This window comes from Exophiala oligosperma, assembly GCF_000835515.1.
Source record: "Exophiala oligosperma strain CBS 72588 unplaced genomic scaffold supercont1.11, whole genome shotgun sequence".
Classification (NCBI taxonomy): domain Eukaryota; kingdom Fungi; phylum Ascomycota; class Eurotiomycetes; order Chaetothyriales; family Herpotrichiellaceae; genus Exophiala; species Exophiala oligosperma.
The window spans coordinates 1-518,685 of record NW_015622828.1 but is presented as its reverse complement, the minus strand read 5'-3'; the positions used below and the strand labels follow the sequence as shown (position 1 = coordinate 518,685).

The 518,685-nt window shown below is 50.4% G+C and overlaps 165 protein-coding genes across 183 annotated transcripts; 83 read left to right on the top strand and 82 right to left on the bottom strand.

Annotated features, from left to right (window-relative positions):
• The first annotated feature begins 18,823 nt into the window (after positions 1-18,823).
• On the top strand, positions 18,824-21,792 carry PV06_09890 (uncharacterized protein). The gene is made up of 8 exons (XM_016411373.1): positions 18,824-19,615; positions 19,672-20,104; positions 20,169-20,317; positions 20,392-20,429; positions 20,508-20,662; positions 20,731-20,788; positions 20,847-21,335; positions 21,423-21,792. The coding sequence occupies exons 2-8, from the start codon at positions 19,791-19,793 to the stop codon at positions 21,564-21,566; spliced, it is 1,347 nt and encodes a 448-aa protein (XP_016258127.1). The 5' UTR covers positions 18,824-19,615; positions 19,672-19,790; the 3' UTR covers positions 21,567-21,792.
• A 77-nt stretch (positions 21,793-21,869) lies between these two features.
• PV06_09889 (uncharacterized protein) lies at positions 21,870-22,116 on the bottom strand (the record flags this gene model as incomplete). The annotated part of the gene is made up of 2 exons (XM_016411372.1): positions 21,870-21,912; positions 21,992-22,116. The coding sequence occupies 2 exons, from the start codon at positions 22,114-22,116 to the stop codon at positions 21,870-21,872; spliced, it is 168 nt and encodes a 55-aa protein (XP_016258126.1).
• PV06_09888 (uncharacterized protein) lies at positions 21,988-22,146 on the bottom strand (the record flags this gene model as incomplete). Its single annotated transcript, XM_016411371.1, has 1 exon — positions 21,988-22,146. The coding sequence occupies one exon, from the start codon at positions 22,144-22,146 to the stop codon at positions 21,988-21,990; it is 159 nt and encodes a 52-aa protein (XP_016258125.1).
• An 8,115-nt stretch (positions 22,147-30,261) lies between these two features.
• Positions 30,262-32,136, bottom strand: PV06_09887 (uncharacterized protein; the record flags this gene model as incomplete). Its single annotated transcript, XM_016411370.1, has 1 exon — positions 30,262-32,136. Exon 1 carries the CDS (start codon positions 32,062-32,064, stop codon positions 30,262-30,264), a length of 1,803 nt encoding a protein of 600 aa, XP_016258124.1. The 5' UTR covers positions 32,065-32,136.
• A 4,615-nt stretch (positions 32,137-36,751) lies between these two features.
• Positions 36,752-39,385, bottom strand: PV06_09886 (uncharacterized protein). Its single transcript, XM_016411369.1, has 2 exons — positions 37,825-39,385; positions 36,752-37,771 (listed from the first exon to the last, which is right to left on the bottom strand). The coding sequence occupies exons 1-2, from the start codon at positions 38,704-38,706 to the stop codon at positions 36,935-36,937; spliced, it is 1,719 nt and encodes a 572-aa protein (XP_016258123.1). The 5' UTR covers positions 38,707-39,385; the 3' UTR covers positions 36,752-36,934.
• A 775-nt stretch (positions 39,386-40,160) lies between these two features.
• Positions 40,161-45,655, top strand: PV06_09885 (uncharacterized protein). Its single transcript, XM_016411368.1, has 3 exons — positions 40,161-40,742; positions 40,906-45,115; positions 45,170-45,655. The coding sequence occupies exons 2-3, from the start codon at positions 41,061-41,063 to the stop codon at positions 45,207-45,209; spliced, it is 4,095 nt and encodes a 1,364-aa protein (XP_016258122.1). The 5' UTR covers positions 40,161-40,742; positions 40,906-41,060; the 3' UTR covers positions 45,210-45,655.
• On the bottom strand, positions 45,613-47,556 carry PV06_09884 (uncharacterized protein). The gene has a single exon (XM_016411367.1). It carries the CDS (start codon positions 47,093-47,095, stop codon positions 46,046-46,048), a length of 1,050 nt encoding a protein of 349 aa, XP_016258121.1. The 5' UTR covers positions 47,096-47,556; the 3' UTR covers positions 45,613-46,045.
• A 333-nt stretch (positions 47,557-47,889) lies between these two features.
• PV06_09883 (uncharacterized protein) lies at positions 47,890-49,215 on the bottom strand. The gene is made up of 4 exons (XM_016411366.1): positions 49,060-49,215; positions 48,961-49,000; positions 48,178-48,754; positions 47,890-48,111 (listed from the first exon to the last, which is right to left on the bottom strand). The coding sequence occupies exons 1-4, from the start codon at positions 49,097-49,099 to the stop codon at positions 48,085-48,087; spliced, it is 684 nt and encodes a 227-aa protein (XP_016258120.1). The 5' UTR covers positions 49,100-49,215; the 3' UTR covers positions 47,890-48,084.
• Positions 49,216-51,682: 2,467 nt separating this feature from the next.
• On the bottom strand, positions 51,683-53,615 carry PV06_09882 (uncharacterized protein; the record flags this gene model as incomplete). The annotated part of the gene is made up of 3 exons (XM_016411365.1): positions 53,123-53,615; positions 52,538-53,057; positions 51,683-52,466 (listed from the first exon to the last, which is right to left on the bottom strand). The coding sequence occupies exons 1-3, from the start codon at positions 53,490-53,492 to the stop codon at positions 51,683-51,685; spliced, it is 1,674 nt and encodes a 557-aa protein (XP_016258119.1). The 5' UTR covers positions 53,493-53,615.
• Positions 53,616-54,652: 1,037 nt separating this feature from the next.
• PV06_09881 (uncharacterized protein) lies at positions 54,653-55,806 on the top strand (the record flags this gene model as incomplete). The annotated part of the gene is made up of 2 exons (XM_016411364.1): positions 54,653-55,204; positions 55,276-55,806. The coding sequence occupies exons 1-2, from the start codon at positions 54,740-54,742 to the stop codon at positions 55,804-55,806; spliced, it is 996 nt and encodes a 331-aa protein (XP_016258118.1). The 5' UTR covers positions 54,653-54,739.
• Positions 55,807-57,183: 1,377 nt separating this feature from the next.
• Positions 57,184-59,150, bottom strand: PV06_09880. Of its 3 annotated transcripts, XM_016411363.1 has the most exons (10): positions 59,009-59,150; positions 58,890-58,954; positions 58,734-58,840; positions 58,614-58,682; positions 58,411-58,561; positions 58,284-58,362; positions 58,203-58,231; positions 58,121-58,154; positions 57,996-58,068; positions 57,184-57,947 (listed from the first exon to the last, which is right to left on the bottom strand). In XM_016411363.1, the coding sequence occupies exons 3-10, from the start codon at positions 58,770-58,772 to the stop codon at positions 57,852-57,854; spliced, it is 570 nt and encodes a 189-aa protein (XP_016258117.1). In that variant the 5' UTR covers positions 58,773-58,840; positions 58,890-58,954; positions 59,009-59,150; the 3' UTR covers positions 57,184-57,851. The 3 variants fall into 3 exon arrangements, with proteins under 3 accessions (XP_016258117.1, XP_016258116.1, XP_016258115.1); XM_016411362.1 differs by having other exon boundaries at positions 58,734-58,954; XM_016411361.1 differs by having other exon boundaries at positions 58,734-59,150.
• Positions 59,151-59,602: 452 nt separating this feature from the next.
• PV06_09879 (uncharacterized protein) lies at positions 59,603-61,322 on the bottom strand. Its single transcript, XM_016411360.1, has 2 exons — positions 61,141-61,322; positions 59,603-61,092 (listed from the first exon to the last, which is right to left on the bottom strand). The coding sequence occupies exons 1-2, from the start codon at positions 61,296-61,298 to the stop codon at positions 59,673-59,675; spliced, it is 1,578 nt and encodes a 525-aa protein (XP_016258114.1). The 5' UTR covers positions 61,299-61,322; the 3' UTR covers positions 59,603-59,672.
• Positions 61,323-61,466: 144 nt separating this feature from the next.
• PV06_09878 (uncharacterized protein) lies at positions 61,467-63,352 on the top strand. Its single transcript, XM_016411359.1, has one exon. It carries the CDS (start codon positions 61,493-61,495, stop codon positions 63,197-63,199), a length of 1,707 nt encoding a protein of 568 aa, XP_016258113.1. The 5' UTR covers positions 61,467-61,492; the 3' UTR covers positions 63,200-63,352.
• A 6,194-nt stretch (positions 63,353-69,546) lies between these two features.
• On the top strand, positions 69,547-71,218 carry PV06_09877. 2 transcript variants are annotated; one of them, XM_016411357.1, is made up of 2 exons: positions 69,547-70,583; positions 70,645-71,218. In XM_016411357.1, the coding sequence occupies exon 1, from the start codon at positions 69,679-69,681 to the stop codon at positions 70,576-70,578; it is 900 nt and encodes a 299-aa protein (XP_016258111.1). In that variant the 5' UTR covers positions 69,547-69,678; the 3' UTR covers positions 70,579-70,583; positions 70,645-71,218. The 2 variants fall into 2 exon arrangements, with proteins under 2 accessions (XP_016258111.1, XP_016258112.1); XM_016411358.1 differs by having other exon boundaries at positions 70,657-70,826.
• A 168-nt stretch (positions 71,219-71,386) lies between these two features.
• Positions 71,387-73,533, bottom strand: PV06_09876 (uncharacterized protein; the record flags this gene model as incomplete). Its single annotated transcript, XM_016411356.1, has 4 exons — positions 71,387-71,484; positions 71,554-73,179; positions 73,276-73,409; positions 73,463-73,533. 4 exons carry the CDS (start codon positions 73,531-73,533, stop codon positions 71,387-71,389), a joined length of 1,929 nt encoding a protein of 642 aa, XP_016258110.1.
• Positions 73,534-73,814: 281 nt separating this feature from the next.
• PV06_09875 (ribonuclease HII) lies at positions 73,815-75,128 on the top strand. The gene has a single exon (XM_016411355.1). The coding sequence runs from the start codon at positions 73,886-73,888 to the stop codon at positions 74,915-74,917; it is 1,032 nt and encodes a 343-aa protein (XP_016258109.1). The 5' UTR covers positions 73,815-73,885; the 3' UTR covers positions 74,918-75,128.
• On the bottom strand, positions 75,040-76,616 carry PV06_09874 (uncharacterized protein; the record flags this gene model as incomplete). Its single annotated transcript, XM_016411354.1, has 2 exons — positions 75,040-76,508; positions 76,589-76,616. 2 exons carry the CDS (start codon positions 76,614-76,616, stop codon positions 75,040-75,042), a joined length of 1,497 nt encoding a protein of 498 aa, XP_016258108.1.
• A 384-nt stretch (positions 76,617-77,000) lies between these two features.
• PV06_09873 (uncharacterized protein) lies at positions 77,001-79,000 on the bottom strand (the record flags this gene model as incomplete). Its single annotated transcript, XM_016411353.1, has 7 exons — positions 77,001-77,364; positions 77,438-77,498; positions 77,553-77,602; positions 77,673-78,006; positions 78,096-78,554; positions 78,631-78,691; positions 78,790-79,000. 7 exons carry the CDS (start codon positions 78,998-79,000, stop codon positions 77,041-77,043), a joined length of 1,500 nt encoding a protein of 499 aa, XP_016258107.1. The 3' UTR covers positions 77,001-77,040.
• Positions 79,001-81,558: 2,558 nt separating this feature from the next.
• On the top strand, positions 81,559-83,041 carry PV06_09872 (uncharacterized protein). The gene is made up of 2 exons (XM_016411352.1): positions 81,559-81,667; positions 81,797-83,041. Exons 1-2 carry the CDS (start codon positions 81,659-81,661, stop codon positions 82,199-82,201), a joined length of 414 nt encoding a protein of 137 aa, XP_016258106.1. The 5' UTR covers positions 81,559-81,658; the 3' UTR covers positions 82,202-83,041.
• Positions 83,015-85,047, bottom strand: PV06_09871 (uncharacterized protein; the record flags this gene model as incomplete). Its single annotated transcript, XM_016411351.1, has 2 exons — positions 83,015-84,874; positions 84,937-85,047. The coding sequence occupies 2 exons, from the start codon at positions 85,045-85,047 to the stop codon at positions 83,015-83,017; spliced, it is 1,971 nt and encodes a 656-aa protein (XP_016258105.1).
• A 267-nt stretch (positions 85,048-85,314) lies between these two features.
• Positions 85,315-86,887, top strand: PV06_09870 (uncharacterized protein; the record flags this gene model as incomplete). The annotated part of the gene is made up of 1 exon (XM_016411350.1): positions 85,315-86,887. The coding sequence occupies exon 1, from the start codon at positions 85,544-85,546 to the stop codon at positions 86,885-86,887; it is 1,344 nt and encodes a 447-aa protein (XP_016258104.1). The 5' UTR covers positions 85,315-85,543.
• Positions 86,888-87,320: 433 nt separating this feature from the next.
• PV06_09869 (uncharacterized protein) lies at positions 87,321-89,922 on the top strand. Its single transcript, XM_016411349.1, has 4 exons — positions 87,321-88,292; positions 88,349-88,612; positions 88,704-88,868; positions 88,924-89,922. Exons 1-4 carry the CDS (start codon positions 87,436-87,438, stop codon positions 89,783-89,785), a joined length of 2,148 nt encoding a protein of 715 aa, XP_016258103.1. The 5' UTR covers positions 87,321-87,435; the 3' UTR covers positions 89,786-89,922.
• Positions 89,923-91,120: 1,198 nt separating this feature from the next.
• Positions 91,121-92,170, top strand: PV06_09868 (uncharacterized protein; the record flags this gene model as incomplete). The annotated part of the gene is made up of 3 exons (XM_016411348.1): positions 91,121-91,543; positions 91,598-91,777; positions 91,838-92,170. 3 exons carry the CDS (start codon positions 91,121-91,123, stop codon positions 92,168-92,170), a joined length of 936 nt encoding a protein of 311 aa, XP_016258102.1.
• Positions 92,171-92,698: 528 nt separating this feature from the next.
• PV06_09867 (uncharacterized protein) lies at positions 92,699-93,697 on the top strand (the record flags this gene model as incomplete). The annotated part of the gene is made up of 1 exon (XM_016411347.1): positions 92,699-93,697. One exon carries the CDS (start codon positions 92,699-92,701, stop codon positions 93,695-93,697), a length of 999 nt encoding a protein of 332 aa, XP_016258101.1.
• Positions 93,698-95,134: 1,437 nt separating this feature from the next.
• Positions 95,135-97,366, top strand: PV06_09866 (uncharacterized protein; the record flags this gene model as incomplete). Its single annotated transcript, XM_016411346.1, has 3 exons — positions 95,135-95,460; positions 95,522-97,205; positions 97,259-97,366. The coding sequence occupies 3 exons, from the start codon at positions 95,135-95,137 to the stop codon at positions 97,364-97,366; spliced, it is 2,118 nt and encodes a 705-aa protein (XP_016258100.1).
• Positions 97,367-98,949: 1,583 nt separating this feature from the next.
• PV06_09865 (uncharacterized protein) lies at positions 98,950-100,747 on the top strand (the record flags this gene model as incomplete). Its single annotated transcript, XM_016411345.1, has 2 exons — positions 98,950-99,830; positions 99,911-100,747. The coding sequence occupies 2 exons, from the start codon at positions 98,950-98,952 to the stop codon at positions 100,680-100,682; spliced, it is 1,653 nt and encodes a 550-aa protein (XP_016258099.1). The 3' UTR covers positions 100,683-100,747.
• Positions 100,748-101,216: 469 nt separating this feature from the next.
• PV06_09864 (uncharacterized protein) lies at positions 101,217-103,279 on the top strand. Its single transcript, XM_016411344.1, has 3 exons — positions 101,217-101,779; positions 101,837-102,446; positions 102,612-103,279. Exons 1-3 carry the CDS (start codon positions 101,575-101,577, stop codon positions 103,108-103,110), a joined length of 1,314 nt encoding a protein of 437 aa, XP_016258098.1. The 5' UTR covers positions 101,217-101,574; the 3' UTR covers positions 103,111-103,279.
• A 117-nt stretch (positions 103,280-103,396) lies between these two features.
• PV06_09863 (uncharacterized protein) lies at positions 103,397-104,726 on the bottom strand. The gene has a single exon (XM_016411343.1). It carries the CDS (start codon positions 104,672-104,674, stop codon positions 103,658-103,660), a length of 1,017 nt encoding a protein of 338 aa, XP_016258097.1. The 5' UTR covers positions 104,675-104,726; the 3' UTR covers positions 103,397-103,657.
• A 109-nt stretch (positions 104,727-104,835) lies between these two features.
• PV06_09862 (uncharacterized protein) lies at positions 104,836-107,153 on the bottom strand. Its single transcript, XM_016411342.1, has 5 exons — positions 106,835-107,153; positions 106,272-106,685; positions 105,971-106,199; positions 105,529-105,907; positions 104,836-105,451 (listed from the first exon to the last, which is right to left on the bottom strand). The coding sequence occupies exons 1-5, from the start codon at positions 106,899-106,901 to the stop codon at positions 104,894-104,896; spliced, it is 1,647 nt and encodes a 548-aa protein (XP_016258096.1). The 5' UTR covers positions 106,902-107,153; the 3' UTR covers positions 104,836-104,893.
• A 451-nt stretch (positions 107,154-107,604) lies between these two features.
• PV06_09861 (uncharacterized protein) lies at positions 107,605-108,602 on the top strand. Its single transcript, XM_016411341.1, has 2 exons — positions 107,605-108,107; positions 108,232-108,602. The coding sequence occupies exons 1-2, from the start codon at positions 107,667-107,669 to the stop codon at positions 108,580-108,582; spliced, it is 792 nt and encodes a 263-aa protein (XP_016258095.1). The 5' UTR covers positions 107,605-107,666; the 3' UTR covers positions 108,583-108,602.
• Positions 108,603-108,682: 80 nt separating this feature from the next.
• PV06_09860 (uncharacterized protein) lies at positions 108,683-110,279 on the bottom strand (the record flags this gene model as incomplete). Its single annotated transcript, XM_016411340.1, has 7 exons — positions 108,683-108,930; positions 108,998-109,285; positions 109,346-109,634; positions 109,716-109,954; positions 110,006-110,075; positions 110,137-110,174; positions 110,231-110,279. The coding sequence occupies 7 exons, from the start codon at positions 110,277-110,279 to the stop codon at positions 108,683-108,685; spliced, it is 1,221 nt and encodes a 406-aa protein (XP_016258094.1).
• Positions 110,280-110,881: 602 nt separating this feature from the next.
• PV06_09859 (uncharacterized protein) lies at positions 110,882-112,366 on the top strand (the record flags this gene model as incomplete). The annotated part of the gene is made up of 1 exon (XM_016411339.1): positions 110,882-112,366. One exon carries the CDS (start codon positions 110,882-110,884, stop codon positions 112,364-112,366), a length of 1,485 nt encoding a protein of 494 aa, XP_016258093.1.
• A 539-nt stretch (positions 112,367-112,905) lies between these two features.
• PV06_09858 (uncharacterized protein) lies at positions 112,906-114,842 on the bottom strand (the record flags this gene model as incomplete). Its single annotated transcript, XM_016411338.1, has 5 exons — positions 112,906-113,275; positions 113,350-114,036; positions 114,136-114,218; positions 114,272-114,465; positions 114,564-114,842. The coding sequence occupies 5 exons, from the start codon at positions 114,840-114,842 to the stop codon at positions 113,022-113,024; spliced, it is 1,497 nt and encodes a 498-aa protein (XP_016258092.1). The 3' UTR covers positions 112,906-113,021.
• A 1,017-nt stretch (positions 114,843-115,859) lies between these two features.
• On the bottom strand, positions 115,860-116,739 carry PV06_09857 (uncharacterized protein). The gene has a single exon (XM_016411337.1). It carries the CDS (start codon positions 116,682-116,684, stop codon positions 115,890-115,892), a length of 795 nt encoding a protein of 264 aa, XP_016258091.1. The 5' UTR covers positions 116,685-116,739; the 3' UTR covers positions 115,860-115,889.
• Positions 116,740-118,347: 1,608 nt separating this feature from the next.
• PV06_09856 (uncharacterized protein) lies at positions 118,348-121,940 on the top strand (the record flags this gene model as incomplete). Its single annotated transcript, XM_016411336.1, has 3 exons — positions 118,348-118,456; positions 119,391-119,445; positions 119,495-121,940. 3 exons carry the CDS (start codon positions 118,348-118,350, stop codon positions 121,938-121,940), a joined length of 2,610 nt encoding a protein of 869 aa, XP_016258090.1.
• Positions 121,941-124,336: 2,396 nt separating this feature from the next.
• Positions 124,337-125,433, bottom strand: PV06_09855 (uncharacterized protein; the record flags this gene model as incomplete). Its single annotated transcript, XM_016411335.1, has 1 exon — positions 124,337-125,433. Exon 1 carries the CDS (start codon positions 125,276-125,278, stop codon positions 124,337-124,339), a length of 942 nt encoding a protein of 313 aa, XP_016258089.1. The 5' UTR covers positions 125,279-125,433.
• A 182-nt stretch (positions 125,434-125,615) lies between these two features.
• Positions 125,616-128,370, bottom strand: PV06_09854 (uncharacterized protein). Its single transcript, XM_016411334.1, has 2 exons — positions 128,157-128,370; positions 125,616-128,106 (listed from the first exon to the last, which is right to left on the bottom strand). The coding sequence occupies exons 1-2, from the start codon at positions 128,275-128,277 to the stop codon at positions 126,194-126,196; spliced, it is 2,034 nt and encodes a 677-aa protein (XP_016258088.1). The 5' UTR covers positions 128,278-128,370; the 3' UTR covers positions 125,616-126,193.
• Positions 128,371-128,585: 215 nt separating this feature from the next.
• PV06_09853 (uncharacterized protein) lies at positions 128,586-129,474 on the bottom strand. Its single transcript, XM_016411333.1, has 2 exons — positions 129,005-129,474; positions 128,586-128,950 (listed from the first exon to the last, which is right to left on the bottom strand). Exons 1-2 carry the CDS (start codon positions 129,171-129,173, stop codon positions 128,811-128,813), a joined length of 309 nt encoding a protein of 102 aa, XP_016258087.1. The 5' UTR covers positions 129,174-129,474; the 3' UTR covers positions 128,586-128,810.
• Positions 129,475-129,732: 258 nt separating this feature from the next.
• PV06_09852 lies at positions 129,733-131,997 on the bottom strand. 2 transcript variants are annotated; one of them, XM_016411332.1, is made up of 3 exons: positions 131,113-131,997; positions 130,767-130,929; positions 129,733-130,718 (listed from the first exon to the last, which is right to left on the bottom strand). In XM_016411332.1, the coding sequence occupies exons 2-3, from the start codon at positions 130,862-130,864 to the stop codon at positions 129,809-129,811; spliced, it is 1,008 nt and encodes a 335-aa protein (XP_016258086.1). In that variant the 5' UTR covers positions 130,865-130,929; positions 131,113-131,997; the 3' UTR covers positions 129,733-129,808. The 2 variants fall into 2 exon arrangements, with proteins under 2 accessions (XP_016258086.1, XP_016258085.1); XM_016411331.1 differs by having other exon boundaries at positions 130,767-131,997.
• A 136-nt stretch (positions 131,998-132,133) lies between these two features.
• On the top strand, positions 132,134-135,236 carry PV06_09851. Of its 2 annotated transcripts, XM_016411330.1 has the most exons (3): positions 132,134-132,889; positions 132,987-134,723; positions 134,775-135,236. In XM_016411330.1, the coding sequence occupies exons 1-3, from the start codon at positions 132,725-132,727 to the stop codon at positions 134,829-134,831; spliced, it is 1,959 nt and encodes a 652-aa protein (XP_016258084.1). In that variant the 5' UTR covers positions 132,134-132,724; the 3' UTR covers positions 134,832-135,236. The 2 variants fall into 2 exon arrangements, with proteins under 2 accessions (XP_016258084.1, XP_016258083.1); XM_016411329.1 differs by having other exon boundaries at positions 132,987-135,236.
• A 75-nt stretch (positions 135,237-135,311) lies between these two features.
• On the top strand, positions 135,312-137,236 carry PV06_09850 (uncharacterized protein). The gene is made up of 3 exons (XM_016411328.1): positions 135,312-135,682; positions 135,758-135,837; positions 135,903-137,236. Exons 1-3 carry the CDS (start codon positions 135,592-135,594, stop codon positions 136,662-136,664), a joined length of 933 nt encoding a protein of 310 aa, XP_016258082.1. The 5' UTR covers positions 135,312-135,591; the 3' UTR covers positions 136,665-137,236.
• On the bottom strand, positions 137,156-138,392 carry PV06_09849 (uncharacterized protein; the record flags this gene model as incomplete). The annotated part of the gene is made up of 2 exons (XM_016411327.1): positions 137,156-137,466; positions 137,572-138,392. The coding sequence occupies 2 exons, from the start codon at positions 138,390-138,392 to the stop codon at positions 137,334-137,336; spliced, it is 954 nt and encodes a 317-aa protein (XP_016258081.1). The 3' UTR covers positions 137,156-137,333.
• Positions 138,393-139,765: 1,373 nt separating this feature from the next.
• PV06_09848 (uncharacterized protein) lies at positions 139,766-140,125 on the bottom strand (the record flags this gene model as incomplete). Its single annotated transcript, XM_016411326.1, has 1 exon — positions 139,766-140,125. The coding sequence occupies one exon, from the start codon at positions 140,123-140,125 to the stop codon at positions 139,766-139,768; it is 360 nt and encodes a 119-aa protein (XP_016258080.1).
• Positions 140,126-141,431: 1,306 nt separating this feature from the next.
• PV06_09847 lies at positions 141,432-143,172 on the top strand. Of its 2 annotated transcripts, XM_016411324.1 has the most exons (3): positions 141,432-141,899; positions 141,952-142,698; positions 142,811-143,172. In XM_016411324.1, exons 1-3 carry the CDS (start codon positions 141,844-141,846, stop codon positions 143,085-143,087), a joined length of 1,080 nt encoding a protein of 359 aa, XP_016258078.1. In that variant the 5' UTR covers positions 141,432-141,843; the 3' UTR covers positions 143,088-143,172. The 2 variants fall into 2 exon arrangements, with proteins under 2 accessions (XP_016258078.1, XP_016258079.1); XM_016411325.1 differs by having other exon boundaries at positions 141,952-143,172.
• An 854-nt stretch (positions 143,173-144,026) lies between these two features.
• Positions 144,027-145,371, top strand: PV06_09846 (uncharacterized protein; the record flags this gene model as incomplete). Its single annotated transcript, XM_016411323.1, has 2 exons — positions 144,027-144,402; positions 144,482-145,371. The coding sequence occupies 2 exons, from the start codon at positions 144,027-144,029 to the stop codon at positions 145,369-145,371; spliced, it is 1,266 nt and encodes a 421-aa protein (XP_016258077.1).
• Positions 145,372-145,469: 98 nt separating this feature from the next.
• PV06_09845 (uncharacterized protein) lies at positions 145,470-146,792 on the bottom strand. The gene is made up of 2 exons (XM_016411322.1): positions 146,552-146,792; positions 145,470-146,473 (listed from the first exon to the last, which is right to left on the bottom strand). The coding sequence occupies exons 1-2, from the start codon at positions 146,598-146,600 to the stop codon at positions 145,710-145,712; spliced, it is 813 nt and encodes a 270-aa protein (XP_016258076.1). The 5' UTR covers positions 146,601-146,792; the 3' UTR covers positions 145,470-145,709.
• Positions 146,793-148,419: 1,627 nt separating this feature from the next.
• On the bottom strand, positions 148,420-150,654 carry PV06_09844 (uncharacterized protein). The gene is made up of 2 exons (XM_016411321.1): positions 149,586-150,654; positions 148,420-149,492 (listed from the first exon to the last, which is right to left on the bottom strand). Exons 1-2 carry the CDS (start codon positions 150,230-150,232, stop codon positions 149,078-149,080), a joined length of 1,062 nt encoding a protein of 353 aa, XP_016258075.1. The 5' UTR covers positions 150,233-150,654; the 3' UTR covers positions 148,420-149,077.
• A 1,030-nt stretch (positions 150,655-151,684) lies between these two features.
• PV06_09843 (uncharacterized protein) lies at positions 151,685-153,673 on the bottom strand. Its single transcript, XM_016411320.1, has 2 exons — positions 153,410-153,673; positions 151,685-153,331 (listed from the first exon to the last, which is right to left on the bottom strand). The coding sequence occupies exons 1-2, from the start codon at positions 153,658-153,660 to the stop codon at positions 152,029-152,031; spliced, it is 1,554 nt and encodes a 517-aa protein (XP_016258074.1). The 5' UTR covers positions 153,661-153,673; the 3' UTR covers positions 151,685-152,028.
• Positions 153,674-155,468: 1,795 nt separating this feature from the next.
• PV06_09842 (uncharacterized protein) lies at positions 155,469-157,722 on the top strand. Its single transcript, XM_016411319.1, has 3 exons — positions 155,469-156,125; positions 156,180-156,336; positions 156,387-157,722. The coding sequence occupies exons 1-3, from the start codon at positions 155,933-155,935 to the stop codon at positions 157,462-157,464; spliced, it is 1,428 nt and encodes a 475-aa protein (XP_016258073.1). The 5' UTR covers positions 155,469-155,932; the 3' UTR covers positions 157,465-157,722.
• Positions 157,723-158,156: 434 nt separating this feature from the next.
• PV06_09841 (uncharacterized protein) lies at positions 158,157-159,676 on the top strand. The gene is made up of 2 exons (XM_016411318.1): positions 158,157-158,902; positions 159,010-159,676. The coding sequence occupies exons 1-2, from the start codon at positions 158,657-158,659 to the stop codon at positions 159,193-159,195; spliced, it is 432 nt and encodes a 143-aa protein (XP_016258072.1). The 5' UTR covers positions 158,157-158,656; the 3' UTR covers positions 159,196-159,676.
• Positions 159,577-162,014, bottom strand: PV06_09840 (uncharacterized protein). The gene is made up of 6 exons (XM_016411317.1): positions 161,525-162,014; positions 161,322-161,464; positions 161,098-161,270; positions 160,593-161,030; positions 160,061-160,539; positions 159,577-159,990 (listed from the first exon to the last, which is right to left on the bottom strand). The coding sequence occupies exons 1-6, from the start codon at positions 161,777-161,779 to the stop codon at positions 159,913-159,915; spliced, it is 1,566 nt and encodes a 521-aa protein (XP_016258071.1). The 5' UTR covers positions 161,780-162,014; the 3' UTR covers positions 159,577-159,912.
• A 4,566-nt stretch (positions 162,015-166,580) lies between these two features.
• On the bottom strand, positions 166,581-170,031 carry PV06_09839 (uncharacterized protein). Its single transcript, XM_016411316.1, has one exon. The coding sequence runs from the start codon at positions 169,957-169,959 to the stop codon at positions 166,822-166,824; it is 3,138 nt and encodes a 1,045-aa protein (XP_016258070.1). The 5' UTR covers positions 169,960-170,031; the 3' UTR covers positions 166,581-166,821.
• Positions 170,032-170,391: 360 nt separating this feature from the next.
• Positions 170,392-170,833, bottom strand: PV06_09838 (uncharacterized protein). Its single transcript, XM_016411315.1, has 2 exons — positions 170,641-170,833; positions 170,392-170,590 (listed from the first exon to the last, which is right to left on the bottom strand). The coding sequence occupies exons 1-2, from the start codon at positions 170,766-170,768 to the stop codon at positions 170,479-170,481; spliced, it is 240 nt and encodes a 79-aa protein (XP_016258069.1). The 5' UTR covers positions 170,769-170,833; the 3' UTR covers positions 170,392-170,478.
• Positions 170,834-171,112: 279 nt separating this feature from the next.
• On the bottom strand, positions 171,113-172,592 carry PV06_09837 (uncharacterized protein). Its single transcript, XM_016411314.1, has 3 exons — positions 172,159-172,592; positions 171,688-172,034; positions 171,113-171,589 (listed from the first exon to the last, which is right to left on the bottom strand). Exons 1-3 carry the CDS (start codon positions 172,364-172,366, stop codon positions 171,218-171,220), a joined length of 927 nt encoding a protein of 308 aa, XP_016258068.1. The 5' UTR covers positions 172,367-172,592; the 3' UTR covers positions 171,113-171,217.
• Positions 172,593-172,760: 168 nt separating this feature from the next.
• PV06_09836 (calcium/proton exchanger) lies at positions 172,761-175,883 on the bottom strand. Its single transcript, XM_016411313.1, has 2 exons — positions 175,394-175,883; positions 172,761-175,340 (listed from the first exon to the last, which is right to left on the bottom strand). The coding sequence occupies exons 1-2, from the start codon at positions 175,395-175,397 to the stop codon at positions 173,464-173,466; spliced, it is 1,881 nt and encodes a 626-aa protein (XP_016258067.1). The 5' UTR covers positions 175,398-175,883; the 3' UTR covers positions 172,761-173,463.
• Positions 175,884-177,536: 1,653 nt separating this feature from the next.
• On the top strand, positions 177,537-179,497 carry PV06_09835 (tRNA(Ile)-lysidine synthetase; the record flags this gene model as incomplete). The annotated part of the gene is made up of 3 exons (XM_016411312.1): positions 177,537-177,702; positions 177,757-177,930; positions 177,978-179,497. The coding sequence occupies 3 exons, from the start codon at positions 177,537-177,539 to the stop codon at positions 179,495-179,497; spliced, it is 1,860 nt and encodes a 619-aa protein (XP_016258066.1).
• Positions 179,498-179,987: 490 nt separating this feature from the next.
• Positions 179,988-181,134, top strand: PV06_09834 (uncharacterized protein; the record flags this gene model as incomplete). Its single annotated transcript, XM_016411311.1, has 2 exons — positions 179,988-180,374; positions 180,421-181,134. 2 exons carry the CDS (start codon positions 179,988-179,990, stop codon positions 181,132-181,134), a joined length of 1,101 nt encoding a protein of 366 aa, XP_016258065.1.
• Positions 181,135-181,444: 310 nt separating this feature from the next.
• On the top strand, positions 181,445-183,900 carry PV06_09833 (uncharacterized protein). The gene has a single exon (XM_016411310.1). The coding sequence runs from the start codon at positions 181,594-181,596 to the stop codon at positions 183,664-183,666; it is 2,073 nt and encodes a 690-aa protein (XP_016258064.1). The 5' UTR covers positions 181,445-181,593; the 3' UTR covers positions 183,667-183,900.
• Positions 183,901-184,123: 223 nt separating this feature from the next.
• Positions 184,124-185,437, top strand: PV06_09832 (uncharacterized protein). The gene has a single exon (XM_016411309.1). It carries the CDS (start codon positions 184,368-184,370, stop codon positions 185,286-185,288), a length of 921 nt encoding a protein of 306 aa, XP_016258063.1. The 5' UTR covers positions 184,124-184,367; the 3' UTR covers positions 185,289-185,437.
• Positions 185,428-186,119, bottom strand: PV06_09831 (uncharacterized protein). Its single transcript, XM_016411308.1, has 3 exons — positions 186,019-186,119; positions 185,839-185,955; positions 185,428-185,756 (listed from the first exon to the last, which is right to left on the bottom strand). The coding sequence occupies exons 1-3, from the start codon at positions 186,019-186,021 to the stop codon at positions 185,565-185,567; spliced, it is 312 nt and encodes a 103-aa protein (XP_016258062.1). The 5' UTR covers positions 186,022-186,119; the 3' UTR covers positions 185,428-185,564.
• A 651-nt stretch (positions 186,120-186,770) lies between these two features.
• On the top strand, positions 186,771-188,171 carry PV06_09830 (uncharacterized protein). The gene is made up of 2 exons (XM_016411307.1): positions 186,771-187,205; positions 187,256-188,171. The coding sequence occupies exons 1-2, from the start codon at positions 186,900-186,902 to the stop codon at positions 187,508-187,510; spliced, it is 561 nt and encodes a 186-aa protein (XP_016258061.1). The 5' UTR covers positions 186,771-186,899; the 3' UTR covers positions 187,511-188,171.
• Positions 188,172-188,315: 144 nt separating this feature from the next.
• PV06_09829 (uncharacterized protein) lies at positions 188,316-189,813 on the top strand (the record flags this gene model as incomplete). Its single annotated transcript, XM_016411306.1, has 2 exons — positions 188,316-188,986; positions 189,123-189,813. 2 exons carry the CDS (start codon positions 188,316-188,318, stop codon positions 189,643-189,645), a joined length of 1,194 nt encoding a protein of 397 aa, XP_016258060.1. The 3' UTR covers positions 189,646-189,813.
• Positions 189,814-190,365: 552 nt separating this feature from the next.
• On the top strand, positions 190,366-191,857 carry PV06_09828 (uncharacterized protein; the record flags this gene model as incomplete). Its single annotated transcript, XM_016411305.1, has 2 exons — positions 190,366-190,428; positions 190,478-191,857. 2 exons carry the CDS (start codon positions 190,366-190,368, stop codon positions 191,855-191,857), a joined length of 1,443 nt encoding a protein of 480 aa, XP_016258059.1.
• A 275-nt stretch (positions 191,858-192,132) lies between these two features.
• Positions 192,133-196,131, bottom strand: PV06_09827 (uncharacterized protein). The gene is made up of 5 exons (XM_016411304.1): positions 195,820-196,131; positions 195,678-195,770; positions 195,352-195,630; positions 195,174-195,264; positions 192,133-195,121 (listed from the first exon to the last, which is right to left on the bottom strand). The coding sequence occupies exons 1-5, from the start codon at positions 195,946-195,948 to the stop codon at positions 192,789-192,791; spliced, it is 2,925 nt and encodes a 974-aa protein (XP_016258058.1). The 5' UTR covers positions 195,949-196,131; the 3' UTR covers positions 192,133-192,788.
• A 110-nt stretch (positions 196,132-196,241) lies between these two features.
• PV06_09826 (uncharacterized protein) lies at positions 196,242-197,366 on the top strand. Its single transcript, XM_016411303.1, has 3 exons — positions 196,242-196,523; positions 196,572-196,662; positions 196,712-197,366. Exons 1-3 carry the CDS (start codon positions 196,386-196,388, stop codon positions 196,762-196,764), a joined length of 282 nt encoding a protein of 93 aa, XP_016258057.1. The 5' UTR covers positions 196,242-196,385; the 3' UTR covers positions 196,765-197,366.
• On the bottom strand, positions 196,872-197,719 carry PV06_09825 (5-formyltetrahydrofolate cyclo-ligase; the record flags this gene model as incomplete). Its single annotated transcript, XM_016411302.1, has 3 exons — positions 197,571-197,719; positions 197,035-197,523; positions 196,872-196,984 (listed from the first exon to the last, which is right to left on the bottom strand). Exons 1-3 carry the CDS (start codon positions 197,707-197,709, stop codon positions 196,872-196,874), a joined length of 741 nt encoding a protein of 246 aa, XP_016258056.1. The 5' UTR covers positions 197,710-197,719.
• Positions 197,720-197,915: 196 nt separating this feature from the next.
• On the top strand, positions 197,916-199,357 carry PV06_09824 (uncharacterized protein). The gene is made up of 3 exons (XM_016411301.1): positions 197,916-198,163; positions 198,215-198,329; positions 198,434-199,357. Exons 1-3 carry the CDS (start codon positions 198,035-198,037, stop codon positions 198,961-198,963), a joined length of 774 nt encoding a protein of 257 aa, XP_016258055.1. The 5' UTR covers positions 197,916-198,034; the 3' UTR covers positions 198,964-199,357.
• Positions 199,358-199,367: 10 nt separating this feature from the next.
• PV06_09823 (uncharacterized protein) lies at positions 199,368-200,197 on the bottom strand (the record flags this gene model as incomplete). Its single annotated transcript, XM_016411300.1, has 4 exons — positions 199,368-199,589; positions 199,709-199,908; positions 199,996-200,051; positions 200,115-200,197. The coding sequence occupies 4 exons, from the start codon at positions 200,195-200,197 to the stop codon at positions 199,515-199,517; spliced, it is 414 nt and encodes a 137-aa protein (XP_016258054.1). The 3' UTR covers positions 199,368-199,514.
• A 2,016-nt stretch (positions 200,198-202,213) lies between these two features.
• On the top strand, positions 202,214-207,533 carry PV06_09822 (uncharacterized protein). Its single transcript, XM_016411299.1, has 3 exons — positions 202,214-203,346; positions 203,397-207,354; positions 207,421-207,533. The coding sequence occupies exons 1-2, from the start codon at positions 203,112-203,114 to the stop codon at positions 206,510-206,512; spliced, it is 3,351 nt and encodes a 1,116-aa protein (XP_016258053.1). The 5' UTR covers positions 202,214-203,111; the 3' UTR covers positions 206,513-207,354; positions 207,421-207,533.
• A 2,547-nt stretch (positions 207,534-210,080) lies between these two features.
• PV06_09821 (uncharacterized protein) lies at positions 210,081-210,410 on the bottom strand (the record flags this gene model as incomplete). The annotated part of the gene is made up of 1 exon (XM_016411298.1): positions 210,081-210,410. The coding sequence occupies one exon, from the start codon at positions 210,408-210,410 to the stop codon at positions 210,081-210,083; it is 330 nt and encodes a 109-aa protein (XP_016258052.1).
• Positions 210,411-210,935: 525 nt separating this feature from the next.
• PV06_09820 (uncharacterized protein) lies at positions 210,936-212,306 on the bottom strand (the record flags this gene model as incomplete). The annotated part of the gene is made up of 2 exons (XM_016411297.1): positions 210,936-212,162; positions 212,211-212,306. 2 exons carry the CDS (start codon positions 212,304-212,306, stop codon positions 210,936-210,938), a joined length of 1,323 nt encoding a protein of 440 aa, XP_016258051.1.
• Positions 212,307-214,174: 1,868 nt separating this feature from the next.
• PV06_09819 (uncharacterized protein) lies at positions 214,175-216,883 on the top strand (the record flags this gene model as incomplete). The annotated part of the gene is made up of 1 exon (XM_016411296.1): positions 214,175-216,883. The coding sequence occupies one exon, from the start codon at positions 214,175-214,177 to the stop codon at positions 216,800-216,802; it is 2,628 nt and encodes an 875-aa protein (XP_016258050.1). The 3' UTR covers positions 216,803-216,883.
• A 264-nt stretch (positions 216,884-217,147) lies between these two features.
• On the top strand, positions 217,148-220,044 carry PV06_09818 (uncharacterized protein). The gene is made up of 3 exons (XM_016411295.1): positions 217,148-217,414; positions 217,474-217,575; positions 217,624-220,044. The coding sequence occupies exons 1-3, from the start codon at positions 217,358-217,360 to the stop codon at positions 219,844-219,846; spliced, it is 2,382 nt and encodes a 793-aa protein (XP_016258049.1). The 5' UTR covers positions 217,148-217,357; the 3' UTR covers positions 219,847-220,044.
• Positions 220,045-220,135: 91 nt separating this feature from the next.
• PV06_09817 (uncharacterized protein) lies at positions 220,136-221,559 on the bottom strand. The gene has a single exon (XM_016411294.1). It carries the CDS (start codon positions 221,497-221,499, stop codon positions 220,237-220,239), a length of 1,263 nt encoding a protein of 420 aa, XP_016258048.1. The 5' UTR covers positions 221,500-221,559; the 3' UTR covers positions 220,136-220,236.
• Positions 221,560-221,683: 124 nt separating this feature from the next.
• On the top strand, positions 221,684-223,639 carry PV06_09816 (uncharacterized protein). Its single transcript, XM_016411293.1, has one exon. The coding sequence runs from the start codon at positions 222,329-222,331 to the stop codon at positions 223,574-223,576; it is 1,248 nt and encodes a 415-aa protein (XP_016258047.1). The 5' UTR covers positions 221,684-222,328; the 3' UTR covers positions 223,577-223,639.
• Positions 223,640-225,414: 1,775 nt separating this feature from the next.
• Positions 225,415-227,082, top strand: PV06_09815 (uncharacterized protein; the record flags this gene model as incomplete). The annotated part of the gene is made up of 1 exon (XM_016411292.1): positions 225,415-227,082. One exon carries the CDS (start codon positions 225,415-225,417, stop codon positions 227,080-227,082), a length of 1,668 nt encoding a protein of 555 aa, XP_016258046.1.
• A 489-nt stretch (positions 227,083-227,571) lies between these two features.
• Positions 227,572-231,222, top strand: PV06_09814 (uncharacterized protein). Its single transcript, XM_016411291.1, has one exon. It carries the CDS (start codon positions 227,615-227,617, stop codon positions 231,080-231,082), a length of 3,468 nt encoding a protein of 1,155 aa, XP_016258045.1. The 5' UTR covers positions 227,572-227,614; the 3' UTR covers positions 231,083-231,222.
• PV06_09813 (uncharacterized protein) lies at positions 231,165-232,612 on the bottom strand. The gene is made up of 3 exons (XM_016411290.1): positions 232,518-232,612; positions 232,088-232,426; positions 231,165-232,009 (listed from the first exon to the last, which is right to left on the bottom strand). The coding sequence occupies exons 1-3, from the start codon at positions 232,550-232,552 to the stop codon at positions 231,250-231,252; spliced, it is 1,134 nt and encodes a 377-aa protein (XP_016258044.1). The 5' UTR covers positions 232,553-232,612; the 3' UTR covers positions 231,165-231,249.
• Positions 232,613-232,898: 286 nt separating this feature from the next.
• On the bottom strand, positions 232,899-233,776 carry PV06_09812 (uncharacterized protein). Its single transcript, XM_016411289.1, has 3 exons — positions 233,542-233,776; positions 233,359-233,443; positions 232,899-233,300 (listed from the first exon to the last, which is right to left on the bottom strand). Exons 1-3 carry the CDS (start codon positions 233,602-233,604, stop codon positions 233,251-233,253), a joined length of 198 nt encoding a protein of 65 aa, XP_016258043.1. The 5' UTR covers positions 233,605-233,776; the 3' UTR covers positions 232,899-233,250.
• A 686-nt stretch (positions 233,777-234,462) lies between these two features.
• On the top strand, positions 234,463-235,853 carry PV06_09811 (uncharacterized protein). Its single transcript, XM_016411288.1, has 3 exons — positions 234,463-234,888; positions 234,939-235,180; positions 235,245-235,853. Exons 1-3 carry the CDS (start codon positions 234,702-234,704, stop codon positions 235,641-235,643), a joined length of 828 nt encoding a protein of 275 aa, XP_016258042.1. The 5' UTR covers positions 234,463-234,701; the 3' UTR covers positions 235,644-235,853.
• Positions 235,854-239,377: 3,524 nt separating this feature from the next.
• On the top strand, positions 239,378-241,574 carry PV06_09810 (uncharacterized protein). Its single transcript, XM_016411287.1, has 3 exons — positions 239,378-239,807; positions 239,882-240,402; positions 240,451-241,574. Exons 1-3 carry the CDS (start codon positions 239,793-239,795, stop codon positions 241,160-241,162), a joined length of 1,248 nt encoding a protein of 415 aa, XP_016258041.1. The 5' UTR covers positions 239,378-239,792; the 3' UTR covers positions 241,163-241,574.
• Positions 241,575-242,443: 869 nt separating this feature from the next.
• Positions 242,444-244,110, bottom strand: PV06_09809 (uncharacterized protein). Its single transcript, XM_016411286.1, has 3 exons — positions 243,599-244,110; positions 243,351-243,526; positions 242,444-243,274 (listed from the first exon to the last, which is right to left on the bottom strand). The coding sequence occupies exons 1-3, from the start codon at positions 243,642-243,644 to the stop codon at positions 242,528-242,530; spliced, it is 969 nt and encodes a 322-aa protein (XP_016258040.1). The 5' UTR covers positions 243,645-244,110; the 3' UTR covers positions 242,444-242,527.
• Positions 244,111-244,279: 169 nt separating this feature from the next.
• PV06_09808 (uncharacterized protein) lies at positions 244,280-246,118 on the top strand. The gene is made up of 2 exons (XM_016411285.1): positions 244,280-244,805; positions 245,028-246,118. Exons 1-2 carry the CDS (start codon positions 244,641-244,643, stop codon positions 245,934-245,936), a joined length of 1,074 nt encoding a protein of 357 aa, XP_016258039.1. The 5' UTR covers positions 244,280-244,640; the 3' UTR covers positions 245,937-246,118.
• On the bottom strand, positions 245,923-247,018 carry PV06_09807 (mitochondrial import inner membrane translocase subunit tim14). The gene is made up of 2 exons (XM_016411284.1): positions 246,817-247,018; positions 245,923-246,755 (listed from the first exon to the last, which is right to left on the bottom strand). The coding sequence occupies exons 1-2, from the start codon at positions 246,865-246,867 to the stop codon at positions 246,483-246,485; spliced, it is 324 nt and encodes a 107-aa protein (XP_016258038.1). The 5' UTR covers positions 246,868-247,018; the 3' UTR covers positions 245,923-246,482.
• Positions 247,019-247,152: 134 nt separating this feature from the next.
• On the top strand, positions 247,153-248,073 carry PV06_09806 (uncharacterized protein). The gene is made up of 2 exons (XM_016411283.1): positions 247,153-247,315; positions 247,370-248,073. Exons 1-2 carry the CDS (start codon positions 247,311-247,313, stop codon positions 247,953-247,955), a joined length of 591 nt encoding a protein of 196 aa, XP_016258037.1. The 5' UTR covers positions 247,153-247,310; the 3' UTR covers positions 247,956-248,073.
• A 21-nt stretch (positions 248,074-248,094) lies between these two features.
• Positions 248,095-249,912, bottom strand: PV06_09805 (uncharacterized protein; the record flags this gene model as incomplete). Its single annotated transcript, XM_016411282.1, has 3 exons — positions 248,095-249,144; positions 249,191-249,676; positions 249,750-249,912. The coding sequence occupies 3 exons, from the start codon at positions 249,910-249,912 to the stop codon at positions 248,102-248,104; spliced, it is 1,692 nt and encodes a 563-aa protein (XP_016258036.1). The 3' UTR covers positions 248,095-248,101.
• A 1,167-nt stretch (positions 249,913-251,079) lies between these two features.
• Positions 251,080-251,601, top strand: PV06_09804 (uncharacterized protein; the record flags this gene model as incomplete). The annotated part of the gene is made up of 1 exon (XM_016411281.1): positions 251,080-251,601. One exon carries the CDS (start codon positions 251,080-251,082, stop codon positions 251,599-251,601), a length of 522 nt encoding a protein of 173 aa, XP_016258035.1.
• Positions 251,602-253,733: 2,132 nt separating this feature from the next.
• On the top strand, positions 253,734-255,058 carry PV06_09803 (uncharacterized protein). Its single transcript, XM_016411280.1, has one exon. It carries the CDS (start codon positions 253,920-253,922, stop codon positions 254,721-254,723), a length of 804 nt encoding a protein of 267 aa, XP_016258034.1. The 5' UTR covers positions 253,734-253,919; the 3' UTR covers positions 254,724-255,058.
• A 99-nt stretch (positions 255,059-255,157) lies between these two features.
• On the bottom strand, positions 255,158-256,490 carry PV06_09802 (uncharacterized protein; the record flags this gene model as incomplete). The annotated part of the gene is made up of 3 exons (XM_016411279.1): positions 255,158-255,236; positions 255,340-256,047; positions 256,123-256,490. The coding sequence occupies 3 exons, from the start codon at positions 256,488-256,490 to the stop codon at positions 255,158-255,160; spliced, it is 1,155 nt and encodes a 384-aa protein (XP_016258033.1).
• A 4,736-nt stretch (positions 256,491-261,226) lies between these two features.
• On the top strand, positions 261,227-263,850 carry PV06_09801 (uncharacterized protein). Its single transcript, XM_016411278.1, has 2 exons — positions 261,227-261,303; positions 261,414-263,850. The coding sequence occupies exons 1-2, from the start codon at positions 261,285-261,287 to the stop codon at positions 263,612-263,614; spliced, it is 2,220 nt and encodes a 739-aa protein (XP_016258032.1). The 5' UTR covers positions 261,227-261,284; the 3' UTR covers positions 263,615-263,850.
• A 293-nt stretch (positions 263,851-264,143) lies between these two features.
• Positions 264,144-266,175, top strand: PV06_09800 (uncharacterized protein; the record flags this gene model as incomplete). Its single annotated transcript, XM_016411277.1, has 4 exons — positions 264,144-264,287; positions 264,526-264,796; positions 264,851-265,048; positions 265,150-266,175. The coding sequence occupies 4 exons, from the start codon at positions 264,144-264,146 to the stop codon at positions 265,281-265,283; spliced, it is 747 nt and encodes a 248-aa protein (XP_016258031.1). The 3' UTR covers positions 265,284-266,175.
• PV06_09799 (uncharacterized protein) lies at positions 265,991-267,823 on the bottom strand. Its single transcript, XM_016411276.1, has 4 exons — positions 267,368-267,823; positions 267,188-267,282; positions 266,548-267,132; positions 265,991-266,479 (listed from the first exon to the last, which is right to left on the bottom strand). The coding sequence occupies exons 1-4, from the start codon at positions 267,660-267,662 to the stop codon at positions 266,285-266,287; spliced, it is 1,170 nt and encodes a 389-aa protein (XP_016258030.1). The 5' UTR covers positions 267,663-267,823; the 3' UTR covers positions 265,991-266,284.
• Positions 267,824-268,114: 291 nt separating this feature from the next.
• On the bottom strand, positions 268,115-269,853 carry PV06_09798 (uncharacterized protein). The gene is made up of 3 exons (XM_016411275.1): positions 269,306-269,853; positions 268,530-269,251; positions 268,115-268,471 (listed from the first exon to the last, which is right to left on the bottom strand). The coding sequence occupies exons 1-3, from the start codon at positions 269,544-269,546 to the stop codon at positions 268,439-268,441; spliced, it is 996 nt and encodes a 331-aa protein (XP_016258029.1). The 5' UTR covers positions 269,547-269,853; the 3' UTR covers positions 268,115-268,438.
• An 88-nt stretch (positions 269,854-269,941) lies between these two features.
• On the bottom strand, positions 269,942-275,605 carry PV06_09797. Of its 2 annotated transcripts, XM_016411274.1 has the most exons (3): positions 275,197-275,605; positions 271,902-275,130; positions 269,942-271,852 (listed from the first exon to the last, which is right to left on the bottom strand). In XM_016411274.1, the coding sequence occupies exons 2-3, from the start codon at positions 274,923-274,925 to the stop codon at positions 270,563-270,565; spliced, it is 4,314 nt and encodes a 1,437-aa protein (XP_016258028.1). In that variant the 5' UTR covers positions 274,926-275,130; positions 275,197-275,605; the 3' UTR covers positions 269,942-270,562. The 2 variants fall into 2 exon arrangements, with proteins under 2 accessions (XP_016258028.1, XP_016258027.1); XM_016411273.1 differs by having other exon boundaries at positions 271,902-275,605.
• A 3,180-nt stretch (positions 275,606-278,785) lies between these two features.
• Positions 278,786-282,079, bottom strand: PV06_09796. 2 transcript variants are annotated; one of them, XM_016411271.1, is made up of 4 exons: positions 281,960-282,079; positions 281,825-281,906; positions 279,445-281,740; positions 278,786-279,390 (listed from the first exon to the last, which is right to left on the bottom strand). In XM_016411271.1, the coding sequence occupies exons 1-4, from the start codon at positions 282,002-282,004 to the stop codon at positions 278,913-278,915; spliced, it is 2,901 nt and encodes a 966-aa protein (XP_016258025.1). In that variant the 5' UTR covers positions 282,005-282,079; the 3' UTR covers positions 278,786-278,912. The 2 variants fall into 2 exon arrangements, with proteins under 2 accessions (XP_016258025.1, XP_016258026.1); XM_016411272.1 differs by having other exon boundaries at positions 279,445-281,906.
• A 1,190-nt stretch (positions 282,080-283,269) lies between these two features.
• On the bottom strand, positions 283,270-285,474 carry PV06_09795 (tubulin beta chain). Its single transcript, XM_016411270.1, has 8 exons — positions 285,309-285,474; positions 285,158-285,181; positions 285,078-285,103; positions 284,987-285,028; positions 284,881-284,935; positions 284,696-284,828; positions 284,320-284,642; positions 283,270-284,269 (listed from the first exon to the last, which is right to left on the bottom strand). The coding sequence occupies exons 1-8, from the start codon at positions 285,318-285,320 to the stop codon at positions 283,538-283,540; spliced, it is 1,347 nt and encodes a 448-aa protein (XP_016258024.1). The 5' UTR covers positions 285,321-285,474; the 3' UTR covers positions 283,270-283,537.
• A 1,615-nt stretch (positions 285,475-287,089) lies between these two features.
• PV06_09794 (uncharacterized protein) lies at positions 287,090-287,836 on the top strand (the record flags this gene model as incomplete). The annotated part of the gene is made up of 1 exon (XM_016411269.1): positions 287,090-287,836. The coding sequence occupies one exon, from the start codon at positions 287,090-287,092 to the stop codon at positions 287,834-287,836; it is 747 nt and encodes a 248-aa protein (XP_016258023.1).
• Positions 287,837-288,355: 519 nt separating this feature from the next.
• Positions 288,356-292,789, bottom strand: PV06_09793. 3 transcript variants are annotated; one of them, XM_016411268.1, is made up of 5 exons: positions 292,570-292,789; positions 291,964-292,518; positions 290,515-291,900; positions 289,562-290,460; positions 288,356-289,409 (listed from the first exon to the last, which is right to left on the bottom strand). In XM_016411268.1, exons 3-5 carry the CDS (start codon positions 290,888-290,890, stop codon positions 289,398-289,400), a joined length of 1,287 nt encoding a protein of 428 aa, XP_016258022.1. In that variant the 5' UTR covers positions 290,891-291,900; positions 291,964-292,518; positions 292,570-292,789; the 3' UTR covers positions 288,356-289,397. The 3 variants fall into 3 exon arrangements, with proteins under 3 accessions (XP_016258022.1, XP_016258021.1, XP_016258020.1); XM_016411267.1 differs by having other exon boundaries at positions 291,964-292,789; XM_016411266.1 differs by having other exon boundaries at positions 288,356-290,460.
• Positions 292,790-294,300: 1,511 nt separating this feature from the next.
• Positions 294,301-297,518, top strand: PV06_09792 (uncharacterized protein). Its single transcript, XM_016411265.1, has 2 exons — positions 294,301-294,843; positions 294,907-297,518. Exon 2 carries the CDS (start codon positions 294,974-294,976, stop codon positions 296,267-296,269), a length of 1,296 nt encoding a protein of 431 aa, XP_016258019.1. The 5' UTR covers positions 294,301-294,843; positions 294,907-294,973; the 3' UTR covers positions 296,270-297,518.
• A 130-nt stretch (positions 297,519-297,648) lies between these two features.
• PV06_09791 (uncharacterized protein) lies at positions 297,649-299,928 on the bottom strand (the record flags this gene model as incomplete). The annotated part of the gene is made up of 6 exons (XM_016411264.1): positions 297,649-297,783; positions 297,931-298,146; positions 298,291-298,655; positions 298,766-298,859; positions 298,933-299,739; positions 299,860-299,928. The coding sequence occupies 6 exons, from the start codon at positions 299,926-299,928 to the stop codon at positions 297,658-297,660; spliced, it is 1,677 nt and encodes a 558-aa protein (XP_016258018.1). The 3' UTR covers positions 297,649-297,657.
• Positions 299,929-302,261: 2,333 nt separating this feature from the next.
• PV06_09790 (uncharacterized protein) lies at positions 302,262-307,677 on the bottom strand. The gene is made up of 3 exons (XM_016411263.1): positions 306,793-307,677; positions 305,777-306,735; positions 302,262-305,727 (listed from the first exon to the last, which is right to left on the bottom strand). The coding sequence occupies exons 1-3, from the start codon at positions 307,030-307,032 to the stop codon at positions 302,538-302,540; spliced, it is 4,389 nt and encodes a 1,462-aa protein (XP_016258017.1). The 5' UTR covers positions 307,033-307,677; the 3' UTR covers positions 302,262-302,537.
• A 212-nt stretch (positions 307,678-307,889) lies between these two features.
• Positions 307,890-309,277, top strand: PV06_09789 (uncharacterized protein; the record flags this gene model as incomplete). Its single annotated transcript, XM_016411262.1, has 3 exons — positions 307,890-308,347; positions 308,402-308,704; positions 308,758-309,277. The coding sequence occupies 3 exons, from the start codon at positions 307,890-307,892 to the stop codon at positions 309,275-309,277; spliced, it is 1,281 nt and encodes a 426-aa protein (XP_016258016.1).
• Positions 309,242-310,541, bottom strand: PV06_09788 (uncharacterized protein). Its single transcript, XM_016411261.1, has one exon. The coding sequence runs from the start codon at positions 310,401-310,403 to the stop codon at positions 309,375-309,377; it is 1,029 nt and encodes a 342-aa protein (XP_016258015.1). The 5' UTR covers positions 310,404-310,541; the 3' UTR covers positions 309,242-309,374.
• A 409-nt stretch (positions 310,542-310,950) lies between these two features.
• Positions 310,951-314,112, bottom strand: PV06_09787 (uncharacterized protein). Its single transcript, XM_016411260.1, has 3 exons — positions 313,237-314,112; positions 312,755-313,184; positions 310,951-312,700 (listed from the first exon to the last, which is right to left on the bottom strand). The coding sequence occupies exons 1-3, from the start codon at positions 313,817-313,819 to the stop codon at positions 312,523-312,525; spliced, it is 1,191 nt and encodes a 396-aa protein (XP_016258014.1). The 5' UTR covers positions 313,820-314,112; the 3' UTR covers positions 310,951-312,522.
• A 541-nt stretch (positions 314,113-314,653) lies between these two features.
• On the bottom strand, positions 314,654-316,872 carry PV06_09786 (uncharacterized protein). The gene is made up of 2 exons (XM_016411259.1): positions 315,184-316,872; positions 314,654-315,129 (listed from the first exon to the last, which is right to left on the bottom strand). The coding sequence occupies exons 1-2, from the start codon at positions 316,229-316,231 to the stop codon at positions 315,056-315,058; spliced, it is 1,122 nt and encodes a 373-aa protein (XP_016258013.1). The 5' UTR covers positions 316,232-316,872; the 3' UTR covers positions 314,654-315,055.
• A 2,792-nt stretch (positions 316,873-319,664) lies between these two features.
• Positions 319,665-321,133, top strand: PV06_09785 (uncharacterized protein). Its single transcript, XM_016411258.1, has 3 exons — positions 319,665-320,104; positions 320,161-320,325; positions 320,375-321,133. The coding sequence occupies exons 1-3, from the start codon at positions 319,979-319,981 to the stop codon at positions 320,711-320,713; spliced, it is 630 nt and encodes a 209-aa protein (XP_016258012.1). The 5' UTR covers positions 319,665-319,978; the 3' UTR covers positions 320,714-321,133.
• Positions 321,134-328,466: 7,333 nt separating this feature from the next.
• On the top strand, positions 328,467-331,225 carry PV06_09784 (uncharacterized protein; the record flags this gene model as incomplete). Its single annotated transcript, XM_016411257.1, has 6 exons — positions 328,467-328,666; positions 328,718-329,794; positions 329,846-329,984; positions 330,031-330,107; positions 330,159-330,232; positions 330,286-331,225. The coding sequence occupies 6 exons, from the start codon at positions 328,467-328,469 to the stop codon at positions 330,945-330,947; spliced, it is 2,229 nt and encodes a 742-aa protein (XP_016258011.1). The 3' UTR covers positions 330,948-331,225.
• PV06_09783 (uncharacterized protein) lies at positions 330,991-332,329 on the bottom strand (the record flags this gene model as incomplete). Its single annotated transcript, XM_016411256.1, has 9 exons — positions 330,991-331,111; positions 331,164-331,252; positions 331,303-331,480; positions 331,533-331,711; positions 331,761-331,960; positions 332,009-332,076; positions 332,126-332,150; positions 332,204-332,235; positions 332,289-332,329. The coding sequence occupies 9 exons, from the start codon at positions 332,327-332,329 to the stop codon at positions 330,991-330,993; spliced, it is 933 nt and encodes a 310-aa protein (XP_016258010.1).
• A 527-nt stretch (positions 332,330-332,856) lies between these two features.
• Positions 332,857-335,143, top strand: PV06_09782 (uncharacterized protein). Its single transcript, XM_016411255.1, has 4 exons — positions 332,857-333,276; positions 333,339-333,623; positions 333,686-333,890; positions 333,951-335,143. Exons 1-4 carry the CDS (start codon positions 332,952-332,954, stop codon positions 334,870-334,872), a joined length of 1,737 nt encoding a protein of 578 aa, XP_016258009.1. The 5' UTR covers positions 332,857-332,951; the 3' UTR covers positions 334,873-335,143.
• A 142-nt stretch (positions 335,144-335,285) lies between these two features.
• PV06_09781 (uncharacterized protein) lies at positions 335,286-336,640 on the bottom strand. Its single transcript, XM_016411254.1, has 2 exons — positions 336,440-336,640; positions 335,286-336,306 (listed from the first exon to the last, which is right to left on the bottom strand). Exons 1-2 carry the CDS (start codon positions 336,525-336,527, stop codon positions 335,405-335,407), a joined length of 990 nt encoding a protein of 329 aa, XP_016258008.1. The 5' UTR covers positions 336,528-336,640; the 3' UTR covers positions 335,286-335,404.
• A 2,703-nt stretch (positions 336,641-339,343) lies between these two features.
• Positions 339,344-340,260, top strand: PV06_09780 (uncharacterized protein). Its single transcript, XM_016411253.1, has 2 exons — positions 339,344-339,489; positions 339,551-340,260. Exons 1-2 carry the CDS (start codon positions 339,424-339,426, stop codon positions 340,073-340,075), a joined length of 591 nt encoding a protein of 196 aa, XP_016258007.1. The 5' UTR covers positions 339,344-339,423; the 3' UTR covers positions 340,076-340,260.
• Positions 340,261-340,622: 362 nt separating this feature from the next.
• Positions 340,623-343,564, top strand: PV06_09779 (uncharacterized protein). The gene has a single exon (XM_016411252.1). It carries the CDS (start codon positions 340,962-340,964, stop codon positions 343,428-343,430), a length of 2,469 nt encoding a protein of 822 aa, XP_016258006.1. The 5' UTR covers positions 340,623-340,961; the 3' UTR covers positions 343,431-343,564.
• A 333-nt stretch (positions 343,565-343,897) lies between these two features.
• On the bottom strand, positions 343,898-345,490 carry PV06_09778 (uncharacterized protein). The gene is made up of 4 exons (XM_016411251.1): positions 344,966-345,490; positions 344,627-344,881; positions 344,419-344,558; positions 343,898-344,356 (listed from the first exon to the last, which is right to left on the bottom strand). The coding sequence occupies exons 1-4, from the start codon at positions 345,244-345,246 to the stop codon at positions 344,109-344,111; spliced, it is 924 nt and encodes a 307-aa protein (XP_016258005.1). The 5' UTR covers positions 345,247-345,490; the 3' UTR covers positions 343,898-344,108.
• Positions 345,491-345,746: 256 nt separating this feature from the next.
• Positions 345,747-347,128, bottom strand: PV06_09777 (uncharacterized protein). The gene is made up of 2 exons (XM_016411250.1): positions 346,902-347,128; positions 345,747-346,829 (listed from the first exon to the last, which is right to left on the bottom strand). Exons 1-2 carry the CDS (start codon positions 347,062-347,064, stop codon positions 346,063-346,065), a joined length of 930 nt encoding a protein of 309 aa, XP_016258004.1. The 5' UTR covers positions 347,065-347,128; the 3' UTR covers positions 345,747-346,062.
• A 1,613-nt stretch (positions 347,129-348,741) lies between these two features.
• On the top strand, positions 348,742-349,575 carry PV06_09776 (uncharacterized protein; the record flags this gene model as incomplete). The annotated part of the gene is made up of 3 exons (XM_016411249.1): positions 348,742-349,286; positions 349,336-349,435; positions 349,504-349,575. The coding sequence occupies 3 exons, from the start codon at positions 348,742-348,744 to the stop codon at positions 349,573-349,575; spliced, it is 717 nt and encodes a 238-aa protein (XP_016258003.1).
• PV06_09775 (uncharacterized protein) lies at positions 349,464-350,465 on the bottom strand (the record flags this gene model as incomplete). Its single annotated transcript, XM_016411248.1, has 2 exons — positions 349,464-350,298; positions 350,360-350,465. The coding sequence occupies 2 exons, from the start codon at positions 350,463-350,465 to the stop codon at positions 349,664-349,666; spliced, it is 741 nt and encodes a 246-aa protein (XP_016258002.1). The 3' UTR covers positions 349,464-349,663.
• A 1,383-nt stretch (positions 350,466-351,848) lies between these two features.
• On the bottom strand, positions 351,849-352,803 carry PV06_09774 (uncharacterized protein; the record flags this gene model as incomplete). Its single annotated transcript, XM_016411247.1, has 3 exons — positions 351,849-352,118; positions 352,178-352,638; positions 352,737-352,803. 3 exons carry the CDS (start codon positions 352,801-352,803, stop codon positions 351,849-351,851), a joined length of 798 nt encoding a protein of 265 aa, XP_016258001.1.
• Positions 352,804-365,414: 12,611 nt separating this feature from the next.
• On the top strand, positions 365,415-366,858 carry PV06_09773 (uncharacterized protein; the record flags this gene model as incomplete). The annotated part of the gene is made up of 8 exons (XM_016411246.1): positions 365,415-365,624; positions 365,672-365,716; positions 365,766-365,810; positions 365,862-365,906; positions 365,959-366,003; positions 366,058-366,195; positions 366,245-366,503; positions 366,609-366,858. The coding sequence occupies exons 1-8, from the start codon at positions 365,564-365,566 to the stop codon at positions 366,856-366,858; spliced, it is 888 nt and encodes a 295-aa protein (XP_016258000.1). The 5' UTR covers positions 365,415-365,563.
• A 295-nt stretch (positions 366,859-367,153) lies between these two features.
• Positions 367,154-367,910, top strand: PV06_09772 (uncharacterized protein; the record flags this gene model as incomplete). Its single annotated transcript, XM_016411245.1, is given in 2 exon segments — positions 367,154-367,404; positions 367,424-367,910. 2 exon segments carry the CDS (start codon positions 367,154-367,156, stop codon positions 367,908-367,910), a joined length of 738 nt encoding a protein of 245 aa, XP_016257999.1.
• A 2,851-nt stretch (positions 367,911-370,761) lies between these two features.
• PV06_09771 (uncharacterized protein) lies at positions 370,762-371,778 on the bottom strand (the record flags this gene model as incomplete). Its single annotated transcript, XM_016411244.1, has 1 exon — positions 370,762-371,778. The coding sequence occupies one exon, from the start codon at positions 371,776-371,778 to the stop codon at positions 370,762-370,764; it is 1,017 nt and encodes a 338-aa protein (XP_016257998.1).
• Positions 371,779-378,225: 6,447 nt separating this feature from the next.
• PV06_09770 (uncharacterized protein) lies at positions 378,226-379,245 on the top strand. Its single transcript, XM_016411243.1, has 2 exons — positions 378,226-378,332; positions 378,381-379,245. The coding sequence occupies exons 1-2, from the start codon at positions 378,277-378,279 to the stop codon at positions 378,679-378,681; spliced, it is 357 nt and encodes a 118-aa protein (XP_016257997.1). The 5' UTR covers positions 378,226-378,276; the 3' UTR covers positions 378,682-379,245.
• PV06_09769 (uncharacterized protein) lies at positions 379,134-380,495 on the bottom strand. The gene has a single exon (XM_016411242.1). It carries the CDS (start codon positions 380,056-380,058, stop codon positions 379,495-379,497), a length of 564 nt encoding a protein of 187 aa, XP_016257996.1. The 5' UTR covers positions 380,059-380,495; the 3' UTR covers positions 379,134-379,494.
• Positions 380,496-381,348: 853 nt separating this feature from the next.
• PV06_09768 (uncharacterized protein) lies at positions 381,349-382,392 on the bottom strand. The gene has a single exon (XM_016411241.1). The coding sequence runs from the start codon at positions 382,171-382,173 to the stop codon at positions 381,889-381,891; it is 285 nt and encodes a 94-aa protein (XP_016257995.1). The 5' UTR covers positions 382,174-382,392; the 3' UTR covers positions 381,349-381,888.
• A 174-nt stretch (positions 382,393-382,566) lies between these two features.
• On the bottom strand, positions 382,567-384,057 carry PV06_09767 (uncharacterized protein). The gene is made up of 2 exons (XM_016411240.1): positions 384,003-384,057; positions 382,567-383,952 (listed from the first exon to the last, which is right to left on the bottom strand). The coding sequence occupies exons 1-2, from the start codon at positions 384,003-384,005 to the stop codon at positions 382,981-382,983; spliced, it is 975 nt and encodes a 324-aa protein (XP_016257994.1). The 5' UTR covers positions 384,006-384,057; the 3' UTR covers positions 382,567-382,980.
• Positions 384,058-385,027: 970 nt separating this feature from the next.
• PV06_09766 lies at positions 385,028-388,004 on the top strand. Of its 2 annotated transcripts, XM_016411239.1 has the most exons (4): positions 385,028-385,369; positions 385,422-385,929; positions 386,090-386,126; positions 386,195-388,004. In XM_016411239.1, exons 2-4 carry the CDS (start codon positions 385,690-385,692, stop codon positions 387,709-387,711), a joined length of 1,794 nt encoding a protein of 597 aa, XP_016257993.1. In that variant the 5' UTR covers positions 385,028-385,369; positions 385,422-385,689; the 3' UTR covers positions 387,712-388,004. The 2 variants fall into 2 exon arrangements, with proteins under 2 accessions (XP_016257993.1, XP_016257992.1); XM_016411238.1 differs by having other exon boundaries at positions 385,028-385,929.
• A 494-nt stretch (positions 388,005-388,498) lies between these two features.
• PV06_09765 (uncharacterized protein) lies at positions 388,499-395,909 on the top strand. Its single transcript, XM_016411237.1, has one exon. It carries the CDS (start codon positions 388,685-388,687, stop codon positions 395,375-395,377), a length of 6,693 nt encoding a protein of 2,230 aa, XP_016257991.1. The 5' UTR covers positions 388,499-388,684; the 3' UTR covers positions 395,378-395,909.
• Positions 395,588-401,679, bottom strand: PV06_09764. Of its 2 annotated transcripts, XM_016411235.1 has the most exons (11): positions 401,307-401,679; positions 400,834-401,236; positions 400,508-400,779; positions 399,633-400,450; positions 399,185-399,580; positions 398,510-399,129; positions 398,309-398,442; positions 397,553-398,253; positions 397,202-397,477; positions 396,915-397,076; positions 395,588-396,818 (listed from the first exon to the last, which is right to left on the bottom strand). In XM_016411235.1, exons 1-11 carry the CDS (start codon positions 401,517-401,519, stop codon positions 396,179-396,181), a joined length of 4,635 nt encoding a protein of 1,544 aa, XP_016257989.1. In that variant the 5' UTR covers positions 401,520-401,679; the 3' UTR covers positions 395,588-396,178. The 2 variants fall into 2 exon arrangements, with proteins under 2 accessions (XP_016257989.1, XP_016257990.1); XM_016411236.1 differs by having other exon boundaries at positions 400,834-401,679.
• Positions 401,680-402,189: 510 nt separating this feature from the next.
• Positions 402,190-405,297, bottom strand: PV06_09763 (uncharacterized protein; the record flags this gene model as incomplete). The annotated part of the gene is made up of 1 exon (XM_016411234.1): positions 402,190-405,297. The coding sequence occupies one exon, from the start codon at positions 405,295-405,297 to the stop codon at positions 402,322-402,324; it is 2,976 nt and encodes a 991-aa protein (XP_016257988.1). The 3' UTR covers positions 402,190-402,321.
• A 229-nt stretch (positions 405,298-405,526) lies between these two features.
• On the bottom strand, positions 405,527-407,346 carry PV06_09762. 2 transcript variants are annotated; one of them, XM_016411232.1, is made up of 4 exons: positions 406,927-407,346; positions 405,969-406,867; positions 405,816-405,911; positions 405,527-405,766 (listed from the first exon to the last, which is right to left on the bottom strand). In XM_016411232.1, the coding sequence occupies exons 1-4, from the start codon at positions 407,153-407,155 to the stop codon at positions 405,692-405,694; spliced, it is 1,299 nt and encodes a 432-aa protein (XP_016257986.1). In that variant the 5' UTR covers positions 407,156-407,346; the 3' UTR covers positions 405,527-405,691. The 2 variants fall into 2 exon arrangements, with proteins under 2 accessions (XP_016257986.1, XP_016257987.1); XM_016411233.1 differs by lacking the exon at positions 406,927-407,346 and having other exon boundaries at positions 405,969-406,901.
• A 544-nt stretch (positions 407,347-407,890) lies between these two features.
• PV06_09761 (L-lactate dehydrogenase) lies at positions 407,891-409,543 on the top strand. The gene is made up of 4 exons (XM_016411231.1): positions 407,891-408,259; positions 408,309-408,400; positions 408,452-408,738; positions 408,792-409,543. The coding sequence occupies exons 1-4, from the start codon at positions 408,051-408,053 to the stop codon at positions 409,176-409,178; spliced, it is 975 nt and encodes a 324-aa protein (XP_016257985.1). The 5' UTR covers positions 407,891-408,050; the 3' UTR covers positions 409,179-409,543.
• Positions 409,544-413,224: 3,681 nt separating this feature from the next.
• PV06_09760 (uncharacterized protein) lies at positions 413,225-414,706 on the bottom strand (the record flags this gene model as incomplete). Its single annotated transcript, XM_016411230.1, has 6 exons — positions 413,225-413,289; positions 413,350-413,455; positions 413,522-413,918; positions 413,965-414,123; positions 414,179-414,462; positions 414,530-414,706. 6 exons carry the CDS (start codon positions 414,704-414,706, stop codon positions 413,225-413,227), a joined length of 1,188 nt encoding a protein of 395 aa, XP_016257984.1.
• A 335-nt stretch (positions 414,707-415,041) lies between these two features.
• Positions 415,042-415,901, bottom strand: PV06_09759 (uncharacterized protein; the record flags this gene model as incomplete). Its single annotated transcript, XM_016411229.1, has 4 exons — positions 415,042-415,326; positions 415,376-415,527; positions 415,728-415,800; positions 415,860-415,901. The coding sequence occupies 4 exons, from the start codon at positions 415,899-415,901 to the stop codon at positions 415,042-415,044; spliced, it is 552 nt and encodes a 183-aa protein (XP_016257983.1).
• A 1,676-nt stretch (positions 415,902-417,577) lies between these two features.
• On the top strand, positions 417,578-420,363 carry PV06_09758 (uncharacterized protein). Its single transcript, XM_016411228.1, has 2 exons — positions 417,578-417,860; positions 417,913-420,363. Exons 1-2 carry the CDS (start codon positions 417,770-417,772, stop codon positions 420,063-420,065), a joined length of 2,244 nt encoding a protein of 747 aa, XP_016257982.1. The 5' UTR covers positions 417,578-417,769; the 3' UTR covers positions 420,066-420,363.
• A 231-nt stretch (positions 420,364-420,594) lies between these two features.
• PV06_09757 (uncharacterized protein) lies at positions 420,595-421,787 on the bottom strand (the record flags this gene model as incomplete). The annotated part of the gene is made up of 2 exons (XM_016411227.1): positions 421,433-421,787; positions 420,595-421,316 (listed from the first exon to the last, which is right to left on the bottom strand). Exons 1-2 carry the CDS (start codon positions 421,710-421,712, stop codon positions 420,595-420,597), a joined length of 1,002 nt encoding a protein of 333 aa, XP_016257981.1. The 5' UTR covers positions 421,713-421,787.
• Positions 421,788-422,343: 556 nt separating this feature from the next.
• PV06_09756 (uncharacterized protein) lies at positions 422,344-424,950 on the top strand. The gene has a single exon (XM_016411226.1). The coding sequence runs from the start codon at positions 422,916-422,918 to the stop codon at positions 424,677-424,679; it is 1,764 nt and encodes a 587-aa protein (XP_016257980.1). The 5' UTR covers positions 422,344-422,915; the 3' UTR covers positions 424,680-424,950.
• Positions 424,949-426,852, top strand: PV06_09755 (uncharacterized protein). Its single transcript, XM_016411225.1, has one exon. The coding sequence runs from the start codon at positions 424,998-425,000 to the stop codon at positions 426,801-426,803; it is 1,806 nt and encodes a 601-aa protein (XP_016257979.1). The 5' UTR covers positions 424,949-424,997; the 3' UTR covers positions 426,804-426,852.
• PV06_09754 (uncharacterized protein) lies at positions 426,845-428,047 on the bottom strand. The gene has a single exon (XM_016411224.1). The coding sequence runs from the start codon at positions 428,027-428,029 to the stop codon at positions 426,983-426,985; it is 1,047 nt and encodes a 348-aa protein (XP_016257978.1). The 5' UTR covers positions 428,030-428,047; the 3' UTR covers positions 426,845-426,982.
• A 151-nt stretch (positions 428,048-428,198) lies between these two features.
• PV06_09753 (uncharacterized protein) lies at positions 428,199-429,181 on the bottom strand. Its single transcript, XM_016411223.1, has 5 exons — positions 428,976-429,181; positions 428,835-428,914; positions 428,648-428,773; positions 428,509-428,588; positions 428,199-428,460 (listed from the first exon to the last, which is right to left on the bottom strand). Exons 1-5 carry the CDS (start codon positions 429,046-429,048, stop codon positions 428,400-428,402), a joined length of 420 nt encoding a protein of 139 aa, XP_016257977.1. The 5' UTR covers positions 429,049-429,181; the 3' UTR covers positions 428,199-428,399.
• A 121-nt stretch (positions 429,182-429,302) lies between these two features.
• On the top strand, positions 429,303-434,578 carry PV06_09751 (uncharacterized protein). The gene is made up of 3 exons (XM_016411221.1): positions 429,303-429,552; positions 429,609-430,036; positions 430,088-434,578. Exons 1-3 carry the CDS (start codon positions 429,481-429,483, stop codon positions 431,445-431,447), a joined length of 1,860 nt encoding a protein of 619 aa, XP_016257975.1. The 5' UTR covers positions 429,303-429,480; the 3' UTR covers positions 431,448-434,578.
• On the bottom strand, positions 431,840-434,539 carry PV06_09752 (uncharacterized protein; the record flags this gene model as incomplete). The annotated part of the gene is made up of 1 exon (XM_016411222.1): positions 431,840-434,539. The coding sequence occupies one exon, from the start codon at positions 434,537-434,539 to the stop codon at positions 431,840-431,842; it is 2,700 nt and encodes an 899-aa protein (XP_016257976.1).
• Positions 434,579-434,785: 207 nt separating the features above from the next.
• On the top strand, positions 434,786-437,231 carry PV06_09750. 2 transcript variants are annotated; one of them, XM_016411219.1, is made up of 6 exons: positions 434,786-435,328; positions 435,394-436,160; positions 436,223-436,327; positions 436,393-436,528; positions 436,598-436,830; positions 436,883-437,231. In XM_016411219.1, exons 1-6 carry the CDS (start codon positions 435,119-435,121, stop codon positions 437,013-437,015), a joined length of 1,584 nt encoding a protein of 527 aa, XP_016257973.1. In that variant the 5' UTR covers positions 434,786-435,118; the 3' UTR covers positions 437,016-437,231. The 2 variants fall into 2 exon arrangements, with proteins under 2 accessions (XP_016257973.1, XP_016257974.1); XM_016411220.1 differs by having other exon boundaries at positions 434,786-436,160.
• Positions 437,232-437,899: 668 nt separating this feature from the next.
• PV06_09749 (uncharacterized protein) lies at positions 437,900-440,289 on the top strand. The gene is made up of 2 exons (XM_016411218.1): positions 437,900-438,825; positions 438,883-440,289. The coding sequence occupies exons 1-2, from the start codon at positions 437,921-437,923 to the stop codon at positions 440,204-440,206; spliced, it is 2,229 nt and encodes a 742-aa protein (XP_016257972.1). The 5' UTR covers positions 437,900-437,920; the 3' UTR covers positions 440,207-440,289.
• A 138-nt stretch (positions 440,290-440,427) lies between these two features.
• Positions 440,428-442,414, bottom strand: PV06_09748. Of its 2 annotated transcripts, XM_016411216.1 has the most exons (3): positions 441,207-442,414; positions 440,801-441,146; positions 440,428-440,718 (listed from the first exon to the last, which is right to left on the bottom strand). In XM_016411216.1, the coding sequence occupies exons 1-3, from the start codon at positions 441,636-441,638 to the stop codon at positions 440,459-440,461; spliced, it is 1,038 nt and encodes a 345-aa protein (XP_016257970.1). In that variant the 5' UTR covers positions 441,639-442,414; the 3' UTR covers positions 440,428-440,458. The 2 variants fall into 2 exon arrangements, with proteins under 2 accessions (XP_016257970.1, XP_016257971.1); XM_016411217.1 differs by having other exon boundaries at positions 440,428-441,146.
• On the top strand, positions 442,406-443,465 carry PV06_09747 (uncharacterized protein; the record flags this gene model as incomplete). Its single annotated transcript, XM_016411215.1, has 2 exons — positions 442,406-442,684; positions 442,749-443,465. 2 exons carry the CDS (start codon positions 442,406-442,408, stop codon positions 443,463-443,465), a joined length of 996 nt encoding a protein of 331 aa, XP_016257969.1.
• A 371-nt stretch (positions 443,466-443,836) lies between these two features.
• Positions 443,837-449,038, top strand: PV06_09746 (uncharacterized protein; the record flags this gene model as incomplete). Its single annotated transcript, XM_016411214.1, has 1 exon — positions 443,837-449,038. The coding sequence occupies one exon, from the start codon at positions 443,837-443,839 to the stop codon at positions 449,036-449,038; it is 5,202 nt and encodes a 1,733-aa protein (XP_016257968.1).
• A 34-nt stretch (positions 449,039-449,072) lies between these two features.
• On the bottom strand, positions 449,073-451,190 carry PV06_09745 (uncharacterized protein). The gene is made up of 5 exons (XM_016411213.1): positions 450,831-451,190; positions 450,273-450,745; positions 450,197-450,221; positions 449,973-450,089; positions 449,073-449,689 (listed from the first exon to the last, which is right to left on the bottom strand). Exons 1-5 carry the CDS (start codon positions 451,048-451,050, stop codon positions 449,556-449,558), a joined length of 969 nt encoding a protein of 322 aa, XP_016257967.1. The 5' UTR covers positions 451,051-451,190; the 3' UTR covers positions 449,073-449,555.
• A 944-nt stretch (positions 451,191-452,134) lies between these two features.
• On the top strand, positions 452,135-453,611 carry PV06_09744. Of its 2 annotated transcripts, XM_016411212.1 has the most exons (3): positions 452,135-452,335; positions 452,586-452,791; positions 452,843-453,611. In XM_016411212.1, exons 2-3 carry the CDS (start codon positions 452,663-452,665, stop codon positions 453,296-453,298), a joined length of 585 nt encoding a protein of 194 aa, XP_016257966.1. In that variant the 5' UTR covers positions 452,135-452,335; positions 452,586-452,662; the 3' UTR covers positions 453,299-453,611. The 2 variants fall into 2 exon arrangements, with proteins under 2 accessions (XP_016257966.1, XP_016257965.1); XM_016411211.1 differs by lacking the exon at positions 452,135-452,335 and having other exon boundaries at positions 452,404-452,791.
• A 190-nt stretch (positions 453,612-453,801) lies between these two features.
• PV06_09743 lies at positions 453,802-458,111 on the top strand. Of its 2 annotated transcripts, XM_016411209.1 has the most exons (3): positions 453,802-454,291; positions 454,340-457,394; positions 457,511-458,111. In XM_016411209.1, exons 1-3 carry the CDS (start codon positions 454,196-454,198, stop codon positions 457,666-457,668), a joined length of 3,309 nt encoding a protein of 1,102 aa, XP_016257963.1. In that variant the 5' UTR covers positions 453,802-454,195; the 3' UTR covers positions 457,669-458,111. The 2 variants fall into 2 exon arrangements, with proteins under 2 accessions (XP_016257963.1, XP_016257964.1); XM_016411210.1 differs by having other exon boundaries at positions 454,340-458,111.
• A 137-nt stretch (positions 458,112-458,248) lies between these two features.
• On the bottom strand, positions 458,249-460,198 carry PV06_09742 (uncharacterized protein). Its single transcript, XM_016411208.1, has one exon. The coding sequence runs from the start codon at positions 460,028-460,030 to the stop codon at positions 459,227-459,229; it is 804 nt and encodes a 267-aa protein (XP_016257962.1). The 5' UTR covers positions 460,031-460,198; the 3' UTR covers positions 458,249-459,226.
• Positions 460,199-460,410: 212 nt separating this feature from the next.
• PV06_09741 (uncharacterized protein) lies at positions 460,411-463,746 on the bottom strand. Its single transcript, XM_016411207.1, has one exon. The coding sequence runs from the start codon at positions 463,531-463,533 to the stop codon at positions 460,519-460,521; it is 3,015 nt and encodes a 1,004-aa protein (XP_016257961.1). The 5' UTR covers positions 463,534-463,746; the 3' UTR covers positions 460,411-460,518.
• Positions 463,747-465,408: 1,662 nt separating this feature from the next.
• PV06_09740 (uncharacterized protein) lies at positions 465,409-466,985 on the bottom strand. Its single transcript, XM_016411206.1, has 2 exons — positions 466,432-466,985; positions 465,409-466,386 (listed from the first exon to the last, which is right to left on the bottom strand). The coding sequence occupies exons 1-2, from the start codon at positions 466,789-466,791 to the stop codon at positions 465,643-465,645; spliced, it is 1,104 nt and encodes a 367-aa protein (XP_016257960.1). The 5' UTR covers positions 466,792-466,985; the 3' UTR covers positions 465,409-465,642.
• A 369-nt stretch (positions 466,986-467,354) lies between these two features.
• Positions 467,355-469,383, top strand: PV06_09739 (uncharacterized protein; the record flags this gene model as incomplete). Its single annotated transcript, XM_016411205.1, has 3 exons — positions 467,355-467,444; positions 467,498-467,874; positions 467,929-469,383. The coding sequence occupies 3 exons, from the start codon at positions 467,355-467,357 to the stop codon at positions 469,337-469,339; spliced, it is 1,878 nt and encodes a 625-aa protein (XP_016257959.1). The 3' UTR covers positions 469,340-469,383.
• Positions 469,384-471,885: 2,502 nt separating this feature from the next.
• Positions 471,886-474,019, top strand: PV06_09738 (uncharacterized protein). The gene is made up of 2 exons (XM_016411204.1): positions 471,886-472,633; positions 472,713-474,019. The coding sequence occupies exons 1-2, from the start codon at positions 472,092-472,094 to the stop codon at positions 473,836-473,838; spliced, it is 1,668 nt and encodes a 555-aa protein (XP_016257958.1). The 5' UTR covers positions 471,886-472,091; the 3' UTR covers positions 473,839-474,019.
• PV06_09737 (uncharacterized protein) lies at positions 473,223-475,159 on the bottom strand. Its single transcript, XM_016411203.1, has one exon. It carries the CDS (start codon positions 474,977-474,979, stop codon positions 474,080-474,082), a length of 900 nt encoding a protein of 299 aa, XP_016257957.1. The 5' UTR covers positions 474,980-475,159; the 3' UTR covers positions 473,223-474,079.
• A 2,221-nt stretch (positions 475,160-477,380) lies between these two features.
• On the top strand, positions 477,381-479,413 carry PV06_09736 (uncharacterized protein; the record flags this gene model as incomplete). The annotated part of the gene is made up of 1 exon (XM_016411202.1): positions 477,381-479,413. The coding sequence occupies one exon, from the start codon at positions 477,381-477,383 to the stop codon at positions 479,235-479,237; it is 1,857 nt and encodes a 618-aa protein (XP_016257956.1). The 3' UTR covers positions 479,238-479,413.
• A 974-nt stretch (positions 479,414-480,387) lies between these two features.
• Positions 480,388-482,299, top strand: PV06_09735 (uncharacterized protein; the record flags this gene model as incomplete). Its single annotated transcript, XM_016411201.1, has 3 exons — positions 480,388-480,865; positions 480,948-481,452; positions 481,510-482,299. 3 exons carry the CDS (start codon positions 480,388-480,390, stop codon positions 482,297-482,299), a joined length of 1,773 nt encoding a protein of 590 aa, XP_016257955.1.
• Positions 482,300-483,144: 845 nt separating this feature from the next.
• Positions 483,145-485,963, top strand: PV06_09734 (uncharacterized protein). Its single transcript, XM_016411200.1, has 4 exons — positions 483,145-483,770; positions 483,839-484,109; positions 484,175-484,517; positions 484,574-485,963. Exons 1-4 carry the CDS (start codon positions 483,511-483,513, stop codon positions 485,503-485,505), a joined length of 1,806 nt encoding a protein of 601 aa, XP_016257954.1. The 5' UTR covers positions 483,145-483,510; the 3' UTR covers positions 485,506-485,963.
• A 1,735-nt stretch (positions 485,964-487,698) lies between these two features.
• PV06_09733 (uncharacterized protein) lies at positions 487,699-488,643 on the top strand (the record flags this gene model as incomplete). Its single annotated transcript, XM_016411199.1, has 1 exon — positions 487,699-488,643. One exon carries the CDS (start codon positions 487,699-487,701, stop codon positions 488,641-488,643), a length of 945 nt encoding a protein of 314 aa, XP_016257953.1.
• Positions 488,644-489,405: 762 nt separating this feature from the next.
• On the top strand, positions 489,406-490,587 carry PV06_09732 (uncharacterized protein; the record flags this gene model as incomplete). The annotated part of the gene is made up of 2 exons (XM_016411198.1): positions 489,406-489,814; positions 489,863-490,587. The coding sequence occupies 2 exons, from the start codon at positions 489,406-489,408 to the stop codon at positions 490,585-490,587; spliced, it is 1,134 nt and encodes a 377-aa protein (XP_016257952.1).
• A 1,802-nt stretch (positions 490,588-492,389) lies between these two features.
• PV06_09731 (uncharacterized protein) lies at positions 492,390-492,593 on the top strand (the record flags this gene model as incomplete). Its single annotated transcript, XM_016411197.1, has 1 exon — positions 492,390-492,593. One exon carries the CDS (start codon positions 492,390-492,392, stop codon positions 492,591-492,593), a length of 204 nt encoding a protein of 67 aa, XP_016257951.1.
• Positions 492,594-493,413: 820 nt separating this feature from the next.
• PV06_09730 (uncharacterized protein) lies at positions 493,414-494,493 on the top strand. The gene is made up of 2 exons (XM_016411196.1): positions 493,414-493,707; positions 493,762-494,493. The coding sequence occupies exons 1-2, from the start codon at positions 493,528-493,530 to the stop codon at positions 494,329-494,331; spliced, it is 750 nt and encodes a 249-aa protein (XP_016257950.1). The 5' UTR covers positions 493,414-493,527; the 3' UTR covers positions 494,332-494,493.
• Positions 494,347-496,933, bottom strand: PV06_09729 (uncharacterized protein; the record flags this gene model as incomplete). Its single annotated transcript, XM_016411195.1, has 4 exons — positions 494,347-495,487; positions 495,541-495,703; positions 495,753-496,495; positions 496,548-496,933. The coding sequence occupies 4 exons, from the start codon at positions 496,931-496,933 to the stop codon at positions 494,347-494,349; spliced, it is 2,433 nt and encodes an 810-aa protein (XP_016257949.1).
• A 6,990-nt stretch (positions 496,934-503,923) lies between these two features.
• Positions 503,924-505,459, top strand: PV06_09728 (uncharacterized protein; the record flags this gene model as incomplete). Its single annotated transcript, XM_016411194.1, has 1 exon — positions 503,924-505,459. One exon carries the CDS (start codon positions 503,924-503,926, stop codon positions 505,070-505,072), a length of 1,149 nt encoding a protein of 382 aa, XP_016257948.1. The 3' UTR covers positions 505,073-505,459.
• Positions 505,460-507,591: 2,132 nt separating this feature from the next.
• PV06_09727 lies at positions 507,592-510,543 on the top strand. 2 transcript variants are annotated; one of them, XM_016411193.1, is made up of 2 exons: positions 507,592-507,934; positions 508,010-510,543. In XM_016411193.1, the coding sequence occupies exons 1-2, from the start codon at positions 507,921-507,923 to the stop codon at positions 508,686-508,688; spliced, it is 693 nt and encodes a 230-aa protein (XP_016257947.1). In that variant the 5' UTR covers positions 507,592-507,920; the 3' UTR covers positions 508,689-510,543. The 2 variants fall into 2 exon arrangements, with proteins under 2 accessions (XP_016257947.1, XP_016257946.1); XM_016411192.1 differs by having other exon boundaries at positions 507,592-510,543.
• Positions 510,544-514,703: 4,160 nt separating this feature from the next.
• Positions 514,704-514,976, top strand: PV06_09726 (uncharacterized protein; the record flags this gene model as incomplete). The annotated part of the gene is made up of 1 exon (XM_016411191.1): positions 514,704-514,976. One exon carries the CDS (start codon positions 514,704-514,706, stop codon positions 514,974-514,976), a length of 273 nt encoding a protein of 90 aa, XP_016257945.1.
• Positions 514,977-518,685: the final 3,709 nt, after the last annotated feature.

Genomic DNA, 518,685 nt, shown 5'->3' with positions numbered 1-518,685 from the left:
GCAAGAAGGTAGAGATCGTCGACGGTCTCCGAATGACGATGTCAAACCAGGTTCCATCTCTGAAAATGCCGACAAGCTCCAACGAAGACTGAACAACCGCCAGATTCAGCTCATCGCCATAGGCGGCTCAATAGGTACAGCCCTCTTCGTGAGTATTGGTGGCGGTCTCGCGAAGGGTGGCCCTCTCAGTTTGTTCCTCGCCTTCACCATCTATTCGTGCATGCTCGGTCTGGTCAACAATTGCATGGCCGAGATGGCCACACTACATCCTGTCACTGGTGGTTTTATCCGTATGGCCGGTAAATGGGTCGATGACGCGTTTGGATTCATGGCCGGCTGGAACTTCTTCTTCTACGAAGCTCTCCTGATCCCGTTCGAAATTACCGCTCTCAACTTGGTCTTGTCATTCTGGACTGATGCTATTCCTACTGCAGCCGTCTGCGCCGCTTGCATCGTGCTTTACGCGTGAGAAATAACCCCCTAAGCGACCATTTCAAAAAAACAAAAAGGTTGTCGAATTTCCTTGTTGCCAAAATGCTGACTCTTGTTATCTAGCGCCATCAATGTCCTCGCTGTCCGAGGATATGGAGAAGCCGAGTTCTGGCTATCAGGAGGTAAAGTCATCCTGATTGCGATTTTGTTTTCTTTCACCTTTATCACCATGGTGGGAGGAAACCCCAAGCACGACGCGTACGGGTTCCGATACTGGAAGAACCCGGGTCCCATGGCCGAATACCACACCAAAGGTAGCCTGGGTCGTTTCGAGGGCTTTCTCGCAGCGTTGTGGAACGCCTCCTTTGCCGTCGTTGGACCCGAGTACATCGCCATGGTCGCCGCCGAGGCCAAACGCCCACGCATCTACATCCGCAACGCCTTCAAGACGGTGTACTGGCGATTCGGCATCTTTTTCATCTTGGGCGCGCTCTGCGTCGGCATCGTCGTTCCTTACAACGACCCCACGCTCGTGGCCATCCTGGACGGCACCCAAGGTGGATCCGGAACCGCGGCGGCGTCCCCTTACGTGATCGCCATGAAGAACATGGGCATCTCGGTGCTCCCTCACATCACCAACGCGCTGATGATCACGTCCATCTTCTCCGCGGGCAACACGTACACGTACTGCGCCACGCGCAACCTCTACGGCCTTGCGCTCGAGGGCCGCGCGCCCAAGTTCCTGACGAGGTGCACGGGCAACGGCGTGCCCATCTACGCCTTCGCCATCGTCATGTGCTTCCCGCTCCTGTCGTTTCTGCAGGTGTCGAGCGGCTCGTCGCAGGTCCTCACCTGGCTGGTCAACCTGATCACCGCCGGCGGCATCATCGACTACATCGTCATGTGCGTCACGTACTTGTTCTTCTACAATGCGTGCAAGGTTCAGGGCCTCGACCGCAACTCCTTCCCTTACACCGGTTGGTTCCAGCCGTACTCCGCGTACATTGGCCTGGCGTGGATGTGCATGATTGTCTTATTTTACGGGTACTCGTCCTTCACCCCATGGGACGTCGGTACCTTTTTCAGCTACTACACCATGGTCATTGTGGCTCCCGTCTTGTTTGTCGGCTGGAAGCTTCTCAAAAAGACCAGGTTCGTGGGGCCCCGCGAGGCCGATCTTGTCTGGGAACGACCTGTTGTTGATGCTTACGAGGCATCCTTTATAACTCCTCCCGTTGGGTTTTGGACAGAGATGTTGCAGCTCGTGGGACTCAGAAGGGGCAAGAAGGATGTTAGACGCGAGTCTATTTGAGGTCGTGCTTGGGCACTTTTTCCAGGCTACGAATCTGGATGTTGGACCTGGGCATGGATGATTTTCACCGATTTCTTTGTTAACTTTTCAGTTTTTAAATTTTACGACTCGGAGATCTACTGAGATAAATCAATCATGATGACCTTTTATTTTTTTCATCAACATCGCCACCTGGTCAAATGTTTCCTACTGAATATCAATTATTCAAGTATGGGTTATTGATGTTTTCAGAAATACTGTCCTCCAGAGACGTCCAATCATTTTTGTCTGCCCACTTTTTCAGCAGAGCGAGAGACTCGGACTGATCGACCGATACTTTAAGGTGGTAAGGGTCGGGGTAGTCATCGATGAACAATTTTCCTGGACGAAGTTTGCGCAAAATACCCAACACGTCGTTCCAGTGAGTGCTGCGACCCCAAGTTTGCAGGCGTGCGTTCTTGACCTCGGGGTCCAAGACGGCAGCGACATGAACCAATGCCACATCTTTGACGTCGGCGTAGAATGCTACACATAACAAAGTTAGGTAAAGCACAACAAATAGACATACACGTGCGCTGGAAGGATTTCAAGGGAGATGAAGAAGATCTGGCTGGATATAACCGAAAGGCAAAAGCAAATGTTGGGCTTTCATGAAGAATCTTCTCAACATACAAGCTTGCATAGCATCCATGACGACCTTGTTCCCCTTATAAGCATGGACGATCCAATTTGCTTGTCCCTCTATGTGTTTCCTGTTTAGGGGTTCCCCTATGATACCTGCCGGGGACACGACGTTGACGTTGAATGGTATCTTGTCGTTTCGGTCTTGAACAAATTTCCAAACTTCTTTTTCAGCGGCGACTTTGCTGGCAGGATAATTCACCATTACCTGGGACATTTCATAAGGAGGACCACGGGCCCAAGCTGCCTCGAGAGCTGCGTCGTTCCAAGATGTCCTGTCCACAGCCCCGTTGTCCACGTGCTGGGAGAGAGGCGACGTCGCCACGGCGCTACTGGTAAATACAATCTCCTTGATTGATGAGCCTGAGCGTGAGGACTCTTGCAGGGCCGCTTCCAGAATTGACCTAACCCCAACCACCGAGGGAGTGATGACTTCGTTCGGGTCCGGGGATATTTTGGTCACGTAGGCGATGTGTAGGACGGCCGAGACGCCCTTTATGGCTTCGTCGTAGGCGTCTGCCACGCCGAGGTCAGGTACGGCGACGAGGTCGAGGGCGCCGGAATCCGTATAATCCTTGAAGCGCCCTTGAACAAGCCATGACGACGCTTGAACGTCTCGAACGGTTCCTCGGACTCGGTACCCCAAGACCAAAAATTGCCAAATGACGTGAGAAGCAAGAAACCCACTTGCACCGGTCACAAGGACCAACGAACCTGGAGGGATGGTTGTAGCTGGAGAAGACATTACAATGTATTGTGGATGGTGTTGATATATATATGAATGCTCGGGGACTGACCTGGATGCCAATGGTCACTGTAGGGAACGTCGAGCGGATGGGATGCCCTTTATACCTTTAACTATACCTACATTCCTCACTGTTCACTTCATTGTTCCGCTCTACCTATACCTCATGTTCCATCGGGTTGGGTCATGGCTTGCCTCGGATCCACCATCGTGAGGCCGGTAGCCAGAATAGGAAGTGCTACTTCTTGGCGACGGGGTCTCACTTTGGTCTGTAGCCAACTCGAGGGGGCTCCACAGTACAGCTGGACAAGTGACATGGAGGCTAAAGTTGTTCAATGCAGGTAGGTTTCCCATGGCAGTCTACGTCTCTATCATTAAAGCGACAAACTTGTAATACATTCTCTCCAGTAATCCGGTTATCCCAAGTGCTGTTGGACCACCTCGAACCCGAACCATGGCAATAGCACCTTGCACGTGTTGTCGAGCTGTACCATGTTCACCAGAGTTCACCTAGATATAAATCTTCATCAGCCATGTGATTCTTTTCTAATGGCAATATAATGTTTCGAGCAAAGGAGACCACGGGAGCCACACAAACCGGGGCTTCTCACCTCATCTATGGCAAGTGCTATTGCCTTGGCAACTGTCATTGCGTCGATCGTGTTTTGTCGTTGCCCGGTATCAATCTCCTGTTGAAGCGTATGGAGACATATCTGCTTATACCTCAGAGCCATTCTAGAGAAGGCTGGGTGATTTGGTGTGCCTAAAAGGATGTGACGGCATGTACTCAGTAGGACGGCCGCAACCATGAGGGAGTCGTCGGCGATGGCGAGGCCCACCCATTCTCGGAGGATCTGAGTCCGGGGGTCGTCATCTCCCGAGTGGTCGAACAAGCCGCAGTGACCGATAGAGTAAGGTACTACTATTTTGATATCTGCGCATCGAGAGTGTTAAGAATGACTTGTGAAGGCACCAGCTTGAGAAAACTGGAAAAAATGTGTCCCCTTAGGCGAGGAATTAACATACAGTGATCTAACAAGAAGTATTCATCGGAAGTCAAAGGTCTTGCCAGGGACGAAAACGGGTCCTTGCCAATAGTGTAGTTTATTGAGTCGCTGAAAGGATTGGAGAGAACAACCGTTTCTTTCAGAAAGGCAACATCATGATTGAGTCCGCTAGAGCCATTATTTGACTCCTTCTGGTATTTTTGTGTTTGTAAACGTCTTTTTCGAGCATGAGCTTGACGCATTACGTGTGAATGGGTCGATTTACGAGAGTCCGGGGAAGAAGGCTGTGTGGGATCTGATTTGTTAGCGACAAAGAGGTATTGTATTGGGCGAGACATGTCTCGCCCCTGAGTGGTACGTCTTGTAATGAAAAGTGAGTTCGGATAGTAGCTAGATATGTCTTTTTAGGATAGAGACAGGAAGCATGGCAGTGAAGTGGGTGGAATTGGCCATTTAGGTCGAAGTTTGATTTGTCAGACACCAAGTGACTTGCTGTTACTGTACAGCCCCGGCCGAGCAAATATCGTGACTCCTTTAAAAGAGTCCAATCATTCCCTCGTCCACCCGCTTCTCCTCCGTTTGTCTCTGTCACCCTGCCTAACCACTTGGATCTCCGGAACTGTTGGTCTGTTAGCTCAGCCGTACAGAGTTTTGAATTCGAATTGTAACTTTCAGAATACAATGTGATACATATTCCTGCAACCTTGGTGCTTGGCCAGGAAAGGTAGGTGGAGTACTCCACTTGATAACATCTACACCTTCGCCTTTTTTTCTGTACCTACGCAGTTTGTTCAGAGTTGAATAAATGGCCATGCCCAGGCATAGTAAGTACTGCAATTAACTAAGAATGACTGTTGTAGAGGGGAATAGCTGTTCCGACTGTCATACTTTAGGTATTTGCAATGACTATTGGCGTTTGAACAGGTTTCTCCATTAGGAATCGGACGACTACCCCATCTCTCTGTTTCCCCATAATGCCCTCGATAAGCCAAGGTACTGAAAAACATCATCGACTGACTACTTGTAGAAACTGTTCCCCTCCTTTACCTCAGACTTATCATGACCAGAATCTCCTTGATCTGTAATCACCAGATCTTGTCATCCATATTCACTAATATATACATCAAGTGATACCTTGCCTAAGACAGCAGCCATAACCCACACCGGTCATGTCAAAATACCAAGACGAAGTCGACAAGGCGTACGCCGAACTTAGCAATGAACCGCCACACACGGAAGCCCAGGCTCAAATCATTCGCAATCTTCTCGAATTATACATCGGCGCATTCTGTCACGGTGATCTAGATGTGGCCCACAAATTCCTAAGCCCATCTTACAAACAACACAACCCGGATGTCGGAGACGGGAAAGAAGGCCTCATTGATTTCTTGAAGCATGTGGCCTCCGCTTCGGCACAGGCCAACGGTGGGAAACCAGTCCCACCTAAATTCCATTTCAAGAGAGCCTTGGTGGATGGACAGTTTGTGTCGACTCATTTTCATATGACAAGATGGCCGGGTGATCGTGGAATGTCGATAATGGACATCTTCAAGCACGAAGGTGGACAGTTTGTTGAGCATTGGGAATGTATAACTGAGATTCCAGAGAATTCTAAAAACTCGAATGGCATGTTTTGAAGGAGGGGCGTCTGGGTGAAATTGCAGCTTTGGTGGTGATTGACATCTATGATAGGATCACGATGGTTTAGGTCGAACTGAGAGATACAATTTCACCAAGGTGTTTTCATACACAGCTTCATCTTGTCGTCGATATCATGAGTGTCGCCTGCACGATGCTGTTAGTTACAGTCAAGCATGGAAGTGAAACCGTGAATAGTAGCCAGTTGTAGACTTCTCGTGGCAGCCCAGGGGCCGAGGTCATGAGGTATATATTAGCAGGTTACTTTTGATCTGTTTTGAATCAAGCTTCGGCTTGTTCACCCACCGTGGGCAGGGGCAGAGATTCCTTCATAAAACCTTCTCATTAAGCCAAACCGCGTTGAACGGAGGTTGAAGTGTCACGTCGTCAACCGGCAAGATCGCCACTGCTCTGAAACAGTAGCTTCTCTTGCAACACTGAGGCATATGACTTTAGCACTTGATACTATTGGCAAGACGGGGAAGGGCGGTCGTGGGAAGTAGCGGTGCCGCCAGGAGACTGCAAACGGCCCTTTGGAGGAAGCTAGAGAGGGTATCGCTCTACCTCGACGCCTTCCCCACGCTGATGCCAGAGGACGTTGCTGAGCCCCCTGGCGAGCACCGTGCAGTTTTGGCTGGCTGAGTTAGGAGGACGTGGTGGTGTAGAAGGCCGAATTGAAGGAGTAAGGGGTAGGGAGGAGGAAGAGGATCTGTGGTGTGTGTTTGAGCATGGCGTATCATAAGATATCATAATATAGCTAGGGCGTTTGTTTAGAAAGGGCGGTCGACCAGAGCCCAAGCATAAATGATACAATGTCTCATACTTAACGTGTGTTTAACGTGTGTTTTGAACCCTTTACGCTTTGTTGCAGGGTGTGTTGCGCGCTCTTCGGTTCGACTGAGGTACACATCACTTGTACTACAACTCCATACGAATGATGTTCAACTCAACTTTACTAGGCACCAACGGGATGTTATGATACAAGCTACCGAGTCTCCTATCATCATACTGGCAGCCTCTCATCGTCTCGAGCATCGTTTCCTCGACATCTCACGAATCTCCTTCATTCAATGTGAAACCACTAGCACGTTGAGTTAGCAAGGCTAAGCATCTCTGTGCTAGGAGTGTTGATCTTTGCACAACTCACCCATCGATAAAGACATTTTGACCAACCACCAAACTCATTCTAGGTGAGCACAAAAGGACAACAACATCTCCTACCTCCTCAGGGCGGCCTGACCGGCCCTGTCGTGCCTCGAAGTATTTCCACATAGCCATACCGCGCGACTCTGAAAGATCGCCATCGAAGAGCGATTCTTCAACCATCCGAGTCATGAGGAATCCAGGTGAGACGGCATTCACGCGAATACCGTAACCTCTAGCTTCCAAGGCCGCCTTGTTGGGCTGGTGTTAGTTGATTGTGGAAAGAGACCCAAAGTCCCTAGATGCAGGGCTCACACATACCGTCTTGGTAATGCCGTAACACGCGTGCTTAGACGCCGTGTATGGCCCGGTTCCCGGCATTGTCTGCAACGAGTTCACAGAAGCGCAATTCACAATCGCGCCACGTTGGGGTTGACGACCTTCCTCTCTGTGAAAGTTGACATCAGTACCCGGGGGCTTGAGAAGAAGAGACGAGGGCAGGCGCGCTATACGCACACTTCAAGAGAATCTTGCTTCATCATCTGGATCATTTCATGCTTTGTGCAAAGCATGACCCCGGTTGCATTGACTTCCAGAGTCTTCTTCCACTTCTCAACGTCAAGACTGATGATGGTGTCCGGAGGACCGACAACGCCGGCGAAGTTCGCAGCGTAATCGATTCTGCCAAATCTTCCCACCGCCTCAGACACGGCGCGGAGTACATCGGTCTCCTTGGTCACGTCGGCACGGATGGCTAGGCACTACGAATGTCAGGTTCAAGAGTTCTAGTTCAACAGCACCCGAGACCTCGCGCAACACACTTACTTCGGCACCGTGAGCCTCAACAGCCGCTTTGCCCTTGTTCATCGTCTCCTCATCGTTGATGTCAACAATAACTACCGCCCTGGCACCTTCTTTGGCAAAGGACACGGCTACCGCATTCCCCAGGCCCCTAGCAGCACCGGTGACGAAAGCCACTCCAGGGGCGATGGGACACCGCCGTCGATTCATGCCTATGGAACCTTTGTTTAGAGACAAGAAGAATGCCAGGAAAATAAATGAAATTTGAATAGCTCCTGATAGTGATCTGATTCGAGGTAACTTGCTTTTCGGCAGAGTGGTTGGAAGAGCTGAAGGACAATAAGCTCAACCAGCAAAGAGAGTTTGGGAAAGGGCAAGGATGCCAGCCACCGTTTTGCCTTGAGATTCATGCCATTCTGATTGCCCGAGTATCAGCAGTGTTCAGTAAGTCTGTAACAGTGACACGACACGCACTGACACACTCGACGACTGTCCAATGCCGGCCTGGGATGTGGTAGCCCCGACCCATACTGACGCCGATGCTACGAATATGGCGTGGAGTTTGCACGGCGCGCATGGGCTCTCCGCAGTCACTACCTGGGGGGGTTTTACAGCTTGCAGGGGCTCCACAACAACTCCAAAGGACACCCCCGTAAACCTCGAGGATCACCTCTGCTGACTCCTCAAAGAGTGACTCCTCAAAAAGTGACACCTACTTTGTATAGACCCACCAGGCTGGGAATTTACCAAAAGAAGCAATGTCAGCGACTACGATGTTCAAAGCCATTGCCGCAAGGAGCATCAGATGTCTTGCCGAGCCAATGCAAACACGTCCAACAGACCTAGGATAGTTAAAATGAACCGGCAAAGCCGCTCAGAGTTGCTCACTCCGAGTTTGTCCACTTGTTTCTGTACTTAGAAACTCGACCTGCTCGGTTGACTGTCCACACCCTCTCCGCTCTCTCATTCTAACAATTGCCGTTCTCGAAATGCCTCATGCAGTAGGAGAACCCAATGGCGACTCAAGCTTCCACATTGAGCCTCATTGGCACTCCGATCCCAAGGACCTCCGTGTCATCTGCGTCGGCGCGGGCGCTGCTGGGCTATTGGTTGCATATAAGATGAAGAAGTCGTTTTCAAAGTACCAACTTGCCATCTACGACAAGAACCCCAGCGTTGGAGGAACTTGGTACGAAAACCGATACCCAGGATGTGCTTGTGATGTGTGAGTGCTATACCATTGCCGCTGTCGCCTGTTATTTGTACTTACAAAAGTTCCCACAATTCAGACCGGCACATGCATACACATTTTCTTTCGAGCCGAACCCGAACTGGTCTTCCTTTTATGCGTATTCGCCAGAGATCAAGAAGTACTTTGAGGACTTTGCCGATAAGCACAGTCTCAGACCGTGGATTCAACTGAACACGCGAGTCCTCAGTGCGACTTGGGTCGAGGAGAAAGGAATCTGTGAGTACCGTGGCACCAGTCCCCAATTCAACGACGAGGATGAAGCAACACAACACTGACCATATCACGACACACAGACAGCGTAGAGCTTGAAAGAGACGGCCAAAGATTTATCGACTGGTGCCATATTCTAATCAACGGAACTGGCTTTCTCAATTCCTGGAAATGGCCCAACATACCTGGCCTCCACGACTTCAAAGGCCAACTCCTACACAGCGCCAACTGGGACTCATCTGTAGATTGGAAAGACAAAAAGGTCGCAGTCATCGGCACGGGCTCATCGGCCATCCAGATGGTGCCCCAGATCCAAAAGACGGCCCGCCACCTGGTATCGTTCATGAGGTCTGTGACTTGGATTTCGCCACCCGTGGGCGCCGCTGCGCTTGAGCAAGAAAAGAACAAATCCATCCAACACAACCGCGCCGGCGAGTCTGTGGCGAACACCGACCCCGTAGGACAGTACTACTACACCGAGGAGGAGAAACAACGATTCAAAAATGACCCGGACTACCACCTTCACTACAGACGCAAGCTCGAATCGTCCGTCAACAACCTGTTCGACATGTTCATCGCGGACTCCGACACGTCGCGGCAAACACAGGAGCAGTTGCGGACGGAGATGGAGCGCCGGATTGGCGCCGGGCACGACGAGCTCAAGAAACGCCTGATCCCCTCCTGGCCCCCTGGGTGCCGCCGCATCACCCCTGGCGATGGGTACCTAGAAGCGCTGGTCCAGCCCAACGTGACGACGTGCCACGAGGAGATCGTCAAGATCGTCCCCGAAGGTCTGGTCGACGGGTCCGGCGAACTCCACGAGGTTGACATCATCGCCTGCGCGACGGGGTTTAATCTCGCCTTCGCACCGCCGTTCGAGGTGCGCGGCGTCGACGGCGTGTCCATGCGAGACGAGTTCGATCCGGAACCTCAGGTCTACCTTTCCATGGCCGTGCCCAAGTTCCCTAATTACTTCGTCGTCAATGGAGTGCGGGGCAACTGGGCTGCCGGTACGGCTTTACCCTCGCACGAAGTCTGCGTCGAATACATCCTCAAATGCGCCGCCAGGATCCAGAACGAAGGTATCCGCGCCCTCGAAGTCAAGCAGGAACCCGTCGACCAGTTGTATGAGTACATTGACGAGTGGCACAAGGGGTCTGTATGGAATAAAGACTGCAAGAGTTGGTACAAGAATAATATTGTGGGCGGGAAATTGTGGATTTGGGGAGGTTCGGTGAGTAGTTTCTTCGTTCTTTCTCAAAGTCTTTGGTTGTTTTGCCTTGACAAGTAGTGCACATGGCACAGTCCTTACGTGTAGGACTGACTTTTTGGGGTTGTATCTCCTATCTAGGCCATGCACTTCTTGAAAACCATCAAAGAGGTCAAGTGGGAGCACTATGATCATCGCTACCGCTCGCACAACATGTGGTCCTACCTGGGCAATGGCCGTGTGCAGGCTGAGGTGTTGCGCGACGTCGACAAGCTGGCGCCGTACATGCGGAATGCTGATGTTCCATGGGAAATTGAGTGAGAAAATCTGATTATGAGTTGTTTTGCTGCGCTGTCCAAGGCATGGGATAAAACAGCATTGAGTAGTGGACGCCACTTCCTTGAGTGGACATCTTTCTAGAAACCAGATGTTGTGATACACAGACCCGTCATCATACCAGTTCGGCTCGTACGGCTGGGAATATTTCAATCAAAGGAATCTCATTAATCGAAATGTGCTATGGAAGATCATTATGTATACATCAACTATCAAAGAGTGCTGCAAGCAGTCCCTGGCAGTGCTGGTGGACTGGATGCTGGCTCTACATGCAAGAGCCTAGTGCGCGACGATGGCTTTCATACACCTTTCCACATATCAAGGGACGGCATCCATGGACGAGGCTGCAGCCGCGAATCCATACCGTAAGTCCGGTAATTCTGGTCCTTCAGCAAGAGATTGGCGTACGTGTTGATGGCTTCAGTGGTCAACGGCTTCGGTCTCTGGATCCGGGACTCCCTTCCCAAAAGGTCCCAGCATGGTCCGCTAGAAACGATGGCCGGGTCGTAAAGAGAAGGATATTTGGAGAAGAATGACGGATCAAGCTTAACCACCCATCGACCAAAGTTGATTAGTTGCTGGCAGTAAGCGCTCGAAGCTGCCTTTGTGCGTTTCAGCGGCCCTTCGTCGAATATGTCCCCGCTGCCGCCGTGGGACTCGGATGATGACGATGATGGTGATGGTGATGACGAGCCGGCAGACACCAACGCGGCTCGAAGAAGCCCAATCACGCTCTTGTACATCACGGCGCCCTCCTGGGTGGCAGCCTCCTTCTGCAGCACAAATGCCTCGGTCATGTCACAGAAGACCTGGTCAATATCGTAACCATCAGAAATGATAAGCCTGTTGCGTATGCTGGCAAATGGGATCCAGTCGATGATGCTGGGGTGGGGGAGTGCTCTCTGGACGGGGGTAGGCGTGTTGGTCTCGGGTATATCTTCGAGTGCTTCCGATGTCTGTGAGATTTGCCACCAGATCACCCAGCGTATGGTGGTGTACGAATCTGTCATGGTGTACCATGTCTTCATGCATGGCCAGCATTCCTCAAGGAAGCCGTCTAGCATGTCATCGACGAGCTGAGGTGCGCTATGATCCAAACAATTGAGGTAAGTCAAAAGCGCCTGTTCAACAAAGAATGGAGGAGTAGAAAGGATTTGACAGAACCATCATGACTGGTGAGACTTACTGTGTGTACTGGGTGGCTAACCCACCTCGCCTGAGGATATTTATTAGACAATCCAAATGAGCCGACAAAGCAGACTCGACGTGCAGTGCGTTTGCGGTGGGTGGTAACAAGTTCGTCGCATACGACAACGTACTTTGGACTCCCCCGGTTCCTGCTCTCATGCCATGGGACATTGGGTGGTTGTCTCCTGCATGGTTCGTCGGGGGCAGCGGGCGTGTCTTGTCTAACTGAACTGCTTCCATGCTGTCCACTGCCCGGTGGGAAATATCCTCGACCAAAGTCGTAGCACCATCGTAAATTCCAAATGATTGATCGTCTAAAAGGTCGTCGGCGTATGTATGAGATACCGGAGCCGAGGCAGAGGAACCATTGGCTTGACGGGATGATATTTCAAGGTTGATGCTCTCGTCGTCCACTTGGGTAGCAGCGAAGGCAGTAGTAGTATGGTCGGTTATCGACGAACATTCAGCCTCCAGAGATACGCTCCAATCGTTGGATTTTACAGAGCTCGGTCCTTCAGTACCGTCGGCTCGTTGTTCTTCGGTGGCTTTCTCGACGTTCGGCTGCGATGAGCAAACCTGAGAAGTGCATTTCTGTACAGAAGGCTCGGACCCTTTGCAGCAAGTCAACCGACGCCATCCACGCAAGAAGACAACCCCGATTGGCACGAGCCCTACCCTCACATACCTTCGAGAGCTAAAAGTGGCTTCAGCGAATCCGCAGTGCAGTTCAGTGACGTTGAAATACTGAACAATCGCCTCCGTGCCAGGTGCAATCCTTTGCGAAGCCTGGCATTCTCCGTCAGCAGCTCTTGAATCCGGGAGCTTTCTTTCTCCGTCTCGTACAGCTCAAGACGTTGCTCCAGTTCTCGAATGTATGCTGCCTTTCGCTCGCGGGTTGTCCTTTGAGACAGGCGATTCCTGATGCGTCTAGAAGCCAAAGTAAGAACTGATATTCATCATCTTTCACCCTGACCGAGCGAAGGAAGTTGATACCTTTGCTCCTTCACTTCTCCCAGCAGATTTATTTCGGATCTGGGCGCGCTTTCTCGGCACATCATGTCGAGACCAGCACAATGACCACTTCCCTCAAGTATGAAGATAAAAGACCTACAAGACTAGACCAACGGTGGACGATGTGCACACTGCGAAGTTTACGCGGACAACATCATCATCGACCTGCGGTGATGACAAACTCAGCGCCCGGGAGTTGAGCGCAAACGCATCAGCCCTGGGCCACCTTCCCCCGGGTGGGTGGTTGTGGCCTTCTGTCTCTTGTCGTTGACCAAACCGAGTCAGAAACTTCTGCGTCAGTTGGTCAGGAAATTATTTCTTGATGCTCCGCAGAACGGAGGAGAAGTGTGGGGTTGGGTCCGGGGCTCTCGTTTTGGTTCAAGGCATCAACATGCTGCCTAAGACACATCACTGCGAGTGCCTTGATCTCCGATTCCTGGCTGTTCCCAGCAGAAAGCGGACCCCTTTCCGAGAGCTGTCAATCTAGGTGAATGTGTGTCCCGATATGCTGACACACGACCATCCCAGGTTCGACGGCGAGGCTCCTTTATGGGGAGGCTGCCCTAGTCCCTGGTTTTCGAGTAGGCTTCAAGTAACCTTAGATCCTAATCATATACATATATGAGCGCAGTATATATCAGTTCACTTTGCCTTGTTGTCATTGTCACAAGCTGTCCCGAGTCGTGTAGCTCTTGACGAACTACAAACCGATCTCCCTGAATTCTTGTAGCAGCAGTTGACTAGACGTCCATATCAAGTCTCATCTGCACCATGAACAAGTATCAGTTGCTGTGCCTGGTATACGTGACGTTTGGTTCTATCTTCTATGGATATGATTCAGGTAAGGCACATGTGTCTCTTGATTACCCATCTTGTTTTGTTGGCCGACTTACTCACCTGCCTTTTTACACCCAGGTGTCACCACATCAATCCTCGGGTACAACCATTTCTTGGAATACTTCACTCTGGACTCCACCACGATCGGAGCCTTCAATTCGGCATACTATGGCGGAGCTGCTGTTGGCTGCATGCTCAACTGGTACCTTCCCAACAAGATCGGACGGCTACGGACAATCCAGGTATCCTGCATTACTGCGCTGTTAGGCGTCTCTTTACAGACGGGGGCATCGAACTTCGCCACCTTTTGTACAGGTCGAGTGATCGGAGGCATCGCCTGCGGTATCGTCTTCAGCGTTTGTCCAACATACGCCAGTGAAATCAGTCCCCCCGAGATCAGAGGCTTTATAGGTGGTGTATACGCGTGAGTGTCATGAACCCGGGGGAAACGCAGGGTGACTAATCTTCCTGGATACCTCAGGGTCAACATAAATTTCGCATACATGTTTACTGAATGGATGTGAGTGACATCCCGATCCTACGTTACTTATATCATATACCTTGCTGGACTCAGGGAGTCAGGGGAACCCAGAATAGCCATTGTTATGATCTTTTATATTAACCACGTGCCTTTGCTTTTACAGTGGCTTGGGATTCTGGTATATCGAGTCCAACGTATCTTGGAGGCTCCTACTCGGTCTCCAACTAGTTCCAGCAGTGGCCATGTTGATCGGCTCGATTTGGATGCCATTTTCACCACGATGGCTCATCCTCAAAGACCGCAACGAAGAGGCCCTGGAAGTGCTTAAGAAAATGCACAGAAGCACGAGGGACGAGACCTTTTATCTGCGCGAATATCATCAGATCAGATCTCAAATCGACCTGGACAAACGCGAGCGGCTGGGAGCCCGTTCGATCTTGTCTAAAAAGTCATATCAAAAGAGACTCGTTATCATCATTGGAACTGCACTCTTCCAACAGTAAGTCCTTGCTCAAGGCCACACATGATATCTCTTGAGAACGGAACCTCTACTTACTCACGTCCCTACAGGTTGACCGGCGTCATCCCAATTCAAAACTACCAAGTAATAATATATCAACGCTTGGGCTTCTCTAACCTTCTATCGCTGGTCTTGACAGGAGTTTATGGAACAATAGCGACAGCCTCTGCTATCATGGCCATGTTTTTCTGTGACAGAATTGGCCGGCGCAAACTCGTGGTAAGCTGGCCATCTACCTACCATCTCAGATCCTCAGAGACCGGACCTTCATGTTTTAACGATGTATTACCACAGTTCGTCGCGTATGCTATCATGATCTCGGCGTCCCTGATCCTGGTGGTTCTTTGGGCCCGATATGAGGCTTCTGGAAGCACCAGTCGCGGGCTGGGCATTGGTGTTGTCTTTTCAATCTACTACTTCTCTTGTGGTTATTCCGGTCCGATGAACACCTTTTGGCCTACGGTATGTTTACTATCTGTGCACCCAGCCCATTCGACGTCGTGAGAAGTGAAAGCTCCTGTGGACTGACACAATCTTTTCTACCAAATAGTACTCGGCCGAGATCCTGCCCACGTCCATCAGATCATTCGGCGTGGCAAACAGCTACCTCACCTTCAATTGCATTATCATCCTACTGGTGCAAGTCACGCCGTTGGCTCTCGACGCCATCTCATGGAGGTACTTTCTGATCTTCCTGATCATGGACATCATTTTCATTGTCGCCTTCTACGTTTACTGTCCAGAGACACGGAAGAAAACACTGGAGGAAATTGAGGCGCTTTTCGGTGACGAGGTTGCCGAAACGCTCGAGGAAGCTGGGAAGCAGGTGGAAGCCGAGGCAGCGGTCGGTACACATGCACACGTTGAAGACTCTGATGATCTCGAACAGCATCAGCATGTGCGGGTGCAAGAGATGGAAAAGGGGTCGTCGCCATGTGTGTAGACTCGTGGAATTAGAGTCGTATGATTTTTCTTTCTCGAACTTGGAACGCCATCTTACGAGTCGTAGAGATATTACCAAGTACTTGTAGTTACGAGCCAAGGGATAAAAGACTGATCATCATTTGGATCTTCTTTTTTGAGATTCATTTGCAGTAGATAAGTCCCCTGCGTCACATATTTTCACGATTCTCCCGGGGTGGGAGCTTTTTCGGAAACTCGAACTTCGAAAGGACCTTGCAAGAGATCTCAAGGTTCAACTACTCGTAGCGTCTATAGATTGGAAACGACAATTCTCTCTATTATATGTCTGAAGGCCACGGTCATTTCTCCCGAAAAGACAGCAGAAAAAGCGCACAAAACAACGTGCCCATCTTTGACTTGGTAAAGGATCGCTATCCGAGGTCAGAATGGAAATCCTGTCGAGTCAGATTTCAATGACACACGAGGTTGCGGAGTATTGTTCGGATAACGGTACGCTTACTGCGTCTCCATGGGCGCCGGGATTTGTACCACTCGACACTGGACAGAGACGATTCAGCATCGAACTTTAACTAGTAATTCATTGATTCTCTACTCTCCTCGGGGTTGACTTCTTTCCCACTACCAGACATCACGAATTTACACACTTCACCCTTGTTTATGGTACAAATCTAACCCTTCCCCAGATCAATTGGGAGCAACCTCTTTTTTCTAGAACAGAAAAAAATTAGAAGAGAGACAGAGAAAAAGAAAAGAGGGTGAAACCCAATCATGAGAGCAGCCCGATTCTACGGTCGACGCGATATCCGAGTCGAAAATGACGTTCCCTGGCCAGAACTCCAACCAGGCCAAGTTCAGGTGGACATTGAATGGTGCGGGATCTGTGGGACGGATATGCACGAGTACCTCGTTGGGCCCGTCACCATTCCGACGCAAGGCAATCCACATCCGATGACGGGCGAATCTGTACCTGTCACCATGGGCCATGAATTCTGTGGTCGGGTCGGGAAAGTCAACGCCGGGAGCGAATTAAAGGTCGGACAGGCCGTCATGGTCGATCCAAGACTGTTCTGTGGGAAATGTCACCGGTGCGACGAGGGCGAGACGAACATATGCACGAAATGGGGGTTCAAGGGTCTCCAAGGCCGCGGTGGCGGGTTTTCCGAGGCCGTCGCCGTCGACGAGGACATGTGTCATGTTTTGCCGGAGACGGTGCCACTATCAAAGGCAGCGCTGATCGAGCCGCTCGTCGTAGCTAGGCATGCTTTGAAGATGACGGGGTTTGAGAGAGGGGATTTTGAAGGCGCCACAGTGTTGATCATTGGTGGTGGGCCCGTGGGTATCGCGGTCATTTACAACCTCCGCGCGCGTGGGGTGAAGAGGATATTCGTGTCAGAGCCGACCGTGAAACGGCAGGGCCAGCTGCGCGACCTGGCAGACGAGGTGTTGAACCCCGTGCGTGAAAATGTTGCCGAGAGGTGCCGCGAGATGACTGGCGGGGAAGGAGTTGACCTCGTCTTTGATTGTGCTGGGATAGCACCAGGTTTGAGAGATGGCATGGACGCGTTGAAGGGTCGAGGCACGTACCTCAATGTTGCTGGGTGGGAACAGCCGGTGAGTAAACTACAAGTGTCGAGATGTTTGAGAGCGGGAAAGAAGAGGACGAGAGAAAAAAAAGCTGACTTCGCTTGGTTCGTGGCGCTAAAAGTTCACCGTCCCCATGGAGCATTTCATGATGAAGGAGATCACATTGAAAGTGGCCATGGCGTATGACGACGAGGACTTTCGTGAGGTGGTGGAAGAATTTGCGGCGGGTGAGTTGTACCTATAACCTGTGGCCCGTGGGGTTGTATGTTGTCTATCGTCCAAGTACTAACGACAGGGAAACGCTAGGAAAGTTCACAGATATTGCCAAGATGGTTACTAGTAGGATCTTGCTAGAGGATGTGGTGACCAAGGGGTTTGATGAGTTGATGACCAACAAGGACGATCACGTAAAGATTCTGGTGACGCCGAGAAGAGAGTGTCTTGAAGCTTTGGGGGCCTCTGAAATACGCAGCGGTGGATTGCAATAGATAACCATCAGTTCTTTCGAGAGTGTGTTATTGAATAAGCCCAGTCTCCTTGCTCTGGGAGTAGAAGATCTGAGATGTCCTTTGGCGGTGATGGTCCCCGTACGGCGTAGAATGCTCAGTGTTGATTCCTTCCAAGCGCGAGAGTGACAGGATCAATATTTGATGGAATACTGGTAGTGTTTATAGTCGGTATCAATGAGAACAACAGAGAAGTGTAATGTGAAGGATAACAAGTCCAGCTTGCTCCGTAGATCGATAAGGTAGTTGAGGTAGTTCGTCCTATAAGAACATAGCAAAGATGATGCTGATACTCGGTCCCTGCCTATCAGATACTCCACCGTTGTTATCTACGGTGCGCCACACAACTCATATCAGACCTCATCACCTCCAGAAGGCTGCACCCCATCGTCAGGTGCCAACAACATGATGCACCCGACTGTGGTAAGGGAGAACCTTGTGACTATCCGTCACGAATACAGTATAGGCGGATGACTTGGGCACCGAAATGACATTCTAGACGACCGACCGCGTATTTCACTACGGCCAGGTCTGTCCATTTCCATCATACACACAGTCGCTAGCACTGAACACCAAACATTCGAACTAGAAGCGCTATCAAGAATAAGCTAGTTAAAGACTCACTTTGAGAATGAAAGATAGAAGCCACTATCTTCTCGTGAGCATAAGATGTTTCTTCTTCTCGGAACTACAATACCGGGAGACCTTCCAGAAAAATTAGGACGTATTTGTCATCTCTAAATTAAACAAATACATCATTGAGGTAAAGTAAGGTACTAAGAATATTGTACACACTTGGTATAGATTTCCCTCGATGTTTCACTATTGTTCTGTACTTCCCTTTGTATTCATCTCCTTGTGGAAGCTGCGTAGATGCTTCCCTGTGCATTGCCAAGGAACCAATACGTGTCCATGAGCTTTTTTTTTCAATGGGGCCAGTACTGAATTAAGCAAATCCTCCGAAATCTCCTATACAACTTTTACGGTAAAGAAGAAAATCAACCCGCCAAAGAAAGCCCACGAGGTGCTCCATCCACCAATGAGATCACGTCGATCTAGTCTCTTCGGGGACCAACCAACTTCCGCGGCCCTTACACTGCCCGTTTGACTACAGAGAGTGAGTGTTCAGACACCCCGTAGGGTGATCCAAGAAGTTTCTATGGCAAAGACCTTGATAGCCATAAGCGTCCGAAAAGTCTATGGTTCTGGGCAACACTGAACAACCTCGCGCGGCATTTCCCACGGCATTCCTTGGGTGGAGGTTATACCTTCCAACGTCTCCAAGCCAAGTCTGACAAAGGAGGATCGAGACTTCGACGACCATGAATCCCCGACATGGCCAAGCCCGATAACGCTTTTTCATCCTGTATCTGGGTTCAAAAGCCGACAACGTCAAAATTTTCGATTTAGTCGGAAGGCTATTATCTGATAAGATGATTGCTAAATCCGCATCTGATACGAAGTGTAGTACTTCGCATTCACGCCTGATCAATACTTCCTCGAGCAATTGTTGCAACAATCATTTCATTCCTCGGTCCTCGTGGTACCAAGTCCAAGCCACTACAAGCACAGTCATACCGGTCTTAACCTGCTGATATCACCATGGCTAAACTCGGCCAAGCACTCGAGAAGAGACTGCTATTGAAACTAGGTAGCTCTGCCTCCTGGTGGGCGAACAAACCTTTGTCGAAAGCTCATTGAAAACTAGATGTCTTTATCATTGTTGGTCGAATCGAGGAAACCCTGGGTTGAAGATGTCGATGGCTGATTCCCCCAATCAGGCATATTGTTGCTTATGCTACTTTCTTAACTATCTTGGTGAGAAGGTTCTAGGTGTCTGCTAATAGCCCCTTTGCTGATCGAGTCATTACCAGACCGCAATGCTTTTGCAAATGCTTATGTGACTATTATTCACCTTTCCTCCAGATTTGTTCTTCCTCACAATAGATGTAATAGGTCGCTGGTATGAGAGAAGGTCTCGGCCTACAGAAGAATGACTACAGCCTTTTGCTTTCTCTGTTCACTGCAGGGTCGGTTGCCTCCTTCCAATCGACACATGTGTCATGCATTGCAACTCACTTCAACACATACAAACAGGATGCTTATTGGACAAATTCCTCATGCTCTGATACTGCAGAGAGTACAACCTAGAATCTGGATCCCTCTGACTGTCATCATTTGGTCCGGTCTGACCATGGCTTGCGCTGGATGCCACAACTTTGCACAGATCGCCGCAGTCCGTTTCCTACAAGGCTTCTTCGAAGCAAGCTTGTACAGTGGAACCATGTTTATCATTGGATCTTGGTAGTACGTTCTGACACAAGCACATGTCGAGACGGATCAACTAACAAGACTCTTTCTTTGTGTATAGTAAAGCCGAGGAAATCTCGAAGCGAACATCCATTTTCACTTCCATTGGCCAAGTGGGCTCCATGTTTGCTGGTATCATGATGACGGCCATCCGCAAGACCATGGACAATCATAACGGAATGGAAGGTTGGCGATGGGTCTTTATAATTGGTTTGCCCGCCTTGCACCGCGTTTTGGTCGTACTTGGTGGGTACAGCCAAAACTAACATCCTTTTTCTTTGTAGATGGTCTCATGGGTATGCCGGTAGGAATCTTTGGCCTGGTACGTACGTCCTTTTTTGCTCTACTGCAAGTTATATCTTGAGGGTTGCCAACCAGATTCTGATGGTGTGGTACACAGCTCTTCTTACCCAACACGCCCGAACGGACCAAAATGCCCTACCTCTCCAAGGATGAGATCCAATTCGCCATCAATCGCCTACCGCCTCTCGCTCACGACAGTGCCAACATCAATGTCAGGTCATTGGCCGGCCGTGTTCTGAAGAAACCTACCATGTTCGTTTCGCCCCAATCCTCCGCTGCCTGGGGACGAAACCTGAAAAGGTTTGCTGATTTGCATACAGCTACATCTTGACCATGTTTTCCATCTTGTGTGCAATGACCGAAGCATTTGCTTTCCAAGCAAGTTCATCACGTGCTTCTTCCTACCAAATCAAAAACTAACTCCTCCTCACAATAGGGCTGTTTTCTCCTTTGGATGAAGTACTATGAGGACAAATTTCCCAAGACGGCCGTCAATACGTATCCCTTGGGCATCCAGGCGGTGGCAATCACCTCGATGATCCTGGCCGGAATATACATGGACAAGACGAAAAGGTGCTTGGAGGTTGGTATCCTGTGTGGCGTTCTTCAATTCACGTCTGCCGCGATGCTGGTTGCCCCCTCGCTTTCCACCGCCGGAACCTTTTTCGCCTTCTACCTCAGCGGCTCGTCGTTCATGGTGAACCCACTGTTGTACGGCTGGGGAGGAATCATCGCCCGAAGAGGTGGTGACAACGCGGCGCGAGCCATCATTCTCTACGTCATGAACACGGGTGGTCAACTGCTCTACACTTGGTGGGGTATCGTGTTGTATCCCGCCACCGACGCGCCGTACTGGAAAAAAGGAGCCATCGCTGTCATGGTGGCGGTGGTGTGTTACTCGGGCGGGCTGTACTGCATGTGTTGGGTAAGTAACATATCCCACATTTCATTTCGGATCTGCAGAGACTGCTTTTTCCTTGATGCTGATGCTGATGATTCGATTTGTCCACAGCTCGATAAACGAACCAAGGAGACTGAACAGCTTGGAAAAACAGAAGAGCCAACCACCACAAGGCACGGGGAAACAGACGAGGAGGAAAGCGAGGACGCGGAAAAATACATCCAGGTGTCGGAACCAATTTCACCAAAACACTAGGATGAGGCGGAACATGCATCACACAGCGATACCTTGTGTCTAGCCTTGCTGCGATTCCCACGATGCCCTTTCACATGCCAAATCAAAGGGGCATCGCTTTATATTTTCTGAACGAAAACGGGTAATAGACAACAGTACGGTCGGGGATGTGTATGATGTATGTTTATATATTTATGTATCGTGTTATATACAAGCTGATAGACCGAACAAAACCCCTCAATACTCCAAATCATAAGCCAATGTATCATCACATAGTTTCAATCTAATATCTTGGACTCTATTGAACCGAAAAGGAATCAAGAGTTAGTTTTTGTCAGAGCCTCGAAAATTTGGACCCTGTGGTCTTCTGTTTCCAGGAACGGAAACGTAGGGTTGGGTGAGTTGGGTAAGATAGGTCAGAGGGTCTCCAAGAGGTCAAAACTTACGCCAAATGGGCAGGATGATCGGCATAAACTTTGATGTCGTCGGCCTTTTCCAACGTGGCCACCAAACCCATGTTGAACCCCTGTCCACGGTGTGCGGTGGAAGGGTGAGGAGTGTTGGATTCCATCTTGATCAGACCAGGGACTTTCCCGACCATGGACTTCGCGGCCTTGACGAATTCAGCAATTTGTGTGGGTGTAGTACCGGGTTTGAGTTTGAATAAAACTGTGAATGGATAAAAAAAAAGTTAGAACTGGGTCAAGGGAGAAACCGTTGGTTGGATATGTGTATGACGGTAGGATGGGATGAGATAGGATAGGTGTTTATTTTCCGTTGGTAGTTGAAAGCGATGAAGAGGGTCTGATGCGATTTCAGAAACACGAGAAGAAAAGAAAGAAACTTGCCTATGTGATAGATTGGCATTGTCGTCGGTGTTATTCTGATTAGGGTCTTGAATCGAGGTGTGCGGATTGCTGTAGCGATGATGTTGATAGTGATATACAAGTGTCGTCTTTGTACTGTACTCGAAGAATCTAGTAGATTGATAAAGCTTCTCGCAACATTTAAAAGAGATAGATGGCCCCTCGTTGCTCGGACATGGGAGGGGGAATAGACGCCGTATATCCCCGAGTGCAAAGCGGGAGATTCTCCGTATCTTACATACTCCACGTTTCGGGGAGAGAGAGAGAGAGAGAGGGAGGGATGTGGGACAGAGGAGAAACCAAAGATGATGGTGGGACATGCAGTTCCACAAGGGAACAAAAAAGTAAATACAGTCGCCGGCATCTCTTCGTTCTTGCTAAAACATCATTCGGTACGGCTGCGAAGAGTTTTTTTTCTACGATGGTCAAACGCTCAACGACAAGTAATGACAATTGAAATATTCCCACGATTCTCGGTTCATATAATTGTACTCGCTTACCCAACAGTTCAACCTTCTAGGAAAATCAACGACACAACAACCCAAAGTCCCATTAGCAAGCCATGCCCCAATACCAACACTTTTGTGGCATCGCTGCTCGAATCGGTTGTCGATGTTGGTCCTGGACTATTGGTACCCGAAAGAGAACCTGGCAATGGCGGTGAAGTGATTGCGGCTGAAGAAGCTTCCGGTGAGGTACGCGACGATGATGATTCCGATACACTGCTGCCAGTACTGGTCGAAGATGCAGATACCGTTGGAGGGACCTATATACGAAATTGTCAGTTTAAAAAAATGTCTGAGCCTGTCACAAAGCTTGGGGAAGATCTTCATACGCTGTTCCCTGACTGTTGTATTCCTGACGCTGCACTTCCAAGCACGCTCATAAAATTTTCACAGTGGGTGTATTCGACAAGATTCGTCAATGTGGCCGGTACTCCGTGACAAGAGATGTTTCCCAGAAATCCGCAAGTGTACACTTCGGATAGATGCTGAGGATCACAGAAACAAGAACTGTACTTTTTGCCATCTTTGCCCAGGTAACTGGCCGAACATCTATCGAGATCGACGCTTCCTTGTTGACATGCCGACTCTGCCGTCTTACAATATTGGTCGCTGAAGGTCGACATCAGAGACGACACGATCGGTGTTATGGGTGTGAATGTGATCCGGTCGTCACAAGCGCTGTTCCAGACCGACAGTGCCTCTATTTCGTCTCCATCAAATTCATAAGTACCGTAACACAAACGTTGTTCGCTGTCGCAACTGTTGAAATTGGGAAGGCTTTTATCAGTACCGTGTCGACGAGCACCCAGGAATTGCTGATTGTGAGTATTTACTTACTCGTATATTGCATCAAAAACTTTTTGGTTGCAATAACATGATATGAACGGTGCACCGGTAGCGACTTGTGGTCCGGCGCAATACGTAATTTGACTGTACAGGTAACTACAAGCTGAAAGGGTGGTGACCGGACTGCCTTGGTTACACGAGAATGAAGAGGGACTCGAAGGTGAAGAAGACTGGCATGTAACAAGTCGACTGAGTAGAGTAAACAAAACCGCAATCGATAGACTGGGGAAACGTAACATGGTTAAAATCGTCGAGGAATACAATGAAATGTGCGTCCAGGTTGGTTGCCTCAGTCTAGTAGGTCATGGACGTGTCGACGACAAGGACCATACGGAGTATATGTACCTCGGCTTCATTGTTTTCATCGACAGCTCCGTAGGGTGTTGCGGCATACCTTGAAATCAACTCCCAGAGACCAGGCTCCAGTCAGAAGCGGGTGATGTGGGTGCGTCCGGCCGAAGAGGGTTCGGTCCGTAGAAATTGAAATGTCAGTTCGATTTGAAAGGAATTTCGTCCTCAGTAACTCAATAGGACACGCCACAGGGGTCTGTGGTTTCGATTGATTGGACGACACACCCAAACGAGGCTTGAGTCACTTGCACCACCGTCGCGGTTCTATCAGGTCGCTAAGAGGACTAGTAAGCGAATCGAAAGGTCCAGAGTCTGTGAAAGCTGCAAGCCTCACCACCCTCGGCGGCAAAGGGTGATCGTTAGCGATAAGGCTGTCACCAAATTGTCCGCATTCGAAGCTTTGACTAAATTTAGCTTAAGTCGTTTTGGGTAGAAAAGCTTCGCTTAGAAGTTCAGCTATTGAGGTCTGGACATTTCAGCTGAATGAAAGACACGCCACATCAAGTCCGCAGACAGGCTTTGTGCATTTGGCCTGGTCTAGAATAGAGACCTTGTCCAGAGAAAACCTCGGTTAGACGAAGAAAATTGGTCGCGGGAACCGCAGAGTAACTTGTACACCACCCTCCTTTTAAATGCAAGTAGTGAGACATGGCGACCTGGATTCAGCCGCCAGAGCGAGAGGAATGGGGCTACCCAGCATTTATATGATAATTGAAGACTCCCTCCACTGCTGATTTCATCTCTGTCTGTAATCTCGAGGATCGCCAGTCAGACCACGGATTGTTATCAATCACAAATAGCAGCGACTGGGCCTCAAATGGAACCCCCCGATACTGGCCCGTTTGAAGAATATTCCCTCCACGAACAGCAATCATCTACCCTTCATGAGTCTGAGCGGCCCCATGCGCACCCACAGGCTGCACCGCAAGCAACACCTGGGCAGGCACCCCCGAGAAGCCAAGATGTAACTCCGGAAAGGGTATCATCACAGCATTCCCAGAGACCAGCTTCATCAGAAGAGTCCGAACCAAAAGATGTCCTTCCTAAGGAATGGCGTCCTTGGAGTCTGTCGTGGAGTTTCAACATCCCACTGCTTCTCATCGAGATTGCCTTCATAGCGACCGTCATTGGATTGGAAAGACGTTCTGCAACTCAAAATGGAATCGTTGATGTTCCTCAGAATACCACATCATCCGGCCGTTTTGGACGATTCGTACATAACTATTACAGTCTCCTGTGGACATTCTTGCCGTCCTTTCTTTTCAATCTGTATGGCCTCGCATGGGCTGCTGTTGTCTCGGACAGTGCTTCGCGACAGCCATATATCGAACTCGAACGGGGAGCTCCTGCTCTGAAAACCATCATGTTGGACTACAAGTCCGTCGAGGCGTGGAAGGTCTGGGTTGTCGCGGCGAAGAACAAGCATGGTCATCTTGTAATTGGCATGGCGTTGGCCTGGTTGGTGTCGAATGTCTTTAGTGCCCTCGCATCACACCTCGTCGTTAGTCTGTCAGCAGAATTCCTTACCCCAGTACCCCTGACATACACCACTTCGTTCGATGCGTCTCTTCTTAGCAGCCAAACCAATCTCCAACCATTCATCTTCAGATCGACCGCCGTACAAGTTTACAACTCTAGTCCTCCAGTGTGGACAACGGACACGTATGCATTTCAACGCTTTGCCATCCAAGAGAGCGCAACGGTCACTGGAAACGTAACAGCCGATATCTCAGCGTACTCGGCCCTTCTGGAGTGCAAGACAATCACACCGGCAGAGTATGATTTCAAGCTTGGCTCGTCGAGTGACACCGACAACACTGCGACTGTGAAGTTTGTCGACCGTGGGTGTAATGTGACCCAGGTCCTCACCATCGGATCCATCGCCCCTATTTATACGTCAACTTGGTATTCCCCTTGCGAGAGCTCGGTGACGGGTCGCTTCGGGCTCTTCGTAGGGCAGTACTCGGCCTCCTCGGCCACCAGATTGAAAGACTTTAGCGTGACCTGTTGTGTTCCGACCTATTGGCAAACAAATGGGTCGTTGACCATGTCCTACAGCAATGGTGGCAATACAACTTCCGATCCGACGTATGTTGGCTTCACGGGACACTCCGAGACGCAGATTAATCCGGACGTCCAGCTTTCGTTCGAGCAAGCCTTGACCGACTACACTATTTTCAACCCAGCTAACGGCGCGTTTGCCGACTCAGTCGGATACACGATCTATAGTGCTGCGCAGCAACGCTCTGCACAGACCTCGCCGGGCGCTTCAGACATCCTCGAGAGCATGCAAGCTGTGTTCGCCACCATATTCGTATCGATGACGAGTAGCGTGCTATTGTCGACACCTACAATACCGGACAGTGGTACTGGCACCCTCGCAATTCAGAAAGACCGATTGTTTGTCGCCTCAACAGTTGCGTATGTTTTTATTGGAGCCATGGCGGTAGTGGTTGTTTGTCATATGCTCCTTTTTTGGTACGGGAAGAGGCACGTGACGATACTCGATGAAGAGCCTGTCGGCTTGCTTGGTGCGGCCAAGTTGCTGAGGAGTGAGGTATTTGAGGTTGTGAATCAATTTCTGACGCGACATGCCCAAGATGGGAAGATGAGCGTTATGCAGAAGTATATGAGGAAGCACTACCACTTGGGACGGGGAGATCGATGTTGGTGGGAGGGACAGGATAAGTCAATCAAAGTTTTAGGGATGACAGAGGATTGATGCAGGTGTTTTATGTATATGATTCATTTGGAGGTCCATTCGTAGGGCTTAAAATCCCACGGTTCAGTCTCCGGTGAAAGTCGCAGCCTCGTCAGCCTCGTGAGCGCAGGACTGTGGACTGGGTGGCCAGTCGGACTACGATCTGACAAGGGAGCTTCTTGTGAGGCTTGGAAGCTTGATACCTGTAGTTGTCACACAATTGCCATTGTCGACAGACTTTTGATCGCTGGTAAACGTCAACAGTTACAGGCTCGGCCAAGATTGCCTCCTGAATCAGGCAGCGTGAATTCAGTCCTGAGCTTCCTCCTTTGTCTTGTTTCCCTGTCGCAAACAATCCCTTGACCACAGGTAGACGATCTAGTGAGAGGAGCAGAGATGGCAAGTTAGTGTTTGTTCTGGGCATATTCGAACAAGTTGCTTGCTAAGACACGAGACAGGTTCAGCAAACAGCAGCAAACCCGCTGAGCAGTGTCTCACACACATCTCACATTGACTTTGAGTCAGTGAAGTGCTGCTCAACCAGAAACCGCCAAGGCGAGCATCCCAGAGATTGAGGGTCATTGTGCGCACAACGACCTGTTTGACTTGCGAGAGAGAGAGAGAGAGAACTTACCACCAACCTCTTCGCGTTCATCTCAATTCGCGACATTGTGAGAGCTACCACATCGTAAACATGACCTCCCGCGAGATGATCTCATCGTGGCTCGATAGCGCGATGGACACCGATCAGCCTCTATCCAGCCATCCTATGGAGGGCAAGTCGTCACGCTCACCGCACCTCACATTGACTTTTCGCACATGGGAAAAGATCCAGAACTCGACTGGACATGAAGTCACTAAGATCAATGGTCACAACTTGGACATCGCAACGATCGTTGCAGTTGCAGTGTAAGATATTCGGCTCGAAACGCATGAGAAATGCTGACGTGGCCTCCCAGGTACAATTGCTTCCCACGCATCGAATTGGGCACAGAGGTTCGCAAGCTTCTAGCGGAAGGCCAAGCCATCCTTCAAGAGAATCTTCGAGCCGGAAACATGATCTATGGTGTGTTTGACCTCTTGTCATGGAAGTAATGCTGACATCGTGCCAGGCGTCAATACTGGTTTTGGAGGAAATGCCGACTTGAGAACTGGGGACTTCGTTGACCTTCAACGTGCACTGACCCAACACCAACATACCGCCATCATGACCAAAGATGATCTCAAGGCATATCCCGACGGAGACAGGAACACCAATCCGCACTCAATGCCGACAAGCTGGGTGAAAGGTTCCATGCTCGTAAGATGCAACACCAATCTCAGAGGACACAGTGCAGTCAACTGGAAGACCATTGACACCATGATGGAATTCCTCCGCAAAAATATGACACCGATTGTGCCCTTGAGAGGATCGATCTCAGCCTCGGGTGATCTGATGCCATTGTCGTACATTGCCGGAGTCCTGCAGGGAAATCCCGACCTTTGGGTGCGCAGTGGACATGGAAAGGAGGTGAAAATCTTCAATTCCCAAGAGGCCTTTCAAGAAATACACCTCCAGAACATGGATGAACGCGCTGACCCGCACGAGGATCCCTATCTTCCCATCACACTTGGTCCAAAAGAAGGACTTGCCTTGGTGAACGGCACCGCGCCTTCGGCAACAGTGGCTTCATTGGCCATGTGGGAGGCAAACCAGCTGGCTGTTCTCTCGCAGTTGATCAGCTGCTTGACATCTGAAGCACTTGCCGCCAATGTTGAATGGACGCATCCTTTCATTGCAAAGGTTCGCCCACATCCAGGTCAAACTGAGGTATCCAGGAACATGAGGAAGCTCCTTGAGGGTTCAAAGCTTGTTGCCGGGCTTGGAGACCGCATTGACCGGAAACAAGCAGGTCTCGTCCAAGATCGCTATGCCATCCGGAGCTCGCCACAATGGATTGGTCCACAATTGGAAGATCTCATTCATGCAACAGAACAGCTGGTGCGTGAACTCAACTCGACCACGGACAATCCTCTCATCAACTGTGATACCCGAGACGTCCATTGCGGAGCCAACTTTCAAGCCACGTCAGTCACCATGGCCGCCGAGAAAACCCGCCTCTGCTTGCAGATGATTGGCAAGATGCTGTTTGCGCAGACCACTGAGTTATTGAACCCTATGCTGAACAATGGATTGCCTCCCAACCTGAGTCCCGATGATCCCAGTCTCTCGTACTGCCTCAAGGGGGTTGACATCAACATGGCAGCGTACCAGTCCGAGCTGGAGTTCTTGACAAACCCAGTCAGTTCGCACGTGCAGACTGCCGAGATGCACAATCAGGCCATCAACTCGTTGGCTTTGATTTCTGCACGGTACACAATGCAGAGTGTCGAGTTGGTGTCGTTGATGACAGCCTCGGCCATCTTCGTCGGACTTCAAGGAGTTGATCTCAGAGTCTTGAATCAACGTTGGCTAGATTTGAATGAGGATTGGATCAAGGACATTGTCCAGGAATCCCTTGTGGACCTCGAAACAAACACAATCTCTCTGGAAGACGTGGATGACATGTATCCAACTATGTGGGACAAGATCACCGATGCCTGGTATGCCAGCGCCAAGTCCGACACTAAAGATCGAGCATCCGCCATGGCCGCCGCAGCGGTGGAATGTGTGATAGGCCACTTGATGACACACGAATACAATTCACCAACTCCAGGCCAATTGCCAGTTGACGACATCGTGATATTTCAAGACAACCTTCAGGAGAGCATGTATGCTTCGTTCATAAAGCATCGTGGAGGCTTCACGAAATCCCCCGACACCCTTGCCCTCTTAGGTCGAGGAACGGCAGCACTCTATCGCTTCGTTAGGGAGGAGTTGCAGGTGCCGTTCTATCGAGATCTTCAGGAAGATTCGGAGGGACTCATCATCGGTCGTACGGAAAAGACGATTGGATCGTACATCTCGATAATCTACGAAGCTCTTCGTGATGGAAGACTGGTTGCTGCAGTGATGAAGTCACTAGAATTACTTGTTGATGATGAGAAGTAGTTGCCAGAGACAGGATTGGGAGCAGAGCTGCTCTCATCGTACTTCTCACTTTCATCTTGGTGAATGAGTCGATCGGTCATTGGTTGATCAGTGAAGATGGTTGGAAGGTGCTTGGAGTGCCCGGAGATCGTGCAGAGAGTGATATCATGTGTCAGACATGCACAGTGAAGTATCTGAGCTCAAACAGGATGTGTCAAGCACATACTGATGCTATGGTCAATTTTTCAACTTGTAACATTGCCATGAGACATTGAAGCCAATAGATGGTTTCACGAAATCGAAGATGCTGCTGTTTCCAGTAGCTGTAATCTTACAGGAAGTGCCACAGTGAAATGCGCGTCACGCTGACTTTTACAGTGTACAATCATGATGTGCCACTTCATTGACTAGAGCCGTTTTCCGAATACATGCCCATCTAGAGATCTTGAACCATCAGGGTTTTACCCTCAAGTTTCGTTTTAATGGACTCGTCGATCGTCGATCGTGTTAACGAGATCTTGTACGCCGTTATTTCCACAGTGTTGTAACGTCCACTGCGGTCTTTATTCCTGAATGTGATCTCGTTGAACGGGTTACCGTCATAAATCATCCAATCGATATCACTGGAGCAGAAATTTGACCAGATCTCACCTTCGTCATTATTACCTTCTGTGGCATTCATGGCGGGAGTAAACCTCCAGAATTCGGCAGATGCATCTCCATTCGCATTATTGTTGCTCTGTCCGCGATGTTGGAACGTCGGTACAAGCTGCAAGCGGAAGAGAGTAGGCGAGACGTGAAACGTGACAGGTAAAGCAGCTAGGACGTCAGTGCCGTTTGATATCCAGCTGTCGATCTGCAGACCTCGGTCGGGGGTGTATATGAGCTCAAATGAGGAGTTCAGGCGTGACGAATCTGACACCACGTATCTTCCGGCGTAAGAATGCTCAACCTGGCTTTGAACGATGTTGTCAGCAGCCTGAATAAGAGGCACAGTCACCTTTTCGCGTAGCTGGGGAAGTAACGCTGTGCCGCCGCCCGTAAGAATCGTTATTCCAAGATCATATTCAGGCACGACGAGGATATTGGTGATGTACCCTGGTAAGCCGCCTCCTTTGGTGTAGAATGTGGCGGTGCGGGTTGTGCCAGTGTCGGCTGGGTCGCGTGTGTTTGCAAGGATTTTATTGGTTCGAAATATCTCCCATGGCATACCATAGAAGGAAGACATGCCCGAGGTGAACGATGCGGGATGCAGCCAGTTCACTGTGGGCGTGACAGAGCCATAGTGGGTCAAGACGTATCTTAAAAACATCGACATGTCGGACGAGGAAGCGTATAATCCACCTGTAGGGTTCTGCACACCGGCCTCGACGTCCCAGTACCAGCTCTCATTCTTTGGCAGGACGGCGCGCGAGTCCGGTGGTTTCGCAAAACTGGTCCCACTCATATCCAACGGTGCTAAGATGGCTGTTTCGATATACTCTTCGTATGTTGTGCCCGTGACATTGGCGATGACCATTCCCAGCAGCTCAAATGCGATGTTGGAGTACGTGGATTTATGATTTGGTGAGAAAACGGGAGCGCTGGAGCGTACGTAGTCTATCAATTCAGTTTCGGTACATGGTCGGAAGTCTGCGTAGGAGTCACAGTGGGGGAGATTAGAAGATGTAGCAGGAGGCAGGCCCAATGCTGAGGGAATGTTTGGTTCCAGACTCAGATCCCCTTGGGCCCAGTCTCGCGGAATGCCGCTGAGTTGGCTAGCCAAAGACCGTAATGTGATGTCTTTCCATTTGATGGACCCTGTCTGGGTCTGTTGCAGGTCTGTGAGGTATTTATCCACGGGGTCGTCGAGGCTTAAATTCCCAGCCTCGCTTTGCTTGAGGATGCCGAGAACCGTAAAGACCTTGGTGATGCTCGCGATGCGGTAGGCACTGTCGCCTGTAATGTGCTTTGCTCCAGGTCGATCCTCGTTCCTGTATTGGGCAGTGTGGAAGCTAGTCCATAGTGTTTTGTGGGAGGAGGTTACTTCGATTGAGTATGATGAGGTGTTGAACTTTGGATCGGAGAGCGTGTCTTGAAGTGCTGCCTCGATCTTGGTAAAGGCTTCGAGGAGTTGTGGAGGTACATTGTCGTAGTCTGGTAATGGAAAGGCTGGGGCTTGATAGCTACATCCGGCAGCAATAATGCTTATCAGGCTTAGAAAGACCAGCAAGGTATATGCTCTGGAAGTCTGGTTCATTGTGATACGAAGATATCTCTGAGGAATCGCGACTTGGTCGTGAGGTCGTTACAAACGCCTTATGCCTGTCAGATGCTTGGTGGAGTGCAAAGATGAGGCAAAATCGTATGTCTATTGAAGCGAGGGGCTTTTGCTTAATGTAGCTTTTGGTGGTGATCAGGCAGAAGTATTTTGTTGGTATTTGGTGGAATGGAGGAAGGAAAGAGCCCACTGTCCCTCATGTATGGAATCTTGCCGAAGAAAGTCCGCCCTATCCGCATAGGTTTGAGCATCAAACAGCCGCTTAAGAGCAAGACTTGAGTCCGCTTAAGAGCAAGACTTGAGTCCTTGTTAATGTCCACAAATGGGGAATTGGGTGTATTTGTAGAGTACGTGTAGTCGAGCTGATGCCGAGATGGTTGGATGTGCTGAATTCAGCATTAATTCTTCAATGCTTCAACGTACTGACATTACTGTCGACCAGGAAAACCCTTCCCGCGTAATTGTGGTTTCTCCAGTGTTCGCTTATCCTGTTCGTTGTTAATTACCTGAGCCTGTTCTTTTGAAACCCTCTCAGGTGGGAGAAAAGGGTCATAGATTTCTCAGAAAGCTAGAACCAAGCCAAACAGAGTGTTCTAGTCCACAAAGGCCGTCGATTTCATATCATGGGCGAGCTCTGAAGAAGTCACTCCCCAGAAGTCTTCACTTCGCCAGCCTTTGGATATTGTCCTACAACTAACCCGGATTATGAATTAAGTGGTAAGCTTCTTACATATCGTCCTCAAATATTCCCTCGCAACTTCCATTGGGCCAAATCTCCTTTTGCTGCCTTTGTGAGATCGTTTTCCTCCCAAATCGAACCCCATGCTTGGGGAAGCGGGGCTTTTTTACCCGCAATCTACAGATCATCCACTCCAGAACTTCTGTCGTTTGCCGGCTACTCTCACACAGAAGTGCCGAGTCGGCCATCTTGCTGGGGCGTGGCGTTGACCAACAGCCAAATTATAAATCTGTTAAATGCGGCTCACTTTGTGTGAACCCGTAAGGACTTTTATTCAGCGCGATTCACTCGAGAACAACTCGACCTCATTCAACAATGGGCAGCACCTCGGACCAATCTCGCTCCACCTCGACTCGGCTTGGAGATCTCGAAGTCAAGGGGTTCGTCAATGAAAGGACACAAGTTTCAAACTATCTCGGTATCCAGTATGCTACTATTCCAGCTAGATTTCGACAGTCAAAGCCAATCGATCACCCGAATCAGACTGGCGCCCTGGACGCAACACGTTACGGCCCAAGATGTCCACAGAATCCCAGACCCAAAGACCTGCCATTGTACAAAGGAGTGCAAAAGGTAGAAGTGCCTGATGATGAATTTGGTTGTCTCCGACTCAATGTCTTCACTCCGACAGCGCCTCAATCAAAATCGTTGCCTGTCCTGGTGTGGATACATGGTGGAGGGTTCGTCTTCGGAGATGGAGGTTGGGAGTTTGATGGCAACAACCTGGTCCAACACGCAGTCAACATTGGTAAACCGGTTGTGTACGTTTCGCTGAATTACCGACTGGGATATTTCGGGTTCTTGACTTCCAAAGAGTTGAAAGACGAAGCAGCAAAGGATGGAGAGAAGCCTTATGCGAATATGGCTTTTTACGACCAGAGGCTGGCATTACTCTGGGTATGTGATTAGCGGATTTCCCCATAATGCATCCTCCTCGTGCTAACATCAATTTGACAGGTGCAAAAGCACATATCTTCATTCGGCGGTGATGCATCCAATGTGACCATCGCCGGCGAATCTGCTGGAGGGCTGTCCGTTCTTGCTCACCTTCGATCAGATGTCCCGGTTTGTCAACGAGGAATGATCATGTCAAGTCCCAACCTCGACTATCCTCGTCCAGAGGAGTCACAAGCGACTTTTGACAAGCTCGTTAACAGCGCGGCTGTCTCCAGCACCGCCTCCACCGATGAAAAGCTAGCGGCGTTGAGAGCATTGTCGTCCGACGATATCCTCAAGCTCATCGGACACTCCTTCTCGACCCCACATTGGGATCCGGAATGGTTTGTTTTTCAAGATGGCACGACCCCTACCGCAGGGCCAGCCCCTCTGGGTCCGTGGGTGAAGGGCGTGGTGGTGGGCTCGACGAAACATGAAGCGGCCGTTTTCGGTATCGGTATGGGTTGGCGAGCGTGGAAACCCGAGCAGTACAAGGAGAGAGTGACAGCGGTCGTGCAAGACCAGAATGACGCAACTGCGTTGATGAAGGCATATGGTATCGACCCAGACTCGTCTGCTGAAGCCAACTTGAAGGGCTTGATTGACATCGTGACCGACACGAACTTCTCAGGACTCCCTTACATTGTCGCCGAGCAATCAAGCACGTCGTCTCCCCCCGTCAGTCTCTACAGGTTCGATCAGCCAGATCCGTTCCCAAAGAGCCCATTTTACGGGTTTGCCTTCCACTCTCTCGACAACGCCTTCTTTTGTAGGTATCCGTCACTCGCCGGACCCGGTGCAGCAGAAGATGTCAGAGCGACGGTCGACAAGTTCAACGAAGCCGTCTTGGACTTTACATATAGCAAGCAGCCGTGGGAGACGTACAAGGAGAACCAACGAGTGATGGTGTTTAGTGGTACTCAAAGCGGGCTTGCCAAGGTCGATGAACCTGATCGATGGAGACGGATCTTTGGAGAAAGGGATGGAACCAAGACTGTGAGGCGGTACAATCACAAGTTGATGGCTCTTGGGCATGATTCATTGCCATAGACGAGGTTTGGGTGGATATCAATTGCGTTCTCGGTGTAGATATGAGCAGATATGAGTGGACATCCAATTCGTCCGTATATTATTTAGAATCAACTCAACAGCCTCGTCACAAACACCACAACTTTTCATCGTCAGTCTCAAGGCAGTGGAAACACTGAATCGTAAAGTATTTCTGAAAACCTAATGTTGATTCTCCCTCGAACCCAGACTACTCTAGTCCGTAAGATGTGACATGTTGCGAGCATCGTGCTTACGATTACTATTCCTCTGTGCTCTTTTATTCTATGGAGCGGGGTTTCCCTTAGTGTCTGGCGGCACTTCCACTCTTCCGACTTTTACTTCATGCAGAGAGCCCCCTCTCTCCCCTCTCGCTGGACGAGGACGAAGACAACTAAACGGAATGATAAAATATGTTGCATTTGACACAAAACGAGGCCTATGAGTGGATTGGACATAAATACTCGCAATGTCCACGTCCACTCTTTGGAGAAAGATCATTCTCCCTATTCCAGACCACCGGCCCATCAAAAACACACATTCTACTTCTCGATGAAGTAAGAATATACAGCCTTTCCCTTACTTGATGAGTACGCCATCCTCATTTTGCTCGTACTAGTGCTGGACCATGGCCACCCCCTCCTGGTCGAACAAAATCACCCGTCACGAATTCACCCACGACACGGCTCGGTCCCCGTTCAAGACCATCTCTTACCTGTCGTCTGGTCCAGAAGATGGACCACTCTTGATCTTCGTCCACGGCTGGCCATCACTTTCCGTTACATGGCGTCCACAACTCTCGACCTTTGCCGGTCTAGGGTTCAGAGTCGTCGCTCCGGACATGCCGGGTTATGGGGCCTCGACAATCACGCGAAACAAGGAAGACTACTCGATGCAGTCCCTCGTCAACGTCATGTTGTTGTTTTTGAAAAGGGGGCTGGGCCGCGAAGACGCCGTCTGGGTCGGCCACGACTGGGGTGCGGGTCTGGTCTGGGCCTTGCTCGCCCACAACCCGGAAGCATGCCGCGGGGTGGTCAACATGTGCCTGCCGTACCGCACGCTCGAGATGGGTGTCGACGAGCTCATCAAGTACGCCAACCGGGACTTGTACCCAGAGGAGGAATTCCCCAATGCCCAATGGGACTATCAAAAGTGGTGCGAGGCGGATGATGGGGCCAACTTTGAAAAGGCCATAAAACTGTGCGAAGCGGACGTCGGGAACTTTTTGAAAGCAATGATTCGTCCAGCAGTCAAGCACGGCGATACGCGGATCGAGGAGGACGACAAGGACGAAACTGGAAAAAGCAAGGGTCACCGCGCGCCTACGAGTACCGTGACCAGAGATGGCGGTCTGTTCGGCGGTGCCGCAAAAGCCCCAGAAACCGACATTGCGGAGTCGTTGCTGGACGAAGAGATGTTGGCGGACATGGTCGATGCATACACAAAGGGAGGCTTCTGGGGTCCGACGGCGTGGTACATGAACCACGCCGCCAACAAGGTCTGGGCCGACGACTGGTCCGTCAACGAGGGAGTCGTGAGCGTGCCGACGCTGTTCGTCGACGCGAGGCAGGACCACGTCGTGGGAACGTACAACTCCAAAATTAAAGAACCGATGGAGAGTTTCTGTCGGAAACACATGGAGGTCCGGATCGAGGAGGCGGGCCACTGGGTCGCCATGGAACAGCCCGAGCAGGTCAATGCCGCGATCGCGAGGTGGATCGCCACCAAGATCCCGCAGTCCTGGCCCTTTGACAAAGAGGCGCCGTTGAGGGAGACGGAGTGAGTGAGCGTGAGCGACAGAAAAGCAAGAAATGTCTCAAAATCAAACACAAATACACCTCTGCTGAAATTCAAGCTGGTCTCAAATCAGAAGGAAGACGAATGTCTCAAGTCAGACGTCCGGCGGAGAACCGAAACAAGCTGGTTGTAGGGTGAACGGAAAGGTCATACGGAGTAATCGTATTCATATAGGCCATATATTTGCAGATGGCGTCAGTTCATTCATCCGTCCATTCTTGCAACGAACACTGAGAAATAAATGTTCTCGGCGGCTCAAACTTGGAAAAGAAAAACCGTGCACTCCGGACCATGCTTGTACCATTGTAGTCACAATATCATGACCCAAGTTTAATCCAATCTGAAATGTTTTTCTGTTGCCCAAGCCTCTACCATCAACGCCATTGCTTTTGTAATTGGTTTCTCCTGCAACTCTCTCGACAACTTTCGAGGAAACTCGACGACCGCCTGACGCAAAGCCGCCACTCCAGCCGCTCCAAAGAAGAGGACAAACCGTTCCACCGCATTATTCTCGAGCATGTTCTTCAAAAGAGTCAGATGACTAATCTGAACTTCTGAAGGCGGCGTGTTGACGATAAGCGCGAGGCTGGACCAGAAGTGCGTGGGTGGCCAAGGGTTAGACATCTTGGCTCGAGAGAAATTTCGTAGAGCTATCGAGGCGTACCCAACCCCGAGACCGGTTTGACGGTCGTAATGCTTGTTTTCAGTAACAAAAGCCTTTTTGTCGTCCGACACATTGTCCAGGCGCCAACCAAGCCTCAGCTTGCCCGCGTTTGTGGTTTCTGGTCCATAGATACCGAACAAGATAGGAGCCGAGGCATGGAATTTGCACATGAGGATTGATATGAGTGATTCACTCGGTGGCATGTTTGATGCGCCGTTGGATACTTGCAGATTCCTTGGGAACTGCAATTCTGCCATGGAGAATATCTGAGCGACCAATGTACCGATCGGCTCGGCAGCTTTGGGATTGACAGCACATTCTCCCACGAAAGCGTTGATGATGGCCTTGCTAAAGACTGAAAGCAAGTAGAGAGCCAACGATGGGATCGTCGTGGCACCGTTGTCGTTCAGTGATAGATGGGAAGGGACATAGTCATTGACTGGAACCAAAGGTGAGGGCAGCTCTTTCAAGGCTTTCTGTAGTGTAATTCGAACACGATCATGCTGTATGCGACATCAGTGATGGAGCAATCTATGCCATAATTACGTCAACTTACTGCTTTCCGGTTACCAACCTTGTCGTCTGTGAGTTGTCCAACACTAGTTCTCATGGCTCGTCTCATATCGCCCACATGTGGTTTCAGAGTTGGATCTTTCTTGACATTCTCCGTGAATTGCTTTCGGAATGTTTTTAGCTTCTTGTGGATCGCCAGATAATTCTGATGTATCGTTTCTATATTTGTGGGGGCTCTGCCTGCAGGAATTTGAGCAGATGTTGGTGCGGTGGTTTGAACCTTAGCGGCCGCGGCATTAGCAGCAGCAGCCTTTTCAGCCTCTTGCTGCTTCAGTGCTGCTTCTTGATGAGCCCTGGCCTTTTCTTCCTGCTGCTTGCGCTCTTCTGCTTCTTTCTCTTTTCGCCGTTGCTCCTCAGCCTCGGCCTTTTGTTTTTCGAGTAGAGCCTGTCGCTGAGCTTCAGCTTTGGCTCGCTCTTCTTGCTCCTTACGCTCCCTTTCCTCGAGAGCTTTGCGCTCCTGCTCTGCGCGTCTCTGAGCCTCTTCGGACTCGCGTCGTTTTCGCTCCTCCTCTTCCCGCCGCTTGCGTTCTTCTTCACGACGTCTTCTGTCCTCCTCTTCCTTTTTCAGATACGCGTGAAGAACCGCCTCAGCCTGTAACCGCACAACCTCATGTTGGGCATTTGCCAGACTCAACTCCGTGCGGTGCGCCTCGGCTTGTGCAAGCTCTTTCGCATCTAGTTCCTCTTGTTGCTGACGTCGTTGATAGACGTAAACCTTTTGGCGCTCACATTCTTGCAATTGAATTTGGCTAAAAGTCCGTTCTAGTTCAAATTGTAATTGTCTTGATGGACTTTCGTCCAGTCTTCTATTGCGCGGGCTATTTCTGGCCGAAAAGGGCGATGAGTGAAGTTTTGTTTGAGCCATCCGGATGGACGTCACGTGATGCTGCTGAAGACCCTCGCGGACTTGTTGCGGGAAAGACTTCAGCGGTGCAGGAATCAGAATTCCAGAGCTCCAGATCTCGACCACACTAGCCAATATCCAGACAATGGAGCTCAGTTGAAGGTAGCCATCAGGGTTGCCAGCGGCTAAGTGACCTCAACAGACCTTACAGAGACGCGTTGTGATCCGACAATTGCTCGAGAAACTAGGGCCGGCTTGGGGGCGATTGATAGAAAGCGCTCTCTCGATTTCGTAACTGCACCCGGCCAGGTGTCAAGGAATACCCGTATGACTAAATGAAAGTCGCAGATCGAAACCCTAGAATGAACAAAGGGAACAAAGAACGTGTAGTTGAAAAAGCCAAGAAATGCGCTCGATTTCTGTAACTAAATTCGAAACCTAGTGCCAAAGAATGGTGAAGGTGACGAATGTGATGAACAGTGTCGTGTGGCGCGTCGAAAGGAATCAAGAGCGACAGAGGCGGTTCTAGAGCTGAGAAGATACAGTGCAAGCCCGAGCAATTTGTTTCAGGGCTGCGGAGAAACAACACAGGCGGTCGATAGTCGAGGCGTTTCGTGTCGAAGCGTTAGCGAATCGTGGGTGGCAAGTTGTGTCTACAGTTGCGCACAGCGACAAGTGTGTGTGAGAGAGCGACCTTGACGGAAACCGACCATGAGAGGGAGAGGAATTGGAGATGGAGAGAAGCAGAATGTGAGGAGTCGCGGCACCGCATCCGCCCGCCTCCTGCTTTCTTGGCATCAACCTCGACCGTCGACGGCCTTCACAGCTCGAATACCCAGAAAGGTATCGATACGAGAACACATTGCTTCCCCTGTTTGAGGACTTATCAAACTCACGAGACACATTTGTAGGTAGAGTACAGTGGGTTGTATGTCAGGGTTTGATGCGAATATCATTTGCCAAACATCAAGGGGAAAGGACGACGGCCGATCAAGGTTCGTGTGGTCAGTAATAAACACACATCAAGTTGGTCCGTAAGAGAAACAGGTCACATTCTCGTGCTCTACATGTGTACACCATACAGTACTGTTCATTTAAAATCCACGCCGTACTACCAGAACAATGGCATTCGGTTGTTGCACATCTCCCGCAAGCCTCCCGTATTGCATTTTCACAGATGATGGCAAACTGGTGGTGGAGGACTGGACCGTGCTAAAGAGGGGGCCAAATCACTTTAAGGGCTTAGCGGGCGGCGTAGTGGGCGGCACGACGGGTAGCGAAGGAGAGGCTGCAGGCAGTTGTTGGTAGGCTGGAGGCTCTTTTGCAGGCTTCGAGGGGACATACTAGGCACATGCTAGGCACCGACTAGGTGGATTAAGGCTTCTAAGTTAGGCCACGATATCCCCATCTCCCCCTGCAAACTGAGACCAGGCTTCATGAACCCTCCACTGTCACTGGCATCATTGCGTATCACTAGAAAGTATCTACCACACTCGACCCTCAAAAGATCGCAGTCAACACCACCAAAACTTCTTCCCATCTCGCTCTCTGCTTTTCCTCTTCATTCATCCCACTTCCTCCTTAGCATCACCCTCTCACTCTCTACACCTCGATCCTTTGCTTCTCCGCAAGACAATCCTTCCAGCAAACAGCCAGAGTCACTCTCTTGTGCGTCGACTCCCATCGCCCGTGTCCGCTGCCAGCTATTCCGCTTCCTGTCCTTCCCTCACCCAGTCTTACATCGTCATCGAGAGATCAGCCCACAGCCGCAGTCGCACTTCGCAATCATTGTTTCAGTCAAGACCATCACAAATTCACCATCTTCTGATTCTACCTTGCGACTGCCTTTCAGCTCAACGCTACTACCTCGGTGCTGCTTGAATTCCGTCTCCGTGCTGCCGGAGTGGTCTTCCAACCGTCACCTTGGCCGCAGTCCCTCTCATCGACACACTTGAGCGATAAATTTCTGAGCATCTTTTGTACAACCATCTCAGCGCCTTGACTACCTGCAAACACTGTCTTGCATCAATACCATAATTCAAGTCTTTCAATCTTTGGTACGTTGAATCTGCGAACCTTATGTCAATTCAGCCTCGAGTCTGTCACCCGCATTAGGATGAACCCCACGATTAGGTGCATTTCAGTCAATGCACATTGCACCAAGCTTATCCTATTTTCCCCTCCCCTCAGTATCACCAGTGTGCTAACAGTCTCTTCCAGTTCGGAGCGGACAAACCCTCCTTGCATTCAATCCCTGACCTGCCTCGCTGCTTTCGTCCATCCTCCTCACCCCCGGGTTGATTCCAAATCTGCCACCGAACCCACACCAGACATTGCGAAGACTCTAGCAATCACTTTGGTCAAATATCACAAACATGGCACAGCAAAACCCTACAGGCGTTCCTGGCCCTGCCGGACGCAGATTGCACATTGCCCATCGTCGCAGTCCCTCCGAACTCACTCCGCTCATGATGGAACAGCTGGCTCTTCAGCAACAAATTGAAATGCTACAACAGCAACAGCAACAGATCGCTGCCACTCATCAGCAGTATGTGAACATGGGGATGATCCAGCAGCCGCTGCAAAATATGCCTGGTTACTCGCCAATTCAGGGCCAGCCGAATATGGCTGGGATGTCACCGAACAATACCAACTTTCAGTTTCCTCAAATGCAACAGCAAATGGGAATGCAATCCAATCCTCCTACTCAGCCTGCTGCCCATCGGAGGAATCAGTCCGCTCTTCCGGGTATGGCCATGGGCCCGCCTCCAGCACCCTCATCCGGTACAGCTGGCTCAACCTATGGTGATTTCAATCAGCAAGCCATGAACCAAAATCGAGAAAATGCTGCTGGTCGTGGAAGAGGTGGAGGGTCACAAGGTCATGCCCGTCGTCACTCTCTGGCCCTTCCAGAGGCAAAGAAGGCGGCTGAATTGGCGGAGAAGAAGAGAACTGCGGCCGGGTTCCAGTTCCCTATCCCAGGAGCAGGTGGTGTCTCCGACAGCCCGGTAGCCGCTACTCCTTCAGACGACAAACAGTCTACGCCTTCCACTGGCCACGGTCTAGGCTTGCAGCGTGCTGGTAACGCCCGAGTCAGTGGCCATAACCGCAGTCAGAGTTTGGCAGCTGGCAGCGCCCGAGGAGGTGGTGCTGCTGGCCGTGGTGGCTTCCAATTTCCCCCACCTATGCCTAACAATGATGGTGGTGCCACGCAAACAAATCAATCCGACCTTCAGCGTCGTGGCAGTCAGAGTGGCCACGGCCGTACAGGATCTCGAAATTTCGAGGGCAATTGGCGTCAGCAGAATAACCAACAGAACGAGCAGGGCCAGCAGCAGATGGGACAGTTCAGTCAATCTCAGGGTATGAATGCTAGTGCCGGAGGCTTCCAACCTGGTCACAGAGCAGGCCGTGGCTCGATGAATCAATCAGTCGGTTCCATGAGCGGATTTCAATATCCCGGACAGCCACAGCTCATGCAACTTCCTCAGGGCCAGATGATGATGGCACCACAGATGTTTGCTGGTCAACAACTGAACGCTCTTCAAATGGCGCAGCTGCAAGCGATGCAGAACGCTCAGCTTGGCGGACTTCAAGCAAGCCAACATGCTCCACCCATGGGTTTGCAGCAGCAGCAACAACAACGCAAAACTCTCTTCACCCCCTATCTTCCTCAAGCAAGTCTCCCTGCCTTGCTCAATGATGGCCAGCTCGTTGCTGGTATTCTTCGTGTGAACAAGAAGAACCGTTCGGATGCGTACGTCACCACCAGCGATCTTGACGCTGATATCTTCATTTGTGGAAGCAAAGACCGCAATCGTGCTCTGGAGGGTGATCTCGTGGCCATCGAGCTCCTCGACGTGGACGAGGTTTGGGGTCAAAAACGAGAGAAGGAGGAAAAAAAGAAGCGCAAGGACATAACGGATACTCGCTCTTCAAGCAACGCCCAGAACGGTAAGAACGAAACCTCATCATCCACCGAGACTCAGTCAATTGCTCCAGATGGTAGCATCCGGCGACGTGGTAGCCTGCGACAGCGTCCGACACAAAAGAAGAATGACGATGTTGAGGTCGAAGGTCAGAGCCTGCTCCTCATGGAGGAGGAGGAGATTAGTGACGAACAGAAGCCACTTTATGCGGGCCATGTCGTTGCCGTCATCGAACGTGTTGCAGGGCAGATGTTTTCAGGTACTCTTGGTCTCCTTCGACCAAGCAGCCAAGCCACCAAAGAGAAGCAGGAGGCTGAACGTCAGGCACGTGATGGTAGTCACAACCGTTCCGAGTCGCGCCAACAAGAAAAGCCGAAGATCGTCTGGTTCAAACCGACTGACAAACGTGTCCCTCTCATTGCCATCCCTACCGAACAAGCACCAAGGGATTTTGTTGACAAGCACATGGATTACGCGAACAGAATCTTTGTTGCTTGCATCAAACGGTGGCCCATCACTTCCCTTCACCCGTTCGGCACTCTCGTTGAACAGCTGGGTGAAATGGGAGATCTGCGCGTCGAAACTGATGCACTCCTGCGCGATAACAATTTTGGCGCTGATGAGTTCTCTGACGCTGTGCTGAAGAGCGTCGGCTGGGAAGACTGGTCTCTCAAGACTGAGAGTGAGGAAAATTTGTCCAACAGACTCGACCTGACCAAGGAACGTACTTTCACGATCGATCCGATGCATTCGAGTGAACTTGATGATGCTCTTCATATCAAGAAGCTCGATAATGGATTGGTGGAGGTCGGTGTCCATGTCGCCGACATTGCTCACTTTGTCAAGGCAAACTCTCTTGTTGACCGAGAGGCAAAGAAACGGGGAACAGGCGTTTATTTGATGACCCGCTCTGTCAATATGCTTCCACCCAAGCTTTCCTCCGAAGTCTGCTCGCTGTCCCCAGGCCAAGGCCGTCTCACTGTCAGTGTTATCTTCAAGGTCCATCCTGACACTGGCAAGATCGAAGGGGAGCCTTGGATTGGAAAGACAATCATCCAAAGCTCTGGCAAGCTCGCGTACGACGAGGTTGACGCCGTTATTAAAGGAAGCGAAAACATCGACCTGCAAGGCGCTACGGCTGCAGACATCAAGACCCTCCATAGCATTGCCAACAAATTCCGTGAAGCTCGATTCGGGCATCGTTCTGCTGATATCGCGCCACTTCGACTTCTCTACCAGCTCGACGACGAGAATGTTCCTGTGGAACAGAATATCTTCAATTCTTCCGCTGCTCACGAGATCATGGAAGAGATCAGCTGCAAGGCCAACTTCTTTGTTGCACAGAAGGTCTATGCAGCTATGCCAGAAAAGGCCTTCCTTCGGCGACAGGCTCCACCCAACCCCCGTCGTCTTTTGACCTTTGCTGATCGCATGACCCGGGCCGGATATGAAATCGACACAAGCAGCAGTGGAACTCTTCAAAATAGCCTCTTCCAGGTGCAAGATCCTGATCTTCGCAAAGGTATGGAGACGCTTCTCGTGAAGACGCTCCAACGTGCCAAATACTATCTCGGCAATCAGCTTTCGGAGGAACAACGCCAACACTATGCTCTCAACTTGCCCATCTACGCTCACTTCACCAACCCGTCTCGCCGTTATGCAGACATTGTCATTCATCGTCAGCTAGAATCTGCTCTGTCGAATGGCGCCGTCGAGTTTGCCGAAGACCTCGAAAGTTTGGCCAAGACTGCTGAGCAATGCAACAACAAGAAAGACTCTGCTCATTCCGCCCAAGAACAGAGCGTCCATATCGAGTCCTGCAGACTCATGGACAAGAAGAGTAAAGACATGGGAGGTGACCTTATCAGTGATGGCATTGTTATTTGCGTCTATGAATCAGCATTTGACGTTCTTATCCCCGAGTACGGCTTTGAGAAACGTGTGCATTGTGATCAGTTGCCATTGAAGAAAGCCGAGTTCCGCAAAGAAGAACGAGTGCTCGAGCTGTACTGGGAGAAGGGTGTTCCTTCGTCTGCCTACGTTCCAGAGGACGAGAGACCTCGTGCCAATGCTAGTACCAGAACCAATGGTGCATCAGAAGCCGCCAAGGAGCGTGCCCGGGAACGATTTGAAGCTCAGCGCAAACAGACCGATAGCAACACCATGTCCACGGACGATGTCGATGCTCTTTTTGACGACGAAGACTCTGCTTCGGAAATCACCGAGATGGCTTCTGGCGTCTCTTTGAATGAGCGCTCGACCCAGAGTGTGCCAGTATCTCCCGGACGAAACGGCGCTTCTGCACACGGACCTGCTAGGACCCAGTCCGATTCGAGAATCAAGAAACCTACTGGTGACATCCCCGAGAGTCATCTGCCAAAGAAGGAGAAGTACGAAAGCTACTTTTCTCTGCGGGAAGAAGGTGGCGAGTACATTCAAGATATTCGAGAGATGACCCGGGTTCCGATCATCTTGAAGACCGATATGACGAAGAGTCCTCCGTAAGTTTTGGTCATCTGCATGGTTTCAAGACCTTTTACTGACTTTAATTCCAGATGCCTGACTATTCGCTCCATGAACCCCTATGCATTGTAATCAATGTGTAATGCATATTCTCAATACTTGCCACATGCTGCAAGCGAGTTGCCAAATCGTCGTCTCGTCGACGGTGCATTCAGTGACGAAAAATATCGAGTATCTCATAACATCGGTATGAACCAAGTATTCCTATCCTTGAAACAAACGTAGTTGGAGATGGCATGGTGGTTGGGGAATATTTCATAAAGTTTGATTTGGGTGTGCTATGCTTGACCATGCGGGCTGGCACCACAATGCAGAGAGGCTGCGCTGGAGAAGAGAAGGGGAGATAGAAGAAACAAAGAACATGCTGGGTGATGAAGGGCTCGAGGAAGGCAGCTTTCGAGAGAGAAGCGAGAGACAGTGTGTGTATGTTGTGAGTGAGGAACCAAAAAAGAATGCAGAACTGTAATCAGGAATATTTCCTAATGAGCGCGACATTAAAAAGTCTCTATTTCTTTCATCATCATGCAGTTTCCTTGTCGTATTGATATCATGTTGAGTTAATCGTGTCATGCCTCTTCTGTACCCTCTGCACCTATTTTATGCCATGCTCAAGCGTCTCAGGTCATTTTGCCAGGCGAGTGTGTGCCCCGAGTCCCCTTTACGGGGTTTAAGAAGGATGCTGCGTGCTTTGGTCCCCTCGTCACCAGTGGGGGGTTTTGTCGTCGTCCCTCGTTGTCGGTTCTGAAGGTCCGAGGATCCCTGCAGGTACTGTCTGTCGAGTACCCGTACTCCGTTCTTGGTCTCTTGGAGAGGTGAGTCTAGTGTCGATTAGACGATCTATGACGCTATCGGGGGCCTTTGATAACAAGCTGTTGCCGTTCTTGGTGGGGGGTTTGCACCTCGATCAATCATTCTCCCCTTGCAATCTTCTCAAAGACGCCCACACCGTACCTGCCCAACGCACTCGCGCACGCCACGGCCTGGGCCCCGACCTTGTGCATCCTCTCTGCCCCGGCCTTGTCTTCCACGCCGCCCACGCCGATGATGGCCACGCCCTTTGTCTCGGGGGTCTGGTCGAGGAGTCTGCGGAACGTGGCGACGTTGCCCAGCGCCAGAGGGTGCAGGGCGGCACCCGCGAGGCCGCCGATGCCCGTGCCGGACTCGCTGTTCAGCACGGGCTGAAGGTCGGAGTCGAGAAGGAGCGAGGAGCCCAGCGTGTTGGTGCACGTGATGAAATCCAGCACGCAACCTTCGCCGGGCTCGCTGGACTGGGCCCTGCGCATGGCCGAGACGACCATTTCGAACTGGGCCGTGTGCGTGTAGGGCGGGAGCTTGACGCCGACCTTGGGCACCGACTCGGGCGTGGCCATGCGTCCCCGGTACGTCGACTTGGAGTCCGAGATGGATTCCAGGTATTCGGCGAGCTGGACGGGATCGTAGGCCGGCGGCGGTGCGTCCTTGATGTTGGGGCACGACAGGTTGACCTCCATGGCGAGGCGGAGGTCCTCGTCCATCTCGGCGGCGTTGGCGATCAGGGCGTAGGCCATGGCGATCTCGTCCGGCGTGCCGGTCACGCTGAGGATGAAGGGTTTCTTGGTCGGGGTGTCAGTCCCCAGGTGTCGTTGGCCCACGATCTCGTTGATGTAGCCCAGATATTCCGAGAGCGTGAACGGCGAGTAGCCGAGGGTGTTGAGCGTGCTGGACGGGGGGTTGTTTGTCGATGCTGCCGGGGCAGAGGCGTCACCCTTGGCCGTGTCCGAGGGGACGGTCGTTCCGGGTGTGAAAAAGAGAAACTGATGGACGGCATCGTCGTGCGTGAAGCCTTCTAGAAGGGAGGTCCGGATCGTCACAGCACCAGTGTAGGGGCAGTCGTAGAGGGCCTTGATATCTTCTATGGTGGTGGACCACGGGCAGGCCGAGTTGAGAAGGGGCGGGTCGATCTTTAGCTTGGATGCCATTGTAGCCGTATCGTTTCTGCCTGATCGTTGTCGGGGTCTAAGTTTCAGGGTTCACGAAAGATAAATTATACCCTCGGAAAAAAAGAAAAAAAAAGGAAGTGCTTGGACTATCGAGGTATGCAAGTCTGAGGTCAGAAGAAGCTGAGTCGAACAAAAAAGCTGGACTAGAGCGTAAGTCGATGTGCCCAGCTCTGGACAAGCAATATATATCGTCAGCCAAGCTTCCGTAGTCGAAATCGACCCTTGTAACTCCTAGCTGAGGGAAGTCGAGGCCAGATTGTATCTTTCGATGACTCGATCCTCTTTAGAACGCCTAAAATGCTATCTCAAGGGATCGATCCACGGCCCGACGGATAATGAGGCTGAATATAATGCGGGAGGCGAGAGAATGCTTATAAATTCGTGGTAAACCACGTCTCTCGTCTGTGTGGGAAGAAGTCGATCCTCTGTATGGAGTGCAGATTAATAAACAAAAATTGAAAAAGAAAGAGATGAAGTGAGGTTTGTTTCTTATTATAGTATCTTGATCGAGGAAGGTACGGAGTAAGACTGCGACAGTGGAATATTGTATGTGGCTGGACACACTCCGGATCTAATCGACTTTCAACAAATCATGACGCTTGAAAATGTCTCAGATCTGATAACCCTGTCACCGACGATTTGACTAGGTATGGAATGGCAAGGTACACGATTGACTACGAGGCCGCTTGGCTACGTCTTCGTCTTCATCTTGGAGGTGGCAGAACGGACGAAGCACGACGGAAACATAGAGCGCAAAAAGAAAAAGAAACCCATCTCGATCGACCCATCATTCATTTAGTTTTCATTCTCATCTATCATGATCAAGGGCAATGCATTTTCTCTAGATTTGCAGGCCATCAGAATTCGTCAATTCTCAAGACTCCTGCACCAGATCACACTCTTCGACCGAGGCAGTTTGCCAGCGTCTTGTGTGACCTGACCAGATGGTCGGCATTTCTGCCATTCCCTTACAACTTCTGCATAGCAATGACATCCTGGAAATAGTTAGAAAACTGCCACCAGCGTACAAGACCCTGATGTGGGCGGTAGTCAAAACTTACAGTTGACTGAACATGGTCCTCATCCTCCTCAATCTTCTCCTGCAAGTCGGTGAGAGAGACTTTCTCATCTTCAATGACCAAGTTGATTTGTAGCTTCTTGATACCAAAACCAACAGCCTCAAGCTTGTGAGCACCCCAAACCAGACCATCCATTTCAATACCAATCACGTTCTGGACAAGTTCGTTCATGTCGGTCTCATCGTCCCACGGCTTGACATCCAGTGTGACGATGGACTTGGCGGCAGGCTTGGTCTTGCCTTCCTTCTTCTTCTTGTACTCGGCCAGTCTTCGCTCACGCTCGGCAACAACCTCTGGGTCTTCCTCCTCGTCATCTGAGCCGAAGAGATCCATGTCGTCATCGTCATCGGCTGGGGCGTTCTTGGGGTTCTCGGTCAGGGCGACCTTGTCGGGGCCATATGTGGTGAATGGCTTTGATGGGTCACCAGGCAGGGTTGAGAAGTCGGCCTCGTATGACTTGACGTGGTTGTACCAGCGGTAGGCGTGGGGGTATTTCTCGACAGCAGGGGCCTTGTCGAGAGCCTTGAAGCTGACAACATCTGCTTGGGATGGGGTGTATCTGGAAACGTTGAGTCAGTAACCACTAGCTTCTCGTAGTCCAGAAAGATCGAATGGTTGTCGAGGCTAAAAATCAGAGGTGCAAATGTTTGCGATTGGAAGTAGTCATTTTGCGGTGTCTTAAGCCGCTTCATCAACACGGACCAATTTGTTCTCATCCGGGGAACGCAAAGGGTAGAATGAAGAAACACATGGACAGGTACATACCCAGAGATGTATGATCGAGTCTGGAGCCAGTTGTTGAGCACTAGAGTCAATCAATCAGTGAGTTGTTCGTGGAGGGGCCGCTGCTGCTGGTAAACATACGTGTGAGGCCACTGTCGGAGACGAAGTCGGTGAAACCCATTGTGAAAGCTGTGAAAAGGCTCTTCGTAGGTTGATGAAGGGTATATCGCTGATCTGGATATTCTACGAGGGCGTAGGTCTTAATGGCGAGCGCAGTCTCAAGTGTCTAGTTAGAAATCCCAAAATTTTTTGTAACTTCGAGACGCAGGTTCGGCCACTGCCAAGGCGCGGTTGAACTGTCTGCGCTTCACCCTCGATTGGGAAAATTAATGACGCCGCCTTTTGTCTGCGGCTGGTCCCCCGGCGCCTTCCCCCAAAGGGCAGCCAAGACACTAGCTTGGGCCTTGAGTTGACAATACAGAGTATTCAGTATGGATTTCAAAGCCTGCAATGAAGCACACATTGTCACCAACTCATCTCGAAGACTAATTGACTTTTTTGAGTATCAAATTTAGGTCCCAATAAGTATGATAGACATGCCTCCTATCATGGGGCCGCAGAAGCTGGAAGGAGCTGCCGGATCCGACGCATCTCCGCTCGGATTCATGCGTTTCGAGGGCACCATGTCTGCTTCCATTCCCATGGTCCGATGCCAGCGTCCTTTGATATGATCCCTGACGTCGCTTTCTCCATTATGATGCTATCTAGATCTCTCCAGGAGACATCTAAGTCTTTGGGCTAGTGTCTGCGAGTATTTCCAACTCTTCCACCTTTGAATGTTCACTTCTTTGCTCATCCTCACAAAGTCGCCTAATTATGCCACGATCTGTATCTCCTGATACCCCCCTCGAACCCTTGGGAAATATCTCGTGGATAACTCCTGTATCATCTAGGAATCGAAGTCTGAGCAACGCTTCAAAGGTCCAAGCCGCACCTAATGTATCACATCAACCTAGCAATACCAATCAACCAGAAACTACGCCTGAAGAATCATTGGAGGCCAAGATCGAGCGTCTCGGTCGTGAACGGCCTTCCTCATTCACCACCATCTGGAATGAAGTGCTGTTCGTCTTCAGCATCATCATGTCTCAATTCTTGACCGAATACTTCGTTTCCGGGTTTACAGTCATTCTACCAGTCTTGATAAGAGAGCTCAATGTCCCACAAGCATCTAGCGTGTGGCCTGCCACTGCATTCTCTCTTGTCATTGCCAGCACTCTCCTTGTTTTCGGCCGTCTAGGTGATATGTGGGGAGCGTATCCTATTTTCCTGTGGGGCCTCGTATGGCTTCTTGTCTGGAGTATCATCGCAGGATTCAGCATCAATCCTCTCATGTTGATCTTCTGTCGGGCACTCCAAGGTCTAGGGGCCGCCGCATTCCTCCCAACAGGAGTCATGCTCATGGGTTCTCTATATCGGCCTGGACCTCGGAAGAACCTCGTTTTCGCAATCTATGGTACTTCGGCGGTCTTTGGTTTCTTTGGGGGAATATTTGTTGCTGGTATTGTAGGCCAGTTTTTACGCTGGGGATTTTATTTCTGGATCGGCGCCATCATGACAGCAATATCGCTCACAACATCGATCTTTTCGATTCCATCCTCTCGATCAAAGGGAACGTCCTCGAGCAAGGTCAGAATGGACTACGCCGGGGCTTTCACTATCGTCTTGGGCATCACCCTCACAGTCTTTGCCATCACCCAATCTGCACACGCCCCCTCGGGTTGGCGAACGCCGTATATCCCAGCGTGTCTTGGTCTCGGTATTATTTGTCTTCTAGCTGCAGCCTACTTCGCGACATACGTCTCTAGTCAGCCCCTCGTTCCAGCCTCAATCTTTACGACTTCCTCAATGACGCCTCTACTCCTCGCTCTTTTTCTGCTTTACGGGACCTGGGGCATCTTTTCCGTCTATGGGACCCTCTACTTCCAGAATATCATGTCCGCCACGCCTCTCCAGGTCGTCGCGTGGTACGTCCCTCTGGGCGTCGCCGGGCTCCTGCTCAGCATCCTCGAGGGCTTCATCCTCCATCTCGTACCCGGGCGAGTGCTTCTTGTCATTTCTGGCCTGGGTGCGGTCGGCTCACAACTCCTCCTCGCGCTGATCCCCGGCTCCGACGCCAACTACTGGGCATGGATATTCCCCGCCACGATCCTCAGCACCATCGGCATCGACCTCTCTACGATCCTGATGACGGTCTTCGTGACCACCAAGTTCCCCATCGCGCAACAAGGGCTGGCGGGGGCCGTCATCAATTCGACGCTGCAGCTGGGCGTGGCGTTCTGTCTGGGCCTGACGGACATCATTCAGTCGGCGACGGTGGAGGAGGCGGGGTTGGCGAGGAGCTACAAGAACACCTTTTGGTTCGGCGTCGGAGTCGCCGCCGTGGGGCTGGCGCTGATGGCGGTTTGGGGCAAGGTGCCCAAGGCCAAGAGCGACTTGACCGCAGACGAGAAGGCGGAGTTGATGCAGGAGGCCGCGAAGAGAGAAGAAGAGAATTCAGGTAGTATTTTAGTAGAGACGGCACCTTGATGGGGCTGAACGGGGAAATCTGTACTATTCGCTGCTCAACAGCAGAAGGACGAAGAAGGCTTGAACGAACCACAATGTCTGAATTTCCCCTTTTGGGGCGTGGACAAGATTTATAGAGATCTGGACGGTATACAGAGGGTATTATAGAATACAAAACGAGAATGTTTAAAATAATCTATATGACAAGCCAATCGACGCCTCGTCCTCGCAAGTCTTGGATCCAATTACTATGTTCCAACTTCTCAGCCCTGACATTGACTTTGTCACCATCCACGACATTGGTCATTCTATTTGACCAGATCTTTAGCAACACGCCCAACGCTCCCTTTATCAAACCCCACGGTTCGACGTCCCACAGCTCTTCAAATCGTCTCACTATCCAATCCTGTCTCTCGCGATCATTCGTTTCTGCTCCTGCAATAAACGCCGGCCACGTGGCTGCTTTGAACAAGGCGTGCTCTTTGGGAATGAACGAGAGGTGAGTTATGATATCCCCCATGAGAGAATCAAGGTCTTGTGGGAGCTGGGTGGTGGAGATGGAAGGACAGAGAGACAGGAGAACACGGGAGAGGTAGATGCACACTCCCGCCCGGTGTGCCGAAGCAATGTGGGTGCGGTACTGAAGGTCGTGGGCTGGAGAGTGCGGTTGAACATTTGTAGCCCATACAAGGGGTTCGAAATCTCGTGCCGCAGACAGGAGGGAGAGTAGCTGTTGTTTCTGTTTTTGTTGTTGTATTCGGGCATCAATCAAGGGCGAAGAAGGAGAAGATGACGACGATGAGTTGCTTGGCAAAGATAACGCAGAGCCGCTTCGGAGGAGCTGCAAGAGAAATGTCGGGAACGAAGAGCAGTGATTACCTTCTGCATCTTGTAAGAGGGATAGATTTGCAATTGGAAATTGCTCTCTAGGGGAATCGTGGACAATGGGGGCTGACAGCGCAGAACCGATGATATCGAACCTAGACAACACGGTCATATTAGCATCTAAGCAGGACCACTGTTTTACGATTGGCATCAAGCCCCGACGTACACCAAGCAATTCGCAATCAAACTCCTGCGGAGCGGACTCATGGCAGTCTGCCGTGTCAATGCATTGGTTCCAATTAGAGTCTCGATCATCGTTCTCGCCCCCTTGATGTGATACTTCCAGTGATCCCGTCCAGAGTCAATGAGCTCTAGTTCGATGAACAAAAGTACAACCGCCAGAGTCACATCAACGTCCGCCGAAGATACACTGACAATACCGGACTGAAGAAGTGAGAGAGCCTGTTGTTTGGCTGCAAGAGCATCATGATAGGATTTCAACCGTTCAATCGCGGAGAATTTCAAGCATGCAGAGCTCAATTGGCCTGGCAGACGTCGATGCGGAAAAGCTGATGGAGTGGAGGTTGACAACAATTTCTGGCTTGCGTTCGACATGTGCAATGCCGAGTTTGCAATGACGATGTGAAGAAGGACTGGATACCGCTGCGTCAATGGGATGAGTTCTCGGAAATGATTGTGGTTGGGCCAGTCGTAGAGGACAAGATCTCTGCAGACATCACTGGCAACTATAGCACCAACATACCATTAGCATCCAACCCCCGATTGAATCAGGACAACGAGGCTTTCTTACAGTAAGACAGATACTTCCTCGATGTATGACTGAGGTCTTGGACCAGAGGATCCGTCAATGATCCAACTGGCAAGACTTCCGTACATCCAGGGGCATAATTCTGGCTTGATAGCCCAGCAGGGAACAATGAATCAGCATTGGAAATTTCATTCTTCTTCTCCTCTCGACCCTTTGTCATGTCCTCGAACGTCCTACCAGCCATCTTGCCACGACTAGCCACTCCCGGCTCCCAACGAAACAAGCGCTGATAGCCCAGACATTCCTGACCGGTTTTGGTGCACTTCGAACACCGTGGAACAGATCGATCGCATTTTAAACGACGTCGACGACAGTTGTGACACGGTTCGAGACTGAGTTGTGCAGTGGTCATAGTTATGGTGCAGCTAGCATGATTTCAAGGATCACATCACGGAATATTGCGCATAGGTACGCCGCACGATAGGCCGGATTCGAATTGGCGCCGGCACGTACAAAAGGCGATGTACAGTAGAGATCAAACCGTAGTGGTGCGGGTAGATTTATTAGACCTCAAGTCTGAGGGTATGAAAATACTTACATAAGGCAGGAAGGTACGCAACAGCGCCAAATGACGTGCGGATACCAGAGTAGCTTAGTCATCGATACAGCCTGAGGCTTCTCTCCCGCTCTTTACTGTACGTACCAATCTATCTTCCTTGCGTTGCGCTTTGCAACAAGTACTGATACTTCATGCTGCATATGTATATTATTTTTGTTCCGCAGTTTGTGGGATACCGAGCTACTCTTATTTCTTCAGCCCCGCTACCACGTAGGTGGCCCCGTGCTCGTGCAGTACAGTAGGCTGTTGTCATTGTTCCCACAAAGACTTCAGCTTTGAAGCGCCTGCGATCTGCAAGATTCTGCCTTGAAGCCCTCCGGAAGGCGGCTGTGTGACTAACAGGTCACGGCGATCAACAGTTTGGTGCCCCCTAATTATACCCAGCCTGAAACATGGCCCCCATGGTATCTGCATAGGCCCAATCTCGCCTAGATTGGGCTCCGCGCCAAGCATCATTCCGCTCGACCTATTCAGCCGTCTTTGCCGAGAAATACCATAACGACTACCAAGAACCTCCAGTGTTTCGACATCGACCCATGCCTTGGCTCGGTCCTCAAGGGCTCTATTGGCCATATGTTTGAAAGGATGGCCTGGTTCCGAAAGGGATGAGCCTACTGTCAGTGATGCGAAAAAAGTGGCACTATGAGCCAGGCGCCAAAGCCGCTTCAAGGATGGGAAGCACCCTTCGCCGAACGAAGCTTGTATTCTACACGGGGTATGTTATAGGTATGATTATTCAAACCAGCCTGTCCCGAAGTACGAGTATCCGTACTCCATATCGTCCATCCGAACCATTCAACAACTGTACAGTAGGTCTGAACAGTCTGGGGTTGAAATAGTACGACACTTTTAGCCGGTACCACTTTTTTCAACTTAGGCTCGGGGGGAAACCAAGATACAGTATAGTGTACGGAGTAGTCGAACAGTTCACAAGCCTTCCTCGCTCTCTCTCTCATAATTCTGGCTCCCCGTCCTTCCTCGAACATATCACAGTAAGATGATGACAGCGCCTGCCATCCCTTGGATCACACGGAGTAACCATGGCTCCTCCCATGTTGGACCCCAATACCTGGTATCGCATTTACTTCAATGACCAGGGACTACATTACCTCACAACACTCCCGAACGGTACATCGGCAGCGTCCAAAGACAAAACGATATACAATCTGTGGCAGGTCCTTACCCACGACGATGGACACTTCTCGTTCCGGCAGAACCGCACTCAGGTCGATTGGTGGCAACTTGGCACATACCTCGATCCATATGGTGGACAGGAGCCTGACAACAAACCGCAGCTTCAGGTCATGACCAATGACACGTCTCAGCGATGGAACATTGATCAATGGGGAGAGCAACTTCCTTGGAAGATCAGAAACGTCGAGTTGGGTGATCCCGTACTGGACTGTCACAAAGAGTTGGCCAGGGTTTTCATGAAACTTCACCCGTCGACCGGTCTTGTCAATCAACGGTGGTATTTCACCTCGGTCGCAAAGGTACAAGAAGCAGTATGTCCGGACAGCCCATTGCTCCCGTCAAGTAAGACAAATTACCGAGTGATTCTGACACGGATTGTTAGACAACTACGAGTACAGCGGCGACCACAACCGCCTCGTCGTCCCCAACCGCCACATCTACTGCCCACGTTGTTACTATAACAAGCGTTCCAACATCATCTCCAAGCTCTCCCGTCCAAGAAGAAGAGAGCTCTTCGGATGGTCTCTCGACAGGTGCAAAGGCGGGAATAGGCATTGGCGTATGCCTCGTTGCGATTCTCATTCTTGCGCCATTAGTATGGCTACTAGTCCGGCGAAGGAAAAGAAAGGCAAAGCGACCCTCAACAGGGACAATCGACTCGATGAAGCCTTTGCAATTGCCTGGAAATGACCGCGGAGGAGTCTATGTCAAACCACAACTGCCTGGAAATACCCGAGGCGGAGTCTATGTCAAACCGCAATTGCCTGGGCAAGGTAGCTTACATCTCCAGCCATCACAAAGCGGGCAGTTGTCTGAGCTTCAGGCAACACCCGACATCCGACCGACTGAGCTTCCTGCAGACCCAATGGCTAGAGAGATTATGAGTGCTGCTTCAGCGATGCCACCGCGATAACCATATTCAGGGGATCTTTCTTGAATGCGAACTATTGTCTGAGCTTCGAGATCGAGGAAAGCTTGGAGCAGGCAAACAGAGGCGTGAGTCGAGAAAGAAAAGGCCGAGTGCGCAGCGAGAACTTACCTAAAGCAGGCACTGTGAATGTGATAGCAAGGCTATACATAACGCCTCGAAGAGATGTTCAAGCTCGTCGAGTAAGGGATCCTCTCTTCTGGCTGACGGTCCCCGCGCAATCTCTTTCATTTGCGTAACTCTCGACGACGCACGACTTGTGGTCGCAAGTTTGCCATTTCATGTTGATTGCAGACAATGACTCCAGGAGCACCGCGCCAGATGTCGCACCGGGTGTGAAAAAGTGATGGCGACTCCTACTCCTATTCATATGACACCGATATTGCATGCCCTAGGGTATTTGGATATGCCCACGGAGGCAAAAGTCGACTTTCCGACAAGTTCGATAAGATATACCTGCTCATGACAGAGAGCGCCTCTCCAAGGGAGGAATCACATCAGCTATGTAATTTGGTTGAGCCCTGGTCTTGTGGGACCTTTACACTAGGACATCTTTCCCACTGCAGAGCAAGTCAAACAAAAGAGTCATGTTTGCCAACAGCAGGTCAGATAGGAGGTTCGTCGCATTTGAGGGGGCGAGTCGACTTTGAAGGAAGAGAGGGCACGCCGGCCAGAAAAGTGTGTACATGACCCCTCTTTTGGAGAGGAATGCACATTTTGGAAAGGGAATTGATGAGGAACGAATTTGATAGCGCCTTAAATTCTGGAACCAACAGGAATCGCAAAATGCTTCGATACGCAATTCGACTTTTTCCGTCACCCCCTTTTTTTCTATTTTGTTGAGAGTGAAGTTCTTGGATGTGTAGATACAGACTCGGTACCTAGGTAGGTCTTTCAGGGCTGTCGTGGAGGAATTCTTGATCTGTTTCTACACTGGCTGCCTGGGTAGATCGATTATACGGAGTACGGAGGAGAAGAACGTGAATACCCAAAACAATCGAGAGAAGGATTAATCTAGACTATATATATCATCAAAGTAGATTGTATTCCGCAATCGACCACAGGTTGTGGAAAACAGGGCTTCCCGTTCGCTCAGCCGTACTTAAGCCACAAGCTGATTAGTTAGTAGTTGCGTCGGTGACGAGCAGCGAATCCTAATTGTTGATTGTTTTTGCATTTTTGCATTTTCTTCTTGAAAAACACAAGACAAGAAAGTTCATGGTTTTTTTTTCCCGAAAATTGGTGACGGAAAGAAAAGTCTAAGAGGGATTTGAAAACATATATACTTTCCAGGCAGACAGTGGAGGTTGATAGTCTCATAGTATCTGCGGCCAGGTGGTCGCATTAGTACTCCCGTAAGATCACATAATACACATCCGCGATTGGTCCATACAATACGCCCACACCATCAAAATATACTACAGTACCTTAGGTAGTCAAGGTTCACTGCAGGGAAGACATCCTTGGGGGTTGCGTTCTGCAAATATGAACCGTGGTAGGGTACGGGATAGATAAAATTGAATTTCAGAAATCATCATGTGAAACAGTTTGCATTGAAAAGTAGTCAAGACTAGTATCTAGCAGCTGTTTCACCCCAGTACGAGTGAGATGGCTCGCTCGAACCAAGCAGAGGGAGTTGTTTTTCTTTTTGCTTTTCATATCAGGTTCGCATGATAACCAAGTCCAGGGCCATTCAGTTTCGGAGCCGAAGACCTTATTTTTCAATTGTCTGCCATTTGTCCCAGCAGCCCAACGACGATATCCTTGAATCACAACGCGAAAACTGATCGCCCATATCTGCGCGCACTTGCACTTTTTAATCTTCCACCACGCTGCCTCGCATGGATATAAGTTTCATATTTGTTCGTAGCCATTGGACTCCAAATGAAGAAACCTTCGCCGAAGATGGAGACTGAGAAGACTGGAGGCTTTAAAGATTCTTGAGATTGGGGTTTCCCAACGAATAATTTCGACCGTAGGTCATCGTGAGAACAAATTGAGGTCATCGCATGTCGATAAGATCATGAATGTCATGAAAGGGAGAGAGAAAGAACATGAATTCGTGCAGGCCGATCGATTTGGCATCTAAGCTGGGCAGGCAGATTGGAGGTGACCGGGTTGCTTGCCTGAAGACGTCGTCAGTTTGGAATTTCACAGACAATGAAGCAACTTACACTTGTAGCAGATGCGCTCAGAGCTAGGCTCGGAAGGGCAGTCACGGGACAAGTGGCCTTGTTCACCGCAGTTCTGCAAGACGTCAGCAAATCTGATAACGATGGCGGAGAGCGGGCTGCCTTACGTAGCATTTTTGAGATCGACCCTGGGTGCAATCGCTGTTTCAATTAGCCAAACGAACACGTGAATGATCAGTGATGCCATACCGAGACATATGACCGATGCCACCGCATGACTATGAGCTGTTAGAGGGGTCAATCTTTGCTGCAGGATATTTGCAAACTTACGTAGCAGGTCTGGCCACCGCCACCGCCGCCGCGGCTGAAGCCACCATACCCACCTTGTGGACCACCAGAGGTGCAGTCGCTAATCTTGTCAACATATGAGATATCGCACTTCTTGATAAAGACTCACCGAGCAATGTGACCCTGGCCACCGCAGCGATAGCATTCTCGACCACCGCCGCCGCCGCCGTACGCATTCCCGCCAGCGCTACCCCAGCCAGCACCGCCACCGACGGCACCACCTTCAGGGCAGTCCCTAGCAATGTGATCAAGGCTATTGCCTATCCATTATCATCAGTTATGTTCCGTGCAATGTTTGAGGTTCGAACCAACATTTGTAGCAAGGCTTCGGGGCTCTTGGCTTGGGCGGCGCAGTGCATTCACGGCTAAGGTGACCTTCGCCTACGATTCATGTCAGTTATGGTAGCTGAAAAGAATCAAGGGACACCGTACCTCCACAGTTGTAGCTGGATCGAGAAAAGCGATGAGCATTTTACATTTCCACTTATTGAAGCACTTTCTTACCAAGTCGGGTTTCCTTTCTTGGGACAATCACGAGCCTGAAGTAATGTAAGAGTATGTAAGAGGAGGCATCGTGTTCATAGGCACCTGGTGAGAAGAATCACCGCAGTTGTAACAGCCGCGATCCATTTTGAAAGCTTTGGATGATTTGACTAGGGCGCAATCAGCATTGACTCGTTGAGAGGTTGTAGACTGTGGGAAAGTACCAGTTGTGGAAGTTTGGTGTTTGGATGAAGATTGTAGAGTGTTGATGCGATTGTTAAAGAGGGGAAACAGTGATAGTGAGACAATTGAGCAAGAAGTGAATGAGGGCTGAGAAAAATTGAAGTGAATTGTACGCTTGCAAGGATTGACCGTGTGGAGGCAAACGTCACTTTTTGTTTGCTTCTCCAGGCCAGACCAAAGAAGTGCAGCTTTGTACTGAGGGCGGTCCAGGCTACGGAGTTCTTCTTGGGCTCATTGACATCTGTCTAGGGAGCTGATAGGCTTAAACAGACGCCTAACAGCGGCTAAGCACAAGCCCCTAAGTAAATAGTGACCCCCGGGACACATTCCCCCTGCCGGCTGCTCGAATGGCCATATGCTAATGGTTGAGATCATCTACGGCGAGTCGGCTCATCTGCCTACTAGTTAGTCGAAACACCCACTCTTATGGCTTGATCAGCTGCAGATGACCGCTGCAACTTGATCCACTGCTGCGGTCGATGTTGGGTCTGGACGCCTCTGACAGTCCTCGCAGCCGCTCCCAGCCGTCACAGTGTCTACACGAGTGCAATTTCATGTCAACATCTTCTAAAAGTGAAGGTTTCATTCATTCAATTCATCGTATCTTCGTAGCTGAGATTTCCCAAGCTGATGGACTATGGTCTTCTATGTAAAGTCGTACAGCGCCATTATTAGTTTCTGGTCCCTCTCGCCCAACACCACAACCTGCTCGTCGTCGAAACCAACCCAGCTCCTCGTCAGGCTGAGCTCTCGCTTCATTTCGTGCAGTGCAAGGCCCAAGCCGGTTCCCCTTCGAGCCAGAGCCGCAGTTACTCCAGAAAAGCCATCTACTGCCTTGATCTGTGTACTTGCCTTGGACTGACTGTTGGTCGTCATCACGGGCTCCAATTCCCATACTCTAATTTCATCCCCACGGCTGCTGACCGACACAGCTTTGCCGCGATTGTTGACTTCTGCTCCAGAGACAGCCGATGTGTGTCCCCAGAGACGTCTGCCTGCGCTTATTTCCAGCTTATTCTCGTTGGAGGTCACGAGAAATGACATGATGGTATTGTCTGCAAGAGAACAGACCAGGAAAGGATGTTCGTAGGATAAGGAAGTGGGCGGGCTCATCAGCGGAGGATGTAATGGAAATGGCAGCGAACTGGTCGACCGCGTCGACATCTTCCAACTGTCCCTGCCCTGATATTGTGCATCGAATGGTGTGTCGATCGTGGATGTCAACCTGCTGTCCATCACCACACCGCTACTCGACATGACGATTTCTTGTAGCCCCATACACCAACCGGAATTTAATCGATGGAAGGCGTATGCTACGGTCGCAATGATGCGCTTAGGCGTCCTCCGCAGCGCCAAGGATACTGGGGAGAAGGATGCATCGGATTGGAGTCGAGCGACGGGCACGAGGTTGGCATCGGGCCTTTCCACCTGCGTACTTACAGTCAAGTCGTACAAAGATAGAAACTTCGTCTTGGAAATGGTCATCGCATATGGCATAGCGAGTGCCGCTGCGACAAGAGGTCCGTCCGTCGTTTGGTGGCTTCCGCGATCTTCGAACCCACTCTCGTTCGTGAACATATACGTCGAAAATGAGCCATCTTCGAAGCCCAATAGTATATGGGTCACTCCATCCAAACTGTCGACGGCCATGGCCGTTGCTGCTCGAGAAGTTTCGAAGGGCAATCGTGCTTTGAGTGTCCTTGTTCCTGCTAGGGTTGTCCATGCTCGTAGTCCAGACAGCCGATCGAAGGTGAATACTACCCCCTTAAGAACTCTCGCAATGACGGGTGGCGTAGGCGGATTGGCGACTTCAACTTCATGGACTTTTGCTGCACCGGCTGCCCAATTAGTCTTGATCTTGAATTGACGCTTCCAGTCGATTGTGGCACCATCCCGCAACTTTTGTCCATGTTCCAGCCATCTCAAGATCTTGACTCTCTGTCTTGAACCTTCCTGAGTCTTCTCGGGCGGTAGCCGGCGGGCTCGATGGTCGATCCAAGTGTCGTAATATTTCGCCTTCCATATCTCCCCGTCGCTCGCAAGGGTGTGGAAACGTCTTGAGACACTAGCAAGCAGTATCAGTCAGGCTCTGAGGCAGAAGAATGAGACTTACCGTTCAGTGCGCAACAAATCCTGTGTGGGGAGGAAGTACAAGACTCGGAGAAGAATCTCATCACTGATGTCTAGCAGATTGCGCTTTGAGCCTGTCCGGCATCTCTTAACAGGAGGCCGTGTATCATTACTGTCATCGACTCTCCTCCGCTTGGCCATCTTGTGGTCTTTCGTTCTTGTTCGCCAGGCTGCAGAAAAGAATCATAGCAAAGAGGCGCAAACGGTCCGCGATCGATACAAGGTCGCATTGATGCCGGGGTTCTACCGACAATCTCCGATACAAGGACACACCACCACTCTAAATCGTCCTCGTACCCGCGTCTGATGCACGCGACTTGTGAACAACCAACGCAATGGACCCAACACCACAGACTTTGACGAGTACGTTGATACTCGCTCTGCAACATAGCGAGACGCTTCTGCGTCAGTTGGACGAGAGCAACAAGACTATAGAGAGATTCAGACTCGAAAATGAGCAGATCAAGCTCGAACTTGATCAGATCCGGAGCCAGCAGAGCAGCGTTTCCATCGATCCTCCCGACCAACATCTAATAGAAGAAAATGAGCGACTCAAAAATGAGCTCTCGGATCTTCAAAGCAAGCGGCTCATGGCCCCCGTGCCATCTACTCAGCTTGACGAGTCTCTCGCCCAAGAAAACGAGAAACTCAGGCACGAGCTGGAAGAGTCACGACAAAAGCAGAACCAACTTTCCGAGATGACAGTTCAGTTTGAACAGTTATTCCGCAAGGACGTCGAAAAGCAAGCCGAGATTGACCAACTCAGATCAAAACTGCGTCTTTTCCAAGCAAGGGAACGTAAATGGCGTTGCTCCAATCCCAGCGTTTCTTCCCCGATTATCTTGTCTGACGATGCCGACGCCAACGCCAATACGACGAGTCCCAGAACTACGAAACGAAAACGGGCGCGGAGTCGAAGCCCAGAAGTCCTCAAAGAAATTACAGGCAACGTCACAACCGGAAGCTCCGCCAATACACCCACCACGCGGCCCAAGTTCAAAAGGCACAGCGACCGAGGAGCAGACGCGATTCCCACCGTAGCCGAGGATGGTGAGGACTACAGCGAGAACCTACACTCTGATGGTTTGGCAAGTGAGAAACCCGTTGAAGGGAACGGCGACGATACCATAGCTTCTAAAAACCGTCTCAAAGCCCTCCTGACGACTCCGGCCGCAAATTCATCAGTGCTCCTTCCACGGTCCGACGGAAGTACGAGTATTATATCCCGCAAATCACGAGGGACGCCCTCTCCTATTACTACTACAGAGTATCAGCAGCAGCAGCAGCAGCATCAGCAGCACAAGTTACAAACATCCACACCGTCCGGGGAAGCCGCCAGCACCAGCACCATCACCACCACCACCAACCCGTCGACCGCCACAGCAACAGCAACAACTACCAAGCCCAACACCACTAACCGCACCACTAGCAGCACCACTTCGGTCCGGAAACCTCCATTCCTCCCACCAAAGTCTTCCTCCCGCAATGTTCCTCCGGGGCCCGAAGACGACGAACCATTCCGCTCGCGACCGGTCGCGCGCCTGAACCTGACGCACTTCAAGATCAACACCGCTTATACCGGCGGGGTGGACTACGCCTACGACGAGGTCGTGCGCGGCCGCAGCGCCCGCAGGTGCCTCCCCGGCTGCGTCCGCCCGGAGTGCTGCGGCCACCAGTTCCGCGTGCTGGCCGACACCCTCCCCGTGACCGACGACGACCTCTCGGAGGACGACTTGCTGCTGGCCTTTTTCGGCCCGGGCCCGGAATCCGAGGCCAAGATCCGCAACCTGACGGCCGTCGCCCGCGCGAACCTCGTCCACGAGGCGCGGGCCAAGAGACTGGCGGACCTGTACGGCCGGGCGCACCGCCAGACCTTCGACCGGGCCCAGTCCCCTCCCGGCTTCTGGAACACCGAGTTCCCCTCGACGCAGGAGGACCGGGAGAACCGTGAACGCGCGAGGCAGCGCGAACGCGAAGAGGTCGAGAGGCGCTACTGCGACGCCAAAAGGGGCGGCGGCCGTTGGCTGTTTGCCGACGAATAAATCTCTGGTATATGCGTCAAATGACCCGACAATCTTAACAGAGTGGCACCCTCTACAGGTCGCCATCTACCTAGGCTCATGACAAAATGGAGCCGCGTCTGCACCGTATGTACCCAAGTAACTAGGTCCCTACCAATATAATCAAATAACGCTTGGTCCTGATCTTGTGTGTGCGCGCCTACAATAGAAACCTCGATGGTCAGTCACGTACATCAAGTATAAAGTCCAACTATGATCCCAAATTAGATCCTTTTTGAACAAAGAGGGATAATGATGCGACGGAGGCATTTGGCCCGCCACTTTGGCATTCTGCTTGCAAAGTTCTGAACTCTGATTTCAATAAGGGTCATTCTTGTGAGGTGATCAGCGATATCGAACTACAAAGCTACCATGCGAAGAATATCGTCTTCAAACCATATTGTGGCCTCATCTATCTCTTGCCTGTGGGCCTTGATCCTCATACAATACAAACCGATGCCGTGATGTGCCAGGAAAATATGCCTCTGAAGGATATTGTGTTCTTGTAATCTTGACAACGTACAAGCCCAAATCAAGGGAAATAATTATGTGAATCCCGAACTTCGTAAAAGTCGTTGCAGTAGACGACAGATGTGTCCTCCGCGGACCCCGGCCGCACCCATATGTGCATGTGCCTTTGAATCTTAATCTTCCTTTATCTCTCATACGGGATTTGCCTTCAAGAGTCGAAAATTGGTGCGAATATCGGTACACCTCGAGACTCCAAAGCGTACACCACGCGTCTTGTGACTTTCGGGTTGGAAATGATGAAGCATGCCTCAGCACCAGATGACATGTACAGGTCATAGGTGTATCGGGCCAGATCTGGACGCCCAGCAACGGTAGTATTGATAATGACAGCCTCAGGATCAGCTCTTTGAACAGCCTCGATGACCCCGGCCTTGTAGGTACGCTCGGGATGAGGAGTCGACCATAGTATCCGACAAGAGATATCCCGCTTAGCCAACAACGATAGTACAGGTCCGATGCCGGAACCTGTGGCGACGAGGACCATCTTTTTGAAGATTGGAGCGATGTGCAGGACCCCCATTGTAGGAATACCACGAACCCAAAGCTTGGTTGGCGGCGACTTGATCAGACGAGACGTCCAGTCACCTGCTTTTGACACAAGCACAGAAAACCCCTGACCATCTTCGGCAGGTATTCCTGCAAATGCATGCCATTCCAGGAGCGGGCTGTCAGACAGTCGAGGTGCTGCACACAGCGGGAGATTTGTGTATGTGAAGTGCAGGCGTATTGCATGGTCGGACAGAGGCTCTGCGTGGACCGAAACCTTTCGTAGCCAGACCCATGGTAGTGCAATAGAAATAGTAATGATCAGGAGGGCCCAAAAGACTGGGCTGTAGACCATGACCTGCAAGACTGTAATGTCGGTGGCGTGAGCTTCTGCATCTGATAGCAATCCGAAAAGTGCCCAGATCAAAATCACCGCAGACCATCCAGCAAAGCGATGAATGAGCTCAAACAGATTATGGATGCGTGAGCGAACGCCTGGATGTGCTGTGCATAGAATAGCAACAAAGAGAACGTCGAGCAATACCGTGATGGTAGATGTCGCAGCTCGGTGAATTTGCAGCTGATTGTGTTTGTAGGCCCTGACAATGGCAGCATTGAAAAAGGCAAACCAGAGTGCCGCCGACATTCCTGCTCCACTATGCACGCCGCCCAGATGATATATTTTTGCTACCAGACGACGGATCCAAAGTGGAAACCATCGAGGACATTTCCCGAATGACCAGAAAAGGGCGTTGATAACGAGTTCTTGCCTGATCAAAACACCCAACAGGATGTTGAAGGCCACAGCAGTGGCAGCGGTGGCGGGTGACATGGTCAGGAGCTTATGCTGTGTAGCCAGCACTATGATAGCTGTTATGTTTATAGCGAGAACCAGGATGTTGAGGCGTCGATAGACCGACATGACAGTCCACCGTAGGTTACGCAAGATGCGGTGGTACTTCTTCTCCGGCATTGTGGTAGTCGGCGCAGGATGTTTTTCGTGCACCATCGTCGACATTGATTTGGAGGAGGTTCGATCGTGGACAGGGTAGTATTTAGAGAATACGATTTCAGAACTGATAGGAGAACACGCAGTGGCCTCTGACGATTCTGTTTGGGATCTTGGATAAGGCGAGTCAAGAGAAAAGGTCTCCTCTTGACCATGACTTTGTGAACTGGTGGTGTTTGTCTCAATAGGAACATATCTGTCTTCGGGATCGGAGGAGAGTGAGAGTGGATGAGCACTCGAAGCCATTCCGGCGTCACTGTATGTTCATTAAGACGTCAGCAAGTCAGTTCGTAGCAAAGACCACAACTCAACTGAACGAACAAGGACGGCAAGATCATCTCGTCATCATCTTGACCAACAGAATGGGAACGACATTTACAAACGTTGGACTGTTTCAACTCAAGTCATCAATTCAAGCCAACAAAGAGGCCCGTGCTGCCTTGAGTGAAGTGAAAGGATATACATGGAGGGCGGTGTGCAGGGCGGTCACAACGACTGTGTGAGGCAGATATAGGCCAGGAGTCACTCACAACGAAAGGCTCTGCCCCTGGTGGTTTGTTTGATTGAGAGTCATAGCAATCTCCGTGCATTTGATCCAGAATGTCGTTATCAATCTGATATGGCAAGGTTCTTCAGTCTTTATACGACCTCAATCAGGTTGGAAACCAGCAGCAACGGGTGTACAAGGTTACTCGACCCGAGATGGGCGAACTCGGACAGAGAGATCGGAACAGGGGTGATGCAACAACGTGCCGCAGATCCTCCTACACGGTACCAGATGGTGGCCAGGATAGCACGGAGGACATATACAGGAGTCGGTGAGTGCATTCAAGTGGGTGGCGGCCAAACGGTCCAGACAAGACAAAGAACGGCGTGAAGGGGGTGAAGCTGAGGCGAAAGAGGGATCCGAGGTGACTCGAAAACGTGGACAATGAGTAATGCTACAAGCGAAGCCGAGGAGTGACAGAAATCAAGACAAAGGCCCAGGATCCAGATGTAAGTGAGAGGGAGGTGGGCAGACCATGGACCATGGTCGCTGTCGGTTCGATATATGAGGCCTAGATAGCAATAATGTGCTATGATGATATGCTCTTGCCAGTCCGGGACGTCTAAGACCAACAGAGGCAGGAGGGATCTGAATCTATCCACACACTCGGTGGCAGGTAGATAGACCATAGATACCTGGCTCAGGCATACAACACCAACAAGAAGCTACCTTTGGTGGACAGACGGGCAAGGTAGGTTGACCAGGATCCTAAGAATACTCGTAACTCCATGGCCGTGGAATTGAATTCGAGGCCACAGGGCAGCTGTATTTGGGTTTTGGTAACCAATGAACCAGATGCCGGTAGTGCTTCCCAAATATCAATCTCACCAGTGGAAAAAGAAGACCCAGTAGCGGGAGGAATACAAGGCATCAGCAAGAAGCCTCGTCAGTTGTGGTGACCATCTTGACTAATGATGCCGCTGTCAAAATGCAGAGGCTACAACAAAATGACTGCTTTCCAAGTCCATCTGGATATTCTGTGGCCAGATGCGAAACTGACCAAGCAGTGATAGAGACGTCCATGCAATCAGTGTCTTGTTTCATCAGTTCACAGTGACCTGTGCCTCGACTGGTCAGTCTCTTGGCTTCCTCAGTACATGGTAATGAGATACCCAATTAGTAGTATCATGTAGACAATTGCTTCAGATCCAGGGAAATCTTACCTGATTCACAATGCCACGCTCTTCACTGTCATCAAGTGCATGTAACACACCTTGCACTTCTCTGTCCTGCCTTTTGTGCCTTTTCTTGCCTCATCTGCCGTCCTTGGATGTGTATCATCTTACAGACTCCGTCACCTTATCCGTACTCTACATGCCACCGTCTTCTGACAAGGAACATCCTATCTTGTATTCTCGGTGCAACTTGACCTGCCGCTATCCTTGTCCTCTCGACACAACGTGTGACACCTGTCTCTCTCTGCAAGCCATTGTTACACAATGTCTTTGTCGTCAGCTTCCACCACAGATCACATCTGGACCTCACCACAATCTCTCCTCTCCTGGTCCAAAGAAACCTTGACGACAGATATCGTGACCTTTGCGTTCGCTAATCTTGGTCAATATGATAAGAACAAGCCGGTAAGCTGCTTCAGCGTCAGAATTTCTGCAGCTAAGATTCAAGCTAATGCAAACGTCAATATAGATCTTTATCGATGCAAAAGATCCGACCAAGTCCATTTCGGCGTCTCAAGCGTACACAACAGTGTGTCAACTTGTCAACGGCCTCAAAAACCTTGGTGTGAAGGAAGGAGACTGTGTGTGCCTGCACGCCTTTAACAACGTGCGTTTCTTCTGTTGCTCAGAACAACAGCCGTTTCCATCCCCCGCTTCTTCACAATCTGCTGTGTAACTCTGCTGACGGATCGATCTGGGTCATGATAGATCTGGTATCCCCTAGTGTGGCTTGCAATCATAGGGTCCGGGGCAATTGCATCGCCCATCAATCCTGCGTATACCTCTACCGAGCTCGAACGGCATCTCCGCCTTACAGACCCTAAGTTCATCTTCACTCAACCAGGTTGCCTGGGGTCAATCGCAGAAGTAGCCTCAAAGTGTAACATTCCGAATTCTCACATCTTCCTCGTCGAAAATAACCAAGAACCAAACATCCACGGGTGTCATAGTTGGAAGACAATATTGGCAGGCTCCGAAGAATATGATCCGGTGCCTCTTTTCGAACATGGCAGATCCCTCCAAGGCCGGCTGGCATTGTACGCCATGACCAGTGGGACAACTGGACTGCCAAAGGCGGCTATGATTCCACATCGATACGTTGTTGCACAGGCAGCGGCGTTGGAGAAGCAGTTCATAACCAGAAATTATCAGGTATTGTCATCCCTTGACGTTTGTACTTCCATGACCTGTCTCAGGCTGACATTCATCACAGCCATCACAGCTCATCTGTCTGCCTGTCTTTCACGCATTTGCAGCGCCCCTTGCCCTTGTCCTTCCCCTCCGTCTCGGCATGCAGACCTATTTCCTGCCAAAGTTCAACCTGTCAGACTTCTTGCAGGCAATATCAAAGTTCGACATCACCGATGCGCCAGTCGTCCCTCCCATCCTTGGGACACTGGCTCATTTGTCAAGTGTAGACATTCAACATCTTCAGAGCCTGCGCTACGTCATATGTGCGGGGGCTACTTTGAATCCAAATGTGCAGGAGAAGCTAGCTTCAAGGTTACAAAGGGACGCGAACGTTGCCCAGTGTTGGGGAACAACCGAGGCCGGCTGGCATACCCTTGTCCCTTGGAATGAGAAAGACACATCTGGAAGTATAGGATGGCTGATGGCTGATGTCGAGCTGAAACTGGTCGACTGCAATGGTCACAACATCAGAAGGGAAGAACAAATAGGGGAGGCTTTGATCCGATCACCGACGTTGTTTTCCGGTTACATTGGCGATGTGTCTGCCACCGTTGACTCTTTCGATCGTCAAGGATTCTATCGAACTGGGGATTTCGCTTTCGTCCGAGGTGGCAAGTTGTATTACAACGGAAGACGAAAGGAGATCATGAAAGTCAATGGCTGGCAAGTTTCGCCTACTGAGGTAGAAACTGTTTTATTAGAGCATCCACAGATCGTCGATGCAGCTGTTTACGGTGTCCAAACCGAAAATGGCCAAGGCATTTCTCAAACGATGCTCTGTGCCTATGTCGTGCGAAGACCTTTGGAATCTGTCAGCACAGAGAAGAGTGGTTTGTCGGACAAACCTCAAGACGAACGAGCTCAAAACAGGGTGAGCGGACAGGACGTCAAGGACTTGGTCGCATCGAAACTGATTTCATACAAGCACTTGAAACAAGTGACCTTTGTCAAGAAGATCCCTCGATCACCCACCGGCAAGATATTGAGGTGGAGACTCAACGAGGTCGAGCTGGAGAAATAATGTCGGCTGTCCGTTGAGTGGTCATGGCATCTCAGCGTCTGATATGTCGCGGCAAGATTGCACGAGAGAGCAACCAAATGGTCCTAAGAAAGTGAGTTCGAGTGGCCAAAGAAGAACCAGAAAGTTCTATCTCTTCACTTGATTATTGATGTGATGACAGTTTTGAGAGAGTCGATGAAGTGACTCGATAGTGGTGCTGTTTAGCGATGCCAATCACAATGTACTGTACGGATAGAAGCAAACGAATACTATTTTGGCTTGTTGAGGGTCAGCGGCCAGTACGGCGGGGTATCTCGGCATACTTTCTGTCGTTCTTTTCGCCCCCTGAATTTTTATCACGTTATATTGTAACAACTCCAGGCATCAAGTTGTCACTGAAGCACAAATTGTTGATGCCCACGAATTTCACACCTCGATATACTCATTAGGACAACATCTACCTTTTGCTCTTCCGTAACGAAGCTCGATCATTGACCTTGACCGTGGATAAGAAACATAAAAATGACAACCATGACAACTCCCGCCGACATTTCGGTTCAAATCGTCGTTCCCAACGACACCAATAATAACCCACCACTTTTGTCGGCCGAGCGACGAATCACACCGTCATGGACCATATCACAACTCAAGTCCAAACTCGAACCCGTGACCGGGATCCCTGCTTCTTTCCAGACCCTCCGCACTCGTGGCCACGGCGGCCGTATAGGAGACCCTTCGTCGTCTTCTCCCGGCTGGGTGACCTTGTCCGACGATTCCAGCTTGGTGGGAGACCCTGCCTACGGTCTCGTTCGAGGCAGCGAGATTGAGATCCTCGACGGCCGTCCCGCGGCGGCGCGGCAACAGTTTGACTTTTCCGACCTCGCCGCGGTCGAAAAGTACCAGATGCCGGCGTCCCAGTACGAGAAGCTCGAGGACAGCGTGCTCGCTTGGAAGAGGCGGGCCAAGCTGGGCCGGTTCGACCCCGACCAGAAGTCGCCCGCGGAGCTGGCGGAGGAACGGACGAGGGTCGACACCGAGGCCGTCGCCTCGCGAGGGATCACCGTGGGACAGAGGTGCAGGGTCGGCGAAGACGACGCGAGGCGAGGCACCGTCAGGTTCGTCGGAGCGATCGAGGGGCTGGGAGGTGCCCGGGAGGCAGGGTGCGTGTGGGTGGGCGTCGAACTGGACGAGCCCGTGGGACGGAACGACGGGAGTGTGCTTGTCGAGGTGACAATTTCGAACGATGACGATGACGACGACGATGACGACGAAACGAAAGGCAAGAAAAAGGAAAAGACGACGAAAAAGGTCAAGGTTTTTGAATGCGGTGCGAAATTCGGTGTGTTTGCGAGACCAGAAAAGGTCGAGGTCGGAGAGCAGTATGCCCCGCTTGGTCTGGATGAGGACATGGAAGAAGTTTGAACGAGGTGTGATTTCTCTACCTTCCCCATGATTATCATCTGCTTCGATATGCTGAGAGGAGATGAGGTACCCCTAAAGTCTTGCCACGTTGCAGTTGCAGAAAATGGTTGGAGGCTGGCGCGTGCCGTGATCGGAGATGAGGACGAGCACCATCTACGGTGTTCTGAAGAAACATCGTTTGGCGATACTCGGAAAGCATTCAGAGCTGGAGAGCCAGGAGGTCATCACCACCTGGGAATGACAGAGTACGAGTGGCGAGGGAGCGGGAGTGAATCTCTTGACACATACCCAGCCCATTCATGACTGTTCTACGACCGAAGGGCATCACGAGGCGGACTGATGCCCACTGGAATGGGATTAAAGACATTATGCTGGTATCTCTACTCGTACCTGGGTATGGGTGTGTAATGTCAACACACTATCCAATGGGCGCGACCAAAACGGGCAAAGCAGGAAAAGGCATCAGAGCAATCTCGCCGTACGTATTGATGAACAAAAGACCTCGGACAATATAGAGGTTACAACAATTTGCGCGAACGATGCATGGGCATTTCCATTGTCAAGGTGATGATAATTCTAGACATGGCGACAAAAGTTTTCATTATATTCATAGTATTTCGTACGAAGTACTCGTATCAATCACACCACCATCATGAAGCCAGAGTAGGTACGTATGTACCACTTACTGACAACACTCGCACAGAGCCCTGAAAAGCGAGAGAGATCGTAATTTCGAGTTCGTAGAGTCGAACATTGAGGGTTCCAAATGCCCAACTTGTGCGAGTGTGTTTGTATTATACCGTGATGATCATTGTTCATCTTCGTTAAAAGGTACGAGCTCGCACCCTTGGCTGAAGAACACACGAGCCGGTTTCTCCAGTTCGTTCTCTATCGAGTATTGATTACCTATAAATACAACGGCCGTGTTAGCATGTCGATTACACCATGGAACAAGACTGTAGAAATCAAACTCACCTCTCGGGACTTGCCAAAAACCACCCTTGCCGATGCTGAATCGATTCATACTTCCGGTTTCGTCACCATCAATGGGACCGACAGTCACACTGACCCGACCCTTGACGACGTAGAAGCTCATATGCATCTTTCGGCTGTTTTTAGGTCTCTTGATGCCACCGGGCGGCAGATCGACAAGGCCTGATCCAAAGAAATTCGTGCTCAACAACTTGGCGTAGCGGAATGTCGGACCTTCGTTGAGGCTTGAAGCCTTGACTTCTCGCGTCTTGATGGCAGCAGGAGCGTGGGCTATCTCGATTTCCTCCTCGTCTTCCATCGGCGCCTGTTCTTGAGTGTCCCACAACGAAACAAACCCACGCAAGGTTCCGGAATCCGTCTCCCACGGCTCCGCATAGGGATCTTCTTTCGGCATCCCGTCGACGTCCATGTCTTCATCAGAATCTGAAGACTCTGATAACTCGGCTGACGCTGCGCGTGGCTTGCTGTTGCCTTTACCTTTGGCTGTTTTCTTGCCCTTTTTCGATTTTTGCGTTGCAATTTGACTCTCGACTTCCTCCGTCCGTACAATTTCTTTGATGCTGTTCAAGGGAAATCGAGCGCCATCTGCGAGACCACTCTTAGGACTACCTCCATAGACACATCTTTCGTTGCGCCAGTACGCCAAAGGCTTGATGCTGACACGTCCGCTTCGGGTGTGCGTAACGCCATCATCAGCCGGCGTTTCGCGACGCAATATGTACAGAGATCTTGGTGGGCCAGGCCTTGCTTTCACCTTCTCAATGATGTTCTCAAGTTCCTGCTCCTGTCGAGACGACATTGGGACGTTGGCGTCCTTCTTCCTCAGAGGTTGTTTGCCTTTTGGTTTCGGTGATCGCGATTGCTTTTCCGTCGGCCTCTGGGATACTTCTATGGTTGATGCCTGTTGTTTGTCCTTGAGTTTCCGAGCCTTTCGAGCTACAGGCGAAACCGCCGCTTCCTCATCATGTTCAACCGTGTCCGATTTTCTCTTCCTTCGTGAATTTGCTTCGTTGTGCATCGTGGGGTGGACCTCAGGCTCAGGCTCAGGCTCGAAAGTCTGGTCTGCCTCTTCATCATCTAGCTCTTGCGCAGGGCTACCAAGACCCTCCATTGCTTCCCCCTCTTCCTCCCAAGGCGCCTCTTCCTGCTCGTTGGGTGTCGGACCGTAGTCCTCGGTTGTGGGCAATGCATGCCCCTCATCTAGCGCGGGATCATGGGATATGTCTGGCAGTGAAGTTTCGAAGGAGGGTGCACGTTCGCGGACTTCGCTCAGTTCCCTCTCTATCTGGACCATGCTCATTCTAGACCTCCCATTCGAAGGTGTGCTGTGCATTGTAATATCTCGCAACGGCGACTTTTCTGGGCTGGGGCTGACGCTGGGTTGTTGCATTTGTCTGACACTGCCGATGTTGGGCGTGTTCTCAAGATCTTCCTGGTGTCCAAACCGTTGGCTTTTCCTCGAAGAGAATATATCCATTCCATTGCTTCTTCTAGCAGTTCCACTGATCCCAGCTTTCCGAGGCGAAGAAGACGCAGGCGGCCGCACCGGCGTATTCCGAGTTGTTCGTCGCGAGGCCGACAGTGTTTGTCTAGGAGTCAGGCTTGATGCTGGTATTCTTAGTATCGATCCGTAAAGTGTAGCAGACGGCCGTGCTAGGGCTCTGTGCCGTTGACACATGACTCCCAATTACAACCACGACATACCTGCTTCATCTACGCTTTCCATGACCACCATGTTCTTCAGCGGAGAGGGTTTGCGCGGGGACGAAAATATTCCCGTTATCTCCTCCATTCCGTTCGCATCGACAGGTCTTTGCTCCAGCGTGACACCAGTTCGCCTGCTTCCAATCAGTTTCTGCTCCGTGATGATCAGAGGCCTGCAATATCCCACCTTCCCAACTTGCCCACCGCAGAGTAATCAACATCGTCACGCCCGCGACGGACGGGGGCTCGGGGAGCCATGGCGCACGCAGGGAGTGCAATGGAGGGGTCAATTCGATCGGGTAAGCCAATATCCCAAGTTGTAGGTGACAGGTACCGTTCTCTAGTTTCAATGAATCTTCAATCGCTCAATGCAGTGATGCTCGCGCACACCACAAGTTGTTTACGCGGGAATGGTCAATTCGGGTTAGTGCGGCCAATCAAGGCGGTAAACTGAATTCTGCCGAGATTTCAATTCCGATGTAAAGCCGGACGCGTTTCGGGCGTGCTGGCCTTTACCCATGTACGCGTCTCGACCACATCTTGTTCAAAGAGGTCGACGAACAAAATTTGTAGAATCGTAATAAGTGGTTGGTCCAAACTGGCTCAAACGATGGAAGAAGAAACTGCCGTCTCCGAAGTCCCTGCATCTGCAGTTTTTGTCCCTCCCTCCGTTCAAGATCACGAGGACGCATTGTTGGACGGGAAAAGTTATGCGCACTACAGTGCTGTGCCAGAAGCAATATCGACCAACAGCGAGTCAGAACTAGGGACGCCTTGCGTACTGGGTGTGGACGAAGCCGGGCGTGGGCCGGTCATCGGACCTATGATCTATGGAGTCTACTACCTTCCCATCGAACTGGAGCAGTCATTACTATCCACGACGTATCACTTTGACGACTCCAAGGTCCTCACTCCTGCCGTCCGAGCCAACTTGATGAAGGCGGTTTGTCAAGCAGACACAGACTTGTACAAGTCGTCTGGCTGGGCCATCAAGTCACTCAGCGCCCAGGACATTGGCGCTGGAATGATGAAGAACGGAGGTTCCTACAACCTCAACGCGCAGGCCATGGACGCCACGGTCGAGCTGATCAGAGGCGTCGTTGATCGAGGCGTCAACGTCAGCGAGATCTACGTCGATACCATTGGCAGACCCTCGGTGTATCAGAAAAAGCTGCAGTTGATTTTCCCAACCATCAAGATCACGGTCGAGAAAAAAGCCGACAGCCTCTTCCCCTGTGTCAGCGCGGCCAGTGTCGTAGCAAAAGTGACGAGGGACGTCAGCTGTGAGACCCTTCTCGAAGAGTACGTTCGTGCGGTCGGGCCTTCCTCAGAACACGATGACCAGGAAGTCACATGGGGGTCGGGTTATCCTTCGGACGCAAGGTGCGTGAGCTGGATGAAGGCTGCAATCGACCCTGTTTGGGGTTTCGGAAATGAATGCAGGTTCAGCTGGGGTACCGTCAAGGATATGCTCGAGCAGAAGGGTGGAGTTGCGAAGAGGACAGACTGGCCGGAGGACGATGAGGGTGACAACATGCGGCTTTCACACTACTTCGGGGGTGAAGGGGGATCTGGTCCTCAGACAGAGACGGATGAATTGCGGACCTGGTTTGGCACTGGCGTCGGACAGAAAGCATTTTGATTGTCATCACTGTTCTTTGCTGGCTAAAGCGCTTTCCAGAAGACAAAGTTTGCAAACGCCACGCTGAAATTCCCGCATGCAAAAATATGACAAAATGGGATCCTCGAGTATCCCAGGCCGCTTCAGAGCTTCGACTTGGACCAGAGGCCCTTCATGGCGCCTTGGAAACCAGGAAGGTTCGCTGGGCCATCATAGATGTCTCTCTCAACAGCCCTGGTGTTGATATGCACAGGGCCGAGCTCCGACATTTTCTCGACGCCCAGCAATCGTGCCGCCGTGGCAGTTTCGTCCCGCAGGATTTCAAGGACACGCTCGACGCCGGCGATACCACCAGCTGCCAAGCCGAACAGCGCCCCGCGGCCACACCCGACAGCCTTTGCTCCGAGTGCCAAAGCCTTCACGACGTCGGTGCCTCGCTTAATTCCTCCATCGACCACGACATCGATCTTGGTGAGGACCTCGGGGCAGTATTTGTGAATTTCCATCAGGGTGTGGATGGATGGGGGCGCGGTGTCCAGGGCCCGGCCGCCGTGGTTCGACAGGATGATGCCCTTGACCTGGTCCGAGTGCTGGGCGGCGCGGTAGGCATCTTCGTGAGTCTGTAGCCCCTTGAGGATGATGGGCTTGTCTGTATGCTTCTTCAACCAGGGTAGGGTTTTTGTCCAAGTCAGAGTCGGGTCGGTCCCGAAGAACAGTGACTGTCCGATGCCACCGCCTCCTTTTAGTTCCGTGCCCCCGGCGTCCTTGATGGCCGCGCTGTGGTCTTCGACGATGAACTTGCCACGCTCGTCGTCCTCTCGCTTGCCGGGGACGGGCGCGTCCAGAGTCAGACAGATAAATTTGATGGCGTCCAGTTTGTTGATCCGTGCCAACATGTCCTCTGACTTTTTCCGTTGCGTCTGCACGTAGAGCTGCCAACCAAACACCTGGCCCGGGCCGGCGTCCTTGACGATCTGCTCGGGCGTCTGACTCGCGTTGTTGGAGATGATTTGGATCGTTCCAAACTTCTTGCACGCCTGCGCTATCCCCCACTCCCCGTCCGGGTGGGCCAGCCGCGCCATGGCCGCGGGGGACACGAAGACGGGCAGGTCCATCTTGTGGCCCAAGAACGTCGTGCCGAGGTCACACTTCTCGCAGTCCACGAACACGCGCGGCCGCAGGAGGATCTGTCTGTAGACCGTGTTGTTGAAGTGCTTGCTCGCCAGGTCGTCGGCCGCCGAGTAGTAGTAGGCCCACCCCTTCTTGGACATCTTCTTCTTGGCCGCCGCCTCGATCTCGTCCAGGTTCAACAGCGCCGCGAGGGGCAGCTCGATCTCGTCGCTGGGGCTGGGTTCAGGTCCGACGTCCGTCGCGGCCTTGACGGGTTCCGGGAGGGTCTGGGGGTCGATGGGCCCGATCTTCGCAGACTCGGGGAGGTTCTCTTCGAGAGTCCCCGGAGGGTGGATCGGGTCGTACTCCTCGGTCGCATCCTTTCCCGCGAGCTTGAGGATGATGTTGGCGCCGCCCGGGTGGTTGGGCAAAAAGTCGGTGACGTCGTACACCGTCCCGTACAATATCACCCAGCACGAATCCTTGGACTTGTGCTTCTGCACTGTGTACATCCGGTTTCGCGGATCAGTAACAGCAGAACAAGAGCGGCGATGGGCCCAGATGAGTTGAAGTAGCACGTACCTTCGGCAAAGTCGATGAGCTTCGACATATTGTCGGCTCCGAAATGCTGTTCAGAGAGAATCCGGTGGTAATACGGGGATCACGAGCAGACAGGAATGAAAAAGTGAAGGGATGGAGGTGGTCATTGGTATATCTTATCTAGGAAATGAACTCCCCCACACCGAGTCCCTTTCGCTCATCGTTGTTCCCCCAAATCTCGGTATTCTTTTGTCCTCGAAAGCCGTCGGCATTTGATACACCGAAGCAATGATTATACACCGAAGCAAAGATTGGACAGAACCGATCGTTGGCATCGGGAGGAAAAGCGACACGGCACATCCACAACTCTCCCTTTATTTGTCCTTGTTCGCTCTTTACAAAGTATATAGAAATTATAGTTCTCTTTCCATTCGATCCCGGCAATGACGGGCTGGTTGAGTCCTTAGTACGTATCGTGTGATCCATGCATTTGGTTATTCGTCGTCAACCTTTTTCAACATCACCCTTAGGTGTCCCTTGGTGGTCACGACGAAATTATCCTTCCAATCCATATCTTCCTTTGTAGTCTTGTACAGCTTCATGTCGAATCTACTAAAGACATATGCGAAAGTGAGATACAGTTCTGCGTATGCAAGGTTGATACCGACGCATGATCTCGGTCCGCGTGAGAATGCAATCATTTTGGTTTCGAGTTGGTTCGCATCGGGTCCCAGCCACCGTTCTGGCAGGAAAGACTCTGGGTTTGGGAAGACCTCGGGATCAAAGTGGTAACAGTAATGGGCGGCGTGGAGGACAGTCTGCGACTCAAGTCATTAGATTACTGCCGCTATGACAGAGAACTCCTGACATCCTAGCAGAGTCATGACTTACTCCAGCTGGGATCTGTCTGTCACACAAATTCACTCCTCCGGCAGGCACCACTCGACCTAATCTGAAACGCAAGATGTGAGTGTCGTTGCCGTCTGGAACGGAGGCGGATGCTCACCTTCCAGGGACACCCATGCCCATGCGCAAACTCTCCTTGACGACGGCTCTCTGCGTTGAAAACAAAAATCAGTGGACGTCTCTTCAACCCACAGCGCTCTGACTGTGTACTCGTACTTACCAGGTAGGTCAAGTTTTCCAGAGTTGAAGGACTGACGAGCTTGCCGCCAGGATCGGGGGCTCCAAGCGCATTGTGCAGTTCCTCTCTCAGCTTTGTAAGAGCATCTTTGTTGTGAATCAGGCCCCATGTGCCACACGTCAGCGAGTAAGCAGTCGTGTCCGTTCCGGCTCCGTAAAACAAAAATGCATCGGCCGACAATTGATCAAGCCTGGGAATGAACGTCCTCTTCACATTGGGCGCGGCCCAGCAATCAAAGACAGTCGGAAATCCAGACCCGGACCCTCCCTTTTTCATAATCTCTCCGACCTTGATTTTGAGTTGCTGCGACAAGTCACTCTCTCAGCATCGACCACTTCTCAACCACTTCTTCTCTCCCCGGATACACAACTCACCTCTATAAGCCAATTCGTCTGCGCGATCGACGCAAAGAACTTTTCCGTCTGTTCCTTGGTCAATGTCTGAAGCTGTCCGGCGAACCAGTAGAAGAAATTGTTCCAATACATGGTGTACTGCAGAAAGTCGAAATTCTTCTCGAGCGCCACAAGCATGGGCGATTGAAAGTCCTCAACCTCGAGGGTCTCGATGCCCTTGTTCGCAAACATGTAGCTTGTGACAAGGTCGCTCGTCAAACTTCGATACCCCATACTCAGATCGACTGGCTTTTCAACACTGGCAGCTGCATCCAGCTTCTGCAGAAACGTGTTCATCCGATCGTGGATCAGCGGTTCCAGACGGCCGATGGCACTCTTGGAAAAGTACGGCATGTATGCATCGCGCCAGGGTTTTGCGACTTTGGGGTCCAGAATGTTGAAGAATCCAACTCCGGCAGGGTGATGGTATTGATCTTTGAAGCGAGTGAAACCGGAGCCTGACTTGAATATTCTATTGACACACTAGAGGTCAGGATACTCGCTGTGGCTGAAGATGGAAGGAGAGGTTCCTGGGAGTACTCTCTCACTCGTAATAGGCATTGATATCGTGGACATGGAGCTGATTAGGGAGGATTCGCACAATAGGACCTGCCCATGAAGATCAGAAGATTGGTTCATATCAGAACGTAGTGCTTCTGGAATTATCCTGAATTGGTTTACCAGAAGAAAACACAAAAGAGACTGACCATATTTCTTATGTAGCTCGGGGAAGGTCTTGACGTATGAGGTCGAGGGTCTCAAGTCATACCAGGCTTGGTACAGTGATGTTGCTCCAGCAAGCTTCGGGCCTGGAAATGATGCAAGTGGGTGCAAGGTAAGCCGGTATAACACTCGAAGTACCAGAAAGCAGGCTGAGGCTGCGACGATGGCTCCTAGATATAAGAGGAAGCCTGGCATTTTTCAAACCACGGTGCACATGGATATGGTGTCTAGAGGTGGATATGATTCCGGCCACCAGGTGTTTAAGTATGTGTGTCATATACGACTGCCACAGATCACAGCCAACATATCTCCGTATATATTTAACAAAATTGAAACAGGCTGATGCTGATGCCCAGCTTCTTATATCCGAGATCCGACACCATTTGTCTTCGAGTTCGTGTTCATCAGCCTTTTTATGGTCGCCGTTCATCTGCAAGGCCCCCAACTGGGGGATCAATGTCTCGAAAGTAAATTATGACCGTTCAAGTGCTTACAAACATCCCATCCACCAGTCGCCGAATCATCTCTCGGTGATCTGACAGACGAGACAATTTGGCCCCCACATTCCTTCGTTGGCTCCACAAGCATGTACTTCGTACGGAGTAAGGTGTACTGCACGCAATGCAGAGTATAAGATCTAGTCTCAGTATGGTAGCACTACTCCATACGGATGAGATATCCAGGCACATGGTGCCGGCTGACCATCAACTAGTCACAACCAGGGGAATTTGCTCGGATTAGGAAGTTACATCGGCCCGCTGATAAAATGCCTCGATACCGAGCTCTCGGAATAGAAACCACTGGGGTCGGTACTTGGATAGCTAGGTATGCACAACCCCTACTGATCGAGATGTACCAGCACTTTCGATCATGGCCAAAAATCCCTGGGTAATGGCGATGTACAAAGAGAAATAGATATCTGAAAAGGGCGTTAAACATCGTGGGTATCGGTTGTAAAGCGGACGACTCTATTGATAGCGGCCCCAAAGATCGCAGTGGTGATGGTCTACTTAGCTTCTTGACCGATCATGCCACTCTGCATACGCAGCGAACTTTGGCGGTTTCCCTTCACTAGATGTATTGCTTTGGATTTCTGTCGCCCTGCCCACCATAACTCGTGGCTGAAAGCGAGCATAGAGAGGGATTGTCTCCGTATGACTGTCTCGTTCTTGGCCATATATTGAGACCACAAATATTATTGCCTGGGGAAAGACATTAAGCGAAGAATTAATGGTTTCGGACACTGGTCCACAGAGACATCTTGTAGTGTCAAGGTACAGTCGGGGAGTTTTATCCCAGCAATTTTGAAGCAGCATGAACACGAGATGTCCAAAGTAGGCGCTTTTCAGGAGAAATACATAGAAAGTGTTCCGGGTGATAAATAAATTCTCGATGTGTTGTTTTTCCCCGGCTGGCACGGTTCCCGGGGATCAAAGAAGGAGTTGAGAAGATGGAATGGTAACACTTGCACATATCGCAACTCGGGCGCAGCCAGGGAAGGAGCGCATTTCCCAATCCTCCCCAATCATACATATCAATCACAACCCTCAAATGCTCTTTGCCTTGATATTTGTTCTTACCGTTTGGATATATGTTTGTATATTCATGCTTAGCAGTTTGAGATTGAGACCATAAACCTAATGACAAAATCTTTGGTTCATCTCGTGCCAGTCCTTTCATTCTGCTGGCGTCAAATGCGACAAGTTACCGCAATTGCTTGGTATATGGCATGTCGATAAGCCCATTTGATTTTCGTCCTTGGATGATTCCTGTCTTGGTCCCTGAATGGAAATGTTCTGCTACTCACATAGTTTGGCACCGTTCAATCGAGTTCGACCCCATGCAGGGCATGTCTGGGCAGCCATCCTCTCGTTTGTTCCACACATTGAGCGACAAGGTCAATAACAATTTAGTTAGAAAGAGAAGGATTTATGCGATTGAAAGATCATGAACCGTTGCAAGATTGAACCGGACCTTCTTTGCACTGTTCTCGGATTGTTAAGTCATAATTAGCCGGAGGTGAAGAGAATTTTCGGTCCATAATCATGGCTTGCAAGGTACACCGAAACAAACCCGTCTCATACTCGTGAGTAGAAACTACCTCTAAGGCAACGAGATTCACTCTTCGGGAACGAGCCATCTGCATCATTCAAAAACGTTTCCAGTCCAGTGCACGGCTTTCAATACACCACAGAAAGTCGTGACCACACCACATCGATACGCCACAGCACCGCTCAGAGCCTTACACCTTCTACCTCTTCCGAGATGCAAACACAATTCCTCACGGGCATATCACTCAGTGCAATGAATGCTGGTATCTCTGAAAGAAGTGGTGTTAAAGCTCACCGGGTAAATCGTGGTCTGTCAAAGCTTTAGCGAAATATGTCTGGTCGTGGGAGCGCACAAGTTCGAGTCACAATACCTCGAACCCCTGTGTTTCCCACCCGGCACTTCCAAAGAGGAAGACCGGATTGAAAACTCGGCTTGGTGCTGATTTGCTTGTGCATTGGTGCAATAACTGCAAACATAGTTCTAGGGATAGTATGGAGTAGCTAGGTAGGTGATCTAGATAATCGAGGTAGACGCCATCTCCCAAAGAAGTCTAAAGATGAGCAAGTGCCTCCTCAGCCTTGTCTGGTTTCAATCGCGCCGTGTGCCATGGGGTTCAATCCTTCTCCGCACCTTTCTGTCGTGGGACTTTTCTTTCTTACGGTTACACTATTTATTTCCACCCGCCGACCAAACAATTTGTACTGAGTTCCAGCCCAGCATATCAGTACTCGTGTATGAGCCCTGCCAGTCGACGAAAGCTGTGTCACAGAGCCGTGACTTGTTAGCTACTGTGTCATCACTATGTTCACCGTAAGTTTTTACAAAACATAACACGCAGTGTCGTCCCAAGACCCCGCCTCCTTCGTCTATCACGAGTTCCTTGAGCATTCCCGTCTCTGCATCGTAACGGGACTAATTGTGTTTGTTTCTCTGTTACAGTCCAGGCACCCCGAAGACCAATTCCGGTTGCGCATGCACCGCGCGCGCAGTGTCGAACTGAGCAACGACGAACTCGTCGAGATCCGAGCGGCCCAGCGGACATTCGAGGGCGCGTACATCCGAACGTCACTGTCCCAATTCTCCTTCGCCCTCGTCGTCCTCAAGATCTTCACCTCGGAATTTTATAGTATAGGGGCATTGTTCGCCGTCTACGGCGCGGGTGTGCTCTTGGTCAGCGCGTACCGCAGACAGCAGGGGAACAAACAGTTTTTCAAGGAGGTCGGCGACGACGGACTGGGCAGAAAGAGGTTCAGGACGAGTGGGAACGTGGTGGTCGTCTTAACGGCCTTGAGCGTGGCGGCGTATATCACGCTGCTGGTCCTGACGTTGAGACTCCGGAATTGAAGATTTGAATGGAAAACGGGAAGTGATGCTGCGCTCCTGATGGACACATCTTGACAACCAAAAAAACTCCTCATCATACATACATGGCCACGCACTGGGAAGAAGAGAAGAAAATGGGACCTGGCAAGCAAGCCCCAAGGCCCAGCGCCTAGTGCCGAACGCCCACTGTCCACCCCAACCCCTAATCCGCAAGTCAAGCGGACGAACATTCATCTTACAAACGACACGACACCCTAGAGCAACATCACTCGACTTGGGACGATAGGGATGATCCCCCCCTCCTCCCACCTATATCAGAGAAAGGTGTGGGTAACGATGAACTGCCTTGCTGGCATGGTCAAGTATAATTATCACCCTCCTCAGGACCCATTCAGGCGGAATTACAGAGCTACATACGTAATATGCCCGAAGCGAGTCGGACGATCAGCTGCGTCCAACCGCAGGGGAGGCTCATACCTTCGCGAGACCGATCCGATTATGTATGACGCCGAATGGCAATATTTTACCGGAGAAGCACGACCTTGTGCAAAGATACATCCTCCGACTAGACAGTCACGAGTCTTCGCTCGAGGTTTGACTACCAGGTTTGTTTAATATGGCTCACGATGACAAGCTGGCCCGTCAAGTGGCCTCGACTTTGGCATGCGTGTATCCATACGCCTGTCACGATAACAAATGGCTTTAAGAAGGAGTAGTGATGGGAAAGGCACATCAGAGACTTAATTTCTAGCCTTATTCATGTATACAATACCTACTTACAGAGTATAACTGAAGCGAACAACCTTTTAGGGTCCAAGTTTGGTTTGTTCGAACTCAATCTTTGCAAGACAAGAACCTTTCAAACCACTGAAACCGCCTTGTTTCGATATCACTCAAAGTGTCCCCTTTACTGAAAATGTGCCCCTCACCATCGTACACCTTCACCTCGACTTCAGTTCCGGCGGCCTTGATCATCTCGGCGAGGTTGTACGCCTGATTCGGCGGCACTATCGCGTCGTCAGACCCGTTGATGATGAGCGTCGGTGCCTTGACTTGTGAAGCGTGATTGATGGGGCTTCTCTCTTTCAGTATACGCTCTCGATCATCTTTGGAAGTGCCGGGTGGGAAACACAGGGGTTCGAGGTATTGTGACTCGAACTTGTGAGTTTCCGCAACTAATAATGCCATGTCTGAGATTCCGCTCTCGGCAACCGCACACGCCCAGATGTCCGGGTACATGGTGATGCCGCACATCGTGTTGTATCCGCCGGCCGAGTGCCCTGTGATCCCGACGCGGCTCCTGTCGATCAAGCCCTGTTTGGCGAGATACTCGACCCCGGAGACGGCGTCGGCAATGTCACTCACACCCCACTGACCCGCCAAGAGGTTTCGGTATGGCCGACCGTAGCCGCTGCTGCCTACGTAGTTGACCTGCAGAATGGCGTAACCTCGAGTGATGAGGCCGTGGTCGCGGAGGTCAAATCCCGAACCTTGTTGCAATGTAGGGCCGCCGTGAGTTGCAACGATCAACGGTGGAAGAGAACCTGATGGTCCTCTGAAATTCGGATTCCGTGGAGGAAAAAAGAGACCGTGAGCTTCTCCCCCTCCGGGACCATGGATGCGAGGGAATGTAATAGCCTGAGCTTCCGATACGTATCCTTCAGGTATCGTGATCACGGTTGACTTCTTGAGGACAGACCCTATACCGCCTTTGTCGATGTCGACAGCGGAAGCCATCACAGGGAGGGAAATGGTGGCGCCCACAACGACAAACGAGGTAGGAGAAACTGGTTTCAGGGCATTGATACGGGAAATGTCCACGAACGGGCACCTAAGTTCATGCCACTGTAGAGATTCGACATCGATTGAAATAATGTGCCAACGATTCTCCTTGTTGTAGCAAGCCACTATGGTCGACGGTGTGACGAAACCATACATGGAGCCTCCTAGAAACCAGTCTGGCATTCCAAATTCAGCAGTTTCCAGGTCTGAAAGGTTGATGTGGCGGGTGTTGCTGCCGTCATGCGAGTACAATTGCCAGTAATCGGTCTCATCTGAGCTATAGAACAGCACATTGTCAGGGCTCCAGGTAGGTTGAGTAATTGCTGCCTTTCGTTGTTGGCCTGCAACACAACGTTGGTTCCGGAGAACACCGTCCTCCCAGTCGGCGATATAGAGCTCTGTATTATCCCAAGGCATGTTAGGAAAATTCCACTGAATCCAGCAGAGACTTTTGCCATCGGGACTGAATCTGGGGTACGTGTAGAAATCAGCCCCTTGGGCCAGAGTATGGACCTGCTTGGTAGATGCATCGATAGCGACAAGTGTATTCTGGATGTCGGTTATGTTTGATCCATGATGGTCTTCCTTGATCGAGACAAACCATTTGGAGTCGTTGGGATGAGAGTTGAAGTCCGCATAGTAAACCTTCTTATCCGCATCGACGATGGGCTTTGTATCACCGGTCTCTGGATCAAGGTCGAATACACCTTTGGTGTCCCAATCGGTGAAGATGATGTGGCCTGTTAGTTCGTTGACGATGTATGAGGCGCCACCATATTCATGGACTTGAGATAAGGCATTGTACTGCTTTGGAAGTACATCTTTACCCCGGCCGTTGTAATACTCGACTATGACACCCCTGCCCGCCTCATCAGGGCGGCTTTCGAGAAGATAGATTTTGCCATTGGTACGCTTTGGTTCTCTGTCAGTCAAACACACACATGTCCGAACCTGATCTTGCTGGTGTCACCTACGTTAACACACGGTTGGTCCAATACCACCGAGCCTGTGGCTGCAAAGTCATCGGGGTTAATAGGGCTCTTCCAGGTGCCGTAGGGCGCTTCTACCTGATTTCCTCCGCTCATGGTTGCGATCTGGTCAATTGCCAGGCAGAGAGCAGCAGGCAGCGTGCCTGGCTCGATATATGTTTCCTTGACTCGTTGCTGTTTAGCGCATCAACGTTGCAACCATGGATTCTCAGGCATCCACCACGGGGTCGAGAGTACCCTCCTTCCTCTTTGGGCATAGACTCGGTATCTGCCCGGCGAACGCGTGAGGGTCTCTGCACGCGACGTATTAAAGTGTATGGGGCACTGGTGGAAGAATAAGTAATTCACGGACATTCACCCCTCCCTCAATCCAGCAATCGTACGCATATGAATTTAATTCATGATACGGCGATGATCTTCACACTGGTTGGCTCATGGTTGGCATCAAGCGAATGACCATCTGTCCAGCGGCCTCGCCTTCCCTGCAATTGGAACGCAGCCATCAACGGAACTGGGTTGATGTTCAAACAGTCCATACTACAAACAACAATGGCCTTTTCAGGTCGCACAACTAGACATTCCTCCAGATCCAATGTCCGACCTCCTCGAAGTCCTTCCTAATTTCGACCTGAAATCTCACAGGCACCTTTTGCACTCGCTAGAAAAGAACGATATCACGGTGGCTGACTTGATCAGCCTTGACCCAATTGACATCGCTCGGAAATGCCCTCTGCCTACGACTGACGTTCAACGACTGGTATCAGACGTCGTCAAGGCTTTACAGGAAGACGTACAGGGAGCAGTTAACAAGCGATGGGATGTTGGACACTCTGGGTCACTGAAGGAGACGGACGCGCTTGACAAGGAAGAGGGTGATGAAGTCCAGGGCACAGAAGCAACAGTGAAGACGCTAGATATTGACATTGATGGCGCGTTAGGTGGGGGTCTTGTACCGGGTCACATCATAGAAGTGGTTGGTGAGAGTGCCGTTGGCAAGACTCAATTTGTACTTGGACTCCTGCTTTCCGCCCAACTCCCCCAGCCACGAGGACTGGGGAAAGGCACCATCTATGTGTCCACAGAGGCACCACTAAATACTGCCCGTCTGAGCCAGATTCTGACTTCTCACCCCGAATACGAGAGCCTCCCACCAGCTGAGCGCCCCTCTCTCGATTATGTCCATGCAATCGCAACCAATGACCTGGAAGCACAGGAGCATATATTGCGATATCAGCTGCCTGTCGCGATCCGACGGTTCAATATTGGTCTGATCGTCTTGGACTCGGTTGCTGCAAATTTCCGCGCCGAACATGAAAGTCGTACTGCGGCCGGACTTGCGGAGAGAGCGATCGAGCTGAGCAAGCTGGGAAACACTCTCCGCCGTGTTGCCATTGAGAACAATGCTGTGGTCGTGGTCACAAATCAGGTAGCGGATCGGTTCGAGGACATCAGACCTATTCTGCGGTCGTCGTCACCTGCAAGCTCTTCGCCCTCGATGTCTACACCCAATCTTTCTACGACGGTAGTGGATAGTCGGCGAGAGACTCAAAGCCTTGATCATCAACAGCGGTTTTTTACTGGCTGGGGTGACCAGCCTGGCGAAAAGCGCACCCAGTTGAAAAACCCCGCCCTTGGATTAGCCTGGACAAACCAGATTTCTGCTCGCATTGTCCTTAAGATGGAAAGTGAACGACAGGAATACATGGGAGGAAACATCTGGAGGGATCGAAAGAAGAGCCGTACATTGCGCCTTGTCTTCGCGCCGTGGGCCAGTCCAACGAGTGATCCCATTCCCTATGAGATTGGCATGCCAGGCATTTCGTCGATCAGTGAGGATGATTCAGATAGTCAAGCACCTGTTCAGGCCGACGGAGAGGATGGGGAGTTGTTGAAAGAGGAGTTATGGGCTACGGATGAGGACGAAGAGTTTCCTTGAATAAAGAGATTCGATCTTGGATACAATCTCTAGTCAGTCAGTCGGCGTAGACGTCCCTTTAGGAAGCTGTTCTGGTATACTTTCGTAGCGAACTCTGTGGCACCAGACCAATTGGCTCATGATCTGCGTTCCCTACGACAATCGGTGCTTCAGTTATGGCGTAAGGATAGTTATGGAGATGTTGTGGACGCTGAAGCGCGGTTCGCCGTATTAGGAATGTCTATGCGGATGGCTTTAGATGCAGTCAGTTGCAGCCACTGAGCGTTGATCTCCATGAATCAAGTCGCCATCTCTTCCTTGATGGCCACCCGAAGACAAAGAAATGTATAGAGTGGTCATCTCGGGAGGCTAGTGTTCGAAGTTCATCCTAGAAGCAGTAGGTGCCTCCACCCGGCACATGTCGATTGATCTACACAAAGCGTAAGACATTCATCAAGATCTCTCTCTCTCTCCTCGTCCCCTCTCTTCATCGACCTCCCCCTCCTCCTGTCTCCGCCACTCATTAGTTTCATTCAATCTCTTCTGCATTGCGTGCTCCTCTACTCAACATGGCTGGTCCCCATGTAAACGGTGCATCCAAGGGTGTATATCCTCATCCATTGGACCAATTGAGTGGCGACGAGGTCAAAATCGCCCGACAGGCCGTCCTCGATGCACGGAAGCATGCCATCTTGTTCCGCAACATTTACGCTGTAGAGCCACCAAAGGCCGAACTGGTTGACTTTCTCAATGCCGAGCATGCCGGTGAGCTGACGGCGAACACACCTCGTCCACCTCGACAAGCGCGCGCTCAGTATGATGTTATATATGAGAAGGGACACCACGAGTATATGGAGTCCGTCATCGACATCGCCTCGGGAAAGGAAGTGAATCTCAGAAAGCCGGAGAAAGGATCCCAGCAATCCCTAACCGTGGACGAATTTAGGGACTTCGCCAATATTTGCATGGCATCGGAGATGTTCAAAGATGCCATCAAGGAACTCAAACTAGATGCTGAAAAGTTTGAAATTGCCATTGATCCATGGCCATATGGTGGGCCCGACCCTGGCGAGGTCACGCCTCGCTATACCCAAGGACTCTGCTTCGCCAAGCTGCGCAATGGCAATCCAGACACCAACCATTATGGCTTTCCTCTGCCGATCATTCCTGTGATGGACACGTACAAGAAGGAGATCATCCGGATTGACAGACTGGCCACTGGAGGCACCGAAGACGGCCTGGAGTACGGTACCGCCAAGGGCAATGTCCTTGAGCATTGTCTCCCGGCGGAGTACGTGCCAGAGTTGTTGGACGTTCCTCTACGGAATGATGTCAAACCATTGAACGTGTTGCAACCTGAAGGGCCAAGTTTCTCGGTCAGCGATGATTCCCTGATCGAATGGCAAAAATGGAGATTCAGAGTTGGGTACTGGACTCTTTCCCCAGAATTTGGGCTCTCGAGACTGATCTTGATACTGCCAGGTTTACACCCCGCGAGTGCGCTGTGCTACATGACGTGCACTATGACGGCCGAAGTGTTTTATATCGATTGAGTCTGTCGGAGATGACTGTCCCGTATGGCGACCCCAGGCCACCTTTCCATCGCAAGCAGGCTTTCGACTTTGGTGATGCCGGTGCGGGCCGTGCTGCCAACAATCTTGCTCTTGGCTGTGATTGCCTTGGAGTGATCAAATATCTTGATGCCATGCTTGTCAATTCAGATGGTGAACCATCATTGTCGCGCAGGTACGTCAATGTTTCCTTTTCCCAAGAGCAGTGTACTCCAATAGGTAGAGCCCGGCCAATAGATCATGATCTAACTGGTAGGTACAACTAGATGTGTCTGTATCCACGAACAGGACAATGGTATCGGCTTCAAACACACCAATTTTAGAACCAATCGCGCGGTGGTTACGAGGAACCGTGAATTGGTCGTTCAATTCATTATCACTCTTGCCAACTACGAGTACATCTTTGCCTACAAATTTGACCAAGCAGGAGGGTAGGTTGCATGAATGTTCTGCATAGGTTGTCCCCCTACTCACATTATGGAATAGAATCACCGTCGAGACCCGTGCCACTGGTATTGTGTCCGTCGTCAACATCGACCCGGGTAAGACGAGCCCGTACGGAAACGTCGTGTCGCCTGGAGCCCTGGCGCAAAACCACCAGCATATCTTTGCGGTTCGAATTGACCCGGCCGTTGACGGACAAATGAACACGATATTTACTGAGGAATCACTACCTATCCCCATGAACCCGAAGACGAACCCATTCGGCAACGGTTACGAAGTTGTCCGCAAGCCTGTCACCAAGTCATCGTGGATTCATGCCTCTCCTTTCACCAACCTCACTGTAAAAATGGCGAATGCAAACAAGATCAATCCCATCTCACAGCGCCCTGTCGCTTACAAGTTCATCCCATCCGCCAGTCAATTGATCTTGGCGGATCCGGAGTCCATAGTAGCCAAAAGAGCAGCATTTGCACACCATCATGTTTGGGTGACTAAATACAAAGACGATGAACTCTTTGCGGCTGGGGAATTTACGAATCAATCTCAAGTAGAGAAAGGGGGTGTTGCTGATGCAGTCGCTCGTGAGGAGGATGTTGAAAACGCAGATGTGGTTGTATGGAACGTTTTCGGACTCACTCACAACCCTCGTGTTGAGGATTGGCCTGTCATGCCGGTCGAAATACACCAGCTACATTTGAGGCCGGCCGACTTTTTTGAGAGAAACCCAGCCCTAGACGTTCCGGGGATCGAGAATGCTAGCTCTGTGGAGGTTGGAAGGGATGCGAATGGAGCATGCTGCCATGGCGCCGAGACCGTCAAGGGCAGTGGCTCTGTCCAAGCGGCGCCAACCTCTCACCTTCAGGGAACCGAAAGTGTCCCTGTATCACAGATCAACGGTCATTAAATATCCTATATCGGTAATGGAGCGACAGACATGGGTCAAATAGCGGTCTATCCAAGCAAAGTGCAATTAAGAAAGTGTTGTGAGGCAGAGAGATTCAATCTTTGGAAGCAAGGAATGTGTTCTCGGGTCAATGATAATCCGTATACGGACATCTGCTCTCATTAGTTACACCAGAATGCACCAGCTCATTGAATTACTCTGAGCTTTGTTCGACGGTAGCCGGGTCTGCCGGAGATTCTTCAAATCGCCTCCTCTTTTGTACACCAATTCCTAATTCACCATAAGCATCGCGTACTTCGGTAGCCACATGCCGTGAATGCAAAAGCGACATAGCAACTTCTGAAATTCCGAGGGCGCAATAATGACGCGTCTTTCCTTGCGAGCGATAAAGGAGTGATTGACGCTGGTTTTGGTTTGTTGAAATTAGAGGGCACTGGATTGTTCGGCATCCTTTCTTTGCAACGAACGGAGTCTTTTCCCCCAGTTAAGAAGCTTGAAGTGTTTGGTCCTTTGGTGGCCAAGCGTCTAGTTATTGAATTGAGCACATGGCCAAGTAATTGCTGACAGGTTGATGCCATCTCATACAGTATGAGCCCAGTCAACCAAGGGCGGTGGAAACCAGCGGCTCTTCCAGAGTAACTTTAACAATGAACGGATCCCTGCTTATCGGCACAAAAGGGGGCCGGAAATGACTAGATGCTCTACTGGATGGATACATAATTGCTTGTTCTGTACTACTGCACACAGTCCCTGTGCGGCGTGGCGCTTTTTGGTTCCTTCGTACAGCATGAAGACCACGTCATGTATTTCACTCCCGCAGACCACCAAGGCCTCCTTCTGGCCACAACTCATGCTGACAGGCGGCGGTGATGGGGCTCCTTGACTCGCTCCTGGTCCTACAAGTTTGTGCAACCCAATGATCGTCAAGCATTGTCGCCTCGGTCCTTGAAACTGTACATACTCGTACAATACCTGTAGGTACCGGCAGCCGGGATTTCCGATGTGGAAGGTGGGCACGCGACACTGTCCATGACTTGTAGGGTCATGGTCCTCCATGCGAAGTTGTGTTGCGATACGCTGCCTGCGGACTGTTCTTCTCACACCTATTCACACACTCACGCAAGCAATGATCACTCCTCTTCAATCGTCTCCTGGTGTGGTGGCGCCGGCCTGTTGTTGTGCGGCAACTGTGACCATGAACTGATCATTTGGATTCTTCTGTATGCCAATGTGCTTTTGTCCCCGGCCACGCTCGGTTTTTGGGTCACACGAGGAGCAGTCAGCACCCCTCGAACCGCGCGCACATAACATCGGGAAATGCATGCCTCAGCGACTATGATAGGGCATGCTCTGTTGAGGTGGAAGGCTGCAGGTGCTGTCCTCTTGTTGATATTCATCTTCTCGGTCCTGCTCTATGTCAACGATGTTGGCCCCTTACCCTCCATCGCTGTCGACTTTGACATTAGACCGCAGAAACATGCGGTGACCTCGATGGTCGGACATGCCACATCTGCTGGCTCTAGCCCTTCACCGTCCTCTCCCTCCGACCCCGACCTGAACAAATACTTCCACGAGCCTGGTATGACTGAATACACACGACACTACGATGCCCGCTATTTCAGAGGAGTTGTCACAGAGGAAGAACGGAAAGAAAGCTTGACACATCTCATTCAATCGTACTTCGATACGTTTGAGAAGATCGGGGTTGAGACATGGATTGCGCACGGAACGTTGCTAGGCTGGTACTGGAACGGCAAGGTATGTTGGCCAAGGAAATGAGGTTTGCGAGGCATGGTCTGATATATCTCCAAGATCTTACCGTGGGATTGGGATTTGGACACGCAAGTTTCAGACCACGGCTTGAGAACACTGGCAGAGTCTCATAACGGCACGACGCACCGCTACCCTTCCAGCAATGGACGAACCGAACGGAGCTACCTCCTCGATGTCAACGCGTGGGCATGGCAGCGGGAACAGGGTGATGGTGCTAATGTATGAGAAATGGCCCGCTTTGCTGTTACACCTTGTATGGTACTAATGACTTCCGGGTAGATCATCGACGCACGCTACATCAGCATGGATACCGGGCTTTTCGTGGATATAACCGGTCTCACTGAGCTCTACCCAGATAACAAACCAGGGATAGTCATGTGCAAGAACAACCATGAGTACAAGGTCGAAGACATTTGGCCACTCAGATTGAGTGTTTTCGAAGGCGTTAAGGTCAAGATTCCGATGCACTACGATGTCATTCTAGCGGAGGAGTACTCCGACGAGGCTCTGGTACGGACGGAATTCAACGGGCACATCTTTGATGGCAAGACTAAGGAATGGATCAGGATAGATGGTAATGGCACAACGAATAGCTCAAAGCCAATGTCATGACGATGTCTATGGAATTCGATCGACCTGGGCGGCTGGTATCGCGAATTGTAGATACAATGACACTGAATCTCAACCAGGGCTACACCATAGTTTGAATTGTCAAATAGGCTGCAAACGATCGGTGGGAGAACCTTTTGTAATATGCATGTCATGTCTACTGTTAGGTACCTGTATACTCCGTGTTGATGAAAGAAATGAAGAGAGTAATGAGCACCTTAGCATAATGATGGAGAGGTTATCATGTGTCACGGACGAGTACAATAGCCTGGTGGGTTTCGGTACGATCCGTGGCCACTTACCTCGGGGACTTGGGGCCAGATTGATTGATTACAGTACAAGACGCATCTTCTGGTCGATCGCAGGTTGCGTCAGTGTCAATGTCGCCTGCTTAACTAATATCCAGAAGCCCTTCGAACCACAGCGACCTCCCGTCCAATTCATAATATTATTTCGACAATTATCATTGCGGTGTCATTCCCTCGCCTATACTAACGATTCTCTGCCGAATTTGGTTCTGCTCTCCTCAAAATGAAGCTCCAGTATCGGAATGAAACTGTCGACCTCGATGACGAAGATCTCGCAGATGAAACGGTGAGCAACCTAGCCGCAAGATGCGCAGATCATATTAATGCCGACGTCGAACGAGTATCCCTCCTCTTCCTCCCAAAGCCCGGACTGATGAAGTACCCATTCCCCGATCGAAAGCTGAGCGAGTTCCTTACCCCTACCACGCGCATCAAACTCGTAGGCAGCCCCAAGGCAGAGGTCAAGAAGATGGACGAACATGGCCGAAACGTTCCTTCGACCCGGAGATGGCAGCTACCCAAGCCGAGGAAATCGCAGCATTGGCAGGAGGCCCGTGATGCCGTCATGTACACTTTCCAGGCAATAGAACCCCTACCGTACCTCCCGAATCCCGAGAAGAGTAAAAGGTTTCTCGAACGACTTGCCAACGATCCGGGAATCAAGTTCGCCATGCGCAAACACAAGTTCAGTGTCTCGCTGTTGACGGAAATGGATCCGGCCCAGCACACGACGCACGAGTCCAGGACGTTGGGTCTAAATCGAAATCGAGGCGAGGTGATTGAACTCAGGCTGCGGACCGACGCGTACGACGGGTATAGAGACTACAAAGTGATTCGGAAGACGCTTTGCCACGAACTTTCCCACAACGTTTGGGGCGAACATGATCGCAACTTTTGGGATCTGACCAAACAGATTGAAAAGGAGGTGGAGCAGAATGATACCCGACACGGTGGGCATCGGTTGTCAAACGAGGAATTCTACAATCCGGAAGATGCGTACGATGAGACGGAGCACGCTGATTCTGGAGGCTGGACCCAGGGTGATTTCGTGCTTGGAAGATCGAAAGACGGGCCCAGTGTGGCCGGACTGAGCAGGCGCGAGATTTTGGCACAAGCAGCTATGATCAGGAAGGAGAAGCAGATGGCGCAGACGGACAATGTGCTTGCGAAAGACAAAGATGCGAGAGAAGAACATGAGCAGCAAGAACCGCCGACTTCATGAAAGGAGAAAAGGCGTGTGATGCTTGTGAGGGATTTTTATTGCATGGAGTTGGATAGGTTATGCTGAATGAAACACGGATTACACACCGAGGGTTCTGAGCGATTGAGGTGTTAAGTAAGGTACGGAAACGGAGTAGAAACTTGGACAATGATTAACATTTTTATTCGCAGCGGTCTATGCAGAAATACTCTCTCGCTCTCTCTGCCACGTGCGTTTTTGTAGTACATTATGATAAAAAACAATTGTGTACAAGGTTCCAACGATGCGAATTGCTGAAAAAGCCCACGGAATCCGGGGATGAATCACCTTTGGGACAACCTACCCCCGTGTCGAAGGGCATCGGAGCTATTGGCGAGGTTCGGGCACCGAATAAGCGACGGCTATTCGAAATGGGGCGTCGCTAGGCTATTGGCATTTGCTTGGGCCTCAACCATTAGGCGCTTGTGTTTGATGGTGAGGCTTATTATGACCAGGTATAGTTGTATCTAAAGCAACCTAGGGCGACCCGGATATGCGGCCCTCGATCCCCGGATGGCTTGAAGACAACGAGACACACTTAAAACGCCCCCCATCAGCGATCCCATCACAACGGCGTGTGCTGTACGAGCAGATGATCCTTTTGTTGGCAGGATGCCTGAGGTATGGAGTTGATTGGAAGCCCATCATGACGGGGAGTACGTGTGAATTAGTATAAAACTTGGAACTGTTTGGCTTCAATCATCTTCTTTTTCCCTTGCATTTACGGGTACCCGTTACTCTGTACATTCTCTACACTCGATATCCTTGCACTCGTACCAACTCTGAGGACGGATCACTGCATCCGATGCTTTATTAGTGCCACAACGCCCTACAATACAGCCAAACACAATCGCCCACCCTGGGAATTATTGAACCGAGTACTCCGTATTCCTAGCGACACCAAAGCTGCAAGATCATCTCTCGCCCTCCCTTGACATCTTCCCTCCGGGAGCCAGTGACAACTTACAAGGCTCTTTTCCACCAGGTCCACAACTTTCAGCCTACGACGTCAGGCTCCAGAACACAAACTTCAGGGACTTGACGACACTTGCTTGTTCGAGTTCTTCACTATCCGTCCCTACGTACGCCTTGCGACTGCCCGTGCGTAACAGGGTTACGGTGACTTGCCGCTCGATTCCACTTTGGCTGCGAAACCCATCATTTTTACGGAGTTACCACTCAATCATTCACCCATACTACCTGCTTCGTTTGATTAAAGTGTGTGTGGCGGTCGTGAAAGATTATTTGAAAGTGAGTCACAAAAAACAAAGTCCACTTGCCTTTTGGACAAATATCATTTCTTTTCATTTTGTTCGTCCTTAATAAGCATACTGCGTACGGAAGTACACACACACACTCGCATATTGCCTTCTTACCAGATATACCGCCTCCTCCCCCTTGCCAAAAACCCGTTACTGAATGTCGGTGCTAGAGGGGTCCCGGCATTCCTCGCCGTCCCCCGAAAGCCCAGGAACACCCAGCCAACCTCCAGTCTACCACCGTCACAACAGCAAAACAAAATACTCCGATCTCGCTCGCGCTGCCATAATGACGAGCGCTTCCTCTACCCCCAGACTCGAAGCCGAACCCTCTCTCAATCATGTCGCCTACCATTCCTCGCTGATGCCTCCACCAAAGTCCGCATTCGGACGAATACCTTCCAAGTCACTCCCTCATGGCGCAAACTCGATGGGGAGGGCCTTGACCGATACACCCTTGCCCAGTGCGCCTGGCAGTCCCCAAATGTGAGCAATTACAATCACCGTCAGGATATCGTTGCAGAGTCGCTGATGAGAATTACTTCAGATCTGCTCGTGGTAGCGCACCCCCCTCGGGCTCTGCCACACCTAAACTCAGAGCCACCACCCTCGACATCCCAGGCCTGACTCGATCGAAAGTGTCTCCCAACGGCCAAATCTCCGAGAGAGATGTGGGAGCCAAACTGGTCATCATCATGGTTGGCCTGCCCGCGAGGGGGAAGAGTTACATTGTGAAAAAGATTGCGAGATATTTGAACTGGCTACAACATCCTACGAGAATATTCAACGTTGGCGATCGCCGAAGAGTCGCTGCTGGGAGAGGCAAGCCGATCCCAGATCGGACTACAGAGGCGCTACGAGAGTCCGTACGAAGGATGAGTTCGAATACAGGCGCCGGCTCACAAGATACGGCGGACCACGACTTACTCCCTCCTCCTGCAGTCAAAACTGATATTCTTGTCAATGGCGAGGTAGCGAAGTTGGATGCCTTGTCACCTACCAGCCCGCCACCTACGAATGGTACCCTGTCGCCGGAAAGCAACCCCGAGCCGATTCAGCTTCCGGCCCCTGAACCCATGGACCAATCTGCATCTTTCTTCGACCCTCAGAACACAACAGGCAAGCGACTGCGAGAACAAGTTGCGCATGAAACATTGGACGAGTTGTTGAAGTATGTCTTGGAAGATGGTGGCTCAGTTGGCATTCTGGATGCGACAAATCATACCCAAGAGCGGCGATTATCGCTGATCAAGCACATTCGAGACCGGGACGAAAACATCAACGTGCTTTTCCTCGAGTCTCGGTGCCAGGACAAGAATCTGCTCGAGGCCAATATGCGACTCAAGTTGTCTGGTCCTGACTACAGGGGCAAAGATCCAGTGTCCGCGTTGAGAGACTTTCAACAACGTGTGGAACAGTACGAAAAGTCTTACCAGAAGCTCGACGACTTTGAAGAAGAACACAACATGGCATACTGTTCGATGATTGATGTCGGTCGCAAAATGATCAGTTTCCAGGTGAAAGGATTTCTTAGCATTCAGACTGTGACTTATCTGATGAACTTCAATTTGGCTCCACGACAGATTTGGATCACTCGACATGGTGAATCGATGGACAACGTGGCTGGCAAGATTGGTGGTGATAGTTCCCTCAGCCCTAATGGGGTGAGATATGCGAAAGCGTTGGAGAAATTTGTCGGTGAACAATGGAAATTATGGGAGGAGAATCAAGCCCGGAAACAGGCCAACACCCACTTCCCTCCTCTGCCAGGCGACACGACACCACCAAACCCGGAGTACACAGCGCAGACATTGGTAGAACGCAATTTTTGCGTTTGGACTAGCATGTTGAAGAGGAGTATCGAGACCAGCCAATTTTTCAACGAAGACGAGTACGACATTAAACAAATGCGAATGCTGGATGAGTTGAATGCGGGTTACATGGAGGGAATGACCTATTCGGAAATTCGACACAAGTTCCAGCACGAATACGAGCTCCGCAAGCGAGACAAATTATCATACAGGTATCCTGGACCCGGTGGTGAAGGGTACCTCGATGTCATCAATCGTCTAGGCAAAGTGATTCTGGAGATCGAAAGAATGACTGATCATGCGCTGATTATCGGACATCGAAGTATTTCTCGGGTCCTACTGGCATATTTCATGGGCCTCAAGCAGGAAGATATCAGTGACCTGGATGTTCCTCTCGGCGTCTTGTATATGCTCGAGCCGGTAAGTCTGAGATTTTGGAGTGATGCTCAACTTACGCTAACACTTGTTCACAGAGACCTTATGGCGTCGAGTTCAAGGCTTTTCGATGGGATCCCGTCAGCGATGAGTTCCGCTATGAGCCAGATTATCGCATGAGACGAGCGATTGACCCACAAGCATGATCGTCCTTTTCTTTGTTTGTACACTGTACACTAGCACGATACCCATTTGTTTTTCCTGTATGCACGCGGTGGTCGGGGAGTATACATACATTGTCGGCGCGTCTCTCATTTACATTTGTAGCGAACAAGCGTCATGAATTGTTTGTTTCATGAACGGTCGATCGAGTTTCATTTCAATCGGAATAATGGGCTCGAGGGGTTTTCTCTTTCATACATGATCATTAGCGTTGGCGTTGGAAGAGGTTGTACGGAATAGTCTGTATTTCAGGTTTGTAGCATTTTCTAGTTGTGGATGGAGTTGGCTGGTTCAGCTGGCAAGTAAAGAAACGACAGAGTCCAACTCTGACCTTTAGTAGAGTAGATAGAGAACATTGTGGATTTGATTCACAGTAAGAAATGAAAGACAGTGTTCACGCATCGCTCACTCAAGCGTACAGTAGAGTAACAATAGAAAAGACAAAAGGATGAAGAAGATAGAGACTCGAGCGTATGTCTTGACATTTTTATCACTTGATGAGCAGCCGGTCTTCACATGCATAATTTTGTCAGTGATGACTCGCAGACGGATCTTCGGCAAGCATAACCACCAATGATGATTGTCGACCTACAGAGATGGAGTCATCGAGTTCCTTGCGGTGGCTTTGAGTTAGTCGATTGTGGTGCCCTACAAGTACAATAGAAAGAATTTAGCGAAGAATCGAAAAAAAAGGCAAAAAAGGATCTGTTCCGTCTTACCGGGAGGCGAGAAGGGTTTTTCTACCTAAAGGTAAGGTTTATGGGGGAGGTTTTGACAGAGGGAGAGACGGCAAGTTGGTTTTCCCTGGACCAGACACACTTTGGACGTGAGAGTACCAAGTATTCCTCTTATCGTCACTCTTTTTTTCTGTTTGGCGTTGTGGTGAATGTCAGTTGGCCCTGATATGACATGGCTTCCCAAGGGAAAATCAACGATCTCAAATGTAATAAGTCTAATCCGTATGTAAAAAGACGAGTAACTCGTGTCTGAGTCGCTCAGTTCCGTCTTGCCGGAAGTCATACAAGTGCTCGTTATTACCTGACTTTGTAGTTCTGTAGCGGGTCCGAGACGGGAGAAAAAGGGCAGAAACAACGACGTCCGACTCTGGACACACTCGGTCCACTTTTGATCTCGGGGGTTGGGAGAGTCCACAAGAGAAGAAAAGAAGTTCCCAAGACTTTTTCATCTTTGAGCTTATCACGACTCAAGCCTCTGATTTTGGTCTTGACAAGCTTGTCCAAGCAAAAAAAAACAACCTCCAAGTGCCTTTTACTTTCTCCAATTTATCCATCCAAAAAGAGTGAACCCTACGTTTGGGATCGGGACGGTAACTCAGGGAGGTTCCAGAGTAACAATTCACAATACGTTTCTACCAAAGTCATTTGTTCCTGAGGGGGGAGATATCGTCCGTCATCATCACATACGAATACGCCATTTGACGGCCTTTTCACTTGTCGATAGGAAGACACAAACAAGTGAAAAAAAAACAAAAGAAAAGGAAAGCGGGTCAAGTCAAAATACCTACCTACTTACCGGCCTGGTAAGACCGGCCAACACAACAACAGCCATGCCTACCTTAGTCCTGACCAACTTCAACATTGTCTGTTCGGTCCTGGGGGGGTTCATCACCGTTTTCGGCCTGGTCAGTTATCTGCTGAAGGAGAGGTTCTACCTGTCCGAGGCCCTGATATCTCTGGTGGCGGGCGTCATCTTTTCCCCCCACGCCACCAACTGGATCAGACCTTTGGACTACGCCGGCGGGCTGGCCGAGAACCTCGACACCATCACCCTGTACTTCACCCGGCTGGTGTTGGGGGTCCAACTGGTCCTGGCGGGCGTTCAACTGCCCAGCCGGTACCTCTACACGGAATGGAGGTCCCTGGCCTTGTTGTTGGGTCCGGGGATGACCTTGATGTGGCTCAGCGCGAGTTTGTTGATCTGGGCCATGGTGCCTCACCTGTCCTTCCTCCACGCCCTGGCCGTCGGTGCCTGCGTCACCCCCACGGACCCCGTCTTGTCCAACTCGATCGTCAAGGGCAAGTTCGCCGACAAGAACATACCGAAACCACTCCAGAAGATCATCATCGCAGAGTCCGGGGCCAACGACGGTTTGGGCTACCCGTTCCTGTTCTTGGCCCTGTACCTGATCAAGTACACCCAGATGGGAGGCGCTGGACAATCCGGAGGTGCCGGCAAGGCCATAGGATACTGGTTCGGAGAGACTTGGGGTTACACCATCCTCTTGAGTGTCCTCTATGGCGTCGCCGTGGGCTGGCTGGCAAAGGAGTTGTTGCATTACGCCGAGGAAAAGAAATTTGTCGACCGGGAGAGTTTTCTCGTCTTTGCCATCACCCTGGCCTTGTTCATCACGGGGACCTGTGGTATGATCGGATCGGATGATGTCTTGGCTTGCTTTGTCGCCGGCAACGTATTTACGTGGGACGATTGGTATGTTTTCGTCTTTGTGGCCGCTTACCCCGATGTCTTGAGAACGAACCTCCTTGATGCTGATATGATTCCCAACACAGGTTCCGTCTAGAAACTGCCGATGATTCGCTTCAACCTACCATCGATATGCTACTCAACATAAGTGTCTTTATCTGGTTCGGCGCCGTTTGTCCCTGGGCTGAATTTCGAACGACCGATGTCATTCCACTCTACCGGTTGGTCCTTTTGGGGATCTTGATCCTTTTGTTTCGGAGGGTACCCATGGTCTTTGCCATGCACAAAAAGATCCACGAGATCGAGGAGGTCCAGCAAGCTGCTTTTGTCGGCTTCTTCGGGCCCATTGGCGTGTCGGCGATCTTTTACCTTTATATCAGCCTGGAATTTCTGGATGGGGTCACCGTCGACGGCGAGGTTCGTGAAGATGCGGCACGCCTGCAAGAGGTGATGCGGGTGGTGATTTGGTTCCTCGCCATTTGCAGTATCGTCGTTCACGGTCTCAGTGTGCCGCTCGGGAAGTTGGGGTACCACTTTCCCAGGACCATCTCTCAAGCTCTGAGTAGCGAGAGGGAAGATGACGCTTCGGATCTTCGGTTGCGTCGGGCTCAGCAGTTCAGCCAGTCTTTGAACATTCGACGGCGAAAGAAGAACACGGGCGACAGTGCGTCGGAGCAGCCACCGCCGAGCCCGGCCGTATTCAGTCTCTCGAGGCCTCAAAAGGTATCGCCTCAGCCAGGGAATGGAGAGGTCAATCTAGGGAATCCTACAGAACCAAGCCGTCCCATTCATTTCCCTGACGACCCTTCGACGAGGCACCCTTCGCCGGCAAGATCGGCACGGCGAATCCAATTTTAGAGAAACACTTCTCCCGAAGGGATGAGTACGCCGAGCAGTCTGAGACGAGAGGTGGGTGAGAGAGGCCAGGACATTATAGATGAGCAAGACAGGTCGGCTGGCTGAAATCTAGCGGTGAGCCTTTGGGGGAGGATGAATCAGAATACAAAGAGATATGATGTTGTGACGACGTACATGACTGAAACGAAGCGATCATGAAACAAGAATAGACGAGATGCAAATACCTTTACCATTCTAGTGTAAATAGTCAGACCTTTTTTAAAAGAAAAAGAACATCGGGATGATGTTGGGATGACTTTATGTGTGTTTGGTGCTCTCCAGTTAGTAAATAGAGGATCCCCTAATTAAATGCTCCCGACGAGGCTGCCCGATTATTTACCGTATTTACCGTACAGTAGGAGGTATTGTACCCCGCGTAAAAAAAGGCGTTTCTGCTGCCTTCAGGTGCAACTTGCGACACGGTCCTGTGTACTCCGCTCCGCAATTATTACTGGTACCACCAAACACACCAACACCCCTTCCACCCTTGAACCCCAGTCCTTCCAACCCTTGCTTGACGGGCCTGTGAGGACCTGTTGTTTCTTTTTCCCTGCTTCTGGTTCATTCTTCCCTGGGTGTGACAAGATGGTAGACTTGTTGCTAATTCCCTTCCTTTGACAACCCTCAAGAAGACCCATCATTGCTCTCCCCCCAACGGAGACCTGCGTATCGACGATTCCGCCGCTCCCTTTGAGCATTCTGACCGCCATCCGACCCAAAACTTGTGACCGAACACCGGTCTTTGCGAAGAATATTGCCATCCTAAACGTCTCTCTGCTCTTCCCTCGCCAACCTGCCTCGCTTTCGAAGATTCGGTCTCGTCCTCCGTCCTCTCTACTACTCTCGCTACAACATGGCGCAACCTTCACCCCTCCCCAAACCGAGCCATTCTGGCCGGTCAAGTCCTAGCCTCACCCCCACGAACGCCGCGGCCGGCCAGAAGAGGAAAAGAGCCGTCGAAAGGAAATTCTACGCAGTGAGGGAGGGGAAAGAGCCTGGCATCTACGAAACCTGGCCCGAGTGCTTGAGCCAGGTCAAGGGATTCAAGGGCGCAGTGTGTAGGTGATTCCAAACCCGAGATACATCTACGTCGACCGCTAACATTTCTGACACAGTCAAGACATTTCAAAACCTCCATGAAGCTCAAGCGTGGATGGAGGGCAAGCCTTTGACAGAGTCCAGAGTTAACCCGGCGGATCAGAAGTACTATGCCGTCCAGAGTGGGAAAGTACCTGGAGTATATACGGATTGGACACAGGCTCAGGCTCAGATTCGCGGCTTCAGCAAACCCAAACACAAGAAGTTCAACACAAGAATCGAGGCGGAGGCGTTTGTGGCGGCTGGGAAAAAACCCAGCGGTCCCGATCAAGCACAAAACCTCACCCCGGAGGAGGAAATCCGACGTTTGATCGTACGGAATTCCGCTCCAGGCTTACAGATCAACGGCACGTATGCGCCCACGGACAAGGATGGCAATCCCTACGATGTTGCGAGACGACCGTTGCCACCAGGCGCGGAGGACGGCTATGATCCAAACGTCAAGTTGACACCTGACGGCAGGATTGTGGATCGGACCGAGGATGAAAAGAATCGGACCAAGATGATGGCAAGAGAGAAGAACCCTCCGGGTATGCTTCGCATCTACACGGACGGCTCGAGCTTGAAGAATGGCCAAGCGGGAGCCAGAGCAGGAGTCGGGGTGTTTTTCGGACCTCAAGATCCCAAGTATGATACCTCCAAATCCAAATCCAAGCGTCACAAGACCCAGCGCGTATATACCATGGACTGGGCGGCGCGACAGCAAAGTCCAGACTCTCCTGATCCGAACCAGCGACAAAAAGAAGACGAGTCCGAAGAAGATGAAGAAAAGCTAACGAACTGGCGTTACAGAAATGTTTCCGAGGCACTCAAGGGCAGCAAGCAGACCAACCAACGAGCGGAATTGACGGCCATCCTGCGGGCGTTGAATATTGCTCCTTTGCACCGAGAAATCACTATTTATACGGACAGCAAGTATTCGATTGACTGCGTGACGAATTGGTACAAGAATTGGAAGAAGAACAATTGGACCAATTCCAAGGGCAAGCCGGTTGAGAACAAAGATTTGGTCGTGGAGATCCGAGACAAGATCGAAGAGAGAGAACAGTTTAGTAAAGGCACGTATTTTGTTTGGGTCAAAGGTCATTCCGACAACCCGGGCAATATCGCGGCGGATCGACTGGCAGTGGCCGGGGCAATGAATGGACGCGGAGTCGACTCCAAGGATGGCAAGGAGGAAGAGTCTGTTCCAGATGATGTCAAGCAGAGAAATGGTGCCGAACGTGATGACGAAGACGACGAGACGAAAGAAGCATTTGGTGCGATGAACGAAGCCATGGAAGATGAATGATTGTACTTGGGAGCTCGAATCCGGCCGATGCACCCAAAGGGGGTGGTTGCTACAGTAGACATGGTGATACTTGAGACTATTGAACTGTGAATTGGCGTCATTGAGCTCAAAATTAAACCTGGTTGTGGGATCGAACATTCCTGGGCTTAGTACGAATACCTGAATCGAGATAGGCATGATGCCACCTAATGACCACGAATTAAGCTGCCTTTTCGGTTTGCTCTAGACGTGCCATGTCGACCAACATTGCATGGGAACGATTGAATACATATATATATATACGATACCTACTGTTCAAACTGTCATAAATGCCGCACGAGTCCTGTGTCGAGATCAGATCAGACCTGATCAGTGACCAAGTCTCTGGTGCCTTTTCCGTGGCGCTCACACACACCCATGTATTTCCATGTATTTGTATGTATCATGTACGAGGGACTGTAAGGATTTATCTCTTCTCCGTACCTACCTAGCCGAAGCATTGTCCTTGCGGGTTGACCCAATAAACACCAAAATTCGTCATCACTGGGACTTCTTCGTGAAGAGGTCCTCATTTCTTGCCTTTGCCCTTGCCCTTGTTGGGCTTACTGTTGGTGGTGGTGTCCTCTCCTTTTACATCGAACCCTCCTCTGACGAGGGCGTCGCGGGCCACCGAGTTTATCAAGCGAAACCTGTCGGGTCCGAGTTTGACACCGCCGTACCACCTCGTCACGACCACGACCACGTCCCAGACGTCCATCAACTGCATGAGGTGGAGCAGCCTCCCCCCGGCGGCCGTCTCGCCGTCGTCGTCCGAGTCCTGGATCGTGGCGGCCGCGACGCCAGTGTGCGGGTTCGGCGGTTGCCTGCTCCGGATCCTCCACGCCGTGATGTTGTGGGTGGCCCCGGCGACCTTTTTGTTGGTCGCGAGCAGGTGGGAGATGGAGTCGGTGGCGTCGGAGAGCGAAGTGACCCGGCATGCCCTCGCGACAAAGGTCGACTTGGTGGCCGTCAGGGGTTCGGACATGACCCACGCGGGCGGAGGGGAGATGGTCGACGAGGCTGTCAAACCACAAGTCAGCCGGTCGTGTTCGTCTTCGTCTTCATCGTCACCATCGTGTCCTTTTGGACCGGTGGCGGTGGACGTGGGCGGAGGGTCAATAGTGGCAGACCTGTTCGCAGCATCTGTGCCGTAATTTTCAACCTGGCCATGGTGATGCTGGTCTTGATGTCGTCGGAGCAGCGGAGAGGCTTCTTCCAAGAGATCAAACAAGCAAACTTGGTCAGGGGTCCAGACTCTTCCTAGAACGTCGCGAAGGATCGTCACCGCCGCTTCCCCTTCTCCTCGTCCACTGCCGCCGGTTGACTGGGTGCCGATGATCGTGGGAGGAGCATCGGTAGGATAGTCGGCGGGGAACGAGACGAGGAACGAAAAGGGGAGGTCGGGGAGTCGAAGGATCGCGGTGGTTTCGTGGGTGGTCGACGAAAAGCTTTGTACGACGAGAGTGTCGGGACTGTAGATCGAGTTCAGGGCCTCGACCTCGTCAGCGAGAGCTGCATTGGACAATGCCTTTTCAGGCTCAGACATCAAGAGCGTGTACTCTATATGGCCGCCAGCGAGAACATTGTCGACGAGTACGTCTGGGCTGGGACAAATGTATCGTAACAAAATTCGGTGAACTTGCCTTTTTGAGGTTGGGAGTCACCTTTGGTCTATCTACGCCGTACTCCGTACCGGTAGATGGCCCTCCTGTTGTTCTGCGTCCCATATATACGGAGCACGAAATGCCCTAAACTGGCAGGGTTGTTATATAGTAGGTACACCGTGCCCTTGTCTTGGGAATGTGAATCTGCTCAGACGCTCAAAATCCGGGGCTTTCTCATGGGTCCAAACTCCCATGGAGCGATGGCCAACCCCAAACTTCCCAAAGCCTGTCCTGTCAATGACAACGTCTAGTTCCCACCCGAGAATGTCCTTCCAAGTCTCTCCTGCGTGTCTTTGTCCGACAAACATTCTCTTGGACTTCCGATCCCAGGAGTTGGTCATGAGCACGGCCAGGCCCGCACCGTTCGATTTCGACTTGTGGCCAGACCTGGTCCATCCGATACAGTCCTCGATGTCCAGGTAGTCTCTCTGTTGGCCGTAGGCGTAAAGCTTCCTCGCCACGACCAGTCTGGTCAATTTCCCGCCGCACGCCGGCAACCTCGGTCGAGGGCCGTGGATGCCAAAAACGTCTCCCCAAAACACGCAAGGCGTCCCGCCTTGTCGGAGCAGGATGACGGCGTAGGCCAGTGGGACGAACCATTCTTCCACGGGAGCAGCCAACGACTGCATCTCTTGAGTGTCGTGGTTTTGTACCAAAGTCTGATACAGGATCGATTTGGTTAGCTCAAGCACGACACAAAGTGACTGCACCCCTTGGGGAATGCGCAAAGACTCACCACTGCATGCCCTGGAGTTCTCTCGACCAACGAGCCGTCGAGCACGGTTCTCAGATCCAAGTTCCGACCTCTCGATATGTCGCTGAAGTTGTGAACAAGCTGAACATCAAACAGGTTCAATCTCCCCTTGAATTCCTCGATGATTTTCTGTAGATTCTCTGATTTCGAGTCCCAGTATTCGCCGACAAAGAACAAGTCTTTCCCTCGTGACGTGGTCGTGTCTAGATGGCGAAGTAGGTCATGCAGGAAAGATAGAGAATAATGCTTGATCGCATCTAATCTCATTCCACCTAGCTGCAGAGTCGACGAGATCCAGGTGGCCCAGTTCATCAAGTCCGATCGTACAGCGGGATGCGAGTGGTCGATATCAGCAAACATTCTGTCCTCGCATGGTAAGTAAGATTCTCTGTAATTTCATCGCCTTGGATGGCAAAAAACTTACAGATAGTCATAATTTCCCAATTCTTCGCTCACGTCAGTAGCCCATTCCCCCCTTTTACCTTGTCCGATAAACTTGAACACTCCGTGCTCTTTCCTCCGTGCGTCGTAGTCGACTGCCGTGAAATGCACCCAGTTCCATTTCATGTCCGAGTATTTGGAACCTCTGGCAGGGAAATTGAACACCGTCCAACTTTCCATTTCAAACGGTCGGGTGGTGGTCTTGGTCCGGTCTGTGTAGTGGCAGAGTCAGCATTGTCCTGACACAACAAAAAGAGAGGGTAGGTAGTCAGAGCAGCAATTACCCTTTGGATCAACCTTGACTGCATGACTGACTTCCTTGTCGTCGGCGGCAGCCTTGTGGTTCAATACGGCGTCCCAAAGCACATTGATACCATGCTCTTTGGCGACTTGACAGAAAACCTGCAGCTCGTCCTTGCTTCCCCACTTCGTCCTTGCCGGTTGACCATTACGTTTGGCGTCGAACTCGCCCAAGTCGTACAGGTCGTATATGCCGTAGCCGTTGTCTTGAACCGACGTGGCTTTGCAACCCGGTGGGAGCCAGAGATGAGTGATGCCCAGTGCAGCCAGGTGAGGTAGAAGAGAAGTCAGGAGAGTGTAATGACTGGGAGTTTCGTCATCGGAGCCATCTTGTGGACCAGGCAAATACCATTCAAAGGCTTGGAAGATGGTTTTGTTCTCGGTGGGCGGCAAGGCGTCTTCTTGTACAAAAAGTATTGTTAGCTTACGCTCTTGTCTCTTGAGATTTTATTATCGGCACAGCAATATCGTAGATCCCATGGACCGATAGTAGTTGACACTGTTGATCCATATCATGTATACCAGTTTTCGGCATGCGGACTCTCACCTTCATGGGTATCATTCCGTATCAATCCTCCACTCAATGACCTTGCAAGGTGGTTCAAGCGTTGCATCGCAATACCACATCAAACAGAGGATTAAAGGTCCCTCCGAGACTGTCCCACGACAGTGGACCTCAATTGTGTATATATTCCTGTCTAGATCATGATGCCATACCCAACGAGATTTTGTATATCACTGTCACGATGACGTAGATTTGTACTGAAATTTGATGCTACAGCAGCATCCGACACAATCGTCGATGCAGATATCAGCGAGTCGACAGTTCAGTACGAGTAAGGCGCGTGTAGAGTGCTCGACTGATAAGAATTCAGAGTTAAATAGGGGTTGTGGTGGGTGAGAAATAGATTTGAAAGCTGACGACAACAACTACTTGATTCGCACGAGGCTGTGCAAGGCTACGAGGCTGAACAAATGACATTCCATTCAACGTTTGGGTTCCTCTAATTCAGCCTCAACAATTTCTACCACGCAAGGGATACTGGCCTGGTCTGCAATTTTATGCTTACATCAGACGATTGCCAACGCTCGGTAAGAAAGAGGACGTCAATGGTTGACGATATACTAATGTTACTATAATAATTTTAACAACATCAACATGCCGAGTCTATTTTATGACAATCATTCTGACTTTGACAATTACCAAACATTTGCACAACGTTCCACTTCTGGGATGAGCTGACAAATGTACAAACGTGATGTTCCATCTATAAAGAGCTACTGATGGAAGCTTAGGGTCTATTTGTGACGAATCACCAGGCCAACACCTAGATATCTCTTTATCACTTTCTAAAGCCTCATTGAACACAAAACCAGTCATGATTGGAAAAGAAACAGGCAAAACATCACGACCGGCCATTGTACTCGTTCCGGGTGCGGCATGTCGGCTCATCTTCTACACTGACTTGGTCGAACAATTGTCCAAGGACTTTGAAACACACGCCTATGATCTGTTGACTGCTAGTCGTGAGCCACCTCAACAAGCCGCGACTTTGGCCGACGACGCGGCATTCTTCCACGATAAGATCCAAGATTTGGTGAATGCCGGAAAGGATGTCGTTGTGCTGGCTCATTCGTACGGCGGGATGCCTGCGACAGACAGTGTCCAAGGGTTGCTCAAATCCGATCGCGCCTCTCAGGGTCTACCAGGAGGAGTCGTGAGAATCGTCTACCTGTCCTGCATCGTCGGAGACGTCGGCCAGACGGCAGGTGAACTCACCAGTGACCTTGACTTTGGTTTCATGCAACCCGTTGGAGAGGTAAGTCCTAATCCGCGCACAACCACCACCACCACCGCCGTTATCAAAGCCCACTAGACAGGTGTGTCTCTGGCTGTTCTGAGGTCCACAAGCTGACGAAAAGAATGTTTGTCATGATTGATAGAATGGCGAGTTTCTAGGTCAAATACTAGGACTGGAAGGTGCAACGACCATCTTTTCGGATATCCCACAGGAAGAAGCGCTCAAATGGCAATCTCGACAGTCGCTGCAGTCCACCATCTGTTACGCGGGAAAGGCCGTGTACCCTGCCTACCGAGACGTGCCGGTGTCGTACATCTTCTACTCGGGTGACAAAGTATTGACCCCGGAATTTCAGCAGGGACGAATTGACTTTCTGAAAAAGGAAGCCAAAGAGTTTGACCTGCTTCGACTCGAGACCGGACATTGTCCCAACGTCAGTGAGCCTGAAGCGACGGCCAAGATCATCTGTGAAGCCATCAACAAGAAACAGTGAAGGGTATAGGAAAGAAGGAGAAAGACGCAGTTTGTTTGTTGGTGTGAACATATCCAAATCCACCAAACAGATGAACGTGTTGTATGGATCATCGAGCATCTCAGGATTCTGCGTTTGGATCAGCTTTCTGTAGACCTCTCAGTATCAAAGGGTCCTTGTTCTCCATGTCCCTTCTCTTCTCTGCCACGATGCGAGTCAGTCGTATCTCGTTTGCGCCTCGTGGTATCATTTCGCTTTCGTACGACGTTATTGCTTCTTCCAAAGAACGCTGTCCCTTGTAGACTGCTGTCAAAGCGTCGACGATCTCGCTAGCGTCTTTCATGGCATTGTTCAATCCCTGACCTCGATCTAGAAATTGCCGAATGAGTGAGCTTGGATTTTCTCAGAAGTTCAAGTGGGTGGCTGAATCACTTACGGGGAAGCATTGAATGTGCCGCGTCCCCTGCCAACGTAGCTCTACCACCCCTGTTGTCCCATTGAAAAGGCGCCCACTGCTGCCCTGCGTCGACTGGTACCACTTCGTCGTCACCCAGGGCCAATGCGGCGCTGCAGAACGGCTCACAAAGCTTAGATGCTCTCTCTTTGTAGTACCTCAGGCGTTCCCGGGGATCTTGCAGGTCCTCTGCGTATGGAGGACCCCACCATGCGAAATATGTCTGGAAATACCAGTTTTCAGGGCAATCTTTATCCGAGGCGTCAACGACTGTCAGTAGTCCTTGAGTCAGTGACGGGCTTACAGAATCATGAATGACAGTCAACATACCTGCCACCAGCGCTGCTGCTTGATCTTTGGAAAACCCTAATTTCACGATGGGATGATGCATCCTCAACAACTTGGCTACCTCTGCTGGATATCTCGCCTTGTGGTTGATCATCGTGACACCTACATCTTGAGGTTTGGCCTTGTCTCCGCAGAGAACTTCTCGAACTCGTGACCTGGATCCGTCACATCCAATGATACAGGCACCTTTCACTCGGGCGCCATCTTCGAAACTAACCGAAACGTCCTCGGAGGATGAGTCTGGGGAGATTGTCTTGAGACGTTTGCCAAACTTGACAATCACCATCAGTAGATAGAACAGCGGCATATCTGATAAAGAGTGTTGACTGGTTTAGGCTTTGGGCCTACCTACCTGGATGTTGAGGTCTTGTTCCCTGCTCAAGAATGTCCGCAGTCTCAACCGAGATACTCGCGTCAGAGTGGGCATAGAAACCTGCCCGATGATTTCTCCAGTGTCGGCATTGAGATGCGGAAACGTCTCGTTCGGCTTGAATTCGTAGTTCGGATCGACTGTGATCTCATTCAGGCGACCATGAAGACGTTCTGGTATCAGTCTTTGCAAGTACTCGGTGCCCCAGTGAAGTAGCATGCCTTTGTCTCTGAGTCAGTGGTTGGAAGTAGATTGCACTCGCCGTCGCTTACCCCAGTCTCTAGTTCGCCTTAGAAATTGATCTTCAGTGTCGGACTCGAAAACGGTGTAAGGAATCCCAGCCTACAGTATCGGGATCAGTTCGAGGTCTGTATGGATCTTTTGGAAGGCCTGGGAGGCGGACCTTTTGCAATCCGGAGGCGAGTGCAAGCCCACAATTCCCTGTGACGTTCCTCAGCGATTTGACTCCTGAGATGAAGATCCTTTAGGGGACTTACCTCCACCTATCAGAAGAACGCGCCTTGCGGTAGTGATTGTCGTGGCCATTCTGCGTCGAAAACTGTCAGGAAGAGTTCATAATGTCCTATTGTTTGTCATGGTGTTGTTAGTAAGGAAGTTCGATGTTGATACGACATGTGGCCATCGTGAAAACGCATCGGATTCTCCGGGGCATTCAGAATTATTCAGAGACTCGAAAGACTTCATTGTTGCTAGAAGTAACATTGGGCGCCTGAGAGGAAAAAAGTCAGCGAGTACGTGAATTTGAGGCCCAATGTTACGTCTTACTCTCTGGCCTTGTCGTGCAGCCTTACCAGTTCGATTGGCCCCTTAGTGAGCGAACCCTCGCTCTCCCCTGACCGTCAGCCTCGGTCATTAGCCTCGGCACTCGTAGGCCCACCACGACCATCTCTAAAATAACAGCTGGATATCTCTGTAAAGAGTGACTCAATGCCGGTGTCACCGGATACCATGATGGACTACTCCGTACCTAGGTAACTTGAGTTTGTGAACATCGAGTACACCATAAACGAACGTTATCGAAAGACTTTCAGTGAATGCTGAAGTCGCCTGTTTCCATGTTTTTTAGAACGCATTGCTCCCACCTTTATCTTTCCTGGATGACCCTATTTTGGGAATGACTTACAAGAATGGCGCTCGACCGATCAAGTTTCACCGCGTTTGATACAGTGAGGCATGCGTGGAAAACTCTCGGGCTTCCACCTCCTGCCTTGACGAGTTTGTCCCTCACTGGAGAAGGCCTAGGACTGCCCTCGTCCTTCAAAATCGGTCATTTGGCTCAAGCGTCCATCGGACTCTCTGGACTGACCGCCGCCCTAATCAATGCGCAACGAACCGGCAAGCCCGTGCCACAGGTGACGGTCCCGCTTCAACACGCAGTGATTGAATTCAAGTCTGAACGGTTCTACTTGCTGGACAAGAAATCTTACTCGGCGTGGGGACCGGTCGGAGGTCTGCATGCTTGTTCGGACGGCTATGTACGGGCCCATGACAGCTTCCCGCACCACAGGAACGGCCTTGTTAAATTGTTGTTGGGATATGAGCGCTCACCACCACCTACCAGGGCACAGGTGGGCGAGGCGATATCTCCTTGGAGGTCGATCGATCTCGAGACTGCCGCCGCCGACAATGGATTCGTCATTGCTGCTTTACGATCGTACAAACAATGGGACGTCACTCCACAGGCCCAGGCCGTTTCCGATCAACCCATAACGATCACGAAGATTCTGTCCCAGAAGGCTCCTATTGGCCTCCCTCGCCACATTGGCACCACCACCACCACCACCACCACCGGCAGAGAAGACAAAAACAAATGCCTACGTGGGGTCAGAGTGGTCGACATGACTCGTGTCATTGCAGGACCTGTCGCTGGGAAGACGCTCGCGGCACACGGAGCAGAAGTGTTGTGGGTGACCAGTCCAAACCTACCGGACCTGCCAGAACTCGATCGAGACTTGGCCAGGGGAAAGAGAACAGTACAACTAGACGTCCGAAACCCAGAGGACCTCGAAGCTCTGATGAACCTCCTGGAAGATGCCGATGTGCTCCTCCAAAGCTACCGCCCTGGAAGTCTGGGTGGGTTAGGTATCACGGAAGAGGCGATCCTCCGTCGACGTAAAGGCCGCCCGATAGTCATTGCCAACCTCTCTTGCTTCGGCACGGCGGGACCCTGGAAACACAGACGAGGCTTCGATTCGATCGTACAAGCGTGCTCTGGTATGAATGTATCCGAGGCGGAGCACCACGGGAAAGGAGAGGCCGCTAAGCCCTTGCCATGTCAAGCCCTCGACCACGCCAGCGGTTATTTCCTAGCTTCTGGCATCATGGCCAGTCTCTATCGCGCGTGGACGGAAGGTGGCTCGTACAGAGTCGACGTCAGCTTGGCTGGGACCATGAAATACCTCCGCAGCCTCGGCCAGTTTCCTGGAGATTCGGGTTTCGAGACGAGTGATTACGAGAAGTCGGAGGACGTCCCTGAAGAATATTTCGAAACACGTCCTTCGGGATTTGGAGAGCTCCGGGCTATCAAGCATTCGGTGAGGATTGATGGCGCGGAAGTCAGCTGGGATATAATGCCACAGCCGCTTGGGAGCCATAAACCCAAGTGGCAATGACTTTGTCCCACGACCTACTTGACCGCACAACGAATCTCCTCTCTCAAACAGCATAACTTTTTAATGTAAATTATACTTAGCCATTCGTCTAGATGATATCATCTCCTCTTTTTTGAAAGCTGTATTTCGGTAAAGAGAGTGTCCTGATGGTGAAACAGTGAAGCTGCAATACAAGACATTCGTCGAAACTTGGCTATTTGGTGCTGGTCGCCTCTCGGCGAGGCTGAGCGCCCCTTTGAATACCTTGGGAAAGGCTTCTTGGCTACGGAGTACGATTTAAAGGTCCTTACCCCAGGTAGAGATTGAAATCGATCTTTTGTTCGAATGGTCACCAGCCAAGAGGTCAGATGGGAAATGACAAAAGGGGGAATAAATATCCCCAAACAATGTCTACTAGACGTCGTGTGCGAGGACTCTTATGCCATTTGCAAAACATTATCTGTTGGAGAACGTCTTACTTGTTACTTGAAATAGTAGGTAGATATGGTACTTTTTCGGCCACTAACGGATATGATACATGACTGTATTAGGTCCTTTTCCTCCCGTTTCTCCTGGCCAAAGGCTGAGCAGCAAATTCCCGCCACTATTTAGATCCGATCCCAGGAGCAAATTATCGAAACCAACTTGCACTATTTTCATTGTGTCCTCTTTTTTTTTAAAGTTGATACTTGAATTCGGGTGAACGGTCGGTGAGTTCTCCAGCTGGAGTAACGTAGCCTTGTTGCCGCAACTTCTCTTTCGCGCTTTCTCTCTTCTCGTACAGGATGCGAATGATGATGAAGACGATAAAGGCAAAGGCCAGAGAACCCGCGGACCACGAGTGACCCAGGACGTAACCTGGAGCGTCCGTGGAAGCGTAGATCTGACCCGAGATGATACCTCCGAGGTTGGTGAGAGTGAGTTGCGTGCCTGTCGGGGGGGTTTTGTCAGTGGCCGTGCACATTTGAGGAAGATAAGACAAGAAAAAAAAGGACATAGCTTACCCAAACTGGCTGCTCTCTTTCCATCCGGAGCAACATTACCAGACAACCAAGCGATGTTGCCACCGGTACACAAGAAACAGGCCGTCGCGATCAGGAAAGTGGCAAAGTATCTCACGCCAGCTGACACTTCATCCTGTTTGAGGAGAATGGCATAGCCTGCGATACCAATCGGAGCGCAGACAACCATGATCCAAAAACGTTTGTGGTATTTGTCCGAGATCCAGGCACCGACGGCGTAGACGATGGCTCCCCAGACGTTCGGGGGGATGACGAGATACTGAGCTTGCTTGGTCGAATAGTGGAAGCCGTTCTTGATGATCAGAGGCAAAAAGGTGCCGAAACCGTAGAGGATGGTGACGACGGCGATCTGACTGACTCCGTGGAGCCAGGTCTTGGTGTCCTTGAACGCGAGTTTGACATCCTTCATGCCGTAGTGACCGTCACCACCGCTGTACGACTCGGAGAGCTCGGCACGGACAGCCATGATCTTCTTTTCCTCTTCGTTGAGGAAGTACGCCGTTTGGTAGTTGGCTGGGATCAACCACCAACAACACACGGCCCAAACCAGAGTAAGGAGACCCTCGAGGATGTACAGCCATCGCCAACCAGGATATCCAGCGACTCCGTCCATGTACAGAATTCCATAGGCGATTAGGCCGCCAAAGGCGCCGGACAATGCTGAGGCGACTGTGTGGAAATGTCAGTAAAAATAATGCAGGCGGCTTTCATTGTGGATCCCACGTGACCTGGGGATGTTGTATAGGAGAGCCAAAAGGGATCACTTACTGAAGAGGTAGGATATTCTCTGAGCCAATTCCTCACGACGATACCAATTGGCGAGAAGCAGAGTCATTGAAGGGAACAGGCAGCTTCGGAATAGTCAGTATAGAGCCTATTCTCTTTTTTTCTGCTTTGAACTCACCCTTCAAACCAGCCCAGTATAAGTCTAATGGCAACTAGACCTGCAAAGTTCTGGACAAAACCACAGCACATGCAGACGAGTCCCCAGCAGAAAACAAGGATGGGTATGACTCGGTTGAATTGTAATCTTTTGACGTATAGGGAGGTGGGAAACTCTGCTAAGACGTAGGTGGCGTAAAAGATCGAGACGGCCGTCTGTAAATCGATGTATTAGCATAGAAGGTCCTTCTCTTCGGAAAGAAGCACGTCGTGGAAAACGGAAATTGCGTGCAAATTTCGTTTTGGACACTCACATTCAGTTGGTTGCCAGTCAGGCCAATGTCTGTAGTCATTCCTTGAGAAGCTGCAAATCCAATGTTGCCGCGATCAAGATACGAGATCAACATGCAGAGCATCATTACAGGAGCGATGAACCAGTCGAGCTTTCGTCGAAGGGCCGCCTCTTTCTTGTTGAAATCGGCAATGGCATGGGTGTGGCCATCTTCGACGAATTCCGCGACTTCAGCCTTGGACTTTAGCTCGTCAACGCCATTGTCGTTCATCGTCTCGCTGTGCTGATGGGTATGGTCCATTTTCGGATGCTGCTTGATGAGATTCGGCCCGGGAGTGTGTTTCGAGTACGAAAAGTTGAGGAGCTGATCTTATTTCCCTTAAATTGTATGTATGATATTGGGGTACGAGCCCAAGGGGTCCTGACCACGTGGGGAATTCTGGAGAAAACTCTTCTGTCCACGCGAGTTGGCAAGGGGATGGATTGAGAGCAGGGTGAATATCAGCAGACAAGCGATGAAAAGGTGGACATCAGATAGAGAATGCAAGCGACATGCGAGCCGGTGAGTGTCCGCTGGATCGGGGTTATGAGACCACCCATCATAGCCTTTCATCTGGGAAGACGTGGCATATCCCCTGGTCAGTGGCTATAGCCATCCAAACGTTCCATTGGTCAAGGCTCCCCAGGCGCCTTACAGCAGGAAGCAATGATCCGCGGTCGAAAATGGCTTGGAGTGCGCACAAGGTTGCCCACCTCGATGTTCGGCACTTCCACAAGGCGACAGGATCAGGAATAGTCGTTGCTTGGACGGTGAAAGACCCGTTTAGAGCCCCGTGCCTGGATGTAACGCCAGGAGACGGCAATGGGCGGGCAATAGGCGGACATTGGGGTTTCTCCAATCAAACGTGGATAACGACCCAGTGTATTGGGGAAGCATCTGCTTAGCTAAGTTAGATTTGGGCGGTTGTCAGCGGCAAAGCAATTTGATGAGGGAATGGACCAGTGGCAAACATCAGGACCACGTTTGCTTATGCCGACAATGATGATGATATTGAGAATGTATCGGGCAAAATGTATCCGTTATTGCATTGTGTAAGGCCCAGATCCCCCTTGTGCCTCTCGTTTTGATCCCGTCAACCTTCCGCAATGGAGTAGTTGTTGGAGGTGGTGATACTCAGCCTCGTCACCCAAAGGATTTCAGCACTCAACAGCCCCTTCCTTCTCCTCGACCATCGCCCGCTCGATGCCTGTAGCTGCCGTAGGATGGATCAGACTTGGAGATCTTGTCATACTCAGGCCGGACAAGGACTTGTTGAGTGAGGGGACGTCGCTGAAGGGGGAACGTGAATTACATCCCCAGTTCCTTTGCTAGTATTGGTGCCGCCACGTTGGAGGTGTGCAGACTGAGTTGTGTCGCAATCTCGAGCACTTCCATAATTTCTTCCGGGGTTCCTCCATAGCCTAGGACATTCTTCATGTGAAGCTTCAGTCCTGGAACGTAAAGGTGGGTACTTGCAGCGTCGAAAGCACAATAAACCAATTCTTTGACCTTTGGCTCCAACACACCACCCCCTTTACCTGAGCCATCCACGTCTTTCAGCCACGGGACCGATGAGAAGTCCAGGTAGGCCTTGAAGAACTCTGGATCCAGAGCCAGGAAGTCCTCCCAGAAGGTATGCCAGTAGCCTCTATTCTTTGTAAATTCGGCCTTCAACTTCTCGCGTTCAGGATCATATGGTTTTGCCGCGGTCGGATGCGAGTCGTAGATTCCTTCCTCCTTCATGACCTCCACCAGCAAGGGTACGCCGATATTGCAGGCGTGTATCCCAAGTGTTCCGGTAAGTTCGATCACTTCAATGATTTCAGCGGCCGAGGCGCCTTCAGCCAAGGCAGCCTTGATGTGTTGCTGGATTCCCGGCAAGAATAGATGGGTTGAAGAAGCATCCACTGCTATTGACATGAGCTGTTGAATCTTTGGGGATAAATGTCTCTTCTTTCGAGGTACAGCAATGAGGTTCACGCTGGCATCGAAGAGTTCCGGGCTCAGCTTCGCAATGCTTTCCCAGGTCTCGTCCCAAGGACCTTCACCAAGTTCCTTCTCGAACTTGCTCTTCAGCTGTGCAACATCTTTTGAGGATGACATATCGGGCGGCGGATTCTGTACGCTTGTACCATATATATGAGGTATCAGAAGTGTTGTGCTCGTCGTATATGTCTATCGTAGTCAATTAGGTCAGAGAATCTCAAGGCCAACGGACTCGTTCTCAACAACAACTCTGCCTGAAATGGGGAAGGGTGTTTTAATATCCATATTACTGTCCGGAGCAGCCTGGAAGGTGTAAATACTTTATGGTGCCACCAATTGGCCAACCGGGGGTTTTGGCGGGCACGAGCAGTACCCGATGCCGGGAAAAGGCTTCAAAACAATACAATGCGGGGTGAAGTCCATGTACGTGGATGTGTAGAGCCCGCAACATTGACCTCCACTTCACAATTGTATTTCCGCGGATGGGGTTTATTTCATGTGGGATTGAAGTACTCGTAGTATCTTGTTACTTACTACCTTCGCATTGAGGGTATTGAATAATCTCTGCATCTAAGCAGCTGAGTGTAGTTGTATAGAGGGTTTAATTGCCAGGACGGAGGCATACGCCAAACAAACGTTTATCAACACCTCCTCCGCCCCATGTGTATGCAAGCCAAAGTGAAGTCTTCACGCTTTATGCTGCCCAAAGAATCTAGATTGGTTGTCGGGGTGCTCTTCCCATTCGAAATCGTGAGCGAATACACATTCCACACCTTTCGACTCTAGTTCTTGAATCCTTTCAATCGTTTGCTCGGCTAGTTTCTTGTCGGCGTGAATGCAGCAAATCTGCCCATGGTCATCCAACCACTCTCCAATTGCTCGTTCTTTCCTCATGATTCTTCGGTCGTGACAGGCATCTCCAGCCAGGTAAATGCTGCTCATCGGGCCCGTCCTGGCGAGGAGATTGATATGACCTGGTAAATGCCCGGGGGCATCAACAATATAAAGACTGCCATCGTGGAACAAGTCGAGCACGCGAGGCAGATTGGCGTAAGGTTTCCATTCTTGGTCGAAATCCGGACCACTCGCAGGCTCTTGTCTCTTCTTTGTCTGCTCCTCAACCTCTTCATAAGGGTTGGACAGTTCGATTGTTCGACCCTCAGGTAGTAGGTCTGACTCGAAGAATGAATGGCTGCCTCGTAACGATCCTCCGCCTTGAAGAAGAGCTTGAGCTCCGTTTCCTATCACAAATGTGCTTCGGGGGAAGTCGCGAGGCTCTCCCACATGGTCCCAGTGAACCTAGAACAATCAATCAGCACCTTGGTCCAAGGATGGTTCGTTCCAATATCGGACTTACATGAGAGTATATCACATAGTCAATATCCTCCGGAGTCAAACCGCCAGCAGCCAGACTCGCAGTGACATCTGGTAAGGTATCCAAGGGTTGTCTGGTGTCGATGTGTCTTTGAATGGGCTCGATATAGCGCTTCGTATCTCGTCGAATGCCCAGGTCAAAGACTATTCGAGTCTTCCGATTGGTCTCTGCATCTTGATGAACCACCAGGAAGGCCAAAGATGGTACGGTCTTGCGGTCGGTTTGTGACGCTGGATCGACGAAGAAGCGCTCGGGCAAGGTCAAGTGGCCGGCCTTGAGAGCATACACCTCGACTGTAGCCTCTGATGCGCTTTCAGGAGGTGAAGGAGGTGCCTGCTTCAGATAGGCGGTAGACATCCCGTCGAAAAGGCACGTTGAGGTCTTTGAGATTATGCGAACGCAAACATGTCTTTCAAGATATTCTTTGACTTGAACACCAGCCAAACCAACCTCGCAGGTCCCTTTCCCGAGGACAGTCCCACTTTACCGCAAATCGACCGCTGGGAAGATTGGGGTAAGGAGTATATCCGAAAGGGGACTCGAGTGGCCTATTCCCCTAGTGCGCTGATAGTCTGGCTGGGCCTGTCTTTCTCCAAGCAGGGTGTGGTCTTGTGGCTGTTTTCCGAAAGGTTCTTCTAGGTGACTGGTCCCAGCGACAATTCAATCGTTAGACTCATCCAGGGTTGTTACCAAACATGCAGGGTGCAGAATGCATGCGGTATGACTGTACGAACGTGGCGCACTTTGTTACTGCAGTCAAGACTTCCAGTACGTGATGAGTCCTTGTCTTCTTGCACTGTAGGTAATGTAGGTGCAAGTAACAGATTAGGCGTTGCCCCCACCCACAAGTCCCTATTTGGCCCCCATAGAGACAGCCAGGGTCTTGTCACTTGCCCCTAAAAGCCTGTAAGTACAGGTTTTTCTCACAGCTTTTTGCCTTTGGTGGTGCCTGCAGCGCCTAGCGAGCCCCACCTATGGGTCAACCTAGAGCCTATTGCAGGCAGCTTCGAGGCCCTGTCATCGCCTTCGCTCCGAGAGCCGAATCCTAATGCCTCCCCTCCCTCATTTCCCACGTTCATCCTTCAATGCATCCCCAGAAAATTTCCCCAGACATTTCTCTCCATCTTGGTCGAGCTCGAATTTATCACAGAAACATCCCAAACGGCACTGATTCCAATACTCCACATTGAAGTTCATTGTCCAAATACGAGCATCCCTTCCCTGTCTCCCACATGATTGAGGAACCTGCCACCACGGAGCTCAATAGCAATGACCAGACTGAGCACCACGATCAGGACACCGCCGAACCGCCCCCAAAGAAGGCTAAAAGATTCCAATGTCACCACTGCCAGAGATTCTTTGCTCGCTTAGAGCACCTCCAACGACATGAGAGAACGCGTATGATGATCTGAGACATTGATAGACTGACTTGCTCACATGGTGACCAGACACTCGCGAGAAACCGTTCGCGTGTACGCAATGCGACAGCAAATTTACACGAAGGTATGCGCAACTCCAAAGAGATGATCAATTGTAGCTAAGATGGAGTCAGCGATCTCCTCGTCCGTCACGAGAGACTGAGCCATGATGCAGAACGATGGGGAAGGAATGGGCGAGGAGAAAATCGCGGTGGTGGTTCACAATCAACATCGTCGCAACGACCGCCGGACGCGAATATGAATACGACGCTTGATATGACTGATGCCACCAGCTTGACTTCTCCCGCCTTCTCTACCTCTCAAAACATGATGGGTGCCAGTTTCATGACGCCCAATCCAAATGCACCGACAGCAGCGACGCCAAATAACCATGACCTATCCTTCGCGACCTTGCTCATGGCAGCGGAACATGCACAACCTCAGAATCCTCAACCACATGCCACGATGCCACAATCGAATCAACTATCAAACTCCATTTTTTCAGTACCGGACCAGTTCATGACCGATTCGACTGGGCAGCAATCGATGCAAGGGTCGACAAATCACCTAAGTAATATGGGCGGGATGGGACTCGGCGGGTTTGATTTTGACGACTCTCTTCAAGATCTCGCAAATTTCATGGATAATGGGGCGTTGTCGTCCTATCACTTTTCTTCCATGATTAGCGCTGAGCAACCTATTCCATTCTTTTCTCCCGAGTCTTTGACACAGCCGATTGATGTCGGCCCTTCTACAGGACAACGGCCTGTGTCACGGCCTGTTCAAAACACTGATCAGCAAGAAGACTCGAGTTCATTTTCTCGTTACGGATCACGCTTGCCATCGCTGCAACCAGAAGAGAGCCCTGCGGCTCATCAGAACGAACAAGATACACCTCAGCGGCCTCTACACGACCTCAATTTAGACGACAGGCAGAATGTTGCGGTCAAGTTGGCCGAGTTTTCCCATGCGGTGCCCAGCAACTTCCAGCTCCCCTCGCGTTTAGCGCTATCGCGTTACCTTGCGGGATACGTCAACGGCTTTCATGAGCATCTTCCCTTCCTCCACATTCATACTCTTTCAGTCAACAATTGTTCCATAGAGCTCATCCTCGCCATGGCAGCTGTCGGAGCTCAGTATTGCTTCGAGGGCCAAAAGGGCGTCGAGCTCTTCAATGTGAGTCAGTCGATTGCCATGCAGCGCATTCGACAGCGTGATGCCAGATTAGCTGCATCGCATCGGTCTGTAGATACGCCCTCTACGTATTCCGGCCAACGGAAGTATAGCGAGGTTTTCCATGTTGACGAAACGCCTCGAAGTGGCTCTTTGTCTGGTTGCTTAGGGTTGCCGTCTCAACCAGAAGATCCTACGGTGGAAAAGGAAGACTTGATGCAAACAGCCCAAGCGTTGCTGCTGCTGATGGCGATGGCCACATGGGCAAAGCATCGCGAAATTCTGCGTGAAGCTCTTGCCATTCAGAGTGTCCTCGCTACATTGGTGCGAGATGACGGGTTCAAAAGCCCTCCCGTGACGGACGACATTACCTGGTCCGACTGGATACGGCGCGAGACCACCAAGCGGACCAAGTTCATAGTCTTCTGTTTCTTCAACTTCCACACCATCGTTTACAACATCCCCTCTCTCATCCTCTCCTCGGAGCTCGATCTGCCCCTCCCTTGCAACGCAGCGGAATTCAAAGCACCTACGGCCGCCAAATGGAAGGAGGTTCATTCTCGCACCCCGCCAGAGGTCGGGTTTCAGACAGCTCTACATCGCCTGTTCTCCAGGACCAACACCGAAGTCAACACGTACAATTCCTCACTGGGTAACTATGTCCTCGTCCACGCCATTCTCCAGCACATCTTCTTCGTCCGCCATACCTCGCGGTATTGTCTCGATCACGACGGCGATTTACGCAACGACGATGTTGCCGCCATCGAGCAAGCTCTTCGGAACTGGCAGATGGCGTGGAAACGGAACCCAGAGTCGTCCCTCGATCCGATGAATCCCAATGGCCCGGTGACGTTCAATTCCACGGCGCTGTTGCGCCTGGCGTACATCAGACTGAACGTCGACCTGGGCCCCGGTCGGGCGCTGGACACTCGTGATCCCGCCCAGATCGCCAATGCCTTTCGCGACAGTCCCTCGGTCAAGCGCACCCCGAAACTAGTGCGCGCCGTGCTACACTCGGCACACGCACTCAGCATTCCCGTCAAGATCGGCATCCACCTGGTCGCGCAGACACAGACATTCATGTGGTCGATCCAACACTCGCTGTGTACGCTGGAGTGCGCCTTTTTGCTGAGCAAGTGGCTGGAAGCTCTGAGTCTGCCGGACTCGGGACCTTCCATCACCAACGACGAACAGAAGATCGTCACGCTGGTCAAGACCATGCTGGACGAGACCGAGTTCGCCATGCCCGTGGACGTGCCGATGGATTCCCCCGCGGCCATGAAGTATCTCAGCGCGGGCGTGCTGAGGGTGTGGGCGCAGGTTTTTCGAGGCTCACAGACGTGGGCAATCGTGGATGTCATCGGGTCTAGTTTGAACATTTACGCCGACATGCTTGAAGCGGGTTAATAATGACTGGGGAGGTATTGACCGCAGAGACCCGCTGACCGTGGACATATAATGTTTATCTGGCCATGTATCCCGATGGTTCCTTATCAGCAATCTTATTCTTTTGAGGCGATAGATCTTGTTGTGAAAATGATACCCCGTGCGAGTGAAAGTACTCAAAAGAGTGAGTGGCTTGACTCGAGAGCGACCAAAAAACAGACACATTTTTACCGTAGAATACGGAGTATATGAACAAAACCTTCGGGTTTGTCTTTGTAAATCCTGGGTTTTTTTGTTTGCTTGTGTTTGTGTAGAGATATATATTCTATGCTTTAATTTTTTTCATTTCCTCTCCTGATCGTTCAACCACTTGTAGACGACCCTGGCGTCCTTTCCCTTGTACCTCTCGTCGCTCATGGCCTCGTCGAAGGCTCCCAGGGTGGGCTTGTCCAGGATGGTCCTGGCCCCGACCATCTCGGCCAGGCTGCTACCCATCTCCAGGACGTGCTTACAGAGTTCGATCCGGAACCCCCCCTCGTACCCCCGACTGGCGGGGGCGTTGGCGTGGATCCCGGGGACGGGGTTGCTCTGGCTCGTGACCCAACACTGGCCCCCGGAGACGTTGATGACGTCGGTCAGCATCTTGAGGTCCAGGTTCATCTTGGCCCCGATGTTGAGGGCCTCGCTGGCCGCCAGGGAAGTGATGGCCGAGAGGTAATTGTTGATGACCTTGAACGCCGTCCCCGCGCCGACGTCGCCGCAGTGGAAGATGCTGTCCTTCTTGCCCATGTACTGGAGGTAGGACTTGGCGTGCTCGAAGGGTGGTTTGCTGCCCGCGCCGACCATGAAGGTGAGCGTCCCGGCCTCGGCTCCCATGGGACCACCGGACACCGGGGCGTCGACAAAGTCCAGAGTTGCTCCCTTGCCGAGTCGCGACACGGCTTCCTTGGCCGCCGACCCGACCTTGAGGATCGTGGCAGTCTCGATGGTGCCACATTCCATGATCAACTTCTTTTGAGGGTCGGTCTGTGACACCTCGACCGCCGCGGGGGTGATACCCGTTGAAGCATCGAGGTAGACCTTTTCCACCGCCCCGGCGGTGGGCAGCATCGTGATGACGGTGTTGGCCCTCGTCACGGCCTCTCGACCGTTGGCGATGACCTCCACGGGTCCCTGGCCGGCCATTTGCTTCTGGAATTTCTGGATCAGTGCCTCCGATACATCACAGATCAGGAGAGTGTGAGAGTCGTCGAGTTTCGTTCGGAGGTTGACGGCCATGGAGTAACCCATGACCCCGATGCCTTTTTCACGAGCGTGGTCAGTTCACGGGTCCTTTTCCACTGGGGTCTGCGCTACCTGCGACTGTGCAAAGGTGTATTGAGAGAGGAGAAACATACCGATGAAGGCTATCGTCTTGTCTGCGGAAGACATCTTGTTGGGTGTGTTGATGTGTGTTGATGTGGTTGCGGTGGTGACGTTGATGTTGTTGGTAAGGAGATGTGGACGAGAGCACTCCCGCAAGGTCAAGTAGGTGGTCTAGATGATCTGATTTGAACAACGTTTGTATTTGGGTTCACTCTGTTGAAGGTGAGTATGAAAGTATGAGCAAGCAATTTCTCTTAAAGATAAAAATAAAAACTAAATCGACAATGGAATCAAAAATCGAAGACCACATCAATCACAATTGGGTTCTTCTACGCCATACAAAAACAGATCGTCCCTCGAAACCCAGAAACGACGAAAACCTTCTCCGCAGCAAAAAAGCAAAGCCGGTAGAGTCGGCATACAACTCTCCAATGCGATCAAATTCAAGAGTTGAACCGCCACAACCCCCGCCTGTTCGAAGGAGTCCGAGAAATGCTCGTACGACTATCCGTACTGTACTGTAGAGGAGTTCATCACGAGAACTACCCAGTCAGTACCTTGGGAGGTAGTTTTGCTATGAACATGGTGGATGTCGCCTTGTCGTTGGTTTACCCCAATTCAATAGGGGACCTGGAGCTGTTGGAGAAGGAAGTAACACAAAAAGAAGAAATTGGGGCAAAAAAGACCACAGCGGGGCAAAGAGGCCGAGGATGAGATGAGATTTTGAAAATTGACCAGGATACTGTAGAAACATTGATTGTCCACCCCACATGCTCGTAACTGTTGTGGAGTTGTCGAAACGCAACGCCGGTCACTCTGCGCAGTATGGAGACTCGTACAGAACCTCATCGAGTACTCCGGACCTCTCAGTCTCGGTTGCTTGGACATCAATGCTTAGACCACGTGATTCAGATATTGTTGATGCCTCGAGTACTCGAGCAGTAGAGGCAGATGGGACAGTACGCCAGCACTACAAGACCAGGAATCCCTCAATGCAAGAAAGTGACAGCTTCCATGGAATTTCTTTTAAAATACTTCGTCCTCATCGACTTCTATATCGTGCCGGGGAAGAACTTGTGAGGATTGTTCTTCCTCCAAACCCCGTCGTGAGCCACCACCACTTCGACACTGCTGCCTCCCTCGAGGCTAGGCGTCGGGGTCTTCAACAATGGACCGATCCGTTTCAACGTCTCCTTCGCCTGCTCCGTGTCCACATGGACAGACCTCAGGTTTCCGTGTCCGTCGTCGTACAGTGCGACATCCTTTTCGCCGGTCAGGATGCGAGGGTCGTGGCAGCAATCACCCCCGAGGTACACCCACTTTTTGGGTCCCGTCTTTGCAAGTAGATTCACGTGTCCGAACAGATGACCGGGGCTGTCGACGATGTAGACACTGCCATCGCCAAAAAAGTCCACCGTGGCGGGGAACCCTGCAAAGGGCTTCCACGTGTGGTTCGTCTGCTTGGACGCCGCGGTCGCGCTGTCCTTGGACACCGGTGGTAATTCCAAAGTCCTGTCCCGCGGCAGTAGGTCTGGGTTGAAGATTTCTTTCGGGTAGTGAGGAGGTGCTCCGTGCTTGAGCAGGTGCAGTGTCCCTGACCCGACGACGAACTGAGAGTTGGGAAAGTCGTCCGGGGTGCCCTCGTGGTCCCAGTGGAGATGACTGGGTATCACAATGTCGATATCTTTGGCCGGATCGAGACCGCCTGCTTTCAAGCTGTCGCCGACATCAGGGCGGAGAATGGTAGGCTGTCGGTTGGTGATGTGTGCTTGCTGTGCCGGAGGGTATTTGGTCAGATCGCGTTTCAAACCCAGGTCGAAGACGAGTTTGCTGGATTTGCCATCTTGAGAGCGATGTTGGATCAGGAAAGCCAACGAGGGAACAGTCGCCTTTTTTTCCGGATCCGCATCTGTGATGAACAGTCTTTCTGGCAGAGTGAGTTGCCCTCCTTCGAGTGCTGAAATGGTCACATAGACCTCGCCCGTCGAGCCCATCTTGTCAGCTGTAATCGTTTACGCTTGTAGGAGCTGTATGAGAGCGATCGCTCACTCGTGTTTGTATGGATGATACCTAGATACACAATGGGATTATACGTCCATAATACAGAGTGATTTAGATATGTGTACTCCGTATACATAGCATGAGATATTCCCCGCGAGATGGAGTCTGGTTCAGGACCTCAGGTTAGGTAGGTACCTAGGTAAGGAACTCCGTACAACGTACGCCCTTAATTAGCGCCTAAAGCAAACAGACATCGGGCGTATCCAGGCATAAGAGGAGTGTCTGGGTACTAGTCCCGGCAATTAGGCCCCCCCCTCCGAACTCATTTTGGAGAAGCTTGGGGCTTGCGATGACCAACTCCATATGCTGGACTACTCGTACACAATGAACCTACAGTACATCGCACTGTACGCCGCACTGTACACCCGCACTTGCTTCCACACATTCTGATCAAGGACAGGCACGAGTCAAGCAAAGTCATCATGTCTCATTTCGTCCCAATGGCACATCGGATGGTTTTTGCCCGACGTTCATCTCTAGTGGACGAGTTAAATAGGTCCATCTGCGACCTCCGATGCGGATCGCAAATATCGCTATATGAATGCCTCCAGCTTACAGCCTCGACAGCCGAAATATCAAGGGAGTACTTGGCGAAAATGCACCTGGAAGCTAGAAAGGTTCATTCATCGCATTATACATGCAACCTCTTCCTCGTCAAGGGGCCTCTGGTCCAAATGGCAGTATTTTCAGGTTGAGTGAACGCACCATTTGCTGCGCGTAGTTTCGGATAGCTCTAGTGGTTTTGTCCAAAATGAAATGGAAGGCCTTGGACCTTATACAAAGATATCATGGCTTCATAATTTGAGTTTCTGCTCGTGTTCCGTCTCTCGCGGGAATTCCCTTGCTCGTTATCGAGCAAAAGCGACAGCATCAACTTTGCGTCTCTGTCGACCCAGAAACCCCCTAGGCTCATTTCCACCACCTAAACCTCGACTTCGCCCTGCTGCAGCTGAGCTCATGCTAGCCAGCCGAACGTTCTGCTCATGCCAAGCTGAAGCCACGAGTTTTAGTTCGCGCTGAAGAATCGTGTTATGATTCATTAGATGTTCGATTTCGGATTCTTCGTCGCCGGGCTCGACTCGAGGTTTGGAGGCAGGGGAAGCGTCGTCCTTCGGGGGTGGAGTGGGTGGCACATCTTCCTTTCGTTTTTGACTGGTCTGCTCCTCGGCGATCTGTTTTTGCATATCCTTGATCATTTGGTCCTGTTTCTGTACATGCTCGAGCAGTGTTCTGTTTTTGTTCCTCTGACGCTCAACAGTGACGATAAGTTTTTTCTGTGCACGGAGAGAAGATTCTCTTTCAGTTGCTGTGCCCGCCTGTGCCTGGGCTCGCATCGCAGCCATGATGGCCTTGAGCTCATCCTCAGAAATACCTTCGACGTCGCTGGTAAGGTCGATGCCGAGTCCAGAAGCAGAACTGGTTTCAACCGGAAGTGTAAGGCCAGAATCCTCCGCAGGAGCGGAAGAAGCATCGCCGTTAAGCAGAGCAGCAGCAAGTCGAGCTTCTGACTCTTGAAACTCTGCCTCTTCCTTTTCAATGTCTTTGTCGACTGGACTCATGGGAGACCGATTGTTTGTGGTAGGAGTAATGCCATCGTCATAGTCCTGAAGCTGACTCTGTAGTTCTTCGACCTCCTTTTGCTGTCGAGATAACTGTTCCACTGTGTCCTGGTAACGCGCTTCCAAGGCGTGGTAGTCGAATTCTAGGCGTTTTTTCATCTCGTTCAATTCGTACCGTTCCTGCTCAATGCTCGGGAGTAACCGCCTATATTCGTCAATTTCCCTTGCCAGGTCGCCTGAACTTGCACGGGCAAAATCCGACTGCTTAAGTTGATTTTGCAATTCTGTTACTTTGGTCCGGAGGGACGCATTGTCCTTTTCGAGATCTTGACTGGCCTCGAGCTTTTGTCGATACTTTTCTGCTGTGTTCGCTTTTCGGGCAAGCTTATCTCTGTCAATCTTCATTTCATCGTAGTCGTCCTGTAATTTCTGGGCCTTTTCCGCCTTGATCTTCAGCACTTCATTAAACTTGCGAAGTTCCTCGACTTCTGCCTCCGCTTCCAGTACTCGGTTCTCGAGAGTAGCAATAAGAGTGTCGTGCTTCGAGTCTAGTGGTCGGGTAGACGAGTCCGATCGACCCGCAAGAACAGCTGTGAGCCGGTCGCCAGTCTCTTTCAGTTCGTCCTGGACCTGGTCAAAACGTTCCTGCAACTTCTCATACCGCATATGATGTTCGTCGAGTTGTTTCTGTAATTCCCTCTTTTCGTGTGCTATCCTTTGGTTATCAGCAATCACTTTACCCAGTCGTTCCTCTGACTCCAGCACCGATTCCATCTCCCCGGATCGACGTGGCGACGTGGGTATTTCATCATGTCTTGCTGCTGGGTCTGCATCTGGAAGATCGGCTTCATCGGTTCCGCTTTCATCCTCGCCTGCTTCTTGGACAGTCTGCATAAGAACCTCTTGTGTCGATTCGGTCAGCTCTTGCATCTGCTTCAAGTATTCAATGCGGTCTGCGCAATTGATGGCTGCAACGACAAGTAGTTTCAGGAGGGCGATCGTATCGGGTAGAGAAGAGGATTGGGCGATAGCTTTGAGATCCGGTCGGCCATTTGGAAATGGGAGTCTTTGGCCGCATTCTTCTGTGAGAAAGATAGAAAGCGCATCGTAAATATGTTTGAGGTTTGTCCATTTGTGTATCCATTGCTCTGTATCGGGGCTTTCTGGCAACTTACCAGGAAAGCTGAACCGGTCGATCTGTTCTGCACGTCGTCAGTCCATAAGGTCGTCCGGGAGTAGAATCAGCACCCACGGAGAACCCTCCACACTATGTCTCCGTTGCTCAAGTCGTCTGCCGTATAGACGGGTTCCGCGACGGCCAGACTGTTGACCCAGTCGACGAGACCGGCTGCAATGGCTTCGTCGGTTGCCATGAGAGTCGTTGGTAATGAGCTTGCGGAAATATCATCATTCAGATGTAGGCATTGATTCTTGAGAACCCAGCAAAGAATATGTGTCGATCTGGGCTGGGGTCGAATGGTTTCAACTTGTGATCCAGCCCTGGAGCACGCGTTTTAGCGGGTGAACCTCAATACGGCGCTTTAGCGCGTATGGCTATCATGACGTCGCCTACTTCGTATATAAGATGCACGGAACGAATGTTTGAAAGGAAGTGTCCTCTACGAAATGAATTGAATAAGGCATGGAAGTCCAATATGCAAATACTCATAATATGAGGAAAGAGAAGTTGAGACACCGCTACATTGTTGAAAGCAAGTATTCAGAATCCGAGGCAGCTGTACGTGGTTCTCATTCATACTATGTACGGCATTAGCCTCTTAATGCCTATCAATCCAGACCCTCGCATGCCATAAAACTCCCTGCGAAGAATCCTGTACATAAGACCGTATCAACAAGTCATCACAACTGAAAATTGTAGTCATTTCTTTCTTTTCCAACAGCAAGCTCACTCGTCCTTTGAGTCGGTTGAACCGTCAATGCGAACAATGACATCTTCTTCGATATAGGGCGCAAATTCTTCGCCCAAGGCAGAAATCTTGTCGAGGGTAGCCTCAGCCACCTTGGCGGCGAATCCTTTGATCAAGGCTGCACAGAGTCAGTCGGGCGAAATTGTCATTCAACACGCGATATATGCCTCACAATATTCATGTGTAATGATGCCGCCATCTTTCTCAATTTCTTTAATTGCATTCTCAATTACCGATGGAGGAGTATCTGCAGGATATGAGATCACCACCGGCTTCTGAGGCGCAGATAGTGCAAGGGCGCAAGCCGCAGAGGAGAGCAGAAGCGGGATCGAGAAGCGCATTTTCCCCGAGTTTGAAGAGATGGAAGAATTTCTGGACAGGGAGATCTGATGCAGACGCTGGAACGAGGACGCGGCGATGTTTGTGTTTCAAGATCCTGGTGATGTTGCCTAATTTCGATGCGGTCGGGGAAGGCAGAAAAGGAATTCTGACCAAGGTCGAAAGCAACGGTTTTCGGAAGATCAGCTTCTCTGTAAAAGATTCTGATTTGCGTGCTGAGTACAGTAGGACTTCGGTGAAGATTATGTAGAGATGGCAGTTGACAAAGTGCAGCTGTTGCGATTATGTAGTGCCGTTGAATACCGACTCTCCAACTACGATGACCTGATTCTTGGAGACCTCACATATATATATCCGGCCCTGCCTAGCAAGATACTGTCCCACCTTGTTTCAGAGTATATCCAGCATTAGCGCACTGAAACATGTTGGAAATACGTCTCTATACGTGCCCGTTAATGACGGTACCTTATTGACTGGAGTCAGACCTTGAAAGGCCCTCGGAAAAGATATAGATTTCAATAGCGTCATTACATAGACGACAGTCTAAGTAGATATCATTTCTCCATATTGATAACATTATTATGTGTTGCATGCATATCTGGTAAGCTTAATATGTTGTTCACCTTCAGTCCACCTTCTATTTTTTCTCGGTATATGGGCCATCTTCCCATTCGTAGTCATAGCAGAATGGGCCGGCGGTTGTGCTCATTAAGTCCTTCATTTGCATAGACGGAGCAAAATATCCCCAATCTGGTGTCCAAGTTTCAAGGGTGACATTGGCGCTAGGAGGGACATTGTTGGCCGTTTCTGTACCCCATATCTGATCTTGAATATCAGGATGTCTTTTCTGCCACTGGACATAGAGGTTGTCAAGCATTGTATGCAGTGGCCACCATATAGGATCTTGCACCGACACGAAGATATTGCTCTCAGGTGGGCCTACACTGAAATGAGCGCCTCCGTGCAACCCAAAATCATTGCCACCAAATGCACCATTCAATTCGCTTGCAAGGCACGCTTGATCGGGACAATTCAAAGCATCCTCGACTCTCGTCCAATTGTCGAACTTGGTCGCTACCCAAGAATTGAGGTCACGAGTCATACATGACTCGTTTCTCTGGAAGACAGTCTGAGGAAGTGGCTCGCCAGTGAGCAAGAATAGAGGGTCAATACTGGGCTGCATAGTGATTATGTGATTCGCAAATGGGCCTGTAGTAACGCATCCACCTCCCGACCCATGAGGCACGGTGAAGTTCGGTCCGACTTGATAAGGACCAGGGTTGAAATATTCTCCGTTACCCGACATTGAGTATTCGTCGCCATTGAAAATTGGGGTTGTATCGATGTCTGCTGCGGTGGCGGGCCAATTCCAGTATAGCATAGGTCCTCGGAAGCCACAGTTTTGCCTCATGTCTTGTTCAAACAAATGGACAAACATTCGGTGCCAGACAAGGAAGAAGCCATCCAAATGTATGACTTGAGTTAGGTTAATGTGGATGGTCGCATAATCAAAATATCGGTTGATCGCGCCGCTGTACTGTTTTTGACTATGGGAAATTAGCCGCCGGTGGATTGCTGCAATAACTTGTACTTACTCCAAATTCGATGGAAAAGTCATGACGCAGTTTATAGCATCGGTATATTCCTTTCTTTCTTGGGGTGTAGCCTTATTGAAGTCTTTTCGGATTTGCATCGTTTTGCTGTTACAACCCCACGGAGGTGGCCCTCCGCCACCAGGACGATGCCCGTGAAATGTCCCTGTTGGTCCACCAAGGACCGTCGCAAAAATTGCGAGCAGCGTTACCAATACTGCAAAGCGAGCCATCTCCGTGATCTCGAAAAGGGAAAAAAGCCAGAAGAGGAACGAGGACAAGGCTTCAGAAGAGTCTGGGAAAGAAGACTCCAAGGTGGTAAGTGATTCACAAGGCTCTTTATACTTACTATCATGTATACAGAACAGGCCCCCACGGGCTGAACTGCATGTTCGCCATGGCACTAAGCACTATTCTCGCAATGAGAGAAAGACTGTGTGTTGGAGGCTCTGAGACAAGTGTACATCTCGTCGTCATAGACCCGTGCGTAGCTTAGGAGGACGGGCCTGTGTACCGGCTTGCTCTAAAAGTTCGCGGAGTTTCTTGTCGAACTAGATCGATATTCCTGTTCCACGCTGAACGTCTTGTTTGGATGAGAAGTGCAGGGAATAAACTTGCCAAGCTCAGCACTGATGCAACTCAGCAGCATCTGCAAGGCCAGCCAGTCCGACGCTACGGACCAGACATAAACTCTTTTCAGTTGTTATGCATGACGGCGGACGACCAGGGCAGCTCTAGACATCGGCAGCCGTGTCTGGCAGGGACTTAACCAGAAATGTCACGGACAGGCGCACTCGTGTGCTCGTATTCTACTCCGGGGTTCGTTGCTTACACCAGGTGGGAACCGAGAGGAAAATGCAGCCTTTCAGGAACACGGTTTTCCTGACACATGCAGAAATGCGATCGACACAGTTCGGTCTCCATCTGTTTCAATCAAGCCTTTTGACGAATGACAAGTGAGGGCATAAGGACTGATTGAGGTCATGATATGCAATTAACGTTGTGGTCCATCTTAGTACAGACTTGTCGCTAGTGCCGGGGAAGATTGTCCTGTAAAAGCTCGCATTGCAATGAGTGGTCCATACTCGAATGCCCATACATACAAAGCATTGTCCCATCTGTTGCAAGAGTAAGCAGTGAGATTTCTCTGCCTATCAACCCACCTCTATTTCGGATCAATCGCAGTGTTGTAGAATCAGACCACAGGCTGCCAGGTGTCAAATGGAGTACGAAGAACTGCAAGCAAGCGGGAGAGAGAGTTCGATCGAGGGCAAACAAAAGATAACAGCACATCACGTGATATAATGGCACCAAACTCGCCGCTTTTATTCTCCCACGCCCTCAGAGTTGCGACCTGCGGCGCCGTCGACCTTTTCCTCCAGTTTCCCTCTCCTTCACTACCATCACCGTCCTTCCATTTGCCTCACCTTGCCCTTGACCTTGCCTCCACCGAATTGAATTAGATTCTTCTTGTCTTTTTGATTGGATTGTCCGCTGTTACTATTGTCACGCTCTTAAAATTTTATTCAATCCCCGCATTATTCTCACTGCGGCATTTCGACTGGTTTCGCCAGACATGAGATAAACCTATTGTCCTACGTGAATGCTGCCATTCATGAATCAGAACAATTGAGAAAAAGAGATCGGTGGATCTGAACACAGGGGCATTGGGAATTCTAGAGCTTTGGTTGGATTATTCAAAACAAAACGAGGAGTCTTCTACACACAAAGGGTTTAGATAGCCAAAAGATACCAGGACATTCCTCTTTTCGTTGTCTACAGGCACTTCTATCCGACATCAAGTTTGAAGAGCTCTCACAGGCTCATCGACGTGACACTGAGATCCCTCAGATCGTCTACGTGCCAGCAGCCCGTTTGACTGATTCGAACCCTGACCAGTCTCTGATCCTCCCAATCTTTCTCATTCTCCATTTGCGGTCTCCTCTCTGTATCCCGTCATCATGTCTGGATTGCCCTCTGACGAGGTCGCTGAAGACTACAAAGGTTCTTTGGAAGATCTTGTGACCAACGACAGATATCAAATCTCGAACCTGACCTTGATCGCGAAAGAGAATATTGAACATGCTGAAGCAATTTCGCGTGTTCTTCAAAACCACATCAACCGAGTATGTTCCAACATTCCGTTCTATTGTCATGCTATGTGTCGAGGATTCCGAGGGTGAACCTCGACCACTGTGAGATTGGTAACTAATAGCTTGATAGGCTCCTCCTGCTCGAAAGCTGCCGGCTTTATATGTGCTGGACTCGATTGCCAAAAACGTGGGATCGCCATATACGGTATACTTCGGCCGAAACCTCCACCAAATTTTTATGCTTGCTTATTCCCAAGTCGACGGGAATGTTCGGCGGAAGCTGGAGGAGATGCTCAAAACATGGCGAGAACCAGTCCCGGGCTCGTTGTCAACGACCCCGGTCTTCCCTCATTCAAGTACCCAGACCATCGTCGACAGTCTCAACAAGTTTCGTAGCGCTACACCTGTCCATGGAGCTCCAGCCAGAGTAGCATCAACTCAACCTTACCGGAGTACGCCGACACCTCCTCAAGGCCTGTCGTCCTTCAATCCTGCCATTCCATCACATACCAGAAGTCCACAGCCACAGCAAGCCATACCACAGCAACCATATCAACCTACGCCGCCTGTGTCTTACGCCCAGTCCTACCCCTTGCAAGGAGCGCCATTCTACTCTCAGCCTTCGCAACCGCCACAGTTTCCATCACCTACTCCACTAACTCGTCCTGTATCTGCCGGAGGCGTGGACCTCAAGAAACTCCATACCGACATTGACGATCTTACAACGGACGCGAAGATTGTCTGTGCTACACACCCAATGGATCAAGCAGCTCAAAGGAAATTGACTAGCCTTCAAACACTCAAGGAGATTCTTGACAGTGGAAGTGCATCAGAGGGTGATTTGGTGGAAATTCGGAACACTATTACGCAGAAAATGGCCGAGAAGTCGATTACTGCTCGTCATCAACAACAATCCCAAACTCCCGGTCTTGCACTCCCACTAAATCCTCTCCTCAACCCTTATATGCCTCCGCAGCCACCGGTTCAGCATGCTGCTGTCTCGGCGCCTCCTCCAAATACGCTTTTCAACAGTACGAACCTAGCCGAATTGCTGCGTGCGACTGTCGGGCAGCAACAACAAAGCGCGCCACCGCCAAATTACTATGCTCCACCTCAGTCAGGAATGACTACTCCTCAGACATTACCACAAATTCCACCTTCTGCGCCAGAGAATCCATTATTAGCGCAACTTCGTGCCTCGGGGCTCTTGTCTGCTGCCCCGACGCCACCTCAGGGAGTAACACCTCCTATACCTTCCTTTGCCTTTGGCAACGATGTGATGACAGAAATTACTTTGACCTCGGCTTCTATCAAGATATCGCGCCCGCACTTGGTCTCCAATTTTCTCAACGCTCGGCCGAATCAGTGCAGCACCTGCGGTAAACGATTCATGGCTGATGACTCTGGAAAAGAGAAGAAAGCGCGGCACTTGGATTGGCACTTCAAAACTAAAGCACGAATGCTGGAGGCAGAGAAACGAGGACAAAACCGAAGCTGGTATGTCGATGAACGAGAATGGATCGCCAGCAAAGAATACGAAGATGACGCAGGCCCTACAGAAGTGGCCTCTAATGGTACCTCCACGATAGCAAAGAAGCAGCCGCAAGATTTTGTGCGAGTACCCTCAGATCCTGTGCTGCGATCGTTGGCGTGTCCAATCGATCAGGAACCATTCAAAAGTGAGTGGAGTGAAGAGGTGCAAGATTTCATCTGGAAGGATGCTGTCAACGTTGGTGGTCGATATTACCATGCAAGTTGCTATGCCGAAGTTACGAAAGGTCGAGAGAAGGATGGAGTTTCGACACCGTTAGGAGGAGTCAGGAGAACTGCGACACCTGACTCCGTGCTTGGAAAACGAAAGGCAGAAGTATGCTCCACCCTTGATGAATATTCAGAACAGATATCTGACAATATACAGGAGGATCCAAATGGGATCAAGTCCAGGATAAAGCTGGAGAGCACTCAGCCTGTATAAGGCATGAATTCCTTTTACGACCATATCCTGGAGTTTTCGAGTTGGCATAGACGTATTTTGGGATAACATGCATTCACAGAAACTGCATTGACAGCGACGGGTGGTCATACTGTAGATCAGCGGAAATCAAGCGAACATTGCATGGCAAAAGATGCGATACGTGTGGTGTTTTGGTGGTCATGATCTGCGGACGAGTCATGAACGATATATCATGATACTAGAGCTTTTTCTTGTGTGAATGAGAATGAGAACGTATTTACGGTATAATCGTTTGGAGATCAACATGATTTTTTGGTTTTCTGAGAGATGAGGCTAGAAATGACATCGTAGGCTTCCTAGTAACAGATAGCTAGCAATCGAGGTCCGGAAGTACAAGGTATTGAGCATGGAATTTGTACTGATATGGAGTAATAATTATCTTAGTCTCTTTGTGCACAATCGTCTCCACCAAAACTTTTTTCGCTTCTACCAGTAAATAACTTATTACCTCCGACCTTCTTCAGTTTTCGTAGATACGCACTTCATCCTCTTTGTCACCCTCTCGCCCACAGTCCATCCTTCTCGCGGAAACCTCGAGTCTATTCCACTCCTGAGCGCTACCCTCGTTATACATCTTTCCACCAAACGGCGGTCCGGCCTTCCAAGAATCCCGGCGCAAGCATCGCAGCTTTTCCACTTGCGCTCCCCCGAATATACCGACCTCTTTGTCTTTTCTCCCTTGCGCGCACACGAAACTCGGCTACGCAAATAGCTGCTCAACATGTCGCCTCCCGCTATGGCGCCGGCTGCTCTAGGCTCGGCTGGAAAAGAATACAAAAGGGAATCCGGCACTGCTAGATTACTCGGATCAGGTGAGCTACCACCACGTGCTCTGATTCACGGTTACAGACGAACAGTGAGTGACTGATGCGCCCACCTCGAAACAGGCTCTGCTGGTGTGGCCGAGCTTCTAGTCTTTCACCCTGTCGACACGATCGCGAAACGGTTAATGAGTAACTCGACCAAAGTGAGTTCGCTACTACCGATCTGTCTTTCGGTGTGGTCGTCCACTGTTTCTGATGACAAGGACAGGTAGCCAATGTATCCGCCTTAAACACCGTCATATTCAGGGACCATGCCTCGGCCCCGGCCCTGTCGAAATTCACCTCCCTCTTCCCTGGCCTCGGTTACGCCGCCGGTTACAAGGTCCTGCAGAGGATATACAAGTACGGAGGACAGCCTTTCGTCCGAGACTACCTGACGCAGCACCACGCATCCGATTTTGACAAGGCATTCGGCAAGGGGACGGGCAAGGCGATCCTCAACGCGACCGCGGGCTCGCTGATCGGCATCGGTGAAATCGTCCTGCTGCCCCTCGACGTGCTCAAGATTAAAAGACAGACCAACCCCGAGGCCTTTCGCTCGCGAGGGTTTTTCCGCATCGTTGCAGATGAGGGTATGGGCCTGTACCGTGGCGCAGGTTGGACCGCCGCACGAAACGCTCCCGGGTCGTTTGCCCTGTTTGGTGGCTCCGCCTGGGCCAAGGAAAAGTTGTTCAAGCTCGAGGACTACAACAAGGCTTCATGGGGCCAGAACTTTGTCGCCTCCGTCGCAGGCGCGTCGGCCAGTTTGATTGTCTCGGCACCGCTCGATGTGATCAAGACTCGTATTCAAAACCGAAACTTCGAGAACCCCGAATCCGGATTCCGAATCGTTGCCAGCATGATGAAGAACGAGGGTCCTACGAGTTTCTTCAAGGGTTTAGTGCCCAAGATGCTCATGACAGGACCTAAACTGGTCTTCAGCTTCTGGCTGGCACAGACTTTGATCCCTGCCTTTGGCAAGGTTGTCTAGATGATTTTTTTTTATTCACAGGCTGTGGATATTACGGTATCTGCCTGTGGGAGAATACAGGTCAAGAACAAGACAAGAGCTAAAGCGAGATAGACCCGAATGTTTTGCATTTCGCCGATTGGAGATGTACTGTCTTGATAGGTGCAGCGTGTGACGATTATACATGATACCGAGCTAGTCGAGATGAGGATCTCATGTGGTATTGTGATCTTGTGTCTTTCTGCTGTACCTGGTGGGATATGTGGAAGAAATCTGGGAGATGCCAATATTACTTTCACAGACCGTTGTCTGTTTGGCACGTTAATTTGTGGTTTCAGCGTGATAGACCAGTGACAGGTTTGGGGTGACCGTATGCGACGGGGCCATGTATCTATGTGTATACGGGTGTTTGTGTGTCCTTGGGAATCGGGCAAAGGGGCAAAACAGCAGGATAAGGCTTTGCTCATTCCCCTGATTGATGGGGTCGCAACGGGAACGGAAAAATAACTCTTCACTTCTCTCTCTAAACGATTTACCAAAGGGCTCGCCATATTTCTTTTCTCTCTTGCAGTCGTAACCTATCGTAAGAGCACTATATATATATACTTATGTCCAACCAGTCCGTTCGGCGGCTTGCGATTGCAAAGAAAGACACAAGCTAGCGTACTAATCACACCATAAACAGCCTAGTTAGGAGCTGAGCAAGAAGTCGGCAATGACTTTGCAGTATTTCTCGGGGATCTCGAGGTTGGTACAATGGCTCGTATTGGAAAACTGGTACCATTTGACTTTGGGGATGCCTTGGAAAAATGGGTTTAAGCAGCTTTTTTGGGTTGTCCCCGAAGGACGATATGTTAGCAATCAATTCTTGTTCATTCTTGTCGTTTGGCCCCTTTTTTCAACTCGTTGGTAGGAGACAAAGACGTACCTATCATCCACCTCGTCATACTCGGCGTTCAAAAGCAAAGTCGGAACGTTGATCTTGTGCACCTGGTCGATTACACTCCAGGTCTTGAGGTTACCGGTGATGGTGAACTCGCTCGGTCCGTTCATGGTCCTGTAGACGGTGTCGTCCTTTTCGGCCCAGTCGAGGGCGTCCAGAAAGTCCTGGGGAAAGGGGAAGACGCGGCACACGAAGCGTTTGTAGAACTCGGTCACGGCGTCCTGGTACTCGGGGTCCTCGTAGGTGCCGTCCCGCTCGTGGCGGGAGATGGCGTCGTCGACGTCGGCCGGGAGGTGCTTGCGCAACGCCCCGCAACTCGCGGCGAACAGTGGCATGCTGGCGGGCGCGTTGGCGAGGACCAGTCTCTTCAGGCCCGGATGGCCTCGCGCCGCAAACTGCGACCCCATCATGCCGCCCCATGAGTGGCCAAACAGATCAAAGGACGACGAGATCTCCAGGTGGCCCAACAGGTTGTCGAGTTCGGCCATGAACAGCTCGACGGTCCAGAACGAATCGTCCAGCCGTTTCTCTCGCAGGTGCGTGCTCAGGCCGCTGCCGATCTGGTCGTAGAAGACGATGGCGGGGATCGACGTGTCGCCGTGGCCACCGCCGGCCGCCACCAGGTGCGAGAGGTTGAGGAGGTAGTTGTGAGACAGGCCAGGTCCTCCGTGGACGACGACGAGCGGGCGACGGGTCGAGGACGACGACGATAGATCCCCGTGTACTTTGTACCATGTTTCGCACGGTTTGGGAAGTGTCGGGTACTTGAAGGCCACGGTGCCTTGTGTGACCTTGGTTTCTGTCATCTTGTTGTAACGAAACCGGTGTGTCCTCTCAAGTCTCTGGGTCCAAGTTTGGTCGGGGTGCTAACGTCTTTTGCTGTACCGACACAATGTATGTGAGCCGGGAGGACACAAGCTGAGCGTTGTGCTTTGTGGTGAGTGCTATGTAGATGAAATAAGGAGTGGAAGGGGAATGCTTGTTTTACTCTTGTTGATGTCCCAGGGGTACACGTAAGACTTTTCTCACCTTTCATGGGCACGACCATGTTCATGTCACCTTGATCGCCCCCGTTGGGTACCGAGCCTCAGTTGCCAATATGATAGGGAAGATCACCCAAACCGAAGGTGGTTCGAGTTCCTTCGCTTATGCCGATTTCTCACTCACCTTCCAAAATTGGACTGGTATTTTATAAGTGGGCGGGGGGGTGTAAGAGCTATGAGAGTTCCAACGTAACTCTGGAGTAATGTATGTTGAGGTTGGACGCGTCGGCTCCTACCTGGTAGATATAAACCTGGAGGAACACTTTTCGGAAAGAGTCAAGGGTAGACTGGATGAGAAGGAGAACAATACTTACACATCATACCACTATACTGCGACCTAACATCCTTCGCCGCTTATATGGAGGGATTCATTATGAGGAACTCGGCCTATACTAATCGACAATATCGCTCTACAGAAGTACCATACCGATGGCGAGAGCTCAAATTTCTATTCTCATCAAATGAAACATATTACGGGTAGGCAAGTGGAGGCCTCCTCACTGCATTATGTGTGTGTAGACGTACAAAGGCCAAAGGTGTAACATGATACGAGCTGGCTTCGACAACCGTCTCTCACATCTTCCTCTCGTCCATCTCACATTGCCTATGACTCCATACACCGCTTCGGTCTTCTTGCATGAATGATACCAAGTTGCTCTAATCACAAACCCCCCTGTATATCACGGTAGCACCTTTCTCAGCTGGATGAACACATAACATCAAATCATTCTCCAGGCCACGACCTCGCGTTGAAGCGCCACTGGCGTCAGCCAGGTGTTATAGGTCTCCCAGTATGCAATGATATGATCCTGTTACACCATTTTCACATCCACATCCTCTGTACTCTGATCGAACTGAAGGTGTCACAGCCTGTTGCTGTGGCAAACGGTGCTGCAATCCTCTAGTCCAAGGAAAAGGTGGTCGTGATTGACACCTTGCTTAGGCGACGCTGCGCTCACAAGCTTTTGCAACTGCAAAGACTGGCATCAACTAAAGAATGCTTCTTGCCCTGGACCTGCTCGGTGTCTGATTCAATCTAGGGCTGGAAGACCTGACGAGCAGGTCATATGCAAGTCGAATCCTAAGGGAAAGACCGAGTGAATTTCCAGAAGCCAATGGATGCCGCCCAGCAAGTTTTAGCGTTTGGTGGAGACGGGGACACAGTCCGGTGCTCGTGAAGAATACTGGTGTTCAAAGAATCGAGAAAGGTTGCATTCCCAAAGATTCGGTTTCAAAATATCCAATTGAGACATGGCCTCGTTCCAATGAGTCATGAGAGATAAACCCTTGAGAGGTACCAACCAGCACGACACATCAGAATAAATGTGCGTTACTGTAAATGCCCTAGGTCTCAAGGGCCGGCAGAGATGAAAAGTAGTCCTTGAGTTCCTCAAAGTCGGCTTCTTCTGGTCGAGAAGAAGGTTCGGGCGTTCTAGACCGCTCAAGACGGCTCGAAAAGTTTTGTGTTGTCGTGGTCGTAGTTTGTGGTCAATCATCGACTGATGTTCCTCCAATAACCTCAAGCATATATCTTGACCCAAAGCTCTTTGATTTTCGCAATTCTTCGTGGCCACCTTTGAAACCCTCGATGTTTTGTGGACTTATTTCTCCTCTTCACGTCCAAAATAACTCTTCGTCATCCTGACACCCTTCTCCCAAAGCGCAGTAGCACTCGCATCTTGTTCAGGGTACTTCTCTCGCTCTTCACGCTGGATCCGCACGTACGCAGCGGACAGCCCGACGCCAACGGCGAAGATGGGATCGATGAATCTAGACATTGCGACGAAATGTGTTAGCTACCAAGTGATTGGAATGGTGTAATGGAGTGCAGTCTTGGGAACTGACTTCGATATCAACCAGGGTTGAACAATGGATGCCATGATCACTTTCTGTGTCAGCTACTTCAGAACGGACAAGACACAATGTGTGATCCAGGTGTGGCCGAGGATTGGTATTCAGGTAGGTACGATGAGAGAAATAGCAGATGCCGTAGCCACCTATGCTCAATGGATGTTTGTTCTGGGAATTGCAATGAGAAAACAATCTAATAGAGCGATCTTGGAGAAGCTTCGCAGCGCATAGCATGGGCGTCTCCAATTCGTCAGCCTCGCGAGCCTCGCCTACCGAATTCCCAGTATAGCAACGCTGGAAAGGACTGAATAGTGATGATACACATATCAGTAGGTTTATGGGAAGAGAAGGCATGGGCTGCGGATAGGGAGCTAATGCATTTGAATGCAGTGAAGATGTACTTCTGCTCGCGAAAATAATGCTCGACGCGGCTGTACCAACTTTTCCTGAGCACCACTAAAGTCCATAGCATCAAAACAATGGACCGCAGAAGCTCTCCAAAATAAAAATACTCAACGTTACGACGTAGCCGTTTACTGTGGCTGCTAACAGTCGTTTGACCTCGATGCTACACTAAGCGGAGGAAGAGGAAGTTCTACCAAACGTACTGTGCCACTCAATGCGTGTAGTTGCAGTCAATGAACTTGGGGCTGGACTTCCGTAGCAACACAGGGTCTTAAATCGAGGGCGATCTTGAACACCTAACGTCGTGAAAAGCGACAGCAAGTGATGACTGGATATGCTCCGGACTCCGATACGCGAGCTTCACTTCGGACTAGTACGTGAGGACTGCATTGTATGATGTGCATGAGAGCATGAGAGTATGAGAGCATGAGGAGATGAATGAGCGTGGAGACTTCGTATTGCGCCACCAAACCGGTTTTTTGTCGCATGGTGCATTTTCTTCTCGTACCGCCCTCTCCGCTTCTCATCGTTTCTCTACCGAGCATTGGCCTATGGCATCGATAACCCTTGTTCGACGACTCTGAGTCTCCCCGCAATGATGGCGTCGCCGTCTGCTCGCATTCGTCATTGGCTGATGTCGACCTGGAATGTGGCTTGACCTGACGTCTCTGCTCTTGGTGGTCGACTGAGAGTCACTGTGACAAGGTACATGGGTTGACGAGCATGTTCCTCTTTACCAGCCATTCCGGTCTGATGCTTTTCGTAATATCTTTTGTGACGTCCCGTCACTTTGCGATGCCCTTTTCTCCTTTTCTTTTTTCTTGTACCTGAATAGCTCTTCGCTGCAGTAGTATCGTCGTTGCGCTCGCCCGCCCGAAGTATATCGGAATCGCTGGCCGAGTCCACTGAAGAAGAAGTCCAACTGCGCCGAGAATCTCGTCGCAAGTGCCTATCAAACATGGAGAACATGACGGGCCAGATCCAGGAGCAGAAGAAGGAAAAGTCGCTGCATGAGTACGCCGAACGATACTATTCATCTCAAGTACTATTCGCTGACCAGCTATAGGCTCCTGACATCTTCGATGGTTGATGTCTACGTCGGCCCATCATCAACGCATTGGGTTTTACACGAGCAACTCCTCTGCCATCATTCACCATTCTTCGCATCCAAGTTCCATGTCGATGACAAGGAGGAGGAAAAGAAACAACAAGGAAACAACGGAAACAAATCGTATAGGGTTCCAGACGAAGATGATTACCCTTTCCAGCTGCTTGTGGGCTGGCTATACTCGCAATCCGTCCGCCCCCCAAAGAGCGAGAAAGATATCGGTCCCCTTCTCGAGCTATACCTACTCGCTGTAAAATTCGAGATGGAACAGCTACAATATGATGTGGTCGAGACTGTCAGAGACTTCTACCACAGCACATCCACCTATCCTGGTCTGCGCAGAGTACAATACATCTATTCGGAAACCGATGAGGACAATGAGATGCGCGAGATGATGGTTTCATCCGTGGCTCGTCAGTTGACCACTGGCGACCAGATCCCGGCACACTGGGCTACTGCGCTGCAGCGAAATGGCCAGTTAGCGGTCGACATCATCCGCGCGATCCAGCAGTGGAACATCGAGGAACGAAGTATACCTGACGCCAGAGATGTCAGTTCCCACCGGGGCAGACGACCGAGTGAGTTCGGCTTTAGCTCGATCGAGCAGGTGGGCAACTCGACCGACACTGTAGACACAAACCTGGGCGTGGAGAGTGTGAACAGTGGAGCCAGCGATGCCCCGAACATCAAGAGCGATGCTGAAGAGTAAGTCTGTTCGTTATGTACTGTACTTTGTGTGGAGCGATGGTCGCTTCACCACCTCCACGACTTTCATAAGGACGTTGCATTGAAGCTGAACGCGACTTTCGGCATGAAGGATCTTGTCACAGATTTTACATTCCAGGCCACCAGAACCTCGAGTCGACCCGCCAGATAAAGACGATTGTATGAGCTTATCGGAACAAGAGGAAAGCAGACCTCTTTCCGAATCAAAAGGTGAAAATATGGTCACGAAGGAAAGGCGATCGAGATTCAAGGCGTTTTTGAGGTTCATTTTTGCAATCAGAATGGAGAGCATGTTCTTACTGTCGGCATGGCTGATGTATTTTATCTATTATGTTGGGGGATTTGGGCAAGGTGGCACATGGAGCTAAGGCGAGTAATTGTTCTGCAATTGGACATACACACTCAGCGCATTGTTCGTCGGTAATTGTCTTAGTCCGTAGAAATGGATGCCTGTGAAACATATGCACTCGTATTCGTACTCGCCGCTCATGGATTAAAACATATGCATAGTCGGCACTATTTCCACTGACGTGGGCCAAGCATTTACCGCCGATTGCCGAGATAAGTCTCCGTGAGCTTATCCAAGCTTGTTCATTGGATGGTTTATCACCCAAGCTATCGACTCTTTTTTCTTTTGTCACACTCACATATCGACGTTGTCGCTTCTGCCGCTCCCAAAGCAGCCGGCTTGACAATAAGGCCCTCAGCCTCCATGCGACTCTGCCAATTGTATGCTGGTGCACATACTAAAGTAGCACAGACAGGCCTTTATTTGGCTTGACTTGGCCCTGGTCGAAGATAACAGCGTGGGATCACTGGCCTAGTACTGCTAGGCCCGCATCATGGCCTTCTTTCTTTCACTCCACTCTGCTCCGTCCATGAGTTTCCCCATCTATGCATTTTTTGGCTCAAAGATAACGACAGTCGATAGCTGTCAAAGCTCCAATGATGATCGTTGTTTCTCGACTGTGACTCGCCGATTCGGCTCTTAAGGCAAGGTACCGTCGACCGATAGCTCGGAGGTCGAATCAAATCTTCAAGATTCCTTCGTTTGTGGCTCTTCGGCTCCCGCCGATGGAGTTTCTCGCAACGTGGTACAGGGAACCTGCAGACGAACAGGGAAGGAGCATCGGAGCTCTGCAAGGTAGCTCAGAAAAATGTCCTGGAGACTGTTTAGAGCTAAGAAAGCCGGCTTAAAAAGGTGAGCTCTTCCCAGACTGCGCCTATCCGACAACTTTTTCTTCTTGCTCGCGTGCCTCTGTAGTGAGGAATCGTTCGAGGGCCACTCTCATCACATCATTGTCAACATGTGGTCACTGAAGTTGTCGAATTTGCTTGCGGCAACGGCCTTGATTCCCTTCTTGAGCACAGCGACGCCTCTTGTAGAGAGGAATGCCGTCTCTCGAAGGGATGGAGTCATCGCTCCTAAGTTCGTCATCGTAAGCATGTTCGAGCCAGAAGCAGCCGTATGGTGGGGCATTGACGAGTTCGACCTGCTTGCACAAAATATCACCTTGCCCGGTCTATCACCATTGTTTCCAGAAGTTCACTGCACAGCCAACGGCGAGATCTGCCAGGTTGTCACTGGTGAAAGCGAGATCAATGCTGCATCTACAATGTCGGCCTTTGTTTTGAGCCCGAAGTTCGACCTGACCAAGTCGTACTTTATGGTGGCAGGAATTGGTGAGTGGCTCTTCTTCGGACTCGAGGACCCTCTTCCTCGTTTACGTCGAGGAGAATATGCTAAGACTTGTATCAATAGCGGGTGTAAACCCCAAGGTTGCCACATTGGCCTCTGTGACTTTTGCCCGATATGCCGTCCAAGTCGCACTACAGTACGAATTCGACTATCGCGACCTGCCAGATAACTACACCACTGGATACATTCCATACAATACGGATAACCCAGCGGATTGCCCTGAGGAGGCGTATGGAACCGAAGTCTTCGAGACGAATCTTGCCCTGCGAGACATCGCGATTGACTTGGCCTCGTCGGCCGCGCTTAACGACACGGCGACGGCGCAGGCATACCGAGCTAAATATGCACCGGAGGCAGCATACACTGCGGGATCACAGGGACCTAGTGTGCTGGGCTGTGATGTGGCCACCTCGGATGTCTACTACTCTGGTACGCACCTGTCTGAAGCGTTCGAGAACACCACACGTATCTGGACCAACGGCAGTGGAGTCTACTGCACGACGGCTCAAGAAGACAATGCCTCGCTCGAAGTCATCCTTCGCGCCACAAGGATGAATCTGACGGACTACAACCGAGTCATCGTCATGCGTACGGCTTCGGACTTTGACCGCCCGCCTCCAGGAATCAGCGAGATCCAGAACTTGCTCTTCGTCGACCAAGGTGGTTTCCCTCCCGCGATCAAGAACATCTATCTGGCCGGAATCAAAGTCGTTCAGGGCGTTCTCGACGGCTGGGACAGTACGTTTGAGAAGGGCATCACGCCGACCAATTATGTCGGTGACATCTTCGCCACTCTGGGTGGGACACCAGACTTTGGTCAAAAGAGCTTCTTGATCACCAAGAAGAGAGCCCTCGCGGCTGCCAATGAGCAAGGAAACTTGAGAATGCGTCGTGCCATGCACAGTGCCAAGAGACGTGCCGCTGCGGCGGAAGCGTTGGGCATTGAGGTGTAAGGAGGACGGAATGGTGCAGGTTCAAATTACCTGATGGTGGGAAGTAATAGCAGTGTGTCTACCTGAACTGCTCAAACAGTACATAATGCCTTTTTAGGACAGAGAGGGAGTGAAAAAATATACTACTAGTAAAGTCTTAGTAAAGAGAGAACGAATCAGCTTGCGTTATTAAATTCCGGTGGTGCATTGCCCTGTGAATTGATTGAAATTCCTCTCTCCCACTGATCATGAATTCTCTCTAGGATGCCATGACCCCTCGTAGTAGTATCGTGTGTATATTTCTCGTCGGTGACGTCCACTTGGCAAAGTCAATTTCGTGCCTGCCCGGATAAGGGGGGTCAACGTGACTGACTCTGTTTGGAGGACCTTTCATGATGACGATGAGGGGGCAGTAGAAGAAGGAACGGCAGCCTCATCCCGGCGAGGAGGACACGATCCTCGACGTTCCGGTTGGCGTAACTCAACCCGCACACGCTCCCCGGTTCGAACTGGAAGTCCAACCTGACCGGGTCGTCGACCGCGAAGCCCAGCCAACGCTTGACGAACGCCCGAAAGATGTGTCCGTGTGCGAAGAGTACGACGTCGCAGGGCCTGGCGTGGTCGAGGGCGTCTCTCTGGAGGGCGGTGACGCGTGAGATGATGCGGTCGATTCGTCGCATCACATCAGCGGGGACCTCGCTCCCAGGTCCCTCGCAGCCGTCCAGCAAGGCGTTCCACCGACGGACGGTGTCGAGACCTCGCGACCTTCGCAAATCCCGAATCTGCTGCGTCAGTAGACCCTCGTAGTCTCCGTAACCCCACTCGGCCAGGTCCTCGGTTACCGTGATCTTGGATTCGAGATCTGATCTGTCTTCGACGACGGTGGTACCATCTTCCGAAGATCTGGGTACCTCGGTGGACAATCGGTCCAGGTACAAGTCGAGAGTCTGTCGTGCTCGTTTCCGAGGACTACACATTATCAAACCAACCTTGGATGGGTCGATCAATCGGCCAGGACCGAATGCCACGCTGGCGGTTTGTTTGACCTTTTCGACACCTTCGGGAAGTAATTCCAAATCTGTCGTCGAAGTGTATCGGCCGTTTTTGGACCATTCTGTTTCGCCTAAAGAAAGGGGGTTTGTGTCAATAGTAAGTTTTAGGAAGGATACAAGTATGATTCGTCCACAGTAATGTGACTTACCGTGGCGGATGAGGAACACTCGTGGCGTCGCCTCGTTTTGTGCCGACATTTTCTTTTTGTTTTTGGCCTGCCCGATATTTGATGATCCGAGAATCGGTTGGCGAAAATCCGTTGGGAAATAGATGTGCGTTATATGTTCTGTATTTTGAGATAACGTCCCCTTGGAATAACAGTGTTTCTAAGATGTCACACTCCAATTTTGTGTCTGTTGTTAATTCATTTGCCCTACACGAGTAGAAATGTGGTTATCTCTATAGAAAAATTCTTCGTCATGGTTGAAAGGTTGGATTCACATGCATATTAGGATATTGTTACAGGACCAGCCTTGGCAACATGCACCATTGGCCGTTGTGGTTTCTGTCAACAGATAAGCAATTGTCTTGCAACATTCTTCTCTAGACCTTGAAAGAGTCGCAAGCCGAAAAAAAAAATCATCTTGTCATGTTGGATGGAAGAAATTTCGTGTCAGGAATAAGTAAAGAAAGAAAATAAAGGAAGGGAGTTGGCACAGACACAGGGACACGACAGGAAACTTCAGAGGGTCAAGATGGCCATCTCACTATATCTTACTCCCGTATCATTATTGCCTGTTTGGTCAACGTAATCATTCACTGACCATCGCATCGTAATCGGACGTTCTTTACAATCATGACAAGCAAAGAAAACCTACTCGTGCCAGAGTCAAGCAACGACGCTGGATACTTACGGGGAGTACAAGTAACAAGTACGGACTACGGAGTAAATAATACCTAGAGGTAAGAACGATTCATTCCGTAGTCTCACCGATGTACAAGTACAAGTAACATAGTACAAGGAGACTAGGGTAATCGATCCGAGAAAGGAAAAAGTAGAAAAATCAAACCTGCTCCATCGGATACAGATTCCGGAGTAGTTACTTGTCAGCCGGAAAGGAGGGTTGATGATGATTATGATCGATCCCTCCCGTAAGCTGGACTCGCTTCTCACTGCCTATTGTGTCCAATTTGACTGTAAACTCATTGCTGTACGGAGTATTTACATACTTTTGGGTAAGGTAACGAGTACGAGTATCTATCAAAGGACATGCCCGCCTTCCTCCGGTCTCGGATGAGTTTATCGATCCCCCTTCTCTTCCGAAGATGAAGTAACCTACCTACGGAGTACTGTGTGCTGTAATGAATACATTATTGACCCCTCTTCTCTACCTGAACTGTGCTTTCCCTTGTGTACCCGTAATTAAAGAGTACTCTTTTACCGGTTGTGAAGAAAATGCCTCCTATCACTTTTCCACTCGTGGAGGGTACTTGATGAGATGAACTGGAAAAAAGAGATAAACCCCCAGACCCTATCCGTAGGTACCTACCTACTCATTAACCCCTCCTCCTCCTCCTCCTCCTCCTCCTCCAGATTCCTTATTCTCATTTAGGCAGGTGGTCACGTCTTTCCCGTAATCTGTCAAACAAAAAGGTTAGCTTCTCGTTTTGTACTGTACAATGTACCGTACATACATATCGGGGGGGAAGGACCTGTCACATTATTGTCACGCAAACCTTTTTGTACGAAAAGATAACAATAATGCAAGGCTAAAGAGTCGGGTCGGGGTAGTAACCTAGGTACGGAGTACTGTAGGTACTTTAGTCTTGCAAAGGGGGGGGCCCCGGTTTGCGGGGAACGCGGTTAATACACCACGAGTAATCCGTAGGTATTAAGGTAGTAGTAACCTGAATCAGGCATGTCACAACGAATTGGCGAACTTCGTACTCCCCGGTACAGTAACGATCACAACCTGTGTCAAAATGATTTACACTTTTCGATTCCCCGTCCTTCCGTTACCCGTTATCGTGATCGAATCGACGTATAGCAGTAGCACTGGATCAAACACGATCAAATACTTTTTAGAAGATATTATTATAATTCTGACATTCTTCTCCTAACTTTGGGTCCGAAAGTACTACCTTCTTATCTTCGTTGGCCCGGGCTTCAGTACCTACCTACCTACCTACCTAGGCAGGCAGGTTGAATACCATTGCCGCAGAAGGCAGCTGACCACATATCTGTGTGTGGGTGTGTGTGTGTGTGTGTGTTTGAATGTAAGTAATTCCTATCTAACAGGATTGATGAGATTTTGTGCGCACGCACCCTTCCCTCCCTCAGGTATCATATGATGATGCTTTTTTTCCCATGCCTTCTTGGTGTCTTTCAAAAACAAAAATGATTGACTTCATAGATAGAAATCAAGTGCCGTGCCTTGCCTTTGCATTGTGTTCGCCGTTTTGGATAAATGAATGCCCCTTGCACTCTTGTTGCTCCCAATGTCAATGTGAATGTGCACGTGCGCGTATGTGTAGGTGCGTTGAGAGTCGTATACTTTCCCACCGTTTCGTGGCCATGCTATGCTAGTAACCCGTCCCCAAAAACAAGAACACCCGAGCCCATGTGAAACTTGGCGGCGCCACCTGAGTAACCACCCCGTATCAATGCAAAAGATAAGAGACAGAGAAAAAGAAAATCGTAACGTCGTAGTTTGGCGGCCCTACAACTTCAACGTCATGTGCTTTGTGTCTTGTCAACCATCCACGTCTTCCCGTTGGCTTCCTCTTCCACCAAAAAGGCCGTGGCGAAATATTCAGATAACGATCTCCACCCGGGCCAGAGGGTGCGCGCCAAGTCCGTCAGTTTCCCCGGCTTGCCTCGCGGGGACTCGCTGCTGTTGCGTCCCGTGATGGTGTCGTTGCTATCTTTCCGTCGGCCACTGTGTTGAAAATCGGGTCCTGCGAAGTAGGGTGCGTTGTACTGGCCAAAGAGCACTTCGAGACCGAGCAGTTGTTGCCGGTAGCCGTTTGGTACACCGACCTTGACTTCGATCTGGGGGTCGAACACGTAGTTGCATGGGAGGTTCAGAGCCCGAGTGAATGCGTCGCAGACTTGTCGAGGCGTGAGGTTTTCAAAAGCAAGAGCAACCCTGGTAGATCGAACATGTGTCAATTTGTATCTTGAAGAAAGGGCAATGCGATAGGGAGCAGAAGGATTGAGCTCGGTTGGGTTCACTGCTTACCTTTGCCCTTTTCCCCAACGATTCGGTCCATCCTTGATAATCTGTAACACTGCCGGACCAAAGTCGTGTTCCGCATCCAGCCAGGGTAGCTTGGTGTCGGGGTGGAAAGGCGCACGCCACTCGACAGTCCCATCGGTCTTGAATTCGGTGCAGAACAAGGGGTACGGAAGACTGGTAAAGTTGTTGTAGTAAATGCCGGCGTAGACAAAGGTCGACGGCATGCCCAGCTGTCGGATGTAGTTCTCGACCGTAAACTTGCAGGCCCATAGAGGAAGTGAAGGCCACTTCGGGTTGTGTATCGAATGATCAGGCATGCTACTGTAGATGAAGTGCTGGATATTCCTCTTCTTGGCCGCGTTGGCGAGGACTTTGCCTATCTTGATCTCATCGCCGGCGAGGGGATTGGTGTTGATGAATGCGATCTGAGCGCCCTCGAAGATGGTGTCTACCAGGACCGGATTGTCCAACAAGGACCCCTCAAAAAGGGTGACATTTGGTAATTCGGCCAATTCCTCTGCCACCAGGCCTTCGGTCGAATATACTTGAGCCCGAACGGCGTAACCCACGGCAGTGACCGCGCGGATCAGCGAGGCTGCCTGACGACCAGTACCATTGACGATGGCAATGGTCTTTTTTGTCGTTGTCATATGGCGCCGGTGAATGAACCTTGCCCTGTAATAAATAGATGGTCTTCCAAAGTTGAATATTTGTATTTTCTCCCCAACACTCAACACTCAACGCTAGAAGGTGGCGGTAAAGAGACGCGAGGTTGCTTCAAAGTTTCCCAAAAGTGACTTTAAAAACCCACAACGATCACGCAAGAATGAAAGCGTGCGAAAATCCCAAAGATAGCACCAAAGTAGGGGGGTTATTCAAAAGGGCGATCAAGGGTTAAAGAAACCAAAGGACGAAAGCAAAGGCCGAAAGGAAATAGAAAACACAATCACTCAAAAGAAGCGTGTTCTCACACCATCGCGGTGAACAAACCACCAACTGGGATAGGAACAGTATCCGTCCCGTACCGTAACAATCAGTACGGAGTACAGACTCCCAAGCTCTGACACATAAGAGGGCGCCCTGCTGGGGGAAAATCATGCGCCTTGCAAAAAACATGGACAGCGGTGGGCGAAAAGAGAGCATTTCCGTGCCGTAATTCGGGTCCATTATTTGAGGACCCCGGGATGCTTGGATGCAATGGATTGAATGGATTGACTGGATTCACTCGGTCTCGGTGGCTTCAATGGGTTCAATGCTGTGGTGCTCTGGGGACTGCGCCAATTCTGCGATGAGATTTTTTCACCTTGCTCATCACCGCCAAACCTGATGCAGCTTATCCTTTACGTAACCAAGACCAGGGCCGGATGGAGACTCCTCCATCAATTACCTACAGCATACTGAATACCGTCAAACATTGCCCTCGTTCTCACGCAAGACGAGAAATCTACTCCGAGGCCACCTTGCATCGTCCCTGAAACATGACAATCGGAGCGGTGGACTTGTGCGACCCGAATTGTTCACCATCATGATTGCAACTGTATGACGACAAAAGACTCCCAAATGTTGCCATTTTCCCACTTGTACGGACACTAGTATTATTATTTTGCCCTCCTAGGCACACAGTACAAAAAAAATCCCCTAGGCGGATGCGGGGGGTTGATCACAAAGGCGGGGGGGAGAGTTGTGTCTACTGTAGGTAGCTCATACTGTAGCCCATAGAGGCAAGTGTAGACCCTGTGCGAGGCGACTAATGGGTACCGGCCGTGTTGGTCAAGCAGCTCTTCTACGCACTAGGATACCTGTAGACCACAAGTCCTCAAATCTCGTTGTCAGTGGCGCCTCACATGCTGTCAGTGATAATGCTGATGGCAGTGGTTTGAGAAGAGCAGGTCTGCGCAGTACTAGACTATACCACCAACAAGGACATGGCCTGGGGACCCTGCGAGTCGGTAGGGCACAGGCACCGTCCAGCATCATACAGTAGGCCCCTAACAAAAATCCTTGCATAGGCACTTCCGCGGCCCCGTAAGCACGTTCGTCGGGCAGTGCCATAGGCGCGTGATAGAGGCTCTTCCGACCATTGGCTTTTGCTTAGCCTGGAGCCTGCTAGATAGGTAAGGTACTGATACTCGTACAGTACTGGTACATACCCGTAACAGTAGGCGGCCCGGGGAGTCGATCGCCCCTGCTCCACCCACCTCTCTTCGACTACTCGTATCGACACCACGAGGCACCCATCACTTGTTGTTTGGAACAGTACAGGATCGCTTAGACGGACCTTGGCGTGACAAGCCCTCCGATGGGCGCATCAGACCGAGTGAATGTGAACACGTATCTAGTATGCTGAAGTCGTGTAACCATGTGCTTAAATGTTTGGTCTTCTGTTTCAGTGTGAACCATTGTTGGAGGTTGGCAAGCTCCATGTCATCACCGGGCCATCCGAATACTAAGTAACTTCTACTCCAGCAGCCTTCCACACATCTGGCCGCTGACCTGCATGTAGTCTCGCCGTAGGGAGTTCTTCGTGATGGAGATGTCCGCCTGCTTGACGCAGCAACATCACATGAGGCACCAATCCGGCATTGGCTGCCAGGAATAATGGTGTGCGGCTTGTGTTGTTTCGAATATGCACAGATGCACCTAGTCCCAGCAAATATCGCAAGATTGCCAGGCTAGGTCCGGTAGCAGCCAGGTGAAGAGGCGTATTTCCAGAATAATCTGCACGATTCATAAGTTGCCCATCATTCCGAAGCACATCCTTTACCTTGTCGATGTCTCCACTGGCGATGGCATAGGCGATGGCTGTAAGCTGAGTTACTGGAGAGGACAACTCGCCTGTTGGATGGCTGAAGATGGTGCGAGAATTCTCGGTCAGCTCACCGCGAATCGAGACGGCCATGTCTTTGGCGACTGATTCGGGTGTTGCGCCTGGTAATGCCAGCAGGTATGACAATTTCGTCAACGCAGCTTCACTGGTCATGTCCCCTCCTGCCACCACCCCCGCTCGTCCCAGCACCATGCCAGGTGCATATAAGGGATTCACACTGCCAGTTAGGCACTGAGTGATGTTCACAATGACAACGCCCCTCTGAACAGCTTCCGCAATGACCTTGAAGAGCTTGTTATCGTGTCCACTAGGAGCGTTGCCAGCGCCGAAAGTCTCGAGGACGAGGCCACGGAGATTTTCTGTCCGCAGGACTGCGTCTACCATTTTGGCTGTGATCCCTGGGAATATGCGCAAGCAGGCGACGTGATGAATTTCAAGGTCAGTCTGGATGCTGAATGCTTGGAGTGAGGTCGGTCTCGTCACCATGTTCCACGCCACACTGGTATCGACAGCTGTGATCCTGGCCAATGGGGGGAGATTTGGTGAGGCAAAAGCGTCAAATGCGCTTGCCGATATCTTTGTCGTACGATTGCCGCGAAATAAGGTAGAGTTGAAGCATAAGCACACTTCTGGAATCATGAAATGAGCTGCAACATCCAGCGCATCGAGTAAATTGTCCAAGGCGTCGTTCTTACGTTCCACAAAGGGAACCTGGGATCCAGTGAGTATCACAGGCTTGCCCAAATGCTGCAACATGAAGCTAAGAGCCGAGCAAGTATACGCTAAGCTGTCCGTTCCGTGGAGGACAACAAACCCGTCGAACAGCTTATAATTGCGATAGATGGTTTGCGCGATTTGAGACCAACCTCTGCTGTCGATAGAAGAAGAATCAAGGAGTTCTGCGAACTCCAACACCGCATACCTGGTAGTTCAGGTCAGCAGGTCTGTACACATCTTTTTGGCTCTCCCGGGAGAGATACGAGCAGGACAAGGGGCCTACCTGACACGTTTTCCGTAGACGCTCGTTGGCGTTCGCAGACTCTGCGATAATTGTACACCATCGGACCCGTCGTGAAACGCAACCTCGATGGGTTCATGGACGTCCCCGTCATTGAATTCTGGCCGTGGTGCCATGCATCGTTCCAGGAAGTTTCGTGCTGGGATCAGACCGTCTGGAGACTTCTGCATACATATTGTTCCGCCGGTCATGATGACCAAAACCCGAGCTTCGGGTACATGGGCCTGATCCATGATGTTCGTCACTAGCATCTCAGTCAGTTGATGTTTCAGGGGGGACAAATCATGGACGAAGAATACCTCTTTCCACTGTACTAAATACTTCAGAATCCATGAATCACGCCGTTGTTTGTTGCCTAAAGATTCTTCCATGCAATAATGCGAATTGTCTCAGCCGTGGAGATTTTGACTTGCCCGTACCAGTTTTCAACCATAAATCCTACAAACCTAGCAATCAAAGTAGCCACCTCTATGCAAACTTTTTTTGGCTTTTGTAGGCTGCAGGTCGCGGTTTTCCGAGCATGCATCAAGGCGTTCGTCTAGCGTTGCATCCTGCTGCGAGTTTGTTCGTTACGTGCCACGGGAAAACGAACTCCACCAGTACTTTATAAGAGGCGCAAGAATCCTCGGAATCCAATGTCCGTAGATATATATGTATATTATATTTCCTTGCGAAGGGTAACCGGAGCTACTCACCTACAGGAAACCAGAATCCCGTACCTATTCGACAAGCTCTGGATCAAAAACCGAAAATGATGTTCTCGGCAAATCGATGAATCTTGTTTAGGCACAGCACGCATCCCTGTCATGGCCACTGTCAAGCGCCCGACAATTGCGTACCTGGCCACTTGCCAAGGGATGAGCTATTCAGTAAGAAATTCCGTTCTCTTGTTCCAAACACCATTGCTTTTCCTTGATACGCATTTTATTGTATTGCATTGCGCATTGTCTGAGACGCCTCACTGTTGCCAGAATTTGGGGATGCCATCTTCCTGTCATCAACATTTGCAAGGCTAGACCTAGACCTTCAGACTCAACATGTCCTGTTGGTCGGAGATAGATGCACAATGTGGTACGCAGGATCTCTTCTCATTTCTGTCTCTAGTCTTTCACCTTGTTCCTATGGGTGCCACCAGAGATGAGCACGCAAGAAGTTTGATCTTCTTGTGAGAGGGTATCAGAAAGCGCGCGCCAATAGACTCTGTTCTCCGTCTCTAACAGCAGGACTGGACATCTGTCGGAAATTAGTAAACGGCAGGTTGCAGGCATGATGACAAAGAAAGCCCATACCACACGTGCAACAACAAAGGAAGATTTGAAGATCTTCAAACAGGCTTCTTCTTGCGATCTTGGTTGAGGCAGAGCACAGAAGGCCGCCGGCAGGGATTGAGATTTCATCTGGTCGCTCAACCTTGGTTCATCAGCAGCTGCAGACCGTGATCATGGCAGGTTCCATGAATGGAACAGAGTGCAAACGAATGACCACAGTTGTGAGATGGACCAAAGAAATTGGTGCATCTTTGTGCATTGAGTATGGATTCTGATTGTCTGCTTCCACCTCTTGATGTTTCGTCTGGTTCATTAAGACGCTCTTGTTGCTATCTTTCGCAGGTCGATTGATCAATCTCATGCTCCATGCGTCTGCGCTGATTGTCTTGCTTTGCCTCCTCTTATCTACCCTTCTCTCACACGGTGGCGATGCCGGAATTCTGACATGCTCAGTTTTACGTTTGTCCTCCGCGCAGGCTAGCCCTGGATGGTTTTTTGGGTTTCCCCATCGACAGACGTTTTGGTGGTTTGAAGGACAACAGGATCGCGATATCGTCTTGAGTGCTGGCAACTGAAACACCCATATAAATCAAGGGATGCATATTCTCTCTCAGCCATACAACCTGTCACACAAAAAAGGTTGATCTCTGACAAAGGGTTTCCACTCGGGCTTGTTGTGGAAAGGTGCACTCTGGAGAGCAGAGAAGTATATTCCTCAAAACCGGTGAGCAGGCTTTTCGCCGGACTCTAGGCGGTGAGCTGATGACTGACCGGCGGAAAGACGCGAAAGGCTTCTGAAAGCAAAGAGTGAATTGGTGAACAGCCAGCAAGTGAGAAGAAAACAATTGTGCTGGATCAGACTGAGCATCTCGGCTACATCAGTGATACGAGTCGCGACTCCCAGTTTCGCGGTGAATTGGCGCAGCTTCTCCAGCAAAAACTCACCAACGACATTCACGAGTATTCTTCAGCTTCATTCATTTGTATCCGACCAGCCTCACCTACGTCGCATCTTTTGCTGCCTACCAACTCAGTCCGCTCCTTTCTATTCCCATACAGCAATCTACTACTACGTCCATTCTTCGCCGACCTCCAACTTTCTTTCTCTTCCTTCCATCCTTCCAACCCTTCAACCTTTTCAAATCCATCATCAAAACACCTCAAATTCTCTGTCGCCGGTCGATTACAACAGTACAGCAAGCACAGAAGCCTACAGTATACTAGGTCGCGTGCAAACATGCAATCTTCAGGCAAATTCAAGACTCTCGCGGAGACAGTCATGACTTTCGTCGCGATCCTCTTCTTTGTCCTTCCTACTCACGCCTTCTTCCGTCACCTATGCTTCGGCGAGTTGGCAAATGGTCGCATTGATCCGATCATGTCACCAGGCCACCCATCCCAACATCTTCACGTTACCTTCGGCGCGTCCAGTAAGTTGGAAAATGAATGAGAGAAATGGCGACCATTCTGACATTTGAACACAGACCTTGGCCTCGACAGTACCATTGAGGAGCTCATGGCATCGAACTGCACTAGTTGCTCAATCACCCAGGATCATTCTGCATACTGGGCTCCCCGCATGTACTTTCAGCACTCCAATGGTACTTTTGAGATGGTTCCTACTTCTGGCGGAATGACTGTGTAAGCTTCTCAAATTTGACGAGTCCATCTCCTCTCCTGACAATTAGCAGCTATTACTTCACTGAAGGCCCCGGTGCAGGCTTTGGCGCCGAAGTCACTGCATTCCCCCAGAACTTTCGCATGATTGCTGGCATGTCCTCGAAGCGGACCTTTGTCGGACCAAATCCAGATACTCCCATGGCACTATGGACTGATGCGGATCGCACTCAACCATCATTGATGGAAAAAGCTCTCGGCTTCAATTGCCTACACTATGATCACCCTCCAAACGAAGGCGCATTGGAAGTCCATTACTTACGCAACAAGACTTACCTTGATGAGTTCTGTGACGACGGTCTTCGTGCTGAAGTGATGTTCCCCTCCTGCTGGAATGGCAAAGATTTGGACAGTGAGAATCACACTACACATGTCGCATATCCCAATGAAGTCAAATATGGTGCATGCCCGGATGACTACCCTGTTCGTCTTCCTGTCCTTTTCTATGAGACAATCTACCAGACCAACCTCTTCACAAGTGTCGATGGACAGTTCGTCTTTTCCAATGGCGACCCTACGGGACTTGGTTACCATGGAGATTTCATTTGCGGATGGGACAGTGGTCTTCTACAAGAGGCAATTGATGATAGCGCTTGCACCAGCTCCAACAGCACCGGCCTTCAAGAAGATTGTCCTCTCTTCAACATACAAAGCCAGGCTAATGCTACACAATGCAAGCTTGAGATGCCAGAAGCACTGCAACATGAGCGTATCAACTACGTCCAAGAACTACCTGGCAACATGAACATCACTGGATCAGATTCTATTGAGATTCCCGTCTTTGCACCGTCTGCATCACCCTTGGCCAACACCACTGTCTCTGCAACCCCTGCCGGACCATCGCCAGGACCGATCGCATCTGCCACAGAATCTGCAGACAGTGTCATTACTTCAATTGCCAGTTCAATCACGGAGGCTCAAACAACAATCACTACAACTTACATGAGCAATGGAGTTGCTGTCCACATGGTGATGGTCGAAGAGATTGTCACTGTTACCGTGACCGAGCCAGCCACTCCTACGGGACGGTATGGCAGACGCCAACATGTGCACAAGCATGTGCACATGAACAATCAACACGGCATGCACTGAAGGAGCAATGGGACATGCGGGTATAGCAACCGAGGGTGGACACCTTGGCTATCAGACGACATCGACACGACATGTCTTGGAAATCAAACCTGCATATCTATTGAATTCTCGCATAGTGCCAGGAGCACCGTGAATGAGCACGGAGGATGTGTTTTTTTCTTTTTTGCGTGTTTTATCAAATGAGCTAGATAGGGAGTGATGATTGATTGACTTGGGAATGATGAACTATTGACGAGCTACATGATAACAACTGCTGTGATTCCGGATGTTGCCTTGTTGACTACCTATTTCAAGTAGATAGTCTTCAAACAACAATAAGCCATTTCCAGTGCAGGTGCCGTTCTTGGGTGTAGGCATGAGGTTTTGGTTACCGTCTGGTATAGCCGGGCATGTTACCACTCCATGACCTCTTTAACCCCAACAATTTCTGGTGCTAACATTGGGGTGGGCGTGGAGCTACAGGTCAAGTTGGAAGAGATGAAAAAACTGACTCGAGAGGAGGTCGTGAGCAGTAGAAAGGCGTTCCAGTCAGAGGCTGGCAGTTGGGTGTCATGGCCAGCGGGGGTGTTTTGCCATTGATGGGTCCAAATACGGTACCGTATCTATGAAGGTACGGCACGTCATAGGGAAAAGAATAAGAAATACCTCAAAGGTGTCGGATTGCCGCGTATGTCATGCATTTTTGTGACCCTCCGGCGTTTCCGACAATCCCAAAGCATTTAAATTGACGACACGTTGGTCCGACGAGTCTTACGGTTGCAAAGATCGCCTTTTATTTTATTTTTGCCGGATATTTGGTATTATTTTGTCGTCTACTCCTTGAAAAGAAGAGACAAACTTTTGTACAAACCCCGTCTTGGGTTTAGCGTTTCGCCGCTCGAGCTATTCGTATCCCGTCGGTGCGGCCGGGGCTTTTATCACGACCTAACGAGTCGACGACAATTTGTTGCGGTACTCGTACAATCTTCTTCTTCTTTCTTCATCTCGTCTCAGTTTCCCCTCCTGGGGATCGAGTCGACCAAGAACGAAAAGGCGTGGACTTTCTCTCCAAACCGGGGCAGGGAGATTTCGGGGGTGCTGGAAACAAAAGTCGATTGACAAAACCTATCCGAACGAACGAACGACGACGACGACGACGACGACAGTATCACCGGACCACACCATTTTTTCGGTCCATAATTGACAAAATTCAATGTCTTCATCATCGACCGGAAAGAGGGACGCGGCTTCCATCATCGCCTCTGCGTCCCGACCTACCAGACACTCATCGACGACCAAGTCGTACCGAAACGACGACCGACGAGGCCTGTGGTGTGAAACCCAATGGACGAACCTGAGTCAACAGGCCAAAACTTTGGGTCTACCTGTCCTACCTTATTTCGACCCAGAGACCATGCTGTTGAGTAAGGAAATCAATCACAAATTGTGGATTCAGTTGGTATGCCTTTATTTCCCTCCGTCCGTCGTCTGTAACCTACCTACCTACCTACCTATCTACTCAGTTGGCAGGTTGGTGAATTCATTCTAACGGATTGTATCAAACAGGAAAGGTTGTGGGATTATTTGGGCCCAGAAAAGGCTCCTTACGCTTCACCCATCATGATCGAAGGTGGAGAGGTCAAGTGGCATTCTTTCCTACCCGGTGACAAGGGTGACGAGGTCGAGGTGTATTCGAACATTGTGGACAAGTTCATGAGTGGCGCTCCCAGGCCTGGACATTATGATGATTGAGACGTGAGACGCAAGATTTGAAATTACGCAATGTGTTGCAAGTCTTCGCTTCTCAATGGATCCCTTCCAGAGTGGGTTGACGTTGCGAAGCAGAGAGATTGTGTGATCAGAATTCAAAAGGAACAAAGTGACGAGCGAAGATAGGAATTTGTCTATTACTTTGTACCAATCGATATTTCCAAAAAAACAAACCCCCCAAAGGAATCAATCGAACTGCTCAAATCGTTGTTTGTCACAAGAGTGTGATTGAGTGAGTGGTTGGTTGGTTGGAGGTTGGGCCAAAGAGAATCTGTATATTTTCGCATCAGCGTTCGTCAGAAGAGAATTCATCTTGACTTCACATGCAGTGCAAATGCAGATATCCATCAAACAACAAATGGTCACAAGTTTAAAATGTCGGTGAGAGACATATCGTGTCTCCCAAAAGCTGACATTCAAATTCAAATTTCTATATTTCTTGTTACTCAGGCCCAGCCATCCTTTTTTTCATGTCGTATACGTTTTCCACGGAATATTCTTGCTTCGACAACTCCCGTACGTGCACCATTAAATCGGATCATTCCCCGAAACCTCTGCAGCATCCAGATTCGTTCGATTGATTTAACTCCGTACCATTTGTCCTCCAAGATTCCATCCAGAACCAAAGGATCAACATCGAAAAGCCGGGGATGCGGTCTGGGTGATGGGTGCGTAATTTGCCGGGTGCATACTGCCATCTCAACCGTTGTTGGCGCATGTAAAGACACCTTTGACATTTCCTGCCTCGTAATCGAGGATGATGCTCTCAACAGAGGTCTGGGTAATCGTCAAGTCAGCATCGCCGTATCGGACACAGGAATTGTTGTCGAAAAGAGGCAAGACTTACATAGGTTCCAGCACCGAGGAAATAAAATCCCACAATGATGATGAAGACGTTCATCAAGAAACCAACCCATCCACGGATACCTCGCTTCCTGTAGAAACCAGGCCCGAGGTCGGCGTAGCGCATACGGATGTACGCGACGCCCCAGAAAATCCAACCGAAGAAGCTGTCGAACAGACTGCTCATCAGGGACAAAAGGTCGGCGAAGAAGGGAATGACTTCGGCGATGATGAAGGCGAGAATCCACGTGAGGGCGAGGATGCCGGCCCAAGAGGCCCAGCCCACAAGAGTATGCGAGGACTTGTGACGAGTGCCTTCGAACAAGCGGAAAAAGACAAATCGGGCCGAGACCGAGGCGTAGAGAACACCAAGGAAGACCAAGGTCGGAATCATGAAGGAGAAGCTGACTTTTTTGTAGATGTCGTTTCCGAGGGAGTAAAAGGCCGGAGCAGTGTTGTATTGGGTGCCGGTATAGCCGTACACTTTTAGAGCTGTCAGATACTTGCAAGCCTCGAACACAGGACGGGTCACTTACCAATACCACCGACCAAGCTGAAGACGATGACCTCGCAGATGGTGACGACCCAGATGGCCTTTCGGAAATCGTAGGGGTTCTTCATCTCCGCGATAAAGCTAGGCAGGGTGATTTGGCCGATGAAAGTGTAACTGATGTTCAAGAAGGCGTTCATTCCAGACACAAAGGTGGTGCCGGCGAGAGGCACCGCGAGGACCAAAGGCTCACCACCGATCTTCTGTCCGCTCGCGTTGATGTGGTTGGGGTCTGGGTTGTAACCGGCGGTGCCATGTTTGCCCTCTGCGCCAGCAAAGGCCGCGGCAAGAATGACACTGATGAAGGTGAAGAATGCCGACGCGGCACCGAGTTTGGACAGTGCGCTAAACGTCCGCGGCATCGAGCAAAGCCAGGACACGACGGCACCGATGGCGGCAAAACCGACCGTGCAGATGCTGTGGCCTAAGATTGATACATCACAAATCAGCGACCGAAAATTGCGGAATGGTATGAGGGGCCGAATACATACCGCTCATGGTGTTCAAGTATCGCGAAATGGTCAAAACGTGCAACCCCTGAATGAAGGTGTTGTTCAGCAGGAACATGACCGCCGTGAAGTACCAGGCCCATTTGGAGCCCCAGAAGAGCATCTGCCCGATATCACAAACATCTCGGGTTTCGGGGTGACGAAGACAGAATTCCCTACATTGCATCAACAGCGGTCCAAGGGAAGAGGCGACTGACAGAGCTTACCAAACAACGAGCGAAGTGTAGAGAACGAACGCGGCTTGCACGACCGTCAAAATCAGACCCGGGACAAGACCGAGGATCGAGTATGAGTATGGGAAAGACATGATCGCCAAGCAGATATACTCTGAGAAGAGTAGAGCAGCAGTCTGCGAGAAGATATCAGTATGATCTGTGGTCGCATCGAATTCGACAAGAACAAGATTCACCTTTTGCCATGAACAAGTTCGGTACTTGATCGCGTCGTTGGCCTCCATCTCCACGAGCTTGCCGTACTCGTCTTTGACGCCGTTCTCCTCTGTGACCGGCACGATGGAGCTGTTCCTTGGAGGAGGTCCAATCCTACTCATCTTGCGACCTTGGACGGTTGTGGTTGAACCTCGGCGTTCCAAGTCAACATTGTCTCCGGGCTTGAAAGAGTCCGCGGCGCCGAAAGGCTGGTCTTTGTCGGCAAAGGTGGCCATGATGAAGTTGGATATTTGAGAGAGATTGTCGTGTATCTCTTTACTGGACTGGATTTTGCGCGACAGGAATGATGGTTCAACGCCACTTGATTGCACGGATTTGCCGTACGAAACAAGTATAAAACAAAGACTCGTGATCCAAGACGTGAATGGGCAGCATGTGGCTTTTGTAGATAGAGCTCTAACGATCTAGTGTCGACAGGCCCGGTGGCTTTCCTGGGGAAACAGAGCACCTTTTCGAGAAAAGAACGAGAGGAAAAGCAAAACACAACTAGAGAACAAGCGTGGATATTATGCTTTGCAAAATTCCGTAAAAACCTTATTTTTTTGCAAGTTGTATGAAATCTGCACACCGCCATATGGCCTATATCAACAAACTCATCCTGCAGCCGTAATAGCCCTAGATAGCACTGTAATTTACTGCAATATATCGTAACTACATACAAACATGATGTCGAATTGTACAAGGCGCATAATAACTCTATCCCGTCAACTCCAGGAGTCATTAGCCTCTCAATCACTCCGCGAGACCCTTATTACTCGCAACGCTCGCATGAAGCGCAAAAGTGACGGCGATAGCCTTGTAACGAGGGCTAATAGGGTAAGTTCAAAGCGTCGCGCTATGTCTCTAAGCCCTCGTCCCTCTTAAACGGCTAGTCCTGACCTACTAAAGTTATTAGAGTCGCCAGAGTTACCACTAAGACTAAGTATTAAGGAGGACATTATATTATAAGCATAGGAAGTGTTAAATCTTCTTAATGAGGATAATAAAGTCTTATCTATATCTAGTAATACTAAAGAAGATAATAAAGAGAAGGGAGAGACATTAATATAAGTCTCTCTATTAGCGTAACCTAGTTATTAATTAAATACTTTACTATATACTACAGAGAATAACTTAAGCCTAACTAATATAGACTCTATTAAATCAGTATTTAAGATTAATAAACTTTTCTATGATATCGCTATAGAAATCTTTATTAAGAAGATTAAGATCCTTAGTATAGAAGTATTATATTAGGGTTTTAATATTATTAACACACTCCTTAAGTATAAAGGTTAACTTAAGTATTAATATAATGACTATAATTAAAAGACTCATAAATTACGCCCCCCTATCTTTAGGGGTAAGTTCATAATTAAATAAGGTAATAAAAAGCTTTATTCCTTAACTATAAAGACTTAGGAATACTTTAAGAAGGCCTATTAAAAGTGGTGAGAGCTTCATTATACTTAAAAAGATAGCTATAAGAGTAGGACTAAACTTAGTGCGTATTTAGTACTAGTATACTTAATTATTAAGAAGCTAAAATGACGTTAACTAACTAGTTAATATGACTTATTTAGTAAGGACATTTTAATATTATTATTATCTTATAATAATATCTTCTTAAGCTATTATCTTAACTTAACCTAAACACGTCACTATTATAAGGAAAAGACTAGGAATAAAAGGTTAAAGGGTAAGGTAATCTTTATAACATAATAATAGTGAGAAGAAAAATAACTTTAGGCATAAAAAGAGGCTGCCGCCGGAGTAAGCTTCCTTAATATCTTAAAGAGACATTATTATAAGTTAAAGAATTATAAGAATTACTCTTATCTATACGTTAATTATGAAGGATAGTATTTTCCTCTATTCACGCTATTAGTTTAGCGTTAAAGCGATATAATTATAAAGAAGGCTCCTAATATAATAGCTAACTAAGTGCTAGACATAATCATGGTAACCCTTCTCTCAGAACAGAATAGAAATAAGAAACGCTATAATACTATACATTAACCTTCGCCTATTTACTCGCCAAACTATATATATCTGTTTATGCTTAATATTAGAGAAATCCTGTTAATGAGTTACCTAGTATAATCTCCCGCATATATCTATTAATCTCCACCGTTAATAGTCACTACTGCCGCCACTATCACTAGGCCTTAATTAAGCCCTTCATAACGAGAGAGTAATAATAATTAGAATATATAGAAGTACTTTAATTAGCTAGTGACTAAATATTCTATTTATATATCTAAGTTATTAGAGATTAAACTCTTTATTACGGATTATAGATAGGGCTTTTCTAATCTATAAATATATATAGATAAACATTAAAAGGCTATAACTATTCTGGCTAGTTTTATGATTAAAATCTATAATAACCTTAAGGAATTTGCGTGTTTAGCTATAATAAGTGAAGATAGTTTTAATGATAGTATAAATAGATATTTAGTAAGTATTATATCGTTAGGAAATAGTAGTTAATAAGGGCTTATTACATAACTTAGTGTGATATTAAAATTATTTTGCGTGTTACTATCTCACACTATACCTATTATAGTATATAGCTTAGCTAATTATAGTTAGCGTAATTACGTAATAGCTATATTTATATAACCTTAAGAATAAATAAATTAAGGTATATAAACTAGGCTTATTATTATAGAATAAAATGCCTATAGTCCCTTCTTTTTTTATTTATTCTTTACTAGTTATTATGCCTTATTAAATATAGCCGTATTTATAGAAGTAATTATAAGCTATCTTAGCCTTATAGACACTAGTCATTACTAAATAAATAAAGGTATTAAAGCTATTCTTATAATAATAGCCTAGTTCTCTATTCTTTCGCATTCACTTCTTTAACTCATAAAATAATATCTTAATTAGATTAAGCTCTAAAGTATATAGAGATAAGTACTTAAGAATAACGCTCTACTCCTTATATATTCGCTTAACTCTATTAAATTAGTAAATAGTTACATTATTCATAATTAGAATGGAATAATCTCCTAGGAAGGAGTTTATCTTATTAAGCACTCCTTAGAGAAATATTTTAAATCGTTCGGCATTAAAAGAGCCTTAATAGACCTTATAAGTGAGCTATTTATTTATTATTATCGTAGGTAAAATGCTCTAACTAGTAGATTAGTTACCTAGTAGTTATACTTAGTATAAAGTGTTATAAGCTAACTAGCTAAACTTTCTATCCATAGTTCTATTATTTACGGCACTTTTATTAAGTGTTACTAGCTAGTTACTAGTATAATTAGTTATCTATACTATATAGAAAGTGATAAGTTCATTATCTTATTTAGTGTTAACTCTAGTTACCTATTTATACGTGATATTTATAGAGTTAAGTGCCTAGAAGACTATTAATATATAAGCGTTAATACTAAACTTATTACGGAGAAAATCGTAGTACTTATCTAGCTGCGCTATTAGCTAATCTAGCATAAAATTATAAAGTCCTTTCATTATGGCATAATGAATTAACTTTAGATAACCTTTAATAGGTACTATATTATTTATTTCGATATTTTAATAGTGTAGATCCCATTAAACTTTAGAAATATAGGCATTAGAAACCCCTTAAGCCTTTACAATGGCTATATCTTTCACTCCTGCCCAAAGTGTAATTAATATAGCCACTTTTACCGCAGGATCAAACTTCAACTATGACAGCATCATAACCACACCTTTTTATATAGTAAAATTTAGATACTTAGATAGAGAATTTGCTCCGGAGTAAGATTATTATATAATATTTATGAAATTATAGGGTGGTTGTTAAGAAATATGGCGTTATGTTCTCACCGCTTTTATGATTGTTGAATGTTTTGCATGTTGCAAAAAAATAAGGTTTTTACGGAATTTTGCAAAGCACAATATAAGAGACCAGGGCCAGGATTGAGAATTTCCGATTGCCATGCAAGCCAGGTCCCTCGCCTGGGCAGGGGGACTATGTCAAGCGAGATCGCGCGTGTTGTTGTTGGAGTGCGAGTCTGCGAAAAAGTAACATGGACATCCACACCGGGGCCATGACATGGACGGCTTGTGGCTTGCATCTGCTACAGTGTGGAGGCGAGAAGGCATATGTGACGACATGCAGCAGTGAGAGCTGTAACATCGCACCAACCGCACAGACTTGGGGCTGGCAGCTGGCGATCTCGATGGAGCCGGTGTAAGCAAAGGAACGACGGCGAGGGCGGGTCCATCCAAGGCGTCGTGGTCTCGTAGTGGTATAGCGAATAGCAAGGTGCGGGCACACGGCACAGATAGTCTTGCGGATAAGAAGGCCAACAAGCAAATGAAGGACATTCTGGACAAGATAGTGTCACCACCTTTGTATTGGACAGGGCCAGGGCGCCTCGGTCTAGTGAGCCCTCCCCATGCCGCAACCCAATCGTGCTCGCGAGGTGTTGCAAGTGGTTCGAGCCCCGGTCGGAAAGGCAATCGCCCAATACGAGGAGGCCGGAAGAGAATTCGGACCCGGTGTAAAATTTAGACCTCTGGATGGCAACATGGCAGTGGATCAACGACAAGAAGTTGCAGCGGATTCACATTATAAATAAAAGACACAATGACGGATGGTGAAGAGGCCGAAGGACTTTGTTGAGCAAGAATCGAAATTTTTACCACCTTGCTGTGGCGGTTGTGGACTTTTCGCAAGACAAAAAAAGACATGAAGAGCTACGGATATTGTACGTATAGTATGAAGTAGGAGGAGGAGGTTGGTGAGGCTGCCCTCTGGACATCCCACATCTGTGCTTACGTCTGCCCAGCATCGGGCGTGGACTAAAGGCGGCATCAAGCTTGCGCTTAACTGGACACAAGCAAAGTGTCCCCTGTAAATGCCATGCCGCTTGTCCCGTCAGGCTTCCTATCAGGTGTCTTGTCAACGCCCGGGGCAGGGTGGGCAAGGCTTAGTCCTGGTTAGCCCTCTACCCTCCTCCTTCAGCTACAGTCGCGTGTGCCAGACCGTACACAGGAATAAGAAACGACAACGAGGTGTCATCTGGACAGTATGTAAATAAATGGTGCATCTTTCCAACCTAGAGGACTAAACCAAGGCACGATACTGTTATCGTGGACTTGCAGGGACTGTCATTCCATATACGTGTTAGGCTGCAGGTCATGGCCAAGCTTACGGACAAGATGCCCAGGAATTGCTTGGACTGATTCTTCGACGGCTTGGATTTCTTGGATCTCTTGGGCTGTGTCAAGGGTGCGGTTTGGGTAGATGTAGCCTACTACGAACGGAGTATTACACTCCCATGTCCTCATCCTCGTCGTCGTCCAGCATCTTAGCATAATCTGCTGCTGATGCAAACGTCGGCAGGTTTTTGGCCTTCTTAGACTTCTTCGCTCTTGCCTTGTCCTCCTTGCTCCTTTCCTTGCTCCGCTCCTTGCCGCTTGGGAGATCCTCGCCGAATCCTTCAAAGTCGGATGCCCCTTCATCAGCTGATCCATCCTCGTCTTCCCCTGGCATTTGCACGAGGTCGTCATCGTCTTCATCGAAAAGGGCCGGGTCAAGGTCAACTTCTTCATCGTCGTCTTCGTCCTGATCGTCTTCCGATGATGCCATCAATTCCGAGTCGATATCGGACACGTCAAGATCATCATCACTCTCCTCGGCACCCTCGAGCTCTGGCGCGCTCTCCATCATGGCCTTCCATACTTCATCTTCATCTACAGATCCATCGTCCTCGTCACGACTCTTCTTCTGTGCTTTTGGTTTGTTGCTTCCAGCTGAGCCCAGACTAGAGAAGTATTGATGGAAGAAAATGTCTTCTGCCGCAACATCCTCTTGCTTCCTAGTCTTGAATTCTACGCTATTGACAGGCAGCTTCCGTGCTGCGCCCAAAGTGCTTCCAATAAGCACGTTGGAAGTATCGTTTGCCATTGGCTGCATGATCGATGATCCTCGTAAACCGGCAGATGACAACTTCGGGTTGCGATATACAAAACGGTCGAGAAAGTGACTTAGAGTATGCAAATTGAGGTCGGGTTTACCCGGCAGTTTGGTGTGTCGTAGTAGATGCTCAGCACTGACTGACACAGACGGGTGAAAGTGGGCAAGAAACGGGAAAACTTCCCAGAGACAACTGTTGTCTGCGTTGGAATGCTCGGGAGCACGCTTATGCCCATCGTAGAAAGTGCTTTGAGGCTTGTCAGGTAATGTAAGCGCAGGCTGGTCGCCGTCTTCATCCACATCTCGGAAGACTTCTTCATCGTCGTCATGGTCTTCGGGCTGATCAATTAATCCAGCGAGCGAGGGAAAGGTAGCCTCGAGATCCTGAACCAGGAAAAATGCACCGCAAATGAAGGATGGTTCGTGAAGTGATAGAATTTGGACTAATCGCTTCACAAATGCCTTTACCCGCTTAACATTCAGGTCGGCCTTGAGAGAGCGGTGGAGTAGATTCAAATATAGTTGTTGTTTGGAAGAGGCGAGTAATCGAGGATCGAGTAATGACTCGTAGAGGATCCGGTAGAAGCGATCGTTCGATGCTCTGTGTGTTGTAGACAATTGCTGAATAAGCATCATCGCTTGAACGCCTGTGTTGAAGTTGGATGAATGGGTGATCTTGAACAAGGTTTCCATGTGTTCGGTGAAGCTCGTCCCATCAGCGCCCACGTAAGGGTATGCCCGATTGACTCCCGTCAAAATGGCCGATATTAGCTTCTCTCTGAGTTCTTCCGTCTGCGCTTGACCTGAAATCTGAGGCTTCTTCTGTTTCTTCCCACTGCCTCGATGCTGATCGCCCTCTTCCGGCTTGCTACTGGTTTCTGCCTTGGCGGATTTCAGGAGTGCCGCAAACAATCCAAAATAGATGTCGAGGAGTTTCTTGGCCACATCCTCTTCCTTGCTGCTCAACGCCGTTTGATTGAGCGTCACTACAGCATAGTACTTTCCGTGCAAACTCTGTCCTGGACGAAAAATGAAGTCACCTTCAACTGCCGAAATGGCGACTCCCTTCATTGCAGGGTGAGCAATTAGCAATTGCATAAGCAGATAGGATGCCTGTGAGGCAATCTTCTTGATGGGATCTCCCAACTTATTGATGAGTAATCTCAACAGGTTGGATTCCTGCTCCGGCCTCTCTTTTAGGAGTTCGTAAACATAGCTGACTGCTCGACCTTTGGAAAATTCGATCTCATCGTTGCACCAGACCTCAATGATCTTCAGTACCTCAAAATATTGCTCTTTGAGCCAGCTCTCAAAGGCCCAGGTAACAAGAGTTGGCTCGTCGAGGCCGCGAGGCAGTCTGTTGTCTCTCCTCCATGACCTCAGCTGGGCGAACAAGTACGGTAGTGTAGGCTGGGAATGGAATGCGTATAGCTTTCTCGATTCCGGTAACAAAGAACCCTGTGCGAACAAATCTTTCAGAGCTCGAAGGACTTCGACAGCCTGGGATCGACTTCTCTTGCCGGCCAGGCCAATCAATATCTCTAGGGATCGCATGTTGTGAACTGGAGCCTCTTGTACGGCCAGAGTCAGTGCTGAAATTTTGTCTGACAATGTTCCTGATGCAATAACAGTATTGTAGAAAGACTGAGCGGATGACGATTGTTGGGAATTCTTGTATTTCTGATTCTCTTCCTCGAGTAGAGATTTTGCATAGTCGTGAAGCTCGTTAATCGTATCCTGGGACAATGTATACTTGAGCGACTGTTCGTGGTTGACGACTGGCTCAGGTACATTATACCAATCTGGTTTCGGTACGCAAAGATATTGAGGTTGCTTTCCTCTCGCGTTCTTGATTGTCTTCTCACTGCTTGCCGGCGCTACCTCGCTTTCCGCCTGTACTCTCGGTTCGGGTGCCTCGACAGGTTCTTCTTCTTCAACATCTTCTTCAGACACGTCATCAACATGTTGGCCTTGTGCTAATGCAATCTCTTTCAATATGTTCTTGAGGCCCTTTTCCAATCCTTCCGGTTGGACGCTAGAGGTCGAAGTTTTCTGTCGTTTGTCGCCTGCGGTGTCTTCCATCTCCGAGTCGGAGTCGGCACCTTCAAGCAACTGCAGATCTTCGGCAGTGCCTCCAAGCTCTCGAATTTCTTTTAACAAGATCTCGTTGTCATCTTTGGCGCCATCAGTGTTCTGCGAGTTTTTGGGTGCCTCATTAGAAATCAGCACTTTTCCATTGCGATCACGCTTTTTCCCTCGATCAGGTGAAGTGAAATTTGTATTATTCTTTCTTTCCTCATGGCCGGATGATGCGCTTTTCCTTTTAGACCTGTCTTTCCCCTTCTTTTGCTCGCTTGATTGCAGACGAGATTCGATCTTGTTTCTTAAGTGTTCGAAAGCGCCATTCGGGAGTTCGGTGGAGGGTTTCGACATTTTGCCCGTAGGACTCGCCATCACTCCTTCATGTACAACTCTGGACCTATTCGACATTGTTTGCTCTGGTGTGTACTCGACTATCGGCCTTCGTGGCCGCCCGAGTATTATGGCCTTGGTCAAGTCCAGTGTTCGGAGATCCAAAAAAGTTCTCAAAAAATTATTTCTCTGCGGGGAATCGCGCCTGCGATCAAAGGCCGCGCTACCACTCTGGGCATAGTTTGTGCTCACTGCGAGGAGCCTAAATACTCCCCAGTAGCCCTTACAATCTCTAGATTAATAGGGCAAGGATATCGCCGCTTTTGGTGCTTAATCTCTAACATCACTTCCACTACTCCGTAAAAGAGGACTCATTCGTCCCATCATTTCCTAGGGTGTTCTGGAGCACATTTGACGGCAGATCTCTACGTCAAGACGTTATTAAAATCCCGAAATGGAAGAAATGCACGTCGTGCTCGCGTCGTGAGGGTCCATGATGAGATTTGATCATTTTCAAGGAGAGTTCTATTTCATATAGGTTTGGAAGCAATTGCATCAATCCACAAAATCTCAACCTCCCAAGATATTCCCAGCTTATCAACGCTTCACGGGATTCTCGACATCTACGTACTTCTTCTGGGTCGCCGAGTACCCAATTGTGGCAGGCATTGGTGGGAGATAGTCTGGGTCTTCAGGCGATAGACCTTCACTTTGTGAAGTCAGCTAAAGTCGCAGCCTGTTGGGTATTCGATGTCTCACCGAGTTGCAGTCCTTTTGGCCTCCTCATTGAGCTTCTGGACCGATCTTTGAGCCTCGCGCTCAGCTGCGGCATCTTGGCCACTCTCGTTCAGAGGATACGAATAGTTGTTAGTTTTGCGGCTTGACATGCTTGTGCCGAACAACGACCTGCTCAGAAAATGAATGTCTTAGAACGAAGATACTCTTGTATCCGTGGAACCTACTTTGTGTGGTCTCACGATCTGTCCTCGAGCGGGTGTGGCGTCTTTATACAGAGGTATAAATAAACCATCAAAGAGCCAGAGCCGCCAACTTGGACCATGCAGGCAGCGAACAATGGTGTTTCGATGCGTTGTCTAATGCGACTCGACATGTGGCTCCTACTGAACGCTGATTCGCAGCTCCACCGGTTAACGACCACACCAGCATTAGTGCTTATCTACACATGCTGCAGCTCATGGGTTTTCTGCTGCGACAGTCTTTGCCCTGAATCAGTGCCATATTTGCTGAAGGATACTGTATCCGGGACTTTACCTCCAGGGCTTACACGAACAGGCGCTGCACTTGTTCAAAGAAAGACAGGTCGTTGAAGGCACCCTCACACCATCACGATGAGGCCAATGACTCCGAGCAGCGCCCAACACCACATTCCTCCCACTACCAGCTCATCTGCTCCATTGTCCTTGCCACCATCGTTGCTACCTTGACCCTGATCCGGACCTCCACCACTCCCACTTCCACCTCCGCTACTTACAGTACCTCCCAGGAAAGGCTGGTTCGCTGGTGGACTGATGCTCTCGTCCTGCAACCTCTGACTCTGGATGGCGTTGCCCCTCAGACTACACAACGGCCGGCCACCACTCCCACTCAATTGGCTCTTTGCTGATATGCTGTTCTTCACGTCGATCGGTAAGTTGAAGATAGTGTAGAAGTCGGTATCGTTGGCACGGAAAGACTCGTGGATCGAAATCTGCCGCGAGATTTAAGTCAGCACCTCCCCTGTCTGCTGTCGACGGTCTCCATGCGAAGGAGAAGAAAGAATCAAAGACTGAGATTAGGGCAACCGACATTATAAATCCCTCTGAATCCTCCTCCATCACCATTCCCGACCAAACAATCCGGGTATGCCCAGTTGACATGTTTGACGGTGCTGCTCGGTTCCCGGCTCATGATGGGTTCACAGCCCGCGTTCGCCCATCCTTCTTTCGTCACTCGCCCACAGTCAAACTCCTCCGGCTCGAGAGTGCTGGCATTGTTCCAGCCCACGCTCGTGCCGTTGGAGATTGTCAAGTTCAAACCTGTGTCATAGCTAAACAGGAATATCGTGATGTTGTTGATCCCCGTATCGAAGTTTCGGGGATAGGGAAAAGTCAAGCGACCTGATCCCGAAATGTCGATTGCAACCTGGAGAGAATCTGTATTACGGCCATTGATTAGCACAAGCAAACTGTATGCGATTACAGAGTAACAAGATCGTGGATCCGTTCGGCCAGAAAAGAAGCATGGGACAGAAAGGAAATTCGGCAAAAAGACACATACCACCTCCCTCGGGTGTACCAGGCTGCGGCGCATCGACAATGGCCAACCCAGGCGTAAAGATTTGACCATTGATTATCGTAAAGTCTTGATCTGAACCCGAACCCGAATTCTGATTGTCCTGCGCCTCGACGAGTCCGTCACAAGCGCCCCGCAACAACAAGAGTCCCAAAAGCGACACGAACCAATCCGTCAACCGGAACTTGATCATGTTGTGCAAAAAAACAAAAGCTTGTCGTGACTATGTGACTTTGTAGCAAATGGCGGTGATACTCCGTCCTGTGTCCTCCGATTAGCAGCGGCGCAGATGTTAGGTACTTAGTCATGGTCCGCGATTGAAGTCAACAAATACCGATTTTGGTTGAAAAAAGAAAAACCCCCCATGTTCAAGAAAAATAGGAAAAACACACAAACTCTTCACGGAGTACTTTATATCCGTACATGGTACGGAAGTTGGAGGGCAGCGGGCAAAACGCCCAAGAAACTCGACGTCCGTGGCGAGCCGTGAAACACCGGGTAAAATCCCTGTCCAATTTCCTTTGATACTGCTTTGATACACTCATAACTCTGAAGTCAGCAACTTGGTACAGACAGACATACACACAACAAAATCTAGGGGGTTACTTATTGAATACTAGGCAGAATGGACATCATTACAAGTTGTATCATATTGAGAAACCTCCATTGTTCAGGGTTCTGCGAAGTATGAAAAAAAGGTCATTAGGGCGCGAGGCGACCAAACAAAAATTAAAGTACATGTTCACAAGTTTTCCCACGCCAGGTCGACGGCGTCAAGTTCGGGCTCGAAGCCAAGCCCTCATTTGGAATTCTTCGTAGCGTAGGCACTTTTGTACCTAATGCAGCGTGCTACCCTCCCTGTAACCCCATGCCTTCATATCCGCCTCCCGAGTAGAAGAGAAAAGTGCTTGCGCCCGTACAAAATCTTGGGAATTGCTCAGAGAGAGAAGTGGTAGTAGGTATTCATATATGAGAGAAATGTCGCCTCAAACGAGTCGAGTCTGGTGGTCAACTAGTTAAGGACATCCTTGGATGAGCAGGCCGAGTGGATATCAACAGGTCGACGATTTGATTAGGCCAGTGTTATTTTCCACAAGCTCTCATGAAGGTATTCTGTTGGAAAGCGCCATAGCCATCTCGTCCTGAGATCTGTACTATGAGTAGCGTGGGAACGATGACCCGAACGATACATGTTTGCTTTGACCTGAAAAGTGTCGAATCACCGAAAGCAGAAGTCGGTCTGCGTGACGATGATGCTGTACTGAATCTGCTGATAGGCCACTTGTTGTTTTAAGAATCAGCCGGGCAGTCACTGAGACCAGGAGCAGTCGGATAGAACCATGCTGCCACTGCGATGATGATGTATAAAATCATCAAGAGAACACCTTCCAGCCAATGTGATTTGCCATCAGCGATCAGGTAGTTCACGAGCAGGACTGCAACAAACAGAACAGCAATCTGGAAGCCGTCAAAGAACAAAGTCATATCGTCCTTGCCGATAATCCAGCCAAGAACCACCACAAAGGGCAATACCAGTAGAGCGATCTGCATACTTGAGCCAACAGCGACACCAATGGCAAGATCCATCTTGTCCTTGACAGCCACCGTGACTGCGGTGGCGTGTTCGGCGGCATTTCCGACGATGGGCAGAAGGATCAAGCCGACGAAATTCTTAGAGATACCGCCTCCACATGTGATCGCGTTGATGGAGTCAACCAGGTATTCGGCATTCAGTGCAACCAGAACAGTGGACACAGCTAGAGTCGCAACTGCCACCCAAACGGATAGATTGGGCTCTTCGGGTTCCTCGCTCTCATCTTCTTCAACAACAGCATCCCTTTCTTCTGGTGTTCTACGTCGCATGCTCTCCGGAAGGACAGCATTCTTAAATTTCTTGCCCACCTGTCGCTTGCGATTCTTCTCACCAGGGGTGTTATAGATGGCTGCATGGCTTTTGAGTTGAAAGAACAGGTAACATCCATAGACGATCAGCAGGAGAATGGCGGTGCCTCGGCTGACGGCGGCAACACCAGGCTTGGGATTCTCCGTGGTCGCATTGTCATTGCCAGTGCTGCCGTTCGACGTTCTCGCCCATTCCTCAAAAGCCGTGGGAATGATCAGACTGCTGACGGCCAAGAACAGCAGACTGGAAGCAGTTTGAGCCACTGTCAGGTTGAATGCTTGTTCGATACGGTTGAAGCCGCCAAAGAAGAAACACATTCCCATCACCAGAAGGAGATTGGACAGCATACTGCCAATGAGAGAGGTCTGAACAATCAACACCTGATCTTTTGCCAACGCGATGATTGAGACAATCAGTTCGACAGCATTACCGAAAGACGCATTGAGTAAGCCACCAAGGACTTCACCAACTCGAAGAGCAATCTCCTCGGTGGCGTAGCTTAGCATGGCTGCCAGAGGGATGATGGCGATGAAGTTGATAACGAAAACAGCGACGGGATTGACGTGTGCATAGTAAACTGCAATGCCGACTGGAGACGCGATCAAAAGGACATTGATCCAAGAGTTGAATAGGGTGGCGTGGAGTTGACTCGATACCGTGAATTTCTTCTTGTTCTTGCCGTTATCGTCGTCGTTGTCTGGTGATGAATTCTTGGTGAAAAGTCTTCTGATACCATGTGTTTCTGTTTTTGAAGCGGTAGTCCGACTGCGGACGGGATTTGACTTTCCAGAGTCAAAGGCATTTCCATTGATGTATGTGTCGGTGCTCGATTCCGCACGCTGAGGATCGTTATATTCCTTGGGTTCCCGTTCTGACAGGTCAGGACTCATTGCGCGAGGGATTTTGATTTCGTCACCGGGAGGATAGGGTGTAGTAGCTGAAGTTGCACCTGGTTCGGTTTCAGCATGGCGCTGGTGTTGCCCCCTTCTATCAACAGGCGTCCCAAGCCTGTAGTCGTTCGGATCATCCGTAAGTGTGGGTTTGAGAGGAGAGCCACCGCCTTCGTCCCCGTTTGTTGGTTTTGAATTTTGTACGATCTGTCGCCCCGGTCTACGATCTTGCGCCTCGCCATCTTCCATTGTACGCATGGAATTCTGCCTCGTATCTGGCCTCCATTTTGAAAAGGGATTCTTGAACTTGAAATTAGAGGTGTCGTTTGGGTCATCGTACCAGGCGGCATACTTCGCCTCGCGGCGGTATTTGTCTGCAGGTGTCAGTTAGACGAGAGCCCGCTGGTGCAAATGCGGTGACACATACGCATAGTGAGTCGGGGTACCTATGGTCACAGCGATATTGCTGAAGATCAGATTGCTTTGAACAGACCCGAGTTGTCTTCGGCCAGGAAACCAAGCCTAAAGTAATCAAGATGGGACAACAGAGACGGAGTGTTTGTTTGCTGGCAGGAGGCGTTATAAGGAATGAGGAATAAGGAATGCGTTGTGGTGTGCTTCAGTTAGTGGACAGCCAGGTTCGACCTTGTTGCACAGCCCAGCGAAGGCTTTATTGCGAATGGACAGAACAGGGGATCTTCTGATGGTAAATCAAGGCACGGTGACCAAACCGCAAATACAGAATGACTGAACCAACGCAGGAAGGGAAGGTCAATGTGCAAGAGAGAGCAGAGCGTTACTACATCGTGACGAGATGCATTTTGGCAGCTGGCGGTGGAGGTGGAAGTGAATGACGGCACCACCCACCAACAAACAACGGACACCAGATCAGTTCTCTGGACTCCGTAACAAGCAAGCCACATCCAGCAGGGGCCCGTGTTTCTGGGAGACGTGTTTCAGCAGAGACATCTCCTGTAGACAAACAGGATGGGATTTTCGGGGCATGCACAATGATGCAAATTGACCGATCTCTAGCTGCCGACAGGCCATTGGGGCTCAAGGGGCCTAGTGGCGTCTACAAGAGGCGCTAAGAAACCAGGTCTCTGCGCTGGCTCGATTATGGCTGTGCAAGCCATTGACCCGCCCTAGTGCTGCAGGATTGGAGTTGCTATTCTACTCGTATCAATTTCCTTCTTCAGGGTTCATGTGCGAGATCAGGATGAGGATATCATGGCTGAAGAGTAAGCGCTACATTGAGATCTTGTCTGTACTCAAGATTGTGAAACAAATGCATCGGCCTTCAGACATCACTGTAGATGAAGCACGGAGGCCGATTCAGGGTAAACGCTGTGGGTCGGTGTGATATTGTTTGCATTCCGTACGGTCAGATAGTTAAATCGTTAGGCTTTCTCGGCGATCATCTGGGCATACAATGGGCATTTCTTGGGCCCCTTAGGGTGCGATATGCTTGATTGCTTGTCACTTCTTGGGCATGCCAATCTCTCGTTTGGTGGGCATCGGGCCTGCAACCATGCATTCTACGACCAATTAAGGCTTTTTAAGCACTGCTGCCAAGAGCGCCCGCGCTGCCCAAGGATCCTTGAAAACCACTTCCATGTACACGCTCGAGGCGAATACCTTTCGCCGTTCCCAATCAGTTAACGTTTTGGACTCATCTTTTTTCGGCTTGGAGGTGGTTCCGTGATATACAGTAGAGCCGCGCCGTCAAGACGTTAAAACCCCTTCTACAATATTACGGTACGGAGTAGGAGCATATTTGCGCCACAGTCCTGCACCGCCATCCGAGAAGGATAGACAGTCCTGGCCAATCGCTTAGCATTGTCCCTGGCATGGTACAGCTTTTTGGTGGACGATCAATGAGGCTCAGTACGCATACACGGTACTTCAAATTTGTTGCTGCCTGTAGGTATGCAACACGGTCTTTCCCTGAGTGAGCCCTTTAGCCCGTGAAGCCAGGGGACTATGATTACACGCAAACCAAGGTGAAGTACATAGTTTCAGACAGGTGTGTCCCTGTTTCAAGAGAATCTCTAGAAAAAGGTCAAAGTGCTCCAGAACTTGACAGTCCAACGACCGAAAATAATTCTTCTCTACAATGTCAAGGGTGCCTTCAAAAATATGGACAAAAAACCTCACTGTGAGAATGAGTAGACGCATACAAAAGGTGTCGCTAAAACCAGGTCAAGAACTGCAGCACGTAGCTCGAGCTACGAGCACGAGCTACATTCGGGCCAGGCCAATACCGATGACTAAGCAATATACGGCGATTCTAGAGAACATCAAGCGTAAAATTTCTAGTTAATTCCGTCCGCAAGGGCATACCGTAGCTGTTTCACAATTTCACTACTTTTGAGCGAGAATTGGTTGGGGTAGCACGGACTATCAGTTCGACGGTCAATTTTGGGCACTGTTGGCACAATATTAGTAGTCAACAATGAGCCTCGATGAGCTCAATGAATATAGATGGGAGTGGTTGAGATTCAGTCAAGATCTCAACCTACCTTTGCAGAAGGCTTCAGGCCCGGAGGGCCGAGTGCCTAGTTTGAGTGATGGCAAAAATGAAAAACCTATTCAACATACCTTTGCCTGCGAGGAGATTACCACAAGTAATCAAGGCCGTATCTCCAGTAACAACTGAAGAACTCTTGCCCTGTCTAGGGGGGCTCAGGACTAAAGGCATCTCGAACCATGGCACTCAAAAGCCTTTATCTGTTGGTATTCATGATTCGTGTCTTCTTGCCTCCCTACTCTCCTACTAACCTCGTGTAGGCGTTTGTGTCAGTGGCGGTCCCGATTCTATGGCACTGGCATGGTTATTGAAGCAGATATCCATGGTTGACAAACGACTGCAGATCGAGCCGGTTGCATTCATTGTTGATCATAAAGCGCGTGAAGGGAGTCGAGAGGAGGCCGAATTCGTCGCCGGTGAGCTAGACAAGCTTGGTAAATGAGAATCATTCTTGAAATGTATGGTCATTGACGGTTGCCAGGCATAGCAAACCACATCCTTACGATAAGCTGGCCGGGAACTTCGAAGCCTTCTCAGCTATCTGATTTCGAAAATCGTGCTCGAGAGTACCGTTATCGTTTAATTGCTAAAGCAGCGATTGGGAGAAACATAAGGCATCTCTTCGTTGGCCATCATCAGGATGACCAGTTTGAGACAATCCTAATGAGGTTACTCCGGAATGCGCCTACTGGTTTTCTTGGTTTGCAAGGCATGGCAGCTAAGACAGCAATCCCTTGTTGCGAGAGTGTTCGGGGCGCTCACGAATGGCCTGGTTATGAGAGCTTCTCACAGTGGATTCGAAATGGAGACACAAACACCGATCTGCGGCAAGCTGAATTAGCAAGTGCGTCAGATATCAACTTTCAGAAGCTTGTGACTATGCCACGCCCACAAGGTCTTCTGGTCCATCGCCCTCTCCTGGATTTTCCAAAGTCAAGACTTGTGGAGGTCTGTGACACCCATCATATCAATTATGTCAGAGACAAGACCAACAACGATCCGACTCTGACAATGCGCAATGCCGTACGATATCTCAGATCAAATCATGTGCTTCCGCAGGCTTTGCGTACGAATTCCATTCTGGGACTGGGCCGATGGGCACAAGATAGAACGCAAGCTCTGGTGAAGAGAGGTACAAATCTCCTGAATACTCTTCAAGATTTGAAATTCGACCTTCGTTCCGGTGCATTGACTGTGCGAATCCCCCAAGACTTTATTCTGGCCTGCGAAGATGACCCTGAGGCCACGGCTAATGCCTTGGCTCGTCTCACGAACGTGGTGAGCTTTCAGCCCAGGGATTCTGTACCAACGGTTATACCGTGGCAAAATTTGCACGAATTTCGCCAGCAAAATCTCTCCCAAAAGTCGCACTCGATGACAGTCCAACGCGCTTTTCTCCAAAGACTAACGGATCATGCTTTAAGAGAGGAGGGAGGCGTCGTATGGAGGCTCTCAAGGCCCCCAATGCGCGCTGCAGAGATTGAGCTAGCTACGACAAAATTCACTGTTCCCGAACGATATGAGATGGAGTCTGCTATACAGAAGGAGAATCGTTGTCTTACTCTCGGCCAAAGAGGCTTGTGGTCAGCCTGGCTCCTCTGGGATCATCGCTACTGGATTCGCATCAGGACCAAAGACATCCATACTCTGGATCAAATCGAAATACGGCCTTTTCAGAAAAAAGACGAGTTGAATTTGCAGCATAATCTCGGGGACGACAGATACGTCTTTCAAAAAGTGTTCGCTAAAGTAGCGCCAGGCAAGTTGAGGTATACCCTTCCTGTACTGACCTGGCAGGGAAACATCTGCGCCTTCCCGACTCTAAATTTCCTGATCCAAAGCCAGCTGTCAAACAGTGCTATGCCCCTTCCTGCGCAAGGCCCATCCCTTGGATGGGAAATTTGTTTTAAGAGCATCGACGAGTATTTCCTGACGGAACGGAAAAAGTCGATAGGATGGATCGAACGTGAGACCCACAACGACGATCTGCATCTACCTTAGGTGCCCTTTCCATCTCCTACGTTGACACTTGTCCTAATAGTGCTTGACGGCCACCTGGACGTTGGCACATATCGCTGCACTTGATACCTAGGCAACTTTTGGCTGCGGCCTCGATGAACTCGGAGAACATCGATACACGTTGCATGTCGCTAACTTTTCGACACAATAATCAACCGCATGGATGCATATCGCGCGCTCATGTGATCACACTGCCCGGGTATCGACCGAAGCCATATGATTGAGTACGAGTACTTGGTACAAATAGAGCAATTCTCGACGAGATTCCCCGCATGCATGATGGGCTTCGTCATACTCATCCGCGATGCGAAGAGCGAGGTGGAGAGGTGGAGACAAAACGGCAAATCGGACATGGGAGCCTCGGTCCTGTCGCTGGGCTAATGTCCCATATAAATGGTCAATGGTCTCATCTATCATCTGCGTCTGCTAGCAACGATCCAGAAATTTCTTGAGTACAATTTCGTATATCGAAATGGCTACTGAAGTAACACCGGAAGCTTTCACTGCTCCGACGCAGACTTTTCGTGATATGCCCCTATTTCCGAACGATGTGCCAACCGCACCTCTTCTTCGGTTATCACTGGCCAAACTGATCAATCGTGATCACGATGAGATCAATCGATTTGTGAGGGCTTGCGAAGACTTGGGATTCTTCTATCTGGACCTTTCTGGTCCCGGCGACTCCCTCCTTGCAGACGCAGATCTACTTTTCCAGGTCGGCGAGCAACTTTTTGATCTCCCCGTCGATGAAAAGAAGAAGTACGATTTTATGCACAAGAATAGCTACTTTGGCTACAAAGGTTTCGGTGCAAACGTAGTCGACAGACATGGCAATCTAGACCGCAATGAATTTTACAATGTGAGCATGTCGATGTGCCCGTACATCACGAACTAAAGTTGGTTAGGTATCAAAAGATGACATGCTCGGCCTCTCTGACCCTTGGCCGGCTCCTGAAGTTTTGAGCTCGAGGCGTTCCCTGATGCAGTCATTCATCACATCAGCACATGGTATCGTCACGTTGGTGCTGACACTGCTCAACGACCACCTGCGCTTGCCGCCGGGGACTCTACAAGACATGCATCGCTTAGAAGGCCATTCAGGGGATCAGATTCGATTCATCAAAGCGCCACCACAACCGATGGATGATAAAAGGACAGCATTGGGTGAGCACACTGACTTTGGCAGTGTGACGGTTCTTTTCAACCGACTCGGGGGTCTTCAAGTCCTGCCACCAGGTCGAGAAGCCCAGTGGTGCTATGTGAAGCCTCTACCCAATCATGCGATCATCAATCTTGGGGACGCCATGGTCAAATTTACGAATGGTCTACTGAGATCAAATATACACCGGGTAGTCTCGCCGCCAGGCGAACAAGCAAACTACACAAGATATTCGCTCGTGTACTTTAATCGACCAGAGGATGATGTTATGTTGAAGAGACTCGATACGAGCGAATTGATCCCGCCACTCGAGAAAGATGAAGTCGAGGAGGAGATCAACAGTAAAGACTGGATCATCAGACGAGCACTTGGACATCGGCATGCCATTCGAGGCGATAAGGCCTTTGATTTTGACAGTATCCGAGGCACTGAAGAAAAAAGCCAGAGAGCGTACCTTTGAGGTGGAGTATCTCTATGCTGCCAGACCTTTATTCCCTTGCTGTAGCTATTCTGATTCCATAGGTGAATGGCCGTGGAGAACACGAGACCAGCTGCCTATTGTACAGCACCGCGTAACAATATCTTTGTCTGACTCTCCGAATTAATTCACGCATTCACTGCAATTTGTGCAGATTCTGTCCTGGGGTAATTGTCAACAAATCAAATGACAATAGTAACGCTAAGTTTAATATGGTATAGCATTTCCGCGCACAGTGGAGCGTCGAAATCATTTTTCCAATATTATTTTGCAGTGTTAATAGTGGTGGCACTGACAATTCTTCACTTTTACCAGACGCTCTTGTTGCTGCCTTCTTCCTCATGCTTGACGAGCGAGGCTGTCGATTTTTCTTAATTGTTGAGTATATCGACCTCGTCTCTATCGTCCCATGATCCACAGAGCCTTCTTACGACTCCGGCCATGTTAGCCCCGCCATCTCGTCGGCCTGCTCTGCCGACTAGTATTTCAACTCCTAGCCTCCCATCGAACAAACCCCTCAGATCACAGCCTCAGACCATTCAGCGAAGACCGACCTTGAAGCGCTCTATCGATGAGACAAGCTTAATGGACCGCCCCTCCAGCCCATCAAAACGCTCAAAGGTCATTTTTGATTCTGACGTTGAGATTGTCTCCGCCGATGACGACGAAGACCTTGATCCTTCCTTGGTGAAAGAAACAGTGCGAGCTGCCATCGAGAGACATCGTCTGGGTCACAATGAAGAATATGATCGTCTGCAGACGATCTTTGGCACAAGTCCTGGGAAGCCAAACGCACCTTCCACAAAAGTCCTCAAGATTCACCTCCAAGCGACACTTGCCAACGTGACAGGACTCACAAAAGACTGTAATCAGTTGGTTAACGCCATCCTTTACAGCGAGTGGATCGGCAGAGAAGATTCATACTATGCACTCTTTGTCAGATTTTTGAATAATCTGGCTGCCGCGCAGCGAGGATACCAGCACAAAATCATGTCTGTTCTGGTAGATTTGCTGGGGCCACAAAAGACAAGAAGAATAGGGTCAGCAAAGCCAGTGAGACAACCCACAATTCATCGAAGAGTGCTGCAAGCCCTCCAACATATCACACGCAATGTGCCCACCGCGCCTGCAGCGTTGGCCGATCGAGTCTCGTCCAGGCTGGAATTTGATTTTCAGAAGGCAGAAGACCGAATGACGTACATCAGAAACTTCATGGCAATGATCCAATTTGTGCCAGAGTTGACCTCCGACATTCTGACCTGCGTCATGAGAGAGCTCATCAAACTTGATGTTGCCGTTCAAGTTGACCTTGATGAAGAGGATGACGATGATGCCGAAGACGAGCTCCTGAGCCACATGTCATCATCACAGACACTTGTCCCTGGTGCGAATCAAGACATGCTTAAGAGCAGTCTTGATGAGGACAATGACGATGTCAGCACCACCGATGACGAGTCCGATATGGAAGAAGATGAAGACGTGGACTCTGCTACCGCTCGCAGGCAAAAACTGAAGGAGGACATCAAACAGATCGATCTGATCATGGACATTTTGTTTCAGTATTACGCGAAACTGACGACCTCAACTACTCTTCAGACTCGCGACACAGCCTTGGAGCAGCTCATCTCGCAATTCCACACCCACATCCTACCAACATACCGTGCTCGTCATCCCCAATTTCTCATTTTCCACTTTGCTCAATCTGATCCTATCGTGGTGGACCGTTTCGTCACTTCATGTGTTGCTATCCTTGTCGACAAGAAACAACCTCATCTCCTCCGACATAGCGCGGCAGCGTACTTCTCAGGCTTCGTTGGCCGTGGCAGACATGTATCCCCTCAAGTTGTCCAGGATTGCCTGGAACTACTCTGTGATCACTTGACTGTCCTACGCAGATCTTACGAACCTACCTGCCGGGGACCCGATATCAAGCGATTCGGCGACTTCTACGCTGCATTTCAGGCGATTCTGTACATCTTTTGCTTCAGATGGCGCGACATTGCTTCGGCCAGCTCCGATTACGACTCGGACTATGACGTCGACGAGGATGAAGTCGAGACCTATCATTTCCCTGAGTCTCTGCGAGAAGCCCTCCGCGGAGCCATGGACTCGCCTCTGAACCCTCTGAGGGTGTGCACACCGGTCATCGTCGAGCAATTTGCGAAGCTCACCAACGCCCTCCGACTCTTCTACGTCTACCCCAAGCTTGAAGAGAACAAACATGTTCGTGTGACTGGTTATTGGCGCGGTATCTCGGATTTGAGTATCAGTAACCCAGATCGTGATACAAGTTGGGTTGGAGACAATGGCATGCTTGAAGGGTACTTCCCCTACGACCCATACCACCTGCCCATCAGCAAACATTGGATCGAGGGTGATTACGTTGAATGGGAGGGTATTCCAGGTGAAGAGGCGGAAGACACGGATTCAGAGTCTGATGCGGGAATGGATGTGGAAGCTACAGATGAGGATGATGACGAGGACGACGAAGATATGGAGTCTGACGAAGAATGAGTGTATGTTTTAATATCGACTCACCTTCAATGTCTGCTGGAGAGAAGAAGTTTACGACTATGATGAGATCATACTACACGGCCATTTCTGTTGCGTTCAAGCGAAAAATGTTTTCCAAAAGTAGCGAACATGACGGCGAAGGATATCTAGAACAGAGAAGATGGATCTGCAGACGACTGCAAAGATACCTAAGTTTCTAGCATGGACGCTTTCATAGCAAAAAAGACTATTCCGTTCTGACTGTTCCAATTGTCTCGGTGTCTCTTCTCACTCGTCACATGCTCATACTAAGCAAGCATACCTATCTGGGTACGGATTTTTAGCAGATACTCGTAGCCTCATGTGTACATTTTAGGTATTGTATAGAGTGCAACCCCGCATTCACAAAAATTGGAGTAAGAAATCTGAACCATTTTTTTCCGTCGACAGCGCTGAGGACTTATTGCTACGCCTGATAAATTATTCTACTGAACATATCGACCAAATCTTGAATCTCTTAGTTGTTTGGCATCTCTGGTTGAGATTTTAACCAAACAATTGTACTATCCTCCTGCCTTCATAGTGTTGATTGCGGACCCTTTCGCAGAAGTTCTGGTCTTTACACAACGACACTCGCAATCATCATACACCCTCTCTCCCCTCTGAAGCCTCACGACAAAGAATCTACACCTTTCTAAGCATCTCCCAAAGTCACAGCCAACATGCGCGCCAAACGAAGCAAGAAGTATCGCAAGATAATGTCCAACTATGCCATGACCTTTGCCTTCCGCGAACCCTACCAAGTCCTCCTCGACTCGAACTTCATCCGCACATGCCACAGTTTCCACATGCCTCTACAGAAATACCTCGACAACACCCTCCACGGCGAAAGCAAACTGTTCATCACACGATGTACGCTCGCGAAGGTCATGGCGGACTTTGAACGCACCCGACCCGAAGGTTCCAGACAGAAGAGACCCGACTTCCTCCCTCCGCCCACCGAGGTGCCTCTACGGTACTGTAAACACAAGGACGACCAGGGCGAAGACGTCGGCGAGGTTGAGGAAGCACGTTGCCTGCTGGATTTACTGGCTGGACAGCCGCACGGCAATGAACAGCCGAAGAACAAGCAACACTATATCCTCGCGACCGCGGACGTGGACGACAAGGAACGGCGGAGAAAGGGCTTCATAGATGTTCGTGAGCGGGCGCGCATGATCCCCGGTGTGCCCATCGTGTACGTGAAGCGGAGTGTGATGATACTCGAAGAGTTGAGTGGGACGAGCGAGGGTGTGAAACGGCGGGGGGAGAAGGAGAAGTTTGCAGAGGGCCTCGTCGGGTTGGACAGGAAGAGAAAGCGCGGTGACGGGGACGATAGCGAGGACGAGTTGGACGAGCTTGCGCAGGAGCTGGAGAATGAAGGTGCGGGAGTGAAGTCGCGAGGCACGAAGCGAGCCAAAGGACCAAATCCTCTGAGTGTGAAGAAGAAGAAGACCAAGACGGCAACAGAGGGGTCAGGGAAGGATGGACATGGGGAAGGCCAGACTAAGAGGCGGAGGAGGAAGCATGGTGTGAAAAGGGATCAAGAGCAAGGACAGGATGGACCCGTTGCGACTGTTGCGACCGTTACGACCGAGGCATGATATACGTATACGGACGGCAAAAAGTAAACCCTCTGAGGTTCTGAATGGGATTCGCACATTTGGCGTTTGTGGATGGTTGCGATTGAAGCTTTCAAGGCTCTTTCACGCGAGGAAAGGAAAAAAGAAAAGCATGACGAGATACCCTTGTGCGAAATGAATTGAGATTTCAATTAATGTTCCTTTCCCTACTACACTGCCCTCTCTTCAAGTCATACCGTCCTCGTACATTGTTTGTTTTGTTAATTTTTTTATTTTCGACCACAAACCGTCCTCTTTCTATTTTCCCAGGAACGCCTTCCCGTATATGAACAGGCCGGTGGCGGCGAGAACGCTCAGACCTGCCGGGAGAGGTTTTCCAGTCTTGATGGCGCGAGGGATACTGCTGCCGGCTAGGATGACGGATGCGAGCAAGGCGAGTTCGACACCGTATGGTTGGCGTTTCGAGATGCGGTAACCTCCCAGGCCGTACTATTTGACAGATATGCGTCAGGACGAGTCGGAGACGTGGAGACAAGTATGTCAAAGGGAAGAGGTGCACGGGTATACATACCAACGCTCCTACAGTAAGTCCAGCTGCGATGCTAGGTACTGATCCTGTCCGGACGTAACCCGTCACTCCACCGATCGAGGTGAGTGCGGAGATGATGTACGCTGGTGTTTCGGAGGCCTGTAAGTAAGGAAGGGAGTTAGTGAACGAATATGGCGGCAGAGACATCGTGTAGGTACGAACCATGATGATGATTGTCTCGATTGTGCTGTACAGAGTATATAGGAACTGTGGCTGGAAATCAGACAGCAGATGTTTCGTACAGTGGTGGGACGTGATGTACCTTACGAATATGAGTAGGAGTAGTGCCAATAAAGTCGGCAATGATGCAATCCGAGGCCCGACTACATAACTGTCCCGACCTATACTCCGTACCTCAAAGTATATAGTTACAAGTGTTGGAACATTTTATTCTTCTTTGCGTCGCGCTTCTGAACTTGTGGGAATGCTGTCCATTTATTACCGACTTTCCTCCAAGGATCTGTCATGACAACACGCAGTTTAAGATCATCACTCTGTTGGCGCATCCCGATTTCCAGTAAGTCTTTTGCAAATGGCGATTGGAGCACGATTCTAGGAGACCAAGTATAGCGGCTACTGACGTGAGCGTTGTACATACTGTCCAAATAATATACTTGGACGAATAATGTGCGGTCTCCGACAGGGGCTAAAGTCGTGGATGGATGCTCTAAGGCTCAGTTGCTTGTTGCGCCTCAAGACACAAAGATAGCCGGGTCAAGCTCCTCAAGTGGACATCTGCCATGACTGATCCGGTGATAGACTGTATCATTGTTTCCGTCACTAAAATACTTTCCACTGTACTCCGTACTTGCCAGTGGGCATAGCGATTACTTGTGGGAATTGAGGTGAGGCTGAGTAAGGGCGGCGTTGACTATCTTCCCAGAATGGGTCTGACCTTGGCAACACGTTGCTTCAGGACAAAGTGACATACCGTGTAGTCCGTACTGCATACGAGCAGCGAATATAGCCTTGGACTGGACCTCACAGCAGTGCCCTCACAGACCTTTCATCCTTGTCATATAACACACAGAAAACATTTCGCAATGGCGAAGAAACCTGCTGCTCATTCGGCGGCCTCCAAAACCAGCACACCCGTCGCCGCAGCCAAACCTCCTCCAGCAGCACGGACTGCCTCTGGTTCCATCTCAACACCTTCAGTCACTCCCTCCAAACCTCTAACTGCGACGTCACTCTCTCCCCGATCTTCTCCGCAAGAGATCATTGTACATGTATGGAATCGATATCTTCAGGACACCCCATCGCGGACGATGCTGCTCGACACCTTTATGGTTTGGCTCGTGGTGGTAGGAGGCATTCAGTTCGTTTACTGCGTCTTGGCTGGCAACTACGTATGCTTTCTCATGCTTGTGGGCTAAACCAATGCTAATCATATGCTTAGCCCTTTAATGCCTTCCTCTCGGGTTTCTGCGCTGCAGTAGGCCAGTTCGTCCTGACAGCTTCTCTACGAATGCAAACGTCCGAACGACCACCCGCTGGTGCGTCCACAACAGCAAAGAAGACCACATCAAAAACGGTAGACGCAGTCAGTGGAGAGTTGGTGGAAGATGGAAAGGTCAGCACCGAGAGAGCCTTTGCCGATTTCGTCTTTGGCAGTCTGATCCTCCATGGCTTCTGTGTCAACTTTATCAACTAAAAGGCGGGAGGAAATGGGATTTGACATGAGCGCCATGTACACCACTCATCAGCAGGAGCTGAAAAGTGGACATCCATTTCGGATATACATGGATTTGCCAGAGATTGACGCAAATTGCTCTGCCGAAACGTCCATATCACCAGCCGTTGGTCGCACTGCGGTACTCAAGATCAGCAGGACAACTTCGTTGCCGATTCCAAGGCCAAAGTAATGCTAGTCATGAGACGACCCAGTCATTCATCATTGGCTTGGGCCTCACATCGGCGCGCACAGCTGGCCGAGCGGAAACCAACATTGTGTTCGGTTTTCGATGTATGATTATGCAGAATTTACCCCATGATTCATTTTGTCCTACGAAGATATGGGAATCCCGTCTAAGGGAGTTTTAGATGAAGATCTTCTAGTCAGACAGACCCCTATTCATCATACATATGGAGTACGGCACAAGTGGTGTTTTCAATCCTAGAGTTGAAGTCAGCGATGACCACACGACTGACTTAGACTTTCCAAAAAATCGGTTGCATCTATTCGGGCGTTTCTCTTCAGGATTTCGATAGAGTCTCATGTTGCTACGTGGGTGATACTGGAATCGATAGGGCTAAGAGATCTGAAACACGCAACCCCAGATCCTGTTTCAAAATGCTTACTTGCCGAAGCCTTCATGAACAAACATCGAATTCCCACAGTTCTGGAGTGATTTGTCTTTCCCGATGTTCTAATGCTTGCTTTTGTTTTCTGATTTGCAAGAGTTGTCGCCGTTTCGATTTTGCCCGTTTATTGAACGTTCTTTTCGCTGGTCGTCATAATGAAACCCGAGCTGGTCTCGTCGATCTTTACCTTGATCTGTTTTCTCCCTTTCACCTTTGCGCAAGAGCAGGACGAAGAGAATACCATTCCTTCAGAAATAACAGAATCGTTTCATCCATGGTCCTATGCGCCAATATGCACCGAGCCCCTCAAAGCGCTTGGTGGTCCGCTATGCGTTTACACAAATGCCACGTTCGCCAATGGCCGCGGTATCTCCATTTTCACGACACCCAAGATCTCGGAATCCTTTGCTGCTGAGATTCCTTTCCACGACGACAATGTCCTGGCCGAGCACGGAATCAACGACCCTCATGGCGACGAGGCTCGACCGTGGTATGTCGCAGACTTAGCAGGCAAGGGTAAGGGCGTGCTGGCCAAGCACGAACTTCGTCGTGGCGACCGCATTACTGCTTACACTCCCTATATCCTCGTGCACATGGAGAGCGAGTTTACCGTCGACGAGCGCGAAAAGTGGCTGAAAATGGCCATCAGGCAATTGCCCGAGGCCAGCCAGGAACATTTCTTCAGCCTCGCCACGATCTGGAATGAGAAAGGGTATGAAGCGCAAGATGTGATCAAGGCGAATGCTTTCGAAATGCAGGTCGGTGGGGTGATGCATGTCGGCGTGTTCCCAGAAACGAGCAGGTTGAATCATGCCTGTAGTCCGAAGTACGTGTTTCCCCCCCCCCCTTTTTGTCCTTTCCGCTCCCCTACCCTCAATGCTTTTGGACCTACGTCGTCACGATGCGGGTTCAAAATGGGTCGAAATGTCGATTCATTGTCAATGCTAATGATTGCATTGTAGTGCTCAATACTTTCTCGAACCCGGTTTGTTGACGCATTTCGTCCACGCTTCGAGAGACATTGCACCGGATGAAGAAATTACCGTCTCGTATGCGCCCCCTTTGCGATTTCACGAAACCCGTCAGAAGTATTTGAAAGATCACTTCCACTTTACGTGTGACTGTCCACGTTGCCAGAATGGTTTGGCATCCGATGACGCATTACACCAAATCGACACACTACAGTCCAGCCTGGGTAACTGGACGCCCGAGTCGACGGCCAGCGTGAAGAAGGCGGAAGAGTTGATCCGCTTGTACAAGCAGGAAGGCCTCGAGGGATTCCTGGACACCGCGTACGGGTACGCCGCCCTGACGTACAATGCCGTCGGTAGCGTCAGGGGTGCGAAGAGGTATGCCAAACTGGCGGCCGAGTCGGCTGCTTTGAAGTATGGTCCTTCTTACAAGGACATTGCTACGTGGAAGGACCTGGAGAACGATCCGCAGGGGCATGTGAGTTGGATGAGGAGGAAGTTGGCACGACTTTGAAGAGAGACAGATTCTATGGACACGATTCCTTTTTTTGTGTAGTGTTTTGTATAATGCTGGCTGGGCGTTAGTCAGTATTTGAGCAGTTCATCTGGTGGATGGCATCGGCCGGTGGCATATGGCTGCTTGGGAGTGGTAGTCCAGGTGTAATTTGGTCCTCAGTAATCGATTTCATCCTATCTCTGTGAGTATCAAGCACAATGTTCTTCGTCGCCCAAGCACGATGGGTTTCAACGTTTCCAGCCGCGAAAAGTGAGGGTCCGGGACGATCGCCGTGATGCGGCCAAAAAGGCTCCTGATCCGTACTGAGCCGTGGGCCCTAATACTTGAGACCGATCACAGGTGGCGCTAGAACTACTTCAGGTACTCGTTACAGTGCCTAGCACAGCTAGTGTAGGCGATAATAGGTAAAGACCTAGGCATACGGTCCGTACTCCATGCCTACGATAGTACGGAGTACCTACAATAATACGTCGTCGTATCGTCGTATCTCAATGCTCCGCTTTCTCTGGACCGTCATCAGCCCAACCGACTCGTACTCGGTACTCATACTATTACTGTACTTCCTAACTGCAACCCGTCCTTCTTCAATCTCCTACACTTTTCCCTCGTGGGTCACCAAGGGCTAAAAGGCGCATCTCATTATGAGAGCGTACTGGCCTTCAGCCATTCCATGCTCAGCCAAACCGCCAGATCGACCCGGCACGCTCTGACACGCACATGCCCTCCCCCTCCTCCTTGTCGATGCTTCCTGGGACTCCCAAAAAGCAGCCCAAGACGATGGTGTCGTCCTGACTACTACTCACCAAACTCACCACACACACCGTCACAGTACTCACACCTCGTCCTTCCCAAGCAACACGCCTTTCGGCGGGCATTTGGGACCTTTCCAGATCATGCTCGCCGATACCTCATCTCCGAAGGCAGGACGACATCGCCTCCCGACGAACGACCACCCCCACAGCCTTCGACGTCGTCCTCCCCCTTCTACCTCGAAACCGGCTATTCGATCTTTGCCAAACGGCCGTCTCGGCCGTTCCCACCGCCGTTCGTGTCGGCGCCGTCGGGGTCCTTCTCTGACCCCCTGACCACGCACAATGCCCCGCGCGGCCGTCGACCCTACGTCAATGGCCAGCTGGTCCGCGGCATCACGAACGGTGACGACGCCATCATTATCGGCGATGCCAATTTCATAGCCGTCGACGACGGCGTGGGTGCTTGGGCGCTGAAAGAACGGGGCCACGCGGCACTGTGGTCTCGACTGATCGCGCACTTTTGGGCCGTCGAGGTGGAAAAGTCGTTTACCACAAAGGACGGAGCACCGGTCAAGTTGGACGACCTGAACCCGATCCAGAATCTACAAGATGCATACGAGCAGACCAAGGCAGCTACAAAGGGCACATTGAAGGACGAACCTGACCCTCTCTCGTCTTCTTCCTCCGATTCCTCTTCCGAGTCCAGCCAGAAGGGCACAAAAGACGAGAAGCACGAAAAAGACACGGACAAGGACAAGGACAAGGATAAAGAAAAGCCAGGTGAGAACGACATCCTAGGTACGACGACAGCATCCTCGGCCCTTCTATACCACACATCAGCCACGCCTCCCGTACCCGTCATCCTCGCCACGACCTTGGGAGATTGTAAAGTCCTCATCCTACGTCCGTCTTTTGCAAGAAATAGTACACAGGAGTCCAAATCCTCCTCTTCCGGCAACAGCAACGGCGGCGGCGGCAGTGGTGTCGCCGCCACAAAGCCCAAATCTACCACGCCCGAAGAAGAGGTCGACTTTTCCAAATGCATCCTCTACCGCTCCACCGAGCAGTGGCACTGGTTCGACTGCCCTCGCCAACTGGGGACCAACTCGCCCGACACCCCCGTGGGCAACGGCGTGTGCGACACGGTCGAGGTGTCGCCGGGCGACGTCGTGGCCGTCTTGTCCGACGGCGTGACGGACAACCTGTGGGAGCACGAGATCGCCGAGACCATCTGTACGTGTGTGCAAAAGTGGGAGGCGGGCGTCGACGAGGCCAAGGACGGCATCGTCTACGTGGCGCGCACCCTGATGAACGCCGCCCGCGAGGTCGCCCAGGACCCCAACGCCGAGTCGCCGTACATGGAGCGCGCCTTCGACGAGGGCATCGCCGCCGAGGGGGGGAAACTGGACGACATCAGCGTCGTGTTGGGTCTGTGTCGGAAACGAGAAGACGAATGAAGAACAAAAACTCTCGCTGTCTCGGGTGTCTCGGACGCTGACACTTGGTATCATACAGAAAAGAAGAGTGCCGTGAAGAAAGTGGAGCATGGCTGGTGCGCGTGGACAACCATGTTTTTAAACCCACCGCGACTTATGACGGTGCTTTTAATTGTTGTGATGGATTTTGACATGCCTACGGAAAAAGGGGCGAGGCGACAGTCAACGTCGTTTCGTCTATGAGATTATTCGGCATTTTTAGAAGGCGAAGGCGACCCTTCTGGCGTCTGGGTTATGGCTTTACAGTGTTGTGTATATGTGACTAGGCTGGACAAAATGGATTGTATCGTTTAACATCTTCCACCAAGATAACCCCAAAAGTGGATGACCCTCCTCCCTCCATCGTCAACAGCAAGCGGGTTGAAGATTGTGACGTTCTCTCTTCCAGTCTCTGCCATTGCCTCCTCGGTGTACTAATACACTGGTGATGATATCTTCGGACACGTAGCCATTACACCGTGGCGAGACAAGGATGTCAGCCGAGCACCTGCCACTCCTAGTTCGGGTGTTGACTTGAGATGCATAACTATACCGCAGGGGCCTGCGGTTATGGGCCATGATATGGCATACCGCCATACTTGAGCCTAGTACATGGTGTACAGTACGTGGTAGATCCCAGAAATGCTGCCATGGGCGGATATTTGGTGTCCTAGGCTGGAAATTTTCGTTGCTAGCTATCTGGCTGCTGAGTTGGAGAATATACCCAGTTGCATCAGTGTGTGTAACAAATCATCAGACCGATTGTCTGTAAAACATGAAGTGCTGGATCTGCTTGACGACATTTCAATCTCCAGAGGTGGCATTTTGATGGCAATAAGGTGGTTGATCTGGGGTGAAAGAGCTTGATCAACAAACCCGATGCAGCTCCTGACACCTCGTACCTCGTTGTTATTCAGCCGCTAAATCTAAATCTTGTTGCCTCCAACCTTCCAAGCCCTTCTCGTGGAGCCACATTCCTTCTGCGATAAGAATTGGTGAAGTCCTGCAATAGTACACGAACCTTTCTCGGCTCATTCTGCTGTAACTTGTCACTAATGCCCTTCATGAGCTTATTGGCTTCGGCTGGCTTCAGAGTGCCAGTTGGTAGGAGCTGCAGTGTTCCTTGAACCCACTGAGCCGCAGTTTCTGGTGCCAGGTTGAACAAGGACAGTAATACGCCCGAAGCATCCGGGAAGCAATCCTCCGGAAAGCTGAACATCATGCCTGTCAAAACTCGATGGACAAGTTGCTGGCCAGTAGAGTTGAGCACCTGTTTTACCGCCTCCCGTACTTCTGGAGGCGTACCAGGTGTCGGCTCACCATCAGGGCCATTAAAATTTGAGATTGGAGGTTTTTCGAAGCCAAAATCCAGGAAATCTCTTAGAAAATGTAGTGCCGCTTGGATAGGCTCCATTGACTGCAATGTCAATGCTGTGAGGGAGGCCTGAACCATGGGAAGTGACAGGTTTGAGGTTATCGACTTGTTTGGGTAGAATCTGACGGCGTCTGATGAAAGCCGGAAGAAGTCTTCAATCACATCTGGCAGTTCCACGGGTTGCAGCTCTGTCAGTATCTTGAAGAAGACAGTTGCCTGTTGTGCGAAGAATCTGAAAACGTTGTCACTAGTGGCTTCGTCGACGAACTCGGCGCCGTAGGAAAATTCTCGAATAACTGCATCGGTCGCCCACAAGAAGCATCCTTGTCGGGATGCCTCAAATCCTTCAGCAATACTGCTAGCAAGTGCAGGGAGGAGAGGGGCCGTTGCTGTGCGGTAGGATATCACCATCACCCGCCAACATTTGCATACTCGTTCCAAGATCGGTATTGATCGTGTGAAATGCTTCGCAATGCCCGACAAAGCTGGCAAAATTTCTTGACAATATTTGACCGCTGGGTTGGGCTCATTAGGCGAGACATATGGTTGTACCCAATCGAAGAAAATTGTCATCAGTCCTAAGTAGTCAGCAACTGTCTTCTCGCCATTCTCATCCTTAGCTTGTTGAGCTAGCGAGACAACTCTGCTCATGACTGGGTCACAAAACATCTTTAGAGTCTCGTAAATTTTGTTGACAGGTTGGACAGCCACGACTGCTGCGACTCCTTCAGTGACCTCTTCTTGACTTGATGGTTTGAGCTTGTCAATAACACTCTCATAAAAGTGGTGTAGCTGCGGTATATGGTCGCCGAGCAATTTCTGGCAATCTGTGCCCAAAAATCTGAATGCAAGAGCAGCAGCCTGCACAACTTCCACTGAGGTGTGATTGAATCCAGATATGACATAGTTCAGCTGTGCCTCAAGAGTTTCTGGATGCTGTGATGTCCATTCTGTATATCGAGCCAAGGCCATGATGGCCTGGAACTTAAGTTTCTCATGGTCCGGCACTGTCGTCAGGAGAGGAATGACGTTAGGCAGTACAGTTTCTTCTTCGGGGCTGACCATACGGCCCATGGCTCGTAGACTGAAAAGAGGTGCTTCGAGCTCCTGCCAATGGGGGACACTGGCACCCGACACCTGAGAACCATATTGCTGGCCCCAAGTTTGTATCAGAGCAAATGCCTTACCAAGACATTGTGTAACGCCGATCACCTCGCAGCAATCCTTGAGAACGTCGCCCATGTTATGTCTGAAACCCCGGAATTTGTCTTCTTGCTCTCGGTCTCCGTCGAAAAGATCTTTCTCGTCCCCGTCTTCTGGCGTCGGAAATTCAAGGTGCTTGATCATGACATCCACGAGCTTGGAGTATAGGTCTGCTAGAGAAGCCCGAGCCGAGATGTATTTCTCGATAGTCAAACATTGTTTAAGTTCGTACCAGAACACAAATGTGACGGAGATGGCTTCGCGATCTTTGTCGCGCATACAGCACTCTAGGACGCACTCGACAAGGTCCCGGAACTCTGTTGGCATGCGTGCGATGAGGACGACCCATGCTTCTCCAGCTTCGGCAAAGATTCGGGTGACGCCCTTCATCAGATCATTGTCTTCGGTGGCAGCGCTTTGCTGGATCATCGGTCGTAGCTGGATTATTCGGGGATAAAGGATTTTAATGACGCTTAGTGACTCGTCGACGTCCCGTGTATCTCTGAACATGGTGCACAGGCAGTCAACCGCTGAGTCAAACGAGTCATTGTCGTTGATGGCATCAATTATCTCATTCAGTAACGGGGAGTTTACCACATCGATTGTAGGGATTTCCCGCAGCCAGGAGGCGATACAAGAGTAAAGCCGCGGGTTGTGCGCTGCCTGGGCTGCACATGAGTTAGCCAGCTCCGAGGCATATGGGGCTCAGATGTCACTTACTGGATGACTGTGCATAGGAAACCAAGAGATTCAAGACCTGGGCGGAGTTGTCCTCAAGGAGTTCCTTTGTTCTATCGGCGAGTTCCTCTTCCTATATTGCAATGGTGGATTAGACTGTGATCGGGGGCCAGAGTGATGTTGCTGTGAAGCCGAACAAATGTTGCTTGGTCGAACATACTGAAAGGTTGATTTTACGGCCTTCCGTGACCTCTTCAGGTAGGATTCGCAAGAAGTCGAGTAGACAATCTCCGCCATCACTACTATTGCCAACCGCTGTGCCCACCGTACTCAAAACGTCCTTCCACGAAGTCAACTGGATTGCCAAACTTGCAAGACATATGCATAATTGCGTCCGGATCGGTCTCGGTCCAGCGAGATAGAGTTGGAGGAGGGACAAGAGTGAATCTCGAAGTGGCGTAAGAGCCTCTGCAGGCAGCTGATGAAGATCATAAATAATCTGGAACCGTCAGTTGGCTGGCCTTGCCTGCGCAGTGCATCTATTACCTTGCCCTTCAGGGTCGTAGCAGCAAAAAGTCTGGCCTCTACAGGTACCGACGAATCCTGCAGAATTGCATGTGTCGTATTCCATGCTTCGGACTGATAATCGATAAGTATATGCTCGTAGTCATTTTCTTCCAACACCTACCGATTTCTGGAACTTTTCAAGGAACTCGTGTGCCTCGGTCTTTTCTTTTCCTGCAACATTGCTCTGCATAGTCGTCAAGGCAGATAGGACCGGCGCGAAGCCACCGGCACTGGCTGATTTTGACGCCATGGTTACAAAGTGGGATGAGAGGGGTGTGGTCTTGGGCTGGCAGCTGGGATGAGGTGGCGGGATAGGGCTTTTATAGCATGAATCGGTAGGGTGGCTTGAAGGAAGGACTTGACAAAAGCAAAGAAGGAACGAAGAGAGTTGAAAAACAAAATAAATGGTGTGCGCGGCTTGGAGGGCTCGATGTGAATTGTTTGCTGTAGATGCAGATGCGGATGACTTCAGTTGGTTTGCGGTAGCGTCAAAACTTTCCCACGCTGCCTTTGTACACAGCCTTCCTCCGCATTTCCCTTTGAAAAGTCCGCCGCATTTTGCAACAAGTGATCAAGTCGCGTTTTACACCCTAACAGCCTTCTACTAGGTCCAAACGCCTCCCTCCTATCAACCAAACCAGGCTGCTTGAATCCAGATCCCCAGTCCCTTCAAACCGACTAGCTACAATGACAGGTCGTGGCGGCGGCGGGCGCAAAACACTACTTGCGCCAATTCATTTCATCTTCAGTCTGCTACAGAAGCGCTCTACAGTCTCGATATGGCTCTATGAGAATCTGCGCACGCGCATTGAGGGAAAAATTCGAGTCAGTGGTCTTTCGGATGTCTGAGAAGTCTAGCTAACGGGTGCGCAGGGCTTCGATGAATTCATGAACCTCGTGGTGGACGACGCTGTCGAGGTGCAACTGGCCACAAAAGATACCCCAGAAAAGAGGAGGCAACTTGGTACGAGAAAATCCAGTGTTATTAAGAGTTCTTGCTAAAGTTTGACTAGGACAAATCCTGTTGAAAGGAGACAACGTCTCACTTATACAATCGCTGGACTGAAGAACGGAAAAATTGATTTGTACTATCCAGCCTACGCCTTCCTGGACGTTTAGTTTTGGGACCTTCAGGAGGCAATACGAAGGGTTTGCAGCAGTGGGAAATTGTGGTCATACCACGTCCGTTTTGCCGGCTGTGATAACCTCGTCAATCAACCAGTCGCTTTGATCTACAGGGATCTCTTCCTTGCCGGGCAGATTCTGCTGAGCAAGAGCAAGACCAACTAAGCATTCACATCAGCCAGCCCTCGTTGAGGAGATGGAAAAACATTACCAAGGTACGGCATTTGTTGTGTAGCTTGGCTTGAATCAAGAGCGTTCTTATATTTTTCGAGATAGCGGTCATAGAAACCCTTGCCATGGCCAAGACGTCGATGAGACTGATCGAAAGCCACCGCGGGCACGAATATGAGATCAAGCACTGGAGGTTCCTTCTGGTCACGTATACTCGAGATTCCAAATCCGCCTAAAGCATTCCTTCGCACACCCTCAGAGTCTTTGGACAGGGACGGAATCCCCCAGCTGTCTGGCTTCAGTGTTTCAAAATCATGCTTGTCTTGCAACTGCAGCATGTCCATGACTCTGGACTTCGAATCTGTGCCCGGGTGCAAATAGGGCACGAAGACAGCCTTGCCATTATCCAGCGAATGTAGGACAATATCTCGGGTTGAGATTTCTTTGCCGGGCATGGAAAGGAATATTGCTATGGCTTTTGCATCATGATATGCTGGTGTCTGCAAAACATGATTTGTGACAACAGTTGCTACCTTCATTCAGCTCAGAGCGATGGTCATCGATGAAGAAGCCTACACTGTCTTTCTATCTCACGTGGGCTGAGCTGCTTGAGTTCATCCCGGATGCGCTTTCGTAGCGAATCTTTCTGCTCACGCAGGGTAGTCGTGGACATTTTCCGTGCTTGTAGACTCCATATGGGTAGCCTGGACTTCATGGATGGTTACTTTTGTATTGCATGGTTGTGCAAATGTGTGTGCTAGAAGCTCAAAGTCGTGGTTCTACTAGTTTTGTGTGAAGGATCTCCAGGGACGAATCAGGCATATTGCGTGTGGTGGGCAAGACCTTGAAAATCGGACCCTGCCTGCGCCTCCAATTGCAGGTGCAGACGCCTCAGCCTCCGCGTCAACTCTCCGTGTAGTGTCTTGATCAGGGTGAGAGAGGGTCAGATTGAAACAACACATCCAACCTGCGGTTTTCTGTCACTCCAACCTCATCTCTTCTGTTGTCACTCCTTCGTTTCGCAGATCAGAAATGCAACAATGATTCCATCGATACAAAGTGCCTTTCTCCTCTCCGTCGCTCTCGCGACATCCCTGAGTAGCGCGCAGGGCGACGCTTCGCTTGTTGGAACATGGTCGACAAAATCCAAGAAAGTCGTCACTGGGCCGGTTTGTCTCATGGTCTCGATATTGCAACTCTGTATTGATCTCTTCACGTAGGGCTTTTACGATCCTGTAAATGACAGGTTCATCGAACCCGAACTCGCAGGGATCTCGTACTCCTTCACCAGCGATGGCTATTATGAAGAGGCTTATTATCGCGCCATTGCAAACCGTACGTCTTGTCTGATATGACCACAGTCCTTTGGCATTTCTTCCCAGCAGAACACTTGTAGCGAAGCAGGATCAAAAATTGTGCTGATATTAGCTCCTTTCTAGCGACGACACCACACTGCCCTTCCGCCATCATGCAATGGCAACACGGAACCTACACACTCCCGGGCAACGGCAGCCTTGTATTGACACCCTTCGGGGTCGACGGCCGACAATTGACATCCTCACCATGCTCGGGCGACACTGGAATATATGTTCGCTATGAACAGGCCGAATTGATGAAGAGCTACCAAGTCATCACAGATCCTTTTCACAATGTACCACGCCTGAACCTCTTCAAGTTCGATGGCTCTCCAATTCAGCCAATGTATCTCGTCGCCACACCGCCACAGATGCTACCGACACAGACACTTAACCCAACCAGTGTAGCGAGTGCGACTGGCAAGAGTCGTGTAAAACGGACGGACGGTGGTGACGGCGATCATGCACAAGAACCGCTCCAACCCCTCAACCAACATGCTTTCACCTCCAGGTTACCTAGCAAAGATTCATTTAACCCTGATCATTGGTGGTGGGCTGGCGTAGGATTGACTGCGCTGGGCACCGTCATGTATATGATGCCCACTTCGGTATAAAGGACACACGAAGGATCCGGCGTTGATTAGCGTGTGGACGGCAGCTCAAAAATGTATCAAGACTCGGCAAGCGTTCTTGTGATTTATTTTGGCAGGAGTCTTGTTTCAGTTATCTGGGCGACGTCGGGCACAGTTGCGCTCGTATGTTGAAGGCCCATGAACTGCTGGCATCGTCTTGGTGTTGGGCCATATCCGGATGACATTGCACTGGGCGGAGTAATGGGCTACGAGTTACCTTTGGAATAGATGCTGAATTCAGGGAGTATTGTCAATGGCGCACTTGGTTCTACGGATACCCCTGATGCAATAGCCATACAAGTATTCATTCAATACGGAGTAAATAGTACCTACATGTACAACTCGTGCATGCGTAAATTATTCATAACGAAGACAGCTTTCTTCTGATAGACTGAGCCGCATTCCACATTTCATATGAAACGGAATGATGTCGTATAGCGGTTGTCTCCATATATGTTGTTCAGGACTATCGACCGTGGTTCTTCTTTGGGACAAAATCCTGATGAGAGTCCTTCGAAATTCCATTTCCAGGATCATGAAGCACGACCATTGACCTTCCTTATCTTGAGTTGGTCAATTGGAACGTCGAGGTTTCTGAGAGTACGGACCTATAGAAGAAGTGTGTTAGCTTTTTTTGGTGAGAGTGAGAGAGCCTTCTAATAGAACCGGGGAGAGAGAGTCTGGCTCTTCCCCCTGGGTCCCTTTTCTTGGTGTGTAACAAACATACATTGACGGCTCGATTGTCAGCGAAGAAGTTAGGATCGGTGGATTTCCCAGACACGCTCGTCCCGCAAGTCGGACAGAACGAGTGGGCGATGCGTTCTGGTCCAAAGGAGTAGCTCGTCATGTTGTCTTTGCCGGAGATCCAGTTGATGTTGGTCTCCAAAGGGTAGACCATCAAATAACCATTCGCGTGGCATATCGAGCCTTTTGAGTTGATGAGAGAGTTAGTCAAAACCCGGACTGCTTTGCTCATCTTTGTGCTCCAAAAGGGAAAACAAATCAGAAACGTACAATTACAACTGCTCACTTGTCCATCTTCGATAGGAGGGGAATGCTTCATGGTGAACCTAGACGAGGGTATGTATTAGTGAACACTTCTTCCACGCAGCTACAGGTATCGTTCCTCTTACTTGACTCTACCACAGTGACATTGCCCTTCATAGACCTTTGACTTGGGTTTGCCAGTTGTTGGACTTATTGGAGAATCCGACATGGTGAATGTTGAACGGCCCGTAAACCGGATCCCTAGAGATTCTAGACAAGCTCTTTACTTGGGTGTTGCGCTTGTAATTTCAGAAGAAACGAACTGTGCAAGCACCACGCTGTCCTGATCTTTCGTTCTCCTATATTTATTGTTCGTATGTGACCTGACGTTGCCAGATTGTCTCGGAGACCAATCTCCCTATCTGTCTTTTCCCCTGATGCGGTCGGGGTGTCTTGTACGGGGCTGTCGTTCAGCCAATAACGAGAAACCCCGGACCAAAATTCAGTCCGCAACGGGAAGAACACGAATACGCCGAGCAAAACCCTCACGTGCTTCTCGATGTCTTGAAAATTTGTTGAGGGCTAACAGCACGTCTCTTCCCTGGTTCGATTTGACCAGTGTTTACCCCCGAAGGCAACAGAGAGACCCCTCAGCTGGAGGAACAAGCGAGCGTTTGTCTCGGCCTCTAACACGGTGCCCAAACCCCATGCATTAGCTCAGTATCGTTCCCCAACATGGCGTGTTTGGGGGGCGGGCTGCACTTCAACCCTGACTGCGGAGAAGCGATGTGAACTCACCTACCCAGTGAGGTTGGGCGACGTGGAAGACAACCAATATCCCACCAGGCAGCAGGGCTTGACTCACAACAATTTCAGCCGTTTTGCCTGAATGGTCAATGCTTGCCATCCCCCCTGCTTCAGCCTCTCCTTGACCTGGGTCTTGGTGGTCCTTTCATGTTGTCAGGCTTCTGCACGTTTGTTGATTCGGGACGACCCCTGCTGCATAATGATGTAGCAGAAGGGGATCCTCTCCTGGAGCGCTGACGCAAAGCAGAATTGAGAAAAACCAAGGCCTGAGGATGTCCGGCTCGTAGATTATACGAAACAGCTCTAGAAAGACCGAGGCAACGAGGTAAGCTGGTGACGACGAGCCTTGAAAGCCTAGACAACGAAATGGTTGACTTTTTATCCAGAGCACCGTGGCCTGAGATAGATTTCGTAAATGACCATTGGTTCCAGGGGTGAGGACAACTTATCATGACTCGCCTACTGGCCCGATTAGGTGAATGAAGGACTTCCGCTGAGCAATTCAATTGTGTTGATGAATCAACCCCATGGCCGCGGCTAAGCGAAGCCTCGTGGCTCGTCAGGCCGCTCAAAGAGAGAGGTGTTGCACCTGTTTCGGGGCGTCAAGTCGGATACTACCGATGTGTGGGTGACACGAGAAGACGGGAACTGGGTTGTACAACGCCATGCGTGATGATGCGATGCGTGAGGCGAGCGAATACGGGTCTGCAGTCTGGAGATGGGTCAAAACGCGAGTCTGGTTGGTTCTTCTGCGACTGTGGAAGATCAATCACAGCCTTGATGCTCCGTACCAGAGGTCAAGTAGGGTGAGAAAGCGTGGGGAAATGATGAACGAAGCAGACGTGTACTCAACCCTGGAACGTCCGGGATTGATTCTTTCTCGACCCTTGTGGTCCAGTGTCTTTTACGAGTACGAAAACTCTATACCCAGGCAGAGGCAGACCATCGAACACAGGATTCTTGAGCTGTGATGATGATGATGTTCCCGAAGGATCGAGACTCGTGACTTCCATGCCCGGTTCTTTCGCGGTGAGATTCTTCACTGCCACAGTGCAGATGATCAGATCTCGGGTGGACTGGGAAGCAAAGCAATTAGCAGATGATATTGCTGATGGCTTAGCAGAGGTGATAGAGAGCGTTAGCCGGCATTAGAGGCCCTGATGGAGAAGCCCTGTCACCCTATCAGACTGGTTTGCAGACACACCGATGCACTGGCAAGGTACCTGTTTGAGTAGGCTGAGGCAGGTCTTTTAGGCTACCATTAAGCGGCCTGTCTAGGTGTCATTTAGGTGTCTGGGTGTGCCCGTGTGCCCGTTCTCCGCCCCCAGCGGGAAAAGGCCCGAACCCGCCTCCGACGTCTTGCCGACGAACCTGGCGCTTTGACTCAAGAAAGTTGGCGAACCGTGATCACCCCCTCCTTCCACCATCCTCGACTCCTCCAGAAAGCCTCATTTTCTTCAGTGGTCGTCGAACTGCCCTGCTTTGTACTTATCCTCCCACCGCAAGCACATCCCGCGTCGTTCGTGTCGAATCACCATCGACAACTACGAAACCTGGTCTCTCCTTCCGATCGATGCCCCACGGGAGTCTCGAGGCTTTCTTAGGTCCCTCACTGTCAGGCTCATTTAGCCTCGACTGATCTCTCCGTCCTCCTCAGACCCATCAGCCTGACTGCAACCCCGTACCTCTCTTCGCCGCCCTCCGCCCAAAAGGAAAGTGAAGGTTTTCGTCGTCTCGCCAATTCGACCTCCAGGGAAACCAAGGTGCCCTCCTAGTATCAGACCGTGCGGGTCTTACCACAGTAGGCCATGAGGAGCAACAAAAGCAATAAGACCTCGACTCGTCTCGCCAGAGCCTTGCCGCTCGAAATCACCTGAACCGTCAATTTCTGCGCGACTGGGTACCTTGCATCAAGGAGACTCGTAGTAGTCTGCTATCCCACCGTTGTACCGTTCGCTCAAGTCCCTCCCGCACTGTCTTCCTGTTCTTCCGCAGCTACACCGGAGTTGCTGTCCAACCTGTCGAACCACTTCACTGGGCCCAGCCTAGAAACTCAGCTGATTAAACAATATTGCACAGGCAATAAGTGCATTTCAACTTTATCCCTCACAGAAGCTACCTCCTCCACATCGCATCTTGTATACTGGAACCGAGGCTACCGCCGCAAGAGTACGCGGTCGAATCCCTCGGTCTCTTGATCTCTTGCCTCAGAATTTCGCGACGCTCACCGCCAGTCCTTACAGATGATTTGAAAGCCCCATGTCAGGCTTTGAAAGACGTAGCCAGGCTCCATCAAGCAAGCGCTGTAGGGCCTTTGGCAAGAGACTCTCAACGACATGGCCAGCACGGAGGCCGACTACAAAAGGGAACAAGATATGGGTGCACAAAATGGCTCCTCAGATGATGCACCACCCAATTCGCAGGAGGGTGCTGGGTCTACCTCCACAGGGCCGCCCAAGAAGAAGAGGAAAGTTGTTAAGCCAAACCCGGATAAGAAGTTCGAATGCAAACACGAAGGTTGTGGGAAGGCCTATTCACGTGCAGAGCATCTGTACAGACATCAATTGAACCGTGAGACCTCGCGTTGTTGCAGGAAAGCTCTTAGTTCTGACCTATCATAGATACCCCCAAGACCATCTATCGTTGCGATTTCCCTGACTGCACTCGGTATTTCGTGCGCCAGGACCTGTGCATCCGTCATCGCGAACGGCACACCACTCATGGATCTCAATTGCATAAGCGAGACTCATTTGCTCAGTCCGCTGCTGCTCCAGAGACTACAGTCTTATCTCCGCAACAGCAACAGCAACTCGCCCAGGGGCCAACCTATTCGATGCCCGCTCCCGGTCACAGAAGCCCTCGACAGGAAGTAAGACCAACTTCTACATCTTTCTCTATCGATTCTGGCCCTTTCCAACAGCCGACCCGAATGTCAGGCAATGCAAGGTCAACGTCCAACGCACCAGTCGACACTAGATTGCAGTCACCAACGCCCCAAGTCGTCATGGCGAGACCGGAAGCCCCATTGCACCGAACAAGCAGCACTGGGAGCAACCCTCTTAGTCCTACGCAGAGGCAGGAGGCTGTGTCATGGTCTACTTCGTCCCGACGTCAGAGTTTCAACCAGGGAGATTTGAGGGTACAGAGTGCCTATCCCCAAATGCAAGCAACACAGCACAGAGCCTCCGTGGCTGCCATTCCACAATCGCCTGTCAGACAATATTCTTCGACATCTGCCACCAACTATCACCCGGTGAGGGCAAATTCCGATACTATTCATGAAAGACCACATGGATTCGTGCAGCCGATCGACATGCCCTCAGCCGTTGCCTATACTTCAGCCAGCTATCCTTCTGCCGGAGTCTCTCGTTCTGCAGATGCTGCGTTTGCAGCCGCAGTATCTCATGGCCTTACCCGGGGCGACACCTATACCTATCCGCTAATGACGGGTGGCATGTCCAACGGAGAGTTAGGTACGGCCTATGGATTTCCCGTCTTTGGAATCGATGAATATACACAAACCCCTTTTGGTGTGGACGATTTCACCCAATGGTTGTTCAATGACGCGCACTCCGGTTCGAATGGCTTTTCGCCTCCCAATTATGTTCCAGGCTTTAGTGGTCACGATCAGTCACAGATGCAGGCCACGTATTTTTCCCAGAGCCCTTCCTCCAGTAATGCATATCCAAGCGCTGCCTTGCAACATCGGATGAGTGTAACCAGTATACTGGACCAAACGGCTAAAAGCCAATACATCATGTCAGAGTCGAAACGTCTGGAACTCCTCGACATCATGCAGAGCCAATTCATCGAGCGCCCTCACGATGCGGTCAAAAAGCGCAAAGACTCGGTGTTCGAGGGGGATGTTGACAGTGACGGCCACATTCTCAGCTTAAGGATGATGCACACCTACATTGGCTCTTACTGGTACCATCAACATGCACAATTGCCAATCTTACACAAGCCTACTTTTTCTGCCGACCGGACGCCCAATCTGCTGTTGCTTGCTGTCATCGCAATTGGTGCTGCAACCCTGGATAAGGCATATGGTACATCTCTAACTGACTCAGCCGCTGAGTTTGCCAATTTTGTTGCATGGCATATTCGTTGGGAAATTCTACGAGATGCTGATTTTAGACCACCAGCAAAATTGTGGGTGTTTCAAACCTTGCTTCTCATCGAAGTCTATGAGAAAATGTATGCGACGAGGGCACTTCACGAGAGAGCCCATATTCATCATGATTCTACCCTCACCTTGATGCGACGTGGCAGTTCTCTCCTTGGTCGTTCTGCGTCCGACTCGCCGCCGAGCCTGCGCGGGGAGCAAGACAACGGCAGGATTTCCGTCCCGTTCTCATCCACAGAATCAACCAAATCTGAAGAATCCTGGCATCGCTGGGTGACCACAGAAGCAACCCGCCGCGCTGCGTTTGGCGCCTTCGTCATCGACTCAATCCATGCAACAATGTTTGGCCATGCCGCTAAAATGGTTGCGCATGAGATGCGACTGCCCCTGCCATGTGATGAAGGTCTCTGGTCGGCCGTTTCTGCTGCAGAAGCCGGACGGGTGCAATCATCATTGCAGACGAACGGTGTAAAGCCAATCATGTTTTTGGACGGCCTAAAGAAGACCCTCAACGGCCAAAGAGTGAGAACCAACTCTTTTGGTCGCACTATCATTATGGCTGGTCTTTTATCAGTGTCGTGGCATATGACTCAAAGAGATCTTCAGATTTCTTCCCTAGGACCTCGCACAGCTAACTCATTTGGAGGCCCTGACAAGTGGAAAGCAACTTTGTTACGAGCTTTTGATAATTGGAAACGTGATTTTGACGAAGCACTAGCCGAGGCTGCGCCAGCACCTCCTTCACCACTTCGAACAACTACGACCCCCTTTCAGGGTATGCTGCCACCAGTGGACGATGAGAACATCTTCGAGTCACGCACTGTTTTGCATCACCTTGCACACATTGCAGCTCATGTCGATGTTGTTGACTGTCAAGTGTTTGCGGGAGCGAATCGTCTTCTCGGTCGCTCAATCACTCCCAAAGATTACAGTGTGATCCGTGAAAAGATAGAACGGTGGGCAACAAAGGCCTCGGCACGAGATGCAGCGTTCTATGCTCTCAAGTTTATTGCCCAGGTTTTGATTCCACCAGATGAACCGATCGATGGAATTAATAGTCGCACGTATGGACATGCAAGTCCTATCCTACCTCAAGCTTTCGAGCACAACCAATATATTGCTCGAGACGACTTCTTGTTAAATCGACCATGGGTATTATATATTTCTGCCCTAGTCGTCTGGTGCTACGGGTTTGCACTGGAAGGTCCAATCAAGCCCCCGCCAGCCGAGGAAGATTTCATGACTTATCGGCAGAAAGAGCATGACATGCGCGAATATCTTGAAAGAGTCGGGGGTGTGCGTGCCCCTGATGATCTCGAATTTGTCAAGGGCAAAAATCGTTGCCTGGGCCTTTTGATGATCTTGAAGGAATCCTTTGAAAGTACGAGATGGGAACTTACCCACGAAGCGGCTGGACTACTGGGCAATGCGTGCCTGAAACTCCAAGGTGTCGAGCCACATGATATAGTTGGACCCGGAAACAGTGGGTTCAACAATTCCGACTACAGCAATACGAGCTCCAATGGCTACACGAATGGCAACGGGTACCATTCGGGACACTATCGCGATGACAGAGATCATTTCACTGTTGCAAGTGCGGCAAAGATTTAGGACGCTACTTCTCGGGTAAGGCTCAATGACGGTCATTGCTATGTATTGTCGCCGACCCTTCGAGCCACTTTGCATCGAAATCGATCTTTTATCAAACCCGGCATACTTCAAAAATCTGGGTCGGTATTCTCATACCCCGTTGATTGGAGGGTATGCACAACACTACTATATCTCGCACGGAAGGGCCACTGCTTCAACTCCGTTTAGAATTATGCCAGCTGGTCAGAATGGGGGGATATACATCTGTCTAGACTTTCTGCGGAGCTTTGAGGTTTTTGGGCTGTGGCGACTAGACCAACAGAAGCCGCCATGATCAAGGCCTACAATACTGTCGCATATATTGGGACAGGGAGTGTCCCTCTGGGGTGGACGAGGACTTTTCACGACGAAACGATCTGTGTTTGTTTTTCCCTTTGGCTCTTTTGCATGTCGCATAGCTGGCAGTACCTTGGTGGCCATTGGCCATTCAGACTGTCACTACTGGGATATGTCTTGATTTGATTTGCGTTTTGGATTCTTTTCATTCTTGTTCAGGTTTTAGCAGGCGGCCATCTGATACCCCCTTGATGTTTTTTTATTTTATGCTTTTGGGTCTGGGAATGCTATGGTTCATCAATGTCGCTTTTACTGGTTTAGTTGCATCCACAACTGCATGACTGGTTGGTCGAGTTCAATCTTTACGGTGCCTACGGCGGGGCAGGCGGAGGGAAATATGGGAGTAGGAAATCGGAATTCGGAAACGGGAATAGCATATCAATGAATACTGATCATGCTGATCAGGCATTTGGGGGACTACTTTGGAGGGAACAGGGCATATGGACAACAATTAGAAACATCACACTGCACAGGCACAGGCACAGGCACAGGCACAGGCACAGGCACAGGCACAGGCACAGGCACAGGCACAGGCACAGGCACAGGCACAGGCACAGCAAAAAACGTGGATCGTCCGCTTGGTATGAGTACCGATCCTGGGTCTGTGGCTCTTCTCATAGTCGTCTTCGCAATGCCTTTCTTGAAGGGGTGTATATCCGTACACAAATATAAAAAAATTACTTCCGCTCTGAAGGTCATCATTGATAATAGATGTACATGGAGTATACAAGGATACAAGGTGGCATATAGTGACATTTCTTTCCCAGCCTGGCTTGTTAATGTACATTGCTATGTACATTACCGGTTTGACCGTGATGGTCATTTTGCGTTCCCGATGGAGCGGATTTCAAATTCTCAGGTATCCCCTTGACTCCGAGCTGGGTATTATTAGTAGTGCGAGTGGTTTTTACTTTGATTTCCCCTTCGGGAGTTTGTTGATTCCGATTCTCGTTCAGCCGTGATTATTTTGTTTTTGAAAAAAGATATGAGGTGAGTTGATTGGATTTTGCAAATTTTCCACCCTTTCCATTCTGTTGTGCCAGCATTTTCGATGCCGGGTCAGAGGGGGGTTCGGACGCTCTCTCATACGACGGCAGCCTTTTCGCTGTCCCTCCTCTCGACGAACCTTTCAGCCCTACCGATCAACTCCTCGTACACGGTCCAGGCCAGGGCGGAGCTGAGAGCCTTCCTCCCCATCCTCAGCCCCAAGCCGTCGAAAAAACTCTTGACGCCGTCCTCCTTCAGCATGACCCTGACGGCGTGGGCCATGTTCCTGTACTTTCCCGGCATCAACTGCAACCGGGTCTTGACGGCATCGAAAGGGTTCGTGAAGCTCGTGGCGAGTCCCGCCGCGGCCACTCCGCTGCTCGCGTTGATGGTGGCCGAGGATGCGAAACTCGCGTGTCGGCCTCTGCCGTCGTTGGCGTCCACGCCCTCCAGCTGCTGCCCCCACTGGTCCTGTGCGACGGCGGGAGGGGACAGTAACCTGTTCAACCTGGTCTTGCAGGCCTCGTAAAAGACCACGTAGAGCCCCGCGTAAGGTGCGTCCCGCACGGCCGTGGCTCCGAACCCCGAGAAGAACCCCTTGAGTCCCTCGGACGCGTAGATGGACCGCGAGGCCGAGGCGATGGATTTGTAGGCGTACAGGTCCGACTCGTAACGGACCTTGATCACGGTGACGGGCATGAGCACGAACCCCGCAAAGACCCTCGCGCTGGCCCCCGTGATGAGGTTCTGGGTGTTGGAGAGCTTCGGGAGGACCGAGCTGCTCTTGCGCAGAGGTGTCGACGCCGCCGACGGAGCGACGGTGTTTCCATTTCCATTCCCGGCCGCGGCCACGACCGAGGCATTTGCCAAAACCTGCCGCAGCGAGTTCAGCGACGTAAAGTAGAGCGCGGACCCGAAACCTGTGCGCAACGCCGAGGGGAGGGTGCCTCGCCAGAGGCTCGCGACGGGGTGAGGACCGGAGAGGATGGATTTGAGGACGGGGACGAGAGACGAAGACCGGGATTGTTGGACCCGGGTCTTGAGAAGGTCGGCCGGTTGGAGGAGGACCGCACTGGACACGCCCGAGGTCAGGCCAGCAAGGAAGTGAAAGTATGGGTGCGCCACCGCTGCCCTCTTGCTGCTGCTGCTGCTGCTGCTGCTGCTGCGGTGGTGGTGGTTGCTCGAGACTGCTGCGGCGCCGGTCGTAACGCCATGGGACATGGTTCTCGCACTTGTTTGTCTCCGCGGTGCGAGTGCCGGCGGTGCGGCAGAAACGCGGGAAGGGAGGAAAGGTCAACGGACAGTATTTGTTTTTACACCATATGTCGAGGGGAGACAGTGAAGATAAAAGTCTCCGACTGATTGTGCAGAGTCTCCATACCCTCAACACCAGTGAGTGACACTGGCCTGGAGGATCAGGTTTGTTACGAGGGGACTTGGTGAGAAAACAGCACGATACGAAAGGCGAGAAGTCATTGGAGAATGGGATTTTTGGATTAATGAAGTCATTTCCCAAATAATACGACAAAAAAGTACCAAAGATTATTGACCCGCTAAATCTGCCCTCCGGTCAAAGCCGGCGGATTTCTGACTAATAATTAGGACCCAAATACATGGAGCCAGCATCATAAGACGAACAGATTTCCTGAGCAAATCACCCCTCGGCAGTGATGCTTGTAACATTTTCACTTTGGAGTCGTGTCTGACATCCATCGCCTTCCTCTCATTTACAAGCACTGACGCATGAAGGCGTAAGGTCTTTGGTGAGGGGCCCTTAGTTCTCGAGAGGCCTAGGTACAATGCATCGTACATGTCAGGAATCGTGGCGAGCAGTTGTTACTTTGCTGTGCCAGCAACCAGTAGTACATCGTCTCTATGATACTGCGTCCATGTACTGGTAAATAGCGCCGCCAAATGACGGGTGATATCTCAGCCTGGTTATCCTGGTCACATGCCACCAGGAGGAAACTCATCATCTCCGTTGGCGTGATCAGATCTCGATTGCGTGCTCGATGAGGTAGGTACTTTTGAGCTTCAAAGGCCTCCTACTTTGTCAAGCCCGATAAGTTGGAGGCCCATAATATCGAGAAGGGTCCTTGAACATGAAAGACCGTCAGTTTCCACACTTATTGCTCCCCATCTCTCCGGTGTGGTGCTTCAGATGGACTCGAAGAGAGGACGAAACTGCCTCACATATCCGATCCAATCAACCGGCCCTCTTCCGACTAGAAGGTTTGCCATAGCTATCGCCGAAAGAACGCAGGAACGCAGACGCTTTGTTCGATTGATCTGGTTGTCCGGGATAGCTTTGGTTGTCTCGCGGCGGCACACGCTGTCCACCGTGCTGGTTACGGCCGTGCTTGAAGTTGTCAACGATGACGTAAATCGGAACTATGATGATACTCGCAATCGTGGTGAAGAGAAGATAGAATAGCGGTGCCAGTATGAAATTGATCAACCTATTGAGCGGGTTCGTGGGAGGAAGGGGTTCGAACTTGGGTAGTTTGGGTCTTTCGTGACGACTTTGTTCAGACATGATGTTTTGAGACCAAGTGAAATATTGACAATGGATTACTATAATAGTAGGAAATGCGCATCTAGGAAGATGTATTCTATTGCCTTATGTATCAGATGCCTGTCACCAGAGAGGGTTCAAGGACCCTTACGTTCAAAATTGTGCCCGTGACGTCTTGACGGATTCACTGTACAATGGTGGCGGTGCGGATGCTGAGTCATCTGTTCCCAAGACGATATGCCTCAACTCAACAGGGTGAGGGATCGTCACTCGGCGACCCGGTCTCCGATCTCTTCTCTTCAACGACTGCTCGGTATGAAGCGGACCCCCGAGACTAAGCTGTATACTCAGTGACCCTTCTGGACCCTTTCAAAATCGAGTCGGTCGAACAAAGCAGCCTCCCCCGATCGGCAGCGCCGAGGGATTCTCGGGGGACGACAGTCCAGCATTATGTTCTTGGGACATCGGTTGACGGCGACAGGCCATATGATGGAGACATAGCATCTTGAATTACGTCGTCCGCTTCCCAGATGACCTCTATCAAGATTACTCTTGTTCATATCCTTCTGTTTTCATATCGTTGAGGCCTAGATCTTCCATCTCCTCTGCTGTTCTCTCATACTCTTCGCTTTTGATCTGAGGATCTTCCCCAGAATCCACATTCTTCTGCACGAAAGAGTTGGCAAGGGGATCTTCTAAGGTGATGGAGTACGGGAATTCGGCCTTGATAGCCTTGTCCAATTTGCTAAAGAAGGCGTCCCATCTCGCTTTTGTGTCCGATGACATGGAGTCACCCGGAGCGAGGCCTTCATCTTCCACATCGAAAATTTGGCCGTGTAGCTGATCTCTGACTTGACTCAGGAGACCCTCGACCGTGGTGAAGCGGCCGCCAAGCGTTCCTGGTTGCACCTCGAGGCCCAAATCTTGACTTTTGAGCACACAAGACTCCGACTTGAGAATGTCGCGGGACATATCTTCCACCGTCCGGATGTCCAACGTGATGCGTTTGCCCTTTTCCGGAATCGCACCACCCGTCTTGACATCGCTTGTGCGGTATCCACAGTGGTCGCAGACTGTAGCCATGATGATGACTTCTTTGAAATGGGGAATGTTGGTCTTCTTCATGTTGACTGTACACGACTTGGAGCAAGCTGGGCACTCAGCATGCAGTTCATATACCTGATCATCGACAATATCGACGCCTTCCATACTATCGCCCGCAGGACCTTCGACATCCTCATCAGCAAGCAAACCCAGTTTTGCATTTTGGGCATTTGTTCGGAGATAGTCGTGTCGGATGTACTTGGAGCCTTTGTCCTCCGGTGAGGGCTCAATGAACGAGTTCCCGGACATGTCGTCTAATGAAACGGTGAAAGGAAACGCCTTGCCCTCTAGCATGTTTCTAATCTTTTCGATAATTGCTTGCAGTGCGTTGTATAAGTCTGGAGTGGCTTCTTTCCGTGCTGGTTGATCGTATTCTAAGTCTGTCTTTATCTTCGAGACGAGACCTTCAATGTTTGTGAATTGGCCGGGCGCAGATGGCATTTCGAGATCGATATCTTCAAGCTTGAAGATACCATTGTCGCTTCGAACAACTTGTCGCTGGAAGTCGGCGGCTTTGTCCAGCTTGAAGGTATATTTGGTGCCCTTCTCTTGAATTTGGCCCGCACTTTTTACAGTATTGTTTTTCCAGCCGCAGTGATCGCAAGAGAACGACTCCAGGAGGATTTCTTTGAAGAACGGGATCTTGATGGGTAGAATGCGAGTAACACCCTGCGAAGATTGTCAGTTATTGTCAATTAACAGAGGAATAGAACATACATTATCGCGACAATTCATGCATAGACTTTCGAGTTCGTAGAGGCCGGTTTCATTGGGCTCGGCATGAACCACTTGTGGTGCGGAGGCATCGGCCATGATGAGGATTCGTGAGATGGTATGAACTGCCTGTCTGATCTGACGAGCAGGGAGGACAAAAGATTACTCGCTTTCCCTTCGCCTAGAATACTGTGTAGAAGGCTTCTGCGTACCCAGAAAAATTTCGCTGCGGGCAGAATGACGCAGAAGTTGAAAGACATGCCACCCGCCAAGGGGCCTATCACCTTATCGCGGGGGGTCGCCCTTCGGTACTGCGGGCACTAATGCAACCTAGATTTTGGGCTCAGGGACCCTTGGAGCTGTGTCCATCGCCACCACAATGATGGCTGGAAGATGGTCGATAGGGCCAGTACTCGTAGGGTAGACTTGGTCGTACAATTTGTACGGTGACAACTCATCGCTTCATCAGGTCCATGAAACTGAGACTCGGTGCGGGCTTGTTCTTTGCACTCTTACTAAGAAGAGCCTGCAGACCGTCGCGATCTTTCCTGGCCTTTGCTCTTTTTTTGCTATTGGTTTTGACAGGCTGTTCGACCATTGATTCATCGGGCAAAGGCAAAGTCTTTTCTATCGACGCCGTTGAGGCTATGGCAGGAGCCTTCCGAGGTTTGCTTTGACTCTTTCTGATGTCGGTTTTGAAAACAGCGACCTCTCTCGTCGTACGATGGCAGACCAAACATAAGTTAGAGACTAGTGTGCTTCGAACGAGGGTCTTCTGCGATGTTGACCTTTGACGACGCCTGGCCCCCCGTGTGAAGATTTTGGTTTCTGTCGTCCATCCTGGTATGAACAAGTTCCCACAAGCAGTGCAAGCATCGCGCTGCTGAGCTGGTGTCTTCGAAGGTCGTAATGATTGTGGCAGTTCAGTGCTTTGAGATTGCAGATGACGAGACGTGGATGGGCTGGACGAGAACAGCATGCGGCTTGATGCCCGTAAAAATTCTGCCCGTGCTTTTTGGCTGTCCATCTCGATAATGGTCGGTTTTCTGCTCCTCACAATGTGACAGCTGGTCTCAGAAAATCGTGTACGTTGGTGTGATTTGTTCGAAACCATTTCAAGCCCAAAATTCTACAAAACCTCGCCGGGTAGCGTCAACTCTACGCGCCAAGAATATAGCTGCCCACCACACCGGTTCAGAATACTGCAGGGTTACGGGGTAATGAATCCAAGTAGGGAGTAGGCTGGAGTGATACTGAAAAGTGCTCAGCATATGGAATGAATAGGTAAAACAACGAGCCAGTACTACGGGGTGTATGCTCCCATGCAGATCGCAAAAGAAAGGCCTTCGCTGTACGGAGTACATGGAGTTGAATAAACCTTCAGAATTGACATTTGGCTTGGAAGAAGCAATCCATTTCAGAAGGTCGAGGAGTCATGCTCCATCGTCGTCGTCGTAGGCATCATTATATCGAGGCAAGAAGCCGGCGGTTCCAGAATTACCCTTACATTTGTGAACGACTTCGTATTTCGTATTCCATCTACTTGTAGGTACTCGTACGTTTTTCATGATCGCCATTCAAGCTCAGATTGCCAGACTTACTAGGGCTTGTTACATCTAGGGTAGTAGGACTCCATCCTCGCCCGACTCTTCTTCTGTGAGTATCGGGTCAGGCAATGGGACCTGCAGATCAGCCAATTGGTGCCAGGGTGTCAGAACGAGTTGGCTGGTGAGGCCGACCAGCCCCAACCTGTAAGCGAGTAAGGAAGTGCGGGGCAGACACAGCGAGATCTGGGGTTTGACCATCCGGTCGGTCGGAGGGGATCGCTCTGCTCTTGTCTCTTCTGTCGATTTGTCAGGGCCCTCAACAATATCCATCATTCTTTCTTCGATTTCCATCTCATCTCGTCTCCATTCCATCGGATCGTATGCAGCAATCGACGCCCTAGATCCTCTTGACACACCATCATGGCGACTGTGACTTGTGCGCCCAAGACACTGTTGAATTCGAACGCCAAACCCCGCCGCCGCCAGAATCATTGTTGCGACCAGTGCCGCCGTGGCAAGAGAGCGTGCGACGCCACCGGCCGTGACAGCAATGAAGTTTGCTCGAATTGCATCAGGACGGGCAAAGTCTGTACGTTTGAAAAGGTCCTTCGAACCGTCAAGGAAAAATCGCACCGGACAGGCGAAAAGACTGTGTCCGTCCCCTCCGCCGCCGAAGCGCGCAGCGGAAAAAGTCTTTCAGAAGGCCCCGATGCTTCTCTAAGTGATACTTTCCAAAATTCTGTCTATTCCCTCAGCTATCGATCAATTTCGCCTACTAGTATCGATGCTGTTGATTTTTCAGGTTTCGACGCGCCACAGGAGCGCGCGAACTCCCAGGACACGCTTGCCATTCCGGACCTCAATGAATTATGCCCCTCATTGACCTCCGAGGATTATGACCTTATTACTCGGGATGACATGAATGGATCAAGCGCCATTTGGGGATGGGACTCGTCTCATGCTTACCACCAGCGAGATTCCGGGTCCGATATTCAAACCACGCCGGGCAGTATCTTTTCATTTGGCGACGACCTGTACAGCAACAGCTCCGGCACCCGTTCACGCAAGCGGAAAACTCCTCCTGGCGGCCAACGTTCTCCGAGAGTTAAGAGTCGCACCGACACAAACCCTTTCTCTGATGTCACGATTGCTTCTCTTGTTGAGCGAACAAACAAGGCCATAATCTCAGAAAGCCTGACACGTATCTACCAGGATACAATGGAGAATGCCTTGTCTTGTTGGCTCACGGAGAGAACCTGCCCCTACATCCATGAAGGCCTTGAACTTACGAAATCTCGGACCACCGAGTATCTGACTGGAGGGAGCTTTCTACAATCTGGTAACCGAATGATTGCACGAATATGTCAGCTGGACCGCCCGACATCCACTGTAAGAGATCGTCCTCTGACACCGCATGAGAACAATGTGGCGTCGCGTGCCTTGAAGGCCACTATCATGGCCTTCGCCAGCCAATGGGCACAATCAGCAAATGCTGTGAAAGAGAGCACCGGACACTCACCTCGTTTTGAGGCATTGCACGATATAATCGACGGTCGCGCAAGCAATTCCCCAGATGGCAGAGAGCCATCCAATTTCGATCGCTCGTTGCAGGAATCCTTATGGTACGATGCCCAAAGAGCACTACACGAAGCTGCCGAGATCGACTCATTTCGGGTGATTTTCGCTCAGCTGTTGTTTTCCTTCATCCAAAAACCCCTACCTCGACATCAATACGCCAAAATTATGAAGCACAAAGCAAAGAGAGGTCTCAAACGCGAGGTCTCTTTGCAGTCCAACGCAGATACCATGTCAACCAAGTCCCAAGACAGCGGTATTAAGCCTTCGAAAATCCAACTAGATCATGCGGTCTCTGATTTATCTAGCGAATCTCAGGAGCTTCAAGACCTGCTCAATTTGCAGGGACGTCCGGTACACATTGAGGCTGCTCTGTTACGACTATCAACAAAACGTGTTCAGCTCGAAGAGTCGAGCAGGAATCTCCGACAAGACTTCACAGACTCGATGGCCGTAACGGACCGGAAGTCTTTCAATATGCTTTTCTGGGTGACGATGATGTGCGACACTTTACTTGCCGTGTTTTACAATCGGCCACCTGTCGTGTCTGACGAAGATTCTCTCATCCTTCAAGTTGATACTTCAACAGACCAACAACCGTCGATCAGTTTCAGCGATCCTTCCACTGACAACGATATTGAGTCTTCGCCTTGGGGCAGCTTACTGATGAAGAAGGCTGATTTCACGGTGCATGCCACAAGCACAGCTTGGCCCTTTTCCGAAGAGCATGCACTAGCACTCCTGGCAGACGCTGCACAAGTCAAAGTCCTGTTGTACCGCAAGATCAAGAGACTCAGCAACTGTATATTCAGGCGCAATTCCACAAAGAGCATTGAAGCGGCCATTGTTGATGCTCTAAACGTATATGAATACTGGAACAAAGCTTATGGCAATTTCATACTCAATTGCTTGAAGCATCATGATGAACTACACCCTCGCGTCCAATCGTGGTATTCAGTTCTGATCGGCCACTGGCATCTCGGCGTTCTGTGGCTCGCAGACTGTCTTGACGATGTTGATCAGCATGAGCGAGGTGACCACCTTTACGGAGCCCTCCGAAAATCTTGTCGCCTCACCTTCGAGATGCGGAGAACCAGCGCATTCCAAATTGCGGATGTTTGCAGAGTTGCAAGACCTCGAAATGGCTCGTCGTTCCACCAAATCAGTGATTTCCACACAACCGTCAGCCAGGGTGCGCTCCTCACCGAGCCTTGGACGGAAATCCTGATTCGATGTTTTGCAAGGTCTGCGGACTTGTTCATGGTCTGGCTTGCCGAGTTGCAATCAGATACCTTTCCTTCACCTTCTTTTGATTTTGATACTTTATACGAGAATTGCGCGCAGTGTATTGGAGGTCTTTTTGACATAGGTCGCAAGTCGGATATGTCGTACTTGGCGGCTTTGTCACTTTCTCATCGCCTTCAGAATGCTTTTCCTAATGCTAGCAAGGTTGATGATCTACTTTCCATTTGAGAGATGATTTACGAACTATGGGGGTTGGCAAAAGTGCTCAGATCTCGAAACTTTCTTTGATAGGAATCCACAGAAATCTCAGACTTGTAATTCACTTGACAGATATCTCTTTCTGTTACGGCAGATGCACCATGTGAACCCCGTGCTGAATATTTACATAACCTCACGGGTACCCTCCGATTCATTGTCCTTAGACGCCTCGCATGCGCGGTGACTGCAGCAGAACTGTGTTAAAGCAGCACGTTAACGTGCCAAGCCAATCGGCACGACTTCCCACCTTATTGTCGCTTAAGTAAAACCACTTTAGGACATCTTCGCATGCGATGTCAATCTTTACCAGTAACTCACACCCATGCAATGTCATGGACAGCAAGTTCTGAACTTCAAACTACTAGTCGGGCTATTGGAAAAGATGCATTTCTTCTGATGCGATCTGTCTACATGCAAATGACTGCCCATCCAAGACACTTCAGGCTTCTGTTGACTCCCTATTGATTTGGGCAAACCCTTCGCCAAGTATTCACTGACTCTACAACTTCACATTTGTCCCCCTCAATGGCGACTGACCATACGATGATGGAACGAGGGGTTAGGGTCGCGATAGAGGGCTGTGTAAGTAACCTGCAGCATCAACAGTGGGCACTCTTAGCTGACTGGCTGTCAAAATAAAGGGACATGGGACACTTCATGCTATTTATGCTTCGATAGAAGAAGCCTGCCGAGTGAAAGGGTGGGATGGTGTCGATCTGCTCATTATTGGTGGGGACTTTCAGGTCTGTATGCCACCTTTTGTATCGGATCTGCTGGCTCACGTCTTCTAGGCCGTAAGGAACCAACATGACTTGAATGTCACCTCGATGCCTCAAAAATACCGGAAAATGGCCGACTTTCACGAGTATTATAGTGGAGCAAGAACCGCACCATACTTGACCATTTTCATCGGAGGTAATCACGAAGCAAGCAATCATCTCTTCGAGCTCTACTATGGAGGATGGGTGGCCCCTAACATTTATTACCTTGGAGCTGCCAACGTTATTCGCCTGGGTCCGTTGCGCATTGCTGGCCTAACCGGAATTTGGAAAGGGTACGACTACCGCAAACCTCACTTTGAACGACTCCCTTACAATCGAGAGGAGACAGGGAGCATATACCATGTGCGGGAAATAGACGTCAGAAAGCTGTTGGCTCTACGAACCCAGGTCGATATAGGTTTGTCGCATGATTGGCCTCAAGGTATTGAGATGCACGGTGACTATCAATGGCTTTTCAGAAACAAGAAGGGCTTCGGTGAAGACTCAAGAAATGGCAGACTAGGCAGCGTAGCCGCTAGACAGTGCTTGGACCGGTTGCGACCACCTCATTGGTTCTCAGCACATCTTCACACCAAATTTGTGGCCATACTCGATCACGAAGAAGATTGTCTGAGTAAAGTGACAGAGACTAATGGAAATAGCCATCGAGGACCTCTAGCGCAGGATCGTCCACAGGTGTCAGCCTGGCAAGGTTTTCATGCAGCCGCTGAGGTTGCAGCTGCCAAGGAGAAAGATGATCTTCTACAGCAGATCGAGAATAGAAAAGTCGCAATGGCCAAGGCTGGCGCTTCTAAGGGTCCTCAGTACACCTTTGAAGAAACATTCAACGAAGTCACCGATGACGGCCTCGATCGCAAGATCATTTCAACTACCCACCACCAACCTAGTCACGACGTCGATGACGCGTATATGCCAATATCCAACTTGGACGGTTGTGGATTCTCCAGACCAACAAAGCGCCAAAGACTTGAAACTACGTCCGATGAAGAGATAATACGTCGAGAAGGCTCTCATACAGGCATTCACACTGCAGGTGACCGAGAAAGTAGAAGCAGAGACACCGCAATGGGTGCTTCCAGTACGGTCATCGACAACCCTGATGCTATCGATATCGACATGAGCGACGACGATGAATCAGTGCTGGTCACCAATGATCAGAATCCCGATTCTGTGTCGATTCCCCAGATTGCTGCACTCAAGTCAACCATTGGCGGAAATCATGGCTCGCCACTAATGTCTCCGACTTCTTCTGACAAAAGCGAGGCCGGCGGCGTCAAGCTAAATCAAGAAGCAACACCGTTCGCTTCAAGCGCGAGACTGGACAATGGCGCAATTCAAGCTTCTCCTGAACCGCCAACAACTACAAAAGACCCGCAACATGCCTCTCCTAACGTGGTAGCCGAGAACTACATTCCACCGTCGCCTCCTGCAGCTTCTGATAGTGCCCACACGATATCTACTCAGTCTGCGACAGTAGTGCCGTCGGAAAATGAGGTGTCGGAGGAGATGCGAGCTCAACTTGCCGCACTATCTAGCAACTTCATACAGGAAGAAAAGCTTGAAGTATCTCCACCACTACCGTTTCCGGAAGACATCTTTAACCAAAAGACCGAGTTTCTTGCCCTGGGCAAATGTGAACCGTTCCAGGAATTTCTCCAGCTCATGGAGATCAAGTCCACGACCGCACCTGACGAAGCTATCACAAGACCTCTGAAGTTGTCCTACGATCCGGAATGGCTCGCAATTCAGCGCGTTTTTTCTCCGGAGCTCCAACTAGGTGGTAACCCAAGCGACAAGGTGCCAGTCAATCGTGGAGACACGTACTATCGCGACAGAATTCTCGAAGAAGAAAAGTGGATTCAAAAGCATATTGTCGATGTTGGCAAGCTGGATGTACCGGAGAACTTCAGTATCACCGCACCGGTCTACGACCCAAGTCTCGAAATCGGACCTAATGAAATGCCTCGCGAGCTGACGAATCCTCAAACCAGCACATTCTGTGAGTTGGTTGGCATTGAGAACAAATTCGACATTAGCGAGGAGGAGAGAGAATTCAGAATGCAACAGGGCCCCAGGGCTGAGAGCGCACAATCCATTGCGTATCACAGTCGAAGTCGGGGAGGCGGTGGCGGCGGTGGTCGCGGTCGTGGCGGTTGGCGCGGCGGTGGTGGTGGGGGTGGCCGGGGTCGAGGTGGGTTCCGCGGTGGTAGAGGCAGAGGTCGCGGTTGGTAGCGACGATGACAAGCTACGTTCAAGGTTTTTGTACTTGTGAGCTTGTTGGGGACATTTCCTCGCCCTTCGATCGATGCGAGAAGCGAGTATTTGCCAGATTGCTGCAGGCCTGTCGTGGGAATGCGTGACGCTGAGTGAGGCCTGGTTTTTCCCAATGTACTTGTTATTCGGAAAGTGATACCCCCTTTTAGATAATCAATACGACAGCAATTGTTGCGAAAATTACATAGAAGAGTGCCTGCCAACTTTCTAGGTTGGAAGATTACGACGGAGTGTCGGAATGAGCGGCCGCAGGTAAAGGAATGTATAAAAAACAGAGGACGTATGACGGGCGGCGAGACTCATTTCATCCTCAATCATAGCGGTCGTGAGTACAGTGTGTCCGTGTACTTAATGTACAGCAAGCGCTCTCGCCTCTTTTCCAGCAGGAACCTTGTCCAATCTATCCAGTTTCCTGAGCAAAGCCTTCTTCCAAGCCTCGTATTCTCTGGTTCGCTCCTCACTCAGAAAATCCACTGCATCCTGCATCATTGTGTGCAGGCCGGGAAGGAGGACACCATTGGGGTCTTCCTCGTCCTCATCGTCCTCGTCATCCGCCGCCGCTGCAGATCTCCCTGGTCTCCATCGCCGCTGGCGGGACACCAGTACGTCGTCGTCTTCGATGGCGTCCTCTTTGTCGTCGTCATCATCATCATCCACCATGCACGCAGTTTTGGACGGATCGAAAGCAAACACAGCCTCGGGGACGCTGACCCACCAATCCTGCTGACCACAGTACCCTTCGCGATTGATGCGGCGGATCCAGGCTTCGACTCCCTCGGTGCCGGCGGCGTATTCGATCTCCGCCACCGCCCGCGAGCACGTCGACTTGTACACGGTCGTGGTCATCTTGCCGGTCTTCATGCGAGTCAGTGTCATGAGGTATAATGCTACCATGAGGCCCGTGACATTTTGTTTGAATTCCTCCTCGTCTTCTAGGTTGTCGGCGGCGTCCTCGGGTCGTGGCCACATCCCAGCCAGGCGAAGGATGACACAAGTCCCCGTGTAGACGTGCGGAGCGAGCAAAGGCGTTGAGAACAGCCGACATAATTTACGGATCGATGGCATGAGCCATGACGGTGCTTCGTTGTTCTCCGAGGATCTGGATTTACCGGCGCTGGAGGCTTTGATCTTGCCTACGAATCCCCCGTTTGGTGTGTTGTTGTTGTTGCGTCCTGTCTTGGTCTTGGACGGCGTGCTTGGTTCAGAGGAGCCAACAGCAGCGGCCGGGTTGATCTTATTATTCTTGAACTGTCCATCCGCGGTCCTCTTTCTACCGCCGCCCGGTGTGGACTTGGGCGTTTGCTGCTGCAGCGCGGACTCTTCGTCGAGGACTCGTTGGAGAAATGTGACGAGTTTCTTGTATACTGTCGGTTTGCAGGGCGCGCTGGAGCTCTTGGCCGCCGGCAGACGGCACTGCGCCCGGAGCCGTTTACATGCGATCTCGCTGCATGCGTAGGCGCGGGCTATTTCTTCTTCTGGCTTCAGGTGTGAGGCGCGCTGGTGCGATTGAGCGAGGAGTGATTCAGCGAGGTGGGTTAATTGAGGTGGGAAATTGTTCGCATATGTTGGGAGGAGGGCGGCTAGGGATTGGGTTATAGCTGAAGGCGCCATTGTTCAGCAATGATGAAGTGGTGGCTTGTCGTAGAGGTTGTCGTCTTTGGAACATGTTAGTGTCGTTGAGGTGTTGAGTGGAATGTAAATACGCAGTACGCGAATAAATAATTCTACGCGACTCCACCATCCAATTCTTGTCCATAACCTTCCATTTGACCTCCGACCATCAACCACCTTTCCAAATCAACCTCAGATAATGAAACTTATCTGCAATCACCATCACATGTCTCGGCGATCATGATTTGCGGTCTCTGGTTCTACCGTAAGTAGAGACTAGAGAGGTACCTAGGCAGGCATACGTCTAGCAAAGGTCGGGTTCACCAATTCATTTCTGACTGACATGACATCTTCGCTCTTCACCCTGACTGTCTAATTTAACCGCCATGAGAGGTTAAGATAGACCGATGCTATCACTAATACTCTATGGAATCTATCGAGCAGTGTTACTGCTGAACGTGGGATCTTTCGCACCTCAACCTTTTTCAAGTACCCTCATGCACTTCAGATATCGTTAGGGTCAATATGCGATGACAGTTCACGAGACATCTGATCCCTGGGATATGCCCAATGTTGGCCCCTTTCCCACCGCTGGTTGCTGAGAAGATGGGCGAGGTGCGTTGTCTATGTGATTCTCTGCATGGTCATTAACTATACATCGGATGGCTCTTTGTCTACGACACTGTTCCACAACAACAAGCATGCATGAACACCCCTGAATTATGGTGGCTTTCTTTGGACTGCAAGCTTCGATGCTGACTCTTTGATCCCGTATCACTGGAGTGATGAGGCAGGCAGCCTATCACTGTCGTCCTCAGTGGTGCTGCCTATGTCCGTTGGTCGGTCACATCGGCCATATGGGATATATTCTTTGCGATTCCAGATTGTCTCGACATGGAGACCACTGATACTGTCAACGCCCAAGTATACCAGGTTGAGAACAAAATCCCGATCCAATATGATTTCCATCAAGAGTACAGCGGGGTTGTTTGCTCTTCTATCCTTCGATATCTCTCAAGCCATCGATCCACTCGTGCCTGCGTACATCATGGTCAAGAATTACACAGGGCCAGGTTTTTATCAGAATTTCGACTTTTTCTCCAATCATGACCCTTCCAACAGTTTCGCCAAATACGTCGATCTAACCGACGCAAACAGCACTGGTTTGGCGGGATTTCAAAGCTCCAACAACGACGAATCTGACCCTGTTTACCTTGGTGTTGACCATCAAACTATCACTCCAAACAGGCGACCAAGTGTACGACTCGAAGGACAGGATACATTTAATCATTCCCTCATCGTGGCAGACATCCGCCATATGCCTTGCGGCTGCGGCACATGGCCCGCTTTCTGGCTCCTCGGGCAGGGCGCGGACTGGCCCAGCGCAGGCGAGATAGATATAATCGAGGGTATAAATAACCGGAATGTCAGCACAATGGCTCTGCACACCAAAAAGGGGGTTTTTGTTGCCAACTTGACCAGCGCATATGCGGGCAACACGCAGATGGCTGGCACATTCACCAACCTGGACTGCAATCTTGACAGTGGCGGAACGACTGGTTGCACAGCCAATGCATCTTGGAAGAATTATGGTGCCGAGTACAATGCCCAGGGTGGCGGCGTGGTTGTCACGGAGTTCACGAGCGATGCGATCAACATCTGGTCATTTCCACGCGACAGCATACTCCAAGATATTCTGTCGGGCTCACCGAACCCTCACCCTCAATACAATGGTAGTCAATGGGGTCCACCGGAAGCAAAGTTCGTCCCCAGCGTCAACAGCTCATCCTTCGATGACCACTTTTTCAACCTCAAGCCGATCTTCAACACGGCTTTCTGTGGTCCATGGATTGATGGATTGTGGAACACGAGCGAGTGCGCTTCTTTGGCCCCGACGTGCTCCGAATATGTGTCGAACAACCCCCCTGCCTTTTCTGGCGCGTATTGGGCTATCGAAGGGATTCAGGTGTACGAGCCTCTCGTGAATACCACCACATTTGGTCCCACCACGCCGCGATTTAATCCGGCTTATACTAACGAGCACCGTGGTCGCCTGGAAGATTTCCAAACATACTGAATTGGCTCTTGTACAGTTTCTCTTGATATACCGTGTCAGTTTGTATCCTCTAGGCCAGCAAGGAGATTTGCAAATACAATGCCTAAACTCAAGATGAATGATTTGTCGCCCGAGTGCTTCACATTCTTTCGATAGAAGACATTTAGACGTTTTTCCCAGGTGTCAAACATTCCGGGGCAGAATTTAATCCCTGGAATCATACTTTCCAAGGAAAAGGTAGCTCTGGAACGGGGTACTCGCCGTTGACATACTCCGTACGGGATATCGAAATGCATGATGCATCACGTGATGACGCGTAAAAAGCACTTTACGCGTAGAACGTCATCGATTGGCTAGGGTCTCGACATGAGAGTGCCGCTTTTATTGATTGGACTGAGTATCTATATGGACTGTCCATTTTTCACCTATCCTCACCCTTTCAATGTCAGGTGTATTACCACTCCACGACTCTAGATCCTACTTTGGTATGGGCATCAAACAGCAGGCCAAGATGTGTCACTCCTCCTCCTACTTGCCTGACTCCCCATGGAGAGATCAAAGTCTGATCGACAATACCCCTCGCAGCGCTTCAATTTCTCAGTCTTCAACATTGCTTGGCCAGACTATCGTGCTCCGCAACCATTCGCAACAATACAGACGCAAATTCCTCCGGATGGGAAGCAAAACCCGTGTGGGCTCCGGGGAACATAGTCAATTTCAAGTCCAGCTTCTCAGCCAACACCTTGTTGGCCCGGAACTGGAGGGCTTCGGGGTGCGATAGCTCTCCATTGGCGAGGATCAAGAGGTGCTTCTGTTTCTCAATGAGTGCCACATCCCACTCGTGCATGGGATAGGGCAAAATCTCCCGTTCAAACCAGTACATGATGTTGTACAGCAGAAGAGGGTCACTGGCTTTTTTGAGACCCGAGAGTCTCATTTCGCCCTCCTCTCCATACTTTATGAAGTCGAAAAAATCCTTCATTGCTGGTATGACCCCACCGCTACGATAGATCTCGTAGAGACCTTGTTGGCGAGCGAACAATTCTTCTCGGTCCGGGAGCAGAGCCAACGCTGGCGGTTCATGAGGGATTAGGTTCTTGATGACGGATGGGTGTCGTGTCAAGAGTGCCAATGATACAATCGCCCCAGAACTGTTGCCTATGACTGTGGCCTTGGGGTCGCCGTTGTCAGCAAGATGCTCAATCAACTTTCGAGCATCGTCGGCGTCGATTTCGAGGCGGTGTTCGTAGTCTTGTTCGCCGGTCAAGATACTGCGAGAAAAGCCTCTACGGTCATAGTACACGACCTTGTATTGACCTTTGAGCCCTTCAGCAAGCCCTTGCCAGATGTCCCCAGATCCATTGCCGCCATGGACACAAAGGATTAGAGGTCCGCTGCCCACGGTTTCGTAGTACAGTCTCGCCTCTTCGACTTTCACTAGCCTCCGGTGTGACTTTAGCACGGGCGGCAAAATTGATACGAAATCGCAGCGACCACAAACCTTCACGGGTAGAGTACGATCCCAACGGACTGCTTCATTCCAACGACCCATCTCCAATGCTATCTTCTTCTCCCCACAGATTCTGGTATCCCCAGACTGTAGTCCCACGGTAGAGACTGAAGAATAGCTAAGAGCTCTGTGATAAGCTTATTGAAGCTTCAATGGTCCCACAATCCCCCTGCCACGACGCTGAAGAGAAACTTAAAGTAGGTATATCTAATTTATAATCCACCTCATGATACCAGGTATTGGCAAGTTGTTACCTATCTCATCTACATCTACAATCACAATTTCGATTTAGGCGCGGGGTCCAGATCGACCTTAACCTCATTTCTTGTTCTTACTGAATAGTCCTAGGATGGCATCGAGCAAAATTGAGGAGCCCAATGACAATACGGTCAACAGACCCGATGTTGTTGTTACAAAGGACAACACCAACGAGCACGCTGGGGCTGAAAGGGCTCCAGCGCAGAAGGCGACATTCTTCATGATATTCTTTGCCATCTGGATCTCCTTTGCGTCATGGATTGCCAACTTTGATCTGGGCTACCAAGGAGTCGTCTTGATCATGCCCACATTCAATAACGCCTTTGGCACTTGCCAGATGGTCCCTGGCCCAACTGGTGCGCCGATGGAAGTTTGCCAGTTGAGCGTGTTGCGGCAGTCGCTGACCAATGTGGTTTCTATCTTCACAGGCGTCGGCGGAGTCCTCGCAGGCATCACAGGTCACTACATTGGGCGACGCGGAACCATGCAACTTGCTTCTGCCATTGTCATAATCGGGGCAGCTGGCATGTTGGGCACTAGTAGCAACTTTTTGCATTACATGGTTTTCAAGTGCATCAGTGGCGTGGGCATCGGTCAGCTACTTGCATCCTCTCTCGTTTATGGGACAGAATGTATAGTAGCGAGCCAACGAGGCTTGATCCTGGGCATGTACAACTACGGTCTCACTTTAGGCAACGTTGCTGCTGCCGCCGTCTGCGCCGGATCTTCGCATCTTGCTGCCACCAACAACTGGCAATGGAAAACCCCTATCATCTGCCAGATTCCGCTCGGTATCATACTTGCAGCAGGAACCATGATGTTTCCGGAGTCGCCGTACTGGCTCATGACCAAAGATAGAGAGGAAGCAGCACGGACGTCATTCGCCCAATTTTACAAAAAGGATCCCAGCTCAGCCGAGATCACCGCACAGGTCCAGTCGGTGAAAGAATATATCGAGATCGAAAGAGCTGCGAGCGCAACAACGTCTTGGACGGAGATCTATCATTCACATGATATCCGACGGACATTTGCTTCGACGATATGCCTCCTTGGAGTCTCCCTGACCGGCATCAACCTTGTGGCTCCGTATGCGGCTCTTTTTCTCCACGGCCTGGGCATTACCAACCCGTACTTGATCAATGTGATCATCGGCTTGTGCATATTTGCTGGCGCCCTGCTTGGTCCTGTGGTTCTGGAGTACGGAGGACGGCGGTTCTCCATGTTATGCGCCTTTGCTGCTATGGCGAGTTGTATGCTGATCTTCTCCGCCGTCAGCAGTGCACTAGGCCCCAACAACCCCCAGTCGCAGCGCGTACTCGTCGCCTTCTTGTGCATCTGGGCATTCGTCTTTGGCGGCGGCTTTGCGCCGGCTGCATGGCTTACCTCTGCAGAATTACACTCTGTCCGCTTGCGCACCTACGGGCAGGCTAATACGACGTTCTTCTACCAGATATTTCAGTTCGGCGCCACTTTCTGGACACCGTACATGCTCAACAATGATTATGGTGATATGGGAACCAATGTGGGCTACTTCTACTTCGGAATTACCGTCGTCTGGTTCATCCTCGTCTTCCTATTCGTGCCAGAGACGGCGCGTCTTACACTTGAGCAGATTGACGATTACTACATGTCTTCTCGACCAGCGTGGAAGACATCGATGAAGGTGAACAAACAGATTGCTATGGGCAACAACACATTGGGCGCCACGACACATGAAGCAAAAAATGGGGTCGATTGTGTTCATAGCGAGAAAGTTTGATCGAGATCGAGCTAAAGATGAGTAGATCCTGTATGTTGCTGCCCGAAGGAAAGCTGGCTTATGGTCAATTTGTTCATGGAACACTTCCGCAAAAGACACTGCAGGACTGGTATACCGATTGGTTGAGATCACTCGCAAGACAATTGTTACTTTCTTCCCTTCTATATTCGGCTACAACCAAGATAAACAGTTACCGTGGCCCCTAGTTGATCGAGGGCTGCATCGGATAGTGCCGTATACACTACTATCTCAGCCCTAACCCAGATACATAATCATATATGTTACATACCATACTATTAAACCCTCGTAGTTGATTGTAAGTATGCTGGTCATGAAGCCTCGTCAAAAATCCGTGCCTAGTATCCTATTTAGGAGTGAGCACAGAGCGGCGTCATCTCCATCCCGATGCAGCATGACTGGCGCGTAAAGTGTCCACCGCGTTATTGGATCGTGACAATGACGACAAGATTTCTTGCCGCGGACTTTCGCCAACAGGCTGCGCTCTTCTTTGCCTCTTTGCACGACATGTAGAATGGCTAAATTGCAGGCGGCGACTGTGTCGCGCCAGCCTGTCAATCGCAAGCGAAAGCACAGGACGCAGGAAGACGAGTCGCAGGCGACACAGTCCGACAGTACTCCCAACACCCCAACTACCGCAGACACAATTACCACAAAGACAACCACAACGGTGCCTACCAAAACCCATGATGGTGGACCAAAGCCACGAAGGACGAAAGCTAACTCCAAACCAACTTTGGTCCGAAAAGGCTCCTCTTCTAATCTTGTTGAGTCAGACATACCCTGGCCTGAGCACTTCAAGTATCTGAATTTGCTACACAAAGCCTTGAACGTTGTCTACACGTTCTGCTGTACTCGCAAGCACTTTGCCACTACATGGGACAACATAAAGTCTGCAGTGGAGGGACACATAAAAAGACCGTTGAAAGAAGAAGATGTGGCGCAGGTGAAAGCTATAATACCCCGGGCCATCAACTTCGTCTATGTCGACGAAGAGCACTTGATGGTTACAATCATGGGCGAGGAAGACGGAATCAAGGGTGGCAGAGCAGATCACTTCAGATCATTGGCGGAAGATGAAAATGGTCGCGACGAGCAGTCAGGGACACCCAAAGAGTTACTCCTTTTTGAGTTCGTCGATGGAGACCTCAAGCGACAAGTGATCGATCCAAAGACAGGAGAACCAACCAAGGCCACCCAAAAGCTACGAAATGAAGATCTAAAGATGCCCGTTTTCAGCCAAAAGTCGATGTTGAAGCTGATCGAAAAGCGCAATTTGAAATTCACTTCTGCCGTAAATGCCTTCCTCAATCAATGCGCCGAGGAGCGGACAGATGCCACGGAGAAAATCATGGAACTGAAGCAACAGTACATACCTGTTCCTTCTTCCAGTAGAGCCACTACGCCTGCTCCTGATACCAATGGCTTGCCAAAAACCATTCCCAAAGATCGGAAATCAATCTCAGAGATCGTACAAGAAATCACCGAACTTGAATGGTACACTCAACAGATTGTACCGGATGGCCATCGTGTTTTCGATCCGCAGCCCGCCATTTACGGAGACCTTAACTTTCGGTTGTCTCAAAATCTGGTCAATGCCCTCTACAACAACAAGGGTATAACTCAACTTTATTCGCATCAGGCTGAGGCTATAAACAACTTGCATGATGGACATCATGTCATTGTCTCCACCTCTACAAGCTCCGGCAAATCCTTGATCTACCAAATTCCCATGCTTCATGAGCTCGAAAAGGACCCCGAAAGCCGCGGCATGTACATATTTCCAACGAAGGCTCTCGCGCAAGATCAGCGAAGAAGCATGAAGGAGCTCCTGGGATACATACCTGGCCTCGAGCATACCATTGTGGAAACCTTTGATGGAGACACCCCAATGAACGCGAGAAATTCCATACGGGATGAAGGCAGAATCATATTTACCAATCCAGATATGCTGCACATCACTATTCTACCGCAAGAAAGCGGTTGGCGGACATTCCTTCAGAACCTGAAATATGTTGTCGTGGACGAATTGCACGTTTACAATGGACTGTTTGGCGCCCATGTGGCTTTCATAATGCGCCGACTACGAAGAATATGCGCAGCGGTGGGAAACCGCAAGGTCAAGTTTATCTCTTGTTCAGCTACGGTGGCGAATCCTGAAGAGCATATGAAAACTATTTTCGGTGTAGACAAGGTGAAGCCGACTGATTTTGACGGATCTCCATCCGGGCGGAAAGAATTCGTCTGCTGGAATACACCGTACAAGGACCCAGGTGACCCCTCGTCCGGTCGAGGGGATACATTTGCAGAGACAGCTCGACTAGTTTGCCAACTCATTCTGCGTGGTGTCCGAACCATTGCCTTTTGTCGTATACGAAAGCAGTGTGAGGTGCTCCTGGCCGCCGTAAAAGCCGAGTTCACCAACCTCGAAAGACCAGAGTGTGCGGCTCTCGTCATGGGTTACCGTGGCGGTTATTCGGCTCAAGACCGTCGTCGGATCGAATCAGAAATGTTCGGTGGCAAGCTCATGGGCATAATCGCGACAACCGCTCTAGAACTTGGCGTCGACATCGGCTCTCTCGACGCGGTCGTCACAATGGGGTTCCCTTACACCATTGCTAACCTGCGACAACAAAGTGGTCGAGCCGGGCGACGTAATCGAGACTCCCTCTCCGTCCTTGTGGGAGATTGTTTTCCCGTCGACCAGTACTACATGCAGAACCCAGATGAGATCTTCACCAAACCCAATTGCGAACTCCAAGTCGACCTGCAGAATGAACTCGTGGTCGAAGGACACATGCAGTGTGCGGCGTACGAGATGCCAATCAAGCCAGATGAAGACGTCAAATTCCTCGGAAAAATGCTGCCGGAAATATGCACTGAGCGGCTCAGTTATGATCCCTTGGGCTTCTATCACTGTAACGAGCGGTTTCGGCCTTTGCCCTCGAAATGCGTGGCCATCCGCGACACCGAAGACGAGCACTTCGCCGTGATCGACATCTCGCATGGGCGCAATATTGTTCTCGAAGAAGTCGAGGCCTCCCGCGCCTTCTTCACCCTCTACGACGGTGGTATCTTTTTGCACCAGGGGCGGACGTACATGGTCAAAGAGTTCTCGCCCGAGAGGAAGATCGCCCGGGTCCAGCTTGTCAAAGTAGACTGGACGACGCAGCAGCGAGACTTTACTGACGTCGACCCCATCGAGACGGAGCAGGTCCGCCGCGTGAGCGAGAAGTCGTTGACAAAGGCCTTCTTTGGCAAAATAAAGGTCAAGGCCGTCGTGTTCGGATTCTTCAAGATCGATCAGAAACGTCGTATCCTGGACGCCGTCGCGGTCGATAACCCGCCCGTCATCATCTACTCACGTGGCCTGTGGCTGGACGTTCCGAAATACGCCCTGCAGATCCTGAAGGACAAACGACTCAACCTCGCGGCCGGCATCCACGCGGCGGAACATGCGCTCATGAGCCTCATGCCGCAGTTCGTGGTGAGCATGCCTGGTGACGTGCGGACCGAATGCAAGAACGCGCTCAAGGAATTTGCGAAGAAGGAAACCCAGCGGAAACGCCCTGCACGACTGACCTTCTACGACGCAAAGGGAGGAGCCGCAGGGTCGGGCATCGCAGCGAAGGCGTTTGAGTTTATCGACATGTTGCTCGAGAGGGCCGTGCAGCGCGTGGCGGCGTGTCATTGTCTCGAAGGGTGTACCGAGTGTATTTGTGACGAGAGGTGCAAAGAGAAGAACATGATTATGAGCAAGGCCGGCGCTGAAGTCATCTTGAAGAGTCTGATCGGTGCCGAGATCGACATCGATGCCTTGCCCGAGGGCGAGGAGGAGAGAGTCCCTGCCGGAGTCGAGACGGTTGTATTTGCGGACGAGGTCATGGGTCACAACGGACGACGGGTTGAGGAAAAGGGGTTCATCAAGCGAGAGAAGGATGATGATGAGTGTATCATCATCAAGGACGAGCCGGACGATTAAATAAGTCGCCAACCATCAAGACTTGGATTGTTATGTACGAATATTACGACCATTATGAATGTAACATCTCAAAAATATACAATCTTACAGTAAGATAGATAGATGTCCGTTGGCCAAAGTCTATCTGCAAGAACTCTACTCGTACGGGTATCTAGCTACCTGTGTATCTATCTTGTCGGGTCTAGTCCTCTCGTAACGTTCTTGACATAAACATCTGCTTCTTTTCTCATTTGTTCGATATTCATAGAGCCGGAACCGTAGGCTCTCGAGATTGCGGCCTGGACTTGTTCATCATCGAACACGTTGCCGCCGCCAACAACAAGGCCCTGTGATCCCTCCACGCTGACGACGCTCCGCCAGTACTCGTCGTCGGTGGCCTTGAGCGTGGCGCTGCGCACGGTCGCGTTGCGGGCGATGGTGTAGGCGCGCAGGTTGGTCTGGGAGAGCTGGAGGGACAGGTTCGCCTTGGTGATGGCCTCTTCCATCCGTCGACGGGCCAGTTCCGGGTCCGCTGCCGCCGGGGCGCTGAAGAGGAGGAACCTCCCCGTCGCGCTGGCGTAGATGAGCAAGGCCACGGCGACGTCAAAGAGGCACAAACACAGACAGCGCAGCGTCGACGCCAGCCAGAAGATGCCTCCCGGCGCGGGGGTGCTTGGGTCTGTGAGTGGCGAATACGTCGTCGTCACGGCGACGTCGACCGAGGCGAGCGCCAGTGCGCAGAGCAAAACCCGTCCTCGCCACCGGCTGGATTCGTAGCCACAAATGGTCTCCGAGGTCGCGAACCCCAGACAAAAGATGTGGAAGAGGTGAGGCAGCAACACGTTGATCGGGTAGTGGTAGAGGAGGTAGGAAAAGGTGTCGTCGGCGTGGCAAAAGGTGCAGTTCAAGAGCGTCGACGGTCCGAAGCGGAGATAGATCCGGCGGAGACTTTGAAGGGACAACGGTCAGTAAAAGTCCCGGGGGGGGGGGGGGGGTTTCAACTTCTGGGCTCGTCGTGACACGTACGCTGGAGAAGTAAATTTCGATCGAAGAGCTTCGTCGACCGGCGTCAACGTGCCGTGCTCACGGAGCATGGCCAGTCGTGAGAACAACGCGTCCGTCGGCATGGCGAATCGAGATTGTGTGACGACAAAGATGTTGTGGTCCTCGACGTTGCCCCTGAAGGGTAGCGAAAGGTAGAAGAAGATACATGTCGACACGAACAGGGCGTTGAGGCCGTAGCCGGTCTTTTGTGGCAACGGTCTCGGTGGAGGTCTCGTCCTGACGGCCGTCTTGACCACTCGGTAATAGTTGATGGCCCGGGGTAGTATGAATGTGAACAAGAGAGGCCAGAAAGGCTTGACACTGATGGGGTTCAAATTTCATGAGTTTCTTTCTGCCCGTGTTTTTGTTTTTGATCTTGCATGGGGTGTGAAGCAGCGCGGGAAACGTTTACCTTTGTATCCAACTCATACTGAACAAAATAGGCATCGAACTCTCCAAAAACGCGATGATCACCGTTACGCCTTCATTTGATCATGGGCCATGCACATCAGATTGAGTGTTAAACGAGGATGTCAATGTTAAAGTGTCAACTTGAGGAAATGTATAGGAGACACGTCGTCTCGGGACGCAACAACAAAACTCCGGTTAGTCAGCACACTTGCTTGGAGGGCTTGTATCCCAGTCTAGCACGCCGCAGATCTCTACTTCGAATCATAGGGCAATCACTTTCAAGATTATCAAAGCCGACAGCTGAAGCAGGAGCATCACTTAACGTTCTTTTGACGGAATTAACGGAGCGAAAGTGGGCAGACAAGAAGCGATGTCCAACTGCCTCGACTTATCCCTGTGACTTATCCCTGGTAGGTCACACAAAATCTTGGGCAATACTGCTTCACAAGACAATGAGGAAAAGACTAAACACGATGGAGGATCGAAAGAAGACTAACACACAAGAAATGAGACGTATTAGTACGGCCCCTCAAAGCTCTGAACGTGAACATCTACGAGTGGTAGCCAATTCCAGTCCTGAGTTTCTGCGGTTGTCTGTAGTGAGAATGCGCCTCCCGTAAACTCCCTGCTAACGCTTTACAAAACGGGTGCGAGCTGTATCGATGAGATTGCCGCATGTTGGGATGATGGTGTTTTCTATACGTTGCTGTCATGAGACAACTTCATGGCTCATGTCATTTCTTCTTCGTCGAGGCTGCATCTGTTGTCTTTTTCGCTGCTTCGGCTGCACATGCGGTCAGTTCTCACTTCAGATACTCAAGTTGACGTGAAAGGAAACCCACCTTTTGCTTGCTTTTCTCGCATAATGGCAGCCTGCGCCTCTTTCGCCCGCTGAAACTCGGTCCCGGTTTGTGTGTTCTTCTTTTTCTGTTGCCGCCCCGTTAAGTCAGCCACCCTATCGTAGGATCGTGGTGTATACAAAATCTTCGTATCGCATTCTTTGTTTTTTGGTACATCGTACGCACCTGTCCAGCTTGCTCTTTCATGTTCTTTTCGCGAGCCTTGTCCCGCTGATTGCCTCGAGTCATGTTTGCGTCTCGACAAGTATTGAGACGAGAAGTAGACTTCGATATGCAGCGAACAGACAGTTGAGAGTACACAGGATAGCGACCGGAAGGGTATGAGTAGTGCTAGGTCGTATAAGTGCCGTTGAGGGGAAACAAAAGGGTCACTTTGGTCAGATAACAGAGTCAATCCGCTTCAGTGCTTGCTCTTTTCTGCCTTCGAATAAATTCGAGGTGAGGAAGTGCACCTGAGTTAGGTTAGTCGACCGTAATAGTTTACTGCGAAGTATACGTACCAGACAGCAATATTGATCTGCCTCAGAATTTGGATCTTCCTTCACATCGGAAAATCAAGACTGTCAATATCGACCAGAAATAAAGCAAAGTGTTTTCTTCATTGAATCGTTTGCATGATATATTCGATTGGATGCGACAATGTCGATGCTACAAATGAACTTGGCGGCAATGAGGGGCATGTGAACTGCTCCGAGGCGCGTTTCAGATTCATGGAGAGCCTCAACACCGTTGGATCCTAGCCATTCATTTCTTTCACCTACTCCAAGCCTGAGGAAACGATATGTCGAATCCTTCCTGACGAGTAGTGATCGATTTCGAAGGTGGCAAAAGGCCATTGCAGCATCTTCTCTGAAACTTTTTCGCAAAGATTCTCAGACAATTGGTGCATGTCACCAATTAGCACGTCTGGCTCGCGCGATGCCCGACGCATATACTACAGCCTCACCATTGTTCGCGCGCTTAATAGATGTCTATTGCCGTGTGAGTATGACGGCTTTGTCGAGACCAACGAAGAGTCAAGAGGACAATAGAAGAAGTGGTTCATGGCTGCCTCACCCTCAAAATGCACAATCGTTTCCCATTCCTGTTCACCTTCACTCTCCCCTATTCAGTTCTATTGATGTTGTTGCAGCCGTTCAATGCTTTTGATCCTACTATTGTCCTCCTTAAGCAGGCACCTTTGACTAGGGCCATCTCTCCTTGTCAACTTCGATTTCCCTTGATATCTCAAACTCGCACTTCGACCTATTTCAATATTTAGTACCGCAACAATTTCGCAAGCTCAAAAGTCAACTTTCGTCCTGATTACTTACACCTTCCCAAAGATGCTGTTCTTTGGAAAATCTCTGCTCGGCGCTGGTTACGTCGTGCTCAATGTCATTCGAGCTGTGAACATAATTGCCTTACTCAGTGTAATGGCTGCAAGCTCAGTCATGCTGGTCAAGACCTTCATTGTGTCCAAATTTTTCTTCTTCGATGCCTGCGAACACATCATCAGGATAGTGATGAGCGGTATGTTGATTGCGGTCACAAGCTATACAAGATGCTGACGGTTCCTCTAGGCTTTCTGATCGTGACAGAACTTCCACTCTTCAAGGGCTACATCTCGCGCAATTGGCCTCTCTTCAGTCCTCGATCGAGCTTCATCATGCTAGGTATCGCCATGATATTCCTCGGAAACAGTATCTTAGGTAATCTCAACAAACAAGCAACCAGTCAAGAGAGTTTGGGATTGCCATTCTGGCGACTTGTCATTGCTTCCGGCATCATCGTGCTGGTCATGGGACCCGTCAACCTCCTTGCGGTAAGCTTGCTTATTGGCGTTTGGGCTTTGGTTTTCGCAGGAATGAAATACTGACCTAGCACAGAGTTTTGTGTTTAGGGACAAAAAGGCACATCTCACTGCTCGTCAAGTCCGGTCTCATGGTGCAGTCGCATCTCACAGAGCTGATGTTGAGGCCTCGACTCCCAAACCGCCCAGCCGACGCAGCCACTACCGATCATTCTTCTTGGGCTCCAAACGTGACACTCTCCCGCCTTACAATGTCCGCAAGGGTGCCAAGCAGAATGACATGGTCGAAACACCGAAGATGCACCTCGCCATATCATCACCCTTCCAGTCCCAGGTCACCACTGTACAGAGTCCAGGTGGCGCGAGCTCAAAGTACAGCCAAAGTCCCAAGAGCGAACGATACTTGACGAGCCCCGAACTGAACAGACCCGATCTAGCACATCATCCAGCCATCACACATGGACAGGCTCTTTAGGCAAGAGCTGCGAACGGTGATCTGGAATTTCAAAAAGGTCCTTGGATGGCCTCGGGTTCGGTACGTGAATGCAAAAGTCAAAGAGGATCTCTCCGGTCGTTCATACTAGCGCGTTGAGATTCGATGGGAAATGTGTAGCGTTGCTGCAGAAGGTCGAATCCATCTTACTTGGAATAGCAACCATTGGATTGAAGAATGGTTTAGTTGGATAGGGATATGAGAATCTTGGATATATCTTTTCTCTCCATATGTGTCTTTTGGACTACTCGACGGCCTTGACCATACTCCGTACTCAGATACCACCAGCTCAATAATAAATTAATTCATGAGCAAAAGTTCAAATACAACGGTGTTGGTCACTCGGGCACCCGGTTAGCCGCCGTTCAGGTTTGCGTTCATTGACCTTCAATTGATCATTGGCGAGTACTCGGTCATCCACAAAGACCCGATCATAATCTTGTAGGCGACGAGCCTAAAAGGGCTGAACTAGTTATGCCCGGGGAAAGAATCTCATTGCCGCCGTGACGAAGGTGTTGGAAAAAGGGCTCCCTAGGCTTCTTATTCCAGGAGACCAACCAGGCATAGAATGGAATGTGGAAGGTGAGCCGAGAACGTGCATAGCGAGCGGGCTTCAGAGGGCATCCACACAAAGGACCAGCGTCGTCCTGTACTCGGTGCTATTTTATGCATACAGCACAATGATACGGAGTATAGTTTGTCGGAATAAGATACAAGAAGGGTCTTCGTCCGTAAACTAAGGCCGATCAGTACCAGTGTTCTAAGAAAAGCCAGGAGTAGTCGCACCGACTGCGAGGAGGATGTTGTTATTTGAAGCCCTCTGAGAAACAAATCGAAGCGCGGCTGCATGCTCCGTGGTTCACACAACTATAAGTTTTTTTGTATGCGTACGGAGTATCCGTACTGGGCCCCGTAATCCCCAAATTTGTACTTTGTTCGTTCTCAGGAACTGCAAAGGTTGACTTGGCCAGCCTTGGAAGAGCTAACAACCTCCAGTCAAGTCCCTTCTGGGCCGAAGCGGCCCTCACACATCACATCCCATTATTGGTAATCGGATCATTTATCGTCTTGAGGAAAAACGAGTAGTTGCGAAAGGATTAGACAACTACGCGTACAGTACAGACACACACACACACACACACACACACACACACACACACACACACACACATATCAAGTTCTCTCGGCACAACCCACTGCCGATAAGTTCTTACCTCGGGATGCCAAAAAACGAATGACAGGGGGGGCCCAGCTGTCAACGCGTTATCAGTTCTGCGATAGAACCCTGCTTGATAGAGGAGATAACCAAGGGGCTTTGTAAAGCAGGCGCCGCTCAAAAAAAAAAAGGACCGACATCGGCAGAGACCTCAGCCAAAGTCTGCATTGGATGGCACCCGTTCGATCTACTAATTTTTTTATTTCAATCCTCATACTTTTTTTTCCAGTTGCTGGCAGATCGAGCGCTGTACCAGATTATTATTACCCCCGATTCACGATTTTATCCGTCCATAGCCCAGTAACCCCGAGACATGGTACTCCATACTAGTTATGCTCTCCCGTACCCGCCCTTCACAGAAACATGCCTAGTAGGTTGCCACAACTGGGGGAATCTAACCAAACCAGGGCTCGTCTGAAACCCCGCTCTTTAGTGTAACACGATCGAATTCAGGATGGCTGTCCTGTCCTTTCGCTTTCGCATCTGCTACTTTTTGTGGGCACAGAGGAGCCCGAAGAGGGGGAAGCACAAGGCGTGGACCATAGACTTCGGCTTGACATTTGAATACCGGTTTTGGGTCCCTTTCTCTGTGGCTCAGAAAGCGGCAGTGACAGGCCTCATGTCTCTGAAGGTCCAAAACAAAAAAAAATTGTTCCGGAGGATCAGCAAGTGATAGTCGCTGGGAGAGCCGGACGACTGGGAAAGGATTGTCCTTCTGGAAGAAAGTTTGAAAATAACAATAATAGGCCGATGTCCGGGTGCACTGTTGTAAACATTTCCTCTCCTGTCAGACATTGGACCAGAGAGTCTCCGGCGCGGCGGCCTCTTTTACGGGGTGATTATCCATCTTATCCAGCTTGAGTATATCTCGTACGGGATGTACGTGTACGAGTACTCATACTCCATACTCGTATGGATATTGCGAAGAGACATTGGACCGATGACGCAGGTTAAAGTCGATGCTGACCAAGGTCATAAGCTGAAGGGGCACGATGGATGCTGTGCAGCACTATTGGGAGGCCACCGGACCAGGTCGTATCTATGCACAGGTCAATCCGATGACGGAATTGTGGGCTCGACAAGTGCGTGATTTTGTTGCCTCGCGCCGCTATCAGGCGACCAGAGCAGCCGCCAGTCAGAATACTGGCCCGGTGCTTTCATGGGTACGAGCTTTGGGGTGCTGGAGGCGTTGGCGCGTACCTTACTGCAGCTGTTCGCATACAATGCATATCTAGGTACCTGTTGGTGGCAAACCTGGTCTCTTGGTTCGACACGTCGGTCTTATCCTTCTCCACACAACCTCAAGAGCCACGACATCGAACTCTGCCGTGCCGCATGCGTTGCGATCTACTTTCGTACTCGATTTGTCTTTCCCACGGCGCCGCGTCCAGAATGCGTGGCTCTAAGTTCTCCCTGAAGCATGGCTCTCGCTCGGGCCATCGCATAGAACAGTTGGCCACCAATAGACATATGGACTCGTAGCTAGAACACTCGTCGACTTTGTGCTGATTCGCGGAGTCAAAGAGGTACCGGGAGGGTGGCCCAGCGCAATTGTGCTCATCATTGCCACTCGGAGTAACCGTGGGGAGAGCGATTGAGCGATACCTTGACACCTTTTGGGCTGGCGCGGCTGGCCCGAGTATCATCTATCACTGGTACTACGGAGTACTTCTCCAGCTCCTCGCATGGCGCGGACGAGGTCCGTTCCCTCGCATCCTTGTCTGTACCGGTATTTGAGTGTAGTCTGTATGTGAATAATCGACGGGCATCGTAGATCTCGGATTTGTCGTCTCTAGTTTACGTTGACAATAATAATCATGATGAAACAGGCCTCTTGACGAGCCGATACGATTCTTCGTGAGGGGGCCGCAATTGTTTTGGCAAGGAAATGTTTTAGTCAGGTACGAAGCGAGACTGACGGCGTGTTGTGGCCTGGTTTGCCTGACCCGTGACCATGTCTCGATACTCCAAAAAACGCCCCCATGCCTCGTATGCTTGTTGTCCTACGGAGTAACAAGCCCTGGTCATGTCCATGTTCGCCGTGATCCCATCATCAACTCGAACCCCGTGGTCATCGGCATCTGGCGGTTGATGGTCGATGGGGTTGCATTCCACCATTCCTTCGATGAACTGAATTTGTATTGTACTCGTACATAATCCCGACGCGCATTCTACTTCCCCTGTTTGTCACCACGTACACTCGTCCGAGACCTGCGCTTGCTTATCGCGCGCACACAAGATCAAATCTCTCCTGGCGCTCTCGTTGTTGAGACACTCGCCAATAGACTCGCCTGGGACAGAGCCACGATAATTAATTTCCTGCAGACGCTTAGGCCCAGGCACGGGCTGACCCCGCAGCTAACGAAGCAAGGAACCAGTCAAAGGCACAGAGGCAGCGAGAGGTCAGAAGACAGCGGAACGAGTTTAGCCTGGACGAAAGAAGGTGGACGATTCAATTTTGGCCCTTGTCCAGAAAAAAAAAAGTGTCCAACTCGCAGCTCCTCTTTCAGTCGTTCGCTCTCCACAGCCACAGTGGACAGTTCACACTCATAGACATTCCAGCCTGTGCCTGTTCCGCACTCCCACACTCCTACATCCACGGTTCACACATTCCAACACTTCTGGTTCCTGAACATCTCATCTCTCTTTCCAACGCATCCAACCACCGGCCTACCAACACTCAATCACTGTCGGCTCGAGTCGCTACACAATCCATTCGCACCACGAGACAATCACGACTCCCCAACAAAGCCCCTCGCGTTCAATCGATTCGCCGGTGCATGCCCGAATCTCCCCCCCCACCAAACAATTCGCCTTGACTGCTGCCATCTCCTGACGGCTCTCAAGTTTCGAGACTACCAAAAAGTTTTGGACTCGGGAGTCGTCTGATAACTTCCTCCATTATTCTGTTTACAATGGCTTCTTCAAAGGTGAGCACAAAAAAAAAGTCACGGATGACCCATTCTCGACCTGAAGCCCGTGCTGACTCTAGTTCTAAACAAAGGAACAACCATCTTCTCGTCCTGCCTCGGGCAGCTTCTCAAGGCCCTCGTCTAACACGACAAGACAACATTCTCATTCTATCTCCTTAGCGCCTACAAACCCCTCCCATCGAGTCAATCGTCGAAAGAGCGTCAATACTTCAACCACTGCACAGGCCGCTATCGCTGCGGCATTGAGAGAACAAGGTGACGCGTCAGTCATGCCGTTCCAAACCCACCGAAGAAGTTTGGGCTCAAGAAAGACAATGGAGTCACAAAGTATGAGTGCCAGACCGAGTATGCACTCGTACTTCAATGGTGGCTCCGGGAGTCGCAGTGGCCAAGACAATGAAGCCCTCGAGGACAACTCACAAGATGAGGACCAGGCCTCGTCTTCCAAAAACACGAGTACCAAAAATAGAAACAGAAGAGCTAGTGAAGGGTCATACTTGATCAAAGGCGATGGCAAGAAGTCAGCATCTGAGCTGCGCTGCGACACCTGTGGCAAGGGTTACAAGCACAGCAGTTGCCTCACCAAGCATCTGTACGGTTGACCTGGACTTTCCACACTACTTGTACTGACAGAATCTAGATGGGAACATGATCCAGCATGGGCGATTACGTCTAAGCTGCTTATTTCTAAGCATCAGCAGGTTCAATTGCTAGAAGCCGCGTCCGTGCTGTGCAACATGACTTCGGAGGGATCGCCATTGACCCCATCCGATCTTGAAGCAGCGGTCATCGACCCTAGTGAAGGATCTTCGGCTTCTCCAGGCTTCTCCTCTTCTGAAATGCACGACGACGTCAGCTCTGTTGAGACCACACCGCCGCCCATGAGCGAAGCCGCCTACCCTGTTCCTGACGCCAAGCGCTTCAGTGTCAGCAGCAATGGTTTCTCACGCTCATACAGATCGATTCCGTCAAGCTCCTACACCGAGAGCGTTTTGTCGCCGGGCCTGCCGCCACAAAGATTTTCCGGGGTGGACTTCCGCCCTAGCACATCGGGAACCGATGATGGCAGTCTTGCTGCAGCCACCGCAGGCCTTACCTTCAACGGGACACCTCGCACAAAACCGACCTATTTAGGTGCCGATGTCCCGCCTGTACCACCATTGCCACAACAGTACCAGTCCTTCAACAGCAAATCGTCTGACAGTACATTGACCAACGTATATAATCCTTTGTTGCAGATGCATCCCCCGACTTTGACCCAAAACCTCTCGGACGAACGCAGCTACCGGGAGAATGAAGAGGACAAGGACATTGCCATGGAGGATGAAGAAATGTTCAGGATGGAGGAATAATAAACTACATCACCAGTCCCCGAGCGAGACTATCCGTTCCTTACTACACCCGATTTTTCCTACGTTCTTTTACAACATGAATTGATTGGGAAGGTTCTTCGCAGTATGTACGTACTTTTTTGGTGTGACAAAAACCACAAACAGAAAAAATCATACTCCCCAGCTCCGCCGACAGATCCTGAAAGCACCGATGAGTTGGCTCGTTCTACGTCACGAAGTCGACGAGGTTAAAGTGAGTGGGACTGTCCTGTCCTTTGCGTCGAGCAGGCTTTTTACATGTCATACGAATTGGAGTTGTTATATCTTTGAAATGCAGGAAAGCAATAAGGCACAGCAAGCCACTTTTTAGTACGACGAAATGATATTGGATTCATCAATTTAAGACTGCAAAATTTTCTTTTGGGCTGATTTTTCATCGTTGCGCGTGTGTGCCTGCGTAAGGACATGGTTTTTGCTAACGCGCTTCGTGGCTTTTCTACATTTTGTGCTGGTGGTATGTGTTGCGATGGCCGCAAAGCCGTTCGATGATCCGATCAACAAAACCCCCGCGCTTTGGATCAGCGTTGATGTGCGCCTGGTAGCGCGCCATGATTGTCGGTTCTTCCACTTTTGGCGCAAAGGTTGTACTGTACCGATGGAGTCTATCTGGCGTCAACGCTGATCAGGGACTCACGGCGGCGGAGCTTATCCGCCAGCCTACGAGTAGGCTCTCAGCCACTTTTCTTGACGATCGAACCGGTTCGTGAGAGTTTCAAAGGCACGAGTACGACGATGATGGCGACCAATTCTTTTTGGGAGGGGGTCGGAAACGATCTCAAGTTGAGATGTTGATCGATATACTGGTAGATCACGCTTGTTGTTCGACGAGGCTGGGGGTTTCGAGCCTTTTTTTTTTGTTGAGAGACCAAGAGGTGAATGCATTACCGGAGTACTTACTACTTGAGTGCGACGTCACATGGATTCTGCAGTGATAGACGTACTCATCAATAAAGCAAACGAAGACGTATGTGTAGTAAATAGAATATAGTACTTCGTGTGTTGGCTTCGAGAACACGATACCTACGTTTACACTCATTCTTCATAGCAAGCCTGAGACAGTGTGAGAGTAGCGTATAGAAGAGTAATTAGAGGTATTTTGCTTTTTAGGCAGCCTCCTTTTACTCTGTTTTGAAACCACCCTTTGCGTTTTCAAATGGCCAACCGATACCTAGGTGTATTCCTACAAGGTTCATCTATTTTCAGATCAAAAGTGCATTTCAAAAAGTCTTCTAATCATTTTTGGGTTCCTACTGCAATGATGTCGATTATTTTCCTCGTCACAACCAAGTATCCTTTTGCATGTGTTACCTACCGTGGCAATCCCAACTATTGCTCGTTCAACCACTTGTACACGACCCTCAAATCCTTGCCTGCGTACCTGGGATCACTCGAGACTTGATCGAGGACCTTTAGGGTTTCTAAAGAGAGTAGAGGTTTCGCCCCAGCCATCTCCGCCAACCTCACGCCCAACTTGAGGTCCTTCTGGCCGAGCTCCAACCGGAACCCACCGTTGTACCCGTTGCTGGCGGCGCCCCCGGGGGTGATCCCAGGCACGGGGTTGTTCTTGGACGTGATCCAGCTCTGACCGCTGCTGGAATTGATCGTGTCGATCAGATCCTTCATGTCGAGGTTCAACTTCGCACCGATGTTGAGAGCTTCACTGGCGACCAAAACCTGCGTGATGGACATGTAATTGTTGATGGTCTTGAAGGCGGTCCCGGACCCGACCTCGCCGCACCTCCGGATACTCGTCCCCATGTACTCGAGCAACGGTTTGACGACGGGGAAAATGGACTCTTCACAACCGACCATGACGGTGAGAGTACCCGCTTTGGCACCCAACGGACCTCCCGAGATCGGTGCGTCGATGAAGGTCAGGCCGCTTCTTGAAGAAGAAGAAGAGGACGCATCGCGGATCTTGTTGATGATTTCGAGACTCATCGTACCACATTCCATGGCGATTTTGGGGTTTTTGGAGTTCGACTGCTTGACACCCGCGAGAATGCCATTTGCCGGGTCGAGCCATACACTCTCGCAAGCTGCATCATTGGGTAAGACTGTGAGTATTGTGTCCTGTGGGCTGAAACTTCAGTATTTCGGTTGTAGCTTTTTGAAAGCATCTATTCTGGACTCAAATGGTGTCACTCACGGCTTTCTGAATGGCCTCTGCTCCATTCTTGGCTACTACCACAGGTCCAAATTTGCCGGTTTGTTCTTGGAATTTCGAAAGGGCTTCTTCAGACACGTCACAAATAACGAGAGTCTTTTCCTTGGGCATTTTCGTACGTAGGTTGACTGCCATGTTGTAACCCATGACGCCGAGGCCTGTTGGTTTGCTTCAGTTTCTCAGTTTTCCATTTGTTTCTTCCCTGTCATGCTCGTTCTCAGTAGACGTACCTATAAAGGCCACGGCTTCTTGTGATGTTGCTGCTGCTGTTGCCATGTTTATTTCTTGATCTGTTCCTTCAACGTGTATATATTTGTTTTGATGAATGGCCCATCAGGTGGATTCGTCTAGAATGCGTTTACAAACCAGGGAAATGCTATGCGACTTTTAGAGAATCGGAGACCAAAGTCGACCTTTCTCCGATGATGACGGGATACATATTGGAGGCAAAAGGCTCGATACTGCTGTCAAGATCGTCCCACACGATGAGGAGAAGGCCCTCACTACTTCTCGTACAATAAGGTACTTTTTTGAGTCGTCGACGAGAACTAGACAAAGAAAGAGGGTCAGCCGTTCTCCGCATGGTTTGCATATCCTCGGTCCATACGTGACGAAAGGGAACTTGAATCTGGGGATCTTAATCTGATCAGTGGTGTAAGTAGTCTGTCCATCAATTACTATACTTGTACTTGGCAGAGCTTAACGGTTGAATTGCCATATACAACTACTCGTAGTAGGTTCTGGCTAGCATGTGAGGATGTGGGAGATATCTCTGACTTTTGTTCTGAATACAACTGTAGGTGCCGAGGTATGTTGCTTACCTACTTTGGTAGGTGAACAGCAAAAATGCTCTAATCCAGCCTCCCCAGCAATCATCCGCCCGAAATATGCTTCTATCTCTCAGTCGTCCACTCTGAATACTCCGTACGTACGTGCGTATGCGCTCCGTGAATAACCTTTTTGTTCTCTGCTCGTGATAGCTGCCTACCTGGGTAAAGGGAGGTACTTACTGACGAGTAGGAAGTACGAATACTAGCCCCCAGCGTATCTCGCTACCCTGGCACACGACCAGAAATCTGTCATCGGCAGGGTTTTGATATTGTCGACAAACCTGGTCCTAAGATCTGAGGCACTTGTGGTGCTGGTTCTAGGTTCTCCCCTCTTGCTCAACCCTTCACAGCATTTTATATTGCCACCCTACCGCACAGTGGCTTCTCGACTTCTCTTCGCGCCCGCCAGGAACCGTGGCAGGTCAACGAACAATCATTCAACATGCCACTCACCGCGGCCGAAGTTCTTGCGCATCCTGCCTACAAGACTGTACATTGGGATCTGCCGCCTACAAAACAAGGCAAATGTGAGGTCGCCAAAGGCCGGGCTGGGGGACCTTTCAACATTCATTACGAAGTTCACGGTACGGGAAATGTCAAGCTTGTGGTGAGTTTTTGTTTCTCTTATTCATTCGAGTTGTCGGGAATATGACCTAAACCTATGGTCCTGCTGTGTATCAACAAGAGAATGTGGTCAGCGATCGACAAGGCGATAGATGATATCTTCGAGCCCGTACCGTCTCCCCCAGACAGTATCATCCAATCCCCAGGCCAGACCCCCTTGATTTCTATTCGTATATACTAACCATATCTCCAAAAAAAATTGCAGTGGATAATGGGCCTTGGAGCGTTCCGGACAGCATGGAAACGTCAAACCAAATACTTTGGTCACGGCCGATCATCTCGATACTCTTCTCTCGTCTTTGACAACAGAGGAATGGGTCTTTCGGACAAACCGAGCTGTCGATATTCCACGTCCGAGATGGCCAAGGACATACTCGACCTGTTGAGTCATTTAGGATGGATCCCGTCCGATTCTTCACCGACCACAACCTCGACCTCGACATCAACTGCCTCGCCCGGAGCTGGTGGACCTGGACGCGAGAGGAATCTACACGTAATAGGCGTCAGCATGGGCGGCATGATCGCACAGGAACTCGGCCTCCTCATCCCCTCGCACGTCGCGTCGCTCGGCTTGGTATCCACGGCGCCCCGTCTGGTACGCACGATCCCTTTTATCGAGAACCTCAGACAGCGCATCAACATGTTCATTCCGCGCGACATTGACGTTCAACTCGACGAGATCGCCCACCGTCTGTTCTCGGACGAGTTCCTCGCGCTGCCGGACACCGAGCAACCGGAAAACTCGGGCTTGAATTACCCCACGAATCGCGACCGGTTCGCCGCCGGGGAGCTGGACAAGCGGTCCGACAAGGAAGGCTTCACCAGAAAGGGGTTCATGCTGCAGGCCATTGCGGCCGGGTGGCACCACAAGAGTGCGGCTCAGATCGCACAGTTGGCAGACCAAGTCGGCCGGGATCGCATCGCCGTGCTCCACGGCACCGGGGATCGGATGATCACCTTCCACCACGCCGAGATGTTGAAGGATCAGCTCGGTCAGGGAATCGAGTACAAAGTCTGGAAGGGAAAGGGCCATGTGCTGATGTGGGAGGAAGAAGATGAATTCAACGCCTACTTCGACGACTTCTTTGCAAGATGTGATGGGTTGGGACGGTAAAACATTGCGGAGCGTTCACCATTTTTTTTGCCCTATCAAGAACAACAAAGCATCGATTGTGCATTTTTGTTTCATATTGTACATTATATACACGGATGGTTCTCGCTCAAGATTTCAGTCTCGAGGGCCAGGCTCTGTGCGAGACTTTGTGAGAAATAACACAACAATCCTTTTGGAGCGTGCTAGATCTTTTGAGATTTGCGCAGCCCAGTCGTCCTTCCTAAGAAACGCTCCGTAGAATCGCCGAATTCGAGAGGAGATCTGAAAAAAAGGCATCTTGAAGCACTTCGGTCCCTGAAATGTCAACATCAACCTTCAGGACTGGTGGGAAACAATCCCGGCGCATCATTGAAAGCCACCCATTGAACGCCATCGCTATGCCAAACGCTGAAAAGCAGTAGAGCAACTGCTTGACTTGCCCCATTCGAAGTCTTTTCCGTTCGCAGGTCAATCCTCGTCTTCTAGACAAGGTGGTCAATCTTTCTGCCAAACCATATGCTATGATTATGACATTGCCCCAGAATCAATATTATCTCCGTAACATCTTCACCCATTCCGTTCTAGGAATTCTTTTGCTTCGTTGACTTTACTGGCCAAATATGGACTCCCTCCTCTGTCGGGATGGTTCGCCAGCATCAAGGCTCTGTGATTCTTCCGGATTTTATCTTTCGTCAAGGTTCTTTCGCTCAGATCCAGTATTAATGATGCTTCTTTCTTCGTCATTTTCGATTCGAAGCCGCCTTTGTAAAATGCACGGCCGAGGGCGTTTACGGCGCTCGGATTGCGCCAGCGGCGGAAAGCCACAAGTCCAGCGCGGCCCTGAGAATATGTGTTAGACCTAACAAGTCACTGGACAAAAAAATGGTGTCATAAAACGTACGAAGAAAGCTGCGGCGGCGATGCCTACGCCAACCGCTACAGTTGACGCCATTGCTCTGGGTTCTGTCCTCCCGGTGAGAGACTTGTTACGTTCGCAAAGCTAGCAGTGCGCTAAGAATGAAAAGCGCACGAACAATGATCTCCTTGTGGTGGGTATATATGTTGATTTGTGAAATTGATGTTCTTGTCTTTGAGAAATGGTGAAGGAACTTTCGAGCACCGGATGATCTTGATCGGCAAGGCTTCCTTAATGGGTCCTCGGCTAATCGTCGGATGATGATACCTTGGCATAAATTTTCCTTGCCTGCGGGCTTTTCGGCGACAATCGATAGATGTACAAGACTTCACGACGAGAAACAACAACAATTTGTCGGTGTTGCAAATTGTGCGACAAGATTCGACATTCAGCAGCAGCCCTGAGTGGTGTTGCGTCTATTTTCCCTTGTTAATCACACTCCCCGTCACCGGCTGCCCGCGCAGTTGTAGTCATCCACCATGAGGTACGTTTGAATTTCATTGACCATTTCTCTGGCACTGGTAACTGACAGATACAGGATCGAAACATGCCATCTGTGTTCTCGCCCAGTGTACCCCTCCAAGGGTATCACTTTCGTCCGCAACGATGCAAAAGTCTTTCGGTTTTGCCGCTCCAAGTGTCACAAGAACTTCAAGATGAAGCGACAACCTCGTAAACTCAAGTGGACAAAGACCTCTCGCGCCCTCCGAGGCAAGGAGATGATCGTCGACCAAAACTTGCTGCTTTCGCAATTCGCCAAGCGACGAAACGCCCCCGTCAAGTACGACCGCAACCTGGTGGCAGCGACCATGAAGGCCATGGAACGCATCGAAGCGATCAGAGCCCGAAGAGAGCGTGTGTACACCAGACGGAGACTCAGCGGAAAGGCACAACGCGAGGCGAGAAGACGGCAGGATCTCAAAGTCGTCGCCGAAGGGGAGCACCTCATCCGGAAGGAATTGGCAGATCTCGAGGCCGCGAGGGCGGAGACGGATCCCATGGTCGAGGAGGTCAAGGCCCAGATGGAGACTTCAAGACTGGTCGGAGAGGAGAGACTCAGACAGAAACGGAAGAGGAAGATGCTCGTCGGTGGCGGGACGGAAGAGGAGATGGATCTCGATTAAGATGTGGCTCGATTGTGGTCAAAAGTTCATTTCCACAAGTATTACGTGTCTACGATACCCGGCGTTTCTCTCAGGTTGCCCTTGAATACGAAAATAAAGAAGTGGTTCGTCATTCTAACCTACCAATTTTTGTTCTGAGTGCTGTTTCAAGTATGTGTCTTCTTACGCCGCACGGCGTCTCCCACTTCCTGCCATGTCCAGACGCCACTGAAGAATTTCTCGAACCAGCCTTCTGGCTCCGGCTGGACCATGTCTTCATAATCATCCACTTCCTTGACCAAACCGTTCAATCCCAAGTCTGCCTTGCCAAAACCTGCGTATTTTGTCTTTTTGACGAGTTTCCATACCACGGCCGCAATGGGAAAGACCGCCAGCAGCGTGTAGTCCAAGAAGAACCACTTGATGGAGAAGGGGCTGATGATGTCGAACCCGAGCAGGAACATCATCACCACGGCCGCCGTGGCGCCGATGCACGCGCCGTACGGCTGGAATCGTGCCTTGTACGGGAGCGTGTCGCGAGAGACCCCTTGCCGCTTCATACCGTAGTAGAAGTGGACATATGTCACACAGACGCACATGTAGTTGAACTGACCACAAATGGTGCAGAGGTCGATGAAGTAGTGGAGGACTTCATTCGCTCCGCTGTCCGCACCCATCATGGCCAAGAAGGCGATGAGGAGACACGCAATCACCGCGTAGATTGGCACGCCTCTTTTCGTCGTCTTCGTGAAGAGTTTGGGTGCCCGGCCAGTCTCTCCCATGACGAAAAGTGCTCGCGAAGCAGCGAAGAAGACTCCGTTGCCGCAACTCAATATGGAAGTCAGGAGGATGGCGTTGATCAGATGAGGAAGACCCTTGATGCCCATCCGGCGCATCGCGATGGTGTAAGGCACGGCGGCACTCGTGCCACCGCCAGCCACTTCGCCACTGAGGTACGCCGCGAGGGTCGGGTCGTCGTAGGGGATGACGATACCGATGCAAAGGGCTGAGCCGACGAAGAAGAAGAGGAGGCGCCACTTGAAACTGGTGAAGCAGCTTGGTAGAACGCGACGTGGCGATTTCGTCTCTCCCGCCACGCTACTGATGTACTCTGGTCCGCAGACGGCGAAGCTGGCAAAGGTCATGCAGCTCAGCAGGCCCCAGAAGTGGCCGAGAGATCCGGTCGTGAGGTACTCCGCAAAAGCACCAGCTATGGAGGAGTCAGAGAGAGTCACGGATGGGATCTGGTGACTCACGGTTGTTCCAGTATCTAAACCCGTACGCATCTCTTAAAGGATTACAACCGACCATTGTGAAAAAGGTGAAGCCGAAGCACAAGAAAATCAAAAAAATCTTGCCAATGCTCATGTAGAATTCAGCTTTGCCAAACAGTTCGGTACTGAAAAGATTGAGAGCCCCGTAGATGGCAATCACAATGACCACCGTGGCCTCGACGGGCAGTTCATCCGTCCAGAATGTGATGACGACGTGTAGGGCCGTGATCTCTGCAGGGATGAGGAGAGCCTGACACAGGAAGAAAGCCCACGACTGTGAGAAAGCCAGTGCCTCGTCGACCCAGACGGAGGTGAAACGGATGAAGCCACTCGGGACCGGTGCGTACACGACCATCTCGGCAAAACACTCATTCACGCACCACACATTCATACACCAGAGAGTGTAACCCAGGAAGAGGCCTGCGGGACCACCGTGGGGGAGATAAGATCCCATCGTCACAAAGACACCTGTGTGACGTTCAAGTCAGTACCGCTGGTACATCGATTGAGGGTTCTTCATCGGACCGCGCCCCCAACCTACTTGTTCCTATGGCCCCTCCAATCGCAAAGAGTTGAACTTCTTTACCACCCAGTTTCCGCTGGAGATGGGCATCAGGAGACGATTTCAGTTCAGCCTCGCCGATTCCGACATCGACGACGCCCTTGAACTCTTCGGAAGCCGGCATCTTTGGCTTCTCTGACATATTGGCAACATCCATGTCGATTTTGAACGCTGGAAAGCTTTTTCGGTCTCAAAGAGGTGATTGCAACTTACATTCGGTTCATTTATATCGTTAGCACCTTTCCCTCTACGTTCGGGGTACAAGATCCCCGAACAGAGATTGGGAAATGATAGCTCATGTCCATGTATCAGGTCGGGCAACGCCGCAACATATCCCTTATCTCTGAACTCATCTTGGTGATGATCTGCAGGAAAAGTATGTGATAGACGGGACGACTCACCATTAAACACACCTATACATATGATACCAAGAACTCCACCGAACCACCGTTCGGACGCGACGGTCTGCTTAGCATCCTTGTATGATCTTATCTTGAACCGCTCAAATGCGGGCGGGTGCGGTGTAATCCTAAACTCATTCCGAGTATGGTGGTCGGTGTTTTTGGATAAAACAAAAACCCCTTGAAAAGACCGGCTTCTCATCCCTCCAAGACTCGAAATTTGGCGCAAGTCACACTGGCTAAAACATGCCTGATACTTACCTAGGTACAAGTGACAGCAAAGCTCGAGCCTATCTTTCAGGAAACCTGCGGCTTTCTCCTAAAATGCTATCACCAGTGCCTTCAGGTACAAGGGGATGTGCGAGATACAACAGAGGCATGCACTCGTGAAGAATGGGGGCCTTATATCGTGGTATCGAATCGATCTATGGATGGGTTCATCTGGCATTGTGCGTAAATGTTCGTGATTGGAGGTGTGCTTCGTGGATGATGCTGCTAACCTGAGACGGATCGAGGTCGATCCTTGTATGAGATGGATGAGGGTTTCCGAGTTATCAGACTCAAAAAGCCAGACATGTCCTTTGCCACTTATTCTTGAGTTCAAAAAGACTCTCGCGTCGAAAGCGAAGTTGCAAAAGCGGACAATATGTGTGGTGTATACAAGGCTGATTTCCCCTTGCTTGGTCTTGGCTCGGATACGGAGAGCATGCCATGCTCCTCCATTTTCAGCCTCGGCTCACAATTTACAGTAGATGCCATGGGCGCCAGCTTAAACAATCTTCCAACCTGATATTTCTGCTTTAGAGAGTCCTGGCTTCGTTTCACTTATTTGGTACGAGTACAGACACCGCATCATAAAACTACTGACCACCCCAGCGCAGCGACTCCCCGACTGTGAAGACCAAACGATGCCATCATCGACTCTGGCCACCATGCTCGGCCGGGGCTCAGACGGCCTCGCCCCGCCTCCAAACAATGCCCCGTACCACGCCATCTTCAACTTTTTGTTTGCCCATGTCTTTCTCTCGTCGCGCCTCCTCAAAAACATCTACGGCTTCGACCACAACGTCAACCCTCGCGAGGACGTGTCCCGATTCGGCGAGAGGGCCGTGCAGGACGGCAAAATCACCCGCAAACAACTCAACATGCTGAAACGCAACGAGGCCGCCCACGCCAACGCGATGGAGCATTTCCCCATGTTCGTCGGCAGCGCCTTGTTCGCGACCGTGGCCAAGGTCCCCAATGATTCGATCAACAAGGCGTGCTTGGTATACTCGGTCGCGAGGGTCCTGTACGCCGTCCTCTACTTGACCGTGGACAATGTCAAACTTTCCTACGTCAGGAGTTTGACCTGGTGGACGAGCAATTTCGCATGTATCTACTTGCTGTGGCAGAGTGGCAAGGCCTTGAACGCAGGCCTTGTTCATTGAAAGGGGAAGTTGGTCGGTGGGCCGGGTGAAGATCCTCCCCCTCTTTGAAGCAATACGAGACCGATGATGCAGAACCGTGACGGTCATGAGGGTGTTTGATAGGCGAATGGTTTATGAAATGGCTATAAAATAATGCAAATCTACCCCTATGACGCAGATGTTGTGTGAATGATCGTTGATTTGTGCCCGATGTAGACAAAAGATGCTTGTAGCGTTCGATGCCCAACATGTCTTTCGGCCCATCGTGGTGTAGGACTTCGACAGGACGAGAACAAAGTCTCTCCCTGAATGTGTCCTCCATCAGATAAACAAACCTGATAAATTTAGAACATTTTTTCGCCTTGGCATGTGCTTTTCATAATGGCGTGTCAGCCAACATGTCATCAAGCCAGCTAGCCGTTGCCATCGACTACTCGCAAGTCGGTCATAGCCCATGGACAGGTCAGTGTTGAATCTCGTATTCGGGTTTCTGTGCAATGATCATGATGTTGCCAACCACCTAAACAGCGTCTTTCGGACTCTGGCCGTTATCCCCTGTCATTATAACGGACATTCTGGACTTTGCATTAGCACGTAGGTTGAGATTCACAATTACCACCTGTCCTTCAGTGTAAGCTGCGACGTGTCTCCTGTCAACACTGGGTAGGGATGGCCAAAAGATTGCCACATGTAGTGGTTTTTCGCCATTGTAGGCAATTCTTCATCATGAGTGTCCTCGGCATATGTGCGGCCACTCCTGGAAAGGCTCGTACATTTCAATGCATCTCGTCCATGGTTATTTTTGACAGTCGAAGCGGGCTCATTGCGCCGAATCGAAACTCAGTGTTGACGCAACAGCTTGATAATCAAGCTTGAACGTCTTGACTGCCAGGATTGCAAAGCGAGGATCGATGTCGAACCGGGGTATGAATCTTATCTGCAGCTTGAACAGTGTCTGGTTCCACAATCACAAAATGACAACGGAGAAAGGTCCAAAGATAGCCTGCTCGATTAGCGAACCCCGGAAGTTGACAACCACATCCGCAGGTGTCGCCTGGAGGCCACCTGCAGATCCTCCGGACTCTTGCCGAGCTCGCAAGGCTGCGACCTGCAAAGTAATATCAAACTGCATCAAGGAAGAGCACATGGTGGCTGCAGTGTTCGACAGGGGTTGGAGAGCTGATAATCATGGTCAATTCGTGGATTGTTTGCGGTCAGTTGTTGTTACTGATAGATTAGCCGGGACAAGAAGAGCATCGTCAACTGAGAGCTCGGGTGGTTCATCGACACTGATATCTGCTCTGAGAAGTGTTCAATAAAGAGGGCATGCGTACATCATGATCAGTCAATGCACCATCGAAGAAGTGCTGTCGGATGCCAGCGTAGGCGAAAAGCACATGTCCGGGCTGCGTGATGGGCGGTGGGAGGTCGAGAGGCTCGGAAAACCATTTGCCCGTTTGATGCCAAGAATCGGCGTTTATAAGCACCGATGTTCCGCCTGCCAGGGAATGTCACAGCGCATTTTCAACTTCACCATCGACAATGACCCAATGAACTGCATCAACTTCTTCATCGACCCATGGAACCGTCGTCGACGAAACGTGCAGCCTCATACCACCCGACGCCACCTGCTTATCGCGCTACGTTTCGAAATTTCGTCCTATCACATCCGGACCAACGTATACGAAGTATGATAGGGAGTATGCCTAGATCTTGCCTTCCATCTCACTACGACATGCATGAGCCGCACGCCCCTCGCCCATACCATCGTGGTTGACGCGGCTCCCACGTCTGTGTCTTCTGGAAACTGGCCGAAATGCCACCTGAGTCCCCTCCAATCCCGTGTCCTGATACTTCTTCCACCTTCAGTTCATTCCTCTTTTGGTAGTTGAACGCCTACCTGGGTATACAACGCGGCGGCAGTTTTTACGAGTATGGCCCATCAGCACGACCCGACAGCCAGCTCGGCTTTCGCAAACAATTCTCGCATGGTGGGTACTCTTTTCTTACACGTCTTCGAGATTTGCGTGAAGAAGCCGCGGATACTCTGCTTTGGAACATCAACCCCCCGTACTGCCGACGGCGTGGTGTGGATTGTATTCGTGTTGTCGGCCTGAAGAAATCAAAAGCACCGATGACTTGGTGAGGGGCAGGATCACTTCACTTGTATAACTACCAGGACTCAGCCACATGTTCCATAGCCTTCTCGTACGACGAACGACAATAACGATCCATCACTGTCAATTTGCTTGTTGCATCTTTCATTTGACCTCCATAACATACCTGTCCCATACTTGTCGTCAGAATCATTCTACTTGCAGGGCAGGGCTCCGTTCACAATGAACACAATCACAATGGCATCTAACCACCACCACTACGAGCGCCTATATGCCGTGGGGGTCATCGTTGTTGGCTCAGCGATCATCACGTATCTACTCAAGTTCATCAAACTCGACATCCAACCTTTCGTGTCCAGCAAACAAGGCAAAGCTCTCCATACCGTGTCCAGCATTGTATCCGAGCGTTTCCTCAAGGCCCTCTCGGTTTCGGATCCTCTCTCACCCCCGGCGAGCGCTTCGGCACCGGCCTCACGTGGCTACCTCGAGACTCTACCACGACGGACCGGACCACGTCCCCTCGTCACGGGCACCAGTCACCCTCACCAAATCACCCAACTCTCTCCCACGGAAAAGAAAGTCGCTGATCGAGTGCGGGAGGTCATCTCGGACATCTCGGCGCAGTACCCTTCCGCCACCTACCTCGGCCGGTCGACGTTCGAGCCGGACATTTCCAGCCCGACGACGCTGTACGCCCGTCACCGCGTCTTCGACGAGACGAGGTACTACGGAGAGATCCTCCGCGCCGGCGGCCTCGACGGGTCCATCCAGTGTACGCTCCACCCGCACGACGTCAAGACCGTGATCGAAAAGGGCTGGGGTCAGAGACACCCTCTGTCGACCCGACTCGCGTCCTGGATCATGCGACTGACTGGTGAGACTCGAGCCGCCCCGGCCGCCGACTCGCAGGTCGTGCTCTATGCCCCGCGGGACCAGTCCGACCTCGACATCATTGGCCAGGTCGTCAACGCTGCGGTGTGGTGGGTCGGAGGTGTTGATACTAGGATCGATGATGAGTCTTCTTGAATGACCCATTGCCGGTGTGCGCCACTCAAACGCACCCAAGAACGGCATCGACCTCAAACCTTTCCAGGGCATTAGGGAGGGAGGCATAACGCGCACTGTGAACCTCGCATGTCGGCAAGCCCATCACCGTTGCCACCGCTTTCGGTCTTGCAGGCCCTAGGCTGCACGCCTGTGGAGTAATGATTGTATGATTAGGATGGAGTATATCGAGGAACGAATGCTGAAATTAGGATAGATGCTTCTTGTTTTGATTGGTACCAAGCCATTTTGCCATCATGATCATCATAATTTGGGCTATTCTTCGCTCCACGACCAACAATACTACTTGTACCTGCATCAATCATCTCCACTGATCACTCCCCACTATCAAACGGCTTCGTACTCAGACATTTCACCATGATTCTACAAGTACCAAACCCCTCTCGCTTTGCGGATTAGTAGTACGTAGCATACTTTGACGTCCCGTTCAAAACCTCAACAAAGTTTCTCGCAATGACACGGTCGGTTTGTTCACTTTTACCAGACAGGAACAATCAAATTAGCACCATTTTGTCTCGAAACAAGGTCAAGGGAAGATGTGAAGCTCCGATAAAAGAGCATGTGTGGCGGAACTCACCTAGGATGTAACTCGTCGTACCACAAGAAGCCATCAGGATTCGTTCCATTATTGTCCATCTTGACACAGACGGTCTGGTTGACGTTGCAGTGATTGATGTACCCCCGCACCGTTTCTGTACCGGCCTTGACGTCGGTCCCGTTCAGGTAGGCTGTTGGGTTGTCATAGACGTCCGAGATGAGACTGTACATGTCGAAGACGGCGAAATGGGCGTCGGGGTAACGGTTTGCCACCATCAACTCAAACGGCGTCTGGTACTTGAACACGTTGTTGACCGTGGAGGTGTACTCGTGCATGGTCTCCGAGATTTGAGTGTGGTTGGATGTCTTGTTGGGCCAATACTGGTTCGGTCCGACTCCGTGGAGGGTGCTGTTGGCGTACAAAGGCGCGAGGTGCAGAGGGGCAGTGTTCATAAGGACAAACATACGTCCACCGGCGGCATAGAGTTTGTCAAAAACCTCGTAAACGCAAGAAGTGTAGTCGGTCAACACTTTCCCCCGGATCTGACTGTCTGTCACAAAAGCCCAGACACCCAGATCGTTGGTACCGATCCACAACGCGTACAGGGCGGATTGGGCAGACAGGCCCGTGGTGAAATATGGTTCTGCTGGGGTAGCGTTGACTCGCTGTGCCTTCATGTCGGCTTGAAACGCTGGGATTTCGTACTCGAGGACGGATGGGAAAGGGGCATTTATTGCAGAGAACCATCTAGTAAATTCTTTTTGGTCAATGCCGCCTCTAGGGAGACGAGATCGATGGTGATGGCATGAAGAAGTTACATACCTTGGAGTGATCTTGTTAGAACATACTGCACCAGAGACGGCATAGTTGTACAGAGTCATTGATGGGTCCCATTCGCCATTCTTGGTCGAGCCGGTGTATTGAACGACGTAGCGAGGCCAAGTGCGTCCTCCTCCTGCGGTGGAGTTGCTTTCGGGCAATAAGACCCCAGCTGGTGGTGCCGAGCCATTATTCTGGATGAAATACCCTAGACGACTTTCGTCCGTATAGCTATCTCCAAAAGTCAGGAGTGAGTGAAAATTCGACACCGACCACGGCTTGTTTTTGGCTTGTCGAGGAAGCAAAGAACTGATACCAGGGACAGAGAACAAGGCCAGTCCTAGTGTCAGGACAATCGAGGGAGAGATCATGTTGGACGGGCAAAGAGACAAGGCTGGGTATATGGAAAGCAGTAAGTAGTATCAACACAGGTCACGAGAATGTTGAGGTGGGAGTAAGAGATATATATCTACCTAGGTATAATGATGTGAGGCTCCTTGACCGACCTTGGGAGCTGTTTTATTAGCCTACATGTAACTTCGAGATCTAGCTGCCGACGGTACGAGTAGCTTGGTTCTGTAGTCTATGCAGAAACAATAACCGCCTATTGGGTCAGTCTTGGATATGCATGGTTGAAGCGGAGGAAATTTGATGGTTCGGGACTAGTATTGAGGAAGATCCAGGACACCGTATCAAATGGGGATGGGACATTGAGCCGATCGTCCATGGCAAGAATATGCATCATCGACTTTTCGAAGCGAGAGACGAAAGAGGAAGCTGGATGATGGTTGGACCAAAGTATGTGTGTGAGAAGTGAAAAGAGATGATGGAGGTGGAGGAGGAAGAGGAGGAGGCAACATTTTGATTTAGCCTGAATACCACTATTTACTGCCAGGAGCAGGTACATGGGCTACTGTACTGTGAGTGGTGACATCTTCTTCCCCGCTGGCTGCAATAAAGAAAGATCCTGGTGATGTCTCCTTTACCCCGGAGAGGTTGTAGAAGAATTCGGTAAAACTAGATATCAAAGGCACTAATTGTGCTGTACTATGTATGGTGTCTTTGAGAGCATCCGCAGTACAGAGTCTCCGTATCGAGTATGGAAATATCCAGGATTCTCCACGAATACCTGTTCTTCCAATCTTCTTCTCTCTTCGTCACTCGAAGATTACTGTAGATTCACTTGGCTTCGGCTCTCTGACGTGCCATTTCTGGAGAGATTCGCTCTCCAGTCTTGTCATAATGTCTCGAAGCGACCGTCAGCCACTTTTTGGAATCGTATTTCTCGGCCATGAGCTTGTACTGGTTCGGCTCGTTGGTTGAGGTGCTTCCTTTTGGCTTGGTCTTCGCATTATCACTCTGTTAGTTACAAACAAGCTCATCACAGTATGTTTGGGGTTCAGCCTACCTTTTTGCCCTTCTCAGAAGCATCCGATGGCTCGCCTGCGTCCTTCTTCTCCTGTGCATCAAGTTGCTTTTTCAACCCTTCAACCTTGTTCTTTGCCCACTGGGCGGCCTTTTCAGGATTCTTTTCTTTACCCTTGCCCTTTGATTGACTGTCCGATGCGGTACCCTCATCGTCTTTCTTGTCCTTGGTGATCTCCTTGTAACGGGCTTTGGCATCGCTAACGGACTTGATGTCCTTTAGATGCTCGACGATGTCTGTCCATTGGGCTGACTTGTTCTCGGCCTTCATGCGTATCATGACTTCATCGTCCGTCTCGCCGTCCGTTTTCTCTGCCGCCTTCTCTTTCTTCTCGGCACTGGCTGCAGCGGTGCAGGAGTGCGCCTTCCCACAGCATGGGCACTATTTTCACATTAGCAACTTCTGGCTGGATCGCAGATTTTGCGTAATCACCACAAATGACATGACAAAATGAAAAATGTAATGATCAATTCAATGAACATACCAATCCATTTCTGGCTTTCTTGGGTCGAGCATCTGGTACTCCTCTGAACGCATCAAAAATCGACATCCGAATTGGTCTTCTAGTCCCATCTGGACGGGTATGTATCACGGTGAAAGACATGTTGACGTTGTAATTCGTGATAGAGAAGTTGGAAAGAGGGACGGATTGGTGTCTGTTGGGTGAAAATAAACTGAAGAGGTCGGAGGCAGTTGGAAGTCCATTCACTCGCATTTCAATCCCAAGGCAAAAACGTCGACGTGTGCAATGTTTCCCATGACAATAGGACTGTTTTAGTCTTTCATTCTTTGTTGTGCCATTTGCGATATTCGCTATCCAGGCTATACAACAGTCCAAGCCACCATATTTCTCAACATATTCCGAATACGCCATAACTCTCTTCTTGGTGGAGGCTGGTTGAAATCAACCTCAATGCGAGTGGCATCGTCGACATCGGGTTCCTCTGCTTCCTCTGGTCGATCATTCTCCACAGCCGAATTCTCCTTTTTGTCTGCGAGTACAAGTACTCTCTGTCGTCTGGACTGTCTTTCCATTTCCATCCTCATTTTATTGCGCCACTCAAGCTCACCTACTTTCCATCCTCTAGCCACCCAGATAAACATACCAGCAGCGATGTACATAAAGGCAGTGAAGATTTGAGGTGGAAGGTAGATCCAGCTATCAGTATTCTTACGCCGTAACTCCAGTGCTATTGCTTCAGCACATGTTGTCGGTGCTGTCATCAACACCCATGTCAGACTGAGACCTGAAGGAAGATCCTGCAGTCCAAGAATCTCTGCCGCGACGGGCGAGATGGTTGCCCAGAATACACCAGCTAGGCCGCCGCCTATGATTGCAAAAAAACACAGCAACACCATCGGTGCTGCCACGACTTCTGCAGGAATCCAGAGCGCGAAGCAGACTATTCCAGCCAGAAACGACAGTGAAGTTGCAAGATTGAGGCGGCCCCAGCGATCAGAAGACAATCCTATCAACGGCCGACCTACCATTTGGCCGGCGTTGAAAACGGCACTCAAGGTTGACCCTTGACTGGCAGACATACCGATGGAACGTGCATAGGAGGGAATTGAGAAGACCAAGATCGTGTAGCCCAACATCGAGAACCACGACCAACCTTGGACAAAAAGGAATTCTGGTCGGCGAAGCACTTCGATGTCGAAAGCTTTGTGCCTCGAACCTGTCTGTTTATTTCGATCCCGCAGCAGGTTAGCGGCGGTCAGGTTGACCGCAAATGTGATGAAACCCAATATGCGAAAGGTCCAGGCGAGCCCGAGATCATCAATCAGTGCTTGAGTGGCCAAGCTGTAGATGAGCCCACCAGCCCCAGAACCTGCAGCGGCGAGGGAATTTGCAAGACTCCGTTTCTTGTTGAACCACTGTGCGATGATGCCCACTGACCCGACGAACAGAAAGCCCATACCCCAGCCATAGCACACGCCTTGTGAGAGGATGATCTGATACTTTTGCCGGGAAAAGCTGGCGCCGATAAGAGAGAGGGTCTGGAAGAAGATACCCAGATGCAGGCACACCTTGGTACCATATAGGTGAATGATATGAGTGGCTAGAGGGGCGATCAACACCGCCTGGGAGAAAGATAAGCCTCCGATGAACGAGTAGGCCAGAGGTGAGGTATCCGGAAAGTAGTCGTGATCGAGATAGTAGGCAAGGAAAACCCCGTAGGAGGAGTTGATACCCCAGGTATGTCCTGTTATTGGATGGTTAGCTGGTGCATCTCTTGAACGATACAATATTGGGGAGCGATTGCGTGCTGATGCTAAGAAGATATAGCCGAAGTATCTTTTGATATGCACCCCGGATTTCTCCTGCCTTATCGCTTCGCTTCATGGAAAGGGTCTAGCAAAAAACAGACCATTTATAACCGCATTACAGATAACGCAGACCCATCCATAGCCACCGTCGGGACACTGATCGTCCACTTTCGAAAAGGCCAGGTGAGGATTTTCAACTTCTATCGGCGTTGGAGACTCTGCGCCATCTCTCGCAGGATCACGACGATTGGACTCTCTTGAATGGACGAGCTCTATCGGGATTGGGTCTGCCATCCTGCAAAATCCCCTTTGCTAACACATGGCAGATGAGGCTGACCGTCAACTGCTAATACAGAAAAGAAGAGGTGGGAAGAGTCAACAGATATGGGCGGCCAAGTCGGACAAGTCAGCGATGCAACATTGCGTATTGACTGGATTTTAGCACGAGAAGAATGCACATTATGGACTATGATTGGCATTGTGGGAGACCGATTCTAGTAAACGGGCCACAATGGGTCAGTGACGAGGTGGAAAATTTCAAGTATGAGTAGTGCGGTCGTTCGGCTGTCAGATCAAAGAATGAATCAATGTGCGGGGGATGAAGATGAGCTTCGGTCCGGGGGAGCAAGAGGAATAAGTCATTAAGTAATTGCCGAGGCAAGAGTACAAAACCATCAGATTATTAGTATTCAAAAAGGCAATGATATGACACCCTGAAGAGTTGCTGTATCTCATGGACCACGGAGTAGCAAATAAGGTATCCGTTGTTGGTATCAGTATCCGTATTCTGTACAGTCGATATATTCCATAGCCTCATGTATCGAAAACAACATCAACAAAGGCACGCGTCCCCTGGTCCTTCAGAGTTACACACGCGTGAAATATGGGTGGTGCACCATGGGTCATTATAGGGGTTACTATTGAACCTCTAGGTGCAAGTTATAGGCATCGGCTGGACCCTCTAGGGACTTGACTAGCCTAAACAGTCCTTAACGTCATCGCCTAATAAACCCTCATCCACTAGTCTTCCGGCTCCCACTTTAACCTTAAGCTTAGCGCCTCGTTGGCCTCGCAACCGTCGCCGCCCAAACAAAAAAAGTTCCAGAAGGCGCTGCAAATGAGCTGCGACCACGATGACCATCTCAGTGATTCACCGCTTTGTCACTGATGCCCTTGTTGCCTTGTTGGCTGTCTAGTTTGTCGCTGTGCTGACTGGCCTTTCTTGATATTTTGTATCTTGTCTCCCTCCCTATCCACAACCTCATCGTATACTGATAGACAAATTCAAGTTTACATTGGGAACCAGCCTGGAGAGCAACCCGTGTTACCTGTCATATATGCACGACACCATCATCCTGCATATGCAGTAATTGATTTCTACCTGGATTTGGGAAGTCAAATATTCACCATGTTTCACAAGAGAAATAGTTTGGGTGGCAGAAAGGTGTCACCACCTCAACCAACATGTATGACCGCTGAACAAAAGTGTACGTCTCGGTTTTCCTTTCACAATTCGTTGATCAGTCGCGTTCTCTGCCACCAGCAATGCCTCCTCGAGATCCCCCCTTCACCTCGAAATACTCACATACCTTTTCAGCCACTTATCTCGAGAGCTTGCGAAGCTATCGTCCCGCCAGACCTACCGGCTCACGCCCTCCTCCCTTCAGTCCTCGGACTCGGACTGTCTCCTCTGAGACTTCGTTGACGCGTTCGGACTCGGCATGCATCATCATCTCACCGGAGCATGAAACCCAGCCACAAGATGTCGAAGCCTCGAATGTACAATCACCACCAGTATCCAAGTCCAATTTCGTCTCTTCTGCTGCTGCGTCACTCAAAGGGCGGCCTTTAGCCCAACCACCTGGCAATGATCGACCAAGTCTACGAGGAAGAAAAGTGTCTCCAACAGCCATAGTTCAAGTTCCTCAGCTCACAGAAGATGGCGTCTACCTCGAATCGGTTAGTCGAAGATTGGAGAAAGAGGAGGCTCATAATCTACGAGAGGCGTTGCAATTGATTGACCACAAAGACGATGAGACCAGGATCTATCATGCAGCTCAGGATGAAGCGGCAGATCTGGTGTGGAAGCATCAGAATCCTCATGCTGCAGAAGTGGAAAAGACATCTGCGTATCGCAATCCCGATTTGAAGGCGAATGGGACGAGGCGAAGTAGCGGTCAACGCAAGGCTAGTGGTACGCGAAAAGTTTCGTTTCCCAACCCAGAGTCACAAATATATGAAGAGCCCGAGCAGCAAGAGCCTCTTTCAGAGAAACCTATCAGAACCCCGAGTGCCGGATTGCCCTTGAGAGTCAAGTCTACCAATACTCTTCCTTGGCTGAAGAAGAGAGGGATGAACAAGCCAGACCCTGCACCCATGGCCGACAACAACAGAATCAATCGAGTCGAAATCCACAAGAACCCTCCAACTCGATCGAGAGATGCAGAGTACACAGCCAATACACCTCCACGCCCTGCAACTATTGACACGATTGAAGAGGTCGAGACACCAAAGTCGTCCACGAGTACTCTTGAAATTAGAGGTGAAGACATTCGAGCAGCGACAAGCATGAAGAGAAAGGATCGAAGTCCCAATCTCCCAACTCCGGTTGCTGTGAGTGATCAGTTTGGACGTCCTATCGTCAGCTTTGATCCGTCGTGGAAACCTACGAGTGATTCACCTAGAGCAAGTCAAGACGTCGACAGACCAGTCATCAAGCTCACCGAATCCCCAGCCACCCAAAAGTCCAGTGAGAGACCATTGCCAAAACCAGGTCAGGTGATGCCAGCAGTCACGGTATCTGCCCCAGTCGTCCCTACGATAAACCTCCCAGACGATCCGCCTGTGCCATCGATCAATGTCAGTGCCCCTGCCGTACCAACAATCAACATTCCAGAACAGAGCAATCAAGTGCCAGCAATCAACGTCAGTGAAGAAGGCACCAATCTGTCGTCGATTTCAACCATAAACGTGCCAGGCGAAGTCAAGCAACCTACTCGCCCTCTGCCGAAACATGCTGCCACCACTCCTGCACCTGCTTCTTCCATTCACAAGACCCCATCCTCTCGTCTTCCATGGCTTCATCGCCACTCCGTTCCTACGGTATCCTGTTCGAGCTGTGCTCTGCCTATTTCAGGACGTATCGTGACTGCATCAGGGTCCAGCTCGACCAACCTCAAAGCCCGCTTCCACCCAGAGTGCTTTACATGTTATCATTGCGCTACACCGTTGGAGTGCGTCTCCTTTTACCCGGAGCCTGATCAGAAGCGTCTCGACCGGCTAGGAGGTATGGGCATCGAAGCCACCTCTCCCGAAGCCGCGAATGACCCATTGCGTTTCTACTGCCACCTCGACTTCCACGAATTCTTCTCGCCTCGTTGTCGATCCTGTAAGACACCAATTGAAGGCGAAGTCATCGTAGCGGCTGGGGCAGAGTGGCACGTCGGACATTTCTTTTGTGCCGAATGTGGCGATCCATTTGACAGCTCTACACCCTTTGTCGAGCGTGACAATTATGCCTATTGCGTGGCTTGCCACACCAAACGCACGTCCGCACGATGCAGAAGATGCAAGCAACAAATCTTGGATGAATTGACGGTTGAAGCACTTGGTGGAAAATACCACGAGAAATGCTTCGTGTGCTTCGAATGTGGAGGTGGTTTCGGTGAAGATGGTCGCTTTTTCGTGCGAGATGTCGACGTCGAACCTACGGACAAGGAGAGAAGAAAGGGTATTACACGAAAGGTCGAGGAGAAAGCAGTCTGTGGCCCATGTGAGGAACGAAGACTAAAGGCGTGAGTTTTGTCTTTGGTTGATATGATGATCATGGTGGTCTGTTAGCGGGTAATGGTTTGAACTTGCGGAGCTTCTCTGATATCTTTGTTGTATGCTCGTGCTCGTAAAGGGGAGTTTTGAGAATCTTTTGGCAAGTTGTGGCCGGGTGGTCTGGGACATTTTCAGGAGTTGCTAATTTAAGATGGGGTGGGGAAACTGTAGAACAGATGCAACGAAAATGAAATATGACATTGAGATTTGTGAAACATCCCGGGGCGAGATGCATCTTGTATATACGAATAGAGACTCGAATGTTTTACAGAGTATGGATTGAAGTCGACCATTCTATACGGAGTAGAGTACGGCGGATTATTTCCTTCGGTGAAGCATTTCGTCTTCCAGTGACAAAACCTGGACTTCAGTTGCTCGAAACGAGGATTTTACTTGGACGTGTGTATATATCAATTAACTTTCACCAGCCACAACCATTCGAGAGGTGTATTGACGGTTTGACTTTATGGTTGTTTAAAGCGTCCTTTCAAGTCTTTTGACGATGCCTCGCAGCAGATCTTCCAAAAAGGTCAAGACAAAACACCACGGCGCCAAAGCCAAAGCCGGTGGCGATCTGAGCCAGGCTGAAATCTGGGACGATTCGGCACTCATCAGATCATGGAATGATGCTGTCGCAGAATACGAGGTGCGTTTTCAAGTCGCGTTTAAAGGCAACAGGAAGAGGAGAGAAGATTTCAAATTAGAGTCTAGGCGAGAGCTGAAAGGTTGCACCTTTTGGGTCATCCACATGTTTCGAGAACAAATCCCACTCCTCTCTTTTTCGCCTCCCAGTCTTGGTTGTTCAAACTTTTCAATACGCCATGCACCAGGTACAAGGTACATCATGGGACAAAGCGATAAACTGACGGGAATTGTCATGCTAGTATTATCACAGTATCCACGCCAAAGGTGAAGATGTAGAAGAGATTCTACGTCGAGCCGAAAATGGTGAACTCGATGATGAAGATGTTGGTGGTGGTGGCGGCGGTGGCGGTGGCGCCAGCAAAGGTGTATCTGGAGAATGGCACGATGTCGATCAGAATAACGTGACCGTACAAGACGCAGTCGACAACGACGACGATGATGAGGTTGAAGACGGAGAGGTCCCTGACGATTCGGAACTTTTGGCGGCGAAAACAGCATTGACACAAAGAGGTAAAATCGGATCAGCAGAGCACAGTATGTATAATGATGCTAACCGATAACTAGTTACGTCTGAAGCAAGTCAAACAGGTCATGTCGAACAGCGAGAACGATATCAACAACCTACAGCCACAACGACGAAGGTGGTAGACTCGTCCACGACCTCATCGATACCCACTCAACACGACCACGCGGGATATCAAAACACCATTCAAAATACCACGCCGACGATGGGACCAAATCTACCAACCACGAATGAACAAGGTAACTTACCAACCATGGACATACACCTTTTGCCACGGGGGTTTGTCGATTTCTTCTTTATCTAGTCACCACTGCTGACTTGATGATTTTTGTCTTTTTAGATCCAGATCCAATTTCTACTACAGATCAAACTTTGGAAAACATCAAAATGGCGTATTACTGGGCGGGTTACTATTCGGGTCTTCACGACGGCCAACGTCAGTCGAGACAGGGGGGTGGTGGTGGTGGTGTTTGAAGGACCGACATTGTCAAATTTGGATCTTGAAACGAAACCCGGAAAAGAGAAAGACCGATAAAAACGTGTGGGTTTTTCCCTGTGACTGACTGACTGACTGACGGGAAACCGACAAAACGAATCATCCATGAAATCTTTCCAATTGGGGAGACCGAAACAGTGACGTTTTGAAGTTTGAATACGTCCAAGGTTGTTCTTATTTCCAAAGAATCCCGACGGTTGGAAGGGACCGGGGGTTCAGCAAAATTAATTATCCTATTCGGAGGACAGGGTTTCTATGGACTTGTGGAAATCCTACATGTACGTGTGTATAACTCGGCCTCACCTCACCTCCTTTCGTCACGACAAAGAAGTCGTTCAAGGGTGTCCAAACGCCACAAAATACCCGTTGGGTACGAGAAGACGCGCATCGGATCCGAATCGAATGGAACCAAGAATTCAGGAAAAGACAACAAAACACACACACACACCACACAAGACCCATCTCGCATGTTTCTCGTCGGAAATGAACGATCCGGGGGGGTAAAAAAGGTGGTGGGATCTGGGGTCAAATGTAAAACCACATTTCGGTTCTTTTTGCAAGACTTTGCAAAACGACAAATGTTCCACGCATGTCGGATCGAGTCTCTCGCCCAGCAAAAGGCAAGAAAACACTTCTGGGGCCGTGGAATATGGAATAGAAAAAGCAGCACATTTTTGTATAGGCACCCAGAAAAGGATCGGAGCTGACAGAGTGAAGCAAAGTGGATGGACAGAACCAACACATCCATGATCCCCCAGTCATCACACCACACAATGGACATGATGTGCTCGCGATCAATAGAAACCCGACTGGAGCCATAAGAGAGGATACTCAGCTACGGCACTTTTGACACTGTACATGGGCCGTCGCCTCGGGCATCTGAAAAAGTAGGTAGTTTTATCGTCATTGAAAAAAAGAGGCCTTTTCAGACTCCAGTTCCAAATCCTATCCATCTATTCCACCGTCGCTTTCTGTTCGCTCAATCGACATCAATAACGTAACAAACATAAGCAGAATAATCTCCTTGATCACCACCGGTCACAAGGTCACCACCTGACATGCCTTCGTCCTTCTTTGGCCGGCCTTTGCTGTCTCGTCCAAAGGCGTTGCCTGCCAGGTAAGCATACTCGGTGTCGAGGTTCTGCCTGGCCTTCTTTTCCCGCTTCGAATCGGTCTAGATTTCACACTCATGTCAGTACTCCGTGAAGATCACGTCTGCGGTCAAGGTCCAAAGTAGCATACCTTTACCAGAACAGCCACATAGTCCAGCGGCAGACCATATCTGAGCACCGTCTCAACAAACACCCTCAACACGACCACGTGCACCAGACACATCACCCCTTCGCTCCAGCCGGTCCGGCCTAACCGTAACGTCTCTCCCCATACTCTTTTCTCTTCGGCCTCTACTCGTCGAACCTCCTTCTGCTCCTCCTCCTTTCCGCCTTCTTTGAACTTGAAATCTCTCGGGACCCATTTCTTCTCCCTTACTTTGTGCAAGAATTCATGACTGTATTTTCTAAACATCGTAACTGCATAGAGACTGAACTCGTCGTCGGAAGCGACAAAATACGCCGACCGAGGGACGATCATTTGCGCGAGAGTTTCGTAGGACCGCATAAACTCCTTGACGTTTGAGTTCGGGATCGCGACGAGGTGGGTTTCGAGGTGTTCGGAGTCGGTAACAAGGACATTGGGAGGGACCACACTGATGAGGGACTTGGTCGAGAGGTTTCCGGTTTGTTTCCGCTGGAGCGTTTGTAGATTCGTCCGTACGGAGTTGTACTGGTTGTACTTTGATCGGACATCATTGTCGATTGAATTCGCTTCCTGTACATGGACATGAGGGTACGGTTTGGAAAGGAGGCACCAAATCTGGGCGTACCTTTTGTAGTAGATCGATCAACTCTGACAATGGTCGGTCCGCCCGATACTTGACCTTGTTCCAAGAGAAACTTCGAAGGTATTGTTCGAGGGGTTCTGCAGTGTCGCTCGTCAGTTCAACAAGATCATCATGGCACAACAAGCCTCTCCCTTTCGACAAAAGCACGACGCATGTACATACTGTCATTGACGTTCTTGTGCATACTAATCTTCTCTTCATCCCCGTCCAGTATGTTCTGGAGGGTGTCTCCAACTTTGCCCACCACCGAATTGCACAACCCCTCCAGCTTGCTCAGTTCCTCTGATTGTTGTAATAATGCGTCCAACGTGCCAATCTTGAAATCCGGGATATGAAAACTGGTGACATCGCCGTTGGATGGGCCCACGACTTTTTGTACGGCGCCAATCGCATCGTCCTTGTGTCCAGAGGGTGTTATCGAAGATGGTACTGACACGGCGAGGTATCTGGCCGACATGATGCGAGAGGTGTTGGGATGAGGGTTCAGGAATCGGTATGCATGCAAACCCAAGTATAACGTAATTACAAAAAGGAGCCGTGTGTGCAAAGCCTCGAGTTGTCTCTCCGTAAGCGGGCTTGTTCAACGTCTATCGTATATACCCCCAGCAAGAGCTGTAGACTTGATACGCAGCAGCAGCAGCAGCACGTTCACAGCAGCTGCGTAGGCCAAGAAAGCACAAAAGCAGCACTACTTTTTGGCCTTTATCGTCCTCCCCCAAAAGCCCGCCGCCTTATCTGATTCATACTCGCTTCTGCGTACCTCCTTTTTCGTGACAGCCTTTTTTATCATGTGTGGTGTTCTACAACTTCGGTGGGAAGTAGAGTGGCTCCAGGTCCAGGTGTCCTAGATACCTAGATACCCTAGGTCATCCCTAATCCCCAATATTCAATAAAAGGACGCAGAAGTTGCACGTTTTGACAAAATGCCCACAAGTAGACTCGGGGCCGGTATATTCGTCTATTCTTTTCCAGTCTTGAGAGACTATCCATATCAGATACTATGCTTTCTAAGAACACCAAACCCCGTGCACGTAGATACATGCTTGAATCCCAAAATCCATATCGCACAGTTCTCGACAGCTCTATCCAATGCTTGTGCTTTGCGACGCTGGACTCGAGAACAATACTCCATCAACTTCTCGTTTGTACCTTCAAAAGAGAAGCCCATAGAGTCAGAACATGCCTTCCGATCGAAAAACTCCGGCATTATATAGCATCAAACCTCTCGAGCATTTAATCTGAAACTCGGTAGAGTGATTTCAAGACCTGTCATACAGACATTAGCATTGGTTGAGTGTGATCGGGTCGCGGATAGAATACTTACATTAGCATACTTCGGCTCAATAAACAGCGCACTCGCCTCCACGAGTTTCTGTGGCTCTTCACCCTCTGGCACCTCCAGGCTCTCAATCCAGCCCTCGGCCCATGCCTTCCTGCCCTCAGTTTTCGTCGTCGTCGCTCGCAGGACCAGAAACTGGCCCGCCATTGTGGGTTTGAGATAATTGATTTGCAGGTTTGCCGTCACGCCCACTTTGTTTGGCATGGCAGGGAATGCGCACCTTGCCAGACCCTCGTCGAGCATTGTGGCCAGGAACCCGCCGTGCACGATCCCTGGATGCCCTGAGCAGTCGGGACCGACATAGAATATCTGAACCATGCTCTTCCCGTCCTTCTCATTGAAATAGTACGGCGGAACGACGATCATGCCGGGCCCCGCCAACGTGCCCGCTGTGAGATTGTGCTGTCGCACTTCTGGGGGGATCTTGAGGTGCGGCCTCGATTCGATGAAGTCCGGGTGTTCTCTGAGTTCCACGGCGAGGGCGCAGTTTCTGATTTGTTCGTCAATCTCTCGGGAAAGGTCGTCGGGTGGCTCGTAGATCGAGAGCGTCTCGGCGTCCGAGGGCATGGAACCCATGATGAGCGGGACGAGGATCGGAGGAGAGTAGCTGAGGGCGAGGTATGTACCGACAACGAACGAAAGGGTGCTGATGGTCAAAAAACTGATCGACCGGCGGAAACGGGCACGTCCTTTATGATGGACAACAACTGTGGTCTGGTCAATCACCTAGAAGGGTCCAAGAGAGCCGCAAGCTCACTCACCTGTAGACTGTGAACGTCGCAGGGCAACTTGTATATTGTTCCACCGTCGAAATACCCTCCTCGAGGCACTGGTGTGTGTTGAGAGAGAAGGTCCGCTGGGTATTGTTCGGCAGGAGGATTGAAGGAAGAGCGGACGGCAGAAGGGGCGTAATGAGGGTGACGAAGAGTGTATACTCGGTCTCGGTCTCTGAAAGGGAAGAGAGGAGGGTAGAAGGATATTTATCGACCGTCCTGGTGCCATGGTCGATTAGATGGAAAAACAAGCGGCCCACGGCGGCGCCGGGTAGAAGAGCAGGAGTGACCGCTGAGGTACAATGTGACGTGCACCGACAATCGGGGAGCGGTCGGTCAAGGGACAGTAGAGTTGCCTAAGGGAAAAATTGGGTCGTTAGCGAAAGATGGAAATCAAAATCATCAGGGCGATTGGTGGTGAAGATTCAGGTCTGAGAGTCCTGGCAATGCAGAGTGGCAGAATTTGAGCCGAGGCTCAGCCTTAGGCGCGTAACAGGCATTTGCCACGGGATCCTTTCGGCGGACAAGGGACACTGGATAGTCAGACTTGTTACATCCGACAATACTCGTAGGTTTACTGACGTCTATCTACTCCATGGTTACAAAAGACTCGCACGGAGTATCCTCGCGCAGACCACAGGTACCTTGACTCAGCATGGAATGTCCCTGGAGCAACCCAAGTACCAATTACGGAGTATGACTACGCAGGATACTCTTACCACCTAAGTCCAGGCACCTACTAATGATGAACGTACTCGTGCTCCTTTTTGCGCAGTCAATCTTCTGCACATCTGATTAATTGTTCATTGCTATGTTCAAAGAAGCTGGCCCGTCCCAATGCTTTTTGTCCGTTTTGACATGTACACTGTACTCCGTATCTCGCCCCCGAAATGTGTTTGGTGCAAGGCTGGCGTTTACCTCGTATCCGTGCCAGACCCCTTTCCTCACGATGGTAAGTCACGACCAGAAATAAGGCGTCTCTGATGAACTGCTGTCGTCCTCAGCTCTGCCTTCGACAAGCCTAGTTTTTTGACCGTCAGATTATATTTGTACCTTGTCACACGAAGTGCGGCGCTCGTGTTGCAACCGCTTTCACGGCCTATGGCCACATGTGCGTCATGACTTCTCCAGCCATACTCTCTGCATGGCAATACATACGCACGAGTAGAAACTTATTGCCATTCCAACGCAGCGCAGACTCTTTCCAAATAGTAAAACCAGAGAAATGTTCTCAAGCTCTAGTCTTCACACATGTGATGTCGATGACGTCGACCGTGAGTGTGAGCTTTTCGAGCGTGTTGGGGGACTGTGTGGTGGTGCATGGCTGAAATGTGGCGCCAGACTGGCGATTTGACTCGGTGGGATGCCATTCTTTGGGATGCTCTCGGCAAAGACTGGATCATCTTGTGAAGTTGCCGGGTGGATTTCCATACCAGGAGTCCCTTCTACACCGGAATGAGATCGTGCTCGATGGAAATGGATAGTTTCGGGTTCTAGATTGCGGCGTTCGACTGGAGACCATCCTCCAGCCACACTGCCTGCAACAATTCCTGCCATGGCTGCGGCAGGTCCAAATACAGAATTCGAACTTGATCTTGCTCGTCTCCTGTATCTCTCGGGTGTTGAGGGCGACGCGGAAGATTGATCCGGTGGTACCACTTCTCCCTCCGGTGTCTGAGGCAGGTCACTATTGGATCTCGACCGAGAGGGACTCCGCGATCGTGGCATGAAGGTATCTCGAGGATGTTGCAATTTATACGCCAACTCGGACATCCTTCCTCCTCGGAGCTTCTTGAGGAATGTGAGCTCTTCTCGAATCTCTTCCAACGCAGGGTTCCAGTGTCGAAGCTCTTCGTCATCCTCCAGAGTAAACTGTGGAGCATGTTTCTTACCAAATCGAATGCTGGGGATCATTTTGGCAAAGATTTCGTCGGGCAGCAATCTAATTATGACTGCAATGGGCATGGACAGCGCTCCGAGCACAATTGAGTAGCCCCATTGTGCGCCGTTGATGCGGTTGATGGAGAATGCTTGCCCGCCAACGAACATGATCAGACATTGCCCGCCAATGATAATGACCTGGATGCCCATGAACCACCAATTCTTCAAGACTCCCTCGAAGATGTTGAAATGATTGTCCAGTCGACGAGAGTTATACTGATTGAAGATCTGCATCCAGACGAAGGTGTTGAAAATCGTACTCTGAAGTCGATCCTTCTCACCTTGGGTCTGATATGACAGTATACTTTCGCCGGCGAAGTACAGGATTAACGTAACCACAAGCTGATATATTGATTGTCCGATGATCATCTTCCACATCGTAATGGTGATCAACGGGGCCGATTTAGGCTCCGGTCTGCGTTTGAGAATCGAGTGCGTAGGAGGATCGGTAGCCAAGGCAAGGGCGGCAAACGTATCCATGATCAAATTGACCCAGAGCAGTTGCACAGCCGTCAGGACGGAAGTTTCGTCGTCATTGGCCACAGCAGAGACGAACGTGAGAAGGACGGCGGTGATGTTGACCGTGACTTGAAACTACGGAATCTGTCAGATCGTGTTGGCAACAAAAACACACAAAACATACCTGTAGAAACTTCTTGACGGCATCATTGACCGTTCTGCCCCAAGAAATAGCCTTGACAATAGATGCAAAGTTGTCGTCCATCAAGATAATGGATGATGCCTCCTTGGCGACCTCGGTACCAGCGATACCCATGGAGAAGCCCACATCTGCGGTCTTGAGTGCTGGTGCGTCGTTGGTGCCGTCACCAGTGACTGCAACCGTCTCGCCGAGCTTCTTCAAATGGCCGACAAGAAGCTTTTTGTCCTCTGGGCTGGAACGTGCAAGCACCTGCAAACGTGGAATGACTTGGGTCAGCTGTTTGGTGCTCAATTTTCTGAAGACTGGCCCCTCCATCGCGATACCACCAGGCGTGAAGATACCACACTCGGTAGCTATGGCCTTGGCAGTCATGATGTTGTCACCAGTGACCATGCGTACAAAAACACCAGCCACCTGACAGTCGTGCACGGCTTTCTCTACGCCAGGCCTCAATGGATCCTGGATGCCCACCACGCCGAAGAATGTCATATCCTTGAAGACCTTGTCGAAATCCGCTTGTTTCTTATCGTCGATTAAGACAGCACCGCGCGGTGGCCATTCCGAGAAATCTCGGAATAAGAGAGCAATTGTGCGCAGTGACCTGGAGGCATAGTTGCTGACAATACCATTGAGTGTCTCGATCTGATCCGAAGTAATGGGAGCATCGGTGATACCTTTCGTGGGGTCGCTGACGATTCTCGAACATTTGCTGATCAAGATTTCTGACGCTCCTTTCACCATCATTCGGAACTTCCCGTTCGCCAGCCTGACCACAACAGCCATGCATTTCCTGCCAGAGTCGAAAGGCACCATCTGGACAACGTCTGCGTTGGATCTTTCTTCGCTCAAAGACTCAACACTAAGGTGTTCTGCAACAAAAGATAGTAGAGCTGTCTCGGTCTTGGACCCAATAAAAGCTTTCTTGCCGGCTTCCTCTCCTTCGAATGCTGTTGAGTTTAAGACGACTGAGTCCTTGAGAAGTTCTTTGGTGTCAGATGCGAGAGTTGCAATAAATTCACCGGCCGACACGTCACCCGCACTGGCCTCGGTCGACGACATTTTGTCATTGTTTCCATCTGCCGTGGAACGGACTAGTTGTGGTTTATCGCCAAATCTCGAAGCAGTTGAAAGCGTCCCGGCTACCATAGACATCTTATTTTGGGTCAATGTTCCAGTCTTGTCGGAACAGACTGTGGTGGCATTGCCCATCGTTTCACAGGCGCGCAAGAGTCGTACCAAGTTGTTGTCCTTGAGCATTCGAGTCGTTGCAAAGGCAAGTGCCAGTGTGACAGCCAAGGGTAAGCCCTCAGGCACAGCAACAACAATGATTGTCACTGCGACAATGAAAATTTGGAGGAATCGCTGACCCTTTGCTTGAGAGCCTCCGTCCATGTTTTTGAGTTCGACTAGGAACTTGATGAAGAGAACGACGAAGAGTAGTAAACCGGCGGCGAGACCAAGTTTGGCAATGTACTCGGCCAAAACGTTTAGCTTCGATTGTAGAGGTGTAGATTGGGTCTCGTCTTGTAGAGACATCAACGTTTTGCCGTAGCTCGAATTGACACCAACAGATGTGACGAGAAACGTTCCCACTCCTTCGGAAACTTTGCCTCCAGATAGAATGAACGGGTCCATCTTCTTCAGGTTTTGGTGATTCTCAATGGCATGATATACCTCATCGGCCGGTGTTTTTCGAATAATATCAGACTCGCCAGTGGCGGAAGATTCGTCGCATTTCACGTTATGTCCCTCGATGAAAACGCCATCAACTGGGATCAAATCACCTGGCTCAAGGTGCATCACATCCCCGACCAGAACATCATAGACCGAGATCTCCTGGGACTTCCCGGAACGAACAACCTTGACCATTCTCTCTTCCTTCTTACGATTGAGTTTGATGAACTGACGCTCTTTCTGGTAGTCGTTGAGAGCTCCCACAAAGGTGACAACAAAGATGGCAACCATGATGGCCACCCCCTCTACCCATTCAACTCGAGCTTCGTGTTCTTCGGATGGGGCCGGTCTGACGGTTTGGTATATGCCCAGTGCCAGAGATATAACAGCGGCAACAGAAAGCAGGATCAGGACTTTGTCGTTGTACGCTATCCACGCAAGTTGCCAGAAGGTTTTGGCTTTCTTCTCCGGTAATCGGTTGTCTTTGAATATACGCTTGCGGTCGGAGAAAGAATTCTCAGTCGTCTTCGCAGCAGCACTCATCGAATGGCTTGTGGTAGTCCGTTTGACAGAGCCATAGTGTTCTTCCTGCTCGGGTCCCGCTTGAACAGCCTCTTCAAAGCTGACCGAGCCATCCAAGCCCATTTCGTCAGCACTAAGACCGCTTCTTCGATTCGTCCGTAGCCCTTTTTCTAAGCCTGCAAGCCCACCAAGAGCATGGAAAGCTGCTAGACTCTTGGGGTTGATGATTTTGTTCAATTGTCCTGGTGTGAATGCAAACCTGTTGTCGTCCACTTGGAAATCAGCTTCCTGGCCCGGATCTGGCTTGAGCGCATCTTTGTCGTTTATAATCTCGTCATTGTTACTGAACGAGTTCTTCCTTAAATCGTCCAACCCCGATGTACTCGATGCTATCTGAGTATCTCCGCCAAATTCTGAAGTCGGCGAGACTGCCTCCGACTCCATTGAGGCCGCCCTATTCCTGAAACCCGGCACTGACAAGAAGGTCTGGGTGGACGCTCCGTCGAACATATTTGTCCTCGGTGACGATACATTGTGCGGAGATGTAGGCCGGGACTCTCGTGTATCCGTCGACGCGCGGACATCGGTAGGGGAGGTGGAAAGGGGAGATGCGAGGACGGGTGCATTGTCGAGGTTTTTTGTTTGTATTCGCGGCAGAGGACCGGGCTTGTCTGAGGAGGCACTAGGAAGTTCCTCGGCATAGGTGTCGACGGCAGAGTCGTCGATGCTAATCGTCGGTGCTCTCTGCCTTTGTCTTAACGGTATGGGCGACTCTGGTTCTGGGTCTTGCCCATCCGAGGGAAGAGGCATCGCAGGACTTCAACAGAAGTACCTGGCCTCGGCCTTCCGCGTGTACAACTTGGTCCAATCTCTTACACTTCTTTCGAAATCCGGGCGACTGAACGAGAGGACGAAGAGAGGCGCACAGAGCGGGAAACGACCAAGGTTATTGTATTGGCCACATGTAGGACGAAGTGTAGATGGCGGAGTTGATCAGCAGGTCAAGTGAAAAACACTGGTAACGGATCAACTGTCAGACGGTGTTGCTGCACAACCAGGGAGCCGGTTCAGGGAGGCGTACAAGGAGTTGATGGTACGAGGAGAAAGAAGCAGGTCGAGGCGGCCGGGTGTGCGAGTCGTTTGATTCGATCTGATGTCCCGTTTTGGGACGATCAGACAAAGGTGAGAGTGGCTGTGTGCCTCGTGGCAAAATAGGAAGTCCGGAGGTGGTGGTAAATACTGCGTGAAGAATGTTATATATGGGGCGACGATCAACAAATACAAAGGAGCGTTGCGGATAGTCAGAGCTACTGCTCAAGGGGAATGTGGCTTCGAGAGAGAGGCTTGTTGAAGGAAAGAAGGGGCCTTGAGCCGGTGAACAATGTGATAAGGCACTCTTCACGCCATTCTGGTGCCAGCATGAGACTGCTACATTGAAGTAAAAAAAGAGTACGGTATGTGTACAGTATGCCGGCCTAGACCTGAGTCGGTCCGTGAGAAGCCAGGAGGAAATAAGATGGAGTGCTAGTGGACTGCCTGTTGCACCTTAGTTTGCCATGTTATGCCCGGGCGCGGGCGCAGGCGCTAGAGTTTCGGGGAGTTCTAGGCGGAACACGAGCCAATGAAACCTCTTCGGGGGGGCAACTTGTGGGGGTCTTACAGGCATCTTGGGCGTATATGGGCCTACCAACGGCCTCGAGTGCATGCCTACAGTACGGAGTACAGTACAGTACGGAGTACATTATGAATACTTCGGTAAAGAACTGACCGTTCTACTGCTATTCCCACCCACCAAGCCAGAAACAGATCTAGCCTCCCTTGATCGCCCGGAGCTCATTCCCCTGATCTGGCGAGCTTGGTCCAATAACACAGAATAATTTCCATCATCATCATAACAACCATATCCGGCGTCACCATCGAAAAAATGCATTCTCATTGCTGACGCCGAACAGTCCAGGTCAGCTGTACCACAATCTTTGCTTGGTCTCGATCAAGCCTAGAGAGGAAAAGTAAAGCCCTCATCTTTTTGCCCCGCTGGTCGTTGGTCCGCTGCGAGATTCTCATCACGTCCAATCGCGACCAGTCAAGGCGTTTGCACTGCCACAGTCTAGTCTGAAAAATGTCAGGGCAGGTTCCCTGTCCACTGTCTTCTCAAGCGAGGACTTCCATCGCTCTCGGCCTTTGATGCTGAAAACGATCACCCACGGAGTACCCAAGGGTCGGAACAGGGAATCGAATCCTGCCATGGAATGAATCATCACCTTTCGTCAGACAACTGTCCGAGGTCAAATTGTATCCGCTCCGTTTCCGGTCCTTTGCGAGTACTCCCTACCCTCAGCCTATAACAAGTACATCGCAGCGATCACAGCTGCAAGTGTCATTAAACGTTGCAGTCACAGCCGTTCCCTGCATCTGTCTCATTTCCTCATATTGGTTTTTTTGGTCGAGTAACAAACAAACCCAAGCATTGCCAACAATTCCGCTTGTTGCAGCGACAGGTCTTGGCTCAGGTCTATCAGGACCGCGCCAACATGTGGATCGTGACCTCAACTCTCCTGGATACCTTCTTACCGTCTGCGCTTATCAACACCCACATTTTTGAGGTCAGAACTTCAATCAGCGGGCAAAGACAAAGGCAAGACCTCGTGCTTGACGCTGCTGGGTTTTCTGAAAAGTCGTGTGTTCGTTCACGCGGCCATATCGTCGTCAGCAGAGCCATGACACGCCAGCAAATCATGGCGATTGGCTTCGTCGTCATCTCGGGCAGCTACGCCTCATTTTATGACCTGTCGTGCCCAGATTTATCTTCAAATCGACTATTGTGATGTTTGGTCGAATTGGCTAAAAGAGAAACAGTTTAGGCATCATTGATGTCCACCAGCTATCCACGTTCCTACTTAGCTACCTAGGTAGGGGTCACCGGGATAACAGACCCTTGAGGAAGACTGGCATTATCATTGACAGGACGAGTGTGGTCCTCTACAAACCCCTCCCCCGTAATATGTACTTTTCTACCTAGTCAAACTCGCCCATGAGCCCCTCCTTTCCTCCGTTCTTCTCAATCAGTCCCTCGAACCCTTCAATACGACTGACCATAGCATACGGCTTGATTTTCTTTTCTTTCTCGACCGTCCGTTTGAAACATCCACCCCACCCGGGGCGAGGATACTCCCTGACGACATTCTCGATCGTTTTCCTGTTTACCAATTCCGCCCCGGCACCAATGTTGTCCAGCAGCGTACCTAGATGGATCAACCTGGTCATGAGCGTGAGACTACCCTTATCCTGAACATCTTGATGTCGGATAATAGCCTCGGCCACGCTTTCGGCTTGTTCACGCGGCGCCATCCCGGTCTCACTCGCCTTCTCGTCTCCCAACCCAGTCAGACTAGGATCTTGAAGAATGTCCAAAGCGTGGACTCCTGCCCAAAATTCGTAACTCAACCTCGTCGAACTCAAAAATTCCTCGGCGGTACCAATGTCGTGGAGCATGGCGGTGAGGAACCACGTCTCCTCGAGCGCCGATCCGGGAGCCAAACCGAAATCCGGGAAACACTGCCTCGCGATGGCGCAGCCGTAGCTATACACTCGGAGACTGTGACGGTAAGTGTCGGCGTCGAGTTTCGACCTCACGTACTTGTCGACGCGCGCCGCCAGTTCCGTTCGTGGGACGGCGAGCGACGAGATCTCGACGGGGTCTGGCTTCGTCGTGGCCGGTTTGGTCCTTGTTTGATCCGCCGGCAAGGCTGTCAGGCCGTATAGTTTGGTCGTGTCCGTATCCGTATCCGCAAAAGACATGATGGCGAATCCGCAAAACTTTCGCCTCTACTCGGGACGTGGTATCGAACTTGGACTAGGGGCGCGAGATAGGAAAGGAGAGAAGGGGGGCTGTGCTCGTCACTCGTGGCGTAGGTACCTAACAGTAGGTCCAAAGGTAGGCAAGGCTCAAGGCAGGTGGATTACAGTGTAGAATCCCCCCCCAAAAACAAAATCAAGATTAGATACAGTAATCTCTCTCTCTCTCTCTTGTGCCCGGACACGAAGTGGTGAACAATATGTTTAGCAACTAGGTCAGTACGGTAGGTAAGATGTCGTTGAGCTGGTTGCAGTTTACAAAGGAACAGAAAATCATCATTTGACATGTCACCAACTCCGTATATATATATGTATATGTCCTCTCACTCATACGGCACCTACTTACTGTACGGAACGCCTATTGCATCACTTATCACACTGACCTTCATGATCGTTTGGTCGTCAAATGCCGAAATCGTCAACCTCAAGGCGCGGGCAAGGGAAGAAAAGAAAGAAGTAAATGTAATCAACATGTCTAATCCGCGCTGACTAAGGGTTCCCCGAACGTTGCCTCCGCCTTGTACTTGACGACAAAACACGGCACGGTCATCCCTGTAATCAGCGTTCTACCGATTTAAAACTTCCGCGCCGTTACGAGTACGCCTTGTGTTTGACTACAGACAAGGTGAGAGAGTGGACACAATAGAAACAACAGAAAAACCAACAATTGACACGGGCATTAGAAAAGTAGGTCTTTTCCTCCGTACGACACACTCTAGACCGTCTTTCTTCCCCCCTCCATCATGACGAGGCGCATTCGCATTCGACTCACCCCGTGGCAGGCAATACGTAGTCTGTATGTTCCGATGATCTATTCTCTCATCATGGAATTTTTACGACACTCTTGTACCTATCTAGGTAGAAAACTACTGGTCATCATACAGAGGACATGGCTTCTCAAATCCCTTCTGTAGACGGTTTCTCCTCTTTGGACGCTCTAGCTCAATCTATGGCCTCAAGATCCAATTCGTCTTGCTCCTTCCAACTGACCTTCCAGATGTCACTGTTTCCTTTGTCCGTCTTCATCTTCTTCGCTTTTGGCCCACTCTGCTCGGTGGCCTGCAAAAGTGCTTCACTGTCGACGGCAAATGCTCTAACCAATTCCCTCATTCTTTTCCCCTCGACAAAAGCATTCGTCAACGTGGGAGTCTCAGCCACTCTCTGTGCAAGCTCCATACACTCCACCAACCACGCCCGTGAGATGAAATGACCCGCAAACCACAAGGCACTGTTGTACGCCAAGATGACCTCAGGGATATAGTGGTTGCGAATGGCTGTCAGATGCACGCCTTCTTGCTCGTCTTGAGGACGACAGAGGAAATTATTGTCCAACACGGGAACAATTGTAGATCGCACATCGTCGAGTGCCTTTTTCAAGTCACGCTTGTACGTCCTCAGCAATGACGCATTCGATCGATTTCTGCGGCAGGTCAGTCAGAATCTTGATGTTCCCCAAAAGTTCTTCGTCACTCACGATTCAAGATTATCAGCCGTTTCCTGGAACATGTCCAAGGAATCGATGGCCATGGTGAGCTGTTCCAGTTGTCGCCAAGTCAAAGATTTATAAGCCAAAGTCTCGCGGTCGTTGCCAGGTCTTGTGAGTGGATGTTCAACAATCACTGGGTCTCTTCTTCGACGGCTGGGGCTGATCGGATGGATTCTATCCTCATCCAGTTCATCCTCATCCGTTTGATCAGGTTGTGCAGGTGGTTCACCGTTGGCAAAGATGAGATTCATCTTGACCGCTGCGAGAGAGACCTCGGACAGGCTAACTCGATCAATCATTTGGCGAAGCGCAACGAAATTTCCCTCGGCAAGGAAAGTCTTGTACAAGACTCCAAAAGCCCAAGCAGCGCTGCCCCAATTTTCAGCATCGATATACCGGAACCATTCGACACTTCGCAATGCCTTTTCGTCCGCATCAGTGACAGGGCCCGTCATTAGTGGCTGTTTGACTCTCGAAACTGCGAATTTAGCGGTTCCTCCTGCTACGGTCATCCTCGGTGGATGGCATTCCGTCATATTTTGCAGCTTTTGAATGTCGCCAAAGTTTGCCAGAGAGAAAATGCCGTAGATCACTTCAGCAACGTTGATCTTTTCGTGTTTCATAAGTTTGACCATGGTGTCTCGCTCTTTGGAGTTTGTAATGTTGATTAGGACGGTGCCCAAGACATGTTGCGCACGATCTGGCGATAGTTTGGCGGCATATGTTGGTATTAGTTGATACCTGCCAATGCTTTGCAGGAAGCTGATATACATTGCGATATTGTTCTCCATCACGTACAAATGCTCTTCATACGCTGCGTCAAGGAACCCCAGTGCTTTCAAGACCAGTTGAAGGTGTACCACCATCCTCACCGCGTCTTGATCTTGTGCATTGAGTTGGGAGATCTCATCACCATGGTCTTTATTGGCCTCAATGAGATCGTCACCTTGACCAAAGCTGTGAGCCACATAAGCAACAGCTTGTCCCATGTTAATAAACAAGCTTTCATAGTCCTTGGACATAACGGCCATTTCGAACAACTTGTGCGGTCGGTGGGACTCTTCCTTCGTGGCTGCATCGGAAAAGGCCTTCGTCGTATGAAGCCGAACTTGAGCTGTGGAGGGAGATCGAGGTCGAAACTCATTAGAGCCCTGTCCGACTATTTTCTTCTGGTATGCCTGAATATAGGTCTCGTACCTGTCCATCAAAAGAGCATTGAAAAGCGCAAACATATGGTCATCGATAGTCTGTGCAGCTGAACCTGCAGCCTCATTGTCCCCACACAGAATTCCGTATACAGCTCTTTGATATTTATCGACGATGGCCGGGTTGTGAGCAAGAGCTCTGCATCGTTCGAGCCATTCCGGATTCGTGGCCAGGTTCAATATGCGAAGCCAGGGTGAATCTGCCATTTCGGATGGGCTCGCTCCACAACCTCGGAGGACTTCATATCTCCATACTTCTTTGCGCTCTGCCCACCATGATTGGATCTCCACGGCAGTTTGGCCACGCCGCAACATCTCCCAGCACGTGCGCCACGCGGCTTCTTCGTGATATTCGTCCTGTTCTTGAAGCACGGCTGACTCTCGAGTTCTCGAGTCAGGATCTAATTGCGCCACTAAAGGTTTGCCATCAATACTGCGGACATGGGTGCGGTTTAAGCCAGGATTCGATGGTTCCAGAGGTTTTGACCAGACCCTAGTTCGCTTCTGTTGTTTTATAGCGGTTTGTGTGTAAATAGGTCCAGCACTCCATACTCCGTCGCCGCGTTCAGACTTCTCGGCTAGATCGTGGAGGAGATTTTCGATAGGCTCAGACGATCCTGCAGCTCTCTCCTGTAGCCAACTCAAGATGCATTCATATTCCTGCGCAACTGCATCTGAGTCTAGAAAAGCCGTCCAGAGTTCAACATTGTCTGAATATCTGTGTAGTCCACCTAATCTTGAGTCTTGAGCAATCTGTGCATTGTTCGTAGTTTCCGGGGAACTGCATGCTAGCAGATTCCGAACAAGGATCCAGAGATCGTTCTCGAGTTGTATCTTTTGAATCTGTGCATCAGATTCGCTTGCCGGTGTCTTCTGTCTTCGGTTTTCGGCGATCTTGCTAAATCGCTCCAAAAGTAAGAGAGCATCCTCCCAAAGTGTTTGATCAGTTGGTGCTCGATTGGCCACGAATTTATCCAGGGCTTTTGCAAAATCTTCGGCTTGTTTGCTCACACGATCAGCCGTGTCTTGTAGCGGTCGAAGGATGTCTTGGGCTGAGGACTGGTAGGGAGATTGAGGATCTGTGACGTTGATCAGCATTTTGTGGTATTCTGCCACGAAAGGTTATGTCGACGATGAGGTAGGCTAGTAAAGGGAATTCACACCTCCTTCATGGTCAAAGTCGTCCGCCATCTCCTCATCTTCATGGTCACTGGGGGGCGGTGAGTCGGGCTGTCTAGGGAGGAACTGCATTGAAGTCAGCGGCAGTAACAGGAGAGCTCGAAACCCAAAATCCTTACATCTGGTGCTCTCCCATGGACCGAGGATCGGGTAGTGGGTGCCATTGTCACGAAGAATATGAACTATGAGTATTTGCGGTCGTAGGGCTGTTCTCGACTGCCTATTGATCTTTCTCTACCCCGGGCTTGTTGTAGCAACTTTCTGAACAATACCGCGACAAGTCGAGTACGCGCAGACGCTAGTCTCAAATAGGAATGGACTCTTTTCAGAGCCTTCTTCACCGGCCATCAATTCTTCCTTTCTTCTTTCTTTTTTCTTTCCTCAATGTCATACAGGTAGTCATTAGAGTCTCGGAACAGACCTTTCTTTCTCAGTGGTTGTTCAGATCCTACAAGGGTCTCTTGCGTGCTCACGATTGCCTAAGAGCATAGTTTTGCATCCGCTGTTCAGCTGACCAGACCTCATTTTGAAGGGACGATGGTTCAGGTAGAAAAATCGTATGCTACATGTTTTTATCATTATCTCCATGCCAGAGCGACCTTTTATATATACATGATTGATCTATCCGCCCAGCACTCGAGATAAGGAAGGCCGGGTCACCGCTGTTGTCTCCGCTGCTCCAATTTCAACTTCAGCAACTTGGGCTTAGGACAGGAGACTGTGCTGGCGTCTTCTCCTTGTTGTTTATAGAATGCATTACAACATTCGTATAATGCATCGACTGCCGACTGGCATTTTTCCTCCTTGTAATTGTTCTTCTGCAAACAGTCTGTTGGCAGGACGGTTATTCCATGGATGTCCAAAACAAGAAATAAAAATGCCTACCCTGAATAGCACACTACAAGCATCATCTGTCAATATAGGAAGATGTAATGGGCCTTCAATGCCTTCTTGTCACTTACTGCTCGAGGATGGCAAGGAGGATCAGTCTTTAAATCATCTTCCAACTTGCCCTGCGAGATTGCATCAGTATTTGACTGGTCTGGGTGTGTCGGTGTATTTTTCAACTGACCATAGCGGGTATTGTAGGTTATGCGCTTCGATCAAGGTAGGATTTATGGGTGAAGCTGTGTCGCGAATACAATCAAGGAAACATACAGCATCTATGTTGGGTTGTTCAAATAGATTTGTGTTTTGCAAGCAGCCAAGTACCAGGCTTTAAATATTGTTGCGGCTGTGACGTATGTACAGGCAGGCTTGCTGGGAATATGTGTACTTATATTCGTGTTGTCTCCCCCCTGCACGGAGTCTGTCAGGTTAACATTCCACGTTTATCGGCAACATTACCGTCAGAAAGGTCGCTCTATGGAACACTCAACATGTCCAGCTTTTATCACGGGCAATTGAGACATGACTTATTAAATAATGGTTACTGAATATGCTATTGTTCTTTCATTCCATTAAGATTTGACGCTCAAGACTAAAGAAGTTGAGAAGTGCGCCATGCCTGCTTGACACTAACATCATTCCTGTTCATAGTCCCTGTCTTTAACTGCTGCTAGACTGTACTTCACTCGGGAGAAGTAAGAAGGGGATGCTGCGGCTAAACAAAACCAATTGGTATCCTTCCTGGGACCCTGCAACACAATGCATCCATCTCAACGAGACATGTCCTTCAGGGACTCATCTTGGTGTATTTACACCTCCTCTTCCAATGGGGCTTCCTCCTCACCATATTCTTCCTCACCCTCGGAGATGCTGGCATCTTGGTATTGTTGGTATTCGGACACAAGATCGTTCATGTTGGATTCAGCCTCGGTGAACTCCATCTCATCCATACCCTCACCAGTGTACCAATGCAAGAAAGCCTTTCGTCGGAACATGGCAGTGAATTGGTCACCGACACGCTTGAACAGCTCCTGAATAGAAGTAGAGTTACCAACGAAGGTTGAAGACATCTTCAGGCCGCGAGGGGGGATTGAGCAGAGAGCGGTCTGGACGTTGTTGGGGATCCATTCGACAAAGTAGCTGTTGTTCTTGCTCTGGACGTTGCGCATCTGATCTTCAACCTCCTTCATGCTGACCTTGCCACGGAAAATAGCGGAACAAGTCAGGTAGCGGCCATTTCTGAAGTCGGAAGCAGCCATCATGTTCTTAGGGTCGAACATTTGTTGAGTAAGCTCCGGCACACTGACGGCGCGGAACGAGTACGCACCACGGCTGGTCAAGGGAGCGAAGCCAACCATGAAGAAGTGGAGACGAGGGAAAGGAACCATGTTGACAGCGAGTTTTCGGAGGTCAGAGTTGAGTTGACCAGGGAATCGCAGGCAGGTGGTGACACCCGACATGACCGCAGAGACAAGGTGGTTCAGGTCACCGTACGAAGGGTTTGACAGCTTCAAGGTGCGCATGCAAATGTCGTACAGAGCCTATTTTGGTCAGTGGATGTAAATACGAAGGGGGTCCATAGTGAACCTACCTCATTGTCAATGCAGAAGGTCTCATCGGAGTTCTCAACCAATTGATGGACTGAGAGAGTGGCGTTGTATGGTTCAACGACAGTGTCGGAGACCTTGGGAGATGGGACGACGGAGAAGGTAGCCATCATGCGGTCTGGGAATTCTTCACGGATCTTGGAGATCAATAAAGTGCCCATACCGGCACCGGTACCACCACCTAGAGAGTGGGTGATCTGGAAACCTTGGAGGCAGTCGCAGCTCTCGGCTTCACGTCGAACAACATCAAGGACTTGGTCAACAAGTTCAGCACCTTCGGTGTAGTGGCCCTTCGCCCAGTTGTTTCCTGATTAACATGTTATTTTCCGAGTCTTATTTCGCACCCAATCCGTGGCTTACCAGCACCGCTCTGGCCAAAGACAAAGTTGTCAGGGCGGAAAAGTTGACCAAATGGACCAGCGCGGACTGCATCCATGGTACCGGGTTCGAGATCAACGAGGACAGCACGTGGAACATATTTGTTTCCGGATGCCTGAGGCAACAATTAGTGTTGAGCTTCGTCGGCGTGTTCTTCAGGGTAATACCTCGTTGAAGTAGACGTTCATACGTTCAAGTTGGAGGTCGGAGGTGCCATTGTAGCTGAAAAGTGTCAATTATGGATTTTCTCTTTGAATCTTTCGATGGACATACACTCCAGCGCCATCAAGACCATGTTCTCCTGAGATTTGTTGCCTGTTATCGTGTTAGGGGGGAATTCGATCGCGTCGGGGAAACTTCGCACCAGAAGGCAGCACCGATTTGGTTGCCCTACCAAGGGATTAGCTACAAACGTCCAAAAAGATAGCAGAGGGTGATACATACACATTGGCCAGTTTGCAAGTGAACCTGTATTGATAGACACTGTTAGTTGATGATTCTGTGAGGCGTAGAGGAATGGTGGGGTCAAAGCAGGGACATTGTCAAAGGGGTAAACAGGGCGTTGGACGCGTAGCGCAGTCTGGAGTTTACTCACAATCTCACGCATGTTGACGGGGGTTGTGAGCGAGAAGATGAGCTCAAAAGGATATCAAGATGGAAATTCGAGAATAGAGAACAGCTTCAATAGAGACCAAAGCTGAGAGAAGGGTGGTTGTGAGAGATGGTAAGGTCGTTGTGGACAGGCAGGGGGAGAGATTTGGGTGCTGGAAGGTCAATCAACAAACTGAAAACGCCAAGGATCTACCGGCGCGATACTACAGCATGTACCTTGAAGGCGGTGAACAACGCGCTATTCCCTAAATGGTTTTCTGGGGTTAAAACGGCAAGACTCATTTCGCCTAAGCCCCTTTTGGTCGGAGAGGACGCTTTTCAGTAACAACACACTGGGAGACAGTCAATAAACACATCAGTCATCCTTGTCGACACTCATGGTCTGATGATCTCTCCCCTGCTTCTTTCTTTAGGCAATGTCGGACTTCTTGACTCTGTGAAGGTGAGGAATATCGCGTGACAGGCAAGGAATCTTTATGCACAATTCATGCTTGTCGAATTTGGCGCCTACCGCAATCCGACATTATCTTCCTACATTCAAATCACAATGGTAAACACGGGGCATCATTGTGTCAAATCGAGTACCTGTAGGTTGTCCACCAGCATAAATGAGTTTCAGAGAACCGACAAACAAAGCCATTCTCTTGACCACTGCGGTTATGTTCCAGCGTGTTTGCTGGATGGATTCCTCAACTGCGGCTTTCTCCCATTTGGCAGTCTCTACGCAAGAATGTCGCACAAACAACGCCTCGCGGACATACATACTTCTGTGGGCTGCCGTTTGAACAAACACTCACCTCATTTGAGTTCAGATGTACTCGAGTTGTTTCTGCGAGTTGCTCCAGACTGTCCTATACCAAAGTGCCCGGCTCAGATGTCAAATTCGTTCAATGGTCTCATTTGCAATGTCCTCGGTTCGTGTCGTTTGCCTTGCTTTGCTTCAACGTTCCTATATGAACCGCTGCCCGTGATGTTAAATAGGACATGCTTTCATGTCCTCCCTGATCTCCTTCAGTCTCTTCTCCCCGGGCTCACGCAATCACCTTTAGCATGCACGGGTCAGCCCTTCCTGTCCTGTGGATCAAATTGGACTCAGTTATACTCATCGGGAACTCAACAGTAATCGGAAACCTCAACAGACAGCTCGAAGCATTAGTCTGTCAATAGAGCACTGCACCTAAATTTCAGGTAACTGAGATCGGACAAGAGAGATTCCCATCAGTCCTCGACCCTACAATGTAACGACAACGCAACAATGTCAAGCGAGTACCTTTTAGCCTTACGCTGTACCCCTTGGGGAGTCCATATTGACATCAACACACAGAAGTCATGCACAAGTACGGAGGTGGCTGCATACCACCTCGATATTTCAGCCTCGCAAGTCGATCCCCTTTGACTCGCAAATCCTGCGGCCTTCATATCGGACAATCGGATGCTCATCGTTTGTTGCTTCAATTCACCTGCTAAATGTCAAGATCCATTGTGAATGCCCTGGTCGCACAACCTCGTCCCTCACGCCCATCACTCGTGGCTAGACAACACTACGACAAAAACACTCACCCCAAAGGCAAGTCATTCAAGGAATTCGAAGTGCTGCGTTTGTCTCTTGGATCTTTTTATCTTCCTCATGATGCATCTTCGGCCTCCGTTCCTCTTCGCATATATCATCAGCTTTATCATCGACTTTGAATACCTAGCAAAGGCTCAGCACAGACATTCAGACCCTCTATCTATAATTCAAGCTTTACATAACTTGATACGAACATGTTCAACATGTTCTCCGGTAGTGGCCGCCACCGCCGCTCTGATCGGTCCAGAAATAGTCGGTACCGAGATGACTCTCCTCCTGAACGTCATGGCCACTCCCATCGTCATCACGGCCGCCGCCGTCGTCGTCGATCAGAACCGGATGGCATCCCACCACCCGCGCCATCTCCACCACCGGCTTACGAGGAGTACCCCGTTTCCCGCAGTCCTCCACGTGGCGGCGGTGGCAGAGACACCACACCAGAAGGTATAAGATATACAAACCCACCGCGCGAGCCACGACGTACGCACCGAACGTACGCCGACCCTGGACCGTTCATGTCAGGTGCACGCAGTCCGTTCGATGATGATCCCCTACCAAGAAGGACAGGGGTGCCTGACCCTGAACCTGGTGTTCGGTGCTACGTTCCTGACCCCAGACACGACGACGACGACGACGACCCGTACAACACTCCTCCTCGTCGTCATCCAGACGTATGGTACGACCGGCCAGACAGCAATGGATTCAGACCGGCACGGACGTCGTTCGATACCAGGTTCTCCGCCGGCCGCCCATCGTACTACACTCCTCGGAGTGGTGGTTTGAGGCCCGGTGAAAACGAACCTCGTCCACCTCGGAGGCGCGTCTACCTCGATCCCACGTGGCCTGGGCCAGGCTACGGCGGCGGCGGCGGCGGCGGCTCGTCGACGAATCGCTATCGGGATCGAAGTTCGGGATACTTTCGATTTTCAAGGGGGGGATAGCTCATGGTGAGCATAGAATTGACCCCCTTCTTTTTTTTAATATTCTCCCCTCACCTGATTCAATCGACATGGAAGGTCCCTTTTGTGTTTGCGTAACCAGACTTCACAAGACATGGCTGACGAAACCTTTGACAAACCGACCACGCAGGCGATAAAAGGTTAACGCGAGTTCAGGAAGATGATGTACGATCGATTTACGATTGACGTACGGATACTCTGCGTTCATTTCCTTTGTGAAATGCTCTGTTTTTCTGTTGTCAATGTCAAGGGCACGAGGTACCCAACTTCGACCCTTTACTGTATGATCACAGAATGAGGCACGCCCGGGGAAGAACTCGACGTCACTAAAATATGTGGGACTCTGGAGGAGGGTACGGATTACCCAAGCGACTTCATGAAGTGAGTTCCGAGGACGTTGACTCACCTAGTTTCTACGATAGCTAGTCCGTGAAGAGGGGAAAATCAAGATGCTACGCAGCCTCTACCGCCCAAGCTTACACCATAGTCACGAGCACTGTTCTTCGAGAGAAAAGGAAAGGAAGAATTGTGGACGGAGTTGTTTATCTTGGTCATAAAATCATCAAGCCATTTGAAAGGCTCTGCCATGAGGGCCACTACCCGGGCGTCTGAAATGAGAAAGCTATCTAGTCATGACATCGTAGCCAATAATCATCCTTTTGGCTGGAAACTCGCAAACATAAAACATAACGAAAAGAAAAGGTCTTTGCAATATGCACCGGAAATGCTTTGTATGCAAGGTGTCATCAACAGCGTCTCGCTTTCTTGCTCGGATGGCAGTATCTTGTGTTCATGGCAGAAGGAAATCGTAAGCCCGTTTCGCCGAGAAAAAAAAGAGTTTCATGTCGTCAAGACAGAGTTGCGAATGTCGTAAAAAGTCATGTCGCTCCGTCAATATGTTGGATAGTGCCCACCTGCTGCTGGAGGAGGTACACCTATTGGCGGAGGAGGGAAGCCTGTTGAAGGCGCAGGACCACCCGGCGGAGGAGGCGGTGGCGTCGGCTGCGGCGCCGAAGGAGGCGCATAATGTGCTGCCGTCTGCGATATGGCTCCGTACGGATTGTCATCTGCATAGTGGACTTCGGATGCTGATGCGAAAGGGGGAGGGGCACCGTGCGGATGGTACACCTCCTGACCGTACGTGTTGAGATTCGGCATGCTCCCCGTGAAGTTGCTGTTGACATAATCGTTGGTCGCGAGCATACTCATCTTCCGTCTCCTTGCCTCTCGTTTCCTGGCGTGCCGTTCCAGCTTCTCCTTTTCCTCTCTCCTCTCACGATTGAACTCTTGCGTCTCCTTCCACTCGCTGTATGCGCCCTTCAGACCCAACGCCGCGATGCCGATGCTGGCGGCGTCTTGAAGTCTTGCCTTGTTCTTCTCGCTCCTCGCCTCTGCCTTGCTGATGTCTCCTTCTCTCAACGCCCTCCGCCGCGCCTCTCTCTTCTCCATACTCTGGTAGACGTTGTGGGCCGCATGGATGGTCGCCACGGTGGCCAGGCCTCCTGTGAGCAACATCTTCTTCTTGCCCTTTTTCACCTTTTTCTCATCGTCGGAACTGGAGCCGAGGTCAGAATCGGAGTCTGTGTCTGGATCACCGGTGTGACGCGGTCCGTAATCCAGCTCATAACCAGGAGGATGCCCTCGGGGCAGACTCATGGAACGGAAACCGTCACGTGGGTAATCTTGTTGGGGTTGAATGGTACCTACATCTCTGGAATCATTATAATATCCTCCATTTCGACTCGACCGTCCATCATCATAGTAGTCATCGTAATGTCGCGAGGAAGAGCGTCGTTCAGGGTCGACTTTATCGGCGGCGTCCTTCAGACCGAGGGCTGCAAGTCCTTTGGCGGCCACCCGAGAGACGCTGCGACTCCTCTTCTGGCGCGGAGGACTGTCGTAGCGGCTGTCGTAAGACGAGTCTCGAGAGCGAGCCCGACCCCGGGAACGAGATCGCACGGAATCATAGACCTTTTTCGCGGTGGCCGCAACGACGCCCCCGGCGGCTAGATCTCCAAATCCGCCGCGGGATTGGCTTCGTCCACGAGAGTCAGGACTGCCGCCTCTGCCACGAGACTTTGAACGGGAACCGTTGATGATGCGGTTGGTGGCAAGACCAGCGATGGCGGATCCCACGATGTCGCGCTTGTTGTGGTGATGAGGGTCGTCTTTATTGGAGATCAAGCCGTCGACACCTCCAGCAGCGAGTGCGGCAGTCAAGACTCGTTTGCCCTTGTTGCCACCCCAGCCTCCTGGTTCTTTGCGAGAACGGAAGGCCTCACTGGCACCGGCGAGGACAGCAGCTTTGATGGCCTGAGAATATTGTTCATTCTTGGTGCCTTTGCCGCGACTCTTACTTCGATGTCTGGATGTCTCTGATGATGAACGTCGACGTCCTCCTGCTCTGCTTCGACTTCGATGGCGACTGCGATCGCTATCTCGCGATCGGTCACGACTCTTGCCAAGGACCGCTCCTGCAAGACCACCAAGGCCGAGAGAGCCTAGCACCTCTTCGGTTGTAGACTTTCTGCGCTCTTTCTTCTTCTCTGGAGTACGACTGCGCGAAGAGTAGGAGTCGTAGGAGTCATCACGACGTCGAGAGCGATCTGGGAGAGTATGTTAGTATAGTGACACGTGGGTAGGAACGACAAGGGACTCACGTCTGTCATCATAATCTCGGCCCCGGCGACTGCGGCCACCAGAGACAGTGTATTCATCATCCCGTTTGCGACGTGAGACATAAGTGGAATCATCATAATAGCGATCGTCGTACCAGCGGTCGTCGTCTGATTTGGTGCGCACTGGACGGTGGCCACTCTTGCGCACAGTGGTCTCGCGATAATAGGCGCCGCCGGGTTCGAAGTCTCCTCGAGAGACTTCTTCGACGGACGAAACACTGTCGTCTCGGCGTCTGACGATACGGGTATCTCTCACGTTTTCGTCGTAAGAGGTGCCGCCATCATAATCGTCTCTCCTGGATCGCTCTCGGGTGCTCTTCGCTCGCCTCGGTCTGTCGTCGCCGCCGTAATATGACATGGTCGATATAGATTGCGGGGTTGAGGAGGGATGGTCCAAGCAAACTTATAAGGTGTTTGTGGCCCAGCGGAAAACCGGAACCACGGCAGAGGGACGGGTCGTTGCGATGCTTCAACCGCGGTCAGACCAATTCAACTGTTGATAACAGAAGGATTGATTCAGGCGTGAATTGCGAGAGGGAGCGTTAATGAAGACAATACAGTAGTACGCAGTATGGAGTAGGCAATGAACTCTTGGACAAGCTTGGCAAAATTGTGATGGTAAGGCAGCGAAAGTGGGCGCAGAATGATGAGGCCAAATTGATGTGTGTATTTGTCCCTTTGACTGAAGGGAATTCGTGGTGGCTGGTAAAAGTGGTGAGAATTGAATCATGAGGGGCACCCAAAACAAGGCAACTGGGGCGCGACTTTGCCCACTGGACTGGCTACGTAATGGCCGGCGCCTCTGCAAGGAGGAGAACTAGGGCTGGTCTTCAGGCAGCAAAGCGCCCGAGAGGCAAGGGTTAGGCTAGGGACAAGGGCAAGGCTCGTGGCGAAGTGCAGATAAGTCGCCGTGTCATAGAAAAGGTGTGGACTTGTAAGCGAACAGAGTGAAAATGACAGTGACAGTGATCAAAGTGTAAGCCCAAAGGTCCTCCGAGTTCAGAATCCAGACAGAGGCTGCAGCGGTGACCGATGGCAAGAAGCGATACGGAGTATCACCAGAAAGTACCAGCGCCAGGGTGTCGTCCAGGCCAGAAGTGTGTGGCTATGTCGTTCGGAATATGGATACCAACTGGTCTACTCCGTAACCAGGCAAAGAACCAGTGCAGGAAGGGGATCACATCGTCTACCGCTTGTTCACTGCCACGTCACAGGAGAGACGAAGGATGAGAGCAGCTGACTGGCACTTGTTTGCCCAATGATGTACAGAATACAGTAAGTCGTCATTCGCTGGTTGGCAGAGAACCCTGGTTCTTTCTTTCATGTAGTGGACGAGGCAACGGGACACAGAGGCTACTCGTCCTCGTACTTTGACCGGTCAGCCTTGTATCTCTTTCAGAAACATTGAGCACAAAATAATATATAGCTCACCACTCAACGACTCCAGGTGCTGCTCTGGTACACGGGGTAGACATCGTGCCAAAGTACAGCAAACCAAGATCATGGAGTGATCAAGTAGGAACGAAAAAAAGAATAAATAGTGCCTTGATGACGCCTAACGAGTAGATATCTAGCAGTCAGAAAAGATCTCTTGTGCTGATAATACTATATACCTTCTTGATCGCTGTGGTACTTTGCCTTGTTTGTAGCACTCGAGAGCCTCAATGGACAATAGCAACTTTACTGGTCTCAGACTCGGGGCTACCGGGCATTCTTGGCAGGGCACGTTTTGTTTTGTGATGCCCACCAGGAAATCAACTTGACAGGTCGGGGCAGGGTTCACTATCTGTACTCTTCCGGCTGGTGGGCATGTCAGGAGGAACAGCAGCCTCACTAAACAGCCCTGCATCAAATTTCACGCCCCTTACGTGACAAGTGCCGGGACCGGGTTTACCAGCTCACCGGTGCTGGGAAATGGACCCTGATTGCCATGGGATCGTCAAGTACAGCACGTGGAAGAAATTAAGGACAACAATTGTCCAGGACCTTGTTCACAGGGTTAGAATAATGTACCATGAGATGGAAATGTTCTCGAACTTTGTAAAACACAATCGACCACAATGAGATGGATTGTCATGGAGCGCAGGGGGCGGAGGACTGGGGTGCAGAGCGACAATTCCAGCTTTGCGACAAATCGAACTAAAGGCGAGTGCCGAAGAGATGATGGTCATAGATCCCTGAGTCCAGGTACAGCACCGAGTTCGCTCGTATTGTACCCGAAACCGAGAAAAATCACAACGACGAAAAGATGGTAAACCATATTTCAAACATGCCACGTTGGGAGCACGCCATCCATACTGTAGATTTATTATTGACCTCTTATAAGCATCAGTCCACGATTGCCTGACACTATTGCTCAAAGGCGGAAGGCTGTTATCTGGCCATCCAACCTTACTGGGATATTACGGCCCAGGCATAGGGCAGGATGTTGCGCCCGACACGTAGAGTTTGAGGTAGGTTCAGACTAGCGCACGGATTCATCAGGCGGTTGTGATAATGGAGGGGACGAGTACTGTATTGGGAAGCCCTGCCTGGGCGGTGTGAGTACAGTAGAAGACGGGCGTTGTTGACTTCCTTCAGGGGTAACAAACACCTCAAAACAGTACAACAGGTGGACAATGCTCCCCAGGTGAGTTTAACTGTACAAACTCATTGGGTACGATTTGTGGTAGGCAGCTGGCTGAGGCCGCAAGCCGTGTCTGAGGATCGACTTCTGGCGGGGATCGAGAATTGGCCTGCATCGGTACTTTTCAGGGAACCTTGTGTCGCCGTGATGTCATGAACCCTGTGACGTTGGAGGCTTGTGAGTGGCTTGTGTCATGGAAGAGTGGATGCTCGGAAAATAGTGCCAGACAAGAAGGTACTCAAGTAGACAAGTACTCTGTACCTTTGATCGGCGTACTTGAGCCTCAGTAGCACGAATAACTTACAGTAGACTCGAGGCGATCATGAGGAATAAAAGATATCTTGGTCGTAATGTTTATTCTCTCTGTCTATACAGGGCATATCCAGGGACCGAATATTCAAATGTACGCCTCCAAGTACGGAGTACCTAGGTACCTCTATCTTACCTAGCCACAACCCACCCTCACGCAGCTGTCATTACCGCCCACTAGGGGCATGGATCCCCTACAGCTGTCTCTACCGTAGCTCGTACCCATCAAGCCCCCTTCTGTTTGCTTCTGGATCGTGATCTGTTCGTGTATCGGTCGATCCAGCCTTGTACCTAAGACCAGTTTTTCCAATGCTGATGCCGCTGATACCACCGACGTATCCCTTCACATCCGGTTTTTCTGTAGATCGCTGCCCTTAGTCATCTCGTTTTTTTCCTAGTCATGTCTCGACTGTTTTGGTACGAGCACGAGAAAGTCCCTGGTGTATGTCCAGCCTCGTGGTGTTGGATGCACATGATGTCGAAGGTAGTCAGACTACTATAGTACTCCGGACAGTACCAAAGATATCGAGCACCATGCCATTGTAGTGGTATGTATTGCTGCAGGGTCCTATTCTTCCCGTCACAGGTACAACGTGTGGCTGAGGAAAACCCTTCTTCTGGTACATGGTGTACGAGGTATCTCGATCTCTGCGCATCGGCGATGAATGGCGCCTTGGTAATCTTCCCTGACAGGCCTAATGTGTCCATTCCGTGCCTCTGACCATTCAGCTGCCCTGCTAATCCATGGTCTATTGTCCTTCCCGCCGCCGCTGACTCCAAGTTGCGTCTTCCCACGAGAACTTTCCTGGCAGCTTTCTCCATCTTGGTTCCATCTTTCTCAAGCTCCCCCCGGTCGCCGCACGCGCCAATTCCTGTCGAATGCCATTTTGAACATTTCCATCTTCTCGATCCCCCGATCCCATCGATCCTCGACACGCACCGCATTTTCCCTCAAAACATCGCTCTCTCTCGCCCGGCCGTTCCCTTCAGACCCTTTTTCTCTCTTCCAACCACCTCTGCGATTCCTCATCACCAGTCTTTGCTAGACTGTTACCCTCTCTCTACATTTACACCACATAAACCCTTGTTGCCAATTGCGACCTCCCTAGTCAGTCGATACCCTTTTCCTGACTGCTGATCGCACTCGACGGGACGTCACCACCGCAGCCTCTACCCGACCCAGTTGTATCAGACCACCAATCTCTCCCGCAGTAAGACTTGCATTGCATTCTTATTCAATCGCTTCGCACCGAGCACGTTGGAACTATCCTCCTCTGCCCACGACAGAGGAAGGCGTCCGTCATATCATTCCCACCACACCTCCAAGGCCCCTCTGAACCTTGCAAATCGACATCTACAAGGGCCGCCTTTTAGGCGTATGTATTCCATCAAGTCATAAACCCATTCTCCTGGTCATGTCCTAATCGTCTCTCGCACAGTCACATTCATCCTGTCATTTTGGGACCAGCGGCCTGTCCGCTGGGCGCAGGAAAGTTGCGTCCAACAATGGAAGTTCAGACGCAACCTAGAGGAGCACGTATCTTCTCGATCTTAAACGATAACGACTGCCCCTCGTTTGTCATTCGTCACCACGAATCGTCTCCTTCAGAAAAGACCTCTCCCTCTGTCTCTCCACGACCACGGCTTGAACGACCTCACCTCGTTCGCCACGCGGGCTACTACCGCACCTCTTCCTTTTCTTCCACCGCCTCCACGCCTCCTCTCTCGCGCCAATCCTCCTCCGAGTCGGGATCGAGCATGGACTCATCTCCCTCCCCGATCACGCCGGCGTACAACTATGTAGATAACACGCTGCTTCCATATGACCCGATGATGCGCCAAGACCTGACGGGGTACCTCCCATCCCCGTCAACCATTACCCCATTTCTGGAACAACAACTGATGATCAATCCCAATATGGCCGATCCTCAGTATCCTGGCAAGCCAGCTGCTATTCCGCCGATCATGGCTCCTCAGTATCCCCTCGTTCCGGCTCCTTTACACCCTAGTCTTCAGCCTCTTGCGGTACATTCTCCCATCTCAACTGCCCTCCCACCACCCTCCACCTCTGCACCGACATCCTCTACCCAGTCTTCCACCTCACCTACCACGAGCGCGGCTGCTCCGGCGAAAAAGAACAAGTATCCTTGTCCTTACGCCCAGTCGCACAACTGCCAGGCCACCTTCACCACTTCAGGCCACGCTGCTCGCCATGGAAAGAAACACACTGGAGAGAAGGGGGTGCATTGCCCAATCTGCAACAAGGCCTTTACACGCAAGGATAACATGAAGCAACATGAACGTACCCACAAGGGCTCGCAGTCAGGGAGTAACAGTGACGATTCCAACCGGAGAAGCAAAGCTGCCATTACCAAGGATGCACTGAAAGCCAAACAGATCAAGAAACATGACAGCTTGAACTCTGAGGCTAGTCGTCGATCAAGCCTGATTCATTCTCCCCTGTCTGACGGCACGTCTCTGGCACCTACCGCTGTTGAGACGCCTGTCCTGACTAACGAGGAATCCTCTTTCTATCCTGAGCCCCCTCAAATGCTCATGCCTATCCACTCTATCCCCGAGAGTGTTTCGCCCAACTCACTGTATCCTCCACTGGCCGATGATTCTCTTCTGGGAGGTCCCCTCCTTCAACAGCCATTCCCTTTGAAGGGACCTATTGGCAATGGAATGGTTGCGAATGGCCTCATGCCCCCCACTCTCATACGAGGATTTTCCGACTTGGACACTCTTGCACAGGCTGCAGAAAGTTTCGATCCTTATTATCAAAATTCCCAAGGCTTGTAATGCCACAACAATCAAGCTGGACCGATTTGCCCTTGTTTCAGAAATTTAATGATCACGATATGGGAGGTTCTCTTTAGTTTGGACACGTTATTTCCGCCTATATCTTTGTATCCGGGCACAGCGCAGGCGTTTCCTCGGTCGGAGCACATGAAACGAAAGGTGCTTATGTTTCTTGACGCGAAGAACACGATTTTACTTTACCTTGACTGGCGGCGTTTTTTTGAAGTATCATAATCTCTATTGGGCGGGAACAAAAACAAACTGGTCCCTGTCCTCTACCTAACATCCACAACAACCAACCACCGACACCACCACCACCCACATGATACCCGCCACTTGTATGAATTTCTCCTGTATTCTACTACAGTATTTTGTCCCTTTGTCGAAAGCAAAGCAAAGCGATATGGTGAGGGGGAAACGCGAGGTACACGGATACAAAGTTCTACTCAAAGCATTGAATCTTGGAATGCCTTTTTTTGAGTACGACACCCCTTCCCGAAGAGGAGAAGAGAAAAGCCCTTGGTTAGGGTTAATAAGTTGGCCATGTAAAGATACTTTGTATAGTTTGATTGCAGAGATGCAATCTCATTGAATATTATTACATGGCGATAAACTTTCCTCTTTCTTTGCTTTCGGTTGATTGCTTGTTAACAAAGATATTCTGAAGAGGTGTTGGTACTGGAAGATAAGACTTCCATTGTACAAGTCTTCCAACTTGACTGTTTCTCCGTTCAAGATTGTTTCCCGTTCAGACATGTCGTTGTTCATTCGGCCCTCTCATACAAAGGTATGATTGTGATGACGTTACCCTGTAAAAGACACATAATTTTGATTTGGCCGTCAAGACTTGTCACAGGAGTTGTCCGACCATGTGTTTGCTCTCAAGGTACGGGCGAGGTTCAGGTACTCGCCACTTTGTAACAAAAGCGATCAGAGGGATCGGGGGTTTTGGTTTTTTGGTTTTCAAAAACCGGACCTCTCAATCTGTTCAAGAGGGTCTTGTTTGACATGATTACACTGCATGTATAGATATATATATACACACCCAACGAATCCACGGTCTCGACGAGAAACCTCTGCGGTCTGATTTTACCCAACAAGGTGATTTGCCTTTTTTCTTTCCCCGTTACTCTTTCTTTTGCGGGACGCTCCTCTCAGATACCGCCGGTGTGTGTTGTTATGATTCATGTACTTCCGTGGGCCCCGTGCCCGTACTACCCGAGATACGTACTGCGACATTTTCCCCCCCATTCCGACTCCCCCCTTTTACCTTTGTCATGATTGTTCCAACTGTACCCTTTGGACAACACACTGTTTCGTCCCCTCCACAACCTTGGGCGCCCTCTCGTTCATCTCGAGTTCGAGCTCAAGTTGTTTCGCAGCAAACCTCAAACTTGACCCTTTTCCTTGTCTAGGGCGACCACGGTCTTGTCCTCGGTGATGGCCAAGGTATGTTGTTGGACGGAATACTTGACGGGATTTTTGGCCTCGAAGATTTTGTCAAGTTCCTCGAGCTATTCAACACACGAATCAAGTCACGGTCAGTCTTTGTGTGTGTGTACGTGTGTGTGGATTTTTGAAGCTGGAAAAGCGGAAAAGGATAGAGAGGGGAGGGAGTGAGTAGGAACGGGAAAGATAGGAGAGAGAGGAAGAAACTTTACCGTTCTCTTTCTGGTTTCGGGGAAGAAAAAATAGGCCAAAACACCGTGACTAAAAGTCCACGCCACAAAGATGATGTACGTCTTCCATTGAATCTTTTTGATGGCGATGGGCCAGGCGAATTGGTTCAAGAGACCGGCGGCGTTGACGAAGAATGATTGGAATGCCATTCCTTTGGCTCGGATCTCGAATGAGATACATTCGACTGGGTACAGAGCCTGTGTTTTTTTGTTTAAAAAAAAATCAAGTTAGTATCAAAACATCTCATAGGAACATTTCCGACCCAGAAAACAAAAGTGGCCGGTCAATTCTTGAACATGGGGCGGATAAAACGTAAACGGACGAGGGAAAAAATGACCAACCTGTAATGGAGTAATGTTGAACGAGTATACTGCACCAAAGACGAAAATGAACGCCAACACCGCATTACCAGCGTTCTTGTTGGTGAAGACGGCGTCGCTGTCATTGACACTTCCAGACACAAGAGAGTTGGCTAGAGTACCGGCCGACGCTGTCATGCATACCCAAACGACGGACACGCCAAAGAAGCCGCACAGCATCATCTTGCGACGACCGATCTTCTCGACGAAATGGGCCCCGATGACGGCGCAGACGAATTGTTCGACGCTGTAACCGAGTTGGACGTTGGCCTTGCCGATGGAACTGTTGACGCCCGCGGTGTCGAGAACGGCCGCCATAAAGTACGACAAGACACCATTTCCGCACCCTGTAGAGATACAGAGAGAGGAAGTAGAGTTAGCAAACCGCCAAAACCCGGGCTTTTATGTAAGAATCAAGGGAGTGGTGTTTGAGAGATGAGGCCAAAAAAAAACATACATTGAGTAAAGGCCGAGAACCAACATGCCACGGAGATACGAATGATGCTGGATCGTTTGTTGAAGAGAGCACGGTAATCCCAGAATCGTTTGTCCTGTTGAGTTTTGGTCACAGATTAGATTGGTCCTCGTACTTCGGGAACAAGTTTGCATGCTGTTGCTGCTCACCGATCCATCGAGTTCGAGGTACTCTTCGTACTCGGCGAGCTGGAGCTTGACCCAGGCGGACTCCCGGTCCCCGTCGCCGTGCCATTTGGTGAGCAGACCGACGGCGGCCTCGCGCCTGCCCTGGGCGTAGAGCCACCGCGGAGATTCCGGGATGAGAAAAGCAAAGATGCAGATCAACCCGGGGAAGACCATCTGGAACCAGATGGGGATCAACCAGGAGTTGTTGTTGTCGATGTCCAGGCCTCCACGGGTGATGCCCGACGACAAGATGGACCCCGCGAGCCAGGTGGTGTTGCAGAGGCCCGTCACGACGGACCGGTACTTGGGGTGGGCCGTCTCGACGATCCAGATGGGCCCCGCGGCGGCGGCGATGGAGACGCCGAACCCGAGGACGAACCGACCGCCCATCATCTGACCCTCGGAGGCGTTGGCGGACGTGAGGCCCTGGACGACGGTGCCGACGATGATCAAAAAGGAGCCGATGAACATGCCCGGGCGACGGCCCCACTGGTCGATGCAGGGGCCGACAAAGGGCAAGGCGCAGACGCCGCCGATCTGGTACATGGACGTGATCAGCCCCGCCCAGATGCCCTTGTTCTCGCCGTGGAAGTGTTTGAGAAAGTATTCCTTGTTGTTGAGCAGGCCGCCAAAGAGCATGGTGTCGTAACCGTTCATGGTCTGGCAGAAGAACCCCGGCAACAAGACGACGAACAACAGCAACATGCGGCGGTCCCTCCAAGAGACGGGCTCTTGGATCAAAGCTTCATTGTAGGCCTCGCTGCCGCTGACTTGTTTGACCTCGACGACCTGCGGGCAGTGCGTCAGTCAGTCATCATCCTGGTCTCGTTGTGTCAAGCAAGAAGCGAGACCGGGAGATGTCGAAGGGCAGGCGGTATCCTTGATACCGATTGGGACAATTGGACTTACATCCTTCTTGTCAAGAGTGTTGACATGTTCGAGGGCATGTTGATCGATGGTCTTCTCATGGGTCGACATCTTGGACGACGACGACAGTAACTTTTTAATGTATCAGTCGGTCCACCTTTTGATGTTGTGTGTGAAGATCGATGATGGCTTGAGCGATTGTTCCCAAGAGTCGCAGAGGAATTGAGGTCCTTTTAATACTTTTTTTGCGTGGAGTTTGCTTTCTCCAGGGTTGAAAGCACACACACCAAAAGTCTACCTACACCCATGACTGTTTTCTTTAGTCAACCCTAGCCTTTTCACCGGCCTAGTCTATACGAGCCGGACTAGACTGGAGATCTCCTGATTGTAGTTTTGCCAAGTGACAAGAAAGCCAGCCACCCGACATGGAGCCGAAGGGAGGAGAAGTCATGATAAGCGAAGGTAGGAGAGCTTCAGAGTATCATGCTCATCAGAGTTGGTGTGTGTCTTGTGGACCTAACGCCGGACGGACTGGTGCCAATAAAACTAGACCATTTTCAATCCGGGGTCGAATTGGTGGCCCGCCGATGTGTTCCAGAAAGCGAAGAAACTCTGCGGAGAGGGAAGCTTTTTCTCTTCAGCCCATGGGGTGTACTTGAACACGAGATCTGGTCCCGTCACGAGTTACCAACTTCTGTAAAGGGGGGGGTTGAGATCCTGAAATATACAGTACCATGGCCCCTTTGATTAAGCGAACCTATTTCGCACCATGGCGGGATTCATGGAGGTTGATTCGTTTGTACTGCTGTAGTTCCGCTCGGGGACTACCCAAGATCAAACGGTCAACAGAGCTAGTGACTGATTAGTCAAAGTAGAAACAAACCCATTTGAAAGTTCCGAAGATGAACCTTGGAAACACGAAGAGTAAATGAAGTTGCTGTACGGGAAGAACTCCCTTACCACTGTCAACGCACCACACCCGTGGACATTTTGAGGAGTATCAGTATCTATGGTTAACGGACTTCCGAGGTTTTCGCTTGACCATAGTTACGGCAGTATTGAATAGCTTCAGTACTCGGTTAGACTGCGTTCGATACCCGAAGTTCTTGCGTGCTCCATGAAACCCGAGAAGAGAAATTGTTGTCAACATCGACGAGGGACCACAACCATTGACATGAAGCAAAACACTCGGGCCGCGTGATGAACCTACTTGGGGGTTTTCAGGACATGCCGAGATTCATAAGTTGTTCAATACAAAGATATGAGACAAAAGAAACGAGAGTGTTGGAGGCTGTTGTGTGTTCGGTTGCTTCATTGTAACCGAAGTTGAAGCGGCGAGGCTGTCGGATTGGCGAGGCTACCAATCTCGTGTGTCCCCCCCTTTTTTTTATCTAGACCTCTTAATTCTTCTCAATCAGATGCAATTAATGAGGTACCTACTGACATTCTCATATAACCATATAATATATATTCGTCTTTGAAAAATTAGGTGCTTACCAGAACCTTTTCTATCCTGTTTCACCGCCAGCGAACAAAACTCCCCCAACGGCCTCGATATGTACTGAAATATCTTCGAAAAAAAGAGGGGGGTTTCCAATGGTGCATTGTGCTCCCACAAAATTCAAATCCAAGCATTGCTGAAACAATCGACAAAACAATCAAATGGCTAATCTTCGGTCTCTGGCTATAGATACCTACCTAAAGGTAAGAACAGCATCTTTTGATCTGTGGCCAGCTATCTACCTACCTACCTACCTGACATGATGTGGTCTGTCAATCGAGATCAGTGTCCACTCCCATGCCATGTCGAGACGACGCCACCATACTGGGTAGTAGCTTTCTGGATATTCCTCGGTGAACTTCTGCTTGATGCTTCCCCCAAAGCAGATAGGTAGTTTGGCTGTATCTACTCCGTAGGTAAGTCATCATCTCAAAAGACACACTTCACATACTATTCTGCAGATACTTCACTCATCTTCACCTGCCTCGAAAAATCAAAACAAGAAAAACGACAAAAAAAATCGTTATTTGGAGAGTTTCAAAGCCCCGGGCCCCGTCTTTTCAATCGGTCGACGCTTCCTAATGCCTTTCCCACTGGTTTCTTCTCTCTCTCTCTCTCTCTCTCTCTCTTAAACACCTCGAGGAGGTAGAAGAGAAAGATTGATACGACCAAGTCATGGAAACCAGCCAAGATTCCCAAGTTTACTCCCAACTTTGGTTTTGGACAAGCCCAACCTCCAAACCACTTTTTGGTAAAGCAAAGGCCACTTTTCGACGTGGTGGGTCTTTTAACTTGTTGGGCAATCAAGTTGATCCAATGTCGAAGGAAATTTCACTGGATTGAATGTAATACGGAGTGTAGGATATGGAGTACGCGATTCAAGATGCATTCACTTGACACCTGGCTCGGGGGTTCACTTCGTGATAATGAGGATTGCATGCAAGGATCAATTGATCGTGTTACAAGTCCACACACACAACAGCACTTTGCCTCCTGGATGATTGCATCTCCTATTGAAGTCCTATGTCGTCGCTTCCTCCAGACTCGTGAATCGTGGCATCGGTAGTGTCTTGAGAATTGTTTTGGATTGTGTGTGTTCCCAGGGCGGCAAGGGACTTCGATGTCGGTTTGCCGTCATATGTAGGTTGTGATATTTCTGCCTCGGGCAGGAAGCTTTCTAAGAATATGCCGAATCACTGTTGGGTGACTTCCATCCTGTTCACAGATAGCTCGTCTTCCCAGTGTCATCTTCAGTGACAATTTGCCAGCGAGTGACGAGATCTTCTAACCTCAGATAGCCTCCTATAATTTCTGCAGGAACTGCATCTACCGTGTGCTTGGAGTCCACATCTACCAGAAACGGATTATTGGTCCGACAGCCTGGGCTTGCACGGAGGCGAACAAGATACTGGCTGCCGTTATTTCCAGTTAACTCCCACAGTTCAAAGCACAGCTGAGCAACATCTTCGAAGATCGGTGCCGGCGTTGACTTTGCCTCCTGTGACCAGAGGTCCGTGCATAAGTAATATAAGCCGTACATGAGATGTTCTTCCGTGAAAAACGCGCTAGTACGCCCGTCAATTGTCTTCAGAGTCTCAAGCTTGTCCATGATAACTGTAAGCAATGAGCGAGCTGCTGGAGCTGCTATATTTGCTATGTGGTGAAGGCGAGGCTTCACATCGTCATTCCAGTCTCTCAAAACATCGTGTGCCCTCACGAGTTGTTGAGGAAGCGGTGCGTTCGATCTCGGAAGTCCTGATTCCCAAGGAGAATTAGCCCATATCGCAATCTGGCGATTGTGTAAAGCGTCGAATCTGATGAGGGCATAAGGGTCCAAAGGGAGGTCCCAAGGGTGATTGTATAATTCATCGTGTAGTTCGAAGAAGTCCAAGAGCAATTGCCACCTGAATCTGAACAGTCGCTCGTCTTCTCCAGTGCACCATTGACCTTGGACTTGTACGTCGTGGTGGTGATTCTGGGCATCGAAATTTGAATTCATGTCCCGGATGCATTCGCGCAGAGCTGCCCTTACTTCAAACCAACCCCCAACATCGCCGCGACCGTGCTTAGCCCGGGCCCTCATCATTCCGAGTATGTTCTGCATTTTCTCTCTGTCGCAAGCCCCCAGATCATCTAGTAGTTCCATGACTTGGGGAAGTTGGTCACCGTTGACTCCAACCTCTTGTCTAGCCAAAAATGACGCTGCCCAAAATTCTGCACTGGCGCAAGATACTCGTCCCGGCCCACAATGGACTTCGACATCATCAACCATGGTTCTGTTAAGCAACGCGTATTCTTCTCGCATACTCCGTCCAAGATCCTCACACTGATATCTCAACGAGTGCACAGATCGACCACCCCATGACAATTGATACAAAGGCTGTGCGATGTATCTTTGCGATGCGGTGTATTCCTCTTGACAGAGTTTCACCTGTACATCCTCGGAGTTGCATAATGTTGTCCAGAGAGATTGATCAAAGTTCTCGAAGTTACCCAAAAGGGCAGGCTTAGCTTCTTTCAAGGCCTTCTTCAGAACGGTGCTCCCTCGGATTGAGGTTACTTCAGCTTGCTTCAGAAGAACGTGAAGCTCTTCGGATTCAGAATGGAAGGATAGAGACTGCATCGGCACGTGGTCGCCAGACTGAATACATACCACAAGACCCTTAAGGCTGAATGACGGTAGCGATGGGATGGTCGGCAGAACCTGATTTGTATCTTCTGTACCATCAATCCATGACCGCAATATTGTAGAACACTGCTCATAGTAGTCCTCATCACTTCCCGGAAACTCACATCTGCCAACACTGACGACATAACTCAGGCCAGAATCTACCCGTATAAATCCAACACTGCATATTCGCGGCCCAAACAATTGAGTGACTTTATTTGATAGAAATTTCTCATGAACACTCGGGGAAATTGTGTGGCTCATTTCCTTGTCGTTGGTATCCAAGCGTACTCTGTCATCAACTAACGGGGAGCTCCGCATTTTTGCATGGCAGAATAGACTGTCCATGTTGAAGACTTTGATATGCATCGCACTTTGTTCACCTAAAAATGCTTCATAGATATAACTTGAACCCTTGTCAGTAAAACATCGTGGTAAAATTAAGTCTGGAATGTATTCAGACATAGCCTTCCCACCGTGGAGGAACAACCTTCGGGCTCCACCACTTTGGAAGCTGGGGAAGTAGACAAGAAAATCATGATGCCATGCATTAGCGGGCTTTTCAACAAAGGGCTTAAAGATTTGTGTTCCATCCACCCAAAGGCTATCTCCATTATAAGACATTTCCACATGCTTTGTCAAGGAGACTCCACGGCGGAGATCGAAGCCCGATTTTTGAAGAACGTGTTCGCGTCCCTCGGGTGCGACAAGATGCCAATCATCACGATTGACGAATACCTGTCTTGGTGTTCGCATACTGTACCGGGCTAGTATCGTTAGGGATATGCGACGATCCCTCAACGCGTCTTGCATCCACAGATCATTGATAAGAAAGGGCTGACGGAGCCTGGCATACGCAATGGCCTTGTGGAGCGGAAAGTGCTCAGAGTCGTTTACAAGCAGCGCGTCACAGATAGGCCAGTCCTCGAAATCATCATCTAGAATAGTCTTATCGCCAAAGATAATGACTTGGATACCGGAGGACAGGAGACGGGACCAAATCTCTTGACTCGAACTTGATCTGGCCATTTCGTCGAAGGCGCAAACTCCCAGAATTTTGCGTCGCGATAGAATCTGAATTTCGGTCGATGTGACCGTCTGGGTTGCTGCTTGACCCCGAGCTTGAGAGAACTTGTCCGTCACATTGTCCCAGTCAACCTCTGTAGCAAGCTTTGGTATTTCAGGGGCATACACATAATCCTGGCCAAAGCCTTCAAGAATTTGCCTGTCATCTCTGCTATAGGGTTGATGGGCAGTACCTTCCGCCGGTCCTTCGGAGATAGATGATGATCTGGAAGATCTAGGCTCGTTCTCGACCACTAGGCGTGAGCTCTCGCTGTCAAGCTCAGCTTTGCCACTTCCTTGAATATCATTGAATCGTGGAAGAGCGAAAAGAGAAAGCTGTTGCAGATGACGGCCCACATGGCTCTTGAGCCGTTTAGAATAGGCTTGACAGAGGTTGCACACCCCGCCGGGAGACTTGCTAGGGGATTGGAACATGCCCTGTGAGGAATGCAGTTTCTCTGGCGTCATTTGAATACCGTGGGATGTAGTCATGTGATTGATAAAATGGGTTTGATCTTCAAACTCCGGATGGTCAACTTCATTGCAATGCCATACAACTCGGTGCATCGACAATTCGTGTCTCCACCATTGCTCGCGGTCCTCGAAGAATATATCTGACATTCCACAAGCAGGAAAAGTACACGTATAGGGCTGTATGTGCTCCAGGACATGTTTCCTACCAAGTCAGCGTGCAACGACAGGGAGGGCGGAATTCTTTAGCTTACTTCCACTGATGATCCGTGCGGATGGTCTGAAACAGTAAGCAGTAGGGGCACTCAAAATCTTCCAGCTCACACCCATCTCCTGCTCTGGGTCGGGGTGGCACTTCGATTTTGAGTTCCTTTGCAGTATAGGTCGAAGCGACAGATGATTTGGACTCTGGAATTGACGCAGGGTATATTTCAGGCAATTCATCGCTCACTCTCATAGTGGTTGCTTTTGTCCTTTGTGTAGGATGTTCACTAGCAATGTCTTGTGGGTCGGGTGGTACTACGACGGAACTTTCATCCAACTCAGAGTCAATCGATGGATCAGATTTAGAACCTTTCTTCGCATCAATTGCTGAAGTCTTCTCCAGAGCAGGACTCTTAAGGCTTTCGTGGTGGGTCTGCCGATAGCGCAAGAGTTGACGGCGTCTGGTAATCAACTTACCAAAGCGAGCGGCAACCTCATCATCCAGGCGAGGATATTTGTCTTGGACATAGGATGTATCGAATTGCTGATATGGAGAGGTATCCAAGAAAGCTCGTTGCTTTATGCGATCAAACGGTGCCGGCTTCCGGATGGGCAGCCGACAGAGGCAAGAAAGTGTGAATTGGATGGATTCTAATACCCTCAGGGGAGATGATGATGATGATGATGATGCCAAAGATTGGTCGGGCATGCGTGCCTGCATGTCTGATTCCTGCGTGATCCACCTTGATGTGATTGCTTTTGGAGACATGACTTGGTCGTCCGCGTCCGCTGCATTACGATTAGGAGGTTTGTCAGTCTCACTTTCTGAACCAGAAGATATATCCCAGGGTGAATCGTCGTCTTCTGTAGTTGCTAAATTTGGTGCTTTCTGGTCCTGTGAGAGGTCGGCAGAACCAACTACCCTGAGGTGACCGTCGGAATAATTGTTCGCGGCCAGAGATAGAGCGACATCGAGATGAACGGCCAGGATGCGTAGCAATCTCAACACCTAAACAAAGCATGGCTTAATAGCCCCATAGCTGTGGATGATAAAACACTGACTGACCTGCTCTTTGAAGAATGACGCCTCCCTCAAACGATAGTCGAGAGAAAGCTCATACCTTTTCCCGGAGTACCCAGCCCCTAGATTCCCCGCCCACAATTTGAACTTGACCAGTTCATCCGAGCAGGCGCCTGCAAAGGAATTGGATTGAGGTTGGGATGGAACAGCACCGCTGAGTGTCTCTACCAGTTGCTCGAACTTCGCGAGGCAATCTGAAAAGGCGTCGGAGATGAGAGGTTCCATGTCGTCCTGTACTCGATTGATGGAATGGTCGCAGGCACAGATTGTCGCAGCTGAGAACGAAGCGACGATATTTGACCAACTCAGACTAGGAAGGAACAGACAAGGTGCAGTGATGGCGGGGTAAGTGAGCGATCACACGTTGCAGCCTCATGCGGCTGAGTCGACAACACATCGGAAACAACACCTTCTGCCATTGCCGGAATTGGCATTGGAACTCTTTCGAGGTACCATGCTTTGCGTGGAGTATTCCTTTCATTCTGATACTGATTGTAAGGCCGTCCCTTCCAGCGGTTTCGAATTCGAAGCAAACAGATGTCGGGATTTGAGGTTGCTGGCTTGGTCCTGGGAGCAGTTCCCTTGCTTATAAGCGGACTTGAACATTATGCGGAAGGGGCAAGTAATTCAGCACGTCTTCACACTTTGAGTCTAAGATAAATGGCAGGTCAGCGTGGTCCAAAGCGTGAAAAACTATGAATGCATCTTCGCCGATATCAACAGCTCATTCGCCGTGTCTCTGAGCATCTTTGAATATTCATGCTGGAAGTTGCTTGCGCCTCTGAATTTGTCTGATGCTCAGATGAAAACGTTGCTCTCAGAAAGTGATGATGAGAAGAGACGACAGGCTTGGAGGGACGGCGATCTTCAGCGAAGACTCACAGAACGGCTCGGGCCGAGCTGTCAGGTCTATTTAGCAGCTCTATGTGCTTTGAGGAAAAGAATGTCGAAACTGGCACATAAGCTGAAACTTGGACCAGATTTCAGAGTGAGTCTTCTGGCAGATTATGGACTACGGTGATCTATAGAAGTACTAATCAGCGTCTTGGGTCAAGCCGCCGTGGGTTCTTTCAGATGGCACAATGGACTGCAAAGCGCGTGAGCAGTTCTTCGGCAATGTTTGGACACGCATAAAGGGCGGCTTCGAATCGAACAAATGTTCTGCTTTGATAGATGCCATCGACAATGACATCTCGAAAATCAACCGACTCACCGGCATTGCCTTGGAGGTGGAATGTTTGCGGCTGGAGAGAGATCGCCGCAAAAAGGCAAGGATCTGGGCGAACATCCGAGATAGCGCTAACAGTCTCTCGGAGATGCTTCGTCTGAAGTGGGCAAATCCTTGCACCTGCCAATTTTCCCATAGAGCAAACATGCTTCTGAAAGCTCAGATGGACGAAGAGGCGGACAACGACGATGAAGCGGAGCAGAGTCGATTTGAGTTGCTGCTCGTCTTTGACAAGGCAACCTCTTTTGTACCAGCGGTGGCGTATAAATGGCGAGATGTGGAGATCCAGTGTTCAGAGATTGTACAGGCCACGTAAGTTGCTGGTGAATGTTGAGTATCTTTCCTGAGCGTTGACCAAGACCCAAGGACCATACGATCACCTCGGAAAGGGGTACGATTCCACAATGACACACCCACAAATCCAACAGCAATCGCCCCGGCCACTTCGCATATTAGTAAATTGTCAGGGCCTGAAATTGACAACCTGTGCCGGAGTCTGGGCTCACAAACCACTGTCAATCGCTGTCTGGGATATCTCGAAGATCATTTGCGAAGACACCATTTGTTCTTGACCTCTGGAGTCGGCGCACAGAACCAGGTCGTGCCCGACGCTTCATTGCATCATCTCTTGCTCGAAACTGGCAAAGTCACGCTTGGTCCAAGAATGAAGTACTACGAGTGCCCAGATCGTTGATAGCTTCAGATGGCTAACTGATACATAGGTGCACGGTGGCTCTCGCACTAGCTGTAGCTGTACTTCGACTTTACGACACCCCTTGGCTTCTTCCGTCGTGGGATCTGTGTGACATCTATTTTCTGCGGGACACAAGAGGCAACTATCTACTCGACCGGCCATACGTCTCCTTCCCCATCGGCACACCCACTGCGATCAAAGCCCAGAGGGTGTATCGACGAAGGTTGGTGAAGAACGAAATTATCTTCGCTTTGGGCGTGGCTCTGATCGAACTGTCCTATGCAAAGCCTCTTCCCGATCTCACCGAAGCTTCAGACCTAGACAAGAACGGCAATCGCGACATCATTACTGAATATGCCACGGCGACCCGATTAGCAGAACTTATTCACCATCAGGAATTGCCCAACTACGCAAAGGCCACGCAACGATGTATCAACTGCAACTTTGAGACATCGGACTATGACTTGAACGACCAGGATTTCCGTGGCCGGTTCTATGAAGGCGTCGTGATGCCTCTCCGTGCGGACTGGGAGTATGCCACTAGGTAAGAGAGAGAGACGACATGATTCAGTATTCTGCCATACTACAGTGGCCGCTATTTCACGAGGTCAAAACCCAATCATGCTCGTTTCTTATTACACCATATCATCCGTCCGCCAAATGCATGCCGGCCTTGGGATACCTATCGCCCGCGACAGGATTGGATTTCAAGATGTCCGCAATCTCCTTCATTTCGTCGTCGGTCAACTCGACGGGCTTCGTGTTCTCCTCGATCCTCTCGATCTTGGTGGCGCCAGGGATGGGGATGACGGTTCCGAGAGTCACCTTCTCCCCATTGAGATCGATCGTGCGTCCACTCAACTGTCTCACCCAGGCGATGGCGATCTGCGGCCTCGTCACGCCCTTCTTCTCGGCCAACTTCCCCACCTCATCCACGACGCGGTTGTTCTGCTCGAGCACGTCGTCCTGAAACTTGGGCATGTGTTTGCGGAAATCGCCGTCGGGGATGTCGGCGTTCTTCCGGACACCTTCGCCCGTCAGGGCTCCTCGACCGAGGGGGCTGTAGGCGACGATCGGGATGCCCAGCCTCGCGCATGTCTTGGCCACGCCGTTCCTCAGGATGTCCGTGCTGCCAAAGAGACTGACCTCGACCTCGACGGCGGCGATGGGGTGCACCGCGTGCGCGCGTTCGATCGTGCTCGCCTTGACCTCGGACAGTCCGATGCCGCCAATCTTGCCTTCCTTGACGAGCTCGGCGAGGTGGCCGACGGTGTCCTCGATGGGCACGTTCGGGTCGACGCGCGCACACTCGAAGATGTCGATCTTTTTGGTCCCGTCGAGGATCTCGAGGCAGTCCTCGACCGACCGCCGGACGTTCTCCCGCGACCCGTCCGGTTCGATGGTGCCGGGCTTGCAGCCCCCCTTGATGCTGAGCACGACTCGGTCCGCGTGATCGGGGTGCAGGGTGAAGTACTCCTTGAGCAAGTGGCACGAGTGGCGCCGCGGAGAGCCGTAGATCTCGCCGCCGTTCCAGAAATTCGCCCCCAGGTCGAGCGCCTTGGCCATGGCCTCGTAGCTTTGTTCCGCCGGCTGGGGCGTCGGACGCCACGTCAAGCCCATGAGGCCGTATCCGATGGGTCCGACTGGCTTTGAGACGAGTGTCGGTTTGGACATCCTTGTGTGTGTGGGCGGGGGAGTCGGTGACGTTTGAGCTTGCGGTGTGAGAACTGTTGTCCGGTAAGTGATTTACCTAGGTTGAAAATAAAAAAGAAAATCCGAAACTCGTCTCTATCTCTTTCGCGAGGCTTTGTAATAAAGAGGCGGGAAGATTGTCGTCATGGAAAGAGATGTCCTTGTAGGTGGGTAGATAGACGTCTTTATCAGTTACCCCACCATAAGGCTTTCAGAATCCCGGCCATCTCCCTTGGGTACCTGAGGGTTTTGAACACATTTAACGAGCAACTCTGTACCATACACTTTACTTTTATCCTTGACTGCGTCCTGATCATATTCTTTTCATCTCTATTTATTTAAAAATTCAAACAAACTCAAAATGTGGAGTAAATAAACCTGATCTGACAATATTATACCATCTTTCCTCGCTTTGGTAAATGACTCTCTCCCCCCCCCCCCTTCACAATCTGTGTATGCGTTTTTTTTGGTTTTTGTCGGTGTGTTTTATGTGCGTACGCGCACTTCATCGGTCTTGTCTGCCTGGGTTTTTTGTGCATCTTGTTGCAAATATATACATTTACAAAGTATGTAAAGAAGGGGTAAAAGAACGTGGACGATATACCTAGGAACAAACAAACAAACAATCAATCAACAATCAACCAACCCACACCGTACGTCCACGAGTCGCCATCACCTCTCCCGGGCAAGAGGAGGATCCATGGCGCTCCCAGACATAGCATGCCGAAGAGAGAGGGAAAAAAAGAGCAAAAACAAAAGATCAACGCCTCTTTCGATCGGTTCGGGTTGCTTGTCAACGTCGCAGCAGCAGCAGCAGCAGCAACAACAGCGTGGGGATAAAGTACACGAAATATGATGATTCTTGTGTTGTTGCAGGAAACCCTTTCCCTCTCCTCCCAAGCGGAAAAAAAGCTCGCTATCTTTCTTGACCTCTCTCAACCTCGTCGTCATCGTCGTCATCATCATCATCATCAACAACGACAACAGCAAGAAATGCCAAATTAATATTGACCTTTGAACCCTTGAATTTTCTTTTGGAGGAAAAAGGACGGAAAAAAAAGAGAGAAACATAAAAAAACAGATTCCAAAAAAGCTCTGCCAAAAAAAGACAACTGACAATATCAAGATCGATACTTCGTGTCTCTCCTCTCCTCGATCTTTATATTTCACACCCATCTTGCGCCCAACTCGACCTTGCGTCCGATGTAGCTAGCTAGCAACAGCTAGTACTTCTTGTCTTGCGCCTTGTAGAGACACACACGCAAGGTCCTTTGTAGTATGTGTGTGTGTGTGTGTGCGCGCGCGTGTGTGCAGGACATGTATAACCGCATTCCATCATGCCGTTACATGAATCATTGAAAGTGATTTAGGTAGCTTAAGTCATTGGACTTGCGTTGTAGCCTCACTTTCTTTAACGAGGTAGATACCCAAGTTAAGGTCTTGCCTGCCTCTGTGTATGTTGGAAGCTGCGCCTGACGCTCATGGCCAAATCCGCAGACTCAAAACCCTGCACCACTTGACGATCCAAAAATGATCAAGCCTTTGTTTCCATCTTGCTAGGATTAGGCAAAAAGAGAGGGATTTGTTTGCAGTATGATAACATAGAGCCATAGAACGCTGTTCTGTTTGCCCCCAATGCGAGTAGTGTAAAGAAGAAGAAGAAACCATAAAATAAAAAAATCACCGCCACCAATCAAGAACTTTTCTGTCTCAACTCCCAGCCAGTTTCAGCTGAACCCCCAAACCATGCATCTTGTTACATTTCCTCTTCCTGAGAAGGAAAATCCTCTTCGTCGTTGGATCATAAAGCGTTGACTTTCGCTCAAGAAAATCATGCAGCCAAGATCCATATGGGTATCTGATTTCTATGTTGATTCGACTTATCGTCCCGCGGAAAAGAAGAAGGTTGGAAAAAAGACCCCGCCAAGTACTCCAATTGTCCAAGTTCATGTTATGTTCTTTGGTGTTCGTTTGTCGCCGCTCGCAATGCTGAAAAGAGAGAGAAAATAAGATTCGTCACCTTGATCAAGGGTATCATGTCGTGTCTTGGCAAAGCAGATAGGAATCGAGCCACAGGTCAAGCAAGATCGGCCGATGTGCTTCACTCGAATTGGTCGTTCTGAGTGTCTGTGACCGTGTCACTCAAGTTGATGAGAAGTTGAGCAAGGCAGCGTTTGGTCGCGGCATCGTCTCGAAGAACGTTGGAAAAGGTTGCGTCGCGAAGAGGCTCCGGAAGACATTGGCGAAGTGCCTGACGAGCACGATTGTTGTCGCTCAACCTGGACAGGCATTAGCAAGTGCCACAACTCACGCAGGCCAGGAACTCAACTCACCTCAAGAAACATCGAACAACATGCTTGAGAAGACGGACGGTTTGAGTTTCGACAAGGCCAATGACCATATTGCTCAAGACCGTACCCACGGCGTAGAATCTCTCATATGTGGCGCAGATGTACCCCAGACCAGTGTCGTCGAGCAGAATCTTCTGGACGATGAAGATCGCAACCGTCTTGGAGAGCTCACTGCCGGTCTCCATAATACGGAGGCAGAGTGGAATGATCTCGGTCGTCAAGAGGAACGTAATCGTCGGGGAAGAATTGTTGTTGTTACCGGGAGTTCCACTGGGGTTCATGGAAACGCTGGCAGATGGCTCATTCTTGACCAAGGCTCCAATGACACCCAACGATGTAAGGCGGAGATATTCGAAAGGACGCGACTTGGAAGTAGTGTTGAGGAAAGGATAGAGGAACAGTGGAATGTGCGCTATAGATTTCATTAGCATCGAAGACCGATCTGTACAGCAACGCAGACTTACCAGTCAAGAACAGACCTCGAGTCTCATTGTGGCTGGCGACACATTGGAGGAGAGCAAGGGCATTGCAGACACGATTGCTGGCCGCCGCAGTGAGCTGGCTGGGATTCAAGAGAGGATAGACCGAAATGATTTCTTGAAGCAAGCTAGTCATGACACCAAAGCTGTGCCAAAGGACCAGAGCGAGTTCGGGGACTTGTTCTCTCTTCTTGCTCAACTCCATCAATGCACCCTCTCTCCGATTAGGATCCATGAGCTCCGACACCCATTGTAAGACTTTGCGATTTTCATCGTCCTGACCCGGCGAGCCGCGGTCGTTCATGAGGGAAGCGCCCATGTTGTTTTGTGCGTTGTCGCCTGAGCTCTGTCGATTACCAGCTTGAGTGTGAGAAGAGTTGTGGTTCTGGTTCATGGCGATGCGCGTGTAATGTTGTTGCTGGGCCGCGGCCACAGCAGCTGCAGCCGCCTGGGCCTGAGCTTGCTGAGATCCGTGATTCATGCCTTGCTGAGGGCCGGCATGTTGCCAGGTTGACTCGTGTTGGCTGTACTGCTGCTGATGCGAGTACAGATGCTGTGTTTGAATCATGGTTGTGGTCGATCTTTTGAGTGCCGACGTCAACTAAGACTCATCCTTTGGGGTTCGGAGGGAAGAAGGTGGCCGAGAGATCGAAGATCGAGGATCGAGGGATCGAGGGATCGAGAGATTGGATTGGAGATGGAGTCGAGGTGAAAAGGCGATGTGTGTGTGATTGAAAAACGGTTATGAAGCCGCGACGAGGATTGTGAGAGGATGGTTGTAGATTCGCCGTGGATTAAGGACGAGGAGATGATGAAGCGGGGAGAAATAGTTCAATGGTAAGTAAAGTAGTGGTGGTGGTGAGTGTGGTACAATAGTTCAAAGTCGACCCCCCTGCGCTGCGGTGATGAAGAATGAGAATGGTGGAGACGTCCCGACTTGGCGGTGAAGAACGGCTTTGGTTTGCTGGGGACAAGGACGGAGTGAGAGGAACAAGTACTCCGTACCAAAAGCCCTAACGATTGACGCCCTGGGTCTCAGTACGAGTACAATTAGGGGTGAGTTGAGTGGGTATAATAGGGAGTAGTGAGTCCTGTCAGTGTCTCTTTACTGTACCTTATGGAGTGCCGAGCACCGGTATTGGGGGGCCTTGGAGATGGCGATGGCGCGCACTCTAGGCTCTAGGTAGTTATGATCCTATGACCGTCTCGTATTCTAGGCACAATGACGGAGATTTTCTTGACCCTGCAGCTGACTCGGCGTCCCGAAGAATTGTGCTACCTCGGTACAAAAGTTATGTCTGTATAGCAAGTATCTACGAGGACATATCACTGGGTGAAAAGATGAAGTGAGGAATAAGTGAAATGTCTTGACCTTATGAGAAGATGAATTGGAATTGATGTAATTGATGAGTGACAGGTTAATTCACTACTTCACTGAGTATTCTTTCTTCTCAATTCGATTGATCTGGAATGACTCAGGTTCTGTCGTCCTTGATACCATCGTCAATGCCAACGTCAATACTGATTGACTGGCTGTACAAACGGTCATTGACCGAATCGTCCCGTCCTTTTCCCTTCACTTCCAGTTTCACCTCATCACTACCGCGTACTCTGAATACCATATACACAATTCTCGTCCAAAGTTGGAGTACGGAGTATTAACACAAAATACTTCTGGCCCAATGCTCGGTGTCAAATCCAATATCGCTGACCCTATCCCATGAAATGCATGTTCGCTAACCCATCAGAGGAAAATCATTTACAGTCTCGTCTACTCCGTACGTCATCTCATCTATACTCCCCATCACCTCCTGGATCGAGATCGAGATGCCGATCTGCCAGTCCGCCTCGTCCTCCCATCAGAAGAGCTCTCTGCACCTGCAACCGAGTTAGTGGGATTGCTCCATGGGGGAGATGTGAACTATCACTTACTGGAATACATGTAGTCAGTGTAGTAGGCGCTGTCGTAGCTCACATCGCTCTTGTCGTCTCTGCGATTTCTTCTCTTGAGGCCGAGCCACAGTGCCAAAGTACCCAAGCCCGCAGCAACCCACCCAGCTGTGCCAATGCCGCTTCTTCTCTTCTTCTCCTCGACCACTTCGTCTCTCCTGGGTCTTGCGCCAAACCATGTCCGTCCGCCGCCGCCATGACGGTCTGATCGGTGGGAGTGTCTCTCGACATAGACTTCTTCCGTCGTTCGTTTTCGTCGAGGACCGAGCCCAAAGATGCCCAGCAGGCCATCAATCAAGCCTTTGGCGCACCAACACGCGCAGATGAGTAAGAGAATGATGATGCCGACGATGACGCCAATGACAATACCGGCAATCGCTCCACCACTCAATCCACCGCCAGAGCTGGTCGATTGTCCGTAGATGATGCTTCCGCCAGTGCCGACAGGCGTTACAAATGGCTGTGTAGTTGTGGCGGTTCCTGTCACCGTGACCAAGGTATTGCTGGTGGGTCGGAGAGGGGCACTGGCAGTATTCGTGACAACGGTGGTGACTGTGTAGAGACTGCTGTAGTATCCAGAGCTGCCGCCACCGACTGCCACGCATACTCCGGACGATTGGCAGTATTGGCCCGACAAACAACAAACATTTCCGCAAGGCGTCTCTCCCGTCGAATACGAACAACTTTTCGTCGAGGCGGGCATGTATGAACTGAAGGTTTCAGTCACCGTCTTTAGGTCGGTCTGCACGTAGGTGGTTGTGTAGTATTGCCATTGTCCGCCAGCGGCGGTTGTGGTCGCTCCGCCTGCACCGCATTGAGCCTGATCGTTGGAGTCGGTGTAGCAGACTTCGTCGGAGGCGCAGCATAACTGGCCGTAGTACCCGCAGGGGTTCGAGCATCGTTTATGAACATCTTGGAGGTCTTCGAAACTGCGCAGAAGGTCGGGGATAAAGGATGCAGTAATTGGTTGAAGGAGGAGTAGTCCGGCGACCAAGCCTCTGAGTGAGGGAGGTATCTGCTGCAGCCGCATGTTTCGCAGCGTCGGGATCAGTGTGAAGTCAGTGCGGTGAGTCGTCTGTGCCCTTTGTTCGCATGGGTTGCTTGTTGGTACTCGTGCAAGGAAGATCGAGTCGCTCGGGCGTCTTGTCGGCCAATGCGCTCCACCACCAACACCAAATCTTCTTTTCTGTACGGAAACTTCAAACTTCGAGAATTAACGACCGACGAAATGGTACAACAGAGGAAAATAGATGGGTGAGAATGAACTCGACGTTGGGCAGAAGACGACGGGTTTTTGCGTTGGCTGGCTCGGTATTTACCAACCTCCTCCTGCCACCGAATTTCTGAGACTTTTAGAAGATGAGATCAGCAACGCGGTCACGAAATCTCCTTCTAGAAGAAAAGGCTGGGAGACAGTAATCTCTCATCAATAAAGCGCTCGTATGGTCACAGTCTAGAGAGATGTTCCTGTTCTCCGGAAGGTAGCGGTGACTCTGTCTCTCGCTTGTTGGTTGCGAGGCAGCTGCAGGTTGTGCGGGACAACTCAGCCGACCATTCACAGGTTGCAAGGTTCTGGCCAGCCATTGCCTCGGCCTTCGCTGCTTCATACACGGAGGAGATAATTGTGGGAGGAATTCCACGTTGGGCTCCGGACTTTCTCATGTGTCTTTGAACCTACGCGAAGGACTGAAGATGGTTAATTCAGGTGGTCCATCCACACATTTTCAACCACGCAGAATGGGAGAACCTCAGTTCCAGGAATCCACCAATCGGCAAATCTTCCCTTTAGCCTTCCCTTTAGAAAAATGGTCCTCACTATACGAGTACGAGTACGAGTACGACCAGGTAGTTAAACATATCCCGCGGTTTCAGACATAAGCTCATCAACTTCACTTTTTTCGTATCGTTTATTCTCAAAACAACTTTTAGCCGTCAACTTGCCTTGACACTCTAAACTAGCTCCATCTAGGAGGATGGACTCGTAAGAAGATTCCTCTCGACTACTCTATGTACTGACTCTCCAGAGCTAGTAATATCACCTAACCACGTTGAATACTTTCGTTGGAAAAATTCTCAGCTCGTAGTTGTTCCCTTCGAACTACGAGTACAAGTACGAGTACGGAGTACTATATGCTTTCTTCTCACGATCATATGGGACCAGATTTTGATGCATTCGAGGTCACCGACGCGCGTGCGTCATGACCCATTGCACGACCCTCTCACCTTTTTCCCCTTTTGGAATTACTCGGCACAAGATACCTAGGGCTCATCGCAACCATCAATATTGATAGCCTGATATTGCGCCCTATGTCTTTATGTTCTAGGTTGACTGGCACCATACTCGTGTGTTCCGTGGAATCCTCAAAGATTCTTCATCGAGATTTGCGAGCTGCGGCAAGAAGGTATTTTCAGGAGAAGAGAAATTGCCGGGAAGAACAGAACGCCAGATGGCATCAAGCTCAGAGAAGCAGAGCAGATAGCTCGATCCTGGTCAACGGCTGCGACATACTGTTGGTCTCACCCCGCAATAATTCAGGACTAATAAGACATGTACAAATGAAAGCTGTTCATCGTCCACCGATCCGATGATCTGGGATGGAGCCTTCCGCCATATTCAGGAGTGCATCTTTTCAACAAGACACGATAATGTAAGCGACTTGGAGAGCTTACAACGCACGTAGATCCAGGTTACCATGCAATAGGGCTGTCGCCTATCCTTTCTTTCTGACCCGCCACGACGTCTTCTTGCAGGTATTTCGGCAACTTCCACGGATCTGCTGATCCGATGGCATGGCGTAAATAATGCCCGGGGAAACGTCCCGGTTCATTATCGAATTTTCCGTGTCAAGCATTGGAACGGGGCTCCGCTATAGCTGTGGACTGGACAAATGATTAGGCTCAAGAGGGTGCGACTGTAACGTCGCAACCGTGTGCAGTACTTGAGGATCGAGCTGCGTCGAGGCCATCGTTACACATGCCTACGGACACTTAAGCTGCACCGGAAAAGACATTTTGGTGGGAATGGTAAGTTTATTGTTGCTGCAGTAGATGTGCGACCAGAAAGATGAGTCAATGGTCTGAAGCTGTTGCCTCTAGAAGAGCTCAAACAGGGGGATTAGTGAATTCTGTACCGTGTACCACATGATCATGTATTATGTATCCTTTCCTTGCTCACGATACCTAGTTTTTCATTTTATGGTTCTGGCATGACTGCTCCGGCCATTTCGTAATGCGACGTATACTCTGTGAAAGAGAGATACTGCAGCCTATAGGATGTACGTACCAGGAATGAGTTCTCGCGCCCCTCTTGACCCGGTGTAACGAAACAAAGCAAGCTAAACGAGGTACAATGGTTGTGCACACCGCCACAGTTGGGTCAAGGAGGTTTTGGCGTGAGGGACGACGAGGTTGACACAGCACCCGGCTAACCATCATGACATAGGAACCCCTGATCTGTTGCTTCAGGCAAGAAACGATTCACCCTGCGAACCAGCTTGTTAACAGAAGTTCACCCGGTGCTTAATTGGACGAAGTACTGTAAAAAGCGTGAAATCTTACAAGTTACAGGCTAAATTGAATGGTGTCCAATCACGCGGGATGCTGGCAGCTCTCCGGAGCGTCCCACGGTAAAGAATCTACGGTGCGGATACGCGAGTATTGTAGGAAGCACGGAAGACTTTTTGTCTGGCTACCGCCGTGAGCCGCCTGAAAGTGAATCCCTCCCTGATGGTACTTTGGATGACGCCCATACCACCCCGGGGCGCCCTGTACCCCTCCAATTCGATCGACTTGAAAGAACAGCTTTTGTTGCATGATGACGCCACCGTCGCATTTGCCAGAATATTGCAGCTGTCAATACGTTAAGCCGTGGACGGTTCAACTCGTTCAACTCGTTCCACGCCGATCGACAGTTCTACTGAGGATGCGCATCCAAAGAGCACCTGAGGGCGTCCAGAGATGAAGGCAAGGCAGCCGGAGCTCCCGTCATGTGGTAGGGCACCAAAGCAGCAATACCCTTTCCTTGCAATTGGCAAGCCCACTGCCGTGTTCGTGTCCTCAGGTGTGCGCTGCCCAAACTTCCCAGTCTTTTGACTGCTGGACAAAGCAATCAAAGCAATAACGGAGGCCCAACATCCCACGTCTTGTTTCGGCGAAAACCCAAAGGTCGGTGCGTCAACTGGCTGAATGTGTGGATGGCCTCGCAAAGCAATTAGCTTGCAGTAGTGCTTCAGCCACTTTGTGCCTTTCTGGGAATGGTTTTGGTCGGTGAATAAGGACGCATGAAATGACCCAGGGCCCGGCTGACTGATAAACGTTGATGGCCTTACTACCCCGAAGCCATCCGCTAGCAGGGGGTCCTGCGAGGTGGACCGGGCTTCGTGCATGCTTAGTGCGCCTTCTGTGTTGGGTATAGTATTTGGAAGCCCCTCCATCTGTTTCGATCCATGCTCACCAGGAACCTCCAGGCGCTGTCCGCGTCCGCTCTGCTTGCTTGATATCTGGATGCGCGGCCAGGACTTGAACGACCTGGCCCCTCGTTCGCAACCTCTCATTCTACCAGAGTTGAAGCAATCCTTTTCCTTCGCTCCACCCGTGCCAGCCTTGTGTTTGCATACTGTGGTATAAGAGGACCCTTCATTCCCCCAGACCAGGACCCTTTCACCAGCAGCTTTGACTTTCGAATTTGCCATTCTTCCAGAACACCATCTGACAAAGATCAATCACTTCCATATACACCACGATACAGAATATCAACAAGATATACCTCATCACCGCCATGACCGACTACTCACTCAACACCTGGAGCCAGCAGAACGGTGCCTTTTCACCCGTCGACCCTGCCTTCCAATGGGACTTTACTGGCGTTCAATCCCCAAAGGCCATGGCCACTCACTACAATGATGTCAGCTCACCAGCTCTACTTTTCTTTGAACTCGTGTGCTGACATGTTGCTCATAGCTTCTACAACGAGCAGCAGATTTCTACGCTACACTCGACACTTCTTACGACAGCTTGTCCGCCTCAGGATCTGATGCTTCATACCGGTCAACTCCTGAAAGACGCGTCTCTTCCACTTCCAGCGTAGTCACCCAAGTCAAGAGCTCCATTCCCGACAAGCTTGAGGTGAGCCGCAGAGCTGAACCGCCTGTCTACAACCACTAACGTCCAACAGAGAAGGCGAGAACAGAATCGTTCTTCACAACGAGCTTATCGGGAGCGCAAGGAACGTCACCAGAAGGAGCTCGAGGAGCAGATCAATCAATGGCAACAGAAGCACCAAATCCTGTCACGCTCCTACTCTCAACAAACCGAGGAAGTTGCCCGCCTCAAGGCCCAGATTGAGCAATTGAACAACGAAATCACCAATCTACAAGTCGGAGTTCCAACGCTTTGTGGCTCACTCTGCCAGTCTCCGCAAGAGTTTGACCTGGTGCCTTTCTTCAACTCGGACGCCTTCACTCCGGTATCAAGCCCACGCCTATCAGATGCGACCCACGCCAACAGAAGATGAGCTCAAGATCTCTTATGTGTACTGGGCGGCTTGATTCACTTTGAGATTTTATTCTTTTGCATAGCGTTAGGGCTGGATGAATCATGGGTTGCAGTGGCTTGGTTATCTTAGGGCTATGATCATGTTGGCGTTTTTGGTGTGCAAGGGACAGTTGTAACTGCATACACAATCCCGGCGGCAGATTGATTTTCATCCGGGGTTGACCTTTTCATTATGGGGACTGATTGGAAAAAAGATACTCCTTTTTGTATTTTGGACGAACGGAGGGGTACGTGATGAAGAACTCATTGTGTCCCGTTGAAATTACACAGTTATTTCAATTCTTTTAGGCCCCAGAATAAAAGAGGTGTCAGGGGGCTCAAACAACAGTATGATGATGTTTATGGATCGATTGGCTTTCTGCTATGAGATGGGCTCGGGCCTTTTACAAAAAGCTGTCTAATTAGGAGGTAGCTAACAAAGTTTTCCATCATGATTGTCGCTTTGACTTCAGCCACCAGTTGATCGTACTGTAAGCAATGAGTCTGAGTCGATCATATAATCGGCAATCTTGACCATTGATGTGTATCCTGTACATATAATCTTGTAAGCGAGCCCGAATCCGATGAAGGAGGACCAGGGCTAGACCCGTCGAGGCACAAGGGGAGATCCCTCCGCTGCCCTAAAGTGTCTGCATGCTACAGTCACATTTTCATAGTTCAGTAGTAGTCGGATCTGACCCGATTCCTGAGTAAAGGAGGCATCTAAGCCATTGCATGATCTGACAGTGAGAGTGGCAAGTCTTGTTTCTACTTGACAACGTTTTTGTTTTTCATGATATGCTCTCCACGTGAAAGCACTCCAGACGAGAGAGTATGAGATTGGCGTCATCTCTTCCCTGCTACTAGTAGGCTAAAGCATTTTGACCCCAAGACTCTTGAGCCCTGTAGTACTTTTCCTGCCGGTGGTTTACCGGCACTCGTTGGCATCACGGTTGAAGTGGCGGCGTGTGCTCCAAGTGGTACTACACGAGTTTCCGAGTCACTAGGACACGTCTGCAAAGATAATGGTACTCCAGAAAGCGGATGATCATTGCCCTTTCCTTATACTCCTTTACTCCGTACTGCGTATCAAAGAGGACGGCTTTCCCCGGATAGATCAACGACTATTGAAAGTGCGGATCATGACCATTTTTTCCTTCTCTGCGCTATATGCTAGAGTTATCGTATTCTATGCACGCCAGCTATAACGAGAATGGGCTATGTTTTATGGCATGGCAATCCGTAATAAGAGGTTTGTCCCCTCCTAGGAAGGTGTACTCCACTCATCAACATTCATTTTTGCCTTTACCGACTCATTCAAATCAACGAACCTTACCAGGAAAGAATTAAGTACGGATAACGGGGGATGCTTCGTGGCACAGCACTGACGGCCTTTGGATAGGTTCATCGCTGATCGCAATCTGCGTGGTGATACACTATTCAACCAATGGTGTTGTCTGGTGCGTACAGATGGCTGCTTTTCGTAGTGGTGGCTGATGATCTTCCTTTCCTGTTTTGTCATCTCGAGAGAATCAATGTTGATCTCATTGATTGGTACCTTAGGTATAGTACAACCGAAGTCTGCCAACTACTACTCGGATGACTAAACGACGTCGCGTAGACTTTGTTCGGAAAGGTGGACTGTGTACCTCAACTACCTGTGGCATGAGCATATGGACTATTGTGTCCCGTAACTGTATGTTCAATCCTGTCAACGTTCCTAATAGTCTACATGATACCTGACCGACGCAGTGACGCAGTGCACCCTAGTGTATCCGGGGAATTCCGCTGGTGGCCTTGATGGCTGCTTCGTTTACAGATTGGAACAATGCCCTGAATGATCGGTTGATCTTGATTATCGGTATGATCGAATCGAAGATCCAAAGACTCTACTCCGTAGCGAACATGCCATGACAGCATCAAGTCCCCTGAGGACTCAAAGGATCAAGATGTTTTGAATATTTACGTACGATAGCGTGTATGTCGCTTGCCACGTTTTGAAATATTTAGCCGGACTCGATTCTTCCTTGGCTCGACGAGCCCTGACATCCTACCTGTGCTCTTCCAACAGTGAAGATCTCTTTCGATCGTCACAACCTCCTCCGGTTCGACAATGTTGGCTCGCCCGTCAAAGATCGGACTCGCGCGCGTGTTAGCTACGTACCTAGGTACGTAGTAGCGAAGGAAGATGGGTATTGAAATTCCTTTTCCCCTTCTACAACAAACAGCCGCAGCCAAGAACTCTACGACGCGTGAAGTCGGACACCTTCCGTCGTGATAAAAGCAGCTTCGCGCTGGGTTGCGTCAGAGAGGACGCGTAACTATCGTGGGCACTCGCACTCCACCTTGTCTTTGGTTTCCGGGCGAAGGAAGACAACGGTGAGTTTTCAGATATCCGTATGGATGCATAATGGATGTCCCGAATAGAAGAAAGGTCTGCGAATGGTCCGCCCGATGTTACCATCGACAAGGTCGCCTACTTCATGTTCTTCCGGCAATCAAACCGACAGTGGAACAGCAAAGTCAAGGTCGGTTGCAATGTGGCTGAATAAAAAGGAGGAATGTGGTATCGGAATTTGCGCGAATGGACAGCGACAACAGTTTGACGAACACACAGCGAGACGTGGAAGCGCGCGCCCACGGACGATACCGGCGACACCTGCAGGTCACACCTGCAAGTCTTGTCACTCACTGCAAAGAGATTGAACTTGGGGGCAAATGCGAAGGACGGCCATTGACCGCCGGTGATGGTGTTTGCAGAACCTACAGAGGAAGGAGGGTGTTTGCACGGACAACTTGGAAGTCGAGCGGCGAGCATGCTAGTGGAGATACATGGACGAAAAAATCATCAAATCTTTCCTCGCAAGCACGGCTGGAACATAACTTATCCCCTTTCCAATGGATCAGAGAGACAGTGAGTGCATGCAGTCAGTAGGTTGCGTGGTCAGATTTCTGACTCTCTACGGAACTGGGATTGATCCTGGTGCGGCATGCGTCGGGATTTTGGAATGGCCCCTTAATCGCACGCCAATTGTCCGTTCGAAGCTTGGTACAACACTGATTTATCAGATAAGTCAGTACCGAAGGTGGTAAGGACGGCTGCAAGGGTACAAGATTGAATGGCTAATCTACAGACTCTCCTTCTAGCTTATCTCGTACATCTCTATGGCAGCTGACAAGGTTACAGATCCGGGACGTTGATTGTCTCCTGCCAACTCAGCAAGCTCTCAACCTCGAAAGTGACCGGGAAAGTCCTCTAGAGATGGGACAAGTTTGATATCATGTTACAATCTCCCATCTCAAACTGGCGCCTGTAATCATCTGAAAAGAGTAATCGCCCATGGATGACTGAAGGTCTGCAAGAAATCAAAATCATATGGACTTTCCTCGTACGGAGTAAGCTACCGCGAAAGAGGCCCGAGATGGAAGTGAGATTTCTGGACAAATACGAGGCGGGCCGGATTTACACTGTCGTCGCGGTTCCAAAGGTTTGCGAGTTTGCAAAATCCAAATCCAAACCCAGTCGCAAGCCATGCATCACACATCCCAGCCGCCTGAACACTAGCAGCATGCATTTCAAAGGGCCTGAGGTTCGGTTTCTTTTGCGAGAGGGTTTAGGCAGAGACCAGGGTCGATAAGTCAGCCAGTTCATGTCCATCCCAGCAAGATCTCCTTCACAGGAAAAAACAGGTCCAAACAGCCTGCATTGTCGAAACATGTCAGGATACCACTGGCTCACAATTACCCGGAAGCATGAACAAGACACCATTGCTGCGCTTACTAAGGACCCTGTTTTCCGGTCTTGTACAAGCGTTGGACAAGGGGGGCGGGAAACATTCGACAAATAACAAATCACCGTTGTTCCCTCTGCACGTTAATTCCAGGAATGGAAAAAGGTAGGGATTGTTGGTTACTGCACGAACCACTGGTGGAAAATGCATTGATTCCCTTTAGGTATGGACTACGGGAAGAGTACTACCTTTGAAACACACCTAAGAAGTACGACTTTTTGGGGTTTTCGAGCCTGGGTAAACCCTGGGAAATCTACGGCAGTACTTGTTAAGGAGTACGTGCTGGACCAGGGGAATCGAGTCAATTCCAGGGGTCTGAGTGAGGCTCACGGACTCGTACCACCCACCGGGCTAGGATGCCAAAAGTTGACTCGGGGGCCCATGTGAGTTTTCCGTTGACACAGTCGGACAGCCAACACGTGGGCCGGCGAACCTCGTATTACCCCTCGATTGACCTCTATTCGTTCCACTCCGGCAAGAGGGTTGTCAGTCCAGCAGGGTGAGCCGCACGTACTGTGTGAACGGCACAGATGACTCGGACTCGACCACTCGACGGCACGAATACGAACAGCAATAGTTGACTCGAACTCGACTACTCGAAGGCTGACGGGATCGAATGAACAAGCATGGAAATTATTGACACGTTGTAAAAATAAGGCCACCAAGAGACAAAAGGCAGAGGCAAGCTTACTGGTCTTCAAGAACAACGTTTTTGTTGATTCCAAATCATGGTCAGGATGTCAGGGTTAAAGAGTATAACATGACCTTACGTTGTAGTGTTTCACGGCATCCTCGCGGATAGGGAGTGCTTACTTTTGACAGTTCACCGAGGGTAGTATTTACGACACCTGAAGTGATGAACCATACAATTATCATCCATTCGAGGAAAGACCAAGATCTATCATCAGAGCCCTCGTGTCTTCTGCGCATCCGCGTGTGTCGCCAGGGTCTGTCGCCGAGCTCTTGACATTTTGTCCCCAAAGCACGACGATGCGCCGTGGACGACTCAAGATTGCTTACCATCATACCACAATACTCACCCTCGTATCCAGAAGACAAGGCAAGGTAGCTCCCGGCATACAAAAGTGTAACTCACCGGAGCAAGAGTTTATTGATGCTTTTCGCCCATCTTGAATTCCCACTTGTAGATTGTCGACCGTCGATTGTCGATCAAGTTCGGATTCACGTCCTTTCATCGTTGTTACCTGTGAAAAAGAGTGTCCATCCATCCACATGTCAAAAGAACAAGCACGACATGTACTCCAGTTCTCCAGACATGGGACCAGATGATCGTAGCGGGTAAGTGGCACCCCAGATCGAAGGACATCCCTCCAAGGGTCCTTCAGCAAAGAGCATCGAGATCTTGAACTGGACCCTGATCGTCACTGTCGTGGGGCAATATCAAGGGGTATATTCATGTGTTTGTGTGAGTGTCTAAGTTGTTAAGATGAGGAAACGCCAAGTGGTTTCTATTCGTCCCATTTTGCAAGGACCAAGAAGTGCCGGCGAGGCGACAATATTATATAGCTATATCTTTTGTTGATGTCTCGAGATTGAGAATGATAGAGTGTTTGCGACTCCAAGTCCCGTTCGAGAGGCTTGAAACAAGCTTTGGAGAGTATCTTTGTTTCTTTTTCGAAATGTAAGCAGCTACGGACAATGCGGTATGAGGTAAAGGTCATGTGGGAGATGCCTGGTATTCTCGCTGCAGGGTATAGGACACAAAGGCTTTGGTGTTGTCAATGGGAGGAGCAGGACACACATCAAAAAGAAGGATTGAACAAGACATCGAAAGATCATGGATAATTGCCTACCATGATTGAGCAGGAACGGCGTGTCATGTGACATTAATCAGCCCGTCGTTGCTTCACAGTCTTTGCGAAATTCTTTCTCTGGCAGTTCGATATTCTTCAATACTCGTCCTTGTGGCACGATGAGTCAAACTGGACTTCAAGATTTGTCAAGGTTGAGGTGCTCCACATATCAGGTACTGTAACTTCCGCACAGGCCCCGTGTCGTCTTTGGTCCGACGTCGTAGTCTTCCAGGGTCCGAGAGCTCGCTTTGAGGTGAGAGCCAAGTAAACGTCTGCACTGTCCAGGTTTCTCTGACCCGAGTTGTAAAGCACTCCTACTTCTGTGACGTCGTGAAGCATTGCCTCTTTCACAATGGATTCGAAAACACTGCAGCAGCGACATCACCATTTGTTAACGAACAGTCCACACATGGAGCACATTTTTTTCTTGGACGTTGGTACCCCGTAAACGACGCCGTCCTGGGACGGGGCCTAGGCAAGTATTATATAAGGAAAGTCAAGACTGCCGTTTTGGGAACAGCAGCTTGGCTATATGTCGATCACCCCAGTGGTGGATACCTCTACAGCTTCAGGGTCGCGACGCTCGCTTGACATGATAGCCCTGCAGGCCTCGTCTTGAAGTAGTGGACTCTTGCGGGGTTTAGCAGTCGAATATGCACTCGGCTGCCGTCATGCAGGGACTCGAATCTTGTTTCCATTTGTGAGATTGGGGTGGAAAACGTCCTTCTTTGACTGACATAAGCGACGAAATGCAGTCCAGACTCCACTTTTGGAAACTCGAGTATGACTTTGCGAGTCTGGGATTGTTGTGCGCTGTCGAATTGCCCATTGCAAGTCCTCTGGCATCCACTGCAGAAGTCTCATTTCTGGCATGGCGCACGGCGATGAAACGTAGCGAGCCCTGTTGAGCAAGAGCTTCCGCTACTTACCTATCGTAAATTTTAGGGTCTTTCACGATTAGCAATCCCGCGAGCATCCCGGAAGGTCATCAAAGCTATGCATGGAGGGTGAATGCATACCTAGGGTCTCATCTTGCACTCCCAATACCGCTATGAGCTGACCCGCACGGAAACGAACAAGGATGCTCTCTCGCTTCTGATAAAAGTAGCTCGAGTGCTCGGTAACGCGAAACATATCCGATGTGGCGCTCGGTTGTGGCTAGCCATGGCCGTGTCATGGAGTAGTCGCGTTATGTTCAGGGTCTGCCAAAGCTTATGTTGACCCATCCATGCAGCGAGACGCCACGCCGAGATGGAACAATGAAAAGTTTCTGTAATTCGTTAGTATCAGTAGCAATCGGAAGGGCATGGCCGCAAGGCTCGCTACACTCGCTCAGGTATGGCGGTCGGAGGGACTCTTCGATACCGGAGTGTACCACTATGTATTCTTGATGTTCGAATTTCTAGAAGACAAATCTGTAGCTTGGCGAAGGTAGAATTCAAGTCGGATTCGATGTGAACTGGTCGTTGGCTGGATGCTAGTCTGAGAGCTGTGTGGAATGAGTGCTAAACGGAACTGAACTTCTTTTCAGGTCTCTAACACCAACGCCCTATGCCAGTCTGATCGACTTGTCGAATATTCGTCGCAGGTGTATGACAAATGTTGTTGCTTTCAAAGCTCTGATGCCGAGACCAAACAGGTAGTCGTCGTTGACATGAAGCAAGGAAGAATCATTTCTCTATCAGAAACTCACAAAGATGACCCACGAAAATGCCATATGTTTCGATTAGCATCGACCCCATGCCGTATGGTCACCTACATCCTCGCGATGATAATGACAAGAGCAAGTGTTCGCACGTCGCGACCGATATCTAGATACGTCGAGATTGTTGAGTTCCCAAAGATGTGTTGACGGTCGGTGGAAGATCTGCGCACCTGCCGAAATGCCCCGCCGCATTATCGGGTCTGGGGCTCCGGAGCACGTGATATTCAGTGGGGGCCGTTTTCGGCTCTTCGGGGAAATTAACGGAGCGTTGCATTTCGACTTCGACTTTCGTTCCTCGGCATCTCAACATCAGATCCCGCGATAGTCAACACGGAATTGTATCTTGTGTGGTCCGATTCTATTTCGCATTCTATTTTCCCGGAATCGCGTGCGCTGAAAGCTTGAACATGCCTACTACGAGGCATGAATACTAGCTCCCCGGCCGATCAAGATGCTGCTTCGAGTCCAGCTCAAAACAAACAAGCTGCATGCCTCGAATGCCGACGAAGCAAAGTAAAATGTACTCGTGACGCCAATGCTACCATCTGTCGGAAATGTCAACAAGCTGGCCTACAATGTGTTACTCCAGAGTATCACGTTGGGAGATATAAAGGCGTCAAGAAGTAAGGATGCCCTTTGGGATCAATTAATTTCCGGTCTCTAATTTTTCAAAGCAAGCGGACAGGCTTGGAAAAGGCAATTTATCAAGTCGAACAGGCAATCAAACGTTCCAAGGACGGCTCGACTGGACTTGCTCTTGACGTGGAAGCAGACCTTCGACAATTGATATCTGCTCCTCAAACAGCGCCTCTACGACGGCATTCAACTTCAAATGTCCATAGTTCTCCGTCTCACCCCCCACTGGTCCATCCACGAATGAATCTACATCCTGTCAAAGAGAATGGCATTTCACCTACTGCTCACGAAGTATCGCCTGCGAATATGGGCGAGAAGCCAGATGAGCTCGCGCTCAACAATGCAGATAATCCCCTACAACTCCTCGCCATGGCTTCTGTTCTTCCGGGCCAGTCTCCATCAACAAACATGTCAACTTCCCCGGCCGGCACACTTGCGCACCAGACATCTATCGAGTCTAATCTGGCTGATGCAGACCTACAACAATTTTTTGGTTCGCTGATGTCAAACCTGGACAATACCCCGGAACTTGATCCCATTGAGATAGGCCTGGTGACAACAGAGGAAGCAGACACCCTCTTCGCGTTCTTCTACGAGCGATTATCTCACACTAGGTGGGGCCTCGATCCGACATTGCATACTTCAGCATTCGTACGTTCCAGGTCGGCATTTTTGTTTACATCCATATTGGCCGCGTCCGCTTTGTTCTTACCTAAAGCAGAGGCACTGTGGAAGCGACTTTCTCACCACAGAAATCATCTTGTACGAACCGTCATTTACAACAAGTATAGATCGGTCGAGATTGTGCTCGCATTCATGGTCAACATTCCTTGGATGACGCCTGCAAAGCACTGGGCTGATGATGAGACTTGTGCATATTTGTCTGCGGCGCTCACTCTGGCTTTGGACCTCTCACTGAACAAAATCGTGGTCCCCTCTCCCACTATTCGTCCGGCTGGGTTCCTTGATCGAATAGCAAAAGCCGACTGTATTGATGCGACTAGAGCCCTTCAGATCGATGGCTTCCCGAATGTCGACCCAACATCAGCTTGGGGCCGTCGTTTACTGAGGACCCGAGAACGAGTATACCTTGCATTGTTTGTGCTTGATCGAGGGTACGACCACTTCCTATCCCAACGATGAAGAGATGATTGATTGTGTTTTAGTATCTGCTTGGCGAGAGGACGACCCTACGCTGTGCCTATTGGGCCCTTGGTGGAAAGTTGCGACACGTGGCATATCTCCGATATCGCGGATCGTTGGGATGGTAGTGTTATCTCTGCTGCTGTCTTGAGACGCGATCTGGTATGTCCAACGTGAACCGAATTGTGGCGATGCTGACCCTTTCTAGGTGGGGCTGATCACAGGCGTTCGCGAATTCTGTGACGGGAGTCAGGGCATTAATGGCGGCTCGACCGCAGTCAAATTGTGAGGGGTTGGTTCTCAAATACGACGCCTTATGCGCTAACTCTACTCCAGTCTCAAGGACAAGATCGACCGATTTTTCGAGCAATGGTTCGCAGTATGGTCACGACAAATCACGCAGGGCGATGGTAGGTGTGTCCCGGGGAGAAGTCAATTTTAACTCAGTCTGATATTTGAACAGGACAGCTACCACCCTACGTCGAGATCCTGGCTTCCCACACAAAGTTGTCCACATACTGTAATGTTGTCAATCATCCGACAGCTTCGAACGACGTTAAACAGTTCTTTCGAGCCGCTGGTCTCGCCTCAGCAATGAATGTGATGCGGGCGGCGGTCCAAGGTGAAAACAGGCTTAAATCTATGCCTAATAATACCGTCATCATGGTATCATTTGCAGCATGCTTTGCATTGGCCTTGGGCGCCACTGCTTTCGGAGGCAGGACTATGCTGGCTCCAAATGCCAGATCTCTCATTGAAGAGACCACTCAGGTGCTTGAGCGCATTGGCAGTACCCCAAAACACCGCAAAGGACTTTCAGTCCTCTTTGCTAGGCATATTCGTCGGATCCTGCAAAGCTCGCTTCTCAATCCAGCGGATGGAAATCCAGCCAATATCATAGGCGGTTCAGAACAGGCAATGCATCAAGGCAACCCGAACGTCGACTACTCATCATCCTCCAATGCCCCAGTCAACATGCCAAATGTCTCTTCTGAACCTTACGTCTTCGACATGACTGATGATCAAATCTTGGAGGCCATCAATAACGCAAGTGCGTCCCAAGAACTATTCCAACTCGATGAGACCATGTTTATGGACTGGCTGGATTGGCCCAATGTTACATGATACGAATAGATGCTGTGGAGTCAAGATGATTTTTGGCCAATTTCTATTGAGCCTTCTGGACTGATGCAGATACTGGAAGATTCTCAGCGGCACTCACTTCCCTCGACAGATTGACAAGCTTTTGCAGTTGCTCGAGAAAGATGAAAGTGAGCACAGTATTGGGACTGGAACAGTCAGTGGCCGTGTCGCTATGAAGGCAACAGGTTGGATACTTACGCCAATCTTAGCCAGGCTGGAGTCCAGCCCTTGAAAAGGAACCGCGGGCCCTCATTGCGCAGCGATTCAGCAATTATCTTGCCCACACTCTGCGCAATCGGTCAGCATATGGTCGACGAATGAGTTAGGGATTACGAACCGGCTTCACTCCATCGATTGTTACAGCATTTTGAACCCTGCTCTTCAAGACATCGGCCGGTGCGCAGGCTGTAGTTGCAACAGTGCCGGCAAGTAAGGATGCAAGGAAATGAGTCGGCATGCCATCTTTCAGGCCAAGTGATGGGTTCGACAGCAAGGCACGTTTCGCAGCGGAATATCTGCAATTGTGTAAGCCAACGGACCGAATCTGACAACAAGCATGCAACCTACGTGGCGATCTGCGACACATTCATTATGACGCTGCGAACAACATTCGGCCCGATCCCTCGAGTAAAGGTCCCGACGCCTTCCTCTCTGCCGATTCTGATTAGGGCATCGAATGCATGAGCGTATCCGAATCTTTGAGCCGGTGCTTTTGCACCGTCGGCGCACATTCTGACGAGGGCTACCTGGTTACAGACGTTAGCCAACAATTCACAAGGTGTGTATCGTACAGACTTCGGTGGGATTCCCAATCAATCCAGCAAATCCACCAGCAACCCCAGCGCAAGCGATCTCAATTGGACTGGATAGCCGCTGTTGCCCTGTTCTCTGCCGAGCCTCGCGAGCAAAGTAATTGTATAATCCAAATCTTGCGGTTGAATATGTGGATTGCCGAAGAATAGAAGCTGAGATTCCCCACCATAAAGAAGGAATTCCTGGACAGATTCAGCCACGCCCAAGGTCCATTGCAATTCAGCATTTACCATCACGAGTCGCGAACTGAATGAGGGTTCTAAACATGTTCTGTCTCGTCGAGATGACTTGCATTCGGCTGCAACAGTGATTAGTACTGGAATATGTCGAGATTGTTAAAATTTTACTATTTTGTCTGATCTAAAGGATGAGCTGCGACCATGGTCAGCGTTGGTCTTTTGGAACGGAACGGAGACAGTGCATACTGCAACAAGCGGCCATTGCAGCAGCGGCACCACTGTTCATTGTTAGATCATGCCTCAAGAATGGTCTCTGGATTATAATGCTCACCCAAGCCAGAACGGTTGCCCTTGAGCCTTGGACGTTGCCATCTTCAACGACTTTATTTCACAAGAATAGCAAGAACGTGGACTGCGACGCCGGTGTACGTGACAATGGAGATGACAGGCTTTGCAACAGCAGTGTCTGAGAGACCCTGGAGGATGTATGGTCGACGTATACGGGTTGTATCTATGGACTTGTCGGTCCCAAGTGCATTTTGCACCGTCACCATCACATACTATTCCCACACCAGGATATATGGCTATTCAATCTACAGGCGGTCCCACATTGCTTCTGTTTGTGCACATGTCATCGCATGATTCTATTGGGATGTGTGAGACCTGCATCCTCGGTGATACAAGATTGATCGTGCACCCCACATGATCTGGAAGTTGCAGAGGTCAGACAGAGAGGCAAAGTAAACAAAAGGACTCGGTGTCAAAAATATGGCCGTCGGTCACTAGCCTCAGTCACGTGTTTATCGGATACGGACCCGTGATAATGCTCCCTGAAGTGCCCGACCAACATCCGAAGTCGCTCAAATTACCCGAGAGGTTTTTGTTTTGGATTCTCGTCGACATATCTCTATAATAATATTGTTGTACTTGGGGGCAGTAGATTATAGTAGAAAGAGATTTTTCAATACAGGCCACTCATTTCAACTATATCACAATGGCGACGAGAAGGACATTATTGCTTTGCGTCAACGACATCAGAGCAACTTCTTGCTCTAACATCATCACCACTTCGCTTCCCCGTAGACCTATTGTCCGCCAATCACATGTCAAGCATTGGGTATCAAGGCCGGCTGCTGCTCGACTCTTCACCACCTCACGGTCACGATGGCAAGAAGCAGCAACCCGTCAGGCCGAAGACGATCAGCCGGTCATTGACAGGACGAGATCCAAAGTCTTCAAAGATGCCGATGAGGCCGTCGCAGACCTGAAGTCCGGATCCGTCGTCTTCAGCGCCGGATTTGGCCTGTGTGGAACAGCTGGTATGTGTTTGGATCTCTAGAGATACAAAATTGATCTTCTAGCCTGACAACGACTTGTGTAGAAACTATAATCACAGCAATGCATAAGCGAGGGGTCGACTCGCTGAACAACCTTACTGCCGTCTCCAACAATGCCGGCGCTGCAGGAGCTGGCGGACTTTCGCCCCTGACCAAGTCAGGCCAGATAACACGCTGCATCCTTTCATACCTGGGAAGCAACAAGAAGCTCGAGCAAAAGTACTTGACCGGCCAGATCGCGATCGAACTATGCCCTCAAGGGACGTTGGCGGAACGAATCCGTGCCGGTGGAGCTGGCATTCCCGCTTTCTACACACCAACCGGTGTCCGTAAGTGGCGGCAACCCTGACTGATGTGTTGATGGACGGAAGATGTGGCTGATGCAATGCAGATACCTTTATCCAGACCGGCGAGATCCCTACAAGATTGGGACCGGCTGATCCAGAGACCAAGAAGTCGGTGGTCCTGGAAGGGGGGAAAGCCCGAGAAACTAGAATCTTCAGTGGGAGAACTTATGTCATGGAGACAGCCTTGACCGGCGACGTTGCCATTCTGCGTGCCTGGAAGGTCGACGAGGCGGGCAACTGCCAATTCAGGTAAGATACAACGTGTTGTCAACTTGACCATTGGAGGAATATGACTGACTTCCCGAAAAGGTACACCACAAAGGCATTCGGTCCAATCATGGCAAAGGCTGCTCGTCTGACAATCGTCGAAGCCGAGAATATTGTCCCCGTTGGATCAATCGACCCCAATGATATCCACCTTCCGGGCATTTACGTCGACCGCATCGTCCCAGCGACCGTCGACAAGGTACTTGAGAACAAAAAGACGCGACCAAGTGGCAACGACAGCGGCTACGAATCCGAAGCGGCGTCGACGCCTTCCAACAAGTCCGACGCCAAATCAGAAGCTCTCGTCCGACGAGACCGCATTGCCCGCCGGGCGGCCAAGGAACTCAAGCACGGGATGTACGTCAACTTGGGCGTCGGCATGCCCACCCTCGCGCCGTCCTTCCTCCCCTCGGACGTCAAGGTCTGGATCCAGTCCGAGAACGGCATTCTCGGCATGGGCGCGTACCCGACCGAGGAAGAGGTCGACCCGGACATCATCAACGCCGGGAAGGAGACCGTCACTCTGGTGCCCGGTGCCTCCACGTTCGACAGCTCCGAGTCGTTCGGCATGATCCGCGGCGGCCACGTCGACGTTTCGATCCTGGGTGCGTTGCAGGTCAGTGCCGCCGGGGACCTCGCCAACTACATGATCCCCGGGAAGGTGTTCAAGGGCATGGGCGGCGCCATGGATCTGGTTTCGAACCCGGACAAGACCAAGATCGTGGTGACGACGGACCACGTCGACAAGTACGGCAAGAGCAAGATCGTCGAGAACTGTTCTCTGCCATTGACCGGTGCCCGGGTCGTCAGTACCATCATCACCGACTTGTGCGTGTTCGAGGTCGACAGGGCAAAGGGGACCCTCACGCTCACGGAACTCGCGCCCGGCGTGACGGTTGAGGAGGTCAAGGAGAAGACGGATGCCAATTTTGCTGTTGCCGAGACCTTGGGTCAGATGGAATAAACGGGATGAGCAGCATTTCTGTAAGGGACTGGTTGGGATAGATGAGTTTCCACTGCAGCGACCGAGAGACGTAAGGTATGAATAGGTACGGAGTAAACGGAAAAAGAAAAGGATAGCTGATTTTTTTGCGTCATATATCATCTCAGCATGATGGAAGGGGAATGGCCGGTCGAGGGTCGTTTGGTGCATTACACGCATGGGTGAGCTATTTGATCCTAGATAGCCTAGATGTCTGGAATATAATTGTAAAGGAGGTATTTTCGAAGACTCATCAATCAGCATTCATGATGGTGTTGAAATACCACTCTAGCACATCGAACCACGATGACGGGATGACACAATGCAGAGTCCTGATGAGCATTGAACACTTTCCGTATCTACCAAGAGATGCTGTCTCGAACGAATGATATGTACAAAACATGTCGATTCTATTTCCAATGGGATTTTTCATTTTTCCCGTTTCTAGACGACAAAAAGACTTCGAGATACTCGCTGCAGGAGCCTAGTACGGGGGCCGGTCGAGGCCGACTTTTTACAGTTTGGCCTGCAACTTCGCGCCGGCCATTCCCGGGGCAAAAGTCGTGCCTCGTCCCTCCGTCAATCCTTGGACTATCTCGTCGATGGCGTTGATAATCCATTGATTCCCTTCATCGGTCGCCAACCATTCACCACCTTCAATGTCCTTCTCGGCCGAGCCGTCGGCGTAGGCCTTTCGCAGCCCGAACACGTGGCTGGTGACCTGGGGACCGACGCCGGTCTGCGCGCGCAGACACGCGATGGCGACGAGAGACGTGAGCACGCGGCCGACCTTGATGGGCGAGTCCGCGGGAGGGTCCGAGAGCAGGTTGGAGTAGTGGCCGTTGAGAATGTGGACGGGTAAATTTGGGTGGCTCTGGGCCAGTTTGTCGAGCAGTTTGCCCTCAAAGGGCCTGTACACGCTGTCCCAGAGGGCACGGCCCCTGGCGAACGAAGTAGAAATGTTGTCCGGATCGAGTTGTCGCGAAGGTTGGGACGGGATGCTGTCGAAGACGTCCTTGGGCATGCCCTCGCGAAACGCGCCGAGGCAGTTGATGGTGCGGGGGATGCCGTTGAAAGAGATACATTTGAGACCGACCTCGCGCATCAAACCCGCCGTCTCAGCGGCCGGAGGTGGCGAGGGTAGTGACTGTGTCAAATGGAACAGTTCGATCATCGAGCCGGGAGAGTTGAGCGTCATGGTCGTCGCCGTGGCCATGGTCAGCCAAGCGGGGATACCCACGCCATGTTCTTTGGCGCTGTTGGCCACCCGCGAGTACGTCGAGCGGATCGTCGGCGGGGCTTTGAGGTAGCCCGGCAGAGCGTACGCCGCGTTGATGAGTTGCTTCAATGGGTCGGAAAGCTTCGACATGTCTGCTGCTGATGGTGGCTGCTTTCTCGACTGCTTGATCTTACGAGCTAAAACGCACACACACAAACTTGTTAGCGTCGTCCGGGCGGATTAGACGAACGCAAACGGGGGTTTGGAAAGGAATTGATATTCTCTGAAAATAGAACAGAATAGAAATGAGGTTGGAATTAGCGTACGTACATTGTGACCTGTTGGCAGTTACGAAGCGACTTGATGGAGGAGACGGCTTTTCTCCCGACGCCTTGCCACCCGACGACGAGTCACGCATATAAAGGAGCCTTGTGGGAATCGATTGGTGGGAACGGGGCTGTAAAGCTTATCTCGTCAGGACTATATCTGCAAAGTCAGACGGCGATATGTATATGTCCTGATGGAAAGCTGGATCAAGATGAAATTGGGAGGTTGTTTTGTGAAGTCGGGAATACGGAGTTCCACAGTACCTTGAGACCTCGGCAAAAAGAAACACCGGTACCGGCGTCAAGAACAACAACCGTCTTCCTCGCAATCTCCACGCACAAACACAGAGACTCGGACATTCTTCTACCTCCGCCTCGAAATACTCGTTTCCCCAGGTTTTTGGTGGCTGTTCTCCTCGCTGCCATTTCGCCCGGGTGAAGCTTGCGAACCAAGCCAAGCCTTACTCGCATCGATCTTTAACTATATCTGGCGCTACACCCTGGCCTGATGTAACACAACGCCCCCGGCGGATGTCCGAGCTGGGCCTGCCATCACGAATCAATAATACCGAAAGCGCATGGATGATGGCCCTGTACCTTATCTACAGTATCCTTTTCAGGCCCTGGCCCACGGGGTACAAAAGAGACGAGGGGTCTCCAGAACAAAGGTTGGTCGCACAGATGAACCTATAAGTTGAACAACGTCTCTACTGAGATTTGATCCTTGTATCTTTTTCGTCTTGTTGATACTTGTTGGGTCTTGGAATAATCTTGTCGGCGATCCTTCAAGGCCTGTGACGTCGTTCAAAACTACAGTACTCACATTGTGTCACGACGCTGATTCCCCAGAACATGGTCACTATGGCCACCAGCACCGAAAACACACGCGATAGATCTCTTGAAAAAGTAGATTCGCAACCTGCCATGGAAAAGCCAGTCGATATTCAAAACGAGTTTGAGGCCCAACGGGATCTCGACGATGATGAACATACCAAGAAACTTACTCGAAAACTTCTCTTCAAGCTGGACACAAGGTAAGGCTCGACTGTGGTGCTACGTAGCACTGCTTATCGGACTGAATGCTTCCTAGAATTCTTCCGGTTCTTGCTCTTCTCTTCCTTTGCTCGTTTCTCGACCGCACAAACGTCGGCAATGCAAAGATCTTCGGTCTCGAAGATGATCTTGGCCTCAACAACAGCCAGTATGCCAACGGACTCGCTATTTTTTTTGCTTTCTACATCGCGTCTGAGCTGCCCAGCAACCTGATTCTCCGTCGCGCGAGTCCACGGGTTTGGCTATCGTTCCTGACCGCAGCTTGGGGGATTATTGGCATGTGTCTCGGATTCGTGCAAAACTATGCAGGCTTCTTGGTAGTTCGTGCTTTTCTGGGGCTTGCTGAGGGCGGGCTCCTTCCGGGTATGGTACTCTATTTGTCCGGGATGTACACCCGAGGCGAAATGGCTCTTCGGATCGGTCTCTTCTACACCAGCGCTTCTCTTGCTGGTGCGTTTGGCGGCCTCCTGGCACGCGGCCTGTCATCCATTGGCTCACGCGGTGGCCTTGATGCAGGATGGAGATGGATATTGGTCATTGAAGGGCTGTTGACCTTCGTGGCAGGCGTCGGAGCCTATTTCTTGTTGCCAAACAGTGTCGACACAGCTTGGTTCCTCAAGCCTGAAGAAAGAGAGCTGGCCAAACGGAGACTGCGGATGGACACTTCTGCACATCTCCCAGACGGTCACCATGCGGAGGGTGCTGAGAAATTCCGCTGGTCTGAGGTCAAACGTGGATTGTTCAATATTCAGCTATGGCTGAGTGCGACCGCGTACTTTTCGATTCTCTCCGGATTATATTCATTTGGGCTTTTCCTGCCAACCATCATCAAAGGCCTGGGGTACACCGCAAACGAAGCCCAACTATGGTCGGTCATCCCCTATGCAGTGGCAGCAGTCCTCACGGTGATTGTGGCAGTCCTATCCGATCGCCTCAAACTTCGAGGAGTCGTTATGCTCTGCGTACTACCCTTGGCTATTATTGGCTATGCAGCAATTGCCAACGTTGGAGTGCATGACAATCATACCAAGTACGGCATGACATTCTTGATGGCAACGGGGTTATACGCCAGCGTTCCACCTGTCTTGGTTTGGAATAGTAACAATTCAGCCGGGCATTACAAGCGTGCTACAACTTCCGGTCAGTATTCCCTTCGTTTTGTCCTTCGAGTACCAGGTATGGTCGGGAAAGAAGCATACTGACGAGTTTTGTACAGGTCTTCAATTGGCGATTGCTAACTGTGGTGGTTTTGTTTCCGGTGAGTTCTACTACATCTGAGTACAAAGAAGTATACTCACAGATGTACAGCTTTCACATACCCATCTACTCAAGCACCACAATACCACAAATCACATACCATCATACTGGGTCTTCTGGTCTATGCGTGGTTCGCGTAAGCGGGTCTCCTTCGGATTCATTAGGACTTGTGCTAATTTCCCTTGACAGTATCTTGTTAAACGTCCTGTGGTGCGCAAAGATCAACCGAGACAAGGCTGCAGGCAAATACGACAAGTTCATTGGGTATGGCGATGATCGCGACCCGGAGTTCAAGATGGTCTTGTAATGTAATGGGAGATGGCGTGGGCGGCCTCCATCATGGGACAAGTTACAGCAGTGTGAATGATGGCCACCTGGAAGTACACTGTAGTCGCAGGTGGTCCACAGTCCATGTAGCCCATCTTTTCATATACCAGTACCAAGAAGCCGCATATATCCACTCGATCCATTTGATCCATTTACTGTGAGATGAGTCAAGCCAGTCGCTGTTTGAGTTAGAGGCGTGTGCTCTGGCATGCGGGGTATGGATCACCTCTTCACCAACTACAACAATCGGCCTTTCTCATCCCACTTCGACTGATCACCTATGCGACCACGAGACTCTGCATCTATTCGTTCCACATCTCTGACACCAAGTCCAAACTCCTAACCGTCGATATGGCTTCTTCACGTGCCCCAAATGCAAATCAACTGGCCACCTCCTTGCCAGGCTTGACTACCCATGTGAGTTTCCTAGAAAACATCAGAAGTACTTGGATATCTGTGCTCACGCCATACTAAATAGATAACCGGTCACGATCCAAAGACAGGGAAAGCTATTGTTCAAGATTCCCGTCCAGGCAAATGGAGCCAGTACGACGACAAGTCGATGGCCTTCAATGTCATCTACTCCACTTCGCAGTTCCCGGCAGACCTGAACAGCGACAAGGACCTCAAAACGCACGACGAGGTCATCTCGGGTGGCAAGTTAGGCCTGGTCAACCCTAGTGGCACGGTGTGTCGTGTAGTCGACTTTGCCCCGGGATACGAATGCATGATGCACCGAACGCAAAGTCTGGACTACGGCATCGTCCTCGAAGGGACCATCGAGATGGTGCTGGACAGCGGAGATCGTAGACAGATGCAGAGAGGAGATGTCGCGGTCCAGCGAGGAACGATGCACGCCTGGAAAAATCCCAGTGACACTGACTGGGCAAGGATGATTTTTGTCCTTCAAGACTGCCAGAAACTCGAGATAGGAGGACAGGGGTTGAAGGAGGACTTGGGTAGAGGTACAGAAGGCTTGCCACCAAGTGGAAACGATGCCTAGAGCCATCGAAAGACGATCAAATGAGAGGTACGGAGTAGTTGAGAGACGGGAAGCAAATTGCGAGGCCAAGTGGACTAAGGAACAAGTCGATCCAACTCGAGTCTGGGCGGGTGGGAAAGGACAATCAGATCAGCCGCCAGAGCATACATTGTTGATGCTACATACACATAATGTCTTCATCAATGGCGATCAATCAATACCAGTAGAGAACTGAACTTGACTACCTAACCTTTGATGTGAGAGTGTTCCATTACTTTCGTCGTAGAATCAACAAAGTGACACCCCTGGTATTTTTGGTAAAGCGTGGTGTTGCATGCGGCTCTTGCGGCTGTCAGACACTGGAAATATTGTTCTCTAGAAAAGAATCATAGCTGTCATTACAAAAATCATCCCCGTATTCCATCCACTTGGCGCGGCGCATGATTGGCGTTGACTGGATCCAAGTGGCTCGTGTTGTTGACGGACGGACCAAGATCGAAGAACCAAGTCGAGGAAGATGCCCAATTTTTGCGATAAGGATCTATTCCAACTTCTGCCTCCGCAATATATACGTCGTCTTCAGTGTCTGTGCAGTTTTGTACATCAATTCTTGTGAATACTTTGACTTGTTTCTTGTACCTACAAATTACTCCTGTTAATCAACAACCGCAACACAAGCGCCCAAAACCTGTTTACCCCATACTCCGTACCTTGCGGCCAACCGGAAACTCCTCTACCAAACGATCCTCTATTCGACTTTGCGCCAGAAACACACGATTTCTCTACACGGCAGCAATTGGTTGTCATTGCCCGCGCACCTTTTTTTCGCTGGCGTCATTGGGCAACTATCGACCACGACCCAGTTGCCAAACAATGTGCCGTGGCTGCGGCCACCAGATCTGCGACAATGGTGTGGCAGCGCAGCTCGTCACTAGGAATAGGCAACGCTTCATCCATGGCACGAATACGAAGTCGGGGGGATTCAGACATTGAAAAGGATGGGTTTGGGGCCCGGCCAAGCAGCAGCGACGATAATGACGAAGCAGTCATGGACGACGTAGACCCTTCCTTTGCGACCTCTCGTTCGACCTCCTCCTCCTACCGACCCATGCTCATAAATAATGCCTACACATCCAATCGGTCTTCTTCACCTTCCTACCTTGGCCGAATGCCAAGATCGATCATGAGGTGGATATGCTTGGGTGTGGCAGCCGGACTGCTCATCTTTGTGTTTTCTCTCGTGCGAATGAGTTGGAATGCGGACAAGGAGGTTCAGGTGGCCATACAAGAAGAGAAGATCAAACCCAAACCACCGCCGTGGGAAAGCTTTCCCTTCCTGGATCGCTACTATGGAGGAGTGCGATCACTTGTACCTTCAACTTCGAATGTGCCAGAATATCCCAAGAAAGAGGACGAGGTACCAATGGAAAATCTGGATCTACCTGAGGAGCCACCATTAGATCCACCCGAAGAAATCAATTCGGAGAAAGTGAAGCGGGCGATTCAGTCTAGCAAGCCCTTCAACCCTTATCCAGACTACAAGTCTCCTGAATACGTTGCGAAATATGGAGAAAAGGTGGACTGTTTCCTAGACGAGAAGAAAACAATATCGATTCCGCAAATCCGGGTTTACGAAGGGGTTCCTCGAGGCTTTCCTGAGGCCGTTATGGGCTCGGCTCAGTTGCTGGGGTTGAGGACAGACATTTGCTACGAGCGGTTTGGAAGATTAGGTCCATACGGCCTCGGTTACAGCATCAACCGTGGCGGAAGTGGCGCTCAACAGGAAGGCGAAAGGGAGGGAGCAGATGCAGTGTGGGAAGAAACGCCAGAAATCGATTTCAGAAGTGTGAAATGGACCGAGGCTCAAAACAGATGTGTACTTGCGAACAAGCATCGTTTCAAGGAGTTGCCCAAACCCCGAATCGAGAAATTCAGAGCCATGCAGATAGGGACCATGGAAAAGCGAGATGAAGCCGCTGAATTCTCGTCGATGCCAGCAAAACCGGCCAACAGTGTGAAAACCGGCTCGGAAAAACTGCCTCGTACAGCAGTTATCATTCGGACGTGGTCGGACTACCCGTACACGCCCGAGGACAAAATCTACTTGCGATCTCTGATCTCAGAATTGACTATGATGAGTGGAGGAGAATATGTGGTACATTTCCTCATACAGGTCAAAAACCAAGATTTACCTGTCTTCTCCGACGACGAAACATACGAGCGAGTTCTTCGAGACTCGTTACCAGAAGAGTTTCGCGGGATGGGTACTCTCTGGACAGAGCGACAGATGCTGTTGATGTACGGTGGTCTGGAGGAGACTTGGATGAGAGACCTGCCCGTGCACGGTGTTTACCGTAGCACATTTATGCCCATGCAATATTTTGCCTACCAGCATCCAGAATACGATTTCTTCTGGAACTGGGAGATGGACGTCCGCACCACCCACCATTGGTATCATTTCTTCGACAGCGTCTCGAAATGGGCCCAAAAACAACCGCGGAAGTTTCTGTGGGAACGAAACAGCCGATTCTTTGTGCCCTCGGAGCATGGCGAGTGGGACGATTTCAGTCACACGGTTCGTGTCCAGACCGAGCAAGGCACAAACAGCGCCAACAATCTCTGGAGCAGTCTCAATCGCGCCAAGGACCCCAACATTCCTGGCGCCGTGAATCAGCAAGGGGATAAACCTATTTGGGGACCTGAACGGCCGCTTGACGACGACGTCGCCTTTGAAAGTGACCCTCTTCCGCCGACCTCTTTCGACAAGGACAAGTATACATGGGGAGTCGGCGAAGATGCTGACCTCATCACGTTCAACCCTCTCTTCGATCCCGACGGCACCACCTGGCTCCTGACGGACGACACGACCGGATACAACATCACCCGTGGCCGACCTCCACGAAGGACGGCCATCATCACGGCGAGCCGGCTCAGCCGCAAGCTCCTGACCACGATGCACCGTGAGACGGCCGTCAAGAAACACACCATGTTTAGTGAGATGTGGCCGGCCAGTTGCGCGCTGCACCACGGCCTCAAGGCCGTGTACGCCCCTCACCCAGAATACATCGACCGCAAGTGGCCGACCAAGTACCTCGAGGCCGTGTTCAACGGCGGACGAAACGGTGCGACGGGAGGGGCTCGCACGAGCGTCTTCGGGGACCGAGAACACAACTTCCGTGGCACGACGTGGTACTACAACGCCGGGTTCCCCGAGGTGCTCTGGCACCGCTGGTTGGGCATGAGGTTTAACAACGCCGGCGGCGAGCAAGAAGAAGTGGCCGGCGAGGGGAGAATGTGTCTTCCTGGAATGTTGATCCATCCGGTCAAGCGAGTTGAGTTGATCCTCGAAGGTAGACGAGCCGATCAGAATCCTTGAAGTGTTTTTTTTCAACCCAGGTAATTTTAGCCTCGTCTATTGTTTGCCAGCTGGCGGTCGCAAGCTTTATATGTACTGTTTGTTTTTTTTCCCAGTACCTTGATGAGAACGAAGAGGTAGCTACTAATTTAGCTTTGTGTATAACAAGATCGTTAAACAAGGGGGGAAATAACAATTCCAAGAGGAAGTTTTGGAGTGTGATGAAACTAGTATCAATATTCCTAGGGATTGAAAAGAAGTAATAATGAGAACATCGATCAATGCTGTGATGAGTATTTACGTGACACCAGCCTCTGCACCAACGCACTAAGGCTACCAATGAATGCCTATATATATACACACTTGATGCAGGTGCTAATATATATCACTTCTAGACGGGTACTGTATCTAGGTGTTTCGGGGTATCCAGTATCGTAAAGTCGGTCGATTTTGGTACAGTGATAAACGGGAGACGTTCGATGGGCAGTACCAAAGACAACATTTTGTGCCTACATGAATATGATCTCTACTCGGTACGGAATACTCGACGTGTTAACAGCTTGCTTGGAACCAACTAGGTACGTAGCCGGCGGGGTTGTCTGAATGCTCTGCCTGTACCATCCCCCAAACGGCAATTATGTACCATAAAAAAACCTATTGACCGAGATCGACCGAAAGATTCCCTGTCGTTGTTCTATCCTAACAGTGCATATCGAATTTGGGCTTTCGGTCGGATGTGAATGAACCCCAGTGTTGTTCGCTTGCCTTTTGGCCGTTGTCGCCAATGGCATCCGGCTTGTCTGGCTCGTCAAAGGCTTCAAACCAAAAGAGATCAACACCCCAATCGAGAAGACCACAGACGGCAGATTGCCAGTACGTCTTCATGTTGTCGTCACCTGCCTTGGCCGCACCGGCATCGGTGCCACCGGTTCCCGGCCAGCCGGTCTCTGTTGATCACGATATTAGTCATTCGATTCTCTTAGTTACCTAGAGGGTTGAAGATACTCACCACCATTCATAAATTTGACCTTGTCCAAACTACCAGACACTTCTTGAACGTGACTGAGAGCTTGAGCCATGTCGTCAAAGTATGTTTTTGTCGCGTTGGAGATTTCTTGGTATTGCCAGTAGGCGAAACCGTTCGCGAGACTAATGATGGAAGCCGTTAGTACATGCTGGCTTTGGAAACCGAAAGGCCCCTTCACGGCCACACTTACACCAAATCGACGTTTCGAATGATCGAGTCCATGGAACCGTTCGCCCAGCCATTCCAACTGTCGGCGGTTCCGATAGTGACATCGGGATAATCGTTCTTCATGTCCTTGAGCCAACCCACGAGATCGTCGGCGCTGTACGTGCCTCGATAGATTCCTTCCGAACCGAGCGTGATGGCGTAGAGTGTATCTCCATATTGCGTCGGGTTGGCGGCATCGATGGCGGCCTTTTCTTTGGCGTAGGCACCTCCATCAGGCCTAGACACAGGACGATTCATCAGATGATATTGCTCTTACTATGTACACCTCAAGTGTCATTCTTTTGTGCCCAAAAAAACTCACCACATGCCCAGTACGACTTTGATACCGGCACTTTTTGCAGCTGCCAACACCTCCGACGGGGTGTTGCACGGATTCGCGTACTGGTCGGAGGAGGAATAAGTTCGAACAATGGTGGCGTCGGTGTTGGACTGGATGGCTTTGAAGTCGTCCTCGAAATCGCTTTGCTTTTTGCACGACCCATCAGGGTTCGTGTTGCCTACAGCAAACCCCAAGGTACCGGCCGCGGACACTGCCAGCGGTGCCGCGAGCAATAGTGAGGAAAGGAGAACTGGGGATCGCATCTTGATCGTGGGAGACGGTTCGCGCTCTTAAACTTCAGTGCGTTATCGGGTAAGGGGAGTACGGTATTTATCGACGGGAGCACCGATCTGTCGAGTAGATGAGCTGGGATGAAAAGGCAGTCGACTGGACTGCGCGACGAAGGAGTGACTTCTAAATGAGTGAATAAGAGCAAAGACGACGACTAGGAGAAGAAACAAGAACGGGGACAAGAAAACGCGGTGACACCAAATAAAATGAAGTTTGGTTGATTGAAGTTGAGGCTCAGCAGTTTGACTTCCACTAACTACAATAGTAGTTCGAACCCCTTAAGCAATGACGCGCGAGGGGGCGGAATCTGCCGTTTTCACGGGGAAGAGTTAATGCGGGTATGAAATAGGCGTCTAAGTGCCCAAGTATTTAGTGATTGGCCACTCTAAGCAGCCTATAACTTAAGCAGTGCCACGCCTATTAATCCCTCTATGACTAGCTACCTCAGGTACTTACACCAAAGCCCCTAAACAGAGTGACCTCACAGAATAACCCTTCATCTCATTAACAGACTTGTCTAGCCTTATAGACTCCAAGATCGACAGGTACAGGCACGCTAAAGTTTTGATATTCTGTAGATCGATAACTCGCTGCTCTGATATACGAAGTACTCGTACTCATCCATACGAGATGCTACGGGCGTTCAGTCCATACTGCATCAAGTCATTTTATTCTACTCTGAGAATTCCTGTCTCATATTATACAGATACCTTGCTTGAAGGAGTTGCAGCTTGCCGTGTATATGTCCATGGCCAAGAGAACCTATGCAGATCTTTTGCATCCATCATTTACAGCAACAGTCCGAAGACGCTCATCGAAAGCGCAACCACCAATCCAGCAAAGCTGTTCCTTGCGTCCACGGATCCAGCCGCATTGCCACCCGAAGATGCAGGAGTAGCCGATGCACTGGCCGATGCACTGGCTGAGGACGTGGCTGATGACGAGGGTAGAGAGGTGGCCAAAGTAGATCCTGTTGCCGCAGTTGCTGAAGTCTCTGATGACCCAGTGCTGCCGCTGGCCGTGGTTGTTGCACTGCTATCTGAAGCAGACGTCGATGCTGAATCACTCGAGCTCGTCCTCGTGCTAGCTGCGGATCCAGAGCCGGCGGTACTTGATGGGGCAGCCTCGCCGTTCTGGACCTCGAACCAGTTGGCGCCGACGGGTTGAGGCAAGTTGGCGGCCTTGGCGAAGCCTGCCATGTCGAAGCCGATTCTGGCATTGACGTTGGCCGGAGGGAAGAAGGACGAGTAGGCCTTGGGAACAGAGAAGCCCTCGAATTGTGGATACAACAAGAGCGTGTATCGGTGCGGACCGTCGCCCGCCGGGGGTCCTGGAGCGATGTATTGCACAGGAGACGCCGAGGTGAAGTTCTGAGCGTCTTTCGAGAAGTCAGAGAGCACCTCTGATGCACCAGCGAGGTTGGGCTGGAAGTAATGAAGGAGTTCGACGCGTGAGCCATCATCAGACTTGACGTCCTGATCGATCATGAACAACATGAAACTCAACGTCCTGGTCGAGCCGGATGGGCCAGAGGCGGTGGGCGCGTCTTGAACGTCTGTAGAGAAATCAAAGAGTGTTAGCCAGAGTAGTTGGTTTGACAGCAATAGGTCGTCCAGCCTTTGCTTACCGTTCAGGGACAACATTTGACCAGGCTGAAGAAAGCTGTCGGAGGAACTCTGAAAATCCACAGACAGCTCATTGTTGACTTGTACCGGGAAACCGGGCGCGGATTGAGCACCCGCGGTGGCGGCCAGCACCAATACTGCCAAAGGAGAGTAGGAGGACTTCATCTTTGAGATCGTGGAGGACGATAGAGGTTGACGGGGGATGAACTGGTGATGGACAAGGCTGGACGGACTGAAAAACATTCGACCATTTTACAAGCGCGACACTGACATTTATTATGTTTGTCCATCGTGGGCCCCCCTCGAGAAGGTTTTCATTCTTTCTGCCAGAACCCATGTCAAAACGCCTGGGGGACTATTGATGGCGTAACAGCCACAAGCCTTCCAAGATATAATTTCGTCGTGGCCGAGGTGAGATTAGCTGACTCTGTAGCGCTAGCGAGACGCCCACAGTTTTGGAGATTGCGGCTTGGTGTTTCAACCTTCCGGGTCTGGCCATTCGACGCCCGACTTTGCTTGACAGGGGATCAACCTACAGATATCCCGCCTAGTGGCGCCCTGCCAAGGTAGACGTGACAGGGGGGTCCTGTCAGGGGGGAAATCTGTACTTTACCCAGTCTAATACGGGTGATCTTCGTTCCGGTGAGATACGGAGGACATGAGCCACAAATATGGAGTAGGGGAGCACGGAATAACCAAAAGAGGTACGGATACGAGTAAAAGACTGATATCAACACCAAATTCGACATTGATAGCCCGTTGTGTTGTTTCATCGTCCTCCACGAACAGATCTGAGCAGGTGTACTTCGCGTTCCAACTCCACAAGACGACCGTTGAGACGCTTCACTTCATCTTCGAGTCGTACGTCGCAACCACCGTTGCCGACTTGACTCCTGGACTGCCCTTCGGATGCCGACCTTAGTATCCCATCCTTGACCGTTTCGATGACGTGTAGGAATGCCTCGCTGCTGAGGACCATCTCGATTATGGAGGTTTCGAACTGCTGCGGCATGTTGCTATGATGAATCTTGAAGTGATTCGGGGTCGTGGTTGATGTTGACGTGTTTGCTACCAAAGTCCACGTTAGCGATGCATTATCGAAGTGTTTATATATCGACCATTATTGATCTAGTAGAACCTCTTTGTGTAGTTCACCTCCGTTTGCGATAAATATCTAGTCATTCTAAAGAATAGGAAGTGATGCCAATCATATCACTGAGTTATTCGACTGATCAGTCATCGTGATATCTATGAAGCGCCTAGCTACCTGGGCTCTATTGACTACATTCGGACGAAATGACCTCAACATACTCCGTGCCTAACTACCACATATCACTGCAAGAACCTCAAGAGAGTAAGGAAACTGGGCTACTTACTGACGTGCTTTGTCATCACTATCCAGGGAATAGGTTACTAAGGACCGGGGCTGACTTGACTATTTTATGACACGAGGCTGAAGTGGGCCCTTCCACGTTTTCTTAGACGATGGAGAGTCATTGACAACGTCTCATTTTCTGACGCAGTAAAGTCTCGCAGATTTATGGCACAATATCTCTACTTACTTCTGACCAGCTAACTTCTGACCGGAGTACAGATATCAGTATTGCCGACGGATTTGATTTTGTCCCTGTCGACGCCGCATCGCAGGCATAAAACCACTGCGTCTCCTCGCTCAAAACCAGTAGACATTCAACAAACAACCGCACTCTGAACTGGGTCTCATCATCTCCGGAATAGCCCAGAAACCAACATGGCCACTACCACCACCACGTATCTGATCACCGGAGCCAACCGAGGCAAGGCTGCTTCATCACATATCAACACGGCCTAACTTGCTAACACATGTCAGGCATTGGGCGAGGCCTAGTCGAAGCTTGTCTCAAAAGACCCAACAACATAGTGGTCGCCGCTGTACGCGATCCAAGTGACCCTACCAGCAAGTCCTTGAACGATCTTCCCAAGGGACCTTCGAGCTCGCTCATTGTCGTCAAAATCAACAACACCTCCGAGACCGATGCGGCGGATGCGGTCCAGGAACTCGAAACCGTCCACAACATCAAATCTCTCGACGTCGTCATCCCAAACTCTGCTGTCGGACGAATCTTTGTGAGGGTTGAGGATGCCCAAACTTCTGATCTCCTGGAATATTATCACGTCAATGTGATAGGCGTTATCATCCTGTTCCGTGCCGTCCTTCCGTTACTCAAGAAGTCTCAACGAACCCCCAAATTCATCCCTATGGGGTCCTCGGCAGGCACAATCACCGATCAGGAGAAAGTGAACATTCCAAACGCAGTGTACGGCACTTCGAAAGCTGCCTTGAACTATATCGTCAAGAAGATTCACCTCGAGAACGAATTTCTGGTCGCCTTCCCAATGCATCCTGGGTAAGTCTCTCATCCGGAACATTTGCGACCTGAGTATTGACAATCGCAGTTGGGTCCAGACAAAGATGGGTAACGAGTCGGCACAGTCGTTCGGCTTGACGGAAGCCCCGACTACCATCGAGGAGAGTACGACTGGGTTGATGAAGCTGGTTAGTATTTATTTCCATACCGATGGCGCTCTAAGAGTCCCCACTGATTTATTGTATTACCTTTCTAGATCGACGAATCCACCAGGGAGTCTCATTCCGGCAAATTCGCTTCGTACGATGGTACATTCTTCCCATACTAGATACGGGGAATACCAGATGCGGTCTCTGACTTGTCCGGAGGAAAAGCCGAGAGTTGGGATGAATAGAATGATGAATGGCATGTCGCACTCAATGGAACAAATATCCCCATTTCGCTCTAAAGGTAGGATCAATCCGATAGGCAGCAGGGTTATGGGGAGCCGATCCATCCTTAAACTCAAAGGACTCTTTCGTGAGGAGATCGACATAGAAATCTTCCAGATCAATCATATGGGCCAATAGAATGATATTATCTCGCATTCGTGGAAATGGCATTCTATCGATCCATATCGAATGCGGAGTCGTGAGTTGAAGCGGTGTCGGTTGCAAGACCGCCGGTAAATCTGGAGATTGTCGCCAGGATCTCACCAGGCCGACACAGGCGCATCCTATACCCATGCGATGACCGTTATCTTCAAAGGCCACAAGCGCGCTTCTGCTTGGATGGACCAGAAGGAGATGATCCACCGGAAGAGGGAATCGTTTCAAAGGGATAACGGCATGGGGCATGATATTGTACGTCTGAGGGCAATTTGGTAGATGTGGACTCGACACTGAATGGCCTAGTTGTGAGTCCGTGATGATAGTTGATGCATTGGTCTCGATACAAGTGGAAGAGCAACTCTCCGGGTGACGTTGTGGCGCTATTGTAACATGCTTCGACGATCGAGGGCTGATGACTATGGCCTTTTCATTGTTTTTGTTGGCTTCGGCGATTCTCTTACCTGCTTTGTTGGTTAGCACAGGCAGCCGCTATGCCGAAACAGAGAGGGAGGTTGGGCGTACGTCGCGCTCGTTGTGCTAGACGATCTTGTATCTGTTTTCTCTTCTTGGGGTCCTGGACTCCATACCAGGATTCTCTGGTTTCTTCTTTGGCTTGCAAAGATGGCATTGCTAATGGTTGTTGGAGATGGCGGTCTCTCATCGGTCAATGTCAATCAGTGCGAGAATGGCTTAGGTGGCTATTTTCTGACAAGACCGTGTTCTAGTAAAGAGCAGAGTAGGCAAAGGATCGGGTTGTAGAGATTTCAGAAAAGAAGTGCTGCAGGAGCGAGTATTCGTCCGAAGGCGTAATCTTTCTCCGAACGAGGCTGCGAGGTGCGACTAATTTCTGACAGAGGCATTTCTGATGATTGGGCCCACACTTTCGTTTTCTGACGAACATTTGTGGGTCCAGTACATAACCTGCGAGGAACCACACTCGGAAAATATGTCTGATCAAGGATGAAGATATCGTAACGACACTGATGAAGCTAGAGTGCCTAAAGAGTAATTTCCTGTCCACATACATCTTTCGCTCCAAACATCTATTGTTATTCAAGACGAAGTCGACAATGCAATGGCATCGAAGCCTTTCGTCAGATCATTCAGATAACAGGCAGGTTCATCGGCGTCCTCTAAGTTCCTCCTGCGTGTCAGGTTCCCTCTCGCTCTCGACTTTATCGGTGAGCGAAAGTTTGGTGTGTAGATTTCGATGCCGTCCATGAGGGTTTATTCATTCAAGGGACCATCAGTTGACCCATTTTTTTGACAGACCGCAGATTTGTCCCAAGGGTTGGAGTACTTGAAGGTAAGATAAATGACTGCCACCGTGATTCGAGACGCTTGAGGGACTGTGCATCTCCAAAGATTGACGCCGGGACTCAGTATCTTTTCTTGCTGATGATATGGCCATTAAAATGCGACCTAAAACTGGGCGTTCGCTAAAGTCCACTTTGCGTGACTCGGTCACTTTTTGCTCTTGATCTGTATTGTTCTGATTGCTACAATCTGTGTAGAAAGCTGCGCCATAAGATGAACCCCGAGCATTTGATCTTTTATGGTCAGTCCTCAGAATTGGGGGGCTATGATCGATTGCCTCTGCGTCACCTCATCAAACGAATGAGTGTACAATCAGATTGTCTACAGCAGCTACTCTAGTACAGGTGGTAAACAACAGGCCAAAACACGTAACCACCATTGTTGAATGTGGAAACGCCGTCAGGCCATAAAGCAATGTTACTCACTCTTGTCATAGTATCTCCTACCAGCTATCCTCGTCTCCTACTCCCAGGTACAGGGTAGGTTGGTGATTGCGATCTCGGTTTCCTTGCCCTTCACCATCGTGTGCCTTGTGTGTTCGCGAACCATTAACATTCGGACGCTGGAGCCGAGGAGGGAACATTCAAGTAAAGGGAGTACACTTGGGTATGACTCGCGTGAGTTAAGACGTTGAATTCATTCGTTGCTGTAGACTGCTAAGGAGTATATCTTTTTCTAAGATTGATAAGTACGTTTACCCAACTGCTCTACCACCATCGACTTTGATCGTTTCGGCTGTTATGAAGGCAGCCTCATCGCTTCCTAGAAATGCAAGGGCGTTTGCTACATCTTGGGTCGCCGTGAGCCTCCCGAGCGGAATGTTGCTGAGGAATCGGCTCATGTTCTCTTCAGTCGGTGGCAGTCCCGTAAATGCCTCGAAAAGGCCGGTGCCGGACAGGAGAGGGCACACGGCGTTGATTCTGATGTTTTCTTTACCATAGTCTGCTGCAAGACCTTTTGTGACCTATTTCAAAAGTGACGATTATTGATAATCGCAAGACTCACACAAGGAGAGCTACCCACATTATTGACAGCTGCTTTGCTTGCAGCGTACCACACCAGTCCAGGGCGAGGTTTTCCTGCCGAAACACTAGATACGTTGAGGATCAAGCCTCCGCCCCGCTGACGAAGGTAAGGGAGAGCCGCATTTACGGCGAGGTAGATGCTTTTCACGTTGACATTGAAAGTGCTGTCGAATTCGGCTTCAGTCAGATCCTCCGTTCGCTTGTTCGGATGGTTCGTTCCGGCGTTGTTGACGAGAATGTCGAGCTGGCCAAAATGCTCAACAGTAGCCTTCGTGAGGGCAGCCCAATCTGCAGCGGAGGTCACATTGCCAACTCGAGTGACAATGTTGGCTCCTTTGCTTGATGACAAGTCGTGGAACTGATGCACTAGACCTTGTTCATTGAGGTCTACAGCAACCACCTTTGCACCTTCTTGAATGTACTTATGGACAGTAGCAAGTCCAAATCCCGAGGCGGCTCCTTGAACTTGTCAGATCATTCCTATTCACTGCTCCTGAAGAGCCGTCTATCTCCCAAATTGCTGGGTCTAGTCTATTGCCAGGTCGGAACGGGCATACCAGTAATGATTGCAACTTTTCCCGCCAGACGCCCAACTGGAGCTGCATCTGCCGATAGGCCTCCCATACTGTTTTGCTGCTCTTGACCAAACCACGGTCAAATCGTTGGATGGGGGTAGTGGCAGCTACAAGAGACACGACTAACTTGTATACTAGAGCGCTTTCTATATCACGTATTTACTGAAACATATCGACTAAGATCTCGAGGCATAGCCAAAAGAATAATCGAATGTGAGAACTATGCGAACAGCCTAAGAAATAATTAGGCTTCGCTCGCGTCTAGTCATTTGATAGAATGTATGATTTCGAGTGTGCACTCTGCTTTTTCTAGCTTCACGTTCCATCTCTACATTGGCTATCACAATCACCATGCCTCCAGATATAGATCATCTCCTAGACTTCCCTTGATTCAACAACCTTATTACCCGACTTTGTCTGAGAGTCCTCTTCCCAGGTCTCCTCTGAATTTCGCGGCTGACCCTCAATAATGCCGAATGGAGGGTCTTCGCCTGCGTTGAATGTTGAGTAATAGTCGTATGCATCCACCTTACCGAGCTCAGGCGGTGGGAAGAAATGATTAATCGCGTAGTATATAGCACCTGTACCTAGATAACCTGCTGGGTAACTCTGCGTTGAAAACAGTTGGTCAACGTGACCTTAGAAAATTCCTTTTTGCGAGGCACATACCATGTAGAACAAATGTGACCAGCCTGACGAGACTTGGATCGAAGGAGTGATGCTGTTGACAAAGCCGGGGACAAACCACGGGAAGCCAAGGCAAAAGGCTAGAGGCGCTCGCCTGTATCCATAGTTAGCATGAGCTTCGAAGGCTACGAGAACTGGGAGCAAGTTACCAGTTGAAACCGTGGAAGAACCAGTATGAAGAAGACTGGTTGGGAGTATACAAGTCTCTCAAGGCCAATCGTTGTCTTCGCACAAGGTAATAGTCGCAGTGAAAGAGCCCGGCTAGATTGGATGTCAGGCAAGAAATCTATGGTCATACGTCAAAGAACTCACTAAGTGGCGCCAGAAACACAGCATATGACCCCATCACTGTGACGAATTTGTTGCTAGAATTCGCTCTGTGTCGACGGATCAATAGATGTCTGAGACTATGCAAGACTCAATTCTTACAGTTGCCATGGCTGTATCACTATAGCATCTCATTAGTTTGATAATCCCATTCAGGAGGGTGTAATTTAACTCACAAACTCCGATAATAGAGACGATCCAAGCCCCGCGCCGAAGATTGAGGAATTTAGGCACAAGCCCTGACAGGTCGACTAAAATTCTATGTTAGACGAGACATTTCCTCGCAGCGCCTGGAACCACTTACTTCCACCTGCAATGGCCGCACCCGTCACCGTGATCAGAAATGAGGACGCCACAAGAGGGAGGGAGGCGAAGAAGACCACAGCTCGTGTTGCCGGTGATCCATGGAGTTGGATTTGACTGAGCAAAATGGCCGGATTCCACAAAAGGCCAGCCTCTGGGTAGAGAGCTGCACCACAGGAAGCGCAGAGGACCCCCATCGTGGTCTGAATCACGGTTAACCCCTTAAAGGTACCAAAACTCGGATGTACTCACCACGAACGTGTTTCCCAGAGCCACACCCAAGGCTTGGGGGATTCGCTGAGCGTTGGTGGTCTTTGCATAACGACCCCAGTCCGCGTAGCCGATGATGCCGGTAGCCACACTAGATATGATGGTGTTGAAGGTCCGGACGGCCATCCAAGCCAACTGAGATCCGCTTATCGGTTCGATCCCGGTTAAAGCCGCACTGGAGCGGAAAAGGGGTCCGGGACCTCCGACTTTGTGCAGCATCCAGGCCATCATTGAGATGGAGAAGATGAACATGGAGCATGAGGTGACAACAGCTGGCCAGTGGAATTTCTCCGGTCTTACCAGAACAGCAACAAAGCAGAAGAATGTAAAGATGAACCAGGCAACAAAGTCGTTGGTCTGCATCGGTACGGACGCCGGAAATGTGTTCTTCATAGTGTAAAATGATGGCCACAATGCACCGATCATGGTCTTGACGCCTGTGCTAGAGTTTAGTCAAGCAGAGAACATCCTCGTCCAGATGCTACTGTCTCAACTCACACAAGCCACCTAGCCAGGTTTCGATAGAGTACCACGTGATGTTGAGCACGACACGGTTAAGCACAGGGAAAGCCGAACCACGCATTCCCCAGACGGCTCTGCTGACAACAGGAAAGTTGACGTGCCAACGACCTCCCCTGTGATGCCGAAAGTTGGGACTTTAGTCTGACTTCTTCCGTGTGGCTAGGCGTTTCAGGACATCACGTACATTTCAGACCCAACCGCGACAAGAGTTCCCACGGCAGCAAAGCCAAATATGACTGTGATGATGCATTGCCACGCATTCTAATGCCATGAGTCAACAATTCTGCAGCCTGGAATAAGCGAGAGCAGACTCACGAGTCCGAAAACGAGAAGACTTGAACCGAGCGACCAAAGGATAGGGATTATCCCAACACTGCATTGGTAGCAGAAGAACGTCAGGCCAGTCCATGTGCGACGGTGTGGTGGCAGAGGCCGAACCTGTCCGCTGTCAGTGAACCGGTATACTTTATCGGATGGTCATACTGACGTCCTCATTGTACCATGCAGAGACTATTTCACCATGCTCATCTCTGAGAGCCAGCGTATTGATCACTGTCGAACGTTTGCCCATCTTTGCTTGTTCTGGCCTTTAATCGGAGATGCTCTTGCGGCATGGGCTCAGAATTCCATGGTCTGCTCTGGAATAGCACTGATATATCTCGAATCTCCAGCACGAGACACAACTTTGGTCAATACGTTCTGGATCACTACCAAGAAACATAAACTGGGGTAAGCTGGGGTAATGCCTTCAACATGACTGGTCCCGTGTTATCAGACTCCACTTAGTCTGGAGTCGATTAGCTCTCACTCGGCCTTCGGGCTCGGTTAGCTGATAGGCTAGCTCACCGAGGCCGGCCGAGACCTTATCTGGCTCTTGGACTCTCGATTTCCCACCCTCATGGCACAATGGCACAATGGCACAATGGCACAATGGCAGGAAATTTTGAGCACTCGACCAGCTGTGGTACGGGATGATTTAAGCATGGATACTATAAGATACTCTGAAGCAGCTGAATGAGCGTTTTCCTACGGAAGGAAGAGCAAGAGAAAGCCAGAAAAAGAGTTTCCAGACTTTCCAAGTCGACTATAAATGGTAATCAATTACATAACATAGGTGGTGCTCGGGACGGGCACCGGAGGCAGTCCTCTTCCTTGGCCTCTGAGGCTCAATTCCGTAGTATTTCCTGACAATCTTTGACAAACCCACATCCTGAAACCTTCCCACTCTCCCGCTTGTAGACTTGAACAATAGGACAGCATCAAAGAACAACCTCCAATAATTGAACAGTTGATATCAAGACACCCTCGGAACTGCACACAAGTTGCAATACATTCTCTTCGCTGAAAGCGTGCTTAGGCAATTTGCAAGGCCAGCCCGGCGACTGATCCTCGACTTCTACGTCCTCGTCGCTCTTCAGTACTTATGGATCAATGGGCTATAAGCCATGCTGCGAGCCTGCCTGCTGTGCCCTTGAGTCGGAGGAAGAATGCGTAAGCTAATCTTGCCTCTTTGATGGAATACTCAATTCAATATGTCTGACTGCTCGCTCTCTAGCTGCCGTCGGTGCCATACCAAGAAGATAAAATGTGAAGGGAGTACGTCTGTTGTAGTTACAGTTACAGAGTTTATGATTCTGAATTGACTATTGCAGATCGCCCTTGCCGAAATTGCGCCCTGAGTTCCTCACTTTGCGTCTTTCCGACAAACCCTGCTCCCTCATATCCCAGCCAGCTATTGTTGGCCCGAGACCCAGGTGTTGAGACGCCATCCACTAATCATTTGGGGAAGAGATACGCAGAAGAAGATACTCGCTCACCAAAAGCAAGACGACTTGTAACCACCACAGATAATGGCCGTACCACTCGATGTCGCGGAGAATATCTCGGAGATCCATCGTATCAATCATTCGCCGAGACGATAATTGCTCACATTGAATTCCGCGAGTCGTCCATTCGAATGCAAAACAGGATCCCGGCAATTGTTGGTTCTCAACAGGATCGATTGCTAGGTAGTCAGGTTGCACCCCATGTGTATGATATCAAGAGGAAATACAACTACGTTCGCATAGCACACACACCTCGATCCAGCCAAGTTACACTGAGGCTACCACCAAAGGACTACACCCTGAGCCTCCTGACTGTAATGGAAGAACGAAACGATTTTCTCGGATATTGTCTTTTCGGGCGCTCCTTGAGACAGAGAATCATCGACATGTACAACTTCCCTACCAGACCAGAGAACAAGGATCGGACATGGCTTTGTAAGCTCTTGTGTCTGATTGCAATCGGGGAGATAACCCATCGGGAAGGAACCCAGCTCGGCTCAGCTACGCGCCCAAACATGTGGACAGGCTCCGGATGCAGCGATCGACCGACTAGCCTTCAGCCTCCAGGCCTTGACTACTTCCAAGATGCTGTCGATCTGCTTCCAAAGATGGATGAGGAACCTACGCTGGAATACGCCCAAGTCCTTTGTCTTTTCGCGTACTACTCATACGCTTTGAACCGCCAGAACGAGGCATACAGGCATATCGGTCTGGCGCTTCGTACATGCCTTGTCATGGGCATTCATCACAGTCTGGTGGGAAAGTCCACGTTTCCACATTCCAGCACAAAGTCCGTGGCTACTGCCCTAGAACGTGAGCGAGTCAATCGCCTTTGGTGGACAGTGTACATCCTTAATCAGTACGACAAGTGACAAAATCCCCACCTTCATGCAATTGAAACTGATAACTTGCCATTATAGACTATTCAGCTCGAAAGTTGGCCTTCCTCTGGGGATATCGGATTCTGATATTACAGCTGAACCTCCTGGCACAATCCCACTCACCGAGGAAGAAGAAGCCGAGTTATACCCATGCCGAACATTTGTAATTGACGCAGAACTGGTGAAACTTCGACACGAGATGACGACATCATTATATGAGTATTTGAAGATACACGATGTTGCAGATGACGAGTTGACCGATCCAAAAGGCGGCCCATTGGTGTGCAAGGTTCTCGAGTATCATTCCAAACTCGTCTACTGGGAACATAACCTACCAGACGATCTGAAGATATGCATTCATCGAGACGGCAAGGTGTCAGGTCTAACAAGGAGGATTGCTACCATCTATCTTTGCTACTATCAGGTACGACGTGTATCGTCCTTGTTGGTTTTGGGGGACGACGAGGTAATTAATCTATTTGATTTTTCTAGGTCGCCACCGTCGTGCTCCGACCCGTCCTCGACCTTGTATTCAACCAGCTTCTGGCCAAGCTGAGTGGGCAGACAGGAAGCCATCACGGCCTGGAAGAGGCGGATCTATGCTTGCCCTTGTCCCAGCAAGTCCAGAGGGTTTGCGAGCAAACTGTGGCTGATGCGTGCAACATGATGAAGGTATTTACATGGCTGTTCGAAGAGAATATGATCAGTATGCTACAAAGCTGGGATTAACCATCGGAACACACATTGACCATGTTTATAGCGCCTTATAACTACTGGGACTGCAATCATGCCTTCTCGTCCGCCGTCACGATTCTCATGGCAGAGCTGATGGAAAGGATTGTGAATACGTCCAAGATCCGACCAGTCCCGCTGTTTTACATCAATAAAGAAGCCACACGGACGTCATTGGATCGCGCGACAAAGCTGCTTGAGTTTCAGGAGGAGCTGGGCAGTATCCCGGCGATGGAGTGCATGCAGCTACTGCGCAATCTGCGGCTCAAGGTGGATGGGTTCTTGCAGGTATTGCAGGCGACGCAAACAGCGACTCCTTCAAACTCGACGAGGGAAGATGGCGCCGCTGGATTCGCTCGAGTCAACTCTAGCCAGAGCTCGTCTCCTGCTGATCGTGATCGTGGACCTCTGGTGATTCAACTGGCAGACAGTCCGCCTCGACCTAATAGTTTCATCACGTCAACATCCACTGTTCCGACGTACGATTGTGATTTCAACCCGTCGCCCTTGTCCTCAGCGCTTATCATGAACAAGGATCTGAATATTGGTTCGAATGTGCAACCTTTTGGAAATCTTTCCTCGGATTTTACGAGCTCTTTGTGGGACAGTCACGTCAGCCATTTTGAGATATGGAATGATTTTGAGGATCCTTTGGTGGGAGAGTGGATGTGACATATCTATATACAATTAATTCGTATGCCTCTTTGTCTCGCTGAACTTGACGAAATCCGGGTTCATCCAAGTCCAGCCTTTGCACCAAACTCAGATAGCACACTTTCCGTCTCCATATATGTGCCCAATGGTTCATATGGAATATCGTAACCAAAAGCCGACGGCCCACCACACCTTAGAGCCTCTGCGGTATCGGTCCACCGAGGAGAACATGCAATCCCCAGGACAGTGACAAGAACTCCGTACCTATACTCAGGAACTCCTAGTGCACGTCCGGACTGAGTATCGAGGACTGTAATGAGATCCGGCACCGTGGCGATGTACCGCTCCCTACCATTATCTGAGGTGTGCTGGGCGTAAATGTTTTCGTTCTTGAAAGGGATCTTCAACGTCCCGCCCGTGGCGACAGAGGTGGAAGTGTTGTGGGAAGTCTCTTGCTCTGAGATTGAGAGCTGCTGAATCACAATCTCTCCGTAAGTGTGCCCCTTGTAGAGTCGCCGCTCGACAGAAACTATCTTCCCTCGAAAAAGCACTTTCGCACTGCTAGGTCCCCCAATCTCTTCGATGATGTCTTCGGCAACTCTGTTCACGGTGCTGTTCGCTTGAGCACGTGCTATACATCGTCCGATACGCCAGGCCAACGACAGGGTGTTTGTGATGCCATACTTCACGACTCGGTCCGCGGTCGTCGGTTTAGCTGCCAGTCCAGCCATGGAGCCCATCTCGGCACAACAAGCACGGACTCCTCGGTCGACGATTTCGTCATCCACTGCTTTGGTCATGATGATGCTATTCCCAGATCCAGACGCTAATACGCAAGGCACTAATTGTCCAGCTTCGTGGGTGGAGATGGACGTTTGCCAAATGGTGGGATATGCTCGACCTATATACAAAATGAACTCGTCAGCAATTTAAGTGAGCAAGTGGAAAAAAGGTGACACAATACCCATCCAGTCGGCATCAACGACAGGTCTGTCATAGTATTTAGACGATCCAATCAGTAGTTGCTGTAGACCATTGCCACCGCCGATCTCCAGTGCCATTACTGCGTCAAAGGACTCCATCTTGAGGTGTTCCATTAGCTCGTCAAGTGCCTGTACATTTTCCGTTCCGGCCAATCTTTCAACGGACACGGCTGGCGAGCCCATATAACCTCCCCCTAGAGAAGCGTCAGTAAGAAAGAACGTCGACTCGTGGATTGAATCTTACAGCTTACAACAGCATCAGGTGGCAATGTCCTTGGATCAATGACGCGGACCACATGGCCAAGTTTCAGCTGATTCCGAATATGCAAGCAGTGGCTCGAGGGAGAGCCTCCTCCAGCACAGCCCAAGACATAGCATCCATCAGCGAGAAAGCAGACATCAAGTTCCGTTAGCACCCATTCGAGACGACCACTCTGTTCATTCTTCACGACCTTGGGAGAATACGAATCAATGTCGATGGGCAAAGAATCTTCCGCCTCGACGACTTCATCCTTCTGCGCGCCTGCAATGCAGATATCCTCCCGGTCTAAAGACTCTCCCTCGTCCTCCAGAGGTTGATCTTTTGTGTGATCTGGTGTCCGGAGATCACCAACCACTTTTGCAATGATACGCACTTGGTTCGCCGTATATTGTACAGGAATCACTTCCATCTCAGCGAGAGTGACAGTATTGACGTCAGCTCCGGCGTCCACTGCACGTTTCACAGCTTCCAGCCGTGCACTTTCCTTCAGCTCATTGACACTTTTAGTTGACATGTCTTGTACCATATCCACATGGCCACCAACCTTTGCGACTGCAGCGCCCACAGCATTTGCTACCGAGGAGTACGGGGGCGACACGAGTTGAGATACTCCTTCGAGACGGTCTGGCATGATGATCGATCCGCCTCCCACCACCATGACCGCTAAAGGATCCGGAGAAGTCTTCATCAAGTCGATAACTCTTTCCAACTTAACTTTCATGATCGCACGAGATTCGGTGATGATGGAATGAGATATCTCCGTAGCTAACAGGGAGTCGCCAATTTTGGCTCCGCAGGCTACAGCAACGTCGGTTGCTGTGAGTGTATCGCCACCGAATACTCGAGCCATGGAAGTGAGCTGATGACCAACAGACTCAGGACCGACGGTGACCTTGCCACTGTCATCGCACTTGATGATTGATCCACCACCCAGGCCAATCGATTCGACGTGTGGCATACTGAAATTGACCTTGATGCCGGCAATGGTCACATAGGCCGATGCTTGACGTGGGAATCCCGAAGGAAGGAGCACTCCAACATCGCTCGTTGTTCCGCCAATATCCAGAACAATTATGGAAGCCTTGTTCGATTCCCCTTTGAGCTGGTGTGAGCCCAGATATGCGGCCCCTCTGATTGAATTCGTGGCCCCTGAAGAAAATGTGCGGATCGGAACTTCGGCCGCAGCAGAAGCACTGATGACGGTGCCATCATTTTGAGTGAGAAATAGAGCACAGTCTAAGCCCAATCGCCGTATTGATGCTCTAAATGCTCGAATGGTACGCCTAGCAAATCGTAGGATCGACGCGTTGAGTATAGAAGCGTTCTCGCGCTCCAGTAAACCTAACGTCGATATTTCTGACGAGCAAACAACGTCCACCCCAGGTAAACACTTCAATATCATGTCTCGGACAACTTGCTCTTGCCTGAAACGCTGGTCCAGCGGAGAGAAAACCCCAGATATCACGATTGACCGGATGCCTAGCGCTCTAATCCGTTCACATTCTTTATGTACTTGTGATTCCACGATCGGCGCCTCTTGAGAACCGTCGATTTGAAGACCGCCATCGACAAAACCATGATACCCATTCATGATTCTTCCCAATGCCGGAGGAAAGTCGGAAAATGGTGGAATGTCCTTGGTGAAGCTCTTCGAGAGGCGGATCACAGCAACCCTGGATAGTCGGCGGGGATCTTGCTCGACAACGGCATTGATGAAATGTGTCGTGCCTATAGTCACACAAGCGATTTGCGACTTATCCGCGTTGGTTTGCTCCAGGACATTGCGTAAAGCTGTTTCGATACCGTCGCTGACATTTGGACCCGTCGTTGCTGTTTTACAGAATGCGAGAACTCCTCTGTTGGGAGCTGCTGTCGCACTGGTATCCAGCAATACAGCGTCGGTGTTTGTTCCACCAACGTCGACACCGATGCGAAGAGGCCTACCAAGAACAATGCTTCCCATGTTTGACACGTGTTCACTCGTTTTCGGTATCAGTATAGAAGCTGAAGACAAGAAAGGTGTGGTCTGGCACGCAATCATCCTCATCAGCACTTGAAACAATTTGATAAATCTTTTACAAATGGATCCTCGAATCACAGAGCTGATACACTTCGATAATTTCCATTCACAGTAAGCTCTAGGTCCAAGCCTATCTCTCAGGTTAGTCCGGTCTGCATCGGTGAGGTTAGCCATTGCCGCTATCTCTTCACCTCTGGTTGGCCAGAACGTAGACAATTCGGGGTCGGCGACCCCGGGCCGCAGACCGAGCCACCGGAGAAGCGAGAGATGAGGATGTAAGAAAGGCCGTTCACATGTATCGTAGACATTTGATTTGTGGAGGCAATGTTTTCTATGCACCCCGATGTGGGGAATACCATGTCCGGCGACAGATAGGCGACTCGGGCCGTTGCCGAACGAATCACATCAACAGCCTCTGAGAACCTTTGCGGGGGTTTGATCAGGAGGTGAATATTCACCTGGCTCTCGCTGCCGTCTTGACGAGTATATACAGCCAAAGCGTGAAGCCGGGAGGTTCTTCTTATCGGTATCTGTCAATGACATTCCTCCCTTGGAATTTGACATACAAAGACGGAAAGGACATGTAATGTTTGTCACGGGTAAGTGAACCCATACTCTCGGAGCAGTATACTTCGTTGAAGCTCACTCTATACCTCTAGCATCGTTCGTTGGTGTCACCTCCCTGGTGTGCATCATCTTCTTCGCCCTCGTCCGACCCCTTGCCATCTACGTCTGGGACCCGAAGGACCTGCGCCGGTTCCCTTCTGCTTCAGCTTGGGGTATTCCAGGATGGGCAGGATGGTCCAATTTTTGGCTTGCAAGGGCAATACTTAAACAAGCCAAATCACATTCTGTTCTTCACGCCCATGAAAAGTATGGGCCAATCGTTCGTATCCAGCCGGATCATCTTTCATTCAGCGATGGAGAGGCGGCCAAGACAATCTACGGATTCCAGTCGAGAATGCCGAAGGGCAAATTCTACGAGTCGATTGGGGATGAGGACGCTCATGGCCATATCCTGAAGAATCTCGTGACCACAGATGACAGAGAAGAACATCAGCGCAAGAGGAAGTATGTCTCGAATGCCTTCGCGCTCAAGAACATCCTCACCTTGGAGCCTGCCATTACTCGCCGTACGGGTCATTTGATCAAGTGTCTTGACAACCAGAGAGAGGCATTACAGGCTGACAACGGGCAACTTGACTTGTACAGATGGATCAACTATTTCTTGTACGACACATCTGCGGAGTTGACTTTCGGTGAGACTCTTGGACTCTGCGATAAGGGGAACGATGTTCTCGACACCCTTCCATTCGACGGCTCGCCCAGTTGCCAATTCGAAGGAATCGAGACTTTCCAATCAGCCGGCTCCTATATATCTCTGTTCTCACCATGGCCATCTCTGGCGCAAAAGCTCAGGAAGCTCACCAGCTGGCACAGGGACGCCAGCAAGGGAAAGAAATTCGCCGAAGCAGTGCATCTCTACTTGCAACAACGTCTCAAACGTGGGGACACCTCAGAATTTCGAGACTTTGTGTCTTATCTCTTGCGGGACAGTCATCAAAAGCCCAGGGATCTAGAGTATGCGGAATTGCTAGGAGAGACGTTTGTCATCTTTGGATCTGCGATCGATCTTGTGGCGTCAGTGGCGACGAATGCCATGTATCACTTGATCAAGAACCCAGAATGTATGCGGAAACTACGGGAGGAGCTTGATGATGCCTTGGGAGACACACTTGTCCCCACGAACGATCAGATCTGTCGTCTGCCATACTTGAGGGCGGTGTTTGATGAGGCAACGAGAGACCGACCGCCCATCGCCCATGGTCTTGCTCGGACCGTTCCTGAAGGAGGAGCAACTATTTCAGGACACTTCATCAAAGGTTCGTTCACTACCAAAAATCCTCTGTCATATCTTTGTATCAATTTCTCACCGCAGTACAGCTGGTACCACCGTGTCAGTCTCCGCCTTTGCGCTGCACCATGATGCCTCGATCTTTCCAGAGCCATGGGCGTTTCGGCCGGAGCGATGGCTCGACGCAAACGCGGACCCTCTGTGGAGGGAATGCCTGGTGCCGTTCTCTCTCGGTCCACGTGCTTGTACAGGGCGCAACTTGACTTTTACACTGATTCCTCTTGTCATGGCAACTCTTGTCCGGCGGTATGACTTTGAGTTGCCCTCGCCAGACTGGGAGATGGAGTGGCGAGAACCCCTTAATATGAGCCCTATCTCACTACCGGTCAAGATGAAGATCAGAAATCTCAAGGCAAACGAAGCAAAGGGAATTGATTCTTGAGATAATGGCACATCATGTATCTATGCGTCTTTGTATACATTCCAGGTGGCATAGACTATTGGTCAGCCCCTAATGGATGCGAACTCTCAAATATTCGAATATACTATTAGTGAAGAGCCTTACAAGATGTGAACCCCAGTCACTAATCCTTATACCAGAACGTTTGTAAACAAACTAGTCCCGCTCCCACAACTAACGCCTGTACAGGTACAGCTGGTGATGATTCGCATAACGCCGAGGGGCTTTCTCGCCTGCAAACGATAGCTCGTCCATCAAAGAACCATGTATATACTAGGACGTTAGGTCAGAATGCCGACGCACGTGGTGCTAAATATGCCCATTCATACTCCATAAACGGAATCCATGAGAGACCGGTTAATAGATACATCAGGATACTCCCGCCCCCAGACTCCAGTGAAGTTGTTCCAGTACTGACACACAGTCTCCACACCCGCCGGAACGCGGCTGTCAACAGTGTGGTACAGAATTGGGAGGGAGACCTCGTCCCTCAGGGGTTAGTGTGCTCGCGAGGCGCTCCCTTGCCGGTGAAACCACCTCCTTGATCACCGACATCTCGGGTAAAGTTGATCGGTATACTCCGTACAAGTGTACGGATGGGTCGAGGCGCCGAAGGCAGCTGAAGAACAGGCTATGTGTCAGGAGTCACCTGACTAGCAGGCATACCTTCCCTTTCGGGAACGGCATGTTTGGCTGAGTCTTCTCAGTCAGGTCCTCCACCACTCTTTTGGTTTTAGACAGAGATAGCCCACACCAACAATAATACCATTACGGCATCAATCGAGTCATTGTGATTCATTTCTGGCAATTGCGGCCTTTCACGTCTTCCTTGATCCTTACACTATGTGGGGAGCCAGGGAGGGTGCTCAGGGCATAAGTATGAGCTGATCAGAAGCACTCCAAAGTCGCCTGAGTAGGCCTGAGCCCATGGCCAGAGGACTCACTCGAGTGGCAAGGTCTCAACACACATTCCCCACTGCAAGAAGGGAAGGATTTAAGAATCAACTGGACGTCTGAGGAATGGGAAATGGTACTCCAGAAGATGCGAATTGACTACAACGCCTCCGCGAATGCATGGAAGAAGAGTCGTACGTATAGTCCTCATCACTTGATTGTTTAGCTGACAAGTGTCCAGATCGTTCAGATGTTAATACAAGCCGGAGAAAGACTTACAGAAAAGGTACGCACATTCATGTCTTGAGATTTGAACTGCAAATTGACTTTTGAAGACGGCAGAGCAGACAGACTGCGCAGTTTGTCATATTATCGACGCAGTATGTTCAATACATCTTGGTATGGTACGGAGAAAAGCTTACGATATTTAGACCGAGACAAGTGCTTGGCTGGTTTTCGGGAGTATCACATACGGAGTAAGGATCAACAATACTCCCAGACAATTTGGTACAAACTGACATCTTTCAGACCGTGTGCGACGTTCGGCTTACAAGAAGGGATACTACCAAGAGCGTATGTTATTTCTTTCTCAGCATATTGAGTCATGAACTAATTTTACACTTTTAGGTCGTGAAGAAATCAAGAAGCAACACCAGACAGCGGAGTGTATTGACAATACCGTCTTGATATCTATATCGGAGACTGGCAATATTGTCACAGACAAGGCTCGAGATCGAGAGAGCTCACGTAGGTACCGGGAAAAGAGTATGTACAATCTTTTTTGGCCATCTTTCAATATACTGATGTGATTTAGATGTCGAGAAGGTTAAGGCTGCCAACCGAGAACGACTGCAAAGACCAGACGGTCCGTTGTTTGGGAGCCATTTGACTTCAATATATGCTGATATGAACTATACAGTCGAGGAGGCTCGTCGCTTGAAAGCAAAGGCGTACCGAGAAGCCAACAAAGATGCCATCAAGGCGAGACGGGACGCGAAGCGAGCGGCGCAGAGCAAGGAGGAAAGAACAGCTGCAGGCAAGAAGTACTGTGAGAAGAGTGAGGACGATATTGTGTTAAACATTCGAGTGCATGCTGACATGAATGAATAGACAAGGGTAGAATATCAGCGGAAAACAAGGCAAAACGTGCGGCCAAGCAGAATGCTGAAGAACATTAGGGAGGAAGTGACTCACCTCAAGCCCGAAAATCCCAAGGTGAAGCAGCATTTTGATTGGATGAAACGTCAAATCGGAGCCAGGACGCACGAAGAAGCCCCGAGCGCTGATGAGTTGGAGGAGACTGTCGACCGTGACGGAGTCGATCCAGATGTTGACGATCCCCAAGCCGGTGACAACCCAGGTGACGACTCGTCCGTTTCCGCCCCCATCAAGATCGATGACAAGAAGAAGACAAAATACTTTGTCTAATACTACTTTGTCGGGCTATATCATCCACTGGTGTGTGATAAGGTCCATAAATTCAAAAATGTAGCGACTCGTGTCTTCAAGGCAGTCCTTTTGCTCGAGGCACCCATCAAGTGGTATCACCGCAACCACACTGCACAACAGCGCAGGTGACTTACTGGGGCCTCTGAACCAGTTTTGGGAAGATGCGTTCCTGGAAAGACCTGGAGACCCTGGACCGGTAGAACTTTCCGTTCAGTGGCGTGGACGCGTTCACCCCAACTACGTGAAGAATTGGGTTAGGGGAAGGGGGAGGAAGATGCTCATATTCTGTTCTCTTCGTGGCCAACAAGTTCTCCTTTACCGCATTCTCAAAGCGCTGAATGTTGACATGGAAGTCTATCTCGCGCATCTGAGAGTTACTGAGAAGCGAGAGCTTGTTAAGGACTTCGACATGACTGCTCGCCCTCAGATTCTCACAGGCTCTTACGCAATAACTTCGTGTGGTCTGAACTTACCGAAAGATGCCATGTTGTGGATTTTTGGACCGTCCTCCCTCGAACGCTGTCGGTGAGCAATCAGTCGCCAGAGTGCATCGATGTGGTCAGCATGAGATAGTCGAAGCAATCACATTCTTTACGAAGGACTCCTTCAATGATCGACAAAACCAAAAGAACCTCCGAAAAACTTTCCCAGGCACTATGCCACAGCTCAACCGAATTCTCTTCGGCAGAGACATTGCTGTCAACACCATTGTCGAGGACGAGATCAATGTTGATCTTGGCCAGTGGGTTCAGTTTGGTGAAGAAATGATGCGAGTCAATGATCCAACTCCATTGTCGAGATGGTCCTTGAGAGCGAAGTATTCGTCCGCATCATCGAAACAAAAACGGATGAGATACCAAGGTCGGCATCTGAAGGACAGGCTAGGGGTCCTGTTGGCGACGGAGGTAACCTGGTGCATATTTGGTGGACGCTTTTGCTCGGTCCAATGCGAAGGGCATTGTAGTGTCAGGAGATTACCGCAGATGTGGCAAGGAACGTTCGATGGGGGCCAAGGGTGCTGTCCAGTGTGATTATTGAGACCAACTGGTAGCAGTAATAGTAAGGTGTACCGCAGGTAGAATCTCATGCTGTTGCCCATGGCTTTCATCGAAGGAGGTTCGCTGCGGACATTTACTTCGAGGTCACTACCAATGAAGTCCCACCGGCCGCAAAATCTGGCGACTCCGATACTGAAAGCGGTAGGTCCTACAGCAAGAGCGTTCTCATCGTACCATTGTACACGTGCTTACTCCTGCTCCAACCATGTAAGGGTCATGTTTGGACCGGCAGGAAGACCCTATGACAAAGTAGACATTGTTAATTTTTTTTTGGTTCCAGTTGATTCGTATGATAAGCGAAGTGGACTTGAGCGGGCACTGTAACGCTGTATGAGTCTGCGTGGTACCCAGTAAGGCTCCGCCGTTCATGGTATGCTGGCAAGTTTTCTCACTATTTGTGATAAGGCCATTGCCGACTGACCCGACGCAGGTGCTACAGAGTCTTCGGGCAGGATCCGTACTTGTGGGACCACGTGCACAGAGAGCGTCGCATTATGCAGGGACTTTTTCTGTCATAGTCATGGACATAGAAGATGAAAGAACAGAAATGGCTGGGAGCAAGCGCGGTTGAAAGAGTCGACGTTGAATCCCAAATCGACACACGTGCCCCAAACTAAGCTTTAAGTGGTGGGAGCTTGGTACCCCGCAAGGCTAATCGCGCTAGCAACTTAAGTGGCACTAATCATCACTAAATTCACTAATAATGCATATGCATCTGGGTCGAACCTTGCCTTGAGCACTAACTATTTTCGGCTGCATGTTTAGTTCAGCTTCGTCACACCCATCAGTTGATGCTCAAGGAACGAGTAGTATCTATCCGATGGTATTACCAGTTCAGGAAAAGAAGATTTTGAGAGTGGCGGCTGAGAAAAATTCTGAACACGTTTGTGCCGGGCCGATGTGCCGAGCAGGCCCAGGTATAAGAAGAGCAACCTGGCTGGGAGAGAGGACCATCCGACCTGCATCCCTCAACAGCTGTAGTTCTCTTGTGCCACTCCATCCAAGATGCTCTCATCTGCAGTCTTCCTTCTCGCAGCAGGCCATCTGGCCTTGGCTGCTCCAACCTCCACCTCGTCATATGCTTCGCGCCCCGCCGAGTCGACCTTTGAACCCTCGGCCGCGGCGATTCATTCTGCGGCTGCCACTGTCAAGCCACTCTCGCCAAAAAGCAATGTCAAGGGCCTTGCATTCGATCGTTTCTACCAGGTCTGGATGGAGAACACTGATTACCAAGCCACCGCTGGTGATGTCAATTTCGAATGGCTCGCCGCCCAGGGTATCACCTTGACCAACTACTACGCCGTCACGCATCCTTCGGAGCCAAACTACTGTGCTGCTGCCGGAGGAGACACCTTTGGCATGCAGAATGACGACTTCAACAGCGTTCCTGCTGATATCGCCACCGTTGCCGATCTGCTCGACACCAAGCAAATTGCTTGGGGCGAGTATCAGGAACACATTCCTTACGCCGGCTTCCAGGGCTTCAACTACTCAAACCAAGAGACCTTTGCGAACGACTATGTCCGCAAACACAATCCCCTGATGATCTACGACTCGGTTGCCAAGAATGATACTCGGGCCCGCCAAATCAAAAGTTTTGACGATTTTCAAAACGATATCAAGAGCCAGTCTCTTCCTCAATGGGCCTTCATAACTCCCAACATGACAAACGATCGCCATGATAGTAATATAACGTTTGCCGGAAACTGGCTTCGTACCTGGATGGCGCCGTTGGTCGAAAATGAGTATGTGATGAACAACACGGTGTTTTTGATCACCTTCGATGAAAATGAGACCTATGAAATCTCCAACAAGGTTCTCTCGATTCTCATTGGCGGAGCGATCCCCAAGGAATTGAGGGGAACCACTGACAGCACCTTCTACAACCACTACTCTACCATTGCGTCGGTTTCCCAGAACTGGGGTCTCCCATCCCTTGGTCGATGGGACTGCCACGCCAACGTGTTCGAGATGGTGGCCAACAAGACGGGCTATAAGAACGCTCAGCTGAACAACAACAACCTCGCCTTCTACTTTAACGAGTCGTACCCCGGTCCCTTCAACGACGCTGAGTACGTCCCAACCTGGCCAGTCCCCACCAATGACTCGACCTGCGCCAACGGCAAGGGTGTCTTGCCTGCTGTCGTCAAGCAGATCAATGGAAGAGCTCCGACCATGAACTACACGAACCCGTACCCTTACGATGCTTTGGTTGGCAACAATGTCAAGCATGGTCCTCCCGCTTGAATGATGAACTAGGTGGAGCCGATAAGTCTAACCGGAAAGAGTTAGCGTATCTAGATTGAACTTCAAGTAATATAATACTCCTGCCTTATTCATTGTTCAAGTTGTTTTGTGATTTAAATCTGAAGAGCTATAGTTGAGACTAGATAGCAGTTCCAATCGTCCAGTGTAAGAAGGCAGAAAAGAGAAGCAGTGCCACGCATTCAACCACGGTCCAAAGACACATACTTTTTTATTCCAAAGCTATGTACTTAGCCTTGCTCAAAGGTCATGTCTTTTCAGCTAGCAGTCATTGCAATCTTTATGTCAAGTGCTAGAGACATCCTCATCACAGCATGGGCTTTACGTATGAATGGAAAGATGCTCCTTAGGAGTGGAAGAGTGCGACACATCAGACTTTGAACTTGCGATTAGAGTATCTCAAAGCTACACATAGTATACTTCCTCTCCGAAAAGTTAAAGGTGTATCTTTGAAGACCCTCTTATTTTTGGCTATGAAAAGTGCTAATTGTGCTATTCAACCTTCCAACTCCAATCCTAACTAAAAAATTTTGATACTTCATGCCCTACTTCAGTCACATCAGAACTCCATAGAGTTGAACAGTCTGACCACTGCCATTGCACATCCGGCAGCCGCTCCACCCACAATGACCATCTGACCGCCACCCTTGAGGCCTTTGAGAACACACCTCCGACCTCTGAACCCATCTGTCACTCCCGTCTTCACATATCCAAAGATGAACAGTGCCAGAATCATGACACTGATGCTCCAGATGAGCCCTTCCGTGACCTTCGAGGCGAAAAAGTACGGAAGCAGAGGTACGAAGCCTCCGATAAAGTAGCCCGTGGCGATAGTCAAGGCACAGATGAGTGCTCTGCTGGCAGCTGGCTCAGGTGTGCCTTGCTGAAAGCGCATCAAGAAGTCGACCACCGTATCAGGGCTGTTGGAGGTGATGAGTTGATGTGTGAAGTCCTTGAGCGTGGACGGAGGAAGGTGGTAAGGAGCAAAGACAGAAGTGATTTCCGAGGCAAGATCATTATTTGAGTCGTGGACTCTGGACTGTGTAGAGCGTAAGGTTGCCTTGTAAGAGTCTTCTTCGCTCTTGGCTCCCAGGTAGCCACCGAGACCCATGGAGATGGCACCCGCAATGAGCTCCGCGAGGCCACCGAAGACGACGACTTTGGTATCTCCCAGTGCGGAGAGGCCTGCAGTGAGCGCAAACGGCACCGTGAGACCATCTGAGAGGCCAATGATGGCGTCTGAGATGATTCGAGCTTTCATGGATCCTGTGTCGGTCTCTGCTGGAGGTAGACCAGCGTCACACATGGTCTCTGCCGAAGTCTCGCTGCTTGTCTCCAAGGCTGAGTCTTCTGAGATCGGAGCGAGTGCCTTGCTCTCTGCTTCTTTCTCCGGGTCTCGTGGCAGCGATGTGTACTTTGTTGGTCTGAAGAAGTTGACCATGGCAGCCATCGCGTTGGCGTCTTCGTAGCTTTCACTGAACATGGTGGTGGTGTTGGTCTTGGAGAAGCGGACTCTCTTGGATGGTCTGGGACTGACAGTATTTAGGTGCTCAATATCTGAGAAGATGTCACTCATTTGGAAGTTGGGGGGACTTAGGAAGAAGGCAATGGGTAGGTCGAAGGGAAAGAAAAGTCAGCTTTCACAAGTAAATCCATAACTCATGCTTGCGAAGACGTTGTTCAGCCGAGCTACCCGTGCCGCCATGCTCTGAGTTTGTGAAATGATGGGCTTTTGTCCAAGGTGAGGGTGTCAAGCTTGAACGGGCATGGGGCCAGAAGGAATCACACGACATGCAACCCACCGTCTTAGTTGCAAGGGTCTTCAGCCGGTGAAGGGCCACGTAGGTGAATAGGATTGCGAATGCAACCTTTCGAGATTCAATCAGCATCAACTACGCCGCAACGTGCACTGCTCTGTAGCACAAGAACACGGCAAGAAAAAGAAGCTGGCTGGAAAAAATAAGGTGGAGAGGACGAAAAGAGGAAGGAGGAAGCAATTCAGAGCGACGATCCTTCCAGAAGCTCCATTGGAATGCGTACAGGCGACCTGCAGCGTGAGCGCACGTGTGGGAGTAAGGTGAATTGTATAGGACTTCATTGGACGATAGTGTAGGTTCTGGAGGACCCTGAACAAGCATGTACAAGCATCCACAAGCAAGATTTTTGGTTCCTGGTCCCCACGCTAAGTTTAGTGGTTTTAGTGCTGGGGCTAGTCTGTTAGTGCTGGTTAGTTATAGTCGCTGCCTCTAAAACCTGTATCAGACCCACATGAGCTCTTGTAAGCTACCACTACCACCATCAACATCAGCACAAAACATCAATTCTTCCAAGGATCCTCTTGCATCCATATGGACGGACAAAACCGTCAGACCCAGCGGCCGCCTGGATTACAATCATCGAAACGCAGTATTCCTCGCTCCGACGAACGCCGGTTCTACTCCTAGCGCTCCGAACGGAAGGTGACCAAGATGATCTTTCATGTTTTCTTCGATCTGCTCGAAATCCAGCTCACAACGTGTCGAAAGGCTTGAGAAGGATTGGATATGACTTGCCGTGTCGAGCATTCCTCTGAGATATCGTCACCTCAACGAGCATGGCCGAAAACCGGCACCAAGTCCGCATTGCGAGTTCCGAGAAAAGAAACATATAAGGTAGATGCTTGTGAAATCTTCGCAATGCCTTTCTTCTGTCAGGCAGGAAGTAACAGAATCTTTCTCGGCAATTTCCCCCCAAAATGGCTCGTCTTCTCAAGTTGTCCGTGGCCTTGGCCATCATCTCATCCGCCATTGCTGTCCCGGTTAAGCCTCGCAGCGCCACCTGGGGCCCTATCAGCTCAAAGATCAAGAGAGTCGTGGTTTTGATGATGGAGAACCACTCCTTTGATAACATAGCTGGCTACTGGGACTACAGAGACGATATTGACGGCCTCAAAAACATCAACTATTGCAATGAGTACACCAACCCAAACTGGACCATCTACAACGAACCCATCATGATTTGCGCCAGCCCGTTTGAGGACGAGGTTCCCTTGGTTGATCCTGACCACAACTTCGCTGGTACTAGCTACGAGATCTACCGCAAATGGAACCCCACTGCCAGTGACAATCCGGGCATGGATGGCTTCATTGAGCGCCAGTCCGAGAAATACAGTGCCACACCCGGCGACAGCGCCTTTGTCATCAAGGCCTACGACCCGGCCAAGGGAAGCACTTTGATGGAGCTTGCTAAGAACTATGCAATGTTCGATACTTATCACGCTGAGCACCCGGGACCTACCAACCCCAACCGCATGTTCCACACGTCAGGATCGACCTGTGGATACGTCGACAACAAGGACTCTCAAGCGACAGGCTGGTTTGCCAATGTCACAGGCGTGTCTTGCGCCACATCCATCTTCGAAGCACTCGACAAGAAGAACATCACATGGAAAAACTACTACGAGTCCGACATCATCGACTCGTTTATCTACAAGTGGGTCCAGGACAACTCGATGGAAAAGATCGTCCACGCCGATCAGTTCTTTACCGATCTCAAGACTGGAAATCTCCCTCAATTCTCATATATCAACCCTGAATGCTGCACTGTCGACTCCATGCACCCTACCAGCAACATGGCAGCCGGAGAATTACTGATCAAGCACGTCTACGATGGCATTCGAAACTCGCCGTACTGGGAGGAGACGTAAGTATACACCTTTTATGTCTCGTTATAAGGCTGTCAGCTAACCACAACAATATCAACAGTCTCCTGGTCATCAACTTCGATGAGCACGGTGGTTTCGCCGACCACGTCCCTCCACCAACGGGCATCCCTGCTCCCGAAGACGGCATCACCTTCTCCGGGTTGTCAGACGGACACAACGTCACCTACGACTTTACCCGTCTGGGTGTCCGCGTGCCCGCATTCCTGATCTCGCCCTGGATCCCGGCCAACACGCTCATCCACGACGACGGGACCATGTACGCCGACAACTCGGCCTACACGCACACCTCCATCCTACATTTCTTACAAGAGCTCTGGGGTCTCGACGGTCTCAATAACCGTGTCCAATGGGCCAAGACGTTCGAACACATCTTCGCGGACACCATGCAGCCCAACGGCGGTCTCCAGAGCTTGCCCAGTCCAGTCTGGCATGGTGGTTCGAACCAGCCGGAGCCGGACGTTTTCCCGTTGTTGAACCAGGATTACAGCTACTATGCGGCTTTGGACAACTGATCAAGTTGCAATGGTTCGTTGACACATGTGGAGGGATTGCCATGTGGGAGGGTAGTAATTATTGGCGGGGATATTGTTCCTGCAGCAGTCGGAGAAAATAAAACTGGATACAAAAGGCGAGAAGCGAGACGAGACGACAGTTACGCTAGACAGGGGCGCGGTTATGACGCGCTCGTGCATGATGATGGCTGGCACGATACAAGTACATGGTTGACGACGTATATTCATTGGATAGAGTAATGGCCACGTGCAAGACAAGGATACATAGTGAACGAAATGTTTGAAAAACGGACTGGTTCTGGTTCATGCATACTGACTTGCAGCACCTGCATCTGGGTGGACAGCTAAGCTAGCTCACCGCTCGGACTCTCTGTCCACGTTTTTTCTCCCAAGCCTGAAGCTCCCCTCCTCCATACCCTGTAGCGATTGACTGGAGTATCCGAGAGCCGTCCTCGTCTGGCCCGTGATCTTGATCTTGTCGAGAGCCAAGGGACTGCAGGCGCCATCCCTGTGCCTGCATACGTGGTCGGCAGAGGCCCCCTCATGGACAAATTGACCGAATGGTTGCCTTCTGTGCAAGAGAGGAGAACTCTCAATAGGCAAGGGCCGTGGTTCCAGAACCACATTTGCCGACGAGAGGGGTATTGCGTGCCACGCTTGCCGGGGGTGGGCACATGCTTCTGATTCATGAAAAGTCTCCAGTAACTCCGTTCATGCTCATTCGGCCGGGGAGCAACCCCCTCCCTTATCGGTCGACAAGGTGGGCTATGGGTTCACACGTGCCCAAGCGTCAGACCCGCCCAAAATGGCACTCAAGGAGCCGGCTATGCCGACAGGAACCGGATCAATGGGAATCCATCCGACAATCGAGCCTGGGATCAACAGGTCGCAGCTGTCGGCCACGATACCTTTCAAGATCGCCTGTCGCTTATTCTGGTTCTGGGCTGAAGGCGGCTTGGTTTCGACTACAGCAGTGGACGCCTTCTTACGGCCGGTCTTGACCGTGACTTTCGCTTTGGTTTTCTCACTGACGACTGGTTCCGCGGGGGTCGGGCTAGAATCTAGCATCACCAAGTCGTACAGCCCAAGCAAGACCGAGACTGCGAGAGAATAAAACCAAAACTTCAAAGATTCGACTTGCAGCCATGGTGCCCAGCTGTTGTGAGAGATGTGCATTGCATCAGCCTACAGAAAAAACAGTCGTGTCAGTCAGTCATACGCGGGCCGATGGCTTTTCGAGGCCATACAATACAGAAGCTCTCCATGAATAAGAATATCCCAAGCAGAGAGAACTTGGCCATCATCAACGTGAGTCTGATACCATCCTGGTGATTATTCTTCCGGGACTTTTCATCTCCAGAGGCAGCCGGAGGAGACGAGTAGGTTGTCAGTAGGTTGTACACGGTGTTCCAACAGTCGATCCATTTGAACAAACGGAAATAACGACGACCTGGGTGCTTTCAGTCAGACCACATTTTGACATATAATCCCGTATTAGACTCGTAAGCAAGGGTGCTCAGATGTGCAAATAGTCGACATGGGAAGCGTGCTCAATGAGCTTGTCCATCGGACAAAAAGCTGCGAGACTGACCGATATTGGCCTGATCTTTGGCAGTCTTCCAGCGCGCCAGTTCTTCCGGTGTGGAAGCGATGATGACTTCGGCAACTTGAGCAAACGATTGTACGAATTTGAGAGCTTTCTCGATGCCGACTTGGGTGAGATGAACATGATGAGAAATTAGTAATCATAATTGGTAGGTGGTTGGGCGAAGGTACCGAACGGCCTCCAATACTTACCGGCATCATTCGTATATCTTGCGATTGATTGGAACATTGTCGTTGAGAAAATGAACTGTTGTTCGTTTCAAGACTCTAGAATCTAGACTGCGACTGAGCATACGAGGCGTCTACGTGTGAGAATATCCTGCAAGTTCAGACCCGGTGGGCCTTAAGGGGATGAAGTTTTTATGCCCATCGGTTAAATCCGATGGTTAAAACAATACTAGCGGTAGAGCGCGTTGTTCATGAAAACATCCATTCATATTAAGCAGCCTGACTACCTTCTTCGTTGAACAATATACTAGATTGATTCTGAGCGGAAATGTATCAATTGTAAGTCTATTTAGCTCTAGATGCAAATCGTGACACTTATAAATCTTTAAGGGCTCAAGCAATTCGAAGCTATCAGATTGGGACATTGGTCCAGAGTCGAGGAGCGTCTAAGACCGGGCCCTTATTGAGTCTTTTAGGATGATCACCAGTAAAATCAATTGAACAATACTTGAAACACCGATACTTCAAATCGTTCGTGCCTCCATGAAGCCTGAGCCTTTCCTCAATGGTGCAATCACATCAATATTGCATCGAAATTAGTGAAACTGCAACCATTCAGTGCCGCGACGCACTGTCCGGAAGTTACAGCGATAGGCTGAGTAGTACAGTCAGGGTCGTCGATGTATAGGTTGATCTTCCAATTCTGCATTGGGCTGCAAGCCACTGGGTTGGCGGCTACAGACAGGAAGTTTTGAGGTCCTGGTTGACCACCACTCAAAGGCGCACACAGGGTATTGATCGGATCGGCCGTGAACGGGCCAGACGTGGGTTGGAAGAGCTGTGGTGTACCCTGGCACTGGTACGAGTCCGCGTACGGCACAAGAAACCAAGGGTAAGATGGGCATTGGGCAACTTGACGCGCTTTGATGTCGCCGAAGGATTCGATAGGGCTAGCGGTTGTAAGTTGAGGAAGGCCGGCGGCGGCTGCCAGAATAGTAAGGAGTTTGGCCATTTTTGGATGAAATGCTACAGATTATCCTTTCGATGTACGAGTAGGAGCTTTTGAGTTATCGGAAGGTGCATTTTCCCTCCTCCAGGCGTGCTCGGTATTTATGCTTTGAACGGCGACTCAGCTTCAACCCTTGACTATGGTGATCTTCTTTCATGTTGCCTTGTTCGAGAGACCGAGATCGGCCACATACCTGAGCTTTGATGGTAGGCCCATTGGCCCGTTCGAATCGATGATCGTGGCCCATTGGTGGTGATGGAAATGATAGGGGTGGAGACCAGAGGCAACCAAGTGAGAGAAATTTGGCCTGAGAGCCATAAGCGATACGAGGCCTTCGCTATTGCAAGTTTTGTTAATACCACGGGTCGAGGTTGTCATCTGAAAGCATAAGACCCTCGATCATCCTGTTTAGCGCGTTGAGTCTGATGAGCGTGCTGCAAGCTTGGTGTATATTAGCAGTGAAAGCCAAGGCAGACGTGGCATTCCTCGCGGCTAGGAGACCAGTGTGCATATGTGGTACTTGCGTGAGAGTACGAGGATCAGGTCATGTCGATCACTGAAGACGAACCTCTGTGTCTTGTCACGCGCTCGCTGGAAAGCGAATAGCATCAATCTTGCCTGAGAAAGTTCACAGAAGCTCCCTTCATACCACGCAGGGTTGGTTCGTCCGTGATGACGGTTGCGGTCATTCTGAGAGTACATCGGAATGTCATCTAAGAAGATCGACCTGAAAGAAAACGGCGTCGAGGACTCGTGAATGCGGAATCCTAATCGTTGTCTCGATGTTGAACGGGTGCACATGTGACTTACCATTAAACATCAGGTAGTCGTCAAGATTGAATGTATGAGGATCACAAGGTACCTACCACTGTGTGTTTGGTTGAGATAGGTAGACAAGGCTGGTAAGGGGAGCCATAAAGCAGCAGCGGAAATCCGTCAAAGCGGCGAGGAGTGAGCAAGGTGGCAGTCCGCATTCCGATGATCAACCGATTGATTGTCCATTCGAACAGTTTGTATGAGAGAGTGATCGAGAGTCTACAACTTCAGCATCAAACAGCCAGCTCGTTCACCCTCACCATGTCTTTCATATCTCGCATGCTCGTACTCGTCGGTCTTCTATCTCTCTTCCATGCGTACGTTTGCAAGTCACATTGTCAGGAAAGCCTGCTAACCTGACGTAGCGCATACTCGGCGCATGAATTCTCGACATTGTCAACTAGATTCCACAAGCCTGCGCCCTTACCGCTCGATATCAAGCTCGAGACTCTCATCTCTGTATTCTTGGCGTGTTTCGGGCTCATATTGGGCTCAGAATCCTTGAAGCCAGTCAGCTGGAGTGCATGGGCAGGAAAGGTTGAACAAGACGGCGAACCGAATCCTTTCCATGGTCTGGAGGAACGCGTGGGATTCATGGACATCAGAGCTCAGCGAAGTGAATTTTCTAGCTGGGCCCGATCGCAAGGATCTGGCTCCAAAAGTTGAAGAGAAAAGAGAAGCTCGTTATGACCGTTATACCGGCCTCGATGACATCAGCCGACTGATTTTCAGGATACCGCACGTGGTGGGATGCTCTCTCAATGAGGATGGGAAGAGCTGAGGACCGCTCGTCGGGAATGGGATGCAGCTTGCCGATACTGTCGAGCTATATTCCTGAATTCGAGTACACACTTTCCGACGATATTCCAGCGAGCAACTAGCCGACCAATTCTGCTTCAGCTCTTCGCCATGACCACATCGCCAGAACTGCGAGATCAGGCGCTCCACGGGTGTTTCCGAGTACACTATCAAATTCAATCACAAGGATGTCACACATGGTGTCGATGCAGGGAACTACGCAATTATCAGGATATTCAGCAGTCACTCAAGCTTGACGTGGCCGACAGCAGAGAGCGACAGTTTAGAAAGGGAAGCAAAGGCTAGAAAAGCGAGAAAGATGTGTTGAGTTCTTTAAGCAATCAATTCGTTGGTTGATCATGCCTCTATCTATTACAACTAATCCACATATTTTCTATCATATCGGAGCACTTCCGGACATGACAAGTTAAACCCATTGCCCCTTGCCCATATTGATGACTCCTTCGCTTTTTCAAAATGCCAGATTCCTTTGATTCCCTCCAAACTAAAGGACCCAATGAGGAGCCTTGTGATGCCATTCCATTTCATTCTTGGTTCCTGAACGCCTGGTATCATTCCGAGTTTTTCATGCTTGCATTTCAATTCATAATACTCCGTGAAAACATTGAGCATTTGTTTTCAAAAGCCCATTGACAACTCGAGACATCACTTGAGACTCCGTTATAGCAATGAGAAACCCAAGCCCATGACGACCAAGCCGATGCCGGCACCGGCGACCTTGTTCGACACGGCACCTCCGGTAGCCTGGGCAAAAGTCGGCGAGGCTGACGATGCACCACCGCTGCCGCTACCGCTGGCGGTACTCGTCGCCATGGTCGTGGCCGACATCGATCCCGTCAACGTGGTGTTTTGTCCTCCCGTCATTGTCGTTTGGGATGATGCCGAGGTGCTGTTGGCGTAGACGTAGCCCGAGTAACTCGGCAGGGTAGGCGAGGCAGGCTGGCTCGTCACCACCGACGGTTGAGACGTCACCACCGACGGCATACCCGTGATGACCCCCAAAGAGTTGGTCTCTGTCGTGTACATGGTGAAAGGGTTCTCGTAAGAAGACATGGTGGTTGCGGTTGCTTGGATCTGACCGTCTGAGATTTGTGATACACCCGGCACGGTCGAAGTCTCTGGTGATCCTCCTTCTTGGGGCATGGGCGCCGGACTGGCGATGACCATCGTGGAAAGAGATGAAATGATGGCAACGCCAAAGGAGAGAGACACGAATGAGCGCATCGTGATTTGATTTGATTTGTTGTTTGGTGGTGGTGGTTGATGGCGAAAAGGGTTGCACTGAGAAAGGGGCAGAGACCGAGATTCTTTTCTTGTTGATCTCGAGGTTCTTTTACTCTGTAAAGAACCAAAAAGACTCGAAAATTGAAAGTCGGAGTATTGTAGCTGTCGTGGTCTTGTCGATGGTACCGATGCTACGTTACAAGAAGTCCGTTCACGCGTTGGGATTCTTGTTTTTTATCTCCTGGTGGCGAAATGCGGCAAATAAAAAGGCTGTTTTCGTTCAAGATGGTCGGGTACAGGAAGTATCTCTCGGTACTTGAAAGATGAGATGGATAGAATGATGATCAAAGTTTTGGAAAACAGCAATGTGAATATGTTTGGAACAGAGTAGACATCTATATATCACCAACAAACCCCCTTGATGCCCTATGCGTCGTCTTCTCCCCAACCATCCCAGTATACAAGAATTGTAGGGAGTTCCAGAAGAAGTAACGCCAACCCCCTTCTGGCCAACCGCCTTTTTTTTTGGCGGTGGCGGCGAAAGCGAGGGTGGTGGAATGTGTGTTTTTTTCCAGTGTTTGCGGGAAAAATTCCTGCATGGACGCGCGGAGCAACAGACCAACGGCGGCGTGTGAGTGGCTGGGTGTGACATCTGTGGATACCTTGTGGATACCTTGACGAGGCTGGGCTTGAAATGATTCGAATGAAAGTCGCTGGGATGGGGGTTTGTGCGGAATAATGGACAAGGTTACCTCCCCCCCCTGGTTTCAGATCTCGAGGGACAGCAGAAATAGCGGTACTAGGGGTTCCCTACCCAGGGACAGAATTCCCTTCTTTTTTTCCCACCCCCCTTGCATGAACCCTACCGCACACGCCAACAACCCCTGATTGCCGAGAAGACTCAGGCGACGTGTTCGCGAAGGAAAATAGAACAACAAAGCCACAAGATCTATTTTTTCCCTCCATCGTCAAACCCCACCATCAGGCAACGAAAACACCTTACGCGGTCCATCGTCGGTGTTTTTACTGTGTTACTCCATCCTTCGTAACTGTTTTGATATGTCTCGGCCAGCCACACTGTACGCGTGGAATATTGTCCCACACAAAACAACAGTACATCCGGTACTCTGTGCGACAGAAGCCACGACTCGATACTGGGGCAATGAATGACACAAGAGTTTCACAAGTCCGGATTTCCTATCCACAAAACATAACACCTCCATCCTCGTGATACCGAGAAATGCATGTTCCCTTTGCTGTGGTGAGCTAGTCAGAAAAGAAAAGAAAAGATTTTTGTCTGCTTGATCATATCATGTATTAATCTCGTTCCTCTCTACTCAGTAAATCTGATCCGCAGCTAAACATATCCTGCATATTATCAAACATATAAATCATCCCGTCCGTCACTTCTAGACCAAAGTTCTAAAGTAGTCAACCCTTCCATCCACATATGTGTACCCAACCTCGAAAACCTCATGTCATAGTTCTATGCAAAGTATTAAGAAAAAGAGACCAAAGAAAAATCCGGATCCAGGCTGTGATCTGAACACAATATCGTCCGCTCAGATGATGATATCGACTTGAAACGCCTCCCCCCGGGTGTTGAAATCTTCGAATTGCCGGAATGTGAATAAATGTGTCCACCGCTTGCGATACGAAAACCCTTTCATGTTGTATAATAATAGTGCCGTAACCGGGCCCCCGCGCAAATGTTTCGTTCTTGGGTGCTACATTCATGCATCCAGATCAATTCTTTCCTCCCACCACTCATAATCGAGAACGGAATTGCTCATTGAGGTTTCGTTCGATCGATTCGAAAGACCGTGCTAGTCACGCGGCAGCACGCTTGGCCTGGTAGGCCTCGTACTGGGCGGCAAAGTCCTCAAAGTGAGCCTCGCCGTAGCCCTTGAGGGCAGGCGCGGGATTCTTCCTCAGCTCCTTTTGCTTGTAGTATTCGGCGACGGAAACGGCTTGGCTCTCAAACCAGCTGTCGCCAAAGTTGCGCATTTCGTCAATCGGGGTGGTGCAGACCGTGCTGACGGTCATGACCGACGAACTGGTGTTAGTCCTTGTGGCGCTTGGTCGCGTGTGTGCAGGGGTGCCTTGGAATGACATGGTTTCGGTGTGATATGTGGTTTTTGGGGGCAGAACGAGGGGTTTTTTGGGTTTCCGAGGTATAGGAGAGAGGTCTATCCTTTGAACTGAAGCAGACGAGACTGGGTAGGGTTAATAAAGGCGTTCGTTCAGAAAATGTGCGGTCAGCACTGTGCAAATACTTATACACGGCTGCAGTGGCCCAGTTTTTCCGGAATCAGGTTGCGCTCGAGATTGGAGTCAAAGCCGAGGAAGAAATTGACACTGCGCGCATTATTGCCGACCCTGCAGGGAAGCCGCTTCTATCGGCAGGACCAAGTCAAATTAGGACGGCATTTATCGGTCTTCTGGAGCAAAATATGGTCCATGTTGGTCAGTGCTGATGTGCGCCCCGAGTCCCATTAAACTGGTCACGGGAAATCTCCATTCAGCTCCATCGTCTATACAGAAAATGGGATGCGGACCGCGACAAACGGAGTCTCGGTGCAGAGATCTAGTCAGATGTTCCCCAGTAAAGCGGGTTCTCGCCTCTCATATGAATAATTCATATCGGATCGACAAGCACGCAATCGAAGCGACGAACTCCGGCTCAGTCTCGGTCGTCACATGTCCTGTACTCGAAGGCAGAATTTTCATATCAGCTTCCCTCGATAATGTCTGCTCCGAATTTGCGCCTTCACACCGATCCTCTGGCATGCGCGGGCATTCCTAAAGGCCTACCATAGCCCACTCGTATTCGGTACATACTGGCAAAATTCGCTCGAACGCTTCGACTGAAAAAGTAGAACAAATTCCGGCAGGTGCCGTCAAGACGGAGGGTCGATATGCTTATAATCTGCGAATACCCACCCGTGGAAGCCCTTTTCTTGTTCCCCCAATGTTCGAGACCTTCCGTAGCGTGGACCCTTTCGGGGGTACCGTTGCTTGAGGCAGAACTGCTCGTTTGGTGGCTTTGTCCGTCACAACGCCCATGTTCTCCTTGTCTTCTTCATCAAGACCATCCTCCTGCGTAGATAATGCACTCGAAATGTCCTCTGTATTCGACGTTCCAGGCCGTAGTAGACGAGGAGACTTTCTAATCGGCCCAGTCTCAGCCACCTCGTCATTCTGTGAGTCCTGCGTATCTAATCCTTCAGTGCTTGAAATTTCACACAAAGGACGTTTGATTCTGCTGCTAATCTTCTTGTCGTGACTGGACTCATTTTCTTTGGTATTGTCCTCGAGGGTCTGATTCGCTTTGGCATCACTGTTGCTAGTTTTTGTCGAGCCATCTTCGGTGTTCTCCTCTCCTCTTCTCTTTGCCTCCACCACGGCTTTGGCTAGTTGTCGTGGTATTGGTGCGTGGATGCTTGTCATCAATTTGGCTTGCGCCGCGAAAGCGTCGTAGTTTTCCTGGATCAGGGCTCCAGCAGCAGCATTCAGCGCTGAATCTGGATTTGGCTGGATCAACAAACACGAGATGGTGACAAGAATATCCTTCAATGTCAGACTGCTCTTCCAGTCTCGTTTCAGTGTCTCTAGACACACGGCGCCTGTAGATTCCTCAATGTTTGGATGGTAGATTCTTGTTTTGAACGTCGCCTTGGGCGGGGATTTCGGGTAGTCGAGGGGTGCCCTAAGGTGTAGAAGCCATAACCCTTGTGAGTAAGGCGTTCCTTCGGCACCAGTTATGAGTACATTCAATTGTGTCAGGTCATCGGCAAGCGATCGAGGATCGTCGGCCTCGAGGAGGAGATAGTTTGGAGGGAGAGCGGATTGCAATTGGGCATGGTCCTTCGCAAGACGTCTGAATGAAGCGGCCTGAGATGGTTAGTGGTGAGATTTGACAGACTGAAAGAGGGAGTGCTGACCATAATGGATGCTTCTCTTTATTTTGATACAACTTTTTTTGTTTTGAACCTCTTGGGCAGTAGACGCGTGAATCGGCAACATTGATGGCTTTGCGCGCTTCAGACCGTGCCGCAGTTTCCCCGCCGTCGGCGCATCAGGCTGAACTTGAGCACACGTGCGAGGCTGCATCAACCGAACACGAGGCTGAACAAAGTACTAACTGTGAATATGCATATGGGAAAACTCACACATGACTGTTTGGAGAGGATGAAATTCCAGCTCTCGTGCAACGGATATTAATGGATATGTGTCTTTGTGCACGCATAGTGAAGAGTTAGCAGATCGAGTGTAGTTTAGGAGTGAGTGTGCTCTCGAGACTAGTGCAATCACACGCATTTTAGAGTATGCGCTCATGAACACTTTATAACTCTCGAGGCCCGCGAGTTAGATTTATTGAGTGCACTAAAAGGACAGAGACCTCTAGAAGACTAGATTGAGCTGTATCATATTAGTGCGACAATCTCAGATGGCCAAGTTATAATGCCAGCGGAGGGAGGTGAATATGACGCAGTATTCCCAGGAGGCAGGATACCAGCGAGAGTCATCCCAGCTGATAATCATAAGCTTGAAAAAGGCTTCACTCTCTCTGTCACCAAGGAGATTGTGGAAACGGGAGACAAGATTCGATCAGCTAGGGCTCACGGTATAAAGCAGGACATCACCGAATTACGTCGCTTAGCTGGAGAGCAACGTGCCTCAAATGAAGCAGGAAATAATGTACAGTCCGTATTCTTGCTCCCTTTGCTGTGTTCAGATCCTGCGCCACCAAGACTACCTAGTCAGAATTTGAATCAAGCCTTCGTAACGCACAAGCTTGGGGTGCCGTGGGACACAGTGCGAGTACGAGTACGAACGAGCCAATCAATCTCAGCCTCTCGATGCAGGGAGTCGGCAGCTCCATTCGGCTTAGCGACTTTTCCCAGGCGAAGATGCTGACCAGCACCGCCATTTCTCACCGTTTCCCAGTCTTTTCCATCTGCACTGCTGGTCCTTTTGTTCTTGCATCGTACTCCGTACGCTTCTTAACTTTGGTCTTGAGAAGCCCGCCAAAATCCCAAACATTGGCCGACTCAGGCATCCCAACAGCCTATTTCATCCCCCACTCTCCGGCCCAGTTTACATTTGACACCTCCGGCGCCCGCGATCGCTAACTGTCTCCGCCTAAGTCTTTGGCATTCAAGCATGGTCCAGGCGTGAGGGCGGCCTATCACTGACCTCGTCCGGGGGCTCTCATCGCTGACCATTACCGCCCCTCCAGGCTTTGCACTCAGCCTGGTGCACAGCTGAAAGCTCACCGAGCCTCACGGCACCCTTTGCTTGGTATGAGGTACTTTGACTCAAGCAAAAGACCTGCAGAAGTTCGGCATTGACATTTACAGCTAACTGGCCTACTTCATTGGTATATACGTACAATAACCACCGCTGACATTGGGTTCCTCGTAACAAAATTTGCTTCTCATCTTCCCACTACAATCTGAGTCTGTTCCTGCATGAGCCTCCTACCCAACAACTGTCCGGCCTCTCACTAAGACCCGGCTATCACTGAACCTGCTTCTCCTTGACACTTGGACGGTTCCGGAACTGGATTCGACCCAAGGATCTCGCCGTACTTTTGACACCACTCCTTTGCCACCCATTGTCAGTTCTATGGTCATGTGGCCGCAAGGTCGGCCCTTCACAGTGCCCATTCACACAGGGCCTGTTGGTCCACATTACTATCTGCAAGATACGATTGACTCTTCCCACAGCCTTCTGCCGGTCAATATCACCAACTCGACCAATGGAGCTTTTCCCTACCAGGAGCCAGCCGCTTCCACCTTGTCTGTCTTGGCACGCCGGAAACGAGCTAGCAAACCAAAAGTACGGACAGGTTGCAAAACGTGCAAGGTACGTTCAATATGGACTGTACTCCACTCAGACATATACCTCCACTCGCTTCGTATCCAGACTTTATTCAGCCACGGGCGACCTGACTCCAAGTCTTTTTTAAATTGTGGATGGCTGAAATGGACCCAAAGTTCTGTCACTGACCCGTCTGTTTGTGCAGATACGGCGTGTGAAGTGCGATGAAACCAAACCGAGCTGTAAGTTGGTCTTCGGGCAGCTGTCATCGCCACTGCTGGTGTACGTACGATGCTCACGTGTCTCGCAGGTAAGCGATGTACCTCCACTGGTCGTAAATGTGACGGGTACGAGTTCCCCAAAGAGACTTCGGAAAAATCATCATCACCATCCACATCATCGCCACCGTCCCGTTCTTACGGAGTGATTCAACATCTATTTCAACCTGACTCCATCTCCAAACCGTTTCAAGGCAACACGCAGGAGCGTCGTATCTTCCATCGCTTCCAATACTGTACAGTGCCCGCCTTTGCTGGTGGCTCTGAAGCCGGATTCTGGACCAACCTCGTATTGAAGGTGGGTCTGGAGGAGCCCATCGTCCGCAACGCCATCATCGCACTGGGCACGCTCCATGAGGACTATCAGGACCGGAGTGGCAGGTATTCGCCCCAGTTGATAGAGGACAACAGTTACCGTCACGCCTTGTCTCTCTACGGCGGTGCCCTTCGGCAGCTTAATCAAAGACTGAACGAGCCCTCGAAACTCAATGCCAAGCTCGCCATCGTCGCCAGTATATTATTCGCCTGCTTCGAGGTACTCCGTCGCAATAACATGGCTGCAGTAATTCATTATCAACAAGGCATGAGAGAGTTGTTCCGCCAAATGAACCTCCCCAAGAGCGACGATGCCTCACTGGTGACGTCCGACTCACAAGCAACATTCCGAGAAATCCCAGAAAATGAAGTCGACGAGTTGCTACGAGTCTTTGCTCGCTATGACATCCAGGCCTGCACCTTCTCCAAGGACCGCGCCGAACGCCTGTCTACCCATATCACATTGCCTCGGGTGCTGCCTACTGATATGACGCTGAGTCAAGTTCGTTATCACCTGGACAACCTGCTGGTATCCGTATACCAACTTGTCAAGTCCGATCTCCGAATGTATCGGTACTGGGATGCAGACTCGGTGCCTACAGAATGGCGGACACAGACCCAGGAAGCAGTCAAGACTTTCGATACCTGGATGACGGCATTGGAAGACTTCTTTACATCCAACAGCCCACGATTGACCAATAGCGAGATCAAGAGTCTGCTGGGAATGAGGCTGCAGATCAAAACTGCAGTTATCATGCTCAAGGTCTGTATCGATTGCGGGCCTGAGAGCATATTCGACACTTTTAGAGATGACTTTGAAGATATGGTGTCCAAGGTCGAACAAATGACTGAAGCTCTTGGCATGCCGGAAGCTGAGCCATTGGAGATGGAGCTTACACCATTCACCATGGAACTCGGCATCATACATCCCCTATTTTTCGTCGCGTGCAAGTGTCGAGACTGGGACCTTCGGCGTCGAGCGATCGTGCAGCTAAAACGGGCTGGCAAAGAAGGCGTTTGGGAGGGTCCCATCATGGCTGTACTAGCGTCCCGCATCATGGAACTTGAAGAGGAGGGACTGTTGGCCGGAGAGGCTGTTCCTGAAACACAACGATTTCACGAGATTAAGAAGAATGTCGATTACGACAACCGACAGGTACTTATGGAAGCCACCAAGGCGATTGATACGACCTGGAAGAATTTTGCGATACATCGGGAGGCTGTTGCGTTCTGAAGCGATTGACTGAGACGATTAGCGCGGAGTTATGGGCAAACATAACAGCAGCGAAACGAGCGATGCATCTGTGTTTGGCGTTGAAACGGTTGTGAGCTTTCTGTTGACCATTGAGTCTATCAAAAATGTTAGGGCGTACGTGAGCGTAAACGACGGCAATGGACAGCTCAAGACGTAATAGAGTATGGTGGTCATGTGGTGCTTAGCAAGGTCCAATCTGGGCACGGAGTACTACGGAGTACATATTACACCTATTCGGCGAGAGGGAGCGCGACATCTAAACAGTACCAAATGATGGTGACACGTATATGAAGCTAATCACGAATCTTCAATTTTCTCCCTTTCCCCCCTCTTTCTCTTTCCCCAAAGATAATTTAACATAACGAGGGCGCAGGCGCACTATTCTCGGTTTTCGGTACTCGCACGGATGCAGGGATGTGGTGTCGTGCTCTCGTAGAAGAATCGAAGAAGGCGTGCACGAACCCTGAAAGAGATCGGAGAATTTCTCGGTTTGGGCGTAGTGGCCGCTGGGCGTCGCTGCTGCTTGGCTCGTGGGCCTCTTGGGCGTTGGTTGTGGCCCCCGAGGCCCCTGTCTTTTACCTTCCCGGCACCGTGGCCTTTGCACGCACCGGGCCTAGTCAGCCTAGGTTGAGCCTCTAGTCCCTCTACGGTGTAGTGTCTACACCTAATCACCCTCCTGGCCAACCACGACCTCGGATACGTGTCGCGTACCAATCTTGATTTCCCTCCGCCAGGTCTCTGAATTTTGACACCTTCAATCTTCCACATCTCTACACGCTACTCCGTATTTTGTACGCGGTTTACACGCACCTTGAACTCGATTCCGCTCTCTGTCAATGGCGCTGCTGCCAGACATCAAAGCCTCGTGTGTCACAATCAGTTCCACCGCTGCGGACGTCATCTCTAGCACTCCGGGTCAACGACATCTCACAGCTCGTGGCTCTCACCGTTCATGAACCTCGACCAGATCGGACTGCACACTTTCTCTTCTCCTCCTCGTGGTCACACCGCCATCGACATCCCAGAGTACGACGAAAATCTCGCCCAGTCCTTGAAGGCCCCGAGTCTTTCGTCCACTCCTTCAGCAAGTGACTGGGTCTCGCCCTTCACGCTACCTCCTTTGCCGAGTCTGCATCGCGATCGCCATCTACGAGAGCCTTCTCAGTCTCCTGAATTTCATCGCCAGCGAGCCGAGAGTGGTGCATACTACGCAGCCGCCTGGGGCTCACCCTACGCTACGCCGAGTCCTCGAAGACGCCCTCGTCCCACGGACTGGTCGGCTCAGCGGAGCGACATCGAAGACCATCCTGCATCAGCTTCTTTTGTCCGACTCTCTAGCCCTCTCTCGACGCGAATTTGCATCGACAGCCCAGAGGCCCGACCTCGAGGTCTCGACTCAAGTGGAAAGAGAAGGCAGGTGAAGAAGAAGGTGTTGAACCCGCTTTCCGAGAGACCCAATTGGCTGAGCGAGTCAGAGGACAGTGGTTCCGAGATAACTGCAAAAGAAGGAGAGAGAACACCTACCCGTCGGGCATACCTAGACCATTGGGGCATATCGCCTGACGATATCAGCCGGCGCCCGCAACGACACCAGTTCAGTGAGAGTCTTGCGACGGTGACCCCGGGTACTTCTCATGGTCCTCAACCTGAGTTAGGAGTACCAGGCTTTTCGCGGCGACTACTGTCTCCTGCCGTCGAGGACATTATGGCGGAACTGGAATCAGAGAGCACCGGAACAGGGGAAAAGCCTCTTCCTGACCCACCATCACGACCCATTGCGCCTGGAGAGGAGCAGAAAGCGATGGCCAGCCCAACCTCGGAACAGCAGCGACTTCGAGTCACTTCCATGCAGTCATATCAGCGGCCCAAGAAAAAGGTGGTGTGGAAGGGTAAGACCTGCATCATCGCATTACCGCTCACGGACCGCGAAGCTGCTGGTCTCCCGCCTCTACTCACACCACAAGACATCAAGGAACGCGTTGAGGGGTGGGCGAAAGCAGGCTACGATGTGAATGGCTTTGAGCTCACCGATATTGCGGATGGACTGCCATCGAATTCTAGTGGGCAGAGCCGACCGGTGTATCCAGATCCAGCAGATATGCGAACCGAACGAACAATGCGCAAATACCAAGTTCGTATCCCAGACCAGGACGAATGGAACGCTTTTGTCAGCTTTCTCAAGGAGGAGAAACTTCGCGCACTGGGTGTGAGTCCAAGTAACTCGGAGGCACCTCCATCGACCAAGTCGCCCTTTTCGACAAGTTTGAGTCGAGTTTCATCCGGATATCCAGCGTTGGCGCCTTCGCCGCCCGTCTTGTCGTCTTCATCGGCAAGCAATCCTCTTCGGGCGACGAGCAACCCCTTTTCTCCGTCTTTGATGTCGTCTGCGGGAATCAGCCCACAACCTGGATCTATGACCTCTTCTCAATACGCTGCTATGCCAAGACCTTTGCAGGGACATGGGTACAAGGCATCCGTCGTACCTCAGAATGCCTATGGGCGAATTACATCACCATTCGACGGGTCTATATCCCAAGCAAGCTCGTTTGGACACGGCTCTCGATCAAATGTGCCACTACTATCCTCACGGCAAAACAGCTTCTCACCGAATCATCCCTTGCCGTTGCCAAACTTGGGCGAGGTTTTGTCTCCTCAACCACAACACGGTCCTGGCCAGAGAGTGAACTTTGTACCTGACTCCAAACGTTATGGCCCAGTGTCGCCAGACAGCAACGTAAGCCGTGGCCATCGCCATCAGCAGACCCTTGGCTCAGCCGTCCCTCAGCATACCGATATCCACGTACGTACACCAGAGAATCGGGTGCCTTCGCCGCCTCCTATTGAGATTGCCCACCCTACGCCAAAGAGCCATCGGCATAACCTCAGCATGGCTCTGCAACGAGGTGTCGATGAGGCAGAGGCAGCATCTCGCGCGCGTGGCGCTACCACCACCGGCGAGCAGGCAGAAAGTGTGCAACTTTCATCCAGGAAAAGCTCCATGATAGACGATGAGCCCCCCATTCTAAGAAGACCGGAGACTATGTCTGCCGCAGATGAACGATCTGAGATCGAAACCAACCCAAGCATTGCAGCGACTCCAATGCTGCTGGAAGACAAAAATCCATTCGTGAATTGGCAGGCATTGAGCGACGCAGCAAAAGCAGAATCAAAACCAGCCCTGGAATCCACTTCATCAACGTCGAAGCTTAATGTGCAGGCGAAAGAGTTTGATCCACAGGCTGGATTCTCAAGTTCGAACTTTGCATTCGGGGATAGTAGCGATTTCAAACCATTTGCTTTCTCCCAGTCACCACAAGCCCCGGTGTCGCGAAAATCTTCAGTCAAAAATCGCTTATCGCTGAATGCGGATGCTCCGGCCTTTACGCCTTCCCTCACATCGCAAAAGACCCCAAAGGAGACACAGTTTAGGTTTAGTTCTGCCACCTTCAACGTAGAAGCGCCTGTCTTCAATCCGTCAAGCTCACCAAGGACGAATTTCCGGGCTGAAGAAGGCACTCCTGCAGTCACAAATACTGATATCACAAACAGTATCTTTGGTAACGTGGTCATTGATCCAACATCAAAGGTGACGAGGAGGGCAGGCAAACCTATTCCTATCCAAGCTCCTAAGCATAAGGAAACACAAGACCAAAGTCCACTCACAAGTGAATACGAGGATGAGATAGATGACTCTGGCCGGCCTATGGCGCCTAGCGACCGACAAAAGAGGGCTCGTCGAACTGACAGCGATGGGGATAAGAGCCCGGTATACGCTCAGTCGGCACCTTTCCACCACGAGAGAATTTTGTCACAAATTGTTGACGATATCGATCAAAATGGACCACCACCAGAGAGCCCGAAGAAACCATCGGATGGCTGGTCTTACATTCCTGCCGATGAAACCCCATTGGAGACCTCCCTGGACGCACCATTGCCTGAAGAAGACATGGATGCTAGTCAAGAGACCGACCAGGAGTTCACCATGAAGAATCAAGAAGATGTTGCCAAATTCAATGAAGCTCGACCTGCTTTCGATACGCAGCCCGAGAAACCTGTGCACTCTATTGAACAGCAGATGAAAGATGAGGTAAAAGATGAACCAGCTACGCCTACGAAAGTTGAAAAGTCAACAAGACCACCCATCCGGAAGCCTAAATCTTCCTTGTCAGCACTCGCAAAACCATTTGAATATAAACCTCTTTCGTCTAGCCCGTATACCTCGTCGGCTGCAAAGACCCCAGCTAGGCCGAAGCCGAGAGGATTGGAGGCCTCGAAATACGCAGTATCATCAAGCCCTCCTCAATCTTCTGCTGACCTTACTGCAAGCCTGTCTTCACCTCCGGCGGATTTGTACCATTATGTCGAGAAAGACAACGATTCACTAAGCGACAAGGAGGAAATCGTGGAGGTCATTGAAGAGCCATCGACCGACGAAGAAATCGAGTCGCAGAAAGGAGAGCGAAGCTCCAATCTGGACGCCTACGAGGCCGAAACGGTTGAAGTGACAGAAGAAGGACCCGCTGAAAAGCATGAGCAGCCGTATCATGACGAAATTGAGCTTGATATGCCTCGATTGACATTGCGCCACCACGATGATCCTTTGCCTTCGTTTGAGGAAATTGATGCTGTTATGAAGCAGTTTGAGGTATACCCAGAGCTCGGCATTGAGCGTAACGACACACCTATTCAATCTACACCACTGGTTGACATGCGCCTGGGAGATAATTTCCGAAGTGATGCTCCCAGCCCCAGCCCACCACGACCTCAGGAGCATTCGGCTCACAATGATGCCTCCCATGCAGCACCATCAATCGGTTTGGGCATTGGAGTCCACAAACTGAATACAGGCAGAGAAGACGTGAGTGACTGGGAAGATACAATGTCAGCTCCAGAAGCCGCAAAACTGCAACTGCGATCTCAGTTCTTCGACGGACATGTGAACGACTTAGTGGATGGCATTCTCGAGAATCGTCTAGGCCCGCTTGAACGAACTCTTCATACCATTCAAGAATCTCTCACTTTCATGGCAGGAGGAGTAAGGCCCAAGAGCAGTGGCCGTAGTGTCTCTACAGACCTCAAACATTCCGACGCTGATGATGAGGACGACTATGACGCATTCGAGGGCTTTGCGGCCTACAGATCGAAATCTCCTGTCGCAAGAAGGAATGAGCGCAGACAATCCAAGATTCGTGCTGCTGTTGCTGAAGCTCTTGCCGCATACCAGCCAGCCCAGCCACCTCAACAGTTAATCAATGTTGCCGAGCTCAACGCAATTGTCCAAGAGATGAGAGAGATGGCGCAACAAGCAGGATCTCAAAATACACAAAATCAGCTCAAAACAATTGTAGAGGAAGTAATTTCTCATCACCCTCGCCTACGCGGCTCGCGTGTTCAGCAGGAGCACGAGTCTACGGAGCAAAAGTACAAACCTCAGATTGATGGCCTCGAGTCTATGCTGCAGATGTCGAAAGAGCATGCTGCTGAGGAGGTTCAACTTCGCCGAAAGGCAGAGGAGCAAGTTGCAGAGCTGAAGGTTCGCTTGCGTATTGCAGAAGAAGAAGCCGCGCAGCACCGGGAATCATCCGAAGAAGCTCAACAGACGCTAGTGGCTTATCTCGAGGAAAAGAAGTCGTATGAGAAAGCGCAGGAAGAAGTCGAAGCGCTGGGTCTTAGGAACACTGCCCTTGAGAGCACGCTTGAAGAATATCGTGTCTCAAGTGATCAATGGCGAGAAGATATTCGTTCCGAACGAGAAAAGAACAAGGAGCTCAAGCACGCCTTCCAAGAGTTGCAGCAACACTTCGATGATCAATCTCATTCTCGGCAGTCTCTAAGAAACAAAATTGAACGTCTGCAGTCACAAATGACTCAAGCCGTCGAAGACCTGCATGCGGAGCAAGCGGACTGGCGTCGTAAGGAACATGAGCTTCTCGGAAGACTTACCCAGGTCCAACACCAGGTTGATCTCGAACGCCGGCATCGTGAAAAGACCGAAGAAGAGCTTCATGCCATGGACAAGGAACTTCGAGCCAATCTTCAAGTCAAGCCTCTTCTGGAGCAAACTCAATTAGATGTGACCAGATTGAACGAGCTTGTCGCGACTCTTCGAGAAGAAAACCGGGCCCTGGATATCAAAGCTTTCAACCTTGATCGGGAATTGACCAACATAATCAACACCAAAGATTCAGAACTGGCAACGGCAACAGTGAAGTTGCAGGCTGAATTGGAAAGTGCGCGTGGACAACTTCAGAGCATCAAGACAGATTCGGAGGCTCAAATCTCACGACTGCAGAGTCGCCTTGATCATGCAGAGCTTGATATTGAGGATCAAAAAGCTAAGCATGATGCTCTTCTTTCAGAAACTGTGGAAGCGCACAAAGAGGCAATCCGCGAAGCAAATGAAAAGAGAGAAAGCGCTCTGGAAGACCAACATCAGGCTCATGAGAAGAAACTGAATGATCTTCGCGATCGCCATACTCGCGAGCTGCACAACTCGTTCGACAACAGAACGAGGCTTGAACACCATTTCAATGAGAAACTCAGCTTGTCCGAAGATAAGGTGAAACATCTAGAAGGCAAGATCACTGATCTTGAAGAAAGATTGGAGATTACTAAATCCGCAGCTCGTGCTGCAGTTGAAGCCGCTACTGCCAAAGGTGTCAACCTACCGACCCCGGCGTCTTCAGTCGTTGCGTCTCCACCACAACGTGCTACAAGTGCTTCGATCTCGTTTGTCAAAGGGACCGAGGTTCCCGAAAAGATCTCTCCACAAGCCCTGCGCGAGTCCATCATGGTCTTGCAGGATCAATTGCAAAATCGTGAGCAAAAGATTGAAAGCCTAGAAGCTGAACTCACCGCCGTGGACAAAGATGCACCGAACAAGTTGAAAGAGCGTGAGACCGAGATTGGCTGGCTTCGAGAGTTGCTCAGCGTGCGCATGGATGATCTGGAAGAAATTATCCATTCTGTTTCCCAGCCTGATTTTGATCGAGAGACAGTTAAGGATGCTGCGATCAGGTTGAAGGCAAATCTACAAATGGAACAACAGCTGAGAGAACGCGCATCTGCCGGCCTATCAAGTTCTTTCCCGTCAATCTCAACCCTGACCAGCTATGCCCAGTCGCCCCGAGCATTACCAATGGCAGCGGCGGCGGCGTGGGGCAACTGGCGTAGGGCTCGTGATACCTCAATCGGAGCATTGTCTGATCTGGCCACCAATCTGGGCACTCAAACACCCACGAGGTCGACCAGCGGAAGTCCGAACAGCTTTCTCTCAGGCATCATTACGCCACCAGGCACCGCTCAGAAAGCAACAGGGTCTGGGGATATGCCTCCTCCAAGCGCGAGACCACTCGCAGCAGCGGCAGCGGCAGCTCGAAAGACGAGTTCAGAAGCACGACCATTGAGAGGTTATAGCTCACAACCACGAGCACTCTCAAGTAGACATTCAGACAAGCGAGTTGATAGTTCGCAATCCGAACCTCGACCTCTCAGAGCCGAATCACCACATACACCCACCCAACCGAAGCGACCTAGTCTTGACCTTACGGATGATGTTGACGAAGACGCATCACCTCTTGATGGCAAAGATATGACGGCACGAAGATTTCAGGACGAGAATGAACCTGTGACTTCTGCAGATTAAGCGGACTTGTACGGAACAATGTCTGTGAACAGAATTGCGGGTTCACTCGGATGTCAAGTCCCAAATTTTTCAACCAAAACCGCACGGCAATTTACATTAATGACCAGCTCTGACTGTTGGAGCAAGCGTGAACTTGAGGAGGAAATGGAAAAGGAGAAGGAGAAGCCAGAAAATTGAATAGTGGAAAGAAATTTGTGTAGTCTGATTTTTGTGCATGGGCATGGATTGGCAAGCGTTGATCTTTTTTCGATGTTTTGGTTTTTCAAAACAGTCTGTCATTGTCACTGTCACTGTCAATTGTTGCTTGCTGGCCAGATAATACCCCCTATTGTATTTTCGTTTATCTGTTTGGTTTTGTTGGGGTTTGTTTTGTGTGCTACACCACAACACCCCCCTTTTTTTATTTTTCTTATTTTTGGTTTTCTATTCTAATGTCTCTCTCGAGTCTCGACTCCTTTTTTCTTATATTTCTTTCTTCTCCTTCTCACACACACACACACACACACATTTCTTTTCCTTCTTGTCTAGACGAATTCCATTACACATGTGTATAGAATGAAACATTCTCTCTGATCTTGAATTCGCTAGGAGGAAACTCGACTGAATTTACACCATGTATATATGTATATATATGTAGTTGGTTTGGATTGTCTGATCACCTGCGCCAAGGTCAGGGTATCGACCTTTGAAGTTGGAAAACGAAGAAGAATGTGACTTGAATTCGCATTTTCAAGGACTCGGAAGTTTAAAATTCTCCAGACACAATATCTACATAACCGCCCCAGTGGTTGTTGGGTTTTCTCACAAGAACCTGGCATTCTCTGCACGTTTGTGAAAAGGCACCTTGTGTTCACGTCCCGTCACGATCGTGTGACACCATTTACCCATCGTCTTGAGCCACCCGAAGAATTGATTTTGCAATGGTGGTTTTTCTCGTCGTTCTCGCTTTTGGTCTTGTTGTTTCGGTCCCTGTTGTTCGTGTTCGTGTTCGCGTTGGTGTTTGTGATGTTGTACACCACCCTTGCCGACGGAGACCTTCCCACCCCACTTTTTCATACGAAAGGTGTAATACAAGATCGGTATCATGACCAGGTCGAAAACGACATAGGCCCAAACGAGACCGAAGTTTCGCCACCGCAAGGACCACTCGATACCTCGGGGGACCAAATACTGATCGGCCACCGTCAACTGACAATAAGAACAGCCGCTGGTGGCCGATGGGTTCGTCAGAGTTCCCGGTGCTCTTTCCAAGTACGGCTCCAAGTATTGACCGCAGGTCATGTTCGGCGGTGGATCGAAGACACTCAATTCGTTCGACGCGCAAACCACCCGTCGACCGTGCAAGGCCGTCCCGACGATCCCGTCGATGATGTAAGTAAAAGGACTGACTCGGTACATGAACATCCAGAACCCTGGCAAGGCGTCGGGTGGTTGCAGGACACTGAGAAATAAAAAGTGGTTAGTCGTGGGTTCGAGAAGAACAAAAAGAAAAGAGAAGCACCGAAAAAGTGGAGAAAAAAAAGACGTCAACACTCACCCATTAAAAATAACACACATTGCAAACATCAGGGTGGCAATGATACCTGCGGTTTCGGCGTCCGGTAAAGCGGCGATTACCATTTGAGAAAATGTGCTTGCGTAGACGAAAAATTGAATACAAAACAACATGACCAATCCTTGTCTTTCGGATGATTGAATACTAATCAAGACGATCATAAAGGTTAGCACAATTCAATACTATACAATGCAAGAATAGGGTTATAGGTAGATCGATAGACCAAAGGAAAAGGGGGGGAGGGCGCGGATGGAAATGTCAAGACTCACCCAAAAACCGAATAAAAATATGAAGCATATGCCATGAGACCCAAAAGAGCCTGGTAAGGGATCTCGACTATGACATTTGCCAGGAGGAAAGCGACAAAAGAATAAGTCTTGGATGGACGTTCTCGGACCTCGTACAAGGACCGTTGAATGACGAAACGAGGAATGATTTGTTGAATCAAGGCCGTAAAGATGGCCGTGAGCATGAAGACACTGAACAAGACGTTTTGTAGGCCTTGTTGGGAACTGTTCGATTGCCAGAATGAGAATCCGATGAACCTGGGGAAACCATGTCAGCTGTACTGCTTACCGACCAGTAACTTTATGACAGAGACATCACGACGTGTCACTTACAGCGCTGACGCGATACCCAAGGCCAACTTGTGCCAAATATAACCTGGCGTCCTCCAGTATTGTTGAAAGGCTCGGATGGTGTTGTAATATATCTGGGTTCGAACAGGCATGGCAAATTGGCTGATGTCGTCGTCTTTGCCCGCGACGGTCCGGGTTTGGTTCTGATCGGTGGCATTGCTCCTCTCGATGTTGATCCGGTCTAGTTCTTCAAGCATGGCCTTGTTTTCGTCGCTAGACCTCCATATGTCGACCCAGTCGAGGTGGCCCTGAGCGGCAGCTTCGGGCCCGACAATTTCCAGAATGTACTCGGCCACATTCTCGGATTCGCTACAATGTCTGGCTCCGTGTTTCTCAAAATAGTTGACGAGCGTTTCCGAATTGGAGCCGATTTCGCCAAAGTACACTGGTCGACCGCCGGTGGTGAGGAAAAGGAGTCGGTCGAATTCTTGGAAAAGCATGGCACTGGGTTGATGGATCGTCGACAGTACGGCTTGGCCATGGTCCGCCAACTTGCGTAGGAATCGAAGGATCGACCAACTCGATTGAGAATCGAGGCCGCTGGTGGGTTCATCCAGGAAGAACAGCAGTGCAGGCTTCGCCGCGAGCTCGACGCCGATGGTGAGGAGCTTGCGTTGTTCGACGTTGAGACCTTCTCCCAGTACGCCCACGACCGCCTCGGCAAAGTCTTCCATATTGAGCATCTTCGGGGGAGTGTCAGCAAGAATACTAAAACCAAGGGGAGCGAGACAGGTCTACCTTGATCACTTCTTCCACGTATTTGTATTTCTCCTCTCGAGAGACAGACTTTGGTTGGCGAAGAACTGCACTGAAACGTAATGCCTCCCGAACAGTCGACGTTTCCAAGTGAAGGTCTTGTTGTTGAACGTAGCCTGTGTTTTCCAGGGTTAGTCTACTACTGACTCTGAACACAGCAATCACATCATAGAAAATACTTGCCTGTTTTCCTTTGAAAACTTGCATCCAACGCCTTCCCATCCACAAAAATGTCGCCGGTGATGACTCCAATTGACGTACGCTGAGCCAACACATCAAGTAGAGTCGTTTTACCTGCACCCGAGACACCCATCAACGCAGTCAATGTCCCCGGTTTGACCCAGCCAGAAACGTGATCAAGGAGCCTTCGGGTGCCTTCCTTGACGGGGATATCATAATTGACGTCGCGCCACGTGAAAATGGCCGTCTGTGGTTCGATTGCTTGGACATCTTTCTCTTCGGAGGTGTCCTTCTCCAAGACTGGAGCTCCAGTACCGGATGATTCCTGGTCTGATTTCCTGAGGCCATTCTCGATGTACGCGGGTACGTGTCCACGACGAAACAATAAAACTTCACCCTTGCTCGTAGATTTCGAGTTGATCTCAGTAATACCCAGATAAGTCACCATGAAGAATGCCAGGAAGCCAATCAGGATCCCAAGATTCCTCCAAATATGGTCGTAGCTGTACTTGAAGGATGACTGCATATACGCGTCGCCGGACACCGTGTACTGTCCGACAACGGATCCAGGAACGGAGCAGATGAATGTGTCTCCGACCAACTGCGGGTATGCCGGGACATAGCTGTTTGTCGTCAGCACAAGTGCACATAGGCTGTCAGACAGTCATTTTTGCTCACCTGCCACATGGAAATTGTTGGCCATGGAACTCGTTGACCAGCATGGATTCGAACGAATACGCTATAGGATTGATCCAGCTGACCCATTTTAACCAAGGATGCATGTTAGGTCGTGGAATAGTGAAACCTGTGTAGATCACAATCGCTAGCACCAACACTGCGGCGATGGCGAGTGCCTGGGAAATGGTTTTGGTGGCTGCACCGATGGACCTGAAAAGTCCCGTCATGGCCAGTCTGGTCAGAAAGGCGAAAAGGAAGAAGATGAAAAACTGCGCAGCCTCCCTTCTGAGGCCTCCCAAGAAATACAGAGTGACGTTGAAAATTACCGCCGTCAGTATTTGAACCGGTAGATCCGCTATCACCGTGGCCAGAGCCTCTGTAAACGGATGGTAAAATCTTTCCAAGGTTAGTACGCTCCTTACCAGTGCCATTGAGAACAGTCACTTACGCATAGGAAACCTGCTTCTCGACAATCGGCCGTTGATCATACAACCGATTGATTTCCGTAACCGCAACCAGGGCATTGAGTAGGACCGCAGAGAAGATGACTGAACTTTTGGCGAAAAAGCTGCTCGTGTCTTGTACCATGCCGAAAAAGGCGGAGCCGATGATCAGTGCCATGCTGCCTTGTCCGATGACCAAGGTGAGTCGTATCACCTTTTCGTTCCAAAGACGCTGGAAGCCACGCTTCGTACAGATATTGATCTGTGACAAGATGGACACCGTGTAAGGAGAACTCGGTGGGACATGGTGGGACTGCACTGCTCGACGGGCCACCTTGAACTCATGAGCAGCATCGGTGTCTAGCACCTTCTCTTCGTGGGTTGCAATTTCTTGTAGAAGTGTCTTGCGGAGTTCTGACTTTTGCCAGTAATTTTCGAATTCAGCCGCAGTCCGCGGAACCTTTTCTTCATATCCAGGGCGAGCCTTTCTCTCCTGTGGGTTGCTAACGGAGGTCAGGAAATCAGGTGTCGTCTGTCGGGCGGGACAAAGCCAGCCCATGGTCGTAAAGTACTCCTTGGCAGCATTGACTGGCCCGAAAAAGACTTCTCTGCCCTCGTATAAGACGACAACCTTGTCGAATGTATCGTACATGGATTGAGATGCTTGATATGCGGCGACGGCATGAGCAGATCCAGTCAAATCAGCAGAAAGTCTGAGAGTGCGGATAAACGAGAGGGCAGTCGCAGAGTCAAGGCCTCTGGTGCTATTGTCCCAGCACCCAACAGGCGAGAATGCCAATATCATCTCGGCAATACTGACACGCTGTTGAGTCGGATTAGCGAATCCCCGCATGAGCAAAGGAAAAGACAGTATCGTTACCTTTCTTTCTCCTCCTGATACGCCTCGAACATACTCATTACCGACTCGGGTGTTCTGAACATGGGTCAAGCCACATACCGCCATTGCAACTGCGGCCATTCTCGAGACATGCTCGGTCCGCGACTCTCCCAGGAGCGGATTCGGGGGTGTCCGCATGGCTGCGGCGAACTCTAGTGTCTGCTTGACCGTCAGGTGTGGAAAATGTCTTTCGATCTCTGCATTATATGCAATTTCCCCTCGGAAATGTTTGATCATCTCGCGTTGAGGAATTCCTGTGGCTATGTTAGACTGTCGTGCAAAGCCCAGAAAGAACGGGAGGCGCATACCGCTATAATGTATGTCAGAGCCTTCTCCCACCTTCAAACCGAATAATTCTCCCGCCAATGTCTTTAGGAGTGTTGAGCAACCACTTCCGGGACGTCCCAGGACCAACAGCATTTCTCCCGGGTTCACATGGCCGTCAAACTCCTTGAGAATATCTCGTTGGGGCTTCTTTGCGAGGCGAAGCCACTCTCGAAGACGCAATGGAGCCAGAAGATACGATGCGACTGTGGGTTGAAGGTTCATGGCAATACCGGAACCAGTGACACTCAGGTTCTTGAAAGTGATCGAGGCCCGACGAAACTTGACCCTGGCTCCCTCGGCTGCACGAAGGATCATCCTGGCCCATCTGTACACATCGAAGGCTGGATCAAACGGGTCCAATGTAGGATCATGGACTTCCCCTCGCTGTAAGCATTGGATGAATCAGCGGTGATTACCTCGACGGCGTGGGTGTGCTGTGGTTGGTGATGTATACCTTTGCCTCACTTGCTACCCGCGTGAGCTCTGCACGATCGGCTGCCACAATGGCTTCATAGTCCCCAGAGCTTGACATTGACCTGATGGAGCGCAGGTCAAAATCTGTGTGCATCTCGTCGTCGACATTCGAGTCACCGAGAGAATCGTCGAGCTTGGAGTCAGAAATGTTGTCTGGCTCCGATCCAGCGTGTACGCCATCGTTGGACTGCATGACAATCGCGTGCGAATTTCTCTATTTCGACTTGTTCTCACACATTGTACAAAAAAAGACTTCTTACCGTATATGATGAGATGAGATCGGGGAGCACAGTCCTACAAGAGTAAATTTATAGTCAATCCGCCAAATGCCGCAGAACATAATACGGTCTGGCCAAAATCCAAACAAACTCCCCACAACGAGAACCATGAGATCCTCGGCTCCGAGTAATTTATGCATAATGCACGGGCGTTTGAATCTTCTGACTCTTTGGTACGGATGGTGTCCAGTAAGGGAAAATCACAGTCGAGGACATGTTAGGATCGTATGATATCTTCATGTTAGCGTGAGATTTTCATCGGGCATGGACCCTTTAGATTGCCGACTAAATAACTCCACCAACTCCGTACTTCGTATTTTTATCACTCACTGATCAATCACTGTCGAGCCAAGTTCTCGATGGATCTTAAAATGCGTCACTTAGTGCGGATGATCTTGACGAGGACCTCGGTCGGATAGTGTTCCATGTGAAAATATACACAGGACATACAGCATTGTTTACCTGGATCCGCCGGCGACGGCACAATGCGATCCAACGGTCAGCTCCATCATAGAGAAATTCATAGACGGTAAAAAGCTCATTCGCACAAATGGCAGAGAGGCTTTTCCATTTCCAGAGGGGAATGACTATCAAGTTTCCCATATTGTACAATGTTATACATCTCGCACATCCTCTTCATTATGTATCCACCCGCTTCAAGCCTATTACTACCACAAGACCAAATCCCGCACAAACTCACGTAGAAGCAAAGGCTATCTATCTTCCTATTGCTGCTCCTCCAGCGCGACGAATCTTTCCATCTTTTCTAACTCGATCCTTCTGTCCTGGAGGTGCGAACTTAGAATAGGTGCGCAGACGCTTGGACTTCCGTCCCTGCGAATGCACAGACGAAAGCTCCTTCTCCCACTGTTCCAGAGTCTCCCAGTCATCGTCACTTAGATCATCATCTTCGCTGATCTCTGGTTTTTCCTCCACATTTTTGCTGGACGGAGCCTTCGATGCTGCCTTCCTTGCGGCGTGTGTTTGAGGAGGCCTAACATGGTTCTCGCCGCCTTCGTTGATATCGTCGAAGGAGAACGTCTCTACGGAGCCGGCAGTGGAAGGTTTACTCGTGCGCGTCTTGGCTGTGCGAGCTATTGGCAACTCGATATCCTCAACAAGGTCTTCCTCAAACACGCTAGCGAACTCTTCCTCTTCTTGCATCTCTGCCATCTTTTCCTGTTCCATTTTCTCCATCAGCTCCTCTGCTTGATCCTGCAGACGCTGGTTACGGTTGCGAGCACGTCTCGCTTCTTTGGAGTCTGGACCGCCGAGACGCAAACTCCTTGAGATGCGTGTCTTTGCTCCCAGCGCCCACAGATCACCCCATCGTGATTTTCGTGCATCACGATATGCTTGTTTGCTAAATGATCGTGGCACAGTCCATCTCTCAATCTGACCCGCCGGTGTACAAACATCCATGATGATATGACCGCGTCGCTTCATCGGCGGAAACACGAGACGTGGGAGATTCCAAGTAGCAGGAAGTGATGATCGCTCTTTGCCATCGGTAAATGGGTTCGACTGCGTCAATACCGTGCTGGGATTGATATCCTCGAAGCCTGATTGACACAGTTGCATCCACGTCTTATGATCTTCTCCCAAGGTCTTCGGGTCAGGATGACTAGGTGCCGAAAGTCCATCTGCGATGCCTTGCCAAGAGTCAACTTGTCGTCGGCGAAGATCATCGCCTCTCAAGACAGAAAGATACGAGAAATCCACATCGTCGTGGTTGCGATCTCGCGCCCCAAGCACACGTTGTAAATAGTTTGGCCGGATATATCTCTGCTGAAAACTGCAAAAGTCTTTTCGTCCTTGAGAAAGTCCTTGGACGCGATACATGGGACATTTTTCGTGGTTCGTGCAAGGTGCGATGATCATGCCGGGCTCTTGAATGTGCGCATCATCACTTAAATGTTCATCGCTGTATGCGGTCTTCTTCCCTTCAGGAACAGCGATGTGTCTTTCCAAAAGAAGCTCCCGAGCACCAGCAATGGCTTCAAATCCACGAGGAACACCTTTTTCAATCAAGATCAGCACCCCGCCCTCACGGTTGGTCATCGACCACAGATTTTCAACTTGCTGCTTTTTCATGTAGTCTTCTTGTAATCCAAAGAGCGAATGTGTGGCGATGACGACATCGAACTGCTTCCGTTGCTGCGCCGGACGATCATCTTCCAAAGTAGGTGTATCACGGGTGTAGATGTAGTTTGGTAGTCGTGGTACAAACGTGGTGTTTTCCAACAAGGCGGCAGCTCTGTGGCGAAGGGTATCGGAACCCGTCAGCACAACCGACTTGGATTCCGGCGGAGGGGGCGGGCTGCGATCAGAATCATGCATCACATCCCAATGAGCCTGTACTAGTTCCCGCCAAGCAATGATGCCAGCACCACCGGCACCAGCGTCCAGAATTCGAGGGCCACCTTCTTTGGCAAGGAGGTTGTTCAGCCAGGTTGATCCTAGTCGCTTGCGAGTTTCGACGAGCACTGACATGATGGACGCGTATGTAGGAGGCATGACGGTGGTTAAGAAGGCGTTTGCTTCCATCTCTCCCATGCTCTGCTGAGAAGCATCAATCGGAATGGAAATCTGTGCCCTCGAACGGCCTGATCGTGGTGTCAATGGTGAGTCCGGTAGGCCAGGACCTCCAAACGTCTTTTCACATATCTCCTTGAGATGTTTGTTGGAGAAATTGCTCATTAACCTGTTCACCGGTCGGACAAATTCTTCATGAGGTAGTTGAACGTTGCCAGAATCCGTGGCGAATTTCCCCAGGCGAGTGAAAGGATGCATTCTAGCGGAATCATCGTCGAAAAACTCTTCTTCGACCGTTTCATTGACCAATTCAGCATTCAGTGATCGAGCAACCTCCATGGCCCTCTCGTTAGGAGACGTTAACAAGCTCGATGTCACGACGCCGTTGTCGGGGAATGCAAGACCTTCCTGCGCAGGCCGGGGTGGCCTAGAAGGTGTGTCTCCATGTATAGCGTCGTTGGTCATAGGGTCATTTGTAAAGCTTTCGTAGTCCACAACCTCTCCCTCCTGATCGTACAGTTGCGTTGCTTGCCCACCATCCACCTCAACGGCTTCGTCTTCGTCCAACAACTCTTCATACGACATTGAGGTAGGCTCGCCGTAAAGACGCTTGTATATTTTGAGCTCTCCATCATTCAAAGCAGCATCAGGCAATGTGTCACCATATTTCTTTCTTGCTTCTCGAACCACCTCTTCCGGTGCAGCGCCGTCGCTTCTTAGTTCGGATAATACATCTCTTGTGCCAGGTACCACTCTTCTTGAAATATCATCGCTGACTGACCTCATATGTAGAGATAAGTCTCTCAGGCCTTGGGCCAGTGCATTGTTCTCCTCAATGGCCTCCTCAACATGTTGGTCCACTTCACTCCCTAACTCATGCAGGCCCTCAATCTGATCTCGAGAGAAATCCACAGCGTCAGGACGATCGTTGTCCTCTGTATTTCGATCGTGAGGGTTCGTAACGCTCTGCTGGAAGAGCTTGGAGGACTCGGAAAAGGACCTCAACTGGAATCGAGGTTTGGGTATTTGCCGCCATGAGACCGGCACATGGCGATTCCTGACGGCGACCGCGGGCCCGCAGAAGCCTCTTTCGAGTAGAATCTGTATATCTTGTCGACAGGAATGACACAGGCCTTTCTGTCTTGATCGAGACAACATGTCGGGTAATTTGTAGTAGAAGTTGCAACCTCCGTTGCACCAGAGAAATATTTTGTATATGGAGGAAGGACGACAGACAAAAAGTTGCGGACAGGATTCCGCCCAATCAACGCGCTTAAAATTCGGCTTTGTCTCTACGCGAAGGAATTGTGCGCTAACCATTTGTGGCTGGGCAAACATCTATCGAACTTCGAGGTGAAAAGGAATTACAGAATCTCCTACTTCTCAACAAACATTATTGACCTTGGTGGTTCGAAAGTTTTACTGACAACCCGCTTAGCGCACTCTGCATAGAGATGGCTTGGGCTGAAACTACCCTGTCGTGCCACTTCAACCGATCACACAGACGGGCAAATATCTACTTTGTGTGACCACGTCGAAATGGTCACGCTCTTCACATCGCAGCTTGACTGGCATACAGGGCGCCAACAACAGTGAGAGCCATTAAAGGTGAGATGGCATATGAAAGCTGGGGGTTGGGTCAGCACACGTCTCTGCTTGATAACAGTAGAACTTGCCGTCAAGATTTTCGATATTGTCATCTTTTCTTCATCGTCTACTCCGCTTACATCGGCCATCGCGACGAGTTTCATGGCCGGAGGGCCGGCTGGCATCTGCGTATCATTAGTAAGATCAATCCGACATGGGACGAGGAAGCATCAAAAACCTACAATCATCATGGTGAACCAAAGGATGGGATCCGTGGACAGAATCTTCGTCTTGGTGGACAGTCCCCAGATGATGGCGATGGACAACACAGGCCAAATGATCAATCTGATGAGCAGGATGAAGGCCGTAGGCGCCCATGGAAGCGACTTCTGTTCGCCTCGCTTCATCTTTCTCAGAGAGGAAGACAGCGACACACCGACGACCACGACCTGCAACGTGACAAACAGTTGTCCGATCTTCTTCAGCGATTCGGTGATCCAGGCGTTGAAGATCCCTCCGTCCAAGCTCTCGTTGAAAAAAACTCTGTGCAAAGGAGGCGTCAAACCGATGACGGCGCCAATGAGTGCTCCAATCAGCGGCGCGTTGAGAAAATCGGAGAGAAAGCTCAAGGTGTCTTGAGTGCGAGGAGACAATTTATCCCAGTGCTTCTTGCCGACGTGGAACGCTGTCTTGTGTGCAGCGTCCTTCCCAGTGCGGATACGATGGGGCAGCAGGGAGGTCAACTCGTCCTGACCACCATGTCCCTGTTCGACGTCACCGTTGCCGTCCTGATTCTGTTCACGGTCGGCGTCTTCATCGTCTTGCTTGTCGTCTTCCGGCTCGTCAGGTGCGTTCTCGGCATCGACCAAGCGCGGGCCCACGGCAAAGGTGAGACAGTTTGACACGATAGCACAGACGAGAAAGTACGATTCGGCCCTGGCGATGGCCGAGGAGACATCGTCGTCGTCAACGATCAGCTTATCGAGAATGCCGGTGGATTGTAAAGACTGGATGAGCAGGAGAGGCAAGCTTGTCGTGTTGTTGAATGCCAGAGCAGGCGTGACCCAAGAAGGAAACTTGAGGAATTTGACCGCCAGGACACCGATTCCCATTGAGACGAGGATGTATACAAGAGCCCAGACTAGACCGTCAGTTCTGCCCCATCTCAAGAGACCATGCAGGCCAGTACCAAGCACCTACCCAGGATGGGAAGATATCTGGTTCCTGTGCCAGCGTGCAATTCACTTCCAACTTTGGTAATAAGTAGTGCAGGGAGGAACATGCGCACACAGATCTTGGAGATCTTTTTGGACGAAGGGCCATCTAGCAACCTGAATTGGCTTGCTATTACACCGTAGCTTATGACCAGCAGGATCGACAGGCAAGCTTGTAAAGCACCCAGGAAGGCCTGAAGAAGACCGGACGGCATGACTGCCTCTGCCAATTCAACTCCAAGGTACGATTATTCCGTATATCGAAAACGACAACAACAAAGGGATTACAAAAATCATCAGCTCGTGAAGAAGAAATAAGGTGGAACTATTTCAGACCTGCAGAATCTGGAAAGTGATCGCATGACGATGGACCTAGAATGAGCATGGAGTATATGGCAAAATAAATACTCTGTACCTGCGTATCAACAGCACTTGAAACTAATTCAACAGGCATATGGACGTCATGGACGAGATATGGGAAAATGATGATGGCATTTCCGTCGATACAATCAACGTGAATTTCCAGGGTAAATCGGTACGAGTACGAGTACGAGTACGAGGAGGCTGCTTCGGCTGCCGGGGGAGAGATTTTCCGGGCACCATCGACTCCATTTGCTGTGCTCGGCTTAGCAAAATATTCATTTGCTCTACATAGATTTCTGAAGTGCTTGCACATCTCAAGACAGTCAAGACGAATGACAACACAGTGTACATTGCCAAACTACAGAGGCATGATTGTTTCCGTGATGTCGCCAACAGATTCCATGTCCTCAGAAACTGCCCTAGACTGCCCTAGACTGTCCATTTTATACTCCCATGCTATTTAGTTTTATTGCGAGCACTGGCCACACGAGGTCAAGCTTTCACATGCCATTTGTAGGGTTAGGGTTAGCACTCGTATTACGCATCTTGGCTTCAGCTTGCTTCGACCCTATTCAAACGTCACAATGGCATTGTTCACTCTCTTATCATACCCTCTTCTACCAGCGATTCGCCTTCTACTCTAGCTCATATATTCTTCGTTCCTAGACATAGGACGCTCTGTTGAGAAGTGGTTCTGTCGACATTCTCCTACAGCCCTGCATTTCCTCATTACATCATCTAGTCCAAATGGAGCCTCCACCGATGGACCCGGAGGTTGCGACCTCCAGATCTCGTATTGCTATCCTGGGTGCTGGTAGTGTCGGCAGTGCCATCGCCCTGTGCCTCATCCTGAACCCGGTGGCCAGCGAAGTCTTGCTTGTCGACCCAAACACCGCACAACGAGATGCCCAAGTCAAAGACCTCGAAGACGCCACGACTTACCACGGTGCAGTCGGGTACGATCACCACTCTGTATCTTTTACACGCAGACTAACCACCCTACAGTGGCGGAGGCGTTCGAATCCGTGCAGGAACTCACAAGGAAGCTGGCCAGTGCGACATTGTGGTCATCAGTGCCGGTGCGAAACAGAGACATGGTCAGTCTCCCATTTTTTCTAACAGCGGTACCTCGTCTTGACAATCCCCAGGTGAAACACGAACGGCTTTGCTGGGTCGTAACCTTGCCATCTTGAAATCCGCCACCAACGACATGAAACCCTTCTCAAAGCACACGGTCATTCTGCTCGTGGCCAATCCAGTCGACATCTTGACCTACTTCTGTCAGAAGTTTTCCGGTCTCCCGCAACAACAAGTCATTGGAAGTGGCACCTTTCTCGACACCGCACGACTACGGGGTATCCTCGCAGAAAAGGTTGGCGTCGATGCTAGCAGTGTCGATGCTTACGTGCTTGGAGAACACGGTGAGAGTCAGATGGTGAGTGATGCCGATATTCCACCTGATCTGTATCTTGTTGACAGTGGGTGAAGGTGGCTTGGTCCTGTGTCACTGTCGGTGCCATGCCGCTGGATCGCTGCCTGCCTCCAGGAACCGACATCGACCGCAAGGCAATCGCGTTGGAAACAAAAGACAAGGCAGCCAAGATCATTGAAGCCAAAGGAGCGACCGCATATGGCATCGGAGCACTGAGCGCGGCCATTTGCAAGTCGATATTGTTCGATCAGCGTATTGTCAGACCTATTTCTCATTGGATTGAGGACCTCGGGTGTTGTTTGAGTCTGCCGGTCATCCTGGGCCGCAAGGGCATTGTCCGTTCCCTCAGCATGCCACTTAACAAGGAGGAGAGGGATCTCTTGGTCAAGAGCGCCGACGCGTTGAAGGAGCTCATCGCCGAGGCACAAGACTCTCAACAGTAGGACTGAGGTGGGTTGAGATTGTATTGGGGGTCTTTCTTGGTGTTTCGGAAGCGACAAACGGTGAAATTGACTAAAGGAAAAGGTCGCGGAGCAGAACCACTAGTCCCAGACAAATGTACTCCGTAACATTCCCTTATAACTCACTTCGTCCCGGGATGACGCGTTCGGTTCCTACAACAATGAGAAGTCAAAGGGCAGTCGATCTCTTGAGCGGAAGTTCCGTGCTCGTACGAGTACAGTAGCTCTTCTGTTGAACGGAGATGCTTCCGCACCACCTTGATAAGTGCCAGTCGGATATTGATAGCCAATGACGAGCTCCTGATCGTCGGTTGATTGCCGACATTGTCCTTCAACATTGACTCAGCGACATTCCAAAGTACAAACTTTCTCCGTGCCGTCTTGTAGGTCCATGGGATGATGTGTTGGATTGGTGGTTTGCCTCTGAAGGGGAACACCCTCGGGACACCCTCTTCTCCTCCATGACCAAACGCAAGGGTCTCTACCCCGTGTCAACCCATTCACGTAGGTTCACGGCGTCTGGGGCCAGTATTTACACCCGATGTGACCGATCGTTTTGAGGCCCGACTCCCTCGCTGCTGGTGGGCAATTTCTGCCATATTCGGGACAATTGATCACGGACATGTGTGCCGCCGGGTAACCTTTATAGACTTCACTCTGAACAGACCATTGTGGAGGCCGACGCGGAGGTTCCGTTCTACGTAAGTCGTCTTTACGCCCTTCACCGGGTCTTCCTGCGGTACTCAACGACAGGTATAAGTGCGAATACAATCCCCGAGGATCCTGCGCCCTCTTCTCCCCCGGCCACTGCAATCCATTGGGCTTCCTCCAATTTCTGTAGAACATAAGAGTTCACGACGAAGAAGTATTCTAGATAACTGAAAACACCCGTCGGGCGCCAAACTTGAAACCCCCGCACAACATGGACGATGACAAGCTGGAAGTCAGCCAACAAGAGACTCGCGCGGTTGAAGCTGTCCCACATGACCGAATGTTGGTCGAACACTCGCCGATGGTGAGTCAGCGTTCCCCTATCTATAGGAGAATCAACTGCAAAGACTGACTGGTTTGGAGTAGAACTGGCCGTGGTTACGCAAACACCTGATCCTGCTGCAGTGCGCTTTCCACGCCGCCGGCCCAGGCTTCACGAGTGCTCTACTGATTCCTGCCACTGTGCCCTTGGCTGAAAAGTTTGGCATCACGCCTCAAAAGGCGTCGTATCTCACGGCCGTCCACGTCCTCTTTCTGGGAGTGGCTCCGTTCCTGTGGAATCCCCTGATGAGCGCGTTCGGGCGCAGGCCGGTGCTGGTCGTCACCATGCTCCTATCCTGCGTCGCGGCCTTGGGCGGTGGGTTTGCCCAATCCTACGGCACCTTGATGACCGCCCGCGTCTTCCAATCAATCGGCATCTCATCCGGTTTGGTCGTGTCCGGGGCTGTTGTCGTCGACATCTTCACCAAGGAGGAGCGAGGCCGCAAGAACGGCATCTGGACACAGATGGTCTCTCTGGGCGCTCCTGTGGGCGGCATCGTTGGCGGTCCGGTGGTTTACTACATCGGCTGGCGTTGGGTCATGTGGCTGATCGCCATCTGCAACGGTCTCCAGTTTCTGGCCTACCTGTTTACCTGTCCCGAGACTTCCTACGCCCACCGACAGCTTTCAGGACTGGGCAAATACCGGTTCTCGGAACTGTTCATATTACCAAAGAAGATGCCGGGTCGGCTTGGAGTGCGCTCGTTCATTGAACCTATCTTGCTCCTGCAGTCTCCGCACGTCACGCTCGTTGCGTTCGCATACGGTGTGACCTTTGCTATCACATCGCCCGGTATCTCGGTCATCGTCCCGCTGGCAACGGGACAATTCTACAACTTCAGCGCGGTCGCCCAAGGCTTGTTCTTCATCGGGCCGTTGGTGGGGGTCCTACTTGGCGAGTTGATTGCCGGACCAGCCAGTGACTGGCTCATGTATCGCGAACGTGGCCGAGCCGCGAGCACTGGTCGCGATGTGCGTCTGGAGGCCCGCCTGGTGGCCGGTCTGCCAGGTTATTCTTTGGCACCGTTGGGCGTCATCATCTTTGGCGTCACGCTGGAGAACCACTGCCCTTGGATCGCGCCTTGTATTGGCTTCGCGCTCTCAAACTTTGGACTGCAGCTGGTGACGACGCCGCTCAAGACTTACTGTATGGACTGCTACCCGTCGCACTCGGGATCGGTGCTGCAGTTGATCAACGCCATCCGCCAGATCATCTCCTTTACCGTCCCTTTCTGGAGCCCCAATCTAGGTGAAAAGGTGGGATATGGGCTCGGATTCGGCATTGAAGCCATCCTCATGGCATTCTTCTATGCCTGCAGCTTGTTGGTGTTTTGGAAAGGTGGTTACTGGAGACGGGCTGTAAAGGTGAAGGGTTTGGTCGACATGGATTAGAGAAAGGCAGTGCGTAAGCGCGCGCCCGAGGTAGTAGATCGTTGAGACTCTACTAGCTAGCATTCCAGAACTTCTTCCAAGTCCCCATCTCTGCTCTTTAATCAACCAAATACAGGACCTTCGGTCGCTTGGTCATTTCCGTAGAGCCCTTTCAGTATGTCATGGTGAGAAGACAGAGCGAGTCGTTGCCTTGAAAGCGGCATCATCCGCCAAAGTATGGTCGATCGAACTTGCTCACGACTCCCGCCCCGATGAGGGAACTGCGCAGGGTGGTGCCGCCCTTGCTCACCCCTCGACTCGCGCGCGCCGCGTGAGTGATCACCCTTGACTCATCGGGTCCTGGCGGGGACGCTAAGAGATCCAACGTCTTCTGGTCTTGTGAGCGGTTACACTATCTTGTCGCGCCACGATTGCTCGAATTGAGGGAGAACAAGAATGGGCGACCTCATGTACTTTTGCTGCTGCGGCTGGAACTTGAGCGCCCAGACAATGGTTACATGTGACGTCGCCTGAAACGCGGACGACAGGGCGGCGAAGCTGGTTTGGTAAGTTCCCAAACCAGCTTCTCTGACCCTCGCCAACTCTACGGTTTCTGTCGCTGCAGACTGATGGCATGGCATATTGTCCGTGTACACGAAAGTGAAGGCTAGCAACGACGTTGTATCATTCCACACGGCGATGCTTGCTCGCGTTCATACTTGAAGGCTAGAGCACCAATATCATAAATCGTCACTCTTGTCAGTTTTTCCGTTCGAGCTCTTGCATCACCCGCTCCCAATTCCTCCCTCGTAGCCAGATTGACTATGACCAGATATATCAAGTTTCCATCTTGTAGGAAGGGAGGGCCTCAGATGGCGTCCTTGTCACTCGAACTCGCACTTATTCTCCCCATATATGCGTCGTACCGTTCCGTGAATCGTTATGCATCAGATCAGGCCGCGCTCGACGGACAAGGTGATCTTGTCCCACAGGAGACCTCACATTTAGGTTGGCAAATTGGCCGGGGTCACCTCCTTGAATTGTAGAATGAGGTCAAGCGCTGGGCATACGAGAGGTGCACATTCAGGGATTCTGCTCTCGTTGGCGTCACCCGATGACGGTCGCCGCCGCCATAGCTTCTCTCACAACTTCAAGGGACCAATCCTTGCTTTCAAAGTCTCCAACACTGCAGCATCATGCGCACTCAGCAATGTGTCGACACGCAGAACAAAAAAGCCTCATGGGGCGTTTCAGGCTTATACATTGCGTTCACGAGGCTTGAAGAATGCTCCGTTGACCTGATCGGGGAATTTGTAGTACTTGCTCGAGACCATCACGAGTACGCTAGTCATTCAATCTGCGGCCATATTTTTTCTCTTCTTACAATGACAATAGTCTTGTTTTCTATGTGGTTGGTACAAACATATCCGCTCATTGGAACTTGAAGGGAAGTACCGCCACCTGGTGGCTGATGAGACTGTGTCACGCTGTCGACCTCTCCTCCAGAATGCCGAGACTGTGGTCTCCTGTACTTGCGCTTCTCGATCTTAGTAGCGTGCCTAGATTATTTCTGGTATGAGCCTACCAGGGGATGCGTTCCAAGCATGCAAATCGAGAATCAACTTTCACGCTGATTTTCTCACGGCGGCGTCCATTGCTCGTGCCATATATGCAGCATTCTTGATGTTCACTACAAGGTACTTTAGCAATCCTTGAGAAGGAGAAGATTGGGCAGGTCGCCAGTACTTACATCCGACTACGTTGATGCGTCCAGACTCCAGTAAATAGATATGACTGTCGGTGCGGATCGTCGCCACTTGGTCCGCGGTGAGACCGGTATATGAAAACATGCCAATCTTGTAAGACGAAGTTAGTCAGGACTTCCGCCGATATTGGCTTATCTGTGCGCAAGATAACTTTACCTGAGTTCGAAGATGTTCCCAGCTACCAGGAGTCTTTAGACGTATCAATTCGTCGTACATCAACTTGCGCATGTTCCGAATTCGAGTACTCACCTTCTTCAAGTCCAACAACCACTCACGATATAGGTCGGGGGATTTGAGAATGGTTGTGGCAATCATGGCGCCTCGAGTCGGTGGCTGGGAAATGTTGCCGCGCTGCAAGCGACTGAGATGGCCTTTAATTGTCAAGGCGACGTCGGCCGTTGCAGCAAGAAAATGTAGAGCACCGACTCGCTCGCCATATAGGCCCATATTCTTAGAGAATGATTGAACAATGGCGAACTCCAAAGTGTCTCTAGACGCAAAATATCTTATCGCCCAAGCTTCGGCATCAGGGTCATCACTAGCAAATCCGAGGCTGCCCTGGATTAGTTGATGGTATTTTATCGAGGCGTGGAACTTACTAGGCACAATCGAAGAATGGAAAAAGCCCTTTGGACTCGCACAAGCTCGCAATCATCCTCCACTGCTCCTTGGTAGGGTCAACACCGGTCGGGTTGTGGGCGCAGGCGTGCAAGACGATAACGTCGCCTCGTTCAGGGTTCAGCCTCATTCTCGAGAGTCTGCAGTAGTCTCTCAAACTTGAGCGACCTCTTAGAAGAGTCCCAATAGGGATACGTCTTGACCTCAACTCCTGCAAGGCTCCAGATGTTATGATGATTGACCCAGGTCGGATCAGGCACCCAAACAGCCGATGGGCTGATGGTCTCTTTGAGAAAGCGTGCTCCGAGGCTGTTGGCGCCTGTACCGGCCACGGTATGTACCGACACAGTTCGATTTTCCTTGAGGCCCAAACTTCCAAAGAGAAGATCACGTGCGGCAGTGTAAAAAGGCGAATAGCCGCGAATAGGTAGATACTCGAAGCGGTCAGACCCTTGAGATCGCGCCACTATCTCGTCGGCCTGTGGTTCTGAGTTAGTTCCTCGCTCATATCAGGAGAATCAAAGGCGTCCAGCTGGTACACCTCACCTTTTTCACCGATGGCAAGACCCACGGCTGTAATTCCTCATCTCGGTAGACCCCAGAGCCAAGAATGAGCTTGCTTTCACTGTTAACTGCCGAAAATCCCTCCTTAAGTGAGTAGACAGCATCTAGAGGGACGGGACTGAGGTGCTCAAAAAATGAACTTGGGGTAAAAGAGCCCATTGTCGCTCCTGAATAGCGTCTTTCGCTTTTCACTTCGAATGGAATATTTGAAAAGCTGGAAGGGTCGTTCTTACTTGTATAATCCTGCCGAAAGTCGGTGATTGGTCATGAGATCTTGCACACGGAAAGGTTCAATGTCGATAGAGACCCTGGAATCTTCCGCCAGGCTCTGATTGGAAGGAGGCCCTTTCGAGTTTTTGGAGCCGGTGGATCTGACATCCTCTCGAGGCTTTCCGTGCTGAGAGACTTTCTGAGGTCAGGCACGACCAGGAACACTAAATATTGAAATTGGTAGCCCCCACGATAAAAACATGTGCATATCTCTGAAGGTACCCCTAGTTCCGCAATCGTGCGATTGTTGGGCCCATGGGTTCTCCACTTTGCAGTGCACTGAGGGTTTTCTGGTCGATCTCATATCGCGTTTTCACCAACTCCAGGCATTGGGCAGCGTATGCGGGGGGGATTATAACCACCCCATCAGCGTCTGCCAATACATAATCCCCCGGATGAATGATTAGAGGTCGAACCTGCTCGGCAGAAGTGAAATGGACTGGCACGTTTATGCCGGCACAACGGGTGAAAGAGGCTGAGCCTCCTGCAGCGGTCGCTCGGGCGAACAACTAATGTCTCGTTAGTCAGCTCCAGGGGCTCATGGAATCTTTACTGTACCGGGAATTCAAGCTCCTTGTGCTCCAGAATGTCACGGAAGTTGCCATCAATAACCACCCCCTGAGCTCCTAGTCGCTTGGATCGTGTGCTCATCAGTCCACCCCAGCAGGCTGCATAATACCCACGAGGCTGAGATACAAATACGGCTTGGCCTGGCTGCACACAATCAACAAAATGTGGTTCTGGTCGGGGCGCTGTCGCGTCCGCTACATCCACCATTCGAGCCTGCATACGCAAGACGTAACTTTATAAGTAGTTGTTCATCCGCAAGAATCAAGAAGCTCGGGGCCTCAGACAAGCTGATACTTAGTCATGACAGGGCCGCAGATTTTTGTGGGCCCAGCATGCTCACAGGGCGAGAACATTCTCAAGCCATGCAGATACCCTCCGTAATGTACGCCGAGATTGACCAAAGCATCAGCGACCTGAAAATCTGTCAGGACCCTCCCAACGCAGGATTCACTCTCATCCCTGGTGTACGTACATCACAAGAGCTGAATTGCTTGAGCTCGTTCAGTTGCTCCATCGCGAACAATTGGAAGTTCAGGTTGAATTGCTTTTGGCTTAAGTTACTAAGCATCAATATACTTTGCAACTCACAAAAGAATCGTCGCAATTTTCGCGAGGTCGGAAAATGGCAATTGGATCACTAAATGTAATGCTGTATTTGACTGCGGCCAGATTTGTCCATCAATGCAACGGCGCAGGACGAGTCAGGGAGAGTGAGAACCTCGATTCACGGAGACTTCCGCGCCTGATGGCAATCCTGATTTCGGGACCTACGGGAACTTCAGGCCTGACCAAGGAAAATTTAGTACAAAGCTGCTTTCTGTGGTTCGAGCCATGGTTACGGAGAGGAACAGAGTTGAGGAGGCGTGATAGGGTGGAATCGAAGAACTGCACTTCGATTGTCTAGCAATGTACAAATGGTATGAGTAGAAGACTCGTGATGGCGAGCTCACCGCGGTCAAACAGCAAGGCCGTTCTCATTGGAAAACACAGCAGACCTGAAGAGACTCGAAGAATTCGGATGCTGAATGGGGTATCACACGGCCGGTGGGTGATCAGTGGAACAAGGATTGAGCCTGCCAGAAGTGGTCGTTCTCACGGCGAGGGGGCAATACATTGTTTCACCGCCAAAGATCCATGGTTGGCCCGTGGCTCCCAATGCATTGTATAGTTGTACCTTCGATCCTGTGCCCCCATTGCACCTACCTGTCTGTGGATTGCTGTGGGAGAGCAGCTAGCTCCGGCCATCAGTTGACTTGTGTTTGACCTTCCGAACTCCGTTTTCGCTCGAGCTCAGCTTTCTAGATCCCAGAGGTATCGACCGAAAGGGCAAAAGCATAAAGCACATCATGAAAGGCGACATGCACCTGCTGAGCGTGGATAGGCACCAAAGGTACCATTGATAGCTGGGCAAACAGCAGATTTGGATTGGGGTTGCTGCTGCGATGCACAATGCCACTTTTCGTATATCGCACCACCTTTTTACACGACCAAAGGAATGTATCGATAAGCGGAAAGACGCGTTTTCTCCTTGACGTGGATGGCTTCAAGGCAATAGTGGCCCCGTCGGAGATGTCTCATACTGCTCTTGTTCTTTTCGCCCTCTAAAACAACAATCTCCAGGCACAGGAGCATCCAACATGTCTACAGACTTAACCTTCGCCTAAGGCTGATTTGATGGACAGTGCGGCTCCCAGTCAGTTTTGACAATCCAGTCGCACCACCAATAACAATAATGGATGTCCTTTACCAATCGGCCCAGACGGCTTAGAAAATTATACTGTAAACACTTAGAGATGAGAGAGACACCATTTTATATTTCGGCTTGGTGAGTTAACAAGAGAGAAAGGGAGCACTAGCTAAGACTCTAGGCCTGAAAGTTAAGATCTCTTTGTGAGGATTTACAAATGAAGTCTCTCTTAATTGTCATTAATCATGAAACTTATCTTGAGACGAGACATACTAGAAAGGCTATAGTAGATATTAGACTGTCACCGCGAGGGTTCGTGTGAGAGCCGTGAGTAGAAGGGTTAATTAGAAGAAAAGTGAGGGGAGGGTGAGTGGTGAGCAGGTCGTCTTAAAAGCGGCGCCTTCTGAGTTCGACCATTGCTTGTGCTGCCAAGACTGCGCAAGGCTGGTCAGGCTGTTCAATCGGCCGAAGCATTCATTGGATTTCCAGTACGAGTCCTTCGTAACCTCGACATTGAATTTGCGGCCGGGGAGGGATTTACTGCAGGTGTGATTGTCTGTAGAGTACTTCACTTCGTTCTGGACATTCTTTAGCCTTCCGTTTGCCTTTTCGTTTTCTTGATTGCTCCGGAGCCGCCATCTGCGCAACATTTCTTGCGAACAAAAGCGAGTCTCAGCCCGCCGCACTCATCCATCATGGCACAAGCTCAACCCGTGTTGAGCAATAAAGACAATGCATTATTCAGACAGCTTGTCCGTCACTTCGAGAACAAGCAATACAAAAAAGGTAGCGCCACTGACCACTCTCTGATTGCCAGAATGCTGACATCTTCCGCCAGGTCTGAAAGCTGCCGAGCAGATCCTCCGAAAGGCTCCCAATCATGCTGATACGCAGGCCATGAAGGCCCTGATACTGGGGTCTCAAGGGCACATCGAGGAAGCCTTTGCCCTCGCCAAGATCGCCCTGAACAACAACATGAAGTCCCATGTCTGCTGGCACGTGTACGGTCTGTTGTACCGGCAAGAGAAGAACTTTGACGAGGCCATCAAAGCATACAAGTTCGCCCTGAGACTAGACCCAGACTCGGCACCGATACAGAGAGACTTGGCCCATCTTCAGATACAGATGCGGGATTTTGAAGGGTATATTTCGAGTAGGAAAAATATGCTTCAACAGAAACCAGGTTTCAGGCAAAATTGGACTGCTCTGGCAATCGCACATCATCTCGCCGGAAACTACGAAGACGCCGAAAATGTTCTCACCACGTACGAAGAAACGCTCAAGACAAAACCCAACCGGGCCGATCTGGAGCATTGGGAGGCGGTACTGTACAAGAATTACATCATCGCGGAGTCCGGGGAGGTGGAAAAGGCGCTCGATCACTTGGAAGCCGTTGGAAAGAAAAGTCCGGACGTACTAGGAGTGATGGAGATGCGAGCGGCTTACCTGGCACGTTTGGGGCGGAAGGGTGAAGCCGAGGCAGCCTATGCCGCTTTACTGGACCGAAACCCAGACGACTCAAATTACTATGATGGCTGGATAGAAGTCAAAGGACTGAAAGATGGCTCTGCTTCCGACATCAAGAAGGCCTACGACGAATTAGCGACGAAATTCCCCAGAGCAGATCTCCCTGTCCGAAGACCGTTGGATGTCCTCTCTGGGGAAGAATTCAAACAGGCCGCGGACTCGTACTTGCAGAGAATGCTGCGGAGAGGTATCCCGTCAACGTTTGCCAATATCAAGCAGCTGTATACGAATTCCTCCAAGCGAGACGTCATACAAGAATTGGTTGAAGGCTATGCCGCAGGAAAGGCAGACTCACAGACGAACGGTGCAACGAACAGTGACAGTAAAGACCAGTCACGATTCGAGTCTTCAGTACTATACTTCCTCGCGCAGCATTACAACTACAAGCTCAGCCGGAATCTTGACAAGGCTTTGGAGTATGCGGACAAATGCATCGAGTTGGACCCAAAATCAGTCGATTATCATTCCGTCAAAGCCAGGACTTACAAGCACAAAGGGGATGTTGCCAAAGCGGCCGATACCATGGATCAAGCACGAGCTCTGGACGAGAAGGATCGAGCCATCAACACCAAGTCGGCCAAGTACTTTTTACGGGCTGACCAAAATGAAAAGGCACTGGAAATCGCCAGCAAATTCACACAGAACAGGACCGGCGGACCATTAGGCGACCTCATCGACATGCAAGCCGTGTGGTACTTGACCGAAGACGGCCAATCCTATCTGCGGCAACGGAAACTCGGCCTGGCCCTCAAACGATTCCACCAGGTGTTTGCGATTTTTGATGTCTGGCAAGATGACCAGTTCGACTTCCACAATTTCTCACTGAGAAAGGGCATGATTCGAGCGTACGTGGACATGTTACGGTGGGAGGACCGACTGCGCGAGCACCCGTTTTATTCGAACATGGCCATCAGCGCGGTCAAGGCATATCTTTTGTTGTCCGACAACCCCGACCTCGTGCACGGTCCCATTATGGACATGAACGGTACCGGCAAGAGTGAAATGAGCGCCGCGGACCGCAAGAAGGCACTCAAAAAGGCCAAGCGTGAGCAGGAGAAGATGGAAAAGGCCGAGGCAGAAAAAAGGGCGGCCCTGAAGGCGTCCAAACCCTTACCGAAGAGTGAAGATCCCGATCCCAAAAAGGAGGACGTGGATCCGTTTGGAAAGACTCTCGTCGAGACCAAGGAGCCACTGAAGGATGCCATGAAGTTTTTGGGGCCCTTGCTTGAATACTCCCCACAACTCGTCGAGGCCCAGTGTGTGGGTTTCGAGGTGTACCTGCGGCGGGAAAAATACCTCTTGGCCACGAAATGTCTGTTGGCCATCAACAAGCTCCGACCTGGCTTGGATGTACTGTCCGAATACAAGGCGCAGCTGAAGAAGGTCATTTCGGAAAAGCAAGAAGGATTGTCGGACAAGGTGGTCGACCTGATCAAGTCTGAGGCTGGCGAGCTCTTGAAATGAGCGTGGACGGCTGCATACTCTCCGCGTAGATATCTTAGATATCTAACATCGGAGTTTTTTTGCTCTTTTACTTTGGGTTGTGTCCGAATGTGGCGTGACGAAACGAGACATATGTCATCTTTATCGAAAGACAGGATGATGTTTTTGTTTGTTCCAATACCATTTGTTATGTCTTCTCAACAAAAATTGACGGACAATAAGTGGATATAATTCATGTATGCCGTATCTACCTAGAGGGATAACATTGACGGCCTACCAAAAAACAAGCAAACTAAATTCATGCATCCAAGATTCTCGGACAGCCGTTTATAATCTGCAACGTGAGAGATGTAGGAAGGTGTATCCTTTCAAAAAGTGCTCTGGGTAGATAGATGGTGGACGTGCAATGTTTGGATTTACTAAAGCCGACGGGAGGGCGGCTTTCACGACAACATAAATTCGGACTGTTCTCGTCGGGATGCTATTTTTACTTTTTGTTTGTCCATTGTTGGGATCACTCTCGAGGCTCAAGAACTCATCTATCGACCCATCAATCCGCCTTCTCCGCGTAGAGATATTCATACAACAGGTACAAAAGGACGTTTAGAGACGCCATGACCAGCCAAAACGAAATCGTCCAGATGATTGAACGTGGCACGTCTCTGAACATGGACAATCCCGCCGACGCCGAAACCGATGATGGAACGCTCGTGGCTGTCTCCCTCGCCTCCACCGCCGATGACGACCCCGGTCTCGACGCTTGCGTCCTGCTGTAAGGGACGACGGAAGGGGTAAAGGGGACACCGGAGCTGGTGACTTGGGGCGTAAAAGTGCTCGTTACGGACGGCGAGTAACCGCCGGCGTAGTACTCGAGACCGTACTCGGCCGTGTCGCAACGATAGGTCACGCCGGTCTTTGAGACGACGCCTGTGGCTTCATCCTCGCCGTCATCGGTGGCGGCGTAGAGAGAGGCACAGTAGGGGAAGTTGGAGTTTGTGCAAACCAAGGCGCCGGCGGTCGCGCTCGCCGTGTGGTTGTAATGGTAGCACGTCGTGGTCGGGGCGGCACACGAGGTGCCGTACGTCGACGTCAACGGCGACGGGTCTTCGTCCGTCGATAGTGACGTCGAGGTGCCGCCGACGTCTCGGTCCGTGGTGACCATGGTGTAGACGTAATTTGTCGTGGTGGTGCTGTCGACGGTGCTGGAACAACATTGTAAGAATTTGTCGGTGGTGAAACAAAACAGTCCTTGGTCACAGTATATTGGAGCATCTGGAGGCACAGTTATTAGCATTGATGACATTGACATAGTACTGAGCATACGAGTAGTCTGGCCATGGCCTTGGGATGAGGAGATTGAGACTGAGGTAATGTATCACTATACTTACGGACGTCTTGGGTTATGTACCCGCACAACGACCCGACTTGATCAATCATTGTATAAGGGCCGTCGACGACGGTGATTTGTGCGTTGGAATCTTGTTGTCGCCGTCGTAGATCTTGGACCGGTGGTGGTGGAGGTGGTGTGATTTGTGCTGCTGGGGATGAGTCGAGTTGAGATGTGTGTGAACTGCCGACCCAGAAAGACAACAAATCATGCAGGTGTCCATGGCTGGGCTTAGCTACTGCAATGAAGGCGAGAAGGAATTTATTCCACGAACTCGCCATTTCAAGAGTCGCTATGTTTGGTGCACCTTCTCAACATCTGGTGTCGGTCTGCCTCAAGGTCGTGCTGTGATCAGGTTGTGATGGTAAGAGAAAGGCCTCGGAGCTAGGGCGTCAAATACCCAGTGTCCTCCTTGATATCGATGGAAGAAATCTTGACAAGGGTACTCCGTATACTGTACGATGTATGTACACTAATGACTTGAAAAGAGAGCGAATATGTGGTTCGGGGCGATGACAAGACATAACAAGGCAAGCAGACACTGAAGGATATCACTGTACGGGGCAGAGGTCAGGATACTATACCCTACCTGGTACCATAAAGGGGGCCAATATCTGTGGCGTATATCAAGTGATGGCCTCGCTAGTAAATACACGACCTACGAAGTATGGGTTAGTCTGCTCATACGATACAGGAGTAATCGAGTTGGGCTGGAACCATCAATGGTGAAACATGGAATTCTAAAAAGCAGGAATTAAATGTCCAGTCACTCCTTATTTCTCTCTTTTGCCAGGGCTATTTTAATATACGGAGTTCAGGTTTATCCGTAATCCGCAGCTTGTTACGGCGCACCCCAAATTCCAATTCCCAAAGCCATCGTCTCTCCCATCTTCTTCATCTCTTCTTGCTACTGTAACAATCACAGCACCATCACACTTGTAAGCACTGCACACACATTGCCGAAGCATCCCACTAGTCAACTATGCTCAACAAAAATGAAACGTCTACCCATCTTATGGCTAGGTATCAAAGACGATGGTATTGTATTGAAATGCCTGGGGCCAAACACAAAATGTTTCAGGCCGCCGACCCCTAACTAAATAGTCACTGCCAGCAGACCATGTTTACTAGTATTTTCCTGCAGCTAATTCATCTAATTCAAGCATCCTGCTGGCCTAGATCTCTAGTGGAGGGGATCTTCACTTGGCTGTCACCGTCATATACCGACGATGGCGCTTGACTCGGTTTATTGCGAACATGATGCTTCTTCACAACGGCCGTGATGAAGATCGAGCGATTCCACTTGTGTGCAACAGACATGGCCTCTTAGCACTCTCGACTCAGGAAAACACCGAGTATCTATTCATTCTTTCGTCACGGAGGTTGAAAACATGTGGACGCACTGAACGTAACCTCCAACCACACTCGTTTGAGATCCGGCGACTAGGATTTCAACTTTGCAGAATCTCGCGACATCACCAACTATGGTTTCCAAGAAAGCCACGCGCACGATCTATTCCTCCGTTGGCTCTACAAGGACATTATGGCAACCAAACTCTTCCCATTATCCTCTGAGTGGGTTCGGCGCATTGTTACTCGCCTCAGCCGGAACCATCGTCTCAGTCATCATCTTGCTGGTGTCGAACGGGGACGACATCAACTCCTGGAAATTTCAGCCTACAGTCTATCTCTCCATAGCCTCTACCGTCACCAATGTCACGGTGGTGTACGCCTTGTTTGAGGGACTTACCATTGCCTGGTGGCACAAAGCATTGAAGGATGGCACAACCATTGGCGACCTCCATAGTGTCTGGGCTTGTGGCAACAGCGTCCTGGCAGCTATCATCTCCGGTCGCAACATCAATGTGGTCGCAATCGCAAGCATGTTTGTCGCCCTGAGCCCCATCAACGGTCCTCTTCTTCAACGTGCCTCGACCTTTGGCAATGCGACGATCACGAGCCAACAGCCCCTTGACATTGCCGCCAAACAACTCGTCCCCAGAGGATACACGGGCATAATCACCGGTCGGGGTGACCAGGTCAATATGCTGACTAGTAACTTCTCAGCCACCGCGAGGGCATACTATGCCAGATCACCCATCTCTTACGAGTCCAATTGCAAAGGTAGCTGCAGGACGAGGGTGTTAGGGGCAGGCTTCCACGTCAACTGCTCGTCGTATGAAGCCCCGTACAACGTGACTGGCCTTAGCTTTGACAGTCCGACAGTGTTTGGCGCTTGGGTCGACTATGACGTTCACGACAACCCGGTGTCATTCAACCTCGATGTCCAGACCAAGCCCGAGGCTGGCTGTACTGGAAATCTGGCCGTGACCAATTGTACCCTGACTGCTGGGACGGTGGATTACCCGATAGTTATAGATGGGGACGCTGGGACGGTCAGCCTCGACCCAGGTACCACCATCTGGGACGACACGGTGGTGGGAGGTACCGATGCTTTGAGCAGCGAAACGCATCTTACCGAAGTGAGCACTTACGGAGGCATCTTCCTGGCGCTTTCTAATCAATACACTACCGACCTTCAACTTCAGTTCTCCGGGGCGATCGGATGGGAATTCATCGGTGCACAGAGCGAGTCATCCATCGCCTACGCTCGTGGTGTGGAACAAGTTCCGAGCTGTGATGTATTCTTCACAGATCCGCTTGCAGATTTCTTGCAGGGAACCCGCGAGCTAATCTTCCGAACGGCAATCGCCACGGCAAACAGCAGCGACCTGCAATCTGTCGTCGCCGATACATCCAGGGATCACACGGTATACAGAACCAGCTATTTATTTCTGAGCTTAGCAACTTTAGCCTCGGCGTTGGCCATCATCTCGGTCTTGCTGACCTTCAATGGGTTTTGGAGAATAGGCAGAAAGGTCTCGATGAGCCCCGTCGAAACGGCAAAGGCTTTCAATGCACCGATCTTGAGAGACGCCGATTCGAGCGCACCGGCAAAGGTACTGCTTGGACAAATTGGAGGGAAAGCTGTCAAGTACGGCCTTGTCAATCAGCCTTGTGGAGGGATTGATTCCGAGCCAGCAACGTCCAAGGACCACGGCCGAATCAGCGTCCGCGAAACCACTCGAGGGAATACAGGAGGGTCGAACAATCTCTTGCGGAGATTTTCCGGTTATGAAAATGTGGCCGGTGATAGTGATATTGAGTTGACCAGCACAAGAGCGTATCCAGCAACCACTGTTGCTCATCTGGAGCTCGCCGATCCGAAACGCATTGTGCCACTGTAGAAGCGTGGTCATGCTCAATGCTTGGAATGAGCCTTTGTGGTGAACGTTGAGTATGTATCTACAATCAGCTACAAGTAAGACAGGAACGGCGCCACTTGGAGACCCCGTAATCAGTGAACGATGAGGCTGGATTCCCATACATGCAGTAGTGAAGCGAGGCCGCACAAGGCTGGCGGATTTAGTATTATCCGAGGATGCGCCGGAGTTTGTCGGGCTGTATGGAAGTAATATGTCAGGTACTCAAAGGTCACACGACGCTAATCAATAGCCACGGACAAGTTGTTGTTTGTTCCCTGATATAATGTCGACCCCTTCTTGATGCCAGATCATGAATTGTTCAGGAGTGAAGCAAGCGGCCTTGAAGAGGAGGCCGTGGAACTCTCAGCCATGGCACCGGGCCACCACCACGACGACACCGAAGACACCGAAATCAATGCCCCCCTCATCGACCGCAACCGACGACGAGACAACGCAGACGACGTTGACGAGTCTACTGATGCGGTGACGACGACGACGACGACTACGACGACAGTCCACCGAAATTCGGGCGGCAACGCGTTCATATGGGCTCTGACGGCCTCCGCTTGCGTGTCGGGGCTTTTGTTTGGTTACGACACGGGGGTGATTTCCAGTACCCTGGTCTCGATCGGTACCGACCTCTCTTCGAGGCCTTTGACGAACCTCGACAAGGGGGTCATCACGTCTTGCACGAGCTTCTTCGCTCTCGTCGCGAGTCCCCTTGCGGGAATACTGGCGGACAAGATGGGCAGAAAAAACGTCATACTGGTCGCGGATGCTCTCTTCGCCCTCGGGGCACTGTGGCAGGCCTTCACGAGTTCGGTGTGGGGGATGATCTGGGGTCGGTCGGTCGTTGGGTTGGCGATAGGCGGGGCGAGTCTGATTGTACCCTTGTACATCTCTGAACTCTCGCCGAGTCACCTGCGAGGCAGACTGGTGACCACCAGTTTGTTGTTCATCACCGGTGGTCAAGTCATCGCGTACCTGGTTGGTTGGGCTTTCTCGACCACCCCGGGAGGTTGGCGTTGGATGGTCGGGTTAGGGTCGGCACCCGCCCTGGCACAAATGGCCATGCTGGCGTTTATGCCCGAGACTCCTCGTTATTTGGTGAAAGCCCAAAAGGAGGGGGCCGCAAGAACTGTACTCACAAAGGTGTACCGAGGGATGTCGTCCGACTCGCACCGGCTGGTCGACGGAACCATCTTGGCAATCAAAAAGGAAATCCTCGAGGAGGAGGAGGCTCACATTCGGATGAAAAGCGGCACCGATCGTACTGGATCGTCGTCGTCGTTCCTCCCACCTACTCTACAGTCACTCTTACTGCACCCACCTCACGCCAGAGCACTCGTCGTCACATGTACGCTACAGGGCCTGCAGCAACTCTGCGGGTTCAACAGCCTCATGTACTTTTCCGCCACCATCTTCCAGCGCCTGGGGTTTTCTTCGCCGACCTTGACGTCGTTGAGCGTCGCGGGGACCAACTTTCTGTTCACGATAGCGGCGTTCAATCTCATCGACAGGGTCGGGAGGAGGCGTATCCTGTTGACGACCATCCCCGTCATGATTTTGTCCCTCTCACTCTGCGCGGCTGCCTATTCCTTCGTGCCTTCTTCCCCCCCTCCCGCCCCCTCGGTGGGAGGAAGAGAAGCTGAAGGCCGGGCTCCTCCTCCAGGGACGGGGGGTCCGGAGGACGCCGACGGTGACGGTCGCGGTGGCCCCTTGCCTGCGATCGGCATCCTGGTCGCCATGCTACTCTACGTGTCGAGTTACGCCATGGGCCTCGGTCCCGTCCCCTGGCAACAGTCGGAACTGTTTCCCTTGAGCGTCCGCTCTTTGGGGTCGAGCCTGGCGACCGCGACGAATTGGGGGTGCAACACGGTGGTTGGTCTGACCTTTTTACCCATGATGGACCTTTTGACCCCACAGTGGACTTTTGTCACTTATGCTCTGATTTGCGCGTTGGGATATGTCGCCATCTACCGCATATACCCCGAGACCATGGGCTTGGGTTTAGAACAGGTCGGAGATTTGCTCAAGTATGGCTGGGGCGTTCAGGAAAGCATGGCCAGGCTGAAAGATTCGAGGTCCACTGATGCTCTAGAATAGATCAGGCAGACAGGCAGACTAAATCAGACAAAATACTTTTGTTTGTTCCATTATTACTTCAATGTTTCCTCTGTGTTTTATTACAATAATGATACAATGTTCGAGTGTTGATAATGTGGCAGCATTATTTTACAGTATCTCGAACCCACGCACCGGGGTATTAACAAGACGCACATCTCTCATCGTGTTTTGCCGTGGTCGGGAGACTTGTGTTCTCCTTGTGCAGGTACAGTAGTAGTCTCGACAGCACCACTTTCCTCTACTGCTCTCTTCTTCCTAGCCATGCGCCGTTGGTGCCTGGCCTCTCTTCGTTCCTTTTCCTTCAATTCTCTTTCCGCGAGGACAATCTCATGAAACTTTCCACTCAACTCTGTATTCTTCTTCATTTGTTCCGCCAGTCTCCTTTCCAAGTGAGAGTCGGCTTCACGAATACTCTGCACCCACTTTTCCTCCCCTTCACGACCTCTCTTGTCGACGCCATGGCGATTCCTCACAATGTCATCCCATTCGTCCTCACACTCTGCGATGTCCCTCAAATCCTCCAACATCTTGTGCTGGTTGAATTTCTTCACCCCCCATTTCACCTTGTTCTTGATGACCCGGTTGATCAACACGGGCTGGGGACCGGGGTACTTGAGGACGGGGATGCCCTGGGTGACGATGAGGTTGGGGACCTTGCGGACCCCGGACTTGATCGAGGCCAGGGGGGCAGGGTGGTGGAAGATCCGGGGGTCCGAAGGGTCGTGCTCGTAGTTGGCCGGGTCTTTGATCTTCCGGAAATGTTCCAGCCTTCGGCGGTGGTGCGCCGGCGGTGGTTTCCACGAGGAGGCGAACTTGGCCCGTCGCGTCGCCGTCTCCTCGGCTCGTGTGCTCATGGTCTCGAGAGTCTGAGTGAGTCGGACGAGGGACTGCGTGGAACCCGCCGTGCAGGACCGCAACAGATCCAGAAACCCATAGCCAGCCGCGAGACCGTTGGCCACTTGAGGAGGAGACAGGATGTCCCGGTCCTTGTCAAACCGCCATCTCACGATCGACCGCAGCGTGCCTTTGATCGGGTGGTGGTGGTGGTGGTGAACTGCGGCGGCGGGATGGTGCTGCTGCTGCTGCTGCTGCTTAAAGGTGACTGCTCTAGAGAACTTTCCACACTCTCTAAGGAGTGCTCGGTACAATGACAGGCATGCTAAAAGATGCACTCCTGACTTTTTCGGAGCGAATTGACGCGGCATCCGCACATCTCTAATCTGTTGACATGAAGTGCAATACAAGATGCAATCAATGGATCCGAGTCTAGGACAACTTCGTTACTGTTGAGTGCAACGGCAACTTTGCCGAACCAGTATAAATTGGCATCACGTGGAAGGGAAGCCTCGATGAGGATTGAGGAATGAGCGCATACAAGGCAGAAGAAATCAACAGTAGAACGGAAAGAAGACTTGCTCTGTCTAAACATGACTGCAGCGTCGAGTAATCCATGCTTCCATTTACGAATTACAACCAAACATCCAGACGCCGGACCATGCATTCGTCAAGCATCACTCAATCATCGCTGTATCCGCAAGAACGAACTCCGCAATCCCATGCCGCAAAATCAAAGCTTTAGAAAGTGCTTCCCTCAGGTGGCTGTGGAAGCTTTTTGTGCTGTGGAAGAGCCATATATCTGGGAATACGTTCAGCCATAGTTCAGTAACACTGGCACACGACTTACCTTCTTAATTCGATGAGGATAGTTTCCATTGTAAAGTCTCGTTTCCAGTTCGCTAGACATGGTAGCTTTGAAGGGTCGACCTGGGTTAAATCCTCAATGTCAGTCGCAATGACGCTTTCATCTCTTCTCATGCCCGTACCTTTCCAGTCTTTTGATCAACGCAAGGCAAGTTTACTCTCGAGACGAATTGGATCGTGGGAGGCACGTCTGGGTATTGCTCTCCGCAATGGATGTTTACACTGTAGATTCGGTTTTCATGGGCACTCTGTATAGTTGTTGGTCAGTTTCGAGGACGACGATCAAGTAGAGGTGTTTTCGTTGCGTACGTGAGGAGGTCCGAGGATTGTGCCATTCCAATTTGACATCATCAGGTCATCGCCATCGGCTAAACCGTACGAGCATGCCTCTGTCATTCCAGTCAGTGCTCGGCCTCTTCTTCAGAGTCAGGCGGCTGAGAGAGTATTCACCTGCGCCGAGGCCTTTCTCGCCCTTTTCCAGTTCTTCCAGCAATCGGAAGTTGCGTGGTACTTTGGCGCCCATCGTGTAATATCGGGTGAGTCAAGATCGTTAGGGAGGATGGTCGAATTGCAAGAGTCGTGTAATGGTGGAATTGTGGAATGGATGGCGATGTTGGAGAAGCGACTGGAGGGGCACGAGGAATCTTGAACTTGTGAAGTGCAAAGTGGAAGTGGGCAACACCGCAGCCTCGTCGCCGATTGATTGACAGCCTTGGCACATGACTATAACTTCCATTTACTCCTCGTTGCCCGAGACTTAAAGACCACTTCTAAACCCTCAAGTCGTCAAGCCTCTTGTGCTCCTCTTCGAAACATGGCTCTTTTCGGTCTGCTCTACGTACATTGTCCAAGTGCGGTACTTGGTGGTCTGTGAAGGACTGCTATCCTTTCCCGTCGAACGCAAGGGTCATGGTTCTTGGGTTTCTTCCAAATCCGACAGCTACAGCAAGCCCCAATGCCCCGAACATCTCATAATGACCCCGCTGGGTCGGCTGCGGTGGCTTGCATTGAGTGTCGGCGCTTGAAAGTAGGTGCTCAGGGTGTTTTGTAGGACCTGACCACCTCAGATCTGACGAATTCTAGATGCGATGTCTGGGCGCTGCCAATCCCCCGTGTCGTCGGTGTGAAAAGGCAGGCAAATCATGTGTAGTCAGGGCTTCACGGAGAGGCGCTAGACCCCAAAGTATCAGGACATCGAATGCCGAGGAGCCACGCGACAGTGTCTTCAACGCCGTTGAACCCATGATCAGGTCGCCGGCGTCACAGGTCCACGATGATGGGCCCCAGCCCGCGTCTCATAATGACATGGTCACACCTGGAGGACTTGGCTCCAGTCCTTTCTTACCGTTGGCACAATCACCCTTTGACGCTCTAGGCTCCGCCGTCGGTGAGACGTTTCCAGTGACTCAGCTCAGCTCAAGCAGCAACGTGGATGCCTCTGTACATCCCCACCACCAGCCGTTGCCGCGGTCCAACATTACCGAGCAAACCTTGGTTGAGCTGCTTCACTTGTGAGTTTCCTTCTGAGGACGATGATCCGGATGCTAAACTCGGGACTGTAGTTTTCGTGTGAACCTCAAGTACTGTGTTCCAGTCATCGACGATTCTGATTTCGATGAGCCCGTGGCAGTGGTGCGCAACAGACAGTGTCTGGCATACTGCGCCAGTTACGTTGCCAGCCGATTTGCCGTTGGATGTGCAAGGTTGCGCGCGCCACTCCTTGCTCGCGTGACCGAATTCATCGTCCTTGCTAAGCGGCGGATTCCGGCCGATCAGGATCAGCTGTGGACAGAGCTTCAGGCCTTTGCGATCCTCTACGCCTATCAACCCGCAACGGACATTTTTTATCTTCCAGAATTACACAAAGATGAGCTAAGCCATTGGGAACTCAAGTCCTTTGTCGAGTCATTCGCATTCCGGGCCGGACTACATCGATCTATCGAGCGTGTTCGCCCGCTCCTGCGAGAAAATGCGACTAGCAGCATGGCTGGTAGCAGCCCATTCCAGCATTACATATACTGGTTGTGGCTGTTCACCATGTCTCACCACTTTTCTCTGATGACGAGAACGCCTCCGTCGATAAGAGCCGATTTAACCATAACCACAGCCACCGAACTGCTGAGCGAAATTCCCAAGCCTTCTCGAGTGACCCGCATTGTGGCAGAAATTGATCTTTATATGCTGTGGAGCCATGCCGGTCGATATGTACCTGAGCTTGCCGAGTGGTGGTGCACACCTTCTTTCGCGACCGACATCGTCAACATCAGCGACATCTATGAAGATATCGCTGCTGCGCTCGAGTTGTGGTCTCAAAGGTGGGGGATCCGTGGCGAGGCTTTTGCAACCGTTTCCGACCTCGATGTCACCAGAAATGCAACAGTCGAGTTCCATTTGCGAGCCACACGCTTCACTATTGGCAGTTTCATTACCCGCTGGAACCTGCGCCGAATCACGAATGCACACAAGGCCATGCAATTTGAGTTGACCGACGTTGCTCTCAAGTCGTTGTTGTCGACAATTCAGAATGCCTGTGATGTCTTCCAACCCTACTTAAACATGTCTCCCTTGCGGCGCGAAAAACTTAGATACATGCCGGACTACGCATTTGCTCTGATAGCCTTTTGCTGTCTCTACATTCTCAACGCTATCGACCTTTTTGGAGCGTCCATCGCCGAGCATGCTGCTTACCTTGACATTGTGCACGACACCGCAATCTTCTTGCAAGAGATGGGCATTGCGAACAGTACCAACCCGCCCCGGTACGGTGCAATACTTCTTGACAGTTTAAGGTCAATGAGGACGTCGCCACGTCCGGGATCTGAGCAGGTGACGGACAGCATACAGACGTGGTTGCACGACGCCCTGTCCGAGCCCCAGCACGCCACAGAAGGCTCGCTACACATGCGCCACATGTTTTGTTGAACAGCGACAGCGACCACGACGATGACAGGGAGTCTGTTGATTTAGATGAGCAGTACTCTAGGACTGTCAATATTTAGAAAGAAGCAGCAAATCTCCGAGAAGTTCTTTTTGGATCTGAAGTTGCTGTATCTATTGACCACTTGGTACTACGTGTACAACTTCCAGTCCCGTCAAGATCGAAGCAGCAACAAGATCACCCTTATTTAAAAGGTTTTTCCAACGGGTTTTTCCAACGGGTTTTTCCAACGTTGGTGACTTCACCTTGCCACCGATCAACTACGAGTTGCATCGAATCCTATGCGAGTCTTCCTTTACCTGATGCCCGTCCACAGCGAAGTGCCATCCTCTACGGCGACAACTATCCTTGTAAGCCAGTTAGGTGTCACAGATATTTACAACGATGCTCTCAGATCAGAAGACTGGTCCAAATAACCGCCCAACCATCTTGCTCGAAGTCTGTCCTCCTGGCCTGGTCTCAGACTTTGACCTAAATACCTCAGCTCGGCCACCTGACCCGGCATGAGATCGATGCCATTATCATCCCATTTGGCCGTTGAATCGCCGTCCACCTCGATCAATAGACCTTTGATCGGGACTGCAGCCTTGGCCTGCACCGAGATTCCCATGGCGGATTGCGATATTCTCAGATCTACCTTGGTCTTGTCACTTGGGAAAGGAACCTCACGAAGAGGCTCATGGAAGTTGATCGCTTGCACCGACTTTGGAGTATCATTACTGCTGTCTTGGAAGTCGAGTGAAAGCGCGAATGCAATGTCTCGATGCTGCTGAGTTCTTGGTAAATTCATGTCATCGATGGCAAGAGATCCAAGATCGATGCTTCGATTCGGCGCAAGAGACATTCTATTGTGGAGCTTTCTTTCCAGAATTCGCTCACCAGTCGTTACCAGCCACGCCCGGATGGTGATATCGACCGTGACTCCGGTCTGAGTCATATTCGCCGCCCAATACTCGAGGGTCCGTTCGGCGCCATCCTTGACGATTCTGCTCAGGCCGCCGGTAACGGCGGCGCATTCACGTTTCATGGCCCAGTAGGCCATTTTCGGCCGTAGGTAGTAGTCTGCAATTGCCCACGAAGTGACAGGCCAACAGTCGTTGAGTTGCCAGACCAGAGCTCCCCCACAGTACTCCTTCCTAGGCCCTTGCCACAGACGTCGCCAGGATCGGTACGCCGTGGCCACGGTTTCGGCCTGGATTAATTGGGTGTTGTAAATGACCTCGGCCAACGACGAGGCCCCAAAGGAGATGTTCGCTCGTCCGTAATGGCATATCCTGTCGTGACCGTCTGGCATTTTGTTGTGCCAGTTCAGAAAAGTGTTCTCCAAGACATTGTTCTCAAGGGTCGCAGAGGTGGCGTCGGCGGGGAAGAACTCCATGGTGGTTTCCAGGCACGGGAGAGATTGCATGCCGAACTCGCTGACGAAACGCCCACTCAGCCGCGGATAGTCTTGGTAAGGAAACATGTCGAGATGCCAGACGTGCCACTGGTGAATGTCGCCTTCGAGTTGCGAGTTCACCATGTCTCCTCCAAAAGGAGACCCCGGCCAGTAAGGCGTGTCCGGGGTCAGATCTGCGCAGATATTGGGCAGGGCGTGCTCGTAGAAGTAGCGGGCAGGAAATATCGACTTTAAGATCGCTTCGGGGCTCGTCTCAGTCGCGTCGTACTGGATTCTACGAAGGGGATAGATGACGTAGTCTTCGTTGTTGCCACACCAGAGCACAATCGATGGGTGGTGTCTCAAGCGGCGGACGTTCTGCTCAGCCTCAACAGCAATCTGCGCGCGGAATTCGGGATGGGCAGGAAAGTTGCCGCACGCAAACATGAAGTCTTGCCATACCAGCATTCCCTGCTGGTCGCATGCATCGTAAAAGGCAGGACTTTCATACACGCCGCCTCCCCAGACTCGAATCATGTTCTGGTTGCAGTCTCGCGCCAGCTGAATCCACTCTTCATAGCGACGTTGGCTGATGCGGGAAACGAACGAGTCGGCCGGGATCCAGCACGACCCAGCAGCAAAAACGGGAATGTTGTTGACCTTGAAAAAGAAAGAGGTGCCATCTTGATCTTCCAGTTTACGCTGGACCAGCTCAATCTTGCGAATGCCGAATGACTTTTCCAGTTGGTCGACGTGAAGCAAGTCGTTTGCTTGGGCGGTAGATAAAAACACCCGAATAGAGTACATCGTTGCTGGTCCGAGATTGTGAGGCCACCACAGCTCCGGCCCGGCAACTTTGATCTGAACGAGTCCGACCTTCTCACGAACAGTGGTGACTTCATGATGAATCACGTTGCCATGCAATAGCAGGTCGACCGCAACCTGCTCGGCGGGACCATCAACCTCCACTGATACAGTCACCACTGCGTCTTGAAGATCAGTGCTCAGGGACGAACTTATCGCCACATCAGCGATTCGGGACGTGAAGTATTCCAGGTAGATTGGCTTCCAAGGGCCACAGGTCATGAGCTTTGGGCCCCAGTCCCAGCCATAATGATATTGCGGCTTTCTCGTGGCCAGACGCGTGGTGCCGCTACCAAACGTGAACCAATCGTGCTCAGGATGCTGTTCCTTGATCTCAAGGCCACGTCGCTCAGCATTGTCGAAGACGATACGTAGGCTGCCTGTGACGACGGAGGCTGCATCGTCGCTGTTGCTACTGCTCTGGAAGCCATTGTCATCGGCTGTGTCGAACATTGCACGCGTGAGCTCAAGTCTATGGGCGATGAACGCATTGGCGGATTCCAAGATGGTTTTCTCATTCAACGTCACCGTGGCAAATGTGTCGAGTCCTTCCATCACCAGGACCGCGCGAGCGTCGGATTGGAATGCTTCGATGGGGATGCTGAGGGAGGTCTCGTATTCCCACTTCATCTCCCCCACCCATTGTAAAGCTTCTTCATTCTTTCCAACGAACGGGTCGGGGATGAGTTTGTCGTTGAGAAGGTCCAGATGGATCTCGGTGGGAAGCGAGCGACACGCGCGCCAAATACTCGTGGCGGTCGCTGGTGATCCTGGTGAATCAAGAGCAGACCGGTACCGCCAGTCGCTGCTGAGGTCTATGACTTTGCGAAGCATGGCGTATGATTGCAGCACTGTTGCGAGAGTGGCTACCTCGTAAACTACGGCGTTGCGTCGCGAAAGGGTCATATGCTACCTGGGCATATCGACGTTTTATCCTCTCCTTGGTAGCTCTGCCTGTGTGACAAGACCCTCCCACTGCCTCACCTTCACCTGCTGCCGACTGCCGATGCCTCGCTGATCTCCTCGCGGCCATCGAGGCTTAGATACCTGGAGAAGTTCACATGGGCCCACCCGGCCACCGGACATGGGTCGCACGTCGGCGACCCACGTCCGGTGGCCGGGCTCCCTCTTAGGCTTCTGTCGATTGAGACACCTAGTGGTTTTCTTGAGAATTGAGCAAGTCTTATTGGTGAGGGGGCTGATCTCAAAGTCGCTGGTGCAAACTCTAGTATCACTCACTTTCTGGGGCCCCAGCACAGAGCTTTCTCCGCAAAGGAGCGTTGCAAAAAAAAGGAGCCTTCGGTGATCACGACGAGGATATAAAGTCACAGAATATTGCGCTCTACCTTGGTGTTGTTCGAGGAGCCCTCTCCTGAATTCCACATCATACACTCTACCTAGAAAATAGAAACGATGGGAATCGAAGAGCATCAAACTATGCCTATCGGGCCAGCCACGTCGCTGCACACTGAAACCACCGAGGGAAATCTCAACGAAGGCAAGCCCAGTATACAACATGCAGACGACGCGCTGGCTTTTGTCACCGACCATGAAAACGTTGCTTGGACCAGGGAAGAGGAGGCAAAGGTGCTGAGGAAGATTGATCTTGTCATCCTACCCCTCGTATGTTCTCTCGATTTGGCAAGCTGCAAGCGGTCCAACAGCGACAGCACTGACACACCCCGCAGCTGTTCTTTGGAGCCATCATTGGATACTCGGACAGTCAAGTCTATGGATTCGCAGCCCTCTTTGGGCTCGTTCAAGACCTGAAACTTGCTGTGCCCAAGTTCCAGGATGGCCAGGTTATCCTCGACATGTCACGGTATCAGTTTACGGCGGCCATCCCAACTCTGGGCGCCGTAGCAGGCCAGTACCCCCTCCTTCTGTTAGTTCAGCACCTCCACATCGGCCGTTTCTTCGGGATAGTGACGATCTTCACGGGCGTTCTGACCCTGCTCACCATCACCTGCAAAGACTTTGCCGACATCATGGCCTTGAGATTCTTTACCGGACTTTCTGTTGTCACGCAGCCACTCTCCATCCTGGTCACCTCCATGTGGTGGAAGAGTCAAGAGCAGCCACTTCGAGCGGGCGTTTACATCTCGGGCACTGCCCTCGGCGCCCTCGTCGGGCAGGGAGTCGATCTTGGTGCAGTCAACATCAAAGGCGCGTATGCGGCGAGTCCCTGGAAGTGGATTTACATCATTCTCGGCCCCATCACCATCGCGTTCGGCTTTGTTGTGGTGGCATTGTTTCCAGCCTCGCCAATGAATGCTTGGTTTCTCACTGCGCGAGAGCGAGAGATCGCCGTCGGACGACTCCTGCAAAACAATACCGGCATGAAGACTCGCAAATGGAAGTGGGCACATCTTCGTGAAGCTTATCTTGATCCCCAACTTTACGTGCTGTCTATTTACAGCTTCACGTTCGCCTTTGTCAATCTCTCCATTGGCAGGTAAGATGCCCGATGCCTCCTGTTCGCCTAGGGCCATCATCTAATGGGGTTCTGAACTTTAGCTTCGGTGGCTTCTTGGTCACTTCCTTTGGCTACTCGAGCAAGCAGTCGATTGTGCTGAGCATGCCAGGGAGCGCCATAGCCGTAGTCTGCCTGATTACATCTGGGTAAGAGCTGATCTACACTCTTTGATCAATGGACGGTGTCACAAGCTGACAATTGTGCTGCCCAGCTACCTCGGCTCTCGTTTTCCGACCCAAAGGCTAGTCATAGCAATCTCATATCTAATCCCTGCCATGGTTGGCAATATACTATTGTGGAAAAGCGACCGATCCAACAAGGCCGCTCTTCTCGGAGGGCTCTACATTGTATGCGCTTTTTATCTCTGCCGACAGTTTTCCCTTCTCTTCTTTTCACTGACGATGTCTTACCTCTAGTCGGTGATGGTGTACGGTGCTCTCGTGCAAATGTTCGCGCTGCTGGCCTCCAACGTGGCTGGGTACTCCAAGAAGACCGTCGTCAACGCCACGATATTCGTCTTTGCCAATTGCGGTGCGTTTGCAGGACCCTGGGCCTATAAAAGTGATGAGGCCACCCGAGGATATCCCACCGGCCAGATTACGACTCTTTCTCTTCTGTGTGCAAGTGCCGCAGGCTTCGTGGTGTTGAGGTAAGTCTATTTTCATCTGTCTGGCGTCCCTCGATTTTAATCCAAGGATTAGGCTATTTTATCACCGCGAGAATTTGAAGAAGGCTCAATTGAGAGAAGCGCATCCAGAATACATCACAGATCCTAGCATTGCGCTTGCTGATCTGACAGATAAGGAGAATCCCATCTTCCAATACATGACTTGACACGGCGATGACACGGGGCTCTGCTTCGTGTTCATGGACAGACTGTGGGGAAGGTCGAAGCAGCATATATCATACAGAGGCATGGGAAGCAGCGTATATAATACAGATGGGGTGGGTAGGTTGTGGTGGTATGGCAGAAAAGTAGAGTGCGTACATAGTAGATGTGCAAGATAGGAACGGGAAAAGGCCTTTTTGGGGGCATGCGACTCCAATGACTATCTCGTGTCAATCTTCATTTCAAATTCTGGGCAAAGCCTGATCACTAGAATCTTTCCAAGGCACTATCGAGCCACGACTGGACTTGACTCGTGCCTGTTCCTCTGCCAGAAACGCTCGATGAACCAACACATCCCACCGCCCCACCAATCCCCCAGCCATGTTACGAGATCTAGATGTACCTAATTTTCATGTAACACGCATGGGGAAGAGGGGAAAGGAAAAGGAGTCTCAACGGCTATTGCAGCAGAACGTTGTGCAACTTTGATTGTGGTGGTCGTCTCTGAGGAAGAAGGAAGAAGAGAGACGAACGAGCCGAGGGGACAGGGTCACCTTCCGTTTGTGGAAACTCAGACGGCCGGCAGCAGCCCAAGTGGCGCGCTGACACCCCCCTGTGGAGTTGTCCGGTCACCGGTCACCGGTCAAGGGAAAGTTGGCTCTTGGACCAACTGTCAGATATGGCGTGGGATGGAGAGTTTGTCTCTGTCCAGCGAACTCGGTCACTTGGAACTCAGTCACTTCAATGAGAAATGGAGGCGAAAGGAATTTGGTATCGGCGCAACGCGTCCACGATGAAGCTGTACCCTGACTAAGGTATAAAGGCCCCATGCAAAGAACGATGGGGGAACATCGCGACCCATCCCTACCAGACGGCGAGAGGCATAATCCCAAACACGGCGCCCGAGACAATGGCAGGACACCAAGCTCATCGATCCAACCACGCTACTGTGTTCAAAAGTGCTCGCCATGGATCCGTGTCGCTCGCAGACCCTTATCACTGGATGACGGATGTGACCAGTCCAGAGACTCAGGCGTTCATCGAGGCAGAAAGCGAGGCGACAACTGAGTACTTGGATGATCCCAAGCTAGAAGCAACCAGACGTCGCCTCCAACAAAAGTTGCTCTCAATGTGGGAGCTTTCTGCTGTCAGGGAGCTACCGAAGCGGCTTCCCAATGGTGACTACATCGTCCGGGTGGCAGGGCGAGCGAGCGAGCACCCGCGGTCATATCAGACTAACACGGACGCCATCGTCAATTGCAAGACTCCAGAGCACGACCCTGCCATCTTCTTCGACGAGCTGTCCGGTGGTGGCGCGATCATGGCGTCTTCGCTGAGCAAAACCAGCAGGTATTGGGCTTTCTTGACCAGCACCGACGGCTCGGATTGGGGCGTCGTTCGTTTCAAGGATGTCAACTCGGGCAACATCCTCGAAGATGAGCTTGTTGACGTCAAATTGGCACACAAGCCGAGCTCGATAATCAACTGGCTGGGTGACCAGGGGGTTTTCTACCTGCACTGTCCTCGAGATTTCGCAGAAGACGACGGCACACCAGTGCCGCCAACACTGCGATTCCATCGCATCGGAGCGAAGCAAGGGGCCGATGAAGCTGTCTATCGAGACCCCAGCCAGCCACTTCAGACCTTCAAGGCCGAGGTCTCTCTCGATGGAGAGTACGTATTTCTCGACATCTACGACAAAAGCAGATCCGGAACTGTGTCGGCAGCCCCTGTCAATGGCGCCACAGAGCCCTCGGACAAGCTCAATCTGCAGTTCAGCACAAGAGTATCGTGTGGTGTAGAAGCCGAATGGGAGTATGTAGCATCCACCCAGTTCTGCCATTGACAACACCCCACTGACGTGACGGGCAGTTATATCGGGATTCAACAGGACGACCAGGGTTCTGGGGCGGCCCACATCTTCTGGACTTCCCAGGACAATGGGAAAGTCATGAGCTATACTCCAGAAACGGCAGAGCTCAAGCCGCTCGTCCCGTCGAGTCCGGAACTGACCATGGTCACGGCCAAGGTCATCCACGAGGGCTATATCGCCGTGGTGTACTCGGTGGATGTCCAGCACCAAATCCGAGTACTCTCCCCGACGGGAGAACCCGTACAGACCCTCGACCGCCTGCCATTCTCGACGATCGTCGACCTCAGTTACGATGCCGACGCAGCCGCCGTCTTTGTCCTGGACAGCTCATTCTGTCGTCCTCCGCAGCTCTGGAGCGCCAGGGTCATTTCCGACCCTCCGGGATCCCGCCCCGAGATTGCAGACTTCCGAAACGCCCAGTTGTTCCCACACGCTCGCGACGAGGACGGCCTGACGCCCTCCTTGCAGACGAGACAAGTCTTCTACGAGTCGGCCGACAGGACCAAGATCCCGATGTTTCTCACGTCGCGTGAGCCGGACGTCAATCCCGACTCCGCCGCGGCAGCGCCTGTCCTTCTCTACATCTACGGCGGGTTCGGGCTCTCGGTGATCCCGCACTTTCGCCCCGACTTCTCCATGTTCATGGACGTGGTCGGCGGGACGCTCGCCGTAGCCAACGTGCGCGGCGGTGGAGAGTACGGGCACGCATGGTACGCGGCGGCTTGCGGGGGGAAGCGACAACGTCTGTTCGACGACGTCCACGCCGCGGCACGGTACCTGAGGGACGTGGTCGGGGCGCGGAAGGTCGTCCTCATGGGCGAGAGCATGGGCGGCCTGAACGCGGCGGCGGCCATGGTCCAGCGGCCGCAGCTGTTCGACGCCGTCATCCTCAACGCGGGCGTCCTGGACGTGCTGCGCCGGGGCGAGCTGGGCCTCGGCCTCTACGGCGTCGTCGACGTCGGCGACGAGAAGGTCCCCGACGACTTCGACGCCATGTACGAGTGGGCGCCGCTCGAGCGCCTGAGGCCCGGGACGCGCTATCCGCCGGTCCTCTTGACGTCGGGATCCGCCGACAAACTGGTCAGCTGTGCGCACAGTTGCAAGTTCACCGCTGCCATGAAGCATGTTGCGTCCTTGGGCCCTGGTGCGGCTGGCCGGGAGGAGGACCGTGACCGGGCGGTCGAGAGTACACAGTCGGTCGTGCATCTGAGAATCATCCAGGACCTCGGGCACGGGGGCAACGTCCCGACAAAAGTGAAGGCGCTGATGGGCTTGGAGAGGTGGCTGTGGGTTTGCAAAGTACTGGCCGTTGAAGTCGTCTAGTCGTAATGGGGAAACCATGCTGGCATACTCGGTATAAAGTCGGACTATAGATCGTAGCGGACAGATGAATCAAGATCAATGGGTGGCGATGAGTCCACCCCCAAAGGTTGCATACATTTTACATCCAGAAGAGCATGGGGCGTAAATGACAGAACGAATCAGAGCATCGAAACTTCTATCTTTAAAACCCGACAGCTCTGAGGAGAGGTTGTTTGAAGAACATGCCATCAATATTTACCATCTAGATAGAAACTACATGAAACTGATCATTGCAAACTCCTCAACAATGTCGCATGCTGTGGTGAGAAAGCGGTTGTGGACGCGGTCGCCCACTCGAGACATGCTTTCGAAACCGTGGCTCGCGCCAGGCACAACAAGCATGGCAGATTTGACGTCAGCCTGCTGGAGTTTGTCGTGGAAACCCGACACCTGCGAGAGCTCGAAGGCCTCGTCGCAGTCCCCGATGACCTGCACAGTCGGCGGGAACCCGGTCAGATCAAAATGCACCGGACCTAGAACGTCACCCGTTAGCGTATCTCGACGTGGTCGTTCTTGTCTGTAGACGAGAGCAGACACAAAGGGGGGTGGTCGTACTGAGTGCTTCGAGATCGGTGGTTGGGACGCTTTTAGCATCTGGGAGACACCCGTCGACCAATCCGCGAGCGAGGAATGCAGGCCAGACACCTGTCTTGAGCAAGGAGAGGCCCAGGAGTGCTCGAGGCTGCAGAAAGTCTTGCAGGCTCCGAGGAGGGGGCACGTTGGGTCTGACGTGCTGCGAAAGGGCCGATTCGATGAAGTCGTGCGACACGTGGTTGGGAATGTGCGCGGCTATCGACTTCAACGGTTCTCGCAACGGCTGGTTCAATGGTCTCACGTTGACCAGGTCCGTTGGCCCGGCTATCAGGAGCAGTGCCCGTGGTTTGATCGGCCACGACAGGGACTAAGGCGTGGTGAGTACCAGCTTGGCAGAGAGCCATCGAAAGGAAGAAAAGAGCCTTACCGTGAACGCTGCGAGCAAAGAACCGGCCGAAGACCCGGCCACGATCACGGTGGCGGTGTCGAGGGTGGTGTTGGAGAGTCCCCGGTCTTGTAAGGCGGCATCTAGATCGTTCTGGATCCAGAGCCCGATCGAGCGAATGTCGTCCAGCTGCTCTTGGAAGCCGACTTCAGGCACCAGTCTGTAGTCGGCCGAGACGACCGTGTATCCGCGGTGGAGGAACTCGTGGAACAGAGCCCGAGGGTAGTCGGTACGGATCCCGCCTAGCCACGCACCGCCGTGTAAATAGAGAACCACCGAGCCATTGAGAACTGGCACCAGCGGGACATGTACGTCTGCTTCGATTTGCAAGCCATCAACGTGCTTGTATGTAAAAGTATACGGCAAAGGCAATTCAGTTGTCGCCTGACCCTCGGGACTTTGCAAGGCGCTCATGCTGTGTGACCGGGGGGAGGGAACAATGCTGGCTGCCGCTGACCCTCCTGGGCGGTATGTGAACAACTCATTCTTATAACCTTGTCCGTGTAGATTCGACCCGGTGCAGAGCAGTTGGCGTGAGAAAAGGCAAGCAAGGCGAGGTCAATAGAGCGACAACCGGTGACCGGAACCAAAGGTGGAGAATTCGAGTGCAAAAGCTTCGATCAATAAGTTCTACTCCGTACAAGAGTGTGGTATAAACGGACTCTAGTTCGCTGTTTCGAAACTCTCACCGTCTGCTCTAGTAGCTGTAATTGCGACGCCTGCCGAGCCATGATAAACACTATCTTGTATCCAACAAGTAGTTCGGCCCATGGGGGAGTTACCAGGCAGTTTCAGGTCTTATCTTACTGGGCAGCATACCATACTCAGATACGAAACACAATGCAGATGACCAAAACTGAAACAGCAACATGCATAGTTTGTCTGTTGGACTTAGCTACAGTCAGCGTCGACAAATAGTCTGCTCGAGCATTGTGGGAGGGCAAAAGCCGTGCAGAAATGTCTCGAGCACTTGTGGGAAATGGACGGAATCAACAAGTACAACAGGCTAGTCCCCAATGGGGCAAGAGTCGCGCCTTTCGGAAGACACAGTCGTGGCAACGGCCTGTCTCGGCTTCCTGTCCTGATATCTCCTAGGTAAGTTAGCACGCCGAAACCCCCTGCCAGTGATTGCATGCGTCCTAATATCAGTTCGCGAGCTGTCTTCCCCATTTGAATTCTCAATGAAATCCCTGCGCAGCAGACGCTTTATTGGCGGTCCATCACACCTCTTCACTTCAGCAGTCTTGGCTCGACCGGCGGGGATACATACCAGTTCGGTACTTTTGCAGTCGATGGGGGCACAAGATACAAAGAGTCGTGTCACAGACGATCAGCGTGCAAGGTTCAAGAAGCAGTTCTACTCGCCACACCTACCAGAGAGGTTTGAAGCTGCTAAGCAGATCCTAGAACAATATAGCGGGATACCGGCCGACGAGGTAAATAAACATGTTTTGAGAATTGTAAGCTTCGCTCCACGGCCCGACTTCGCACAGCCTACCTAACCATCTCTGCGCACATCTTTAGCGAGATCAAGGTTGGGCCATCCTGCCCTTCCCTTGTATAGGCCAGTTCCGCTTCCTAGAGCTGGAGCGTACAATCACAGACCCACGATACCAGGCCACACTCACGCGTCTTCGGCATGAAGGCTCTACAGATGCCTTGCTCGACGTGGGCTGTTTCGTGGGCCAGATCGTGCGCGCCCTCGCCTTCAACGGCGCAGACCCGGCGAGGCTATATGGCACGGATCTGGAGCAGGCGTATCTTGACCTTGGCTTCGACTTGTTCCGCGACAGTAGCAAATTGGACCGCTCACACTTCGTTGCGGGTGATATGCTGCTGGAGCCGCGGGATCCGCGCCTAGATCTTTTTATGGGCAAAATGACCATCATCCATGCTAGCAGTTTCTTCCATCTTTTCAACTGGTCGCTGCAAATCAAGGCCGCGAAGCGGTGTGTGGAGTTCATGAATCCGGACGTACACAATGTGATGGTGTTTGGAGGAATGATCGGAAGGGAGGAGCCTGGTGATATACATGGACCGGGACAATCTAAGTTGTTTATGCATAACGCCGCGAGCTGGGCGAGGCTGTGGGAGGAAGTCGGGGAGGCGACAGGGACTCGGTGGCGGACGGAATTCGAGTTCGTTGACGATGAGGCATTTAGGAAAGATAATCCGCACTATGCAAATGCTGGGATTAAGAGGGTTCGGTTCGGTACTTATAGAATCGATAGAAGCGGATAGATACTGCTGAGAGAATAGCGAGTCTTGGAAGCCACCTGTCACGGACTTGCTGGATCAAGCAGTGATAGATGGATGCAATGAGTATCGAAGCTACAGGTATTTCGTACAATTTGGCATTATCTTCAGCGTAGTGAGTGAATGGGCGATCGACGTCGTCGAGGGCGAGCAAGGGCGGCATCACCGTATTTCCCAATCCGGGGTGAGACACGCCTTGGCAAATCAGCCAGCCTCGTCAGGACACTCTTGTTGTTTGTATCACCTTCAAACAGACGCGACTACCCTCGACTAAAGTCACATTGAATCACTCATGTTTTATATTATCTGATACAATCGTTGTGGTGGTGTCACCAACATGAAGTGGAGTGGCAGGGATGACGCATGCATTTCTACAGTCAGAATTGACCAACTTGATATCCGATTCCAAACGGAAAAGCAATGATGTACGCACTGCCGCTGAGCAGTCGCTCGCCGATCTCAAAGCCATCTCCTTCACATCAGAAACTCAGCTAGCAGGCGACCTGCTACGACGAGCCCAGTTCATCGACCCTTTCGTCCTAGCATGCAAGACCAAAAACTCCAAACTAGCAACTACGGGGACGGTTTGTCTGCAAAGGCTGACGGCAAGCAGAGCTGTTCCTCGGTCTAGACTACCCGATGTTCTTGATGCATTCCATGATGGAGTTAGTTCTGGCTATGACCCCCAGCTGAAGATCCTGCAAACGCTACCTTCACTCCTTCAATTGTACGGAGATGACTTGAGAGAAGACCTTCTGGCTCGCACGCTGGAGATTTGCGCTGCTTTGCAGTCCAGTAAGACGGTCATCGTCAGCCATACAGCAACTGCGACATTCGAACAACTCGTCTCGACTGTCTTTGAGCAAGCCTGGCAGAAGAAGGGAACCAGTATTCATGACGACCAAAACGAGGATGTCTCGCCATCGCGTCTAGAATTATCTGATGCCTGCTTCAAGGACGCTGTTAATTTGTTCCGCGACCTCTGTCTATTGCTTGACCAAGAAAAGTCACAATTTCTAAAGGTTGAGAGCTTGCCTTCTACTTTCCTCCTTGAGACGCTTCACACGGTATTCTCAGCACACAGAACATTTTTGACCTTAGACTCGGATCAGTTAGATGATTGCTGGGGACATCTAGTCAACGGTCTGTCCCGAGTCATAGGACGCAAGGAAGCGTTCGGTCATGTTGTGCAAGCCTTCTCCCTCATCCTGCTGATCTTGCAAGAATTTGCCGAGATCATGCAATCCCATATAACACATCTCTTTCCATCTATTCTAAATGCTCTTGAGAAAGAAGGCAACCCAACATGGAAGCGAACATTGTGTCTTGAGTTCTTCCGCAGCATCTGCTCAGACTTTACACTCTTCAGAAATATCTTTGATCTGTTCGACAACGACGATAAGCAAGAGAAGTTTGTGGGGCCTTTCATGTCTGCTTTGGTTCGCATCGCAGCAGAAGATCCTTCGTTGATTGGTCTGGGCCGTCAATCGACAATACCAGTGCAACGGACCAATGACGCCGAGAGCGAAGAGGCAGCGTCTATCGAAGCTCAGGGTCTCGGTGGTGCTATCACATCTGTTTCCACGGGAGACTCAAGCACAATTGGTATCAGCATGAATTGGAGTGTCCTCAGCGTTCCACTTATGGATCAGCCCGAAAAACAGAGCCCTCCTGCGCTCCCTAGCACTTACATTTACGCTCTGGTCTTGGGCTGCATTGCATCTTTATGTGATGGCTTGTCGAAGTTTGTGATGCCACTCAGCGTTCCGAGCCGATCTACACACCGAGACTCTGCAGAAGATACCCCACGGAATGGCCTTGCTGTGGACGCTGCGGAAGACGGAGGCCTGCGCAGACAGAGTCGGCCTGCGACTGTATCTAGCAAGTACCAACGACTTGTCAACCCGTTAAGTCTATCTCAGCATCCGCAATTGCCAGCGATCCGAACATGCGCTTCGATTATTGAGACATGCTGGCCCGCTGGGCTTGCCACTTGTTCAACCTTTTTGAATTCGGCTTTGGATTCTGAGTTCTATCACATCTTAATCAGATCTGTGCAGAAGCTTGCTCAAGTGTCCGGCGTGCTGGAGCTATCGACACCAAGAGATGCACTGCTCACTACCTTGGCGAAATCCTCGATCCCGACCAATGCGACGAGCATAATCTCAAATTCCCAGAACACCAGACCTTCAACTCGGTCAGGACCGCCTGACCAGGATACTACCAATAATGACATTAGATCCCCAATCGAACCGCCCCCTACGCCTACTTCGCAGGCGCAAGCTCAACCACTCAACGTTCGTCATCTGTTGTGCCTTCGAGCCCTTTTAAACCTTGGGATCGCCCTAGGACCAACGCTTGAACAGGATGCCTGGTATATCTTGATTGAAACCATGCAGACAGTTGAGGCTTTGATTGCAATACCATCTACAATGTCGGCAACCACGCAATTTGGTAGTCCCCGAATTGGTACTTCAAGCAGCGACGGCCAGGCTACCCTGGCAGGCGAGATCGCTTCTGTACAGGCGGCAACCAAAAGAATGTTGGAAAGTACCAAGAGCTACACTCAAGAATCCTTCTCCATCCTTGTGCAGGCTTTCTTCCGTCTCTTCGGTCAAGACGGGGTGGATGGAGATGCACCACTAATTGAAGAGGCGCCCATGTCGTCTCCTGTGTCATCTCCGACAAGGCTTACACCTGGACGACGTCCACATCGCCTCTCGCGTAGTGTGTCCGGCCTGTGGACCAAATCGAGATCCCTCGATCGAGAGATTGGCTTCGTCCTTAACAAGATCAGCGACATATCGCGGGTGAATCTTCAGCGCTTCTCTACGACATCTGAACAGTCCTGTTCATGGGATTTGATAGGAAAGCGTCTTCTGAGAGTTACTCGGGATGCTGAATTTTCGGATGGTCATCGCCTCCAAGCAGCTAGTATACTCGACCTAATCGCCATGGAAACTATGAAGCTCCTGGACAGCCCTAATCTGGATGCCGAGGACGCCAATGCTATTAGACTAAGATGCTTGCAAACCCTGCTTGAGCAGCTTGACTCCCTTGGATCTGAAGAGTCCTCTGGCGATGTCCAGTACGAAATGCATAGGAGGCTTCTTGAAGCGCTGGAAAGCATGCTTAGCCATAATGGTGACTCATTTGGTGACGCATGGCCGATAGCCTTTGATGTTCTATCTACAACATTTTACAAGAGCGGCCAACGTCGTCCGAAGATTAATGAAGCACTGCTTGAGGAGGAAGAGGGCGGTGAGCAGAACGCGCAGATCCTCCGAGTCTCATTCAGATCAATACAGTTGATTGCGTCCGACTTTTTGAATGTACTTTCGGCGAGTTCGATGTCGACACTATCGCATCTCCTCCGCAAATATGGCTCACAGTTCTACGATCTCAATGTGGCACTGACAAGCACAACACTACTCTGGAGCCTCGCATCGCACATAATGGCAAACATTGATACCATTGAACTCGAGGCAATGACAACAATGGATGTCATCCTTGAGGATGGTTCAAAGTCGGCCGCTCTGTGGAGTGTTACCTTGCTTCAGCTAGTTGAACTATCCAAAGATCCACGCACAGATGTTCGCAACGCGGCAATCAGAGTATTATTGAAGATGCTAGACGCCTCCGCCGAAAGCCTTTCCCCAGGAGCGTGGTCTGTCGCGCTTATGCATGGCCCATTGAAAGCTATCCAGGCGTGCATAGAACAGTATACCTCTGACGTTCCTGCCCGGTCAGAGTGGCTGGCTTCGGCCTCGCAATTGACGGATGGTACCATTCAGCTCATATGCGACAACGTGACGGTCATCATGCGACATGCAAGCTTTGGTGATACCTGGCTTCGAGTGATGGGAACCATTGAAGCCATATTAAGACTGCAGTCGCTGCAAGCTGCTTCTCTGGCTTTTTCAAATCTCTCCAGGTTATTGAGCACTCTTCGATCTCTACAACAAGCTGACGAGAGATTGGTCGTGCCTGCGTTGCGACTGTGGGCCATGCATTCTCCCGTGCGGATCCAGAGTGATGAGCAACCGAATCAATCAGCGTTAGCCGCACATATGCATGTGTTCGTCGAAGCTCACAAAGTTAGCAATGTTGCTGTAACGAAATTCGAGTTTGATCAGCACGACACCACAGCTCTGATAATGGACGCGATAGAGAAGGCTGTCTTGCAGTGCACCCATCCTCCATACACGAATGACGTGAAGGCTTTAGAACCGGAGCAAAAGGAGGCCTCGGAAGGGTTGGGCATCGTGAAGGAGCTCCTGCGAGATGATGTTGGACGCTATTCGCGCTATCTACTTCGCCTCGTGCGGCTTAGCCTAAATATTCAAGACGGCAGAGTTGGCCTTCAGCACAAAAGGTCTGCAATTCACAAGGCTGTACAAAGGCCAACTTTTGTCGCGTTTGCGTCTGCTTGTGTGGAAGCATACAAGATGCTGATACTTGAAGAGGCCAAGGACGAGAACCTGATCCACACCTTGTCCATGGGAGACTCCTTTCAGATATTGTTTGCGCTGATCAAGACCAAATACACGGAGCTAGCCACGAACAACCAAGCTCCTCTTTGGCGCAGTGCAACCGTCACTGCGGTGGTACTGCTGGAGGCCCTCCAGAAGCACGTGAAGCAAGGTTCGAGGCAAAGGTCCCTACCACGGGCGAAGAGCTTGGCGGATGCGATATCTTCCACCGCTTCGAGCATCCTAGGCCCTGGAGGATTGGGCGGCTCTTACCCATCCAAGCACAAGGATGAGGTGCTCTTCGAAGACGAGAAGTTCGACATTGAGCATTTCCGACTGTTCCACAAGGCGCTGGTGTCGGTCTTTAAGCACGACGACATTCCGCAAGATTCGTGTCGAGCGTACGCGGTCACTCTGTTCCAGGCGTCGCTCTTGGCTAAACCGTGGTTCCACGACCTCCCCGACGATCTTGTCGGGGAGCCCCTGACAGACCTGCTGGTCGTCCGACCAGGGAGTCTACACAGGCCCGTGTTTGTGGTCCGACGACAGACCTGCTACACCGCGATGGCCGCTCTGTTTGAACTGGCGCAACGTCCTGGACACGACGACGGCGACGGTGGCGACGGGGACGAAGACGAGAGTGACGGTGATGGCGGCGACGACTCGGACAAGCTGGCACGCGCAGCCTGTCCGTACCTGCTTTTACGAGTGGTGCATCCGCTCAAGACGTTCCTCGCCGACCAACGACTCAGAGGTCTCACGCCGCCACCTCCACCCCAGCAGGCCGAGTTGGAGATTGTGCTGGCCAATTTCGTCGAGCTCCGAAGTCACGACGCCGTGGTGCGAGAGGTGGTCTCGGGAGGACCTGAGAAGCAACCGGACGGCACCAACCCCGGCGTGGGAGGAGACGGCAAGGAGCACCTGCGGCTTCTGTACTCATTCATGCTGCGCGTGCACAAGTTCTGGCGTACGCTGCCGAGACTGAAAGGACCAGGGGCGTGGCAGACCGGTGACCCGGGCCAAGGGATAGAACGGGCGCTCGAGCAGTGGGAGAGGAGCATCGGCACGGGCTGGGGTCTACAGTAGAAAGTATCAAGCAAGAAATTATCAATATTTGCAAGCCACGTTGAAGAAAAAACAAGGTTCAATCACACCTCCAGGGTTGCAAAGTTGCGCTTTTTTCCCCAGTGTTCGTCTAAACTAGAAAATCTCCCCGTGCCATTCACTAGGTAGACTACGGGGCAGCAACGTCTTTCGGGCGCAGGAGACCCAATGCATCCCTGCCTGATGGGATGCCTACATAGGCCCAAAGGTCGAGGGGTATCAAAATGGCGGTAAAGCAACGCCCCAGCTAGCCATGGCCCTTTTCGGCCTGATCACGAGGCCCTCGGCACGCCCCCCAGTAATGATGGCATGTTTGGGATTCCCGATCACACCGTGCAGATAGATACAGCTGAGGCCCCAACAGCTACATGCATGCAAGGGTCGAATGTCATTGTCATCCAGGTGACCTTTTTCTCCAGGTTCCAGGCCTGGACAGATGATATGTGATGTGTAATGGCGGTGAAGTAAAAACCAAGATTCCGTCTCCGGATGAATCAAATCAAGCAGGTACCGGCGGGACTGGATCGGGAAGTTTGCCACCAATGCCTGGATTATCGAGCGCTAGTTGGGGAGCGAGCTCGGGTGCCTGTCGAAATAGCACGATTTCGGATTGCTTAAAGTATCGTCGCGCATCTGTACGACATGGATTTTGTTAGCACGTAATCTCTCGGCAACATGATGGAGGGGTTTGTCCCTGGGAGAGAACAAGCAGGGCTTTCGCATCGAGAAGTGCCCAAGGTGGCGGAAGCAAGACCCGAGAGTTGCTGTTCAATGGCGGATGCTACTCCATAGACGCATGGGGTTTTTGCTTTTTGATGCCCATGCAGCGGTTCGTGAGATGCAAAGTGACAGCCACAGGAGCCCGTCGATAATGACAGGACATTGATGCCCAGCAACGGGTTGAGATGTAACGTACCTTCATCAATCAAAACCAGGCTCAGGTAGTATCTGGTGGAGAACTTCTTGTTGACATCTCGGAACGTTGGCGTAAGATCGAAGCCACCGAGGAACAATCGTATTGGTATCGTTTCTCCTGTACTCATTATCAGTATCGCAAGCTGATATTGAATCGTCTCAAAGGGCTTCACGACGCCCGTGGAGCGTGTTGCGCTTCGGGGGAAGATGCAGTTGTTCGCGTACCTCTTGATGGAGACCCATCCATGATCTTATGATGTTAGCAAGGGACCAAATTTCACAATGAGCGCTGCCTGCATACCTCGAATCGTACCAACGTTTCACTTTCGTTGTACTGGTTTGGAGCGACACCCGTCGTCTCCCGCCGAATAATGGACAATTCCATGTGCTTGATCTTTAATCTGACCAGCAAGAAGTATATTCTGCCGACGATCACATCTTTCAGGTGGTATTTGCTCTTGGAATATTCGAATTCAATGTGCAGACAGTCCTCGATGCCAACGTCCATCTTGATCGAGCTGTTTGTCTCGGGAGGTATCCGGTATGTGTATACCCAAATGTCCTTCTCTCGTATCACATCGGCCATTCTTCTCGACACAGTGACGCGGATAAAGTAGCGAAGCTTGACATTGATGCCATTGTATGATTCGTATTGCTTCTCGACGTTCTTGAAGTTGAAGGGGAAAGTCTGAGGATGTTGTAGTTCGCCAGGAGCCGCGAGCTCTTGGCCGAGAGAAAGGAATTCATAGTGGTTTCCGCGATCGAAGAACATTTCTATGCAGCGTTAATCCTGTTGACCGGAGTACTCTCCACCCAGCGTTTGTAGCTGGGGTTGGGATCGAATCCGGAGCAGGCATACCTATTAAACCCACGAACTGAACCTTGATGCCCGTATGCTCCAAGCGCTTCCCATCCTTGGGTCTGATTGTGACCGCACCCTTGACGGACTCGCCATCGAAATAGAGGGGCGCCTTTTCGCGTCGGCTCTTGTCAAGCTTGACATCGACTGTCTGGCGATCATCGGCATTGTCAAGTACGATGTCGATGTCGACCGGTGTAGAGAAGAAGAAGGACGACATTGCAGACAGCCGTACAAAAAGGAAGGGCGGCGTTCAAAGAATGTGGACCAATGTCATGCAGCAGCACCAGATGAGACTGTGTGGTGAGTCTAACACTTTCTGTAATGATCTTGAGGGAGCCTGCATGGTGGTGGTGTCTTCCGCAGTCACCTCCGTAATAGTCGCAGTAGGTGATGATAGACGCTTGCCGCTTTAGAGCCTAGTAGGGCAGTCCTGATAGGCATCACCTTATCCGTAAAGCCTAGAGATTCTGAGTATCTGACCTGTAACCCCTACCTCCTCCATGTCTTAGGTACCTTACCTACTGTAACTGTTACGGAGTTTGAGAAAGAACTCATGTGCGCGATCATGTTGGTGCAGTCATGTGCAAATCGACATACACTTTTATCACCATTGTATCTATGTAACACCGACTAGCTAATCCAATGCCTGGTCCAACGTCACCCGCGCCGACGTTGGAAGTTGCCATTCACGCGGGTCCGCTACAAGAACCCTGATCAGCCCGGTCTAATCAAACGACCATCTGCATGTGAATTTGAGTTGTTGTGAGGCATTGTTCCTCGGATCATTGTTGACACCGAGAGGCGTCGCATGTGGCAAGGTGGCTGTCAGCATATTCCGGGGTCATCGGGTATTGCTGGAGCTGGAGATGCCAGTCCGTTCAATCGCCAATTGCCGAAGTTGCGCCTTACGGTTTGTACGCCGTACCTTCGGGGGACCTTACTCCGTACGTCCTGCCTGTACAGTACCTTAACCTTGGCGGTTCTTTGTGACCCTAAAGACCTCTCCTGGGTAAGGTAGGCAGGTACCAATACGGTGCTCTTAATTGGTGCCTAGGCTTTTGTACTACCCGGGGTCCCTTTGTCGTTCCCCCGCGGGTTGAAGGCGCCTCATCCGCCGCTCTGGAATCTGGATATGACGCCTGTGCTTTTTTATCCATTCACCATTGATCTTTTCCTCGTCGGTGGTCCATGGATTCCCACAACCCGGTGCCTGACTAGAGGTGATTGGGGCCTTCACTTTACTCGTACCCAACAACTTATCGCACAATTATCCGGCATTGATGGGCACAATGTGGTGACGCCTGTGGGGTTTGCAGGGCAACAGTCGCCCTGAATTCAGAAATTCACAGCGCAGGAAACGCTGCCGTTGACCACGCCGGAAGCACCTTTTTTCGATTCTTTCTTACTTGTCGAACCGTCAACTCCTCGGTGGCCACAAATAGCAATTTTCTGCAAGTCCCATCAACTCTGGTACAGTCTCTATCGGTAAGGAGTCTCCATAGGTATGCAATCTTATATACTACCCTCGTAGTCCCCCTCTCGCTACTGCTACTACTACTGCTACCGCTACCTCGAACGCTTCGCTATTTGATTCTACACATTCCCTTATTTTCAGCCTCATATACCCCACGCTTGTCGTCTTCGAGTCTTTCTTCTTGTGTGGCTTTTGCTCTTCAGCCTAGCCTCAATCCCAAGTGACATCATTGGTCAACTCTCATACCGCCACTAACGTCGCCATCATGTTGTCGGCAGAACGAACCACGAGACTGCAACCCTTCCAAAATCACATCCGTACTACCAAGCCCGCTCTCGAAATCTCGGTAAGCAAAATGGCCGCCGAAGACGACGACCACATAGAGCATATTTGGATCATCACAGGGCCTGCTGGTTGTGGGAAGACCACGGTCGCTCAACATCTGGCCAAGGAACTCTCCCTCCCATATATAGAGGGCGACGATGTATGTTGCAACCCCTGGCAGCCCTTCAACGTGGCTAACATGTGACTGCAGTTTCATCCCGTTGCCAACAAGCAGAAGATGGCCTCAGGAATTCCCCTCACAGACGCCGATCGCTGGGACTGGTTGATAACACTCAGAAACGAGGCTCTCAAGCAGCTGCAGCATTCCAACGGTGTCATTGTCACCTGTTCCGCCCTCAAGCACAAGTACCGGGATGTGATCAGAGTGGCCAACTATGAGCATCCATCCGTGCAGGTCCATTTCGTATACCTCAAAGTCGACGAATCCACCTTGCAAAAGCGTGTGGCTGCTCGAGTCGGCCACTACATGAAGGAGGGAATGGTCCACAGTCAAATGGCGACACTGGAGGAGCCCGAGTTGGATGAGGAGTGGGATGTCCTGCCAGTGGATGTAAGAGATGATAAAGAGACGGTGAAGAAGCAGGCTCTGGAAATGGTACAAAGGAAACTGAAGGAATACGAAGGCTTACATCAATATCCCAACTGAGGTCGGAATCATTGACATGTGGCAGAATATCAGGGTGGTGGCATCGAGTTCAGCGTAGGCGCCAGGTGTTTGGCCTTTCGGGTGAGCTTGGATGGATACATCGGCGTCCAACTCCCCAGGTTTTGGTATTAGCGGGATGGCGTTACCACTCACGAGCACTCCTCGACAGATGGTTCAGAGTTTGCATGTGTGTCTTGGGATCAGACACCTTTTCGGGTATACTTTCTTTATAGTGACTTCGATGGTCTCAGTGGCAAATGAAGCAATCAGTCTAGCCTCAGCTTACAAGTTGTTCCAGCAAATAAACCAATCCATGTATGATGCCAATAGTCCACGTGAAGGAATGTTTGTCCAGGTGATCATTCTCGGCTAATAAACAGAGGTGATTGTCGTGGGGGATGGACCGCAGGCAAAATGGCTCGAGCCCTGAACGCGGCTTTTGGTTCATAGTCTGTTATAGATGAATCACACATGACAGTCGGCATTGTTCAAAACTCTAGCTGATCAACGATACTGCATTTTATTCTGCCTCGGTCAACGACGATGAGATAGATGGTTGTACTCCGTACTGTTTGAGTGTCTGACTTAGCGAAAAGAGCCACCAACTAAACAGATCGAACTAGAGTGCCACTTGCCTCGCCTCGCCAAAAGCGTCCTGAACTCCCCTTCTCCTGCCCCAAGAATCAGCCAGTTTCTTTTACATCCACGAACAAACCCATTGAACCCCGATCAATGTAGTCATCTTGGTGGAAATGACTACTTTCGACTAAATCATGTCTTTCGTTTTCGATGCTGCACTGTCCAGGTAGATCCAGGCAGTGTCCCCTGCGCCATCGCCAACACCAACATCGGGTCTAGCACCAGTTGCAGCGCAGCCAAAGACGCCTCCGCAACAGGATGCAAACGTCGGCGCCATCCATGAATGCCCCTTATGGTGGAGGATCCCATGTGCGCTCTTCCTCTGGCTCCGGTCGGGCGCAACGTAGTACCAATGTGTGTTCAACCTCAAAACCACCCATGTTCAAGAGACTGACTGTCCAGCCCGACAAGCAAATCTCCCAGATCGAGAAGAGTGTCACCCATCTCCTCGTCGCCACGAAACAACTCCTCGAGACTCTCACACAATGGTCGCGTGGGCAAGCACAAGAAGAGGAGGTTTCAGATGTCTACGTGCGCTTGGGATACGAATTCAACTTGGCATGCCGTGCTTTCAACTCAATAGGTGTCGAGACATCCGACCTAGGTCCTGTGCCCGATCTCCTACGAAGTATTCTCGAGGACACTCTGAGTCAGCCTGCCTCTCCTCAAGCCCTCGACAACTATCTGCCCCGAATACGAGATATCATCATAAACTTATTGCATGGCCTGAAGAGAAAGCAAAGCCGGTTACGTGGAAGAGGCACGAAGGACAATGCAGCTACACCCCAAGCACGACCTCCTGGTGGCCAGGCACGACAAGCCAGCGTATCGACAACTGGAAGCAATGAGACGGGATTAACGCATATGCTGGACGATGTCTCGAGTGCCACTTCCAGCCTCCGTGGGCAAACTTCTCAGCAGGACACTATTACTTCGCCTGAACACTCCCATACCCCCAAGGCTCCTATAAATAGACAGTCGATGCGCCGCGATGTGCCAGCGCAAATACCGCAATCCGATACCACTTCCAGCATGTCCTCGACAACGGCCCAGAACCTACCGGTGACGGCCCCCTATCAAGAGGTAGAACAATCCAGTCCAGCTCCTCATATCAATTTCCCTCATCCTCCGCCACCGCCTCCAAAGCAGACCGATGCTCTCACCAGGCTACAGCGTGGTGGAGATCTGGAAAGACGAGCTTCAAGGAGATTCTCGGCTTACCAAATCCAAAAGCACCTTGGAGCATCTCCCAATGGAGTGCCCGTGATACCTGCGGCTCAAAACTCGCCAATCCCAAATCGAGGGAAGGAGGCGCAAGAGTCATTGACGGCTGTTCGTTCCCGAAGCTCTTATCAGCAGTCTAGATCGCGGTCCATGCGTCAAGGAGATGTTTCGCCTAGTAGAAGTGGCACGGTCAGGGCACCACAACGTATATCAGAAGAGCGAGAAGAAACGCCGATTCTCTCGCTGGACTCAATGCCTCAGATGAAGGCACCTGAAGACCAGCTCAACATTGATAGCCCAACTGTGAAGACTCCTGAAGAATATCACCAACCACCACCTCCACGACAAGATACTGGAAGCTCAGACAAGTTGTCTCTTGGTGCTACCATCAATGGGCCTCTGGGACCAGCTCCTGAAGAACTGCAAAACACATCGCCGATCGCCTCTCATCCCGTGCCACCTCCGCCAGAAGATGGGACGTCCTTCGAAGAAGGTGCTGTAAGTAGTGCGGAAACGGTGCAGCAAAAGCCACGAGCGGATGTTACGTCTACCCAAACGCAAAGGCCACCTTTCGAGTCGTCCCCTGCCCAGGGCAAGGAATTGACACTGTTCCTGCAGTACAGGAGCAAGATCAAGAAGTTCGTGCTGGTCGATGGTTATGAGGAGTTGACGATTCCACGACTACAACTTGCATTTATCGAGAAATTTGCTTGGAATACACAACATGATGGTGGAGAACTTCCAGAAATATACGTACAGGATCCAGTATCTGGGGTGAGACATGAGCTGGAGGATCTTTCAGATGTTAAAGATCGAAGTGTCCTTGTCTTGAATGTGGAGCAACTTGATGAAGTAAAGAAGCATATTGACGAAGGACTCGGAGGTCTTCAGAAAAGCCTTGAAGGCGTGCGGTCATTATTAGAAGGACATGGTACCCTCATGCAGCGATTTTCGGACCGACAACTCGAAACTTCGAAGGAAATGGCTCGAATGTCTGCTGTACCGACGTCAACGTCGCGAACTCCGGTGTTGGCTTCTGGCTCTTTTCCACCACCATCAGGAGCATCGGCTTCTACGATCCAGGAAATCCAGAACCTACGAAAGGAAATCGCCGTGCTTCGACAGACATACTCGACCATGTCCTCAGATTTTAGTGCGGCCATGACTGACATCAAATCCAAAGCAGCCAATGTCAAGTCGGCTGCTGCCGAAGCGGCGAATTCTTCCTACAAAGGAGATGCTGGGCGTGCCCATATTAACCAAGGAAAGAAGGCACTGTCCGATGACTCGGAGGCTCTCGTCAACCGTGTGGATGATTTGTCAGACATTGTTGAAGAGCTTCGTAAGGATGTTGTGACTAGAGGAGTCAGACCGCTGCCACGTCAACTTGAAGACATTAGCAAGGAGATCAGTGCTGCCGCTAAACAACTAACAAAGGTCAAAGATTTCGTCAAGCGTGAGAAGCCTATCTGGACCAAGATTTGGGAGCAAGAGTTGCAGGTAGTGATGACAGAACGAGACGATCTCACTCAGCAAGATGAATTGATGAATGATCTCGACGGCGATCTTGAAGATATTACAAATGTATTCAAACTTGTGGAGGAAGCTACCAAGCAACAAAATATCCAGAACACCGCCGCACCTGGCCGCCAAGCGTCGAAAAATCTGGCTTTCGAGACGGACATTGATCCCCACGAGGCGAAGAGTGGAATGCTGGATGAAGTTCGAGCCCTTCAGCCTAACCATGAAAGTCGGCTTGAGGCTATCGAGCGGGCTGAAAAGGTCCGACAGCGTGAGCTTGAGAGTCGCAAAGTCGGTGAATTCCAGCGCGAGGTTGAGTCGTTTGTAGAAGAAGGCAAGCTGAAGAAGACGGGTGGAATGGACGAAGTCGAGAGAAGGAGAAAGTTGAAAGATGAGCAGGCTCGTAAGGAGAACTGGGAACGTCAACAAGCAAGAGCAGCGGAACTAGAGAAGAAGAGGGCCGAAGCGGCGGCAGCGATGGCAGCGGCTGCCGCTGCTGCCGAAACCAACGGCACCACGCAAGAATCGGAAAATGACACCTCTCAAGAAGGCGAAGCGGCATTTCAAGATGCAAAGGAAGAGAGCGGCCAGTCGCCCGAGGATGGAACATCACCTGTACCGCCGGCAGTTCCCACCAAGGACGGAGTCGACAACAGTGAAGGTCCGGCACCACAATTACCTGAAGTCGAGACCGATGGGGAGAAGGGACTTGGTATGTCATTTTCTTCATAAAGACCTAATATAATGTATTTGTCCACGACAAAACTATATGTATACTTTTGAAAATTCTCAAGATTGCCACTGATGATTTTGGTTGTGGTATCATAGACTCTAGCGAAGCAGTTTCGGGGAATGTCTCTGTGGATTCAAAGGACCACAGTGGAGTGGTAGGTGATCAGAAAGAAGATGAGATCAAAAAGGACGAACAAGACGACAAGAAAGATCACCGAGGCAGTTGGTGGCAGCCTGCGATATTCTCGACTTAGCGAATCGAGTGGTGATGGCGTGCGTGTGACTGACTGACTGAACTGACCAGTGACATCGGTTGAAGGTGGTTTTTTGTTTTTCCCAACATCTGACTTCTTTTCTTGTTCAACAACGATGGTTTGGCAGGGAGAATGGTTTCCGTGTTGTGGTTATGGTTTTTACGAAGAAGGATGAATACCCCTTTGTCGTTAATAACTGGATGTTTGACGAATGAAGTCGAATCTTCCCATTACAACGGGATATTGCCGAGTACGGATTGATATATTTCAGATGTGGTTTTCCTTATTTTTCTGTTTGGCTAATTCACTCCAACCAAATTTCCCAGCGCGCAGGAAGCGAGCGATCGGAGCGAGCGATGTGTATACAAGTACTCTGTATAAGGGGCGAGTTTATCCTCTTCTGTCGTTTTTTAAATGGATGATATCCTTTTGTGACAATTGAGCATCATTTTGCCCTTCTTCCGAGCTCACCGTGTAAAAAGAACTGAAACATGTGAGCTTTTATCATGTCTTCAGATGGGCTCTTGCTTTAAATCAGGATGTATATATGTATATATATTACATCCAATGAGTGATATCTGTTTGGGAATATTAATGGTTACTTGATTTTGTCATGTCTTTTTGGGGTTTCTTTTTTCACGCCTTTGCCCGAGTCACACCTGTACGGCACCATGGACATTGTGTTCATGTCAATCTAGGTAGTAGCCAACCTTGGTTTGGGTATCGATGATATCTTGAGAATGCCCAAATTCTCCTAGGCTGTCTGTGACGGTATCTTCAAGGAACCTTTTTATTCTTATCCTCCCGAGATCCCGACAGGGTGTGCTTCTCATCCTCCGTAAGGGAGTAAGTAACCATGTAAGTCATTCATTTTTGGTCGGCCGGGGTACATGGGAGGACCTCGACGGGGATACCGAGTTCCATGTACTGGACATCAGGAGCCGGGAGAGTATTCTATGCAAGTACGAGCTCCCCCATTATGATGAGACCACCAATGTACTCGGAATGCTCGTAGTTTCCGGGGGGTAACAGAGTACGACGGCTTGACTCGTCATCGGACCCATTAGGTCGTCACTTGTTTGGTGTTTGGGAATTTGATAAAGCTCGAGTCGAGCGAAACCCCATCCGGTTCTGGAGAGGACACATCCGATTCCCGGACCGGTATGGGATGCTTCAGGTTGTCGACGAAGAAAAAGTCCACCGGGCCGCCCATCATCCAATGAACTTCATGAGCATTGGACGTGAACGACAAAAAGTCAAATACTTTGTCGAGATCTGAATAATGACAAAGTCTAGATCTTTCGAGTTTTGACGATGTGGGAATCAAGAGGGACGTTTGATGTTCATGATTGTCATCTTTTGAACCGCTTGACCATTTTCGTCTCTCCATTGGTGATGCCGGGTTTCTGCTTTGTAAAGAAAACTCTCGATCGTTCGGACAAGGTGCTATTGAGACCGCCATTAAATCCGACTGGGGCGGCGCTTGGTTAAGTAGATCGACGTTTTTGTCAGGATGTCCGGCGAATACTAATCTTCATTCTCCCAATTGTCTCATTTCTCAAGACGAAAACGATTCTTGCCATCTTTTCAATGCATCCTTGGCCCTCATCTTGACACCCCTGCTGATGGCTTCTTTGCTGATTTTTTCCACGGGTACCATGAATCTCTTGGCCGCTCCGTCGATCAAGGTCGATTTCTTCTCTGCACTTGTTTCGCCGGACCCTTCATCGAGACCCTTTTGCACAGCGTCGACTTGACCGGACAACTCGTCGACCCATACGTCTAGAACGTGTAATCTCAATCCGTCCGGCACTTGTCGTTCTCTGGGACTCAATGGCCAAGTCTCGAAAATCTTCGTCTGTTGGGAGGTGATTGACAGACTGGAAGGAGAGGTTGAGGTGTCGTCATCCAGTTCTGACGCGGCTCGTGACAATGAAACGTTGAACGTTTCCCTCACGACAAACCGGACGAGCATCAAGATCTTGTTCATCCTCCACTGATCGATAGAAGACCATTCCCGGCAGATGGTTTCCCAGAATGCAAGTGACCAACTTTGTAGCCACGACGGGTCTGATTGGCCGGTTCGTAACTCATCATCCTTGGAAGCCATGGTTTGGACGGTTTTGGAAAGTTCCGACGCCAGGTTCTGTACCGAAACTGCATTCTTACTGTCGTGCATGTAGAGTGCCACGTACAAACCTCTCCAGAGTTGGAGACACTGTGTGGGCGTCAATGGGTTCGAAGGTGACCGCTCCTCCAAATGTGTCGTGATGGTTTTCAAACAAGCTCTTCGAGTCGACGGTTCAGAACTGGCCAGGTCTTTGACCGAAGGTATCGGTTCGGTTTCGATTTCCACGGACATTTTTCTGTTCAAGTAATTTTCTCAGAGGTTGTTCTTTTTTTTTTCCTTTTAATTTTTTGCTTTCTGGTGGTGAAAAAGCCTCTGAACCAACAAGAAATCACCAAACTTGATCTCTAGTAATTTTCAAGATTCAAAGATTGTAACCACCTGAAAATCAATGTTTTTGTAAACGAAAATAACTGTCGGGAGATTATAAAACGAACTTGAACTGAATGATGCAGGAGAATGAAAATGTTTCTCTCACAAGGCAGCCAATGAAAAGTGACTTGTTGATTTCACCTTGGCGGCAGAATCCGACGAGGCTGAAATTAAATACAATAGGTCGACGAGGCTGCGGCCAGAAAGAAAGTGACTAGAGCCTCGTACCGTACATACGATTCCGCATGTTAAATACCGTCGCATCAATGATTGAAAACACTACCAAATATCCATGATAGGTACTACGGTTCTGCAAACTTTTACCATATTTGTCCTACTAAGTCAATAAACTAATCAACACTATATGGGGTTCGAGCACATTCCTCGTCTTCTTCCTCTTCATCCCCTTGTTCATCCTTTTCCACAAAGTCATGATACTCATGATACATGGACGACGAAAGCATGCCACCAGACATGGCTCGATTGTAGTCGGATGAAGGCCTGCTCCCATGATGTCGGATGTAATCCATGTAGTGCTTGGGAGTCGATTTGCTCGCATCGTGTCCACTACTAGTCCCGGGCCGCGATTGTGGCGGAGTGCGCTCGAAGATTCCTGGACGCGCTTGTGGCCTTCTAGGAGTGTCCTCATCCTCTGAAGAATAGTGGTGATGAGAGTGTTTCGGCACTTCCTGGAACCCACTGTCGTTCGGAGAAGGAGGCTCCGAACCGATCTTCGCAGAGTCCAATTGATCCGCGGACAATGATCGCATCAACGCACTGTCCACCTTTGAAATGATCAAGGTATGAGGTTTGGGTTGTTCATTCTCGAGCTTGATATCAACGTCCTCTGAATACTGACTCTCCTTCTCTGGACAAGTAATCTTGACAGGTTCGGGATTAGTCTCAGGCTGAATATCAACAACTTGTTCTGGTTCCTGGGATTCTTTCTCTGAACTTGTGACCTTGACTGGTTCGGGTTCAGGGCCAGGTCTATTTCCTTCATCAACCGCCTCATCTGTGGTCTTGACAGTCTCAACATTGATTGCTTTTTGCTGTCCATCGGATGCGATGGGTCGAGTGGGAGTTACAACCCCAGTTTGCTCAGTAGGTGTTTTGCTTGCATTAGACTCGTCTTTGTCACTGCCGACCCGCTGAGGTACCATATCATAAGATCGATGTACTTGTCCAGGAGGCGCCTCGATGATTTCGTCGGTCAACCTCTTCGGCTTTATTGGCATGTCTTCGATCGGCCGTTCTTTTCGTCCGGGGCTTTTGGATCGATACTGCTGCGTATAGTCAGGGACGTCTCGTGTCTGAATCTCCAGCATTTCAAGTCGACGTGTAGTGAGCGGTTGTATAGTGTTTGTTGGCTCCCTGGCGGCATCATTCTTTGTATCCCTCGGCACTTTTGCTCTTTCAACCACGACGATCATCCAAACGCCAACTTTGCCATCGCTGCCGATCAAGGGTGTTGCAGAAATCCAGGAGACTCGGTGGTGCCCCAGGTTGCCTGGTTTTGATCCGGCAGGGATACTGATACCATCACGGCGTTCTCCAGCGTTGACCATAAAGTTGACTTTGGCAGAAACAGGAATGCCAGTTCCCAAGCTTTCCCTGAGCCCTGCCAAAGTAACTGGTGAAGCCCCAATGTGTGCTAGAAAAGGATGCTGGACGATATTACCGAATCGTCTGCGTAGTCTGGGAGAGACAAACACTATCCGTAAGGACGGAGCTGCTCTGATGAGCATATAGCTGTCGTAGACCCCCGGAAGTTTTCCAGACAAGCCAGATCGACCAGACTCTGCCAATTTCCACGTCGCATCCTCGTCGTCGCCTGATACACCGTCATGATCTTCTGATGAGGAATAGTTCCCATAGATGCGTCGAGGTCTCCTCCCAATGCTGTGCTCGTCATCGTCTGTTGACCTTGACAATGATCTGCTACGGGAGTTCACTGCAACTGACTCCTCAAGATCAAACATTTCACTTAGCTCTTTCAGTTTGCCCAGAGCATGGGCCTTCTTGACTGTTTGTTCATTACCATAAGAAGGGTTGCCGTCAGCCTTATGTGCCGGTTGTTCGAGCCCTCGGTTGATCAGTAAAGATCCAAAGCCGTCTAAGCCTTTACCACGTTCAACCAATCCAGTGACGTCAATTTGGGCGCCAATATTGTATTTAACGTTGCCCTGGTCGTCGTGTAGAGGCGCAGTCATGAGTAAATTTATAAATGCCCTGCCATCCCTGCGGTAGTTGAGTAGGGTTTCGCAAGTTTCTTCGCCCCTCCTAACGTCATCTCGCAATCGTTTTACCGACTCTCTGTTGGTCTTCACACCTTGGAGGAATCGACAGTTATGTCCGATAACGTCATCCACGCCGTATCCTGTAAGTCGGAAGAACTCTTCACTCGCATAGATGATGGGGTTGTCTGGTTGATTGGGATCTGTCAAGCAGAAAACTTCTGATAATCCGCCCACCAGATCCCTCATCAGCGGTGTTTGTCTACCCGTGATCTCGTTGACTAGACATTCTGTTACCACTTTAACCAAGTTGTAAGTGATGTACATTGGAAGAGCGGTGTCGATTAAGGTGGAGAAACAAGATCTGTTCCAGTCTTCGAAAATTTTGTCCAGTGTTGCTACTTGTGTCGGTCTTGTGACTTTAGTGGCTTCGGAAGTGATGCTGTGTGCAACAGCGTTCGCATACTCGACCGCTTTTATAGCTTTTTGTGACTCGATGTACCCGACGATTACGTCGTGGTATTGAGGTCGATAGCGCCGGATGAAAGTAGTGAAAGCAGCCAGATATTGAGGCTTGTAGACGAGAACGTTGAGGTGGCGAGCCGAAAACAACAACTCGGCCAAGGACTCGATAGACGGTGGTTTGACCCTGGGAGGAGGGGGCCGCAGGTCAAAATCAAGGACATCCGTAGTGTCATTGTCCGAGACAGTCCGTCGTATGGATTGTCCCTTCGAGGACTTATCGAGTACAGGGCTCCTTTGAGGCCTTTCGATGCCTGATCGTCCATATCGAGGCCAATGCTCCGGAAGTTTTAGGTTAAAATTGGAGCCTGTTACAGCGTGTGGGAGTCCTGGCCGTGGTTTCGAGATGTTTGCTGACTCGACAACAGGAAGGGGGGTTAGAATGCCCCGAGGGCGAGATGGAATCCCCTCCTTAGAAGGAGGAGTCGCAGGTTTACTTGGGACGCGAGGCGATTTGGCGGTATCATTTGCTTTCACCGGTGGTTGCTCAACAACTTTGGAAACTTTTGCTGGAGTGACGGAAGGATTCTCTGCAGGAAGTTTTCGTGGTTTCTTTGCCCTGCCTGACCGTATGCGTAGATTCTGCTTAATCCTTTCCAGGTCCATCGTCACTCCGGAGGGGCACCCCAAACAACGGTCACAGTATTCGTACAATCAGTAAACCAAAAGGAGCTCATTAAACACAAGAAGAAAAGAAATCGACACAAAGACAGGAGCAAATCAAATCAACATTGTATGGTGATCAGTGTTTGACCCGGCCATGGCCGAAGAACTGATGATATTGATCGAGTGGTCTGATGGAGTGAGGTGAGGTCTGGGAGGATCCCAGGATATGCAAGTGACGGAAACAGTGGAATACATCATGACAAGTTATTCCTGCAGGGTTCATGACAGGGCCACATGAAGTGCGCCACCTACTGAATACGTCAGTGCCAGGTTGGTTGCGATGATTGTTGGACATGTTTGTCGGTGTTGTTGTCACGACTTTGACGAGTTTACCATGATTGGGAGTGAAGGAATACTTTTTATTTACTGTTACAGAACAACATGTGTTTGACTGGGCGCTTTGGCCTAGGGAGTATCCGTACAGTAGGTAAATACAGCACAACTATGGACAAGCTGCCGCTCTCCCTACGGGCCCAGGCGGCGGCAGCGGCAGCGGCAGTGGCAGTACGCAACTCGCCCTTTCATGGTGGTGATGTGCGTTGTTAGGTGCCTGAGGTACCGAGACAACTCATCAGGCGGCGATTCCCGCCTGGAACGTGTGCTGTTTAGGTGCCAATCTCTCACTCTTTGGGCTGCATTTCCAGGCTTGACAGCCCACGAACGGAGCCTATCATCTTTCCTGAACGCTCACCATCACTTGTACCCATTTCGCTCCGTGCTGCCACGACTCGGTCCTTATTCCACCAATGTTAGTCACTTACAAATTCAATCCCTGGAGACAACAGAGGGCGGTCCTCAGAACCTCCATTTATCGAGATGTTGTGGGCGTCCCTGGACGGTCAGTCGACGACCTGTAAAATACAACAACGGTACAACGAGTACTTCAGATATCCAACGAATGTCAGCAGCCAGAATGTTCCAACGTAGGTCAGTGACCACTCGAGGCAGCCAGAGGTACGCAGAAGACCGTTGAAGAGGGATAGGACCAATGCGATTACCAGCCCTATCTCGATCGCGACACAGGCATTACTGGCCAAACACCTGCAACAGTGGTTAACATCAATAAACTCCCCGTCTCATAGAAATCTCGAGAATCTAGGGCCCACACCATCGTCCTAGGCCCTTCCATTGCGTGACCTTCCAGGTCTGGTCGAACCACACGGTGGATGTTGTCAACATGGAGATCCCGAGACCACCAAGGCAGGACAGCAGCAGATACTGGTGTCTTTCATGAGCTCGATAGGTATCGAAGACGGTGAGCAGAAGCAACGAGACCGCGGCCCACAACCCACTGACGAGCGCCAAACCTGAAATGGTCTTCTTCCATCCAGCATCCCTCGTGAGTCCGTAGCAACGGTCAGAGTAGCGAGCATAGTGAACGGCCCACACAGTCAATGCGAAAAATATGGCCGTTACCGTGCAGCCCGTGATGAAGACGGGTTTGTATTCGAATGCTGCAATGTCCGAGATGAACCTGCTCGCTACTCGTTAGAGACGCCGCTCTGCTAGATTGGGAGCAACTCCTGCTTAGTACGCGACGTAGGGATTACTTTGGCCCGGATTCACTGGACGGCCCTCTGCAAGCCAATGAATGAGGAGGATGGAGAGCGTAAGAAACCACGATGCGCTGGCAACGAGCGGCCAGAGCCAAATGTATTTCACCCACATGCCTTCGAGTCTGCGAAGTTCACTCATGGTAGCGAACTACGAGCATGCAGAAATACACGAAGTCTGGACAATGACTAATGAGTAAAAAAGATGAGGGCATCTTTCGTCAGACTTGGGTGAGTGCTCGCGTGATACTCGATCAAATCTTGATACCGGAGGGCAAAACCATTCCATGCATAACGCTACGTCTTATCAGGAATCATACATATCAGCGCTTGGAGATCTACGCCCTTTAGTACGTACAGTAGTTTGGGCCTCGTTTCGAGCCGAGACTTCTTAGTCAACCAACAAACAGTGATCGACGACACAGCCCAAGGGTGTTGAATAAAACATATTGCTCAGGGATTCAAACGACTAACCCGCACGGATGATGTGTGTATTTCACCTCAGATCATATCTTTCCCTAGCCTTAACGGCCTCAATATGCTTGGTTTGAGCGTTACCAACATCTTTGATCTGTTTCTTTGGGAAAACCGAACCAGCTGAGGTTGGAGAGGGTAGAAACTTCCCTACCCTCTGCTGATAGACTTTGTACTCCGGATACTTTTGTGCAGAGAGCAGTTCCGTAAGCCATGTACTGGCCTGGAAGAGCGACAAGTATGACAATGCACCAATGCCGGTCCAGTTATGCCATGTTCGCGTCACGAGACAGGACCAAATGTAGAGGCTGACCCACACAGTCTGTTCCGCAGCAAAATTCGGGTGTCGGGAATATGCAAACAGTCCCTTTGTGAGAAAGCCGCGATCCAAATCTTCTTGATCGTAACCAGCAGGAACTTTTGCATTACTTCGATAATTGGACTTGGCTGTCTGAAAGTCCCATTGTTGTTGATCGGCGATGAAAGATACCGCAATTGCACTCAGCATGATGCTAGCTGCAACCATATCTTCGAGGCCCAGACCTGGCACCTCGGAACTATACGTCGCAAGTCTCGAGGCAAGGAGCAGCACATAGGTCGGGGTAGTAACAGTGGCCAACAGAAGTGATTGTCCGAGCGAGATGAAAGCAACATTGAAGAGGAAAAAGAGCCCAGATCCGACTTGTTTCTTAACAATGGCCCAACGATAGTCCTCGCTACCGATCGAGTAGCCTCCTTTGCGATAGTAGTTGTACGTCAATCTCGTCTAGAGTGTGTAAGTGAGGGCCGTGTACATAAGACGATTACTTACACTCCATATTGCGCTGATCCCAGCCACAAGGCCAATCCTAGTGGCGTCAATTCCAGCCAAGTGTGCATAGATGGCATAGTGGAGGTTATAGATGGTCGGGAGGATGGACCAGACTCGATCGACTTGTGAATAGTTCTTGTTGAATTCTGAGACGACCAAGAAGATGGGAGAGATAGCAACCGAGAATGCAATCGCTGAAACAAGAGGGTTCGTGTCGAGATACAGCTGTTTCAGTGCGGCAACGTTGGTCAGGGCTTGAACGAACACCTCGGGTAGCGCCCGTAGTTGGTAGGTATACGGAGCGAGGGTGTTACTATAGTCGGCACATTCCACAAGACTTCTCACCACAGGTAATGCCATCTTGGAGCGCGTGAAGATGTTCTTGTACCTGAGTAAAGATTGAATCTTGCAATCAGTGAAAAGGAGTGATTTGAGTTCAAGTGTTGAGAGACACAGGCAAAGAGATGCAGGAGCGAGGAAATCACCAGAGTCAACAAGGTCTCAAGGTATGAAAGACAAATCCCATGGAATATGAGTAGAAAGGTACCTCAGGGAGAGATCGGTACTAGCTACATGTATCTTTTTGTAGCGCCAGGAGCACAAAGTATGTAATGTACGAGTCATGGCTATGATGCAATCACTTTTTGCTCTATGCGCCACCGTTGAGCTCAATTAACGCGTCGCGTACTTGTTAGTAACTGCCAAGGCTGACGCGATTTTACTCGTCTGCCCAATAACCACCCATCATCGCCAGGGCCACCACGGCCTTTTCTGATACACGTACTGGCAGCTTCTTAGATTTATATCCCTGCCTAGAGTTACACTTTGATGACATTCAGTAACTCTCAGTTAGCATGACCCTAGATGCCATACATTTCGAACAACTGACTAACCATGACCTTGACTTCATGCAAATATGAATCATGCCTGGTCAAAAAATTCTTTGCGTTGCAGAGAAACCTGCGATAGCCAAGGCAGTTGCACAGCATCTCGCTGGCGGCAGAGTCTCCACGGTAGGCAATTCTCACAGTTTCCCGACTCTGTCCATTTCTCATCCTTCACATAGCATCCTATACGAGGGAATCAATATGTCAAGAATTACGAGTTTGATTTTAATTTTCGACAATGGGGCAACTGTTCAGTGACCATGACCAGTGTACTTGGTCACTTGACAGGTCTAGATTTTGATCCACAATATAAAAGCTGGAAGTCATGTCAGCCTGGCCAACTGTTCGATGCAGAAACTGTGACCACCATTGCTAGTGACAAAAAAGCGGTCGCAGAGAACATCAAGCAACAAGCCCGGTATGCCAGAATTCTCTTTATTTGGACCGATTGCGATCGCGAAGGCGAGCACATCGGTGGCGAAGTACGTGATCAAGCAAAGAAGGGGAATCCCAATATCACCGTCAAACGTGCAAGGTTCAGTAATACCGAAAGAGCGTATGTTCCACTTCCCGACCATCAGGCTGTAAGAGGGAGACTGACTTCAAATAGCCATGTTATTCAGGCTGCAAATTCTCCCATTGATATGGACGAGCGTCTAGTCAATGCAGTAATAGCCAGAATCGAACTTGACTTGCGGATTGGAGCGTCCTTCACGAGACTCCAGACTTTACAGCTCCAGTCCCTGAGTGAGAGTCTAAGTCAACCACTAAGCTACGGATCATGTCAATTCCCCACGCTTGGCTTTGTCGTCGACCGCTACCATCGTGTTAGGAATTTTAAACCAGAAACATTTTGGTGTATCAAATTGACACATGTTCGGGACAAAGTTAAAGTCATGTTCAATTGGAGAAGGGGTCATTTGTTCGACCGGGCCGCCGTTACCATTATATTCGAGTCATGCTTGGATGAAAAGAAGGCGACGGTCACCAAAGTGCAAAAGAAGCCCACTTCGAAATGGCGTCCTCTTCCTCTCACCACGGTAGAACTGCAGAAGCAGGGCAGTCGCTTCCTTCACATGACGAGTCAGCAGGTCATGTCAGCCGCGGAAAAGCTGTACCAGAAAGGCTTCGTCAGTTATCCCCGCACTGAAACCGATCAATTTCCGCGAGACTTTGGCTTCGATCCCATCATTCAGCGTCAGGTACAAGATAACAATTGGGGCCAGTTTGCGCAAGCTCTTCTCGACGGAGGATTTCGAACACCTCGATCAGGAAGCCACAACGATCAGGCACATCCTCCAATCCACCCTGTCAATTACGTGGCAGCTTCCGCGCTTGACCAAGACCAAAAGAAGGTATACGAGTTTGTTGTACGACGGTTTCTTGCTTGTTGCTCGGAAGATGCCAAAGGTGAAGCCACAGATATTGAGGTCCAGTGGGGGTCAGAATTCTTCCATACTCACGGACTTCTTGTTCTGCAGCGCAACTATCTCGATGTTTACGTCTACGACAAGTGGGAAAGCAGTCAGCAGTTGCCTGTTTATACCATGGGCGAGACCTTCGAACCGACCGAAGCAACCCTGGCAGATGGCAGAACCACTGCTCCAGGATATTTGACTGAGCCGGAGCTAATTTCATTGATGGACGCTAACGGAATTGGCACCGATGCTACGATGGCTGAACACATTGCCAAAATCCAGGAACGACTATACGTCGATACCCGGCCACGCTCTGGGGGTGGACGTAACGCCGTGCAGGAATTCATTCCAACTACACTTGGCGTCGCCCTGATTGAGGGCTATGACAACATAGGACTTGATGTCAGCGTCAGCAAACCTTTTCTTCGGAAAGAGATGGAACTCAAAATGAAGGCGATTTGTGACGGTCAGCGGACTCGCTCTGATGTTGTGCAAGAGAGTCTAGACCAATATCGTGAAGTGTTTTTCAAGACCAGCCAACAAATTGCTATTTTGAAGACCGCGGTGACGAAGTATGTCGTGAATAATGGCGGCAGAGGGTAAAAAGTGAACGGTCGGCCTGAACGCACAGATCGCCCCACACCGCATCGAGAGCGTCACAGGTATTATTATTGGATATACAAGTGTTTTATTACGTGCTGCGAGGAAGAGAACTGGTATTTTGAAACTCATAGTGCCTTGACAGGAACTTTTTACGAAGTGACGGGGATTTTGGCGACGTCAGCCGAGTGTCCCCGGATTTCCGTCAAAGCACGACAGATCCGATCGACGAATGAGAAGACCAGCGCCACAATCCACTTCCAAGGAATGCGACAAACAGACCAGGGTATGACGCATTTATGACACTCTAAGAAAAGGGCAGTGTGGCTGTTATCCCCACGAAGGCCAATTACATCCCGTCAGCCACAGATACCTTACCCTCTTCCGCCTCGTAGAGTTCATGATCAGCCTTCTCGATACCTCGATGCCCAGGGAAGACCAAGATATGGCCATCGACCATGAGACAAGTTCGAGTATGGATGGTCTGGGCGTTCCATCCCAGCCCCACTTCTGATGCAATCGTGCGATGGAGGGGAAGTAAATGGCCATGGCGGATGGCAAGGAGCGCGTACCTCTGACCCGTCCAAGATCTATATAAACCACGAGTGGTGCAGTTACCAGGGCTGGGAAAGTATCATTTATGAATCTATTTTCAAGCTTACTGCTAGACCCTTCAAGAGAGAAAAGCCAATCTAAGAGCATTCATTATGTCGAGTCTCATCAACAAGGCGAAGGAAGCCTTGACAGGCAATCAACATGATAACCCAAATTCACACAATGCTGGACCGTAAGTTTAATACCAGGGATCTGTTTAGCTTTCGCTTACAGGGTGTCAGACACAATAGCAATATGTCCAACAAAATGGATCCCAGAGTTGATTCAGATCTCGACCACAGGAATGATCCTACGAGCAACGTAGGCGGTCGAGGAAACATTCAGACAGAAGGCTATGGCGCCGGTGCTGGCTATGGTGGTACAAGCACCGGCTACGGCACTGCGCCAACGTCCAACACCGGGAATACCATGCATTCAAGCAAACTCGCGAACAAAGCCGACCCACGGGTTGACAGTGATTTCGACCATCGTGCCAACCCTGCGAGCGGCGTTGGAGGTTACGCCACCTCTCAGACCACCTCCGGGTACGGAGGCCAGCATGGCTCTGGTGCTGCAGGAGGTACTGGAATGACAGGAACCGGTAACACCATGCACTCGAGTAATCTAGCCAACAAACTAGACCCGAGGGTCGACAGCGACCGTGATCATCGTGCCAACCCCGCAAGCAACGTTGGAGGTTACGGTAATTCACAGACAGTTTCCGGTCATGGTCAAGGCGCTGGCGTCACACCTGCGATGGGCACTGGTAACACCATGCACTCGAGCCACACCCCTGCGGGCGGCGTCGGAGGGTACGAGACTTCACAGGCATCTGGCTATGGCCAGCAGGGACACGGTGCCACCGGCATCGGACACAACACCGCAAGTGGTGCAGCTGGGGGAACGGGACCACAGAGACCGCGGGATACGGTCGTCAAGGTCATGGTGCTGCCGGCGTCCATGATACCGTGACCACTGGAGGTGCAGGGCACGGGGGGCATCATACTGGAGGAGTCACATCAAACACTGGCTTTACGGGAACGTCGTCGTCATCGACCGCCGGCGCCGCAGGCCATTCGGGTACTTCGACTCACCCACCACACAACTCGGACTTGTTGAACAAGGTCGATCCACGAGTCAAGGTCGACAAGGACGGTAGACCATTGTGATGGGAAAGGATTGTTGAGGAGATTAGATGTATGCAAGAGGAATGCCAACGTCAGAAGAGATACCATGAAGCTTTAGTGTTAATGTTTTTGTACAATTTTACCTACCTAGCAACTCGGTTTTTTTCCCCCGAAGCATGTGAAGTTGTCAATTCGATGCGCTTCCGCTTCCCTTTTACCGAATTTGAGCTTCCCCCATCTCACTGACATCCCACAACAGAGCCTTTCTGGAAAAGGGTAGTTTCCGCACCGACTAGCAAGGGGGGCACCGAGAAAGATTACAAGACTTAGGGGGTAAGCAATCCAGGCATTTTCAAAACGAGAAAAGCTCAGCAAGGGGCTTTTGAATTGGAAGCGTGGATGAGTAAGTCGACAGTCATCAAACCCCCCGAACCAAAAAGGGCTCGTGCAATGACACTACACGAGTACTCCAGGCCTTAGTCAGGTAACGAGAGGGGCTGATACGAGTAACGAGTTGGTTGGCGAACGAAGGAGATGCTCATCTCAGCAGATCACAGAGACGGTCATGGGGTGACAGGGTTAAGGCCAAGCCCAGATCCGAGCATTTGGTGGCGAACAGAGGCCTCACAACGCCTAAGAACCCCAAGGATTGGGCACTAATGCCCACTTCAATGCACCCGTGGCCGCTAAAGGGGCCACCCCGGGAACAGCTAATTCCGATCTCTGCAGGCGGGACCATCACCGCCCTCTTTGTGTCCAGAATCCCACCTGCGACTATGAACTAATGTACAGATCCTTGTGCACCAAATAACTTCAAGGCAACTCAATAAACGTTGTCTGTGCGACGATCAAATTGCGCACTTTTCTCCCTTCTTCCTCTTCCCTTCCTGTCTTTCCGCAAACTACCGTCGATGATATGAATTGCGATTCTCTTTCGCATTGTGTCCATTGATGTTGTCTCTCTTCGTATACACGTAAACAGTGCGACTCTGCGTTTCCTCCATTTGCACGTGCAAATCACACCGACCCCGAAAATGGCCAACAAGCCAACGGACACAGAAGCTTTTCCTACCTTCGAGGAAGAAACAGAAGTACCGTTTCGCCGGTCTCAAGATGCCGGGGCACCAGAGGTTGGACGTAGAGGCTCCATCACTTCGCGGTTGTCGGCGCAGACTCGTACTCGCACAAGTTCCCTCCTTCAGTCCTTCATACAGAGCAACCCTCCGCTGGGAATGTGGCAGGCTACCGGCGAGGTCGGCTCGAAGATACCCACGTTGCCAGAGATACGGAACGGAGCCTTTGACGCCGAAGGGTGGACACATGAAGGGCAGATGGAGCATCGAGGGAACAACCCTCATGAGATTCACCGACAGAGGATAGCGAGGACGAGTTCCGCCAGTACCAGGACGAGAAAGAGTTCACGGTCCGCCGCAGGTGGTGCGCCTGTGGCGATACTGGAGGAGAGGCATGAGTTCTTTCCCAAGAGAGCCCCGACGTTGCTGCAGGAGACGCTACACGAAGAAGCAGCCACGGCTGCCACTCATGGCCAGTCGGAAGAAATCCAACCGGCGCAGAGGTAATGATGCTTTCCCAGTGCATACAGTCCTTATTCCTCCCACCACCAGACGCAATTAACCCTTTTGTGTATAATTTAGTCCGCAGGAGAAACAATTAGCGGCGACCCAAGAGCAAAACGCCTCGATGGCCTCATCGCAACAAGACGAAGGGGGGCAGGTCGTCCCCATACAAAGCGGCCCTGACGAGACAGGCACCTATCCCAACGGTTATCGTTTCCCCAAAAAGCATACCTGGACTCAGTCCACCATGATCGGCCTACAAGCACTGTGGAAATTCTTTCTCACCCCCTTTGGATTCCTCGTCGTCGTGTACGGTCTGAACGTCATCGGCTGGGGTGCCATGATCTTCTTCGTTCTCCTGAACGCCGCACCGGCAATGTGCCACCCAAGCTGCAATGCCGACGACAGCGCCCGCAAGAAGTGGATCGAAATCGACTCGCAAATTCTGAATGGTTTATTCTGTGTCACCGCTTTCGGGCTGTTCCCTTGGCGAGCGCGAGACTTTTACTACATCATGCGGTGGCGGGTCGGAGGAAGTGAAAAATACCATCGCAAGCTTGCCGGCATCTACAGAGGGTGGTATCGTCTGCCGGGCTCAGATCAGCTACCAGACGACGTCGGCCCACCACCGGTGTACAACAAGAAAAATCCACGCACCCCCGAATCGCCTCCACCGTATTTGGAAGAAGATATCGCCAAGTTGGAAGAAAACCCAGCGATCCCATTGCCTGCGACATCCATGCCCGAGCCACCGTTGACAGGCCTTCGTGCCAAACCCTCAAAATCCTGGACACTCGACTTCGTCGTGTACATGTACATGCTCAACACCGGGTGTCAAGTTTTGCTGTGCTTTTGGATGTGGCATTGGAACAGATTTGACCGGCCTTCTTGGGGTACTGGCGTTTGGATTACATTCGGATGTCTCACAGGTATCTTCGCCGGTATCTGCGTCTTCATCGAGGGCAACAAAGTGAAGCGTGCCGAAGGAATACCCGTCCAAGAGTACGACGTCTTGGAATCGATCGAAGACTATCAGGAGCGCAAAGCCAAGGAGGACAAGAAGGGGGCCAAGAAGGAGGTGAAAGAGGCCAAAAAATTGGCACGCCACGAAAATCACCATCACTTCAGGCACGGTCAACATGGGACGCACAAGGTGGTGCGGTCTGAAAAATTAAAGGGGCACCAGTGGTTTACCCGACAATGAGTTTGCTGATCATTGCTTGACGACCCAGAGATGTTTGATGTGTGTGTGTTTCCGTTATAGTGAAAGCCTTTGGAAGCGTTGGCGTAGGTTTCATCTTGGTTCTTTGACACATTGAGTACAAGTGGTCAAAATGCCTCTAGGGCGTGGCTTATCTAGCCTTAATTCATAATCATTTGGAAAGTCTTGAAGCTGATAACCGGGGTAGGGTCGTGCATGTATGTGCAACGTGTGTAGGGTCGCCTCAACCGTTTTGTCGAGGTTTCACCTCTCCTTCCTGCATGATGTAGTATACGATTGTACCGTCACCGCCGACGCCAGTTTTGGCCCTCATACCCAACAAGACACGTTTCTGATCACGGTGCTCGTATGCCCTGGACCTGCCGGGTGAGGTGCCATTTGTGTTGGTCCTTGTACTCCGTGATTGCCTTGTCGTTGTTGTTGTGTTTGTACGTGTATTTGCGGCGTTGCTGCCGCTGCTGTTGCCGGACGGTGGTGGTGGTGGTGGTGGTGGGACCAGTATCCACTGGCGGTCAGGTAATTGATCAAAAACTCCACAGAACCGACTCAGAGTCCAAGTTTCGTTGAGGGATAAAGGGAGAACGAATTCTCGCTGCACCGGGAGTGAAGTTTCTTCGACTTTTTGTTTGACGAGATGGTTCTGAAGGTCCGGGTGGATGTAACTGTGACGTGGCGGTAGGCCCGATATCAAAGTGATTGCATAGTTGGTCGTATTGACGGGTTTCGAGGAATCCGAGGTCGTCGAGGCCCCGGAAGTGGATGAAAGTGAAGGAACAACATTGACGATACCTAATCCTCCTCCTCCTCCTCCTCCTACTGCTGCTGCTGGGTCGTTGGTAGTGTTGATGTTGTCATTGACATTGACATTGGCAGAGGGGGTGACATTGAGATTGATGGTATGTAATTTGAGGTCAACCCAATTATGTTGATGTTGAAGATTATGTAGAACCTCGACGGAGAGAGAGTCTGATGATGATGATGAGGATGATGACGCTTCTTTTGATTTGGCACCACCGAGGTATGTTGATGAAGATGAAGAAGAGGAGGCGGAGATGAGGTTTGATAATGCGGATTGGTCGGGTATTTCTTTAGTGGTGGTGGTGGTCGTCGTCGTCGTCGCCATTCCAGGAGAAAGTCAGGAGTTCCAGTCCACCGAGGAACTTTTTGGTAATTGTACGGAGCAGAATGTCAACGGGAGTTCAAGCTCAGCGCATATCGTCCTGGAGTACGACAAGCCTTTCCTGGTGACCAACTCGATGTATAGAGAACTTGGGGATCCGGGATTGAGACGACGTCATTCGGGTCAATTCATTCTTTTCTCGTGCATAAATCTATCTCGGAGTTTCTTGTACTGTAAACTCTTTGTCTTGGCGGCGAACTTTTCTCCCTGTTTTTTTTTCCTTCTCCAACATTCATCTCCGCAACCGCAAAAAAAGCTCAAAAGACTCTACAGTATTTATCCGCGCAAAACAGCACCCACCAATCTAAGGATAAAGGCGTGACATAACGACAGGTGAACCGTCTTTGACAAAGAAAACACTGCTGATGCCTCTGCTTGATTTGATTCGATTCCGTTATGGTTGGTAGAGACGATCGAACTCCCCACCTCCACTACGTGGTGTCCGCTGGGGTGCAGTAGAGAAAGGAGGGGGGTCCGTGGCGAGAAAGTCAATGCTCATTTCGCCATCACGCTCCATCGTTACAGTCTCATGATGCCTTTCCGTTCCGAACCTTTTGCCTGGAGAGCAATGCGTTCTCGATACTCTGTTCCTCCCAGGCTGATGTTGCCTTGTTCAAAGAGTTGGCCGGGGGAAAACAAGGACTGGTGGAAGTCAAGCTGTCGTTTAGAAATTGATTCCAGAGTCGCTTACCTTGACTCCGGAAGATTTGAAGTCATGATTTGATACCGGTCGGCTGAACGAACTGAGCGGCAATGGAAACAGAACAGATTCGGTCCCCCAGCATCAAAGACTACGCATCCGGCATCATCGGTTAGAATCGCTTAAAATCTCTTACACAAGTCTTGTCTGTATGAGGAGGGGAAGGGGAATAGTCTTTGCTTCACTCGGTCTCGACAATTAATTTCAGAGGAGCCAAAGGAACACATAGATGCAAACAGCATCGAAATTGGTCAGGCACTTTCTTTCGAACGATGCCATTGCTCATTCCAGGTAGGATTGAAATTTTAGCGCTTCACCCTGCTCACTCTCGCAACCCTTCTCTTGCTAGCATTCCGCCAATGACAGTCCTGGTATTGTCATGGGTTCCTGACGCCGTAGCAGTCGGTTGTCAGTGCCCTGTATCCGTACTCTCTAGACCTCTACTGTCTCACGGCTACCTTCGGCGACGGCTCAGGGCTGGAAAGTATCTCAACCCGAAGTATGTGTAAAATTGCTTTTCCTGGAGGTACCCCCTTACTCCATATGGGGTATGGAGAATGTACAATACACGCGAACTACGACACCGAATCCGCCATCACGTTTTGAGAAATCGTCGCTACTGTGGCGGAAACGGGTCAGACGGATCCTCGACATTATTCGCACGGAAAGGAACGAGGAATAATCGAAGCATCTACCCACGAAGCTCGTCGCTTATCTTTTTGACTACATCAACGAAATCTCTACGAGTATCGGCGCACGCATTCACTCTCTCGTGGAGTCGATGCACGTTCCTCTCCTGCACGCGAGCATGATACAACACTCTTATCTACTGTACTTTTTTTGATTGCGGAGAGTCTGCCCCGCCAGCGAAGCGAGGGAGGGTAGTACTTCTTATCTCCCAAAAAAACTCGTGGATTCATGGGGGTACGGAACACAATACGAGCAACAATTGCGGATCTCGGCAACGGCGTACTGTACAGTAGATTGCATATTGTTTGGTGCATCGTCGTCGGTGTCCTTCCCTGTAACAGCAAGGTCTCGTCACACCACTAGTACCACTGGTGGCACCCACACTCCTGTAGACCTTCCTATCCTGGCCCAAGTCCGAACGACTAACAGGCTGATTGTCGAGGCTCTAGCCAGCATCAGGACTAGCGGAGTCCAAGCATATACAAGCTCAACATTTGGAAGCTTGTTAGAAGCTTCTATTTGTTCGCAAAAGCCTTTTACCCATCAAACTCCCTTTCCCACTCGGAATCCTTGGATTGATAAAAACGTCGCCCAACGTTACATCCGTTGTCAATATCAACTGATTTCAATTTGTCCAGTTTGGTGATGATCGTCCATCATCGCGACCTTGTCGGGGGGCAAACTTCGCCCATAGTGCCATTTTAGAGATGCAACCCTCCACCCAGGACGCGTGGGCTCCTCCTGCATTTGGAGCGATAAGTCGGTGATGCTGCCAACCGTGAAAGGAAGGTGCGAACGCGTGGGAAACGGGGACACTGCACCTGATGCTCCAGGTATAAACTCCGCTCGCTTCCACCTCGAGTCTTGACCCATGACCCTCACCAGCGCATTCTCCATCTTCTCGAGACTTGCTCCCTGCTCGAGGGTTTGCAGCTGACAACCATGTCCATCACAATGAAGGCAGGCCAGCTTGGCCTCAGCACCAATGCGCCTGAACTACAAGAGTTGCAGGATCAAAACAAGCTTCGACAGATGTCGGTCGACGGCAAGCACCCCGGCCTGCGGCAACGATTATGGGGCCTGGCAGCGCGTATGGACCCGACCGTCACCTTTGAAGAGTACATCTTCTGGGCCAAGATCGAACGCGAGATGGAGGTCGAAGAACAGAAAAAATACGTCGAATCCGTCAAGAACGACGGCAGGTTCGGCGGCTTCAAGGCCTACTTTTTGGGTGCTCCCAAGGATAAGAATGCCGCCATCGAGGCCACTCCAGCAGTCGAAGACCCTGCGCCCACCACCGAGAAGACTGCCACTGAGAAGACCGGAGAACCGGGCAAAGATGTGGCCTTGAGCCCTATTGGCCCCTCGCAGACTCACGACTACGATGCCGAATGGCGCCAGGCCGCACGAGCCCTCCGAACCTCCGGCTGGGTCACCGTCTTCTATCTGATCACGACCGATATCCTGGGCTGGGGTCAGACGCCTTATGTCTTCGCCAACGCCGGCTACAATGCAGCAATTGGAGTTTTTGTCCTCTTTGGTATTGCCGCCATGTGCTCCGCCCTCATGATCTGGCATGTCTTCCTTGGTCTCGATTCTTCCCGGTTCCCCGTCCTCAGTTTTGGCGACCCCTTCTTTCGACTGTTTGGCCCTAAAACGCGCAACGTCATCAACGTCATGCAGGCCTTTCAGATGTTCTGTACGGTGGCTGTCATCGTTCAGGGCAATGCGCAGATCATGTCTCAGGTCAACGGAGGTCACGTTTGCTATATTGCCATTGCTATCATCAGTGTCATCATCGGCATCGCCTCATGCGGCCTCCGTGCCCTCAAAGAGGTCGGTTTCTTGGCCAACTTTGCCGTCTGGATCAACATTGTCAGTTTCATCATCATCCTGGTCTGCGCGCCCAAATATGGACCAGACCCCACGTATGCGTTGCAGACGACTCTCCTCAAGGTGGCCGAACCAGCCAAAACATTCTGGGGGGTCCCGCCAGCCGAATACCAGCAACAAACCAGAGACTTGTTCGCCGCCCAGTTTAACGGTATCGACTCCATCGTCTACGCATACTCTGGAGCACTTTTGTTCGTCGCCTTCCTTTCCGAGATGCGCCACCCCATGGACTTCTGGAAGGGTGCTCTGCTGGCTCAACTCTTCATCATGGTGGTCTACTTGATCTTCGGGGCTGTGGTCTATACCTACATCGGACAATACTCGGTCTCGACCATTTCGCAGGTCGTGAAACCAGAGTCGGTCCAGGTTGCCAGCAACATCTTAGCATTGATTACCGCCTTCCTCGCCGTGTTCATGTACTTCAACGTGGGTATGAAGGTTGTATATCTTCACATCTGTGAAGAAATGCTCCACATGCCAGCCATCACCAGCAAGCGAGGCTACATGTTCTGGTTGATTCTAGGACCTTTGTACTGGATCATCGCGTGGATCTTTTCCATGTCGGTACCCAACTTTGCCGGTATCACCGGTCTCGTCGGCGGTCTCTTCTCCCTCAACTTCACCTACAGTATCCCCGCCATCATGTACGTCACGTTCGTCATTCAAAAGGGAGCGGCTCTCCCTGGTGAAGGGTTTGACCCTTACACCGGCGAGACTACACGTCTTGATTCGGGATTCAAACGCTATGTCCGCGGGCTCCGTAAGACGTGGTGGTACAGCATTCCGGCCATTCTGTTTGCATGTGGAGGTTTGGCTTCGTCCGGTATGGGAAGTTGGGCTGCAATTCAAGGTCTCAAGGAAGTTTTTGGACCAGGTGGTACCATTCAGACTTCTTGGGGATGCGCAGGTCCTGGCTAAAGGGATACCTACTTTACACTGGCCGATGAGAGCAGGCTTTATATGTGCGTGCTGTACATGTTCCATAGATCCCAGATTAGGAGGAATACGGTCACCCGGTTTCGAAGCTCTCTGCTATCATGGGACTGGCTCGCATCAAAATCTCGCTCGTACGGGGGAGTCGGTCTCGACGGGAGACTGCGTGTACTAATAGAAGTAGCTCCCTCCCATCAGGTCTAGTTATCTAGGTATGCAATAGGCTTCTCACAGACCCAAAAACAAATCCATGAATTTATTCCAGGTTAATTGAAACAAGAGAGCACCGGCTAACATCGGGTATAGCCCAAAAGGACTCAAAGCTGTTGTCTGATTTAGCTTCTTCAGGCCGGACAAGGGAGACAGGGGTGGTGGTTGCGGAAGACCGAAAAGCCTGTACAGTACAAATTCACCAGTACGGAGTAGTAGTCAAAATGAAAGACTGATGCCCAACTAGATGCAAAAGCCATCTAGACTCGTCCTCCACCGCCTATTTATGTACATCGACGACCACCCTTTTCTTATTACACTCGAGTACCGCAAGCGACTGACTAAGTCAGTGACTAATACCGACCTACGGGAGGTGAGGCCTAGGTTGCCCATATGCCTATCCAGGTACTTGTATTTTATGGTTATAGACCCGGTGAAATCATCCCAGCCATGGACCACCGGTGAAATTATTTTTATTACAAGGATTACAATAACACCGCTGAATCCCCGGGGGTGACAAAAAGACTTTGCCTCAAACAGGCACAGGTCAATTGCCAATCAAAGTACGAGTCCTCCATACTCGGTACCGCATTGGACCCCGAGGGACCCTTTCAAGTTCGAACACCCCCGCAGAAACCTGGACTGCACGACTCCCAAGGTCAAGGTCTCGGACCGGATTACAAGCGAGGAGTCCCTTCAATTGTCCTATCAACGGTTACTGGGAACAGGCGCCGCATTCCATCCATCATTTGCGATTGTTACCTGACTCACAAGTTATGATAACCCATGGCTAGCTGATCCATCAAGCTGTCATCGCCGTGCGATCTGCATCCGAGTCTGTTGATGATCGTGCATATTTACTTTGCTTGTGATCGAGATGGCTTGGCTCGTCTCGATCAATGACTAGGCGAACGCGTTCGATATCATGCAGAAAACGTCCCTGCCAAGGCGCTCGTTGGGTGAGAAGGACAAGGACAAGGACGGTGACCGTTTCCTCTTTCTCGTGTCGACCTCTGTCGGACCGTCCGGAAAGGAACAGTATGACAAGGACATGAGAGCTCGGGCACATGCCGCGCGCAGATCCCATGCCAGTCGCCGTGCAGAGCCATCATTGTCACCCACCGGTGGTGGTGGTGGTGGTGGTGGTGCAGTGGAACCGAAACAACGGGAGGTGGTAATACACGCACGTTCTGTCTCTGCTTCCGCTTCCGCTAGGGCCAACATAGCAAGACAACAGCAACAATTCAGAGTCAATGCCGCCCCTAATAGTCCCTTTTCACAAAGCAGCAACCGGCCGCCTGGGCCTTGGACGAGGAGTGCGGTGGACAATGGAAACGACGAACCCTTCAACCAGATATCTGTCCCCGATCTACCGCGCTACGTTATCTCGGTGCTTCACGACGGTGAGTACTCATTCCGGCAACGCCCGCTTGGTCATTCACCGTACGGCATGATCTGTCTACTGATCGCAGGGTCCGGATTTAGCATCCCGGTTCAAGTGGCCAAGGGTAAAGCCTGGCGCACCTCTCAAAGTCGTCAACCCGGTGGCTCGGGCGTGGATGGAAGCTGCATTGGAATCGCCCATAGCCCTTCACGGTCTCGTCTACGCCATGCTACGTACGATGCTCATAGCCCGCGACAGTTCTGGCCCGGAAACAATACTGGCGTTGGAGCATTACGCTCGATGTCTTGCTCGACTCAAGGATGAAATGAAACGCATCCAGGAGGGCGTCTCTGAGGCCAGTGACAATGTCATCATCGGGGTTGCCGCTCTCGCTGCTCACGGTGAGTCGTACACAAAGATGGAGGAATTTTCAGTGGAGACGACGCCCCCGGTGCCACCGTCGCCTCTGGCTGGGTCGCAGAACCTCCACGTGTACGGAATCGGTCTCTTGGAGGCCGCGCACGTCCAGGCAATGTACTCATTGGTCGCGTGCAAAGGGGGACTGCAGAATATCTCGTTGGAGGGGTTGCCCGATGTGCTCGAAGTGTGAGTCGGCGCATGCGATCTGAGGGCGACACATTGTCTGAATACTGACATCTGTAGTGTTGATTTATGCTTCGCGAGCAGAGAAGGAACCAGACCGCAATTCGGCTTGCGACACTCACCAATTCAATCCGAGCTTTCGGTCGACTTCAATCTGGATCCCACTGCCCTGGCATTGTTTCAAAAGCTGGGAACGGGTTTCCTCCATATCAATGAACTCGAGACCATTCATCAGTCTGTACGGCACACGCGCGGTGCAATGGTGATGCTCGATCAGCACGTTAGAAACGGAGATACTCCAGGCTCCCAACCAGAACTCCTTCGCGCCAGGAATACCGCTCAGTACCATTTGCTCTGTCTACCAGTCGCGGATCTGACGACCACCGTTGGCCGGGAATCCTTGTTGTACGAGGTGTGCCGCCTGGGACTGTTGATCATCTCGAACATGATACTCTTTCCCCTGCCCGCGAAATCTGGCGTAGGCAATAGACTCGCAAGGCAACTCCGGGGTTGTCTGACCCTCGCCGATCACGTCCCGAATGGCAAAAGGGTCTTCTCACGATGTCCTGACTTGCTCATCTGGGCCGTGGTGCTAGGAGCTATGAGTTCGACCTCTTTGTCAGATCGCACATGGTTTATCGATCGCCTCGCCGTAATGCTAGCGCCATTGTTCGATCATCACTGGCAAGAAGTCGAAGAGGAGATTCTCTACAAGTACCTGTGGTGGCAGTATGTGTGCAGTCAACCCGCGCAAAGCATCTGGGAAGAAAGTTTGCATCATCACCACTCGGCAAGGAGGACGAACGCCGCTTGCGACAAGGTATCTGATCTGGTCTTAGGGCAATTGTGACCTTGGGAGTTTAGGAAAGGGTCAGGGTTACGTTTGGTGCTCCTGACTCTGAAAGTCTTCTTACCACATTCGCACAAACCATACCTCTGCTTGACAGCATTTCGAGATATATCTTCCGAAGTCTTCACTTGGGGGAGTGTAGATGCATAGCACATATGTGCTTCCTCCATGGAGTCACAAACAGTTGCATACCTGCCACAAACCCGCCTGGAGCACAATCATACAACGCGCAATTTTATCTCATGATGCCTCAACGCAATACCATAGGCCGACGTGGGGCAGTCTGGTTATATCGGAGCAACGCCGATGCGACCATGGTCAACTCACCCACATCTTGCGAATTTCTCCGCTGATGTCGACGGTCATCCTACCACCAAGTACTATACAATAATGGTCGCCGATATGACGTGGTTTTCTAGCTTTGGTCATAAAGACTTCAGAAAGAACAAAGTGCTTTCATTGTCCAGGGCAATTCGCCAGATATGTGTCCATACTTTGAGCTTGGAAATTTTTCGGGCTCAACACATCTACCCACCCAACAATGACGCTAGATATTGACTTGTGGCATCAGAACCCGATGACTTCTGCCGGAACTCTCGATATTCGCCCACGTTCCCACCGATCGAGACCTAATCAATCAGATTAGATAAAAATTTTCACCTCGGGTGGATATGACAAGGCGAATCAAGCTCTTCGAAACGCTTGACCCCGGTCCTTGATCATCTTGGCCTGCCGTGGTAGCCGTCAAAAATCAAAGCCGCTGGCGGCCGGTCTCGGGGAAAGATTGGTCAAGGACTTAAATCTAATCTTATCGAGGTTTAGGCCTTGATAAGCCTCGTCCAGGGGTTGGTCGGTATGGGCCATCAACTTCCCACAACTTCCACTTCTCTCTCTCAGGGTCGTGATTTTCTGCCGCCAGCAACTGCGTACACTCATACTGCCCTGTTGTACCCGACATCGGATGAACTCTCCCTCATGTTAATCTTGCTCGCTTCTGGTTCATGTCTCCATTGTAAATGGATCGCCCAAGTGGACCAGCCAACGACGCCCGTGGCGTCGTTTGACCGCACACCATGTGGTCAACTAGTCTGTGGCGCTACTTAGCACGACGTGGGATAAAAGTGTAAGACGATCTCGTTTGTCCTTTTCTCTTCTACTTCGGTCCTTGTAACCGTCACTTTGTGTGTGTGTGTCCTTCAGATCTACCAAACATGGCAATTCTTCCCAAACTCCGGCCGGGCTTTCGTCGAACAGCGACCGAGGATGCAGCTAACACTGTCGCCATGAGCTCGGTGACGGATAACGAGAAGAATCCGGCCACTGCCAACGATGACATATCACCAAACACCGTCAACAGTGATGGAGGACAACCACCGGACAAGCCGGTTGAAGAGGCACAAAGAGGTGTTCAGAACGTCGAGGCTGTCACTCTGACATGGTCAAAGAAGTCTCTCATTGCTCTCTTTATCAAGTACGATCGACTCCTCAACTACCGGCTGCTGCCGGAGACGAAGAACGAGTTGCTAACGACCATTACAGCATGTGGTTCTTGTACTTTGTCAACGCATTCCAGTCTTCGATCCTCACCAATCTCGTCCCGTACGCGACCAGCGATTTCGAGTCGCACTCCCTGCTGACGGTCATTTACATCGTCGCCAACGCCATGACTGCCGCCGTGTACATTCCTCTTGCAAAGCTACTCGACGTGTGGGGTCGAGCCGAAGGGTTCTTGCTCATGATAGCGTTCGCCACCTTGGGACTGGTTTTGATGGCTTCGGTTGACAGTTTGTCGACATTCTGTGCTGCACAGGTAGGGGGGACACCCGGGTGCTCCCAAGTGGTCCGACACTGAAGCTGATTCTTCTGAATGAACAGGTCTTTTACTCGATCGGTTTCGGAGGCATGATTTACAGTATCGATGTCATCACGGCGGATGCTTCTCAATTGAAGAATCGAGGCCTAGCGTACGCGTTTACATCATCGCCGTACATGATCACGGCGTTCGCCGGGCCCAAAGCATCGGACGAGTTCAACGCCCACATCAGTTGGCGCTGGGGGTTCGGATGCTTCGCCATCATCCTCCCATTCGTGGCTGCCCCTCTATATTTCAACCTGAAGTTGCACCTACGAAAGGCTGCGCAGCACGGTATCGTCAGACGGGAACGTAGTGGCCGGACATTGTTGCAAAACATCTGGTACTACGTTCAGGAATTTGACGGTATGATTTTCTTGCCCATCTCGAACCTTTCGTTGCGGTTTCTAACAGTCGTCCAGCTGCCGGCGTCTTCCTCTTTGCTGCGGGACTGACAGTCTTCCTCCTTCCCTTTACCCTCGCCGACACTGCTCCCAACGGCTGGTCGACGGGGTACATCATCGCGATGATTGTCGTGGGATTCATCGTCCTCGGCTTGTTCGCCCTACACGAAGCCTTCATCGCACGCACACCCTTTTTGAACATCGGCTTGCTCGTCAACCGCACCGTCATCGGTGCCTGTCTCTTGGACTTCACGTACCAAGTCAGCTACTACTGCTGGAACAGCTACTTCACCTCGTTCCTGCAGGTGGTGAACAATCTGTCCGTCGCGGAGGCGGGTTACGTGAGCAGCACGTTCGACGTCGTCTCCGGTGTCGAGTTGTTCCTCGTGGGCATCCTGATCCGCAAGACCGGGTACTTTCGGTGGATGTTGTTCGTCGCCGTCCCGCTGTACATCTTCGCCCAGGGCCTGATGATCTACTTTCGCCGCCCGAACCAGGACATCGGGTACATCGTCATGTGTCAGATCTTCATCAGCATCGGCGGGGCCATCTTCATCATCATCCAGCAAGTCAGTATCCTCGCGGCGGCGGACCATCAACACGTCGCCGCCGTGCTGGCACTCCTCAACGTCGTGGGCAACGTCGGCGGGGCCGTCGGCAACACCATCTCCGGAGCCATCTGGACAAACACTTTCGAAAAGGCCCTGGAGAGGTACCTGCCGGAAGACGCGCTGGGCAACCTCGCCGACATCTACAACAGCCTGGACACCCAACTCAGCTACGCACCTCACACCCCCGAGAGGCTGGGTATCCAAAAGGCCTATGGATACGCGCAAACCAGGATGTTGGCGGTGGGGACCGGTTTGATGAGTCTGAGTTTGATCTGGATGTTTGTGATCAGGAACATCAACCTCAAGAAGGTCCAACAGACCAAGGGTACCATATTTTAGGAGGGGGCGGAAAAGGAGTGGAGATACGAGTCAGGTGGAATGGACACCCGTTTCGGTCCAAGGAGGTTTGACGTTGAGATGATGAGTAGTGAAAGAAGAGCAAATATTGTTGATAGACCAGAACGATCGTGGTGTGATTTGGTTTTTGAGCGACATGATGTGTGATGTATTTGTCTGTTGATCAGGTAGCAACAGTGAGTGAAAACCAGAAATGAATGCATCGTTTGTCGGTCAGTGAGTCTATGTTGTACGATTGAAATGGAATCAAGACGAAGTACGTCCATGACAAACATACGAGGGGTGACCATGTCTTGTTTGTTTGAACGTGTACAAATTCAAACGTTTTCCTAGGTATGTAAATAGTTATCCGTACTGTGTGTACTAGACAGTATTTAGAAATGCAGGATGAGGTGAGACGACAGGGGTGGGATGTGGGAGATTTGTTGGCTTGTTTTGAGGCGGGGAGTTTTTTATATATATATATATTATATATGCCCCGAACTGTGCTTTATCCTTTACCATGTTCGTTCAGGAAAGGGAGCAAGGCCGCTTTACTCGGGCACGTGACGGAGCATCGAAGGACACCTGACCGAGCAAGGGAGAGCGTCGCGGGAGCCACGGCAGAGCCCAGGGGAGAGCGCCCGAGCACCGGACGAGCTGGAGGGAGCGCTGCCTGATGACCCATCCTCAGAAGCCAGTTCGGGCTCGGGGGGCCCTTTGGGCCTCGACTATAAGCCTATACCACTATACTCAGCGGCGAATCTTGACCTCTCCTAAGTCCATTTCCGTTTCCAGACCTGAGCATCTCGCCGTTGGACCGGAGTCATGACTAAGCCACTCTGAGCTGTGGCTCTGCAGTCCTGAGCCAGAGTTGGTGAGCCCTGAGGCGACTCCTGAGTAGCGTGAGCACTGCCCTGAGTCTGCAAAGGTTACCATAACTTGGCCCCTGGGTTCCCAGTTTTCGGTGTTTCACATATTCGGAAGGTCCAAGTCCCGGACTCACTCTCGGTTATTGTTGCCAATACTGCCCTGGATGCTGCCGGGAGTGATTAGCCAGTCTGGCCTGGAAAGTTGGTGCAAGATAACAGGCGACATTTGCTCCGAAGACTCACGTGCTCTCACAGGGTCGCAAGAGTAAAATTTACTGTACTCATTCCGTAGGCGCTTGTGTCTCGTTTTGGATGTCGGCTCAACGCGTGAAACTCGGGGGAACAGTAATCCGTATTTGGCCCCCAATGGCTTGCCTGCGCACAGCTGCAACAGGGAGCTTACCCATCCTCTTTCGTGTAATCTCACATGTCACCGCCGGCCCTGGTGCTCTAAGTGACGGAGGATCTCCGGCGTTAGCCTAAACAAAAAGAGATAAGCGTGAAAATTCGCCGTCATAGCTTGTCACGTGCTTGCTGTGCAAGTGCGCAAAAAAAGTTCCGCCAGCATGCGTTCTCGTTTTCTTTTCCCTTGGATGGCGCCGAAGCTTCATTATCTCCAGACGATCCTTATATACATTTCAATGAGATGGAATCTCACATTAGCTCCCGAATTACCCAGAAAAGGAACCTTCTTCACAAATCCATTTCCTATGCATCGGCTTGCGAAGCTGAAAGCAACATCCTCTTACAACTGTCCTATCCGTCCAAACGAATTGACTTTTTCCTCCAACTATTTCAGAAACAAGACGAAATTAAAGAAATTGTCGCTCGTCACATGGGACTAAAGTCTAATCAAGCCTGTCGATTAGGTGACTTTTCGGAATGGAGGCATGGGACGTTCAACGTCTGTATTCCAGTGTATATACGTAACTGGAATAGACGTCCAAAGAATCGGGTCATGATTCGATTCCCACTCCCATACAAGTTGGGAGAATCATCAAACCCTGGAAACACGGATGAGAAGGTGCGTTCCGAAGCAGCAACGTATATCTGGATGCAACAAAATTGCCCTGAAATACCAACCCCGTACTTGTGGGGTTTCGGAATTGGTAATAACCTACATGTGCGCGCAGTCTTCCAGTATACGCTCAGTAATATGCTAACGGCGGGAGTTCAGTTCACAGCGCGTGAAAACGCTCCATGGTATTTGCGATGCCTCTCAAATATACAGAACACCCTACGACTGCTATTTCGACAACCGATTCGCTCTTCCTATATTCGTTGTAAAGGACTCGACTTTCTATTTACTGTTGGTTATTTACTGATGGATTTTATCGAAGAGGAGGAAGGCCGTATGCTTTCAACAACGTGGGATACACTTTCTAGTGATTCGAAGCGAAAAGCGAATTTCTTTCGAGATTTATCCCAGATCTTGTTGTCTTTGGCCAGAAGGCCATTACCTCACATAGGCTCGTTGACAATAGACAACGAAGGCGTTGTGAGTCTTGCTAATCGACCATTATCTATCATCATTCCAGAAGCAGAAAACGACAGTTGCCCGCCTGTTGTGAAACGCAGCTACATTTACAGTACGGTCGAGTCATATGTTCTTGACCTATTCCAATATCACGACAATCGAATTCGATATCAGCCCAATTCTGTCATCTCAAAGGACGATGCCGTTGACCAAATGGAAGCCTTGACTTTGATGCGCGCTTGTTTACCTGATTTTGTAAATCGCTATTCACGTTCTGGGCCGTTTTATTTGACTCTCACGGACCTCCATCAAAGCAATATCTTCGTCGATGACGATTGGCATATCAAGTCAATCATCGACCTGGAATGGGCCTGTTCCAGACCGATTGAGATGCTCAGGCCCCCTTTATGGTTGACCGGTCAGGCAATTGATTGTTTGGTTGATGAAAAATTGACAGATCTCAAGCTCGCGCTCGACGAGTTTTTCTTCATATTAGAAGAGGAGGAGAAGCGATCGATGCGTCCTTGCTCATTTTCAGTAGCCAATCATTTTCGCGAGAACTGGGCAACGGGTCGCATCTGGTATTTCCGGGCCTTGGATTCCTTAACGGGTCTGTATGGCGTCTTCTTGAATCATATTGAGCCGATGTTTGCATCCGATATTACAAAAACTGCAGCTCGTTACTGGCATCCGGACGCTGAGAACATTCTCCGAAGAAGGGTTGAGGACAAGCTTGAGTACGATCTACGATTACGGCAAGCTTTCGAAGAAGATCTAAAGTCGGAGGGCTGAGATTATCATTTTATGTCCTATTTGTGATCCTGCTTAGCTTTCTCCTTTTCAGCCTTTTCCCTTGCTTCCTTTTCTCTTTTATTCTGGGCTCTTTTCGCTTTAGCCGCGTCACCGGAAGAAGACTGCTGTTGTATGGTTTTCTGGTCCGATAAAGCTCTGGCTAAGTCTTGCTTGATTTTCCGTTCTTCTTCCATGTTGTGTGTTGCAGACCACTAACGATAATCATTAGCTGGACAATTTTCATTGAGGCGGTGCATCCCTAACCAATTCTCCACAGATGGTTGAATGGACAGTGAAGCTTATCGGGAGTGTAAATCGAGATTGTAACTTCTGAGAGTGGTCAAAGTTGGTGTCTGGTTTCTCAGAATGACGAAATCATAGGAGAGAAATTCATGAGTATCCCCCGTCTCTTTCCTCTCTCCTCTCTTTGACAATTTATACTTCTTGCCTACTCCGTAAGGTCTCATGGGCCAGCGCATCACATATATCAGCCTGGCACTAGCAAGGTTCTGGCCTTGTCATCAACTAAACCAGGCAACCACAACTCCCTCGCAGTCCCTCGTTAAATGTCGACCGGTGAGGCATTCTGAATGTGTGATTGGCCAGGCCATGCCCTCGTGACAATTCGGTTGCATTGCGCTGTATCAACGGCCACTGGAAAATGAACAGGTGGCTAGTATATTTTCAAAGTTCCCTTGGCAAGGTTTCGTTCATACCTCAGAGTTTCCCCTCGCAAAGTTTCCTTCTCACTCGACTATAACAATGGCAGACACTGAAACCCCAGAATCGGAGGAAACACTCTTGCAACAAAGCAAAGGTGTGATTGAAGATACAGCGCAGATATTTTGCAGATATCTATTGTCTGATTGGTCACGGAAAAAGACTCCGTACGGACTTGACGGAGCCTTGGCGGAAGCGTCAACCGCGGGACCAGATGTCACAACACGGATCTTTCTAACTGCAGGATTCTCTGCTTGGATAGCATATTTCCTTGCGTCGACTGGCGAAGGCCATTATGAAGGCCGACACGCTCAACTTCAAGCCATTACCACCTTTAATCAGCTCTCTATAGAAGAACGCACACTGGTTGCAAAGCGAGTTGCAGAAACAGTACCTCACCCAACTGTCAAACATGCAATTGACAAAATGCTGCAGGAGCCTAAGCGTCGTCGTAAGGTTTTATCTATTCTGCATCTCCCTTTGTTAACCTGGAGTATAGGCCTTCTTTCACAAACAAGTGACAGAGAAGTGCGAGCACAACCAAACTTAACATCACCGGTTCATTCGCTTGACTCCGCCGCGGTATCTCTCCTCAGTCCGACGCGTCGTAACCTAACACCTGTTCCCGATCTTTCTCAAAATGTGATCGGCCTGAATTCAAGCCAACATCAGCAGGTCCTCTCTCATGCTTCCCTCCAGGGGACTGCAGACTTATTCCCTGAATATATGAGCGGCGCAATCAGAAGAGATGCTATTCAGATCAACGGGATAACACGTTGGAAAGCCGCTGTAACGATGGCCTTTCCGTACGTCGGGAAGGTCGACTCCCTTATGAGTTTGGCTATCAAGGAGACGAAGGTAGAACATATTGCGATGGCTTTGTTCAATGTGCATGTGGAAGTAGAATCCGCAGTTCAGGCTCGACAAGTTGTGATGCAAGATGGGGTCAGGCTAATGCCCAACCCAGAAATTACATTGCTGGGCGTTCAAAGTGAAGCCATCAAAAAGCTGTTTGGTCTCGACATATATAACGCCATCAAGGCCAGTCGCGTCTTCCAGGAGGAGCTCGAACAAGGAACTCGTGCCACAAGATGTGTGTCAATGATCATTCCAAGTAATCCCAGGTTTGAGGCTATTATCAACCTCAATCTGGGACTGAAAGAAGGTTCTCTGGTGAAAAACAAACTGTATAGAAGGTTCTCAGATAAGGGTACGATTGACTGAAACCACAATTCGCTTCTCGCAATGCTATGCTTCTTTCAATTTTCCTCCTTCGCCAGCAAAATACAACTCAACATTTGAAGGTACAGTCCCTTGCCCATTGCGCTTCTGTAGACTTGTCCCTTCACCTCGCTTTCCCCTGTTGTCTATTTCATAGGCAGTACCATAGCAACCGCGCCAGTATACACGTTGACCCTTTCCTTCGACCCATTTTGGAGTATTTTCGGTGTCCCTGGTGGTGAAATCTATGGACGAATCGAGGTCTTCTTCGGTGAAAGCCTGACATCATCTCAGAGAGGTCACTATTCGAGAACGCGGAGGGAGCGCTTACCATCAAGACGTCCCGTTGATTAATGCAACGTGGAGTGTTTCCGTAGCAATCGAAACTTTGTATTTGAGTAGGAAAAGCAGTAGCTTTATCTTGTTTTCGTGCCCGTATCAATACCTTTGGCTGTTGGCGCCTCAGCGCACAGTTGGATAGAAGTATCAGCGTAAATAACTAGTCTAGACGACAAGATCATAGTGATAGCTTCTGAGCCCGAGTGGTTGTTGAGCTTGACATTCAGTTTGAAAAGTTTGGTAAAGACACGGTATGACGGAGGTGGGGCTCACCTGCGCAGGTGACTTTTCGGCCACTTTGCCGGCTTGCCCCTCATAAAAGTTAGGCATGAAGGCGCGTGGCTTGACCTATAAGAAATGTCCACAGGGCTTTTTTTCTTTCGCTGTTTAGAACAAACCTCAAGAGTCGATACGATCGTGGAAACTGCAATGATAGTTCAGGTAGAAGATGTCTGCATATGAGGCTTGAGATCCTGTCTATAGATAAGCGCCATTTGATCATTATGAGCTCTCGCTGTGACTTGACATCTCATCTTGACAAAAGACCCGCGATGAATGTTGGCCAGTGGGCGATAGCTAAGAAAGTTTGCCGGGGAAAGTTTGCCAATTTTGTTAGGGAAGTTTGAAGGGAAGTTTGAAGGGAAGTTTGAAGGGAAGTTTGAAGGGGAAGTTTGAAGGGGAAGTTTGCAACGCTTTCGGTACGTGGATGTTACATAATAAATCACAAAGCTGGGAACTCGTTGGCTGGCATGGGTACCTTCCGTAGCACGTCTTTTTCAACTTTTGATCACAATAGCTAGATAGAAAGCCATGTCCAGTGTAAGATCAGTGCGTAACAATACGGCCGTCTTTGTGACCTAGCTGGGGCCATATCTCAGTAGCAAGTGCTGAACCTCATCATTGCTCTGTGCCTGCCGATGTTGACTTAACGAGGGCATCAGCAGGACTGAGTGGTGGGCTTCAAGCGTGAAGGTCGCTAGGACGCACACGCAAAGTCATGCAAGTCAAGCCATTTCAGCCGATGTGGGTTATGTTGCAGCTCATGCCCGTCGCGCTGAGTTGGCCCTGGTCAGTCGTTGTATCCATTTTGACACATCAATTCGTATCGTTGGCTAGGGCACGGCCAGGAACGTGCAATTGTCGAAGGATTGCTAGGGCCTGCAATGTACCTACCAAGGCTAGGGAAAATCTGGCGTATTCCATGTTAAATCAGAGATGATACCTCCGTTGATAGGTGTATGAATGGCCCTTTCGCACATCTCTTGTCGTATTAGAGATGGTTTCAGGAAGATGCTACCTCCGTTGACACGTATATGAATAGCCCTTTCCCGCTCGTTATCGACCTTGTCGTCATTCATCCTAAAACCATTGTTAGATACTTCTCTTCTTGATAACCTGCGTGAGCTTCAGGGTCAGTTCTTACCCACATTCTTACCATTCTCTCCTTTCTTGAGAGTTCGCCCATCATGTCGGGAAATCCCTCAGACCCTCCCCTGGGAACCCCTAAATCTCCCCCAACAACGAGCCCTCCTCAAGCGGCCGGCAACGGAAAGCCAAAGAAACCTCCTGCTCGAAACGGAGCTGGGCAGCCTCCCAAGGGTTGGGACTCTCTTCGGGACCCGGAGCTCGATAAGAAAAATGATGTTGAGCTCTCTAAGAGCAAAGAATGAAGGTGTGATATGTCCTGCTCTCCGGAGCTCAATACCTATAGGCTCGGAACTTCTGCATATCCTCGTTCTTTCCAGTTGTGCTTTTCATTTCTGACAGAACCAAGATACCAGAGAAGGAAAACTCTCGAAAGAGAATATTTGGCCAAACCCGCCGTCTTGGAGAGGCTTGTTTCCTTGCCGATATATCTCTGAATGGGTTGATTCTAGTGATGACTGGCCCATTGTAACGTGGCTTGTCTCTGCCTGTCTAGATAACATTATCTTTAGAGAAAGTCTGCTTAAGAATGCTTTCATTGTCCCAAAAAAGAATGCTCTTCGTCCTCTCCAGCTCTTTGCAGGGTGCGATTGTCATGACTGACCAGGCCTTGGCATTGTCCCACACTCTCCTTGGTATCGCTAAACAGTAGCAATAGGCCCAGATTTGGGATCAATTATTAGTGGACCATAACCAGGTCCGAGGCCCAACTATGCAAACCTTCAAGACCCAGTATTTGGGCTCACTTGTTGGAGAAAGGGCTTCCTTTTGTCGGGTTGGAAGAGTAATGTTGCTCGCCTTCTTACGTCAACCGACATCAAGCGCGCTGTGGTTGTAGCGGCGTGAAGAGATTTAATTCACTAAATAAAAGTACGGGAGCGACCTGCCGCTATACATACGTGAGAGTGTGTAAGCCCATGTTAGTCGTCGGAAACAAGTATATCCGAACCCGGGGCTAAAATCACGAGGCAATAAAGTCACGTGGTATCGCGACCACTGCCCCACGAGACCAAGCCATCTTTTCCTACTATGCCACGTCGACCCTTTACAACCAACAATTGAACTTGGGCATCAATAAACAAAAACGGCCATTTTGCACATTCCGAACATTTCACAATATTTAAACGCCGGTATTTTCTCTCAACGCGTTCCTAACTTCGACCGTTTCCCGTTCACAAAATGAATATCACTCGCGCAATCAATGACCCGGAATTCTGCAAGATGGCCCAAGCTGTCAACCTCTGTGCGGAGGATATGATTCCTTGGGAAGGACAATCAGATTCCTGGTGTTTACCGCTTGAGCAACTTGAAGGTTCAGCAGCAATAACGCGATTGTACGTGCAATTCGAGAAGACAAAGGTACCCGAGAAAAGACTTGTCTCCGGGTCGAACGTTATTTACTAATTACTTCAGCTTGACGGAATTATTCAACGCCGACGTGAAGACCAACCAGCTAAGCGCATCACTCGCCGTCATGGTCCAGATATCATATACTTTTGGAATGATACTCCACCCGTGCGAGAGAACCAATTTATTGTGATGATAGCGCTCGGAAAACCCTCCATACAACAGGACAAGACCTCTCCAACGCTTAAGAGGCGTCATGAGGATGATGAGATCGAGACTGAACAACACACGTTGCCGAGACGGCCTGATGATTCATCTTCTCATAAAAACGTTCTCAAGCCTCATCAAAAGACTAACACGGAAGCTGCCGCCACAATCGTGGAACAGAAAGACAGAACCACCAACCTTACCGGTGCCGCAACCACCGAGGAACCATCAGAACTCTCGTCACGGTGGCAAGCTTTCGTCGAGAAGCTTAGAGAAGAAGCAGAGATCGTGGGCTCGACGTTGAGTAATCGGAGCAACGAGCCTATAGAATTGAAAGAAGGTGACTTCCTTGAGCTCGATACGTCGCAGTACCTTCACCCGAAGGCTGGTTCTGTCGGGGGAATGTGGATGTCGTATGATTGGTCATGATATCCTTAGAGATGATCAAGATATCGAAAATAAAGGCGGATCATTATTGACGCGTTGCGGTGAACCTATTCCCATAGTGTTCGTGTGGCCGGTAGGAGTATGGGCGAATACGTCCCAAACGATCCCTAAGCTAGGATCCCGTAGATAATCCCAGGAATCGATCCCTAAGCTAGGATCTTTTAGGGAATCCCAGGGATCTTCGTCTTGTCTCGCCTCTGCTCCTAAAGCCTCACTCCGCTGCAAACATATCATGGTCGTTGGGAGGCTTATAGTCATGGCTGTCTGGCTCTCGTAGTTCTGCATAGGCATGGTGTTGTCTGTATTGTTTTGCCCGTCCAAGCGAGGATGCTTGTGCGACTGCACCATGCCTTCCGAGCCAAGATCTGGCACATAACGGCGCCGTAGATTGTTTTTGGATTGACGTTGGTCCTGATGCCAGGACCCGGGGATCCACGTAGAGCCGAAGGCGTTGGTCGAATCCATTGCGTCAGATAGGCCAGAAGACCCAAGAGTCATCTGATTCCTTTGGGAAGCATTTCCCAGAGCGGGCCATCCGACAGCACTCTCGGGAGAAGGACTCGCGAAGCCATTCGATATATCCGGAACGGTCGTCGAATACTGTATTCCTTGTAGAGCAGCTGCAGCCACTATTCCGTCTATCCCGTACGTCTCGTCGACTCTTCTCATGCGAACATTGGCAGCAATCGTTGCACCTTGCATGATCCCATTGATATCAACCTTGGCTTGGGCGGACTTGCATGAGGGAGCGAGTACAGGGGGTACATTTTCAATCTCGGACTCTTCCAAACCATTTGTGGTTCGCTCACATGATTCGGATGGGTTGCGTATGGAGGAGTGTCTCTCTGGATCTCTCAGCGACCGTAGCTGACTTCGAGGTGAAAGTGACAGTTGATTCCACCATTCCTCGACCACCATCGAGAATCTCTGTGTCTCCGATGCAGATGTCCACAGCTCCAAATGGCGCTCTTGAACAATCCGGCTCAATTCCTCTTGTATCGATGCAAAGGGCGACCATCTATCAGAGAGGAAAGAATACTCTCTGGAGAATTTTGGACTGTCTTCGAGTCCCCCAAATATGTCGAGCTGCAATAGTGCGAGGTTGGGGCACCCTAGGTTGCGACACACAGCTTTATGGCTTGTTCGCGATTAGCAGACCATCTTCTGTGATGTCGAGATGTGGGAGTATACCTGAGTTTGGTGACCGCACTGACCCAATCTACTACCGTGGGTACGAGATAGTATTGTGGAGGATGACTCAGCTTACCCCGTAGGCTTGTCGCCGCCGCTGTGCTAACCTGCTGCAGCCTCTTGGAGGATAGTTGAGTGACCTGCGATAGATAGGAGGTTTGCTCTGCTTCATGTAAGCTTCTCGAGCAGCAACCAAAATCTTGGTGTCTTACCGGCTAGGGCCGCTATAACGGCCAGGGCGCGGATCCCTTCTGTGGCTAGAAGATCATTCACGATCAAGTGCATCACATATACTCCATTTGCCTTGCGACCTCTATCTATCTGTCGCCATCCGAAGTTGATAATCCGTAAGCTCGATTCGAAATACCAACACCACCACTGCCATAACTTCCATATTTGTGCCTCTCGTTCGAGCATCTTCCCCTGTTCTCGTCCTTTTCCGAAGAGATCAGCAATATCCTTGGTATCCTCGGACGTTGCGTGCTCGCGTTGTAAGTTCTCAGCTACGCTCTTTTTTATTCTGTCAGAAATACTGTTCAATAGCGCTCGAATCTGCTCGGACTGTCCTAGAAAGTATGATACGTCAAGGGCCAAAATGTCGAACGCTTCCTTCCTCTGTTTCATCTTTCTCATTCCAAGATGAATCTGGCGGACTAACAACCCGACAATCTCATCATTCTGTTTTGTGATCTTCTCGGTTGTCTTCTCGGGAGTAGGATTATTGGTATCGGAGATCTCGCTCGACGAGGACTCTTCGTCGTCGTCGCTGTCGTCGCTGTCGTCGCCATGATGTATCTGAAGCCCTAGAGGGCTCCTCGGCCTCTGTGATATGGACTCCTCTTGGTCAGTAGACCGGTGGCATTGATTCCGTGTCTGATCGCTACGCGGGTCAATCGACAACCGGGACGGTTCTCCGCAAGATAGTGAATTGGTTCTTGGTGGAAATCTCTTGAGCCTATTCCCGTCAGCTCCAGCTAAATTTTCTTGGTGACGATAGTTGACCATACCAAGTATCGTTGAACGTCTTTCGGTTGGCTCGAATGTAAAAGTTGTATAATAATGCAGTATCTGACCTGATCTTCTCGTCGAGGACTTCGCTACAACAAGGCTGATAGGCGCCAAAAACATCGGTATTAAAATCGTTATCAGATTGTCCTGATTCTTGATGGGATACGGTCAAGATCCGAATCACCACCTCTGCTGTATGCTTGCCGCAGCATAGAGTAGCTTTCAAAAAGGTCCTTCCCGGTTCCACGATCTCGCGAAGTTGCTGGAAGCCAAGCTCCGCCAAACGAATAGCGAACTTGACGTCGGCCGCCGACAGTTCGTGCACAAGATCTCCTTGAGAAACCCAGGAATGAACTTCGGACCATGCACCTAGCCCTACATGCATGATCTCATACTGCCCTTCAGACCGTGTGAGAGAAAAGAAATGAGATTGAAGTCGCACAAGGGGTGCGAGCCCGGGAAAACAGTCAAAAGGAACAGCCCCCGCTTTTTGTGTGGGAGTTCAGAACTCCCACAAAAAAAGCGGGCTGGCCCTCTCGGGCTCGGGTCGTTAGATCCCGCCCAATCTTCAATCCATGTTTACATTAATGGTCTATGGCGTTGGCTCTACAGGGTTATCTAACACGGTCTATCGGACGTATTGGCATATAATCATGCATGATTCCACCGCCATTTGTTTGAATCCCTCACCGGTTTTGTTGCCCCCGTTCCATGGTTCAGACTAAACATGTCATGACTTTGTACTATTCTTCCGAGCTAGACAACAACCTTTCTTTCTCTTGTCGCAGGTGACTTGATCCCCAACCAATGAATGGGACTATGGATACCGATGAAGACATCTCAGATGTTGGGTTTATTTTTACTACCAACTCTTGGGCCTCGAGCGACACCGAGCTCACCGAAATTTCACACGACGACCCTACCATTGGGAGTGAGCAGGATGGAACTATCATCGTGACTGTCGAATTGATGGTGGTCCAAGCCGGCCTGAGCTGGCCTAGTGACGAATATCTGCCATTGCCATTACCAGGCACTTCCTGGTAAGTAGAAAGATACTCCGTACGGCCAACAACTTCGGTCTGACTTGGTATGCAGTCCGGCGGTTGATGAGTACACTCTCGTCCGCCTCGAGCTTTCCGGTGACCGTATTGGTCAAGATCTCGATGCCCACCTCGGGCCCATCTCTGACGTTCCTTGCTTCCAACTGTTGAATGACGGGTCCTGGGAGATTCTCGTCCAGATTGCTGTTATCCCTGGGCTACGCGAGAGACTTGATCGTATGTGCCAGACGTTCATGTTGGATGTCGAGTACCAACCTCTTGACCCTCGTCCGCAAGATGTGGAGTACTTTGGCCGTTGGCGCGCCGAGGCCCTTTACGCCACATGGTTTAGGAGGAGGGCAAAGGAAGTGGAGAAGAAAGGCTGGCCTGCCGCACGTGCATATTATGCAGAAGTCTTGAGGCAGATGCGATGGAAATTGACGTTGCGAATCCTAAGGGGAGCCATGCGCCGCGGAAGGGCCAAAACATCCCGGCGAGGAGGTGTATTTAGATCGGCGTTCTCAAGCTACTAGTGCAACCGGTGCCCATAAGATCTGGGGTCCTCTGGGTGAACTGGGATGTGTTGCGTCTGATATTGCAGTCTTACGGACCTTGTTGGGCAACCTGACGCTTTTGTCAACCCGCATTGTGATGCCTGCGCTAGTAATTGGCGGTCAATGACGGTATTCTGCAAAGTCTCTCAGGCTGTCCACGGGCAACTTTGAGGAGACGTATAATTATCTTCAAGGGAACCCCCATCTCTAGTATCTGTAGTTCCAGTACAACCATCTCAAAATGGAGCACATCGACGATCAGCAGGTACCGTTGACCAACGATTTGCCACCTCCTGCCATTTGTGTTCTTCAGAAGTCAGCGGATCACTATTGGCAATCCTTGGAACCTGTTTCTGCGGCTCTCCAAACGTCGTCTACCGTGATCGACGAGACTTCATCTCCGTCTTCAAGCTCAATTACATTCCCGACATCAACTTCAAAGCTCCCTTCTCTAATCGTCATCGGCCAAGCAATCGCTCCTTCAAAGTGGCTGGATTTGTGTGTGAAGGAAGACCAGAAACGAGTCTGCCCTCCTCCTGATGTCATCGAGAAACTTTTACAAGATCTCGAATTACGTTCTTTGGTCGGTCCTGGCGCGAACATCACGAAAATTACCGTGTGGACGTCCCCATCCATTTTCGGGGTCAGTCCGAAATTGTCAAGCCTAACGCCATTCTGATGACGGTCAAAGAGCCGCGAGAGCCAGTCTCAGACAGACACAGACCACAACAAAGCCAATTTTAATGCCTGACCGGGTCAACATAAATCCCAGCACATCACCTCGTTCGGAATTTCATTTCTTTCAAACTTTCCATTTCGATTTGTTCTTTGAGCCAGGAAGCCACCCGAACCCCCCATTGTCTAGTCCAAGGAGCATGGCCGACGCTCGATCAACCAAACGCCTTCGACGCAGCGAAGAGCGACCCCAACCTACTATCTTTGAGAACGAATGGAGACACGGACCCATGGTATATTTCGACTCTCGGCAAGCCTGGGATTACTTTGGTACAACTTCACCCCTCCGTTACTACATCGGCGATGCCGTCGCACTGGTGCAGAACTATGGACAAAGAGATATTCTGGACTATCTAACACCTCGAGCCATCAATTTCATCCAGAGTGAGATAGTCCCAGACAATGACTACCGGCGATTTGAAGTCAACGCCACAGTCCTCGCTTTGTGCATAGGAAGAACGATGTACGAGGTGCGGCCAGATGGACTAATGAGTCCCTGCAAGCTTTTGAACGTATTCACCCTCAGATCAAAACAAGCATTCGAGGTTGTATATGAGGATGAGGGTCAAGCTCTCATTCAGGCAATGGTGGATTTTCAGAACCTGGAGACCTAGTCGGGGTTGTCTCTACATCTTGAACAACTACCATGTGAAGGGGCGCCCCGAGGCTGGCTCATTGACTGGACATGCGTCAGATACCAGAGACACATTGGTTACGGTGCACCGACCCTTCCCAATAATCTTGGTGGGAGAAACGGCGCTTCGACCGTGATGGAGCTGAAAAGATAGGAAACCAACAACAAGTGATTGTAGGTTCAATCGCTGGAAACGGCCTTGGGTTGCGATGTGTTTGTTATTTTGTCCGGATTTCAATGTATAATAGCTGCTAGTTGATTTCATCTACTTTGGAATTGCCTCCTGACCCTTTAGCCTGGGCGAAGGTTTTGATGGCTCGACAACTAGTGACTAGGATAAATCGTTGGAAAGCGACTCGCGTTGAGAGACTCTCTGTGGAGCCTGCTTTGTCTGTTTCTCGATTAAGGAGGGGCTCGCACGGTAATAGAGTCGTAAACTTTCCCCTTGGCATGAACGTCCTTCGGCATCATGGACGCGTCCCTTGAGCATTGTTATAATTACTTCCGTCCGTCCCCTCCCTTTCCTGCCACTCTTTTGTCTGAATTCTCTGTTCTTTGTTATCCTGCACACGGTGATGGAACTATTCTTTCTGCTTCTAAGTATTTTCGCTATTATTTACTTCGGCAGGGTCTTCTATTTGATTGTGGGGACCATTCTATCTTCAATTTAGTATATATGCCGGAGAATCTCGAGGCAGGATTTGGCTGACCTTCACAGTGCCCGGCGTAACGCGGAAAGGTCTATGGACGATTTGGAGTAGCACCGTGAACTCTTCTTCAGCCAACCGAACACCTATACGTTACATCGCTATGTCGATAACCGAGCAAGATGAACTTCCCCTTACAGTTGACGAAACGGATTCAACGCTGGGTGAAGACATCTATTCCGAAGACGACACCATCACATCCAGTGTTTACAAGTATCCCGAAGAAAACGGTCGGCAGTACCATGCCTATAAGGACGGTGTATATCCTTTCCCAAACGACGAACAGGAGCAAAACAGATTAGATTTTCAACACCGTCTCAGCCTTTGTCTCGAAAAGGGTCAATTATATCTTTCCCCAGTTAGAAATCCTTGTGAGGTTTTAGATATCGGCACTGGAACTGGTATATGGGCAATCGAGATGGCAGATCAACATCCACACGCCAGAGTTCTAGGGATCGACCTTAGCCCAATTCAGCCCGATTGGGTCGCTCCCAATTGTCACTTTCAAATCTGGGACTTTGAAGATCCCTGGGACTTTAAGCGTCAATTTGACCTGATTCATGGGCGACTACTCATTGGCTCAATCTCGAATCCAAGGTACCTCCTTCGGCAGGCGTATCAGAGTCTTGCACCTGGTGGATGGCTCGAGTTTCAAGATGTTTGCCCACCAACGTCTGACGATAATACCATCCCTCCGGGCAGCTCATATTGTCAGTGGGTTAATACATGGTGTCAAGCATTGGAAACAGGAGGGCGAGACCCTTTTCTTGCTGCTCAATATGAAAACCTACTACAAGAGGCAGGGTTCGTTAACGTGAACGTGAGAAAGTACAAAGTACCTCAAAACCACTGGCCTAAGAATCGACATTATAAGAAGCTTGGGACACTAAACGCTCTCAACATATCAGAAGGCATTGAAGGGTTATCCATGCGGCCCTTGACCAAATTCCTAGGGTGGTCTGCTGAAGAGGTTCAAGTTCTTTTGGCAAAAACGAGATCGGACGTCAATAATACAAAGCTTCACGCATATTGGCCGGTGTAGGTACGGAGCACGCGTTTGATTCTCTTGCACTAACGTTCAACTAGGTTCGTCACCTATGCTCAAAAGCCAGATACGAATCCTGACCAAGATAGTCCAACAAGCTCCACCTTCTAATGTTGTTGGCTCACAAAAACTATGCCTCAATGATATTCGGGTTGGTCCTTTGCAATAGATCCGGTTCTGTTACGGCTGAACAGTTTGCACGGATTGCACAGATTATGGCCGCAAGATTTGCATTGCCAGATTTTCAGTGTGCTACATGTACATTTTCCGCATACCCAGAACATCGGACAGTGACCCTCATTAAGTATCCCTACATATTCGTGGCCGGGACAGGTTTGATAGTTAAAGGGAAAGTCCAGTCCGGTATTTACCGGCTACGTAGTTAATTAGCGAGTGACTAGGAATATATTAGGAGTCAGAACGTACTCTAGTGTTGGATCGTAAGTATCTCATGTTTGTAGTGCCTTAAAAATGTCTGGTTTATAAGTAGAGTGTTAAAGGATGTTGTGGAAAAGCAGCCGATGAATTAATTACCTACTTGAAGGGGTAGTAACCAGGTTTCTTCTTCTAGAATCCGGCTTCCTCAAGGTGGATAGATCCTATTAAGTTGTGTAACGAAGACTGGATAAAATTGAAAGAATTCTGAAGTCTACAATTCAGAAGAGCTGTGATATATCTAAGAGTACCAGTGTGATTCTTTTGCTGAACGTAACGGTGGCGAGACTTGGACGTTGGACTCGTTGATATCATAAATACGATGCAGCAAGGAGACCGCACTTATCCAGGCTAATTTGTCGGCATCTGAACTAAGGATTTGCTCATTCGTTTTGATCGACTAGCCTAAGGATGGTCTTGGATAAGAATTATAGTAATCAAGTATAAGTCGGTTCTGCGTATATAAAGTACTGTCCGACGCCCTGCTCTGTGTCTTCATTTTGCCTTCAATCGCATAACCTGTGACAATGCTCTCGGAAGACACCCTGACAATCTATCGAAGAGTTTATCGAGCCAATCCGCTACACCAAACCCTATGGAACATGAAATACCCAATTCCTTCTGCCCTCCTCAACCGGGCGTCCCGCTGGTGCACTGGTACAAGCTGCCAGAGGAAAACGAGATCATGGCAGAGATTCCTTTCTCTGTCGTACAGATCATTCATAAACTTGGATACCAGTGCGACCTTGTAATGAATGCATTCTCTGCTTGCAAAGTCTTTGCCAAAGCTACCAGGCATCCTTTACCTGTCCATATGTCACAGCCTCTACATCAAGGCCTAGACGCGTCCAAACGCGGCGTTTATCACGCTTTGATCGACGCCAGTATGACCAAAGCTATTCGCGAATGGAGCCTCTGTGCGATCCTTTTATCCTCACTTGGGAAAATAAAAATCCTTCTGGGTAAACAACAACATGAAGGCATTGTCTACGAATGGCCGTTGTGGGAGTCACAATCACCAACATCTATCTGTTTTCTTTCGTTCACCGACTCAAAGAGATATAGATTGAAAGTTCGGCTAGAGATCAAGGGGATTCGAGATGGAAGGTTTCCAATAGACTTCGAGTCTGGTGACATCGATATGCTAGAAAGCGAGCAAGCATCCTCAAATCTGCCGAACCTACAACATCCGTGGCCATCCTGCGTTCAAAATACGCACCATCTCCAATCAATTATTCCCAACGGATGTTTAGATCCTTATCAGTTAGTTGAGAGGCGGGCCAAGTGAGATGGTCCATCAGCCGGGGAACCTCCATGAACCTTGACCTAACAAACACTGCTCAATGATTAAGCATGCTAGCACCTAGTTCTCCCCATTAACCGGTTTATCCTTGCTTTCTCGACGCCTATGAGTCTCGCATTCACTTGCTGCATTGTAGAGTAAGGAATGACAGATACAATGTGTCAACTATCTGTCCGACACCTCGTGAGCTGATATGACAATTAACGTTTTAGGTACGTACGCCCAGTCTCTGTAACACTTCTATTCAAGATCAGGTATAGTCCAGCATACTGATCTGAGACTTATGCGTAATGTCACCGCAAGAAGACATTTTATCATGCAAAACGACACAAAGAGGAGGTGAAGTCTCCATGAAGGGGCTATACGTCTGCGGAAGGACAAGGGTAATGGGTCTAAGCGTGTTTCTAGAAAGGTGACTTTCATGCAAGAAGCTGGCCAGTATAACCGGTGAAGAAGCCGCCAGTAAAATCTATTACCATGATTGTGGCTCGCGACGGGTGCACTGGGAAGTCTGCAGACATATACTTCAACCGCCCGTGCTCACTCTCACTCGCTCATACTCTCACAAACCTACAGCCAAAGCCAGTTTTATGATCCTTTCAATCAGTAGTTTCCGAGATGTCTTCAAGTATCATCCGCAGAGCCTTCCAACAAATACCGCGGTCGGTTCTCCATGATATCATTCCGCACTACTCAGTTGTCGAGTATTTTTGCAAGATCGTCGGAGTCAATATTTCCTACCTAGCGTTTCTCTCTGTACTCGTTGCAGGAACACGAATCGGAATTAAGCATATTGTCGTCCCTTTCTGGAAGATGCTGCTTAATCTCATTATCTCAAAAGTTATCATCGAGGAGGAGCTTGACATGTACGACACCATTTCGGAGTGGCTGCAAAATCGAAGCCACAGTCGACGTTGTCGGAATGCTCGGTTGCAAAGAACGAACACGTGACTTAGAAGATGCCGAGATCACCCGTGAGGAAGACATGATTTTCAACTATCGGGAGTGGTCCCAGAAACAGCCACTTCAATACGTGCCGGACTCTTCGGGGATTTTCTTGCACAAAGGGTATATGTTTAAGATCAATCAAGTTGAAACCTCTCGCAAAAAAAATGGCAACCAATACCCGCAAACCAGATTCGATGTCTCCGTCTTTTGGCCATCTTGCAAGCCCGTGTTTTCCCTACTAGATCATATCCGTGACGAACAGCTATCGAAATATGTTTCTTACACATTTATCCTTCGACCTTCTTTAGCCGTACCAACCAGTCCAGCATGGCGGATCGCTGCCGAACGACCCACACGGCCCGTATCAACCATCGATATCCCCTACCATTTGAAGCAACAAATTCTGGAAGACTTTAACGACTTTCTTCAGCCTAGAACCCGTAAGAAGTACGCAAAAGATGGACGGCCCTATCGTCGGGGCTATTTATTCTACGGGCCTCCAGGTTGTGGGAAAACAAGCTTGGGTTTCGCTCTAGGGGGCTTGCATGAGATTGACATCTACTGTGTATCACTCAACGACCCTCATGTCACCGAAGAAACCTTGATGGCTCTAGCCACGGATTTACCTCTTCGGTGCATACTCATCCTGGAGGACATTGATTCCAGTGGAATATTTGAATCTAAATCCCGACATGCATCGAACTCGCCCATCAGCCTTTCGTGTCTCCTCAATTTGATGGATGGAATGACGGCCCCCGAAGGTGTTGCTTTCATCATAACAACTAATAATCGAAAGAGGCTCCCAAAAGCACTCATTCGTCCAGGAAGAGTGGACATGGAGATTGAGTTCGAACTGGCAGCAAAGCAGCAGATCAAGGATTTATTCATTCGCATGTATAATCCGGAAACGGACATTCTTTCTAAACGTCCAAGAAAGCTCAGCGATATCTTTTCACCCAGGGATCCCGACACTGCTGATGTGCAGCTAGTCCAGCCAGACAAATCGAATGAAGCTTCAATCTTGTCAAAACGGGATTTTGAAGTATCAATCAACTCTGGACTTCGTTCATTGGCGGACCGATTTACTCAAGATATCCCTGATCATTGCTTACAGCCTCGCTGAGATCCAAGGGTTTCTGTTATTACATAAGAATGATCCACATCAGGCGATTACTTACATTGATGACTGGATAAAGAAACACCCATTTAAAAAGGACGACAGTCATGAACAAAAGGAGGAAGTTCGTGAGACCAGCAATAGCGGATAGGCGGCACTTGACATAGAATTGGTCACGGAAGGAGCGACCCACTCCTGTTAGCCAGGTGAAGTTTCCAAGCGGCGTAAATAAATGCAAACATGCTGCGGGAATAAGGAGAGAGACAGAACTTTCTGTCTTTGGCATTGCATGCTTATTTCCTGCAGGTCTTGAGAATGTGAAGTTACCTTGGTTTGCTTCAGTATCAGCAACCGGCTTAAGGAGGCCACTTTAGGTGAGATGGGCATGAAGCTGAGATGCCTTGATATCGCCCATTTGATATGGCTGATTAAGAAGGCGACGTAAGGTAACACATAGATTTAGACTCGATACTATCACCAGTCGACCTCAAAGAGCTTATGCTGGACCTGGCTGATGATAGACCTCTAAAAGTTGTGGTTTCCCACTTGCTCCCATAAATGTTTCCGAACCATTTTCAAGCCTTGACTTCTCTCATTTTCTTCCATAGCTAAAAGCACCCTCGCCAATGGCCTCGTCCTCCCGCGCTGATCAGCGTCTCGCCCCTGAGGGATTTGTACAGAATCACCCAAGTGATGAAGAGTTCAACCATTCAACCTCTCGAAAGAGACCCGGGGGGGGGGGGTCCAAATTGCTTCTAAGAGCATTATTTTCCCTGACCTGCATTATTCTCTCGACCAGGTCGAGCAACACCCCTCACTCAGTTTGGTTCGAGCTTAACCACGGGGTCCTCGGGTGTACAGAGAGACAACGACGCCCGGTGAACCAGAGAAGTCAACATGGGGTTAACTGTTGCCAGCAGCGGCGAGATTATGAGCTGGCCTAAATACAGAAAATGCCTCCACAATCAATTTCAAATATGTGAATACTCGAGGACCCAAAATTCAGCGGGCAGAGAATAAGCATGACGGAAAATTTGCTGCAGAACATAGGAAGGCAGGCGCCCTTAAAATAGTAGATAAGGAGCAGAATGAAGTATTAATTTGTGTAATACAGTGACTTGTTTTACTCATAATCTGGCCTATTTGAACCGATATAAAAGTTTCAACTTTGGCTTAGAGATAACCTTCAACCCTCCTAGATTAAAGGCCGAGAAAACGACCCAGACTGGCAGGATATGGCCACCGAACAACACGGACCATGGCCACCACCGGTTTATGCCCATGCTGACCTAAGTCCCTTCAACATTCTCCTCCGGAGCGATCAAATTGTCGGTCTTATCAATTAGGAGATGTCTGGAGGGTGTATGGCTTCTGTTTGGTTTCCAAACAGCAGGGTAAGTACCTCTGTCTCAGCTTTTTTCATCAGTTACGATTCTCCGGGCTTGGTACCGTGACTTCATTAAGCTGTATGCACTCGAGCCAGGTGAGTCCCACTACGGTACAATGGATATGTTTCTTACTTTGGTTACACTGGCTGGGATTGAATACAACGCATATCGGAGGTCAGTTCGTCGCGGAGAAGCCTCAGTTCACGCACGACAGAGATAGTGCAGAAAAGTATTCTAATCACAAGACGTTGGAATATCTCAATGGATCGTATGAAAACGTCGAGCATGTAATTTGCCGTCAAATTCAGCATCGCTGGCTCAATAATTGGAGAAAGTGCCGAGTCTGAAACCAATACCACAACTTTATCGCCATCAAGCAGCTACATCCATTTCAAGTCGATATGGCCGTAATCATAGGTTTTCCTCTTTGGGAGATACGTAATCAGATGGATTATTGACTGCAATGCCTGTCCCTAATTGCACAGAAAAATGGGTGCCGACCCAATGACAGCTTCGCAGGCAGTGCCTGCAGGACAACAAATCGAGGCGCCCACATCGCCGGGAAGGTCAAGACAACATTGTCTCGTAGAGGATTCGGAGTGTTGATAGCACAGCGAACCGCAGTAATTTTGAGAAGGGACGACCTCCATGGTTGTGGTAGTTGCTGAAGGCACGGGAGTCGTCGCGAAGAGCGTGGTAAATGTTACGCCGTCAGATATCACCACAACGTGGGTGGCCAATTGTTGTGGTAGGGCAGAGGCCCTTTCAAGGAGGCAAAAAGAGAGGAGTTCGAAGAGATACATTGCAATTGAGGTTCGCTTATGCCGCAAGATCATGGAATAGAGGTCTATCTCTACTTTCTGGTATCAGCAATGCTCTTTATAGCGGCAAGTTTCGTCGTTAAGACGATGTAGCCTGAGTGATCGTGTGTGTGAGTCATCTTCGGGATCTAGCGCCTGCTGTTTGAATAAAGTTTAGCTGGTGCCGAAACCCCTTTTACGAGCTGTAGAAAACCAAAACGCGTTCAATTTCCAACATCCATCTCACTGCTCCGACCTGCGTTGTTCCCCATCACTGAAGTATCAACCTGTCACTCTGTCACGATGTCGAATATCTTGGTAGAAATCCGGCTCATCAAAGAGAGCGTCGACAAGCTTGTGATACTGATGAATTCACACGTGTCTCTAAGAAACGCCGGCCCCACAGAACGAACTGGAAAGAGATCCGGTCCTTGATAAAAGAGCTAGCGGAGAGTCTTCAGTATGTCGAGAAAAAGGTCGAAATCTCTCCTATAGATTAAGAACCTGATGCTCTAATTGTCACTTCTGGGCCTCTACCGCCGATGCCAGATCACACACCAAATGAAAGTCACCACTCACGCCAGAACCCCCCAAGACCCTTGGAAGAAGCCCAGAATAATGAGACCAACACCCAGGAGATTTCGCTGCGGAAAAGCATAGGCCCTTATGCAGATGCTACGGTAGCTCTCCCTTCTCAGCCCGATGGACCTTTGCAGAGCATTCCACGAAACCCTAACATCAACCATTTCTTACAGGGAAGAGCACGGCGTCGTCGTTCTTATGCTCGATAAGGATCAGTGTCGCGACGTGCCATATCTCATCTCTCAGGCCACAGAACTTGGTGCTCACAACATTGGGGCTTTCAAGTACGTATTGACGGACGGTCTTGTGGCAGACCTACCGCCTATCCTCAGTGTTCCTGTGAATATGTCCAAATTCAAGTCCTCTCGTTGCAAGGACAATTTCTGTCATATTTCACGGACAGTTGAACAGGAGACACTGGATATCGGCGATATTGATTTCACACCCACACCGCTTAACAAATTCGCTGAAACACTAGAGGGCCGTCTTACAGATCCTCGGGCTACGGGGAAGATGCAATACTGTACGGACGCCGAGGCTCGGACTCCCCAAGATCGACAAAGACTTGGTTTACCAAGCGAATCTCCAATTTGGCCTCTCAAGGATAATCAATTGGATCGCACCAGGACCGTCGTCCCGGAGCTTCATTATCCGTTTGCATGTATATCGGGCGCACACGGATCACTCTTTTCTTCCCATAGCGAGGATGGAAAGATACCATATCTCAGCGTCCTACACGAGAGAGAGAAGCTCTGGTATGTCGTGGCTCGAAAAGATGGCCATCTCATCGAGAAGATTGTCAAGAGATGGAAATGTGCGCAGAAGGTGCGACATGCCTCTCTCTGGTTTTAGCTGTCGGACCTCAAGGATCTGGATGCATGCTTTGTCAACTTTGTTCAGCATGCAAACGAGGTAGTCGTGGTGTTTGGAGGTATCTACCATCACGGTGGTACTACTGGCCATTCTCTTGCTGAGGCCATAAATTATGCCCCCCCTGGTTGGAGTATCAAAGGCTACTCTGCATGCAGCTCCAACTGTCCTGGATATCCTATACCTAACGCATATTTGGAGTTTCGTGCCCCAAATGAACCACAACTCGAACAAGAGAACGAACATGAGCAGGAGGACAAACGCAAGAACCCTCGAAAGAGGCAGAGAGATCTGTCCCCTCCGCCCTCCGCAGAAGCTAAGTGGCAAAAGGAGTCGAACTTCGCCTAGTCCAGACATTATCGCTCCTGATATGGTTGAGACTGCTCTAATCTTGCAGATGGCGAAGTCCATCTGTAGTGCAGCGGCCATCAAGCCGTTTTTCACAATCGTCCACGGCCCCCGGCTCCTCGAACTCACAGCGTTACGAAAGATGAAGGATGGCGATCATTCTCAAATGCACAAGAACGCTACACAGATGATTCGTTTCTTGTCAAACAAAAATGACTTTGTCAAGTTTGCTTCCCGGCTATCTCAACTTCGTTTAGCTCAAACATTCCAACCTAAAGAAGAGCGGCCGCCAGAGAATTCGGAGAGGCCTCGTTCAAAATATCTCCAAGGAAAATGGATTAGAACCACGCCAGTATCGTTACTGCCAAGAGAATGGCCAAAAATGGGAAGAGTGTTGTAAAAGATGTCCTGGTATTCTCTGCTTTATTCTCTTTCAGACTCAGCCGTTTGGCTTTTCTCCACAGAGTGGGTCCGTCTCAAAGGCACACAATTTGACTCTCTCCAACGGCATCTCATCGCTGAGTCCGATGCTGAGTATATTTCTACACTTTGCTCCGCCGGAAAGATGTTTGAAGATTCACTGGAGCTGGGGGCTGATGATGTCGAGTTTGTCGGGGAAACACTCTTACTGGACAAAGTTCCAGAAGAAAAATTGATATCCTGTCTCAGACCTGTCGAGACAACGGATGAGCTTGTTTATAATAAGAACAACTACCCGGATTGACGGAACCACAGTACTGGCTTGATAACTTGGATTTGCCAATTGACCCAACCTATGTGGGTCCCGGCGAAAAACAGTGCGATGTGTGTAATAAAAGCAAGTGTGATTGCGCTCATCGCCGTCCTAAGATACTACCTCGCATTCGGATATACGACGGCAAGGGTCGAGGTCTACAAGCCGCCGCGGAAGAGTCCGACAAGATTGCACACCATGAGGGTGAACTTATTGGCCAAATCTCGGGAGAATTGGCGCCTCCCGGCACGTATCGCAACGGATGGTGTATTATGATGTGGAGGGATGATTTTTACGTTGACATGCAGGTCGAGGTTGCCCAAGTAAACTGCGAGAGGATCAGCAACATCTTCAAGCTGATGAATCATGATCTTAATCCGACCGTCATCCTCGATATAACGCCGCTCAACGGCGTTATATCACGTGCTGAGAGAAGTCTACCCTATACTCGAGCGATTGAATACTCTCTAGGGTTCTACCTTATCGATTTGCCGTCCACCCATCCGAACTATATATGCCCACATGCGTAAAGTGAAAAGCCGTTGTCACGCTGGGCTATTACAAAGAATCAATCGATGCCAGGATCGTTTATACGCCTCCTCTTTGATGCACGTTGCTGGCTGTCTCCTTCGCTCTTTCGCTTCCGGTGGCTAGCTGTACCCAAGGGGGAGGCCAGGTCTTGTCCCATTATCAACCTTTGTACGGATTATAGCGAGCCTCTGAAGTGCCACGGCTGTGAACGTCCTTATTTGAGACATATAGTGAATTTATATGAGACGCTTAGTTTCACACTCTTTCCAAACTTGTTATCCGCGTTGATAAAGGAGCTATCACTGAAAATGCCTGGAATTATGCAAGGCCGACGGTGATGAGATCAACTACATGTCTGGCAGTTGGTATTTCATTCTTCAAGTCATGAGGCCAATATGCATGACCGGTGTAGGGGTCGACAGCAAGGCCTTCCCATGATTAACGAAATTTCAGCCTCAAAGCGACTGGTGTATTGATGGAACGAGTCCCTGTTGACCCCAAGTTCTACAAGACCGTCTCCAAAAGGACCTACAGAATCTGCGCCAATCTTAGCATCGTAGAAGGAAATGCAGATTTCGCGATGAGATTTCTTTTGCCCGATCCCGATCATTCTTGTAAGCCTGGCTATCTGTGGTACTCGCGCTCTCTTCGGATGAGCGATGAACTCACACCGACCTCTCCCGATCCTAGGACACGACGTATTGGTGCTTTGCGCTTGTCCCTTCGCTTTAGCCAAACAATTCTTTGCGCTCTAACCTTTTCAAGCTTATATGAGGCTGGAGAGGCAAGATTTACGACAAGCTGATCCCCGCACTCCTCCTTGATCTGAATTATATACCTTCTTGACCTGAAGAGTTTTGACATCTGTACCCGACAAGAACAGATATATATCCCAACGCCAAGCCTTTGCATCAATTTTTCGGTTATAAAGAGTGTGATGGACGTAATTCCTACAAGGTTGCTGGATATTGATAAGGTGCCGACTGTGAGGGTGAGATAGTTGGGATCGGCCTGTTCAGGGATAGAATCTCCTAAGTTATTGAAATGATGATAGGTAAATCTAGAAACAGAAGAATTCAAATTGTACACCCTTGGGGAAAACCAAATGTTAGTGATCATGTTCACAAACCCGACCGTCATCTGTTCCAATGGATAAGACTTACCGCACCCTGGACGCACGCGCTACCGGCTGGGCAGCAGATCGATGTGTTCTCATTGCCGTTCGAAACGCAAACGTTATCGCCTTCCACATTGGGTGGATTTATGACACAACTTTGAGCAGGCTCTCCAGAGAAAAAGCCATCTCCTGTTGCTGGGGTGCTTTGTCCCCGTGGGTGTGGGAACGCGAACGAGAGTACTGCACCTGCAATGACGAAGAATAATGTATTAGAGTGCATTGTCGATTGTTGGAAAAGGATGATAAGCTGAAATAGAGGGCAAGTGAGTATTACCCGTCGGTGAAAGAATCGAACGGAGTTGGACGGGCAAAGGAAGGTGTTTCGGTGGAACTTAATACAGCGACAGTAGTAGAGAAGTGATCAGGATGAAGGAGTGTCTTACAGGTTTTATACTTGGTCAAGCTAGAATTCAACAGACCGACAATTTCAGAGACCAATATTAGACCCCACTAGGATCCAAAAGAGATCCCCAAGGAGCCAGAAAGAGAGGGATATCAGTATTGAATTGGTGTACAGTGTGGCTGTGGCGAAGTTACAGTACCATTTACAAGTTTTGAACTTTTTTTTTTAAAGTCATAGACTGTCCCAGCCGCCGATTCAGTGGCAGCTATGCAGCGTTCCGACTGTAGGTAGGGATAGCCCCACCAACAAGTCCTAATATCTGTTCTGTATCTAAGTTACGTGTTAGGCCCTTCCCGGCCCTCCTCTGGTTCTGTCTTCTAGTGAACACTCGTCTGCGCCGCTGTATAGTTGAACCGTGGACGCGGCCGACGGGACTTGGTCCGCGGCATTCGTCCAATCCGCGTTCTGCTTGGCTGGATTGCTGTCGCTGGGGGCCCTACCGAGCGCCTGGCCGGCCCTAGTGCGATAGCCACTGGTTTGGGAGTGCGCTGCATAAAGTGCAGATGAGTAGTGTGCGAGGCTTACTCGTTAATGCTGGTCAGGTCATTACTCACTTTCGACCATCAAGACACCATCGGCAGCCGAACGCGTCGCCACAGCGTCCTTCGCGTAGATAGCGGGCCACGATATTAGCGAGCTATGGAAGTGGAAGTGTGTAATGCGTCTAAAAAATACTTTCTGAGCTATGGGTGATGTTAATAGTGATAGCATAATTTAATATAGTGACTTCCTAAAGTGTGTTCTCCGTGTGATGGACCATTTCTTCCCCGTTAACTCCGCCTCTTTGCCGTATACTTTTCACTCTTTAATACTGTAAACTATAGTCAGGCAGGAAGATGAAGTGCCAAAGTCTATCTTTCATCCGGGGGCGTACATGAAAGAGGTAACACTCTCTTCCCGCGTACTTGTACTGTTTATTAAGTGTTTCAGGAGGCTCGAAAGGTGATTTTCAACGTGTCAACGCGTTATTGATGAAGGAGGTGGAGAAGATAGATATGTCTAAAGATATGTTCTATGTTGTGCGTGATGAGGAGTGTTCTACTGTATATTATGCGTGATCGCAGTGATGTCATGGAAATTATATGCCTCTTATTAAGTCCGCCTCTTCGTCGCGTCTCTTCACGCTTAGACACCGTATACTTCGGTTGGGCAAGAAAATGAGGGGACTTAAATCCGTTTTCCATCGTGAGCGTACATGAAAGGGAGGCCATTCCCTTCCCGTGTACTGGTACTGTATGTCGGGTGTTTCGTGAGGTGTAGAGGGTGATTTTCGGGACTTTGACGCGTCGTTCATGAGAGGATCACCGCGTTGTTGAGCTCCTCCTGGCACTTAGAGAGAGCCAGACTGCTTCTCTGAGAGTTCCCAGTTATGAATTGAATTTTCCGTCGACCAACCATAATCGTTCCAAAGCGTGAACAAGAGTAAAGAGCAGGCTATCGAAATTTGATAGATTTGTGCTCTCTCGTACTGTATACAGCATCTTTATTGAGCGACTATACGTCTAATATACTGTTATGGATATGAGATTATGCTCGGGCTTGAGATGTTGTTCATTGTTCATTTTATGTTGTTATCTTTTTCACTCTTGGCTCCCATACCGCACATATATATCCACTTGCTCCCAGAGAGGACTGCTGGAGTGCCTTGACAATGGTGACCAAAAATTGACCAATCCTTCTCCTTGCAATACCACATCTGAAGGTATTTTGACCGAATCTTCAGCATGTACTCTTCAGGCTTCCATGCTTGGCTACACCAATAGATTCAGACCTGTTCAACACGTTTTGAGGATGTCGTTCGAAAAGCGATTCGGAAGTACTTTAATTCTAAATGCTCCTAAAAAGAAGAAGGCAAAAGTTGTACCGTGCTTAATGGAATACAACTGCAAGTTTAGTCCACGAGAATGATATTGTAGTGAGAACTAAGGTCAGATGACCTGCAGTACCTTTCATTTTTCAACGCTGCAGCGGTGTCTGAAGCTGATCCTTCTTGCTGATCTCTGTTCACGGGGAATGTCCAGAGTCAAACTTAAGTCTCAATTGTAATTAGATCCATTTTTGAGGCCATTCCATCGGTCGATACTCTAGAGCTGACCGAGTCTCGATATGAATTCCCCAAAAAGCTAGCCAATCTGCGTTCGCCGTTTCTTCTTCCTCATCACACGTCTGCAAGGCCGTCTTGATGAGGACAGCTGCATCAAAAGCCTCTTGCAGCAAATTAAAGGTGACGTGCAGACTTCTCTGGTGGCATGAAATCTGAAATCGTAATGATGAAATCTCTTTCTCCAGTCTCTCTATTGTGATCAATTCCTCCCTCCTCTGGAAGTCGTCTATCCTCTTCAATAACGCCTCCATGGTCAGATCGTCGCTATAATCGGAAATGCTAGGCGAGTGTGGCCGTTCTTTGTCCATGTCTGTTTGTGGAGTGCAAAAGCAAATGATTTTAGGAAGATAGGATGGAATACTTTGTAATGCCGCGTGAGCGACCGTTCAAGCCAGGGAAGCTGCTGTCTTATGTTCGATGGTTGAAGTAAGACGTGGGCAGAGGCCCGAAGAGGATCCTGGAGCTCGATTGGATTCCTATCGTGATTCACGCGATCCATAAATATCGGAGACTGAGTTGCTCAAGTACCTCTACTGGACCAAGCGCATCTATCCTCCTACACGACCTTTTGACACCGCTACCGCGTCAGGAGTAGCAATACTCCAGTTTTCTGTCTGCGATCTCCTGCAAGTTTTTGTTGTCGCATGGACCCAGTATCGAGTTCGGGAGAATAATTATTTTCGGTACATAGAAGCAACACGATGTTGTGCTGGTGTGGTATCGTCATCCAGTTACCTCAATGGTTCCGTCGAAAGGAAAGTGGGACGAGAAACAACGGCACGGGAGAAGTGACAGTTAGGCCTCCGACATACATCAGCGTGATTGAAGCGGTCGCCTCTCATGTCGACGAGATTAGCTCGCAAGAAGTGACCACCGACGGCCCCAACTTTTTGAGATCCCAGGCTCCATCCCCCGAATCTCTGGGACAAATCAGCGACCAGAGGGAGGAATATCTCAAGAGCGTTGAAATTTGATGCCTTACTGGGTTGATTAGATAGAAAAGAACCGCTTTCAAAGCATGTAACTCATCAATGAACATTAACATCGAGTTTTGTGGATCCCAAACGCTCCACTGAGGCTTGACGAGGCGACGCACTGGTTTACGTATCGAGAGTACGTATATGTTTTCGGAATAAGCTATCTAACCTATCTAAAATCTCCATGAGGTTACCCGCAGCAGACGGAGTGCAGAAAGAGGAAGAATCCATCGTCGATACATCAGCCGTTAGAAATTGTCGCTCCAGGCGGAAAATGTCGGCATCACGCCCAAGAGCAACCACATCAGCAAAGCCGCTGGAGAGACTCTCGATCGCCCTGCAACACCGGTGAAGAGGCTGATGTTGGCCGAAGAAACAGTGGTAGAAAGAGGGCCAGGGCTTGTGCCCTGGGTCGAGCCAAGAGGGCCGTCGCCCGTGGCAGACAGTGGCGACGGCGACGTAAAAGATTCGCCAGAGGGAACCACGGTCACAATCTTCGAAGGAGGGTTCGTTATAGAGACGCTGTCGGTGGAAAGGGCAGGAATGGTCGCCCCAGAAGTGACATTGACTGCGAATGGATTTGGAGAGACGCAGGAGGTGACAGAGGTGCTGGCGGCGGTCAGATTGACGACTGTAAAGCCGTAATTGCTGGTTAAGTTTATGACGCCGGAGCCGAACAGGCCATCGAATTGAATCTCAACGGTCGCCTCTGGTGGAGCGCTGGAAGTGTTCGTCCAAACAAAGTCCTTTGACATACTGGCCGTGGGGGTGGTTGTCTGGATGTCAGTTCGAAAGGTGTCCGCAGAGACCATCCCCAAGGGGAAGTAAAGAGCAACGAAGGTGGAAACCTGGGCGGCAGTGCGTAGCAGCATCGTTGGGAGGGTCTTTTGTGAGAATGAGCAACGGAAGGAGACATTGCCTACCACGACATTTATAGGCAAAAGTCCAAAATTGGATCTTCCAAAGGCAGCGTCTATGAATAGAATGGCTGAGAGCCACAATGGGCTCCCCATCTGACGCAGTACTGCGAAATATAAAGCACCGTCGTGATGTAGGCTTCACAGCCAGCCAAGTTGCACAACCAAAAACGATGGTAAAGCAAAAGGAAGAGCAAACTAGAAAGGAGAGGACCACACAACGACGAAAGAGGAAGCGAGGCTGGCTTAATAAAACATTCCTCCTCTGGCAGATATGCGGATTCGAATTTACGGTCTGTCTCCGAAATCCCGAGAGCGGGCAGGTGACATTTTTTCAGACGCCCAATGGAGGATCATTGCCATGTAGCGTCGAAGAACTTGTAAGAAGCCTGTTGACGCGATCTCCTATTGACTTCAGGGGCTAAGTCTCGTCCAGAAGTCAAATGACCCGCAGGTAGAGATACGGACCGTGAAGGATTTTGAGCATGTTGGGGGAAAGGGAAGTGCTCGAGCAAAGCCAAGGCCGGGAACGAAGTCGAAGCATAACCAACCCGCGCAGGTCCACAACCAGAACAAAGCCTCGGCAAGAAGGAGAGGAAAGAAAGTTTTCCTTCACAACACTTCTTTGCCAGACCCGCCATCCTTTGGAGCTCTCAGTCCGAGGGACAAAAACTTTCTGTTCAACACAGAGCAACACAAGTTGAATCTCGTGGATTTCGGGCTACTGGAGGAGCTGCATCTAAATATAGTCCCATAGGCATCAAGCAACTGGCATTATCCTTGGGAATCTTTACAACTTTGCTATTGTCATGTCCTGACGTTCTGAGCCAGCAGTGATTTGGCGCCGAGCACAGTGCCTGTAAACTATATTTGTTTTTTCTGAGAAACGCTTAGCATAAATCGTGCTAGCTTGGTGAACTGCCACGGAACGCCATTCGTTGGTGCAACTCAGTGTTAGTTTCTACAACTCAGTCTTAGTTTCTATCTACGTCGAAAGTGTACGTGAGTTACTCCTCTTCTCATATCAGTCACATCTTTGGATCGGAGAATAATCGGCCGAGAAGTGCTAGAGGAAAACCCAACATTGGTCGACCGCGAACAGTGCCGTGCCACAATTTGTCAAAGTCACCACAGTCCAAGTTTCATCGGTGTCACCAGCTAAACCCAAGGAGCCAGGTGACTATTTTCTCACGCTTAGCAGCGGTTGAGTGATCCGTGGTGGGCCTGGCAGCGTTACGGTAGCTTCACGACGGGAACGAAATTGCAGGAAGGCCTAGCTACTCTATGAGGTCGTATGACGATGGTATGACGAGAATCGTATGGTATAGATGTGGACAATATTTGAATCTCATCTAACATGATCCGTTGCAAATCAGCAATACGTTTCACCAATATAACCGGCCGGCGGTTCCATTACTGTACAGTACCAATTCCATCTGTGACAAATATCTTCAGAACGGGCCCGATAGAACATTCAAAAGAGAACCATTCGTTGATACCTGAGATCCGTGGTGATGTGCATATGGTCACAATGTTGATTCCCAACAACAATCAATCTCCCAGCTCAGCGAAGTACAAAAGTTGGTTTGGTCATTCGACTGACCCATGGACCTTGTTGCCTATCTTCAGCTACGTTAGGGTTCTTTTGTGTCCAGGGCGACAGTTCATAATCACCACGAAAGAGCTTCTTTCGCTGGCCCTGTTCTGCCGCAGGGAGCTCGGCCGTGAGAGGAGTTTCAGTGGAGCTATCGGGAAAATGATTTTCGTATACGTAACAGTGTACTTCCAGGACCATCACCGGTGGACACTTTTTCGAGAGAGACCACGTCCGTTTCTGGGTGCTGCAACCAGGTCGTGAACAGATACCGGCGGTCGGTTGTTCTCCCGGAGCGATGGGATGATCTCTCTGGTAAGCCGGAGACCGAAGCTTGCGGCAAAGCGCACATCTGTGCCTGGATGTAGGTAGCTCGGATTGTTTCTTTAGATTGGTGTAAGCCCTCGGATCTTCAAGCTCGATATGTCGGCTCATATGATGAGGTTGGTGACTCAAAGGCATCCTGCTGAGTATTTGTCTGTCCTAGTCTTCGAGATGTCCACAGTGACGATGATTACTGCTCTATACTGGGTTCACCTGCACAGTCGTTAAATCAGCGTTGATTCAGCTTGCATATTAAGGAAAACAGCTAGCAGGGGAATGCCAGTCAACCTAGTAGCACTGTGAGGAGCCCAAAACGTACACCGAATTCGTGGGGGTTCAATACTGGATGTCGAAGGACTGCATTTGGAGCCAGATTAAGTCTCTTCCTCCTGTATGCTTCCTTTTACTCGCGGTCAAGGGTCTGGAATGAGCTCTTCTCACAGGACAATGGTTATAGTACCCATGATATATCAAAAGGATCTTCTTGCGGACATCAAAATCCCAGTCCTAAGAAGAACAGTAGCCTTTTGGCTTTCAAAATGGCACGCTGTTATCATAGCGAATGGCTTAACCTCCGCATCGAACGAAATGAAATCATTTTGTCCATCTCGGACCGGCTTCAAACGCTTATCAACGACACTCCCGGTCCTGATCTTCAGCAGCCCAGCCTGTTGGTCTTCGTCGGCCATACCGCTAAATCGTTGGCCCTTCGATCGCTCAGTGTAGACCAGAACAGGCAGAGGTCGGCAGGCAGACGGAAACGAGGCGGCGGAGTGCATCTCCAACCCGCAAATTGCAACGTGTTCCGCGACTTTCCCGTGCTTTTAGCTGATGGTGACCTTCCGTACCGGGACAACATGAAAAGGTCCTC

Coding starts and splice junctions, on each gene's coding strand:
- PV06_09890 (XM_016411373.1), top strand. CDS start 19,791: ATGACTACAGCCTTTTGCTTTCTCTGTTCACTGCAGGGTCGGTTGCCT. Junction 20,430..20,507: donor CGGTAGGAATCTTTGGCCTG/GTACGTACGTCC, acceptor TGTGGTACACAG/CTCTTCTTACCCAACACGCC. Junction 20,789..20,846: donor CCGAAGCATTTGCTTTCCAA/GCAAGTTCATCA, acceptor TCCTCACAATAG/GGCTGTTTTCTCCTTTGGAT.
- PV06_09886 (XM_016411369.1), bottom strand. CDS start 38,706: ATGGCTCAAACAAAACTTCACTCATCGCCCTTTTCGGCCAGAAATAGC. Junction 37,772..37,824: donor AGGTTGGTAACCGGAAAGCA/GTAAGTTGACGT, acceptor TGTCGCATACAG/CATGATCGTGTTCGAATTAC.
- PV06_09885 (XM_016411368.1), top strand. CDS start 41,061: ATGGCACAGCAAAACCCTACAGGCGTTCCTGGCCCTGCCGGACGCAGA. Junction 45,116..45,169: donor GATATGACGAAGAGTCCTCC/GTAAGTTTTGGT, acceptor CTTTAATTCCAG/ATGCCTGACTATTCGCTCCA.
- PV06_09884 (XM_016411367.1), bottom strand. CDS start 47,095: ATGGCATCCAAGCTAAAGATCGACCCGCCCCTTCTCAACTCGGCCTGC.
- PV06_09883 (XM_016411366.1), bottom strand. CDS start 49,099: ATGGGTTTCACCGACTTCGTCTCCGACAGTGGCCTCACAC. Junction 49,001..49,059: donor CTCCGACAGTGGCCTCACAC/GTATGTTTACCA, acceptor GATTGACTCTAG/TGCTCAACAACTGGCTCCAG. Junction 48,755..48,960: donor ACTCGATCATACATCTCTGG/GTATGTACCTGT, acceptor CAACGTTTCCAG/ATACACCCCATCCCAAGCAG.
- PV06_09880 (XM_016411361.1), bottom strand. CDS start 58,772: ATGCTCATCGCTTTTCTCGATCCAGCTACAACTGTGGAG. Junction 58,363..58,410: donor GGCCAGGGTCACATTGCTCG/GTGAGTCTTTAT, acceptor TGACAAGATTAG/CGACTGCACCTCTGGTGGTC. Junction 58,069..58,120: donor GTCGATCTCAAAAATGCTAC/GTAAGGCAGCCC, acceptor GACGTCTTGCAG/AACTGCGGTGAACAAGGCCA.
- PV06_09879 (XM_016411360.1), bottom strand. CDS start 61,298: ATGGCCAAGCGGAGGAGAGTCGATGACAGTAATGATACACGGCCTCCT. Junction 61,093..61,140: donor GATTTGTTGCGCACTGAACG/GTAAGTCTCATT, acceptor ACTGCTTGCTAG/TGTCTCAAGACGTTTCCACA.
- PV06_09878 (XM_016411359.1), top strand. CDS start 61,493: ATGGACCCAACACCACAGACTTTGACGAGTACGTTGATACTCGCTCTG.
- PV06_09877 (XM_016411357.1), top strand. CDS start 69,679: ATGACAACCATGACAACTCCCGCCGACATTTCGGTTCAAATCGTCGTT.
- PV06_09875 (XM_016411355.1), top strand. CDS start 73,886: ATGGAAGAAGAAACTGCCGTCTCCGAAGTCCCTGCATCTGCAGTTTTT.
- PV06_09869 (XM_016411349.1), top strand. CDS start 87,436: ATGGCTGGTCCCCATGTAAACGGTGCATCCAAGGGTGTATATCCTCAT. Junction 88,613..88,703: donor GAACCATCATTGTCGCGCAG/GTACGTCAATGT, acceptor AGGTACAACTAG/ATGTGTCTGTATCCACGAAC. Junction 88,869..88,923: donor AAATTTGACCAAGCAGGAGG/GTAGGTTGCATG, acceptor ATTATGGAATAG/AATCACCGTCGAGACCCGTG.
- PV06_09864 (XM_016411344.1), top strand. CDS start 101,575: ATGGCGCAACCTTCACCCCTCCCCAAACCGAGCCATTCTGGCCGGTCA. Junction 101,780..101,836: donor GGGATTCAAGGGCGCAGTGT/GTAGGTGATTCC, acceptor TTTCTGACACAG/TCAAGACATTTCAAAACCTC. Junction 102,447..102,611: donor TTCGGACCTCAAGATCCCAA/GTATGATACCTC, acceptor CTGGCGTTACAG/AAATGTTTCCGAGGCACTCA.
- PV06_09863 (XM_016411343.1), bottom strand. CDS start 104,674: ATGTCTGAGCCTGAAAAGGCATTGTCCAATGCAGCTCTCGCTGACGAG.
- PV06_09862 (XM_016411342.1), bottom strand. CDS start 106,901: ATGCAACGCTTGAACCACCTTGCAAGGTCATTGAGTGGAGGATTGATA. Junction 106,200..106,271: donor AGTCAAGGTTGATCCAAAGG/GTAATTGCTGCT, acceptor GCCACTACACAG/ACCGGACCAAGACCACCACC. Junction 105,908..105,970: donor TTGGGAAATTATGACTATCT/GTAAGTTTTTTG, acceptor ATGCGAGGACAG/AATGTTTGCTGATATCGACC.
- PV06_09861 (XM_016411341.1), top strand. CDS start 107,667: ATGATTGGAAAAGAAACAGGCAAAACATCACGACCGGCCATTGTACTC. Junction 108,108..108,231: donor TCATGCAACCCGTTGGAGAG/GTAAGTCCTAAT, acceptor CATGATTGATAG/AATGGCGAGTTTCTAGGTCA.
- PV06_09857 (XM_016411337.1), bottom strand. CDS start 116,684: ATGTCATCCTCAAAAGATGTTGCACAGCTGAAGAGCAAGTTCGAGAAG.
- PV06_09854 (XM_016411334.1), bottom strand. CDS start 128,277: ATGGCAACCGACGAAGCCATTGCAGCCGGTCTCGTCGACTGGGTCAAC. Junction 128,107..128,156: donor CATAGTGTGGAGGGTTCTCC/GTGGGTGCTGAT, acceptor GACGACGTGCAG/AACAGATCGACCGGTTCAGC.
- PV06_09853 (XM_016411333.1), bottom strand. CDS start 129,173: ATGCGCTTCTCGATCCCGCTTCTGCTCTCCTCTGCGGCTTGCGCCCTT. Junction 128,951..129,004: donor CATCATTACACATGAATATT/GTGAGGCATATA, acceptor GACTCTGTGCAG/CCTTGATCAAAGGATTCGCC.
- PV06_09852 (XM_016411331.1), bottom strand. CDS start 130,996: ATGGCTCGCTTTGCAGTATTGGTAACGCTGCTCGCAATTTTTGCGACG. Junction 130,719..130,766: donor ACTTTTCCATCGAATTTGGA/GTAAGTACAAGT, acceptor AATTTCCCATAG/TCAAAAACAGTACAGCGGCG.
- PV06_09851 (XM_016411329.1), top strand. CDS start 132,725: ATGTCTGGATTGCCCTCTGACGAGGTCGCTGAAGACTACAAAGGTTCT. Junction 132,890..132,986: donor TTCAAAACCACATCAACCGA/GTATGTTCCAAC, acceptor ATAGCTTGATAG/GCTCCTCCTGCTCGAAAGCT.
- PV06_09850 (XM_016411328.1), top strand. CDS start 135,592: ATGTCGCCTCCCGCTATGGCGCCGGCTGCTCTAGGCTCGGCTGGAAAA. Junction 135,683..135,757: donor TGCTAGATTACTCGGATCAG/GTGAGCTACCAC, acceptor ACCTCGAAACAG/GCTCTGCTGGTGTGGCCGAG. Junction 135,838..135,902: donor TAATGAGTAACTCGACCAAA/GTGAGTTCGCTA, acceptor TGACAAGGACAG/GTAGCCAATGTATCCGCCTT.
- PV06_09847 (XM_016411324.1), top strand. CDS start 141,844: ATGGAGAACATGACGGGCCAGATCCAGGAGCAGAAGAAGGAAAAGTCG. Junction 141,900..141,951: donor AAGGAAAAGTCGCTGCATGA/GTACGCCGAACG, acceptor GACCAGCTATAG/GCTCCTGACATCTTCGATGG. Junction 142,699..142,810: donor ATCAAGAGCGATGCTGAAGA/GTAAGTCTGTTC, acceptor TTCGGCATGAAG/GATCTTGTCACAGATTTTAC.
- PV06_09845 (XM_016411322.1), bottom strand. CDS start 146,600: ATGTCGGCACAAAACGAGGCGACGCCACGAGTGTTCCTCATCCGCCAC. Junction 146,474..146,551: donor AGTGTTCCTCATCCGCCACG/GTAAGTCACATT, acceptor CCCTTTCTTTAG/GCGAAACAGAATGGTCCAAA.
- PV06_09844 (XM_016411321.1), bottom strand. CDS start 150,232: ATGACAACGACAAAAAAGACCATTGCCATCGTCAATGGTACTGGTCGT. Junction 149,493..149,585: donor CGTTGGGGAAAAGGGCAAAG/GTAAGCAGTGAA, acceptor TCGATCTACCAG/GGTTGCTCTTGCTTTTGAAA.
- PV06_09843 (XM_016411320.1), bottom strand. CDS start 153,660: ATGGATCAGGCCCATGTACCCGAAGCTCGGGTTTTGGTCATCATGACC. Junction 153,332..153,409: donor GTCTACGGAAAACGTGTCAG/GTAGGCCCCTTG, acceptor CTGAACTACCAG/GTATGCGGTGTTGGAGTTCG.
- PV06_09842 (XM_016411319.1), top strand. CDS start 155,933: ATGCAATCTTCAGGCAAATTCAAGACTCTCGCGGAGACAGTCATGACT. Junction 156,126..156,179: donor CGTTACCTTCGGCGCGTCCA/GTAAGTTGGAAA, acceptor ATTTGAACACAG/ACCTTGGCCTCGACAGTACC. Junction 156,337..156,386: donor ACTTCTGGCGGAATGACTGT/GTAAGCTTCTCA, acceptor GACAATTAGCAG/CTATTACTTCACTGAAGGCC.
- PV06_09841 (XM_016411318.1), top strand. CDS start 158,657: ATGTCTTCATCATCGACCGGAAAGAGGGACGCGGCTTCCATCATCGCC. Junction 158,903..159,009: donor ACAAATTGTGGATTCAGTTG/GTATGCCTTTAT, acceptor TGTATCAAACAG/GAAAGGTTGTGGGATTATTT.
- PV06_09840 (XM_016411317.1), bottom strand. CDS start 161,779: ATGGCCACCTTTGCCGACAAAGACCAGCCTTTCGGCGCCGCGGACTCT. Junction 161,271..161,321: donor TACACTTCGCTCGTTGTTTG/GTAAGCTCTGTC, acceptor GATGCAATGTAG/GGAATTCTGTCTTCGTCACC. Junction 159,991..160,060: donor TCCTCGGTGCTGGAACCTAT/GTAAGTCTTGCC, acceptor ACGATTACCCAG/ACCTCTGTTGAGAGCATCAT.
- PV06_09839 (XM_016411316.1), bottom strand. CDS start 169,959: ATGTCGAATAGGTCCAGAGTTGTACATGAAGGAGTGATGGCGAGTCCT.
- PV06_09838 (XM_016411315.1), bottom strand. CDS start 170,768: ATGTCAAGCCGCAAAACTAACAACTATTCGTATCCTCTGAACGAGAGT. Junction 170,591..170,640: donor GCCAAAAGGACTGCAACTCG/GTGAGACATCGA, acceptor GACTTCACAAAG/TGAAGGTCTATCGCCTGAAG.
- PV06_09837 (XM_016411314.1), bottom strand. CDS start 172,366: ATGATCAAGTTCCGGTTGACGGATTGGTTCGTGTCGCTTTTGGGACTC. Junction 172,035..172,158: donor TGGTACACCCGAGGGAGGTG/GTATGTGTCTTT, acceptor GCCGTAATACAG/ATTCTCTCCAGGTTGCAATC. Junction 171,590..171,687: donor GATTCAGAGGGATTTATAAT/GTCGGTTGCCCT, acceptor ATCTCGCGGCAG/ATTTCGATCCACGAGTCTTT.
- PV06_09833 (XM_016411310.1), top strand. CDS start 181,594: ATGTTAGCCCCGCCATCTCGTCGGCCTGCTCTGCCGACTAGTATTTCA.
- PV06_09832 (XM_016411309.1), top strand. CDS start 184,368: ATGCGCGCCAAACGAAGCAAGAAGTATCGCAAGATAATGTCCAACTAT.
- PV06_09831 (XM_016411308.1), bottom strand. Junction 185,757..185,838: donor GACTTACTGTAGGAGCGTTG/GTATGTATACCC, acceptor TCTGTCAAATAG/TACGGCCTGGGAGGTTACCG.
- PV06_09830 (XM_016411307.1), top strand. CDS start 186,900: ATGGCGAAGAAACCTGCTGCTCATTCGGCGGCCTCCAAAACCAGCACA. Junction 187,206..187,255: donor GCGTCTTGGCTGGCAACTAC/GTATGCTTTCTC, acceptor TCATATGCTTAG/CCCTTTAATGCCTTCCTCTC.
- PV06_09827 (XM_016411304.1), bottom strand. CDS start 195,948: ATGGCGTCAAAATCAGCCAGTGCCGGTGGCTTCGCGCCGGTCCTATCT. Junction 195,631..195,677: donor CTACGACCCTGAAGGGCAAG/GTAATAGATGCA, acceptor TGACGGTTCCAG/ATTATTTATGATCTTCATCA. Junction 195,265..195,351: donor GCCGTAAAATCAACCTTTCA/GTATGTTCGACC, acceptor ATTGCAATATAG/GAAGAGGAACTCGCCGATAG.
- PV06_09826 (XM_016411303.1), top strand. CDS start 196,386: ATGACAGGTCGTGGCGGCGGCGGGCGCAAAACACTACTTGCGCCAATT. Junction 196,524..196,571: donor GCATTGAGGGAAAAATTCGA/GTCAGTGGTCTT, acceptor ACGGGTGCGCAG/GGCTTCGATGAATTCATGAA. Junction 196,663..196,711: donor AGAAAAGAGGAGGCAACTTG/GTACGAGAAAAT, acceptor AAGTTTGACTAG/GACAAATCCTGTTGAAAGGA.
- PV06_09824 (XM_016411301.1), top strand. CDS start 198,035: ATGATTCCATCGATACAAAGTGCCTTTCTCCTCTCCGTCGCTCTCGCG. Junction 198,164..198,214: donor AGAAAGTCGTCACTGGGCCG/GTTTGTCTCATG, acceptor CTCTTCACGTAG/GGCTTTTACGATCCTGTAAA. Junction 198,330..198,433: donor TTATCGCGCCATTGCAAACC/GTACGTCTTGTC, acceptor GCTCCTTTCTAG/CGACGACACCACACTGCCCT.
- PV06_09822 (XM_016411299.1), top strand. CDS start 203,112: ATGGCCAGCACGGAGGCCGACTACAAAAGGGAACAAGATATGGGTGCA. Junction 203,347..203,396: donor GTACAGACATCAATTGAACC/GTGAGACCTCGC, acceptor GACCTATCATAG/ATACCCCCAAGACCATCTAT.
- PV06_09818 (XM_016411295.1), top strand. CDS start 217,358: ATGGCGACTGACCATACGATGATGGAACGAGGGGTTAGGGTCGCGATA. Junction 217,415..217,473: donor GGGTCGCGATAGAGGGCTGT/GTAAGTAACCTG, acceptor GTCAAAATAAAG/GGACATGGGACACTTCATGC. Junction 217,576..217,623: donor TTATTGGTGGGGACTTTCAG/GTCTGTATGCCA, acceptor CACGTCTTCTAG/GCCGTAAGGAACCAACATGA.
- PV06_09817 (XM_016411294.1), bottom strand. CDS start 221,499: ATGGCGCCTTCAGCTATAACCCAATCCCTAGCCGCCCTCCTCCCAACA.
- PV06_09816 (XM_016411293.1), top strand. CDS start 222,329: ATGTCCGTTGGTCGGTCACATCGGCCATATGGGATATATTCTTTGCGA.
- PV06_09814 (XM_016411291.1), top strand. CDS start 227,615: ATGGCTAAATTGCAGGCGGCGACTGTGTCGCGCCAGCCTGTCAATCGC.
- PV06_09813 (XM_016411290.1), bottom strand. CDS start 232,552: ATGCCTATTTTGTTCAGTATGAGTTGGATACAAAG. Junction 232,427..232,517: donor AGTATGAGTTGGATACAAAG/GTAAACGTTTCC, acceptor GAACCCCATCAG/TGTCAAGCCTTTCTGGCCTC. Junction 232,010..232,087: donor TCGAAATTTACTTCTCCAGC/GTACGTGTCACG, acceptor GTCCCTTCAAAG/TCTCCGCCGGATCTATCTCC.
- PV06_09812 (XM_016411289.1), bottom strand. CDS start 233,604: ATGACTCGAGGCAATCAGCGGGACAAGGCTCGCGAAAAGAACATGAAA. Junction 233,444..233,541: donor TGAAAGAGCAAGCTGGACAG/GTGCGTACGATG, acceptor GGGCGGCAACAG/AAAAAGAAGAACACACAAAC. Junction 233,301..233,358: donor GCGAGAAAAGCAAGCAAAAG/GTGGGTTTCCTT, acceptor CCGCATGTGCAG/CCGAAGCAGCGAAAAAGACA.
- PV06_09811 (XM_016411288.1), top strand. CDS start 234,702: ATGCTGTTCTTTGGAAAATCTCTGCTCGGCGCTGGTTACGTCGTGCTC. Junction 234,889..234,938: donor CATCAGGATAGTGATGAGCG/GTATGTTGATTG, acceptor CGGTTCCTCTAG/GCTTTCTGATCGTGACAGAA. Junction 235,181..235,244: donor GACCCGTCAACCTCCTTGCG/GTAAGCTTGCTT, acceptor GACCTAGCACAG/AGTTTTGTGTTTAGGGACAA.
- PV06_09810 (XM_016411287.1), top strand. Junction 240,403..240,450: donor AGTTGCCTCACCAAGCATCT/GTACGGTTGACC, acceptor GACAGAATCTAG/ATGGGAACATGATCCAGCAT.
- PV06_09809 (XM_016411286.1), bottom strand. CDS start 243,644: ATGGCAACAGCAGCAGCAACATCACAAGAAGCCGTGGCCTTTATAG. Junction 243,527..243,598: donor AGAAGCCGTGGCCTTTATAG/GTACGTCTACTG, acceptor GCAAACCAACAG/GCCTCGGCGTCATGGGTTAC. Junction 243,275..243,350: donor CAGAGGCCATTCAGAAAGCC/GTGAGTGACACC, acceptor TTCAGCCCACAG/GACACAATACTCACAGTCTT.
- PV06_09808 (XM_016411285.1), top strand. CDS start 244,641: ATGCCACTCACCGCGGCCGAAGTTCTTGCGCATCCTGCCTACAAGACT. Junction 244,806..245,027: donor CGGGAAATGTCAAGCTTGTG/GTGAGTTTTTGT, acceptor AAAAAATTGCAG/TGGATAATGGGCCTTGGAGC.
- PV06_09807 (XM_016411284.1), bottom strand. CDS start 246,867: ATGGCGTCAACTGTAGCGGTTGGCGTAGGCATCGCCGCCGCAGCTTTC. Junction 246,756..246,816: donor TCGCCGCCGCAGCTTTCTTC/GTACGTTTTATG, acceptor ACATATTCTCAG/GGCCGCGCTGGACTTGTGGC.
- PV06_09803 (XM_016411280.1), top strand. CDS start 253,920: ATGAACACAATCACAATGGCATCTAACCACCACCACTACGAGCGCCTA.
- PV06_09799 (XM_016411276.1), bottom strand. CDS start 267,662: ATGTCGGCCAGATACCTCGCCGTGTCAGTACCATCTTCGATAACACCC. Junction 267,283..267,367: donor GCACAAGAACGTCAATGACA/GTATGTACATGC, acceptor GCGACACTGCAG/AACCCCTCGAACAATACCTT. Junction 267,133..267,187: donor TGATCGATCTACTACAAAAG/GTACGCCCAGAT, acceptor GTCCATGTACAG/GAAGCGAATTCAATCGACAA.
- PV06_09798 (XM_016411275.1), bottom strand. CDS start 269,546: ATGGCACCAGGACGGTCGATAAATATCCTTCTACCCTCCTCTCTTCCC. Junction 269,252..269,305: donor GCGACGTTCACAGTCTACAG/GTGAGTGAGCTT, acceptor ACCAGACCACAG/TTGTTGTCCATCATAAAGGA. Junction 268,472..268,529: donor TTGAGCCGAAGTATGCTAAT/GTAAGTATTCTA, acceptor TCTGTATGACAG/GTCTTGAAATCACTCTACCG.
- PV06_09797 (XM_016411273.1), bottom strand. CDS start 274,925: ATGCCTCTTCCCTCGGATGGGCAAGACCCAGAACCAGAGTCGCCCATA. Junction 271,853..271,901: donor CCGTCAAGAAGTTTCTACAG/GTATGTTTTGTG, acceptor CAGATTCCGTAG/TTTCAAGTCACGGTCAACAT.
- PV06_09796 (XM_016411271.1), bottom strand. CDS start 282,004: ATGGCACCCACTACCCGATCCTCGGTCCATGGGAGAGCACCAGAT. Junction 281,907..281,959: donor TCCATGGGAGAGCACCAGAT/GTAAGGATTTTG, acceptor ACTTCAATGCAG/TTCCTCCCTAGACAGCCCGA. Junction 281,741..281,824: donor CGACTTTGACCATGAAGGAG/GTGTGAATTCCC, acceptor TCAACGTCACAG/ATCCTCAATCTCCCTACCAG.
- PV06_09795 (XM_016411270.1), bottom strand. Junction 285,029..285,077: donor CAAATCGGTGCTGCCTTCTG/GTGCGAAGTTTC, acceptor ACACGATAACAG/GCAACAAATCTCAGGAGAAC. Junction 284,270..284,319: donor CCTTCTGCATTGACAATGAG/GTAGGTTCACTA, acceptor TGACCAAAATAG/GCTCTGTACGACATTTGCAT.
- PV06_09793 (XM_016411266.1), bottom strand. CDS start 290,890: ATGTCATATTACGGCGGCGACGACAGACCGAGGCGAGCGAAGAGCACC. Junction 290,461..290,514: donor CCGAGATTATGATGACAGAC/GTGAGTCCCTTG, acceptor ATACTCTCCCAG/ATCGCTCTCGACGTCGTGAT.
- PV06_09792 (XM_016411265.1), top strand. CDS start 294,974: ATGGAAGTTCAGACGCAACCTAGAGGAGCACGTATCTTCTCGATCTTA.
- PV06_09790 (XM_016411263.1), bottom strand. CDS start 307,032: ATGGAACCTCTCATCTCCGACGCCTTTTCAGATTGCCTCGCGAAGTTC. Junction 306,736..306,792: donor CGTCATTCTTCAAAGAGCAG/GTCAGTCAGTGT, acceptor TGCTTTGTTTAG/GTGTTGAGATTGCTACGCAT. Junction 305,728..305,776: donor CGCACGGATCATCAGTGGAA/GTAAGCTAAAGA, acceptor CTGACTTGGTAG/GAAACATGTCCTGGAGCACA.
- PV06_09788 (XM_016411261.1), bottom strand. CDS start 310,403: ATGTCCAAACCGACACTCGTCTCAAAGCCAGTCGGACCCATCGGATAC.
- PV06_09787 (XM_016411260.1), bottom strand. CDS start 313,819: ATGATTCAAACACAGCATCTGTACTCGCATCAGCAGCAGTACAGCCAA. Junction 313,185..313,236: donor TCGAGGTCTGTTCTTGACTG/GTAAGTCTGCGT, acceptor TGAAATCTATAG/CGCACATTCCACTGTTCCTC. Junction 312,701..312,754: donor GTTGTTCGATGTTTCTTGAG/GTGAGTTGAGTT, acceptor ATGCCTGTCCAG/GTTGAGCGACAACAATCGTG.
- PV06_09786 (XM_016411259.1), bottom strand. CDS start 316,231: ATGCGGCTGCAGCAGATACCTCCCTCACTCAGAGGCTTGGTCGCCGGA. Junction 315,130..315,183: donor CACTGACTACATGTATTCCA/GTAAGTGATAGT, acceptor ACTCGGTTGCAG/GTGCAGAGAGCTCTTCTGAT.
- PV06_09785 (XM_016411258.1), top strand. CDS start 319,979: ATGACCGACTACTCACTCAACACCTGGAGCCAGCAGAACGGTGCCTTT. Junction 320,105..320,160: donor TGGCCACTCACTACAATGAT/GTCAGCTCACCA, acceptor TGTTGCTCATAG/CTTCTACAACGAGCAGCAGA. Junction 320,326..320,374: donor CCATTCCCGACAAGCTTGAG/GTGAGCCGCAGA, acceptor AACGTCCAACAG/AGAAGGCGAGAACAGAATCG.
- PV06_09782 (XM_016411255.1), top strand. CDS start 332,952: ATGGCGACGAGAAGGACATTATTGCTTTGCGTCAACGACATCAGAGCA. Junction 333,624..333,685: donor CTACACACCAACCGGTGTCC/GTAAGTGGCGGC, acceptor GATGCAATGCAG/ATACCTTTATCCAGACCGGC. Junction 333,891..333,950: donor GCGGGCAACTGCCAATTCAG/GTAAGATACAAC, acceptor CTTCCCGAAAAG/GTACACCACAAAGGCATTCG.
- PV06_09781 (XM_016411254.1), bottom strand. CDS start 336,527: ATGCGTGACTCGTCGTCGGGTGGCAAGGCGTCGGGAGAAAAGCCGTCT. Junction 336,307..336,439: donor AACTGCCAACAGGTCACAAT/GTACGTACGCTA, acceptor TGTGCGTTTTAG/CTCGTAAGATCAAGCAGTCG.
- PV06_09780 (XM_016411253.1), top strand. CDS start 339,424: ATGGCTTCTTCACGTGCCCCAAATGCAAATCAACTGGCCACCTCCTTG. Junction 339,490..339,550: donor TGCCAGGCTTGACTACCCAT/GTGAGTTTCCTA, acceptor CATACTAAATAG/ATAACCGGTCACGATCCAAA.
- PV06_09779 (XM_016411252.1), top strand. CDS start 340,962: ATGGTGTGGCAGCGCAGCTCGTCACTAGGAATAGGCAACGCTTCATCC.
- PV06_09778 (XM_016411251.1), bottom strand. CDS start 345,246: ATGCGATCCCCAGTTCTCCTTTCCTCACTATTGCTCGCGGCACCGCTG. Junction 344,882..344,965: donor AAAGTCGTACTGGGCATGTG/GTGAGTTTTTTT, acceptor TCCTGTGTCTAG/GCCTGATGGAGGTGCCTACG. Junction 344,357..344,418: donor GGTCAAATTTATGAATGGTG/GTGAGTATCTTC, acceptor CGTGATCAACAG/AGACCGGCTGGCCGGGAACC.
- PV06_09777 (XM_016411250.1), bottom strand. CDS start 347,064: ATGAAGTCCTCCTACTCTCCTTTGGCAGTATTGGTGCTGGCCGCCACC. Junction 346,830..346,901: donor TCAAATGTTGTCCCTGAACG/GTAAGCAAAGGC, acceptor ATTTCTCTACAG/ACGTTCAAGACGCGCCCACC.
- PV06_09770 (XM_016411243.1), top strand. CDS start 378,277: ATGTCTTTCATATCTCGCATGCTCGTACTCGTCGGTCTTCTATCTCTC. Junction 378,333..378,380: donor CTTCTATCTCTCTTCCATGC/GTACGTTTGCAA, acceptor AACCTGACGTAG/CGCATACTCGGCGCATGAAT.
- PV06_09769 (XM_016411242.1), bottom strand. CDS start 380,058: ATGCGCTCATTCGTGTCTCTCTCCTTTGGCGTTGCCATCATTTCATCT.
- PV06_09768 (XM_016411241.1), bottom strand. CDS start 382,173: ATGTCATTCCAAGGCACCCCTGCACACACGCGACCAAGCGCCACAAGG.
- PV06_09766 (XM_016411239.1), top strand. CDS start 385,690: ATGGTCATGTGGCCGCAAGGTCGGCCCTTCACAGTGCCCATTCACACA. Junction 385,930..386,089: donor CAGGTTGCAAAACGTGCAAG/GTACGTTCAATA, acceptor CTGTTTGTGCAG/ATACGGCGTGTGAAGTGCGA. Junction 386,127..386,194: donor CGATGAAACCAAACCGAGCT/GTAAGTTGGTCT, acceptor CGTGTCTCGCAG/GTAAGCGATGTACCTCCACT.
- PV06_09765 (XM_016411237.1), top strand. CDS start 388,685: ATGAACCTCGACCAGATCGGACTGCACACTTTCTCTTCTCCTCCTCGT.
- PV06_09764 (XM_016411235.1), bottom strand. CDS start 401,519: ATGCAGTCCAACGATGGCGTACACGCTGGATCGGAGCCAGACAACATT. Junction 399,130..399,184: donor CAACAATTTCCATGTGGCAG/GTGAGCAAAAAT, acceptor GACGACAAACAG/CTATGTCCCGGCATACCCGC. Junction 397,077..397,201: donor TATTTTTATTCGGTTTTTGG/GTGAGTCTTGAC, acceptor CGTCTTGATTAG/TATTCAATCATCCGAAAGAC.
- PV06_09762 (XM_016411232.1), bottom strand. CDS start 407,155: ATGCCGTCCGGTCTTCTTCAGGCCTTCCTGGGTGCTTTACAAGCTTGC. Junction 405,912..405,968: donor TTTGGTTCACCATGATGATT/GTAGGTTTTTGA, acceptor AATGATACGCAG/ATGCCAGCCGGCCCTCCGGC. Junction 405,767..405,815: donor CAATATCGAAAATCTTGACG/GCAAGTTCTACT, acceptor CCCAACCCCCAG/CTTTCATATGCCATCTCACC.
- PV06_09761 (XM_016411231.1), top strand. CDS start 408,051: ATGGAGCCTCCACCGATGGACCCGGAGGTTGCGACCTCCAGATCTCGT. Junction 408,401..408,451: donor CGGTGCGAAACAGAGACATG/GTCAGTCTCCCA, acceptor GACAATCCCCAG/GTGAAACACGAACGGCTTTG. Junction 408,739..408,791: donor AACACGGTGAGAGTCAGATG/GTGAGTGATGCC, acceptor CAGTGGGTGAAG/GTGGCTTGGTCCTGTGTCAC.
- PV06_09758 (XM_016411228.1), top strand. CDS start 417,770: ATGGCACAAGCTCAACCCGTGTTGAGCAATAAAGACAATGCATTATTC. Junction 417,861..417,912: donor GAACAAGCAATACAAAAAAG/GTAGCGCCACTG, acceptor ATCTTCCGCCAG/GTCTGAAAGCTGCCGAGCAG.
- PV06_09756 (XM_016411226.1), top strand. CDS start 422,916: ATGGTTTCCAAGAAAGCCACGCGCACGATCTATTCCTCCGTTGGCTCT.
- PV06_09755 (XM_016411225.1), top strand. CDS start 424,998: ATGCCAGATCATGAATTGTTCAGGAGTGAAGCAAGCGGCCTTGAAGAG.
- PV06_09754 (XM_016411224.1), bottom strand. CDS start 428,029: ATGCCGCGTCAATTCGCTCCGAAAAAGTCAGGAGTGCATCTTTTAGCA.
- PV06_09753 (XM_016411223.1), bottom strand. CDS start 429,048: ATGGGCGCCAAAGTACCACGCAACTTCCGATTGCTGGAAGAACTGGAA. Junction 428,774..428,834: donor CAATCCTCGGACCTCCTCAC/GTACGCAACGAA, acceptor ACAACTATACAG/AGTGCCCATGAAAACCGAAT. Junction 428,461..428,508: donor ATCCTCATCGAATTAAGAAG/GTAAGTCGTGTG, acceptor ACGTATTCCCAG/ATATATGGCTCTTCCACAGC.
- PV06_09751 (XM_016411221.1), top strand. CDS start 429,481: ATGCCCCGAACATCTCATAATGACCCCGCTGGGTCGGCTGCGGTGGCT. Junction 429,553..429,608: donor TTGAGTGTCGGCGCTTGAAA/GTAGGTGCTCAG, acceptor GACGAATTCTAG/ATGCGATGTCTGGGCGCTGC. Junction 430,037..430,087: donor TTGGTTGAGCTGCTTCACTT/GTGAGTTTCCTT, acceptor TCGGGACTGTAG/TTTTCGTGTGAACCTCAAGT.
- PV06_09750 (XM_016411219.1), top strand. CDS start 435,119: ATGGGAATCGAAGAGCATCAAACTATGCCTATCGGGCCAGCCACGTCG. Junction 435,329..435,393: donor ATCTTGTCATCCTACCCCTC/GTATGTTCTCTC, acceptor CACACCCCGCAG/CTGTTCTTTGGAGCCATCAT. Junction 436,161..436,222: donor GTCAATCTCTCCATTGGCAG/GTAAGATGCCCG, acceptor TCTGAACTTTAG/CTTCGGTGGCTTCTTGGTCA.
- PV06_09749 (XM_016411218.1), top strand. CDS start 437,921: ATGGCAGGACACCAAGCTCATCGATCCAACCACGCTACTGTGTTCAAA. Junction 438,826..438,882: donor GGTGTAGAAGCCGAATGGGA/GTATGTAGCATC, acceptor CGTGACGGGCAG/TTATATCGGGATTCAACAGG.
- PV06_09748 (XM_016411216.1), bottom strand. CDS start 441,638: ATGAGCGCCTTGCAAAGTCCCGAGGGTCAGGCGACAACTGAATTGCCT. Junction 441,147..441,206: donor CTTTGCTCGCAGCGTTCACG/GTAAGGCTCTTT, acceptor ACCACGCCTTAG/TCCCTGTCGTGGCCGATCAA. Junction 440,719..440,800: donor CACCGATCTCGAAGCACTCA/GTACGACCACCC, acceptor GTGACGTTCTAG/GTCCGGTGCATTTTGATCTG.
- PV06_09745 (XM_016411213.1), bottom strand. CDS start 451,050: ATGTCGTCCTTCTTCTTCTCTACACCGGTCGACATCGACATCGTACTT. Junction 450,222..450,272: donor AAACGTTGGTACGATTCGAG/GTATGCAGGCAG, acceptor TAACATCATAAG/ATCATGGATGGGTCTCCATC. Junction 450,090..450,196: donor GGATGGGTCTCCATCAAGAG/GTACGCGAACAA, acceptor TAATGAGTACAG/GAGAAACGATACCAATACGA.
- PV06_09744 (XM_016411211.1), top strand. CDS start 452,573: ATGTTGTCGGCAGAACGAACCACGAGACTGCAACCCTTCCAAAATCAC. Junction 452,792..452,842: donor CATATATAGAGGGCGACGAT/GTATGTTGCAAC, acceptor ATGTGACTGCAG/TTTCATCCCGTTGCCAACAA.
- PV06_09743 (XM_016411209.1), top strand. CDS start 454,196: ATGCAAACGTCGGCGCCATCCATGAATGCCCCTTATGGTGGAGGATCC. Junction 454,292..454,339: donor GGGCGCAACGTAGTACCAAT/GTGTGTTCAACC, acceptor CTGACTGTCCAG/CCCGACAAGCAAATCTCCCA. Junction 457,395..457,510: donor CGATGGGGAGAAGGGACTTG/GTATGTCATTTT, acceptor GTGGTATCATAG/ACTCTAGCGAAGCAGTTTCG.
- PV06_09742 (XM_016411208.1), bottom strand. CDS start 460,030: ATGTCCGTGGAAATCGAAACCGAACCGATACCTTCGGTCAAAGACCTG.
- PV06_09741 (XM_016411207.1), bottom strand. CDS start 463,533: ATGGACCTGGAAAGGATTAAGCAGAATCTACGCATACGGTCAGGCAGG.
- PV06_09740 (XM_016411206.1), bottom strand. CDS start 466,791: ATGGCATTACCTGTGGTGAGAAGTCTTGTGGAATGTGCCGACTATAGT. Junction 466,387..466,431: donor GGATCAGCGCAATATGGAGT/GTAAGTAATCGT, acceptor TACACACTCTAG/ACGAGATTGACGTACAACTA.
- PV06_09738 (XM_016411204.1), top strand. CDS start 472,092: ATGGCCAACAAGCCAACGGACACAGAAGCTTTTCCTACCTTCGAGGAA. Junction 472,634..472,712: donor GAAATCCAACCGGCGCAGAG/GTAATGATGCTT, acceptor TGTATAATTTAG/TCCGCAGGAGAAACAATTAG.
- PV06_09737 (XM_016411203.1), bottom strand. CDS start 474,979: ATGGCGACGACGACGACGACCACCACCACCACTAAAGAAATACCCGAC.
- PV06_09734 (XM_016411200.1), top strand. CDS start 483,511: ATGGCAATTCTTCCCAAACTCCGGCCGGGCTTTCGTCGAACAGCGACC. Junction 483,771..483,838: donor CTCATTGCTCTCTTTATCAA/GTACGATCGACT, acceptor CGACCATTACAG/CATGTGGTTCTTGTACTTTG. Junction 484,518..484,573: donor CTACGTTCAGGAATTTGACG/GTATGATTTTCT, acceptor ACAGTCGTCCAG/CTGCCGGCGTCTTCCTCTTT.
- PV06_09730 (XM_016411196.1), top strand. CDS start 493,528: ATGAATATCACTCGCGCAATCAATGACCCGGAATTCTGCAAGATGGCC. Junction 493,708..493,761: donor TGCAATTCGAGAAGACAAAG/GTACCCGAGAAA, acceptor TAATTACTTCAG/CTTGACGGAATTATTCAACG.
- PV06_09727 (XM_016411192.1), top strand. CDS start 507,957: ATGGACCTTTGCAGAGCATTCCACGAAACCCTAACATCAACCATTTCT.